At 45.6% G+C, this 575,535-nt stretch overlaps 21 protein-coding genes and 1 long non-coding RNA gene across 65 annotated transcripts; 15 read left to right on the forward strand and 7 right to left on the reverse strand.

Moving 5' to 3' along the window:
* The first annotated feature begins 9,814 nt into the window (after window positions 1–9,814).
* Window positions 9,815–14,539, forward strand: PCDHB6 (protocadherin beta 6). Its single transcript, XM_067732008.1, has 2 exons — window positions 9,815–12,282; window positions 12,358–14,539. Exons 1-2 carry the CDS (start codon window positions 10,024–10,026, stop codon window positions 12,415–12,417), a joined length of 2,319 nt encoding a protein of 772 aa, XP_067588109.1. The 5' UTR covers window positions 9,815–10,023; the 3' UTR covers window positions 12,418–14,539.
* A 144-nt stretch (window positions 14,540–14,683) lies between these two features.
* On the forward strand, window positions 14,684–19,898 carry LOC137221788 (protocadherin beta-17-like). Its single transcript, XM_067732009.1, has one exon. It carries the CDS (start codon window positions 15,015–15,017, stop codon window positions 17,400–17,402), a length of 2,388 nt encoding a protein of 795 aa, XP_067588110.1. The 5' UTR covers window positions 14,684–15,014; the 3' UTR covers window positions 17,403–19,898.
* Window positions 19,899–33,394: 13,496 nt separating this feature from the next.
* Window positions 33,395–38,440, forward strand: LOC137221791 (protocadherin beta-7-like). Its single transcript, XM_067732012.1, is given in 5 exon segments — window positions 33,395–34,415; window positions 34,418–34,477; window positions 34,480–35,850; window positions 35,853–35,914; window positions 35,916–38,440. Coding segments are annotated over 5 exon segments (2,373 nt in total). The 5' UTR covers window positions 33,395–33,580; the 3' UTR covers window positions 35,961–38,440.
* A 180-nt stretch (window positions 38,441–38,620) lies between these two features.
* LOC137221790 (protocadherin beta-8-like) lies at window positions 38,621–43,877 on the forward strand. Its single transcript, XM_067732011.1, has one exon. It carries the CDS (start codon window positions 38,845–38,847, stop codon window positions 41,242–41,244), a length of 2,400 nt encoding a protein of 799 aa, XP_067588112.1. The 5' UTR covers window positions 38,621–38,844; the 3' UTR covers window positions 41,245–43,877.
* Window positions 43,878–44,022: 145 nt separating this feature from the next.
* On the forward strand, window positions 44,023–48,255 carry LOC137221789 (protocadherin beta-16). Its single transcript, XM_067732010.1, has one exon. It carries the CDS (start codon window positions 45,521–45,523, stop codon window positions 47,918–47,920), a length of 2,400 nt encoding a protein of 799 aa, XP_067588111.1. The 5' UTR covers window positions 44,023–45,520; the 3' UTR covers window positions 47,921–48,255.
* Window positions 48,256–55,354: 7,099 nt separating this feature from the next.
* LOC137221792 (protocadherin beta-14) lies at window positions 55,355–60,326 on the forward strand. The gene has a single exon (XM_067732014.1). The coding sequence runs from the start codon at window positions 57,390–57,392 to the stop codon at window positions 59,787–59,789; it is 2,400 nt and encodes a 799-aa protein (XP_067588115.1). The 5' UTR covers window positions 55,355–57,389; the 3' UTR covers window positions 59,790–60,326.
* A 6,198-nt stretch (window positions 60,327–66,524) lies between these two features.
* On the forward strand, window positions 66,525–71,505 carry LOC137221793 (protocadherin beta-18-like). Its single transcript, XM_067732015.1, has one exon. It carries the CDS (start codon window positions 66,741–66,743, stop codon window positions 69,129–69,131), a length of 2,391 nt encoding a protein of 796 aa, XP_067588116.1. The 5' UTR covers window positions 66,525–66,740; the 3' UTR covers window positions 69,132–71,505.
* Window positions 71,506–71,546: 41 nt separating this feature from the next.
* PCDHB15 (protocadherin beta 15) lies at window positions 71,547–100,474 on the forward strand. The gene is made up of 3 exons (XM_067732016.1): window positions 71,547–74,044; window positions 88,350–88,410; window positions 97,981–100,474. The coding sequence occupies exons 1-3, from the start codon at window positions 71,786–71,788 to the stop codon at window positions 98,010–98,012; spliced, it is 2,352 nt and encodes a 783-aa protein (XP_067588117.1). The 5' UTR covers window positions 71,547–71,785; the 3' UTR covers window positions 98,013–100,474.
* Window positions 100,475–110,354: 9,880 nt separating this feature from the next.
* LOC137220820 (mitochondrial ornithine transporter 2-like) lies at window positions 110,355–111,856 on the reverse strand. The gene has a single exon (XM_067730115.1). The coding sequence runs from the start codon at window positions 111,768–111,770 to the stop codon at window positions 110,865–110,867; it is 906 nt and encodes a 301-aa protein (XP_067586216.1). The 5' UTR covers window positions 111,771–111,856; the 3' UTR covers window positions 110,355–110,864.
* Window positions 111,857–116,486: 4,630 nt separating this feature from the next.
* Window positions 116,487–118,803, reverse strand: LOC137221806 (transcription initiation factor TFIID subunit 7). The gene has a single exon (XM_067732069.1). It carries the CDS (start codon window positions 118,073–118,075, stop codon window positions 117,026–117,028), a length of 1,050 nt encoding a protein of 349 aa, XP_067588170.1. The 5' UTR covers window positions 118,076–118,803; the 3' UTR covers window positions 116,487–117,025.
* A 129-nt stretch (window positions 118,804–118,932) lies between these two features.
* LOC137221801 (protocadherin gamma-A1-like) lies at window positions 118,933–135,205 on the forward strand. 3 transcript variants are annotated; one of them, XM_067732056.1, is made up of 4 exons: window positions 118,933–119,541; window positions 125,057–125,145; window positions 127,398–128,721; window positions 129,791–135,205. In XM_067732056.1, exon 4 carries the CDS (start codon window positions 132,770–132,772, stop codon window positions 135,203–135,205), a length of 2,436 nt encoding a protein of 811 aa, XP_067588157.1. In that variant the 5' UTR covers window positions 118,933–119,541; window positions 125,057–125,145; window positions 127,398–128,721; window positions 129,791–132,769. The 3 variants fall into 3 exon arrangements, with proteins under 3 accessions (XP_067588157.1, XP_067588160.1, XP_067588159.1); XM_067732059.1 differs by having other exon boundaries at window positions 128,471–135,205; XM_067732058.1 differs by lacking the exon at window positions 118,933–119,541 and having other exon boundaries at window positions 121,885–125,145; window positions 127,398–135,205.
* Window positions 135,206–140,085: 4,880 nt separating this feature from the next.
* On the forward strand, window positions 140,086–309,387 carry LOC137221796 (protocadherin gamma-C4). Of its 34 annotated transcripts, XM_067732037.1 has the most exons (5): window positions 140,087–140,499; window positions 140,695–142,712; window positions 294,940–294,998; window positions 302,313–302,401; window positions 307,366–309,387. In XM_067732037.1, the coding sequence occupies exons 1-5, from the start codon at window positions 140,292–140,294 to the stop codon at window positions 307,590–307,592; spliced, it is 2,601 nt and encodes an 866-aa protein (XP_067588138.1). In that variant the 5' UTR covers window positions 140,087–140,291; the 3' UTR covers window positions 307,593–309,387. The 34 variants fall into 34 exon arrangements, 33 of the variants coding, with proteins under 33 accessions (XP_067588131.1, XP_067588138.1, XP_067588140.1 ...); XM_067732030.1 differs by having other exon boundaries at window positions 140,086–142,712; XM_067732026.1 differs by lacking the exons at window positions 140,087–140,499; window positions 140,695–142,712 and adding an exon at window positions 154,341–157,017.
* LOC137221799 (protocadherin gamma-A3-like) lies at window positions 145,520–148,025 on the forward strand. The gene is given in 2 exon segments (XM_067732054.1): window positions 145,520–147,958; window positions 147,960–148,025. Coding segments are annotated over 2 exon segments (2,490 nt in total). The 3' UTR covers window positions 148,011–148,025.
* Window positions 149,440–153,292, forward strand: LOC137221804 (protocadherin gamma-B1-like). The gene is given in 2 exon segments (XM_067732065.1): window positions 149,440–152,260; window positions 152,263–153,292. Coding segments are annotated over 2 exon segments (1,494 nt in total). The 5' UTR covers window positions 149,440–150,858; the 3' UTR covers window positions 152,355–153,292.
* LOC137221800 (protocadherin gamma-B3-like) lies at window positions 172,370–176,113 on the forward strand. Its single transcript, XM_067732055.1, is given in 2 exon segments — window positions 172,370–175,907; window positions 175,910–176,113. Coding segments are annotated over 2 exon segments (2,457 nt in total). The 5' UTR covers window positions 172,370–173,648; the 3' UTR covers window positions 176,108–176,113.
* On the forward strand, window positions 223,806–230,086 carry LOC137221802 (protocadherin gamma-B5-like). The gene is given in 5 exon segments (XM_067732060.1): window positions 223,806–227,139; window positions 227,141–227,510; window positions 227,513–227,809; window positions 227,812–228,078; window positions 228,081–230,086. Coding segments are annotated over 5 exon segments (2,343 nt in total). The 5' UTR covers window positions 223,806–226,839; the 3' UTR covers window positions 229,190–230,086.
* A 1,979-nt stretch (window positions 309,388–311,366) lies between the features above and the next one.
* On the reverse strand, window positions 311,367–410,918 carry DIAPH1 (diaphanous related formin 1). The gene is made up of 29 exons (XM_067732072.1): window positions 410,701–410,918; window positions 384,282–384,308; window positions 383,115–383,270; window positions 380,323–380,424; window positions 379,855–379,985; window positions 379,574–379,660; window positions 378,666–378,729; window positions 377,345–377,484; window positions 376,019–376,127; window positions 375,448–375,558; window positions 375,011–375,129; window positions 374,223–374,339; window positions 373,482–373,597; window positions 368,578–368,642; window positions 367,479–367,658; window positions 365,607–366,338; window positions 364,605–364,719; window positions 364,067–364,075; window positions 328,926–329,024; window positions 324,675–324,769; window positions 324,248–324,349; window positions 323,787–324,026; window positions 323,525–323,654; window positions 322,663–322,788; window positions 321,862–322,025; window positions 321,593–321,728; window positions 319,574–319,660; window positions 314,954–315,041; window positions 311,367–313,302 (listed from the first exon to the last, which is right to left on the reverse strand). The coding sequence occupies exons 1-29, from the start codon at window positions 410,815–410,817 to the stop codon at window positions 313,182–313,184; spliced, it is 3,885 nt and encodes a 1,294-aa protein (XP_067588173.1). The 5' UTR covers window positions 410,818–410,918; the 3' UTR covers window positions 311,367–313,181.
* A 1,841-nt stretch (window positions 410,919–412,759) lies between these two features.
* On the reverse strand, window positions 412,760–424,853 carry HDAC3 (histone deacetylase 3). Of its 2 annotated transcripts, none has more exons than XM_067732067.1 (15): window positions 424,695–424,853; window positions 424,505–424,587; window positions 423,035–423,177; window positions 420,779–420,860; window positions 420,591–420,647; window positions 420,416–420,471; window positions 419,893–420,026; window positions 419,304–419,384; window positions 418,804–418,877; window positions 418,584–418,648; window positions 417,277–417,366; window positions 417,093–417,151; window positions 416,755–416,834; window positions 416,286–416,443; window positions 412,760–413,408 (listed from the first exon to the last, which is right to left on the reverse strand). In XM_067732067.1, the coding sequence occupies exons 1-15, from the start codon at window positions 424,747–424,749 to the stop codon at window positions 413,339–413,341; spliced, it is 1,287 nt and encodes a 428-aa protein (XP_067588168.1). In that variant the 5' UTR covers window positions 424,750–424,853; the 3' UTR covers window positions 412,760–413,338. The 2 variants fall into 2 exon arrangements, with proteins under 2 accessions (XP_067588168.1, XP_067588169.1); XM_067732068.1 differs by having other exon boundaries at window positions 424,682–424,805.
* Window positions 424,854–426,228: 1,375 nt separating this feature from the next.
* On the forward strand, window positions 426,229–429,104 carry RELL2 (RELT like 2). 2 transcript variants are annotated; one of them, XM_067732070.1, is made up of 7 exons: window positions 426,229–426,412; window positions 426,806–426,871; window positions 426,967–427,033; window positions 427,476–427,661; window positions 427,929–428,304; window positions 428,421–428,454; window positions 428,900–429,104. In XM_067732070.1, the coding sequence occupies exons 1-6, from the start codon at window positions 426,229–426,231 to the stop codon at window positions 428,451–428,453; spliced, it is 912 nt and encodes a 303-aa protein (XP_067588171.1). In that variant the 3' UTR covers window position 428,454; window positions 428,900–429,104. The 2 variants fall into 2 exon arrangements, with proteins under 2 accessions (XP_067588171.1, XP_067588172.1); XM_067732071.1 differs by lacking the exon at window positions 428,421–428,454.
* FCHSD1 (FCH and double SH3 domains 1) lies at window positions 427,310–439,023 on the reverse strand. Of its 4 annotated transcripts, none has more exons than XM_067732063.1 (20): window positions 438,951–439,023; window positions 438,620–438,717; window positions 437,983–438,028; window positions 437,533–437,600; window positions 437,069–437,204; window positions 436,847–436,983; window positions 436,685–436,748; window positions 435,711–435,839; window positions 435,150–435,272; window positions 434,882–434,977; window positions 434,327–434,452; window positions 433,817–433,921; window positions 433,460–433,621; window positions 432,565–432,693; window positions 432,404–432,487; window positions 432,119–432,236; window positions 431,801–432,021; window positions 430,951–431,038; window positions 429,733–429,788; window positions 427,310–429,594 (listed from the first exon to the last, which is right to left on the reverse strand). In XM_067732063.1, the coding sequence occupies exons 1-20, from the start codon at window positions 438,969–438,971 to the stop codon at window positions 429,529–429,531; spliced, it is 2,073 nt and encodes a 690-aa protein (XP_067588164.1). In that variant the 5' UTR covers window positions 438,972–439,023; the 3' UTR covers window positions 427,310–429,528. The 4 variants fall into 4 exon arrangements, with proteins under 4 accessions (XP_067588164.1, XP_067588163.1, XP_067588162.1 ...); XM_067732062.1 differs by having other exon boundaries at window positions 437,069–437,210; XM_067732061.1 differs by having other exon boundaries at window positions 437,069–437,225.
* A 1,857-nt stretch (window positions 439,024–440,880) lies between these two features.
* On the reverse strand, window positions 440,881–465,003 carry ARAP3 (ArfGAP with RhoGAP domain, ankyrin repeat and PH domain 3). 4 transcript variants are annotated; one of them, XM_067732076.1, is made up of 33 exons: window positions 464,658–465,003; window positions 462,480–462,991; window positions 462,307–462,368; window positions 462,090–462,201; window positions 458,106–458,306; window positions 457,891–457,960; window positions 457,499–457,619; window positions 457,225–457,409; window positions 457,038–457,144; window positions 456,607–456,806; window positions 456,423–456,508; window positions 456,080–456,262; window positions 455,859–455,994; window positions 455,132–455,248; window positions 454,533–454,680; window positions 454,323–454,425; window positions 452,257–452,476; window positions 451,502–451,565; window positions 451,092–451,255; window positions 448,525–448,737; window positions 448,149–448,254; window positions 446,915–447,062; window positions 446,501–446,569; window positions 445,743–445,817; window positions 445,530–445,644; window positions 443,804–443,932; window positions 443,591–443,724; window positions 443,271–443,353; window positions 443,139–443,174; window positions 442,940–443,003; window positions 442,702–442,839; window positions 442,461–442,499; window positions 440,881–441,924 (listed from the first exon to the last, which is right to left on the reverse strand). In XM_067732076.1, exons 2-33 carry the CDS (start codon window positions 462,770–462,772, stop codon window positions 441,439–441,441), a joined length of 4,407 nt encoding a protein of 1,468 aa, XP_067588177.1. In that variant the 5' UTR covers window positions 462,773–462,991; window positions 464,658–465,003; the 3' UTR covers window positions 440,881–441,438. The 4 variants fall into 4 exon arrangements, with proteins under 4 accessions (XP_067588177.1, XP_067588174.1, XP_067588176.1 ...); XM_067732073.1 differs by having other exon boundaries at window positions 462,480–463,023; window positions 464,658–464,777; XM_067732075.1 differs by lacking the exon at window positions 445,743–445,817 and having other exon boundaries at window positions 462,480–463,023; window positions 464,658–464,777.
* Window positions 465,004–548,244: 83,241 nt separating this feature from the next.
* Window positions 548,245–556,042, reverse strand: LOC137220821 (uncharacterized). Its single transcript, XR_010941806.1, has 5 exons — window positions 555,939–556,042; window positions 552,067–552,153; window positions 551,717–551,859; window positions 550,423–550,483; window positions 548,245–548,657 (listed from the first exon to the last, which is right to left on the reverse strand). It is a non-coding gene; the product is annotated as an uncharacterized lncRNA (long non-coding RNA).
* Between the last annotated feature and the right edge of the window lie 19,493 nt (window positions 556,043–575,535).

The following is a 575,535-nucleotide window of genomic DNA, read 5'->3' on the forward strand; positions in this document are numbered from 1 at the left end:
ATGAATGCCCTGCAGGTAAAGATCACCAGGAACACATTATATCAGAACATTATAGTCAGTAAAGGTGGGTTTACTGACTTATAATGAGGGAGACTGCACACCATGGGGAACCATGGGTCAACTAAGTAGCAGTGCCCTACAAAGGAGTTAGAGGATTTGGGCTTATGTTAGGTGATTGTGGTAGGGTTCAAGAAAGTCTCCTTCTTTCCTTCTTCTTCTTTTTTTTTTAATTCCTTCTCTTTGCTACAGTATATCCTCTAGTGGCTTCTTAAGAGAGAGTGCACAAAAATAAACTTTCTCTGTCTCTGCATATCTGAAAATGCATTTAGTTTTCACTTCCACTTCATAAATGTCTTACATGTTACTTATGTCATTCAATGTTTTATACATTCTAACGATTCGTGCCTTTTCATATCTGGGATTTTTTCATCTCTAGTATTATTTCCTTAATAATTGTATTCCTAACTTTAGCTTGTTATGTTTGTCTGAGACTTGTACTTGTTGGATATTAAACATGTTAAATTGTTTCTCTATCTTTCTTATATTTCTCTTTTACATCTTTGGTTTTTCCTCTATATCCTAACTTAGAGTTAGTCCCTCATTTTATTTTGAGTATTTTTATTGATTTTTTTTTTGAATTTTTAATTTTAGTGGCATATTTAAATCCCGAAGAGTTTTCTTATTATCTGATTGTGTCTTTTCCATAGTAGCACTTGGGATTTTCAAAGTTCACTTTATTTCCTGAATGATCTGTTTCCTGGAGGTTGCATTTCTCTTTTTGTGTTTCTGTGTCATTTGTGGTTTTCATATGTCTGGTGATAGATTATCTGTTCATATGTAAGAAAAAGAAACTGAGTAGCTGGTGTGTAGCAATTGCTGTTTTCTCTGCTTTGTTTTTATTCAAGATTTTTTTTGATGTGGACCATTTTTAAGTTCTTTATTGAATTTGTTACAGTATTGCTTCTGTTTTATGTTTTGGTTTCTCGGCTGTGAGGCATGTGGGTTCTTAGCTCCCTGACCAGGGATCAAACCTGCATCCCCTGCATTGGAAGGTGAAGTGTTAACCACTGGACTACCAGGGAAGTCCCAAGTCTTCTCTGCTTTTGTGTGATAAGGTGGTCTGCACCCAAGTTTCTGTCCTGAGTGGAAATTTTGACATGGTGCTCCATGTGAGGTAGTGCAGAGCCAGGTTTATAAAATATCAGACTTTACTTTAAGGGGCATTGTGATGAATGGGCAAAGAACTCTTTTCAGGATGTGGCCCGGCAAGTGTCAGGAATAAATATCCTAGTGTTCTCCAAAAAATTTTCTTTTATTTCTTTAGAAATGAGCCTTAATGTTTTTGAAGGAAGGTTTGGAGGGAAACTAATAATTATTAAAATTATATGTTACATACAATGTATTATTATTATTACTATTATACAATTTCTATGCACCTTACTGTTTTCTAAATTCTTTACACATATCTCATTTAATCCTCAAAATAATGGTACAATTGGTATGCCAATTTTAGAGATGAACAAACTGGACATACAGAATTAAAGTAACTTGCCCAAGGCTACCTAGCTAGTAAGTGGTGGAATCAGGATTTGAGTCCAGGCAGCCTGACCCTAAAGACATTACTTTTTTGTTTTTATTTTTTTCTATTTTGAAATCTATTAAACATTCCAAAAAGTGTATACAATGTATATGTGCAGTTTAAAATAAAAATAATAAAATGTTCATCACCCAGCTTAAGAATTAGAACAATACCAAGACCTTGGAAATCCCTGTGTGCCTCCATGATAACATCTTCCACCCTCATTATAATCAACCACTATCCTGAATTTTTAATTAATTACTTGTTATTCTTTGTAATTATATCAGATATACATATATAGCTAAATAATACATTGTTTGATTTTTGTCTGTCTTTGAAATTTATATAAATGGATTCATGTAGTATGGATCATCTGTGGGCTTGCTTTTTTCAATCATTATGGTATTGAATTCATCCATGTTAATGCAGTTCATTCATTTACATCACTCTACAGTATTCTACTATATAAATACACCTTCACCTTTAAATTCATTTTAATGTTGATTGACTTTTGGGTTGCTCCAAGAGTTTTGTTACCATAATAATACCGCTATAAGCATTCTTGAATACATCTCCTCATGCACTTGAGCAAGAGTTCCTTTTGGGTACAGGCACATCTAGGAAGGTACTACCTGGGTCATAACAACAACTAGAAAGATATCGAAGTGAGTAAAATAGACTATTAAAAGATGCCAACACCAAGATGAAAGAGATGTTGGAAATATCTGAGAATGATTTTTAAGTGGACTGAAAAATGCCTCAATGAGCAATTATAAACATGCTTGAAACAAAAGAAAAAATATTCTCAGAAAAGAAATGTAAAGTGGCAGCAAGGAAATAAAGAAATATAAAGGAATACCAATGGAATTTTTACAAATTAAAAATACAATCATTGAAATGAGAAACAGCGGATGAGCTCAACAACAGGAAGACAAAGAGTCAGGGAACTGGAAGATAGAACAATAGCAATTATGTACCCAATTTGAGCAAAAGAGAGAAAACAGAGTGTAAAAACTAACAGAGCCTCAGGGACCTGTTGGACAATACCAAGAGATCTAATATTTGTGTCACTGGAATTCCAGAAGGAGAGGAGAAGACTTTCCAAATGTGGCAAAAGATAGAGACCCAGAGATTCAAGAAGTCAAACAAATCCAAAGCAAGATAAACAAACAAATAAAAAATTTATACCAAAAGACACAGTCAAATTTCTGAAAACTAAAAAGAAGGAAAAGATCTTAAAAGCAGCAAGAAAGAAATGACACATTACCCATAGGGCAATAACTATCTGAATGAGAGTAGATTTCTCATCAGAAACCATGGATGTCAGAAGAAAATAGTGTATTTTCCAAGTGGTGAAAGAAAAGAAAAATTAACCCAGAATTCTATGTCCAGTGAAAATATCCTCCTGGAAGAAATTGGTTGCCAGTAGGCTTACCCTAAAAAAAAAAAAAAAAAAAAAAAGGCTAAAGGGAGTTCTCCAAACAGAAAGGAATCAATAAAAAAAGGAATCTTGGAACATCAGGACAGAAGGAAGAACACAGTAAACAAAAATATGGGTAAACACAATAGACTTTCCTTCTCCTTTTTAGAATTTAGTTTTCTAAATTATGTTTCACGGTTGAATCCAAAATTATAATACTGTCTGATATAGTTCAAAATGTATGTAGAGGAAATATTTAAGACAATTATAAATGGGGGAGAGTAAAGGGAGGAAGGTTTTCAACCCTTCTCTTGAACTGGTAAAATGACAACCAGTAAACTGTGATAAGTTATGTGTGGGCCAACCACTATAAAAGCTATACAAAGTGATACACTAAAACCCACTATAGAGAAATCAAAGTAGAATTCTAAAAAACATTCTAATAACCCACAAGAAGACAGGAAAAAGAAAATGGAGAAAGAAAAGATAGACAAATAAAAAATAAAATGGCAGACTTAAGCTTTAACGTATCAGTAATTATATTAAATGTAAGTGGTCTGAACACACCAATTAAAACAGAGATGGGCAGAATGGGTTTTTAAAAATGACCAACCATATGCTGTCTATAGGAAACTTCACTTCAAATATAATGATACAGGGGCTTCCCTGGTGGCACAGTGGTTAAGAATCCTCCTGCCAGTGCAGGGGACACAGCGTCGAGCCCTGGTCTGGGAAGATCCCACAGGCTGTGGAGCAACTACGCCCGTGAACCACAACTATTGAACCTGCGCTCTAGAGCCCATGAGCCACAACTACTGAAGCCTGCTCACCTAGAGCCCATGCTCTGCAACAAGAGAAGCCACTGCAGTGAGAAGCCCACACACCACAACAAAGAGTAGCCCCCACTTGCCACAACTAGAGAAAACCCATGCGCAGCAATGAAGACCCAATGCAGCCAAAAATTAATTAATTAATTAATTAGAAAATATATATAATGATACAGGCAAATTGAAAATAAAAAGATAGAAAAATATATTATGCAAAGAAAATGACATTGGAGATATAGTAGGACATTATATAATGATAAAAGAAGACATAGAAAGCCTAAATATGTACACACCAAACAACAGAGTTGAAAAATATGTGAAGCAAAACCTGATAGAACTGAAAGGAGAAATAGATCCACAATTAAAGTTGGAGACTTAAACACCCTCTCTCAACCCTATCTCAACTGACAGAACAACTAGGCAGAAAATCAGCGAGAGTACAGAAAACTCAATACCATCAACCAACATATTTATAGAACACCCACCCAAGAACTCCAGAATACACATCCTTTTCAAATGCTCAGAGAACATATACAAGACAGACCATTTAAACAAGTCCATAATATAAACTTCAACCAATTTTTAAAAATTGAAATCATACAGCATGGGTTCTCCAACCACAATGGAATCAAACTAAAAATCAACAGAAAAATAACAGGAAAATCTTCAAACACTTGGAAACTAAACAACACACTTCTAACTAATCCATGGGTCAAACACAAAGTCTCAAGGGAAAATTTTCAAATATATTGAAGTGAATGATCTTCCCCAACCATTTCAGATTTCAAATGTGTTTAGCATCAAACTGTTTATATTTTAAAACTTTTCTGCTGCATATATCACATCAGTTGAAAGGTTTTCATAAGTTATTGGCTTATATATCATTTCTGTCTTTTCCCTGAATAATTGTGTTTTTCCTTGCACATAACTAAATTTAGAAAGATTTCCAAGAGGTTCAATCCATCCTTGAAGTTTAGTCTTTATCTTTCATTTTTAATAACTTGAAGATTTTTTAAATGTTATAATGGGATGAAAGGAAAACAAACACATGTGGCATATAAATGGAAATCAGCTTGATCAGCTATGCAACAGTTATAAGTTAACTAAATAAAATTAAGTTTAACACACTTTACAATGTTTCATCAGTTAAAGTACTATTTCAACTCACTGGTAATAATACAACTAAATTAATCTTGAAATGGTCACTTCAAATTAGCATACATAAGCAAGAAAGAGCATGGGACACGGTGATTTTTTACATTGTTTACCTTTCTGTGTTGTGTCCAGAGGAGACCAATATTTTGCCACATAATTATTAAAATTAACCTGGAAAATATAATTAAGACAGTTCCCAGTGAATCATGGAAACGTTCATTATCTTTAACACTGATGGATCCATTTGTTAAAAATGATACAGTTAAGATTGGTGCATTTCAATTTGTGTAAACATTATCTTAAGAAAAGAACTATACAGTACTGGCACAAAAACAGAAATATAGATCAATGGAACAGGATAGAAAACCCAGAGATAAACCCATGCACATATGGTCACCTTATCTTTGATAAAGGAGGCAAGAATATACAGTGGAGAAAAGACAGCCTCTTCAATAAGTGGTGCTGGGGAAACTGGACAGCTACATGTAAAAGAATGAAATTAGAACACTCCCTAACACCATACACAAAAATAAACTCAAAATAGACTGAAGACCTAAATGTAAGGCCAGACACTATAAAACTCTTAGAGGGGGCTTCCCTGGTGGCGCAGTGGTTGAGAGTCCGCCTGCCGATGCAGGAGACACGGGTTCGTGCCTCGGTCCGGGAAGATCCCACATGCCGCGGAAAGACTAGGCCCGTGAGCCATGGCCGCTGAGCCTGCGCGTCCGGCAACGGGAGAGGCCACAACAGTGAGAGGCCCGCGTACCACAAAAAAAAAAAACAAACAAAAAAAACTCTTAGAGGAAAACATAGGCAGAACACTCTATAACATACTTTTTGACCCACCTCCTAGAGAAATGGAAATAAAAACAAAAATAAACAAATGGGACCTAATGAAAGTTAAAAGCTTTTGCACAGCAAAGAAAACCATAAACAAGATGAAAAGACAACCCTCAGAATGGGAGAAAATATTTGCAAATGAAGCAACTGACAAAGGATTAATCTCCAAAATTTATAAGCAGCTCATGCAGCTCAATATGAAAAAAACAAAAAGCCTAATCCGAAATTGGGCAGAAGACCTAAACAGACATTTCTCCAAAGAAGATATGCAGATTGCCAACAAACATGAAAGAATGCTCAACATCATTAATCATTAGAGAAATGCAAATCAAAACTACAATGAGATATCATCTCACACCGGTCAGAATGGCCATCATCAAAAAATCTACAAACAATAAATGCTGGAGAGGGGGTGGAGAAAAGGGAACATTCTTGCACTGCTGGTGGGAATGTGAATTGGTACAGCCAGTATGGAGAACAGTATGGAGGTTCCTTAAAAAACTAAAAATATAACTACCCTACGACCCAGCAATCCCACTACTGGGCATAGACCCTGAGAAAACCATAATTCAAAAAGAGTCATGTACCACAATGTTCATTGCAGCTCTATTTACAATAGCCAGGACATGGAAGCAACCTAAGTGTCCATCAACAGATGAATGGATAAAGAAGATATGGCACATATATACAATGGAATATTACTCAGCCATAAAAAGAAACGAAATTGAGATTTGTAGTGAGGTGAATGGACCTAGAGTCTGTCATACAGAGTGAAGTAAGTCAGAAAGAGAAAAACAAATACCGTATGCTAACACATATATATGGAATCTAAAAAACAAAAAAAAATGGTCATGAATAACCTAGAGGCAAGATGGGAATAAAGACACAGACCTACTAGAGAATGGACTTGAGGATACGGGGAGGGGGAAGGGTAAGCTGGGACAAAGTGAGAGAGTGGCATGGACATATATACACTACCAAACGTAAAATAGATAGCTAGTGGGAAGCAGCCGCATAGCACAGGGAGATCAGCTCGGTGCTTTGTGACCACCTAAAGGGGTGGGATAGGGAGGGTGGGAGGGAGGGAGATGCAAGAGGGAAGAGATATGGGGATATATGTATATGTATAGGTGATCCACTTTGTTATAAAGCAGAAACTAACACACCATTGTAAAGCAATTATACTCCAATAAAGATGTTAAAAAAAGAAAAAAAGAAAATATACAAAAAAAAAAACACTGAGTGGGAGGCATAAAGTGGAGGAAAAAGTACAGATGAAACAAGACAGAATGTTGTGAAGCTGGGTGATGTGTACATGCAAGTTTATGCTGTTTACTTTGTATATGTTGAACTTTTTCCATAATAAAGACTTGAAATGAATTATTCCTTGTGAGACGTTTGTAAAAGCAAAGTCAATTCAACTCTAGCCGATCAAATCAAAGCAACTGAGAAGCATTTTCCTGTTGGAATCTAATGTAATCCACTTTCCAAAAAGGCAGTTTCTTCACATACCCAACTGATATCTTTTGGGGTTACATTAAGATACTATCTTCTTGGGGCTTCCCTGGTGGTGCAGTGGTTAAGAATCCGCCTGCCAATGCAGGGGACATGGATTCGAGCCCTGGCCTGGGAAGATCCCACATGCCACAGAGCAACTAAGCCTGTGCGCCACAGATACTGAGCTTTCACTCTAGAGCCCGTGAGCCACAACTACTGAGCCCTCGTGCCACAACTACTGAAGCCCGCAGGCCTGAGAGCCCGTGCTCTGCAACAAGAGAAGCCACTGCAATGAGAAGCTGGTGCACCGCAATGAAGAGTAGCTCCTGCTCGCGACAACTAGAGAAAGCCCGTGCACAGCAACAAAGACCCAATGTAGCCAAAAAAAAAAAAGTTTTTTTTTAAAAAAGAGGGGCTTCCCTGGTGGCGCAGTGGTTAAGAATCCACCTGCCAATGCAGGGCACATGGGTTCGAGCCCTGGTCCAGGAAGATCCCACATGCCTCAGAGCAACTAAGCCTGTGCACCACAATTATTGAACCTGCGCTCTAGAGCCCACGAGCCACAACTACTGAAGCCCCCGCGCCTAGAGCCCGTGCTCTGCAACAAGAGAAGCCACCGCAATGAGAAGCTCACGCACGGCAATGAAGAGTAGCCCCCGCTTGCCACAACTAGAGAAAGCCCGCGTGCAGCAACGAAGATCCAACGCAGCCAAAAATAAATAAATTAAAAAAAAAAGAGGAAACCAAAGAAGATAACAAAAAGATACTATCTTCTTTCTCTCTATCATAACAGGTAATGCTCTCACAGACACTTCAATGATCTAACTTGATTTTTTACACATACTGTACTAATAATTAAGATTTGCTTTAAAATGAAAAAATATTTTAATAAGCTGTATTTGAGGATGCCTGCAGGCAAAGAGAGTGAATAAAGGACACTGTGGATGCCAGCGATGCCATTAAGTTGGAATCAGAACTCAGACTGCCCACTGAAAGGAGGAAGCATTTAGGATTGAGCTAGAAATAATTTTGTTTCAGAGAAGAAACTAAACCCATCTAAGATGTTTATGATTGTTGGTTTTACTTCATCAGTGTATTTTGTTATTCAGATCCTCAAGGAAGTCTGTTCTCAGTAACATTTATCAAGTGAAACAAAATGATCTTAATTTTATCCTTCTGGGTAGATAGAGGTGCTTTTCAACTACAAAATGACTTCATCTGTTCAGAGTTTAGATTTATTTACCTTTATTTATTTTAGCTAGAGTTGAAGTATTTTGAAAAATATCATTTTTAATCCTCCATATTCACTCCTTGCCTGAAGTGAATTTTGCTTGAACTCGATTGATTTCACCTCTCAATAAATATGAAATCATTCTTAAATGAATTATGTTTGGTGTATTTTGTGTACTCAGATATGCACTGACCCATTTAATGTATTCTCAGGAAGTTTAGAGATACATTTTCCAATTTATCTGAGCAGAAATTGGTGAGCTGTGAATGAATATAGCCATGATGAACCATCATTGAATTCCAAGGTATCCACTCAAATATAATTCACCTTTCACACTACCTTATTTGGTCTATATTTATAGGACCTAGTGTCATCCTTGTTGTGAGAGACTGGTAGAGGTGATTCTTGAATGTTTGTTTTCTGCATTGCATATGCTCTTACAACAGGGCAATATATTTGGACCTTGATTAATTACTTAATATAGCAGGGAAATTTAACCCAAAAGTTACAATAAAATGAAGACCACTAATAAAATCATGACCATTTCTACCCATACAAAAATGAAGGGAATCCTAAAATGCTTACTTATGACAGATACCTGATTGCTCCTAGTCCCTCTTTTAAATACTTTAATTTGATTAGATACTTCTATCATAAGTATTTCTTGGCCTCAATTTTCCTAATAGCCTAATTGTTCCCTGTACTGTGCAGGTGTGCCCACAAAACAAAGTAAGTATGTTGTTCATATCATATTATTAGCCATATAATTTAGAGAATGATTGTGTATTTTAAGATTGGTCTTGCTAACCAACTTTTACATTTTGTATAGTTTGTTGATGGGACAATTAAATAGTATACTTGGATTCAGAAATTACACTGCTCCTCAGAGATAAACTGCACTGCCAATGAATAAAAGTTGGTTATAGGAAGTTTACATTACCTGTGGGAATGATTCTTAAATGTGTTAGTTCGCATCAGAATCACTTAAGAAGTAAGACTGAAGTGCAAATTTCTGTTAGTACTGCCAGAGAATTTGATTCAAGTTCTAGAGGGGAGCTCAGGAATTGACTTTGAAAAAACACCCCGAGACTCCCAGGTAAGTCTTTATGCATGTGTTTCACACACTACAGTTTGAGAAACACTGACTTTTAAAAAAACCTTTTAATGCTCAGATTTTGGATGTGGTGTTGACCTGCAGCACCCCACGAAGTTATTAATTTGAACGCATGGTGGCAGTGCAGGCTAAGAGAGTGGATAAAAGCTCTGCATTCAGTGGACTCCATTTCACGGAGAAACCCAAGAAAAAAATACAGAACACACAGCTAAAGCTAAGATAGAAGTGTTCGGGGAGTGGACGCCACCAGAAAATTGTAAGAACGAATTTGAAATTTTATAGCAGACATTTTGGAGGGTCAACGGCGGACGTGGTGATTGGGATTGGAAAAGGATTTTTCCTCTGGAACCAGACATAACAATGGAGATGGTGCAAACAAAAGTACATCATAAGAAAAGGCAAGTGGTGATCTTTATTATATTGATTCTTTTGTGGGAGGCAGGTTCAGAATCGATTCAGTACTCTATACTGGAGGAGACAGAAAGTGGCACATTTGTGGCCAACCTGACAAAGGACCTGGGACTCACAATGGGAGAGCTCGCTACCCGGGCCGCCCGAGTTGTTTTTAAAGGGAATAGGCAGTATTTGCAATTTGATCCAGAGACCTATGATTTGCTGCTAAATGAAAAACTGGACCGGGAGGAGCTTTGCGGCTCTACTGAGCCCTGTGTGCTACCCTTCCAAGTGTTACTGGAAAATCCCTTGCAGTTTTTTCAGGCTGCCTTGCTAATTAGAGATATAAATGACCACGCCCCAGAGTTCCCCGCTAGAGAAATGCTACTAAAAATATCAGAAATTACTATGCCAGGAAAGGTATTTCCTTTGAAAATGGCACAGGATTTAGACGCTGGTAGCAACAGCCTTCAGAGCTACAAAATCAGCTCCAATCCTCACTTCCACGTTCTCACTCGGAACCGCAAGGACGGCAGGAAGTCCCCAGAGCTGGTACTGGACAAGGCGTTGGACCGTGAGGAGCAGCCCGAGCTCAGGCTAATCCTCACAGCGCTGGATGGCGGGTCTCCGCCCCGGTCTGGGACCACAAAAATTCAGATCGTGGTCTTGGACAGCAATGACAACGCCCCCGAGTTTGCTCAGGAATTCTATGAGGTCCAAGTCCCTGAAAATAGCTCCGTGGGCTCTCTGGTTCTCACCGTCTCAGCGAGAGATTTAGACGCAGGATCCTTTGGGCAGGTATCTTATGCCCTATTTCAAGTCGATGATGTTAACCAACCCTTCGAAATAAACGCAAATACGGGAGAAATTCGACTGAGAAAGACATTGGATTTTGAGGAATTTCAATCATATCAGGTGGATGTTGAGGCCACAGATGGTGGGGGACTATCAGGAAAATGCAGTTTAGTCATCAAGGTCCTGGACGTGAATGACAATGCTCCCGAACTGACTATGTCGTCACTTACCAACCCCATCCCTGAAAACCTGCCTGAGATCATAGTGGCAGTTTTCAGCGTATCGGATGCAGATTCTGGACATAACCAACAGGTTACTTGTTCTATAGATGACAATCTCCCCTTTCTTCTAAGAACATCCGTTGAAAATTTCTACACCTTGGTAACAGAAGGAGCGCTGGACAGAGAGAGCAGAGCCGAGTACAACATCACCATCACCGTCACAGATATGGGAACCCCCAGGCTGAAAACCGAGCACAACATAACCGTGCTGGTGTCCGACGTCAACGACAACGCCCCCACCTTCACCCAGACCTCCTACACCCTGTCCGTCCGCGAGAACAACAGCCCCGCCCTGCACATCGGCAGCGTCCGCGCCACAGACAGAGACGCGGGCGCCAACGCCCAGGTTACCTACTCGCTGCTGCCGCCCCTCGACGCGCACGTGCCCCTGGCCTCCCTGGTGTCCATCAACCCGGACAACGGCCACCTGTTCGCCCTGAGGTCCCTGGACTACGAGGCCCTGCGTGCCTTCGAGTTCCGCGTGAGCGCCGCCGACCGCGGTTCGCCCGCGCTCAGCAGCCAGGCGCTGGTGCGCGTGCTCGTGGCGGACGACAACGACAACGCGCCCTTCGTGCTGTACCCGCTGCAGAACGCCTCGGCGCCCTGCACCGAGCTGGTGCCCAGGGCGGCCGAGGCGGGCTACCTGGTGACCAAGGTGGTGGCGGTGGACGGCGACTCGGGCCAGAACGCCTGGCTGTCGTACCAGCTGCTCAAGGCCACGGAGCCCGGGCTGTTCGGCGTGTGGGCGCACAACGGCGAGGTGCGCACGGCCCGGCTGCTGAGCGAGCGCGACGCGGCCAAGCACAGGCTGCTGGTGCTGGTCAAGGACAACGGCGAGCCGCCGCTCTCGGCCAGCGTCACGCTGCACGTGCTGCTGGTGGACGGCTTCTCGCAGCCCTACCTGCCGGCCCCTGAAGCGGAAGCGGCGGACGCGGTCCCGGCCGCCCCGCTCACCGTCTACCTGGTGGTGGCCTTGGCGTCGGTGTCGTCGCTCTTCCTCTTTTCGGTGCTGGTGTTCGTCGCAGTGCGGCTGTGCAGGAGGGGCGGGGCGGCCCCGGTGGGTCGCTGCTCGGTGCCCGAGGGCCACTTTCCGGGCCACCTGGTGGACGTCAGCGGCACGGGGACCCTGTCCCAGAGCTACCAGTACGAGGTGTGTCTGACGGGAGGCCCTGGGACCAGCGAGTTCAAGTTTCTGAAACCTATTCACCCTAACTTCCCTCCCCAGGGCACTAGGAGGGAAATGGAGGAAAACCCCACCGTTCGGAATAGTTTCCTGTTCAGTTAAGTATCGGATTATTCTATTAAACCCTACTTAATAAGTTAGAAATCTCTTTTAAGTTAAACCCACATGTTACTAATGCATAATACTGACGGTCCGTTTTCCTGATTATTTTATTACTGTTCCTTAGGGTGAAATTTTAAAAAATCAGGTACTGGGTATGCACAGTATTTTCCCTATATTATCGTTAGTAGTTTTTAAAAATTACTCTCACTCAAGTATATCTGAAAATTTGAACAAAAGTAAATTTTTATTTGCATTATTTAAACAATTTTTAATTGAATAATCTATCCTTTTTACAAAAATTATATTCCAAAGTCCTTAAGATTGTATTTCTAAGTAGTGGTGACAATTGTCATCACTACTGCTATGTAGGGAAAAAGTTTTAATGTATTTAATATTATTTAATCAAATATTTAAAATTTTAATGTGATATTATTGAATGTATTTGATATTATTTAAAATGGAACTGGGCTTAACTAAATTATATTTAGCTGTGTTCTGTGTCCAAATAAGTGAACTATCATGGCTCTTTTGTCAGGGATGATTACCAATCAATTCAATAAGTGTAGGGAACACTTACTGTTTTGTATTCCCAGTATAAGTTTAGGGTAACTAAAGTGTGGAAAACTAAAGATAAACGCTAAAGATGACTAAATGCTAAAATAGCCATTCATATTTATGTGTATTTCAGTATACCACAATAGCCAATACATATTTTCTATGAATATAGACTTAAAATTATCAACACATTAAATTAGTTTGTGAGCTTCATATAAGAATATGCTGGCCCTTTTAAAACAACACCAAGCCAATTATAAATGCTTAATAAATATTTGCTAAATGTTATTAACATACCAATAGTGAATTTAAAAAAATAACTTTCAAGGAATTAGTAATACTAATATTCTCTTTACAATATAGTATCCTTGCCAATAAGTGAAATTATTAAATATCACTGTTTTAACTTTCCTTCTAAACAGAAAACATCCTTGTTCACCCTAATCTCTATTACAGAATATAAAGTGCTTGAGAGTACATTTTATCTCCTTGTCTTTGTCTAACAGTTTGCAAGTTCAGAGGTATTTTTGGTAAAATCCAAATTATACTTTTCAAACTCCTCCTCCTTCTATATGTGTGATACCTTCCAAGCCCTAAGTAAGTTATGAGCAGCAGGTTACTAGCTTATGTCAGATTTTCCCTTCCAGCCCTGTGTATGCACCATTTATCTTTATTAACCACAAAATCATTTACTTTCACAGTTTAACCCATATTTGATTTTATTTTTGTTGGTTATATTTGTAGTATTTTATGAAATATCCCTCTTTACAAGGTCCCATCAAAGTCTGGCAGTGACAATTGAGTGAATATTTTCTTTTTATCCTTAATTAAAATGGAACTGGGCTTAACTAAATTATATTTAGCTGTGTTCTGTGTCCAAATAAATGAACTATCATGGCTCTTTTGTCAGGGATGATTACTGATCAATTCAGTGAGTGTAGGGAACCCTTACTGTTTTGTATTACCAGATATTTCCCCTCTCCTCCTTCATTCTTCTTTGGGGGAACTGCTTCTTACTCCAACCACATGTCTTTACTTGTTGCAGTGGATTTTTTCAGTAACCCCATCTGCACAGTTCCAGAGGGTGTACACTGGCATGGGCCCTGTCCAATGCTGACAGGTCAAAACCCTTCCCTAGAAAGTATATGTTTGACTTCATTGGCTTTATTGCCTTCTTCATGTTTGCAGAAAGACATTGCCTGAATTCAGAACTTACTGATTTCCAATAAAACAAATGGGCATTTCTTCTCAACTTTAGTGAGCTATGCACACAATGAGTTTATGAAGGAAAAAAAATTCCCCAAGGTTATGTATACAGAGACTGAAAAGAAATCACATTTTTCAGAAGTTACAGGCACACTGCAATTTGACTGGGAGTAGAAACTGGATTTAAAATTTTATAACTTCTTCTAACACGATAGAACAAATTCGTATTTTTGTAATAGAATGTAAGCTCCTGAGAGCAAGAATTTTTGTGTTTAATTTACCGCTTTATCCTGAGAAGCTAGAAAAATTCCTGCACAGAGAAATACTTATTAAATAAATAAATAAAATTATCTTGAGCCCAGTTTTGTCTACTGAACTTGTACCTTTATAGAGAAGATGAATATATAGATAAATAGGTATTACTTTGCTCTCACAACTGTTGTTAGATACTTGAACAAAACTGCATCACAGGTGAGGGGGAAAGGAGTTTATAACACTCTATGACCCAAAAGGTGTTCAATGCAGTTTAGCTATTATTACGTTACTCTTTGAAATAAAGACTACCTGAAGTTGTGAAGCAGAACGCTTGGTGGCGCTGCAGGTTAAGAGAGTGAAAAACTGTCGCTGCATGCTCCCAGACTCCATAAAAACCGATCCGTTTCTGGCAGCTCACAAAGGAAACATTCACACTGATGGGTAAAGAAGATTTCAGAGAGGCAGCTATCCCCCTGTCAACGTTAAGAGCTAACTCAAGATTACTGAACCAAGATAGCAGAGTTGGCTGCAAAACAATTATTTTGTGATTAAATACTGCATCTTTTAGACCCGGAGGAACCATGGAGACGCCGCTACCCAAAGCGACGCAAAAAAGGCAAGTGACTGCCATTATTATTCTATTACTATTGTGGGAGGTGGGTGGTGCGGTCATTAAGTATTCCGTTCTAGAAGAGAGACACAGCGGCTCATTTGTGGCCAACCTAGCAAAAGATCTGGGGTTGGGCTTAGGAGAGCTGGCCTCGCGGGGCGCCCGGATTCTTTCCAAAGGGAATAAACAGCATTTGCAGGTCGAGCACAAGAGTGGGAATTTGCTCCTAAAAGAAAAACTGGACCGGGAAGAGTTGTGCGGTGACATGGATCCATGTATACTGCATTTCCAGGTGTTACTGAAAAACCCGGTGCAGTTTATTCAAGGTGAATTACAGCTCCAAGACGTAAATGACCATGCCCCTGAGTTCCTGGAAAATGAAATCCTACTGAAAATCTCAGAAAGTAGCCATACAGGAACCGCATTTCCTTTGAAAATAGCTCAAGATTTAGATGTGGGCAGTAACACAGTTCAGAACTACACAATTAGCACCAACTTCCATTTCCACCTTTTCACTCGAAATCGCAGCGACGGCAGGAAATACCCGGAGCTGGTGCTGGCCAAAGAGCTGGACCGTGAGGAGCAGCCAGAGCTCAGGTTAACCCTCACGGCGCTGGATGGTGGGTCACCGCCAAAGACTGGGACTTCCCAGGTTCTCATCATGGTCCTGGACATAAATGACAACGCCCCTGAATTTGCTCAGCAGCTCTACGAGGTGCAGGTCCCAGAGAACAGCCCTATAGGCTCCCTTGTCATCACTGTCTCTGCCAGAGATTTGGATGCTGGGACCCACGGAGAGCTCTCCTACTCATTTTTCCAATCATCAAATCAAGTCATTCAGGCCTTTGAAATCAACACAGTAACGGGGGATATTCGATTAAAAAAAATGTTGGATTTTGAGGAAATTCGATCTTACCGTATGGAAATTGAGGCCTCAGACGGTGGGGGTCTTTCAGGAAAATGCACTGTAGCCATAGAAGTGACGGATGTAAACGACAACGCCCCTGAATTGACCATGTCATTACTCATGAATGATATCCCAGAAAACACCCCTGACACTGTGGTCGCTATTTTCGGAATTTCAGATCCAGACGCCGGGGACAATGGCAAAATGATGTGTTACATCCAAGACCATCTCCCATTCCTTCTGAAAATTTCTGTAGAAAATTTCTACACCTTGGTAACAGAAGGAGCGCTGGACAGAGAGAGCAGAGCCGAGTACAACATCACCATCACCGTCACAGATATGGGAACCCCCAGGCTGAAAACCGAGCACAACATAACCGTGCTGGTGTCCGACGTCAACGACAACGCCCCCGCCTTCACCCAGACCTCCTACACCCTGTCCGTCCGCGAGAACAACAGTCCCGCCCTGCACATCGGAAGCGTCCGCGCCACAGACAGAGACGCGGGCGCCAACGCCCAGGTCACTTACTCGCTGCTGCCGCCCCTCGACGCGCACGTGCCCCTGGCCTCCCTGGTGTCCATCAACCCGGACAACGGCCACCTGTTCGCCCTGAGGTCCCTGGACTACGAGGCCCTGCGGGCGTTCGAGTTCCGCGTGGGCGCCGCCGACCGCGGCTCGCCCGCGCTCAGCAGCCAGGCGCTGGTGCGCGTCCTCGTGGCGGACGACAACGACAACGCGCCCTTCGTGCTGTACCCGCTGCAGAACGCCTCGGCGCCCTGCACCGAGCTGGTGCCCAGGGCAGCCGAGGCGGGCTACCTGGTGACCAAGGTGGTGGCGGTGGACAGCGACTCTGGCCAGAACGCCTGGCTGTCGTACCAGCTGCTCAAGGCCACGGAGCCCGGCCTGTTCGGCGTGTGGGCGCACAACGGCGAGGTGCGCACGGCCCGGCTGCTGAGCGAGCGCGACGCGGCCAAGCACAGGCTGGTGGTGCTGGTCAAGGACAACGGCGAGCCGCCGCTCTCGGCCAGCGTCACGCTGCACGTGCTGCTGGTGGACGGCTTCTCGCAGCCCTACCTGCCGGCCCCGGAAGCGGTGGACGCGGCCCCGGCCGCCCCTCTCACCGTCTACCTGGTGGTGGCCTTGGCGTCGGTGTCGTCGCTCTTCCTCTTTTCGGTGCTGGTGTTCGTCGCGGTGTGGCTGTGCAGGAGGGGCGGGGCGGCCTCGGTGAGTCGCTGCTCGGTGCCCGAGGGCCCCTTTCCGGACCACCTACTGGGCGTCAGCGGCACGGGGACCCTGTCCCAGAGCTACCAGTACGAGGTGTGTCTGACGGGAGGCTCCGGGACCAGGGAGTTCAAGTGTCTGAAACCTCTTGTCCCCAACATCATGGGTGAAGGGGTTGGTACGGACACCGAGGAAAACTCGAACTTTAGAAACCATTTGGGGTTCAATTAAGAATCTCACTTGACAAGACGTGATAAATGATCATATTCACTAATGTATTAATTTCCAACCCTTTCATTCACATAGAGCTTACATATTCACTCATTCGTAAGTTTTGTCATATTTATAGTTTGAAGTATTTTACATTCAGAATCTCTAGGTGTTTTTTATTGTTGCTGTCTTTTTTTTTTTTTTAAGCCCTTCACATTTTGCATGTGAGATGAGACATTAAATGGTGAAATGGTCTCAGTTTTTTGGTGGTCAGATTTTCGGAAGTCACAAATGTTTTCAGATTCCTGATATTTGAGCTTGTTCGTTGATATCTCGTTATGACTAAGAGAATTATGTTTTACGATTATCATAGCATGTCAGGCTATTGTAAATGATGGCTTTTAGGTTTAAAAATAATTTTCACCTATGCAAAAAATTTTGTGACCTCGAATATCGCTGGATTTCTGTAGTGTTGTTTTGAAAACACTATTGTCTTTCCTCAAATGAACTAATATTTTATCTGGATGTTTTCTGAGTATTCTCTTTTACAAAATTGATATTATTTAGACCGTCTGCCATAATTTAAAAGGACTTAATCCCAGTTAAATAGAAAAAATGTTGGTAGAGTTATGATTTCTTTTTCATAATAAATGGTTTTTAGTATGCAAATAATGATTTTCATTCTTTTAAAATAATATGTAGTCACATGATTCAAACATATTCAATAAGACCAAAAGAGAAAGTGAATTAACACCATGATTCTCCCACTCATGAATAATTATCAATGTCATCATCATTCTAAAATATTTCTATGATGCTTATAAGTTACTAGCTGGATGGAAATAATTTTATAAAACGAATCTGTAAGAAACTGCTTCTTTATAATTAAAACCATCAGATTTTACTGAAATATAATAAAAATAATATGAAACTACAGAACTTGGTTAAGCTTAAGTAAATATTCCCTATAAGGTTAACAAACAGGAGTATGGTGCATATTAAGATATTAGCAATAATCAACTGCCTGCTGAAAGACGAGCAAATAAACATTCTTACACTTCCTCCTCTCCTCACCTTACTTTATACTTTTGTTATATGTAGTTACCTTAACAATGTTTATAACACTTACAATGTGTTTTAAAAGGATAATCTTCATAATTGTGTAGACATTTTATGTTTCAAATATTTAAGTCATCAAATAACGCTACTTTTTTCAAGCTTATTCAAGTCTGTCCAGAGGTAACAACTTTTGAACCTTTTGTTTTTTTCCCCCATTATACTTGCCTCCATATTTCTAAATAATATGTTTACAAAATGCTTTTTCTCAAATTTAAGTTTTAGATATTATCCATTTACTTCCAAAGGGCACACACACAAACTTGCACATTTCTTCTACCCCATCCTCTCTCATACCTGTATCATTATTTTGTTTAAATAGTGTTTAAATAATTATGACTATGTAAATATCACTTAGACCCAAACCTCATATTGCTCTAAGATTTTGTTTCTATTTCTTTACTCTTAAGTTAATAATTGCCTCATTTTCCACTTTACTTTAAAACCCTTAGAAGAAAACATAGGTGTAAATTTTTCTATGTACATATTTTAAAGTTATCCCCATACTTTTTAAAGTCTAAAGCTCCTCATTGTATTATTAAGCCCATAAAGAAAACCTCTCAGTTCCATTATTTTTTCTTGGAGCTATTGTGGAGCCACCCAGACTCCTGCTCAATTGTACACTATTTTCTCTCTAGACCTACTCCACAGCTGGCAGTTTGGGGTTTGCTATACCCTTCATCCTGGAAATTTCTTTTCTCTCTCTCATGTGTTTGATTTCATTTTCTGCATTTATTATGTCTTCCTCTTTATTGGTTTACCCCCCTAAATTCCTGAAAAATATTTGGTGACAAATTTATTCAGAACTTGAACATCTGAAAATTTTGGATGCTATAAAATCAAATGTTGATTTGTTGATTTTGTTGGATGTGGAATTATAGGTGAGGAATTATTTGCTACTAGTATTTTGAAGGCATTGCTTCATTGTCTTCTAATCTCCAATGTTGAGATATTCAACATTCTGATTACCCATTTTTTCTGAGACCTATTTTTTTCCTAGATCCCTGGTTCTCAACTGGGCGCAAATTTGCCACCCAGCAACATCTGGTAATGTGTGGAAACGTTTTTGATTGTCACAAGTGGAGGAGATGGTGCTAGTGGCATCTGGTGGGTAGAGGCCAGGGATGCTGCTAAACATTCTACAATGCACTGGACAGCCCCCTGCCCACAAAGAAGTATATGGCCCCAAATGCCAATAGTGTTGTAGCTGAGAAACCTCGCTCAAGATGAAATTAGGTCATATATTATCTCCATTGTTGTAGAATTTCTTAATTATGTGTCATAGTGTAAGAATTTTGTCGTTTATTGTGATAAATACCCAATGAGATTTGCCAATCTTGTGTAATGTGTTCTTTAGACTAAGACAGGATTTGGGATTTGTGTGTGTGTGTGTGTGTGTGTGTGTAATTTAAAAAATGATTTCCTCTATTCAGTGTTCTTTGTTTTCTTATTCTGTAACTCTTGTTAGTTGTATAGTGACCTCCTTGGTTGATATTTAATTTTTCTTAACATTTCTCTATTTACTATTTTTGTCTTTATTTCCCTGGATTCTAATAGATTTTCTCAACCTACTTTTTAACACTTCTGATTGAGTTTTAAGCTTTTGCTAGTATAGTTTTCCTCTCAAAAAGCTCTCTTGTTCTCTGAAGGTTCTTTCTATAGCTTTTTAGCTTTTAATTTTTAAATTGAGATGTGATTTACATACCCTAACAGTCACATTTTAAAGCTGTTCAGTGGTTTTTAGCATATTCAAACAGTTGTACAATCATTACTGCTGTCTAATTCCAGAACATTTTCATCACCCTGGAAAGAAACCTGGTTCCCATTAATGGTTACTTTCCCTTCTCTCCTCCCTCTAGCCTTCAGCAACCACTTATCAACTTTATGTCTCTATGGATTTGTCTGTTCTGGACATTTTATATAAATGGAATCATACAACATGTAGCCTTTTGGGTCTGTCTTCATTCACTTAGCATGTTTCCAAGGTTCATCCGTGTCGTGGCACATATCAATACTTCATTCCTTTTTATGGCCAAATAATATTAATGTGGTATTGATGTACCATATTTTATCAGCTGATGGACGTTTGGGTTTGTTTCCACTTTTTCACTATTATGAATAATGCTGCTGTGGACATTCATGTACAAGTTTTTATGTGGATGTATGTTTTTGATCCTCTTGGGCATATACCCAGAATTAGAATTGCTAGGTCATAAATACAGTTACTCTGTTTAACTTCTTAAGAAATGTCAAACTGTTTTCTAAAGTAACTGTACCATTTAACATTCCCATTGACAGTGTAGGAGGGTTCCAGTTTCTCCTCACCAACACTTGTTATTTTCTTTTTGATTATAGCTATCCTAGATGGTGTGAAGTAGTATCTCATTGTGGTTTGGTTTGCATTTCCCAGATGGCAAATGATGTTGAGCATCTTTTCATTTGCTTATTGACCATCTGAATATCTTCTTTGGAGAAATATCCACTCAAATGCTTTGCACATTTAAAAATAGGATTTTGGTCTTTTTATTGTTGAGTTGGAGTAGTTCTTTATTCTGGATACTAGACCCTTATTAGACATATGATTTACAAATATTTTCTCCTATTCTGTGGTTTGTCTTTTAAATTTATTGATAGTATCCTTTGAAGCACAAAAGATTTTTTTATTTTAATGAAACCCAATTTATTTATTTTTTCCTTTGGTTGCTTATTATGCTTTTGGTGTCATATCTAAAACATCATTGCCTAATCCAAAGTCATGAAGATTTACACCTATGTTTTCTTCTAAGGGTTTTATAGTTTTAGCCCTTACACTTAGGTCTTTATCAATCAATGGCAGCCTTTTATTGTATCACAGAGGCTTGGTCTTTTCTTATACTTCTGAAGATATTAATTTTAATTAATTTTAAGGTTTTTAAAATTTTTCTTCTAATCCTAGCATTTCATTTTTCTTTAGTATTACTTTTATCCTCTCTGTCTTTGTTCTCCACTCTCATGTTAGAGACTTTCCTTTTTATGTATTATGCTGCTTGGCTGTCTGTTTTTTGTTTTTGTTCTTTTTCCATGAGACAATAAAAAGCTGATTAGGCACTGCATGTTTGGGTGGGACTAGTTGAGTGGTGGATCTCACCTTAGAATAATTAAATAGGAAAAAACGTTTTGCTTGGGGACCAAAAGTTAATATCTGTAAATCTCTTCTCTTGGGCCTATGTTGTTTTCCAGAGAAGAATTCAGTAAGAATGGGAGTAGTGGTGGAAGGTATTATAAAGAAGGCACTCAGCGCTCTGAGAGCTCATTGGTTGGAAATGGGGTCTTAATCAGTATGTAGAATTTCTTTAATACTCTTCTCAATAAGGTCTCAGCCCTACCCTCAGTTGTGCTAGTGTCCCTCAGTCCAGCCTTGTCTATATAACATCTACAAATAGTGTACCTCCCATTTCCTGCCACTAAGAGAAAAGGGAGGGCACCTTGCTTCAGTGACTGGGGAAGGAATTCTCAGATACATGTAGTCCTTGTACAGATTTTCAGCCACTGTTGTTTTCAGCCTCTCCTTGGACCCTCAATATGAATCATTACTTTGGTTGGATTTGATTTTCTTATTAATCCTACCCACCTGCACCCCTACTTTCTACTCTCATTTGACAACAGAAAAAAGTAAAATCTGTCCATAACCAATTGTCTGTATACTTTGCATCTTCCAAAAATTTTAGTGACTTTTCTCCCCTGCTGTTTACTCTTCTATTTTTTTGTCTTCATAGGTTCATTTATGTTAAACCTTTGCTCTCTATTGTTTAAATGAAGTTTCAGGGGGGAATTGATATAAACTGGTATGCTCAAACTGGAAATGATAATGCCATCCTTACTCTCAGTTATTTTATCCCAGCTTCCCCAAACCTGAATTATTTATAGTGCATCATCTCTTGGTTTACTGGATTTCATCAGGTGTAATCCTTTAGAGAAGAGTTTATAGGTGCTGTATTTCTTGATTATCACATGCTTGAGAAGTGTTATTTAGCTGGGTATAAAATTCTTCAGTCAACTTTCTTCAGAGATTTGTTGATACCAAATATTACATTAACCCTTTCATCAGTTTCTCAGTTCATCTATAAATTGACTGAATTTTATCCTTAAGTAGTTTTTTTCAAAATAAGCACTCATGAATGCTAATGCAATGTTTTATAAATTCTTTCCTGTTTGCTGCATTATTATCTTTGTACTTGAACATCTCGGCTAGGTATAACATTATTGAGCCATAATATCTTTCCCTCAGAACCCTGAAGACATTTCCATTATGTTCTGGTATTAAATGTTGATGAGCAGAAGTCTGAGGCTATTTTCTTCATCTGTAGATGACTTGCTTTCTACCCTTGAAATTCATTATCTTTATCAGGTTATGTCTTAAGTTTGATACTTCTGTATTATCTTCCCTGAAGCTCAGTGTACCCTTTCAATCTGTTCTGTGCAGCTTCAAGTATGTCACTTATTTACTTATATATGGTAAGTATAAATGGTTTTTAACGCTGATAGTTCCCACATCTGAAGTTTGTATGGGTCTATTTCTGCTGTATTGTTTCTTATTCTTCTCATTTATGTTGTCTGTTTGTTCGTGTGAATTATATGGTTGACTGCACCTGAAAATTTATTTGTAGGGTGTCCTCAAAGCCTTGGTTGCATGTTCCATCTTTCAAAAGTGGTTTTCATTTGTTTTAGCCAGAATAGAAACACTATAAATAGGGGACCATCACAAACCAAGTTATAGCTTAAGGTTTCTTGCAAGTCAACCTATGCAGATTCAAAATACAAACACACATGAGGCCCACTCGGTAGCTACAATTTCCCCCGCATGTTTTCTCTTCTCTTTCTTCTGCTCTACTTAACACCAGGGAGCCTTCTATATAATTCCCTGGAGTTGAGGGGAGGGAGCAGGTTTAGATTTTTTTGGTGTTTACACTGTGTTTATATTGTGGATGTAGCCCTGTGGGGTCCCTTAAAATGGGGAGGATCTTCATTATAATATGCTGCACCTCTGGCTGGCCCTGAGACTTGATTTGTATTTCTTTGATCTCACATCACTTCAAATCAAAGCCCAAGGGAAAATGTTTTCACATGCCCTGAAAGAATAATAAGTTTTGTTGTTTTGATATACTGTTTACCCTTCTATTACAGGCTTCCATCAAAAATTAGGCTATTGGGCTTCCCTGATGGTGCAGTAGTTGAGAGTCCGCCTGCCGATGCAGGGGACACGGGTTCGTGCCCCGGTCTGGGAAGATCCCACATGCCGCGGAGCGGCTGGGCCCGTGAGCCATGGCCGCTGAGCCTGTGCATGTGGAGCCTGTGCTCCACAATGGGAGAGGCCACAACAGTGAGAGGCCCGCGTACCGCAAAAAAAAAAAAAAAAAAAAAATTAGGCTATTTTCACCTCTTTAATATTTTAAGGTGATTTATTTTATTTTATTTTATTTCATTTTTTGGCTGGACCATGGGGCTTTCGGGATCTTAGTTCCCCAACCAGGGATCCAACCCAGGCCCCTGGCAGTGGAAGTGCAGCATCCTAACCATTGGACCACCAGGGAATTCCCTAAAGTGATTTTTAAAAAGTCTTGTCCATCACTTTTTATTGTTTTGCACATGAGGTGCATCTGAATTTTCATCAGTTTCAGAAATAAAAAGCTCTGCCTAATGTCTTTTCAATTTGAAGATTCAATTTTGCCATAATTTCAATGACATATTAGGCTATTTTTTCTTTGAATCCATTGAATATAATGTTCCATTCATTGGGTATTCTGCCCAGTCAAATCAATGATCTCCCTTCCCTATTAAATTATAAGCTCCTCATGGAGAGAGCTGTTTTTCTACTGTGTTTAGAAAAATACATACTGAAGTAATTATGGATGAATGAGTATTGAATAAATTAATGAATAAATTTCAATCTGTTATTTTATTGTCTGGCTTTATAAACTTAAAAACTATAACAAGGGCTTCCCTGGTGGCGCAGTGGTTAAGAATCCGCCTGCCAATGCAAGGGACACAGGTTCAAGCCCTGGCCCGGGAAGATCCCACATGCCACGGGGCAACTAAGCCTGTGCGCCACAACTACTGAGCCTGAGCTCTAGAGCCTGCAAGCCACAACTACTGAGCCCACGTGCCACAACTACTGAAGCCTGCACACCTAGAGCCCGTGCTCTGCAACAAGAGAAGCCATGACAATGAGAAGCCCGTGCACCGCAATGAAGAATAGCCCCCGCTCACCGCAAATAGAGAAAGTCCGCACCCAGCAACGAAGACCCAACACAGCCAAAATAAAAAAAATTAATTTATTTTAAAAAAACTAACAAAATATTTTATTTATAAAATGCTTATATACTATTTACACTATTTGATACTTGCTTCATTCACCTAACTATGTATCATTTAGGATATGTGAGCCAAGGACTTCCCTGGTGGTCCAGCGGTTAAGACTCCATCTTTCCACTGGAGGGGGCACGGGTTCCATCCCTGGCCGGGGGAACTGAGATCCCACATGCTGAGTGGTGTGGCCAAAAAGAAAAAAACAATGTGAGCCAGTTATCACCTTTTAAAATGTATGTGATGTTGAGCCCTTTTCTTATTTATCCACAGATAATTAAATTTTAAAAGTAATTTTTATCTACCATGTTGCCTGTGAGGGGCGAAAGAAAGTGTTTATGGCTCACTTTTAGACCATGCTCTGTTTTGTAAAAATATACACATTAAATTTATTAAAATTTTCATCCTTAGTCTCTCAGGAGTGCACCCATAATTTTTCATTCTTCCCTATTCTTAAACCAAGACATGTTAGCTTAAGAGAATAGTGCCTTAACTGCTTAATGAGTTTATATTTTACATCTTTTCCTTTACAAACTCTAATTGAGAAGCTCCTATTCCTTATAATTCAAGTGAAGGTATAAAACTGAATTATTCAGAGTTCAAGACAAAAACAAAAAAAACAGAAACCATTCTACGTACATCTAACTAAAGGAAAAAAAAGAAATTTTATAGAGGGAATTAGTTGCTTACAAAATCAGAAGAACTGGACAAGCAGAAGCGAGAATCAACACTGAACTACTGGTTTTGAAGGCATACTACCATTGTTGCCATAGAGAAATTAGGGAGCTGCTGCTGCTGCTACTACCCAAACTGCTACTCCCACAACGGCCTCTCCTCTCCCACCTCCAAAATTGGTGACTACACAGTGGAACATAGAGTCTGGCTGCCGCAATGGCCTCCAGTTCCCCATGAAACTGATGGCTAGACACAGAAATGCTGACTTGGCTGCAAGCACTCACATCTTTCTGACCTGCTGGTCAGCAGCAATGACAACATGAAGATGACCTTTGCCTGTCTTCAAAGGCTCATGTGAAGGCATCTCACTGGTAAAATCTAATTTACATCCAGAATAATAATTCAAAGGAGTCTGTAAAATGGAGTTTTAAGCTTTGCAGACCCTAAATTTTTTAAAAGTTAATAAAAAGAAGTAGGAATGGATGACAGGTGCCAATAGCACACTAGGGAAGCATCACTGGTTCAAAGGATCTTGTCCCAGAAATTGAATTTAGTACTTAATTGCTTTGAGGGCTAAACTTTCAGTGGAACAAGAATTTTTTGGCTACAAAACACACCACCAGGACTTCCCTGGTAGTGCAGTGCCTGAGAATCCGCCTGCCAATGCAGGGGACACGGGTTTGAGCCCTGGTCCGGGAAGATCCCACATGCCGTGGAGCAACTAAGCCCATAAACCACAACTACTGAGCCTGTGTGCCGCAACTACTGAAGCCTGCACGCCTAGAGCCTGTGCTCTGCAACAAGAGAAGCCACCAGGATGAGAAGCCCACACACCGCAACAAAGAGTAGTCCCCACTCACTGCAACTAGAGAAAGCCCGCGCACAGCAACGAAGACCCAACACAGCCAAAAATAAATAAATAAATAAATTTTTAAAATAAATAAATAAATAAATAAAACACACCACCAATATGGAGAAATACAATCATATGCTCCTCTAAAAACCAATCCAATCAGGCAATTTATTTGATACTATCTCCTCCTAGTGGGTAGTGGGGGCTACAGCTGTGATCTGAGTGGGTATGGCATAGACTACTAATTTCACCCAAATATATGTTCTCTCATTATTTATTATTAACAGACTTCTCATTTTTAGCTGCCCATGTGGATATGTGGGCTATAGATTATACTTTCCAACTTCTGTTGTGGCTGGGTATGGTCTTATAACTAAGTTATGGCCGGTGAGACATGAGCACAAGTGCCATGGAATACTTCTTAGAAGCAGCCTTTTAAAAAGGAAGGCACAGCTTTCCCTTTCTCCTATTTGCTGGTCTGAATGGCAATGTAATAGCTGGATATTAGGCAGCTGTCTTGGACTGTGAGGTAAAGGTCATGTCCTGAAGATGGTAAAGCAACAAAATGGAATGGGACTGGGTCCCAGATATCATGCAGTGCATTTCAGCCACTAGCCTTATTTTATGACAGAAAAATAAAATTCTATTTTGTATAAGCAGTTGTTGTTAGGGTTTTTCTATTATTTCAGGCTAAAATTATATAGAACATAATTCTAGCTGATATAATAAGCTTTTTAAATAAGTGATATTTAAGGTAAGAACCAAAGAATGAATAGAGAAAATTGTGAGACTTACATGCATTTCTTAGAAATCAAGATTTATTGAGAACAAATAGGCTAAGCAAACAACTCAGGATTCAAGAAAAACCATTTTAAAAATAAAGACAATAAAAGAAATGGAATTTTTAAATATAAAAGCATAAATTACTTAAATAGAATAAAAATCACATAGATTTGACCAATTAAACACAAGTCTATTTCTCTGAAAAATTCAAGGGTGTTTTGAGATAAATTGGTGGATTGGACATGCGCCTTTAATTTGGCTCTCTCAAAATGCACTAACACAAAAGTGAAGAGATATTTTCAAAAATATAAATCTATAAGGATGGAGAGAATAAGGTATAAGACAGCAGATAAAAATCTTAGTAGCTGGAAAGCAGATGGATAACTTAGTAGAACTGATAAACCAACTACCCATCCTGAAGTAGGAAAAGCTGAGAACCAATCATGGTTAGACTGCAGGATTTTCAGAAGTATTGGATATCAGAACTATCAGCCCTAGACACTCTGGAAATCATGACAGGGTGCCAAATAAGGAGAATTGTGTTAAAATTGCCTGAGAATCAGTTAAATCTCTAATGGTCAAATCACTTTCCCTGACTCCAGTCATGGAGTAACCTACTTTCCCATCCCTAGCGTAAGTCTGGAGTTTTGTTTTCTGATGACTGAAGCAAAGAGAGTCATCATATTAGAGGGTCCACAGTCAAAACTGAGGGCAAGAGTAATATGCGTAGTGGAAATAGGTGACCATCTAAACAGTGAATGTTCATTGTTAAAATGCTATTTTAGTCACTGGGACCAATTACAAATATTTCAGTTTTCCTCCCCTCAGACACATGGTAGAATTTCAATTCTATTTCCTCTTTAAAATACATGTGGCTCATGCCGCGGAGTGGCTGGGCCCGTGAGCCATGGCCACTGGGCCTGCGCGTGTGGAGCCTGTGCTCCACAAAGGAAGAGGCCACAACAGTGAGAGGCCCGCGTACCGCAAAAAAAAAAAAAAAAAAAATACATGTGGCTATGTAATTTCATTTCACCATTAAAATGGGAGAAGTGAAATACATTATTTCTGGGCTGGAGCTTTTGGAGACAGTGCATGGTTTAACACATTTACTTTGCCCACTATAGTGATCATGAAAGCCTTTGTGGAGATGGGAGTCTCCAGAAGCCTGGATCCCTCACTGACAGCTATGAGGAAGGTCCTATGCTGAACTGTATGGGACATGTAGTGCAAGAAAGAAATCAACCTTCATAGTGTTAAATCACTTAGATTTGGAGTAACTGTTTAGTACTGAAGCATAACCTAACCTATCCTGAATAATGCAGGCCTACACTCCACTTCTGCTATTCAATCCTTTACCTTTTCAATCCATACCTTTTTCTCCTGGGTAGGAGATTTTTAAAGAGTTGGGGAATCTGACCAGTCGAAGTGAAAAGACCTAATCACACTGACACTGAGGTTTCTCCAACAACAAGAGCTCCCAGTTCACCTTAGAGTAATAATCAGAATGGACAAGCCCTGATAACACGCTCAAAACTATTACTGAGCTCTTTAGTCTCCCAAAAAAATCAAGAACAGACACCTGAATGAGACTCCTAAAGAAAGTTTCTAAGAAGAAATATAGAAATAAAAACAAAGCAGTATGGTGTAAGGAATAGATCTTAATTTTATCTTTTTCCAAATAGTTATATAATTGATAAAAAACTTTATTAAAACCCTTTTCTCAATGGAAAAAAATGAAATAAAAACAAAGCAAAGCAAAAAAAATAGGGTAAACTGGAGAAAATAGAAAATTTCTAAGAGCAGGAGGAAATTAGTTTCCTAGATGAAACTGCTTACCAATTGTCCTGTACAATGGATGAAAATAAACTCAAAGACACATCAGTGTTTAATTTTCAAATGTTTGGGACAATGACAATATACTACAAGAAGAACTAAAAATACAGGTCTCAAAAAGAAGATATAAAATAAAATTCACTTTAGACTTCTTAACAAACACGTTGGTTTAGAGCTCATGGACAAAATATTTTAAAATTCTGAAGAAAAATTATTTCCAACCTAAAACTCTATAATCAGTCAAACTTACAATCAAGTTTGAGAGTAAAATAAAGATAATTTAATACACTCAAGGTCACAACAAAATTTACCTCTCATACACTGTTCTCTAGAAACTACTAGAAGATATCTATCAAAATGTGAGCGTAATCTAGGAGAGAGGAAGTAAGAAGAAAGCGAAAAGAGATGATCCAAAGCAGAACAAGTGAGGGACTTCCCTGGTGGTCCAGTGGTTAAGACTCCATGCTCCCAGTGCAGGGAGCCCAGGTTCGATCCCTGGTCAGGGAACTAGATCCCACATGCCACAACTAAGAGCCCGCATGCTGCAACTAAAGATCCCACATGCCGCAATGAAGATCCTACGTGCCACAACTAAGACACGGTGCTGCCAAATAAATAAATATTAAAACAAAACAAAACAAACAAACAAAAACCAAAGCAGAACAAGTAAAATGAATCTCCACATGATGTTGAAGGATGATCCCAGGATGACACTTGTCTCCAGTATAGTGAACAACTAGTCCAGTTTGGAGCTGTATGACTCAAGAGACAGGCATTTCAAAGGATATCATCAGCAAGTCCCCTGACATATCTTCAATCAGATGAAACTCTTGGAGGATGTGATCTCTTAAAGCTATAGAATAAACCGAAAAAGAGGAAGAATAAAATCCTTCAAATAGGAAACCCAATCAGAATAAAAGGCAAAGGGAATTCCAAGAATGACAGCAAAGGAAAGTTCCAGGATGAGACCTATGCAGCAGATGTAGGGAGCAACCACTCAATTTTAAGGAGAATTGATATCTCAGGAGACATGGGAATGACCATGTGGAAAATTGTATTGAGAGGAATTGGAAGTGTGAGAAGAATAGGTGACACATATCTCAAGAAAACCAAGCAAATGAAAAGGCAAGGCAATCATTAACTTCAAGAAAAAAAAAAGTGGGACTTCCCTGTTGATGCAGTAGTTAAGAATCTGCCTGCCAATGCAGGGGACATGGGATAAAACTGGACAGCCAAATGCAAAATAATGAAACTAGACCACTATCTTACACCATACATAAATATCAACTCAAAATGGATTAAAGACTTGAATGTAAGACCCGAAACCATAAAACTCCCAGGAGAAAACATAGGCAGTATGCTCTTTGATATTGGTCTTAATTTCTTCCCGGATATGTCTCTTCAGACAAGGGAAACAAAAATGAAAATAAACAAATGGGACTACATCAAACTAAAAAGCTTCTGCACAGCAAAGGAAACCATCAACAAAACAAAAGGACAACCTAAAGAATGGGAGAAGATATTTGCAAATCATATATCCAATAAGGGGTTAATATCCAAAATATATAAAGACTCATATAACTCAACAAAAACAAAACAACCTGATTTAAAAATGAACAGAGGATCTGAACAGAGATTTTTCCAAAGAAGACAAAGAGATGGCCAACAGCCGCATCAAAAGATATTCAACCATCCCTAATTTTAAGGAAATGCAAATCAAAACCATAGTGAGATATCATCTCACACCCAATAGAATGGCTATTATCAAAAAGGCAAGAAATAACAAATGTTGGAGAGGATATGGAGAAAAGGGAATCCTCATGTACTGTTGGTGGGAATGTAATTTGTGCAGCCACTATGGAAAACAGTATGGAGATTCCTCAAAAAACTAAGAATAGAACTACCATATGATGCAGCTATTCCACTTCTGGATATTTACCTAAAGAAAATGAAAACACTAATTTAAAAAGATATATTCACCCCATGTTCATTGCAGCATTATTCAAAATAGCAAAGATATGGAAACAACCTAAGTGCCTATTGACAGATAAATGGATAAGGAAGATGTGACACACACGCATACAATGGAATACTACTCAGCACAAAAAAGATGAAATCTTGCCATCTGCTACAACATGGATGGACCCTGAAGATATTATCCTAAATGAAATAAGTCAGAAGGAGAAAGACAAATACTGTATGATTTCACCCATATGTGAAATATAAAAAACCAAAAAAACAAAATAAACTAACAAACCAAACCAAACAAAAACAAACATATAGATACAGAGAACAGAGTAGTGGGACTTCCCTGGCAGTCCAATGGTTCAGACTCTGCCCTTCCAATGCAGGGGGTGTGGGTTTGATCCCTGGTCGGGGAACTAAGATCCCACATGCCACGTGGCGTGGCAAAAAAAAATTTTTTTTTAATTACAAAAAAATATAGAGAACAGAGTAGTGGCCACCAGAGAAGAGGTGTAGGGGTAGGATGAAATGTGTAAAGGGGGTCAACTGTGTAGTTGAAAACTAAACTTTTGGTGGTGAACACATCATAGTGTATACAGAAGTCAAAATGTAATGTACACGTGGAACTTAAATAAGGTTATAAACCAATGTTACCTCAAAAAAAAAAAAGTCTCCTTATTGGTAAGGGAACTAGGAAAATGAGGAGGGAAAGTGCAGAAAACTACTGTATTTTCTTATAAACCTTTTAGTACTATTTGATTTTGAATCAAGGTCAAAGATTATTTGAAAAAAGTGTATTTTAAAAGATCAGTATAATAGAGATCTTGCAAGTCTCCTCAAGGATAAAAAGGAGGGGACTTCCCTGGTGGTCCAGCGGTTAAGACTTCACGATCCTGATGCAGGGGGCCCAGGTTCGATCCCTGGTCAGGGAACTAGATCCCGCATGCCACAGCTAAAGATACCGTGTGCCACAACTAAGACCCGGTGCAGCCAAATAATAAAAAAAATTTTTAAATGTCCTATACTGCCAAAAACAAAAAAAAGAATAAAAAGGAGATAAAGTACTAAATATTACTAATAAGAATAGAGTTATAACTAGAGATAAATAATGCAATGAAAACATAATACCAAAATGTTTGTAAATCGAAAACATAATACCAAAATGTTTGCAAATCCAGATAAAATAAATGGTTTTTAAAAATAAACTACAAATTACTTTAAAAAGAAATAAAACCCGAACAGATTAATAACCAAAAGTAAAATGGAAAAGATAATCATAGATTTACCATCCAAACCCAACCCATTTAAAAGGCAAGTTGCAATAAAGCATGTAGAAACAGATGATAATTATAAAAACTATTCTGTTACATAAAAATAGAAAGCTTCCTAATCCATACTACAAGGCCAGGATAGTTTAATACCAAAACCATAGAAGCTAAACACACACATTCATGTATACACACAGAGCAGCAAGGGCCAGAAAAATCCTAAAACTATGCTGGCTCATCAAATCCATCTGTACATTAAAACAATAATATGTAATGGTTAAATGTCATTTATATCAAGAACTCAAGAATTAAAAAGCTAAAGAATAAATTTCAACAGATGTCAAAAATTACTCTAAAATATTAAAGAATAAAGAAAAATAAGAAAACTTTTTTGATACAAAAAATAGAGCATTTACCCCAAACTGAGGTCAGCCATCATAGTTAAAGATGAAATACTAGGAGCGCTTCCACAAAGACAAGAATGACACCTACTTGCTACTATTAATTTTAAGAGTATTCATTGCATACTCTTGGAAATGCCAGTCATGTGAACACTAACATATACATAGTACTTAAATCAGGTGAAGGGTGGAGGATGGGGGGTAGAAAATGTTCCAAAAAATATTGCGGGTGAAGAGTGAAGACCTTGAAACTGGAAGGATTATTTAATTCACAAGAAACTGAAAAAAGGCCAGTTACTCTGAAGGGTGTACAGCATTATTGGTAAGCAGTTTACAAATAAACAAAAGGCTCTCAACCAATATATGTTGACTTTTTGATGGAGACTTCATTTTCTTATATATTCTTTACTATCAATCTTAAAAACAGGAAAAGGTTTTCTTAGGATTAACTGCTGGTGGGAAGCCAGAGTTTAATTTTGTGCACCTAAATTAAGGAAAAAGACTGATTTATTTTTCTGCGAATGTAGACTCACAGAGACGGATACGATGTAAGCATTTACAAACTAGGATTACTGTGGCCAGTTGAGGGAAAATATGAAATGAAATAGCAAAGACACTAAGGGGAAAAAAAAAATCCTACTCCAGCTCTTTTAATCCGCCATCTTTTTGTTCTATTCCTGAAATTGGGAGTAACATCCACAAAACGCAAGGTGGCGCTGCAGGCTAAAAAGAGAACAAAATATTCGCATAAAGAATGTTGCAGATTCCAGTGTTAAGAGGAAAGCTGACCAGACTAGAAAAGTCGAGGAAAGGAAGCCGTGGTAATAGGTGTTGGGAGAAAGTGGGGATCCCTCCCCACAAGCATTGCTATGATCCAGCTCATTTCTAAGGATTCAGCTGATGCCATTTCTGAATTGCTCGAGGCCGAGAAAAAGTGTTTTTTGAAGACTGGTTAAACAAAGAATGGAGGCCAGAGTGGAGCGTGCTGTGCAGCAAAGGCAAGTACTGTTTCTTTGTGTATTTCTGCAAGTGTCTTGGGCTGGTGGGGAACCACTACTGTATTTTGTGGAAGAGGAAGCTGAAAAAGGCACCTTTCTGGCCAACCTAGCAAATGACCCGGGGTTGGGGGAATCCTTAGCCCGGGGACCTAGAATCATTTCAGACCAGAATACAGGATTTTTACTACTCGATCCGTTTACTGGTGATTTATTTCTAAATGAGAAATTAGACTGACAGGACCTGTGTGGCCCCACAGAGCCTTGTGTGCTGCCTTTCCAGTTGTTACTGGAAAAACCTATTCAGATTTTCCGTGCTGAATTATGGGTCAGAGACATCAATGATCATTCTTCAGTATTTCTAGATAGAGAGATTCCCTTGAAAATATTAGAAGTTACCACTCCAGGGGCAGCATTTCTCCTAGAAAGTGCACAGGATTCAAATGTTGGAACAAACAACCTGAGAAACTACACCATCAGCCCCAATGCCTATTTCCACATTAATGTCCATGATAGTGGGGAGGGGATTATCTATCCTGAATTGGTGCTGGATAGACTACTGGATCAAGAAGAGGTGCCTGAGCTCAGTTTACTCCTCACCGCCTAGGATGGTGGCTCTCCACCCAGCTCTGGAACTGCCCTGGTATGCATCCTGGTTTTGGACATCAATGACAACGCCCATGAATTTGTACAGTCTCTCTACAAGGTGCAGGTGCCTGAGGATAGCCTTGTTGTCTCTCTGGTTGTCACCATGTCAGCTAGAGATTTAGATACCGGAAGTAACGGGGAAATAGTTTATGCATTTTTTATGCTACTGAAAGAATTCTCAAAACGTTTCAAATCAATCCAACATCTGGCAATCTTCATTTAAAGCTGAATTGAACTATGAGGCAATGCAAATTTATACATTAACTATTCAGGCCAAAGATGGCAGAGGACTTTCTGGAAAACGTACGATGGTGGTTCAGGTAACAGATATAAATGACAATCCACCAGAACTACTCATGTCATCACTTACTACAGCAATTAAAGAAAATTCACCTGAGACAGTCATAGCTGTTTTTAGGATTCGAGACAGAGATTCAGGAAACAATGCAAAGATGGTGTGCTCCATCCAAGACAATCTCCCCTTCGTCCTGAAGCCACCTGTAGAGAATTACTACACCCTGGTAACCGATAGCTCTCTGGACAGAGAGAAAAGAGCCGAGTACATCACCATCACCGTCACTGACATGGGAACCCCCAGGCTGAAAACCGAGCACAACATAACCATGCTGGTGTCCAACGTCAACGACAACGCCCCCGCCTTCACCCAGACCTCCTACGCCCTGTCCGTCCTCGAAAACAACAGCCCCGCCCTGCACATCGGCAGCGTCCGCGCCACAGACAGAGACGCGGGCGCCAACGCCCAGGTCACCTACTCGCTGCTGCCGCCCCTCGACGCGCACGTGCCCCTGGCCTCCCTGGTGTCCATCAACCCGGACAACGGCCACCTGTTCGCCCTGAGGTCCCGGGACTACGAGGCCCTGCGGGCGTTCGAGTTCCGCGTGGGCGCCGCCGACCACGGCTCGCCAGCGCTCAGCAGCCAGGCGCTGGTGCGCGTGCTCGTGGCGGACGACAACGACAACGCGCCCTTCGTGCTTTACCCGCTGCAGAACGCCTCGGCGCCCTGCACCGAGCTGGTGCCCAGGGCGGCCGAGGCGGGCTACCTGGTGACCAAGGTGGTGGCGGTGGACGGCGACTCGGGCCAGAACGCCTGGCTGTCGTACCAGCTGCTCAAGGCCACGGAGCCCGGGCTGTTCGGCGTGTGGGCGCACAACGGCGAGGTGCGCACGGCCCGGCTGCTGAGCGACCGCGACGCGGCCAAGCACAGGCTGGTGGTGCTGGTCAAGGACAACGGCGAGCCGCCGCTCTCGGCCAGCGTCACGCTGCACGTGCTGCTGGTGGACGGCTTCTCGCAGCCCTACCTGCCGGCCCCGGAAGCGTAAGCGGTGGACGCGGCCCCGGCCGCCCCTCTCACCGTCTACCTGGTGGTCGCCTTGGTGTCGGTGTCGTTGCTCTTCGTCTTCTCGGTGCTGGTGTTCGTCGCGGTGCGGCTGTGCAGGAGGGGCGGGGCGGCCTCGGTGGGTCGCTGCTCGGTGCCCGAGGGCCACTTTCCGGGCCACCTGGTGGACGTCAGCGGCACGGTGACCCTGTCCCAGAGCTACCAGTATAAGGTGTGTCTGCGGGGAGGTACTGGGCCAGCGAGTTCAAGTTCCTGAAGCCGATTATCACCAATCTCACATCCCAGAGCATAGGCAGGAAAAGTGGAAGAATATCCCTCATATCAGAATGATTTCGGTTTCTGATAAAGAATGAAAAATAAATGCCGGTATTATATCTGTAAATATATTCCTATTAAGAAATTTATCTCGATTTACCTGTAGAGGAGTGCTTTCACATTATTGCAAGTATTCTTAGGGTCATAGAATAAATTTCTTGACAGAAAAGGATTCAGCTTCAGCCCTAAGAACACTCCAAAAAGCATGGATTGTTTACTGTCACCTTTTGTCTCAATTATGCTTTGTGTGCAGTCTATTACATGACACATCTTATTTGAGATGTTTTTAAATTGGAATTCACTGTCTTCAAATATTATTGCTAGTTTTATTTTGTAAGTTGATTAGAGTGCTCTACAAGTATACCTACCCTAACTTTTAAAAAAAGCACTTACTATGCATCATACACTATTTTACCACTTTTAATTTTAGAAGTAATTCTATGATGAGAGGTATTTTAGAAATGAGCAAATAGATGTTCATAGACGTTCAGTGAGTTCACTAAGGTCACCAACTAATTAATGGCAGAGCTAAGCATCTCTCCTAAATCTTCTGATTCTGGGGCCTTGCTGTGATGCTATACTGTTTTCTCTTGTTAGATATCACCTGGCAAGTTTCTCCCTAATTAAAGAGAAATCTTTTTTTCATACTCATATTCCTGTTCAGTGTTTCGTGTATTTGCAAAGAATCAGATATGTATTTGTGGTTTTATTTTCTTATAAACTAATAATCCAGTTTTTCTGTATCAATTATTCAACTATTATTTTTAAAGCTCTGATCTATCCACATCTCAAGTACAACAAAATGAAAGATCAATCTGTGCTTTCTCCTTGTTATCTGAATATGCGACCTTCATTTCATAGAAAAGATTAATGACCATGAATAGAAATATTACATAATTTTGATCGCTTCATTTGTTTATTTTCCTCACATTGCAGTAATTTTCCTACAGTAGTCCCTACCTTTTTAACACGTTTTTCTCCTTTAATTTGAAAGTTTATTTTTTAAAGTTTCTATTCAATATACTTCAGTGCTGAATCGGAAAAGTATAAGAAAAAGAATACTTTTAAATATGCAATATTAAAGAGAAACAAATTATCACTGAATTACTTAAAGATTCTGGAGAGTTAAGGAGAAGCTTTGTTTGTTATAATAATCTGTAACTGCTTTTTCTTTAACAGTTATCCAGATCATTTTTGCAGAGCTGTATTCTGAATATATCATAAGCTAGTGCTGATAACTCTTAAAATAGTAATATTACTGTGCATTACTAATGGGATATAGTCTAATGACAAAAAAAAAAAGAACCACACAGCATTAAAATCTTAAGTTGTTTCCATAGCGTTGGGATAAAATTATTTAGTTTTTCAAGCAAATTAATGGCATGGAAAAGGGGAGGAGGGAATCTTGCACAATGAGAGAAATTAAGACATACCAACCAAATGCAATGGATAGTGGATCTTGTTTAATCTTGATTCAAACAATCATAACGACTTTGAAATAATTGGAAAAATCTGAATATAGATGGGATATTAAACAATATTAACTTAATTTCTTAGGTGTGGTAAGGGCATTGTAGTGGGTTTTTTAAGACTTTAAAAGTTAGAGATTTATAATGAAGTTTTATGGGTAAAAATTTAGTTTGGGATGTGACAATGTTGGGGAGACAGGGTAAACAATTGTAGCAAAATATTGATAATTGTTCTAGCTAGTTTTGAGTACCTGGGGGTTCATCGTACTATTCTCCTTCATTATGGGGTTTGAAAATTTTCAAAATAAAAGGTTCTTAAAAATTGACACTGTAAAAAGAGACGAGGACACCCTTCTGAGATACAGAATCATCACTACCATCACAGATTATACATGTATTAGAAAGATTCTCCAGCCTTTCCGGTTTCGTCGTTTGATATGATAACTTCATTCTGAAATAATGCTGCTCATGAATTATTCTACCACGTGAATCTTGGGGGTTTTTTTAGTCATGACAATGGATTAATGCAAACTGAGCTACCTGATGGCATCACATTACATGCCTGGTGTGTGTGTGTGTGTGTGTGTGTGTGTGTGTGGTTAATCTTTCTGCCTCAGTTTCCCCATCTGTAAGGTGAGGAACTCACAGCAGCCCTATGTAGTAAGTACCATTAATATCTCCACCTTAGATGAGAAAACTGAGGCAGAGGTTAAATAACGTGTCCAAGGTTCACAGCTACTAATTATTCCCATAGTTCATGGCAATAAAAGTATATAATTCTGAAAGTTTTCTATGTTATTATATATATATTTAAATTTCTGCATATAGTCTTTCTTCTCAGGCAAACTGTTACATAAATATTTTCTTTTTGCTACAAACGCAATTAGCATTATTGAAAGTAGTCTCTACTAATATCTTTTCTCCTGTATGGCCCTCAGACAATTGCCTCAACCTTAAGGTTCAGAGATAGTAAAAACAGTATTGTAGCCTTACATAGCTCGGTGATACGTACTGGCAAGAGTTGGGAACATTGGGGAGTTCCCTGGTGGTCCCGGCTTCAGTCTCTGGTCGGGGAACTGAGATCCCGCAAGCCACGCGGCTCAGCCAAAATTTAAAAAAGCAAAACAAAAAGAGCTGGGAACATTGCATCCATTTTCAACCCAGAAAATGTAAGATTCTCTGAGGACGCGTGGTGGCGCTGCACGATAAGGTACAAACCGGAACCGCAGCTGCGTCTCCATTAACAGGCAAAACTCAACAGCAGAGCCTGGAAGCCCATGAGAAGCTTGGATGCCACAGAAGGAGGACTGGGTCCTCTGTAAAGGACTACTCACTGGAATATTTCTGAAGTACCTTGTGGAATAACTACAGTCTCAGAAACGTACTGAGGCCTTTACAGCTCAGCGGAACCACCCTCGCCAGAGGCTATACCGAGCAAGAACAATGGAGGTTGTCAGGAAGCTCATTTGCAGACAAAGGCAAGTCTTTTTCTTCTTTTTCTTCTTGGGCTTAGCTCAGGCGGGCTCTGAATTTAGGCGTTATTCTGTGGTGGAGGAAACTGAAGGGAGCTCTTTTGTAACCAATTTAGCAAAAGACCTGGGTCTGGGGCAGGGGGAACTTTCCAGGCGGGGAGCTAGGGTCATTTCCAAAGGAAACAAACTGTATCTGCAGCTCGATCAGGAGACTGGGGATTTACTGCTAAATGAGAAACTGGACCGCGAAGAACTGTGTGGTCAGACAGAGCCCTGTATGCTGCGTTTCCAGGTGTTGCTAGAGAATCCCTTAGAGTTTTTTCAAGCTGAGCTACAGGTAATAGACATAAATGACCATGCTCCGGTGTTCATGGACAGAGATATGTTGCTAAAAATATCAGAGAGCAGTCCTCCTGGGACTAAGTTTCCTCTGAAGAACGCTCAGGACATGGATGTAGGCCGAAACAATATTGAAAACTATACCATCAGTCCCAACTCCTATTTCCGGGTCCTCACCCGCAAACGCAGCGATGGCAGGAAATATCCGGAACTTGTGCTGGACGAAGTGCTGGATCGGGAGGAGGAACCTGAGCTCAGGTTAACCCTCACTGCTCAGGATGGCGGGTCTCCACCCCGGTTTGGCACCGCTCAGGTCTCCATCGAAGTCGTGGACATCAACGATAATGCCCCTGAATTTGAGCCGCCTTTCTATAGGGTACAGATCCCCGAGGACAGTCCCATAGGCTACCTGATTGTCAAAGTCTCTGCTACGGATATAGACATAGGAGTCAATAGAGAGATTTCCTATTCACTTTTCCAGGCTTCAGAAGAGATTAGCAAAACCTTTGAGATCAACGCCATGACAGGAGAAATTCGACTGAAAAAACAACTTGATTTCGAAACAACTCAGTCTTATGAGGTCAATATCGAGGCCAGAGATACTGGAAGTCTTTCTGGGAAATGCACCGTTCTGACTCAAGTCATGGATGTGAACGACAATGCTCCAGAAGTCACCATGTCTGCACTTACTAGGCAGATCCCCGAGAACTCTCCTGAGACTATGGTTGCAGTTTTCAGTGTTTCAGATCTTGATTCTGAAGAGAATGGGAAAATAAGTTGCTACATTCAGGACGATCTACCTTTTTTCCTTAAATCTTCCATGGAAAACTTTTATACCCTAGTAACAGAGAGACCGCTAGACAGAGAGACCAGAGCAGAATACAACGTCACCATCACCGTCACGGACTTGGGGACACCCAGGCTGAAAACCCAGCACAACATAACCGTGCTGGTGTCCGACGTCAACGACAATGCCCCCGCCTTCACCCAGACCTCCTACACCCTGTCCGTCCGCGAGAACAACAGCCCCGCCCTGCACATCGGCAGCGTCCGCGCCACAGACAGAGACGCGGGCGCCAACGCCCAGGTCACCTACTCGCTGCTGCCGCCCCTCGACGCGCACGTGCCCCTGGCCTCCCTGGTGTCCATCAACCCGGACAACGGCCACCTGTTCGCCCTGAGGTCCCTGGACTACGAGGCCCTGCGGGCGTTCGAGTTCCGCGTGGGCGCCGCCGACCGCGGCTCGCCCGCGCTCAGCAGCCAGGCGCTGGTGCGCGTGCTCGTGGTGGACGACAACGACAACGCGCCCTTCGTGCTGTACCCGCTGCAGAACGCCTCGGCGCCCTGCACCGAGCTGGTGCCCAGGGCGGCCGAGGCGGGCTACCTGGTGACTAAGGTGGTGGCGGTGGACGGCGACTCGGGCCAGAACGCCTGGCTGTCGTACCAGTTGCTCAAGGCCACGGAGCCCGGGCTGTTCGGCGTGTGGGCGCACAACGGCGAGGTGCGCACGGCCCGGCTGCTGAGCGAGCGCGACGCGGCCAAGCACAGGCTGGTGGTGCAGGTCAAGGACAACGGCGAGCCGCCGCTCTCGGCCAGCGTCACGCTGCACGTGCTGCTGGTGGACGGCTTCTCGCAGCCCTACCTGCCGGCCCCTGAAGCGGAAGCGGCGGACGCGGCCCCAGCCGCCCCGCTCACCGTCTACCTGGTGGTGGCCTTGGCGTCGGTGTCGTCGCTCTTCGTCTTCTCGGTTCTGGTGTTCGTCGCGGTGCGGCTGTGCAGGAGGGGCGGGGCGGCCTCGGTGGGTCGCTGCTCGGTGCCCGAGGGCCACTTTCCGGGCCACCTGGTGGACGTCAGCGGCACGGGGACCCTGTCCCAGAGCTACCAGTACGAGGTGTGTCTGAAGGGGGGCTCTGGGACCAGCGAGTTCAACTTTCTGAAACCAATTGTGACCAATTTTCAGGGCCATTCCCCTGGCCCAGATATAGAAGAAACCCCCAACTTTAGGAAAGATTTTGGTTTCAGTATTCAGTGACAGCAATTGTGTTTCACGTTCCATATATTTTAAATTGATGATACTTCAAGGTGATGGTTTTTCTGGCAACCTATCATGAACTTTTAAACTACATTAAACTTGCTTGCAAATTTTGTTTTAAAGAAAGCTATCTTTTCTTCATTACTGTAAGAAGATTAATGGTCCTAAATCTTGCCTCTCAAAACACTGTTGAAGTCAGTAAATGTACAGGTTCTTTCTGGCATAGCTTAGAAATGTGTTATGAAAAAAAACAGTGGGAAATTAATTCTATATAATCAGTTATATTTCCTTGAGTTTTTCTTATTAGTTTTTAAACCATTAAGTACATAAGAGCAGTACTGCACTAACACACTGAAGCATGCCCAATCAGGAAGGAGAGAGAACTGGTACAGTGAGAATTTGGCTCTTACTTTATTCTGCTCTCATAGCACTTTATTCTTATTTTCTCCTATTAATTGTATATTCATTAATATACCAGTGTTAGTTTTAATATAGTTATTGTAATTGCTTTCCATTTAGTTTCCCTGGTGTAAAAGGGGAGAAGAAGCTACACTGTGTTTATCCAGTGTGATGAAAGGGCATAGAAGGAAATTGGCTTTTCCCACTTGAGAAACATTGGTCATATTGTGACAGAAAATGCAGTAGCTATCCAATCTCCATTCATGTTTTCTTCTTTGGTAACACACTCCAAATTTCATTTAGAGCATTAGTGTGCTTAGTCAAAAGAATGTTTTCCCAGGCTCCTTGGCAGCTAAAACGGGACATTTGACTACATGTATATGCAAATGTCGTTAGAGACTTCCAAGAAGGCCATTAAAAGGGAGGTGACTCATCTAGGAAGGGGTCCCTTTTTGTCCTTCTCTACCTGCTTCTTGCTGCTTGGAATGTGGGAGTCTTGGTTGGAACACAGTCATATTGAGCCATAAAGCAACACTAAGGATGGAAATAATGGACCAAGACAGTCAGTATAGAATAAACTTTAAAGAGATGAGGACCCCTGATAATCACAGTTACCATGTCATCCCTGGATTGCTCACTTCTGAGCTTTTTCTACATAAGAAATAAAGGAACTTTTATCTCATTTAAGCCACCATCATTTTAGTTTTGTGCTACCTCCAGTGGAATCCAATCCTAATGCTTTCACAGTAAGACTTTTTGTTAAAATGTTATATAATACGGTAAAATGGACAGATCTTAAGTGTGTAGTTTGATCTAATTGATCTTTGTCAAGTTTTCCTTGATTTCTAATTTACTTAAGAGTACAGAGTGCTTTACATTCATTATCTTTTTTTTTAATTAATTAATTTATTTTTGGCAGTGTTGGGTCTTCGTTTCTGTGCAAGGGCTTTCTCCAGTTGCGGCGAGCGGGGGCCGCTCTTCATCACGGTGCGCGGGCCTCTCACTGTCATGGCCTCTCCCGTTGTGGAGCACAGGCTCCAGACGCGCAGGCTCAGTAGTTGTGGCTCATGGGCTTAGTAGCTCCGCGGCATGTGGGATCTTCCCAGACCAGGGCTCGAACCCATGTCCCCTGCATTGGCAGGCAGATTTTTAACCACTGCGCCACCAGGGAAGCCCCATTATCTTTTTAATCCTCTGCCAAACCCTAAGGAAGTTGGCATGTTATTTCCTCTTTTACTTGTTCACAATTCTGAAGTAATAAAAGGAAAAATTTGGAATATATTCTAAGTCTACTTGAATGGAATATTCCAGTTCTTAACCAGTACGCTATCACAGCAGGCATTAACTGGTGGCATTGTCTTCCTAACCAAGGAAGTGAAATCCTTCTATTGCATGAATTGAACTCCTATATAGAAATGTAACTTTTAGTCTGTAGCTTGATTTTGTTTCTATACCAGAGATCACACTGCTCTGGACCAATAAACCCAAAGTTCTTACAGAAGCACTGACCTAAGTAAGCTGGGTCAGGTACCACAATTGACCTTCATCATGATCTTATCAGCCTGATTACCTTCCTGTACCTTCTCAACATATCACATTCATAATTGCAGAAATGAAGGCCCTAAACAGGGAGTAGAATTACCCTATGGTTTTATTTCTTGAGTTTTTTTGTACTATTCCTTCAGTCTTTTTCTGTCAGTCCTAATATATATTTTCTCTTTTTTTTGAAAGTTTATTATATACATTCTGTAAGTCCCTTATTCAAATTAAATATACTGTATTCATTTTAGCGCACTATTTCTTTGAAAGCAGTTGCTATTCTAGTATTAGCTCTAAATGAAATAACTAATTTCAGAAAAGTATAGGCAATGATGTGGAGGAATTTTTATCACTAAATAATTTAGAGATTCTGGAAATTAAATAGAAATAAAGATAGGCTCCAGTTATTTTCTATTAAAACTAACCATATGTCTTTGACAACGCCTCTTAAAAATTATGCCGAAAAAAGATTTAGAGGGTCATAAATGACTTTATTCTGAAAGGATGGTTCACAAGAGCCGAATCAGACATTCTTCAGCATTTGCTGTGATAATCCAATTTTGTAGAGTGATGAATTTTTGTTGACTCAGATGCTGGGTGCATGCAATTTCATGCTTATGTATTCATTTTCTATTTCTACTATTAAAAATTATCACAAACTTGGTTGCTTAAAACAATAAAAATGCACTACTGTATAGTTCTGTAGATGTGATGTCTGATATGGGTATGACTGGGTTACATTCAAGATGTCACCAGGGGTGCATTCTCTTCTGGTGGCTCTAGAGGAGAATCTATTTCTTTCTCTTCTCCAGCTTCTAGATGCTGCCTACAGTACTTGACTCATGGCCCCTTTCATCCATCTTCAAAGGCAGCAACATTGTTTCTCTTAGTCCACTTCTTCTGTAATCACAGAGGGGTGTAATCACCCCTCTGACCATAGCCAGGAAAGGTTCTGTCCCTCCCAGATAATCCAGGATAACCTACCCCCGACAAGGTCCTTAATTTACTTATATCTGTGAATTCTCTTTTGCCATGTAAGATAACATATTTACAGATTTGGGGAATTAGGGCATGAACATCTTTCGGTGGGTGGCCATTATTCTGCCTACCGCAGGTAGCTTGGAAGAAAATTATCTGGTCTAGCAGGACGACCTGTGGCCAAAGGAAGGCATACAAAGACCTTTATAACAGAAGTTTAGACCCCATTGATTGAATGCTTTAACCCCAGACAAGGTATTTATCAAAAATTGTTCTACAGATTGTTAACAAAAACACTGGATTTATAAAAACATTATGACTCTTTACTGGAATTCAATTTAAATTTTAAAAATGGAAAATCTGAACTAAAGAGTATTTTGGGGTTTTTTTAGATGATGAAAATGTTCTAAAATTGCCTGTGGTGATGGATGCACTACTCTGTGAATATACTAAAAGTCACTGAATTGTAGACTTTAAACGAGTGAATTGTATGGTATGTGAATTACATCTCATTAAACCTGTCTTTTAAAAGGAATAAAACAGAAATTATTCTTGTCATGATAAAAAAAATCCCAAAACATGGCAGGCCTAATAACCCTTAGACTGCCTTTTTGGGAAATAACTTTCCAATAATTTGAAAGTTTCAAAAACACATGTCCTCAGGCTTAGGTGTTGGAAAGAAGAGGAAGTAATCTACTCTTTAATAAGGCGTTGATAAAATACTCTCTTTAGAACCATCACTGATTGCAATTTTGCAGTGTCCACTCATCTGTAATTCTATAACATGTACCATGAAAATAATGTACTTGTGAAACTGTTCCCATATTATTTCAGAAATATTTTGCTTCTAAATTTATATTCTTCTCAGCTTAAATGTTAATTAAATTATTTTATTTAATTATTCACCCTGAACAGCTTTAAACAGTCAACATAATGAAAGTTTGCTCTTAGTACTCTTCCTGTGTAACAACACAGCTCTCTCTGAACTCATAAAAACCACAAGAAAATAGAACTAAGTGTTTCATATTACAGAACACGGTTGACACAGCCTATGTGTTACATTTAGGAGAATTTTGCATCCAACGTTAAACCAGAAAAGATAAGACATAGTAAGAACGCATGGTGGCGCTGCAGGTTAAGGTGGTGAGAAACAGAATTGCAGACGTAGCTCCAGGATCCAGCCAGTTTCACACTGCCTGGAAGCTGAAGAACAGCTTTCTCAGTCAGAGCACAATGTGCGTGAAACCTCTTTAAAACTGTATTTAGAGACATAGTTTTGACCTGCTATACTGCAGGACCGGACTACCAGGATCCTGGGCATATATGAAGCTCCTGCGAACTCAGTTTTCAGGAAAGAGCAATGGAGATTGGATGGATGCACAATCCGAGACAAAGGCAAGTCCTAGTTTTCTTTGTTTTGCTGAGCATGTATGGGGCGAGCGCAGAGTTGGGGCCCTATTCAGTAGTGGAAGAAACAGAAAGAGGCTCCGTTGTGGCAAATGTAGGAAAAGACCTGGGGCTGGGGTTGACAGAGATGTCCACCCGCGGTGCCCGGATCATTTCCCAGTGGAACAAAGAGCATTTGCAGCTCAAGGTTCAGACTGGGGATTTGCTCATAAATGACAAACTAGATCGAGAGAAGCTATGCGGTCCGAGTGAGCCTTGCATACTACATTTCCAAGTATTAATGGAAAAACCGTTAGAGATATTTCAGGCAGAACTGAGAGTGAAAGACATAAATGACCATTCCCCCGTGTTCACTGAAAGAGAAATGTTTCTAAAAATACCGGAAAACAGTCCTATAGGAATTTCATTCCCTCTGAGTAATGCTCTGGACTTGGATGTAGGCAGCAACAATGTTCAGAACTATAAAATCAGCCCCAACTCCCATTTCCGGGTTCTAACCCAAAATCGCAGCGATGGCAGAAAATACCCTGAGCTGGTGTTGGACAAAGAGCTGGATCGGGAGGAGGAGCCTGAAATCTCATTAACCCTGACAGCGCTGGATGGCGGCTCTCCGCCTCGGTATGGAACAGCCCAGGTGCGCATTGAAGTGGTGGACACTAACGATAACGCCCCTGAGTTTGAGCAGTCCCTCTACAAGGTGCATATTCCCGAAGACAGCCCCGTAGGCTCCCTGGTTGTCACTGTCTCTGCCAGCGATGTAGACAGTGGAGTCTATGGGAAAATATCATACGCATTCTTTCAGCCTTCAGAAGATATTAGTAAAACTTTGGAGGTAAATCCTATGACAGGTGAAATTCGACTGAGAAAAAAAGTTGATTTTGAAACAGTTCTGTCTTATGAAGTAGACATCAAGGCCACTGATGGGGGAGGTCTTTCAGGAAAATGCACTCTTCTCCTGCAAGTAGTGGATGTGAATGACAATCCTCCAGAAGTGACAGTGTCTGCACTCACCACTCCCATCCCAGAGAACTCCCCTGACATTGTAGTTGCTGTTTTCAGTGTTTCAGATCCTGACTCTGGGGACAATGGGAAAACTATTTCCTCCATCCAGGATGACCTTCCTTTTCTTCTAAAACCGTCAGTCAAGAACTTTTACACCTTAGTAACCCAGAAAACACTAGATAGAGAAGAAAGAGCCGAGTACAATATCACCATCACCGTCACAGATATGGGAACCCCCAGGCTGAAAACCGAGCACAACATAACCGTGCTGGTGTCCGACGTCAACGACAACGCCCCCGCCTTCAACCAGACCTCCTACACCCTGTCCGTCCGCGAGAACAACAGTCCCGCCCTGCACATCGGCAGCGTCCGCGCCACAGACAGAGACGCGGGCGCCAACGCCCAGGTCACCTATTCGCTGCTGCCGCCCCTCGACGCGCACGTGCCCCTGGCCTCCCTGGTGTCCATCAACCCGGACAACGGCCACCTGTTCGCCCTGAGGTCCCTGGACTACGAGGCCCTGCGGGCGTTCGAGTTCCGCGTGGGCGCCGCCGACCGCGGCTCGCCCGCGCTCAGCAGCCAGGCGCTGGTGCGCGTGCTCGTAGTGGACGACAACGACAACGCGCCCTTCGTGCTTTACCCGCTGCAGAACGCCTCGGCGCCCTGCACCGAGCTGGTGCCCAGGGCGGCCGAGGCGGGCTACCTGGTGACCAAGGTGGTGGCGGTGGACGGCGACTCGGGCCAGAACGCCTGGCTGTCGTACCAGCTGCTCAAGGCCACGGAGCCCGGGCTGTTCGGCGTGTGGGCGCACAACGGCGAGGTGCGCACGGCCCGGCTGCTGAGCGAGCGCGACGCGGCCAAGCACAGGCTGCTGGTGCAGGTCAAGGACAACGGCGAGCCGCCGCTCTCGGCCAGCGTCACGCTGCACGTGCTGCTGGTGGACGGCTTCTCGCAGCCCTACCTGCCGGCCCCGGAAGCGGAAGCGGCGAACATGGCCCCAGCCGCCCCGCTCACCGTCTACCTGGTGGTCGCCTTGGCGTCGGTGTCGTCGCTCTTCGTCTTCTCGGTGCTGGTGTTCGTCGCGGTGCGGCTGTGCAGGAGGGGCGGGGCGGCCTCGGTGGGTCGCTGCTCGGTGCCCGAGGGCCCCTTTCCGGGCCACCTGGTGGACGTCAGCGGCACGGGGACCCTGTCCCAGAGCTACCAGTACGAGGTGTGTCTGACGGGAGGCTCTGAGAGTAATGACTTCAAATTCTTGAAGCCGATTCTCCCCAACCTCCCGCCCCAATGCCCTGGGAAGGAAACAGAAGAAAATCGTACCTTCTACAACAGCTTTGGGTTCAATATTCAGTGACCATAATTAACTTTTATATCTCATAGGTATGTTGTTTTGTGGCACTTCCATACCAACATTATTTCCCCCAAAATGTGTGTGTTTGAAGTTTTACTGATGTTAGTTTTATATTTTCGCATGTTCTACCCACCTTTACTTTTAAGTGAATGTTTATCTTTACCTGTGGTTGTAGTTAGATAGCAATTTATTCTCTAACCAAGGAGGTCTTAATTTGTAATTAATTTGCCTCCTTAAATAATAAGACCAAATCAGTTTTTGCTCATGGCCCTCTCTCCAGTTGAACTTTCATTCACAATTATGCTTATGATAAAATAAAGCAGACCACTTTCAAAGTATTTCAAGGGTTCAAGTATTTCTTCATTTTCTTTCTTTCTTGCGGTTTTTCTTGTGGTTGAATAATGGTTGCTATTCAGAAATGTCATTCTTTCTTTAAATTCACCACTCTTTTAGTTAACATTTTAAAATGTTTATTACTGCTGAAAATATACCTGAAAAATCATGTCCTATGATACAATCATAAACACCTTGTTAGAATGGGGCAGAAGGCAATTTTCTTAGTGTCTCTTCTTTACTCATCCTGGAGGGTTATTCTGAAGACACATTAATATTGTGGTCACCCACAGAATACTGGAATATGAAGTTATAATTTTCCAGATGTCTCATTAATGTTACAAAGGTATGATGCAACCTAGTTGAATACAGGCTCCCAAGTAATCATTTGTTTATTGTAGAGTGGACTTGTTTGCTAATGTGTATAATTTTTTGCCTCCTGTGTTATCCCAGAATTTAATATATATACACTGGGCACTAATTTTCAAACTTTAAAAAATCACAGGCAACTGAAAAATTATATTGAATATATTATGTAACATACATGTTTTATATGAAAGAAATGTTTTGTGAACAGTGCTTAGCTTTTTTGTGATACAATCTGAAATTGCCTGTATTATCACATTCTGTTTAATTTTCAAATGTGGTCATGATCCACTAAATTGATTTCATGACCTACTAATGGGTAGCAATCCAAAGTTTCAAAACCACTTTTCTCAGATATTTGTAGAGTGCTGAAAAGTATGAAAAGATAGTCCTTTAACATTCTAATTTTCGAACTTTTTTCAAGTCATTGTAGGAGGAAGTTTTGTTTCATGCTGTACAAGCACCAACCAACCACTCTTGCCTTTAGTAACCTGACTATATTACAGAAGAGAAAGCCTTCATTGTTGGGGGAGGATCTTTCCAATGAATTTCATCAAAAAGTCTAAAGTCTGTGTGTTGTGGAAGGAAAATGTAGATGAGCAAAATGAGTAAGGGTATAGAAGGAAAGGAAGTGTGTGTGAGAGAGAGAGAGTAGGCATGAGAAAGAGGAGGTGCATGAGGGTGAGTAAAATGATTGCTTTTATGCCTGAGGTGGGACCACAGACTGGAGTCAATGCCACGCACTGCCTCTTGAAGATATTCTAATCTTAACATTATAGAGGGGCTGGGTATTAGTTAATGATGCCTGGAAGTCAAACCTCTTGCTCTAACATATCCAAAATAATCTAATGTTTACAGCCCTTGAATGCTAAAATTTCACCACCAGTTCTTTTGAACTGTGTGGACTGATTAATTACTCTTTGAATTCAAGAAAAATGGAGGGAACAAAAGTCCCTCCATGCAGGCTAACTAAATTCTAATTTTCTATTTTCAGAAGTGGAACTTGGAGTAAGTTCTTCTTCCCTAAATGAAAGCTTCCTTACATAGAGAACAAAAACTCATATTAATTAATCAAAATTAAGTATTAAGGTTACCTCCTGTGTTTACTGTTCTTAGTGGGGAAAAGATGGAGGACTACTAGCTTAAAGAGATATACAGTTATAGCTGTCAACAACCAAGGTGGGAGTGTTCTAGCAGCTTGTTTCCCCAGTAAGCTTGGTCTCTCTCATCTATAATGGGGGAAGGGGAAAGAGCAGTTTAAACAGCTCAGGCAGAAAATCTAACAGAGAAAAGGACGAGGTACTTGTCCTCTTGCTTAGAGTTTTTCCAGCTATCTGAACAGGAGGACTTGCCTATTTCTGGAAAGAACTATGTGTTTCCTGACTCTAATGGAGAGAGGCCAGGCCTTCAGGAGCTCAGATGCCCAGATATAAGTAAACCAACCAGTTATCTTACAATGTATTGCTAAAAATAGATTTTGCTCTTATGCTTCAGATACCTTATTTATAGTTAAATATAAACCAGTGCATAGGAATCCAACTGTATCAGCCAATTTTATATTAAAGGACTATAAGTTGTCCAATGGGAAGAGGTCACTTACAAAACGGAGATGCAAGAGACTGCTCAGCCTCCCAGAAATGATTTTCTTGAAAACCCTTACCAATAAGAACAAAATAACACTTTAGGTTGGAATTTGCCAAGAGTATGGGAAAGAAAGGACATAAGGACATTTTCACTTACAAACACATTGTTTTCCTCATTTCCTTTCTACTTCAAGTCCCTATCCTACCACTGCATTCCTGCATCCACTGATTAATCTAACATGGCCTCTCAGTCCTCTCTTCCAGTTGTCATTAGTGCCTTGGCTACATGCTGTACTTTTTCACTACCCAGAACTGTTCTTTCTATGAAATATGGTTTCAGATCTCTCCCTCTGAGAACACAACCTTCTATGCCTTTAGCCCTCTCATCTTGCTACTCCTATCACATCTTGTCTTTGACCTTGTCATGACCTCCATTCCATGATGCTACTACCACCTATCAACCCCCTCCTGTTGTAATTTCCTTCCCATCCAGCTGACTCCCTGTTTAGCACTCCCAATCACTTCATGCTCATATTCTCAATTCTCTTGTTCAACTTGCCTTCACTCTAGGATTTCCTTCACCACCTGATGAAACTCCACGTGAGATGAATATAGTTATCTCTTTTCTCTTACACCCGGGATGCTGCACTCTATAAGACAAACTTAGAAAATTACCAATACTATTGCCACTAAGTTTATCACACCCAAACTTAATTGGGCTTTCAAGATCAAGATATCTTTTTGTATTTTCCTAATCAGCTTTCTCTTTTATTCTCCATAACAACTACTTCAAACCTACTTATCTTACCTTAAACTACTCACCCTACTACTTACACACCCCTTTTAGCAGACGAACTTGCTTAATACCTTAAAGAGAAAACAGAATCCATCAGATGGGAATTATCTCAATTTCCTGTCCCCAAACCTATACTCTTGATAGCATATGTACTTGGAAAATTTCCTCTGCTGAGGTCCCTTCCACCTAAGTCCAATCCCTTCATATATAGGATCCCTGGATCCTATTTTGACCACTTTCTAGGGGCTTCACATTGATTACATCCTTTCTTGTGTATCTTAATTTTCTGCCTCTTTACTCAATACTGCAAATTAGCATTTAAAAACATTTCTCTAGGCTTAAAAAACCCTCCTGAGTCTAAATTCTCCTCCAGATACCAATCTACTTCTTTCTTTTGCAGCTAAATTTCTCAAAAGGATTGACATTTTTATTTCGTTATCCCTCTCACTTTTCATCCCAGTGAAATCTAATTTTTATCACAACCACTCTACTGAAAACTGCTATTGTAAAGCTCATCAAAGATTTGTGTATAAGTTAGGTAAGGTTACACTACTGAAATAGAGCAGCACAACTACACAGTGGCTTGTAAAAGTATGTATCTCTTTCTTGTACCAGCCACAATGTAAATGATTGGGTAGATAGGGCCGCTTTGCTCCTCATGGTCCTTCTGGAACCAAAATTTGTTCCAAGTAATTCCTCTTACATTCCCTGTTTCAGTGTATAATCTATATGACTTGTAGCTGGGTCACTGCCACATCTGGGTTCTAGCTGGCTAGGAGGGAAGAGACACATACAGATGTCTTCCATTCCAGACCCAGAGGTAACAAATAAAAATTCTGTTCACAATCTGTGAGAACTTAATTAGCCACACCTAACTACAAGGAAGGCTGAGTCACCATGTGCCTGGGTACAGTTCTATTACTATATAGAAAAGGAGAACAGATTTTGGCAGACATCTATCAGACTCCTCCACAATGACCATCTTCTTAAATCCAATGGACCATTTTAATACTTATTTTTCTTGAGTTTTCTGAAGGATTTGCTACTGTTGATCTTCCTCATCTCCTTGAAATGCTATTTGCTTTTAGTTTGATGATTCTGAACTCTGCATCTTCCTTGTCTTTTTTTAAAAAATGCTTCCTGGGCTTCCCTGGTGGCGCAGTGGTTGAGAGTCCGCCTGCCGATGCAGGGGACACGGGTTCGTGCCCCGGTCCAGGAAGATCCCACATGCCGCGGAGCGCCTGGGCCCGTGGGCCATGGCCGCTGAGCCTGCGCGTCCGGAGCCTGTGCTCCTCAACGGGAGAGGCCACAACAGTGAGAGGCCCACGTACTGCAAAAAAAAAAAAAAAAAAAAAATGCTTCCTTACCTCTCCTTTAAATGAAGATGTTTCTGAGAGTTCTGTGCTAAGCCTCTTCTATTCTTATTTGACACACTTTTGCTTGGTTCTCGTAGAGATCTCATGGTTTCAAACACCATACACAGGCATACCTCATTTTATTGCACTTTATTGCATTTTGCAGATATTGTGTGTTTTTACAAACTGAAAGTTTTTACAAATTCAAAGCCCTGCAATGAGCATATCTATCGACACCATTTTTCCAAAGCATTTGCTCACTTTACGTCTCTGTGTCACATTTTGGTAATTCTCACAATATTTCAAACTTTTCATTTTATTATATTTGTTATAATAAAACAAATATAATGGTGATCTGTGATCAGTGATCTTTGATGTTACTATTGTAATTGTTTGGGGGGGCACCATGAACTATACCCATATAAGACAGTGAACTTAATAGATAAATGTGTGTTCTGACTGCTCTACCAACTAGATGTTCCCCATCTTTTTCCCTCTCCTTGGGCCTCCCTATTCCCTGAGACACAACAATATTGAAAATAGGCCAGTTAAGGGACTTCCCTGGTGGCGCAGTGGTTAAGAATCCACCTGCCAATGCAGGGGACACGGGTTTGATCCCTGGTCTGGGAGGATCCCACATGCCACGAAGCAACTAAGCCTGTGTGCCACAACTACTAAGCCTGCGCTCTAGAGCCCGCAAGCCACAACTACTGAAACCCACGTGCCTAGAGCCCTGCTCCACAACAAGAGAAGCCACCACACGAGAAGCCTGAGAAGCCCGTGTACCTCAACGAAGAGTAGCCCCGGCTCGCCGCAACTAGAGAAAGCCCTCACGCAGCAATGAAGACCCAACTCAGCCAAAAATAAAATAAATTAATTAAAAAAATTTTTTTAAGAAAATAGGCCAGTTAATAATCCTACAATTTGCCTTAAGTGTTCAAGTGAAAGGAAGAGTCACATGTCTCTCACCTTAAATCAAAAGACAGAAATGATTAAACTTAGTGAAAAAGGCATGCTGAAAGCCAAGACAAGCTGAAAGCTAGGCCTCCGGCACCAAACAGCCAAGTGTGAACGCAAAGGACAAGTTCTTGAAGGAAATTAAGAGTGCTACTCCAGAGAACACATGAATGATAAAGTGAAACAGCCTTATTACTGATATGGAGAAGGTTTTAGTGACCTGGATAGAACATCAAACCAGATACAACATTGCTTTAAGACAAAGCTTAATACAGAACAAGGCCCCAACTCTCTTCAATTCTATGAAGGCTGAGAGAAGTGAGGAAGAAGTAGAAGAAAAATTTGAAGCTAGCAGAGGCTGGTTCATGAGGTTTAAGGAAAGAAGCTGTCTCTAGGATGTGAAAGTGCAAGGTGAAGCAGGTTCTGATGTAGAAGCTGCAGCAAGTTATCAGGAAGATCTAGTTAAGATAATTCATGAAGTTGGCTACACTATATCACAGATTTTCAATGTCAATGAAATAGTCTTAATATGGAAGAAGATGCCATATAGGGCTTTCATAGCTAGAGAGTAGAAGTAGGCGCCTTGCTTCAAAGTTTCAAAGGACAGGCTGACTCTTTTGTTAGGGGCTAATGCCGCTGGTGACTTTAAGTTGAAGCCAATGCTTATTGACCATTACGAAAATCCTAGGGCCCTTAAGAATTATGCTAAAGCTACTCCGCCTGTGCTCTTTAAACTGAACAACAAAGCCTGGGTAACAGCACACTTGTTTACAACATAGTTTACTGAGTATTTTAAGCCCACTGTTGAGATCTAGTGCTCAGAAAAAGATTCCTTTCAAAATATTACTGCTCATCGACAATGCATCTGGTCACCCAAGAGCTCTGATGGAGATGTACAACCAGATTAATGTTGTTTTCATGCCTGCTAACACAACATCCATTCTGCAGCCCATGGATCAAGGAATCATTTTGACTTTCAAGTCTTACTATTTAAGAAATAAATATCATAAGGCTTTGGCTGCCAAAGATAGTGATTTCTCTAATGGATCTGGGCAAAGGAAACTGAAAACCTTTTGGAACAGATTCACCATTCTGGATGCCATTAGAATTTCATGATTCATGGGAAGAGATCAAAATATCAATATTAAAGAGTTTGGAAGAAATTGATTTCAACCCTCATGACTTTGAGGGGTTCAAGACTTCAGTGGAGGAAGTAACTTCAGTTGTGGTGGAAATAGCAAGAGAACTAGAATTAGAAGTGGAGCCTGAAGATGTGATTGAACTGCTGCAATCTCATGGTAAAACTTTCTCATGGATGAGGAGTTGCTTCTTATGGATGAGCAAAGAAAGTGGTTTCTTGAGATGAAATCTACTCCTGGGGAAAATGCTGTGAAGATTACTGAAATGACAACAAAGGATTTAGAATATTACATAAACTTAGTTGATAAAGTAGCAGCAGAGTTTGAGAGGATTGACTCCAATTTTGAAAGAAGTTCTACTGTGGGTAAAATGCTATCAAACAGCATTACGTGCTACAGAGAAACTGTTCATGAAAGGAAGGCTCCATCGATGCAGCAAACTTCATTGTTGCCTTATTTTAAGAAATTGCCACAGCTACTCCAACCTTCAGCAACCATCATCCTGATCAGTCAGCAGCCATCAACATCAAGGCAAGACCTTCCATCAGCAAAACCATTACGACTTGCTGAAGTCTCAGATGATAGTTAACATTTTTTAGCAATAAAGTATTTTTAAGTTAAGGTATGTACATTTTATTTTTACACATAATGCTATTGCACACTTAATAGATTACAGTATAGTGTAAACATAACTTTTATATGCATTGGGAAACAAAAAAATTTGTGATTCACTTTATTGAGATACTCGCTTTATTGCAGTGGTCTGGAATGGAACCCAACATATCTCTGGGGTATGCCTGTACATGCTGATGAATCTCAAAGTCCATATCTCCAGCCCAGATTTGTTTTCTGTGTTTCAGTTATATATGTGTACACACACACACACACACACACACACACACACACACACACACACACACATTCCACAGGCACTTACCTCAATATCAACATGTCCCAAACTAACTTTATCTTTTTCTATTTCAATCTTGGTTGTTGTTTTTTTCTGCCAGCATTCCCTGTCTTAGTGAATGATGCACTAACCATCAGTACCCAACCCAGAGAGGTGTTCATTATCTTTGAGTCTTTCCACTTTTTCTCCCCATGCAAGCCATCAATCACTGGGTCTTAAATATTTGTATCTTCTAAATATCTTTCTAATCACCCCGCTTCTCCTTATCGACACTAGTATTACCTTCATCCAGGCTACCATCACCTCCTAACTGGTCTCTCTGATTCCAGTTATTCCCCCTGAAACTGATTATCATACTTCAGCCAATTTTGATTTTTCAAAACTGCAGGTATAATTATGTTAATCAACTGTTTAAGATCCTACATTGTATTATAAGTGCCTTTAGGATAAATTTTAAAATGCATGCTATAACTCATATAATTGTTTATGTCCTTACTCTGCTTCTTTCCCCCAACCTCATTTTAACATTCTCCCCCTTCCATGGTTTAAAGCTTGAGGCATATTTAACTTCCCAGTTTCCTTAAAATATCCGTTCAAAACACTTCTCCTGGGCTTCCCTGGTGGCGCAGTGGTTGAGAGTCTGCCTGCCGATTCAGGGGACACGGGTTCGTGCCCCGGTCCGGGAGAATCCCACGTGCCGCGGAGCGGCTGGGCCCGTGAGCCATGGCCGCTGAGCCTGCGCGTTCGGAGCCTGTGCTCCACAACGGGTGAGGCCACAACGGTGAGAGGCCCGCGTACCGCAAAAAAAAAAAAAAAAAAAAAAAAAAAAACTTCTCCTGAATGGCTCCTCCAGATCACAACTTGTAGTTCAATACCTTAGGAAAGGTTTCAGTGATGTCCAAAAATATGGATTAGATTTTATTTATTTTAACAGGCACTTAACAAGCACTTACTAGCCACTTTGTAAAAATTAACTCATTAGATTCCTATGATAATAATCCTACGAGGTAAACACTATTATTACCCCTATTTTACAGTTAAGGAAGCAGAGGTACATAACTTGCCCAAGACTTAAGATAGTGAGTAGGAGAACTAGGATTCTAATGTAGACATTTTGGTTCCAGAATCCATGTTCATAACCACTATGCAATGCTGTCTCCTAGGTATAAGATGTCCGTTCTTGGTATTTATATATTACTATTTACCTGTGCATACATTCTGGCATATTTTAATTACTTGCCTGACAAATTTTCTAGACTGTGAGCTCCATAAAGATGCACATATGTATTTTTAAAAATATACAAGTGAAAAAAGCAATGACATTACTAACTATAATCGACTGAAATCTATAAGTGTTTACAAGCGTGTAGGGGAGGATATATTTGCAATTAATAAATGGCCTGAATAAAATATCATTTCTTCAGTTCAGGACATTTTAATGGTTCCTCTTGTTGGGCATTCAAAACAGTGATAATTCAGTGCACTTCATGAACCTTGTTTAAATACTGATTCGAACAAACCAACAGTAAAACATATTTTGGAGGAAAATGTGTAAAAACAAACACAGATTGAATATAAATTATATTAAGCTACCAGCACTAAATTTGTAGATTGTGATAGTGGTATAGTATATATTTTTAAAGTCTTTATCTATTACAGATACTTAGTGAAGTATTTAGAGGTAAAAATACGTGATGTCTGGGATTTGCTTTAAAATACTCCAGATGAATTTATGAATTACTTGTTCAAAGAGAAAAAAAAAAATTCTACTGAAAAAATTCATAGAGACACATGGTGGCGCTGCAGGATAAGATGAAAAGAGTGCTTCTACAACACTGTGGGCTCCATTATTCACGGGAACAGAGAACATCCAACCCACTGAAAAGAGAGATATTAAGGAGCTTCACCTACAGACCTGCTGGAGGTTTATATATTCTCTAGAAGTTTCCAACTAAAAAAAGAATCAGAGCCTCAGCTTGCAATATTAGAGCTGAACTTAAATTTTTCTACAAAAGAGGTTTCTTGAAGAAACCATGGAGATCAAAGGGGCACTTGTTCTGCGGAAAAGGCAAGTTCTGTTTATCTTTGTTTTACTGGGATTGTCTCAGGCAGGTCCTGAGTCTGTGCGCTATTCTGTGGCAGAGGAAACAGAAATTGGCTCTTTTGTGGCCAATCTGGCAAGGGATCTGGGGCTTGGGGTGGAGGAGCTCTCTTCGCGGGAGGCGCGGGTAGTGTGTGATGATAATGAAAAGCATTTGCACCTCGATTTGCCGACCGGGGATTTGCTCGTAAATGAGAAACTGGACCGGGAAGAGCTGTGTGACTCCACGGAGCCCTGTGTTCTGCATTTTCAGATGGTACTGGAAAACCCTTTACAGTTTTTTCGGGCTGAGCTGCATATCAAAGATATAAATGATCACTCCCCTACATTTCTTGACAAGGAAATAGTTATTAAAATATCAGAGAGTACCATTATTGGAACCACATTCCTAATGGAGAGTGCCCAAGATTTGGATGTAGGAAGCAACAGTCTCCAAAACTACACAGTTAGCCCGAATTCTCATTTCCACATTAAAATTCAAGACAGTGGTGATGGAAAGATATACCCTGAACTAGTCCTGCACAGAGCGTTGGACCATGAGGAGGAGCCTGAGCTCAGATTAACACTCATAGCACTGGATGGTGGATCCCCGCCCAGGTCTGGGACAACTTTGGTCCTCGTCAAGGTCTTGGACATCAATGACAATGCCCCAGAGTTTCCTCAGAGGCTCTACGAGGTGCAGGTCCTGGAGGACACACCTGTTGGCTCTTGGATTATCACCATCTCTGCTAAGGATTTGGATGCAGGAAACTATGGGAAAATATCTTACACATTTTTTCACGCATCAGAAGATATTCGTAAAACATTTGAAATCAATCCACTATCTGGGGAAGTTCATTTGCGATCACACTTGGACTTTGAAGCAATACAGTCACACATTATAAATATTCAGGCAACAGATGGTGGGGGTCTTTCGGAAGAATGCACTCTTCTGGTTAAAGTAATAGATATAAATGACAATCCACCAGAAGTGACCATGTCATCAATTACAAAGATAATTCCAGAGAACGCCTCAGAGACCCTTGTGGCTCTTTTTAGTGTCCGAGACCAAGACGCTGGGGAAAATGGGAGGGTCGTTTGCTCTATTCAAGATGACCTCCCATTTTTTCTGAAACAGACCTTCAAGAACTTTTTCACTCTAGTTGCAGAAAAAGCACTGGACAGAGAGGAAAGAGCCGAGTACAACATCACCATCACCGTCACTGACATGGGAACCCCCAGGCTGAAAACCGAGCACAACATAACCGTGCTGGTGTCCGACGTCAACGACAACGCCCCCGCCTTCAACCAGACCTCCTACACCCTGTCCGTCCGCGAGAACAACAGCCCCGCCCTGCACATCGGCAGCGTCCGCGCCACAGACAGAGACGCGGGCGCCAACGCCCAGGTCACCTACTCGCTGCTGCCGCCCCTCGACGCGCACGTGCCCCTGGCCTCCCTGGTGTCCATCAACCCGGACAACGGCCACCTGTTCGCCCTGAGGTCCCTGGACTACGAGGCCCTGCGGGCGTTCGAGTTCCGCGTGGGCGCCGCCGACCGCGGCTCGCCCGCGCTCAGCAGCCAGGCGCTGGTGCGCGTGCTCGTGGCGGACGACAACGACAACGCGCCCTTCGTGCTGTACCCGCTGCAGAACGCCTCGGCGCCCTGCACCGAGCTGGTGCCCAGGGCGGCCGAGGCGGGCTACCTGGTGACCAAGGTGGTGGCGGTGGACGGCGACTCGGGCCAGAACGCCTGGCTGTCGTACCAGTTGCTCAAGGCCACGGAGCCCGGGCTATTCGGCGTGTGGGCGCACAACGGCGAGGTGCGCACGGCCCGGCTGCTGAGCGAGCGCGACGCGGCCAAGCACAGGCTGCTGGTGCTGGTCAAGGACAACGGCGAGCCTCCGCTCTCGGGCAGCGTCACGCTGCATGTGCTGCTGGTGGACGGCTTCTCGCAGCCCTACCTGCCGGCCCCGGAAGCGGAAGCGGCGGACGCGGCCCCGGCCGCCCCGCTCACCGTCTACCTGGTGGTGGCCTTGGCGTCGGTGTCGTCGCTCTTCGTCTTCTCGGTTTTGGTGTTCGTCGCGGTGCGGCTGTGCAGGAGGGGCGGGGCGGCCTCGGTAGGTCGCTGCTCGGTCGCCGAGGGCCCCTTTCCGGGCCACCTGGTGGACGTCAGCGGCACGGGGACCCTGTCCCAGAGCTACCAGTACGAGGTGTGTCTCATGGGAGGTACTGGGACGAATGAGTTTAAATTTCTGAAGCCGATTATCCCTAATCTTCCAGTCCAAGACACCGGTAGGCATATAGGAGAAAATGAGAACTTTAGGAATAGCTTTGGATTCAACATTCAATAAAATAATTTACTTTAAACTTATAATATTTTGTCATTCTTGGCAAACTGTGGATCCATTTTGTCAATCTGTAATAGATTTTACGTTGGACGGTAGTTGCATGCATTATCATTCCTCATGTTCTCCTCAGTTGCTTTAAAAATCTTTATTTGTGGCTATAATGACATGGAAAAATAATCTGTTCTGCTTTTTCATATATTTGGTCAAAATGTCATATTAATGGAGTTATTGCTAATTTTTTGTTCTGATAATGGCATAGTTATGCAAGACGATATTATTATTTGGAGGTGCAAACTCAAGTATTAAGAGCAAATGCCACAATGAATTTACTTCTAGACATTTCATCAAAGCATAGATACAGCAAAAATTAAAAATGCTGTTGTAGAGAACGGACTTGAGGATATGGGGAGGGGAAGGGTGAGCTGTGACAAAGCGAGAGAGAGGCATGGACATATATACACTACCAAACATAAGGTAGATAGCTAGTGAGAAGCAGCCGCATAGCACAGGGGGATCAGCTCGGTGCTTTGTGACTGCCTGGAGGGGTGGGATGGGGAGGGTGGGAGGGAGGGAGACGCAAGAGGGAAGAGATATGGGAACATATGTATATGTATAACTGATTCACTTTGTTATAAAGCAGAAACTAACACACCATTGTAAAGCAATTATACCCCAATAAAGATGTTAAAAAAAAAAGTGCTGTTGAAGCTGGGTGGAAAGTATATTGGATTTTACTGCACTATTCCCTTTGAAAATTTTCATCACAAAGGGTAAAAGTGCCACCTCTCCAGTATTCAGTAGTAGGGTATCTTATTTGTTTGTTTTTTCTTATATAGTGTTTTTCAAGAATTCACATTATGACAAGATAAAAGTGACCACACTGAAAATTATTGATTTCTTAAGTAATTTTCCTTTTTTTTACTGTTGTCATTGATGCTGTTTTGGGAAGAGTCTTATAATGTTCCAGGATTTTATGTTGCTATTTTGTTTTCTTTCAATATACCACATTTGCTGGTTTAAATTTGTATTATTTTATGTTGTTCATTACGTAACTCATACGTTCATGGTATCATCTTGAGTAAATACTCCTCCATCAGAAGAGTACAGATAAAAACTTCTTAAGAAATTAAAATGAAAATTCAAACTGGTAGAGAAATAAATTAGGTTCACTTTTCTATTGATTTTAAAAAGTAAATATAAAAACATCCTTAATACTTTGTGGCCTCTCTCAGATGTTCATAAAGAAGGAATGGGTCTATATTAATGGTTTATAGATGTCTCATGGTGTTCCAAATTATAATGTCTCCAATCTATAAGTGTACAGTTCAGTGGACACTTTGGTAACTAGAATGTAGTGTGGATATAGAGCTACTGTGCATATACATTTCTGTGATTTCTCTCATAAAATTAAATATTATAGACTAGATGATGTAGTAAAATGCACTTTTGCTTGACATTGTGAAATGGGTAAAACAAATTCCAGTTTTTTAGGAATTTTTTTATTTGCTTCATGCAGTTTTTACTGGTCTTATTTTGTGTTGCAACAGATATTTACTAGTTGTGAGAATTTTATTAAATAGACATTTAAGCAGTACAATCCTGAAAAAGAATGTTTGGGCCCTCTTTATCTCTCAGAGTCATTAGAAGCAAAGCTTATGCTTCTTATGCATAAGAGTAAGAGTAGATAACAAAATATCCTATTTGAATGATACAGAAACAAACTTGTACACTACCACATAGAATGGAATTCAAGGTCAGATATTTTATATAAGAAAATTTGGTGATAATTGAAGAGGTGTCAAAATCACTTGGGGTGGGGGGGAAGAGACTGATTACTTAGCAATGTTATTGGGAAAACTGGCTCACTATATAAAGAAACAAAATCCTTATCTCATGTGATATAAAAATAAACTTCATGTGGATCTAAGAGGTGAATTTGAAATATTTAATTGGAAAAAATGTAACAAGTCTAAGTAAAAATGTCTTTATGACCTTATTATTGATTTCGATTTCTTAAACAAGGTTTTAAAAGTGCCAACAATAAGGATAAAAATTGACAAATATTACTACCTCAAAACTAGAGGATAGCCCAGACAAGCTAGCAGATGACAGACAGGGAGAAGCTACTTGCAGCATTTTCACTGAGAAGGATTAATATTTAGATTATTCAGATAAGTCTTACAGATAGCAAAAGTCAGAAAGTCGGGAGAGCCAATAGAATATTTTTAAAAGGACAAAAGGGAAAGGAAATTCAAAAGAGGGGAAAACAGAAAGTCTGAGAAGAACATGAAGTGATACTCAACCTCATTAGTTGCTGATACACATGATAAAACAGCAGTTTATACCCATAGCATTAGTAAAGATGACAAATTTACATCAAGTGGAACCATAGGAAATTGCATATACACCCCATTTTGAAGGAGTTTCAATAGTATTTAATGAAATTTAGTATGTACATACTTTATGATCCAGCAATTCTACTTTGGGGCATATAAGCCAGAAAATTCTTACACAGCTTTACAAAATGAAGTGAATGATAATGTTCATCTTGGGAAAGCAAAGAATAGGAGTCTATCTACATATCCATCAGTAAAGCAATTGATAAATAAAATGTGGAACATGTTTGTGAAGGATTATTATGCAGTGATCAAAAGGAGTGAACTAGGTGTACAGACGACCACATGAATAAATTCCAAATGTTTCAAAAGGAAGAAAGAGCCTGAGATTTATTGTACATACCATATACATCCATATAATACATAATATCTTAAACTTATAGAAATATACAAATATATAAACATTGGAAGAAGAGAAGAAGGAACAAATGTAGGAAAGAAGATGTGTGTTTCTACATAGGAGTGCAGACAGAAGTGTGAGCTATACCAATGTCAATGATAAGACATTGTTTAAATTGATTGCAGCATTATAGAGTTGATTTAGTATTGATCAGATGAAGTTGGTTTAAAAAAAACACACTATTTCTCTATTCTCTCAATAAGATCAATTTCCCATACTCCATGAAAGCTAAAAATTTGCTTGTCATTTTAAGACATAACAATATCCTTGAGAATTTACCTTTTTAATAAGGGTGGTATACATTTTATGTACACCAACACTTCCACTCAAAAAAATAGCTAATAAAACACTAATATATGTCAGGTCACAGTTAATGTTTAAAGGTAACTCAGAGAGAGAAAATCAGCCCCAAATCCACTTTTTTCCTTGGGAACAATTGGAATTCTGGGATATGTGAACCTCTATTTTGATGGTGTATATGGGGGAGGAAATCAAAGCCTGACAAACTGAGAAGCTGATAGAAGACCCTCACTTTAATAAATACGGAATCCTCAGAACGACACCTTTATGGTAGTATTAAACTGGAAATGGATGAGCCCTTGTATGCCATTTCAGCCTTGAACTTGAGTTTTAGCGTTGAACTTGATTTAAGGTGGTCATTGACAAATAGCGCTCCCAGATCCTGATAGAACCAAATGCAGACCTTCTATGAAAGAAGGTTTATTCATCTTAATCCTAGAATTATTCATATAAATAATTTTTATGTTCTTAACTTGAACATAAATATAACTGCACGCACAAGGAAACATGACACCATGAGTGAGAGCCAGCAGAAAACATAAAACACTTGCAAACACACATAAACTTGCAAACACTTCAAATATTTTGATTATCAGAAACAGTCTATAAGAAGCTAACAACTTTAACTGAAATAAAAGTTACACCTGAAAATGTACATGGAACAAGAAACAATAAAATGTGAAAGATTAGGAAAGAACCAAATAGAGCTCCTAGAACTGAAAAATATGATAATCAAAATTTTAAACTGAATAAAAGGTTTAATAGAAAACTAGATGCAGTGAAATAAAGAATTTGTGGAGCGAAAGATAGGTCAGACTATAACTTATCCCACATATAGCTCAGAGGGTTAATAAGGTGGAAAATATGGAGGATGTGGTTAGAAATGCAGAACAGAGTAAAAAAGTTTAACATATATTTAACCAGAATTTCAGGAGAGATGAGAAAGAATAATGGCTGGGAATTGTCCAGAATTGATGAAAACCTTAATGCACAGATTCAATAGACCCAAGTAAACCTAACAGGATAAATGAAAGATAACCATACCTGGAAACATCATTGTGAAATTTCAGAAAGACAAGACAAATTTCAAAAGACTTTTCTTTTTAAAGAAAAGTCATAGGAAAAAGACACTTAATCTTTAAACACATGACAGACTGAAAGCTATGTTCCATGTTGACAATTTCTCAACAGTATTAATGGAAACTAAAAGAAAGATACCTTCCAAGTGCTGAAAGAAATCAGTAAACCTTCCTGCCTAAATAGTCTCTGCATATGAGTCATCAAATGAGAGAATCAAATCAACTGGATGTCAGTTGGTTTTAAATTAATTAAGATCATGGGAAAGAAGTGGTATAAAGCTATTTTTCAAATATAACTTTATAGTTTTACTCTGTCCCTCCCTTGCCACAGTTCTGAGTCCAGGAGTTTGACCTACTCTGTTTCTAGCCTTCTTCATCCCTAGTGACATCTAATTTTACCTTAGTCTAGTAGATCTATATGACCATGGCCAATTTCTGAAGATGGTAGTCTTTTAGAGCTGCACCTCTGAAATCACAAATTCAAACGTACTTCTCTCAATCTACAACTTACATTCTTTCTCAAAGGGCTTCAATCATCACTCATACCAATAAATCCCACATTTGTCTCTGCAGCCCAAACCTCTTTCCTCAACTTAATTTATATAATGTAAGATCATTTATGTTAACAATTTATATGGATACTCTATGGACACCTCAATCTCAACATGTTTTAAATTAAAATTTTCTATTCCTCAAAACTAAACGTCTTCTCCAGCTCTAAACATGTTCCTCTTTTCTCCTCTTCCTGTGTTTACTCTATCAGTTAATAGCGCTAACACTCTCCCAGTTCCCTAAGCCTGAAAAAAAGTACATTGACTTTTACTCCTTCCTATTCTACTCTGTGTCTAATCACCGTATCCTGTATATTTTATCTTTATCATTCTAATACAACTCTATAACTGCATTTCTAGGTGACAGCAATATTATCTCTTACCTGTATTAATGGAACAACTTCTAATCCATCCCTTGCCTCTAGTCTCAACTCCTCTGTGATTTATCTTCAACTCTGAAACAGGATGATCTTCTTGAAAGACAAGAACACGGTCATGTCACTTTTCTATTTAAAACACTTTAATAGGGCTTCCCTGGTGGCGCAGGGGTTGGGGGTCCGCCTGCCAATGCTGAGGACGCGGGTTCGTGCCCCCGTCCGGGAAGATCCCACATGCCGCGGAGCAGCTGGGCCCGTGAGCCATGGCCGCTGAGCCTGCGCGTCCGGAGCCTGTGCTCTGCAGCGGGAGGGGCCACAGCAGTGAGAGGCCCGCGTACCACAAAAAAAAAAAAAAAAAAAAAAAAACAAAACAAAAAAAACACTTTAATAATCTTACATTTCTATTGATGTAGATTCCAAATGACCTGGCATGGCTTACAAAATACTTGTTGATCTTTCCAATCTCAACTCTCACCATTTCTCTCCTCTTACTCTATGGCTCAGCCATACTGATCCTATTTCAGTTCTTCCAAAATACTTCTTTCATTTTTGGATTTGCACAATCATGTTTTTAGTTTGCTGGAAATTTTACCCCACACCCAATTTTTGTTTGGATTACTCAGACTCGTTTTTCATGTATCAAATTAGAATTAACTTTTTCCGGAAAAGTCTTTCCTCTACCTCAAATCCAGGTTAGATGACCCTCGTCTATGCTCTTATATTAGCATGAACTTTTGCTATCATGGCATTCATTATGCTCTATTTTAAATGTGTGACCACTTTTCTGCCTCCATCTTTCAGGACAGAAACTATGTCTGTCTGTTTACCACTCTATCCCTAACACAAAGTGTATGCTCAATAAATATTTGCTGAAAAAATTAATGAATGGATGATAATATACTTAGAATTATGTCTCTGGAAGTCCTGGGTCTACAAAACAGAATTCAGTTCCACAACTAAACTGGGTTCTAGTTTGTTCAACTTTTTAAAAATGTCGACAGAAACTGGACATGTCTTACATTATTCACTACTGTTGAGCACTTACTTTCGACTACACTTATGGAGTATCCCTAAATAAACAGTACCATTTACTCAGCCTGAAATGTCCAGCCTCTCCAAAACAATTATTTGTACATACCAGTTCAGTTTTAAATACATGACATTATCTTTATTGTCTTTTCAAAGCATATTTGCTGATATCTAAAGAAGACTAAGATCTTTGGTTCCCATTTCCAATTTTCCTGGGAACCTCTTGCTCACTAAGTCAATTACATAAAAAGGTCCTCTTAACTATTTTTAGTTGTTTTAGTTGTTTAGTTGTGTTGTCTTCACAGAGATTGCATATCTTATTTGAGGTTGGGACTATATCTTAAATATGCTTTTTATAGCCACCACAGCTCTAGAGATTGTGGTTTATTGTGTTAAAGACTGAATAGTAACAGCATCACAAGAACAAAACTGAGAAAAGAAAATAGGAATATAGGAGAAAGTATAATTCAGAGTCATCAACAAACACGCAAGATAAACTAATATTTTGTCTCAAACTTATTTGGCTTTGTTTAAAACCTGAGACTCCGCAGAGTCGCGTGGTGGCGCTGCAGGATAAGATGGGGAAATTTTTGTACCATCAGATGCTCTGGTTACCGTGAACCACTGGAACTGAGAGCTCCAGAGAAGCAGTGGTGATAAAAAGAGGCTTTCAAGAGAAAGCTAGGGAGCCAACAACGCCCTCGTCACCGAATTGCAAGTCTATAGATTCTCAATGGTCCAGGCTAATAGCTGAGAGGAGCAGTTTGAGACTGAATTGAAATATTTCCGCGGAAAGACGTTCGGCTAGGGAGCCAGGGAGCCATGGAGCCGGGAGAAAGAAGCCCTCAGCAGATAAGGCAAGCGCTGCTTTTCTTTGTTTTCCTGGGAGGGTCTTTGGTGTGTTCAGAGACCTGGCGCTATTCTGTGGCAGAGGAAATGGAGGTCGGCTCTTTTATAGGCAACGTGGTGAAAGACATAGGTTTGGGCGTGGAAGACCTGGCTGCGCGGGGGGCCAGAGTCATCTTTGATGACTATAAACCATACATGCAATTGGATCGGCAGACTGGCAACTTGATCTTAAATGAGAAACTGGACCGGGAGGCGCTTTGCGATCTCACCGAGCCATGCATATTAAATTTCCAGATATTATTAGAAAATCCTTTGCAATTTTTTCGAGCTGAGCTTAGGGTCAAAGACATAAATGATCACACTCCCACGTTTCTAGACAAACATATACTTCTGAAAATCTCAGAAAGTACTACTCCAGGAACCTCATTCCAAATGGATAGCGCTCAGGACTTGGATATAGGAAAGAATGCTGTTCAAAACTACACATTAAGCCCCAATCCTCATTTCCACCTTAAACTGCAAGACAGTGAGGCGGGTAGAAAATACGCAGAGCTGTTGCTGGACCAACCTCTGGATCGAGAAAAGGAGCCTGAACTTAGATTAACACTAACAGCCCTGGATGGTGGGTCTCCGCCCAGGTCTGCAACTGCACTGGTGCGTGTGTTGGTCTCAGATATCAATGACAATGCCCCAGAGTTTGAGAGGTCTGTCTATGAGGTTTTGGTACCAGAAAACAGCCCTCTGGACTCCTTGGTCGTCAAGGTGTCTGCTACAGATTTAGATGCAGGACTAAATGGAGAACTATCTTATTCATTTTCCCACGTCTCCAGAGACATACGGAAAACATTTGAAATCCATCCCATTTCTGGCGAAGTCCGTTTAAAAGCACTTCTGGATTTCGAGTTAATTAAGTCTTATACAATAAATATTCAGGCCATTGACGGTGGGAGCCTTTCAGGAAAATCAACAATTTTAGTTAGTGTTGTAGATGTGAATGACAACCCACCAGAAATAGTCATAACATCTCTTACCAGCCCCATACCGGAAAATTCGTCACCTGACATGGTAGTCGCTGTTTTTAGCCTAAGAGACCGAGACTCTGGGGACAACGGGAGGATGGTTTGCTCAATTCAGGACAATCTCCCCTTTCTCTTGAAGCCTACCTTCAAAAATTTCTACACCCTGGTAACAGAGAGCCCTCTGGACAGAGAGAAAAGAGCCGAGTACAACATCACCATCACCGTCACTGACATGGGAACCCCCAGGCTGAAAACCGAGCACAACATAACCGTGCTGGTGTCCGACGTCAACGACAACGCCCCCGCCTTCAACCAGACCTCCTACACCCTGTCCGTCCGCGAGAACAACAGTCCCGCCCTGCACATCGGCAGCGTCCGCGCCACAGACAGAGACGCGGGCGCCAACGCCCAGGTCACCTACTCGCTGCTGCCGCCCCTCGACGCGCACGTGCCCCTGGCCTCCCTGGTGTCCATCAACCCGGACAACGGCCACCTGTTCGCCCTGAGGTCCCTGGACTACGAGGCCCTGCGGGCGTTCGAGTTCCGCGTGGGCGCCGCCGACCGCGGCTCGCCCGCGCTCAGCAGCCAGGCGCTGGTGCGCGTGCTCGTGGCGGACGACAACGACAACGCGCCCTTCGTGCTGTACCCGCTGCAGAACGCCTCGGCGCCCTGCACCGAGCTGGTGCCCAGGGCGGCCGAGGCGGGCTACCTGGTGACCAAGGTGGTGGCGGTGGACGGCGACTCGGGCCAGAACGCCTGGCTGTCGTACCAGCTGCTCAAGGCCACGGAGCCCGGGCTGTTCGGCGTGTGGGCGCACACCGGCGAGGTGCGCACGGCCCGGCTGCTGAGCGAGCGCGACGCGGCCAAGCACAGGCTGCTGGTGCTGGTCAAGGACAACGGCGAGCCGCCGCTCTCGGCCAGCGTCACGCTGCACGTGCTGCTGGTGGACGGCTTCTCGCAGCCCTACCTGCCGGCCCCGGAAGCGGAAGCGGCGGACGCGGCCCCGGCCGCCCCGCTCACCGTCTACCTGGTGGTGGCCTTGGCGTCGGTGTCGTCGCTCTTCGTCTTCTCGGTGCTGCTGTTCGTCGCGTTGCGGCTGTGCAGGAGGGGCGGGGCGGCCTCGGTGGGTCGCTGCTCGGTGCCCGAGGGCCACTTTCCGGGCCACCTGGTGGACGTCAGCGGCACGGGGACCCTGTCCCAGAGCTACCAGTACGAGGTGTGTCTGAAGGGGGGCTCTGGGACCAGCGAGTTCAACTTTCTGAAGTCTGTTGCCTCCAATCACCAGGAGTCTGTAAATGATGTAGAGGAAAACTCAAACTTTATAAATGGTTTTGGATTCAATTAGGAATTTTTTGGTTTTTCAGAGCATTCGGGATGAAAGTTAGTTTTCTCTAAATATACCGTTTCCATTAGCCTTTTGGGCCATAAAGAATTTCTTGATTTTTTTTTCTGATTTCATTTTGCTAGTTAAGGAGATTAGAAATTTTATTTGAGAATATACTCATACTTACTCTATTATTTCTATTTTGATGGAGACAAAGAACTTTCAATTTTACTTCATTACTGAAAAGTCATGAATATTTGTTAGTTTTTCAACTTTTCATCATCAAGCACTATTGATTTGAAGATGGCCCCAAACCCATTCTCTGATTGTTGTCCAGAAACTTTTTCTAAATTTTTGATGTTGTGGTTACTTAGGACATGAGCATGATACAAATATAATGAATTATTAGTAAATCTGCTGTTTAATCTGATATTATGCCTCCTTGTCTTAAACTTTTAAATGGAGAAATATCTGAAAAAACGGCATGTTTTTGTTTCACAGTAGTATTAAATGGAAAAGACTACAATTTATCCTATACTTAAAGGTGTTTTCTCTTTTTTTATCAACCTGCAGTATATAATATATGAGTAGTATTGAAAGATTATTAGGTTATTTTAGGATATTTAAATAATAGATTCCTTTTGTGGTGTCTGTCTAGCCCACCCCATCTTTTTCTGGAAACTTCTCTCTTCAGTAAAAATGTACTGTTGCAGCCATGTTTATTTTATATGACCCATCTCCCTCTGTGATTTCAAACAACAAGACAAGGTGGTAGACATTACTGATCCAAACTGACCCAATCTCATTATCTATGCTTAAAAAAATGACTTTAGAAACTGGTTATAGTATCTCTGTTAGAAACTTAGCAAGAAAGTGATACCATGTTGGCTAAATACATGAAAGAAGCACAGAAAGCCAATCTACTTAGAGACAAAAAGGAAGGAGATGCCTCATTGTGGATTTTCCAGTCGCTCCCAAATGTACTTTCTCTCTTGAGCTTTTGGAAATAAATACGAAATTTTTAAATAAATTTCCCTCTAAATAAGATAGCTAAGTGGATTTGTTCTCTTATCAAAAGCACTTTTAGATATGCTTGCATGGATTGGACCTTACTATTAATTTGAGATGTTAAAAATTATGGTTTTCATATTAATGTAATATTTAGGATCAAAAGGTTGTGGAATATTAGTAGTCTGTAAGGGACAAGAACAAACGTTTGTTAGAATATACAATTTTGAGAAGAATTGATGGATATATCCAAACTGTACAGTCTTTGGAGTGTTTAATAGAAATTAGAAATTCTTAGCAAATTCTATTATATAAGTTTTTGAATATCATTAGTGTCATAATAGCTTTACTGCAAAATAACACTGATAATGTAAAAATGTGGTCTAAGAGATGTATGCCTTATTTGTAGGCTCATTATAGCCTTGTTATTATGTTCTTTCTTTTTTAAAATATATTCCTTTGCTTAGGGGAACCAGGGTATTTTGTCATTCAGTGAAAAAACATTTTAGATCATTTTGAATTATTTCAAGTTACTATTCAAAGGAGCATAGAAAAAAAGTCACTTGAGAACATGCTGTCTTGTTTATTTAGCTCATACAATGAACTAGGATGTTAGCAAAACAGGGGGCTTCTACATTAGGAGGAGAATCCATCTATCAGAATTGTAAAATTAATTTATTCATTGATCTATTTAACAGATATTTGTTGAGTATCTACTAGGTGCCAGGAACTATTGTAGATGTTGATGGATGTAGAAGTGAACAAAACAAAGTTCTTAAACTCAAGGGTGACACAGAAAAGAAACAATTAAATGTGTACATATATGCTGTATAAGATGGTGACTAATGCTAGGGAGAAAAAGCAGGAGGAGATACGGGAAGTGCCCTCATATGCATTTTTCCACAGTTTGAAAGTTTCATAAAATCATAAAATCTCTGACCTTATATAGAAAGGGTATTATAAATTGGAATGAACTAATAGCTTTTTTCCTTGATGTGATTCAACCAATGGAAACCACAATTCTGGCACATAGGGTGCCTAGAATTTGAAAGGAAATCTAGAGGAATTCAAACTTTTTGCTGAGAGAACTTTAAGAAATCACATAGGTATATATTGTTATTTTTACAAGATGACTGATCACTTTTAAGTCTTCTTTCAGTTCTCCTCAGAATACCCCACCCAGACGACAGGTTCTAGAAGATAGGGACAATGTCTGGATTGCTTACCGATGTATTTCAGAGCCCAGTACATAGATATCAGTCACACTCCTTTGAATGAAGGAATGAATAGTTATAATTGCATGGTTTTCTGATTACATCATCTCCCCCAAACCATTTCCAAACTCCCAATAGCCATCTAGATTATTATATACCAAGAGAATGCAATTGCAGCAATTCTTTTCGAAAATAACGCATGATGGCGCTGCAGGCTAAGACGTCAAAAAAAAAAAAAAAAAAAAGCCCAGGAAATGCTACGAACTCTACCTCAGATCTCCAGCGGAAGAAAAAATCCTGTAAGCAAAGCTCAGCACCAAAAACTCCAGAGAATGCTGCTCGCCGACATTTCTGGACAGGTTACCCACTGGGAGATTCACCACTGTCTCAGTCCCATTGCTACCTAAGATAGAGCTGGCCCCTGTTCCTGGAAAGGCGTTTGTGGGAGTAAAGATGGAGGCCGGAGGGGAGCGCTTTCCTAAACAAAGGCAAGTCCTGATTCTCTTTCTCTTGCTGGGAGTGGCTCTGGCAGGCTGGGAATCCCGTCGCTATTTCGTGATGGAGGAAACTGAGAGCGGCTCCTTTGTGGCCAATCTTGCTAAGGACCTGGGGCTGGGAGTGGAGGAGCTAGCTGCGCGAGAAGCCCGGGTGGTCTCCGAGGACAACGAACCCTGGCTGCAGCTTGATCTACAGACTGGGGAGTTGATATTAAGTGAGAAACTGGACCGGGAAGAGATGTGCGGCCCCACAGATCCATGTGTAATGCATTTCCAAGTGTTACTGAAAAAACCACTGGGAGTATTTCGAGCTGAGCTACTGGTGAGAGACATAAACGATCATTCTCCTGAGTTTCCTGAAAGAGAAATGACGCTGAAAATCCTAGAGACTAGCCCTCCTGGGACCGTGTTTCCTCTGAAAACAGCCCAGGATTTGGACGTGGGCAACAACAACATACAAAACTACAATATCAGTCACAACTCTTACTTCCATGTTTCCACCCGCAACTGGGGGGACGGCAGGAAATACCCAGAGCTGGTGCTGGACAAAGAGCTGGATCGCGAAGAACAGGCCGAGCTCAGATTAACCCTCACAGCGCTGGATGGCGGCTCTCCGCCCAGGTCTGGCACCGCCCAGGTCCGAATCTTGGTCTTGGACGTTAATGACAACGCCCCTGAGTTTGCACAGAAGCACTACCAGGTGCAGGTCCCAGAGAACAGCCCTGTAGGCACCCTAGTTGTCCAGGTCTCAGCTAGGGATTTGGACACCGGAACAAACAGAGAGATATCATATTCCCTTTTTGATAGTTCTCAAGAGATAAGCACAACTTTTGAGCTAAGCAGCATTTCAGGAGAAGTTCGACTAATTAAAAAACTAGATTTTGAGACAATATCCTCATATGAGCTGTATATAGATGCGTCTGATGGTGGGGGACTTTCTGGAAAATGCTCTGTCTCCATTGAGGTGATGGATGTTAATGATAACTCCCCAGAACTAACTATTTCATCACTTACCAACCCCATTCCTGAAAATTCCCCCGAGACAGAAGTGGCCCTGTTTAGGATTCGAGACCGAGACTCAGGGGACAACGGAAGGATGACTTGCTCCATCCAGGATGATCTCCCCTTCCTCCTGAAACCATCTGCAGAGAACTTCTACACCCTAGTAACAAATGGGGCGCTGGACAGAGAGAGTAAAGCCCAATATAATATCACTATCACCGTCACAGATATGGGGACACCGAGACTGAAAACCGAGCACAACATAACCGTGCTGGTGTCCGACGTCAACGACAACGCCCCCGCCTTCAACCAGACCTCCTACACCCTGTCCGTCCGCGAGAACAACAGTCCCGCCCTGCACATCGGCAGCGTCCGCGCCACAGACAGAGACGCGGGCGCCAACGCCCAGGTCACCTACTCGCTGCTGCCGCCCCTCGACGCGCACGTGCCCCTGGCCTCCCTGGTGTCCATCAACCCGGACAACGGCCACCTGTTCGCCCTGAGGTCCCTGGACTACGAGGCCCTGCGGGCGTTCGAGTTCCGCGTGGGCGCCGCCGACCGCGGCTCGCCCGCGCTCAGCAGCCAGGCGCTGGTGCGCGTGCTCGTGGCGGACGACAACGACAACGCGCCCTTCGTGCTGTACCCGCTGCAGAACGCCTCGGCGCCCTGCACCGAGCTGGTGCCCAGGGCGGCCGAGGCGGGCTACCTGGTGACCAAGGTGGTGGCGGTGGACGGCGACTCGGGCCAGAACGCCTGGCTGTCGTACCAGCTGCTCAAGGCCACGGAGCCCGGGCTGTTCGGCGTGTGGGCGCACAACGGCGAGGTGCGCACGGCCCGGCTGCTGAGCGAGCGCGACGCGGCCAAGCACAGGCTGCTGGTGCTGGTCAAGGACAACGGTGAGCCGCCGCTCTCGGCCAGCGTCACGCTGCACGTGCTGCTGGTGGACGGCTTCTCGCAGCCCTACCTGCCGGCCCCGGAAGCGGAAGCGGCGGACGCGGCCCCGGCCGCCCCGCTCACCGTCTACCTGGTGGTGGCCTTGGCGTCGGTGTCGTCGCTCTTCGTCTTCTCGGTGCTGGTGTTCGTCGCGGCGCGGCTGTGCAGGAGGGGCGGGACGGCCTCGGTGGGTCGCTGCTCGGTGCCCGAGGGTCCCTTTCCGGGCCACCTGGTGGACGTCAGCGGCACGGGGACCCTGTCCCAGAGCTACCAGTACGAGGTGTGTCTGACGGGAGGCTCTGGGAGTAATGAGTTCAAATTCTTGAAGCCTGTCTTCCCCAATATTCTGGAATCGGACCTTGGGAGGAAGTCAGAAAGAAGTTCAACCTTCCAGAATAGTTAGGTATCTAAAACTTCCCCAATGCAAACATTAGTTTTGTCTCCTACACCTTTCCCTTTTTTAACCTAGTAGTAATCTTTAATGCTACTTGTCTGTCTTCTTTTCTGTTTTTTCTTAGTAATACTACTCATTGTTTTGTTGGCCTGTTTGTCCTATAATTATTTTTACAATTATTGTTAGTAAAAATTTTATATCAGGAAATTTCATATTTCTGATTAAACTTTTAGTATTTATTTCTAAATGATAATATGAAAGTTAGCCTCTCAGAATAAAAGTAATTCTAAGTTTAAAAGTACATTTCTCACTATATGACACTACATAAAAATGTCTGATCCCTTTTTATCATACTTCATTTTTTAATTACTGGAAGTTTTTTAAGTTTTTATTATTTACACAGTTAGACTTGTCTATAACCCGTCTTCTGTTTGGAGAGGAATCAATTTATATTTACTTATGTCCAATTTCTTCCAAGCTCTGTTTGGATTTTTGTTTTACCAATAGGCAGCAATATGTATAATTTCATGCTATTTATTTCAAAAATCACACTTGTAATCATTGGACTTTTACTCTGAAACATTGCATATGTTATCTCATGCAAGTATATATTTATCATCTATTCTTTCTCATCTAAATTAATGTTGAAAATACTTGTAAATTCTTCCTTATATCTAACTGAAGTTGTGATCCTGTTAAAGAGTTTACTGATACCAGGTTGACTATGTTTAAGGAGTTCTTTAGACGTGACCAAGTAATGCATTGCCTGCAATTGTCCCTTGCTATTGTAGATGAATTCTCAAGTGAGCTCCAAATTCTGGGCCTAGAGGAGCTTTTGATGACACAGTATTCCAATATCTGCTTGCCTTTGGATGATGACATTGTTCTGGTTAATAGGGAATTTGAAAGAAAATGCATTGTAGAATTAATATTACTTAACCAAAGAAAGCTTAGTGAAGGATATGTTGGTGAGGGAGTTGAATGATTTGAAGAAATAATCAGCTCTGTTGTCAGGACTCCTCTATCTCCAGGAGCCTCATAAGTGGATACTATAGAATGGTGTGGTTGGCAGAGTAATGGCCCCTAAAGACATCCACATCCTAATCCCTGGAACCTGTGAATATTCTGTGTTGTATTGCAAAAGGAAATTAAGGTTCAGAGGAATTAAGGTTGCTAATCAGTTAGTCTTAAAATAGGGAGAATATCCTAGATGATCTGGATGGGCCTGATTCAGTCAGTTGAAAGGCCTTAGAGCAGAGCTGAGTCTTCCCTGAGATGAAGAAAGGCTGACTGTGGGCAGCAGCTTCTCATGCCCCAGACTTCCAGCCTGCTCTTTCTAATTGCCTGCTCTACAGATTTTGGACTTGCCTAGCCAGCTCACCCAACCAAGTAAGTCACTTCCTTGCAATAAATCTCTTAATATATATCTCCTGCTGGTTCTGTTTCTCTGGTTGAACCCTGACTGATACAGATGTTGGTACCTGGAAGTGGAGTGCTGCTGTAACAAATAACTAAAAATATGGAAATTGCTTTGGAATTGAGCGGCAGGCATAGGCTGGAAGAATTTTGAAGCACGTGATGGAAAAAGCCTAGATTGCTTTGGACAGACTGTTAGTTGAAATACAGATGTTAATAACTCTGCTAGCGAAGACTCAGAGGGAAGTAAGGAGTATGGTGGAGAAAACATATATTGCCTTATAGATTACCTAAATCAAAACCTTAGGAGACTTGGTAGTAATATGGATGTTCCCTGGTGCACAGTGGTTAAGACTCAGCCTGCCAATGCAGCGGACAGGGGTTCGAGCCCTGGTCCAGAAAGATCCCACATGCTGCGGGGCAACTAAGCCCGTGTGCCACAACTACTGAGCCTGCGCTCTAGAGCCCTCGAGCCACAACTACTGAAGCCTGGGTGCCTAGAGCCCGTGCTCTGCAACAAGAGAAGCCACCGCAGCAAGAAGCCCACACACTCTGTGCACCGCAACGAAGTGTAGTCCCTGCTCGCCGTAACTAGAGAAAGCCCATGCACAGCAACAAAGACCGAACACAGCCAAAAATAAATAAATAAATAATTTTAAAAAAAAAGTTTAAAGTCACTGCTGATGAGGGCTCAGAAAGAAATGAGGAAAATGTTATTGGAAACTGGAGGAAATAGAATCCTTGCTACATAGTGGCTGAAAACTTAGCTGAATTGTGTCCTGCAGTGGAAATGTGGGAGGAAAAGGACTTGTAAGCAGTGAAATTGGATATTTAGCTGAGGAGATTTGGGCTGAGGAGGCATGGGTTGAAAGTACAATGTGGTTTCTTCTTGCTGCTTATAGTAAAATGTGAGAAGAATGAAATAGATTGAGGGAAGGACTGTTAAGCAAAAAGGAACCAGAATATGATGATTTGAGAAATTCTCAGCCTATTCAGATTGTAAAAGATGCTAAAATTAGGAAAGTGTGTTCTGGAGAGAAAGCCAGTGATGTCACAGGTGTACAATATTTGTACTAGGCATACACATTGAGATGATACTATAATGAGATGTGATCTTTGAGGACCTTAAATATATTTTTTATGTGGGATGGATGTGAATCTTTGGGGACAAGAGGGTGGACTGTGGTAGGGAGAATAATGGCCCCACAAAGTATCTATGTCCTAATCTCTGGAACCTGTGAATATCTTATGTTATGTGGCAAAGGGGAATTAAAGTTGCAGATAGAATTAAGGTTGATAATCAGCTAACCTTATAAGGAGATTACCCTAGGTTATCCAAATGGGTCCAGTGTAGTCACAAGAGCCTTTAATAAGAAGTGGAAGTGGGAAACAGAAAAGTCAGTATCAGAGTGATGTTCTGTGAAAAAGACTGAACCAGCCATTACTGAGTTTGAAGATAGAAGGGAGCCAAAAATAAGGGAATGCAGACAGTCTCTAGAAGCTGGAAAAGGCAAGAAAATGTATTCTCCCTTAAAGACTCCAGAAAGGAATATAGTTCTACCTTAACTTTAGCCCAGTTTAACTTCTGACCTCCAGAACGGTAAGATAATTTTGTGTTGTTAAGCCACTAAGTTTATGGTAATTTGTTACAGCAGCTATAAGACATGAATACAAATGGCTACCAACAAAGCCATTTCCAAGCCCATTTTTCTTTTCCTTCCCCTACTCTAGTCCAAAATATTCATATTCCCATAATCTCTTGCAGGTAGGAGTGTCATATAACTTTGTTATTGCTACTGATGTAAAAGTATAATTGGGAATTGGGATTAAGGGAAATATTTTTGAAAGGGGTAATCTGAGGTGGCATGTTCCTTAGGACTTTGCCCATTTTCCTTTTTCTTAACTGGCATGGGTACTGATGAGTAAGCCTTGAGTTGAAGCAGCCAACTTGCAACCATGAGATGAATACCATAGAACAAAGGTTATATACTAAGTATGATAAGGTGGAAAGCCCTTGAATTTCTTACAACATTGTCAAGCTGCTGCAACACCTCTGTGCTACCTTCTCCCAGGCTTTATGTTGCACTTTATAAATAAACCCCTATGTGATTAAACAACTGTAGTCAGGTTTTCTGTTGATTACAGACAAATGCATTCCAAGCTGACACATCTCTCCTCCTCGTGAGTAAGGTTGATTTACACAGTTGTCTGACTAGGTCCTATGTTGTCTGTTTAAGATGTATGAGATGTTTGTCAGAAAAATAGTTTTACCTTCCCTTAGGTGTTATCAAGGGACAGTACTCTGAGTTACTATGGCTGACTTTATATCTTTATTCAGTCATTTCTCAATTTGACTAATATAAACACACACAGATAATTGAACTTTCAAAGGAATCTTCCTAGTTGGTAGCAACCCAAAAAGTTGAGTTTTGGAAAATAGAATGAGAAAGTGACCTGATAAATGCCAGCTATACTATTAACCTGCATCAGTGGTGTCCTTACAAGACGACTGGAAGTTTAGAACACTTGTTTCCCTCTCTGGCAGGGAAGTGGCACAGCCAAAAATTTTACTTAGTAAAATAAATTGACTAAATATGAGTCCTGAAAATCTTCATAAGAAGATCAGCAGTCTACATGTTTTGGTAGAATATGCCTGATGGAAGGATCAGAAATTCCTAACATTTTCAGTACACAGAGATGTGTGTTTTGAGGCCTCAGTGTGTCAGGAGCCATTACTCCTTTCCTGTCTTACTTTACAAATATTGGTAAAGTGTAGAATTTAAAGGCATCTCCAAAGTCTTCCTACTTATGTCTTTCTTGGACTGATCTGGAATACCTTGAAAAGAGCATTCCTTCCAGGTTATCAGCATAATCATGAAAAATCAATAAAAATCTATCATGTTACATGATGGAATTGCCTCAAGAAGTTTTAGAACGCCTTAGCTTCACCCAGAGTGTTTGTGTATTTGTGTATGTTTGTATATGTGTACATTTGAGTGTGTGTGTATGTGTGTGTCTAGGGGAGTAGCTTTAGCAGATGGTAGAGGTGCATCTCTAGTATATATGCAGAGAGATATACCAGATTAACAATGCTTTTCCATAGCTTTTCCACACTGTAAAGATATTTTTCCCTTTAGTGCATAAGTGTATGTCATAAAATTGCCATTACTGGGACTTCCCTGGTGGCGCAGTGGTTAAGAATCCACCTGCCAATGCAGGGGACACTGGTTCGATCCCTCGTCCGGGAAGATCCCACATGCCACAGAGCAACTAAGCCCATGTGCCACAACTACTGAGCCTGCGCTCCAGGGCTCGCGTGCTGCAACTGCTGAGCTTGTGCTCTAGGGCCCGTATGCTGCAACTACTGAAGCCTGCATGCCTGGAGCCCATGCTCCACAACAAGAGAGAAGCCACCGCGATCAGAAGCCCACACACTGCAACGAAGAGTAGCCCCCACTCGCCACAACTATAGAAAGCCCACTCGCAGCAACGAAGACCCAGCGCAGCCAAAAAAAATAATAAAATTTTAAAAAATAAAAATTTGCATGGAAAAAGGAAATGTGATTTAAAAAATTAAAAAATAAAATTGCTGGGCTTCCCTGGTGGTGCAGGGGTTGAGAGTCCGCCTGCCGATGCAGGGGACACGGGTTCGTGCCCCGGTCCGGGAAGATCCCACATGCCGCGGAGCGGCTGGTCCCGTGAGCCATGGCTGCTGAGCCTGCACGTCCAGAGCCTGTGCTCTGCAAAGGGAGAGGCCACAACAGTGAGAGGCCCACGTACCGCAAAAAAAAAAAAAAATAAATAAATGAAAATAAATAAAATTGCCATTACTAACATATCCTAAAATAGATTATATTTGCGAAGTGAAGGATGTTTCTCTTTGTAAATTTAACAATGCCAGAATTATTGGATCTAGAAGCTTAGTAGCCCTCTTGGACTTGAAGGAGCAGCCCAGGGGAGGGAAGTGTAGCCCAGACTTGGTCCTTTTTTCCCCAGTGGGCTCAGGAAACAATAAAGTTGATGTCAGGATGTGTCAGGGCTGGAATTAGGGTGAGGCCAAGTTCTGCAAGTGTAGGGTTGGATCCTGTCTTTATTTAAAATATTAATATTTTGTTCATCATGAATTATTTCATTAAGTTTGACTTTTTAGAATATTGCATTAAGTAGTATCTATCTTTACTACTAAGTTTTTGGGTGACCCATTAATTTTGCTTCTGAGACGCTTGCCTTACCCTAGTCCTGGTCCTTTTGGTAGTTTCCATCTTGCCAGTTCAAATGGCCATCATAGCAGTAGTTTTGGTAGTCACAGCTGAAATCTGAGTGGTGAGATCTGAATCAAGTCCATCTCCATTCTGAATATGAGCTAGCAGCAGCAACAGTAGAAGAATACAAAGATCCAAGGAGATCTGACAAACTGGAGTCCTGCAGACTGGGAACGGAAGAGTACCTGTATGGCTGTGATTCATCAGGCAAACTGTTCATATGTTTTTCTTCCAGGTGGCATGCAGCAGTGTGAAAAATGTTATCTATTGGGGGATAACATTTGCCACTTCATTGTTGAGAGTTTTTGCATCTACGTTCATGAGGGATATTTGTCTCTCTATATTTTTTCATGTTATCCCCTTGTCAGGTTTAGTTTCAGGATTATACTGGTCTCATAAAATGAGTTGACGATTGTTTATTCCACCTCTCTTTTATGAAAGAGGTTGTGTAAGATATTTATTATTTCTTCTTTATGTATTTGATAGAATTTACCAGAAGCCATGTGTGGCTACCGTTCTCTTTGTGGGGAAATTTTGAATTGCAAAGTGAACTTATTAAATAGATATGCTGCAATTCCAGGTTTCTATTTCCTCTTGTGTCAGTTGGTAACTTGTGTTTTTAAAACAATTTGTCCATTTTACCCAAGATGTTAATACACTGGCATGAAGTTATTTATAATATTCCTTTATTATCTTTTCAATATATTTAGGATCTGTAGTGGTACCCCTTTTTCCTTCTAGTTATTGGTAAACATGTTTTCTCTCCTTTTGCCTTTATCAGTATTGCAGTGAGTATATCAATTTTATTAATCTTTCTTTTTTTAAACCAACCTTGTCTTTGTTATTTTCCTATTACTTTCTGTTTTCTGGTTCATTGATTTCCACTCATACGTTTTTATTTCTTTTCTTATACCTACTTCAGATTTAGTTTTCTATTCTTTTTCTAGTTTCTCTGAAAGCTTAGATCGTTGACTCTTTTCTAATACAGTTAAAATATATAAATATATAATTTAAAGTTATAAATTTCTTTCTATGCATTAATTGAGCTGCATTTCATGAATTTTGATACATTGTGATTTTATTACCATTAAGTTTGAATTTATTTACAGTTTCCCTGTTGATTTCTTCTTTGATCTATTGCTTAACTAGAAGTATTGCTTAATTTCCAAATATCCAGGGATATTATTTTTGATATCCAAAATAATTCTGTTTTGGTCTGAGAACTTACTCTGTACAATTTCAATCCTTTGAAATGTATTGAGTTTTGCTGTTTTGTTTTTGTTATCTAACATATGGGTTACCTTGATAAGTTTTGCATGTGTACTTGAAGGAAATGCGTATTCTACAGTTGTGGTGTGTAGTGTTCTGTAAATATCAATTAAGCCAAATTGCTTTGATAATGTTGTTTAAATATTCTTTATCCTTACCACATTTTCCTACATGTTCTATCAATTACTGAGAGAAAAATATTAATTCTTCAACTATAACTGTGTATTTGTCTGTTTCTTCTTTCAGTTCTAGCATTTTTTTAAACCTCATGTATTGTGAAGCTCTGTTGTTAGACGTGTACATCAGTAGGATTATTTTATCTTCTTGTTGAATTGACATTAAGCACTATGAAACATCCCTTTTAGTTTCTAGTGATACTTTAAATCTGATATTAATAGAGTTATCCATATTTCTTATGCTTGGGGTTTGTATAATATATCTGTTTTCATCCTTTTGCTTTCATCCTGTCTTTATATTTTAAGTTCATCTTTGGTAAACTACATAGAGTTGGATCTTTTTTTTTTTCTCCAGTATTATCATTTCTGCCTTGTAATGGGAGAGTGCATTCTATTTATGTTTAATATAATTATTTATATAATTGTGTCTATTGAATTTTTTAATTCACACTCTCTGTTTTCACTCCTTTTTTTTTTTGTTTTCTGTTTTCTTTTGGCTTAATTCTGTATTTTTTGGTATTCCATTTTATGTCCTAAATTGACTTTTTACCTGTAACATTTTGGGAGGTATTTCCCCTACGAATAAGAATATACAGCCTTTACTTATCATGGTCTACCTTAACTTAGTATTATACTACTTCATCTACAATGTGAAAAGCTTCCTATTACATAATTATCATCCTTTTTGCCATGGCACAGATCAGTTTCAGACACAGGAGAGATATTTAAGAATTCTTATGGTGGAGAATCTCTGTGAATAAAATCGAATTGGAAAATATTTCAGAAAGACGTTAAAATCTACTATGTGGAAGGTGTTTCATACTGGAGAGAACTATAATGAGAGTAATCAATATGGAAAAGCCTTCAGCCTGTTTCTTAATTTGCACTTAAATGTGCACAAGAGAACTCATACTGAAGAGAAATCCTGTGAATTCACTAGCTATGTGACAGCCTTCATTAATCATTCACTTGTTAAGACACACTGGACACAATGCTAACAATGTAAGAAATGTAGAGAACTCTTCAGCTATTCTTTGTATCTTAGGACTCATGTGAAAATTCACACTGGAGAAGAATACTGTGAATATATAAAATGTAAGAATGCTTCTGTTCATTCTTCATGCATTGCTATACATGTAAGAATTCACAGTGGAGATAGGCTTCATATTTATATAATGTGAAAAAGCGTTCCATTTCTTTCATCTCTAAGAAAATGTGGAAACTCTCATTGGAGAAAAATTCTATGAAGGTAAAAAATGTGGAAAAATCTTCAATTGTCCCTCATCCTTTAGTTGCAAATGTGAGAACTCATATTGAAAATATACCCAATGAATGTAAAAGAATGTGAGAAAGTTTTTATTTCTTCTACATCCCTTAAAGTACCCATAAGAACTCGAATTGGAGAGAAGCATTATGAATGTAAGGAATGTGGGAAAACCTTCACTTATTCTTCAAAGATTACTCTACAAATGAGAAAACACCAGATATGAGCTCTACACATGTAAGGAATGCACAATTCCCTTCCTCTTTTAGTAACCACATGAGTACAAATATTGGAGAGAGGCCCTATAATTGTAAACAATGTGACAAGTCCTTCTTTTATTCTTCACATTTTACTGTACATGTGATCACACAAATTGGAGAGAAACACTGTGAATATACGAAATGCAGGAATGCCTTTGGCTGTTCCTCATCACTTAGGAAACTTGTAAGAACTCACACTGAAAAGAAATCCTATTAGTATTTGAAGTGTAGGACAATCTTAACTTGTATCTAATTCTTTCAAAGCTGTGTGAAAATTCACATTAGAGAGAAACCATATAAGTGTAATAAGTGTGGGAGAGTATAATTCCTAACACTTTAGGGCATATATGAGAACACACACTGAAGAGAGACCATATAAATGTAAAGAATGTGGGAAAGCCTTCAGGTCTTTCTCATTCTTTGTGAGAACTCATACTGGGAGATAGGAATTTGAAGAATGTGGAAAATCCTTTAGTTTTCCCTAATACTCCAAAAACATATGAAAACTCACATTGGAGAGAAACCCAATGAATGTAATCAATGTGGGAAAACCTTCAGATGCATCTCTTCTTTGTTAGGCATAAGGAAAGCAATAACAGAGGAGAAATGTTTCAAATGTTATAAATACGGAATTGCTTTATCAGTGTGTCTCTCATCTTTGAAGTGATCCCCTAGCTCATATTTTATAGTTTTCATTTTCTAATATAAACCTCTATGGCAATAACTTGCTCCCAGTACTCTTTCAGCTATTTCACACAACTTTCAAAATGTATTATTTTCATTGTGGTTCACCTATGTATATTGTCTCATTTCCATTGTGAAATCTCAGACTGAAGTAAAGTGTATTTTTTAACATGCAAGTAAGTGTATTTGAAATTAGCTTTGTTATTGTTTCTAATTAATTTCCACTATATGCAATGCATGTGGTCCTCGGGATATTGACTTTGGTACTTGTTGGGATTTTCTTTCTGGCCTACTGTGGCAGACACTGGGATTTGCCTACCTGGTAGCTATTCTACCCTTCTTCCTTACCATGAAAACTTAGAAATTTTCAGGTTATTGACCTTAACTGTTGAAAGGTGTATCTTCAGCATTTTTGTGGCTAGTGTAGTATATAACAATTGTTTTGGTTAATAAGTAGTTGATATACATAAAAAATGTTCAAAATTATCAAAAAAAGATGGTTTCATCAGACTCAGTAATTTAACCTTTTGTACTTTGCTCCTCCTTTAAGTTGGACACAACAATTCAAGTTGAAAAGAGAGAACTTGGAACCATGAGGGTGAAAGTTAGGGGTAATGATAGTTGTGCTGGATTATGTTATATGAAGCTTAGAATTACATTGTCTAGAATCCTCTTGCTGTATGGTTAGAATTAGACAAAAGAGGAAGCTACATGAGATTTGAAATGCAAAAATGAAGAAGCCATTAATCTCAAAATGATGTGGAAGTAGCAGATTGACAGACAGATCCAGAACTGTTCAGAAGTTCCAAACTTCAAGCTTATCTTCCTGACTACTGTCTTTGCAGAATAACATCAACCCTGAGCCAATCACAAGCACTTTAGTCACCTTAGAGGTAGCAGTTTCCACAAACATCTCCATGAGCTCACCCTTCATGGTCCTACTTTGGTGGATAGATGTGCACAGCTGTTTGAATTTCCTTGAAAACTCAAAACTGTCCATTCATACCACTGTTTCAGAATATTGTGTTTAGAGACTTTCTCCAATCCTCTGATTACCTCTTCTCCACACTTTTGAAAGGTCTAATTTCTATAGTGAGCACATAGTTCTCCTAATACTTCCAGTGACTCTGTTTTTCCTGAGTCATAACATGTTGCAGCAAAAGAAAACAAACAAATGAGTAAGTTTGCTCCCCTATTGCAATTGTTGAGTGGCCATACTGTCCTTGTGTTGCCTATTTCTAGACTCTCCCAGGAGAGAAATAAGCCCCTTGCTGATTTGTGGGAGTTTTATGTTAGTCAAAACGGAATGAAATTCCTAAATGATAAACATAGTATTGTTAAATTAAAACTATCAGTGTAATTCACCATATTAACAAAATAAAGAACATATATATGATCATCTCAATAAATGCATAGAAAATCTTTGAAAAATTCAAAATGCATTTTGTGAAAACTTTCAACACACTAGAGGATGGGAACATCCTCATTGTGGTTTAAAAAAAAACCTACTAAAATCCTAAATCTAACATCATACTTACTGGTAAAATATTGAATGCTTCCCCATAATATTAGAGACAAAGCCAGAAAGTTCTCACTCCTTCTGTTCAACATTATAATGGAAGATCTAGTCAATGTAAAAAGCCAGGAAAATAAATAAAAGGCACAGATATTTAAAATATTTGTCTTTATTTACAGATGACCTAATTGTATATGTTGAAAATCCTAAAGAACCTACAAGAAAACTACTAGGACTAATGAGCAGATTTAGCAAGGTTGCAGAATATAAGACTAATATATAAAAATAAATTATGTTTATATATAATCGCAAGTAACAAATGGAAAATAAAAGTTTAATGCTACCATTTACAATAGCATCAAAAAGATACATTAGGAATAGATTTAACTAAAGATGTGCAAGACTTTCACACTGAAACTTACAAAACATTGCAAACAGAAATTGAGAAGATTTGAATAAATGGAGAAATATGCCATGTTCATGGATTGAAGACTCAAAACTTTTAAGATGTTCACAATTACCAAAATGATCTCTAGAGAAATGGAACTCCAATCAAAATCCAAGTAGGCTGTTTTGTGGAAATTGGCAAGTGACAAGCAAATATATATATATTTTTTTCAAGACATCTTGTATAGTTGCAATAATCAAGACAGTGAAGTATTGGCAAAAGGATCAATAAATAAACTAAATAAAAGAAATAATCAAGTTTTTTCTTTTTAGTATCATTACATATTCATGGCATCTATGGACTTAACTTGTTTTAATCAAGTATACATTTTTGGTCCATTTTTGCAAGTAACTTATCACAACTTGGCCAGCAGGAGACTCCTCAAACTGGCTGCTGTGGACTTTTGACCCAACCTATGATTTTGAAAGCGTCCTTGCTTTCTGGAAATAACAAGAGGTCACAAAATTATTCTATATTCTGCTGATCCAGACATGTATCCAACTATTCTTACAAAGAGCTTTGCTTTTTTTCCCATTGAATAAAGGTATTAGAGAATAAAATCTTGGGATCCTGGAAAGCTGGAAGATTGGGTACAAGGAGTAATGGATTAGAAGCATGATGAATATATGGGAGTAAACACAAAGTGTGAAGACCTATATGTGATAAGTATATGTTAATAAGTTAATGTGATAAGTATATGTTAATAAGTTAATGGCCACCAGAGGGCATTCCACCAAGAAAGAGTCACTAAACATTGGAATAGACAAAATTATTGATCCTTTTGACATCAGACAGACTCTTTCATCAGCCAGACCACTGCTGGCATGATGAGCAGATGAACAAAGAGGCCACAGTGGCAAAGATAAAAGCTATTCAAGCACCTCACTTACCAAGGTTGATTTAGGTGCTTCCATATCCAAATTTCCAATATGCCAGCAATAGAGACAAACACTAAACCCTTTACTTTATATGGAAGGAGTGGCTTCAGTTAACATTGCTCTCAATGACCTGCTTGGGGAATTTGTGCTTCCCTTTTCTGAAACTCTGGGCTCTGCAGAGTTAGAAGTCCTTGTCCTTAAAGGGAAACATTTCCACCAGGGGATATTGCATGATTCCCGCTATACTATAAGCTAAAGCTATATCCTCAATCCTTTCCGTTCCATATGACCAGTGTCCAGCAGACAAGAGAGGAGCCACCAGCTTGACAGGGGAAACTGACCCTGATCATCAGGAGGAAGTAGGGCTGCTATGACACACAGGGTTCAAGGAAAAATATGTTTGGCACATAGTTGACCCACTTGAGTGCCTCCTGGTACACACTAGCCCAGTTATTTTGGTAATTGGATATATGCAACAATCCCATATTGAAAGGGCTTGATGACAAGGGCTCATATCTATTGGGGATGAACGTCTGTATTATACCACCAGATAAGCCACCAAAACCAGCAGACATGCTAGTGAAGGTGAAAAGAAACCTAGAATAGATAGTAGAGAAGGGAGACAATGATTATCAGTTCTAACCCTGAAACCAGTTTCAGTGGTAGAGACTATAGGTCATCCCATTAAACTTTCTCTTCTAAGTTTCCCCCAGGAAGAGAAGACCAGCAGAACCATGAAGGAGCTGCTCCCTGAATATGTGTGAAGAAAAGGATCTGAGAGGCACAGAAGGTGGACTATAAGGACATGGACATGCACCACTCAAATTCCCTTTCCATGGAAGTCTTGATTCTGGGAATGCCAGGAGTGTTATCAGTAGGCACCCTTCAGCTGTCACACCCTTTTCAGGCAGCCCACATCCAATGACTGATCAATGTGGAAATATAAAGACCTAGCCATTTCAGCTAGTTCAGCATAACTCTGAAGGGACATTTTAGCTTCAGAGTTCCCCACTTCTCTCTTTGCTGAATCCTGCCTCTGTCAGCTCTCCCCATGAATGTTAATCGCAAAGAACTCCCTAGAAAATACCCTACTTTAACTCAATCTCAGAGTCTGCTTCTTAGAGATCCCAACTCAGTAACACAGCTCCTGGCTTGCTATTGGACCACGGTAGAGACTGAACCCCTGACTGTGGGACATAAAGTGAACATGTGATCTGAGGTGTCTATAATTTACCTGATTTATCAAACCATAAAATTGTAGCATGTGTAGCAGCACTCCATCTTCAAGTGGAAGTAGTAATACAAGATCATACGTGAGCAGGTCTGGAGAGCATAAATATGTTTCATAAGTGGACGGTTTATACTGGCAATACACCTACTGCTCCTGCATTACCACCTCTCTTTCAACCTATATCTATGGCCTTATTGGTAATTGGATATATGCAACAATCCCATATTGAAAGGGCTTGATGACAAGGGCTCATATCTATTGGGGATGTATTATCTGTATTATACCACCAGATAAGCCACCAAAACCAGCAGACATGCTAGTGAAGGTGAAAAGAAACCTAGAATGGACAGTAGAGAAGGGAATGATCAGCTCATTCCCTGTGATCAGATCACTAAAGAGGGAAAATTTGAGCCTAATTTTAAAATATTTCCTCACAGAACTCTGACACAAACCATAAGGAGACTAGTAATGTATTACATCCCACGGGACTGGCTCGGAAGGGCAGAAGAGAAAGGAACTCTTCATGCTAGGAAAGACCTTTATGGGTTTGTTTTTTTGCTTTTTGTTTTTTAATTGAAGTATAGTTGACTTACAATATCATTGTACTTTCAGAAGTACAACATAGTGATTCAATATTTTTATAGATTATATTCCATATAAAGTTATTATAAAGTATTGGCTAAATTCCCTCTACTGTACATTATATCTTTGTATCTTATTTATCTTATATTTAGTACTTTGTACTATTTAATCCCCTTCACCTATCTTGCCTCTCTTCCCTTGATAGGAAAGAACCTTGAGTGGTACATCTGACTGTTCACTTTTCTTGGAAAGAAAGATGGCCCGAGGTATGTATTTGCATTTGTATTAGTTTTCTAGGGTTGCCATAACAGAGTACCACAAACTGGGTGGCTTAAATAATAGAAATTCATTGTCTCACAGTTTTTGAGGCTAGAGGTCTTAAATCAAGGTGTTAGTAGGGTGGGTTCTTTGTGAAGGCTGAGAGGGAGAATCTGCTCCATTTCTGTTTCCTTGGATGTGGATGCCATCTTCTCCCTATCTTCTCCTTCTCTTCACATGGTCTTCCCTCTATGCGTGTCTGTCTCTGTGTTTAAATTTCCCCTTTTTATAAGGACATCAACCATCCCGGATTAGGACCCATCCTAATGACCTTGTTTTAACTTGATTACCTCTGTTAAGACCCTATCTCCAAATGAAGTTACATTCTGAGCTACTGGGGTTTAGGATGCCGATATATCTTTTTCAGCAAGGACACAATTCAGTCCATAACAGCACTTATTCATGAGTGGTGGCTAATGGTTTGGCCTATATGCCATGGGGTAAAAGGGAATAAGATTAGAGGGTTGGTAACAAGAAAGTCTGGGTATCATCTCTTGCTCTGAGCCTCTTCCGAGGTGTTAATGTAATATTGAATTTCCCTCATTACATAACCCATTTTTCATTCCTTTACCAATAGCTACTATTTTTTCTTCTTTCCATTTTATCCCAAACTTTTCTACCTTTGGAAGGGACATTAGGTTCAGCCAGTATGCTGGTGTAGATTGCAGACCGCAGTACTACTCTAGCAAGTGCTTCTTCCTCTGTCCACTCTGTTCCCATAGAGTAAGGTACATAGATGCAGAACTAGTGGGCTATCTTTACCACCAGGCAATATAGTGGCATTCACTGTTAATCCCAATTTTGCCAGATGGTGTGAAGGTACATCCTGCCCCATTAGGCCCTTGGGAATTCTGACATAAGGTTAAAAACATAGTTATAGTTCCTTACTTAGGAATCCATTCATGTTTCCTGTCCTTGTAATTGCAGCCCTGTCCTATGACCAATGCAACAAGTAGGAGAAAAAAAAAGATGAGGTTATATGAAGAAGAAAGTATACCAGCACCTTCCCCAACCCTTCTGCCCCAGATCCACCAGGAAAACAAGAGAAATCTATTCAGTGAGGACACTCTTTTAGCCCCCCTCTTGTTGAGTGTGAGCACATTCTCATGAATATGTGTAAACCAGCCCTTCGTGCTTTTATCTCCTCCTGTTTTAGACAATCAATGTTTTAATTGCCTGTTCCAATTCTCTATCAGAATATTACTCTGAGGAGGATATCTCTCTGCCCATTGTTGGACATTATGGGCTGTAAAGTGAGGTCATTGGTCTGAAGAAATGATAGTCAGCTATACAAATTGGTGCAATATCTTCTCTTCCAATTCTCTCACAATATTCTGAGCATTTGCATTTACCACCAGGTAAGCGAAGTCCAGACCAGAATCAGTGTCTATTCCTATCACGACCCATTTGTAGCCCCATAGGGCTACCAGTAACAGCCAGCTGTGCTCAAGGGCTTTCCCGCCAGGAAGTTGGTCACACAGCTATCTGCAGTCTCTGTGTATTTTGTTGGCAGATAAAACATTTTGTGCCTCAGAGGGTACAAGAGGAATATGTTTAGATTCAGCCCATCTCTGCCTTGCTGCAAACCCTCAACCTCATGGACCCAGTTGGCCACCTCAAGCAAACACACAGGTGTATCTTCTTGTCGATTCCAATCATTTTGGCCACTGTGCATGAGTCAGTAAAAAGCCAAACATAGTGGCTTTTTTCCACTGTTCAATCCTTCCATCACTGCTGAGGAAACAGCATGCAATTCAGCCCACCAGTCTGATTTGTTTTTACCTCCTTCCATCAGAGTGATGGCCTTCCAAACAGGATGTTGTCCATTCACCTTGGAATCTACAAACCAAGCAGCTCTGTCAGCCAGGCAAGGGCTCTTTATAGGGCTTTATGGGAAGTGCTTGTGTCTTTTTTTACTCCAAGGGAGTAAACACCCCTCAAGTGGAAATTCTCTTGTCCAAAGTCCCAGTAGTCATCACTGGGAAGCACTCACAGGCTCTAGCCATAAGCCCTAGTATATGCCCCACATAGGGCTATTGCACAGAGAATTTGTCCCCACCAGCACTCCAGCTTCCATTCTACACTGTATGGCTCAGGCAATCTTACTGGTTCCCATTAGCATGTCCAATTAATATTGCTTGAAAGGTGGATTTACATACCTCCTGTTTGACAATACTAGGTAGGGGAAATGTTCCGCAGTCAGATTCAGTGTCCATCTCCCAAATACAATCTGGTAAAAAAGACACAAGCACTTCACATAAAGCCTGTTCTTTTTTTTTTTTTTTTTAACATCTTTATTGGAGTATAATTGCTTTACAATGGTGTGTTAGTTTCTGCTTTATAACAAAGTGAATCAGCTATACATATACATATGTTCTCATATGTCTTCCCTCTTGCGTCTCCCTCCCTCCCACCCTCCCTATCCCACCCCTCCAGGTGGTCACAAACCACCAAGCTGATCTCCCTGTGCTATGCGGCTGCTTCCCACTAGCTATCTATTTTACGTTTGGTAGTGTATATATGTCCATGCCACTCTCTCACTTTGTCACAGCTTCCCCTTCCCCTTCCCCATATCCTCAAGTCCATTCTCTAGTAAGTTCAAACATACCAATTCTCCTACAAACTTTTACTGTAATTCCAACAACTCATATGTTCCTAACTGTAGCCTCTATTAGGACTTCATCCACTGGTTTGTTCTTTTTTTAATAGAACTTTATTGGAGTATAATTGCTTCACAATATCGTGTTAGTTTCTGTTGCACAACAAAGTGAATCAGCCATATGCATACACGTGTCCCCGTATCCCCTCCCTCTTAAGCCTCCCTCCCATCCTCCCTATCCCACCCCTCCTCCCTCCCATCCTCCCTATCCCACCCCTCTAGGTCATCGCAAAGCACCAAGCCGATCTCCCTGTGCTATGCTGCTGCTTCCCACCAGACAACTATTTTACATTCGGTAGTGTATAGCATCCACAGGTTTTGATTTTACAATACTAGGTAGGCGAAGTGTTCCCTTGCCCTTCGTAATATGCATTCCCATAAAACATTCAGGAAAAGTTGACACACTTCTTTTTTTTTTAATTTATTTATTTTTTACTTTATTTTTGGCTGCATTGGGCCTTCATTGCTGCACGCGGGCTTTCTCCAGTTGCGGCGAGCGGGGGCTACTTTTCGTTGCGGTGCGCGGGTTTCTCATTGCGGTGGCTTCTCGTTGAGGAGCACGGGCTCTAGGCATGCGGGCTTCAGTAGTTGTGGATCGCGGGCTCCAGAGCGCAGGCTCAGTAGTTGCGGTGCACGGGCTTAGTTGCTCCGCGGCATGTGGGATCTTCCCTGACCAGGGCTTGAACCCGTGTCCCCTGCATTGGCAGGCGGATTCTTAACCACTGTGCCACCAAGAAAGCCCCACACTTCTTTACATAATTCTAACTTTCATAATCCTATCAACCATTACCTTTTTTAGGTAATCTTAATCTAATCTAAACTTAATCTAATTGGGTTTCACCAATGGGCTTTGGTACCACAGTTGAGTCCTGGAAACTTCTCTTCTCCAGCCCCTGACCATTTTACCCACTCCAGTGCAAAAGTCTTTGGCTACCCAGTGAGGGGTTGAGCCAAGTGACCCTGGCCCTTTTGTCAATCTTTACCTTATAAATCGGCCTGCCCACTCTCCCATGCAATTTCCAGTCAGGTTTCTCATTGTAATGTCTGCCTTCTGACTTTTAAAATTTCTCCAAACAGGGGTAAATAGAGTGGACTCTCTCAACTTTAATGTTGAGAGATCAAAGGGGGGGGGTTCCTTTGGCCCACCCAACCTTAGGTAGTGCTGTATTAAAACTTTGTTTTAACCCAATCAATGTCCATTTTATTCACTCCATTTTTTAAATAACCATCTAAGGATTTCTACTCTTCTGGAATGAGTCCTGTGACTCCCCTTTCTGTTTTCTCTTTCTTTTGCTCCTATCGATATCCACTTCATTCATCTTATTCCTTTTTTAAAAATATTTATTTATTTACCTATTTATTATTTATTTATTTATTTGGCCACACCAGGTCTTAGTTGCAGCAGGTGGGATCTTCGTTGTGGCATACGGAATCTAGTTCCCTGACCAGGGATCGAACCCAGGCACCCTGCATTCGGAGCGCGGGGTCTTAACCAGTGGATCACCAGGGAAGTCCCTCATCTTATTCCTTAATAACTGTTTTAAAATTTCTACCTCCTTGGGAAGAGTCCTGTGACTTCCCCCTTGGCCTCTCCCCATTCTCTAGTTAATTAACTTAATGTTTTTATTAGCATCTATAAGACCCAGTGAGGGGAAGCTAAGATAGCAAATTTGATGTTTCCTGAACATTTTTTTTAAATTTATTTTTGGCTGCGTTGGGTCTTTGTTGCTGCGTATGGACTCTCTAGTTGTGGTGTGTCGGGGCTACTCTTCGTTGGGGTGCACGGGCTTCTCATTGTGGTGGCTTCTTTTGTTGCAGAGCACGGGATCTAGGCGTGTGGGCTTCAGCAGTTGTGGCTCACGGGCTCTAGAGCCCAGGCTCAGTAGTTGTGATGCACAGGCTTAGTTGCTCCGCAGCATGTGGGATCTTCCCGGACCAGGGCTCGAACCCGTGTCCCCTGCATTAGCAGGCAGATTCTTAACCACTGCACCACCAGGGAAGCCCTGAACGCTTTTTTGATTTGGCGACAATAGGATTATATGGGATGCCCATGTGAAGGGGCCCCTTTAACCTCAGAATATATTCAGCGGGTGAATATCCTACTCATCATAAAGCCAGTACCACATGGTTTGCATATGAAGCATATCAGCTATTTCATCTGAAGTTTTCCACTTGGCATTCATAGAGGAAGACAAACACTGCAGGGTAAACAGACCTTGCAGTGGCTTTTATCTGGTCCATCAGGCTGGCTGTTCCCTCAGGAATAACCTCTTGTGTATCTGAATCACATATAGTCATCTGTGATTGTTCCATAGTGAGCTGTGGGCCCTGTATCAACCCAAACATGCTCTTCCACTCTGCAGCACTCAAAACCAAAGACACAGCCCCCGCATTAGTTATGATTCATTTCAGTAAACGTTCTTCAGGAAAATGATGATACTGATCTACAAAATGAAACAATTCCTTCACACCATAACCCTGGCTTCAGGAGTTTCTTGGTTTTGTCCTCTCCCCCTCCCACCCGCCCCATGTTGATTACCTTCTTTGTGACCAGAGATCTTAGAGGCCTTTCTGTTGTCCCTGCACATTTTTTACCTTGGGGGCAGCTTTGAGGCTAGTGGCCCAAGCTCAGACTCACTGAAATCTGAGTTTGGACCAGCATCAAGGTCTAACCCAGCATTCTCTTTTACTTTTAGTTTAGCTATTACAGATAACAATAACCAAGGGATTGTATGTTTAGCATCCTTCTTATTATTTTGCACTTCCTTATACACCCAGTGATTCCATTCCCCAGGATTTGGATTCCACTGGTAACTTTTACCTTTAGTAACTGACTACGGCGAGCTGCTGCTCCATACCATGGGTGACCATGTGGCCCAGGAATCAGAGGTTCTTCATCCCCTGCCCTTTCATCCTTTCTCTTCCCAAACCACGTGTTTCCGTGAGCCAGGGCTAATCTAGCAAATCCCATGTCACTGACGTCAACTCTTTTGTGTTCTGAGCACCCAATTTCAATGTGAGGAGAGGGGGTTTTCTTCCACACCTCCAACAAGCAATGCTCTGACACCAGCTGGGTATCCTACAAGTCAACTCAGTTCTGACACTATCTCCCCTGAGATGGCACCTGATTCCACAAGTTGAGAACTCAGTCCCACAAGACTCCCCCCGCAACCCCAACTGCAGATGCCAATTGCAAGCCCAGGTTGTTACCTGTGCTTCTGACCAACTGGCTACGGATTGGAGGGTCCCAAGATTCCCTTCTCAGACTCCAAACACCAGTGGCAAGCCCAGGTTGCTGTACTGCTGTACCTGTACTTCTGACCGACTGACTGTAAATCAGAGGTTCCCACAAAGCTTGGGTTTGATTAATTTGCTAGAGTGGCGCAGAACTCAGAGAAACATTTTACTTACTAAATTACCAGTTTATTATAAAAGGGTATAACTCAGGAAGAGCCAGATGGAAGAGATGCGTAGTGCAGGGTATGGGGAAAGGGGCACAGAGCTCCCATGCCCTCCTAATGTGCCACTCTCCCCAAATATCCATGTGTTCACCAACTGAGAAGCTCTCTGAACCCTGTCCTTTTGGGTTTTTCTGGAGGCTTCATTACATAGGCATGGTTGATTAAATCATTGGTCATTGGTGATTAAACTTAATCTCCAGTCCCTCTCCCCTCCCCAGATGTCAGGGGAAGGACTGAAAGTTCTAACCCTCTAATAACATGTTTGGTTCTCCTGGCAACCAGCATCCCATCCTTAGGTGCTCTTCCAAAAGTCACCTCATTAACATAACATAACAAGAGACACCTTTATTGCTCTCTTCACTTCACTTAGGAAATTCCAAGGGTTTTAAGAGCCGTATCAGAAACCGAGGACGAAGATCAAATATATATTTCCTATTATAAATCGCAGTATCACACTGGGTGAGAGATATTTTACGGAACTCTCCAGAATGGAGTACAGAGTATGTAGATATATGTGCCTCATATGAATGCTCACTAAATGTTCAACACTGCAGTTGTGAATATTAATACTGAAATTGAAAAGAAGGTCAATTATGTGGCTTTTTACTTTAAAAACATTACATAATGCTTACTATGTGCCAGGCATAGTTCTATCCATAAGATATCAAATAGCCCTTTCCCCAGCTATACCAGTATTTGCTGCTAAATGAACATGAAAATCTTAAAGCCCTTGACTCTCTGACTCCTCCAGGCCAACATAAGCAGACTTTTACTACTTGCCAGAGGAAAGCACTATCCCCTTTCCTGGAAATCATACAACAAACTTAGGAGGCAGGTGCTTTACAAAGTGACACTTGTTCTTCTCCACATCTGTCCCTCTAATCCACATTCCTTTTAGGCTATAACCTATGGAAAAGTATACTCGCCATTCTGGGGGAGATAACTTTCACAGAAAGAATTGCAAGGCCTGACCAATACATACCCGCAGGATACAGGGAAAATGTGAGAGTGGATTTTGAGGGTATTGGACCAGGGTACAGAATATAAGCCTAGATTTGGTAGAATTAAATGGCGTGGAGAACTTGCCCATGACTTGGGATTCTGGCAAGGATACCTGGACCAGATCCTAATACTTTGGCCAGAAAGGTCAAAGGCTTTTTGAAGATTAGACACAATTAATGGCTAATAAATGTAGTAGAGATATGAACTACCCTTGGACATAGTATGGAGGAGAATATCAGAAGGCTCGGAGAGGTGGGAATGTTAGAATGGGTTTACTGTATAAACCCTGAGAACCCGACAATTATGTTCCCTAAGATGGCCCAGAAGTGAGGCTTCTAGTGAGGAAAATACTGGTATTTTTGTAAAGCTCAGTGGGTAACTATCCCCTATAGACAAGGGTTTGTGGTATTGATGCTGGCAAAGAACTGAGCTCTCTGGCATGAATGAGGATAATGAGATTTCAGAATAACAGAGACCAAATGGCTTCACATAATTAGTGGCAAAGTAGATTTAACTACTGCGGCAGCAGCAAGACCATCATGGCAACCAAGGTGTTTTTACACATAGGGATTGTGGCTATGCCCAATAAACCATGGTGTTCCTGGGAGTGAGAAAGATAGACAGCCAAATAAAATGTTGCTTGACTTGTTTAATAAAGATATTTGAGAGCTGGTATACAGCTACTGCAATGGACAATTGCAGTTCCTCACCCTGTTTTTAGGTATGTCAGATCACATACCAGAGCCTGTTAGAAGGGGAAGATGACCCTCTTTAAGGAAGGGCAATGCCACTGCAGCTAAAGACTCTAAGTGTTCCTTCTATCCTTTCCTAAAGAGATCTGCAGCTGTTTGCCTGGGTAACTGCACTTGGGAAAGTGGATTATCCAGACTTCTCAAGGAAGGTGAAATATAGTTCCTGAGCAGACTCTGATAAGAGGTGACCTAAAACACCATAATGGTCCTTCAGTTATAATGCAGGCTTATAGAGATGAAGAGATGAATGGAATTTAGGCCCAAATCCATCTCAGAGTGGGTCCAAAGCATCCAGACCTACCATGTGAGTATTTCCTGGGTCCCTGAGTGTATAATTGGGATAGATATACTCATCAGCTGGAAGAAGCCTGTGCAGAAAAGAATTAATGTAGCAGGCTTAATACTCTATCCTTACAAGGCCCTGCTTGCAAGGTTGGCCCTTGGCTGTTATCTGGGAACTTGGATTTGGGGAGCATTTCCACTGTCCCCTACCACCGGCTTTCTTGGCATTCTGAACTCACAGATCCTAATCGCCTAGATCTGACTCTAAGGGAAAATCTGATACTATCTTCTAAGCACCATTTCAGTTATAGCATGAGCTGTGCTAAACTGAAAGCAGCCACAGGCTCCATAAAGGGAACACAGATGCTGTGCCTGTTACAGATTTAGGAAACCCCTTTGTGGGGCCTTAAACAGAGAAAACATGGATGCTGGCTGGACCATCTGGACCACTTACAGATGCCCACAGGAAAGTCTTATTTACTGATGGGGCCATCTGTAATTGAGGTGCTGACTGGCTCTATATATCTTTTTTTTTTTCTTTTTTTTCCCTTTTTTTTTTTTTTGCGGTATGCGGACCTCTCACTGTTGTGGCCTCTCCCACTGCGGAGCACAGGCTCCGGAGGCGCAGGCTCAGCGGCCATGGCTCACGGGCCCAGCCGTTCTGTGGCATGTGGGATCCTCCCAGACCGGGGCACGAACCCGTGTCCCCTGCATCGGCAGGTGGACTCTCAACCACTGCGCCACCAGGGAAGCCCTGGCTCTATATTTCTGATAGAGATATACAGAGAACGGTTGCATTTCTAATTTGTGAGTACTGTAGAAAGCTGCAAGTTGGGGGAAGGCACATCACAGCAACTATGACCCCCTCCACCCACTCCTGACAGATCAGACTCTGGACCCCCAATGGGGTATGTTCCACTGCTATTGACTTGTGTTCAGATTTCTAGATTGGTTGCAATTTGCATCAATGAACTGATAGTGTGACTCTATTTCCCTCACCTTTTACCTAGTACACACATCTTATTAAGGCAATTTGACTGTTAAATGCAACCATCCCCAGAAAGAGATTGATCCGTGTAAATCCATTTTGAAAACCTTTGAAAATTCAGCATATCATCATGATAAATTCCTTAACATGATATGACTTTATGGTAAAAATTATATTAAAAATTGTTTCTGTGAAAATGCTTTTGTCTTGCATATGACACTTTCAGACAAAAGATCTGGGTAAGAGGAGAGGATGACTAAAAAATATAAAGTCATAATTGCTGAATGGGACACATTGATTTTTTAACAATGAAGAAAACACAGCCCGGGGAGGCACAGAGAGTGGGGAGGACATTAACAATGTTTGTTTTTCAGAACTCTTCCTGGAAGCTTCCCTCTCTTCTTGAAGGAAAACTCCCCATGCTGCTTTTCCAAGCTGCTGTGAGCATTCTGGATTCAAATGGACTGCTGAGCCCACAATCACACCTGACAGTGCTGACTATGAGGCAGCAGAGAATGGCTCCAGCTCCTGCACTTTCCATGCAGAACACTTCCAGATGCTGTCCACGCCTGTGAGGTGGAAAAGGTGATGTCATGCACAAGCAAAACTGTTTGGAACCAACTGCCTCGGGAAGCCCCTTTGAAACCAAAAACTGAACTGAATTATTTGGACTGAACTGAGAATCCTGGAGCAGGAGGCCCCATGGTTAGAGGCCATCTTGAAGTCTCTGTTAACCAGTACTGCCTAACTAATGTATGTCCTGCTTGGGGTGCCCTAACTATGTAAACTCTCTGTTTCCAGAGGTACTACATGTGCCCTCTGGGACTGTATTTCTTCCATGTGTACCCTGCTATCATGACACTGCCTCAGCCCTACAAGGCATTTGTGTCAGCTTCAACTTCCTAGCCAGAGTTGTGCTGTGCCTGACTTGATGCCTTGGGTCAGGTGAAAAGGTTACAACAAAAACTTAAACAGGAAGATACCTGGCTTTCTAAGGTAGGCCTTTACGGTTAGTGGGATTTGTTTAACTGGCCAAATCTAGGACCCATGGAGGGCATAACTGAGGCCAATGTTGTATGTTGGTCTCACCCTGCTACATGGGGTCCTACTGATGATAATCTTGTTGTAAAGACACCTTGGCCAAGGGCCAAGGGGATGGGCTGTGCAGGAAAGAGTTACCATAGCAGGCCTGAGACTCCTATCCTCAGAAAGCCCTGCTTGCAAGGTTGGCCCTTTGTTGGCATCTGGGACTTGGATTTGGAGACTGTCCCCAGCGTTTCATAACTGATAAAGGCCATTTACTGTGCCTAAACTGTATATACAAACAATGTAGTTTATGCTAGGCAGGGGATGCCCATGTGTCCAGCACCCAATAAAACCCCTGGATTTCAGGTAAGCTTCGCTGGTAGACAACACTTCATACATGTTGTTTCAATCTGATGCTAGAAGAATGAAGCACATTCTGTGTGAATCCAAGGAAGAGGATCTTAGAAATTTCTATCTACTTTCCTCCAGATTTTGTCCAAGGCACCTTTTCCCTTTGCTGATTTTTCTTTGTATCCTTTTACTGTATCGTTTTACATTCTCACAGTCACGAGTATGACTATATGCTGAGTCTCATGAGTCTTTCTAGCAAATCACCAAACCTGGGGATGGTCTTAGAAACCTTCAATGTCAAACCCTTTCATTTGTTCCCTGACTGGTAGGGTAAGAAACATTATAGTGGAAAACCTGAAATTTCCCTTTCCCTAGCCAAGATAGTAAATAAGTAACACTGCATCCTAATTTCAGAGATGAGCACTACAGTCTAAAAGTTAAAGTATGCAGAGGTGATAGTCTCCTCATATCCTCATTTAATTCACCTGTTCACCCCCTGCAAAAACTGGATGGATCATAGTGATGACAATGGACTGCAATTTGCTTAATCAACTGGCAGCTCCAATTACAGCTGCCATACCAGTGGTTATCTCTACTGGAGCAGATTAGTATAACCTTTAGCACTTGGTAGGTGGCTATTTTTCTGGTGAATGCATTCATCTTAAACTCCACCAGTGAATAAAATCAAAAGCAGTTCATCTTCTCATAACAGGGCAGCAAAATATATTCACTGTCTTGCCCCAGAGCTATGTTAACTCTTTCCCTTTCTTTTGTAACATACTCCACAAAGACCTCAACATTGAACATTCTGCAGAACATAATGTTAGACTACCATATTGATGACATCATGCTAATTGGGCCTAATGAGCAGTAAATGAAAAGGACCCTAGATGGCCTAGCAGGACACATGCATGTCAAAGAGTAAAAGATTAGCCCCGTGAAGATTCAGGGGCCTGCCCCATCAGTGATGATTCTAGGGGTCTGGGGCATGCCAGGAAATCACACCCCCAAGGTAAAATACAAGTTATCTCTTGCATCTCTTACCACTAAAAGAGAGGCACTGTCTTTGGGGACCTCTCTGGATTTTAGAGGCAGCATATACCATATTTGGAACTCAAAATGCTGCCAGGTTTGAGCAGGGCCCGGAGTAAGGAAAAGATACGTAGCAGGTTGAAACGATAATACTAGCCAATCTGATGTCATCTAGTCAATCTGATGTTGCTAAAAATGCCAGTAGTGGATAAGGATGCTGTGTGGAGTTTCCAGCAAGCCACAGTAGGATGATTATAGTGCAAATCTTATAGTGCAGATCCATGCCTTCTATAGCAGATAACTTCTGTGTCCTTATAAGTAGATGCTGTCATGCTCCTGAGCCCTAGTAGAGAATGAGTGGCTGACTATGGGACATCAAACGATCATAATGTCATAAGAGCTGCTTACCGTGGGCTTGGTATCATCGGAGCCACTAAACCATAAGGTTTTTTTCTTTTTGGTTTTTTTTTTAAGAACTGATTTTATTTGCATAACTGACTAAAGGAGTCTCATTTGTAACCAAGATGGAATTCACAGTATGTTGTTACATTCACGCTTAAAAAAATATATCGCTAGGGCTTCCCTGGTGGCACAGTGGTTGAGAGTCCGCCTGCCAATGCAGGGGACACGGGTTTGTGCCCCGGTCCGGGAGGATCCCACATGCCGTGGAGCGGCTGGGCCCGTAAGCCATGGCTGCTGAACCTGCGTGTCCAGAGCCTGTGCTCCGTGACGGAAGAGGCCACAATGGTGAGAGGCCCGCGTACCGAAAAAATATATATATATACATATATATATACATATATATATATGTGTATGTATATATATATATATATATGTACAGGAATTTGCAAATTGATATAAACATACATTACTTCCAAGTACATTTCTCCCCTTCTTCCTGGAGGAAAAAGAATAGAGCCATCCAGCAAGTCAACCCCTTCAAAATAACTTTAACACAAAGGACGTAAGTATCTCTAAATCAAAAAAGTGGTTCATCTGACCTACAGGTGTCACGGGAGAGAACATCATGGAATGACAGCAATGACAACAGCTTGACTTCAGATGGAACCAGACTATTTAAAATGGAGTTTCCAGGAAAAATAGGCACTGATTTCTAGAAGGAAATTCACTCCTTACTGAAGCTATTTATTGAGCCAATATGGCTGGTTAACATTTCACTAGTGTAAAGTAACCCAGCGCAGGACTCGCGGACGACGCCGGTTGAAACCAAACGCACAGTCGGGTCACAACTGGCGCTGCCTGGGCTCCACTGAGAGCTGCTGTCCCCATTCCCCAGATGTAGAGGACCACCCCAATTTCGTCTCAGGGCCTAAGTCCATTTCTTCCCATACTGCAACTGTCTAGCATTATACAAGGTACCCTTCTGCTTACCCACTTAAACTACTTTTCAAGTTAATTAGAAAAACTTTTCTTTAAAAAACAAAGGAAGAAAGAAAGGCGCTGTGAGTAGTACCAAAAATTCAAGGAAGAAATAATTCCAATCTTATACAAACACTACCATAGAATAGAAAAAAAGGGAGAAGACGCCCTTAAAATGTTTTGCATAACCCTGATATCAAGAAAGGAAAATTAAAAGCCAATATCACTCACTGACATAAAGTAAAAGAGAAAAAAATCATACAATAATTTTTAGAGACACAGAAGAAGGATTGGATAAAATTCTGTTTATAATGGGGGGAAAAACTCCTTAAATTAGAAATAAAACTTCCTTAATCCTTAAATGATATGAAAACATGTACAGCAAAACACATTAATGGTGAAATGTTAAAACCTTTCCTCTGACATCAGAAACAGGACACAAATGCCCACTATTACATTTATTTGATATTGTACTGGAAGTTTTGGCCAGAATAATAAGGCAAAGAAATACAAGTTATGTAGATTGCAGAATAAGAAGCAAAGTTGTTATTATTTGTAGATGATACTAAGGAGTACAAAGAAAATCCAAAAGTACCTACAGATAAAATATTATAATTAAAGAGTTTAGTAAAGTTGCTGAATTTGGAAAATCAATATAAAATCAATTTATTTTATAAAGCAGTAAACAGAAATTGACATTTTAAAGATAGAATTTATAATAATTAAAAAAAATCAAGTAGCTAGGAATAAGTCTAACTAATAAAGTATAAGGCCTCTATGGAGAAACCATATGCCTTTGTGAAGAGACACTAAGATGACTTATATAAATGGAGAAATATATGATGTTCCTGAATTGGAAGATTCAATGTTTTAAAGTTATAAATTCTCTTCTCCCCCAGGACAACATTACTTTAAACATTACATTACTTTAAAATTCATATGAAAGAATAAAATAAGAGCTAGGAAACTTCTTAAGAAAAAAAGTAGGATTAAAAATTTGCCTTACTTATTATTGACTTGTTATAAAGCTATATTAATCAAGATAGTCTGATATTGGTGCACAGGCAGAAAATTTGACAAATGTAATAGATTAGGGAGCTCAAAAATAGACATATATATATGGAATGTTTGAACATTACAGAGATAGCAATTCAGAATGTCTTAGTCTGCTCAGGCTTCTCTAACAAAATACCATAGACTGGTGGCTTAAACAACAGATATTTATTTCGCATAGTTCTGGAGGCTGGGAAGTCAAAGACCAAGGTGCCAGCAGTTGGTTTCTGTTTTTTTTTTTTTAACGTCTTTATTGGAGTATAATTGCTTTACAATGGTGTGTTAGTTTCTGCTTTATAACAAAGTGAATCAGCTATACATATACATATGTTCTCATATCTCTTCCCTCTTGCGTCTCCCTTCCTCCCACCCTCCCTATCCCACCCCTCTTGGTGGTCACAAACCACCAAGCTGATCTCCCTGTGCTATGTGGCTGCTTCCCACTAGCTATCTATTTTACATTTGGTAGTGTATATATGTCCATGCCACTCTCTCACTTCGTCCCAGCTTCCCCTTCCCCGTGTCCTCAAGTCCATTCTCTATGTAGCAGTTGGTTTCTTAATGATGGTCTTCTTCCTGGCTTGCAGGCTGCAGCCTCCTCACCATGTACGTATACATACACCATGTATGTATACATACACCATGTATGTATACATACACCATGTATGTATACATACACCATGTATGTATACGTGGTTTAAGAAGCAGCTCTGATATTTCTTCCTCTTCTTATAAAGACACTAATCCCATCATGGGCTCCACCCTCATGACTTTATCTAAACCTAATTAGTGCCCAAAGGCCCCTCCTCCTAGCACTATCACAGTGGGGGCTAGGGCTTCAATATATGAACTAGGGTAGGGGGTGGGGCACAAACATTCAGTTCATAACACAGATCAATGCGAAAAGATGAAATGTTCAATTAAAAATGGTTATCCATACAGAAAAAGATTAAATTGTTTCTTAATTTAAAAATCAACTTCAAATGGTTCTAAGACTCAAATGTCAAAAACAAAAACAAAACCCAAAACAACGTTCAAGCTCTTAGTGGAAAATACAGGTTAATGGATTTTAGACCTTGGGCTAGAAATAATTTCTTTAAAAAGACACTGACAGGGCTTCCCTGGTGGCGCAGGGGTTGAGAGTCCGCCTGCCGATGCAGGGGACACGGGTTCGTGCCCCAATCCGGGAGGATCCCACATGCCGCGGAGCGGCTGGGCCCGTGGGCCATGGCCGCTGGGCCTGCGCGTCCGGAGCTTGTGCTCCGCAACGGGAGAGACCACAACAGTGAGAGGCCCGCGTACCGCAAAAAAAAAAAAAAAAAAAAAAAGACACTGACAATAGAATAAAAGATTAATACATTTGTAATACAATCAAGAAACTTCATTCATCAATAGACATCTTAAAGATGTGAAAAGGTACAAACCAGGAGAGGATACTCACATATACACACTGACAAAGAATTAATATCAAGGATATATAAAGAACTCCTACAAACCAATATAAATAAAAATAACAATAGAAAAATTGTAAAAGACATGAACAAACATTTCACAGAAGAAACATATAACCAATAGATGCACAAAGAGATGTTCTTTTGCTGTAATTAGAGAAATATAGATCAAAACCAAGATCAGGTAGATTTTTTTGTTTGACAAAAATTTAAAAGCCTGACAATGCCAAGTGTTGGAAAGCCTGTGGATACAAGAGATTCAGGCCTATATATTGCAAGTGCATGTAAAAATCCATACAACTACTTTGCCAAATAGTTGAATATTAGCTATTAAATATAACGATTACTCCTAGATAAATACTTGCGAGTTCCAGAATTTCTATTCCTAGTTATATACCCAAAAGAAATTCTTGCACATTTGCATCAGGAGGTATATATAAGAATGTTTATATTGACAGTGGGCAACAGGAGCAAAAATCAGGAAACAATCCATATGCCTATCAACTGAATGAATAAGCTACGGCATACTCACAAAATGGAATGTTTTACAGTAGTCTAAATAAATGAAATACAGGAACACAAGATGATTGGATTTTAAAAATAAATATTAGAGAAAAAAATGTACCAAAGTATCACATACAGTATTTTACCCTTACTATAAAATTTAAAACAACTAGAAAAATATATATGTGGGAGTAACATATAATACAAAAAAAAAATTCAGAGGAGCAAAGAATGATGCACATAGAATTCAGGATGACAGTTACCTTGATCTGCTGGGTCCAGGGAGTGGTAGGAGGGACCATTTGTACGATCAGATGTATATTACTACCAAGGTCCTGGCATTTGTGGGGAGGTACTGTGTTCACAAATTCTTATTACTATTTCGATAGATAACTGCATATATAGATATACAGCTAAATGATACTGGATAGGTAAGTAAATAAACAATGCAGGTCAGGTATGGACTAATGATGACAGTTTATCATAATCCAATTCTGTGAACTTGAGGTCCAACCGTATAAAAATAAAACAAAACAGCACATGTGAGAGAATATAAAGCACACAGAATCACCAATGAAGTATTCTTGCCAAAAATGTTTAAGTTCAACAAAGCCTTTAGACCTTCTTTCAAGGAGTGAAAGTCCTGAAACCCAGGAGACTTCCTGCCTAGTTCTTCGCACTAACAGACCAGAATCAATCTGGAGGAAAAACTCTTGGATATAGTGCAAGGCTCTTATCGACGTGGTTCAGCTTTGACTCCAGACGGCAAAGAGAAGTGGAGAGGCAAGCATAAAAATAGAAGCAGAGAATTAAAAATAAAAAGCAGTGTGTGCTAAAATCCTTAATGCATTACAAAAGAGAGTAATGGCTCTGCGGCCGGCCTCCGGACTCAGAACCCAAGACTTATCCTGCTGCACGGCCTCTTCATGACCAAGTGGGCACCTGAGTCCAAGTAGATTCCCATGTCTGGTGCTAAGGAGACAGAGAAGGCTTTTTGTGGACAAAACCTCCAAGAACCTAGCTCGGGAACTCAGAGCACGGGTTGACGGGTCTGCCATTCATCGAAAGGCAGAAAGGAGTCTTTGCTCCGAATGGACAAAAGAACCATTTGTAAGTCAATGTGCAAAGAAATTAAGTGGGAGGATGCCCCGATTAAAGTCTGCTGGTTATTGAGGAGGACCCAGTGAAACTACGTTAGGCTGGAGTAGAAATTCTCACTATATAGACAATTATCTGGCTTCCCTGTAACAGAAATAATACTCTTTCTGAGTACAATTTTCCCCCCACAGAATGTGCAGAATTGTTAACAGACATCAATTTTCTACAAAACTACTTACCCAGCTGTGAAATTTTTTGTCTCAAGGTGCAGACTAAAGCCAGTAATACCAAATTTTCTGAAGTGGTTTTGAAAAAGCCATTATATCTGTGGCAATGAACAGAGCATCAGAACAGATGATACTCCACCAACCTTGAAGAGATAGGGACACAGGATGATCCTAGTCCGCCTTTTAAACATCATTTACACCATTCACAAGGAGCCTGTATTTAAAAGTGCTGGCATTTGGAGGGCACTGAAAACACGGTGGACCATGGAGCTCAAAGGGCAGACCACAGACTTAGATGATAGTTCCAACACTGAAATAATTTACTTTCTAAAAAGGCTCTCAGAGAAGATTCCTGGGCCATTCCGCATGAATTTGGAGAGATCAGAGAGACCAGAGAGTCACAGACTTTGAAACAGGAATTTCAAATTTCAAAGGGTGCTTACGTTGGAAACGTAGGCTCCAAACAGAAGGTACTTTCTGGCTTGAGCAAAAAATCTCCTGTGACTGTTTTATGCACACAACAACTTCCTGATAATAATATCACCCCTTCTTAGAGATATGGGCCAGAAGAAGAGAACCTACTTTCCTTCCAAGTTCAACACCTTGGGGACATTCTCTTGTTTAATTCAAGAAAATGATCAAGTTTGATACTCCACTGCCAGATATGGTCCTTCTGAGATATTACATATACTTAACTGCTGTAGCTTGGTATTAGTATCCCATGAAAGCTGGAACAGAGAATGAATTTCTAGCTACAGTATCACTATAGCATTGCAAGATATATACCATCTGGTCCTGACAGTAGACCAAAGGGTATAATAAGATTTTTCAAAGTTGAGGGATACCAGGGAGTTCCCTGGCAGTCCAGTGGTAGGACTCGGTGCTTTCACTGCCATGGCCTGGGTTCAATCCCTGGTCGGGAACTAAGATCCTGCAAGTTTTGCACCATGGCCAAAAAAAAAAAAAAAAAATTGAGGGATAGCAGAGAAAACTCTAATTTTAAAAGATACATGCAAGTTCACAGTAGCACTATTTATGATAGCCAAGACATGGAAGCAACCTAAATGCCCATCAGCAGACGAATGGATAAAGAAGATGTGGTATGTATGTATATATATATATATATATATACACACACACACATACACACACACACACACACACACACACACAATGGAATATTATGCAGCCATAAAAAGAATGAAATAATGCCTTTTGCAGCAACATGGATGGACTGAGTTTACCATATTAAGTGAAGTAAGTCAGACAGAAAAAGACAAATATATGATATCACTTATTTGTGGAATCTAAAAAGATGATACAAATGAACTTATTTACAAAACAGAAATAGAGTCAAAGACTTATGGCTACCAAAGGGGAGTGGGGGAGGGAGGGATAAATTAGGAGTTTGGGATTAACATATACACACTACTATATATAAAATTGGTAAACAACAAGGACCTACTCTTTAGCACAGGGAACTATACTCAATATCTTGTAATAACCTATAATGGAAAAGAACCTGAAAAAGTATATATATATATACACAGACACACACATACACACACACGTATAACTGAATCACTTTGCTGTACACTGGAAACTAACAACATTGTAAATTAACTATACTTCAATAAAAATAATTTTTTAAAAGTTGAGGGATAAATTATACTATGTGGAAATAAAGTTTAAAATAAGGCTAGGCATCAGAAATATGGATTTGACCAACTTAAATCTTAGAAATAAATACCATCTCACCTCAAAATAAATAAATAAATAAATAGTAACCTGTGAGGTGATGGACATTACCTAACCTTATTGTAATAATCATTTCATAATAAACACATATAAAAATCATAACACTGTACACCCTAAACATGCACAATGTTATTTGTCAATTATATCTCAATAAACCTGGGGAAGAAAAAAGAAAGAAATACCATGAAACTAATTTAAAGACTAAAGAAACCACAATATAAAAACAAAAACACAGTTAAGGAAAAGATTTTACACACACACATCATTGATTTTACATACACACACACACACACACACAATTTGGATTGTATTTTTTTGTTCTAAATTATATTCTAGAATATTGCTCTTCTGACTGAAAACAAACATCTAGACCATCAGATCCCTGAGAACAGAAACCAGACCATTAATATCTGAATACCCAGAGCTCAATACAGTATACTGTAAATGGTGTGAATTCAAAAATATTTTTATTTAGGTAAATAATTTAATGATAGAACACTCAAATTTCTTTAAACACAATATTTCAAGTTACTATATTTTTGTCTGAGTACAGATCTGAAGTGGTACACATTGTATCTAAATATTGAACCATGAATTAAGCAAAAAGGGTGGAAAACAATTCTTCTGACTTAGGTTTCAATTCCTTACTCCCACTCTTGCTTGCCTCAAATGATTTCTATTGAAGATATTTAGGTAAACCTTTAATGGACAACATGTGAAAAGGTCCGTTGACTATAGGGCTAATTGAGACAAGCTCATGGGTACTGAGCAGGGGGCCTTCGGACTTTGAAAGGTCCACTTCCTGCAGAAGCCATTCCTGTTCTCTTTTCTGCTTTAATCCAGACCTGCTTGAATGAAGCCCCATTAAGTAGCTACTGACCACTTACGTACGTAATATATAACTTAAATGTATAAATAACTTAGAAGTAAAGTAGAAAAATGGTTTTCTTTTAAAGAAAAAGCAAATGGAAGACCAGCCACCGCTCTGGAGCACACCAGGCATGACACTGAGCATCCCCTCCCCAAATGTCTGCCCCAGCCCCCATTTGTCAACATCCATCACCCTGACCCTCTTGCCTCTGGCAATATGGCTAGACTTACCTCAGAGGTTTCACAGATAGAAGAAAGCTGAAGGAAACTGGGGATTCCATACCAGGTGTACATTCCACCAGCAGTGATTGACACACATGCCACGTGCGATCATTGACACTGGGAGCCTGCCTGTTTTCAGCTTTACAGGCTGCTTAAGAACACTTCTTATTGAGAGAGACTCTGCTGGTCTTGGATCATCATGGAATGATGAGGCTTACTTTAGTAAGAATGACCCTCTTACATTATAGGGCCAAAGAACACATGCACAAGAGTGTGGGGATCAGACGAACTATGTTTTTCTGTTTTTGGTTTTTGTCAGTGCCTATATACATACATATGGTACAGTTTAATAAAGTTGCTTTTCTTATGTTTCATTGCTTTGTAAAATCACATCATATATACAGTCATCAATAAAACTCACAGATGGCCAGTACGAAATTTAGAAGTTTCCAACACTGTAAAAAAATGACAAGGAGTTATCAGCCCTCAGGTAAACTTCAGGATGGGTCAGCCCTAACATTAATCACTGTGGACTGCAAGCACTAAGTTCTGTCTAGTTCTATTTGAGAGGAGAGGACTTCGTCCACTGGTAACGTCACCTGATCACCATCAGGGAACAAAAAGTTCTCATGGCTTTGGCACTCTCTGTTCCCTGGAAGGGTTTCTGACTGGTGGAGGCAGAGAGGACAGTGAACGATCCAAAAGGAATCAACAACCCCTAAATGGGCCAATAGTACATCCTGGAATCCTACCCAGGCCAGGACCCGAGACTGGAAGCCAAGAACTGTTGTCAACTACATGGGTCTTCATCCAAGCACAGAAGCACAGCCCCATCCCTCACCCCTTCCTCAGTCTAAAGTAGAGCAGAGGGGAAGCTCTTTGGGAGAAGAGAGGAAGGAAATTTGGTACAGACAAAGGCCAGGCTACTTCCCAGAGGCCTAATGCTCTAGGCCACACCTAACTAAGAGTGTGGAATATGATCCCACTTTGAAGATGAATAGCACTATTTTAAGCGTAGAACATCTCGGGAAAATCCAGGATGCCTACTCTGAAACTTTAACTCGAGGCTGTGGAAGACACATCACTATGCAGGTATATTCTCCTCTTAAAAATCTAAGATGACAGAGACCACCCCGGTGGTCCAGTGACTAAGGCTCCACGCTCCCAGTGCAGGCAGCCCAGGTTGGATCCCTGGGCAGGGAACTAGATCCCGCATGCCACGACTAAAAAAACATTCTGCATGCTGCAACTAAAGATCCTGCATGCCGCAACTAAGACCCGGTGCAGCCAAATAAATGAATAAATATTAAACAAAAAATCTAGATGAGAAAAAATATGAAATCTTGCCATTTGCGACAACATGGAGGGACCTTGAGGGTATTATGCTAAGTGAAGTAAGTCAGACAGAGAAAGATAAATACTATAGGATTTCACTCATATCTGGAATATGAAAAACTATAATAAACAAACAAAACCCCTAATAAATGAACAAACCAAAACCAAATAAAACAAACATGTCATTACAGACAACAGAGTAGTGGTTATCAGAGTGGGTAGGTAAACGAGGGAGACAAAGTGGATAAAGTGGATCAACTGTATGGTGATAGATGAAAACTAAATTTTTGGTGGTGAGCACATTGTAGGGTATACAGATGTAGAAATATAATGCCATAAATCAAGATTACCTCAATAAAAAATAAAATAAATCATTGTAAATGAAAAAATGTAGATGGATATTTTCGTTTTCAAGCACCAAAAACTTTTTAAAAACTTTAATTGGCTAATATAGTGCACATGTTAAGCAGACTTTTAAAGAGACCCTACATCTTGAGTGGGTTAAGTAATCATTTATAACCATCTTGAAACATGTTTAACTCGGTTTTTCTAGTGACATGAGATTAAACATGGAAACCAAACTGTGTTTCACTCACAACATATAAGCAAACAAACTGCATGTACATGTGTAGATTTATGCAAAAGCCCGGTGATACAACTATGTTTAGCTTTTCAGATTAGGTACATACGGCCACCCACTCGCCCTGTATTACCTCACCAAACACAAGCGCAGCAACTTTTCTATTTCAATACAATTATGGGCAGAAATTATATGATATAAAATAGAGGTTCTTCCATAAAGGTTAAGATTTAGCATATAAGCAGGGAAGACAAAAGCAAAGTTCCCATGAAGTCAAAAATAATACCACACTGGTCCAGTGCTCCATGAAACTCTGAGTTAAATTATAGTCCTCAAAGGCGTGTACTTGGATCCAGATTCACCAAGACACTTCAGTATGCTTCAAACTGGCTCATCATCATCTTCCTGCTGTATTCATAAGCCAAAAATAGTGCCGCATTGGCAGGGAACGCTCGAATCAAAGTAGCTTTCAGACCAGAATATAAAGCTGCTACTCCTTCCTTTTTCACAACACTTAAAAGAGTTCTGATAAGTCCTGCCTGTTTTCCAAGCATGGAAAGAACCTGAATTCTGGATTTGATACAATCCACTGGGTATATGACAAGCCAAAGGCAAATTCCAGCAATTCCACCGCTTAACATCAAGGGGACAGGGCCTAGTTCATCTTTTGATCCATCCGAGGCAAAAAACGATCGGCTCAGTTCATAGCCACCGAAGAAGAAGAAGTAGCCTGGTACTACTTGAAACAGAGTGCTCGTGAGTCCGTGGTAGAAGCCCAAGGGGCCATCCTTTCTAAGGATACTCTTCACGACGGACCAAACTGTATTATGGCTTTTTGCTATCCTCCCTGACATCTCCAGTTCGTGCATGGTCTGCAGCCGGCACTTCACCAGCTCAGTGGGGCACAGGGCCAGCGCGCCAAACGCAGAGGCGATGGAACCAGCGGCCGCAGTCTGCAGATCATTCAGCTTCGTCTGCTTGTCCAATCCAACCACTTTCCTCACGAACTGTTGGCAGAAGCCGTAGCACAAGAAGAGGACTGAGTTCTCGGCGACGTAGGCCATCAGCGCGGGGCCGGTCCCTTTGTAGAAGCCCCGCAAACCCACCTGGGAGTACGTCTTCAGGCCACAGTCGACGAGGCCCTTGTACAGGCCAGGGAACGTCTGCATCTTCACTTTCAGTGTGTCGAAGGGCTGCCCGGTCAGGACGCATGCTGTGCCCCCAAGGGCCCCGGCGGTGAGGTCGATGGCGGCTTGGATGGCAGGACTGGATTTCATGTTCGCCCACTCTTCTGCTGGTCTCCGAGAAAGGGAACTCTCTGGAGCTTAGGAGGCCGTCCCGTGTCCAGCCGCCTGCTCTTGGCTCTCTCTCCGGCGCGGGAGAAGCCGCTTAACCCCAGACTAGGCCGCGGGCCGCTCTCCCCACGCACTGAAATAACCCCCGGCCCGCGGGCCCGCGCGCGCCTCTCCTGACGCCCTGCGGCCGCCGCGTCTGGGCCCTAAACCCGTCAGCCGCCCTCCCGCTCGCTCCGCGCCGCCCGTTAGTCCCAGCGCCCGCGGGCCCCGGGGCAGACTAGAGAAACACTTCTAATGAATCTCAATACAGCAGTAGAAAGCTGTCCGATAAATTCCTGCGATTACGGCCAGAAACTCTAGGCGCTGCTGCGGCGGAGGAAGACTTGCCTTCCTGTTCGGCCAGAGACCCCCACCTCCCGGCAAAACAAAATGGGAGGTGCTTGATCGCGCCTGGGGTCAAAGAGTCAATCTACAGAGACAAAGGTTTAAAATAGGGAAAACGAACAAACACTTTGCGGGGTTTACCTGACAATCGGTGGCTCCTTCGGATCAGAAAACCCTTAATCGTCTCCGGAGAGGAATGGCGGCTCCACAAAGGTGCCGGCCGCCGCGCCTCTCCAGGTGTAGCTCTTTGCCCGCCGGGGGCTACGCCGGGGGAGGCCTGAGGCGGGCAGATCCCCTCTTTCGTGGTAACATCGCCGAGGATCCTGGCCTGAAGCCCTGTGAGCTGGTGGGACGCACACCCTCGTTATTTCTAGAGGTTAAGTCAAGGCCGTGTACAATCGCATTGGAAAACATTTATATACAGCTGAAAAACTTGATATAAAAGACCTGTGTGGCTCCAGCGCTCTGTGCGTGCTAAGTCTCGGGGTTCTTGCTGAGGAGCCATGCAGCTTTATGCAGCAGCAGTTCTGGATATAACTGACTACAGGCCTAGTAGGCAAGATGCAGTTTGGGGCATCAGTGAGGGTACCGCTGTCAGGACACATTTTTCCTCCCATATGCTTATAATCCCAGCGTTGGAACGAATTCTCTTAAAGTTTACATTTTAAGCCCTAGGCGGTATTTTACTTTGGGGATAAAAACAAAATGGTGGAGGGGGCAGAAAGTATGCTAAAAGGATTCTTTCATTTAGAAAGCTTTCCTTGTCTGATTCTTTGGGTATCAGTTAATATTTAAAAGTGAGGCACCTAAAAGCAGATTGTGCGTGGATACTGTTTGTCAACAGGTAGACTTCATTGTAGTAAGTAGTGACTTGGCCTTTTCTTTGGAGAGTGCCCAAATGTATCTGGATTTCTTTTCTCTGGTACCATATGGTTTCTTCAGAGAATAATCTTCCAGTCTTGACTGTGTGTGTGTGTCTGTGTGTGTTTGCGGGGGAGGGGGGGTGCGAGTGGTGTTTACCTTGGGTACTGATTTAATGACACCAAGTGGGAGAAGAGGGTTGACATCCTGCAGTCAGAAAACAGACTTTCACACAATTCCCTTGTTCAATGCTATGGACCCCCAGCCTCCATCTGTGCCTTCTTTGGTTCAATTTACCCAGAAAATAAACTTTCTGTCTGTGGCATGGGGAAGGAAAAGTCATCTGGCTTGAGTGAGATAGGGCTCCTGGACATCCAACAGCTCTGAGCACAGATTTTATCTTATTTTTTTTTGTCTGTGCCACATGGCATGCAGGATCTTAGTTCCCAGACCAGGGATGGAATCTGTGCCCCCTGCGGTGGAAGCCCAGAGTCCTAACCACTGGACTGTCAGGGAAGTCCCTGAACACAGCTATTAATGAATCCTGTTTCTAGCCTCACACCTTCCCTCTTCCTTGGAAACTGCCTGCAAAAACTGAGCCTCAGTGTCTGTATCAAGTGGGTGGGTTTCTTTCTCCTTGGTATACCTCCTTGCAGACATTTAGCATGTAACTTTCTGTGATCTATGAATTTATCGTTTCTTCATCTGCTTTGGCCTTCTGAAAACATTGATATCTCTCATCCACTGTTGTCTCATCTCCTATTTTCCTTGCCCTTGGGGGTGACTGTATTAGCAGGCTGTTTGACAGAGAAAAGAGATTCATGAGAACAATGTGCCATTTTAAACTAGAAAAAAAATTTTTTTAATTTTTAAAATTTCGTATCACATTTGATGGTTTTTTAAAAATTAATTTTATTTATATATTTATTTATTTTGGTTGCATTGGGTCTTTGTTGCTGTGCTCAGGCTTTCTCTAGTTGCCGCGAGCGGGGGCTACTCTTTGTTGCGGTGCACAAGCTTCTCATTGCGCTGGCTTCTGTTGTTGCAGAGCATGGGCTCTAGATGCATGGGCTTCAGTAGTTGTGGCATGCAGGCTCAGTAGTTGTGGCTCACGGGCTCTAGAGAACAGGCTCAGTAGTTGTGGCACATGGGCTTAGTTGCGCCACAACATGTGGTATCTTCCCAGCCCAGGGCTCAAACCTGTGTCCCCTGCATTGGTAGGTGGATTAACCACTGCACCACCAGGGAAGTCCCTCACATTTGAGGGTTTTTAAAAACTGTTTTGGTTTTTTAAAACTGTCCATTAATTACCTATGGTTCATTGTTTATTTTTTAAAAGCACATACTGTTTTTACAAACACAAGAGATGCTGGATACTACAATAAATCATCAACTGCTTTTGCATTAAATTCATATATCTATATGTTTTGGAGAAACCAAGTTAGTAATCAGTGCCAGGGATCATGAAGGCATTAATAGGGAAATCGTCTGTAATTTCATTGAATTATCAGACATAGCTGTGCAATAATACACAGATCTCAAGTTCCATGAAATATATTTAAACAGCTGGACTTGGAGCACATGTACTCCCACGCATACATGGAAAACAATGGCAAAGGAACTTCCAAATTTTCAGTGATGATGCACACCCACATCACATGTACCCTAGCAATCAGATTGAGTAGCCAGATAGGATTACCAGAGAAAGTAAGGTTTGAGCTGAGGGCTGAGTAACAAAAAGCTAGCCATGAGACTATCTGGAGACTGTTCCAGGAAAAGGGAAATATAAGTGTAATATAAGTAGAGCTCTGTAGTGTGAAAGAGCTGGGCGTTTGAAATACAGAAAGAAGGCCAATATATCTGCTGTGTGGTGAGCAGTCTTCCTAGTCTGTGTTTTCACACAATTCTTACCAGGTAATAAAAGTTTAAGCAGAGTTGAAGACAGTCCTTCAGAGGCATGATTGGTCACAATTTGTCCAAATTTTTTGTCTCAAACATTTGATCTATAAATTCAAAACGTCAGGCTTTGACATTTAGATGTGAACATAAAGATCCCATTTACCTAATCTATAGAAATAATGCAAAACAGAGACCACACTGACATGCTTATTGCAGCATTCTGTGTAATAGCAAATTTAAAATGAACAACCTAAGTGATCGGCAATAGGGGAGTGAATAAAATTAAGAATTTGTAAAATTTCTGCATTGCTTAAAATTTTCAGTGAGTTTTTTCTTATATTTTAAAACACTAATTTAAAAAATTCAACTTCCACTCAGGAACTCAGAAATATTGAAAACCGTAGCCCACCTATACATCACACTCATCAGGCAAGGGAGCTGTGAGAAAAGTGAGTCTTTTTTGGTAACTCTGGATTTACATGAAGGGAAATGGATCCCAATCTTCTTCAGTTAAGTTTTTCTCTTTTGAAGTTTACATAACAGGTAATTACTCTTCATTATGGAGGTTTTAGTATTTATGCAAAACCAAGCCATAAATGAATCAAATAAAAACCAAAGCTACAGTAGTAAACTGACTCAGTTTGCTTATGCTGCGGATGTATTTGAAGCAAACTTTGTTTCTGCTGTAATTTATAAACTTTTAGAATGATTCTTTAATTTGAAATCAGTCAACCCCATTTAAAGCAGCTGTTTCTTTATACACTTTTCTACCATTTCAATCAGGCTTTAATTCAAATTTTTAATCCCTGTATGTTCAGACCCTAGTAAATAGGCAATAAATAGTTTGCTTTTATTCTAGGAATTGTTCTAAGTCCTTATATGTATCAACTCAATAGCCAACAACTCAAGGGCCCCCAGGTAGGTAGTATTATCACTTCCGTTTTAGAGATGAGGAAACTGAAACCAACAGATTAATTTACTTGCCCAAGATCAATCTCAACTAGGTCACTGAAATAGGATACAAACACAGGCACCACATCTCCTGAACTTGTGATTTTAATCTCTACTCTTCTTTAGTAAGTTTACAGTGACTAACAAGGCAAAGTACGGAATCTCGGTGCATTTACAGCCTAGTGAGGACATGAGCAACAGGTAACTTAGACTTTGGTATGATAGATGCGTAATAGTATTTATCCCAATAGACTATTAAAGAGAAAGAGTAGTAATTAAACTCCTTGAAAAAAATGTAAATAAGCTCAGGATTGAGAATAGTGAGAGAATGTGGTGAGATCAGGCTGAAAGAAAAGAATTTAGGATAGTTTAGGAATGTTCTTTATCTCCTGACCTCCAAATGGAGCAGGTGGATTGGAAACATAATGCAAAGATGACATTTCCCCATTTCTTTGCCTCTGCTGTTCCTCTTTTTCTTAAATTCTAACGTAACTGCTTCTTTTCCTACAAAACAGAATCCAATTGGTTAGTCCATTAAACCCCATTAAGAAACCACTTCAGAAGAGGATCTGATACCCACTACCCCTAAAAGAGCAAGACACATTATAAGGTGAAAATTACTTGCTTTTATTTATTGTGAAAACAACTTTATGAAATGATTTGCAATGCAAAACGTGGAAAACTGCTTTGAATAACTGGGACAATAGCTACAGCATGGGAAAACATATGTAAACAAACTTCACTGCCACCAAACTAGACTCTACTAATTTATCTCAGATGGCATCACAGAGTAGCAATGGCAGCTTCTGGTAAACGGAGAAACAGCAGCAAAGTCCTGCAGTGAAGCTTGAAGCTGTGATTAATTACTAAACTGAACTGTTCACTAATCCTACAACTTCCCTGCATTTATCTGTCTATACATTCCTACTTACTACAGGACAAACACCCACCAAAGTGGTTCCAAAAGACAAATGAGATAGAAATTCACAGTTATATTTGTCTACAAGACAAATCCAATAGAAGGCAGTGGAGGAAATTGGGAACTACTGCAAAGTTTTACTATCTAGTCCAGGTGATGAAAACAAAGTTTTTCTTTCAAGGCTGACCACTGTCAGGAATGAAATTAAGTATCAAAACTCTGCTCACTTCTCTAGGAGTGATTCTAGCTCTTCTTGCAAAGAGCTGAGCTGCTCCTTTTCTCGGTCTTCCTTTTGTTTCAGTTCATCCAGCACAGCCTGAAATCTGTTCTTGAGAGCCAGGTTTTCCACTTTCAGGATGAGATCCTCCTGTCGCTTTGCCCTGTCCTGGGTCTCTTGGAGCTTGCCTTTCATGTTATCAATCTGTTTCTGAATTCCCATAACCAGCTGATTAGTTCCCTCGTCTTCTTGGTGGTGTTCATCTGACTCATTTAGCTTGTCCTGTAGCTGCCTTTCCAGATCTTCCTCAGTGTCAATGATGTTTATGTCTTCTTCATCTTGATGCTGTGTCTCATCTTCATCTTCACTGCTGCTGCTAAGGTCATTGAATATCTCCCGAAGCTCATCATGTTCTAATGAGTCACGGCCCTGCCTGTGGCCAGACATTCCTGGGGAAGAGATATCAAGGCCTTGGTTTTCTGCTTCTTTTGTTTCATCTTCAGCAATTATTTCCCAACGGGTACTGACAGCTTCAGCATCTGTGCTCAGCAACCGCTTTACTTCTTTTTCCACATCTGGAGACTCAATATACTTCTTCTTTGCTGTCTTACGGAACCTTCTCTTTCTGACATTTTTTAGAGGCAGAGTAATTCCATGGTTCCATACAAACTTTTTCTCTTTGTCCTTATCCTTTTTCTTGCTTGCTTTGGGATCAGCAGTGGCAACTGGTTCCTCAACAGGAGGATAGAGATCACCGTCAACTGTAGCGACAAGCATCTGAGAGACATCAGCTGTCTTGTAAAAGGTTTTTTTATCAATGGTTTTCAAACTTTCCATAACACATGGCAGATCTACCAATTTTGACGCCAATGGGACCCGGTCCACTCTGACAATTCCATGACGCCCATCAGGGTGTAACTCAATTGTCAGTCTGTCCTTCAGGTTGACATGACCAGACTGTACCGCCCGCCTCACGGTAGAGGCATACTCCAGAGGTAGGCGTAAGATAAACTGGCTCTCTAGTTCGTGAGGAGCATCATCTTTGCTCTTACTCATCTTTATTTCTTTGTAACTCACTTTTTCTCTAATAACCACTTGTTGCACTGAAAAATTTCAGCTATTTCAACAGAAAGACCACTTCTTTATAAATTGAAGTCTTTAATTACAAAGAGTTCTAGGTAGAACGGCAACAAAGCGTCTATTCTGAATTAAGCCCCAAATCTTTGTAAATACGCTGTAACAATACCAGTCGTTACTGACGCATTGCCTTACTCAGGTCCATTTAAATCTATGAGCTGCAATGCCACGTTCCAACCTCTAGATGCCGCTGCAGGACAACGCAGGGAAAGCAAATGGCGGCTCCCACGGAATGATTTTCGGCACAGAAAGTAAGGCTCAGCAGATACTCCCAATCCACAAACTCTCCCGGAACAAAGATACGCAAAAAGCGGGGCGTAGTGAGCTGTCTTCGCCTCGGGTACTTACAATCCAGTGACGATTATAAGTCCAGTTTCTCCGGACAGGCGCGAGCGGAAAAGGAAGCCACTCAGAGCAAGGTGGCCGGGAGCCGAGCGTCTCCTTCCGAATTCCTTTGTTCTTCCCGGCACCTGGCAAAGCGATCCGCTGATTATCGGTGAAATGGCGGAGGACGGGCAACGCGAAATCTCGCCAAAAACCGCAGCTCCAAACGCCAGATTCTGCAACTCCGCAGCTCAGCGGGCCTCCGTCCGTTAACGGCCGACCTAGCCGAGAAAAGAGAGCTACGTCACCACACGGGACGGGAAGCTGCTGTGAGTCGCAACACGCCTCGGGCGGAAGTGCGGGCTGCCCCAGCGCGCGCAGGCGCAACGCCCGATTACGCGCTCAGGCGTGTCTTGTCGTCTCGCGAGAACTTGGCCTTAACGGGAGAAAGACTGTTTTAAAGACCTGTTGATTTAGGGTTTCCCTGGTGGCGCAGTGGTTGGGAGTCTGCCTGCCGATGCAGACACGCGGGTTCGTGCCCCAGTCCGGGAGGCTCCTGCGTGCCACGGAGCGGTTGGGCTCCTGAACCGTGGCCGCTGGGCCTGCGCGTCTGGAGCCTGTGCTCCGCAACGGGAGAGGCCACAGCACTGAGAGGCCTGCGTAACGCAAAAAAAAAAAAAGCTGTTGGTTTTTAAAAGTAACGGTTCTAAGAAGGACATAGATTCTCCCGCCCGCCTCCGCTAAGCCAGGGCTTTTACCGGATGTCTGTGGGGCCGGATACCTCCTAGGCTTCCGCGTGATTGCCGGAGATAGGGCGTCCATGCGGAAATGGTGTTTGTTTCTGGAACCATCTCGGCATCTCCACAGGCTATATTCAATCTGGAGCCGATAAAAGAACTCTATAACTAACCATACCGTGGATTTTAAAGTATCCAAGTCAGTGGAGTGAGGACGTGCAGCCTACCATAACTCTAAGTCTGTGTTTGTTGATTATGAAGATGGCCGTAGGGGGCCCGTGACTCGGTCTTTTTCTGTTTTGAAGACCCCCTGAAGGAACAAGGGTGATTCCTCTTTTTTCTTTTTCTTTTCTTTTTTTATACAACAATTTCTTATTAGTCATCCATTTTGTACATATTAGTGTATACATGTCAATCCCAATCTCCCAGTTCATCCCCGCCCTCCCCTCCCCTGCCACTTCCCTCCCTTGGTGTCCATACGTTTGTTGTCTGCATCTGTGTCTCAATTTCTGCCCTGCAAACCGGTTCATCTGTACCATTTTTCTAGGTTCCACATATATGCGTTAATATACGATATTTGTTTTTCTCTTTCTGACTTCACTCTGTGTGAGTCTCTAGATCCATCCACGTCTCTATAGGTGACCCAATTTCGTTCCTTTTTATGGCTGAATAGTGATTCCTCTTTTTAATGTGTTTGACGTAAATATAAATGTAAACAGAGAAGGTAGTGTTCTTCTGGAGGCCCATGTTCATTTAGGACAGTTGGCTGAAAGACGAATAGTCTGATTAAAGTAGAATATAATTGAAGTATTACTTCCTTCTACTCATTTGCCAGTAATTTTTAAATTAGTTTGGAATTTTAAAAAATCCACCTCTACTGTTTGGATAACTTTTCTGCTTGCCTCTTCTTTAGGTGGTCAAGTATTCTTCAACATGTATTTATAGTACTTCAGTTTAACTGTGTTAACAGTTTCCACTTATTCCTATTCATTTCCATTTATTTATTAATAGGATCAATTTGGTAGACTATTGAGGTCACTAAAATTTCAATTTCTATTATCTAATATATCAACACCTGCGTCTAAGTTTTAGAGAATTCACTTAAAATGTGATTAACATTTAGAAAATTCACTTTATTTCTTTATGTACTTATTGTCTCCCTCACCTAAGATTGGAAGCTCCATGATAATCAGGAGTCTAATATCATGTTCATCCGGTCCCAGTGCCTAGTATCAAAACGTGGGAGATAAAAAATATTTGCTAATTGAATGAAACAATTGATCCATCCAGAAAGAATATAAATACAATCTAAATCCTATAGTAATTTGTCAGAAAATACATTCTGTGTCACCTTAAAATGAGATAGAGCCACTTTATATATACATTTCCTCTCCAGTCACGGACGGTGCCAATTGTTATGAGGCCAGAAGTTTGCAAATAGCGTGTGTGAATGTGATCCCTTTTGTTTCGTAGACTGTGCTACTGTGTGTCATGGGGTGGAATTTAAATGGTTTGGTACCAGTCTGGTTTTTTATGTTAAGTTTGAAGGAAAATTATGCTCTTCTACATAACTGTACTTTAGTTCTTTGTTCTGTAATGTGTTGAAGAACGTTAGCTGATGTATATGTAATTTCCAGGATGATCTATTTCCTCTTTTTGAAGAAGTTTTTCCAATGTGCTTGTCCCTTAATTGTACCTGATTTTACTTCATAGATATGAGTTTAGCATGCTAGCCTTTGCATAATGCTTTATTTAACCCTATAAAATGTGAGGCCGTGCTTATACATGAAAATAATCCAAATATTGCTTTGCATTTTAATTGCCTATGAGTTTTATGATGCTCATATATCTTTGTCACAAAAAATAACTTGAGATAAATTCTGGGCAATTCAGATTTGCCAAAATTATCGTGTATTTTAGTTATTAAACCTTGAAATGGAAGGTTGTCAGAGATAATTAAAAGGATCAACTGAAGTTTCCCCTAAAGTATCTACCTCCTTCAATCCTGAAACATATTTTCTGTTTTTGAGTTTAATACATTTTCTGAATGCTGTTTTTTGAGGGGTAGTTACATTGATCTTAAAGGTAAGGGCCCTGCCACATCACCATTACCTTAATGTCTATTGATTAATCCAGTTGTTGTTCTTGTTGTTGTTGTTTTGACTGGGTAACTGAATTTTATTTATTTATTTTATTTTTGGCTGCATTGGGTCTCTGTTGCTGCACGTGGGCTTTCTCTAGTTGGAGCGAGTGGGGGCTACTCTTCGTTGCATTGCGTGAGCTTCTCATTGCGGTGGCTTCTCTTGCTGCAGAGCACGGGCTCTAGGTACGCGGGCTTCAGTAGTTGCAGCACGCAGGCTCAGTAGTTGTGGCTCACGGGCTTAGTTGCTCCGCAGCATGTGGGATCTTCCCGGAGCAGGGCTCGAACCCATTTCTCGTGCATTGGCAGGCAGATTCTTAACCACTACACTGCCAGGCAAGTCCCAAGGAACTGAATTTTTAATTTTGTTTATTTTCTTTAACACCTTTATTGGAGTATAATTGCTTTACAATGGTGTGTTAGTTTCTGCTTTATAACAAAGTTAATCACCTATACATATACATATATCCCCATATCTCCTCCCTCTTGCGTCTCCCTCCCACCCGCCCTACCCCACCCCTCCAGGTGGTCACAAACCAGCAAGCTGATCTCCCTATGCTATGTGGCTGCTTCCTACTATCTATTTTACATTTGGTAGTGTATATATGTCCATGCCACTCTCTCACTTCGTCCCAGGTTACCCTTACCCCTCCCCGTGTCCTCAAGTCCATTCTCTATGTCTGCGTTTTTATTCCTGTCTTACCCCTAGGTTCTTCATGACATTTTTTTCCCTTAAATTCCATATATATGTGTTAGCATACGGTATTTGTCTTTTTCTTTCTGACTTACTTCACTCTGTATGACAGATTCTAGGTCCATCCAACTCAGTACAAATAACTCAATTTCGTTTCCTTTTATGGCTGAGTAATATTCTATTGTATATAGGTGCCACATCTTCTTTATCCATTCATCTGTCGATGGACACTTAGGCTGCTTCCATGTCCTGGCTATTATAAATAGAGCTGCAATGAACATTGTGGTACATGACTCTTTGAATTATGGTTTTCTCAGGCTTATTCCCAGTAGTGGGATTGCTGGGCTCTATGGTATTTCTATTTTTAGCTTTTTAAGGAACCTCCACACTGTTCTCCGTAGTGGCTGTATCAATTTACATTCCCACCAACAGTGCAAGAGGGTTCCCTTTTCTCCACACGCTCTCCAGCATTTATTATTTGTAGATTTTTTGATGGTGGCCATGCTGACTGGTGTGAGGAGATAACCTCATTGTAGTTTTGATTTGCATTTCTCTAATGATGTGTGATGTTGAGCATCCTTTCATGTGGTGGTGGCAATCTGTATATCTTCTTTGGAGAAATGTCTGTTTAGGTCTTCTGCCCATTTTTGGATTGGGTTGTTTGTTTTTTTGATATTGAGCTGCATGAGCTGCTTGTAAATTTTGGAGATTAATCCTTTGTCAGTTGCTTCATTTGCATATATTTTCTCCCATTCTGAGGGTTGTCTTTTCATCTTGTTTATGGTTTCCTTTGTTGTGTAAAAGCTTTTAACTTTCATTAGGTCCCATTTGTTTATTTTTGTTTTTATTTCCATTTCTCTAGGAGGTGTGTCAAAAAGGATCTTGCTGTGATTTATGTCATAGAGAGTTCTGCCTATGTTTTCCTCTAAGAGTTTGATAGTGTCTGGCCTTACATTTAGGTCTTTAATCCATTTTGAGTTTATTTTTCTGTATGGTGTTAGGGAGTGTTCTAATTTCATTCTTTTACATGTGGCTGTCCAGTTTTCCCAGCACCACTTATTGAGGAGGCTGTCTTTTCTCCATTGTATATTCTTGCCTCCTTTATCAAAAATGAGGTGACCGTATGTGCGTGGGTTTATCTCTGGGCTTTCTATCCTGTTCCATTGATCTATATTTCTGTTTTTGTGCCAGTACCATACTGTCTTGATTACTGTAGCTTTGTAGTATAGTCTGGAGTCTGGGAGCCTGATTCCTCCAGCTCCGTTTTTCTTTCTCAAGATTGCTTTGGCTATTCGGGGTCTTTTTTGTTTCCATGCAAATTGTGAAATTTTTTGTTCTACTTCTGTGAAAACTGCCATTGGTAGCTTGATAGGGATTGCACTGAATCTGTAGATTACTTTGGGTAGTATAGTCATTTTCACAATGTTGATTCTTCCTGTCCAAGAACGTGGTATCCCTCTCCATCTGTTTGTATCATCTTTAATTTCTTTCATCAGTGTCTTATAGTTTTCTGCATATAGGTCTCTTGTCTCCTTAGGTAGGTTTATTCCTAGGTATTTTATTATTTTTGTTGCAGTGGTAAATGGGAGTGTTTCCTTAATTTCTCTTTCAGATTTCTCATCATTAGTGTATAGGAATGCAAGAGATTTCTGTGCATTAACTTTGTATCCTGCTACTTTACCAAGTTCATTGATTAGCTCTAGTAGTTTTCTAGAAGCATCTTTAGTATTCTCTATGCATAGTATCATGTCATCTGCAAACAGTGACAGCTTTACTTCTTCTTTTCTTATTTGGATTCCTTTTATTTGTTTTTTTTTCTCTGATTGCTGTGGCTAAAACTTCCAAAACTATGTTGAATAATAGTGGTGAGCGTGGATAACCTTGTCTTGTTCCTGATCTTAGTGGAAATGGTTTCAGTTTTTCACCATTGAGAACGATTTTGGCTGTGGGTTTGTCATATATAGCCTTTATTATGTTGAGGTAAGTTCCCTCTATACCTACTTTCTGGAGGGTTTTTATCATAAATCGGTGTTGAATTTTGTCAAATGTTGTTTTTTTAAATCAAATCCACTTGACATATAGAAACACTCTAAGTTGATAAAAAGAATTACACCCCTGTGGTTGTTCCATAAAATATCTGTGATACTGGTGAACCAAAGATTTGGGGGGGAGCAATAAATTCCCCAGTGTGGTAATAAGCCTCACAGGGCTTCCTACCTATGATAAAGGAGTATCACAATCGGGCTAATGCTGTATGATTGAAAATTCTCTTTAATAAACTTTCAAGTTCCTTATACTGTGGAGGTTAAAAAAAAATGTGAGTGATGGAAGAAGCCTTGTTTATATTTTGGAGATTGAAAATTATAGGAGTGAGGAAATAGCAAATACCCCCCAAAATACACTTATATACTGTTCCAGCAGTATATAATCAGTAAAAAGCAAGTTAACTAAATTGTAGCAGTCTCTTGTATCAAATAGGATGCTTTCGATAGAAAAAAAGACCAGCCTAATTTACACTGGTTTAAACAGTAAGAAAATGTGTTATCTCAAAAACCAGGTAGTCTAGAGCAGCTCTGTCCAATAGAAATATAATGTGAGTCACAGGTGAAAGTCACATATGTATGTTAAATTATCTAGTAGCCACATTAAAATGCCAAAAGGAAACACGTGAAACTACTTTCAATGACATTTTATTTAACCTAATTACCAAAATATTGCTCAACATATAATCAATGTATAAAATATTAACAATATTTTACATTCTTATTTTGTACTGAATCTTCAAAATCAAGTGTTTATTTTACACTTACAGTACATCTCAGTTTGGACTAGCCACACTTCAAGTGCCCAGTGGCCACATGTGGCAGGTGATTACTCTGTCGGACAGCGCAGTTCTAGAAGTATGGCTGCCTCTAGGCAGGATCGAATTATGGTCTGGCACAAATTGTTTAACTCTTGCTAATTTTGGATAATGAACATTTATTTACACTTTATTATTCTTTCAGCTTTACCCTCACCTCCTTGTAAATTTCCAAAGTCTGTGGTCATAAGAAACCTGCCAGCAGTAACTGGGGAACTTCCTTCCTTGTCCATAGTAAGTTCAGAGAGTGGCTCTTCCCAACCACAATCTGTCTTTCAATTTGATTGGACCAACTTAGACTATATACCTATCCCTGGCTCAATAGTAGTCACCAGTGGAATACCCTAAGCCTGTGATTTTCAAAATGGTGGGGAGAAGGAGACATTTGGTGATGTCGAGAGACATTTTGATTGTTGCACCTGTGGGATCTCCTGGCCCCTCATGAGTGCTGCTAAATATCCTATAATGCACAGAACATCTCCCCCCAACAAAGTTATCTGACTCAAAATAGTACCAGGGTTGAGAAACCTTGCCCTAAGCTTATTTTTAAATTATTAATTGTTTTAAGCCACATTTCTAACTAAACATGGGCAAGAGGAATGAGATCACCAATATTGGTTTAGACCTATCAGAACCTACTACAGCTATGAATGGGTTCAGCTGCCCCTTAGGTGCACAGAGGGTGGACCTCTAAACTAAAAATGAAGTGTTAGAAGAGAGGAAAGAGCATGGGCAACTGTCATAATTTATTTGGGCTGCTGTGTCAAAATATCATAAACTGAGTGCCTTATAAGCACCTGAAATTTATTTCTCAGATCTGGAAGCTGAGAAGTCTGAGATAAAAGTACTGGCAGCTTTGGTGTCTGGTGAGGGTAGGCTTCCTGGTTCATAGGTGGCAGTCTTTTTTGCTGTAACCTCACATGGTGGAAGGGTGGAGGAGCTCTCTGCAGCCTATTTTACAGGGGCACTAATGCCATTCATGTGCACTCCAACCTCATGACCTAATCACCTCCCCAAAGCCCTGCCTCTAAATACCATCACATTGATTAGGTTTCAACATGTGAAATTTGGGGTGTTGGGGGGGCACAAATATTCAGTCTATAGAGGTAACCAGTGGTATCCATGAAAGAGCTGATTATTGGGAGGAATATAGTAGTATTTATGTAATTCAAAAAAAGATACAAATGCCCAATAAGCACATGAGAAGATGCTCAACATTACTAATCATTAGGGAAATGCAAATAAAAACAACAGTGAGATACCACCTCACACCCATTAGGATGACTGCTATTAAAAAAACAGGAGGGGCTTCCGTGGTGGGGCAGTGGTTAGGAGTCCACCTGCCGATGCAGGGGACGCAGGTTCGTGCCCCGGTCCGGGAGGATCACACATGCTGCGGAGCGGCTGGGCCCGTGAGGCATGGCCGCTGAGTCTGCGCGTCCAGAGCCTGTGCTCCGCAACAGGAGAGGCCACAACAGTGAGAGGCCCGCGTACCGCAAAAAAAAAAAAAACCAAAAAACAGGAAATAATAAATATTGGCAAAGATGTGGAATAATGAAATCCTTGTGCACTGTTGGTGGGAATATAAAATGGTACAGCCACTGTGGAAAACAGTCAGTGGTTCCTCAAAAAATTAAAAATTGAATTACTATATGATCCATCAGTTCCAATTCTGTGTGTATACCCTAAAGAATTGAAAGCAGGGTCTCTACGAGATGTTTATACACCCTTGTTCATACCAGCATTATTCACAATAGCTAAAAGTTAGATGCACCCCAGGTGTCCATCAACCAATGAATGCATAAGCAAAATATGGTATGTGTACATACAATGGAATATTATTCAGCTTTGAAAAGGAAGGAAATTCTTTTTTAAAATGGAAGTATAATTGACTTACAACACTATGTTAGTTCCAGTTGCACAGCACAGTCATTCGATATTTCTGTACATTACAAAATAATCACCCCCACTGTAAGTGTAGTTGCAATTTGTCACCATACAAAGTTACTACAATTTTATTGACTATATTGTACTCCCCATGCTGTACATTTCATCCCTGTGACTCATTTATTTTGTAAATGGAAGTTTGTACCTCTTAATACTCCTTGCCTGTTTCACTCATCCCCTCACCCCTCTCCCTTCTGACAGCCACCTGTTTGTTCTTTGTATCGTGAATCTGTTTCTGTTTTGTTATGTTTATTTGTTTTGCTTTTTCGGATTCCACATATAAGTGAAATCATATGGTATTTGCCTTTTTCTGTTTGACTTACTTTACTTAACATTATACCCTCTAGGTCCATCCATGTTGTTACAAGTAGCAAGATTTTGTTCTTTTTTATGGCTTTGTATATGTACCACATCTTATTTATCCATTCATTTATTGATGGGCACTTAGGTTGCTTCCATATCTTGGCTATTGTAAATGGTGCTGCAGTGAACATAGGGGTGATTACATCTTTCTGAATTAGTATTTTCGTTTTTTTCAGAAACATACCCGGAAGTGGAATTGCTGGATCATGTGGTAGTTCTATTTTTAATTTTTTGAGGAACTTCCATATTCTTTTAAAAAGGAAGGAAAATCTGATATATGCTGCAACATGGATGAACCTTGAGGATATTATGCTATGTAAAATAAGCCAGTCACACACACACGCAAAAGACAAATACCATATGATTCCACTTATATGAAGTATTTAGAATAGTCAAAATCATAGACAGAGCAAGTAGAATGGTGTTTGCCAGGGGCTGGAGAGGAGGGAGAATGAGGAGTTACCATTTAATGGGTATAGGTTTCAGCTTTATAAGATAAAACGAGTTCTGGAGATGGATGATTGTGATGGTTGCATGACATTATGAATGTATTTAATACTACTGAACTGTACACTTAAAATGGTTAAGTTGGTAAATTTTATGTTATGTGTAAAATTGTAATTAAATAATGCGATTACTGATACTTGAAAATTTTTGTCAGTATTTTCTACCTTTTATTTTGCAAGTTTCTTTTATATTGTAGAATATACAGTGAGAATTTCCTTTTCTCATGTAAAATTCTTTTTACAGTGGGTAATTTCTTGAGTAAAAAATGTTTAATAAAAAGAAGCTTCAAGTGTTCTTCAAAGGGAAATGTCAAGAGGGAAATTGTGTAAGAATTTTTATTTTAAGCTGATGTGAATTTTAATAAATTAAAACGTTTGATTTAAATTTTGTGGAAAGACCACTTTATTAGTATTTTGTCAAAAAGAAATAGTGACTTGTAGCCTTTATACTGAACCAACTGGTATTGTAAAAATAAGTCCCGGAAATAAAGCAAATACAGTCTCCTGTGAGGACTTTCAGAAATAACATGTGGTAGCTATCCTACTGGACCTCTGGGTGCCGCTGTTGGCCAATCCGTGGCTTAGAGTGAAACAAAGGAACCCACTGGCGGTTCTGACGCAGCGATGTATGCACATTTTTGAGAAACACACCAGGAGCGGACTCTGCACGCCATCTCTCTTGCAATCTGCTCCAAATATCTGGGTCAGGAAGGTCTGAGAGAGCTGCTGCCTTTTCTTTCCAGCGCACCTTGGTAATCCGAGGAGCAACTGTAGCGAGGTGCATTCGGTCCTACGAAGCAGCATCGTGAAGAGAGAGAAGTCTCCCCACAGGGAAGACGCGGGAGTGCAGGAAGCGCTGTTTCCTTTTCTGATGTCTTTGTTCAGCCTAGTGAACTGCGCAGCAGTTACGCTGAGAGATTCCGGAAGAGATAGCCGAGGATTTAAAAGTGGGGAATCTCGCCAAAGATCTACATGTTGGTGACAAGAACCATGGGTGAGTGCTGAGAAGCCTCTCTTTACTGCCAGTAAAGAGAGTAGGAAGGAACAAATGACAGGATAGATCTAGCCAATAGGCCAAAGGAAGTCCCTAGGCCCCTTGAATCTGAAACCTTCACTGGAAATCCTATAAATGTTTTTTATATAAATTATTTATCCTGGATATAAATAATATACGGCTTTGAGCACAGCCATTTTGTTTTGAAAATTCTGGAAAACATCTTAATAGGAGCAAAGTTTACTCCTAAACTGCAGTAGATATGGATGCTGCAAGTAATTCTCTACAAGTTTATCAAATTAATTTCAGTTAACCATCTCCCTCACTGCCCAAAGTAAAAGAGAACACTAGGGCAGTAAATATTCTGGTTATTTATTGGAGAAATCTGGACCAGAGTAGCAGAGCTGCCACCACTTAGTGGTGGGGAGGAGTCTCAGGGCAAGATGCAGGTCTTGGATGCCAAAGCCAGTCCTCCCATGCTGAGCTACAAAGTATACAGCAGAGTCTGCCTGCCAGAGAACCTCCTTGTCTGCATTCTTCAGGTGATCCCTGCTGACCTAGATGACACCCTTAAGGTAGAGTTCTACACTTTCCACATGGTCTCACAGAGCATACACAGTATATTCAATAACGACAGCACCATCTTTGATTTTGAAGAATGACTGTTATATCACAGCTTAGAAGAGAAGACTGGAGACAGTTAAAGGCGCTTTTCACAATCCTGGTTGAAACGCAGGTTGAGAACTATGATACAGTGCAGGTGATTTTCAGCTGAGTGTTTAGTCCTATTAGAGATAAGAACTGTGGTTGCTCTAATCAAAACAACAGGACTCAGAGATTTCTTGAAGAGAAAAGTGAAAGATATTGTAGAGAGTAATAAACACATAGCCAAACAATTCACAACAAAGAATTACTATGTAATTCTTTGTAAGCTACTGACAGAAAGGATTCTAAACCAGGAGCAGATTCGGAATCACGAGGTAACGAAGACAAGCTGTCCCTCTCCTCCAGTGTAAGCATTAGCCTGCATATAACCCACATCAACAAAAATGCTCTAATTTTCCAACAGGTCTACTGTATGGTCCAGGAGATTGGGAATGGGAGGCTCACCCAGAGCCTCCATTGCACACTTTAGCACTTCCAACTGAAACTTGGTGCCCTAAGTGCCTCCTATTTTTCCTGACCAGTGACCTGGGTGCTGTTGTCTGACGTGTCAGTGAGTGCAGAGCACAGTGGTGTTCACTGCAGCCTACCTTTGAGCTGACTCTGTGGCCTGGGACCAGTGCTCTGTGTCAGCCTGAGCCTGCCTGTAATGGTGTACTACCACTGCAAAAACTCACAGAAGACGTGCTATGCTGGGAGTTGCACCTGGAAGTCACATGCCTCTTCAATGGGGCATCACACACTGCAGCTCGACTACCTGGTCGCCAAGGTGACTGGGGCGCAACACCTGACTGTCCTATCAGGTGTCCTAATCTGACTCTTCAACCTGAGAATGCACAAGAGCAAGATGCCCACTGGAGCACTGCAGATGACAGAGACAACGTTCTCTGGGGCTTGCTGGTCACCATGCTCAATGACGACATTCGTCATGCTGCAGCTAGTCTTTGCAGGAGTTGTGGACAGACCTCAGCGACCACCCAGCACCTACTGCCAGAGCTACAGCTTTACCTGGTCATGGCCTTTTCGCCTTGATCTTCATGTTCTTCTTCCTAGCAGTGACTCTGGCCATAGCCTGGTGCCTGCAGTGCTCCTCCAGCCCTGCAATTCAGCCTGGTCCAAGACTGGACGTGGAGTTGCTCCCACTTCAGCAAGAGAGATTTGCCCTATTCCTACAGTCAATATGTGACTTCAGATATTGCAAAGTCTTAATTTCTTCAAGTTAACTCAGTAACATCTTCAACTAGATAGTTTCTGTAGTACCAGCAGTGAAGCCTTAACTATTACATTGGATTCAAATGTATTCGTGTGAGTTTTAACACTTTTATTTCATAAATATCACCCTGCTGTAAGCAATCCTGCTTATTTTTTGTTGTCTTTAGGGGTGTGGGAGAGCTCTACAAGTTTGCTTGCTAGTTTCTATGTATATTTTGATTTGTTTCGTTAGCCCAGAAAATTCCTTTGGGCAAAACTTTGTGCCTATTAATGTACGTTCTGAAAAATTATGTTTCTGGCTAAAGAGTTCTTTCCTCGAAATATTGAAGGAGGTTCACTGCATCTTTAAGTTCTGCTCTTGGGCTACATTATATTTGTCTTTGAGAAGCTGGGAAACTGTAGATTTGGTTGTGTAAGAACATAGAGTCTCTCTCCAAGAACTATTCTGGCCTTTGATTGTTTCCCTGCATCATTTTCCAGAGCCTTCTCAGTCATGCTGTCCATGGGTTGGCTGCCAATATCTGGCCCAATTTGTTCCTAAAATTGTCAGCTTCTGGAATGCAGAGATCATTCTTCCCTAACTTCTGTGTAAGGATAAATAAATCACACTAAGCCCAAGACACTTCAGTTAGTAACCTTTTACTAATTTGCAATGAGTAAAAGAAGGAAGGCAATATAGTTTTAAAATCTTGCTGTTTTAGAAAACCAACTTCTTTTGGAGAAAACATTAAGTGTGGATGTAGGAGAATACATATTATCCTAATATAGACTATCTAAAAATAAAGATGTGGCCTTTTTATTTTCAATTTTGAAAAATATCACTACCTCTTGTGTCTCTTAAATTTAGTCTAAATTAGATATTCATGTGACATTTTTCCAATGAAATTCCAAGAGCCCAGTGGTTTTTTGTTGTTTGTTCGTTTTGGCCACGTGGTGTGGCACGCGGGATCTTAGTTCCCCGACCAGGGATCAAACCCCTGCCCCCTGCAGTGGGAGCATGGAGTCTAAACCACTGGACTGACAGGGAAGTCCAAGCCCAGTGTTATTTTAATATATCAAAATATATTACTTTCAGCTGAGTTGAAGGTCTTTTAAAAGCCCATATTAGGGCTTCCCTGGTGGCGGAGTGGTTGAGAGTCCACCTGCCGATACAGGGGACACGGGTTCATGCTCCGGTCCGGGAAGATCCCACATGCCGCGGAGGGCCTGGGCCCATGAGCCGTGGCCGCTGAGCCTGCGCATCCGGAGCCTGTGCTCCACAACGGGAGAGGCCACAACAGCAAGAGGCCCGCGTACTGAAAAAAAAAAAAAAAAAAAAAAAGAAGCCCATATTAAAGGTCTTTTTAAATCCACATAATACATAGATGCTTCAGTAAAAGAGGAAAAATAAGGATGGAGTAAAATATGTCCTTCAAAATTCCAAGGTTTCTGCTAAATATTCAGAGCGCAATGGATAGGAAATGGGATAGTCCAATTTTTTAAAGTCTTGCTTACACTCTAAAAGTTTATTTTTCCTTTTAGTTTTTTTCATCCTCCAGTCAAAGGGCATTTGCTCTTCTATATGGCCTGTGAAATTATCAAGTGATCAAAATGTGCTACAGAAGAAGTGGAGGAATGATTTGTCCCCTTTGTGATACTTCCTGACTAGCAAATGGAAAGCTGATAGCTTGGGAATACTACTGGAATATCCAGGATAGCTTGGATTCTACTGTATGTTACAATTAAGCAATATGTAGATGTAACTAATTAAATGAACACAGCAATTTCTCCTTTTCATAGTTATAATGTATAATGCTTAACTATTTCCTTGACAATAAACTAAGACTTGAGGAAAGGTTGATCAGGTTAGTGAGAAGAGAAAGTCCAAGTATTATCTAGGAGTGCAGTAACTGGTTAGGACTCTGGGTGCCGCTGTTCACCAGTCTGGGAGATAAAGGCAGCGCGCGCGCGCGCACACACACCCACACACAAACACACCGAGGGGAAAAAAAAACTTCTTAGAACCTCCATCACTGCCAGATTGAAAACAGACTCCCTGAGGCTGCCCAGATCCTACTTCAGGACCCCTTTATGCTCTGAATTCTCCTGAAAATTCGGTTAATTTAGACTCAGAAGAGCAGAGAAACAATACTGTTGGTGCCAGACTGGGAGAAAACTACGAAGCAAGAGAGCAATGCCGATTCGAGTGAAGGTGCTCGGCTGCCGCAGGCTGGTCTTGCTGTTCCTTTTTCTGTGGATGTTGTTGGAAGCCCAGGCTGGGAAGATCCGCTACTCAGTGCCAGAAGAGACAGACAAAGGTTTCTTTGTAGGCAACCTTGCCAAAGACCTGGGACTACAACCCCAGGAGGTGGCGGAGCGGGGAGTCCGCATCGTCTCTAGAGGTAGGACTCAGCTTTTTGCTCTGAACCCGCGAAGCGGCAGCTTGGTCACCGCAGGCAGGATAGATCGGGAGGAGCTCTGCGCTCAGAGCCTGCAGTGTCTGGTGAGTTTTAACGTCTTGGTAGAGGACAAAATGAAGCTTTTCCCTGTTGAAGTGGAAATAATTGATATTAATGACAACACTCCCCAATTCCAGTTAGAGGAAGTAGAATTTAAAATGAATGAAATAACCACTCCAGGTACCAGGATCCCTCTACCTTCTGGGCAAGACCTTGATGTGGGTATGAATTCGCTCCAGATGTACCAGCTCAGCTCCAACCCTCATTTCTGCCTGGATGTGCAACAGGGACCTGATGGGTCCCAACAGCCAGAGTTGGTGCTGCAGAGTCCCCTAGATAGGGAAGAAGACGCTGTCCACCGCCTCCTCCTCACCGCTTTTGATGGGGGCAACCCAGTCCGTTCAGGAAGCCTCCGAATTCGAGTTCAGGTGGTGGACGCAAACGACAACCCTCCAGCGTTTACTCAAGCACAGTACCACACGAGTGTTCCTGAGAACGTGCCGCTGGGCACTCGGCTGCTCACAGTAAAAGCCACGGACCCAGATGAGGGAGCCAATGGGGAAGTAACATATTTGTTTCATAATATAGACCACAAAGTGGCACAAGTATTTCACTTGGATTCTTACACAGGAGAAATATCAAATAAAGAACCTCTGGATTTCGAAGAATACACAATTTATCCAATGGAAATTCAAGCTCAGGATGGTTCAAGCCTCATGGCCAGAGCTAAGGTGCTGGTCAAAGTTCTGGACATAAATGATAATGCCCCAGAGGTGACCATCACCTCTGTCACCACTGCAGTCCCAGAAAACTTTCCTCCTGGGGCCATAATTGCTCTTATCAGTGTGCACGACCAGGACTCCGGAGACAATGGTCACACTACGTGTTCCATTTCTGGAAATCTACCCTTTAAATTAGAAAAGTTAGATGATAATTATTACCGTTTAGTGACAGAAAGAACAATGGACAGAGAACTTACCTCCCAGTACAACATCACAGTAACAGCAGCAGATCAGGGAACTCCGACTCTATCTACCGAAACACACATTTCACTGCAAGTGACAGATATCAATGACAACTCCCCTGTCTTCCTCCAGGACTCCTACTCCACCTACATTCCAGAAAACAACCCCAGAGGTGCCTCCATTTTCTCCGTGACTGCCCACGATGCTGACAGCAATGAGAATGCACGAGTCACTTATTCCCTGGTGGAGGACACCATCCAGGGGGTACCTCTATCCTCCTTTGTCTCCATCAACTCAGACACTGGAGTCCTGTATGCGTTGCGATCCTTCGACTATGAGCAGTTCCGTGACCTGCAATTGAGAGTGACTGCAAGTGACAGCGGGGACCCGCCGCTCAGCAGCAACGTGTCACTGGTCATATTCGTGCTGGACCAGAATGACAACACACCTGAGATTCTGTACCCCGCCCTCCCCACTGACGGTTCCACCGGTGTGGAGCTAGCACCCCGCTCCGCAGAGCCTGGCTACCTGGTGACCAAGGTGGTGGCTGTGGACAGAGACTCAGGCCAGAACGCCTGGCTGTCCTACCGCCTGCTCAAGGCCAGCGAGCCGGGACTCTTCGCGGTGGGGCTGCACACGGGCGAGGTGCGCACAGCGCGGGCCCTGCTGGACAGAGACGCGCTCAAGCAGAGCCTGGTGGTGGCGGTCCAGGACCACGGCCAGCCCCCTCTCTCGGCCACTGTCACGTTCACAGTGGCGATGGCTGACAGCATCCCAGATGTGCTGGCCGACTTGGGCAGCATGGAACCCTCCACCAACCTGGACAACTCCAGCCTCACGCTGTACCTGGTGGTGGCGGTGGCCGCGGTGTCCTGCGTCTTCCTCGCCTTTGTCATTTTGCTGCTGGCGCTCAGACTGTGGCGCTGGCATAGGTCGCGTGTGCTCCAGGCTTCAGGAGGAGGATTGACGGGCGTGCCCGTCTCTCACTTTGTGGGCGTAGACGGGGTGCGGGCTTTCCTGCAGACCTATTCCCACGAGGTCTCGCTCACCGCGGATTCGCAGGTGAGTCACGTGACCTTCCCGCAGCCCAACTACGCTGACACGCTCATCAGCCAGGAGAGCTGTGAGAAAAAGGATTTTCTATCAGCACCCCAGTCTTTACTTGAAGACAGAAAGCAAACATTTTCTCAGGTAAACTTTGTGTAGTAAATTTATCTAGATAAAAATAATTCCTGACTTTACTTACTTGCTTCCATTCTTTACTACTAACAGTTCTCTATTTCCCATGTATCATTGTAGCTTTCTATTTACAAATCCTGGGAAATCATTAAATGTTTATATCCGAGTATATTTATCATTGTTCTTTCATTAGAACAAAGAGTTCTAATGAAAAGAGTTGTGGAAAGAGCACTGCATTAGAAACAAGGAGATTTGGCTTCTAAAGTTTTCTTGCTTGCTTCTGGCCAAATAATTTTATTTGTCTGGCTTTACCATTCTCTTATCTAGCAAGGATTGGGTTTTACTAGAAAAGGTCCACCAATATTAATGTGACTAATACTGTTTTCAAATATCCTTAAGTTATAAATATCTCCTAATTTATCCTTAAGTTTAATGTAGATGTCATCTGTCAGGGCGCTGTTTTATTTGGGGACATTTGAAAAGGTAAAGATTGTCTAAAGTAGTATTTTTAAGTTGTGTTAATGTAAAATTATGGAAATCTAGGTAAGCTGCAAATTTAAACTTTCTTAGCCTTTTGTTTAGTCATTTATTTTGACATGTTTTATGCATGCTCAAGAATGCATCAACTGTTTAAGTAACATGAAATTAAGTAATAAGATGAATGACAGAAAATTTTCTGTGCAACTTGAGAAATAGTTTGAAGCCTCGTGATTTGTATATTATGCCTGTAATGTAAACAACTAACAGAAATCAAGTATATATTCCATTTTAATGTGTGTAAGCTCTTCACAAGAAATGCATTGTAGGGGAGTAAATCTATGCTTTGATATACTTACTCTGCTCCAATAAATTAAAGATACATGTATAAAATAAAAAAGAAGAAAGCAGAAGCATAGTCAGGCACAAATAAAAGATAGATAGCTAAATGGACCGAAGATGGGACAGAAAGTGGTGAGCCAGGCTAAAACTAAAGTGGGAATTCTAGTCTTGTACTTAGATGAGATTGTTCAAGCAGTGTAATAGGGACAAAAGGGCTTCGGGCTAAACAAGGGACCTGAGCCAGGCTTACTGCTTGCATCCAAAATAAGCAGTTAGGCCCCTTAGCTAGTTAAAAAGGCGGAAAATCACATAAAAACATTACCTACCAGTTCCCATGGTCGTAACTTGTTGCAAGCTAAAGACCAAGGGAGTAAGGTGGACACAGATGCTGGCTTCAGGAAATGAACACTAAGTCTCTCAGACCTGAGCTGTGATATTCAGAATACCACTGCGGCATACCATTAAAGTGCCATTAAAATACCTAGTTATGGCCTGGGACCTGGAGAATTCTGGAACTTTCTTTTGCTAGTGAGAATTTCCTGCCAACAAATTATTATTTTTTAGGTAATCTTTATTTTCTCTGATGGCTTTAAAAAAAAATTCTCTCATTCTTGCTGTATGTCTAAGTGTGGATTTTTATTTTTATTTTCTGTTTGGTACCAAGAGTATACTCTCAATACCATAAGTTGTTACAATTTAAAATTTTCTCAACTCTTATAATTTAAAACTTTGCTTCTGTGTATATATAAATGACCTTTTAACCTATTGAAACACCAAGATTGCCAAGTTGGTTGATTTTTTTTTTTTTTTTTTTTGCGGTACGCGGCCTCTCACTGTTGTGGCCTCTCCCGTTGCGGAGCACAGGCTCTGGACGCACAGGCTCAGCGGCCATGGCTCACAGGCCTAGCTGCTCTGCGGCATGTGGGATCTTCCCGGACCGGGGCACGAACCTGTGTCCTCTGCATCGGCAGGCGGACTCTCAACCACTGCGCCACCAGGGAAGCCCTTGGTTGATTTTTTAAATCCATCTATTCTGCTGACAAGATACGTGCTTAAAATAAAATTATACTGAAATACTGAAGGTAAAGATGTCGATAGATATGCACACACACCCTACACACAAGAAAGCAGTCATGTCAATTTAATATAACACCAAAGTAGTGTTTAAGGCAACAACATTAGTGGTGATTTTTTTAATGAACTGATCATACTTATAAAAAGAACAGACAACCAAAAGGATATAAAAATCATGAGCTCCTATTACCAAACAATATAGCTTTGAAAATAATACAGATTATTTTCAAATCTGAAATTTAAAAGAGACTTTAACACAGTTCCATAAGAAAGAATACATCACACAGGCAGAAAATTACTAAGCACACAGCGTATTTGAATAACAGAATCTATAAGCTTGATCTGACAGATTTGTTGGGTATTTGTACACACAACAGATATAGAATAGCCAATTTTTACATGAACATATGGAAAATCTACAACAATTTACTACATAGTCATCACAAAAATGGTAGAGCAAATTTCAAAGTACAAATAATATACATCCCTTATGTAGTTAAATCACAAAGTGGCTGCTGAGGAAAATAGGGAGGGATTAGTAAAAGGGTACAAACCTTCAGCTGTAAGAGGAATAAGGCCTTAGGACCTAATGTATAGCGTGAGACTACAGTTGACAACACTGTATTGTATAATAGAAAGTTGCTAAGAGTAGAACCTGATGCTCTCACACACACACAAAAAGGTAAATATGTGAGGCGGTGGATGTGTTAATTAGCTCAGTAGAGGAATCCTTTCACAATGTATACATATATCAAATCATCATGTTGTACACTTTAAATATCTTACAATTTTATTTGTCAATTATACCTCAATAAAGCTGGAAAAATCACACAGCAAACATTTTAAAATAGTAGAAGGAAACAGAAAAGTTTGGACATTTAAATCTACAACCCTGAATTACTCTTGGATTTAAAAAATCACAATGAAATAAAAACTATAAGAATTAAAATATTACTTATTAAAAATTGTGGAATGCAGAGAAAAGAATATTTAGGGGTAAATCTGTAGACAACTATAAGAATTTCAAAAAGCAAATGATTTAAAACAAGTGAGTTTAGCTTGCCACTCAAGAAACAGAGCAAGAAAGATATAATATTAGCATAAATTTAAATAAAATAATAGGAAAAGTAACAAAAAGTATAAATTATTGAAATGCAAACAAAGAAGAATTATGATGATGAAGCAATAGAAGCCGACACCAGTGGGGAGAAAATGAAACTACTGTCAAGTCCAGTGCTGGGACTAATATCGGCTAGTCAGATGGCATGACTAAAATTCGTTTTAGAGATCTTAAAAGAAAACCCCAAATTCTGATTATAGACAAAGACCTGGAAAAGAGAAAGGGAAGGAAAAGCAAGTGAGACTAGGAAAAAATAAAACAGCTTAATACGAAGCAAGAAACATGAGTGGGAAATAATATACAGAGTAAAACCAGATGTTGTCAAAGACAAAGAAACAGAAATCTTTAGAGAACTACAATAAGGGATGTCGAGCAGTTATTTAATGAGACTCAAAAGTATCAAAACAATGTTGAAGAAAAAGTTTTAAAAAACAGACTAGGGGCTCTACTAGAAAACATGGTGAGTTAATATCAATTGTTTCCAATAAATATTTCATCAGGGTTCTCAGAGGAATGGGTTAAAAATGAAAAAAGTTCAATGGGGAAGAAGCCAAAAGGCAAAAAGACTGAAATGAGACCAGAAGTGTGCAATCTCGCTCAAGAATGTTGATTCAAAATCCTATCTACTATATATGTAATATTTATAGCTTACGACTAAATGGGGTTTATTACTTAGGGATGCAAGAATATTTCAATATAAGAAAATCTAATAATATAAAACTTCATATTAGGGGATTGAAGATAAAAAGCCATATGTTCATTTCAATAGAGGCATAATAAAGGTCTTCAGAACATTCAACACAGGATTAAAATCTTTTAGCAAACTGGAAATTGAAGGAAACGTCCTTAACCTGATAAAGAGTATCTATCAAAAACTCATAGAGCTACCCAAAGCAATCTACAGATTCAGTGCAATCCCTATCAAAATCCCAATGCCTTTTTTTGTATAAATAGAAAAAAAATCCATCCTAAAATTCATATGGAGTGTCAGGGGACCTCAAGTAGCCCTAACAATCTTGAAAAGAACAAGGAACAAACCACCTTCAGTTTCCTTAATGTTCGTGCTGCCTCTCACCTCCAAGAATTTGTACTAAGGTTCTAGAACACTACTCCAGCCTCTTTCTTGATCCAGTCATACCCTTTAGGATCCAGCTTCAATCTTGTCCTGGAAAAGTCTTTCCTGACCCCCAAATCTAGGCTGGATACCCTTCCTATGTATTCTCCCATTGCCCAGGGTTTCCAACCATCATAGCAGTTACCATACTCTATTAAAATACTCTGTGTACTTTACTATGTCCTCCCTTATCCTGTAAGCTTCCTGAGAACAGGGACTGTGTTCATCAGGTGCACCATTTCTATCTCCAGCATCAATCAGGCAAAGTGTCAGGCCTTAACTGGGTAGTCACCCAATTAAATGTCCGAAAATTCAATAATTTAAATACAGATTTGGGGGGAAAAATACAGGTTTTGAAGTTCAATACTAAGCCATTAAGCACAGAAATTTAAAATATATAACATTAGAATATAATGTAGCTAATATTTTTAGATTAATCCTATTGTCTCTGAATATAAAATAAGAGGTTGAAGATGTTTGGCATAAGGGCAGAGGCTGCCTTGATTAATGCCTCCAACGTTCAATGATACTCTCCTTGCAACTACTATCAAGGTCACATTCATTCACACCATTCTTATTCATTCTGAAAAAAAGACTCCTGACTTGAAAGAGCTACTTCTAAGGTATCTTAGAACTGTAAGATTCTTCAAAACAACTTGAAAGTCACAGGGGCAACAAATAATAACTTGGGTTTACCAGAAAGAGTGCAGAAATTACTTAGGCCTCTGGGCGTCGCTGTTGACCACCTAAGAAGTAAGCCTGTGAGACATCCACTCCAACATTACGGCTTGCATAACACAAAAGGCTGGGCGTTTGGCCCGCAAGCTTCGGGACGGCAAAAAAAATTAAGTCCAGCAGCCCACTACTTCTCTCCACAGTTACCTGGGTCCCGTGAATGCTGGTCACATCAGACCCTGAGGAATAAAGATTGAAATCCCGGCCTGGATGCTGGAAGTTGCCTGGGAGAAAAGACTGCAGCTCAAGAAATGGCGGCTCTGCTAAAGTTGCCAAACCGCGGAAGGCTTGTCCTGCTGTGCCTTCTTTTGGCGACCCTATGGGAGGCTGGAGCTGGGCAGATGCGCTATTCTGTGCCAGAAGAGATCGAAAAGGGCTCATTCGTGGGCAACATCGCTAAGGACTTGGGACTGGAGCCTCAGGAGTTGGCGGAGCGCGGAGTCCGCATCGTCTCCAGAGGTAGGACGCAGCTCTTTGCTCTGAACCCGCGAAGCGGCAGCTTGGTCACCGCAGGCAGGATAGACCGGGAGGAGCTCTGCGCTCAGAGCGCGCGGTGTCTGCTGAGTTTCAACATATTCCGGGAAGATAAATTGAGTATTTATTCAGTAGAGGTGGAAATAACAGATATTAACGATAATGCCCCTCGCTTTGTAGTAGAGGAACTGGAGCTAAAAATCAGTGAACTGACTATGCCAGGATTCCGGATCCCTCTGAAGAGCTCGCATGATGCAGACGTCGGAGAGAACACCCTCCAAAGGTACGAACTTAATTCAGATGACCACTTCTCCCTGGACGTGCGAAGCGGAAAAGATGGGAATAAGTATCCGGAGCTGGTGCTGGAACGCGCCCTTGACCGTGAGGAAGAGGCCGTTCACCATCTCGTTCTTGTGGCTTTGGACGGGGGCGACCCTATCAGATCTGGCACCTCCCGCATCCGCGTGATGGTCCTGGATGCGAACGACAACGCGCCTGTTTTTACACAGCCCGAGTACCATGTAAATGTTCCAGAGAATACGCCCGTAGGCACCCGGATACTCACAGTGACCGCCACTGATGCAGATGAGGGATACAACGCTCAAGTGACATATTTTCTGGAGAAAATTCCTGAAGAAACCTCAGAGGTATTTGAGCTTAAGTCATCATCTGGAGAAATAACGATCACAAAAAGCCTAGATTATGAGGATGCCAAATTCCATGAAATTGATATTGAAGCTCAGGATGGTCCAGGCCTTCTGACCAGAACGAAGGTCATTGTCACTGTTCTCGACGTAAATGACAATCCCCCAGAATTTTACATGACGTCTGCTACCAGCTCAGTTCCTGAAGACTCTCCTCCAGGAACCATAATTGCACTTTTCAATGTACATGACAGAGACTCTGGGCAGAATGCATTTATCACATGTTCACTCCCAGAGAACCTTCCTTTCAAATTAGAAAGGTCAGTGGACAATTACCACCGACTGGTTACAACCAGAGTCCTTGACAGGGAACAGTTTTCTTTATACAACATCACTGTGATCGCTAAAGATGGAGGGAACCCATCTCTGTCCACAGATGCTCACATTTTGCTGCAGGTGACAGACATCAACGACAACCCTCCCACCTTTCCCCACATCTCCTACTCTGCCTACATTCCAGAAAACAACCCCAGAGGTGCCTCCATCTTTTCCATGATGGCGCATGACCCTGACAGTGATGACAACGCCCATGTAACCTATAAGTTGGCTGAGGACATCATTCAGGGGGCACCTCTGTCCTCCTACATCTCCATCAACTCTGACACTGGCATCCTCTACGCGCTGCGTTCCTTTGACTATGAACAATTCCATGAACTGCAGTTGTGGGTGACAGCACATGACAGTGGGAACCCACCGCTCAGCAGCAACGTGTCACTGAGCATATTCGTGCTGGACCAGAACGACAACGTGCCGGAAATTCTGTACCCCGCCCTCCCCACCGACGGTTCCACGGGTGTAGAGCTGGCACCCCGCTCCGCAGAGCCCGGCTACCTGGTGACCAAGGTGGTGGCTGTGGACAGAGACTCGGGCCAGAACGCCTGGCTGTCCTACCGCCTGCTCAAGGCCAGCGAGCCGGGACTCTTCGCGGTGGGGCTGCACACGGGCGAGGTGCGCACAGCGCGGGCCCTGCTGGACAGAGACGCGCTCAAGCAGAGCCTGGTGGTGGCGGTCCAGGACCACGGCCAGCCCCCTCTTTCGGCCGCCGTCACGCTCACCGTGGCAGTGGCGGACAGCATCCCCGAGGCCCTGGCTGACTTGGGCAGCATCAGGACCTATACCAACTCCGACGACTCAGGTCTCACACTCTACCTGGTGGTGGCGGTGGCTGCGGTCTCCTGTGTCTTCCTCGCCTTTGTCATTGTGCTGCTGGCGCTCAGGCTGAGGCGCTGGCACACGTCGCGCCTGCTCCAGGCTTCAGGAGGCGGGTTAGCGGGTGTGCCCGCCTCTCACTTTGTGGGCGTGGACGGGGTGCGGGCTTTCCTGCAGGCCTATTCCCACGAGGCCTGGCTCACCGCGGACTCGCGGGGGAGTCATGTGATCTTCCCGCAGCCCAGCTACGCGGACACGCTCATCAGCCAGGAGAGCTGTGAGAAAAAGGATTTTCTTTCAGAACCTCAACTTATACCTGAAGACAAAGAAGAAACTTTTTCTCAGGTAAATTCTCTTCGCAATATACCTGTGAGCTACTTTGCTAAAAGAAATAAATTTACCTAATTACTTAGCTGTCTCCACAGTTTACCATACCTTTTCTATTTCCCATATTTCTTTGCGGATATATTCAATTTTTAGGAAATTAGTCCTGGTGAATTATTTCTTTCTAGTTCTAAGTGTTCACACAGTGTAAACAGGAAGAGGAGCTAGAATCATTGCGTCATGATTATAAATCAGGAGTTATTAAGTGAAGGTGATACTTAGGTTATCAAAAGAGCACTGCCTGAGGAACTGGCGTGTCTGGCTTCTCATACTTCTTTCTCATCCCTGAGGAAACCATCTCATGCACCTGGATCAACAATTCTTTCCTTCTTAGAAATATAAATGTTGACTTTTATGTTTCCCGAGATGCCTCCCTCCTTTAAAATTTAAGGCTTTTATGTTTATTTTTATTTGTTTATGAATAATGAAATACTTTAGTTGGTTGTTTTCTTCTCACTCAGTCTTAATATTTTTTCTTCAGTTTGGCAGTGAGATTCTTCATTTTTCTTGATTTGCATGATCTTCCCTATTAAAAGATGCAAATTTAGAAATATATATACTTCACCGTGTTTCAGGAGGGTATGTCATGGAATCTCTGTTTAGTTAAAAATCTCATTAGCCTCTAAAGTAGCTCTGTGTTCCTTTAAGAAGTGACTGAGTTATCATTTGCTCTATAATACATGGTTTGTATAACAGTGAAGATGTTTCTATTCCGTGTTACTTTTTTAAAAAAATAAATTTATTTATTTATTTATTTTTGGCTACGTTGGGTCTTCGTTGCTGCACGTGGGCTTTCTCTAGTTGCAGCAAGCAGGGGCTACTCTTCATTGTGGTGCGTGGGCTTCTCGTTGCGATGGCTTCACCTGTTGCAGAGCATGGGCTCTAGGTGCACGGGCTTCAGTAGTTGTGGCTTGCGGGCTCTAGAGCGCAGGCTCAGTAGTTGTGACATACAGGCTTAGTTGCCCCATGGCATGTGGAATCTTTCCAGACCAGGGTTCAAACCGTGTCCCCTGCATTAGCAGGCGTATTCTTAACCACTGCGCCGGCAGGGATGTTCCCCCCACCCCGCCGTTACTTTTATTTTTTCTCATATGTGCAAACCACATTGCCTTTTTATCTTTAAAAATAATATATATCCTCAAGGGATTCAGAGACCATATCAAATTATTGCCCCTAAAGGTTCTCCTTTTACATTTCTCTTCTCAAAATTTCCTACTCACAGCAGCTGTTAAAAATGTTTCCAATTCCTCAACCAACATAAGTCCCCCTTACAACCAAGTTTACCTTCCCCATTCCTCTTCCCATGTTGGCTTTTAGTATGTTAGTTATATATTTAATAACAGAGAACAAAAATTATACTAATATATAAATGGGATCATCTTTTATTTGGAAATAATCATGTACTAAGTCATGTATATAATGGTATTGTCATTCTTTAAGGTGCTGGGATTCTTTATTGTTTAAGGGCATTGGAGGGAGAATTGATCTGAAACAATGCATTCCATTGTCTTACTACTGTTACATAATATTATTTGAGATAAAGTTGGAACTCACTGTGGAATAATATGTCATAACATTTTGCAGGTAAATAAAAGTATGAACTGAGGAAAATTGAATACAAAGTTCCTTCTAGTGCTTATAGTAACACTTCCTGAAAATAAATGCCTTATACATAGGTATATAATGCATGATGATTGAAGTGACAAATGAATTCCTATTTCTGTGCTTGGAGAGGAAAACAAATACAGGAAAAGGGTTTCTGGCATATAAAACAAAACTTTATCTCTACTAGTTTCAGTTTTTCAGTCCTTAAAAACATCTTCATACTCTAGATTTAGGCAAAGTGGACTACTTTCAGTACCCTGAAGTTCTGTGGTTTCTCTCTCACATCTAGGCATTCCCATGCTCGCCTCTCTCACATCCAGGCCTTATCCCTGATCCACTCCTCTCATGTTTCTTGGGGAAGCCTTTGCTAACCTCCAAGGCCAAGTTGGAGGCCCTCCCATTGCCCTTGGCTTCTCCCATTATGGTAGTTATCTCAATGCACTGTAATTCCTTGTTTGCTTTTATATCCTTGTAACTCTGTGAAAGTGGCTGTGTTCATATTGTTCACCTTAAATCCCCAGGTTTTGTCGTACACTTAATTATATGTGTGTTTAATGGATGCGTTAAATGGAAAATATTGAAACCAAGATGTCAGGCCATCAAGGACAAATTTCAAGAGGCATGCCTATAAATATGGCTGATATTTCTGTGAGGTTCTTAAACTTTGTCTGAACATTTCAAAACAGTAACTTCAGCATGTTTGAAGCAATATTAATGATCTTAAGATTAGCTCATGGCTTCCCAAGGAAGATAACTAACTTGAAGTCACATCCTTTAACATATAGCGATTCAGTTATGTGAAATAAAAACTGATCCCATTACCTCTGATAAAAAGAATTTCAGGTGCTGAGAAACAGAAAGTCTGGCTTGGGTTTGTCTAAGAGGGTGCAGTAAACGGTTATGCCTCTGAGCGTCGCTGTTCACCACTCAAGGAGGAAAACGCCACTGAAGAGCTAATCCATTTCCTTGTTTCCAAAGAGCAAAGAACCAGCAAATCACATTTACAAGATCCGAGGCTGCTCCAAAGCTCACCCTTTCAGTCAGCCAGCTCCGTAACCTATAAATTAGGCCCACGAAAGGGTTAGTTCCTTGAGAAAATAAGACTGAAGTTCGTCGTGAGAAATTGGTACCCAATTCAGAGAAAATAATTCACCAAAAAGGAAATGACCAATTACCTGAGATTCAGAAATGGCGGAGGACTGGCCCTGCTGTACGCGCTTCTGGGGACGCTGTGCAAGACCGGATGCGGGCAGATCCGCTATTCGGTGCCAGAGGAGCTGGAGAAGGGCTCCTTCGTGGGCAACATCGCCAAGGACCTGGAGCTGGAGCCCCAGGAGCTGGCGGAGCGGGGAGTCCGCATCGTCTCCAGAGGTAGGACGCAGCTCTTTGCTCTGAACCCGCGAAGCGGCAGCTTGGTCACTGCGGGCAGGATAGACCGGGAGGAGCTCTGCGCTCAGAGCGCGCGGTGTCTGGTGAGTTTTAACATCCTGGTTGAAGACAAATTGAAAATTTTTGAAGTAGAGATAGAAATTAAAGACCTTAATGACAATGCTCCTGATTTTCTAACAGAGGAATTGGAAATAAAAATTGGTGAACTAACGGTTCCAGGAACTCGATTTCCACTTAAGACTGCATTTGACCCAGATGTGGGCATGAACTCTCTGCTGAACTATCAGCTCAGCCCCAATGACTACTTCTCCTTGGCTGTGAAGAGTGTCTCTGATGGGGCCAAGTACCCAGAGCTGGTGCTGCAGCAGGCTCTTGACCGTGAGGAAAAGAAAGTTCACCAGCTTGTCCTAATTGCTTCTGATGGTGGCGACCCTGTTCATTCTAGCAACTTGCGCATCCAAGTGATAGTGCTGGATGCAAATGACAATCCACCAGTATTTACTCAGCCTGAGTATCGAGTAAGTGTTCAGGAGAACTTGCCGGTAGGCACCTGGCTGCTCACGGTGAATGCCACTGACCCTGACGAGGGATTTAATGCTCAAGTATCCTATGTACTAGATAAAATGCCTGGGAGAATCGCTCAGATTTTTAATCTCAACTCAGTGACTGGGGATTTATTAATATCACAAAGCCTAGATTATGAGGATGCTACTTTCTATGAAATTAAAATTGAAGCACAAGATGGACTAGGTCTCCTTTCAAGAGCTAAGATTCTGGTCACAGTTCTGGATGTGAATGACAATGCCCCGGAAATTACGATTACTTCTCTCACAGGATCAGTCCCAGAAGAGGCTACTGCTGGAAGGGAAATTGCCCTTATCAACGTGCATGATCGGGATTCGGGGCAAAATGGGCAAATTACAGTTTTTGTTCTGGGAAATATGCCATTTAATTTAGAAAAATCGATAAACCGATATTACCGCTTAGTGACAGCCAGATGCCTGGACCGTGAACAGGTGTCCGAATATAACATCACTCTGAGAGCTACAGATTGGGGAAGTCCGCCGCTGTCCACAGACGCACACATCACCCTGCATGTGGCGGATATCAATGACAACCCACCTGCTTTCACTCATGCCTCCTATTCTGCCTACATTCCTGAAAACAACCCCAGGGGAGCCTCCATCTTCTCTGTGACCGCCCAGGACCCTGACAGCATCGAGAACGCCCACATCACCTATGCACTGACTGAGGATGCCTTCCAGGGGGCACCTCTCTCCACCTACATCTCCATAAACTCGGATACCGGAGTCCTGTATGCCTTGTGCTCCTTCGACTATGAGCAGGTTAGAGACCTGAAACTATTGGTGACAGCCAGTGACAGCGGGGACCCTCCACTCAGCAGCAACGTGTCTCTAAGCATACTCGTGCTGGACCAGAATGACAATACACCTGAAATCCTATACCCCACCCTCCCCACCGATGGTTCCACTGGCGTGGAGCTGGCACCCCGCTCTGCAGAGCCCGGCTACCTGGTGACCAAGGTGGTGGCTGTGGACAGAGACTCAGGCCAGAACGCCTGGCTGTCCTACCGCCTGCTCAAGGCCAGCGAGCCGGGACTCTTCGCGGTGGGGCTGCACACGGGCGAGGTGCGCACAGCGCGGGCCCTACTGGACAGAGACGCGCTCAAGCAGAGCCTGGTGGTGGCGGTCCAGGACCACGGACAGCCCCCTCTCTCCGCCACAGTCACTCTCACAGTGGCAGTAGCTGACAGCATCCCAGACGTCCTGGCCGAATTGGGAAGCCTCAAGCCCTCAGCAGACCCTGACGACTCAGGCCTCACACTGTACCTGGTGGTGGCAGTGGCCGTAGTGTCCTGCGTCTTCCTGGCCTTTGTCGTCGTGCTGCTGGCGCTCAGACTGCAGTGCTGGCACAGACCGCATGTGCTGCAAGCTTCGGGAGGTGTACCAGCGGGCGTACCCGCCTCTCATTTTGTGGGCGTGGACGGGGTGCGAGCTTTCCTGCAGACCTATTCCCAGGAGGTCTCGCTCACCAGGGACTCGCGGAAGAGTCACTTGATCTTCCCGCAGCCCAACTACGCGGACACGCTGATCAGCCAGGAGAGCTGTGAGAAAAGCGAGCCTCTCCTGATATCTCAAGATTTACTTGGAATGAAAGGAGATCCCAAGCAAATTCAGGTGAGCTTATTTCTTTTTGAACATTATAAAGAACAGTTATGCCAGTGTGGTTATTATAAAGCTTTAACACACATTTATTTGAAAATAAAGCAATGTGGTCGTCATTGATTCTTTTGTTTAAATATATGTTCCTCTCTTCTTCTGGGATTGTGGTGGGGCTGCACTTGCTGATCTGGTATGGCTGAGTGGGCCTAGTAAATAGTTCTGACCAATACATTGTAAATGGAAGTATGTGAATTTCTTCCCAAACGAAGTTCTAGTTGCCATTGTAAAAATTACCAGATTTCTAACTTACTCTTTGAACTTGTGACTGTGCCATCTATCTGGGTCCTTGAATAACTACAGTGACAGAAGAGCCCTGTGGTTGACTCAACATTGATCTGTATGCCTGCGATAAGTAGACTTTTTTCATTTTAAATCACTGTGATGAAGTTTGTCACTCCAACCTACCTAGTCTATCCTGGTAAACAGGCATATATATATATATATATATATATATATATATATATATATAAAGCATATATATATAATATATATTATATATATATAAATACATATATATATGGTATTTTAGGCTATAATAATATGATGCTTAACTCCTTCCAAGACAGACCAAACTCATTTCATCCTGATGACATAAAAATGATAGGGTAAAAAACATAGATGTTGGTCAAATTCTTTTACCTGGCATGTAGTCCCTACTTTGTATACTTAAAGTGTGTGTGTGTGTGTGTGTGTGTGTGTGTGTGTGTGTATCCATGTGGATTTCAGCCTTTTCTCTGAAGGTGGGAAGCTCAATGGCCTAAACTGTTATGAGCCTTGGAGTGGCAGGTCTTGTCCTTTGGGAAGGGTTTTAAAATGTTAGGAGATATGTCTTAACCTCTATGAGAGGTTTCCAGACCATCCACTTCAACAATGGAATAGGAGTCCTACAACTTTCTTGGGCTAGAAATTGTTGGCCCATTTTGAAATTTATGAAATTAATTTCACCCATAAAATCGCACCAGAGAGTCATCCAAAATTAGGCCAAAATAGATTTCATTAGGTCTCAAACAAAGGAATACAGCTCTCCTTCAGTGTGTTAGGAAAAGGTACAGTCAAAAGTGTGAGACAAAAGGACCTGAACGAAATAACTGAAAGCAGAGAAGTGTATATTCTCACCCAAGCCTACAAATGCATCACAGAAAAAAGGCACATTACCTTTGGAATATTTTTTAGGAAAAATCTTTACAATATTAATATACCTTTCCTTGTAATGAGAAAAAAAATTAAATGGCTAGGGTCAGGGGCACTTTATATGTTCAAAGAGAATTTTCTAAGAATTTCATATAAAACATAACCTAGGTGGCTCAGTCGTTAAGAATCTGCCTGCCAATGGAGGGGACACGGGTTCGAGCCCTGGTCCGGGAAGATCCCACATGCCGCGGAGCAACTAAGCCTGGCGCCACTACTGAGCCTGCACTCTAGAGCCCATGCTCCTCAATGAGAAGCCCACGCACCGCGGCGTAGAGTAGCCCACACTCTCCACAACTAGAGAAAGCCCGCACACAGCAACGAAGACCCAATGCATCCAAAAATAAATAAATTAATTTTTAAAAAATAGCATAGCCTACATATACCCTGGGAAAATGCACAGAGTACAAAGGCATCTACTTGTATGGATTATAAGAAGTCTCAGACATCCCATTTTAACTAAAAAGGATTTTTGAAGGATAGGCAAGACTTCATTACAATAAAAAGGGAGGAGGGTTTATAATAAAAGGAACAGAAAGTATAAAGGCATGAAGTAGGGAAAACAAGGGAAACGATGTCTTCAGAAAACAGATAATAATCTGTCTTGACTGGAATGTAAGAGGGGTATTGATTAGCACTGCAAAATAACAGAATAAATTGTTGAGTTTGTATTTAATTCGGTAGTGCATTTGAAATAAAGGTGTTTGTTTTAGTTACCCAAGACTGGTTCAAGGATTACAGGTAAGTTTCAAAATGGAGTGTCTAAGAACTCTCACTTCCTCTCCAAGATTTACCAGTGGTCAAATCAAACTCATTACACTTATTAATGGTATAAATTTACTGGAGCTGAGAATTGGCATTAAGGAGTATTTGTGTATACAGTCATATAGTAAAGAAGCACTGATTTCAAAGAAATAAATAAGTTTACACAGGATTTAGTTTTATAAAAACATGTGTGTGCTCAAATTGGTCCCTTGTGCTTAGATTGGTCTTTTTAACAAAATATCAGGCTCCTCTGTACGTAATGGGAAGATTATCTATGTTTTAAAATGATGAGCAATATATTAAAATAAGTCTAGGGCTTTGACTCACTCCTTTTTTTGCAAAGATTAGACCTTTTTATCCACTACCAGTAACCTAATTGGTTACATCCATACTAGCCATGCCAGTGTTTATAAATACAGTGGAATCACTAAAGATATTTCTGCCCCCAAAACTGAAAAAAAAAAAGCTGTATGCCTTATGGAAAATATTTAATGAAGAAAGAAGAATAAAATGATGGCAACACTTCAAAGATTATGAAAAGCTAGAAAATATCAGATTTAAAGGGAAAATTTGAATAGTTTGTTCTTTCCAACAAATAAAAAGGCAAGATATATAGGTTCAAGAGCTTACCGTTTGAGGAATAAATAGTTGGGCAATATGCAGTTTTCTCAGACAACCTCTGGGTGCTACTGTTGACCAAAGGGAACATAAGGGTTCTCATTTCTGCAGGAGTGATGGGCAGAGTGTTTTTCTGCTTTGTCCTATGCACATCAGAACGCAAACGCACCTCCTGTGCAACCTCAAGCGCCTAACAAATAAGTCCTACCCTCAAATCTCAAAAGTCCAGGGAGCTGTCATTGATTTTTTAAAACATCCCAGAGACATCTTGAAGAGCAGCTTCCCAGAGAGTTCAAGAAATGCTTAGGAGCTCCGGAAAAGCTGAAACAATGAGAAGTCAGGTACTGCTTCTCTTCCTGCTGTCTTTGTTGTGGAGGGCAATCTCCCAGGAGATCCAGTACTTGATTTCAGAGGAGCTGGCCAAGGGCTCAAGGGTGGGGAACCTGGCCAAGAATCTGAGGCTCAGTGTCCAGGAGTTGCCAGCTCGAAAACTGCGGATTAGTGCAGAGGAGTTTTTCAGTGTGAGTGCAGAGGTGACATTAATGCCCTTCTCTAGCCAGATTCCCGAGGGCTCAGACCTTGGAACCATAATAGCCCTCATTGAAGTCCGAGACCAGGATTCTGGGCAAAATGATATGGTGACATGCTATATTCAGGAAGGAGTTCCCTTCAAATTAGAATTCACCTCCAAGAATTTTTACAAGCTAGTGATTGACGGTGCCCTAGACCGAGAGCAGAGGGCAGAGTACAATGTTACCATCACAGCCACCGACAAGGGCAAGCCGCCCCTCTCCTACAGTACAAGCATCACCCTACACATCCGCGATGTCAACGACAACGCTCCAGTTTTCCACCAGGCCTCCTACGTGGTCCACGTGGCAGAAAACAACCCGCCTGGAGCCTCCATCGCCCAAGTTAGCGCTTCAGATCCAGACTTGGGGCCCAACGGCCACGTCTCCTACTCCATCGTGGCCAGCGACCTGGAGCCGCGCGCGCTGTCGTCCTACGTGTCCGTGAGCGCACAGAGCGACGTGGTGTTCGCGCAGCGCGCCTTCGACCACGAGCAGCTGCGCGCCTTCGAGCTGACGCTGCAGGCCCGCGACCACGGCTCGCCCGCACTCAGCGCCAACGTGAGCCTGCGCGTGCTGCTGGGCGACCGCAACGACAACGCGCCCAGGGTGCTGTACCCGGCGCTGGGGCCCGACGGTTCGGCGCTCTTCGACACGGTGCCGCGCGCCGCGCAGCCCGGCTACCTGGTCACCAAGGTGGTGGCGGTGGACGCCGACTCTGGACACAACGCCTGGCTGTCCTACCACGTGCTGCAGGCCAGCGAGCCCGGACTCTTCAGCGTGGGGCTGCGCACGGGCGAGGTGCGCACGGCGCGGGCCCTGGGCGACAGGGACGCGGCCCGCCAGCGCCTGCTGGTTGCTGTGCGCGACGGGGGACAGCCACCCCTCTCGGCCACCGCCACGCTGCTCCTGGTTTTCGCGGACAGCCTGCAGGAGGCGCTGCCGGACCTCAGTGACCACTCTGAGCCCACTGACCCCCAAGCTGAGCTGCAGTTTTACTTGGTGGTGGCCTTGGCCTTGATCTCAGTGCTCTTCCTCCTGGCAGTGATTCTGGCGGTCGCCCTACACCTTCGACGCTCCTCCAGCCCCGCTGCCTGGAGCTGCTTTAAGCCTGGTCTGAGTTCCAAGTCTGGATGGAGGGTTCCCCCAACTACAGTGAGGGAACATTGCTCTATTCCTACAATCTGTGTGTTGCCTCGCATTCAATTGTGCGATTTAAACTGTGAAATTTAATTTTCACAACGTGACCCAAGAAACAGCTACCCCTCCGGATGTCCTAGGTGAAGATCCTTCTATGGGTATATGTGCCAGTAATGAAGACTCCCAAATCTCTCATGATTCCTCTTTTTCCCATCACGTGAGTTTTTCAGACTGACTTAAATTTTATTATTGTATTTTATTCTCGACAGTGCATCATTATTTTCGGCCCTTGTTCATTGTTCTAGTGGTGGTAGTGGGAGAGGAGGTATATAGGATGGGTGGAGATTGGTCCCTTGATTGCTCAGTAGTCTTGGCAGTTACCTAATTACTACTCAATTTGCACTCTTGGCATTTCTATATGGTCAACAAATCCTGCTAAAGATAGCGTTTTCTTGGATGTCACCACCCTTAGTAATAGAACTGTCCTTAATTAGTTGATGTGTAATACTCCTTTTTTTCAAGATTGTAAATGTATTGACAGTTCTTTCTGCCTAAGTTAATGTTCATCTTCATGAAATACATTCTAGTTGTTTATCTTTTTTTCCGCGATGTGTATTTTAATATAGCCTTCCAATAATTCTCTTAGCACTTTTTTGCCTTGTCACGTGCAGCAAAGACTGCCAGGTTTTACATTTGAATCACTAACTTTGGGTCTTTTTTCCCACTTCAAAATCTGTCAAGAATAATTTTCTTGACCATTCTTAAATAATTTATTTTTATACCCTTTCTACTTTGTCACTAGTATAGTAAGGAATGTAACAAACATTTTTTGTATGCAGAGCCTTTTCTATGTTACTTTTTTTAGTATAGGTTTCTGAGAAGTGAGTCAAATTTTTTCAAAATATTTTATTTTACCTCCCAATCCCCAGCAATTTGTGAGTCTTTTGAGGATTGTGGAAAATACTTTTAATCTATTCTCCAAAGTCTGAGAATTTTAAAACTCTGAATAGTTAATGGACTTTTGTGTCTGGTCAAAATTTATGAGTAATTTCTAGAAACTAATTATTATGTGGGTAATAATCTAAAGAACTGAGACCTTGCTGCTTTATTTCAAGTTTTCTCACATTAGTAAATTAAGTATTCATGAATAAGAAAACTATGAAACATGCAATGATTATATACAATTACTAAAATATTTCCTTTTACTGGTTATTTCTAAAATCAAAACTAAAGTAAACTTATAAATAAAAGTAAGATAATACCTTCTGGATGTGTCCTAATGTGGAAATGATCACTGAAACACCATTTCCTCTTCACAGTGCTTCAGTTTAACTTTTCTGTCTTCTTACCTTTATTATTTCCTTTTAAGGTCAGTTATTTACCCATTGTTTTAGGTTTTGCAGCTGCATTAATGACTCATTCGTTAAGCATTGAAAAACTATTTCAGTGTATACTCTAGCAAAGGTGCTGTTCTAGAGTGAGAACTCACTGTGAACATGATCATCACAGATATAACCTGTGGCCTAGAATCTTCTTATACAAAATTAATGAGCAAATGTCCTTCCCAAACCTATTATCGTATTTGCCAAGCCCATTTGCACAGGGGTAAGGCTAACTCTTTGAACAGTAGATATTTTCTTACAAGGGAATTGAAAATTTGCCCCAGATTCTAAAGGGTCAACCCATGTGAGAATACTTGTTTCTGCATATGTTGGGACTGGAGCCCAGACCTGTCTTTTCATCCATTTATTCTTTCAGTCTTCAAGTATAACCTTGTTCCTGGGAGGGATAAATATGTCCCTTATGCAATACACAGTAGTGAAATTGGGCTATGAGAATAAATAATGCAAAAACTTAAAAAGAGGTAGAAAAATTCTTACCCCAAAAAAATTGTCTCTGAAAAAATAAATTATTTTATAAGTCTTATTGTACAGGAATCTTTGGATCACTTCTGGATTTTCATTGCAAATTGAACAGCAGGCGTTTGACTTTTATCATTTTGGGGAAAAATAGAATAGGGCAAAGAAATGGTGTACACAAGTGATACTTTATTTACCAAGAATAGACTGCAGTAACAGGTTAGGACTCTGAGTGTCGCTGTTCACCAATCGGGGGAAGAAAAGAACCAGGAAATTAATACGAACCACAAGATTTCTGCATTACAAAGCACTAGCTCTGGGGCTTTAGAAAGCTTCGAACTGGACCCCCGAGAGCGCCAGCATCCAACGGTGAAAGCACATTATCTTGGACCCTGAAGATCCTTGGGATCCTCAGGCCTCCACCAAGGGAACACCCACGAGCAAGCTATTCCGCCGCGGGGCTGTAATGGCGGCTTCTCCTTATTGCCCAGACTGCAGCCGGCTGATCGGGATCTGCGTTCTCTTGGGGGCCCTGTGGGAAATCCGGGCCGAACATATCCTCTACTCGGTGCCTGAGGAGCTGGAGAACGGCTCCTTCGTGGGCAACATCGCCAAGGACCTGGGGCTGGAGACCCGGGAGCTGGCGGAGCGCGGAGTCCGCATCGTCTCCAGAGGTAGGACGCAGCTTTTTGCTCTGAACCTGCGAAGCGGCAGCTTGGTCACTGCGGGCAGGATAGACCGGGAGGAGCTCTGTGACAGATCTCCAAAGTGTGTAGTAAACCTGGAGATTCTCCTAGAGGACAACGTGAAGATTTTTGGAGTAGAAGTGGAAATAATCGATGTTAATGATAACGCGCCCAACTTTGGGGCAGAGCAAAGGGAAATAAAAGTAGCTGAAAATGAAAATCCTGGGACAAGATTTCCTCTTCCTGAAGCTTTTGATCCGGATATAGGGATAAACTCTCTGCAGGGTTACCAGCTCAGCTCGAATGGTCACTTCTCCCTGGATGTGCAAAGAGGAGCTGATGGGATTAAGTACCCTGAGCTCGTGCTGGAGCGCGCCCTGGACCGCGAGGAAGAGGCGGTTCACCATCTCGTTCTCACCGCCTTCGACGGAGGCGACCGGGTTCACTCTGGCACTGCCAGGATTCATGTAACACTTGTGGATACCAACGACAATGCCCCAGTATTCACTCAGCCCGAGTACCATGTGAGTGTGCAGGAGAACGTGCCGGTGGGCTCCAGGCTACTCACAGTAAAAGCCACTGATACAGATGAAGGAGCCAATGGAGAAGTCACATATTCTTTCCGGAAAGTAAGAGATAAAATATCCCAGCTATTCCACTTGAATTCTCTGACTGGGGACATAACAATATTGGGGGATCTGGATTATGAGGACTCTGGGTTCTATGATATAGATGTAGAAGCCCATGATGGGCCTGGTCTCCGAGCCAGAAGTAAGGTACTGGTGACAATTCTGGATGTAAATGACAATGCCCCAGAAGTCACAGTTACATCTCTCACCAGCTCTATTCAAGAAACTTCTTCCCCAGGCACAGTAATTGCACTTTTCAATGTGCATGACAGTGATTCAGGAGAGAATGGCCTTGTCACATGTTCTATTCCAGATAATCTGCCATTCACACTTGAAAAGACCTTTGGAAATTATCATCGGTTGTTGACACACAGGACTCTGGATAGGGAAGAAGTCTCAGAATATAACATCACTGTAACTGCCACTGACCACGGAACTCCACCATTGTCTACAGAAACACACATCTCACTGAATGTGGCAGACGTCAATGACAACCCACCTGCCTTCCCTCAAGCTTCCTACTTGGCCTACATTCCAGAAAACAATCCTAGGGGAGCTTCTATCTTCTCTGTGACCGCCCACGACCCTGACAGTAACGAGAACTCAATGGTCACTTACTCTCTGGCTGAGGACAAGCTGCAGGGGGCGCCTCTCTCCTCCTATGTCTCTATCAACTCTGACACAGGTGTATTGTATGCTCTGCGCTCCTTTGACTATGAACAGGTTAGAGACCTGCAGCTACTTGTGACAGCCAGCGACAGCGGGGACCCTCCACTCAGCAGCAACGTGTCTCTGAGCATATTCGTGCTGGACCAGAACGACAACACACCTGAGATTCTGTACCCCGCCCTCCCCACCGACGGTTCCACGGGTGTGGAGCTGGCACCCCGCTCCGCAGAGCCTGGCTACCTGGTGACCAAGGTGGTGGCTGTGGACAGAGACTCGGGCCAGAACGCCTGGCTGTCCTACCGCCTGCTCAAGGCCAGCGAGCCGGGGCTCTTCGCGGTGGGGCTGCACACGGGCGAGGTGCGCACAGCGCGGGCCCTGCTGGACAGAGACGCGCTCAAGCAGAGCCTGGTGGTGGCGGTCCAGGACCACGGCCAGCCCCCTCTCTCCGCCACAGTCACACTCACGGTGGTCGTGGCTGACAGCATCCCAGACGTCCTGACTGACTTAGGCAGCCTGAAGCCCTCAGCGGACCCTAATGACTCGGGCCTCACGCTGTACCTAGTGGTGGCGGTGGCCGCCGTCTCCTGCGTCTTCCTCGCATTTATCATCGTGCTGCTGGCGCTCAGACTGCGGCGCTGGCACATGTCGCATCTGCTCCAGGCTTCAGGCAGCAGGTTGGCCAGCGTGCCCGACTCTCACTTTGTGGGTGTGGACGGGGTGCGGGCTTTCCTGCAGACCTATTCCCACGAGGTCTCGCTCACCGCGGACTCGCGGGGGAGTCACGTGATCTTCCCGCAGCCCAACTACGCGGACACGCTCATCAGCCAGGAGAGCTGTGAGAAAAGTGGGCCTCTCCTGATATCTCAAGATTTACCTGAAAGAAAAGGAGAACCCAGTCTTCAACAGGTGAGTCAGATCTTGCCACACTGAAACGTAGGCAGAGAGCTGCATAAATGTCTCCAATTACATATAAAAGACACTTCTTTTTTAGTATTCTTTAAAGTGCTTTAAAGTGGAACGGCAAATGATCCTTCAATAATGATAAATAACAGTTACTACGCCTAATAGTTATTGATTACTTATCCTTTGTAATCTTCTTTCAGTTATAGTTTCAGCAGCAATTTCTTAAGTTTATACTTCTAACCCTGTCACGTCTTTATTTTTTAACATCTTTATTGGAGTATAATTGCTTTACAATGGTGTGTTAGTTTCTGCTTTATAACAAAGTGAATCAGTTATACATATACATATGTTCCCATATCTGTTCCCTCTTGTGTCTCCCTCCCTCCCACTCTCCCTATCCAACCCCTGTAGGTGGTCACAAAGCACCGAGCTGATCTCCCTGTGCTATGCGGCTGCTTCTCACTAGCTATCTACCTTACGTTTGGTAGTGTATATATGTCCATGCCACTCTCTCACTTTGTCACAGCTTACCCTTCCCCCTCCCCATATCCTCAAGTCCATTCTCTATGTCTGCGTCCTTATTCCTGTCCTGCCCCTAGGTTCTTCATAACCTTTTTTTATTTTTTGAGTCCATATATATGTGTTAGCATATGGTATTTTTCTCTTTCTGACTTAACTTCACTCTGTATGACAGACTCTAGGTCCATCCACCTCACTACAAATAACTCAATTTCGTTTCTTTTTATGGTTGAGTAATATTCTGTTGTATATATGTGCCACATCTTCTTTATCCATTCATCTGTCGATGGACACTTAGGTTGTTTCCATGTCCTGGCTATTGTAAATAGTGCTGCAATGAACATTGTCATACATGACTTTTTTGAATTATGGTTTTCTCAGGGTATATGCCCAGTAGTGGGATTGCTGGGTCATATGGTAGTTCTATTTGTAGTTTTTTAAGGAACCTCCATACTGTTCTCCACAGTGGCTGTATGAATTTACATTCCCACCAACAGTGCAAGAGGGTTCCCTTTTCTCCACACCCTCTCCAGCATTTATTGTTTGTAGATTTTTTGATGATGGCCATTCTGACTGGTGTGAGGTGATAACCTCATTGTAGTTTTCATTTGCATTTCTCTAATGGTGTGTGATGTTGAGCATCCTTTCATGTGTTTGTTGGAAATCTGTATATCTTCTTTGGAGAAATGTCTATTTAGGTTTTCTGCCCATTTTTGGATTGGGTTGTTTGATTTTTTGAGACTGAGGTGCATGAGCTGCTTGTATATTTTGGAGATTAACCCTTTGTCAGTTGCTTTGTTTGCAAATATTTTCTCCCATTCTGAGCGTTGTCTTTTCATCTTGTTTATGGTTTCCTTTGCTGTGCAAAAGCTTTTAAGATTCATTAGGTCCCATTTGTTTATTTTTGTTTTTATTTCCATTTCTCTAGGAGGTGGGTCAAAAAGAATCTTGTTGTGGTTTATGTCATAGAGTTTTCTGCCTATGTTTTCCTCTAGAGTTTTATAGTGTCTGGCCTTACATTTAGGTCTTTAATCCATTTTGAGCTTATTTTTGTGTATGGTGTTAGGGAGTGTTCTAATTTCATTCTTTTACATGTGGCTGTCCAGTTTTCCCAGCACCATTTATTGAAGAGGCTGTCTTCTCTCCATTGTATATTCTTGCCTCCTTTATCAAAAATAAGGTGACCAGGGCTTCCCTGGTGGTGCAATGGTTAAGAATCCGCCTGCCAATGCAGGAGACACGGGTTTGAGCCCTGGTCCAGGAAGATCCCACATGCCGCGGAGCAGCTAAGCCTGTGTGCCACAACTACTGAGCCTGCGCTCTAGATCTCGCGAGCCACAATTACTGAGCCTGTGTGCCACAACTACTGAAGTCCGCGCGCCTAGAGCCTGTGCTCTGCAACAAGAGAAGCCACTGCAGTGAGAAGCCCATGCACCACAACGAAGAGTAGCCCCCGCTCACCACAACTAGAGGAAGCCCGTGTGCAGCAGCGAAGACCCAACGCAGCCAAAAATAAAAAATAAAATAAATTAAAAAAAAATAAGTTGACCATATGTTCGTGGGTTTATCTCTGGGCTTTCTGTCCTGTTCTGTTGATCTATATTTCTGTTTTTGTGCCAGTGCTGTACTGTCTTGAATCTGTAGATTGCTTTGGGTAGTATAGTCATTTTCACAATGTTGATTCTTCCAATCCTAAAACGTGGTATATCTCTCCATCTATTTGTATGATCTTTAATTTCTTTCATCAGTGTCTTATAGTTTTCTGCATACAGTCTTTGGCCTCCTTAGGTAGGTTTACTCCTAGGTATTTTATTATTTTTGTTGCAGTGGTAAATGGGAGTGTTTCCTTAATTTCTCTTTCAGATTTTTCATCATTGGTATATAGGAATGTGAGAGATTTCTGTGCATTAATTTTGTATCCTGCTACTTTACCAAATTCATTGCTTAGCTCTTGTAGTTTTCTGGTAGCATCTTTTAGTATTCTCTATGTATAGTATCATGTCATCTGCAAACAGTGACAGCTTTACTTCTTCTTTTACGATTTGAATTCCGTCTATTTCTTTTTCTTCTCTGCTGCCTCTCACGTCTTTAAAGCCATTTTCCTTTAGGCATTACTGAAAGGATAGATTAGAATTGTGAAATAATTCACAATTATTAAGGAGGCAATTGTGTATATTTATATTAAAGCATTCTCCCTTATGAAGCTGTTGTTGTGTCTGGACTGAGTATTTTAAAATTTCCTCTTTTTACACCCTAATGTACTTTGCTTGAAATTTACTTTTCTTTCCTTTGGGATAGGTATTTTCCATTATTATTAAACAATGGCAATTTATAAATATTGGGGAATATACTTAACATTTAGATATAACTTTAACAGGGATAGTTTCTCAACTGGATTGGTACATTTCATATATTGTGTTGTTGCAGTTTGTGAGATGCACCAACTGACTATGTGTGATTCCTCTGGTGCACTTCTGTGATTACCAAAAATATTGCCCATTTAATTTCACTCATATTTAATAGCTTGCAGGAGTGATTTTAATAATTTCTGAATTACCTATTATGGTATCACTATGAGACCCTTTTTGATTTCTGAGGAAAACATAACTTTAAAAAATCTTTCCTTTTTCATCTTGGGAGCCTCTTATACAGGTTGGGTGACTTAGATTCTAAACTGAAATGATTTATGCTATTTAGTAAGAAGGTCTCAGCCCTGGTCCCAAAAATTGCTCATAGGTATCTCTGTCACCATTGGGCTCTGGGATGATATGACTTGGGGAAAATATTCATGAATGTCTAGGACTGCAAAAATTAGTGAACTTTGGATACCTGGAAATTGTAGCAATAGTTTGTGGACTATGCCTCAATTCAGCTTAAGAAGGAGAGTTTGAGTTTCTAAATGCCTTTGTCTTCATGGGAAATTGTGGTGCAATACATAGAGTAAAACAGGAATGTGGTATGATACAACTAGCTGGCATGAGGAGAGGAAAGAGAAAATAATTAATGAATATTGAGAAACAAATCGTATCTGAGGATAGATCGTTTAAAATGCTGAAGCTTTAAAATATAATTTGGAAATATCAATTGTCTTGAAACTGTGACAGACATATTTGCATGCTGGCATTAAGAATACATTCCAGAATCAGAGTGATATATATTTTTTAAATGCCTAGGAGGGCAGTAGATAATTTATAACTAATATCACATGGAAATACATTTTTGTTTGAGTGGACACTGGGTTTCTTTTAGAAAGTAATATTTCTGGTTAAATAAATTGCACAATTATATGATGGGCTACTACATAGCCATAAGAAATTAAAAATGGGAACCCTTTTTATGTACTGTTAGAATATGTTATCTTCAAGATATAATGAGTTATATATACACTACTATGTATAAAATAGGTAACTAATGAGAACCTACTGTACAGCACAGGGAACTCTACTCAATGCTTGGTGGTGACCTAAATGAGAAGAAAATCCAAAAAAGAGAGGGTATATGTATACGTATAGCTGATTCACTTTGCTGTACAGCAGAAACTAACACAACATTGTAAAGCAACTATACTCCAATAAAAATTAATTTAATAAAATAAAATGCACCAAAGTCTTATAGCTCAGATTTCAAGGAAACTCAATAGAAGTTTCCTCAAATTGGATAACAATCAAAAAAATTACATTTTATTACTAACAAATGGTTGAGAATTTGAAAGAAACATCTGCCAGCTGTCAAAAAATAAAAAGCAAATTTCCATCAATTAAAAAAAAGATATAATGAGTGAAAAAAGCAAGATGCAAAACATTGTGTATTGTATACTTTTGTGTCTAAAACCGGGGGAGAATATTTTTAGAAATCTGCTGAACTCTACAAAACATACTAATGGAATGATACACAAAAAACATAGCACTCATTTCTCCTGGGAGAAATATGTTGTTGAAAGCAGAGAGGAAGAGCCTATAAAATATGCCATATGTGCCTTTGAATTTCGAACTGTATGAATGTATACCTATTTAAAAACAAATAAATACTCCTTGTAAATCCCCCCCCAAAAAAAGAGAAAACAAAAATAGTTCCTTGCAAAACATTTACAAGTCATTAGTGCAGTTTCTGGGGAAAACCTCTGGGCGTCGCTGTAGGTCAAAAGAAGGAAGAGATGATAATCAGAGACGCATTTGGGAACCTCTGAAAGGGTAACTTCCTGCTCAAACAAACCACACAAGGGAGGCCAGTACAGGTTTGGATAGTGGAAACGAAAGCAGGAAAAGTGACCCTATCCCGGATTTTGCTTATTCCTCCTCCCGACCAAGGAGCGGAGCAGCAGTGGAGGGAGACAGGATGAGGCCGAGCGCAGAGAGGAGCGGCCGAGCGCGGTGGCGGCAGGTACTGTTGCCCTTCCTGCTGTCTTTGTTCCGCGGGGCTCTCCCAGACCAAATTCGCTACTCAATTCCCGAGGAGCTGGCCAAGAACTCGGTGGTAGGAAACCTCGCCAAGGATCTGGGGCTCAGTGTCCGGGACTTGCCGGCCCGGAAGTTGCGGGTTACCGCGGAGAAGGAATATTTTATTGTAAACCCTGAGAGCGGGGACTTACTTGTGAGTGATAGAATAGACCGAGAGCAGATTTGTGGGAAGAAGCCTCTGTGCATTCTGGATTTCGATACTGTCGCTGAAAACCCACTAAATATTTTCCATGTATCAGTAATAGTACAGGATATAAATGACAACACTCCGCTATTCAAACAGAGTAAGATTGACTTAAAAATTGTAGAATCCACTAAGCCAGGTAAAACATTTCCACTAGACCCGGCGCTGGATTTGGATGCTGGTCCTAATTCACTGCAAAGATACAACCTTAATGAAAATGAGCACTTTGATCTCACAGAGAAACAGACTCCAGATGGACGTAAATATCCTGAGTTGATTCTGAAACATTCTCTGGACAGAGAAGAGCAGAATTTTCATCATCTGGTCCTGACAGCTGTAGACGGTGGGGACCCACCCCAAAGTGGCACCACCCAGATCCAAATCCAAGTCACAGATGCCAACGATAATCCCCCAGTGTTCAGCCAGGACGTGTACAGGGTCAGCCTGCAAGAGGGTGTGCCCCCTGGCTTCTTAGTGCTTCAACTGACAGCCACCGACCAGGACGAGGGCGTCAACGCAGAGATCATCTACTCCTTTCATAATGTGGATGAACAAGTGGAACGATTTTTTAACTTAGACAGAAGAACAGGAGAAATCACGACAAAGGATGATTTTGATTTTGAAATCGCTAGTAGTTACACTCTCACTATAGAAGCGAAAGATCCTGGAGATCTAGCAGCCCATTGCAGTGTCCAAGTCGAAATTCTCGATGAGAATGATTGTGCACCAGAAGTGATTGTGACTTCAATATTTACTCCCCTACCAGAGGATTCACCACCAGGAACAGTGATCGCCTTGATAAAAACAAGAGATAGAGACTCTGGAGAAAATGGAGAAGTTTACTGCCAAATCTTGGGAAAGACCGAGTTTATATTGAAATCTTACTCGAAGAACTATTACAAGCTAGTGACAGACAGGACCCTGGACCGGGAGGAGATCCCAGAATACAACGTCACTATAATGGCCACCGACAGAGGCAAGCAGCCCCTCTCCTCTAGTATAAGCATCACTCTGCGCCTCGCAGATGTCAACGACAACGCTCCAGTTTTCCACCAGGCCTCCTACGTGGTCCACGTGGCAGAAAACAACCCGCCTGGAGCCTCCATCGCCCAAGTTAGCGCTTCAGATCCAGACTTGGGGCCCAACGGCCACGTCTCCTACTCCATCGTGGCCAGCGACCTGGAGCCGCGCGCGCTGTCGTCCTACGTGTCCGTGAGCGCACAGAGCGGCGTGGTGTTCGCGCAGCGCGCCTTCGACCACGAGCAGCTGCGCGCCTTCGAGCTGACGCTGCAGGCCCGCGACCACGGCTCGCCCGCGCTCAGCACCAACGTGAGCCTGCGCGTGCTGGTGGGCGACCGCAACGACAACGCGCCCAGGGTGCTGTACCCGGCGCTGGGGCCCGACGGTTCGGCGCTCTTCGACACGGTGCCGCGCGCCGCGCAGCCCGGCTACCTGGTCACCAAGGTGGTGGCGGTGGACGCCGACTCTGGACACAACGCCTGGCTGTCCTACCACGTGCTGCAGGCCAGCGAGCCCGGACTCTTCAGCGTGGGGCTGCGCACGGGCGAGGTGCGCACGGCGCGGGCCCTGGGCGACAGGGACGCGGCCCGCCAGCGCCTGCTGGTTGCTGTGCGCGATGGGGGACAGCCGCCCCTCTCGGCCACCGCCACGCTGCTCCTGGTTTTCGCGGACAGCCTGCAAGAGGCGCTGCCGGACCTCAGTGACCACTCTGAGCCCACTGACCCCCAAGCTGAGCTGCAGTTTTACTTGGTGGTGGCCTTGGCCTTGATCTCAGTGCTCTTCCTCCTGGCAGTGATTCTGGCGGTCGCCCTACACCTTCGACACTCCTCCAGCCCCGCTGCCTGGGGCTGCTTTCAGCCTGGTGTCTGTGTCAAGTCTGGACCCATGGTTCCCCCCAACTACAGTGAGGGAACATTGCCCTATTCCTACAATCTGTGTGTTGCCTCACAATCAGCTAAGGCAGAATTTAATTTTCTCAGCGTCACCCCAGAAATGGCTCCCCCTCAGGATCTCCTCTGCGAAGATGCCTCTTGGGTGCCAAGTAGTAATCACGGAGATCCTGGGGTCCCATTTGCCTCAGGTACTATTTTAAAGGTGAGCTCTAATTTAATTCACTTTTTTACCTTGCGGTTTCAATGTTTATTAACAAATCACCTAACCGGAGTAGAAGTCTTCAATTCATATTTTATTGTTTTGTGGCTAGAATTTGGGTGGTTTTCTGCCTTACATATCATAATCATATTTAAACAAATCTTTGACATAGGTTTTCTATCTGACAGGTATGATTTATTTAACATAGTTACAAGCTTTTACTTCATAAAATACTTCTTTTTCTTCCTCATCTTTACATTCCTTCCCTCTGAAAGTTTATTACTGTTGAGACCTTAAGCTATTCCTTTTTCCTTCAGGGTCTTTATATTAGTTTTATTAATTTTAGTTGCACTTCCTCTTAGAATTATAGTACTTAAGAGTAGAGAGAGGGCTTCCCTGGTGGCGCAGTGCTTGAGAGTCCGCCTGCCAATGCAGGGGACGCGGGTTCGTGCCCCTGGTCCGGGAGGATCCCACATGCGGCGGAGCGGCTGGGCCCGTGAGCCATGGCCGCTGAGCCTGCACGTCCGGAGCCTGTGCTCCACAATGGGAGAGGCTGCAGCAGTGAGAGGCCCGCGTACCGCCAAAAAAAAAAAGAGTAAAGAGAGCTCCCCATCTCACTAGTTTGGGAAACTGGGAACCAAAGAAAGGAAGAATTTTACTCAATGTCATGGCCTGTCAACAGCAGAGCATGGGTAGGACTGACATGAACACCAGCACTCTTCGTATCTTTACAAGCTAAGTGTCTTGGGATCCCAGATCTATTTTAAAAGGTTGTGAAGTTTGAGGTATGCAGTGTCTGCTATTAAGAGTGTGTTTAATAAATGGGAGAAATCTTTCTCTCTCAGGCACAATAACAAATTGCTCTTGTGAAAAATTGTACATTGAGAAAAATTTTGCAACCTATTCTCACATTGCTTCCTTAAAACTTTATTTTTTGAATTTTCTAGGTATCGATGTAAAACATCTTTATTTTTTTTATTTTCCTATAAAGGTGTCATTAAGTAAAAATTGCTTCTCTCAATGGACTCTCTGAAATGTCCACTTTTTTTTTTTTAGTCATGAGGCATTTCTTTTTCTGCTACCATATAAAGGTGATAACATTAAATATCTGTCTTAACATAGAGAGGCCACTCACTGCCTGCTCAATGATAAGTATCTGGACTTGTTTTTCTGTAAGGGTGATGAACTAAAGCCCTTTCTGCCATAGTCACTCTACTGATTTTCCCCAGGTGTCTGTAACTGTAAAACATCTAACTCCAATTTAGACATGGTAATAGGAAAATATAAATAATGCATAGTTAATCCGACTCAAACTCTCCGTCTGATATAGTGTAGTTGCCATGTTCTTAGTGTGAAAATCTTGAAACTTTCTTGAAGACCTCACAAGTAACAAAAAGCAAAAAAAAAAAAAAAAAAAAGTCCCTCTATTTCTTCTGCATATGACAGCTAATGCAATTTGCATAATTCAGTAGGCCTTTTTTCAAGGTCTACTGAGAGCTAGAATTGTTTTCTTGGCATTCTTATATACAAACGGGCATGTTTTCATAAATATATCCTAATTAGAAAGTGAAATCTTTAAACCGCAAAAGAATACTGATGTCCTAATTAAATGGACTCAATATAGGTAAGAGGTAATTAAAGGGCATAGGCTCAATGGCACAGTAAATAAAACTTTTCTAAAGAAGTAAAAAATAATCTAATAATTACATTAGTCTCAGAATTAAGCTTGTGGAAGTCTTTTGCTATTTTAGAATTAAATTTTATTTAAATATAAGGAATGTCACGTGGTAATATATTAAGGAAACAGAAAATTATTAGGAATAAAATAGAATTAAACATATTTGAAATCAAAACAGAATTGGTGTAGTAACTGGTTAGGACTCTGAGCGTCGCTGTTCACCAAAGTGGGAAAGAAGCTGCCGCTGATGCGATCAGACTCTGTTCCTTCCGCACTAAGCACGCGCAGACCAGACAAGCTACTGGGAAAAGCCGCCCACCCGCGCCCCTCTCCCATTTCCGCAAGGGAATGTGTTCCCCTTGGCTTTAGAGAAGTAAGGAAACAGCAGATTGGAACCAGGACTAAGAGAAAACTGGTCAGAGAGAGGCAATGGCGGATCCACTGAGGGGTTGGGGCTGCAGAGAGCTGTTCCTGCTCTCCATGCTGCTGGGGACGCTGTGGGGAGCCGGGGCCGGGCAGATCCACTACTCGGTGCCAGAGGAACTGGATAAAGGCTCCTTCGTGGGCAACATCGCCAAGGACCTGGGGCTGGAGCCCCGGGAGCTGGCGGAGCGGGGCGTCCGCATCATCTCCAGAGGTAGGACGCAGCTCTTTGCTCTGAACCCGCGAAGCGGCAGCTTGGTCACCGCGGGCAGGATAGACCGGGAGGAGCTCTGCGCTCAGAGCGCGCTGTGTCTGCTGAGTTTTAACATCTTGGTTGAGAGTAAAATGAAAATGTATGGGGTAGAAGTAGAAATAATCGATATTAATGACAACTTCCCGCGTTTCCGGGATGAGGAAGTAAAAGTAAAAGTTAATGAAAATGCGGCTGTGGGAACGCGGTTAGTACTTCCCTTTGCTCGAGATGCCGATGTGGGTGTGAACTCCCTCCAGAGTTACCAGCTCAGCTCCAATATGCACTTCTCTTTGGCCGCGAAAAGCGACACAGATGGACAGAAATATCCAGAGCTGGTACTGGAACAGCCGTTGGACCGCGAGAAAGTAGCTGTTCACGACCTCCTACTCACAGCTTTAGATGGTGGAGACCCCGTACACTCTGGTACCACGCACATCCGCGTGATGGTCCTCGATGCAAACGATAACGCGCCCCTGTTCACTCAATCCGAGTATAGAGTGAGTGTTCCAGAGAACATAGCTCTCGGCACTCGGCTGCTCACACTAACCGCCACGGATCCAGATGAGGGAATAAATGGGAAATTGACCTACTCTTTTCGCAATGAAGAAGACAAAATTTCAGAGACTTTCCAACTTGATTCCAACTTGGGTGAAATCTCAACTCTGCAATCACTGGATTACGAAGAATCCAGATTCTATCACATGGAAGTGGTAGCTCAGGATGGAGGTGCTCTTCTTGCCAGCGCTAAGGTACTAATCACAGTTCAGGACGTGAATGACAATGTGCCTGAAGTGATCCTCACCTCTCTCGCCAGTTCCATCTCTGAAGACTGTCTTCCCGGAACGATAATTGCTCTGTTTAGCGTACATGACGGTGATTCTGGAGAGAATGGTGAGATTTCATGTTCTATTCCCAGGAACTTGCCTTTTAAATTGGAAAAGTCAGTTGATAATTACTATCACTTACTGACAACAGGAGCCCTGGACAGAGAAGAGATCTCAGATTACAACATCACAGTAACTGTCACTGACTGTGGAAATCCACCACTGTCTACAGAAAACCACATCTCCCTGAAAGTGACAGACATCAATGACAACCCTCCCGTTTTCCCTCACACCTTATACTACACCTACATCCCAGAAAACAACCCCAGAGGCATCTCGATCTTCTCTGTGAACGCCCATGACCCCGACAGCGGCAACAACGCCCAGGTCACTTACTCTCTGGCTGAGAACAAATTTCAGGGAACGCCTCTATCATCCTGCGTCTCCATTAACTCTGACACTGGAATCCTGTATGCACTGTGCTCTTTCGACTATGAGCAGGTTAGAGAACTGCAGCTGTGGGTGACAGCCAGTGACAGTGGGGACCCTCCACTCAGCAGCAACGTGTCTCTGAGCCTGTTCATCCTGGACCAGAACGACAACACACCTGAGATTCTGTACCCCGCCCTCCCCACCGACGGTTCCACCGGTGTGGAGCTGGCACCCCGCTCTGCAGAGCCCGGCTACCTGGTGACCAAGGTGGTGGCTGTGGACAGAGACTCAGGCCAGAACGCCTGGCTGTCCTACCGCCTGCTCAAGGCCAGCGATCCAGGACTCTTCGCGTTGGGGCTGCACACGGGCGAGGTGCGCACAGCGCGGGCCCTGCTGGACAGAGACGCGCTCAAGCAGAGCCTGGTGGTGGCGGTCCAGGACCACGGCCAGCCCCCTCTCTCGGCCACCGTCACGCTCACGGTGGCTGTGGCTGATAGCATCCCAGATGTGCTGGCGGACTTGGGCAACCTCAAACCCTCCGCCGACCCTGAGGACTCGAGCCTCACGCTGTACCTAGTGGTGGCGGTGGCCGCGGTCTCCTGCGTCTTCCTCGCATTTGTCATCGCGCTGCTGGCGCTCAGACTGCGGCGCTGGCACAGGTCGCGCGTGCTGCAGGCTTCCGTCAGTGGGTTGGCCGGCGCGCCCGCCTCTCACTTTGTGGGCGTGGACGGGGTGCGGGCTTTCCTGCAGACCTATTCCCACGAGGCCTGGCTCACCGCGGACTCGCGGGGGAGTCACGTGATCTTCCCGCAGCCCAACTACGCGGACACACTCATCAGCCAGGAGAGCTGTGAGAAAAGCGAGCCTCTCCTGATATCTGAGAAGATAAACGCAAAGGAAACAGAGCTAGGAGTTGTTCAGGTGAGTTTTCTTTTTTCTGTAACTATGTTTGGAGCATTTTCTTCATTTGTTTCCATCATTTTTCTGCCCCATTCAAAATCGGTTAAGTACGTAAATAGTGAATCATTCTTTGCTCTATTTACAGATTAACTTGATTTGATAATTGATGCTTTCTCCGTTTGTTTTCAAATTATATTTTGTTTTTAATGTCTTTTTTCTATAATATGTGGATATTTTAGAAACTATAGCTGATATCCATAGGCTTAAGTGAAACAAGTATTTTTTTTACATCTTTATTGGAGTATAATTGCTTTACAATGGTGTGTTAGTTTATGCTTTATAACAAAGTGAATCAGTTATACATATACATATGTTCCCATATCTCTTCCCTCTTGCGTCTCCCTCCCTCCCACCCTCCCTATCCCACCCCTCAGGCGGTCACAAAGCACTGAGCTGATCTCCCTGTGCTATGCGGCTGCTTCCCACTAGCTATCTATTTTACATTTGGTAGTGTATATATGTCCATGCCTCTCTCTCGCTTTGTCACAGCTTACCCTTCCCCCTCCCCATATCCTCAAGCCCATTCTCTAGTAGGTCTGTGTCTTTATTCCTGTCTTACCTCTAGGTTCTTCGTGACATTTTTTTTTCTTAGATTCCATATACATGTGTTAGCATACGGTATTTGTCTTTCTCTTTCTCACTTACTTCACTCTGTATGACAGACTCTAGGTCCATCCACCTCATTACAAATAGGTCAATTTCGTTTCTTTTTATGGCTGAGTAATATTCTATTGTATATATGTGCCACGTCTTCTTTATCCATTCATCCGATGATGGACACTTAGGTTGTTTCCATCTCCGGGCTATTGTAAATAGAGCTGCAATGAACATTTTGGTACATAACTCTTTTTGAATTACGGTTTTCTCAGGGTATATGCCCAGTAGTGGGATTGCTGGGTCATATGGTAGTTCTATTTGTAGTTTTTTAAGGAAGCTCCAAGTATTTTAAAAGAAAGTGGTTATACATAATCACTTTATCCAAAGGCTTTCTTATACCAGAACTGTTTGTTAATAGAAGAGTTGTTTGATTAGAACATCCAAATTGTTAGATGTAATGTTCTCTTTTGAATATTTGCCTAAACACCAATAGCACATATGTTTTGGAGAAAGTATTGTGCAGTATTGGTATTTTAGTACCTGCTGTTTTTGTAAGGGTACTATTAATTTGCATAAATCAGTGGAAGAATATAGAAAACTTCTGCGTGATCAGTATCAGAAAGACAGATTAAATTTATAGTGATGATAATGTCTGTGGCATTCTGAAATCTGGAAAGTTTGGGTTAACCCATGTAATAATTGGACATGTGTAATTGTTTAGAGAAGAAATCAAAGGATCCTTTGAATTATGCTTTAGAATAAATTCTGTGATGCAGTTTAAAATCGCCAAATAATTAGATACCAGTTCATTAAATACATATATACCATACACCTGGCATCTTCTGGTTACACATAACCCCTCCACTTTTCAGAATCAATATTGACCTGAATGTTTGCATTTCTGCAAGTGCAGCTACAATTCTGCTTTATTAGAAGAGTTTAAGATTTGTATTTGGAAAATCAATTCAACTGATGAAATAAAGTAAGGCAGGACAAGAAAAATTAAGGATAAAATTCTCTGTGTTTGTTTGGGCCTCCTCCCTCCCTAATGTGCAGTGTACATCTATATTACACATTAACCAGAGCTCCTCAGAAATGAGAATGCCTGCTTGACTGTATTTTTTCTTTCAATATTTTTTCTTTCTCCTGATGCTAGCGCTGTAACTTCTTAAAAGAATAGTGTTCTTTCCCAGCTCTGTAGAGGGTCACGGTGACTTTCTGCTCACTTTGTACGTAATTACCTGGACTATGTATCCTTGGTGAACTTTACACAGAATATCAGTATATCATTTTGATAAACGATGCTTTGTCTCAAAAATGTATTTGACTGTGCCTTCAATGTCTAACAGGCAGAGCAGTTCTCAGAGCTTTCTGAGAAGCTGCTTCCTGGGTTATCATCCTCAGTTCAGCTCGAATAAAATTCCCTTTTTTTCCTCTTAACTTGATAGTTAATTAAATTTTCACTGACACGACTTTAAAATGGTTTGGAAATTTAAAAAACTATTTCTCAGGGATGTGCTCATCTTAAACTATGAGATTTTTCTTATGAAATGCTGGTCTGTGTGTCTCAAATTTCACGAATATGTCTTGTGTAATAGAAGAACTATGTACGCTATTCATTTTTGCATATGATTTGCTGAAGATGATTTTCAGATCCTTATTTTTAAAAGATTTTTCAATCTTTAAAATTTTGTACTTTCAACAACTTGAACATCAGCTGCAAAGTATGAATAAATGGGGAAAATGGCAATAAAATATTATTAATGGAATAGTAGGTTACATTACTCAACCACATGAAAGGGTTACCATACATTTGGGAACCTAGGACCACTTGATTTTTATTTTTTCAACAATTATTTGAAGGGGATCTAATTATATTTATATATGGGCAATTCTGATCTCAGGGTACAATGTACAGACTCACTGAATAGTGAAGTCATCCAAAGAGTAACAAGAGAATCTGTATGATCAATACTGAATACTGATATCATTCACTCCTACATGAAAACTCACTTTTCCATTATTTTTTAAAGAAAAGATTACTGTATAGATTTGGGTATGTGTCCTGGGTTAACTTTTTCATGCAATGGGAGAAAATACCTTTTATATCTCTATAAACTTCAATAGACTTTACATAATAAAATGCGTGATCTACACACCGTGAGTGTATATACTATACATAGTATACTCTGAAATACTTGAATCTTTAGCTTCATGTGTGTTCTGAAAAGATAACTTTCCTGCACTAATTGAAGTGCTCACACAGTGTTTAAAAAAAAAAAAGCACTTACTCAGTCATATTTTGGAGCAGTCTTGAGTCAGTAGTGGGTTTTTTTTGTTGGTTTTTTTTTTTTTGCTTTTTTTTTTGCGGTACGCGGGCCTCTCACCGTTGTGGCCCCTCCCGTTGCAGAGCACAGGCTCCGGACGCGCAGGCCCAGCGGCCGTGGCTCACGGGCCCAGCCGCTCCGCGGCACGTGGGATCCTCCCGAACCGGGGCACGAACCCGTGTCCCCTGCATCAGCAGGCGGACTCTCAACCACTGCGCCACCAGGGAAGCCCAGTAGTGTTTTTTATGTTTGTATAGAGATGCCAATGAGTTTCTGTCTGGAATCCTGGATAAATGTGCTTTTCCACTATAAAATGAGTTCTACATTGTTATACATCTTCCAAGTTTTAGACTGACCATATATTATGTAGTTAAAAAAAAAAATTCTGGGCTTCCCTGTGGCGCAGTGGTTGAGAGTCCGCCTGCCGATGCAGGGGACACGGGTTCGTGCCCCGGTTCGGGAGGATCCCACGTGCCGCGGAGCGGCTGGGCCCGTGAGCCACGGCCGCTGAGCCTGCGCGTCCGAGCCTGTGCTCCGCTACGGGAGGGGCCACAACGGTGAGAGGCCCGCGTACCGCAAAAACAAACAAAAAAAAAAAACCAAAAAAACAACAACAAAAAAAAAAACCAATTTCTGAATGAAGATTTCTAGTTTGGAAATGGAATAAATACTCTAAGAAACCTATCAGAAACATGGAAACTGAAGTGCTTATTGCTAAGGGAAGAGTGTCAATACAAAGAGTTGAGATGATCAGATAGTAACCCAGAGACCAAGGAAAAGTGGACAACATAGATTACTTTCTTTGGAATATATCATTATAAGGACTCATGCTTCACCCCCAAAATCCAAGTAACTCACCATTGCTAAGCTACTTGAGAAGAAACAGTACAATTAAAGACAATGGTAATGTAGTGTGGACAAATAAAATTAGTGGAATAGTTTTAAATCATAGTCATTTAATTAAAAAGACACGGAAAAGTGTCTATTTTTAATTAAATGACTACGATTTTAGGAAAAGAGAGTTTCTTGCTTCTTTACCATACTTCTATTTCATAAGGACAACCAATCTCCTTGCTATCTATCAGTTATTTTGGGAAGAAGATTATAAAGACAGAAGAAAGCAATGCATAGGATAAAACTAAAAGCTGTGAGATTTATAACTTTTATAAGTTGGAAGAAAAGGAAATAGAGTGAAATAACAATACATATCAAGCTGATATTTCAAGAATTTTCATATTACACTTTCTGTCACAACCAACACTTTCATTTGTATCACTTTCTACATATTACTTTATTTGGTCTTCAATTTTACTGAGGTACGCAGGGAAGATGTTATTATGGCCACTGTATGAAAATGGAAACTAAAAGCATGACGACGCCAATAAACATCTTCAGCAAGATACCTCTGGCTTTGAGGAATAAAAATCACCTGATTTGGATGGATAAAGTTCAAGTTCAAAGAAATGACAGCGAGAACGAAGATACAGTACATTTTAAAAATGTTAAAATCCTTATAACATGGGACGAATGAGTATCTGTATGAGGACACAGTAGACTTGTCTTCTAGCTGGCTCTATATTTGGAACTGATTTAGTAATCACTAGTGCAGTTCTGCAGCCGAGGCGCGGGGTGCAGCTGTTGGCTAGTACTGAACAAAGTATCCAGCTCCTCCTGAAGCAAAGGAATCGCCTGCGGACCGCGGAATCCCGCGAACTGTGCAGTCTCTGAGGTTTTCTGCGGCAGAAATATCTATCTGAGAATCTGCTTGCCAAGACGTGTCCAAGGAGTAGCTCCTGCTCAAAAATTCTTGGGATCATTTAGCGATCGCAACTCTTTGGGATCAGAAAGGCAAAGGCGCAGCGAGTGGGATGGGAAACCGCTTGGGGTCGAAGCGCCAGGCTGGGCGGAGGCGAATTTTGTTTCTCTTCCTGCTGTCTTTGTTCCGCCTGGCGCTTTCGGAGCAAGTCCGCTACGCTATTCCAGAGGAGCTGGCCAGGGGCTCGCTGGTGGGGACCCTCACCAAGGATCTGGGGCTTGGCGTGCGAGATTTGTGTACACGGAACCTGCGGATTAGTGCAGAGAAGAAATTCTTCACAGTGAGCACCGAGAACGTAGACTTACTTGTGAGCGATCGTATAGACCGAGAGCAGATTTGTGGCAGGAAGTCGATGTGTGTTCTGGAATTCGAAATGGTCGCTGAAAAGCCTTTGAACTTTTTTCATATAACCGTGGAGATTCAAGTCAACGACAACCCACCGACCTTTAGCCGAAATGTCACTGAGCTGGAAATCAGTGAACTGGCCCTAACTGGAGCCACCTTTGCCCTGGAATCTGCACAAAATTCAGATGTAGGTGTCAATTCCCTGCAGCTATACTACCTCAACCCTGACCCTCATTTCTCTTTGATCCGGAAGGAGAACCCAGACGGCAGTAGGTACCCAGAACTGGTAGTGCAGGCTCCCCTGGACAGAGAAGAGCAGTCCTGCCACCACCTGGTCCTCACGGCTGTGGATGGGGGTGAGCCAGCCAGAAGCTGCACTACGCAGATCAGGGTAGTTGTGGCAGATGCAAATGATAACCCCCCAGTGTTCACCCAGGACATGTACAGGGTCAGTGTTCAAGAGAACCTACCCCTGGGTTCCTCTGTGCTAAGAGTGATGGCCACTGACTTGCATGAGGGCATCAATGCTGAGATCACCTACGCTTTTATCAATATTGGTAAGGCAGTGAGACAACTGTTCAAGCTGGACAGTGAAACAGTGGAACTCACCACTGGTGGAGGACTGGACTTTGAAGAGAGAGGGAGCTACACAACTGGGGTGGAAGCAAAGGATGGTGGACGTCAAACTGCGCATTGCAAACTACAAATAGGTATTTTGGATGAAAATGACAATGCTCCCGAGATAACCCTGGATTCTGAATCTAAATATATACAAGAAGATGCTGAGCTGGGGGCTGTGGTTGCCTTGATCAAAACACATGATCTAGGTTCTGGATTTAATGGGGAAAACTTATGCCAACTAAAAGGAAATTTCCCATTTAAAATGGTTCAAGATACAAAAAACACATACAAGCTGGTGACAGATAGAGCCTTAGATCGAGAGAAGACTCCAGAATACAATGTCACTATCACAGCTACTGACAAGGGCAAGCCGCCCCTCTCCTCTAAAAGAAGTGTCACGTTGAAAGTCGCTGATGTCAACGACAACGCTCCGGTTTTCCACCAGGCCTGCTACGTGGTCCACGTGGCCGAAAACAACCCGCCCGGCGCCTCCAACGCCCAAGTTAGCGCTTCAGATCCAGACTTGGGGCCCAACAGCCACATCTCCTACTCCATCGTTGCCAGCGACCTGGAGCCGCGCGCGCTGTCGTCCTACATGTCCGTGAGCGCGCAGAGCGACGTGGTGTTCGCGCAGCGCCCCTTCGACCACGAGCAGCTGCGCGCCTTCGAGCTGACGCTGCAGGCCCGCGACCACGGCTCGCCCACGCTCAGCACCAACGTGAGCCTGCGCGTGCTGGTGGGCGACCGCAACGACAACGCGCCCAGGGTGCTGTACCCGGCGCTGGGGCCCGACGGTTCGGCGCTCTTCGACACGGTGCCGCGCGCCGCGCAGCCCGGCTACCTGGTCACCAAGGTGGTGGCGGTGGACGCCGACTCTGGACACAACGCCTGGCTGTCCTACCACGTGCTGCAGGCCAGCGAGCCCGGACTCTTCAGCGTGGGGCTGCGCACGGGCGAGGTGCGCACTGCGCGGGCCCTGGGCCACAGGGACGCGGCCCGCCAGCGCCTGCTGGTTGCTGTGCGTGATGGGGGACAGCCGCCCCTCTCGGCCACCGCCACGCTGCTCCCGGTTTTCGCGGACAGCCTGCAGGAAGCGCTGCCGGACCTCAGTGACCACTCTGAGCCCACTGACCCCCAAGCTGAGCTGCAGTTTTACCTGGTGGTAGCCTTGGCCTTGATCTCAGTGCTCTTCCTCCTGGCAGTGATTCTGGCGGTTGCCCTGAGTTTGCGACGCTCCTCCAGCCCTGCCACCTGGAGTTGCTTTCAGACTAATTTTTGCTCCAAAACTGGACCCGGAGTTCTCCCCAACTATGGGGAAGGGGCTTTACCATATTCCTACAATCTGTGTGCGCCACACATTCCTCAAAGACCGAGTTTAAATTTCTCAATATAAAGCCTGAAAATGCTCTACCACGAGATCTTCTGTATAATGAAGCCTCTTGGCTTGAAAGTACCAGTAACGACAATCCCCAAATTGCTTGTAATTCAGTCAATTTGCAACAGGTGAGTTACTTCAAAACCTTTTTCTCCCATAAGTATAATTAGGTTTCGATTCACTATTTTAGAGGTCAAAAATATACAGGCTAAGTATGCCCTGTTTTTTGTGGGGCTTTTCTTTTTGGTGTTTTATTGATTTTTCTGGACATAGAATGGGTATGGGGAGGCTGTTAGAAATTCTTTGTTCACTAATCTGTGTTGCAGTTGTTCTTTCATGGAATGTCGCTTAGTGATGATCTTGAAATTTCTGTTAATTCTAAAACAATATGTCCTGAAACATTTTTAATATGCTAGTATCTATTCTCGTTGTAGGACATATTATTTATATATAATCTAGACAATTAAGTGGTTTATATGGTTTCAGTGTAGTCAGTCCTAAACTATGTTTTATATATAATATAAATATAAGAATACTTTTTCACTGTAGCCTATATATTTTCACTTCCTTTGCATGTTCTTGAGGGTATAAACAAATATTGGCTAAATTAGGGCAGTTCTTAATCTATATGTTGATAAAAGTAGGTAATGACGTCTAAAAATGGCAACTCTTGTGACCTAGTGGTGGATTGGTCCCAAACATGTTTGTGGTTGTTGGTACCCTTATTGAAAATGAGACAAATATAAATGATGGTGGAGTGTGGGTTTCAAGATTTATAGAAAAGTGTAAACGTATCTGTGTTCTCCAGTGCCATAAGAAATGTCACAGAAATAAATGTCACTCCAGGGAACATATAAAAAATTTCAAAATACGCTATTTTATTCTTCCAAGTGCTTTTCATTCTTGGGGAGAGAAATATTGAGTGTCATCTATGCAGATTTAGCAGAAATAAGATCCTGTGTATAATGGTTTCCACGGAACCGTGCAGTATTAAGTTAGGACTCTAAGCGTCGCTGTTCACCAACCGGGCAAGGAAAGCAGTGAGAACTCGAGTTATATCCTCAAAGCACAAAGCACAACTTACACCAAAGCTTTGCAGCTGCGCAGACATTCTGTCCTAAAACGCTTCGCATCTGATCGCGGCTTGTTTATGGACCTTGACCTCCAATTCTGAGAAGCCCCAAAATTGATGCGAACCTGTTCACCCTACTCGTAATCCCAGGGAAGTCCAGAACGAGCCAGTAATGGCGGCTCTGCAAAGGCGGCGGCACTACAGCGTGTTGCTCCTGCTCTTCATGCTCCTGGGGACGCTGTGGGAGGCCGGGGCCGGGCAGATCCATTACTCCATTCCTGAGGAGCTGGACAAAGCCTCTTTCGTGGGCAACATTGCCAAGGATCTCGGGCTGGAGCCCCGGGAGCTGGCGGAGCGCGGAGTCCGCATCGTCCACAGAGGTAGGACGCAGCTTTTCGCTCTGAACCCGCAAAGCGGCAGTTTGGTCACCGCGGGCAGGATAGACCGGGAGGAGCTCTGCGCTCAGAGCGAACCGTGTCTGGTGAGTTTTAACATCCTTGTTGAGGATAAATTGAATCTTTATCCCGTGGAAGTGGAAATAGTGGACATTAACGACAATGCACCCCGATTCTTAAGGGAAGAATTGGAAGTGAAAATTATCGAAAACGCAGCCTTATCCTCTCGGTTTCCGCTAATGGAGGTCTATGACCCGGATGTGGGAGTGAACTCTCTCCAGGGCTTCAAGCTCAGCGGGAATAGTCACTTCTCAGTGGACGTGCCAAGCGAAGCCAATGGGCCCAAATACCCGGAGCTTGTGCTGGAGCGCGCCCTGGACCGGGAGAGAGAGGCCATTCACCGCCTGGTCCTTACTGCCGTGGATGGCGGTGACCCTGTCCGCTCAGGTGTGGCTCGAATTCTGGTTACTGTCCTAGATGCAAATGACAACGCTCCAGTGTTTACTCAGTCTGTGTACCGTGTGAGTGTTCCTGAAAATCTTCCAGTAGGTACGCCAGTGTTGTCGGTAAATGCCAGGGACCAGGATGAAGGAGCCCACGCGGAAGTAACGTATTCTTTTGTGAGGATAACAGAAAAGATCTCAAAGACTTTCTGCTTGAATGTTTTGACTGGAGAAATATCAACTTCTGCAAATCTAGACTATGAAGACTCCAGCTTTTATGAGCTGGATGTTGAAGCCCGGGATCGGCCAGGTCTACAAGACAGAGCCAAAGTCTTAATATCTATCTTGGATGTGAATGACAATGTACCAGAAGTGGTAGTTACCTCTGGAAGCAGGTCAGTTGCTGAAAGTACACTGCCAGGCACAGTGATTGTTCTTTTTCAAGTATATGATCGAGACTCTGGACTGAATGGCCTGGTAACATGTTCTATCTCAAGAAGTCTGCCGTTTGAACTGGAAAAATCAGTAGACAATTATTATCGATTAGTGACGAATACAGTTCTAGATCGAGAGCAGGTGTCTTCGTACAACATCACTGTGACAGCCACAGACCAAGGAATTCCATCTCTGTCTACAGAAATGCTCATCTCCCTAAATGTGGCAGACATCAACGACAACCCGCCTGTTTTTCCCCACACCTCCTACTCTGTCTACATTCCTGAGAACAACCCCAGAGGTGCCTCCATCTTCTCCGTGACTGCACACGACCCTGACAGCCATGAGAATGCCCAGGTCACCTACTCCCTAGCTGAAGACACCGTCCAGGGGGGACCTCTATCCTCCTATATCTCCATCAACTCCGACACTGGCGTACTATATGCATTGCACTCTTTCGACTGTGAACAGTTCCGTGACCTGCAACTGAGAGTGATTGCAAGTGACAGCGGGGACCCACCGCTCAGCAGCAACGTGTCTCTGAGCATATTCGTGCTGGACCAGAACGACAACACACCTGAGATTCTGTACCCTGCCCTCCCCACCGACGGTTCCACCGGTGTGGAGCTGGCACCCCGCTCTGCAGAGCCCGGCTACCTGGTGACCAAGGTGGTGGCTGTGGACAGAGACTCAGGCCAGAACGCCTGGCTGTCCTACCGCCTCCTCAAGGCCAGCGAGCCGGGACTCTTCGCGGTGGGGCTGCACACGGGCGAGGTGCGCACAGCGCGGGCCCTGCTGGACAGAGACGCGCTCAAGCAGACCCTGGTTGTGGCCGTCCAGGACCACGGCCAGCCCCCTCTCTCCGCCACAGTCACTCTCACAGTGGCTGTGGGTGACAGCCTCCCAGATATCCTGGCCGACTTGGGCAGCCTGGAGGTCCCGCACGACTCTGACCCTTCAGGTCTGACATTGTACCTAGTGGTGGCGGTGGCCGCGGTCTCCTGCGTCTTTCTTGCCTTTGTCATTGTGCTGCTGGCGCTCAGACTGCGGCGCTGGCAGAGATCGCACGTGCTGCAAGCTTCGGGAGGTGTACCAGCGGGCTTACCCGCCTCTCACTTTGTGGGTGTGGACGGAGTGCGGGCTTTCCTGCAGACCTATTCCCACGAGGTCTCGCTCACCGCGGACTCGCGGAGTCACGTGATCTTTCCGCAACCCAACTACGCGGACACGCTCATCAGCCAGGAGAGCTGTGAGAAAAGCGAGCCTCTTTTGATTCAGGAAGATTTTTGTAAAGAGCAAGACTCCCTTGTTCAGGTGAGGTTATTGCTTTTATTGTTCTTATTCGAACAGGAAAAATTAAAATTCTCTTTGATCAGTGCTTAGTTTTCTTAGTCTTTTGCAGTGAATCATAGTTTTGAGAAGGTTTTTCTTTTATATCAGTAGAGGTCTATTAAATCTTAGTTTTCTCGAATTTCACCAAAATAAATCGTAATAATGTATGCCCTGAATTTCCTTTACTCCTCTCCTCTTGGCAAGCTCTTTGTGCCTTGGGTTGCTTACATCTCACTTCTTAGTTGTTTTCTTTTCTTTTTTTTCTATCATGTGGCATATCTGAGATTTTTTTTTTTTTTGCGGTACGCGGGCTTCTCACTGTTGTGGCCTCTCCCACTGCGGAGCCCAGGCTCCGGACGCGCAGGCTCAGCGGCCATGGCTCACGGGCCCAGCCGCTCCGCAGCATGTGGGATCCTCCTGGACCGGGGCACCAACCCGCGTCCCCTGCATCGGCAGGCGGACTCTCAACCACTGCGCCACCAGGGAAGCCCCTGAGATTATTTTTATACTGTGGAAAAAACTGAATCACAGCCTCTATTTAAAAAGATTAAGATCTGGGCTTCCCTGGTGGCGCAGTGGTTGGGAGTCCGCCTGCCGATGCAGGGGACGCGGGTTCGTGCCCCGGTCCGGGAAGATCCCACATGCCGCGGAGCGGCTGGGCCCGTGAGCCATGGCCGCTGAGCCTGCGCGTCCGGAGCCTGTGCTCCGCAACGGGAGAGGCGACAACAGTGAGAGGCCCGCGTGCCGCAAAAAAAAAAGAAAGAAAGAAAAAGAAAGTGAGTTTTTAAATGTGGTAATTAGTGTCCACTTACAAGATACAGCTCTAAAATTAGAGGACTAGTGAATGGGAGAATGAAGGATTAATAGTATTCAAATAAGAATTTAAATGATTTAGCATATTAAACCCAGATAAAATAAAGCTTTTGTTATGTAGGAACCCTATTCAAATATTTAAGGAAAGAAGGGTTGTCTTTTTTTTTTTTTTGCGGTACGCGGACCTCTCACTGTTGTGGCCTCTCCCGTTGCGGAGCACAGGCTCCGGACGCGCAGACTCAGCGGCCATGGCTCAGGGGCCCAGCTGCTCCGCGGCATGTGGGATCTTCCCGGACCGGGGCACGAACCCGTGTCCCCTGCATCGGCAGGCAGGCGGACTCCCAACCACTGCGCCACCAGGGAAGCCCAAGGGTTGTCATTTAAAAGAATGATTAATCTAAATCATCATGGCCCAAAGGTGTGAATGAAACTATGGCTTGGTGAGTAGAAAACAACAAAGTTTCCAGTTAAGTTGTTCTAACAAAATGGACTTCCTAGAAGGTAGGAGATTCTATTATTGGTGCTTTTCCAAAGGACGTTGATTGTCCTGGGATTAATGGCATACAGGAGGTAATATTGATATAATTTGGTGAGTTGTTGAACTTCATGATAGCCAAGGTATTTTCCAATCCTGAGCTTAGGATTCTAATATTTGATAACACAATGGATTTGCCATTTGTGCATCTAAATTTGGTATGCACGTGTAAAGTAGACAATTCAGAATATATCTTGAAAATGAGTGAGAACTTCCTTTGTAATCTGAAATTGTCAGTGTTTGTAAAGAAAGATAATACTGAGTTGATATCTTTAAGTTAGCTGCTAAAGGATAATTAATGCATGTTTTTCTAAATCGATATTTACTTTCAGCGATTATTGTAGAATTATTTATTTCAAGATTCCAGGTGTATATGACTAACCAAGAGATTCCAGTCATACACATTTCAAATATAATTTGTTTGGACATTTGTGATATAATTCTTTAATGGTTTAATCAGAATTTAATAGAATTCAGGTTTTAAAGAACTTGAATCTTGGATATTGGTCGTGGGAGTCAGATGGCCTTTAATATTAAGATTTGTTTCACACACTGTGAGAGTGTAAATGTTATTTAGTATACTACGAATTTTGGATGATTTAAACTAATCTTGTACCTCCATTGTTAAAAACAAAACTCACTAACCGTTTCATGGTTGGTAGACTGGTTTATTTTATTTCCTTATCTGCTGAGTAACTGGGATACTAGGTAGTTTACTTTATTCTCTTATCTGAATTACCCGTGAACATTTCATTTAAACAAATAAAATATTTCACTGACAGAAAAACTGTTAGATTCTACTCTCACAATAGTCATTCATTCACGTGGACTGAACAAGTGTTAAATCCTGGCAATCATGGACTTGGCTAAGTTGTGGCTGAGGCTCTTTGACTTACATACTATAGATCATTATTAAAAAGATAGGCAATCTGAGATTTTGAGCATATAATGATTTGGAAGCACCAGGAAAAAAATCTACCAAATTATTGGGCTATTTTATCACTTGTGAAAACCACCCATTCTGATCAAGTGATGTCAAAGGGGAAGAAGTAAAATCTCAGAGAGAATCATTGGAAGAATCCTACATCTTTGCCTGGGAATGAAAACCTAAACAGAACTCCAAACAAATGGATCTTCAGGAAAAAAAATGTCCCATAAAGAAAGGAGAGGAGGTGAATAACTCACTGTCTGGGAAGATGAATAGACTTTTCATAGAATTTTTTTATGTAAGTAAACAAATGAAGGTCAAGATTCTTCCCAATAACTCAATCAATAATAACATACTCCCTTTGAAAATACATTATTTCAATTTTATACAGTAGTTTTATGTTATATTTAAACACCTCTTGGTGGTTGAGTAGAAATTTTTAATATTTAATTTTATGTTGTAAAGTAACTTTAAAAACTTGATTGTGTCCTTTATCTAGATCTTATTTATTTAGCTCCAAAGAAGGTACCCAGAAGTATTGTTAATCGAGACTTTTTAAAAACAGAATAAGAGACAAGTGTGAGATTACGCTATGAATTTTGAAGTATCAAGAAGAAAAAAAATTATGACATTGGGAGCCATAATATATGGACATGAAAGTTTTGTTTGAAAATATCTGCAAGTACTTATGATCTTTAATGACCATATACTTTGCTTACATCAACAAGAAATTCAAGATTGCTACTAAACTAATAGTTTTAAACTCCTGGTTATGTAATTAATCTACAATACTCATATTGGTTCCTTTGAACAACAAAAAAGTTCTTTTATCTACTAGGTGAAAGCAAATATGATGTGAATTATTTTGATAGATTGAAACGGCATTTCATTCAAAGTATTTCCTGTATTTTCACGTAAGGCCATCAGAGAGCAGAAATAGATTACTTAGTTAGGAACTTCTCACCAACTGAGCTAAGCTTTTACAGTGTCACTTCTAGTTCTCCCTTCTGGTGCTACTAGCTACTCCCCAGGCCTGAAAATAATTTACAAAGCAAGGTGATTTCTTGCCAGGTCTTCATTTCAGAACAGGTCTCTCTCTTCTGCAACTATGTGGAAGGAATTTGTTTTATTTCTGCCAGCTGAGAGTAACCTCAGATCCATCAACAATTGAGTTTTACTTCGTTAACATCAGTGGAGCAGTGAGTACCTCTAAGGATCCTCTCAGGACAGTCCTGCATCTATCCTCAAAGGCTGTTTAGAGACCCATCTTTTCTCAATTATAGGGTAGGGTGATTATTTAAATTGCATAATGAAAAGAAACAGTGAAGCCAACACTCATTTCCTTATGAATCCACAGCCAGCAGAATCTGCAAATTTATGCCTTCTGTATAAAATGAGTTGCTTCTGTAGCTGATTGGAGCTGCTTGGCTTCTCACCTCATCTCTAATGGCACTTTTTGAGCATAAAGCATCAGCCAAGGCCAACAATGATTCCCTTTTTTCTTCTTAGGAGACTGGGAATGAGGATATTTGTATTCCTACATTGGTTCTACCATTATATAGTCAAGGATAAAGCAATTCCCTCTCATTTTTAAAATTATTAAAATGAAGGTATTGGACTAAACAATCTCTAAGATTCCATTCAATGAAAAATGTTATTAAATTATCTCTCTATATGTTAAAGAAAAAATGGACTCTCTGCCTTCCATGGTGGTGTCTAGAACATAGTATATGTTCAATATTATTGAATTAACTTAAATGTATATGCTGATATAAAAATTTTCTACATAACATCTTTCTTATGTGTACACACCTTTTAAAAATAAATCATACTTTTTTTATCTGCAATGACTGATTTTTATCTATGTGCAATAAGGTGTGAGGCAATGTCTAAGAATCATTTCAAAATTGCAATGCAGAGCAGAGAGTTAAAAATCTGGGATTAATAAACATCCATCCATGAACATTGTTGCATTAATGCACAGTTGCTTAAAATTTAATTTTAAATGATATCAGAGTTGTATGAATTGAAGAAATATAAATGGGAGAATTTTGAAGGATAAAACAACTTTCTGAAAAATCAATTATTTTGCTTCAATATGGTGCAGTAACTTAGTAAGGACTCTGAGCGCCGCTGTTCACCAGCCAGGGGAAAAATGGTTCAAAAGATCCGCCAGAACCACTGAGCTTTTACAGCACAAAGAAACGCCAGACTGAGACAAATTCTCTTCCAAGCTGCACTAAACTCAGGCCTCTGTACCACTGGATTCTGGGCTCCTTTTCCGAATACAGAGGGCTCCACGCAGACATACTGGCATCCAGAAACACAACAGGAGATAGGCCAGTGTCTAAAGATGAGCAGAACAAGAATGGCGGCTCGGGAGAGGGGCGGGGACTACAGAGGATTCATCCTGCTCTCCATCCTCCTGGGGACCCAGAGGGAAGTTTCGGCAGGACGTATTCTCTACTCCATTCCGGAGGAGACAGACACAGGGTCTTTTGTGGGTAATATCGCCAAGGACCTGGGGTTGGAGCCCTGGGAGCTGGCGGAGCGGGGCGTCCGCATCGTCTCCAGAGGTAGGACGCAGCTCTTTGCTCTGAATCCGCGAAGCGGCAGCTTGGTCACCGCGGGCAGGATAGACCGGGAGGAGCTCTGCGCGCAGAGCGTGCGGTGTCTGGTGAACTTTAACATCCTGATGGAAGATAAAATGAATCTTTACCCTATAGAAGTGGAAATAATTGATGTTAATGACAACACTCCTAAATTCCTGACGGAAGAAATGAATGTGAAAATAATGGAGAATACAGCTCCTGGGGTGCGATTTCCGTTAAATGAGGCTAGGGATCCGGATGTGGGCACGAACTCTCTCCAGAGCTACCATCTCAACCCCAATCGCCACTTCTCCCTGGTTGTGCAAACTGGAGAGGATGGAACTAAATATCCGGAATTAGTGCTGGAGCGCGTGCTGGACCGGGAGGAAGTGACAGCTCACCACCTCCTCCTCACAGCCTCTGACGGCGGTGATCCACCCAGATCCGGAACCGCCCATGTCCAAGTAACAGTGGTGGACGTGAATGATCATGCGCCTGTCTTCTCTTTGCCCCAGTACCAAGTAGCTGTCCCTGAGAATGTGCCAGTGGGCACAAGACTACTCACGGTAAATGCTATCGACCTGGATGAGGGAGTCAATGGGGAAGTGACATACTCTTTTAGGAAAATAACTCCAAAAATTCTACAGATATTCCAACTGAACTCCCACACAGGAGAATTATCAACTTTAGATGGCCTAGATTATGAAGAATCTGGCTACTATGAAATGGAAGTTCAAGCTCAGGATGGTGCTGGTAGCATGACAAGGGCTAAAGTACTGATCACAATTTTAGATGTGAATGACAATGCCCCGGAAATGACTGTAACATCTGTAAGCAGCTCAGTCCCTGAAAACACTCCTCCTGGAAGAGTAATTGCTCTTTTCTACCTTCAAGACCGAGATTCTGGGAAAAATGGTCAGGTGACCTGCACTGTTTCAGAAAATCTGCCTTTTAAATTAGAAAGATCAATAGACAATTATTATAGATTGGTGACAGCAGAAAACCTAGACCGGGAAAAATTTTCTGTATATAACATCACACTGAAAGCCACAGATGGTGGAAGCCCGCCCTTGTCAACGGAAACTCACATATCCATGAATGTGGCAGACACCAACGACAACCCACCTGCCTTCCCCCACTCCTCCTACTCCGTCTTTGTGCCTGAGAACAACCCCAGAGGCACCTCCATCTTCTCTGTGACTGCATGTGACCCTGACAGCCACGAGAACGCCCGTGTCACATACTCCGTATCTGAAGATACTCTCCAGGGGCCATCTGTATCCTCCTATGTTTCCATCAACTCCAATACTGGAGTCCTGTATGCATTGCGCTCCTTCGACTATGAGCAGTTTCATGACCTGCAATTGAGAGTGACTGCAAGTGACAGCGGGGACCCACCGCTCAGCAGCAACGTGTCACTGGACATATTCGTGCTGGACCAGAACGACAACACACCTGAGATTCTGTACCCCGCCCTCCCCACCGACGGTTCCACGGGTGTAGAGCTGGCACCCCGCTCTGCAGAGCCTGGCTACCTGGTGACCAAGGTGGTGGCTGTGGACAGAGACTCGGGCCAAAACGCCTGGCTGTCCTACCGCCTGCTCAAGGCCAGCGATCCAGGACTCTTCGCAGTGGGGCTGCACACTGGCGAGGTGCGCACAGCGCGGGCCCTGCTGGACAGAGACGCGCTCAAGCAGAGCCTGGTGGTGGCGGTCCAGGACCACGGCCAGCCCCCTCTCTCCGCCACAGTCACACTCACGGTGGCTGTGGCTGACAGCATCCCAGATGTGCTGGCAGACCTGGGGAGTCTCGAGCGCTCCGACGACTCTGGCGACTCCGTCCTCACGCTGTACCTGGTGATGGCCGTGGCCGCGGTGTCCTGCGTCTTTCTTGCCTTTGTCGTCGTTCTACTGGCGCTCAGGCTGAGGCGCTGGCACACGTCGCGCCTGCTCCAGGCTTCAGGAGGCGGGTTGCCGGGCGTGCCCGTCTCTCACTTTGTGGGTGTGGACGGGGTGCGGGCTTTCCTGCAGACCTATTCCCACGAGGTCTCGCTCACCGCGGACTCGCGGGGGAGTCAAGTGATCTTCCCGCAGCCCAACTACGCGGACACGCTCATCAGCCAGGAGAGCTGTGAGAATAAGGATCCCTTGTTAACATCCATAGATTTTCATGAATGTAAGGATAAAGCCCAAATTATTCAGGTGAGTTCAGTCATTCACTTATCTTTATATTCTTTGAAGAAGTATATTTTGTGTAAATTTCTTTATTGTTTTGCGAAATAAGTGATTTGAAGATGGGTAAAAAAACCCTTTTAAGTGGTAAAGCAAGATTAATCGTTTATTTCGGAGGTGATTCTTTAACATGGAACGCTTATTGACATAGGTTTTGGCATCATATTTATAGTGAAAGCATATGGACAAGATTGTGAATAAGTGGATAATCGCATTTTTATACCTTCTACTTATGTTCCACATGGTGTTCTTAATTCATGTATTTTATAAATGAGAATGAATTGTTAAGTCTTTCTCATTGCATGAGGTTCTTAAGAAAGTACACTTCTGTTTTCTCAGGACTCTCTTTAGATCAGATCTATAAAAGGCTCTTGAAAAATTTTTCTGTGCCTTGCTTCTGCTTCCATGTAACTCCCCCTGGTGACCTTGAAAACCTCCATGGCTTTTGACCTATTTAAACCACAATTGTCTGTTAAAGTCAGGTCCTGGTAGAAGGTTAGATGGATGCCTAAAGAATGAAATGTGTGTGTGTCAGGCTTCACTGAGATCTTTATCAATGACAGGCATGGAGTCTAATACTACACTAAAGGTCATTGTCCAAAACCAATAAAATGTGACATCAAATAAAATGCCATTCAAGTGTCATAAGTAACATTTGTGAAATAGGCCATTGCATGTTTTTACCCCAAATTCTAATGTGCTGTGTTAGTGATGCAGTCATTCAAAGTGTGTATGTGGGCTCTATAAGTGGGAGATTTGGGATGCTGGCTTTATGAAACAACCATCTCATACACTCAAGTCCTAGACCAGTAGTGAATTTTACTTATTGGGTCTGCTGAAAAATTCAGTTAGAAGTAATCTAGTCTGCAATTAACTACTTCTATACTTGTTATACAACATTTTAGTATAACTCAGTACATCAGTTGATTAGTATCAGGAAGTAGTTGATGACAAGGTAATCTTGTTTACTGGGACCTTTTGAGTATTAGGTAAGAGCACATTTTTTCTAGCATAATGTTGTGTTATGTGGTGTTTTGCATATAAAGGTCTGTGCAGTCCTGTGGGAGTATATTTCATACATTCTGAAGTGTTCAGATGTACAATCACTTGGGGGAGAGGATAATGTTACTGACACTCTATGAGGCAGAAATGTGGCTATCAGGTATTTTGAAAAAGAACCCCCCCAACCAAATTTATTAGATGATTAAAAATATTTTTAAACAAAGGGGAGAAATCGTCACTAAATTCAGTGAGCTATTGCAAATAAACTTTCTAGGGACTATTTCCTTCAACCGTCATTACGGGATGTGATAAGTACAGAAGTGGGAACAAGTGCCTCAGTACATAGACCATGCTTAGTGAGTTTGTGTTGCAAAGCAAAATATATTATTCCCCTGTAGTTTTGGAGATTTATGTTGCATTTTGTACCCAGGAAAATAATCGTGCAATGGGAAGGAGAGGGATAGGCTCTTTTCTAAAAGGCTGCATCATTTCTTTAAGTGAGATATTGGAAGTTAAAATCAAGAAATGTTACTATAAAGAAATCACTGAAACTATTTTGGAAGAAGAGAGGTAAGTATAAATTGTGCACTTTTAGGGCTTGCTTGGTGGCACAGTGGTTGAGAGTCCGCCTGCCGATGCAGGGGACACGGGTTCGTGCCGCCGAGCGGCTGGGCCCGTGAGACATGGCCGCTGAGCCTGCGCGTCCGGAGCCTGTGCTCAAAAAAAAATTGTGCCCTTTTAAAAGACAATTTCAGCATTACTGTTGCTCTCTGGAAAAATTGAATTAGGTACCACAACAGTAAGGGAAAAGGCTACGAGGAAAAAAAAGATAAAACCTTATCCAGTATATTGCTAATTAATAAGTATTCACAATTACTATGCTCTGAGATCGTTTAGGCCAAGTCTGTGTTATAGTTATCCTTCTATTACTAGTGCGGATTTGAAAGTCGGGGAATAATTATGTCAGTATATAGATGTTTATATATCAAACCTACCTGATTTACCTAAAAACCTGGAAAGTTGGGATAATGACGTTTCTAATAGTACAAATTAAACGTTATTAAATATACGGACATCTAAAAAAGGTTTTTCAGCTGGGCAGAACGGTTATAATTACTTTAGCTGTTTAAACTTAAGCAGCGGGGGCTGCAGTTTCCTAGTGCGGACTCTGGGCGCCGCTGTTGGCCAAAGTGGAGAGCTTGGTGCTGGCGACCTCCTCGCGCAGACGCAGCGCACTTTCCTAGCTCAGACTCGCTAGCCTTTCCACCGCTTCCTCCTCTGGAGAAGAAGAAACCCTGCCTGACCCCCCACGCCGGAATAAAGCTGTTCGGAGCTCCGGACTACTGCGGCACAGAGATTGTTTGTAATCCGGCGTCTCCAAGCCGGTGAGCAAGCTGAGGGGAGCAAGAGGGATGGGGAGCGGAGCTGGGGAGAGGGGCTGGGCTGAGAGGCGGCCAGTGCTCTTTCCGTTCCTGCTGTCTTTGTTCTGCCTGGCGCTCTCTGAGCAGATCCGCTACAGGATTCCCGAGGAGATGCCAGAGGGCTCGGTGGTGGGGAACCTCGCCAAGGACCTGAGACTCAGTGTCCACGAGTTACCGACTCGAAAACTGCGGGTCAGTTCGGAGAAGCCTTACTTCACTGTGAGCTCGGAGAGCGGGGAGTTACTTGTTAGCAGCAGGCTAGACCGGGAGCAGATATGCGGGAAGAAGCCGGCTTGTGCTCTAGAATTTGAGGCTGTTGCTGAAAATCCATTGAACTTTTATCACGTGAGTGTGGAGATCGAGGATGTTAATGACCACACACCAAAATTCATGCAAAATTCCTTTGAGCTACAAATAAGTGAGTCCACAAAGCCTGGGGCACGATTTATTTTAGGATCTGCCCATGATGCAGATATTGGTACCAACTCACTACAGAATTACCAGCTCAGTCCTGATGATCATTTCTCACTTGTGATTAAAGAGAAATTAGATGGCAGTAAATACCCTGAGCTGGTACTGAAGACACCTTTAGACAGGGAAGAGCAGACGTCCTACCACTTGACATTGATGGCCTTGGATTTCGGGGATCCACCCCTAAGCAGTACCGCACAGATACAAGTCCTAGTGACTGACGCCAACGATAACCCTCCAGTATTCAGCCAAGAACTATACAGGGTGGAGCTTCCAGAAAACGTGCTCCCAGGCACCACTGTGCTTCGAGTTATGGCCACCGACCAAGATGAGGGTGTCAATGCCGAGATCACCTTCTCTTTCACTGAAGCAGGCCAGATTACCCAGTTTGACCTGAATTCTAATACTGGGGAAATTACTCTTCTAAATGCATTAGATTTTGAGGAAGTCAAAGAATATTCCATAGTTTTGGAAGCAAAGGATGGTGGAGGAATGATTGCCCAGTGTACCGTGGAGATAGAAGTCCTAGACATAAATGACAATGTCCCAGAAGTGATATTCCAGTCTCTACCAGATCTTATTATGGAGGACACCAAGCTGGGAACACACATTGCTTTGCTCAAAATCCGTGACAAGGATTCCGGACACAATGGAGAAGTTATTTGTAAATTAGAAGGTGATGTTCCATTTAAAATACTCAATACTTCAAGAAACACGTATAAATTAGTGACAGATGGAGTTCTAGACCGCGAGCAGACCCCTGAGTATAACATCACCATCACAGCCACTGACAGAGGCAAGCCACCCCTCTCCTCCAGCTCAAGCATCACCCTGCACATCGGTGATGTAAACGACAACATGCCAGTTTTCGAACGGGCTTCCTACGTGGTCCACGTAGCAGAGAACAGCCCTCCTGGCACCTCCATCACTCAAGTCCGCGCGCTGGATCCTGACCTGGGGCTCAATGGCCACGTCTCCTATTCCATCGTGGCCAGCGACCTGGAGCCGCGCGCGCTGTCGTCCTACGTGTCCGTGAGCGCACAGAGCGGCGTGGTGTTCGCGCAGCGCGTCTTCGACCACGAGCAGCTGCGCGCCTTCGAGCTGACGCTGCAGGCCCGCGACCACGGCTCGCCCGCACTCAGCGCCAACGTGAGCCTGCGCGTGCTGGTGGGCGACCGCAACGACAACGCGCCCAGGGTGCTGTACCCGGCGCTGGGGCCCGACGGTTCGGCGCTCTTCGACACGGTGCCGCGCGCCGCGCAGCCCGGCTACCTGGTCACCAAGGTGGTGGCGGTGGACGCCGACTCTGGACACAACGCCTGGCTGTCCTACCACGTGCTGCAGGCCAGCGAGCCCGGACTCTTCAGCGTGGGGCTGCGCACGGGCGAGGTGCGCACGGCGCGGGCCCTGGGCGACAGGGACGCGGCCCGCCAGCGCCTGCTGGTTGCTGTGCGTGATGGGGGACAGCCGCCCCTCTCGGCCACCGCCACGCTGCTCCTGGTTTTCGCGGACAGCCTGCAGGAGGCGCTGCCGGACCTCAGTGACCACTCTGAGCCCACTGACCCCCAAGCTGAGCTGCAGTTTTACTTGGTGGTGGCCTTGGCCTTGATCTCGGTGCTCTTCCTCCTGGCAGTGATTCTGGCGGTCGCCCTACACCTTCGACGCTCCTCCAGCCCCGCTGCCTGGGGCTGCTTTCAGCCTGGTGTCTGTGTCAAGTCTGGCCCCGTGGTTCCCCCCAACTACAGTGAAGGAACTTTACCTTATTCCTACAATCTGTGCGTTGCCCATACTGGAAAGACAGAGTTTAATTTTCTAAAATGTAATGAGCAGTTGAGTTCAGGACAAGACATACTTTGCGGTGATTCATCTGGGGCCTTATTTCCACTTTGTAATTCCAGTGAGTCAACCTCCCATCAGGTGAGTTTCCTGTAAGTATAACCTGCTTCTTATGGTCTAGACAGTTCTCCATATTCACAAGCAAATACAGGCGTATCTCTGTTTTATTTCGTTTTGCTTTATTGCGCTTCGCAGATACTGAGTCTTTGTTTTTTCATTGTTGTTGTTGTTGTTTTGCACGTTGAAGGTTTGTGGCAAGCCTGGGTCAAGCAACTCTATTGACACCATTTGTCCAACAGCATTTGCTTACTTCATGTCTTTGTGTCACAGTTTGTGTCACAGTATTTTAAATCTTAAAATATTTCAAACTTTATCATTATAGTTGTCATGGCGATCTATAATCAGTGATCTTTGATATTACTATTGCAAAAAGATTATGTTTGGCTCATTGAAGGCTCCAATGATGGTTAGCATTTTTAAGCAATAAAGTATTTTAAATTAAGGCATGTACATTTTTTTAGATATAATGCTATTGCACACTTAAAACATAACTTTTATATGCACTGGGAAACCAAAAAATTTCTGTGACCTGCTTTATTGTGCTATTCCCTTTATTGTAGTGGTCTGGAACCAAACTCAAGATATTACCAATGTGTGCCTATATACAATTTTTCGATCCAAACATTGTCTTAAGAGTGTAGTAGCCAGTCTAAAAGCTGTCATACCATTCTTCAAGGGAGGTTGAATTCGGAGCAATTATGTGTCTTTCAGTGGTGTCTTACCAGGCTCAGATTTACAAAGCAGTCAAGTTGTGGTTTTATCTACAAGGGAAACATTAGGCAATGTTATAGGGTCTCCCATAAAACTACTGAGATTTTTCCCTAAATTTTTCTTCCACAGCTTAATATATTGTGATTTTTTTTCAGCTTGGATATACTGTAAATGTAAATGTAGGCAGTCATATAAATAAACCTTTAAAGAAAAAATATAAGCTAAAATTAGGTAGTTTTCTTAATTGATTTAACTATAATGGTTTCCATATTAATCTAATATTGTTTCCTATATTTACTTCTCTTTTGTTTCAAAAACTCCTAGAATAACGTCTCTTAACCTGTATTTTTATGTAGATGGGCCTACTGTAATTGTATTCATTGTGCTCTGTGTGTGTGTGTGTGTGTAAAATCATTTTATTTATCAGTAGATTCATTATGTTCACCAGAAGATAAAAGCATGTTCTCCTTACTTGCAGCATAGGTTTTTCAGGATTAATCTGTATTGATGCTCATTCTATAGGCTTCCTCTATCAAAGAAAACACAATGTTTTGGCCTCTGTTATTCCTGTCACACACACTTCTCCTATGTAATTTTTGAAATATCTTTTTTTTTGTAGCCCTAAACTAATATAGCTAGAGGTCTTCTAGTCATTCTACTATCTCTAGGAGAAAAATAGCATGTTGAATTCTTCAAATTTTAGACAAGACTGACAGTCTTATGTGCATACAAGTACATACACAAGATGATAATACATTGTATCGGGCCTTTGCTAGATTTCCCTTAGCAACTGCTTCAGTTAATGGCCACTGTACAAACTGCTGAAGAAAAGAGACATTTATTCTTGCACTGGCACTTTTTGACTCGTTAGTGATAATTTTGTGGTTCTTTTGATCAAAGTGCTAGTTAAGGTAAAATTACCTTTAGATTATATGTATACCTTTAAAAGTTAACTAAGTCGGCTTTAAAATGTAATCATCTCTCACTGGCAGAAGAATAGGACGGAAACTTGCTTTTCATTGTATATTCATTTGTATCTTTCAAGTATTTTCTATTCAAATAGAAAATATATAAAATTTAAATAATCTCTGATAAAACTTCAAAGTAAAAGTACATATCCTAGTAAAACATCACAAAATTAATTTGAAAACATTATTATTAATGTGTAATTAAAATGCCATTTTAAAAAGAATATTAAAAGGCAACAACTCTACAGGAAGCTTACTATAAATATTAATTGTTTTAAACCAAATAAAACAACTTCTGGGTCAGTCATCTCCAATAGGTGTATTTTAGTCTAAAAATGAATTAATTTCCAGTGATAACTATAGTTCTTATTTGATAATAGATGTTGAAGATATTAACAATAAAGCTTAGAGCATAATAAGAAATAAAATTTTATTTTTAACAGAGTAAATATATTCCAGAAATTTGAGTAATTTAATATGACACTAACCCCAAAATCTGATCATTTAATAATACTTTGTAAGACTTTAACCATACTTCATCCCACACTTCTTGGCAATTACTTTTAAAATATGAATTCAGAGATAAATTATTCCAAACTATAAAAAGCAAGTAGTAACTTTTTCCTAAGTAATCTAGCATGCAATATTACAAATCTGAGTGCAGTAACTGCCTAGGACTCTAAGCGCCGCTGTTCACCTACTTGGAGATAAATGCAACCAAAAACCGTCCGGATACTCTGGGCTCCCACCTCACAAAGACCCGCAGATCTCACAAACCAACTGCAGGACTGCAGCAAAATTCCGCCCCTAAATTTGGGAAACTCCAGCTTTCCATAAGATGATCTGCAAAGCAGCAACAAGGTAAAGAAGACATATATGCCCAGTGAAGATTCTGAGTGGATTCCTTAGTGAAAGAACAATGGCCACTCCAAAGAATTACCGAGGACGCGGCGATCTGGTACTGCTGTGCGCGCTCCTGGGCACGCTAGGGGAGATCGGGAGAGGACAGATCCACTACTCCGTGCCTGAAGAGAGCGACAAAGGATACTTCGTGGGGAACATCTCCAAGGACCTGGGGCTGGAGTCACAAGAGCTGGCGCAGCACGGAGTCCACATCGTCTCCAGAGGTAGGAGGCAGCTCTTTGCTTTGAACCCGCGAAGCGGCAGCTTAGTCACCGCGGGCAGGATAGACCGGGAGGAGCTCTGCGCTCAGAGCGCGCGGTGTCTTGTAAATATTAACATCCTGGTTGAGGATAAAGGGAAACTTTGGGGAATAGAAATAGAAATCACTGATATCAACGATAATAATCCGAAGTTCCAGGTCGACAATGTGGAAGTAAAAATTAACGAAATTGCTTTGCCCGGAACACGTTATCCACTCCCAGGGGCTGTTGACCCCGATGTGGGCTTGAATTCCCTGCAGAGCTATCAGCTCAGCCCCAATCACCACTTCTCCCTGGACGTGCAAACTGGAGACGACGGAACTATAAGCCCAGAGCTGGTGCTGGAGAGCGCCCTGGACCGCGAGGAGGAGGCTGCTCACCGTCTGGTCCTCGTCGCCTCCGATGGAGGCGAACCGCGTCGCTCCAGCACAGTGCACATCCGAGTGACAGTGTTGGATACAAACGACAATGCCCCGGTTTTTGCTCAACCGATTTACCGAGTGAAAGTCCCAGAGAACGTGCCCCCGGGCACCCGGCTGCTTACTGTAAGCGCTAGCGACCCGGATGAGGGAACCAACGGAGAAGTGGCTTATAAATTCTGGAAAATTAGTGAAAAACAATCTCCGTTATTCCAGCTTAATGAAAATACTGGCGAAATATCAACAGCAAAGAGTTTAGATTATGAAGAATGTGCATTTTATGACATGGAAATACAGGCTGAAGATGTGGGGGCACTTCTGGGACGGACCAAAGTGCTCATTTCAGTGGAAGATGTCAACGATAACAGACCCGAAGTGACCATTACATCTTTGTTTAGCCCAGTCTTGGAAAATACTCTTCCTGGGACAGTAATTGCCTTCTTGAATGTGCATGACCGAGACTCTGGGAAGAATGGTCAAGTTGTCTGTTACACACGTGATAACTTACCTTTTCAATTAGAAAAATCAATAGATAATTATTATAAATTGGTGATATGGGAATATTTGGACCGAGAAAAGATCTCTATGTATAATATAACAGTGATGGCCTCAGATCTAGGAACCCCACCTCTATCTACTGAAATTCATATTGCCGTGCACGTGGCAGACACCAACGACAATCCACCCATTTTCCCTCATGCCTCCTACTCAGCCGATATCCCGGAGAACAACCCCAGAGGCGCCTCCATCTTCTCTGTGACGGCCCATGACCCTGACAGTGGCAACAATGCCCAGGTCACTTACTCTCTGACCAAAGACACCATCATGGCGACGCCTCTCTCGTCTTATGTCTCCATCAACTCTGACACTGGCGTCCTATATGCGCTGCGCTCCTTTGACTATGAGCAGATCCAAGACTTGCAGCTACTGGTGACAGCCAGTGACAGTGGGGACCCTCCACTCAGCAGCAACGTATCACTGAGCCTGTTCATCCTGGACCAGAACGACAATGTGCCAGAGATCCTGTACCCCATGCTTCCCACCGACGGTTCCACGGGTGTAGAGCTGGCACCCCGCTCTGCAGAGCCCGGCTACCTGGTGACCAAGGTGGTGGCTGTGGACAGAGACTCAGGTCAGAATGCCTGGCTGTCCTACCGCCTGCTCAAGGCCAGCGATCCAGGTCTCTTCACGGTGGGGCTGCACACGGGTGAGGTGCGCACAGCGAGGGCCCTGCTGGACAGAGACGCACTCAAGCAGAGCCTGGTGGTGGCAGTCCAGGACCATGGCCAGCCCCCTCTCTCCGCCACCGTCACACTCACCGTGGCTGTGGCCAGCAGCATCCCAGAAGTCCTTGCCGACCTGGGTAGTATCAGGACCCCCACCAGCTCTGATGATTCAGACCTCACACTGTACTTGGTGGTGGCAGTGGCCGTTGTTTCCTGCATCTTCCTCGCCTTTGTCATTGTGCTGCTGGCTCTCAGACTGTGGCGGTGGCACAAGTCGAGTCTTCTCCAGGCTTCGGGCGTCGGGTTGGCAGGCCTGCCAGCCTCAGGCTTTGTGGGCATGGAGGGAGTACAGGCTTTCCTGAAGACCTATTCCCATGAGGTCTCCCTTACCTCTGATTCGCGGGGGAGTCACGTGATCTTCCCTCATCCCAACTATGCGGACACGCTCATCAGCCAGGAGAGCTGTGAGAAAAAGGATTCCTTGTTAACATCCAGAGATTTTCGTGAATGTAGGGATGAAGCTGCTTCTGTTCAGGTGAGTTCAGTTCTTTGTTTACGTTTATTTCTTAGAGGAATTATATTTTTTATACATTTAAGTTGTGTTTTGAAACATGCATTGTGAAGAAAGTTTAAAAATAATTTTTGAGGTGTACCACAAAGTTCTGGGTTTGTGTTAGTGATACCATAAAATTGAGTTCTAATCAACATAATTGTTTTATCTGCTTTCCAAAGGCTTAGACAAGATTGTTTAAATATGAACTCTTGACCTCTTAAAGCTTTCGGTATTTTACCACAATTATTACTTATTCACTTAAGAAATAGTTACCCAATCACATATGGTCAGTTCGTTTTATATATAGGAATATATGGGTGTGTGTGTATATACACACACATATATGTATACATATAAATTAAAACTTACAAAACATTATTGAGGGGCTTCCCTGGTGGCGCAGTGGTTGAGAGTCCGCCTGCCAATGCAGGGGACACGGGTTCGTGCCCTGGTCCAGGAAGATCCCACATGCCGCGGAGCAGATGGGCCTGTGAGCCATGGCCGCTGAGCCTGCGCGTCTGGAGCCTGTGCTCCGCAACGGGAGAGGCCACAGCAGTGAGATGCCCACATACCGCAAAAAAAAACAACAAAAAAAACCCATTATTGAGGCTTCTAAACCCTTGTATTAGCTTAATAAAAGTAAAATGCATCTCAGAATTTTTAGGATTCTTAGGATTGCAAAGAATCCTAAGAATTCTTTGCTAAAACTAAAACTAGGCTCTTGAAATTTTCTTCACTTTAAACCTCTTTTCTGAGCCCTGCATCTGGATCACTACCGTTCAAACCTTTAATACTTCTTATATTTCAAAACAAACATATTTTAAAGGGTGGTGGTAGATGAGACTGGTCCCTAACACACACACCACTGTTTTTGTGTGTCAGTGGTCACCCAGGACTCATACCAATAGAGACATAGAATCTGAAGCCTAAAATGGTCATTGCCCCCTGCCCCCATCAAATTTGCAATAACATGTCATTTTAAATTGTTGAAAATGACTTTTGTAAAATACAGAAGAACGCGTTTCATTAGAATTCCAATGAGCTGTTTTGATTGTACAGCCATGTGAAATGTGCTGTGTTCTCATGGTTAGAGTTCGAGAGTGTTGGTTTTAAGAACAGAAGTTACATGTACACAAATTCTAAACAAACCAATCAAAAATGATTCAATTAAAAATGATTAAAATTCAATTAAAAATGATTCTGTCTGGACTATATGACTTCCATATCCCTTGTTATAGCATTTAAATAAAACTAACCTCTGATTTGTCATCAGATGAGAGTGGAAATCACAATGAATTATTCATTAGTAATTAAAAGGACATTTCCCAGGGATTGTGCTGTGTTCCTTCCAATTTTGCGTATACAATGGGTAGGAGTTAACTTCATATTTTCTGTAGTGTTTGGGTGTACAGTCACTTGAGGAGACAACTATTTTGTTGACACTTTGCAAATTTAAAAAGTGTGTGGAAAGTTGCCCCAATACTCTTGCTCAAAGCATTCACTAATTGCAAAATTTTTTAAACAAATGGAGTAAAATAATTAGAACAGGTGTCACTACATTCAGTGAATTTATGTAAATACATTTACCATGAGCTCAATTCCTCCAATTCTGAAGCCATTACTTTAGCATAACAGAAGTACATAGATAAGGAGCTAATGCATTCTATTAGAGTATCCCTTTGTGACTTTGTATTGAAGGATAGACTAACATTTCAATACATTTTAAGGATGAATTTATATGTGATATTGGGTATGACATAAGCCAGTTAATTTTGAGATATGAGGTAGGAGGTACAGTTAATAATATCCTGGCTACATCATAGGGACAGTTTTTTTTAATGAATACTTCTTGAGATAGAAGAGTAAAAAGAAATTATTTTGTAAAGAGAGTGTTGAGATGATCAGAAGGAGATGTTTGAGGATTGGTACAAAATTACACAATTTTACAAAATAGTTTTCAACAGTATTGATTTCTCTAATATATGTGATATGAAATAGCATTGAGTATGTAGAAATGTTGGGGATAAACATAGGAATCAGTGAAAGAAGCTTAAAATTTTTTTATATATCATAGCTAATAAACAGAAACGATTCGTGAAATTAGCAGACAATAAACTTTCTGAGGGCAAGACCTGTGTCTTATTCTTTGTTATATGGCCACTGACAAGGACAGTACTTAGCACAAAGCAAAAGTTCAATGTATGTTTGTAGAATGGTGAAATAAATGGACCAATATATGTAAGTTTGTATACAGGCCCAACATGATATTTCTAATAATTTGGAAACAAGAGAAAAGATACCTTAAGGAAGTCTTGATAATTTAAGGTATTAAATATATTAACATAAAAATATGGCATATTAAATTAGGCACACGGTTATAATTATTTTAGCTGTTTAAACTTAAGCAGCGGGGGCTGCAGTTTCCTAGTGCGGACTCTGGGCGCCGCTGTTGGCCAAAGTGGAGAGCTTGGTGCTGGCGACCTCCTCGCGCAGACGCAGCGCACTTTCCCATCTCAGACTCGCTAGCCTTTCCACCGCTTCCTCCTCTGGAGAAGAAGAAACCCTGCCTGACCCCCCACGCCGGAATAAAGCTGTTCGGAGCTCCGGACTACTGCGGCACAGAGATTGTTTGTAATCCGGTGTCTCCAAGCCGGTGAGCAAGCTGAGGGGAGCAAGAGGGATGGGGAGCGGAGCTGGGGAGAGGGGCTGGGCTGAGAGGCGGCCAGTGCTCTTTCCGTTCCTGCTGTCTTTGTTCTGCCTGGCGCTCTCTGAGCAGATCCGCTACAGGATTCCCGAGGAGATGCCAGAGGGCTCGGTGGTGGGGAACCTCGCCAAGGACCTGAGACTCAGTGTCCACGAGTTACCGACTCGAAAACTGCGGGTCAGTTCGGAGAAGCCTTACTTCACTGTGAGCTCGGAGAGCGGGGAGTTACTTGTTAGCAGCAGGCTAGACCGGGAGCAGATATGCGGGAAGAAGCCGGCTTGTGCTCTAGAATTTGAGGCTGTTGCTGAAAATCCATTGAACTTTTATCACGTGAGTGTGGAGATCGAGGATGTTAATGACCACACACCAAAATTCATGCAAAATTCCTCTGAGCTACAAATAAGTGAGTCTACGCTGCCAGGCACGCGATTTATATTAGAAGTCGCGGAAGATGCAGATATTGGCTTGAACTCTCTGCAGACTTATGAACTCTCTCTTAGCCCTAGTTTCTCGTTGATAAATAAGGAGAAACAAGATGGTAGTAAATACCCGGAACTGGTATTGGAGAAACCCTTAGATCGGGAACAACAGGGTTATCATCGTTTAGTCTTGACGGCCTCAGACCGTGGAGATCCACCCCTAAATGGCACTACTGAGCTCCGGATCCAGGTCACTGATGCCAATGATAACCCCCCGGTATTTAGCCAGGACGTATATCGAGTCAGCCTTGGAGAAAACGTGCCCCCAGGCACTACTGTGTTGCAGGTGTCAGCCACCGACCAGGACGAGGGCGTCAACTCAGAAATCACTTATTCCTTCTACAGGACCGGGCAAGTCTTCGGTCTGAATTCAAAGAATGGGGAAATTACAACTCTAAACACACTGGATTTTGAAGAAATCAAGGAATATTCTATCGTGGTGGAAGGGAGGGATGGCGGAGGACTGGTTGCACAATGTACAGTTGAAATTAACATTCAAGATGAAAATGACAATAGGCCAGATGTTACGTTTCATTCCCTAGTCGAAATGATTCTGGAAAACGCAGTGCCGGGAACGCTAATTGCTTTGATCAAAATACATGACAGAGATTCCGGGGAGAATGGGGAGGTTAATTGCCGATTAGAGGGTGAAGTACCTTTTCAGATAATCTCTTCGTCCAAAAATTCATACAAGTTGGTAACAGACGGGACCTTGGACCGAGAACAGACACCGGAGTACAATGTCACCATCACAGCCACCGACAAGGGCAAGCCGCCCCTGTCCACCAGCACAACTGTCACCTTGCATATTACTGACGTCAACGACAACGCTCCTGTTTTCCACCAGACCTCCTACGTGGTCCACGTGGCCGAGAACAACCCGCCTGGAGCCTCCATCGCCCAAGTTAGCGCTTCAGATCCAGACTTGGGGCCCAACGGCCACATCTCCTACTCCATCGTGGCCAGCGACTTGGAGCCGCGCGCGCTGTCGTCCTACGTGTCCGTGAGCGCACAGAGCGGCGTGGTGTTCGCGCAGCGCGCCTTCGACCACGAGCAGCTGCGCGCCTTCGAGCTGACGCTGCAGGCCCGCGACCACGGCTCGCCCGCGCTCAGCGCCAACGTGAGCCTGCGCGTGCTGGTGGGCGACCGCAACGACAACGCGCCCAGGGTGCTGTACCCGGCGCTGGGGTCCGACGGCTCGGCGCTCTTCGACACGGTGCCGCGCACCGCGCAGCCCGGCTACCTGGTCACCAAGGTGGTGGCGGTGGACGCCGACTCTGGACACAACGCCTGGCTGTCCTACCACGTGCTGCAGGCCAGCGAGCCCGGACTTTTCAGCGTGGGGCTGCGCACGGGCGAGGTGCGCACTGCGCGGGCCCTGGGCGACAGGGACGCGGCCCGCCAGCGCCTGCTGGTTGCTGTGCGCGATGGGGGACAGCCGCCCCTCTCGGCCACCGCCACGCTGCTCCTGGTTTTCGCGGACAGCCTGCAGGAGGCGCTGCCGGACCTCAGTGACCACTCTGAGCCCACTGACCCCCAAGCTGAGCTGCAGTTTTACTTGGTGGTGGCCTTGGCCTTGATCTCGGTGCTCTTCCTCCTCGCGGTGATTCTGGCGGTCGCCCTACACCTTCGACACTCCTTCAGCCCCGCTGCGTGGGGCTGCTTTCAGCCTGGTGTCTGTGTCAAGTCTGGCCCCGTGGTTCCCCCCAACTACAGTGAAGGAACTTTACCTTATTCCTACAATCTGTGTGTTGCCCATACTGGAAAGACAGAGTTTAATTTTCTAAAATGTAATGAGCAGTTGGGTTCAGGACAAGACATACTTTGTGGTGATTCATCTGGGGCCTTATTTCCACTTTGTAATTCCAGTGAGTCAACTTCCCATCCTGAAACTCTAACAGCGGTGAGTTCCATTTAAGTGTCTACTCCTTTTCATCATCTTCACCATTTTGTTTATTCATATGAAAATATATTTTTAATCTTGTAGTTGTGTTAGGAGTATTATAGCTCATCAGAAAGCTGTATATCCAATCATCATGGGGAACGGTGATTTGGGTAAGCATGTGACATAAAATAGAGTTATGTTACTCAGTTCGGAGTTACAAAGAAGAGAGAGTATGCTCTTTGCTTTGCCGCAAAATTCTTTTGCCGATTTCTTATCTTTTTTCTAAGCTAATGAAATTTACCCATTGATTTTTCTCATTCTTTAACATATTTTAATGTTTATTATATATAAGTAAACATCAGATTTAAAGTAGGCAATCAATTCATTCTTTAAAGCAAAAAGAGTACTACTAGGTATCTTCTTTCACTGATTTCATTGGTACAGTTTCCATCCCTTTCTTATATTTATTCCTCATGTCTAGTTCCTTAAGTCTACCTATTTATGAGTCTTTGAAGTCCTTAAAATTTTAAGAAAAATTACTGTGTGTTGTGTGTGTGTGGAGAGAACGACTCAGTGAATTCATCAGAAAGTCGAAGTCATTATCTAAGTTCCTTCAAGTTTTCTTGAATACGAAATTCTCTTCTTCTTTATAGTTAACAGAAGGAGATACTCGGTAAAAGAAAAGGAAATGTTGTTGCCTCCATAATGTGCTGTCATTCCCAACCTATATTTTTTGAAGAAGAAAGGGGGGAAGGTCACTGGATTTGTTTTATTACTTGGAGCCCTAAACATTAGTGACTGGAGGTTTTCTCATCCTTCTTCTAACTGTAGGAGGGAAGGAGAATTCTGAATTTTCCATTTTAAAGGCAAAACCTACTAATTTCAAGCACATACAAAGATGCCGTTACATAAGTATCAGTCTTTTTGCTAGGAACTGCTTCAGTAAATAGTTTCTCTACAAATTGCTGAAAGAAATTTCTTATTGTGGTACTTACTTTTTGTGGTAATAATTCATTCTACATCTTGTGTTCTTTTCCCCACATTATTACATAAGTTTAGATGACCCTTATAATATGAGGCTTATAATTAAATTAAAATTGCATAATTTCTTGATGGAAGAATTGAAATGGAAACTTACTTTTCAATGTATGTTCATCTGAATCTTCCAGATGCCATAGGCTGTGCATGCACTATGAATTCACACAGAAAACTAAATATTAAAAAAATTGTGATAGCATAAAAGTTTAACAATCATAACTATGTAAAATTTAAAAACCCAATCCATTTAAAGTTTAGCAATATTAGGTGATAAAATCTAGTACCATTGCCTAATTAAATTTTTGTGAAGAAAATCTTAAGGAGACCTTACTCCAGGAATTTCACTATGAAAATGAATTAGGCTTATAAAATAGCTTCAAGATGAATAATCCTTATATTCATTCAATATTATTATGTACTATACATATATAAGCATACATATAAAATTAAGAAAAATATGGATGTATTTCCAAAGAGGATTGCACATTCTAATTACTTCAGAAAATAATGACCTATAGAAAGTATTTGAAACATTATAAAAAAGGAAATTTGAATAATTTACATATCTAGAGAGAGAGAACAGAATTCTAGCAAAAATAAGAGTTAAGTTTGTTTGATACCAAAGTGACATTTAATAGAATTTCACTCCACTTCATTTCCAACTAAAATATCCACAAATGGTAACTGAATTTGAAATATGAACGCACTACACAATTAGAGAAATCTAAAATCATTATCGTTAGAGAGTAGTGTTTTCTTTTTCAGTCATCTATAACAGAAGTACTGCATATCTCAGTACTTGAGTGGGTGGGTGTAGTAACGGCTTAGGACTCTGAGCGCCGCTGTTCACCAACTCTAAGAAAAGCTCAGTCAGCGCTCCGTCTGGATATTAGGATCTGCAACTACACAAAGCCGCTCGGATCCCACAAACCGACTCCGGGGCTGCAACATAACTCAGCCTCTTAGCCTGAGGCACTACGGGTTTCTCCTGAGGGAAAAGATCACCATAATCTGCAGGAGGAAAACAGAACCTAAGGAATCAGCGTTCACAGAAATTATTCTGAAAAAAATCTTTAGTGAAGCAACAATGGCCGCTCCAACGAATCGCCTGCACCACAGAAGACTGGCCCTGTTGTGCCTTTTCCTGGGGAGGCTGTGGGAGACCGGGGCTAGCCAGATCCGCTATTCGGTACCTGAAGAGACAGAAGAAGGCTATATCGTGGGGAATATCTCCAAGGACCTGGGGCTGGAGCTCCGCGAGCTGGCGGAGCGGGGAGTCCGCATCGTCTCCAGAGGTAGGACGCAGCTCTTTGCTCTGAACCCGCGAAGCGGCAGCTTGGTCACCGCGGGCAGGATAGACCGGGAGGAGCTCTGCGCTCAGAGCGCGCGGTGTCTGGTGAACTTTAAAGTCCTGGTTGAAGACAGGGTGCAGCTTCACGGAATAGAAATAGAAGTAACTGATATCAACGATAATAATCCGAAATTCCAGGTCGAAAATCTGGAAGTAAAAATTAACGAAATTGCTTTGCCCGGAACACGTTATCCACTCCCAGGGGCTGTTGACCCCGATGTGGGCTTGAATTCCCTGCAGAGCTATCAGCTCAGCCCCAATCACCACTTCTCCCTGGACGTGCAAACTGGAGACGACGGAACTATAAGCCCAGAGCTGGTGCTGGAGAGCGCCCTGGACCGCGAGGAGGAGGCTGCTCACCGTCTGGTCCTCGTCGCCTCCGATGGAGGCGAACCGCGTCGCTCCAGCACAGTGCACATCCGAGTGACAGTGTTGGATACAAACGACAATGCCCCGGTTTTTGCTCAACAGATTTACCGAGTGAAAGTCCCAGAGAACGTGCCCCCGGGCACCCGGCTGCTTACTGTAAGCGCTAGCGACCCGGATGAGGGGACCAACGGAGAAGTGGCTTATAAATTCTGGAAAATTAGTGAAAAACAATCTCCGTTATTCCAGCTTAATGAAAATACTGGCGAAATATCAACAGCAAAGAGTTTAGATTATGAAGAATGTGCATTTTATGACATGGAAATACAGGCTGAAGATGGTGGGGCATTGAAGGATCGGACCAAAGTGCTCATTTCAGTGGAAGATGTCAATGACAATAGACCCGAAGTGACCATTACATCTTTATTTAGTCCAGTGAGGGAAGATGCTCCCCAAGGAACAGTAATCGTTCTTTTCAATGCACATGACCGAGACTCTGGGAAGAATGGCCAAGTTGTTTGTTCCATCAAGGAGATTCTACCTTTTCAATTAGAAAAGTCAGTAGAAGATTATTATAGGTTGTTGACAGTCCGAAATCTTGACCGAGAAAAAACCTCTGAATATAACATCACAGTGACCGCAACAGACAGAGGAACACCATCCCTGTCCACGGAAATTCACATCACCCTACACGTGGTCGACGTCAACGACAATCCACCCTCCTTCTCTCAAACCTCCTATTCAGTCTATCTCCCTGAGAACAACCTTAGAGGCACCTCCATCTTCTCGGTGACAGCCCACGACCCCGACAGCAATGAGAACGCTCGGGTTGTTTACTCCTTAGCCGAAGACACCATCCAAGGGACACCTCTCTCCTCCTATGTCTCCATCAACTCCAACACTGGTGTGCTATACGCACTGCGCTCCTTCGACTACGAGCAATTTCGCGATCTTCAAATGCAGGTGAGGGCAAGCGACAGCGGGGACCCACCTCTCAGCAGCAACGTGTCACTGAGCTTGTTTGTGCTGGACCAGAACGACAATGTGCCAGAAATCCTGTACCCCATGCTTCCCACCGACGGTTCCACGGGTGTAGAGCTGGCACCCCGCTCCGCAGAGCCCGGCTACCTGGTGACCAAGGTGGTGGCTGTGGACAGAGACTCAGGCCAGAACGCCTGGCTGTCCTACCGCCTCCTCAAGGCCAGCGAGCCGGGGCTCTTCACGGTGGGGCTGCACACGGGCGAGGTGCGCACAGCGAGGGCCCTGCTGGACAGAGACGCGCTCAAGCAGAGCCTGGTGGTGGCGGTCCAGGACCATGGCCAGCCCCCTCTCTCTGCCACCGTTTCCCTCACCGTGGCCGTGGCTGACAGCATCCCCGACGTCCTCGCTGAACTAGGCAGCCTTGAGTCTCCCGCCAGCCCTGACGACTCAGGCCTCACTCTCTACCTGGTGGTGGCGGTGGCCACGGTCTCCTGTGTCTTCCTCGCCTTTGTCATTGTGCTGCTGGCGCTCAGGCTGAGGCGCTGGCACACGTCGCATCTGCTCCGGGCTTCAGGAGGCGGGTTAGCGGGTGTGCCTACGTCTCACTTTGTGGGCATAGACGGGGTGCGAGCTTTCCTGCAGACCTATTCCCACGAGGTCTCGCTCACAGCGGACTCGAGGAGGAGTCACGTGATCTTCCCGCAGCCCAACTACGCGGACACGCTCATCAGCCAGGAGAGCTGTGAGAAAAGCGAGCCTTTGTGCGCTTCAGATGATGCCAGGTTTCCTATAGAAGACACCCCTTTGGTTCCAGTGAGTTCAATTTTTCCTTTACTTTTAAAAAAATTTGGTTTTCTATTTAAGTGTTTGCACTTTAGAATAAGTTGATATTAACATATTTCACCATACGTTTAAATTTTCACTGGGCCTAATTTTTGCTCTAACATATATAGGAGGCATTTATTGGTTACATCGTTGTTATAATTTTTGCTTTCTCATAATGATTAACCTAAGGTCAGTGGAAACCTTCCTCTTGGGACTGCTCTCATTATCAGGCATTGGGCGTGGCTCTTTGGGTGAGGTTGCTTCAGTGGTTACCACGGTTCACTACTAATTCTTAGGACTGGTTTCCATTCCTGAAATTTGTTACTATTGTTATCTCCAATGGCCCCATTGTGAAATTCTTACTCTAAAAACATTTCTGCAGCCGATGCTATTTTTGTAAGGGTAAATTAATAAGAAATGCATTCTTCTTGTAAAAACAACTGAAAGCCCAGACTCAGTACTTCTTTACTGTTTCTGTGACAGGACAACACCCCTTAGAGGCGACGTGTTTCCGTTCACATGTTTGTAGAGGTTGTTTGCATTTAAAGATCATTTCGGAGGATAATTCAAACTTCAAATATCATCCATTTCCAAATCCTAGAAAAGGATGCTTTATTCTTTTAATAGTGAAAAACTTTAACATCATTTATTCTCATCCTCAGAGCTGTTGATTTCCTAACACTATAATATCAGATTATTAATAATTTGAAACCTCCTATAGTTTATGCTTGCTGAAGAGGGGTTTCTTAGACTGGACCCTGTGAGAAGACAAAACATAGGAAATAAAAGTTATTCTTCAACTGTTTTTTATGGCTCAATCCTCCAACTTTTGAGGCTAGAAATAAATCTGGTTATGGGAGATGGTTTAGGAAAATATTCTCAGGAACTGCTATGGAGATTCTAAGAATATTTTACTGGCTTTTAGACATAAGGAAAAGAATAATGTATTATGTAATGTGATTTATTTTATTTTATTTTATTTTATTTTTGCGGTACGCGGGCCTCTCACTGCTGTGGCCTCTCCCGTTGCGGAGCACAGGCTCTGGACGCGCAGGCTCAGCGGCCATGGCTCACAGGCCTAGCCGCTCCGCGGCATGTGGGATCTTCCCGGACCAGGGCACGAACCCGTGTCCCCTGCATCGGCAGGCGGACTCTCAACCTCTGCGCCACCAGGGAAGCCCTGTAATGTGATTTTAACACAATGTTATTTCAAGTAATAAATGGCATTGTAGGAGACTTTGAAAATAAGCTTTGAAATTGACTCAAAGTTCTATTCTGAACATGCTGAATATGAGGGCTAACATGTCTGGAAATCCATTATGACATACAGACATTATAATTATTTCAAATACTCTTTATTCCTAAGCTAGTAGGAAAAAAGTAAAGCATCCTTCAGGGTCATAATTTTAACCATGCAGTAGGGAAACTGTCACTTAAAGTTTCTGTCTTGGGGAGTAACCTTTAGTACTTAGTATACATAAATATTAAAATATGGTTAATTTGGAAAAATGTAATAACAGATATTGACGAAGGCTTGTATGTCATGGTAGGTAACTACTAGTCTCTTCCATAAAAATGTCACTTGCCTTTAAAAACAGAACACAAGGCTCTTTGGATCAATGACTGGGCAGACTGGAAAATGCTGTTCCAGTTTTCTTAAATGAGGCAGGACTTTTGCATCGGTAACAGATTATATAATATAATAGGCTTAAGGATAAAATTCTTCCTCATCTTCGTGTCTTGTCTTTAAAGAAGAGTTATTAAAATACCTTGGATTTGCTTCAATATAATAAGGGAATGAAATAAAGAGTAAACAAAGATGACCTTGTGTTGATCATAGTTGTAGTTGGGTGATGGGTATATGAAGGTTCAATAATAATGCTCCCTACTTTTGTATAAGTTTGAAATTTTACACAATAAATTTCTTGAAAAACTAAGTATGCAGACATCTGCCGTATACGCTGTTAAAACTGGAATTTGGGGCAATTACATAACTATACATATATATAATTACATAACTATATATATATGTATATGTGTGTGTATATACATACACATTCTGGAGAGAAATTGTATTCAAGACGGAAATGTCAGACTGCGGTTTCACATGAGGCCTCAGGGCGCCGCTGTCGGCCAGTGCAGGGCAAGCGCGGACGCTCGGGATTCCTCAGCCTCCAGTCTGGGATTTCCTGCGCAGCCACCAACACAGAGAGAGGGAAACCTGCTCACGCACTCAGGCTCCTGGCCGGGCAGGCTCTGCCCAGCACAAACGGATTCCCGGCTCCGCCTGTCCTGGGCCGAAAGCTCTTCCAGTGACGCCGTGGATTGCATTTTCTTTGGCTTTCCGGAAAGACTGGGACCCAGCGAGAACTAGAGCGCGCAATGGGAGGGAGCTGCACGCAGAGACGGCCGGCCGGCCGGCGGCAGGTACTGTTTCCCTTCCTGCTGGCTTTGTTCTACCCCGCGCTCTGCGAGCAGATCCGCTACTCCATTCCCGAGGAGCTGGCCAAGGGCTCTGTGGTAGGGCATCTCGCCAAGGATCTAGGGCTCAGTGTCCTGGATGTGTCGGCTCGAAAGCTGCGAGTTAGCGCGGAGAAGCTGCTTTTCAACGTAGACGAGGAGAGTGGGGACTTACTTGTGAAGGACCGAATAGACCGTGAGCAGATATGTAAAGAGAGAAGAAGATGTGAATTGGAGTTGGAGGCCGTGGTGGAAAATCCTTTAAATATTTTTCATGTCATTGTGGTTGTTGAGGATATTAATGACCATGCTCCTCAATTCGATAAAAAGGAAATACATTTAGAAATTTTTGAATCTGTATCTTCAGGTACACGAATATCCCTTGACCCTGCCACTGACCCTGATATAAACACGAACTCAGTTAAAGATTATCAGCTAAGTCCTAACCCTTATTTCTCATTAATGGTTCGAGTTAATTCCGATGGTAGCAAGTACCCAGAGTTATCTTTGGAGAAACCCCTAGACCGGGAAAAGCAGCGGTCCCATAGCTTGATATTGACTGCCTTGGATGGAGGGGGCCCGCCACGAAGTGCCACCGCTCAGATAGAAATCTCTGTCAAGGACACCAATGATAACCCCCCGGTGTTCAGCAAAGACGAATATAGAATCAGCATTAGTGAAAATCTACCCCCTGGGTCCTCCGTGTTGCTGTTGACAGCCACTGACCAGGATGAGGGGGCCAATGCTGAAATACACTACTACTTCAGGAGCACTGCTCAGAGTACAAGGCACATGTTCTCACTGGATGAGAAAACAGGCATGATTAAGAATAACCAGTCACTGGATTTTGAGGATATAGAAAGATACACCATGGAAGTGGAAGCAAAGGACGGAGGTGGTCTCTCTACCCAATGTAAAGTAATCATAGATATCCTAGATGAAAACGACAACAGTCCAGAAATAATCATCACTTCTCTCTCTGATGAGATTTTGGAGGGTTCTCTTCCAGGAATGGTTGTTGCGCTCTTCAAAACACGGGACCGGGATTCCGGAGGAAATGGAGAAGTCACCTGTCATATAGGAAGAGATGTTCCTTTCAAGATTTATTCTTCTTCTAATAATTACTACAAGCTGGTGACAGATGGAGCCCTAGACCGAGAGCAGACTCTGGAATACAGCGTCACCATCACAGCCACTGACAGGGGAAAGCCCCCCCTCTCCAGCAGCACTACCATCACTCTGCACATCACGGACATCAACGACAACGCTCCGGTTTTCCACCAAGCCTTCTACGTGGTCCACGTGGCAGAAAACAACCCGCCCGGCACCTCCATCGCCCAAGTCAGCGCCTCCGACCCCGACCTGGGGCCCAACGGCCACGTCTCCTATTCCATCCTGGCCAGCGACCTGGAGCCGCGCGCGCTGTCGTCCTACGTGTCCGTGAGCGCACAGAGCGGCGTGGTGTTCGCGCAGCGCGCCTTCGACCACGAGCAGCTGCGCGCCTTCGAGCTGACGCTGCAGGCCCGCGACCACGGCTCGCCCGCGCTCAGCGCCAACGTGAGCCTGCGCGTGCTGGTGGGCGACCGCAACGACAACGCGCCCAGGGTGCTGTACCCGGCGCTGGGGCCCGACGGCTCGGCGCTCTTCGACATGGTGCCGCGCGCCGCGCAGCCCGGCTACCTGGTCACCAAGGTGGTGGCGGTGGACGCCGACTCTGGACACAACGCCTGGCTGTCCTACCACGTGCTGCAGGCCAGCGAGCCCGGACTCTTCAGCGTGGGGCTGCGCACGGGCGAGGTGCGCACGGCGCGGGCTCTGGGCGACAGGGACGCGGCCCGCCAGCGCCTGCTGGTTGCTGTGCGCGACGGGGGACAGCCGCCCCTCTCGGCCACCGCCACGCTGCTCCTGGTTTTCGCGGACAGCCTGCAGGAGGCGCTGCCGGACCTCAGTGACCACTCTGAGCCCACTGACCCCCAAGCTGAGCTGCAGTTTTACTTGGTGGTGGCCTTGGCCTTGATCTCGGTGCTCTTCCTCCTCGCGGTGATTCTGGCGGTCGCCCTACACCTTCGACACTCCTCCAGCCCCGCTGCCTGGGGCTGCTTTCAGCCTGGTGTCTGTGTCAAGTCTGGCCCCGTGGTTCCCCCCAACTACAGTGAAGGAACTTTACCTTATTCCTACAATCTGTGCGTTGCCCATACTGGAAAGACAGAGTTTAATTTCCTAAGATGTAGTGATCCTTTGCATTCCACTCAAGACATAGTTTGTGGTGATTCTCCTGGGGCCTTAATTCCACTTCAGAGTGGGAATGATTTGACTTCACATCCTGAGACCCAAACACGGGTGAGTTTCATTTTTTTTGTCTTCTGTAACATTCTACTAGTTTTTTCATATTTGGGGCGTACTCTTTCACTCTTACATCTAGAATCATATTTAGAAAATACATAGCTAATCACTGTCTTGTCTTCTCAATGTTCAGTTTTTGCTGAGTACATTTTCAAGACTTTTGTGGTTCATAAATTGCTCTATAATTCAGAAAGAATGTCACTAAATTGGAGATATCTTGTCAAGCTTAGATTAGCAAAACAGAGGCTGTGGTCTTGGCTTCTTACCAAATAAATAAATAAATAAATTTAAATGAATAAATAATAACCTATTCAAATCTGCTGGGATTTAAGTTGAAATTTCCATACCCTATTTATGTCTGTTTTAAAGTTTAATAATATTAGCTACTCATTAAATATCCCAGCAGGTGCTCATTTCAAAGAAACATGTAGTGCAAATGATCTTGTATGTGCATTTGGGTATATTCATTTATTTTAACAATTTTTAAAACTGTAAGCACTTGAGGGGGCATGGTGAGCGGATCCATGAATTCCTGAAATTGCATGTAAAGTTACAGATGTATGCATTTTTCTTGGTAGAGGAGTCAACACTTTGATTCCATTGCCAGGTTTCCTATGGGCCCAAAATCTTAATACTAACTGCCCTAGAGGAATTTTTCTCTTCAAGTTTTGGTCCTTCTGGCTTTCCTTTTACTTTTCTTGGTGCTCAAATTGTACTCTTTCCCAACCCTTTTTTCTCTACATTGCAAGATAAGGAATTTTCAAGAAAGCCAATGAAATGCTATTGTGTTCTGTGCTCAATCTCTGTCTCTGATTGTCTGATATACAATCTTTGAAGACAAAAGGTAAAATCTTTGAAGAGTTCTATACTTGGGGGCATAGGGACATAAACGTTTCTGAACAACCTGTTCTCTCTGCATGAAAGAAGTCAACCTCCAAACTCCTCATCTTTGAGGAAAGAACTACTACTGGGTTGGTGGGGATGTACAACCGAAGATGTGTACGCCACTTTACTTTGGGCTTCCATACAACATGCAAAGAAGAGATTATTTATATAGGCATCAACGCCCTGGTGAAAACAGGTCATTTGACATAAATACGTATTTTTCAAAAACCTACATCACTATTTCTAACTCCGGTTTTTAAAATTGTAGCACTTGTATTTCTCTTCCCAGTGCAATACAGACATGTTCCTTTTAGTTTGTGATTACCAGCTCAACTCATTTAAATAGGTCAAGTTAACTTCTAATAATATATGCCTGTAATAAAAATATATATTTTCAAAAAATTCATTGAGGCTCAGTAAAACTATTTTAGAAAAACTTGAAAACATTTTACACAATCTTAATGCTAAACAAATATAATTAATTCGTTGATTGATCAATCTAAAATTTTAAAATTCTAAGTGGAATTTTAAGGGGTATATCTCATAGTCTCTGTATAAGTGTCTACTAAACACAGTTGGACCATTTAAATCAGAATTTCAAATAAAATTGTAAGAATTTTCTGAATATAGCTAGAAGCTCATAGAAAAGAAAGTAAGCATTACTTACCTTTTAAAGTGGATATATTTCTATTGGAAAAATTAGTGTTGCAAATATATATTAAATCAACTATTATCATTTAATACTTTGAGGTACTTTTATTCCACCGAGTAAGAAAACTACAAATAGTAGTTGATTTAAGGATGTCAGTTGAGGAACCAAAGAAGTAATGTAAAATAAAATAAAATATACAACAAAAAATAGAGTAGCGTTTGTTTTCTATTGCATACACAGTGGGTGCAGTAACTTCTGAGGACTCTGAGCGCCGCTGTTCACCCATTAGGAGAGAACCGCAGCCAGCGCTCAATCCGGATTCTCAGGACTCCCAACTACACAAAGCTCCAGAGTCCCTGCAAACAGGCTCCAGGGATGCAGCGAAACTCACTCCAGAATTTAAGGTGCGCAGGCTGCAGAGACTCCCTGCTGCCAGAGAAAGAAAAAGGACCCAGCCAAAACACACAGCGTGCCCAGTGAGGACTTAGCGAGAATTCCGTCACCAGACAACAATGGCCGCTCAAAGGAATAGCTCCGACCGCAGCGCGCTGGTCCAGCTCTGTCTTTTCCTCTGTATGCCGTGGCAGGCCGAAGCTCGGCAGATCCGCTACTCCGTTCCCGAGGAGTTAGAGAAAGGCTCCTTTGTGGGCAGCATCTCCAAAGACCTGGAGCTGGAGCCCCGGGAGCTGGCGGAGCGCGGAGTCCGCATCGTCTCCAGAGGTAGGACGCAGCTCTTTGCTCTGAATCCGCGAAGCGGCAGCTTGGTCACCGCGGGCAGGATAGACCGGGAGGAGCTCTGCGCTCAGAGCGCGCGGTGTTTGGTGAGTTTTAATATTCTTGTGGAAGATAGGGTGAAACTTTTCGGAGTAGAAATAGAAGTAACTGATATCAACGATAATGCACCAAAATTCCAAGCAGAAAATTTAGATGTAAAAATTAATGAAAACGTAGCTCCAGGAACGCGTTTTCCTCTCCCGGAAGCTGTTGATCCGGATGTGGGCGTGAACTCCCTACAGAGCTACCAGCTCAGCTCCAATAAGCACTTCTCCCTAGCAGTTCAAAGCCGTGTCAATGGCGTTAAGTACCCAGAGCTGGTGCTAGAGCACGCCCTGGATCGCGAGGAAGAGGCAATGCACCATCTGGTCCTAACTGCCGTCGACGGGGGTGACCCTCTCCAATCTGGCACTGTCCTCATCAGTGTGACTGTTTTCGATACAAATGACAATGCTCCGGTCTTCAGTTTGTCCGAATACCGAGTGAGTGTTCCCGAGAACTTGCCTGTGGGCGCACAGCTGTTGACAGTCACCGCCACTGACAGGGATGAAGGTGCCAATGGAGAAGTGACATATTCATTCCGAAAATTACCTGATACACAACTGTTGAAATTCCAACTAAACAAAAATACGGGAGAAATAAAACTATCAGAAAATCTAGATTATGAAGAAACAGGTTTCTATGAAATAGAAATACAAGCTGAAGATGGAGGGGCATATCTTGCAACTTCTAAAGTGTTGATTACAGTAGAAGATGTAAATGACAACAGCCCAGAGGTGACGATCACATCTCTGTTTAGTCCCCTGATGGAAGATTCACCTCTGGGGACTGTTATAGCTCTTTTAAACGTGCATGATCTGGACTCCGGGCAGAATGGGCAGGTCACCTGTTCTATATTGGGGAATCTACCATTTAAGTTAGAAAAATCCATTGACAGTTATTATAGATTGGTGACACACAAAGTCCTTGACAGGGAACAGGTATCTTCTTACAATATCACAGTAAGAGCCACAGATGGAGGAAGTCCACCCCTATCCACAGAAATTCACTTCACCCTGCAAGTGGCAGATATCAATGACAACCCACCCACCTTCTCTCACATCTCCTACTTTACCTATATCCCAGAGAACAACCCCAGAGGTGCCTCTATCTTCTCAATGACTGCACTGGACCCAGACAGTGAAGAAAATGCTCGGGTTATTTACTCCCTGGCTGAAGACACTATCCAAGGGGCACCTCTATCCTCCTACGTCTCCATCAATTCTGACACAGGAGTACTGTATGCACTGCGATCCTTCGACTTTGAGCAGTTTCATGACCTGCAGATGCAGGTGACAGCCACTGACAGTGGGGACCCACCGCTCAGCAGCAACGTGTTACTGAACATATTCGTGCTGGACCAGAATGACAATGCGCCTGAAATCCTGTACCCCGCCCTCCCCACCGATGGTTCCACTGGCGTGGAGCTGGCACCCCGCTCTGCAGAGCCCGGCTACCTGGTGACCAAGGTGGTGGCTGTGGACAGAGACTCGGGCCAGAACGCCTGGCTGTCCTACCGCCTGCTCAAGGCCAGCGAGCCGGGACTCTTCGCGGTGGGGCTGCACACGGGCGAGGTGCGCACAGCGCGGGCCCTGCTGGACAGAGACGCGCTCAAGCAGAGCCTGGTGGTGGCGGTCCAGGACCACGGCCAGCCCCCTCTCTCTGCCACCGTCACGCTCACCGTAGCTGTGGCTGATAGCATCCCGGATGTCCTGGCTGATCTGGGCAGCTTGGAGGTCCCGCACGCCTCTGATGCTTCAGGCCTCACGTTGTATCTGGTGGTGGCGGTGGCCGCGGTTTCCTGTGTCTTCCTCGCCTTTGTCATTGTGCTGCTGGCGCTCAAGCTGAGGCGCTGGCACACGTCGCGTGTGCTCCGGGCTTCTGGAGGCGGATTGGCAGGCTTACCAGCCTCTCACTTTGTGGGCGTGGACGGGGTGCGGACTTTCCTGCAGACTTATTCCCACGAGGTCTCGCTCACCTCGGACTCGCGGAAGAGTCACGTGATCTTCCCGCAGCCCAGTTATGCAGACGTGCTCATCAGCCAGGAGAGCTGTGAGAAAAAGGATCCTCAGTCTTTGTTAGATGATTCGAAGTTTCCAATAGAAGATACCCCTTTGGTGCCAGTGAGTTCTATTTTTGTTCCTTTTCTATCCTTTAAAAATGATGGTTGGTTTTACTTTTAGGTTTGCAGCATGTTGGTGGAAACTTAATTTTTTCACTTTTCCCTCCATTTCAATGACATTTGCTTCTTGCTGAAACATTGAAGAGTAGAACTTGATGGTTATTAAGGCTGATTTGTTTTTACTTTCTGGTAACTATTCACCTAATCCCATGAAGGTTTATTGTAATAGGCTGTTATGAGTAGCTTCACGGAGTCTTGTATTTTATAGTTTTGTTACTGACAGTTCCTAAGAGAGGACTTTCATACAGAAGTGTCTTGTCAATTTGTGTGCTCTCCCGGTGGCTACATGTTGAAATCCTAGCCCCTTAGACAACCCTACCTCTTGCTTTGAAGGCAGGTCTGGTAAGAATAGGTAAATGTCAGAAACAAGTGTCAGAAACAAATGTCAGAAACAAGTGCATTAGCCTCACTGGAAATCCGACCCATTTTCAATAATATTCTGTTAACAATTCATAACAATACAATGTGTGCTTAAATTTTTTCAAGTGTAATCATACCTGGTAACACTGCAGCGTCCATTTTGCCTGTGATTCCAATTTCATACTGTCATGTGGGAGACATACCATTTATTTATTTATTTTGGCTAAGTTGGGTCTTCGTTGCTTTGCGCAGGCTTTTCTCTAGTTGTGGCGAGTGGGGGCTACTCTTCGTTGTGGTGCGCGGGCTTCTCATTGCGGTGGCTTCTCTTGTTGCAGAGCACAGGCTCTAGGCGCCCAGGCTTCAGTAGTTGTGGCGCTTGGGCTCAGTAGTGTGGCTCACTGGCTCTAGAGCGCAGGCTCAGTAGTTGTGGTGCACTGGGCTTAGTTGCTCCGTGGCATGTGGGATCTTCCCGGACCAGGGATCGAACTGTGTTCTCTGCATTGGCAGGCAGATTCTTAACCACTGCACCACCAGGGAACTCCCAGAAGACATACCATTTGAATTTTACTTTCCTTGCTCAATAGGGATTCCAGAGAGCCTGTAGAAACAAATTTGGGGTTCTGTTCTCTCTGTACTTTTTGTTAAATTTTCCAGTTTCTAAGGATGAAAAAAAATATATATATATATAATTTGGGGAGATAGAGTGGTACATGTTCCCAGGTACAGGGGCAAACGTGTGTGCCAAAAGCATTTCAGTGACTCTTTATATAGAGAAAGAAATGTCCACCTGAAACTCTGCAAACTCTGAAATTTAAAGTCAAAATAAACTTAAAGTCAAGAAAGAGATGTCATTTCTGTATGAGATCGGAATACAAGCAGAGAAGTACATAGATTTATAAACAGATGGTCAGTGGAGTTACTGATGAGCCCATTTAGTTAAGTGAAGTTAGTGATGTGTTTGGTTTGATCGCTTATAATTTATTACTAATATTCTTCTAAACTAATATGGTAGCATAAAGTCAAATCATGTCCTAATGTGTTTCAAAATATTTATGAGACCATGACTTTTTTCATGTCATTCAACTTTTGTTCAAGGATATGTCTGTGGAAGGACAGCATAGTTATTATCTTTAGAGTCATAGTTATTAACTTTTATTTTTTAACTTTTAAATCATTGAAACTGTCATTTAAAATTTCTGACCATGAGAGTCAAAATTAGTATGCATCTATTTCAAATAATTCTATTATTTTGAAAAACATAGGTTAAAAAAACCTGCTCTTTTGGCATGGTAACTATTGTAAGCAAATATGTTAAAATATAATTATTTAAAAGCAATATAGGACACCTTAGATGATTGTAATGAATATGACAGTGTTTGTATTCTGTTTCCTAAATATGGGGGGATGGATTAATACTTTTCTAGCCAAATATAAGCCTGGATTGAAGACCAAAAAAAAAAGTTTTTTGCTTATCTTTAGTACTTTCTTTTGTGGATGATTAGTCTTAAAAGCAGCAACAGTGATTGCCTCTGGATGGAAGAACTGGATAGCAGTAGGCAATGGAATAGGAGACCTACTTTTCACTCTACATTCCTTTGTGCCTTTTAGATTTTGAAAGAAATATTTCTACCTATTCAAAATATATGTAAAATTTTAACATATAAAATATATAATAGTTTTGACCATGTGAAAAAAATGTTTCATGATGAAAACGGAGTCACCGAGGAATAAGATTCAACTATTTTAGCGGCGGTCATCCTGCGTTTAAAGAAAAAGACTTCCTTAAATAGAGCAGAGAAAAACTAAGCTGCCGTTCCACACGGAGCCTCTGGGCGCCGCTGTCGGCCAGTGCAGGGCAAGCCTAGTAGACGCCCGGGATTCCTCAGCCTGTAGCCAGGGATTTCCAGAGCAGCCACCAACACAGAGAGAAGGAAACCCGCTTACACGCTGGGGCTCCTGGCCGCGCAGACTCTCCCCAGCACAAACGGATTTCCAGCCCCAAGCCTGGGGGCTCCGCCTGTCCTGGGCCAAATGCGTTACCAGTGCGCCAGTGTACACTTTCTCCAACTATAAATCCTGGGACCCAGCGAGAACTAGAGCGCGCAATGGGAGGGAGCTGCACGCAGAGACGTCCGGCCGGCCTGCGGCAGGTACTGTTTCCCTTCCTGCTGCCTTTGTTCTACCCCGCGCTCTGCGAGCAGATCCGCTACTCCATTCCCGAGGAGCTGGCCAAGGGCTCTGTGGTAGGGAATCTCGCTAAGGATCTAGGGCTCAGTGTCCTGGATGTGTCGGCTCGAAAGCTGCGAGTTAGCGCGGAGAAGCTGCTTTTCAACGTAGACGCGGAGAGTGGGGACTTACTTGTGAAGGACCGAATAGACCGTGAGCAGATATGTAAAGAGAGAAGAAGATGTGAATTGGAGTTGGAGGCCGTGGTGGAAAATCCTTTAAATATTTTTCATATCATTGTGGTTGTTGAGGATATTAATGACCATGCTCCTCAATTCCATAAGGATGAAATAAACTTAGAAATCAGTGAATCTGTCAGTCTAGGGACGGGAACAATTCTTGAGTCTGCAAAAGATCCTGATATTAATATGAATTCACTGAGCAAATACCAACTAAGTCCTAATGAGTATTTCTCATTAGTGGTGAAAGACAATCCTGAGGGTGGCAAATATCCAGAACTGGTATTGAAGAAGACCCTGGACCGAGAAACGCAGAGCGCTCACCACTTGGTGCTGACAGCCTTAGACAGCGGGGATCCGCCGCGAAGCGGCACCGTTCAGATCCGAATCCTGGTGGTGGATGCCAACGATAATCCCCCTGTGTTCAGCCAAGATGTGTACAAGGTCAGCCTTCGGGAAGATGTGCCCCCAGGTACCTTCGTGCTGAGGGTGAGTGCTACTGATCAAGATGAAGGCGTCAATGCAGAGATCACCTACTCATTCCTTGGTGTGGCTGATACAGCCCGGCACGTGTTCTCTCTGGATTCAGCTACAGGAAACATTATAACTCATCAACCCCTGGATTATGAAGATGTGAAAAGATATGCCATGGATGTAGAAGCAAAGGACCGAGGATCCCTCTCTACACAGTGTAAAGTAATTATAGAAGTTTTAGATGAAAATGACAACAGCCCAGAAATAATTATCACTTCTCTCTCTGATCAGATTTTGGAGGATTCCCGGCCAGGAATGGTTGTAGGTCTCTTCAAAACACGGGACCAGGATTCCAAGGAAAATGGAGAAGTCACATGTATTTTAAGTAGAGACATTCCATTTAAAATTCATTCTTCTTCTAATAATTACTACAAGTTAGTAACAGATGGGGCCCTGGACAGGGAACAGACTCCGGAATACAACGTCACTATCACAGCCACTGACAGGGGCAAGCCCCCGCTCTCCTCCAGCGCTACCATTACCCTACGCATCACCGACGTCAACGACAACGCTCCTGTTTTCCACCAGGCCTCCTACGTAGTGCATTTGGCCGAGAACAACCTGCCTGGAACCTCCATAGCGCAAGTCAGCGCCTCGGACCCCGACCTGGGGCCCAACGGCCACGTCTCCTATTCCATCCTGGCCAGCGACCTGGAGCCGCGCGCGCTGTCGTCCTACGTGTCCGTGAACGCACAGAGCGGCGTGGTGTTCGCGCAGCGCGCCTTTGACCACGAGCAGCTGCGCGCCTTCGAGCTGACGCTGCAGGCCCGCGACCACGGCTCGCCCGCGCTCAGCGCCAACGTGAGCCTGCGCGTGCTGGTGGGCGACCGCAACGACAACGCGCCCAGGGTGCTGTACCCGGCGCTGGGGCCCGACGGCTCGGCGCTCTTCGACACGGTGCCGCGCGCCGCGCAGCCCGGCTACCTGGTCACCAAGGTGGTGGCGGTGGACGCCGACTCTGGACACAACGCCTGGCTGTCCTACCACGTGCTGCAGGCCAGCGAGCCCGGACTCTTCAGCGTGGGGCTGCGCACGGGCGAGGTGCGCACGGCGCGGGCCCTGGGCGACAGGGACGCGGCCCGCCAGCGCCTGCTGGTTGCTGTGCGCGATGGGGGACAGCCGCCCCTCTCGGCCACCGCCACGCTGCACCTGGTTTTCGCGGACAGCCTGCAAGAGGCGCTGCCGGACCTCAGTGACCACTCTGAGCCCACTGACCCCCAAGCTGAGCTGCAGTTTTACCTGGTGGTGGCCTTGGCCTTGATCTCGGTGCTCTTCCTCCTCGTGGTGATTCTAGCCATTGCCCTGCGCCTTCGATGCTCTTCCAGCCCCAGCGCTGGTGGGGGCTGTTTTGGGTCTGTTCTCTGCTCCAAGTCTGGTCCTGAGATTCCTCCCAACTACAGTGATGGAACATTGCCCTATGCCGATAATTTATGTGTGCCTAGGAATCAAACTAATCCGGAATTTAATTTTCTCACATCTGTTGAACATTGTCCTGCCACACAAGATATTCTCAACAAAGACAGCTCTTCAGTGCTATTGGCTAGTGTTTTAACTCTTAGTGTTGAAGCAGATAAGAACACTTTTAAACAGGTAAGTATTTAAAATAATGCTTTTTATATTCCAATATGCCAATATATTCTAATATAGCACTGTTATTTCGAGTTTCTAGATTCCCTCTCTTGATGAAGTTCCTAAAATCTAATTCAAACCTATGGGTATTACTATTATGACTAAAGTTTACAATGCTGCATTCCCTCTACCACTCAAGTGCATTTTAAGGTAAAATATATAGAGCACTCTCAGGTCAGTTTTTCATGAAATAGAACACCTTTTAATTAAGGATATGGAATACAGTTATATATTTATATTATGATATTTTAAATGACAACCCTAATGCCATCCAAATTTTCTCAAACATTTTATCTTTATTTTACTCAATAAACATTGGTAAGAATTATAGTCATAATCCTAACTGTTGATTTTTTTGGAACTGTGCTAGTTACACAACCACAAATGCTGTTCCCTTCAGTCAGTAAAAATCAGGAGGAACCAAATCTAACCTGCAAGTTTTCAGTTCCAGTAGTATTTGAATTTTTTTTAATTAGCAAGCCTTTTAAATAATCACTCTTTTCATAAGTGCTCTTGGTAAACCTTTAACATCCCATTACATAATACTTTATTGTCTGCAATTTTAAGCTTTACAAATACTTGTGATTCTCAAAGAGGTAAGTGTGATAACTTCAGGAACAGCAACATTAGTTGTTTTTTTTCTCGTTGCAATAATAAGATTGGGCTCTAGGCGCCGCTGTTCACCAATTAGGGAAATGGGAAGCTGCGAGCTAGAGTCCCTCCCTCCCCTACCTCTACAACACAAAGCAGAGTGAAGTGGATACTCACAGATCGTGATGCTGGAAACTTAAAAGTACTTCTCTTCGCTCTCTAATATATTTTGGATGTACTTGGCGAGTGACTGTGTAGATGCATAAGCTGATTCAGAACCAAACAGCTCAAGAAACCGCGGAATATAGGCTCAGCCACTGCCATGGCGAATCGGCAACTGCTCCTGGACCGCAGCGGGCTGGTCCTACTGTATATTTTCCTGGGGACGCTGCGGGAGTCTGGGGCTGGGCAGATCCGATACTCGGTGCTGGAAGAGACAGACAAAGGCTTCTTCGTGGGCAATATTTCCAAGGACCTGGGGCTGGAGCCCAGGGAGCTGGCGGAGCGCGGAGTCCGCATCGTCTCCAGAGGAAAGACTCAGCTTTTCGCTCTGAATCCGCGAAGTGGCAGCTTGATCACTGCTGATAGGATAGACCGGGAGGAGCTCTGTGAGGCGGTTTCCTCCTGTTTTTTAAACCTGGAGATACTTGTGGAAGATACCCTTAAGATTTACGGAGTGGAGGTGGAAATAATGGATATTAATGATAACGCCCCCAGCTTCCGGGAGGAGGAAGTAGAGATAAAAGTCAGTGAGCATGCAACTCCAGGATCGCGATTTCCTCTTCCTAATGCTAGGGATCCAGATGTGGGAATGAACTCCCTCCAGCGCTACCAGCTCAACCCTAATAATTACTTTTCTTTGCAAGTGCGAGGCACAACGGATGGGGCCAAGAATCCTGAGCTAGTGCTGGAGGGGAGCCTGGACCGGGAAAAAGAGGCTGCTCACCACCTCCTCCTCACAGCCTTAGATGGAGGAGATCCCATCCGCCAGGGCACTGTTTCCATCCGCGTGGTGGTTCTCGATGTAAATGACCATATCCCAAAGTTTACACAGTCTGTATATAGAGTGAGTGTTCCTGAGAACCTCAGCTCCGGAACTCGGGTGCTTATGGTAAACGCAACTGATCCAGATGAGGGAATCAATGGGGAAGTGGTATATTCATTCCTGAATATGGAAAGCAAAGCTTCTGAGATATTCCAGTTGGATTCTCAATCTGGAGAAGTCTTAATACAAGGTTCTCTGGATTTTGAGAAACACAGATTCTATGAGATGGAAATTCAAGGCCAAGATGGTGGAGGTCTCTCCACCACTGCTAAGATGTTGGTCACAGTTGTGGATGTGAATGATAATGCTCCAGAAATAACTATCACATCTTCTACGAATTCAGTGCTGGAAAACTCTCCTCCAGGTACTGTGATTGCTCTTCTAAATGTGCAAGATCAAGACTCCGGAGAAAATGGTCAAGTCTCCTGTTTCATTCCTAACAATATGCCTTTTAAATTAGAAAAGACTTATGGAAATTATTACAAGTTGATAACCAACAGAGCACTGGACAGGGAGCAGGTACAGAGCTATAATATAACGTTGACAGCCACAGATCGGGGAAGTCCACCCTTGTCTACAGAAACTCATATTTCACTGAATGTAGCAGATGACAACGATAACCCGCCCACTTTTGCTCACTCCTCTTACTCTGCCTACATTCCTGAAAACAATCCTAGAGGGGCCTCCTTCTTCTCGGTGACTGCACTCGACAGGGACAGCAAAGAGAATGCCCGGGTCACTTATTCTCTGGCAGAGGATACCCTCCAGGGAGCACCTCTATCCTCCTACATCTCCATAAACTCAGACACCGGCATTCTGTATGCGCTGCGTTCTTTCGACTATGAGCAAGTCCATGAACTGCAGTTGTGGGTGACAGCACATGACAGTGGGAACCCACCGCTCAGCAGCAACGTGTCACTGAGCATATTCGTGCTGGACCAGAACGACAACGTGCCGGAAATTCTGTACCCCGCCCTCCCCACCGACGGTTCCACGGGTGTAGAGCTGGCACCCCGCTCTGCAGAGCCCGGCTACCTGGTGACCAAGGTGGTGGCTGTGGACAGAGACTCGGGCCAGAACGCCTGGCTGTCCTACCGCCTGCTCAAGGCCAGCGAGCCGGGACTCTTCGCGGTGGGGCTGCACACGGGCGAGGTGCGCACAGCGAGGGCCCTGCTGGACAGAGATGCGCTCAAGCAGAGCTTGGTGGTGGCCGTCCAGGACCACGGCCAGCCCCCTCTCTCTGCCACCGTCACACTCACTGTGGCCGTGGCCGAGAGCATCCCTGACGTCCTGGCTGATCTAGGCAGCCCTGAATCTTCCGCCAGCCCCGACGACTCAGGCCTCACACTCTACCTGGTGGTGGCGGTGGCTGCGGTCTCCTGTGTCTTCCTCGCCTTTGTCATTGTGCTGCTGGCGCTCAGGCTGAGGCGCTGGCACACGTCGCGCCTGCTCCAGGCTTCAGGAGGCGGGTTAGCGGGTGTGCCCGCCTCTCAGTTTGTGGGCGTGGACGGGGTGCGGGCTTTCCTGCAGGCCTATTCCCACGAGGCCTGGCTCACCGCTGACTCGAGGGGGAGTCACGTGATCTTCCCGCAGCCCAACTACGCGGACACGCTCCTCAGCCAGGAGAGCTGTGAGAAAAGCGAGCCTCTTTTGATAGCTGAAGATTCAGCTACCGGTTTAGGCAAATGTGATCCTACCAGTAATCAGGTGAGATTTATTTCCTGCCTCCCAATTGTTGATATCTCTGCACAGGTCTTTTAAGTTACTTTTTTCCGAGCCTGTTATAAAATCTGTTTGGGGTGGGGCATATGTTCTTACATATTTAAAGCAAAACGTGAGTTTCTGTAATTTACCTTTCATCAATTTTCAGAAAGGTTTTGTGAAAGGCTTTTTTTTTGGTCCTGTCAGCTTCTTTTGTTTGTTTCTTTGTTTTAATTCAAAGGTCCAGTTCAGTTATCATGGCTTGCTTTGTTGTAAGTTGAATTTTAGTAATATTTTTCTATCACCAGTATCTGACTATCAATGTAAACTGGTTATTATTCAAATTAATGATTCGTAAACATCAATTCGACTTCATATTGTCTCCATTGATCTATAATTATATTCTACCATTATTTGTTTTATGTCTAATGTTCATATTTGAGCCTGTTGATTCAATAGCATACTTACTCTAGCTCTTATCTATAATACATATACACACACATTCACACATATACACTTTTACACACGTATGCTTCTCTCTGAGCACAAAACAATTCTGTTTTGATTTTTGGTGGCTGGTAATACATTTAGATCCTGTTGATTATTTCAATTTTGTCTCATTTATTTACCCCACCAAAACAAGACCTACTGACTGCCTTTTAGATATGAGGGTCTCTTGGGAGAGGAAATATAGAGCATACTTTTTCGTCTTAAGTTCTAGACATCTTTTCTACTTCTACAGTGAAGTCATTAGATTGTTCTGAAGAAATAGTTGAATTGTAGAACTGGTGTTCTTTCCTTTTATTCTTTTACTTGTACTTTAGTGTCTGTGTATTGTTGAAGGTTTTTTTTTTTTGTTTTTTTTTTTAGGAACATGGGCCTCTCACTGCTGTAGCCTCTCCCGTTGCGGGGTGTTTTTTTTTTTAAATGTAGTAAATTCTCCTACAGAAATAGCTTTTAATTTTGATCCAGTCCTTCTCAAAAAGTTATTTTCAAATCTGCTAGACATGCTTCCATTTTTCAGATTTGTTTGTATGGGAACAGTCTGTGAATATAAGAGGTGGAGCGGATACTTAGAACCCGTGAGGCTGACTTAGCTGGTATTCCTCTGGAAACTTTTGTTTGTTTTCACTATGCTTAGGAGTCTTGGATTCCTTTTGTCATTTCCTTTGTAAACTCATTTTTTTAAATTTTATTGTAGTTGACTTACCATGTTGTATTAATTTCTGCTGCACAGAAAAGTGATTCTGTTATACATATATATATTCTTTTTCATATTTTTCCCTGTTATGGTTTATCACAGGATGTTGAATATAGTTCCCTGTGCTATACGGCAGGGCCTTGTTGTCTATCTATCCATCCATATAATAGTTTGCATCTGCTAATCCCAAAATACCAATCCTTTCCTCCTCCACCCCTTCTTCACCTTTGCAACCACAAGTCTATTCTCTAAATCTGTGTGTAAACTCATTTAAAAAATTGAAGTATAGTTGATTTACAATGTTGTGTTAGTTTCATGTAAACTCATTTTTTAAATATAAGTATACTCGATTCTTATATTCAGAACCAACTTGTTATTGAAGCCCTGATAGTTACCTAATAATGTGTTATCTGCAGCAATGTTTAGGAAAGTCAAGGGGGGAAGGAAACTTATCTGGGGTATTGATCTCAGGAATCATCTCCACAGTCAATTCAGCTCAGCACTCTCACACCACTTCTAGATATTTGGTGCAAATTACTTGCATGTTCATGTTCCCTTTCAAGATATCCCTTCTCATTTCAGAATTGACCTTACTATAGTTAACTAAAAATTGAGTATCTAATGTTTGGACAAAAAGAATTTCAACTGTAGGAAAGGGAAGTCCTGCAACAGATGCCAAAATTTGTCTTGAAATCAAGAAAAATGTTAGTGTTTTGAGCATCTAGGGATAGAATTTATGCTTATGGGATTCCAAACTGAGAAAAAAGATTTAAGGCCTTTTACTTGAACTGAAATTAGATGAATAAAAAGAATATGAGGTGTTTGCTGGAAGAGGGAGGTTGTTTCATATTTTTTTTTAACATAGTCTGAACTTGTTAGGAGTTGGCAACCAAGATCTTAGAGAATAAAAAGGAAATGTTGGTTTTGACACTTGAGATTAAGAAGGTTGTTTTGATTAGCGGTAGTGATAAAGTTCTGTTGAGAGGCAACGTATGGTACAGTTAAATAAAAGGATAAAAATAAAACCCTCCCATTTCATGTCATTAAATTCCTATAGTAACCTACTAGGGTATGCTTTTATATTCTCTTTATGATGAAAGTGTAAAACACTTCATAATCCTTTTCATAAATCTCTTTTATAAGTAACAAGAAGACTTTATGGTATTGGCTATCCTTATCCTGAGTAAAACCTATACAGCTTTGATCTCTCCTCCAGTTTCCTCTGATGAAAGGAGGAGGAAAATCATACACATATCAGATTGAAGATAATACTGGGTGTCATTTCATGGCTGTCAAAATTTCCTCATACCACATGGTGGGGCTCTTTTTCCACGTGGTCTTTGTTCTAAATCTGGAGAGGAGACTTTGCCTTGTTCTTCCAATATGTGCCTTGCCTCTAATGAGAAAATGACAGATTTTTCTCATTACTAGTTTAACGGCTCTTCTATAGGATCCCGTCTCTAAGGAACCCTCTTTGGTAGTAAACACTGGAAAACAGACCTATCCAAGACTCCTAAACTGCCTCATTCCCTATATACATCAGTTCAACATATCTGTTGGAATACCAAATCCCATTATTTACAAGGCTTCTGACTGCAGTTTTCTAAATAGAGTCCAAGGGCCGCTGTTGGCCAATGCGCTGCAAGAGCTAGCGTCCAGTATCTACCCCAGTGATTTCTTGTGTAGTCACAGAAGCAAGTCGGAAAGGAGAGTAGCCTGGACTCAGGCTCTCTACTTGGCAAATCTGATTCCAGAATACAGATTGGGATGTGTTCAAACTGGGAGCATTGAGTTTTCTATGTAGTCGATGTGGGTATTTTAAACGAAATTTATAAATCATCTTTTCTTAACGTTGGAGCCTGCAGCAATGCACAGAAGGATGGGAAATAAGGGGAAGCAGAGGAGCGGTACCCAGCGGTGGCAAGTAATCTTCCCTTTCTTGATGCCTTTGTTATGCGGGGCGCTCTGCGAACAGATCCGCTATTCTATTCCAGAAGAAATGGACAGAGGCTTTGTGGTGTGGAATCTCGCTGAGGACCTGGGGCTGCATGTACGGGATTTATTGACTCGCAACCTCAGAGTTAGTGCAGAGAAACAATACTTTACTGTAAACATGGAGAATGGGAAAGTACTTGTGAGTGACAGAATAGATTGGGAGTCACCCTGCCCCCCAAAACCCTCTGTGTGTCGTGCCTTTAGAAATTGTAGCAGAGAATCCTCTAAATGTTTCTCACGTAAACGTGATGATAGAAGATATAAATGACAATCCACCTCATTTTCCCCAAAATAGCATTGTTTTACAAATCAATGAACTTGCAATTCCAGGAACTCGGTTTGGCCTGGAATCAACTATAGATGCAGATATAGGGCTTAACTCTCTGCAGAGTTACCAACTCAGCTATAGTGAGCATTTCTCTCTGATGGTTGAGGGTAAGACTGAAGGCAAGAATTCCCCAGAATTAGTGTTGGAGAAGCCTTTGAACCAGGGACAACAGAGCTCTCACCTCCTGGTCCTGACAGCAGCGGACGGGGGTGATCCGGTTTGAACTGGCAAACTCAAATCAGGATCAAGGTCACTGATGACAACGATAACCCCCCAGTGTTCAGTCAGGATGTGTACAAAGTTAGCCTGCGTGAGAACTCGCCCCCAGGCACCTTTGTGCTAAAGGTGAAGGCCACTGACCAGGATGAAGGCATCAGTGCAGAGATCACCTACTCCTTCAAAACACTATGAGATATTGCAAATATGTCTGTGCTAGATCATCAAAGAGGAGAAATTAAATCCAAAGACCCTATAGACTTTGAAAGCAGTAGCAGTTATACTATAAGCATAGAGGCCAGGACAGTGGAAGCATAGCCACCAAGTGTAAAATTATACTGAACATTTTAGATGAGAACGACAGTGGCCCAGAGGTGGTTTTCACTTCGGTGTCTAGTTCCATAACCAAGGTTGCAGAACCGGGAACAGTGATTGCTTTGTCCGAAACACATGATAAAGATTCGGGAGAAAACGGGGAGGTCACATGTCTCATAAAAGAGAGAGCTCCTTTTAGAATTGAATCTTCCACCAATAATTACTACAAGCTTGTGGCAGATGGGGTCCTGGACGGGAGCAGACCCCAGAGTACACAGTCACCATCGCAGACACCGACAGGGGCAAGCAGCTACTCTCCTCCAGCGCAAGTGTCACTCTACACATCAGCGACGTTAATGACAGCACTCCGGTTTTCCACCAGGCCTCCTACGTGATCCACGTGGCCGAGAACAACCCGCCTGGAGCCTCCATCGCGCAAGTCAGCGCCTCCGACCCCGACCTGGGGCCCAACGGCCACGTCTCCTATTCCATCCTGGCCAGCGACCTGGAGCCGCGCGCGCTGTCGTCCTACGTGTCCGTGAGCGCACAGATTGGTGTGGTGTTCGCGCAGCGCGCCTTCGACCACGAGCAGCTGCGCGCCTTCGAGCTGACGCTGCAGGCCCGCGACCACGGCTCGCCCGCGCTCAGCGCCAACGTGAGCCTGCGCGTGCTGGTGGGCGACCGCAACGACAACGCGCCCAGGGTGCTGTACCCGGCGCTGGGGCCCGATGGCTCGGCGCTCTTCGACACGGCGCCGCGCGCCGCGCAGCCCGGCCACCTGGTCACCAAGGTGGTGGCGGTGGACGCCGACTCTGGACACAACGCCTGGCTGTCCTACCACGTGCTGCTGGCCAGCGAGCCCGGACTCTTCAGCGTGGGGCTGCACACGGGCGAGGTGCGCACGGCGCGGGCCCTGGGCGACAGGGACGCGGCCCGCCAGCGCCTGCTGGTTGCTGTGCGCGATGGGGGACAGCCGCCCCTCTCGGCCACCGCCACGCTGCTCCTGGTTTTCGCGGACAGTCTGCAAGAGGCGCTGCCGGACCTCAGTGACCACTCTGAGCCCACTGACCCCCAGGCTGAGCTGCAGTTTTACCTGGTGGTGACCTTGGCCTTGATCTTGGTGCTCTTCCTCCTCGTGGTGATTCTGGCCATTGCTCTGCGCCTGCGACGCTCCTCTAGCCTGGCCACCTGGTGCTGCTTTCAGCCTGATCTCTGTTCTAAGACTGGTCCAGGGGTTTCTCCGAACTACAACAAGGGAACCTTGCCTTATTCCTACAATCTGTTACGTTGTCGATTCTCAGAAAACAAGGTTCAGTTTTCTCACCATGACCCCAGAAATGGTGCCCCCGCAAGATCTTTCTAATGAAGCTCTTTTAGTAGTAAGTGTCACTGAGGAGAATAACAAGTTAAACTCTAGCTCTGTTGCTTCCATTTACGTGTCAATGAATGCCTGTCATCTGCATATGGGTTTGGTTTATTTTTTAAACCAATATTTAGGAAAGAAAATCTTAAACAGATTATATCTACTATCACTTCAGTTTTGTTTGCCCTCTCTCAGTCTTTTCTGTCCCTTTCTCAGTGGGTCAGTTACTCCATTATTAACCCTCAAGTATTTTAAATATTTTGACAATTTCATGAGTTATTCTTTATCCACAAACAAAATCTCTTACTGTGAGAAGTGGGTATTATGATGCCGCTGCCATTCAAATATTTTAATGGAAGCATAATATTTTTTTCCTGTGGGCGTTTCTCTTATTCAGAACATCAATATCTTGGCATATAAGGCTTTTCTTAAGGCTTTGCTTTACTCTAGGTACAATTTGCTAGGGATTCTCTGAGTGCCATTGAATAGATCAGTTTTGTGCCCTACCTTTTCTCAGAGCTACCTGTAGATTTCATCCCAGTGTTAAAGATATTATTTTATGGTATACCTGCCAAACATGTTTATCCTCAGAATCTAAATATTTACACACATGAAAGCACAATAGTGAGGATTTTTTCCTGTATTCTGATGGGCTTCCAGTGTATTACCAGTGATCTCAGTAACTGGAATTAGGTTTGTTTCCCAGAAAAAGGTAAGCTTATAATATTCTTTGGGTTCTATTTTTCCTAAACAATCTCTCTCTCTCTTTTTTTTTTAAATTGAAGTATAGCTGAGTTACAATGTTGTGTTAGTTTCTGGTGTATAGCAAAGTCATTCATATACCATATATATATATATATGTATATTCTTTTTCATATTCTTTTCCATCATGGTTTATTACAGGGTATTGATCCTAAATATTCTTTTTAAATTATTTATTTATTTATTTATTTATTTACATCTTTATTGGAGTATAATTGCTTTACAATGGTGTGTTAGTTTATGCTTTATAACAAAGCAAATCAGTTATACATATACATATGTTCCCATATCTCTTCCCTCTTGTGTCTCCCTCCCTCCCACCCTTCCTATCCCACCCCTCTAGGTGGTCACAAAGCACTGAGCTGATCTCCCTGTGCTGTGCGGCTGCTTCCCACTAGCTATCTACCTTATGTTTGGTAGTGTATATATGTCCATGCCTCTCTCTTGCTTTGTCACAGCTTACCCTTCCCCCTCCCCATATCCTCAAGTCCATTCTCTAGTAGGTCTGTGTCTTTATTCCTGTCTTACCCCTAGGTTCTTCATGACATTTTTTTTCTTAAATTCCATATATATGTGTTAGCATACGGTATTTGTCTTTCTCTTTCTGACTTACTTCACTCTGTATGACAGACTCTAGGTCTATCCACCTCATTACAAATAGCTCAATTTCGTTTCTTTTTATGGCTGGTAATATTCCATTGTATATATGTGCCACATCTTCTTTATCCATTCATCCGATGATGGACACTTAGGTTGTTTCCATCTCTGGGCTATTGTAAATAGAGCTGCAATGAACATTTTGGTACATGACTCTTTTTGAATTACGGTTTTCTCAGGGTATATGCCCAGTAGTGGGATTGCTGAGTCATACGGTAGTTCTATTTGTAGTTTTTTAAGGAACCTCCATACTGTTCTCCACAGTGGCTGTATAAATTTACATTCCCACCAACAGTGCAAGAGTGTTCCCTTTTCTCCACACCCTGTCCAGCATTTATTGTTTCTAGATTTTTTGATGATGGCCATTCTGACTGGTGTGAGATGATATCTCATTGTAGTTTTGATTTGCATTTCTCTAATGATTAATGATGTTGAGCATTCTTTCATGTGTTTGTTGGCAGTCTGTATATCTTCTTTGGAGAAATGTCTATTTAGGTCTTCTGCCCATTTTTGGATTGGGTTGTTTGTTTTTTTTGTTGTTGAGCTGCATGAGCTGCTTATAAATTTTGGAGATTAATCCTTTGTCAGTTGCTTCATTTGCAAATATTTTCTCCCATTCTGAGGGTCGTCTTTTGGTCTTGTTTATGGTTTCCTTTGCTGTGTAAAAGCTTTGAAATTTCATTAGGTCCCATTTGTTTATTTTTGTTTTTATTTCCATTTCTCTAGGAGGTGGGTCAAAAAGGATCTTGCTGTGATTTATGTCATAGAGTGTTCTGCCTATGTTTTCCTCTAAGAGTTTGATAGTGTCTGGTCTTACATTTAGGTCTTTAATCCATTTTGAGCTTATTTTTGTGTATGGTGTTAGGGAGTGATCTAATCTCATACTTTTACATGTACCTATCCATTTTTCCCAGCACCATTTATTGAAGAGGCTGTCCTTTCTCCACTGTATATTCCTACCTCCTTTATCAAAGATAACTAAATATTCTTTTGAAATATATTAGTAGAGTACTACCCTTATTTCAAGCAAATGCTAGTTGGAATGCTTCCATTTTGTTCTAAAAATGTTACTGTGTCTTCTTCACTTGATTTCCTGCGAGGTGTGATTCTGGTAATGTGTACAATCAAGTTTCTTATTTTTAGGTTTCCATATTATTGTGAAAATTTGATTTTAACATGTTAAATGTCAACCACATGTTAAAGTAGTTCTTCCATTTAGGCAAATTTAAGAATCTACCAAAAAATTTTGCCACAGATTTTAGCTGGGTGAGAATTTTTAACTTATTCTATTATATAATTTCTCAAAACATGAAACTCCTAAGGAGATTCCCATAATAGGTGTGTATGTGTGGTGGGGGTGATATCAAAGCAGGTGCACTAAAATATACAGTTAAATTTACTGTGTATAGAAACTTCAAATTCATGTAAAGCCTCATTGGAAAAATCAGAATACGCCTACAGGTACAGAAAATAATCTCAAGAAAGTGACTCTGTATGAAAACTCTAGGGCAATAAAAAGAAGCTCACTGAAATTCCAAGTAAAATGGATACTGTAGTTTTGGTTGACTCCACTTCCATCCCTATTTGGAGAACAGTAGGTGGAGCTATTTAAGGTCTGAAAACCAAAATCCTTTCCTGGAGTGCAAGATTGTGCAGTAATTGGTTAGGACTCTGAGCGCCGCTGTTCACCAATCAGGGAGAGAAAAGCAGAGAGAGATCCTGCTAGCCGGGCACTCGCGTTGAAGCACAAAGCACGGATAGAAACTAACCATCTCCGGGACTGTGAGGAAACTGATTGGAAGAGCTCGGGTCCCCCAGCTGTCGGATTTTAAGGACGGATGCGCTGATCCGGACTTCGGTGATCAAGGGAAGAATTGGAAATAATCCTCAAGGAAAGTGACAATGATTCCTGCGCGACTGCACCAGGACTGCAAAAAGCTGGTCCTGCTGGGAGTTCTCCTGGGGGTTCAGTGGGAAACTGGATGCACCCAAATCCACTATTCGGTTCCTGAGGAGCTGGAGAAAGGCTCTAGGGTGGGGAACATCGCCAAGGATCTGGGGTTGGAGCCCTGGGAACTGGAGGAGCGCGGAGTCCGCATCGTCTCCAGAGGTAGGACACAACTTTTTGCTCTGAATCCGCGAAGCGGCAGCTTGGTCACTGCTGGCAGGATAGACCGGGAGGAGCTCTGTATGGGGGCCATCAAGTGTCAACTAAATCTGGAGATTCTGATGGAGGATAAAGTGAAAATATACGGGGTAGTGGTAGAAGTGAGGGACATTAATGATAATGCCCCGTATTTCCAGGAAGGTGAATTAGAAATAAAAATGAGTGAAAATGCAGCCACTGGGATGCGGTTCCCCCTTCCCCACGCTTGGGATCCGGATATAGGGAAGAATTCACTCCAGAGCTATGAGCTCAGTAGTAATACTCACTTCTCCCTGGACGTGCAAAGCGGAGCGGATGGTAATAAATATCCGGAATTGGTGCTGGAGCGCGCCCTGGACCGCGAGGAAAAGGCCGTTCACCACCTGGTTCTCACGGCTTCCGACGCGGGCTATCCAGTCCGCACTGGCACCGCGCGCATCCGTGTGATGGTCGTTGATGTGAACGACAACGCACCAGCGTTTGCTCAGTCCGAGTACCGTGTGAGCGTTCCGGAGAATGTGGCCGTGGGCACTGAGCTGCTTCTGGTAAACGCCACCGACCCTGACGAAGGAGCCAACGCGGAAGTGATGTATTCCTTCCGGTATGTGGACAACAAAGCGGCCCAACTTTTCAAGCTAGATTGTAATTTAGGAACAATTTCAACAATAGGGGAGTTGAACCACGAGGAATCAGGATTCTACGAGATGGAAGTGCAAGCAATGGATAACGCAGGATATTCTGCACGAGCCAAAGTCCTCATCACAGTTTTGGACGTGAATGATAACGCCCCTGAAGTAGTAGTCACCTCTCTCTCCAGCTCCATTCTGGAAAACTCTCCCAGAGGGACGTTAATTGCCCTTCTAAATGTAAACGATCAAGACTCTGGGGAAAATGGACAAGTGATTTGTTTCATCCAAGGGAATCTGCCCTTTAAATTAGAAAAGGCTTATGGAAATTATTATAGTTTAGTAACAGACACACTCCTAGACCGAGAACTGGTTCCTAGCTACAACATCACGGTGACTGCCACTGACCGAGGAAGTCCGCCCCTGTCCACGGAAACTCACATCACCCTGAACGTGGCAGACACCAACGACAATCCGCCCGCCTTCTCTCATGCCTCCTACTCCGCATATATCCTAGAAAACAACCCCAGAGGAGCGTCCATCATCTCTGTGACTGCCCATGACCCCGACTATGGAGAGAATGCCCAGGTCACTTACTCCCTGGCGGAGGACAGCCTCCAGGGAGCTCCCCTGTCCTCCTACGTCTCCATAAACTCAGACACTGGCGTCCTGTATGCGTTGCGTTCCTTCGACTATGAGCAGTTCCGAGACTTGCAGCTACAAGTGATGGCACATGACAGCGGGGACCCTCCACTCAGCAGCAACGTGTCGCTGAGCCTGTTTGTGATGGACCAGAACGACAACTCGCCAGAGATCCTCTTCCCCGCCGTACCCACCGATGGCTCCATGGGCGTGGAGCTGGCACCCCGCTCCGCAGAGCCCGGCTACCTGGTGACCAAGGTGGTGGCTGTGGACAGAGACTCGGGCCAGAACGCCTGGCTGTCCTACCGCCTCCTCAAGGCCAGCGAGCCGGGGCTCTTCGCGGTGGGGCTGCACACGGGCGAGGTGCGCACAGCGAGGGCCCTGCTGTACAGTGACACACTCAAGCAGACCCTGGTGGTGGCGGTCCAGGACCACGGGCAGCCCCCTCTCTCTGCCACCCTCACGCTCACAGTGGCAGTAGCGGACAGCATCCCCGACGTCCTGGCTGATCTAGGCAGCCTTGAGTCTCCCGTCAGCCCCGACAATTCGGACCTCACGCTGTACCTGGTGGTGGCGGTGGCTGCCGTCTCCTGCGTCTTCCTCGCCTTTGTCATTGTGCTGCTGGCGCTCAGGCTGAGGCGCTGGCACACGTCGCGCCTGCTCAAGGCTTCAGGAGGCGGGTTAGCGGGTGTGCCCGCCTCTCAGTTTGTGGGCGTGGACGGGGTGCGGACTTTCCTGCAGACCTATTCCCACGAGGTCTCGCTTACAGCGGACTCGCGGGGGAGTCACGTGATCTTCCCGCAGCCCAACTACGTGGACACACTCATCAGCCAGGAGAGCTGTGAGAAAAGCGAGCCTGTCTTGCTCTCGGGCGATTCCGTGTTTTCTAAAGATAATCATGCATTAATTCAGGTGAGTGCATATCAAACATTCTCCTCTGAGCTTTGAGCAAGATATCTCTTATTACAGGTAATTAGTATATATTAGGAATTTATAAAACAGACAGCAAGAAATTTTTATAAACATTGCAGGCACCATTGACAACCGGGCCGACTTCCTTCAGGCTTTTCCTCACGTCTATTTGTAATAATTTTAAAAATATTTGTGTATGTTATATATAAAATTTTATATCCATTTTATACAGTACTTTTAATACTCTATATAATTTTTCTAATTTAATTTACCAACCGTACAGCTCTTCTTGCTTTTGATTGCTGTTTTTATTTCCCATCGGCCGTCCAGCAGGTTTATGTTGAACGTCTGATGCCAATTTATCTCTTAAGAACACAGATTCTTCTAGAGGGGATAAATCTAATTCAATCAAAAGTATATAAATGATATTTTAAATAAACTATTATAAATAGAGCGGCTTCTGACTACACATGAAATTGCCTAACAAATTCATAAATTGCATTTAGTTTCTTTTCAAGTGCAATAATTCTGGTTATTAGGGATGCATACATTATACTTTCTCAGTGTCCTAAGTTATTTCATGGTTTCACATCATTCATGAAATTCCAAATATCGTGAGTTTACTTCTTATGCATTTAAAAACGTTCTCACTGAAATATGCACGGTGTAAGTGTTGTCATGAGGAAAAACTGAAGAGATTGTTCATTTTTCATCCCCATTACAGAGTTCAGGAATACAAGTCTATATGTGTTTCCAGTTTAGATATTTCTTTTGCCCATTATCCACACTGACGATATTATGGTGACTCTGTGGAATATTCAGAGTTAACAGATTGTGTTTTGAGCACATTTTTGATATAGTGGTAAATTTGTAGTAATTCTCTCTTCTTATTTAAAATTTCCCATAATTCTCACACACGGACAATTTTCTCGAAAATGCACCGATTCTGTTTCCTGAGAACCTTACGCTTATTGTAGAATGTTGAACAGAAATCAAATGCTAAAATATATTATTCTTGGGAAAGCGTTGCTGTAACCTGTGAGAAGCCTGGTTTCTTTTGGTGAATTCTTTTTTTTTTTTTTAAGGATTTTTAAAAAATTAATTAATTTATTTATTATTATGGTTTTGGCTGTGTTGGGTCTTCGTTTCTGTGCGAGGGCTTTCTCTAGTTGCAGCAAGCTGGGGCCACTCTTCATCACGGTGCGTGGGCCTTTCACTGTCACGGCCTCTCTTGTTGCGGGGCACAGGCTCCAGACGTGCAGGCTCAGTAGTTGTGGCTCATGGGCTCTAGAGCGCAGGCTCAGTAGTTGTGGCGCACGGGCCTAGTTGCTCCGCGGCATGTGGAATCTTCCCAGACCCGTGTCCCCTGCATTGGCAGGCAGATTCTCAACCACTGCGCCATCAGGGAAGCCCTCTTTTGGTGAATTCTATAAAGGGGAAGGAAATCATAACATCCTAATTATTTTCTCCTGACTTGTTGCCTATCTGTTTTCAAAAATACAATAGGTAATTAAAACCAAGACTTATAAAAGAGATTGAAAACGATTTGGAGAATGAAAGATAATCAAGTTGCCCTAAAATGAGGCAGTTACTGCTACTGAAATTCACATGTCACTTTATGCTTCTTGACAGCCAAGACAAAAAAAGGAAATTAAAAAAAAAAAGGAGATATAAAGTGGATCTATTTACCTTATTTTTTTTTAAGGAAGTTCTTTTTTTTACACATCTTTATTGGAGTATAATCACTTTACAATGGTCTGTTAGTTTCTGCTTTATAATAAAGTGAATCAGCTATACATATACATATATCCCCATATCTCCTCCCTCTTGCGTCTCCCTCCCACCCTCCCTATCCCACCCCTCTAGGTTGCCACAAAGCACCGAGCTGATCTCCCTGTGCTATGTGGCTGCTTCCCACTAGCTATCTATTTTACTTTTGGTAGTATATATACGTCCATGCCACTCTCTCACTTCATTCCAGCTTACCTTTCCCCCTTGAAGGAAGTTTTTGAGCATATCTAAAATGGCAAACTTCATATTGACATTAAGTTCCAAATGGAATTTAATAAGTAGAGCTTTCTAAATAATACCAAGGAAAACAGAAATGTAACTTCTGTTGTTTTGTAAAAGCTATCAAAATGTTTATCACGTGGCCAGTTTTCTTGTGGTGGTTGATTCAAAATGAAAGACGTAACACACAATAGAAATTATTTGGGAAGCTAAACTAGCATAGTCCAATTACGCTGACTTTGTTCATGTAACTTGATTTAGGGACAAATCATTAAGAGCTAGGGCAATAAATAGTGATGACCCTTAGGCTGTATCTCAGGTATCAGTGATCTCAATTATGTTTCCAGTATGAGCTAAATTGGCTTCATTAAATAGTTGCTGAGTGAATGAATGAACAAATGTATGTGCTCTGGGGATTACCTAATATCAGTATTACCTAGTAATACTAGGATTACCTAGTATCAGTAATACAGATTACCTAGTATCAGTATATCAGATGTAGTGTGACAGAGAAACAGCAGCTATGTAACGAGGTAACTCCTAACTGTGTGACCTTTGACGTTATTCAATTGCTTTCAGCTTCAGCAAAATAGGGATTGTAATATGTAATTTGAAAGATTGTGGTGAAGCCTATTGATAACATATAAACCGTCTGGTTCATAATATGTACTTAATTAACAGTAGTCCTTTTTTTTTTTTTTTTTAACATTGTTGATAGAAAAAAGAGTCCTGCTTTCAATATCAGTACACTTGACATTCTGTTGGGAAAAGTAATAATGATTTGTGTACTCCTCCAGACAATACAATGGGATGACCTGTGAGTGGAAGTAAAACTGTTCTAACAATTTTATGAAAGCTACTGTAAAAATCTTAAGTGCTTAGGCACGTTCTTGATTGAGAAGGCCCTGTTTGGGGTCATGAAAGATAGGGGGAAGATTGTTTTTGATGAGACAATTTTATGAATGTTAATTTTTCTCTCTCTGAATGATAGTTTAACTTAAACAAGGGTCCTGTGTAACTTATTATTTAAGGACCAGTTTACTCCAATAGAATTGCTAGGATGATTTAAATGGAAAATGGATCACCAAAATCTGAAAGCTGGAGTTATTTGGTTTTGGCCACATGAGAATTTAAGTTACTGGCTGCACAAAATATCAATCGTAGCTTTAGGATATTTGTTGATAATTAGGTTATTTGTTGATTGGTTTTTTTAGAGTAATTGGACAATGGGCTTGGATTTTATTTCCTCTGGTTTCAGTAATGAAATTATGTCAAGGACTTTTCTTATCTTCCTTTGTGTTATATGGAAGGTGGGTATGCATTCACTTAATCTAGTTAAAGTATTCAGCTATAACTTAAAAATTGTAGTTCCTCTATTTTATAGCACCTAAAATTGGATTGTAATCTATCATCATTCTTCCCCCACTTCCATTCTATAAGAGATACCCTCCTTGAAGCAGTAATGGCCTAGGATCCTTGCTGAGTCTGTACAACTTGTTGAGACTACTCAACCCATAGATTATTTTAAGCTGCATTAGAAGACTAATGATAAACGAGTGGATTGTATTACAGTTTTCTCAGTTATATGTAACAGAGTATAGCTGTGATCATGAATTGGTTAGTTCTGGTGAAAAATCTGCTTTTTCCTTATGCAAGGTATCAAGTTCAAGAAAGTAAACGCCTTCACATTAAATATGTGCCACGCTTTGTATATCTATTATACCTCAATAAAGCTATTTTTAAAAATTTTAAACAAACACATAGTTGTGACGGGATGTTGATCAAACTAATGACTGTATATATTAGGAAAGAGACAGATTTATTCTCTAATGTTACACTTGGAGTTCATTTTTAGGAAACCATACCTAATGAAAAGTTATCAATAACAGAGCACACTCTTTAGGACACATTTTTAAAACACTGATAGGAAAAGATAGCCAATGGCAAAGATAATTGAAAAAACTCTTTGATAGAGGATACGTTTTCTGGATACCAAATTGGAAGAGCTCTAGTTCAGGAAAATGTGATGAAATTGCCATCAGATGGACCATAGAGGAGATAAAATAATTTATCTATATGTAGAAAGAAATCAGTACCTCCACAATTTCTCTGAGAGAAGCCATAAAAAGATCTACTATGTTTAATAATCATTGAGGACAAGCGTAATTTCTTAGTTCATCTTTAAGTCTCTGAAGAATTGCACACAGTTGTTTGTATACCTTCTAAATACTCAAAAAAAGGCTTGAATTCAATGATTAGAAAGTAATCTCTTGGGGAAAAATCATAGTGCAAATCCATTTTACATGTGCTTTCCCTCTACATCAAACTCCTAATAAGAGCCAACTCTCTGATCTATCTATATGAAGATAAGGAACTGAAGATTTATCAAATTTTTAAAATAGGTGCCACAATCCATAAGATTTCTATGTTGTGAAACCTGCTAGAAGCTTTCTATATATTTATAGCTGAAGATCCAACCAATAGTTCATCCTGAGACTGTGTATATGAAAAAAGTAAAGCCTTTTCCCCCACCAAAAAATAAAAATAAAAAGAGAGACTCAATCTAAAAATACTCTTAAATGTCTAGAAGAAATAAAAAGAAGTCATTGCTTTGATTTCATATGCTGGAGTCATTGAGAATATAAACTTCGAAGAATATTTAATTGCCTGAATAAAACTGTACTACTGCTTCTCAACTTGCAAATTCCAGTGAGAAACATCTTTCTCTTTGCTCTCAATTCTTCAGAACCTTGACCTCTAATTTCTTCAGGTTGCAGTTCTAGAGTAGGGATGCAGAGCAGTGCTATCAGCCCATGTAGAAACAGAGGTAAACAAGGAGATCCCATAATATTTCCACGGGGTGACTTTCCTAATCGCACCTTGCCAGAGATCTGGGGCTAGGTGTCCAGGACTTAATGGGCTCAGAAGCTGCAAGTTAATGTGGAAAAAGAATACCTCACTCCAAGTGAAGAAAGTGGGGATTTATTTGTGAGTAACAGGATGGACCTGGAGCAGATATGCCGACATACTATACTTCGTATCATACGTTTATAAGTGGTAGTTGAGAATCCTTTAAATGTTTTTCACGTTAATATAGATAGTCAAGATGTAAACGATAATACTCCCCAGTTCAGCAGGAGTGCTATTGAGTTAAATATGTGAGTTGATCCAGCCTGGAGCAAGGTTTGCAATAGTACCTGCAAAAGATCCTGATGATGGAAGCAATTCCTTTACAAAGTTATCACCCTAACAGCAACTGTATATTTGTCTTCCAAGTAAAATAGACCAACAGTGGAAACAAATAGATTGAACTTGTGTTAGAGAAGCCACTAGACTGGGAAAAGCAGAGGTCGCATCACTTAGTCCTGACAGCATTAGATGGAGAGGAGCACCAGAAACAGAGCCACTCGGATCCCGACCCTGGTGGTCGACGCCAACTACAACCCCTCAACCTCCGATTTCAGCCAGAATGTATACAGGGTCAGCCTTCAAGAAGACATGCCCCTAGGCACCTCCATGATGAGGCTGAGGGCCACTGACCTGGACAAGGGCATCAAAGTGGAGATCAAGAATGTCTTCGCAGCCCAGAGTACCCATATCCAGTTTGGCCTTGATCATGGTAGAGGAGAAATGAAAACCTTAAGTACATCGGAATATGAAGAGATTAAAAAGTATTCCATAGTTTTGGAAGGAAGGAATGGGGGTGTGTGTGGGGGATTGGTTTCCCAGTGTAGTTGAGATCAAAATTCTAGATGATGATGACAAAGTACTGAAGGTTTTTTTTTTTTGGCCGCGACTGGCGGCTTGCAGGATCTTAGTTCCCTGACCAGGGATTGAACCCTCGACCTTAGCAGTAAAAGCGCGGGGTCCTAACCACTAGACTGCCAGGGAATTCCCCCCAGAGATTATTTTTACTTCTATTTTCATAATAATTCCTGCAGATTCTGCACCTCAGATAGTAACTGCTCTGTTTAAAACACAGGATCCAGATTCAGGAGAAAACAGGGAGGTCAAATGTCTGGTACAAGAAAATACACTTTTTAGAATTGAATCTTTCACCAAGAATTACTACAAGCTTGTAACAGATGGGGCCCTAGAGTGGGAGCAAACCCTGGAGTGCAATGTTACCATCACAGCTGCTGACAGAAGTAAGGCACCACTCTCCTGCAGCAGAAGCATCACACAGCACAGTGGCGATGTCAACAACAACGCTCCAGTTTTCCATCAGTCCTCCTAAGTGGTCCACGTGGATGAGAACAACCTTCCTGGCACCTCCATTGCCCAAGTCTGCACCTCAGATCCCAATCTGGGACCCAATGCCTGCATCTCCTACTCCACTATGCTATTGAGTGAAATACTCAATTCAAATACTTTGAGTGAATTTGAGCTAGCACAGAATGCCAAATCGAGACATTCCTTGTAATCAGGTAATTGTACAGATGGATCCCAATAATGGTAGTGTGGCATTTCACCAAACTTGCAGTTTATAAACACTTCAAAAATTAGGTACTAACATTTGCATATAAAATTCCCCATTATATATTTTACTGTCAGTCTTTTTGGAAGCTTGCCGTATAGCAACAACGACCACACACAAAAAAGGAAAAACAATTACCTTTGGAAAGTGAAAATACGTAAAATGGATAATATGGAAACACTGAAAAGAGTGAAAGGATTACTGGTAAGTCAAAAGAAAGAGAATATTAGGAGAAAGATGCATTAGAATGCGTCTAATTGGTTAGTCACGGTAGGGTTCCTTGTTGGTGTGGGTTTTGTTGTGCAAGATATGTTAATTTTATTATAAATTCCACCTGGCTGTTGGTCTCCAAAAGGAATTCAACAAATCAGATAATTTGGCATCTTCAACCTGGATTCTGATGCTCACCTGAAAAATTTGCTAAAACTTGGAAACCAAGAAAAGGCAAGCATCTCAACAAATACGTGTCACTTTCATTTAGTGGCTTTATCTTATTTAACATTGTTCTAGCAGTACGTTAGAGGAGGCAGTGAATATTCCTGGTGGACAAGGGGCACTTGTTTTATACCTACTGACTCTTCTATTTACATTTTTTAAAGTAGTTTTTGCATATGTGGTATGAGGCAGTGATTCAGTGAGGTAGGGGTTAAGGTTCTTTTTTCCTATATGGATGCCCAGTTTTTCCAGCATCACTTGTCAAAAAACTTTTCCTTTTCCTATTGAATTGCTTTGGTACCCCTGTTGAAAATCATTTGATCTATATATATGGGTCTATTTCTAGACTCTACATCATGTGCCATTGATCTATCCATCCCTTTGCCAATACCACTCTGTCTTGATTATTGTAGCTTTATAAGTCTTGAGGTCAGGTAGTAAGTCCCCCAAGTTTTTTCTTCTTTTTCAACGCTGTTTTGACTATTCTTAGTTCTTTGCCTGTCCAAATAAATTAAAATTGTCTTGTCACTTTCTAGAGGGGAAAAGCCTGAAGGGATTTTGAATGGGATTTATTGCCTTGAAACTATAAATCTACTGGTGGAGGGGTCATCTTAACAATATTGAGACTTCCAATCCAGGAGAATAGTATATATTTCATATTTCCATTTATTTAGGTCTTCTTTAACTTCTCTCCGCAATGTTTTAGGTCTTGTATATCTTTAATTAAATTATTCCTACACATTTGATGCTTTTGGATGTTATTGTAAAATGTATTTCTTATTTCATTTTCTGATTGCTAGTTTACAGAAAAACGATTGATTTTTGTATATTACATATGCTTTTGAAAAACAGGAGGTGTAGGGTGCTCTATTCTCATACTGTATGAGAATATAATGTAAGAGAATATAGTATAAGCTTAAATCACCTCTACGTAAGTTCAGGCTTACATTCTGTGCAGGAGGAGGTTGGAAGAGTCTACCCCCAAACAGAGCAAACACTAGTGTCTGCCCCAAGTCTAGTAGAGTGGATCATTCATTCATTTCTGTAACAAATATTTATTAACTGCCTATTATATGCAAGGCATTGTCCTAGGTGCCAAGGGTGCATCAATGAACAGGCAGATATGATTTCTGCAATTAATGGGTCCCCATTCTATGATATGATCTTTTACAAGCCTGATAAATGCCACCAAGGAGAAAAACCGGGTGCTAAGAGAGCTTGTAATAGAGAGGCCTACTCTGGTCTGAAGGGTCAGGTAAGTCTTCTTTCAGGAAGTGATTCTTCCTGTGCTATCTGAAGGATGAATATAAGTTAGCTAGGTAACAAGGAGATTAAAGAAGAAATTGTCAGGCAGAGGGAATAGCATGTATAAAGGACCTTTAAAAAAGAAAAGAAAAGGTGAGCAAATTAAAAAGGGTTAGGGAGGTTAGAAATGGAAAATAAGTAAGTGAGGTACATTTTAAGTAACCTTGTACTTAGGAGCTATTGAAAGGTTTGAAACAAGGCAGAGACAAGATATGGTTTAAATTTTTTTTTTTTTTTTTGCGGTACGCGAGCCTCTCACTGCTGTGGCCTCTCCCGCTGCAGAACACAGCCTCCGGACGCGCAGGCTCAGCGGCCATGGCTCACGGGCCCAGCCGCTCCGCGGCATGTGGGATCCTCCCAGACCGGGGCACGAACCTGTGTCCCCTGCATCGGCAGGCGGACTCCCAACCACTGTGCCACCAGGGAAGCCCTGGTTTAAATTTTTAAAAGATTACTCTGGCTGCTGTGTGGTGAATAGATATATGAGGGTTATAAATGGAAGTAGGGAGAACAGAGGGGAGACTGCGTTCCTGGTAAGAAATGGTGCTGCACTGGATTCAAGGGAAGGCGGTGGATATAGAAATAAATGGATAGGGACTTCTCTGGTGACACAGTGGTTAATAATCTGCCTGCCAATGCAGGGGACACGGGTTTGAGCCCTGGTCGGGGAAGATCTCGCATGCCGCAGAGCAACTAAGCCCACAACTACTGAGCCTTCGCTCTAGAGCCCGTGAGCCACAACTACTGAGCCCACAGGCCACAACTACTGAAGCCCTTGTGCCTAGAACCTATGCTGCACAACAAGAGAAGCCACCACAATGAGAAGCCAGCGCACCGCAACAAAGAGTAGCTCCGGCTCGCCAAAACTAGAGAAAGCCTGTGCGCAGCAATGAAAACCCAATGCAGCCAAAAATAAATAAAAGAAAATAATTTATACAAAAAAAGAAATAAATGGGTAGATTGGAGATGTATTTAGGAAATATATCCAACAAGACAATAATGGAGTGGGTGGAATGTAAATTCCGTAAGGGCAGGGACTGTTTTCTTTATTATTATATTCTTCATATCATTGCCTGGCACATGATAGATTCTTTTTTTTTTGTCATAGTTTGTCTTTTCTTTTCTTTTTTTTTTTTTTTACGTGATAGATTCTTAATAAAAAATTGTTCACTGAATAAAGGATGAAAAGGGGGGCATAAGAATTATTTCCAGGTTTCTGAATTAAGGAATTGGATGGACAAAGGTCCTATTTAGTGAGATGTGGAAGAGTAGAGAAGGGTAGATTTCAAAGAAATCAAGAGTTGAGTTGTAAGCATGTTAAGTTTAAGAGTCTGAGAAACATCCAAGTGCAGATATTAAGAGTGTGGTTGGGCATATGGTCACCATTCTTTTACTCTGATTTCTTCCATTGTGATAATCTCTTCAGATGGGTAGAACTTTACCAGGTTGAGCATGATAAACTTCCTGATAGCTCTACACAGGTATGTTTTTGGGCTCATGGCAGAGCTACTCCTGTGTTTTATTTTTCTTATTGATCTTTTTTTCACTATTAGAAACAACCAGCACCCAGAGAACCTCACTGTCTCTAATTCATACTCACCCCACTCTTGAGACTAGTCCTGGTACCCAGTTCTTTTCTGCCTCTGGAATTCTGTTTGGATCATAACTTATCAGGCTTTTAAAATTTGTTGTTGTTTAATTTTCTCCCACTTGATTGTATGTTTTCCATGGACATTTTTAAGCTCAGTTTTTCTTCACCATCAGTTTTTGGCTTATAAACAGTAAAATTTCAGATAAGGAATGTTTAGGATAAAAAGTGCATAGCAATAATAATAAAATTTTTGGATTTTAATATTGTGAATATGCTTGGAAGATTGTATACCCACACCTACCTTAAACATCCTGTAGAGTCCCCAGTAACGTTGTAAAAAAGATACTGCTTCTTATTCTATGACTTTCATCTGGTACATACTTTCCTCCTTATCAACGTGTTAGCTCTCTCTCACCAGCAAGTATATAGCTCCTAGATGACAAGGATTTATTTATTTTTTCATGCTATGTTTTTAAGGCATGTAACAGTGCTTGACACTATTAAGCTCTAAATAAATATTCCTTAAGTGAATTAACAGTGACTAAGCATTTGAAGCTGAAAGCAACAGTATTAATGATCATAGAACTTCTTTTGCCCTTGAGGGTATAGAAATTTTCCATATTTTGATGGGGGTAGATTATATGGGTGTATACATTTGCCAAAACTCATTGAACTTAAGATCCTTTCATTTCACTGTATGTAAACAGTATTTCAATTTAAAAGGAGATTTAAGAAAATAAAACATCAGATTCTCCTCACCACCCTCACCTTGCCTCCAGACTTACCCCTAAGAGGTCACTACTGTTAATACCTGATTATGTGTACTTCCAAGCATTTTTCTGTATATGTAAATGTGTGTGCTGTTTGCACAACAGGGATCGTCTTACAGTACATATACTGTTCTGCAACCTGCTTTTCCCAGTTAATAATATCTCAGGGACACCTTTTTTGAATCCTTATAGGTCTGCTATCTACCTCAATCTTACTAATTTTCTTTTATTTATTTTACTTTGGGGTAGGAAGCACATTTACATGGTTCAAAAATCAAAACAATATAATAGGCATGTATTTTCTCTTTCCCATTCCTGTCCTTTTTCTATTCCACTTGTTTCCTCCTACCCCCTTGTATGGTCAGGCCACTCAAGATGGCTGCTCTCTTGCCCTCTGAACATCCCCCTGCTCGACCAGTCCCTGTTTCACCTACAACCTACTCACATGACTATCCAATCCTGTTAATCATAGGGCTTAATCACCTATGTGTTTGCCCCCTGCCCCAGCCGCTGGTTTCCCTGGTTAACTGATGAACCAACCTGACATCAACTGCACTAAAAATGGTAGCCTCCTTCTCCCCCTTCTCCTATAACTGAACATCCCAGGAGCAATTGTCTCAGTGTCGATGGCTTGTCAACCCAGAGGCAACTAGTCAAACCGTCTTAGTTCAACTGTCGATCACTGAAAGGTCATTGCCAACTATCGGTCAGGACAATAACTCACTTTTGCACTTGCCACCAGATCTCCCCACCAGAGGAAAACATTACAAAATGGCCGTGCGACTGGCAGTTAAGTCCCCAGTGGTTTGGGTTTGCATACTCCACAGTGTATGTGGGGAATAGGATTAGAAAGGGACTTATAGATTTCACCTGTCCTCTACCCAGCCCCACTTAAACTACTAAGGTAATTAATCAGAGACCCTTACTAGAGAAAATCAGCATCATTTTAACCTGGTGGTCTTATTATACTGCCTCGTCAGTATTCGGCACCAGCTGAGGGTACTGAGGGTGGATAGGCAGTATGGTACTGCAGGCCAAGACAAAAAACCACAGGCAGGGGTGATACTATCTCAGAGTGCTGTTGCTGCTTGTATTTTGCTCAAAGGTCATGATATCTTCTGTATTGTACCTGTTAAAAATCTTACATTTCATCCCTAGCCTGTGCAGAGGGAGTCTGTTCACGGACTGGGCATCGGCGGCGGCCTCACTGTGAAATGTGTCTGATTGCTGGGTCTGCAGCAAGATGCCTCTATTGCTGTAGAATGGCAAGTAGAAGCCCTGGCTAAACATCCAGCAGCTGCCTTAAATAATACTAGACATGCAATTACCCTCCTGTCTGAGGAGACCACCCAAATGAGACAAGTGGTCCTTCAAAACAGGATGGCTCTGGACATGCTAATGGCAGCACAAGGCGGGACCTGTGCTCTCATTCAAACTCAATGTTGTGTATATATACCCAATAACTCCCACAGTATTTCCTCTGCTACGAAAGCTTTAGGCCAGGACAACCCTGCCATAGATTCCCTCTCCATCACCTCGGTAAGCGCTTGGCTCCACAATTTGCCCACATGGCGAATGAGTATTTTTCACATACCAGCTGTCTTACTCTTGATACTCTTTAGCTGCTGGTGTCTGTGTGGCATTTGTGGTGTGTGGTTGCGGTGCACCTCTACATACCTGACATCAGGGATATCGTGGAAGAGGGGGTGAACCAAGATTGTAAGGGTCATGCAGAGTACGTAGGGGTGGAGCGTATGGTCAGGCCACTCAAGGTGGCTGTTCTCTCACTGTCTGTACATCCCCTGCTTGACCAGTCCCTGCATCACTTACACCCTACTCACATGATTATCCAATCCTCTTAATCATAGGGTTTAATCAGTAACTACGTGCTTGCCCCCTGCCCCAGCCGCTGGTTTCCCTGGTAACTGATGAGCCAACCTGACGTCATTTCCCCCTATAAATGGTAACCTCCATTTCCCGTGAGTAGCGAAGGTTGTTGCCACGTCCTGCTTGCTGTCTGCTGTTCATGGTGGAGTGTTGCTCCACGACCTTTTGCTTCTGACTTGTAGGATTCCCTATCCAACAAATCATTGATGTCTCTGTCACGGTCTCCGGGCTTTTTCTTCAGTCTTGGAGTTGGGCAAGTACAGAGCTTGTAGGCCCGCGGGCTGCAGCCTAACACCCGTAGAGGTAAACTTAATTAGTTTCTTAAGTATCCTTTCAGCATTTCTTTATGCAAATGTGGGTGAATTATGGATATGTTTTTATATCCCCACTTTTCTTACAAAAGAGATAACATGCTATACATTGTTCTGTATCTTGCTTTCTTCACTCCTCAATGTATCCTTTAAAACTAGTCTCATATTAATACATAAGAAAGCTGTTTTTTTAAACAGCTGCTTAGTATTCTATTGTGCTATTAATCAGTCTCCTGGTTAGTAAATTGATACTTGGGTTGTTCCAATCTTTGAGTATTACAAACAACTGCACTGAATAGCCTTGTACCTGCATTATTTTGTACATATGCAATATATTTGTGGGATAAATTTTCAGAAGTGGAATTGCTGAGTCAAAGAAAAAAATGGGCTTGTAATTTTGATAGATACCTTCACAGCAAGTTTTTTTTTTAACCTTTTATTTTGAAATAATTTCAAATTTACAGAAGGGTTGCAAGAATTGTACAAAGAACTGTATACACTTTATCCACTTGTTAATATTTTGTCTTTTGCTACATTTCCTTTATCATTTCTCTCTTTCATTCTCTATCATTCCTATGTATGTGTACACATGTGTGTATGTATTTATGAGTGTACACAGGTTACTGTTTTTATGAACTATTTGAGAGTAAGTTGTAGATATCATGTCTCTTTATTCCTGAGCACTTCATTGTGTATTTTCTTTTTTTTTTTTTTTTTTTTTTTTTTGCGGTACGCGGGCCTCCCACTGCAGTGGCCTCACCCGTTGCGGAGCACAGGCACCGGACACGCAGGCGCAGCGGCCATGGCTCACGGGCCCAGCCGCTCCGCCGCATGTGGGATCTTCCCGGACCAGGGCACGAACCCGTGTCCCCTGCATCGGCAGGCGGACTCTCAACCACTGCGCCACCAGGGAAGCCCCATTGTGTATTTTCTAAGAACAAGGACATTCTTTATATAACTGAATTTCAATAATGAAAATAAGAAAGTTTAACATTGATACAATATGATTATTTATAGTCTGTACTCAAACTTTACCCATACTTTACAGTAATTTTTTCAAGTCCAGGCTCACACAGTGCATTTGGTTGTCATGTCTCTTTAGTTTACTTTAATCTGAAACAGTTCCTCAGCCTTGTTTTGCCTTACACTGTCTTTTTTTTAAGATGTTGGGGGTAGGAGTTTATTAATTAGTTAATTTATTTTTGCTGTGTTGGGTCTTCGTTTCTGTGTGAGGGCTTTCTCTAGTTGTGGCAAGCGGGAGCCACTCTTCATCGCGGTGTGCGGGCCTCTCACTGTCGTGGCCTCTCTTGTTGCGGAGCACAGGCTCCAGACGCGCAGGCTCGGTAGTTGTGGCTCACGGGCCTAGTTGCTCCGTGGCATGTGGGATCCTTCCAGACCAGGGCTTGAACCCATGTCCCCTGCATTAGCAGGCAGATTCTCAACCACTGCGCCGCCAGGGAAGCCCTACACTAACATTTTAAAAAGACTATAAGCCATTTATATCATAGAATGCCCTTAATTTTGGTTTGTTTTATGCTTCCTCGTGATTATATCTAAACTAGGCATCTTTTGTTAGTATATTAGTTATCCATTCCTGTGTAACAAATTAGCCCAAAACTTAATCGTTTAAAATAACAAATATTTGTTATCTTAAACGTTTTGTGGATCAGGAATCTGGCTATGGTTCAGTTCCTCATGGGTTGTTGGAATAAGGACCTCATTTTCTTGCTGGCTGTTAGCTAGAGTCCTACCTCAGTTTCTTGCCATGTGGACCTCTCCCACAGGGCAACTCAAAATATAGTACCTGGCTTTCTATCAGTCAAAGTACAGTGTTCAAAGTTACTTGCAGTATGGTTATGTTATTCATTTGAAATGAAGTTTATTCATTTCTGTTATATGCAATTTTAGAGTTTTTCCACACTCTAAAATTGCTGAGTGTTGATTAGTATCTTTTTGAATATGTAAAACATTTACATAATTAAAGTCAAAAGTGTTTGTTTTAAGGTGTACTCAGGAAATTGTTGCTCCTCCCCTCTCTCTTCTGCCTTGTTCATATCCACTCACTGTGTGTCTTTTTGCAAAAAATAATCACATATATTTATATTGTCTTCTTTCTTACACAAAAAGTAACATGCTATGCAGTCTTTCCTGGCTTTGACAGTTACGGTATACATACATTTCACTTACCACAGTTGAAATAATACCAGTCTCCTAAAAACAATTCAAACTTTGGTTACCATGGTATATTAACTGAGTAATTGCATAAAGTACAAATTTTGCTGTTGGCCCTTCAGTCCACAAATTACTTTGCAAATAAAAGATTGGTCACTGATCGTGGTGCATATCACATGGCTTCTTCCAGTCTGTTAGTGATTCGTTACTGTGCATCTGTTATTTAGTTCATGCACAAACTGCAGAGCGTGTACTTGTTCTGGCTTCTTCAAGTGGTAAACCCACATGACATTGTACAAAAATGTATGGAGGGAATTGACCAACAAACATGAAAGTGCAGCCAAGAAATAAAAGTGATAAGGCTCTAAGTGAAATTTGAACTGAACGTAAATGGAGTTACAGAATAAATAGCTGACCATGGGAATGTTGACACTGCTGCCTTCAAGAGTCTCTAGACATGCAGCCAAAGGAACTTAGTGAAGGTGAACTTAATGACATGAGTGAGGTAAGTGGTTTTGATGAGAAAAATGAAGATGTCCCAGAAAAAAAATGACACCAGCAAAACGTTCGCATTACAGGAACTCTCAGAGATACTTCATGACATCGAAAGCTCAAAGGATACATAAAATGTTGGATATTGATCCAGACATAAAAAGGTGTATGACAATTCGCCAAGGCATAGAAAAGATGCTTGCTCTGTTTTGTAAGTTATAGGACTAGAAGAAGCCAAACCCTTTTCAAGCTCTTCTTGTTAAGTTTTTTATTAAGAAATAAAACCCTTTAATTCTCAGTGGTTCTAATGTTTTATTTTTTTATTTTATTCTATTTTTTGGCTGCGTTGGGTCTTTGCTGCACGCGAGTTTTCTCTAGTTGCAGCGAGGGGGGCTACTGTTCGTTGCGGAGCACGGGCTCTAGGCGCATGGGCTTCAGTAGTTGTGGCTCGTGGGCTCAGTAGTTGTGGCTCACGGGCTCTAGAGCACAGGCTCAGTAGTTGTGGTGCATGGGCTTAGTTGCTCCGTGGCATGTGGGATCTTCCTGGACCAGGGCTTGAAGCTGTGACCCCTGCACCGGCAGGCAGATTCTTAACCACTGCGCCACCAGGGAAGCCCTGGTTCTACTGTTTTAGATTACAATCTACTAAATAAATATTAGTTTTACTATTTTACTTCCCTACAAGAGATTCTTTAATGTTTTCATTAAAACATTTTTAAAGATCATGGAAGAGTCTTAATTTCCTCCATTGTTTATTAAGATCACTTTACACAGTTTCAGTTTGCATGGTCATTTTTACATCCTGCACTACCATGCAAAGTGAGAACTGACTGTATATACTCTTTTGCACTTTGCTTTAAATTTTTTTAAAATCAATTTCATTGCAGTATAATTTATATATAATAAAATGTAACTTAAAATTATACATCTAAATGAATTTTGGCAAGTATTCACACCTGTATAACCACCACTCTAATCAAAATACAGAACACTTCTATAACCTTCAAAAGTTCCTTCATGCCCCTTCAAGATCAATTCCTCACATGCCCAGCTCCAGGCAATCACTGATCTGCTTCCTGTCACTGTAAATTAGTTGTGCTTGTTCCAGAATTTCATCTAAATGGAATCCTGCAACATATACTCTTTTGTGTCTGCCTTATTTTGCTCAGCTTTTTTTTGGAATTCATTCACATTTTTGCACGTACCAGTAGCTTGTTCCTTTTTATTGCTGAGCAGTATTGTATTATATAGATAGCACAATTTGTGTATTCACCCACTTGCTGATGGACATTTGGGTTCTTCCCAGTTTGGTTTTACTCTGGATTAAGGTGATATGAACATTCATGTACAAGTCTTTTTGTAGGCATATGTTTTTCATTTCTTGGATAAATACCTAAAAGCACAATTGCTGGGTCATATAATATGGAAGGTCTGTATTTAGCTTTATAAGAAGCTGAAAAACTATTTTTCAAAGTTTTGATATCACTTTATATTCACATCAGCAGTGTATGAGACTTCCACATGCTCTGCATCCTCATCGATGCTTCCTATTGCCAAACTTTTAAATTTTAGCCATTCTACTGTGTGTGTAGTACTGTATCATTGACTTTAGTTTTCCTGTTGACTGAAGATATTGAACATCTTTTCATATGCTTATTGGCTATTTGTATATTTTCTTCTTGAAGTCTGTTCAAGTCTTTTGTTCATCTTTGAATTAGTTTTCTTAAAATTGAGTTATGAGAGTTTTCAAAAATAAATTCTAGATATGAGTTCTTTGTCACATACATGTTTTGTGGATGTTGTGACTTGTCTTAAAGACTGACTTAATTTTTCATTTTCTTAGTGTCTTTTGAAGAGCTGAAGTTGTAATTTTGATAAAGCTCAGTTTATCAGTTTCTTCCTTTTACTTTTTTTTTTTTTTTTTTTCTTTCTTTGCGGTACGCGGGCCTCTCACTGCTGTGGCCTCTCCCGCCACGGAGCACAGGCTCCGGATGCGCAGGCCCAGCGGCCACGGCCCACGGGCGCAGCCGCTCCGCGACACGTGGGATCCTCCCGGACCGGGGCATGAACCCGCGTCCCCCGCATCGGCAGGCGGACCCCCAACCACTGCGCCACCAGGGAAACCCCCAGTTTCTTCCTTTTATAATTTGTATTTCTTATGTTCTGTTTGTTTCTTTGTTTATTTATTTATTGTTTGCATTGGGTTTTCATTGCTGTGTGTGGGCTTTCTTTTAGCTGTGGCGAGCAGGGACTACTCTTCGTGTGGTGCGCAGGCTTCTCATTGTGGTGGCTTCTCTTTTTGCGAGCACTGGCTCTAGGCACGCGGGCTTCAGTAGCTGTGGCTTGTGGGCTCTAGAGCGCAGGCTCAGTAGTTGTGGCGCACGGGCTTAGTTGCTCCATGGCATGTGGGATCTTCCCGGACCAGGGCTTGAACCCGTGTCCCCTACATTGGCAGGCGGATTCTTAACGACTGCGCCACCAGGGAAGTCCCTATGTTCTGTTTAAGAAGTCTTTGCCTGTTGAAAGTTCTGATGATTTTCTCCTACGTTTTCCTCCAGAATTTTTATAGTTTTATTATTTACAGTTTGGTGCATGATTCATTTTGAGTTTTTGCTTGTTTTATTTTGCTGAGAACACTAATCCTTTCCCCACTAGATAATCTTGGCACCTCCTTAAAAATCATTTGACCATATATATGTGAGTCTTCTTCTGGAATCTCTGTTCTAATACATATATATTTGTAGCATTGTAATAAAGTCTTGAAACCCGGTAGTGTTAGTTCTCCAATTTTGTTTTCCTTTCCAAATTGTTTTTTGCTATTCTAGATCTTTTAATTTTTATACAAATTTTCATATCATTCTGTCACTGTGTTTAAAAAAAAAAGTTTCTGGATTTTGATCAGACTCCATTGCTTCAATTTGGGAAAAAGTAACTTGAATTTTTCAATCCATGAGCATGGTATGTCTCTTAAGAATTCTTTAATTACTTTAAGCACTGTTTTGTGTTTTTCATTGTGAAGATCATCTTACTTTGTTTTAAATTGAAGTATAGTTGATTTACAGTGTTCTAATTTCTGCTGTACAACAAAGTGACTCAGTTACACACATATATACATTTATTTTTTTAATATTCTTTTCCACATGGTTTATCACAAGAGATTGGATATAGTTCCCTGAGCTATACAGTAGACCTTGTTGTTTATCCATTCTAAATATAATAGTTTGTATCTACCAACCCCAAAGTCCCAGTCCATCCCTCTCCCTCCCCCCTCCCCCTTGGCAACCACAAGTCTGATCTCTATGTCTGTGAGTCTGTTTCTGTTTTGTAGATAGGTTCATTTGTGCCATATTTTAGATTCCACATATAAGTGATATCACATGGTTTCTTTCTTTCTGATTTACTTCACTTAGTGTGCTAAACTCTAGTTGCATCCATGTTGCTGCAAATGGCATTATTTTGTTCTTTTTATGACTGAGTAGTATTCTATTGTATATATTTACCACGTATTCTTTATCCATTCATCTCTCAATGGATACTTAGGTTGCTTCCATGTTTTGGCTGTTGTGAATGGTGCTGTTATGAATATAGGGGTGCATGTACCTTTTTGAATTATAGTTTTGTCCTGATATATGCCCAGGAGTGGGACTGCTGGATCATATGGTAAGTCTATTTTTAGTTTTCTGAGGAACCTCCATACTGTTTTCATAGTGGCTGCACCAACTTACCTTCCCACCAACAGTGTAGGAGGGTTCCCTTTTCTCCACACCCTCTCCAGCATTTGTTGTTTGTAGATTTTCTGATGATGCCCATTCTAACAGGTGTGAGGTGATACCTCATTGTAGTTTTGATTTGCATTTCTGTAATAATGAGAGATGTTGAGCAGCTTTTCATATGCCTCTTAGTTATCTGTCCGTCTTCTTTGGAGAAATGTCTATTTAGGTCTTCTCCCCTTTTTTTTTTTTTTTTGCGGTACGTGGGCCTCTCACTGTTGTGGCCTCTCCCGTTGCGGAGCACAGGCTCTGGACGCGCAGGCTCAGCGGCCATGGCTCACAGGCCCAGCCGCTCCATGTGGGATCCTCCCGGACTGGGGCACGAACCCATGTCCCCTGCATCGGCAGGCAGACTCTCAACGACTGCGCCACCAGGGAAGCCCTTCTGCCCATTTTTTAATTGGGTTGATTGTTTTTTTAATATTGAGCGGTATGAGCTGTTTATATATTTTGGAGATTAATCCTTTGTCCATTTATTTGTTTGCAAATATTTTCTGCCATTCTGAGGGTTGTCTTTTCGTCTTGTTTATGGTTTCCTTTGCTGTGCAAAAGCTTTTATGTTTCATTAGGTCCCATTTGTTTATTTTTATTTCCATTACTCTAGGAGGTGGGTCAAAAAAGATCTTGCTGTGATTTATGTCAAAGAGTGTGCTTCCTATGTTTTCCTTTAAGAGTTTTATAGTGTCTGGTCTTACATTTAGGTCCTTAATCCATTTTGAATTTATTTTTGTGTATGGTGTTAGGGAGTGTTCTAATTTCATTCTTTTACATGAAGCTGCCCAGTTTTCCCAGCATCACTTATTGAAGAGACTGTTTTTTCTCCATTGTATATCCTTGCCTCCTTTGTCATAGATTAGTTGACCATAGTTGCGTGGGTTTATCTCTGGGCTTTCTATCCTGTTCCATTGATCTATATTTCTGTTTTTGGGCCAGTACCATATTGTCTTGATTACTGTACCTTTGTAGTATAGTCTGAAGTCAGGGAGTCTGATTCCTCCAGCTCTGTTTTTTTCCCTCAAGACTGCTTTGGCTATTCAGGGTCTATTATGTCTCCATACAAGTTTTAAGATTTTTTGTTCTAGTTCTGTAAAAAAATGTCATTGGTAATTTGATAGGGATTGCATTGAATCTGTAGATTGCTTTGAGTAGTAAAATCATTTTCACAATATTGATTCTTCCACTCCCAAAACATGGTATATCTCTCCATCTGTGTCATCTTTGATTTCTTTCATCAGTGTCTTATAGTTTTCTGAGCACAGGTTTTTCACCTCCTTAGGTAGGTTTATTCCTGGGTATTTTATTCTTTTTGTTGCAGTGGTGAATGGGATTGTTTCCTTAATTTCTCTTTCAGATCTTTCGTTGTTAGTGTACAGGAATGCAAGAGATTTCTGTGCATTAATTTTGTATCCTGCAGTTCTACCAAAATCATTGATTAGCTCTAGTAGTTTTCTGGTGGCATCTTTAGGATTCTCTATGTATAGTATCACGTCATCTGCAAACAGTGACAGTTTTACTTCTTCTTTTCCAATTTGGATTCCTTTTATTTCTTTTTCTTCTGATTGCCATGGCTAGTGCTTCCAAAACTATGTTGAATAATGGTGGTGAAGAGTGGACGTCCTTGTCTTCTTCCTGATCTTAGAGGAAATTCTTTCAGTTTTTCATGATTTTGAGAACGATGTTTGCTGTGGGTTTGTCGTATATGGCCTTTATTATGTGGAGGTAGGTTCCTTCTCTGCTCACTTTCTGGAGAGTTTTTATCATAAATGGGTGTTGAATTTTGTCAGAAGATTTTTCTGCATCTATTGAGGTGATCATATGGTTATTATTCTTCAGTTTGTTAATATGGTGTATCACGTTGATTGATTTGTATATATTGAAGAATCCTTCATCCCTGAGGTAAATCCCACTTAATTATGGTGTTTGATCCTTTTAATTATTGATGGATTCTGTTTTCTAGTATTCTGTTGAGGATTTTTGCATCTATGTTCATCAGTGATATTGGCCTGTAATTTTCTTTTTTTGTAGTATCTTTCTCTGGTTTTGGTATCAGGGTGATGGTGGACTCATAGAATGAGTATGGGAGTGTTCCTTCCTCTGCAGTTTTTTGAAGGAGTTTGAGAAGGATGGGTGTTAGCTCTTCTCTAAATGTTTGACAGAATTCGCCTGTGAAGCCATCTGGTCCTGGACTTTTGTCTGTTGGAAGATTTTTTTTTTTTTTTTTTTGTGATACGAGGGCCTCTCACTGCTGTGGCCTCTCCCGTTGTGGAGCACAGACTCCGGACACGCAGGCTCAGCAGCCATGGCTCACGGACCCAGCCGCTCCGCGGCATGTGGGATCTTCCCGGACCGGGGCACGAACCCGTGTCCCCTGCATCGGCAGGCAGACTCTCAACCACTGTGCCACCAGGGAAGCCCTGTTAGAAGATTTTTAATCACAGCTTCAATTTCATTACTTGTGATTGGTCTGTTCGTATTTTCTGTTTCTTCCTGGTTCAGTTTTGGCAGGTTGTGCATTTCTAAGAATTTGTCCATTTCTTCCAGCTTGTCCATTTTATTGGCATAGAGTTGCTTGTAGTAGTCTCTTATGATGCTTTGTACTTCTGTGGTATCTGTTATAACCTCTCCTTTTTCATTTCTAGTTTTGTTGATTTAAGTTCTCTCCCTCTTTTTCTTGATGAGTCTGGCTAAAGGTTTATCAATTTTGTTTATTGATCTTTGCTATTGTTTTCTTTGTTTCTATTTCATTTATTTTTGCTCTGATCTTTATTATTTCTTTCCTTCTACTAACTTTGGGTTTTCTTTGTTCTTCTTTCTCTGGTTCCTTTAGGTGTAAGGTTAGATTGTTTTGAGATTTCTTGTTTCTTGAGGTAGGATTGTATTGCTGTAAACTTCCCTCTTAGAACTGCTTTTGCTGCATCCCATAGATTTTGGATCATCGTGTTTTCGTTGGCATCTGTCTCTAGGAATTTTTTTATTTCCTCTTTGATTTCTTCAGTGATCCCTTGGTTATTTAGTAACGTATTGTTTAGACTCCATGTGTTTGTGTCTTTTACGTTTTTTTTCTCTGTAATTTATTTCTAATCTCATAGCTTTGTGGTCAGAAAAGATGCTTGATATAATTTCAGTTTTCTTAAATTTACCAAGACGTGATTTGTGACCCAAGATGTGATCTATCCTGGAGAATGTTCCGTGTGCACTTGAGAAGAAAGTGTAATCTGTTGTTTTTGGATGGAATGTCCTATAAATATCGATTAAATTAATCTGGTCTATTGTGTCATTGAAAGCTTGTGTTTCCTTATTAATTTTCTGTCTGGATGATCTGTCCATTGGTGTAAGTGAGGTGTTAAAGTCCCCCACTATTATTGTGTTACTGTCGATTTCCTCTTTTATAGCTGTTAGCATTTGCCTTATGTATTGAGGTGCTCCCATGTTGGGTGCATATATATTTATAATTGTTATATCTTCTTCTTGGATTGATCCCTTGATCATAATGTAGTGTCCTTCCTTGACTCTTGTAACATTCTTTTTTTTAAAGTGTATTTTATCTGATATGAGTATTGCTACGCCAGCTTTCTTTTGATTTCTATTTGCATGGAATATCCTTTTCCATCCCCTCACTTTCAGTATGTATGTGTACCTAGGTCTGAAGTGGGTCTCTTGTAGACAGCATATATATGGGTCTTGTTTTTGTATCCATTCAGCAAGCCTGTGTCTTTTGGTTGGAGCATTTAATCCATTCACATTTAAGGTAATTATCGATATGTATGCTCCTATTACCATTTTCTTAATTGTTTTGGGTTTGGTTTTGTAGATCGTTTTTTTTCTCTTGTGTTTCCCACTTAGAGCAGTTCCTTTAGCATTTGTTGCAGAGCTGTTTCTTTGTTTTTGTTTTTAATTTATTTTTGGCTGCATTGCATCTTCATTGCTGTGCAGGACTTTCTCTAGTTGCAGCGAGCAGGGGCTACTCTTCGTTGCAGTGCTTGGGCTTCTCATTGCGGTGGCTTCTCTTTTTGTGGAGTGTGGGCTCTAGGCCCAAGGGCTTCAGTAGTTGTGGCACGCGGGCTCAGTAGTTGTGGTGCATGGGCTCTAGAGTGCAGGCTCAGTAGTTGTGGCACATGGGCTTAGTTGCTCAGTGGCATGTGGGATCTTCCTGGACCAGGGCTTGAACCCATATCCCCTGCATTGGCTGGCCGATTCTTAACCACTGTACCACCAGGGAAGTCCCTAGAGCAGGTTTGGTGGTGCTGAATTCTCTTAGCTTTTGCTTGTCTGTAAAGCTTTTGATTTCTCGTTGAATCTGAATGAGATCGTTGCCGGGTAGAGTAATCTTGGTTGTAGGTTCTTCCCTGTCATCACTTTAAGTATATCATGCCACTCCCTTCTGGCTTGTAGAGTTTCTGCTGAGAAGTCAGCTGTTAACCTTATGGGAGTTCCCTTGTATGTTATTTGTCATTTTCCCCTTTTTCTTTAATTTTTGTCGATTTGATTACTATGGCATGTTTCTCCTTGGGTTTATCCTGCCTGGGACTCTCTGCACTTCCTGGACTTGGACGGCTATTTCCTTTCCCATGTTAGGGAAGTTTTCGACTATAATCTCTTCAGATATTTTCTCAGGTCCTTTCTGTCTCTCTTCTCCTTCTAGGACCCCTATAATGCGAATGTTGGTGCATTTAATGTTGTCCCAGAGGTCTCTTAGGCTGTCTTAATTTCTTTTCATTCTTTTTTCTTTATTCTGTTCCACAGCAGTGAATTCCATTTTTTTCTTTTTTTATTTTTTGTGGTACGCGGGCCTCTCCCGGCTGTGGCCTCTCTGGACACGCAGGCTCAGCGGCCATGGCTCACGGGCCCAGCTGCTCCACGGCATGTGGGATCCTCCCGGAACGGGGCACGAACCCATGTCCCCTGCATCAGCAGGCGGACTCTCAACCACTGCGCCACCAGGGAAGCCCAGTGAATTCCATTTTGTCTTCCAGGTCACTTATCTGTTCTTCTGCCTCAGTTATTCTGCTGTTGATTCCTTCTAGTGTATTTTTCATTTCAGTTATTGTATTGTTCATCTCTCGTTGTTTGTTCTTTAATTCTTCTAGGTCTTTGTTAAACATTTCTTGCATCTTCTCGATCTTTGCCTCCATTCTTTTTCTGAGGTCCTGGATCATCTTCACTATCATTATTCTGAATTCTTTTTCTGTAAGGTTGCCTATCTCCACTTCATTTAGCTGTTTTTCTGGGGTTTTATCTTGTTACTTCCTCTGGTACATAGTCCTCTGCCTTTTCATTTTGTTTATCTTTCTGTGCCTGTGGTTTTCGTTCCACAGGCTGCAGGATTGTAGTTCTTGCTTCTGCTCTCTGCCCTCTGGTGGATGAGGCTATCTAAGAGGCTTGTGCAAGCTTCCTGATGGGAGGGACTGGTGGTGGTAGAGCTGGGTGTTGCTCTGGTGGGCAGAGCTCAGTAAAACTTTAATCCACTTGTCTGCTGATGGGTGGGGCTCAGTTGCCTCCCTGTTGGTTGTTTGGCCTGAGGTGACCCAGCACTGGAGCCTACAGGCTCTTTGGTGGGGCTAATGGTGGACTCCCGAAGGGCTCACACTAAGGAGTACTTCCCAGAACTTCTGCTGCCAGTGTCCTTGTCCCTGTGGTGAGCCACAGCTGTCCTCTGCCTCTGCAGGAGACCCTCCAGCACTAGCAGGTAGGTCTGGTTCAGTCTCCTATGGGGTCACTGCTCCTTCCCCCTGGGTCCTGATATGCACACTATTTTGTGTGTGCCCTCCAAGAGTGGAGCCTTTGTTTCCCCCAGTCCTGTCAAACTCCTGCAGTCAAATCCCACTAGCCTTCAAAGTCTGATTCTCTGGGAATTCCTCCTCCCGTTGCCAGACCCCCAGGTTGGGAAGCCTGATGTGGGGCTCAGAACCTTCACTCCAGTGGGTGGACTTCTCTGGTATAACTCTTCTCCAGTTTGTGAGTCACCCACTCAGCGGTTGTGAGATTTGATGTTATTGTGATTGCTCCCCTCCTACCATCTCATTGCGGCTTCTCCTTTGTCTTTGGATGTGGGGTATCTTTTTTGGTGAGTTCCAGTGTCTTCCTGCCGATGATTGTTCAGCAGTTAGTTGAGATTCCAGTGCTCTCGCAAGAGGGAGTGAGTGCACGTCCTTCTACTTTGCTATCTTGAACCAATGTCCTGTCACTGTTTTCTACTTTAGCAGTTCTAATAAGTGTATGATATCTCTTGGTGGTTTTAATTTACATTTCTATAATGGCTAATGATATTGAATCTTTTCATATTCTTATTTGTCACCACTTCAGTGAGACATCTGTTTTTGTGTTTTGCCCATTTTCTATTTGGATTTTTTATTACTGTTGAATTTTGAGAGTTATTTATATATTCTACATATGAGTCTTTTGTCAGATACGTGGTTTGGAGATATTGTCTTCCAGTCTATAGCTTGTCTTTTCATCCCCTAACAGGATCTTCCTAAAGCAAAAGTTTTAAGTTTCAGTGAAGTGCAGTTTATTTTTTGGATCATGCTTTTGGTGTCAGGTCTAAAAACTGTTCACATACCCTAATCCCTGAAGATTTTTCTCCTATGTTATCTTCTAAAATAGGGGTATTTAGGTATTTATCCAAGAAATAAAAAACATATTCTGCCTTTAGGTTGAGAGTCAATTTTTTATCTATGGATGACCAATTGTTTCAGTACCATTTGTTGAAAAGACTACACTTCCTACATTGAATGACTTTTGCAATTTTGTCAAAAGTCACTTGGCCATGGGAGTTCCTGGTGGTCCAGTGGTTAAGACTCAGTGCTTTCCTCTTCCAAAATATAGCAGAGGGAGGAGCACTCCCAAAGTCATTCTATGAGGCCACCATCACCCTGATACCAAAACCAAAGATGTCACAAAGAAAGAAAACTACAGGCCAATATCACTGATGAACATAGATGCAAAAATCCTCAACAAAATACTAGCAAACAGAATCCAACAGCACATTAAAAGGATCATACACCATGATCAAGTGGGGTTTATTCCAGGAATGCAAGGATTCTTCAATATACATGAATCAATCAATGTGATACACCATATTAACACATTGAAGGAAAAAAAAAACATGATCATCTCAATAGATGCAGAGAAAGCTTTCGACAAAATTCAACACCCATTTATGATAAAAACCCTGCAGAAAGTAGGCAGAGGGAACTTTCCTCAACATAACAAAGGCCATATATGACAAACCCACAGCCAACATTGTCCTCAATGGTGAAAAACTGAAACCATTCCCACTAAGATCAGGAACAAGACAAGGTTGCCCACTCTCACCACTCTTATTCAACATAGTTTTGGAAGTTTTAGCCACAGCAATCAGAGAAGACTCAGTGCTTTCACTGCCATGGCCTTGGTTCCATCCCTGTTCGGGGAACTAAGATCCAGCAAGCCACGTGGCCAAAAAATAAACCCAAAACAAACAGAAGAAAACCACTTGGCCAAACTAAGTTGAAGGGAGGGGTATGCTGGGATTTAAAGAAGATGTTTTTTATTCCTCAGGAAATGGAAGCATGCAGGAGTTAGTAACAACCATGTTAAGACCACAGAGGAGGCAGGCAGCCTTAGTGTGGAGCTATACCAGGAAGAATACCATTGTATGTTAAATAGAGGAAGGAAAGAAATCAGGTCCTTTGTGACATATTTATGCTACTGGAGCAAACTAATCATGACACCTGCTTGCTTCTGGACTTGAGTTGTGTGAACCAGTAAATTTTTATGGCTTAAAAAAAAAAAACTAGTTGGCCTTACTTGTGTAGGTCTATTTCCCTGTTCTCTGTTTTGTTTCATTGCACTATGTGTGTGTGTCTCTTCCAATTATGGCTTAAAAAAAAAAAAACTAGTTGGCCTTACTTGTGTAGGTCTATTTCCCTGTTCTCTGTTTTGTTTCGTTGCACTATGTGTGTGTGTCTCTTCCAACACCACACTGTCTTGATTACTATAATATTTTGTAAGTCTTAAAATTGGTTAGAGTAATACCTCCCACTTTTTCTTCTTTTTGAAGATTGTTTTAGCTATTCTATAGGGCCTGTGCCTTTACATATAAATTTTGGAATAAGCTTGTCTATATTACAAAACATTTGCTCGTATTTTGATAGGAGTCACAACCTAGAGATCGAAGTGGGGGGAACTGACATCTTTACTGTATTGAGTCTTTCAATCCATGAACATTGTATGTCACTCTCTCCATTTATTTACTCTTTAATTTCTTTCATCAGCATTTTTTAAGTTTCAGCCTACAAGTTCTGTGCATATTTTGTTAGAGTTATATCTAAGAATTTCACTTTTTGAACAATTGTAAATGGTGCTGGGTTTTTCATTTCAATTCCATGTGTTCATTGACAGTATATAGAAATAGAATAGATTTCAATATGTTGATCTTGTATCCTATGACCTTGCTGAAGTCACTTTCTGGTTCTAGGAGTTTTCTTGTAGATTCCTTGGGATTTTGTATGTAGACAATCATGTCATCTGCAGATAGCACAGTACTACTTCTTTGTTTCAATCTGTATATCCTTTCTTTTCCTAGCCTACTGCACTGTCTAGAACTTCTAGTATTATGCTGAAAAAGGATAGTGACAGTGGACATCTTTGGCTTGTTCCTAACCTTAGGTGGGGGGAATTTAGTCTTCTACTGTTAAGTATAATGTTTGCTTTAGGTTTGTGTGGACGCTCTTTATTAAGTTGAGGAAGATCTCCCCTATTCTTTGTTTTCTGAGAGTCTTTTTCTTTTTCATAAATGGGTGTTAAATTTTGTCACATGTTTTTTCTGCATCCATGTATATGATCATGTGGTTTTTTCTTATTTAGCCTGTTGATACAGTGAATTACATTAACTAATTTTCAAATATTGAACCAGGCTCTTGCATCCCTGGAATAAACTCCGCTTGGTCATGAAGTGTAGTTCTTTTTGCATATTGCCGAATTCTAATTGCTAATGATTTATAAAGGGTTTTTGTACCTCCATTCATGAGGAATATTTGTTTGTAGTTTTCTCTTTTTTGTGTGCTTTCTTTGTTTGCCTTCTGATATCAGAGTAATAGTTGCTTCATAAAATGAAATGGAAAGTGTTTTCTGCTCTTCTGTTTTCTCAGAGATTGTAGAATTGGTGTTAATTCTTCTTTAAAAATTTGGTAGAATTCTCCAGTACAACCATCTGGGCTTAGAGATTTCTTTTGGGGAATTTTTAAACTATGAATTCAATTTCTTTACTAGCTATAGGACTATTTAGATTATCCATTTTATATTGGGTTAGTTGTGGCAGCTTTATTTTTGAGCAAGTGGTCCATTTCATCTAAACTGTCAAGTTGCATCAAGTTTAGATGCAAACAGTTGTTCATAATATTCCCTTATAGTCCTTTTAATGTTTGTTGGGTCTGTAGTGATATCCTGTTTCATTGTGGATATTGGTTTGTAAGTCTTGCTAGAGTTTGTCAATTTATTTACCAGTTTTACTGCTTTTCAGAGAACCAGCTTTTTGTGCCATTGATGTTCTCTATTGTTTTTCTGTTTTCAGTTTTATTGATTTCTATTTTTATTTTAAAAAAGTCTTATTGAGATATAATTCACATATCATAAACTTCACCCATTTTAAGGGTGACAAGTTAGACCAGTTTTGGTACTTTGTACTGTTATGCAACCATCCTCACTATCCAGTTTTAGAACATTTCCTTTACCCCAGAGATTTCCTTTGTGTCTGTTTGCAGTTAATTCCCACTCCACGCTGAGCCCCAGGCAACCACTGACTTGATTTCAGTCTCCATAGTTTTTCCTTTTGTAGAAATTTCATATAAAATATGTAGTTTTTTGTGTTAGCTTTTTTCACTTAGCATAATGTTTTTGAGGTTCTTGCATATTGTAGTATGTATCAGCACTTCATTCCTTTTATTGTTGAATAGTATTTCATTGTAAGGTTATATACCACATTCTGTTTATCCATTTAACCATTGATGGACATTTGGGTTGATTCCAGTTTGGGGCTATTGTGAAAAATGTTGCTATGAACATTTGCTACAAGTCTTTTTATGAACATATGCTTTAACTTATCTTGGATATATACCTAGGAGCTCAATTTGATTGATTTCTTTTTTAAAATAAATTTATTTATTTATTTATGGCTGCGTTGGGCCTTCGTTGCTGCATGCGGACTTTCTCTAGTTGCGGCGAGCATGAGCTATTCTTTGGTCCAGTGCACAGGCTTCTCATTGTGGTGGCTTCTCTTGTTGTGGAGCGTGGGCTCTAGGCACGTGGGTTCTAGAGTGCAGGCTCAGTAGTTGTGGCGCATGGGCTTCGTTGCTCCATGGCATATGGGATCTTCCCGGACCAGGGCTCGAACCAATGTCCCCTGCATTGGCAGGTGGATTCTTAACCACTGCGCCACCAGGGAAGTCCCAATTTGATTGATTTCTGCTATTGAATTTATTATTTTTTGCTTCTGCTCGCTTTGTGTTTATTTAGCTCTTTTTCTAGTTTCTTGAGGTGAGATCACAGTTTATTGATTTGAGAATTTTTATCTTTATTTAGTGCTATATATTTCCCTCTAGGAATACTTTAGTTGCATCCCATAAATTTTGATACATTGTATCTTCATTTTCATTCGGTAAGTGTATTTTTAAATTTTCTTTAAGACTTACTTTTTAGCCCATGGATTATTTATAATTGTGTTTATTTCCAAATGTTTGGCGATTTTCCTGTTGACTTTCTGTTACTGAATTTTAGTTTAATTTCAGGATGTTCAGAGCATATATTTTGTGTGATTTCCATTCTTTTAAAATTGTTGAGCTTTGTTTCCTGACCCTGGATACAATCAGAATGTTCCATGGGTACTTGAATAGAATATGTATTCTGTTTTGGGCGGGATGTTCTGTAAGTGTCAATTAGGCCCTATAAGTTAATGGTGTTCCTTACTTTTTTGATATTCTAGTTAGTAATTCTATCAATTATTGAAAAAGTTTTATCAAATGTTCACTTCTTATACATTTTTTTAGTAGTTCTGTCAGTTATTGTCAAATTGAAGTCTCCACCTATATTTTGGTGGATTTGTCTTTTTTACCTTTCAGTTGTATGTTTTTGCTTAAATGTATTTTGAAGTTCTGTTGTTAAGTACATACACATTTAAGATGGCTATATCTTCCTGGTGGACTGACGCTCTTACCATTATATAATGTCCCTCTTTGTCCCTTTTAATTTTCTTTGGGTAAATAGACATATGAGATTGTTAAATATTCTTGATACTTGATACATTGACCTTTTCGTCATTTTGTAATATCTCTCTTTATCTCTGCTAATATATCTCGTCTTAAGGCCTAATTTTTTCTGATATTAATGTGGTCACTCCAGCTTTCTTATAATTAGTGCTGCATAGTATATCTTTTTCAATTCTTTATATATAAAGTATTTTTTCTGAAGGACATAGTTGAGGCTTTTTTATCTACCACTGATCTTTAATTGGCATGTTCAGATCACTTACATTTAATGTAATATTGATATGATTATGTCCACCATTGTGCTCTTTGTTTTCTCCTTGTCTGTGCATTGTTTTTTTTCCTTATGGAACTTTTTATTAATAATTTTTATTTTATATTGCAGTATAGTTGATTGTGGTGTTGTGTTAGTTTCAGGTGTACAGCTAAGTGATTCAGTTATACATATACATATATCCATTCTTTTTCAGATTCTTTTCCCATATAGGTTATTACAGAATATTGAGTACATTTCCCTGTGCTATACAGTAGGACCGTGTTGATTACCTATTTTAGATATAGTAGTATGTGTATGTTAATCCTAAACTCCTAATTTATCCCTCCCTGCCATGTTTCCACTTTAGTAACCATAAGTTTGTTTTCGAAGTCTCTGAGTCTGTTTCTGTTTTGTATATAAGTTCTTTGTATCACTTTTTAAAAAATTCCACAGATAAGTGATATCATATTATGTTTATCTTTCTCTGTCTGACGTACTTCACCTAGTATAATATTCTCTAGGTGCATCTATGTTGCTGCAAATGGCATTATTTCATTCTTTTTTATGGCTGAGTAATATTCCGTTGTGTGTGTGGGGTGTGTGTGTGTGTGTGGTGTGTGTGTGTAAGTGTAATTGCACATCTTCCTTATCCATTCCTCCATCAGTGGACATTTAGGTTGGTTCCATGTCCTGACTATTGTAAATAGTGCTGCAATGAACTTTGGGGTACATGTATCCATGAGGTTGATATATATATATATAGTGTGTGTATATATATATATATATATATATATATAGTATATATACAGGATTGTTTTAAGTTGCTTGTCTTTTAATTTCAAATGCACTTTCAATATCCTGCATTTGTACTCTGCTTTTCTCACAATTGCTGGTTTTGATAGCATATTTGTGTGTGGATGATTTCCTTCATTTACTGTATGTTTGCATTTACCAGTGAGCTTTCCCATTTGTAATTTTCTTGTTTCTATTTGTGGCCTTTTCTTTTCCACCTAGAGAAGTTCCTTTAGCATTTGTTCTAAAGCTGGTTTGTTGGTGCTGAATTCTCTTAGCTTTTGCTTGTCTGTAAAGATTTTGATTTTTCTGTGAAATCTGAATAAGAGCCTTGCTGGGTAGAGTAACCTTGGTTGTAGGTTTTCCCCTTTCCTCACTTTAAATGTATCATGCCACTCCCTTCTGGCCTGCAGAGTTTCTGCTGAAAAATCAGCTGATAAAGTTATGGGGGTTCCCTTGTATGTTATTTGTTGCTTTACGCTATTGCTTTTTTTTTTTTTTTTTTTTTTTTTGCGGTACGCGGGCCTCTCACTGTTGTGGCCTCTCCCGTTACGGAGCACAGGCTCCAGACGCGCAGGCTCAGCGGCCATGGCTCACGGGCCCAGCCACTCCGCGGCATGTGGGATCTTCCCGGACCGGGGCACAAACCCGTGTCCCCTGCATCGGTAGGCGGCCTCTCAACCACTGTGCCACCAGGGAAGCCCCCGCTATTGCTTTTATTATTTTCTCTTTGTCTTTAATTTTTGTGAGTTTGATTAATATGTGTCTCTGCATGTTCCTCCTTGGGTTTATGCTGTATAGGACTGTCTGCACTTCCTGGACTTGAGTGAATGTTTCCTTTCCCATGTTAGGGAAGTTTTCAGCTATAATCTTTTCAAATATTTTCTCGGGCCCTTTCTCTCTCTCTCTTCTGCTTCTGGGACCGCTATAATGCGAATGTTTGTGCATTTAACACTATCCCAGAGGTCTCTGAGACTGTTCTCATTTCTTTTCATTGTTTTTTCTTTACTCTGTTCCACAGCAGTGATTTCCACCCATCTGTCTTGCAGGTCACTTGTTTGTTCTTCTGCCTCATTTATTCTGCTATTGATTCCTTCTAGTGTATTTTTCATTTCAGTTGTTGTATTGTTCATCTCTGCTTGTTCTTTAGATCTTCTAGCTCTCTGTTAAACATTTCTTGTATCTTCTTGGTCTGTGCCTCCATTCTTTTTCTGAGATCTTGGATCATCTTTACTATCATCTCTGAATTCTTTTTCAGGTAGGTTACCTATCTCCACTTCACTTAGTTGTTCTTCTGGGTTTTTATCTTGTTCCTTCATCTGGAATGTATTTCCCTGCTGTCTCATTTTGTCTAACTTTCTGTGGTTGTGGTCTCCTTTCCACAGGCTGCAGGATCATAGTTCTTCTTGCTTCTGGTGTCTGCCTCCTGGTGGGTGAGGTTGGTCCAGGTGCTTGTGCAGGCTTCCTTGTGGGAGGGACTGGTGCCTGCCCGCTGGTGGGTGGAGTTGGGTCTTGTCCCTCTGATGGGGAGGGCCATGTCAAGGGGTGTGTTTAGCGGTGACTGTGAGCTCAGTACAACTTTAGGCAGCCTGACTGCTAATGGATGGGGCTGTGTTCCCCATCACTGTTTTTTTGGCCTGAGGGGTCCCAGCACTGGAGCCTGCAGGCTGTTGGCAAGGTCTCAGTGCCAAAATGACGACCTCCAGGAGAGCTCATGACAATCAGTATTCCCTGGGGCCTCCACCACCAGTGTCCTTACCCCCACAGTGAGCCACAGCCAACCCCACCTCCCCAGGAGACCTTCCAAGACCTGCAGGTAGGTCTAGCTCAGGCTTGTATGGAGTCATTGCTTTGTGCTGTGTCCCAGTGCATGTGAAATCTGTGTGCATCTTCCAAGAGTGGAGTCTTCATTTCCCCTAGTCTTGTGGAGCTCCTGCACTCAAGCCCCACTGTCCTTAAAAGCCAAATGCTCTGGGGGCTCCTCCTCCCAATGCAAGGCCCTCAGACTGGGGAGCCTGATGTAGGGCTCAGAACTCTCACTCCTCTGGGTGATCCTCTGCGATATAATTTTTTTTCCAGTTTGTGAGTTGCCTACCCAGTGGGCATGGGATTTCTTCCTCCTTTTTTTTTTTTTTTTTTTTTTTTTGCCATGCCATGAAGCTTGCAGGATATCAATTCCCTGACCAGGGATTGAACCCAGGCCATTGCAGTGAAAGCACCAAATCCTAACCACTAGACCACCAAGGAACTCCCTATGGGATTTCTTTATATCATGAAAGTGCTACTCCTAACATCTTGTTGTGGCTTCTTCTTTGTCTTTGGATGTAAAATACCTTTTTTGGTTGGTTCCAGTCTTTTTTGTTGATGGTTGTTCAGCAGTTGGGATTTTGGTGTTTTCGTGAGAGGAAGTGGGCTCAAGTTTTTCTACTCCACCAATTTGTCCGGAATCAAGGGGCTGCTTTTAGTTTGGGTGCTTGCTGCCTCTTTCCTCAGTGTGTGCTGTCTGTTATCCCCTTGATATGGTGTGTGTAGGTGCAGTAGACTTCTGGTTTGGTGGGGGCAGCAATTGGTGTCTGTTCACTGCCCATGTGTGCCCTCCATCCATTGTTAATTTCTTCTTTGATCATTTCCTGCCTTCTTGGTTATCGTTTAGTATTCTGTTTTGTCTCTGATATTAGTTTATTAAGTATCCTCTTTGATTTTTAAGTGTTTGTTCTGGGGTTTACACTATGCATCTTTAACTTATGATCATAAATGTAACAGAATTTGAGTAATATTACACCACTTTAACAGTATACTTCCATTTCCCCTACTTTGTTTTTTAGTGCCATTGTTGCCACACATTTTACTACTGTAGTATTTTAAGCCCCACAGTATGTTGTTATTATTTTTGCTTTAGGTAATCATTTATCTTTTAAAGAAATTTAAACATGAAAAGTCTTTAATATGCAACCTACATTTTTATCATTTCTGTCACTGATTCCTTACACAGACCCAAGTTTCCATCGGTGTCACTTTTCCTTTCGACTAAAGAGCTTTCTTTAATGTTTCTTGTAGTATAGATTTTCTGGTTATATATTTTCTAGGTTTTTGTTTGTCTGAACAAAAAATCTTTATTTTACTTTCATTTTTGAAAGGTACTTTTGCTAAATATAGAATTCTAGGTTGCCAATTTTTTTCTTTCAGCACTTTAAAGATATTCTTCCTCTTTCTTCTGCCTTGCATTATTTTTGATGCAAAGTCTGCAATCTTTCTTACGTTTGTTCTTCTGTATTTCCTCTGACTGCTTCTAAATTTTTCTCTTTATCAATGGTTTTTAGAAATTTGATTATGATGGACCTTGGTGTATTTTTCTTTATTGTGTGTTTTCTTTATGGTGCATTTTCTTTGTGGTGTGTTTAATCCTACTTGGGGTAGCATACTTGAACTTCTTGATTCTGTGGGTCTATAATTTTCTTTAGATTTAGGAAGTTTGAGGCTATATTTATTCAAATACTATTTATCACATGCACACACACACACACATACAAAATTAGAGAACTCCAATTTCACTTATGTTAGACCACTTGATATTTTCCCACAGGTTGCTGAAACACTGTTCATTTTTTTAAAATCTTTTTTTCTCTGAAAATTGCCTCCAGGTAAAATAACAGAGATCCTGGGGCTCGTCTCATTGCTTCCCTTCTCTCAGTCTTGCACTCCTTTTGAGCCAATGGCTAAAAGCATTTTTCTAAATATTTTAATCAATTTTCTATTTGTTTATAGTGGTATGGCTAGTTCCACATCGTCAGAAGAAAAGGTTTTCACTTTGCTTTTTTTTTTTTTTTTGCGGTACACGGGCCTCTCACTGCTGTGGCCTCTCCCACTGCGGAGCACAGGCTCCAGACACGCAGGCTCAATGGCCATGGCTCACGGGCCCAGATGCTCTGCGGCACGTGGGATCCTCCCGGACCGGGGCACAAACCTGTGTCCCCTGCACTGGCAGGCAGACTCTCAACCACTGCGCCACCAGGGAAGCCCTTCACTTTGCTTTTTGCACTAACAATATATTCTGGAAATCATTCTATATCATTTTACAAAGATCTTTCTTTGTAGCTTCATAAAACTCCATTGTATGTGTACGTATCATAGTATATTCAACTAACTATAGTTTTCCATTTAGGTAGCTTTCAGTCTTTTTGCAGTTACAAATAATGCTGTAATGAATGACCTGGTTCATATATGTATTTTCATAATTTTTGAGGTGTATATTTAGGGTAAATTTCTAAAAGTGTGATTGCTAAGTCATAGGGCAAGTGCATATGTAGTTCTGTTAGATATAACTATTTCCCTATATACAGATTGTACCATTTTGCATTCCAATAGAGGAGAATGTTTATTTTCCCATAGCCTCATCTATAGAATATGTTGTCAAGCTTTTTAATTTTTGCCAATCTGATCAGTTTTTAAAATCTCAAAATCATTTTAATTAGAATTTTTCTCATTACTGTTGAAGTTAAATACCTTTTCATATGTTTAAGAGCCAGTTTATCTTTCTAAAAGTTGTTCATGTTTTATATTCATTATTCTATTTTCTATCTTCTAGATTTTTTTTAGTATTTTGTCTTTTAGAAAGTTATTTATATGTTTAGAGATATTAGCCCTTTGTCCAAGATATAAGTTGCAAATATTTTCTCCTAGCTTGTCATTTGCCTTCAACTTTGTTTATGGTATTTTTGCACTGCAATGTTTTTCCCCCTTTATTTTTATGTAACCAAATGAATCTGTCCTTTTCTATATTGCACTTAGGTTTTGAGTCATAGTTAGAAAGCCTTGTCCCACACTCAGATTGTAGAAAAATCCATCAGTTTTCTTCTAGTATTTGTATGGTATTTTGGTTTGTACATTTAGATCCCTGATCTATATGGACTTTATTCTTGTGTGTGCTGAGGTATGGAACTAATTTTATCTTTTTTTCTTTTTTTTCTAAGTGGCTATCCAGTTGTCCCAGTACATAAAAAGTACATAAAAACTTCATCCTTGTCTCGGTGATTTGAGATTGCATCTATATCATGTACTAAACTTCTATCTTGCCAGAAGGTTTTAAAGATCAGAAAGTCACACTTCTTTCTCAAAGTTATCATTATATATTGATGTCAATTACTTCGTTTAGAAATATAACTCAGCCGTACAAGGCTACCTGTTTCAAAAAATTGATAATAATTTAGGTAACAATATAATAGCATGCTGGGGAAAAATTAAACAAATTTCATCTGTCTAAGGAGACTTAAGGTCTCTTGGGATATTTTCATATGGACAAATTTAGCAATTTTTTGCAGGTAGTTTCCTGACATATTTAAGCTTTGTGGTATAATGAACAGTAATAGTACTGATGTGATCAAGACTAAAAGAGATTATCACTCAAATGGAAGGGAGAAGTAAACCTCTTTTTTTTTTTGCTTAAACTTTGACCTCTAAATCACTGATTGTAGTTCCAAAATATTTTAATGAAATAATTTCTTATTCTTAAGGTTCATAGATCATCTTTTCAAATCAAAGTATGCAAAATATTTTCTCACATAAATAAACTTCAGATAAGCTTCATGGAAATATTAAGGCTAAACCATTCAGCTTCCATCAAATCCTTGAATATCCTACCTGTCTGCATCGTGGTACATGTTGATCTATTGATTATCTGTTTTTATATAATTTCTACTTAAATTATCCCTTAATTTGACCTTAGGATGTTCCTCAAATCAGCAAATTAGATTGAATTCAAAGATTACTAGATGATATTTAGGCTTTTAGGGGATAATACATATGTTTTTCCTTGAATTCATTAATTTAATAGTATCATGAATAAGATTTTTTGATATTATTAATCCTCTTGGAATAAATAATATTAGGTAATTACCTAATATTTTAAAAATAATATTAGGCAATACTTATGGAGAGCTTCTCTGGGCCAGGCAAGGCCATTTTCATGGGCATGTGAACTGTGCAGTCATACTGGTTCCCAACCTTAGAAGGGCCCTGCATTTGGTTTAATGCTCTTCTGTCATCATCTTGAAATTGTACTAATTTTTTAACAGGGAGCCCCCTGTTTTCATTTTGTGCTTGTCCCGCAAATTATGTAGCCAGTCCTGGTACCAAGCACTGTGTTTAGCAAGGAGAGTATATAATTTAATATATATTTTTGAAAGATTCTTCAGGTTTCCACATGTGGAATGGAGTTTAGGGAAAGCAAAAGAGGAAGTAAGAAGACCAGAGAGGAAGCTGACAGTATTTAAGGTGACTTTGTCTCAGGTGGTAGCGGTAGAGGGGAAAGTAATTGATAGATTCAAAGTATATTTTGGAGGTAGTAAGCATTGACATGAACTGGTAATGAATTAAATGTTGGAATGTAGAAAGAGATGTTAAGGATGACCTGAGAATTTTTTTTTGTAAATTTATTTATTTTGGGCTGTGTTGGGTCTTCGTTTCTGTGTGAGGGCTTTCTCTAGTTGTGGCGAGTGGGGGCCACTCTTCATCGCGGTGCACAGGCCTCTCACTATCGCGGCCTCTCTTGTTGCGGAGCACAGGCTCCAGACGCGCAGGCTTAGTAGTTGTGGCTCATGGGCCCAGTTAGCTCCGTGGCATGTGGGATCTTCCCAGACCAGGGCTCGAACCTGTGTCCCCTGCATTGGCAGGCAGATTCTAAACCACTGCGCCACCAGGGAAGCCCTGACCTGAGAGTTTTTGACTAGACTAGAAGTGCCCATTATTAGATGAGGAACTTTGGAGACAGAACATTTTTGAGGGTGTGGTTAAGAGTTGGATGTGACGTTATGCTAAGTGAAAGAAGCCAGATACAAAAGGCTTTGCATTTTTAAAAAATTTTTAAATTGAAGTATAGTTGATTTACAGTGTGGCAGCAGAGTGACTCAGTTACACACATATACATTCTTTTTTATATTCTTTTCCACTATGGTTTATCCCAGGAGATTGGGTATAGTTCCCTGTGCTATACGGTAGGACCTTGTTGTTTATCCATTCTATATGTAGTAGTTTGCATCAATCAACCCCAAACTCGCAGTCCATCCCTCTCTCTCTCCCTACCCCTTGGCAACCACAAGTCTGTTCTCTATGTCTATGAGTCTGCTTCTGTTTTGTAGATAACTTCATTTGTGCCATTTTTTAGATTCCACATATAAGGGATATCATATGGTATTTGTCTTTCTCTTTCTAACTTAGTTTGATAATCTCTAGTTGCATCCATGTTGCTGTAAGTGGCATTATTTTGTTCTTTTTTTATACTGTGTAATATTCCATTGTATATATGTACCACATCTTCTTTATCCATTCATCCGCCAATGGACATTTAGGTTGTTTCCATGTCTTGGCTATTGTGAATAGTGCTGCTATGAATATAGGGAGGCATGTATCTTTTTTGAATTATAGTTTTGTCCAGATATACGCCCAGGATTGGGATTGCTGGATCATAGGGTAATTCTATTTTTAGTTTTCTGAGGAACCTCCAAACTGTTTTCCATAGTGGCTGCACTAACTTACCTTCCCACCGACAGTCTAGGAGGGTTCCCTTTTCTCCACACCCTCTCCAGCATGCGTTATTTGTAGACTTTTAAATGATGGCCGTTCTGACCGGTGTGAGGTGGTACCTCATTTGCAGCTTTGATTTGCATTTCTCTAATGATTAGTGATGTTGAGCATCCAAAAGGCTATGCATTTTATAATTCCCTTTTTTGTGAAATTTCTAGAAAAAGGAAAACTATATAGAAAATCGATCAGTGGCTGCCTGAAGCTGGGGGTGAGAGCAAGGATTGACTGCAGACAGGCATGAAGGATTTTGGGGGTTGATGGGAGTATTCTAAAATTGGATTGTAGTATTGGTTGTGTAAATGTATAAAATGGCTAAAAATCATTGATTGTCCAAGTGAGCTGGATGGTAAGTACAAAGCTGTTCAAAGACTAATATAAAAGATTGAGATACCGGTGATTATGTCAAGGAGTACTATTATTATTCCCATTTTATAGATAAAGAAAATAAAAGTTAAAAATAAAAGCTTCATGGTTACCTAGCTACTAAGTATAATGTCCAGTGTTGGAACTCAAGTCTTTTTGACACTAAGGCCTCACTGTTGAACACTATAATAGATTCACTTTCTATTTTAAAATTGTTTGCTGCATCTTGTTGATCTAAGGCTCTCTTGGAATTATAAAACAGAGAGGAAAGAAGATAGAGACTGGAAAATTCCGTTGATCCTGTACACTGGTACTTCCATTTCCCCTGGATATAGGTGACAGCAAGTTTTATGTCCAGTGTGAGTTATATTACCACACCTTGCTTGACTCTTTGGCAAACTATGTTTTCTCTTTCAAATCATTAGGTTAAGAAATAGTTTCGCTAGCGCCACTTGTAGCTTAAAAGACTGACTGTATCTTCCAAAAATGCTTTCTCCTAGGGAAAATGGATACGCACGAATATATATAGTCCTTACTGCATGTAATGATTACTATGCCATTAGCATAAATATTGCTATATTAATAAGCCTTAAGTATGGGGAGATGTTGGTCAAAGGGTACACATTTTCAGTTATAAAATGAATGAGTTCTGGAATCCGATGTACAGCATGGTGACTATAGTTAACAATATTGTAGTGTAACTTGAAATTTGTTAAGAGAGTAGGTCTTAAATGTTCTTACCACACACCTTAAAAAATGGTAACTAGGTGAGGTGATGGATGTGTTAACTATATTGTGTTGATCATCTCACAATATATACATATATTAAATCATCGTGTTGTACACCTTAATTTATATAATTTTGTTTGTCAATCATGCTTCCATAAAGCTGGGAAAAATTAAGCATCAGGTGCCTACGGTGCTAGTCACTGGGGAGGCAAGTGATAATCAGAACAGGCATGGTCTCTGCCTTCTTGCAGCTTTATTGTTTTAGTGGGAGAGGCAGGCACTATGCTTAAACAAAATATAATTATAAAATTTTAAATTGTGCTAGGTTCAATAAAGGAGAATATAAGGTTCTCTGTGGGAGCATAACAAAGGATCCTGGTTTTAAGTGGGGCCTAAGGAAGACCTCTATTAGAAAACAACATTTAAACTGAGACCTGAAAGATTTGTAGAAATAAGCAAAGGAAAGGAAGGGAAAGAAGCTTTCCTAGGAGAAAAAAGCATGAAGAGCTTGGTTGACGGACCACACTGGAAGCAGTGTAATAACATATTGAGAGAAGGGGAATGCTTGAGAACTTGGATACTATGCAAAGGATTTGGTATTTTATTTCAAGAGTAGTGAGTGAGATGCTGCTGAGAAGTTTTGAGCTGGAGAATCTTCTGATTCAATTAAAATTTTAAGATCACTCTTGCTACTGTAAACAATGGATCCAAGGAGGGTTCTGCTGGCTTATGAAGAGGTCTTAGGAAAACTATGGGCTTTATTGTTAAAGGGAAAACTACTGCAGCTTTTAAAAGCTAGTTTTTGAAACCAGAATGTCAATTAAGTGATGGTGAATAGGGAAAAAAATGATTGATAAATTGGTATGTCTGAAAAACCTACTAGATCAGTGCTTCTCAAACTTTACATTCAAATCACCCTGGCTTTTTGTTAAAATGCAAATTCTGATTCAGTAGGTCTGGAGTGGGGCATTTCTGCATTTCTAACAGCTCCCAGGTGATACCCATGCCATTGGTCCTTGGCTCACACTGAGTAGCAAGTGGCTGGGCTACTATATATGTTCTAAATTCTATATTCTAATCTTCTAATACCTATCAGCCTTCTTGGTGGTATGGACAATTGTCAAATTTGAGTATTTAAAACTGGAGGTTTTAAGAGAGAAAGTATTGAGGACATAGAGAGACAGGTCAAATATGGCTTTTCATCTCTTCAATAAATATCCTATATATACTTCCTATATACCTATCTAACCTCTCTGCCTACCACCCTTCCTCAGGGTTCAGTTAAAATTCAGAAAGGACTATACGCAACCAAAGTGGTGTCCAAGATAAGCGTACAGAAATAGTATGAGGTTCTTTACATCTAGTATCTAATGGGGTGATGTGCATCATTAATTAAGACTTACTATGTGCCAGGATTTTAGCTGCCTTATTCATTTAATAAGATAGGAACTCACGAACCCTTTAAGGATGTACAACTCAGTTCTAACTTATATCATAGCTGACTCTCTTATTCATTATCCTAATCATTACTATTTTGTTTGACTACAATCCTAAATGCAGAAAACTTCAGGCTCTTTATTCTGTGGCTAAAGGCTTTGTATTTCTGATATCCCAATCATTTTATAAAGGCCCCAGGTGGTAAATATAACCTGGTCTTTTTTCTTTTTCTTTTACGTTTTTTTTTGGGGGGGAAGGGGAGTGAAGAGGGGGTATTATCCTTTATTAGCAATGCAACTTCTCTTTGTGGAATGCCATATGATCTTGAGAAACAAATTGATCAAGTAAAGGGAAACTTTAGAGATGCTCTCTGATTGAGGTTATGCTTGTTGGGACAAACAGCATAGAAATTTCACATTGCTCCCTGGTTGTTAAGAAATAAGAGCTAAGCAACAACATCCAATTTAAAAAGAAATCTGAATTGTACTTTTAAATTTCATAAAACAAAGTTAAACCAAACAGCTGGTAGCTCCTGTAGATTTTCTCTACTGAGGAAGTGACCCGTAGTTGTACAGTCTCAGTTGGTAAAGATACAACTGAAATTATCAACACCTCCACAGAAATGCTAAATGCCTCGCCACAATATGGTCCAGCTAGGTAAGTTGTACCTAGTCCTCCAACAAACCAGATAACGTTGTGTCGTTTTCGGTTTGGTTTGAACCCCCTTTTTGGGGGTTGAAGTGTTAAAGTCAGCGGTTGAGGTGTTTAATAGGCCCTAGTTCGGCTTGAAGACTCGCAGAAAGGCCATCTCCATCACCCTGCAGTTAGCTTTACAGCTAAGGTGTGTTTCCGATGCGCGGATACTGCCAAGGAGCTCTGGCTGTAAACTCTGGAAGGAAGCCAAAGGAAAGAAGCTCCTGGCGCTAGCGCTGGTCCCGCTCAGTGAGCCGGGCGCTGGCGCATTTTTCGTGCAGTTATTGGCTGGGACTCTGCGTGCCGCTGTCGGCCAATGAAGAAGCTGGAGATCTGGCCCCGGCCCGTCCCCTCTTGGCGCCGCGGGATGAGGCAGAGACTGAATAGCCGGCGAGCAAATCAACGGCATCCAGAAAGCCATGTCCGACTCGGAGCCCAGCGCCCGAGCGTTAACCCGCTGAAAGTTTCTCAGGAAAGAAGCCGGGCCAATCTGGACCCCGCTAAGAGGAACTGTCTTTGAGTGAGATGGTCCCAGAGGCCTGGAGAAGTGGACTGGTAAGCACTGGGAGTGTGGTGGGAGTTTTGCTTCTTCTTGGTGCCTTGCATAAGGCTTCCGCCGCCGTCATTCGCTATGAGATCCTGGAGGAAAGAGAGAAGGGTTTCGCGGTGGGAAACGTGGTTAGGGACCTTGGCTTGGATCTCGGCAGCCTGTCAGCCCGCAGGCTCCGGGTGGTGTCCGGAGCTAGCCGAAGATTCTTTGAGGTGAACTGGGAGACGGGAGAGATGTTCGTGAACGACCGCCTGGATCGAGAGGAGCTATGTGGGACGCTGCCCTCCTGCACCATAACTCTGGAGTTGGTAGTGGAGAGGCCGCTAGAGCTGTTCAGCGCGGAAGTGGTGATCCAGGATATCAACGACAACAATCCCTCTTTTCCTACCCGGGAAATGAAATTGGAGATTAGCGAGGCTGTGGCGCCGGGGACGCGCTTTCCGCTCGAGAGCGCGCACGATCCAGATGTGGGAAGCAACTCTTTACAAACCTATGAGCTGAGCCGAAATGAGTACTTTGCGCTTCGCGTGCAGACGCGGGAAGATAGCACCAAGTACGCGGAGCTGGTGCTGGAGCGCGCCCTGGACCGGGAGCGAGAACCAAATCTCCAGCTGGTGCTGACAGCGTTGGACGGAGGAACTCCGGCTCGCTCGGCCAGCCTTCCTATTCGAATCGTCGTGCTGGACGCGAATGACAATGCGCCCACCTTCAACCAGTCCTTGTACCGGGCGCGCGTCCTGGAGGATGCACCCCCCGGCACTCGCGTCGTGCAAGTCCATGCAACGGATCTGGATGAAGGCCCCAACGGCGAAATCATTTACTCCTTCGGCAGCCACAACCGCGCTGGCGTGCGGGAACTATTCTCCTTAGACCTTGTAACTGGGGTGCTGACCGTCAAGGGTCGACTGGACTTCGAAGACGCCAAACTCCATGAGATTTACATACAGGCCAAAGACAAGGGCGCCAGTCCTGAGGGAGCACATTGTAAAGTTTTGGTAGAGGTTGTGGATGTAAATGACAATGCCCCGGAGATCACAGTCACCTCCGTGTACAGCCCAGTCCCTGAGGATGCACCCCTAGGAACTGTCATTGCTTTGCTCAGTGTTACCGATCTGGATGCTGGGGAGAACGGGCTGGTGACTTGCGAGGTTCCACCAGGTCTCCCTTTTAGCCTTACATCTTCCCTCAAGAATTACTTTACTTTGAAAACCAGCGCAGCCCTGGATCGGGAGACTGTGCCAGAATACAACCTCAGCATCACGGCTCGAGACGCGGGAACCCCTCCCCTCTCAGCCCTCACGACAGTGCAGGTGCAAGTGTCCGACATCAACGACAACCCTCCACAATCTTCCCAGTCTTCCTACGATGTTTACGTTGAGGAAAATAACCTCCCCGGTGTTCCAATACTAAACCTAAGTGTCTGGGACCCTGACGCCCCGCAGAATGCTCGCCTTTCCTTCTTTCTCCTGGAGCAAGGAGCTGAAATAGGGCTAGTGGGTCGCTATTTCACGATAAATCGTGACAGTGGCGTCGTGTCATCCTTAGTGCCCCTGGACCATGAGGATCGGCGGGCGTTCGAATTAACAGCTCATATCAGCGATGGGGGCACTCCTGTCCTGGCCACCAATATCAGCGTGAACATATTTGTCACTGATCGCAATGACAATGCCCCCCAGGTCCTATACCCCCGGCCTGGCCAGAGCTCGGTGGAGATGCTGCCTCGAGGTACGTCTGCAGGCCACGTGGTCACGCGTGTGGTAGGCTGGGACCCGGATTCAGGGCACAACGCCTGGCTCTCCTACAGCCTCTTGGGAGCCCCCAACCAGAGCCTTTTTGCTGTGGGACTTCACACGGGTCAAGTCAGCACTGCCCGCCCAGTTCAGGATACAGATTCGCCCAGGCAGACTCTCACGGTCTTGATCAAAGACAATGGGGAGCCGTCGCTGTCCACCACCGCGACCCTGACTGTGTCAGTAATCGAGGAATCTCCTGAAGCCCGAGCTGAGTTCCCCTCCGGCTCTGCCCCCAGGGAGCAGAATAAAAATCTCACCTTTTATCTACTTCTCTCTTTAATCCTGGTCTCCGTGGGGTTCGCAGTCACAGTATTGGGAGTGATCGTATTCAAAGTTTACAAATGGAAGCAGTCCAGGGACCTATACCGAGCTCCCGTGAGCTCCCTGTACCGAACACCAGGGCCTTCTCTGCACGCGGACGCCGTGCGGGGAGGCCTGTTGCCTCCACACCTTTACCATCAGGTGTACCTCACCACTGACTCGAGACGCAGCGACCCGCTGCTGAAGAAACCAGGTGCCGCCAGCCCACTGGCCAGCCGCCAGAACACTCTGCGGAGCCTTGATCCAGTGTTCTATAGGCAAGTGTTGGGTGCAGAGAGCTCCCCTCCCGGACAGGTAAGGGTTAGCAAGTCATCCTGGAATGATATTAATGCTTTTCAATTCCTGCATCAGTTTCAGGAAAGTATGTAGCCACCTTTATTTTCTGTGATCAAGATGTTTTCCTAATGATGCGTCCGCATTTTCACTTGGCCTTTCCCAAATCAAACGTCGTGCCTTTGGGGGAGGGGGATGGCCCAGCTAGAGTGTGGTTTGTGGTCCCACACAGTGTGGAGTTAATTGACTTATCTGTGGACACAATTCACACCCTCAGTACTCACTTGCCATAGCAACTAACCAATCCTGCTAAAGGGCTATTAAGCTATAACTCACCGTCTCAGCACTCAAGAGCTTAGCTTGGTGTCATTTGCATTGAGTACAAGCTGGTGAATACCTCTAACCAGTGGCAGCTGCTAGGAATATAAAAACTACCTCATCTGTCCAGCTTTCAAATGATTGCCACATCTGCATTAAAGCTAATGGTTTGCTGATAATTTTCCTTTGACTACACAGATCCTGTACCTCATTCTCAGATGACTTTCTATGAAAGAAATAAAATTCTAGGGTCCTTTTAATTTTATTTCAAGCACAGTGCTGAAATTATGTGGACATTACTCACAAAAAATTTTTTGTTATGGTAATACATGTGCGTTATAGAAAATTTGGCAAATATGTAAAAGTATAAGAAAAAATTAAAACTAATTATATTCTCCAAATCCAAAGGTAACCACCATTCATTATAAAAGTAAAAGTAATCATTTATTTCGAAGATAAATCCAGACAATCTGGAAGAACGTAAAGTACAAAATGAAAGTTCTTCTTGCCCAAAGTGTCATTTCCTATCCTTTCATCATTTTTCTTGGGTATACACATAGTGTGAAAGGTAGGTAAATTCATATCCTGAGAAAAAGATAAAGCTTTCATTTATTCAGGATGGTGTGCAGGTCTTTGTTTTGGAGTGAAATTAAACACACTTCCATTTGTGGGAGAACAACTGTTACTTTGTTACTAATAAGTGTATTATTGCTATCAAGCCTTGGGTTTGGCAGTTAGACACTTACCATCTATGAGTCCGTGGCCAAGTTAATCTCTTTTCTAGACCCTTTTTCATATGCAAAAAGGGAGTAACAAGGGTTTTATAACATTAGTTCATGATATAATATATGCACAGTGCCTAGAATATCAAAGGTGTTAAAAAAAATTCTTAGCTGTGACTAATATTTTTTTATTAGTTCTTAACCCACTCCAAATCTTAATTAAACACACTTTAGAAATTGAACAAACCTGGAGACAGTCAAAGATGACAAAGTAGAGGCATAGATGGAAAGGCTAAGGAAGGATGAAAGCCAGAGAGAAGCAGCTGCTGCTTTTCTGGTCAGACCGGAAAACAACTGGCATTTTCCCGTGGACAATGTTCTCAAACTTGGTTGCACACCAGAATTACCTAGGGACCTTTTAAAAATTCTGAAGCCCAGGCCACATCCCAGATGGACTAAAGCATAATCTCTTGAGATGGGACACAGGCATCAGTAGTTTTTGAAGGTCCCCAAGTGATCTCAATGTGAAGACGATTTTGCAAAGCATTGCCCTAGGACCTGCCAGTCTATCAATTAGCATGTTTTTGAAGCAAAGTGTTATTCTGGTGTTCACAGAACCAGCAGCCAGCCTTATTGGGCCAAACTGAACTTTAAAGAATTCTGTGATGTTATTTCCCAACCTTAAAATATTATATAGAATAGCTCTAGGAGAGCACTGTAAGGAAGACATAAGATATTTCAGTCATCTGAAGAAAAAATCTTCCTCAGCGACTGGCACCTGGGCAACTATTTCTTTAAAAATCTAGAGCTAGGCAATGGATTTCTAGCCTAGAAATCCATTCTTTTGGGAATGGATTTCTTTTGGGAATGAAAATTTTTTTCTATAACTATACTATGGTGATGGTTGCATCATTTTAGTATATGTGAATATACTAAAAACCATTCAATTGTACATTTTAAAGGGATGAATCATATGGTGTAATGGATGAATTATATATAATAATATATACTTATATATATATATATATATATAAGTATATATTATTTATATAGCTCAATAAAGGTGTTTTAAAAATCTAGAGAGGGGAGAATCACATACCTGGCATAAAAAGGTCAAGTCTAGGATGTGTAGGATTTAGGCTTTATGATCTTCCAGTTCTAGTAATATAGATTGTATGCCTGTTTGTTTTGCTGTGAACTTGCAAATAAAAGGGATTGAGACCTATAAGAGGTCTAGTTCTTTGATATTAAAGGCATCAGTAAAGGACGAGTTTATGGTTACAGGGATGACAAACTGGTAGAAAAATGATTTAAGATGTTATAGAAAGAGGGGCTTCCCTGGTGGCACAGTGGTTAAGAATCCGCCTGCCAATGCAGGGGACATGAGTTCAAGCACTGGTCCAGGAAGATCCCACATGCCGTGGAGCAGCTAAGCCCGTGCGCCACAACTACTGAGCCTGCGCTCTAGAGCCCATGTGCCACAACTGCCGAAGCCGGTGTGCCTAGAGCCTGTGCTCTGCAACAAGAGAAGCCACTGCAATGAGAAGCACGCACACCGCAATGAAGAGTAGCCCCCGCTCGCCGCAACTAGAGAAAGCCCATGCGCAGCAACAAAGACCCAGTGCAGCCAAAAATAAAATAAATACATTAAAAAAAAGAAAGATGTTAAAAAAAAAAAAGAAAGATGTTATAGAAAGGCTTTATTTCTTTCTAGAGAGACCAGAGGTGGCAGTGGGGAGATCCTAGTACTGCAGTTACTAGTTGAGCTTTACACAAGTCTCCTAACCTTTCTGATCTTCAGTGTTTTCATCTATAAAATCTTCCAAAATTGTGTAAGAGTGAAAAGTAATGCATATAAAATGTATACTTAATATAAAGTACTCATATAAAGTACAAATATTCAGTAGATATTTGTTGAACTAATAATTAGTGATATTATCATTTCACCATTTATTGAACATCCCTATGTACCAGACACTTTAAAAGATAAAAAGACACAGTCCCTGCCGCTATGGTACGCAGGGTACTGTAGGAGACAGACACGCACACATACCCACAAAAACGATAATGGAGATCTGTATAATACAAGAAGCAATGGGAGCAAAGGAAAAGAAACACCTAAGCCTGGGGAAATCAGGGAGACTTCATAGAGGTGATGATGCTTGATCTGAGAACAAAAGGTTGAGTAGTAGTTTGTCAGATAATAAAGGGGAAAAGGGGGTAGAGAGGGACCCTTGCAGGAGATTCCATGCAGAAGGATTATGATTTTTCATTATTGCTGAAGCTTAAAGTGTGTTTGTAAAACAATCTTTGCAGGAGATAAAGTGAAGCAATTAGGCAGGAGTTAAATCTTGAGTTACCTTTGTGCCATGCCAAGGAGTTTTTATTTTATTCTATATCCATGATAGTCATTGCAGAATTTTGAAGAGACATAAATGTGATGTCATCAGGGTTTTTTGTTTGTTTTGGAGAGATTATTCTGGCAGCCACAAATGAAATGGATTGGGGATATTGGGACTGTAGACAAAAAAAAAAATTAGAAGGCTATTATAGGATTTGAGAAGATTGATAAATGCTTGAACCAGCACAGTGACAGTATAGATGGAGGTAACTGTAGTGAAATTATCAGCACTCATTCATTGTCATGATAAAGGGAATGAGGGAGAGGAATGAGTCAAGGATGACCCTCCTTACTCCTCTCCATTGTGACTGACCCAGCGTGGGTGGCTAATGGTGTCATTCCACTGAGATAGTGAATCCTGGCATAACCACCTGATGGATCAGATTGATTGACATCTCCGTCATTCCCATGGGAGGAGGTTTAGGTGTTTGGGAGTAAAAGAACACAGAAAGCAGATACCTCCCTTTGAGAGCAGAGTGTTGGTTGCTGGCCTCACCATCAAAAGGATATTCTTGAGGATCAGGGGCTTGAGAAAACACCTGGGGAGGATAACCTCAGGTTTTGCCACTGGTTTTGGTAGCCTAGGTGAGGATTCAGATGAATTTAAAAAATCTCATGTCCAAATCAGGCTGGATTTTTCTCTTTGTGCTCTGGTGTGTTTGCGACTTGAACTACAGTTTGCAGGTAACTACAGTGTGAATTGAATGATGTTTCTGCATTTGTGCAAGGTGGTAGCCAGGCTCCAGGGAGGGTCTGGATCAGGGTAGGGGTGGGGTGAGATCAAGTCTCCCTTGCCAAAAGGCCCCCTAGGGCTAAGTGAAAAACTTGCTCTTTTGAAACAGTCACTGTTGGTAATTAACAACATATCAAGCATACAGTGGTGTCAAATAAAGGAGATTTGTAGGCACTGTGCTTTTGGTAGCAGATCTTAATCATTCACGGAAGCTATTAAATCTGTGAACATTAGCATTCTGCCAGGAAGTGAGATGTAGTCCTTAGCGTCTCCCAGACAAACTGATTCTTTACTGATTTGGAACATCTCTCTCTCCCGGTTTCCTCCCCCCCGCCTTCACCTCCTTCCATACTGTCCTTGAAATCGATGAATGGCAATTTAGTGTACCACCAGTGGGTATCTGAATAAGAGAGGTTTAGTTTCTGCTGCGCCTTCTGTTACAACAAAAATGTGTACTGCATAAATTTAATAGGCTACCTTAATGTGTAAGCCTCTTCTGCAAAGAGATGGATATATTTCTGAATAATCTGCAGAGGGGCAGAGTTTTTAGTATAAGGCAGTGCTTCTAAGTAGCTGTTGCTCTAATACAATCAGACCGAGGCAGAAGCTACTCATTTAGAATATTGGTGGATGACAACATTGGCTTGAACAAAGTGACCAGTCTCAAATGGCTACTCACTCTCTGGGCTGCAGGTTGCTAGGGCTCAGGCTGTCGCTGTTTTCCCCCACCGAAAAGGGGCGGGGTGGTGTGGGCTGGGAATTGGTGTGTTAGAAAAAAAAAAACCGTGTATGTTGTCTGCCTCTCCATAGAGGTAATAACCCGTGAGGGGAGGAGGAAATGCTGTTGAACAGGAGGAAGGCAAAAAGATAGGTGGGTTGTTTTTTGTTTTTTCTTTCTTTTTTCCAATGCTGCGACGCATTTACCCTGCTGCTGTTGGGACGTTCTCTGCTTAGCCTATTGGCTGAGCCCAGGAGCCTCTGTCTGCCAATCGGGTGGAGGAAGGCAGACAAATCTACCCCGCCACCAGCAAAAAAAAACGGCGCGTAACCCTTGCGGCGCCGGCCCAGCCGCGCCAGAGCTGGCGCGGGGAAAGGGAGATAGGTGTCTCCAGCTGCTGTGGCCGTTCGGGGCGGGTCGGCTTCTTCGGCTTCTCAGGACCAGATAGAGAACTAGTGGGCGGCAGCAATGCTCCGCAAGGTGAGAAGCTGGGTAGAAATCTGCCGGGGGACTACCCTTTTGTTCCTTTTTTGCCACCTGGGTTACGTTTGTGGGCAGATCCGATACCCGGTCCCAGAGGAGTCACAGGAAGGGACTTTTGTAGGGAATGTCGCCCAAGATTTCCTGCTGGATACAGAGAGCTTAGCAGCTCGCAGGCTGCAGGTCGCTGGAGAGGTGAACCAAAGACACTTCCGTGTGGATTTGGACAGCGGTGCCCTGCTCATCAAGAATCCAATCGATCGAGAGGCACTGTGTGGGCTCAGTGCCAGCTGCATCGTGCCCCTGGAGTTTGTAACAGAAGGGCCTTTGGAAATGTACCGAGCAGAGGTAGAAATCGTGGATGTGAATGATCACGCCCCCCGATTTCCTCGGCAGCAGCTGGACTTGGAAATTGGGGAGGCAGCTCCTCCAGGACAGCGTTTCCCCTTGGAAAAGGCTCAGGATGCAGATGTGGGGAGCAACTCCATCAGCAGCTACAGACTAAGCTCCAATGAACACTTTGCACTGGATGTCAAGAAGCGCAGCGACGGCAGCCTGGTCCCAGAGCTGCTCCTGGAGAAGCCTTTGGATCGGGAAAAGCAATCAGACTACCGCCTAGTGCTGACTGCTGTGGATGGAGGGAACCCCCCGAGATCTGGCACAGCGGAGCTCCGGGTGTCAGTGCTGGACGTGAATGACAACGCCCCAGCCTTCCAGCAATCCAGCTACAGGATTAGCGTTTTGGAGAGCGCGCCAGCCGGCATGCTACTCATCCAGCTCAATGCCTCTGACCCAGACCTGGGTCCCAGTGGTAACGTCACCTTTTCTTTCAGTGGTCACACCCCTGATCGTGTGAGAAATCTCTTTAGCCTGCACCCTACTAATGGAAAGCTTACTCTTCAGGGGCCCCTAGACTTTGAGAGCGAGAATTACTATGAATTTGATGTTCGGGCTCGAGATGGGGGTTCTCCAGCCATGGAGCAACATTGCAGCCTTCGGGTGGATCTCCTGGATGTAAATGACAACGCCCCCCACATCACAGTGACCTCAGAGCTTGGGACTCTCCCTGAGAGCGCAGAACCTGGCACCGTGGTGGCGCTCATCAGTGTGCAGGACCCCGACTCAGGTTCAAATGGAGATGTGAGCCTCCGTATTCCTGACCATTTGCCCTTTGCCCTCAAGTCCGCCTTCAAGAACCAGTTCTCCCTGGTGACTGCTGGACCCTTGGACCGAGAGGCCAAATCCAGCTATGATATCATGGTCACTGCTTCTGATGCTGGGAGCCCTCCTCTGAGTACCCACAGGACCATTTTCCTCAATATTTCAGATGTGAATGATAACCCACCCTCTTTCTTTCAGAGGTCACACGAAGTATTTGTTCCAGAGAACAATCGCCCAGGGGACCTGCTTTGCTCCCTTGCAGCCTCTGATCCAGACTCTGGCTTGAATGCCCTTATCTCCTACTCTCTCCTAGAGCCCAGAAATCGAGATGTGTCAGCTTCCTCCTTCATCTCTCTGAACCCCCAGACGGGAGCTGTTCATGCTACTCGATCCTTTGACTATGAGCAAACACAGACACTGCAGTTTGAGGTGCAGGCCCGGGATCGGGGCAACCCACCCCTTAGTAGCACCGTGACAGTTCGTCTATTTGTACTGGACCTCAATGACAATGCGCCAGCTGTGCTCCGCCCTAGAGCCCGACCTGGTTCCTTATGTCCACAAGCACTGCCTCCATCAGTTGGTGCTGGACACCTAGTTACAAAGGTGACCGCTGTGGACTTGGATTCGGGTTACAATGCTTGGGTTTCGTATCAGCTCCTGGAGGCCCCAGATCCCAGCCTGTTTGCAGTCTCCCGCTATGCTGGGGAGGTGCGGACGGCTGTTCCCATCCCAGCTGATCTCCCGCCGCAGAAGCTGGTCATTGTGGTAAAGGATAGTGGTAGCCCACCACTCTCTACCTCCGTTACTCTCCTGGTGTCCTTGGAAGAAGACACTCATCCAGTTGTCCCTGATCTTCGAGAATCTTCAGCTCCAAGGGAAGGAGAATCCCACTTGACCCTGTACTTGGCTGTATCTCTAGTGGCGATTTGCTTTGTCTCCTTTGGCTCATTCGTGGCACTAATCTCGAAGTGCCTGCGTGGGGCTGCCTGTGGAGTGACCTGCTTTCCTGCCGGCACCTGTGCGTGTCTCACCCGATCTCGAAGGAGAGAGGGGCTTCCTCCTTCCAATGGGATCCTCCGAATCCAGCTAGGGTCAGATGATCCTATCAAGTTTGTTGATGTGGGCGGCCACTCTCATGGCTGTACACCCTTGGCTTCTGCACCCACTCGGAGCGATAGCTTCATGATGGTGAAGTCACCCAGTGCACCTATGGCAGGGGAACCTGTTCGCCCAAGTTGCCCACCCTCTGATCTTCTCTATGGGCTAGAGGTGAGACCTTTGCAGGCTCAGCCAATGCTTGAGGGTTGTTCTGAGGCAGGCGTGTGGCTGGGCCATGTCCCAGAGAGTACTGGTCTCTCTGTAAGAGCCTGTAGTGATGTCACCACTGCTGTGAGTGGTAACTATGTGGTGGATGCTATGCTGTAGAAGTGTTTTGTGAATTAACCAGGGAGTTTTCACGGATTAGTACTTGAGGTGGGTTATGCCCTTATCTGAGAGTAAGAATTGAAAGTAAGTGATCAAGAGGCAGGGTATTGTGGAAACACACGACTGGAATGTGGATCATATGGAAGGCTCTTGTGCACAAGGTGCACCTAAACCCCGGTGGCTGCTTTCTCTACTCTTCCTGAATGTGAGGGGCCGGGGTCTGGAACACTTTAACTCTAGGTTAAGGGGAGCTAATATCTTTGCCCCACAGCATCATCTACTCCCTAATCCACGGTGAAAGGGACTCTCTGCTTGAAACATAGCAGAGAGCAAAAAGAAGAAAGAACCCAGGGAGTAGAGAGGCATTGAGGTGGAAGCAGGGATCTTTTCGTCCAGGTCTTCAGGACTCCCAATCAAGTCCCCACTGGGATTTGAGCTAGATTCAGTAGATTGGGGCAGGGGAACATTACCTCTTTGGGAGGAAAAGGCAATAAGTGAAATCACTAAATATCTAAACCTGTTTTACTGCTGAGGAATTCATAGAGACAGCCACTATGGGAGTCTTTAAGTAGTTTCTTCTGATTTGATGAAACCATAAAGCCTAGAGGCCATGCCTAGACTCTAGTCACCTTCCTTGGGTGACCTGGATCAGTCCTAGAAATGTTCCTCCTATCACAAGCTGTGATGCCCATTCCATAGCTAAAGTCTGGGATCTCAGAAAAATTGAATCCTTATAGCCATCAGCTGACACTGAGATTCCTCGAAGTACTGCTGGAGAGTCCGAGCAAGACTCTAAAGGGTCCTGACAAATCTTTTCTCTCACCTTGGCAGTGTTTGGTAGGATGGGGTAGGGAGGGGCTAACACATGGGCTTTGCCTCCCTGAGAAGGACAAAATTTTGTTGGTTCAAGCAAAGTAGTGGGAGCTTCTGAAGTCATGCAGGAAGTTGCTGGGACAGAACACTGAGAAGTTCTGTACCACTTTGTCTTCCCTGTTGAGCACCATCTGAGCTGCCAAGGGGGCTGAATCAACCTGCAGCATGAAATGAGTGGGGAGGTAGGAGGCTTCTGTGACACAGATTTGCAGCGCCTGTTCCTAAGGTTTCCAGGACTGAGGAGACTTGATAATTGGTTGGGAGCACAGACTTTTGGGCCAATCAGACTCAGAGCCAAGGTGGGGGATCTGCTCTTCCTGCCCGCCTCTCCTCCCCCAGCTCCCCAGCTCCACTCAGATTCGATTCCCCTCCCCCCCCAACCCACCCCCGCCATTTGGTGACTAAGAAGAACTGCTGCAGGCAGACAAACCTCGGAGCAGTTTTTTAAGAGGCTGGAAGGAGACATAAGAGATTTCAGCTGCAACATCCCAAGCCCTGGGTCTGCCTTCGAGACAGGACAGCACAGAGTCAGTGTCCAGGAAGGGACTTCTGGGTCATGGGGCCCAAGACACCCCCGCAGCTCGCTGGGAAATGGCAAGTGCTGTGCATGTTGTCCTTGTGCTCCTGGGGCTGGGTGTCTGGGCAGCTTCGTTACTCAGTGGTGGAGGAGTCTGAGCCGGGGACGCTGGTGGGGAACGTTGCTCAGGATCTAGGCTTAAAGCTGACAGATCTGTTGAGCCGCCGGCTGCGGTTGGGCTCTGAGGAGAGTGGGCATTATTTTTCCCTGAGCTTGGTGAGTGGTGCTCTGGCAGTGAATCAGAAAATTGACCGAGAGAGCCTGTGTGGAGCCAGCACCAGCTGCCTGCTGCCACTACAGGTGGTGACCGAACACCCGCTGGAACTAATCCGTGTAGAGGTAGAAATCCTGGATCTCAATGACAACTCTCCTAGCTTTGCCACCCCTGAGCGAGAGATACGCATCTCAGAATCAGCTGCACTTGGGGCACTGTTCCCACTGGATAGTGCCCAGGATCCAGACGTGGGTACCAATACCGTGAGCTTCTATACTCTGAGCCCCAGTAGCCACTTCTCTCTGAATGTGAAGACCCTAAAAGATGGGAAGCTGTTCCCAGAGCTGGTGCTAGAGCAGCAGCTGGACCGTGAAGCCCAGGCAAGCCATCAGCTGGTGCTCACTGCTGTGGATGGGGGTATCCCACCCCGCTCGGGGACCACCCTTATCTCCATCACTGTGCTGGACGTCAATGATAATGCTCCAACCTTCCAGTCCTCAGTTCTACGTGTGGGACTCCCAGAGAATGCGCCCGTGGGTACACTGCTGCTCCGCCTCAATGCCACTGATCCAGATGAAGGCACCAATGGCCAACTAGACTATTCTTTCGGAGACCATACATCTGAGGCAGTGCGGAATCTCTTTGGCCTAGACCCTAGCAGTGGAGCAATCCGTGTGTTGGGTCCCATAGACTTTGAGGAATCAAGTTTCTATGAAATTCATGCAAGAGCCCGTGACCAAGGACAGCCAGCCATGGAAGGCCACTGTGTGATTCAAGTGGATGTGGCGGATGCGAATGACAACGCCCCAGAGGTACTGTTGGCCTCTTTGGTCAACCCTGTCCTGGAGAGCACACCAGTGGGCATAGTAGTGGGATTATTTAATGTGCGGGACCGAGACTCAGGGAGAAATGGTGAAGTGAGCCTTGATATCTCTTCGGGCCTGCCATTTCAGATTAAGCCTTCTGAGAACCACTACTCACTGCTAACCAGCCAGCCTTTGGACCGTGAGGCCACATCCCACTATATCATTGAGCTGCTGGCCCGCGATGGGGGCTCACCTCCCTTGCACGCCCATCTCACCGTCAGGCTCAACATTTCAGATGTGAACGACAATGCACCCTGCTTCACCCAGCAGCTCTACACTGCTTACATCCCAGAAAACCGGCCTCCAGGCTCCCTTCTCTGCACCGTGGCTGCCTCTGATCCAGACGCTGGGGAAAATGCTCGCCTCACCTACTTCATTGTAGGGAATCAGATTCAGGGAGCCCCAGCCTCCTCCTTTGTGTATGTCAACCCTGAGGATGGGCGGGTGTTTGCCCAGCGTACTTTCGACTACGAATTGCTGCAGATGCTGCAGATCGTGGTGGGCGTTCGAGACGCTGGCTCTCCCCCGTTGCATGCCAACACATCTCTCCATGTGTTTGTCCTGGACCAGAATGATAATGCCCCAGCCGTGCTGCACCCCAGACCAGGCCGGGATCTCTCAGTCCCCCAGCGTCTCCCTCGCTCTGCCCCTCCTGGCTCCTTCGTCACCAAGGTGACAGCCGTAGATGCTGATGCAGGCCACAACGCCTGGCTCTCCTATTCACTGTTGCCACAGTCCACAGCCCCAGGACTGTTCCTGGTGTCTGCACACACTGGTGAGGTGCGAACAGCCCGGGCCTTACTGGAGGATGACCCTGACACCCAGCAGGTGGTGGTCCTGGTGAGGGACAATGGTGACCCTTCACTCTCCTCTACAGCCACAGTGCTTCTGATTCTGGAGGATAAGGACCCTGAGGAAATGCCCAAATCCAGCGACTTCCTCACACACCCTCCTGAGCATTCAGACCTTACCCTTTATCTCATTGTGGCTCTTGTGGCCGTCAGTCTCTTATCCTTAGTCACCTTCACCTTTCTGTCAGCTAAGTGCCTTCGGGGGCACGCAGACGGGGATGGGGGTGGGGGTGAGTGCTGTGGGCGCCAGGACTCGCCCTCCCGGGAGTTCTATAAGCAGTCCGGCCCCAACCTACAGGTGAGCTCAGACGGCACACTCAAGTACATGGAGGTGACGCTGCGGCCCACAGACTCGCACAGTCATTGCTACAGGACGTGCTTTTCACCAGCCTCGGACGGCAGTGACTTCACTTTTCTAAGGCCCCTCAGCGTCCAGCAGCCCTCAGCGCTGGCACAGGAGCCTGACACCTTCCGGTCCCGCTCTAACACGCTGCGGGAGCGGAGCCAGGTGAGGGGCTCAGCGCGATCCCTGGGGGCGGCAATGGAGAAGCCGCCCAGCCGCATCAGGGACTTTGAACTTGGCATCCGCTCCTCTGGTGCGGGCTCGGCCCGAATGTCGGGACTGTTTGGACGGATTGTGTGGAACCAGAGGTGTGGCCGAGGCAGGGATGGGGTTCTGAGCCCGGGGAGGTGATGGTGATTGTGGTTGAGGGGGAGACAGGAAAGGACCGACCCCACATTCAGAAAAGCCTGCGGTCTGGCGATTTCCTGACGATCATTCTGGCGATTTCCGCCAGGTCCGGGGTCCGGGTGGAGGCGGTCACAGATCCACGCCTGCAGCCAGCCTCCGAGGCTCTGGTGCGGGCACGCTCCACTGGTCCTGAGGTTTCTTCTTAGGTTTCTCCCCACTCCCTTGACCTGTGACCTCGCTGTTATTCCCAACCCTCTTTATTCCCACATCAAACCAACGCGTCTGTGGACAGAGCAGAAGCGCGCCCTCAGAGCAGGCGCAGCGCCCTCGCTGCGCCTCACCCGCGCACGCACACGCCCCCTCGCACTTGGCCTTCCGCGTACACCGCCTTCTACTGCCAGCCGCTCGCTGCCAGGTACACTGGCTGTTCCAGCCCGCTCACAGCTTCCCTCCCACCCTGCTGCTCGCCTCAGAGGTACTGACTGAGCGCGCCCAAGTTGTGACCGTCCTGCCCCTGACGACTCTGGAGCCGCCTCCCGCCCCCGCCCGGACCTGGACCAGTCGCCTCCTGACGAGCCAGAGTCGCCCGCAGTGTAGCCACTCTGGGCGCTCTAGGCGCGGGGCGGTCAGCACTCTATGACCCGCGGGCTGGCGGATCCCGCCGGGCCCAGGGCTCAGAGCGGAGGCCGGCGGTGCCTCCAGCCCAGAAGCCTAGCTCGGGTCGGCCAGGCTGCCCTGTGGCCCAAGGCACGGCGGGGTCCGGCCTGGGACGAGCGAACAGGCCTCTATAGGACAGGCCGCCTGGGCCCTCTGTGGCACCACCGACCTGTCTTCTGGTGGGAAGTGGGACCCTGGAACACCTGGGCTCTGGACGCTAAGACATAGGCTTTTGGCTCCGTCGTCACCACATGTGCCCAGCGATCTAGGATCAGGGCTTTGGGAGTGACACTCTGGCAAGTCTTTCTTTCCCTGGTTGTTGGAAAGCCATGGCCTCTCTCTGCCAGAAGCCAGCAGGGTGCTTGCATACATGGGGAAACTATAATGGTAAAAAGCACACATTTCTGTAACTCCAGGAGTTTTTATTCAAAATATGTCCGTACCCCATCCTGCCCCTCGAATCAGAGTTATAGTTTGGAACAACACCCCCATGTGATTCTGATAGCTAATTGAGAGAGCCTTACTACAACTTCCTCTTAGAGAACCACAACGTCTCCTTTGCTCTTCCCCACACTTGTTGGGTGGGTACTAGAATCCTCCCTCTTATAACTGAGTTTCACAGAGCTCAAGTGACTTGCTCAAGTTCACAGGGTAAGTGGTCGAAAAAGATCTAATCTAGGTCTGTCTTAACTCCAGAATTTGTGCTTTCAATCACTTGGTACTTGTAAAACTGGAGAACAGGAGAGACGGTTTGTGTCTGCTGGGATGAGGCAAAGGGGGGCATTCTTTCCCATTTAGAGCCTAACACGTGAAGGAAAGCCTACTGGGGCTCCTTATTCCTGAGCATCCCTAATCGAACAAACTTGGACCCGCTGTCCTTATGTAGGTTGTGAGTTGGCCTAGTTCCTGTCCTCCAGTCTGTCATGGTTCCTGCATCTCCATGTAGATTCTGCTGTGTCTAAGAATATAGTAACTGAGAGCTGGACATCCCTGTGCCCTTCCCCATGGCAGCTCCAGAATGGTGCTTGTAACTCCTCTTGTACCTGGGATGCTAAGTTTCTGGGTTCTGCTTACATCACTGCCACCTGTGAGACTTAGAGTGAGTCATTTGGCAGCCCTGGGTCTTCCTTCTCCCCAGTGTAATCGGAGGTGCTCACACCTCCCTCTCTGCTCCTGGGAGTGAGTGTGACAATTACCAGAGCACCCCAGAATGGAGAGGAAATGGCTCTACAAGTGCTCCATGAGAGTGTGTGATGGGATAATACACCCTCTGCAAAGGCTGGGAGGGTCTTGGAAGTGAAGTGGCTGGCTAGAGTCCCACCCCTTCATCCAGGTGGGAGAGGGCTACAGATCTGCCCCTTGGGAGCCCTGGAGATTGCGTTGGCTCTCCTTGGAGCCTGTGGGAGCTTGATCTCTGCCAGGCTCCATCCCAGCAGTTCTCTCTGTTCCAGACAGAGCTGCCTTGTTCTCTCCTCCTTAGTCAAAGCCATTGTCTGGCACAGAGTTCTGGGGGTGGGAGGTGTCCTGGGGCTTGGATGCCCTGCCATCCAAAGGCCCAGTCTGGCATAACTCCTAAATTAATAATGTATTTAGCTGTGGGAAGGGATCCTTGAGAGCCAGGGGTCTGAAGGGGGTGTCCTTCTGAATGTGTAAAGGCACAACCTGGCATGAAAAGGGTTACCCAGAGCAGCAGCCATCTTGCCGCAGAGGATGCTTTGTTCCCAGCTGAGGAGCTGAATGAAATTCTTTCTAGGGCCGGTGGAATTCTCATGTAAAAACCTCTGTGACTTTTGGGGGCCTTCTCTGCACCCCTCCCCCCGGTTTCACAGAAGATGCTTTCAGCCCTTGAATCTCTGCTCAGAAGTTCTGAGTCTGGGGGCAGGGAGGAAGGGGCCGGTTCCTTAGGAAAGGAATCTGGGTTTGCTCACTGTGGTCAGATAACTGTGATTTTATCTCTTTGTTACCTCAGACCTCTGAGACCTGAGGTGTATTTTGTCTTTGAAAATGAGCCTACCTCGCCCTCATCTTACCCCATTTGGGTACTCAGCCCCTTTCCCTCTGTTTTCTCCACAGCAAGCCCCGCCCAACACGGACTGGCGTTTCTCCCAGGCCCAGAGACCCGGCACCAGCGGGTAGGTGACTGCCTCTCCAGCCCACCCTCTCCTCTGCGACATTTTTCTCAGTGATGACGTGGGAGGAGATGGGGGGAGGGCTCAGCATTCGCTACAAATGGCTTCCTCCCTCAGTTCCAGATTTCAGGGAGGTTTGGGTACGTTGGCGGCTGGTACACAAACCCCAGAAGGAAGACGCTCCTACTCTGGCTATTTTGGAAACGCAATTCACACACTCATCCCTTCCCTGCGCCCCACCACACAAACCTTCTCCTGTATCTTGGGGGCTCCGTGGGAGCAAAGGATGGTCTCAAGGAGGTCTCTGGGCGGAGAGGAAGGTTTTTATACCTATCCACCGGCTCCATCCTCCTGCTCCAGATTTGGCTGGCCTCCGTCCTGACTGGGGTTCAGGCAGAGGAATCTGGGACAGGAGGAGGAGGGGAGGAGCTGTCAGCAGCCAGAGCCTCCTCCTGAGCCGGCAGGAAAGAGCCGAGGCTGAGGGGAGGGAGGTCAGGCAGCTGGCGGTGGGGCTGGGGACGGAGAGCCTGCAGCCTTCTCTGCCTGCAGGCCCTTTGTCTCGGACACTCTCTCACCGTCCTTGGCTCAGTCTCCATGTTAGTTTGCAATCTCTGCCTCTCCCTCTCTTTCTCGTCTCGATCTCAGTTTCTTTCTTTATTGCTGTATCTCGGTCCCTACCATTTGTGTCTACTTGCACTGATCTGTGCCTCTTGCTGCGCCTGCTATGGCTAGGTGCTCAATAAATGTGGAATCGATGAATAAACGTGACTCCGCCTTAGTCTCAGTCTCTGTTTCTCCTTTTCCCTCTGTCTCTGCTTCCCTGTCTCTGTCCTTGACCTCTCTTCTGTCTCTCCTTCTTTCATCATTTCCTAGTGTCCTGGTGTTCTTCTGTCTCCAGTCTCTTTCTCTCCCTCTCACTGTTTCTCCTTTCTTCTCTGTTCTCAGCCTCTCTGTGTCTCCTTTGTCTTTGTCTCTGTCTCTCTCTGTATATCTAAGTCTCTTGTCTGTCTCTTTTTGCCTTAATGGGTCTCTTTCTCTGTTGCTCTTTCTTTATCTCTCTCTCTTTCTCTTTTATCCTGTCTTTTACTCTGTGTCCCTCTCTCTGTCTCTCATTTCCTAAATCTTGTGGGCAAGCCAGCACACACATGCCCGCCCCCCAGGCTCTCTCCCTCCCCAGCCCCTCACAGACAGAGCGTTTGATCTCTGCTCTCCACCATACACCCTCCCATCCACGCTGCCCCAGCTGCTCAGATCAATCTGGTATGAATTCCTGCTACGACAGGAACTCCCTGGGGCGAGCGGGCGGGGGTGGGGTGGAGGGGAGGAAGACTTCAGCAAAAGACCTGCAGTTGGTCTGAGGGGAGTGGGGTCAGCTCTGGGCCAGGCCTCCCTGTTAGAAGTCTGGTGACCCTGGGAGCCTGGTGGAGTCCAAGAAGCCCAGGAGACGGAGGGCAGAGCTTGGGCTGCCTTCCCCACCTCCTCGCTGGTTGGACACTTGCTGCCCACATTCCCCAGATGCTGAGCCCTCACTGCCACAAGAACCCGGGACACCCTGGTGTACGGTGGAGACTCCAGCTCCTGGGCATGTGAGTCCTGCCGAGGTCTCAAGGCAGTTAGATCCTAGCAGGCCCCTAGAAGGCAGCAAACCAGATGGCTTGGACTGCCCTTGCCCCTCCCTTGACCCCAGCTTTCTCCTTTCTCCCTGCTGGTCTTGCCAGCCTTCCCACAGGTTTATCCGTTAGGTCGTTCATGTATTCGTTCATGTATTTATTCATTCAACAAATATTTATTGAGCATATACTATGAGCCAGGCCCTGTGCTAAACATTGGCCTGTAAGAGTGAACAAGCAGACACGATCCTTGCACTTACAGGTTGCCATGCCAGCAGGGAACACAGAAAATTGACAACAAATCACACTAAAAAAATTTCTAGTTACAAATCATAGCAAGTTCTGGGAGGAGGGTCATGTGAGTGTAATGGGGGAGGGGGATAGAGGAGACCTCCAGGAGGAAGTGCCGTTTGAGCTGAGGTGATGAGAAGTACAGGGCAATTCATGTTCCCGTTACCCACTGCTACCCCAGGCCGTATACTGGCCCTGAAGCGGAATTCACTGCTGAACTTGAGAGCCCCACCAGTTGACTCCTTTTTTTAAAATAATTTTTATTGGAGTATAGTTGATTTACAATATTGTGTTAGTTTCAGGTGCACAGCAAAGTGAATCAGTTACACATATTCACATATCCATTCTTTTTTAGATTCTTTTCCCATATGGGTCATTACACAGTATTGAGTAGAGTTCCCTGTGCTCTACAGCAGGTCCTTATTAGCCGTTTGACTCTTACGTGCCTTCTAGACTGGCTGCCTCAAGTCCCTTTTCATCAAATGAGAGACTTGGTGGCCTAAGGTACATGAGGGAGCTCTTGGGGAGATGGAGGAGAAGGTGCAGGGCTCTCCCTTCCTTAGTTAACTTGAGGGGGATGGAACAAACATTTATGATTCAGCTGCACAGGGGCCCAGATGAAGTCAAATGTTAGGGGCCCAGTCCAGCAACTATAACTTCCCCCTTTTGTTCATTCAATAAATAGTTAATAAGCACCTACCGTAGGACAGGTAGTATTCTAGGTGTAGGAGATATAAGATAGACATAACCTCTGCCTTAGGGAGTTTACAGTGTGTTGAGGGAGACAGATATGAACCAAATAATTACTCAAAAAAAATAGTAAGATTACAGCTACCGTAAGTGCTGTGAAGAGCAGTTCCTGGTGGTGAGAGTATAAAATAGGGATTTGACCTGGTCAGGGAGCAGGAGGACATCCAGGAGGAAATGAGACTGTGGATTAACCAGCTGAAGGAAACAGGGAAGAGCATTCCAGGTGGAGGGAAGAGCATGTGCAAAGGTCCTGTGGTGAGGCCTCTCAGGCTCAGCAGAATGATGCAGGTTTTCTTTGCTGCCATTCTGAGGAGTCAATGAGGGTGAGAAGATGAAGAGGGGAGATTTCTCTTATTCAGTCTAAGCCTGGTTCTGGCTCCCCACTGCTTCTCTGGCCTACCTTGGCTACTGGGACACCAGGTTCAGAGCAGGGCTAGCGTCGAGTTCTTCAGTAAACCTGGTTCAAGTTCAAGCCAGCGCCCTGTCCCATTGCCTAGACAAAAGGAAGTCCCTGCCTGCCAGGTGTTGCTCCTCTCCACCACTACCCCCTGCTCAGGTCCTCCTTTTGGCTGCTGATCCCAACAGCTGTTGTCTCAAGCCCTGAGCCCAGCAAGCCAGTTCTCCTTTCTCAGGCTGTACCCCAGGCCCCGCCCTGCAGCTGTTCCCAGCCTCTGCCCAGAGGAGGGTCTCCATTTGGCTTTCCCTGGTCCCCACACTGTTCTCCTTGGATGGCTCCACACTGCCGTTTCCCCTTCTGTTCCACCTCCGCTGAGAGACACTATCCCTGCTCTCCCTCAGTTTGGGCAGTCATTCAACAAACAAATAGCATCTTATTTTTTTTCTGCTTATAAAATAACCCACGCTCATTATAGAAACATGAGAAATAGAGAAAACAGTTTAAAAGAAAAAGCACTCATAATTTTATAACCCAGCCTCTGGGACTGCCCCTCACACACACACGCACACAGCACACTAGAATACAAACTTCTTAGGGCAAGAATCATATCACCTCTTAAATCCTAGGGCCTGTCACAGGCACTGGCACATAGTGGGTACAGGTTGTAGTTCTGCCTGTTGCCAGCTGTGTGATTTTGGGAAAGTCTCTCAACCTCTCTGAGCCCAGTTTCATCTGCTGGGAAATAGGGATAATAACACTAATCTGTAGGTGGTTCTGAGGCTGAAATAGACAATATGTATGTAATTTAGTCAGCCCACTACCCAGAAATAAGAAGTTCTGAGTAAATGGTTCAAAAAGAAGTCTGTCTCTCTACTCATCTCCTGCCCACGTGCTTGGCCTCTAGCCTTCAATCATTTCCCAAGAATCCTTTCCGCCCAGGCCATCATGGTTCCAGGCCCACCCTTCCACTCACCTTTATTCCCTCAACACCATCACCCACCACCACAGGGTATCCTAACCTGGTGTCCGACCCTGTTGTCTACCCCACAGCCCCAAAGCTCTTCTCCCTGCTGCTCACCCCCCTACCTGATCTCCCCACTCTTTCCCCATTAGGCCCTTCACCTCGGCCTGAGGCCACCTGCCTCAGCCCTGCGCCCCCAGGCAGGCCCAGAGAGAGCTCAGTCTGCCTGCAAGTAAGGACTCCTGGATTTTCATGGAGACAGAGGTGGCTGAGGCTCCATCACTGGGCTCCCGTCCTCCCAGAGGTACCCCCAACGCTCAGTCTTCTCATAGGAGCAACCATGACCTTTAAATACTTAAATCCGATCATGACAACCCCCCTTTTATATACTTCAGTGGCTTCCCAGAGCTCTTAGGATGAGACCAAAACCTTTAGTGTACACTCTGCAGCCCCAGGCCCTGACACCACTGCGCCTTATGGCAGCCACACTGGTTTTCTCTTAGTGGTGTGAACTCACCAAGGTCCTCCCAGCCTCAGAGGCTGGGGCGTATTGCTCCCTCTGCTTGGAAAGCTTTCACAACACTACGCTTCTCCTAGTTAGCTTAATTTTACCCCTCAGTTTTTTACTCTGAAATGCTTCAAACTTCTCAAAGTTGAAAGAATCATATGATGAACATCCAAATACTCTTTTAAACCTAGATTCATCAATTGTTAATATTTTGCACATTTACTTTCTCCTCTCTCTCTGTCTCTCAACATGCGCACACACACACACACACACACACACACACACACCTCACACACTTTTTTTTCTGAACCATTTGAGAGTTGCAGACATCATAACATTTGAAACACTTCAGTATCTCTCTCCTGATAACAATAACATTCTCGTACATAAACACAAAAGAATGATCACATTTGAAGAATTTAACATTAATGCAATAATATACAGTCTACTAGCAGATTTTCATAAATGTTCCCCAAATGTCCTTTCAACCTGTATTTTTTTTCTTTTAACTCCAGAATTCAATCAAGGAACACGAATTGCATTTGCTTGCTACCTCTCTTTCATCTCCTTTAATCTAAAACAGCCTCCTTACCTTTTGGAGGGTTGTTTTTTTTTAAGACATAGACATGTTTTAAAGAGTCCAGGCCAGTTGTCTTTCAAAATGTCTCACAGTCTGGATTTGCTGATCATTTTCTCATGGTGAGATCAGCTTACAGAGTCTGATAAGAATACTGCGTGGGGGTCATTGTACACTTTCTGCTGGGAATCATTTCCTGTCAGTTTGTTCCCTGGGTTAAAGTGGTATTCCCAGATCTCTCTGTTACAAAGATATTTTTAAATATTGGTGATTAATAAGTAATCTGTGGGTGATATATGAGACTGTGCAGCAACCTTTCGCTGCTTTTATATTCACTGATGAGCCTTGCCTGAATCGGTTTTTACATCAGCAGTTATACAGTGTTGATTTTCTATCACTCCTCCTGCGTTTGTTTGGCTGGCATTCTCCTGCAGATCCCCTGGATAGCCTCTTCAGATTTAAATACCCTGCCCTTTCCTTGAGGAAGCCTGGACTGACTGGCTCCCTAACCCCAACTAGGCAGAACTCTCCTGTACCCCTGCTCTTTGCCTCCATAGCACTTGCTTGTCACAATTACAATTCAATTATTGTGTAATTATTTAATATCAGCCTCTCCATGGAGATCGAGCATGGTGAAGTCAGACTAGTTCAGTCATGTTCACAGCTACAAACCCAGCACCTAGTCCTGTGTCTGGCACACAGTACTTGCTCAATGAATATTGATTGAATAAATGAACCCAGAATCCCAGCTCTTCCCATTCTGTGGAGGGAGAAATGACATTCCTGCTTTCTCCTCCAACCCTAACTCTACATTTGCTGTGACCCCGTAGAGGGGACCACACAGCAGCTGGTCTGAGCCGTAGACTGAGTCCACCTGCCTGGGGATGGGAATTCCAGATCAGGGGAAACCATAAGCAGGGACAGACCTTGGAAAAATTGTAAAACAGCTCTTGACTGTGCTCAGCCACTGTGACAAAATACACACACAGACACACACACACACACACACTCTTTCTTGCCTTCAAGGCATTCCCTGCAGCCCCTCCCCTGGTGCCAAACCCTTCTTACCTCATAGTGAGCCTAACTTTCTGGGCAGGGCTTTCCCCATTCATTCAGGCAACAAACATTTATTGAGGAACTTTAGTGTTCCAGATGGTGCAAAGGTCGACTAATAGACGTGTGTGTCAGGCTGCTTCCCCTTCCCCTCAAAAATGGAAATCATTTGATCCCTGAAAATTCCCCCCCAAAGCATGGAAATAGTTACTATGGGAAAAATCCAAGTTGGGCTAGCATCCCTTAGAGTTCTTTTACAGATTAACATTTTTAACAATTAGGAATCACCTCGTGTTTTTCTCAATGTTTAGAGCATCTAAAGCTCTTAACTAGGTGCTTCAGTAGAAAACGGGCACAGTCCTGGTCCCAGAGCTCAAGGAGCTGGGTCTGGGGGTGGAGCGGACAGGTGGGGACAGTGGCAGTCACAGTGGGACTAGAGCCACCGCAGGGCAGACAGTGGGGGTGGGAGCACAGCGGAGGCACCTAACCCAGGCTGGGTGGGCTTAGGGGTCCCCTCTGGCAACCTATTCATGTTACCAAGGCAGAGGTAGGGAACTTGCATTCTAGGGAATGGTGTGCCGCAAGAGAGAGTTTGAAGAATTAGGGAAAGCGCCTCAGAAAAGGTTTCTGATAGAATGTTTGAGAGCGAGGTTGGGGGTGTTCTTGTGAAATAGGAGGGGCTGGTCCTTGTGTGCCTGTGGATTTTATCCTGAGGGCTCAGCGAGCCACTGAAGTGATCAGACTTGAGTTTTAGAAACCTCTCTCCCTGTCTCGTGGGGCCCCCAGCCTCTCCCCCGAGGTCCTCTCACCTTTGTCAAATTCTGGTACATTCTCTCCCGTTTCCCACCCTCACTGTCCTCAGGAGAGGGTCTGCTCCCCTCACTGTGAGCCACTGCTCCCTCAAGGCGGGGCAAGCTTCAGTGCATCCTGCCCTCTCCCTCGAAGGGCCATGGTGTCTGAAACAGTAGAAAGCTGGTTTGGGGGACTGGCAAATGGGGCGGGGTCTGGCTTCTGAAGGATTGTATAATCTGCCTCCTACCTTGCTGGAAGGGAGCAGGTCTTGGGCATGGGCTGGGGATAGGCACTGGATGTGGGAGCCCTGGGAGAGGACAGGAGGGGCATGAGCTGGTGGCTTGGGAGACCGTGATCACCATCCCATTCTCTCCGCAGATCCCAAAATGGCGATGAAACCGGCACCTGGCCCAACAACCAGTTTGACACAGAGATGCTGCAAGCCATGATCTTGGCCTCCGCCAGTGGTAAGTTGTGCCAGCATGTGTGGGGTGGGAGACCTGGGGTTCTGGGGTGCATCCCACAGCACCGTGCCCTGAGACTGGCTTTCCACCTATGTGGTTCCTCTGGACCTTTCAGCCGATCTGAGGCAGCCCATAATTCCAGGATATAAAGCCGGGTTAGGGAATAGCTGAGGGATGGGGGTGGTCCTGGGATGCCCAGAGGGGAATGAACAGGGAAAGATCCTTGCAGGAGAAGTAGGGAGTAGTGGTTAAAATTCTAGCCTTGGAAGGGACTATAGGTCAGGTCCTAGCTCTGCCGCTAACTACCTTTGTGACTTTGATCAGTTTGCTTAATCTCTCTAAACCTCAGTTTCCTCAGACGAGAAAATGGGGACAGCGACCTCAAAGGATTGTTGTAAGGATTCAGTGAGATGATACCGTAAAGCACATAGAACTGGGCCTGGCACATACATGCCCTCAATCCATGGAAGTGGGTGTGGATACTCCCAGCAGGGAGCACACACTCTGGACATGAGTGTCCAGAGCACACACTGTCTTTTTTGGTTGCCCCCACTTGCAGAGCAGGATTTTGCTTTTCCCACAAGGCTAACAAAGAACTTCAACAATAGAGATTCAGGTGATGGTTTTCATCCCTGAAAAGTAAGAAGAGTCCTGAGCCAGTGGGGACGGAGGGGGGCGGAATAATATCATTAGTACTTAAGAGCACAGGCTTTGGAGGCAGGCCAGCCTGGATTCAAATCCTCGTGCCACCACTAAGCTGTGAGTCATCAGGCAAGTGACTAAGCCCCCTGGACCGCAGTTTCACTGACTACAAAATCCGAACGATAATAACAGATCTCACTGTGGTGTCGTGAGGGCAGAATGTAAGGCCTCAGCATAGGATTGGCAGAGAGGAAGGGCATGATATGCAATGGTGAAAATTGATTAACGATTATCTTTTTTGACCCATGGTGGGATAGAAGGTAGAGTTAGAATAACGCCTGCTAATAAGGACTAGCTTCTGGAGAAGCCAGTCCTGGGCTTATATGGAAGCCGGCAGTGGCCTTACATAGTGAACCGAGAGCCCGGCTGTCCAGCATGTCTGGAGGCCTGGTGGGTAGAGAACCAAGTAAAGTCAGAACTGTAATCACTACAGTTGTGCCTGTGTGCTGCCCCAAACTTGATGCTAGGCAAACCTGATGGGCCACATGTCAGTGGATCCTCTCACCAGCTCTGCAAGGCAGGTCTAATTCCTTCCATTTGACAGATGAGGGAACCAAGAAGTCGCTTGCTCCAGGGCCCCCATTTTGAGCTGCAAACTGGAAATTCTAAGCCAGCCCAACTCCTAAGTTCATGCCCTTTGTATACCAGCGACTGTGTCTGCCTTTCCATTCAGCCTCAGTTTCCCTTTTAGCTGAATAAGTTTAGAAGCCGAACTTCTCTTAATGCTGCGTTATTCTCCCAGATGAGGGTTCTAGATAAAATACAGGATGACCCGTTAATTGTAACTTCAGATAAACAACAAGTCATATTTTAGCATGAGTAGGTTCCAAACGTTAGGACTGGGACATACTGTACTAAAAAAAAATTATATGAAATTCAGATTTAACTGGGCACCCTTTATTTTTATTTGTTAAATCTGGCAAGCCTTCCCCGGATGTCTGTGAGGACCAGTGGGGCGAGGCCGTGGGTGGTGAAGTGGAAGGGAGAAGGGGCGGGGGGCCAGCCTTCTGGGACAGAGCTGACCCCGGTTTGGCATGGGAGTGGGAGTGGGAGAGCTGCTGTAGCTCTAGAGAGGCCAGATACTGAGTAGGAAAGAGGGAGTTAGCTGGGTCTGAGGAGATGCCAAGTTGGGTTCTTGAGGGAAGTAAACAGACAGTAAGGTATATTTTAGCTGTTGTGGCTTTGAGCCCTAAGGCCAGGAAGCAGACTTTTTAGCCTAAATCCAGATTTTAAAAACAGAAATGGAATCAGTATTTATAGCCCCAGACCCTTCCAGAAGGCCCCCGGGTCACCGCAGTCTGGCTCCCCTGTCAGGGCTCCACCCCTCTGGCCCACACAGGGCCCGAGCCGGGTGTCAGCTGGGGGGATGGACCTTGGGGGTGGAGGTGGCAGGGTCAGCCCCTACTCTCACTTTCACACCCCCTTCCTGGCCCTGGAGCCAGAGAGGTTCCTGGAGTCCAGCCCAGCCAGGCCTGTGGGGCTGCTGAGGAGGAGTAAGCAGGCGGGAGAGCAAGTATACTTGGGAGGCTTTTTAAATAAACCTTTGAGGGGGAGGTGTGCTCTCAAGGAGGCTGCAGCCTGTGGCTCAGCTGGCCCTGGCTGAGTCTCACCGGGCCTCCTGGACTGCTTGGAGTTGCGCCCTCAGCCCCGGGGTGGGGAGGGCAGGGCGGGAGGAGCGGGGAGGATGGGGCTGGGAGGTGCTTCCCTGAGGAGAGAGGCTGGCAGCGCTCTCACCTCCTCCAGGCCAGAGGATGCCCAGGTTCTTTCTTGCTGCTCTTCAAAATCTGTTTCTCCTTGGACTCAGGGAAGATCCTGGTTCCTGCCCAGTGTAGGTCTTGCAGGGTTAGAAGGTAGGGGGGGCCATTGGAGACTTGATTCCACAGAAGGTCAGAGCCTTCAATCCAACTGAGGTCGGGGTCAGGCAGGGCCTCGGTCAGGGTCACACGGCTGGCTCCTTCGCGGCAGAGCTGACCGGACGGAACTCAAGGGCAGCCCGTTTCTCTTACACTCTGGGTTTCCCCATCTTCCTCCCTCCCGGTCCAGCCCAGCTTCACTGCATCCTGTAGGGCCCAGGCTAACATCAGGTCTGGGCTTCTGGGGAGGAGGTGGCGGGGCTCGCTTTGTCATTTCATCTGCTCGGGTGCCCCTTAGGGTGCTCCTTAGAGATCGTGGGTGCATGTAGGATGTGGGTGGGCCTGGCTTGCAGTTACCCAGTCAAGCCTATTTCCTAGCTTTCTCTTTCTGCCTCCCTTCTCCCTGTTTCTCCCCATTTCTTCCCCTTTCTCTCTCCCTCTCTCTGTCTCTCTCTGGCGCCTCTGACAGTCTCCCCTCTTGACCCCTAAATCACTCTGGAACCCTGGCTCTTGAAGCCGGATCTGGGCCCCCTCCCCCATTGCTTCCATTCCGGGGGGACGGGGAGGGGAGGGAGCAGCGCGGTCGAGGACCCGCTCCCTCCTGGAATTAATTAGGGAAAACGGAGGAAACGTCCGTGCAATGAAAGGGCTGGGGGAGGGGCGCAGCCGGAGGAAGGAGAGGAGGAAGTGGGCGCTGCTCCCTCCCACCCAACCTACTTCCCCGCCCCCTGAAGGCCCTCGGACGGCGGAGTTTTGGGGTTTGAAATGGAGGCTGTGGAAACCTGAGCGCTGGAGTGAGGAGGGGGAAAGGCCGGGGCTCATCTCTCCTCGGCTTCCTCTTTTGCCCCTCCCCCTTTGGTGCTGTTCTTTGAAAATATTTCCTGTCTGTTTCTCTATCCCTGGTTGGTGTCCCAGGATTACTCAGCCTCTCCGGCTTGAGTCGCCCTCTCTACCCACTCCCAGGGTCTGGGGTGAGGGTGGAGGGAGGCAGGGTGGGGGGAACCTCTTCTGCTATATGGGGGCTGGGCTGGGCACTCCTGGGGCTTTAACTCTCCAACTGCGGGAGGACTCCAGCAAGAGGCTTCATGAGCTCTGCCAGAGTCATCAAAACTCCTGGTTTGTCGCCCCCTGGGGAGGCGGTACGGGAGCATGTAGGATGGAAGCAGTGACGCGCAGTATGGTGATGGTGGTGGTGCTGGCGGCAGCAGCTGACGTTTAGTGAGCTCTTACCAAGTGCTTCACTGGATGAAGCGCTGTCTCCTTGAATCCTCACAGAAACCCAGGGAGGTAGGTACTTCTGTGCTTCTCTCCCTTTAACGTGCATACACATCACCAGGAGATCTTGTTAAAATGCAGATTCTGAGTCTGTGATTCTCACAAGCTCCCAGGTGACACTGAGCCAGAGTCAGAATTTGCACTTCTCTGGACCCCAGTTTCTTCTTGTGCAGGATGGGAAGTTGGGCTACAGGCTCTCTCTGATGTCACCTACTCTGACACTGTGAGCCTGTGCCTACATTGTACCTAAGACATCTGGTCCTGGGATCATCATCTTCTCAGCCTCTCTCCCCCTCCTGTATCCTCAGAGCAGCGATGAGGTGCAGGCCTCTGGTGGTGGTGGTGGTGGTGACCATACCCTACAGCATACACTTAAGATACACTTAGGCCTCACCCCTGCTCTCACCTGTCCTGGCTCGTAGGCCTTGGGCTAGTCTTTTACCTTCTCTGACCCTTGCTTCTCTCATCTGTAAAGCGGGGATAAGAGCACACACGTCCCTGGAGTGTTGAGTTGAGGTAAAAAGCCGTCATGCATGTGCAACATCTAGCAAGGTGCTTGGCACACAGTAGGCACTGGTTGCTGTTACGAAATGAATCCCTGGAAAAGCACCTACTCCTAACTCATAAGAGAACAACTCAATGCCCGGTCTGTGCTTGGCACTGGGTGGAACAGGATGGGAACCTGCACGAACCATGGTCTTGGTCGCCCAGGAGTCTGTGGTCTAGTGTGGAGACCAGAGAGGCTGCCTGGAGAAGGGCTAGGGCAAGGTCTTGAGAGCAGTGTCTCAGCCCTGAGAGAAATGACAGCTAGCATGTTTGAAGTCACTAGTCTACATGCTTTACATATGTAATCTTGGTTAGCCTTCGCGAAAACCAGAAGAGATAGGTACTATTATTATCCCCATTTTGCAGTTCAGGAAACTGAGGAGACATAGGGAGGTTAGGTACACTTGACTAGGATCACAGTTGACTAGGTAAAAGAACTAGGAATGAAACCTAGGTGGTCACGCTAGAGCCTCTTAGCCCTACCCCTTTGTGGGTGGGATGGTGTGTCCAGTGCTATAACTGCTTGTGCTATAAGAGAGTAACTGTTGGGGACCCTGAAGTTTAGCCCCTGACCTTCCCTTGTCTCTGCAGAAGCCGCTGATGGGAGCTCCACCCTGGGAGGGAGTGCCGGCACCATGGGCTTGAGTGCCCGCTACGGACCCCAGTTCACCCTGCAGCACGTGCCCGACTACCGCCAGAACGTCTACATCCCCGGCAGCAATGCCACTCTGACCAACGCAGCTGGCAAGCGAGATGGCAAGGCCCCGGCAGGTGGCAACGGCAACAAGAAGAAGTCGGGCAAGAAGGAGAAGAAGTAATGCGGAGGCCAGGCCTTGGAGCCACAGGGCAGCCTCCCTCCCCAACCAGCCCAGCCTCTCCCTACCTGTGCCCAGGCCTCGGATTTTCAGGGCTCACCCCCAGGATACTGGTAGGGGCCCAGGCCATGCTCCCCTTGGGAAACAGAAACAAGTGCCCAGTCAACACCCCCCCTCTGCCCCCAGGGGATTGAATATGCAAAGGGAGTTCTGCTGGGAACCCCCATCCAATCAATTGCTGTGCCCATGGGGGTAGTGGGTTAGTGTAGACACCATTTATCACACCCCTTTCAGTTACAGCTGAACTCCTCCATCTTCCAAATTCAATCGGGCCCATCCATCCCCTGCCTCCCTCCTACCCGACCCACCCCACCCTCCTCCTCAACAGCTCCTCTTTCTTAAGTTGTTTGGGGGTGTTGAGGTACCTGGTGACCTAAAAAGGCTCGTAGTTCTGAAGAGTTGGAAGGGCATCATGACCTCTTGGCCTCTCCTTCAATTCTCAGACTTCCCCCAAAGCATGGTTTGGTGCCAGTCCCTTCACCTCCTTCCAGGACCTGAGGCCAAGCTCAGGTTTTGGGAGATGTGGTCACCATTCCCATGGTACTGATGCCGGATTTAGGGAGGGCATTTTGCTACCATGCCTCTTCCCAACACCCTGGGGACCAGTCTTTTGGTTTTCATTGTTTGATGTTCCCACTGCATGCTGTGACTTCCCCCTCCCCAAACAAGAGACTTCACTGCATGTTCTAAGACAGTATGGGGTGGTAAGATAAAGAAGGGAAGGGTGTGTGTGTGTGTCTGTGTGTGTGTGTATGGGGGGACGGACAAAGCTTGATCCATCAGTTAACAGGGTCTTGCTGGAGGCTCTGTATGCCCCCAGGGTACTGACCAGATCCCCAAATCCCAGCCATAAGCCAAGCACCAGGCTGGACCCTCATCTATCATATACAGGGCAGCCCAGGCAGCCAGCGGTGGGCTGAGCTACGGGCACCAGTGGATTTAAACTGGCATTATGGTCCAAGGAAGCTCTGAGCAGGTTTGGGACCAGGTCCCCTGGAGAGGTCAGAGGGGCCTCTGTGGGTGCTGGGTACTCCAGAGGTGCTGCTGGTGGAAGGATCAGTGTGGCCCCAGCAGGAAGGGAGGGCCAGCTAGACCATTTTTGGTCCCTGGGTTGGGAAGGAAAGGAGCTAGAGCAGGGACCAAGTGGAAAGTGTCAGCCCAGGATCAGGGCTTGCTTCTCCACAGGGCCCCTGCATCCAGCAACCCCAGTCCTTCACCTCGACAGGTGCCATTTCATCTCTGTGAAGGCCACTGCCCAGGCCCCCAGTCCGATCCCTCGTGGCCAGAGCCTGGTTAAAGTTCCCCAGTGCCTCCTTGTGCATAGATCTTCCTCTGTCCACCCCTTCTGCCCCCGGCGTCCCGTTCACGCAGCGGGGCTTCGCGAGAACCCCACCCGGCCCTTGCAGTGGTGTAGAGCCCCCCCCCCCTTTCGGCTGGTGTAGAATAGCCAATAGTGTATAGTGCGGCGTGCTTTTCCGTAATGGCGAGTGGGCCGCGGGCGGCGGGCTCCACGCAGCCGTCTGTCCCCGAATCTGCCTGCGGCGGCCCGTGCTGTGTTTTGTGCTGTGTCCACGCGCTCCGGCGACCCCCTCCCGCGTCCTGACTCCTCTAAGCGCTTCTCTTTGCATAGTCACGTAGCTCCCCACCCCACCCCCTTCCTGTGTCTCACGCAAGTTTTATACTCTAATATTTATATGGCTTTTTTTCTTTGAAAAAAATTAAAAGATTTCTTCTGAAAGGTTCACCGTTTCTATGTAAGAGATGGGGGCTCCTGGCGTGTGTGGATGAAGTGATGAGCTCACAGTTGTATGCTGGAAGACGAGCGGGATCGGAGGCGATTATTGTGTTGCGTGTTGGTTTTGGGTCAGTGCCCGAGAGTCTGTGTATAATTGTTAAATGCGGCAACACCGTCGTGCATATATAATGGTGTGCGTTGACCGTAATGGTGCTTGTGGATCTGTACCCCGTGTGTGTAATCGGCTTGTGGGTCCGCTGTGGGGGAGGGGATTTCTGAGCGCGACGTGGCAGCGTGCGGCGGCGGGTTCCGTTGTCTGTTCGCTGCCGTCTCCAGGCAGAAGAGGAGACCCAGGCGAGGGGGCGGCGCGGGCTGGCAAATAGAGCTGGAGAGGGGCTGTGGACGTTTCCTGAGTTCCGCCCCTTCCCTGCTAAAATGACCACCCCGAGCGCCCTGCCAGGGGAGGAGGGTGGACTCTCCTCTGCCAGTCCTCCTCCACACCCCTCACCTCCCCCACCCTCCCTCCCAGGGGGCTTGGAATGCATGTGTACGGGGGTGGGGGGGGGAGGCGGGCGGTGTCAAGGGGACAGAAAGGGCAAGACAGATATAAGATTGCCCGCAGGCGCAGATGCCCTCCCTTCCTCTCTCCCTCTCTCTGTGCTTTCCATTCACTTCTCGCCTAGCCCGTCTCCCGCCTCCTCCAGCCTCCTGGAAGCAAGGAGGGATTCGAGGTTGCTGCCGCCAAAGAAGCTGCAGGCAACAGAGTGGGAGGAAGGGGCGGAAGGACATAAAGACAGACCCATTGGGGTTTTCAGGGGGGTCGATGAGGGCAAGGGCATGCCCAACCGCAGGGTTGGGGGTGGCTGTCTCTGGGCGTCCTCTGTACTCTCCCAGAGCCGGTCAAGCGGTCTCCCAGCTTCTGAAGTCTGTTGTCATGGAAACCAAGCCTTCCAACTAGGTAGGCGTCTGGGGGCGGCTTTCTTGCGTGGGAGGAAGGGTGGTGTGCGTGGTTGCTGAGATGGAAGCGGGGTTTTGTTTCTGAGAGCCAGGCTGCAGAGGGTGGGGTGCCGGTCGCCTGGGTTCTATTCCAGGCACGGCAGGAGACTGGCAGAGCGCGTGAGCAGCTGTGGTTGGTCGGTCCCCTAATTGGTATGTGTGCCTATACAGCTCTAAGCCAGAAACGCGTGGCCTCTGGGGGTGGGGAAGAAGGAGGCAGAGAACCCACCTCCGCATCCCCAGCCATACGATGGAGACAGCTGCACAGGCTCCAGGGTTACTTAAGAGGCTTTTATTTCCAGTTGCGGAGCCTGCCCAAATGGGTTTGTGGTTCCTCTCCAAGCCTTTCCCTGTCTGTTCTGGACCTGGTTTGTAAGATTTCTTTGTGCAGGTCACAATGTGCTCAAACAAGTCTGGGCTCTGAGCATCAAGTCACCTGGAGCATGACCTCTGTCTTTTGACCTCTGTCTTTTGACCTCTGCTGGGCAGGCTCAGGTTTCCACCCCAGGGTAAGCCCTAGCCTGGAATGTGGTCTGTGGACACCAAAAGTGAGTGTGGGAGGGGAATACGAGAGAATGGCAGAATGGCAGTCATAGGTTTCCCTTAGCAAAAGAGGCACAGGTACTGCCAGGAAACTGCATGTGAAGTCTGGGGTCATGGGGAGGTGGGGGTCCCAGAACTGAATCCAAGAAAAGGGTTCCAAGGCAAGAGGCAGCAATGTGGAAGGGTAGGGGGCTGAACTGGGGCCCTACTCCTTTACAGAGGGCAAATGGCGGGACAGAAGCCACTATGTATGAATCAGTTCTAGCCCTGCGCCCAATCGTAGCGTCTGGCACCTTGAAGGTGCCGGCACCCTTTTGATGATTTTGTCAGGTCAGTCGGGCTTGAGGCAGGACAAGAGTGGAGAAGCCTGGATGAGAGTGGAGAAGCCTGGATGAGAGTGGAGACAAACAGTTGAGAAATTCACAAATGAAGCTGTAAGGCAGTACTGTTTCAATGCTTTATTAACAGTTGGAAACAAACCCAACAAACTGGAGGTGATGACATCCCAGAAGCCCAAGAGGTGAGGGGAACAGGTTTGCATTTTGTCCCTTTTTTATTATTATTAAATGCATCTTAGCAAAAGTAGATTAAAAAAGAAAGGGTCAAAGCCCCAGATGTCAGCAGGGAGGAGGGACCTAGGGGAGCAGCAGGCCCCTGCACCGCGGTCCTCCCAGAAATAGTGCAAAGGAGCTGCTGCTGCCCCTCCACACACAGGCTCCAACAACCAGAACCCTCCTTCCGGGCCTCAAGGCCTCCCTGCAGGCGCCCTTAGGTCTCCTAAGCTCCCCCTTGCTCTAATAACTATACTTTTGCGCCAGGTCCTACCAGTGCCATTCTCTCTCCCAGGGGTGGGAAGCTGAAGGGAGCACAGGAGGGCAAAGCGTCACCTTGACCGGAGAATCTGAGCTTCCTGTGGCTGGGACCGCCAAAGAGTCTGGCCTGCCCACTGCAGAGAAGAGAGCAGGGTGGGGCACAGCCTGTGCGCACTGCTCCAGAGTGGCCAGTTAGCATTTGCACATTTGGCTTGATAAATATATTAAATTTATAAAAACTCTGTCGTTTCAGAGCTCCCACTACTCTTAGGCCTGGTCCAGCTCAACAAGAGAAGAGCTTCCCCTTGCCCCAGAGTCAGATGCTGGGAGAGAGAGTCTGCACTGGCCTCAAGGGCCCAGAGGCTTGAGGGCTGAGGTGGAGGTCCAGGGGCTTGTTCAGAATTGAGGCTTGTGGGGAGAAATCCCAGGGACTCTGGAACCTGCCATCAAAGCCTCTTATATTATGGAGGGGAAAGGAGGAAGGAAGAGTTATTTTTCTTAAAAAAAAAAAAAAATTCATATAAAAATAGATCCTTTAGCAAAACAATTTCTCAGCCAGGAGGCTCCACCTCCCATTTCCCTGGAGACAGAGGATAAGGTGTTGGGATGAGATGCACCAAAGCTCTAGGGAGGGCGTGAGAAGGGCCTGTGGCTCAGTAGCCTAGGGCTGGCGCAGAGGGTCCAGAGAGGCAAGGGCACAGAGCATGGCAGCAGGCTGGGGGCAGGTCCCACCTGTGCCATGCCTGCCCGCCCTAGGCTCTGGCCTAGGCCACAGGAGAACAGATAAAAGTGGTCCAGGTTCTTTTTGTTTTGGGAGGCCTTTCCCAAAAAGTGGGATAAGGGGGATTTGCTCCCCACTTCCTTGGAAGCAGCTCCCAATGCCACACCCCTAGTAATAACAAGAGCCAGGGGCGGGAGGAGCAGGGAGGCGGGGTGGTGGTGACAGCAATGAAAGGAGGGACAGAGCCCAAAGGTTCATCAGCCCATGCTGTTCTCAGGGCCAGAGAAAACACAAAAGAAAAGCATAAACCCAGCAAGACTGACCTAGGCAAAAGCCCACGGGAAAGGTAGAGGCTGAGAAAGCAGGTGGGGCCTTGTCTGAGATGAGGCCACGGAGAACGGAGGAGACACTTGGGGTTAAGGCAGCAAACACAGAGCCTGCTTTGGTAATACGAGAGCCAGGGCTGGCCGGGTTGGCCTCAGGCCTCCCCACCCTGCCCTTTCCTTCTGGCCTCCAGGCAGCTGAAGCTGTGTGTGATGTACAGAGAGCAGCAGGCTGGAGACAAAGATGGGGTCAAGGTGATGGGAGTGGCCACCGCAGAGGAATATCTCTGTGACCCTTCACCCACACGCTGCAGGGCAGGGACAGTCTGGAGCTGCACTGAGGAGCTGCCATGGCCCCAGGACCTGGCTTAGCTTGCCCGGCCGAGCAACTCCTTGGCCTCCTCAAGGATGGTGGGGACTTCCTCGCTCTTGGCCATCTTGGCAGGAACACAGGTCATGGCATCGTCCCTGGTCAGCACTGATTCTAGCTGAGATATGGCCGCACACCCGACCTTCCTGTTGCCTGCAAGAGAAGACATGAGAGATCTCATCCATGGAAGGCCAGTTTCGAATCCCTATCGATCTCTACGGCAGATACTCGGCCAGAAGCCATGCACACATGGCGGCCCTGTCCAGTTCAGAGGCCCTTCTTTTGAAGAAGGAGGGGAAGAAAGCCAGGAACACATGGGAGATACCTTTGCGGCGGGGACAGGGGCAAGCAGGGAATATGAGAGTACGGTACAGGTAGGAGAGCAAGCTCTTGAGTTCCTGTGTGAAAAGCAGTATAAGAAGTTTGACTACAGCTAGACAGACACAACGGAGTTCAAGTATCAGCAGTGTAATGTAAAGAGGGAAGTACTCAAAATCTGTTTTCTCATCAGAGGGTTGTTGGAAGTAAACAGACTCAAGCTTAGTCAACAGTATTGTTTTTGTTTTCTTGGCAGTTCTCAGAAAGCTCCTAGGCCAAAATCACTTTCAGTCAGCCCTGGGCAGGGTTGTCCCAAGCAGAGGAAGGCCTTTAGCAGGCGGCCAGAGGGACTCCCGCAAAGAGGAGCTGCAGCCATGCACTGACGTCACGTGATGCCACACTCGCCTGGGTTCCACCAACCCTCCCTCTCTCTCGCCGTGCCCACACGCTGAGCTCTTTTCCACCTCTTCAAGGGCAGCAGCGATGATCCAAATGCCAAGGGCTCTACAAGGTGTGCAATATGTGTGTGTGGGTGTGTGTAGGGGGAGGGGTAGTGAAAGGTATGTCAGGGAAAGCAGAGCTGGGGTCAAGGATGGCCAGGACGAACCCTACAAAGAAATCTTAGCCCAATGGGCTAAGGGGTAGTGAAGCTTCTGTTGCCACCCTAAATAGGAAGAGAAGAACCAATCAGTCCATGAGTTTCTGTCCTAACTGTCCTAACTCCTGGGCGTCATCCCCAAGACTCATATTCATTCATGGAATCCACATTTATGGTCCCAGTATCCTCAACAAGAAAGCCGTTCCTTGGGACCATGCCCATCTCATGCTCTCTGCCTCTTCCCATGCCCTACAAGCAGTGCAGAGAGACTGCAGGTCCCAAAGAGCTGCCTGCCAGGGGTGAAAGAAGCCGGACACAAAGGCCACAGATGCTATAATTCCATTTCTGTAAAATCTCTAGGATGGACAAATCCAGAGACAAAAGTAGGTTTGTGGTTGCCAGGCCTAGGCGTGGGGAGAATGGGCGTGGGGTTTCTTTTTAGGGTCATGAAATGTTCTGGAATTAGTGGTGCTGGTTGTACAACCTTGTGAATATGCTAAAAAAACCAGTAAATTGTATACTTTAGAAGGGTGAATTTTAGGTATGTGATTTATATCCAATTAAAAAACAAACAAAAAACAAAACAGCTTGCTGGGTCATGGGAAAGCTGGGTGGAGAAAGCAGTGCCTAAACCTTAAAGAAGCAGAGACAGAGGAGAGAAGGCCAGCACCCCTAAATGCAGGCCAGGGCAGCGGCAGGGCACGAGCAGGAAGGAAGAGGTCCAGAAGGGTCAGTGAACAAAGTGTCCACTTTGCCTTCTTGAGACCAGCAAAAAGCTTTGGCTGGGACGGAAGCCAGACAGGGTCAGAGGGCCCAGGTCTTCACCAGGGCTGTCAGCCTCTGCAGAAACATGACCCAGAGCCACTGTGTTCACACGGCAGAGGCTACCCGCGGGTCAGCTGGAAGCACACAGCACGTCCACAGGTTACCAATTTACAGGTCTCCTCCTCCTCCTCCCAGGGACACGCAGGATTGTCTACCAAGAGGAGAAAGAATAGTGAAGACCCTGGCTGGCAGGCACAGGGCTCATCTGGTTACGGGGGAAGGTGTGTGACCAAGACTATAGGGTTTCACACAAACTACTCCTCGGATTATGAACGTGTAATGATGCCTCAGCGACGGACGGGGGAGGAAAGGGTGCGTAGGAGTGCGACTAAGATGGTCTCCTATCTCCAGCAAAATCTTCCTCAGACCTGCTGAGTTTCTGCTCTTTTTCTGGAATACTCCCTTCTCTAGGACCCTACTTGTCATGTCCAGAAGAGGCAGTGGCTTGATTATCACTTTGCTGCTCCTTTGAATTCAGTCAGGAGCAGGTGAGAAAATATTCCAACTATATTTGTGTGTGTGTGACTCAAGGGGTAAGTATATATTAAAATAATTTGACTCTGGACCCAGGGAAAAGGAACACTGGGTCTTCAGGAACACCTGTCTTGGACAACATGGGAAAAGTCAAAGTACAAGTGTGAAGTATCTTCAGCTGTTTCTCTCTTTGGTTTCTTCCTCTAAAACTAAGAAGATACCAGTTGTACCTAATCAAGCACGTCTCTGTATATTCCTAGATTCAAAAAGCTTCTGATGCATTGCAGATTGCATAAAACCTGAGTGGATGGTAAGTCAGGAAAGACCAAGAAGCCTAGAAGGTAGGGATACTAGGCATGGACCTGATGTGGCCTAAGGTCAGAATCAGAAAAGAGAAAACTCTTGTTGGAACTGGGAACAGAATCGAGGGATCCTGGCTGCCACTCTGGCGTCAGGGCCACAGTTATGCTGAACAGCTTGACTATCCAGAAGACAACCTCTCCCAGCCTTTCCCTAACTTGGGTACTTGTTAAGACGATGAAAAGTAGCCACAGAAGCAGATACATATTTTGATTCTACGGGACCAGGGAGGATTATTAGCTCCTAGTAGTCCCACAGACTGTGGGGAAAAGGGAACAATCTTGAGACATTGGCCAAAGCTCTCTGAGGCCAGATTTCTATAAGTTAGGGGTGAGCTAGATAAAAACACCAGCGAAATCAGACATATAACACTAGTATGGATGAATTAGAAAAAGGTTAATGATTTGGAAAAAAGATATTTATAACACACAGGCTAGGAACTACTACTAAGGAGGAAGTACTCTTGTTAATAAGCTTCCTTAGGGAAGAGGAAACTAGGACAGATGGGGCAATCATTACCATCCTAAAGAACTCATTATTGTCTACAACACTTCTAATTATAATTCCTGTCCTATTTTTACAAAAGTGGAGGGAGAAATAGTGGTGGTAGAGGATATACTCTTAACCTCTCTAGACAGGTGGTCGCTGGAAAACTCCCTGAAGCAATTTCACCATGTCCAGGGCTCTCCTTGCTGGAAGGTATGAAAGAGCATTTCTGGCCTACACAGAGGGCTCGCTGTCATCTCCTGCTCCTCACATAGGCTTAGTGGAAATATTCCTGGACTTGGAGTCACAACAGTGGGTTACAGTTCTGGCTCTATCATTAGCCAGTTCTGTAGATCCTGGCAAGACCTTATCTGGGTCTCAAGTCCTGTTACCTACGAGAAGGTGAGATGCTAATCACTGGAGGGCTTCAGCGCTGGTCCCAACTCTAAGGTTCTATCAGTGTAGGGAGAGCTTAGCTGGAAGCTGGGAAGTGGCAGAGGGAAGGAAAGGGAGAGGGAGATGAATTTCTTTCTTTCCTTGACTTTTATCCCAGTGAGCAGATGGCCTGTATATAAGGAGCCACAATTCAGACATGGAGATAAAGTTGAGTCATTAAAACCACAAGCTGACTCAATCGTCAGCCTGAAATAGCAGCTCTAATACAATCACATGGATTCTTCCCCTTGACACTCCAAGCATTGTTCTCCCACACCCTGCAGATCACAGCAGTTTACATGTCACTTTTAATGAACCAGCCCTGATAGTAACGCTCCTCTTCCAACCCCTCAATGGGTCTTTGTATACTGGTCACTCCCTCAGGTCTCCAGAGACCAGAAGATGTTTTTTAGACATTCCTTTAAATCCCAGGGCAAAGGCTGTGTCTTTCAATATGGACAGCTGCCTTTCTGGGACGGAGGAGGGCTGTGAGGCAGACCTGCATGATAGTGCTTCGGTTTTTTAGCTCAAAATCAGTCAGCAGGAACAGTCAGAGACGGCCAGGCACTGGGTGGACCAGCTAAGTCCGGCAGCCAGTGAGGGAAACCTTTATAGTTTTACAATGTGGCCTTCTGGGTCCAGCCTCTTTCTTTTCTTCTCCTCTTAATCCTACTGTCACGGTAGAAAAAAAAAAATACTAAAGCTGTAAAGGGCCCTGGAGACCACTCTAGCCCAACTCTCATTTTAGACGTGAAGAAATTGAGTCCCAGAAACTTGTCTCAGGTAATCTAGGCAGCATCAGTTGGATGTGACATTGGGTCTTCTGATGCCTACCTAGTCCTATGCTCTTTGCACTCTACTGTGATGCCTGGCCTTCTGTTTATGTTTAATGGAAGGCCATGTCACTTTCTCGGAAATGAATGTACCAATGTCTACAGGGGTTACCAGGGTAACTAGAAATGTCTCCCCTGATTCTCCCAGATATGTTCGGTGTGTTTAGTGACCCCAGAAAGATAAGGATACAAGATGGAGCCAATTTTAAAAGTACGTAGTTCTCATTTTCACCTTCTTTTTGCTTCAGAACCTCCTAGTCCTTCTTGCACTGGGAAACAGCACTTTGACTGACCCAGGTCCTCTGCTGAAAGGTTAGGTTCGAACAAAATCCCTGCTTCCTCGGCCTGTAAGTCCTGGTTTCTCACTTGGGAAGAAGTGGAGAATGGGGCCTCTCCAGTAGAGGGAAGCCACTGATGTCTGGCTGCCTGTGTCCAGGAAGCATCTGGGATTCTGGTTTAGTTCTACAGGAAGAAGCTTAAAAGGGAATTCCCCACCAAAAGTCCAGTGAAGGTTGGCACTTAGCTGAGAGGACAGAGGAAAATAGGGAGAGGCAATGTATTTTTGTTTATCTAGAAACGCTTAACGTCAGGCCACATCACCTTATATGGTGGGGAGGAAACAATGTTGCAACAATCTCTAAAGACTAAACACACCAAAAATACCACTAGCTTCATACTCTGCCCAAACCTAGATCTACACGACTGAACACGCTATCCCAGAAAGACCTAAGTCGATCACACTCACCTCTCCTCCCCTCCAGAAAGCCTGTACTCAGAGGATGCCAGGAAATAGGTCAGAGTTGTAATGAGGGATTCTTCTGTTTGGGGCAGGTTCTGATGTCCTACAGAAGAGCCCTCAGAGGGAACTTCCCTCTGGGTATTCAGAGTATTGGCAGAAGCAGGCAGTCAGCCATTCACGAAGAAACTCAGTGATCTACAACGTCTGGGCCAGGACACTGACTCTGTGTGGGCTAACATGCTCCATACCCTTGATCATAAGGTCACCTTTACAGGCTGTGACGGGTACTACAGGTCCTACAGATACGACTGTTAATAGCTAAGCAGTGTCCAAAGCAAACCACACAACTCATCTGTACAATAGCGTTGAAGTGAAGCTCCTGTCACACAGGCCGACAGAACGCACCAGCCAGGGAAGGGGGAACGTAGCTTAAACCACCTCAGAAGCACAAACTCTTAATGCTGCCTTTTCTGTAATGCCCACCCTTCAACCTAGGAAAGAAGCCACCATGCCTAGCCCCAAAGGGCCTTCACCAGACTCGGTGGCGCAGGTCATGAGGAGCAGCTTTGGCCATACCTTCTTCTGGACCAGTCTCTTGGCCACTATATACTTCCCTCAAAGGCAGTTTAACCGTTGATCCTTCCCCATACTAACGCCTGGATCATTTGTCCTCCTATCCCCATAATTCTTCTTAGAGGCTCTGGCTCAACAAAATCCACTTAAATCTTCTGAAGGTCGGGAGAGGAGGCTGCGGGGGAGTAAACGGGGAAGGCAAGTGCAGTGGAGGCCAATTACACCCAAGAAAAAGGCAGGTTTCAGACACAGCACAATCCTTCGGTTGAGATGCTCCTCTACATTCTTACATCTGGGGAGAATGATGCCTCGCCTTCTCTCTATAGGATTCTATACTTTCTATTCTCTCTCTCTCTTCTGCTTGTGAAGCTGAGAGTAAGGACTCTTGACTTATTTTCTTTGTATTCCTACATCTAATGTACAGTTTTGAATTTACATCAAATTTTTTGTTCATATACACAAACGCCTACTCAAATCTCTGTGTCCTGCACAGTGGTTTGCTTATTCTACGTTTCTGCTTCAAGAATGAGGAGAGATACAAGAATAATCAAATGTAATATCTGTTGTCAGTCCCTCAAGTCCTAGTTCTCCAAGTCAGCACTTTCTAACATGGTTGGAAGAGGACCAGGTAATCCACTCTAGATGCAGGGACTATTGTGGGGAAGTTTCTAAACCCTCAGAACATCATTACCTGCTCATTAGCCCAAGACAAGCAGGACCAGGAGCAGAGAGGCCTCACTGCCTTCCTTCAACACACAGGCTGGGCTCCACTTGCTGACTTACCCTGACGGGGTCCTCTCTTCCGCCGGAATGCTGCGCCTGACTGCAGGGCTTCCAGAAGACTGTCCATCACACCTGTCTCATCGCCCTCTGTCATGAACAAAAACAGAGATGTAAGCGCTTCAGCCCGAGTAGCACTCATGTGTTGAGCCCCACAAAAAAAACGCACTGCCACTGAACTGCTTGCCCGCGCCCACAGTTTCTCGGGGCTTGGAGCACACGGAGGGCTCAACCTCAAGTCTCACAGCCCATGTTTACTCGTGTCTGTTTGAAAATGGTTAAAACAAAAGGTTTCACTGGTTACCAACCACTGCAAACCTTGCATAATTTTCCTGCAGTGCCCTCCTCCCTTCCCACCCCCATCAGAACTAGCACAGAAAAGTGTAGACCTGCTTGACTGCAAGACTGGGATACGTACAGAGACCGGGATTATGACATTAATAAAGAATTATATCACTCTCTCTTTATCCTGAAGTGTTTCACTCCAATTTACATAAACCTCTCACGGAAAGCCTGGTTTCAGTTTCAGAGCAGGGCTGAGGAAAGATGAGAGACCACTGATCAAGAGTGTATTTCACTTAAGTACTGCCCCCAGTGGCTGCATCTTCCGGAAGTCAGCTCTGCATCTAAGAGGAGCTTCTGGTTGGAATACAAAGAGTTAATGTAGGATCCTTATTCCAGCCCACTCCGTTTCCATGGCAACAGCTAAGGGTGGTGAAATCTGAAACTGTGAAATCCCTAGGAGCCGGTAGGCTGCCAGCCACAAGGCTGGGCTCACTGCTCCCAGTGCCGCCTGCTGGCCAAACACCACCAGTGCAGCTGCCCTACATTCCAACCTCATCTGCTTGCCCTTGGGGACATGGACCAGGGCAGGGTCCCCTGCGCTGCCTGACGACTGTGTGCAGCCTTCGAATCAGCTGGACTCCCACAAATCAGCTGGACTCCACCTTTCCCTATTACGTCCTACACAATAACTGGGGACAAAGCCTAGAGGCCTGGGGAGAATGGGGGAAGGTGAAGGATACTTGGTGTGGGCTTTTTTAATGGCATTACTAGAGCAAAGTTTGTGGCTTATATACAACTGGAGTAAGGGCAGGGGAACTGCTTCCCCCAAAAATATAAAGAAAAGACAGAAATGCAGGCAGTTCTGCTGCTTCAGGTCCCTGATCGTGCCACAAAGAGAAGTCCCCGGGAGCTGGAGTGTCAGAGCAGCCCTCACCACTCGTGCTCAGCAAAGCATGGATTCTTGCCAGACCCAGCAGCCCAGAGAACCTCTTTACTTAGATGGCTCGTAGCCCCTCAGGTTCAAGAAGGGTGGCACCAGCTCAGGGCTGTGTGCAATGGATGCTGGATTTCCGCTGCCCGCAGAGAGAGCAGCCAGAGAGGGGCAGGGAGTCGGCAGCAGGAAAGAAGCAGAAACAGGAAACAGAGGGCCAGTAATTGAGGCCATATGTTTCAACAAAGACATGCTTCTGAGAGTGAAATAGAGATTCTGCTGAAGAAAGAAGAGGGTGGCCAGCTCCCCTGCCCCCTTTCCAGAAGTTCAATCCATTTACAATCTGATAGGTGTGTACAACTGTGCTGAGGTACTGGGGACACAATACTTAGTGAAATAAGCAGAAAGCGAAGGCAAGCCATTAAAAGACAGGAGCAGGGCCAGGAAAACAGTTTGGGAAAAAGAACAAAAGATGTACTAGAGGGTATGAAAACCGGACGGGGTAATTTTTGGACAGGCAGAAGGCAAGAGTACATGTTACAACAATACTAAATCACTGGGGAGATGAGACATAATGCAGAACCAGCAAAGGAGGGAAAAAACTGAGAGTCGAGCACTGGAACGTGCATGTAACGGAGTCGGGGTTAAAGTCCAGCATCAGGATCGTGGAGGAAGAAGGCTGCCAAAAATCGTTTGCCAGCAGTTGAGCTCAGACATGAGCTGTTCTCTGGCCTCTAGACTCTAGACAGAGAAGCCTTCCAAATGTTCCTGTCTCAACCCATCGGCCCTTCGCCTTCGCTTCTTACCAGCATTCATGTCTATGAGCTGCTCTCTCTTCTGCTGCTTCTCCAGCCGCTCCTTCTCTGCCTTCTCCTTGGCCAGTTTTGCTCGCCGCATCTTCTCCTCTGTCTCCCGCCGCTTCTGGTTCTCCTTGACTGCTTGCTGTGGGGGAGAAAATGAACACGTGGGCACGTATGCACTCACACATGTACACACCCACCACCAACCAACATGAACCCAGTGGAAAGTGAGAAAGGTCCACGAAAGCTTCAGTTGGCAGGTATACCCTGCTTACCACAAACATATTCTTAAAGTTGTGCAGATCCATGAAGAATTCTTCCACAGACACCTTCTTGGGGTCAAAGAGGAAGTACTCGCCCAGCTCCTTATAGAGCGTCTCCATGTTAGAGTGCATCATCCGCAGTTTGTTATACTGTTCCTGTGCATCCTTCACAAAGCTGTGCAGCCAAAGAGTAAAGGACCAACACCAGGACGCAGACCCACTTCTCTGGCCCTGAGGACGACTCACAGATGTGTACTGGCAGGCACAAGGATGCGCAACACGGCGCATTAGCAAAACCCAGAAGCAATCTAAACATCCAAACGGGAATGGTAAACCATAAACTATGGTATTCCTAAAGAATAGGAAGTGGCAGTTTAAAAAGAGACTGTTCTGCATATACTGCTATGGAAACAGGGCCAAACATATTAAATGCTAAAGCAGTACAGTGCAATTTTTACTAAAATACATTCATTAGGGTGCAAATCAGAGAGAAGTCCAGTGGCAGTGGTTATCTTTGGGAAGGGGAGGGAGAAGGGAATATGTATGTGTGTGTAGTATGGGGTGTGTGTGTCTGGCAGGTGGGGAGATGGGGCAGAGGGCAAGGTCTCAAGGGAGACTTTTACTTTATCTGCATGGTTTGATGCAAACCACAACAATGAGAATGCTTTCAAGAACTATGCATTTAATGAAAAAACATTTTTTAATGAAAAACCATTTTTTAAGGAAAAATTGTGTATCGTATCTATCCTGTTGTCCCCCCACGGGAAGTTCTTTTTTTTCCTGGGGGCAACTCCCTCCTTTCAAGAAAGGATATGGTCATTTTTTCAACGAACTTGTCTTTCTCATCTGTGGCAGCGGGAAAATTCTGAATATCACGTTCCACATCAGAAATCTGTTTCTTCATCTGATCTAGGTTCTTTTGCAAGTTTTCAGCAGAAACTAAAGTAGACACAAAAACAGACAGCAAGAGCTTTTACTACCTCCAGTCTCAAAACCCTATTCTGTTCTTCAGGGCACTGCTCCAGTCTGTACATCCAGCTGGTACTTAATTATTTTAGTCCTCTCACGTGCTCTCTAATTGTTTCACACAGCTTTTCAGTGAAACTATAAATTACTTGATGATTAAACCTCCAGCCTCCATAAGCTGTACGATACTAAGGAGAAGAGAGGCTTCATTTAATTTAACAAGAAGCTATGAAATCCCCCGGGATCTTGGTCTCATTTATTTTAGAGAACAGGGTTTGGGAGGAAGGAGACCTTACACAGAAATATAGAGGGTGGGCAGAAATCTGTTCCCATTTCTACTGAATGCTGCTTTTTCTTTGCCTAGTCCCAGGACGGTGAGGCCTGGTTTTTGCTAATCCAGTCTACGCTTTCTGAATGAGAAAAACTGTTGACTTAAACTAAAAATACCTGCCTTTCTTCTAGTTGTTTTTTGGTGTCTGGTGTTTCCCTAAGAAGGGAAAGAGTGCTTCCCACTTCTGTACATGGAGACCTCTCTTCTGCCCGATACTCCTCCCTGTGGCTTAGACATCATGCCTGTGCTCTCTCCCGTTCCTTAAAATTGTCTGAACTGAAAAGGATCTAAAATCTAGACTGAGTCTTCTTTCCCTACCCCGTGCAGAGATTTCTGGGGCTTGGAACCACCTTCTAGCTTCACCCCAATCTGCCTCACCTCGGCTGGCTTTCTCCACGTGGGCAAGCTCATCTGGAAACTTGAGGACCTCGGGATAGTTATTCTCACACAACTCAGCCAAGAAGTGCAACAACGTCATCTTCTGATCTGTGGACTTGGTGTCTCGAAGCTTGGGGGAAGAGGAGAAATGGTGAGTCCTGACACGCCCACGATCACCTCAGGCCGACAGCAGTCTGCCACACTGGGCTCCTAGAGGCCACAGCCCTCCCTTCCATCGTCCTGCTCTAACCCCCTGGCTCACCTTACAGAGGAAGCTGATATTGAAGCCGAAAGCACCAGCATTCCTGGAACCAGCATTCATATAGTTTCCAACAAGCAAGGTAATCTCCAGGAGGCTAGAGAAGTTCTCGCTCTTTCGCAACTCCTCACATGCGGCAGTGACAGAAACAATCTCTGGCTTGATATTCTCCACTTGCTCACTGAACTGCAGCTTGAAGAGGATGGCATTGAGGCGAGGCCGCAGGCGGGGCACAGCGCCCATCTGGGGAGAGACAAGCAGTTCCGTTATAGCCAACAGAGAAGAGAGGAAAGGAAGAAGAAGATACAGGCTTAAGCCTCCTATGGCAGAATCTGAGTTCCAGGGTAGGGAGGAGAAAGAGAGAAAGATGGGTTCAGAATAGACAAGAGGCCAGGAGCAAGTGCCCCGGATGCTCTCGGGGAAGAGGGGGTCAGAGAAGAGTCTGTGCCACAGGCCTCACTCACCACCACGCCGAACTGCTCTGACTCAGCCAGATCATCATATTCGTCCTTCAGTTCGGAAAGCATTTTTAACTGCTCTGGCTCTGGCATCTGCTTAATGAGATTCTGCAAGACAGAAGGGACTGTCTAAGTTTGAGGGGGATGAGCTGACAACTTGAGCCTCCTGTCAGTCCCTCGCTCTGCCCAAGGACCACTAAGAAGGAGACACGGGCTGGGGCAGGGGGTGGTGGGGGAGGCAGCTAGTGAGATGGCAGGACTTTTGAAAAATATACCAGAAATAACCTGATCACCAGAGAGACGGAAGCTTATATAAAGCCAGCATTCTTTAAGTCAACGATGCTTACAGAGTCCTCGTCGTCTAGGCAGAGAGGAGACAGAGCTAGTGTATAGCAATGCAAAGAGCCAGCTCCAGAACGACCTTGCTCCTTACCTGGATCATAGACTCAGTCAGAACAGCCTCATTCACCTCCAGGATGACATTCTTAATCTCTTGATAGGGCATGCGGAAGGAACCCAAAAAGATTGCTGCCAGGAAATGAGATATAAAGACATTTTCTTCTCAGTCTCTTCCCGCTTCCAGCCCACCCTACAAACCTATGCTGGACAACCTTCCTGGGAGTGCTCTCTTAAAGTCATGATCTGAAACCTCCACCAGCTCCCCACTGCCCGTATAGTTAAGCTCCAAGTTCCTGAGCTCAGTGTTTAAGGTTCCCACCTCCCCGCTTTCCCTCCCACGAATCCCCACATTTATGTCACACGCCAGCCACACTGTTCCAAGCACGACATTCTACAAACACCTTGTCTTTGCTCACACAGGAAGTCTTTGATCTCTCTCTATATATACATCAAAAATGTTCACCCTGTTCTATTTTAGTTCCTCACTCCCTTGACTCCATCCTCAAAGCTGCCACTGCCTTGAAATGCTCTGATTCTTAAATTGCCACATCCCATTCCCCAACAAACACTTCCCGTCCTTTCAGCTCTCTCACTTATCCCTAAATTGACTCTTCAGTCTCATCAGAGTGCTCTCTTGCTGCGCGCTCTCTCTCTCCCACGAGAGAGATGACCGTTCCATTTTCTCTGAATGTCTCAGTTCTACTTTGCTTTCTCTGTTTAACCTAGACCCTGTAGTCTACCCTTTCACTTCCATTCTATTATTACTACTATTCTTATTCTCTTGTTTCCTTCTCCTTCCAGTCCTTAGTTAACCCAGCCATCTCATATCTCTCCTCTTACACCTGGGCTGATGAACACTGCAGATCAGATTCTACGAATCTGAAGTGGCACCGGTGATGGTGGGGAATCCTTCTGTGTGTCCCTACTCCACGCTACCCTGGCTCTCTTGGCAGCTCCTCCACATAAAATATCCCCATTCTCCCAAATGTCCTGCCACTTCCCCATTTGTTCTAAAAAGGCCTTGCTGCTTTTTACTGAGAAAAATTGAAGCCATCGGTCAAATTACTTGCTAAGCTTTCTCTCATGCCACTTATAAACTGAGCACTGGGGGCCCTCAGTTGGAACCAGACTAGAAAAGGCTCGAGTAAGGGCTATTTTGGAATCATCTAGAAGAAAACTTGTGCCGACACTTCTTTACGTAAGCTTAGCAGAACTACATCCATATACTCATCCTTTTCTCGTGTTTCAATAGAACAGGTAGCCCTAAGGACCTTTTCCTTCAGCATATACAGTGGGCCTTCCGCATCTGTGGATACAGAGGGCCAACTATACTACACCATTTTATATAAAGGACTTGAGCACCCATGGATTTCGGTATATGAGGGGGGTTCTGGAACCTATCCCCCACAGATACTGAGGGACAACGATATACACGTTCAAGTTTTTCCTATCTTAAAAAAAAAATCCTCCCTGATGCAACATTCTTAATTACCAACTTCCTTCTTTCCTTCACTTTATAACATTCTAAAAATATAACAGTCTATTCTTGCTTCCACATTCTCCTTAATTCTTCTGTCCCCACAAAGTCAGTGAAAAGATGACAATCATTTGTTGAGTGTATACTCCATGTAAGACCTAGTATCTTAAACACAATCTACATATATATCTCATTTAACCCTATTTATAATAATGTATAAGTTTGTATTATTAACCACATTTGACAGAAAAGGAAACATACTTAAAGAAGTTAAGCTACCCGTCCAAGGTCACACTGCTAGTAAGGGTTGGAGCCAGGATTTAAATACAAACGGATTCCAGAGCTTCTGTTCTTAACACTTAGGCTATACTAAAATTATTCCTGCCTAGGTCACTGGCTTTCCTAATGCCAGATCCAAAAGACACTTGTCCTATCCTGATTTTACTTGACTACGACTCCCACTTCTTAGACTATGTCAGACTATTTTTCTTGCTGTTCCTTTCCAGTCTCCTTTGAGGTCTCCCCTTTTTGTTACTTGCCCCCCCCAAATATTAATGACCTTCAAAGCAAATTATTGGCTTCAACTATGACTCATATACTATCTCTTAAATTCTTATCTCCAGCCAGACATTCCTCCTGATTTCTATACCCAAATGCCTAATACACCCATCCTGTTGGAGGATTCCCACAGGAACCTTAAATTCTATCCTAAAATTAAATCAATCATTCCTACCTACCACTCTGCCATCTCTCACTCATGTCCACCATTTCTCCCACAAAAGACAGAATCTGCTCCTGCTGGATTTTCCTATTTCAATAAGTGGTACCACTCTCTATAGAGTGATCTTAACCCAAGAAAACATCTCCTTTATCCCCTCTATCAATCACTAAGTTCCATTAATTCTGTCTTCTTAATATCTTCTGCCTTCCTATTCATTCTTACAACTTAGTTTCAGGCCTTGATCACCTCTCGCCTAGTTTAAAGCCATAACATAACACATCTCTCTGCCTAGAGTCTTCCCCTACCCTAGCAATCTGGCCTCATAATCACTGCTGAAGTAGCCCTCCCCCAAATTACATAGGGTTGTATCACTCACTTTCCTGATTAAAATCCCTCCAATAACTTTCACAGTTTTTAGGATAAAATACATACTTCTTAGCCTAAGCCTATCAGACTTCTTTATGATCTAGCCTCTATGTCTATTTCTTGAAAGCTTCTTCAACCACCACTCCCCCACATATGGCCTTTACTCAGCTGTACTCAACTACTTGCAGTTCTTGAACTGCACACATGCCTCTGTGCCTTCATACATGCTGATCCCTCTGCCTGAAACAAGCCAGCCCTCACCCTTCATTTAGTTTGTTGTAAATAGTTTTAAGCAGTACTTCATTTAGAATGACTGAGCTCTCTCCAATACTCCTCCCACTTGATTTAGATGCCCCCTTGCCCAGTGCTCTCATAAGCTTCCTAGCACACCTCCATCATAACACTTACCAACTTGTGCTATAACCATTATTTACTTTTCTGTCTCTACCAGACATATGGCTCATGAGGATAGGGACTACCTTACTTAGTTTTGCATCCTCACCATATAAGAGGCACTTAATAATCACTGAATCACTAAATAACACCTAGACCCTCCTAATCTCAATTCTCTTCCTAAATTCTGTTTCCCATATTGATATCATTCAACTGGAAATAACAATGTACTACCCCACAGTCTTTTATCATTTTCTAAAATAACAATTGCTCATTTTAATGTTGCTAGAGATAATCTTGAGAAGAGGAACTATCTCACATCACTTTAATTTCCATAAAAGGACTTACCGACAGACACTATTTAGTAATATCTGTTGCCAATGATCTAAGATTATATAGTCAAGAATTGTAAAGGCTTACTGTTCTCATTATATCACTGACTATACTTGTGGGTATGTGTCCTCATTACCTGTGTGATCTTGGCCAAGTCGTAACATCTGAACTTTAGTTTTCTCACTTGGTAAAATGGGGACAACAGCCATGTCACTGGATCATGAATGGGCTTTATGGAATACATACCCTTTCATCTCTGAAACACACACCTAGTATGTGCCTAATAGAGCCTGAAACCTGGCAGACCGTCAAATATTTGTTGAACAAATATTTAAATCTTCATTATGCAACATAAAGTAGGGATACCAACAGTTGAAATGAACAAAAAAATGAACATTCATTCTGATCATTAAATACTACCTATATCAACTCTGCAGAGGAGTTTCTGATCTGAAATTTGCCACCAATCAAAGTTATGAGTATAGGTAGCAAGTTCAGAACAGAACTCTTTGAAGTTATTGATCCTACTCTGAGAAGTACAGGATTTACATTATTTATTCTAAACCACAAAGTTACTTTAGATTTAATGGAAGTCAAGCCAGTGCCCACCTTTAAAGGAAATACTTAAAAGAAAATGAGAAAGAAGGAAATGTGCAGTGCCTAGAACATTTGTGTTAGATTTTCTGTGGATGCAATGGAAATGGTAATGGCTTTGAAATAAGAAAATATGAGGTTCAACTCCCAGACCTGCCTCTTACCTGCTATGTGACTAGGCAAATTCCTAAAAGTCCTATTAGCCTTTATTTTCTTGCTGTGAAACTAGATGCTAACAATCTTGCAGTGCTATTGAAGGGATGAGATATCAGGTATTTACTATGCAATGCCTGGAACTAACAAATGGAAGTTTCATATCAAGGGACCCTGGATCCACGAGAATTAAGCTCTTAGAAAAACTTCTTCATATTTCAAATTGCTGAGATCACAGAGTTACTCACAGAGATTCTGGGCTGTCTTTGAATCCAACACCTTTAACTCTTTTACTTTTTTCTTTTGCACAGATTTCTTTTCTTCTCCACCTTCCTGATCCTTCTTGGCTAGCGAGGGAAAGATTAGAGAAGTATGATTAAGGACAAACCACATCTATGTCTAAACGAACTACTGTTCCAGCCTAGAGATACTCTTCACTTCCTCTCTATTAGTAATGGTCTTCCTATTAAATTCCTTCAAGGATAACCTCCTCTTTAGCCACCCACCCTTCTATTAGTGACTTCCCCCTCCAGCTATAATAAATATATCATTTTCATTTCTTTAATAGTTAGCAATAATACTTTCCCACCCATAGCCTATCTACTTGTAGGGAACAGCAAATTTTCTTTCTGTAAAGGACCAAATAGTAAATATTTTAGGCTTTGCAGACTATGTGGTCTGTCTCAACTGCTCAACTCTGCCACTACAGAGTGAAAGCTGTCACAGACAATACATAAACCAATGAGCATGACTATGTTCCAATGAAACTTTACTTACAAAAACAGGTGGTCAGCCTAAGGGCTATAGTTTGCCAACCCCTGTACTAGAGTCTTCCACTGTGTTATCCTTTTGTGCTTATTATTACTTATCTTTCAAGCTCTGTCTTGATTATGAACTCCCTATAAACATTCTCTTGATCCCCAAATGGTTATGATCTCTCTCTGAATCCCCACTGAATGTGATACTTTTTTACAGCAAGTCCTCTCACTGACTTTGTCACAATCACATATAATCTCTCCCTTACAAGATGAGGACTTTGTTATTCCTCTTCGAAAAATCTCATGGCATAAAAATATATTCCTAGTATATAAATATCATGTTGGTACACACACAGAAGGTATAATATACTCCTTTCCTTCTACACTCTTCTCAGATTATCCAAAACCAATGTATTCTTCTCTGATAAATGTAGTCACTCTCTGCTTTGATGAACTAATTTTCGTGGTATCTGTCACTTAGATTTCATTCAACAATTAATAATTCAATGTTCATGACATTTCATATATATCATCTTGATCTTTCTAAATCCTGTGTTACTTTGTAAGTGTGGATACCTTCCCACCCCATTTGGATTTTGAACTTCAAGAGCATGGGCAAAATAATTCTTCACTATATCACTCCCTCAGCACCTAGCATGACAGTAACATCCTCTAAAAAATGATTTACACTGCCTATTGAGAAGGATTCAGCAGCAGATAGAAAGAGAAACAGGAACTGTTCTGGACAGACAATTGTAAAATATTTTGTCAACTTTTCAGAAAGCCTTATGGGACTATCTCTTTAAGAAGTATCAAGAAAGTGAACAAGCTAGTTGCTTTTGAGGAGAGGAATGGGGTGCTTGACTATGGAAGAGGGAGGAATACTCTTCAACACAAACCCTGTTATACTGGTTGAATTTTAAACCATATGAAAAGTATTACCTGGTATAAATAAATAAGAAAGCGAACAAAAAAGAAAGTTATATGGCAAAAGGTACAAAGAACTATTAATAAAAAAACACATCCTTTGGCCTAAGAGTTCTAACTTGAAGAAGGAAAATGCTAAATAGATGAAGATTAGTTATTTAAATAAAGACTTATTGAGTACCTGCGTGTGCCAGGCTCTGTTCTGGGTACCAGGAATAAAACAAAATAGAAAAATAGAGAAAAACTCCTGCCTTCATGGAACTTATATTCTAATGAAGAGAAGTAGACAATAAACCAGCTAATAGATAAAATAGTATATTAGATGGTCATAAGTGCTATGAAAAGAAAACCAAGTAAGGAAGAGAACTGGGGGATTTGATGAGGGGACGGATTATAACTTTAGCGGGATTACCAGGGAAGGTCTTAGTGAGAATGTGACATGACAGTAAAGACCTTTTAGAAGGTGAGAAAGCTAAGCAATTCAGGCAGAGAGAACAACAAATGCAAAGGCCTGAGACAGAAGCAGGCCCTGATGTGCTAAAGGAAAAGCAAAAAGGTCATTATTGGTGGAGTAGATGGAATGAGGGGGTGAGCTGGAGCTGAAGTCAGAGAGGCCCTAAAGACAAATCATGTAAAAAAATGAAGGGCTTCCCTGGTGGCGCAGTGGTTGAGAGTCCGCCTGCCGATGCAGGGGACACAGGTTCGTGCCCCGGTCCGGGAAGATCCCACATGCTGCGGAGTGGCTGGGCCCGTGACCCATGGCCGCTGAGCCTCCGCGTCCGGAGCCTGTGCTCCACAACGGGAGAGGCCACAACAGTGAGAGGCCCGTGTACCGAAAAAAAAAAAAAAAAAAACCATGGGTAGTCAGATAAAAATTTAGACTTAAAACATCCAGACTGTATCACAAAACCTTAGAAGCAGAAGTGAAAAGCTACAGAGTCACTGCTGATGTTGAAAAATAGAAAAAACAGATTCAACTTTTTGCCTGGCAATAAAATAAAAATAAATGAAAAGTATAAATACAAGAAAGAATGGGATGAAAATGTCATTTCTGTGGAAGATATAACTATATGTAGAATTCAAGACAACTACTAGAAGTAATGAAGAACTACTAATGAATAATTCAGTAAAGGTGACAGATAAAAGACAAGCATATGGGCTTCCAGTTTCACCAAAATGTAGTAGCCCCATGTGGAGGAAATACTATTATATTTAAAAATTGGGGAAGGTAAAGGGACCTAAATGGAAATACAGTTTCTACACTTCACGTGGACTGGTAAAACACTGATATCATTAGACTGGGAAAAGTTATGTGTGTATAATGTAATAGCTAGAGCAACACCTAAGCAAACTGTATAAAGTAATATACTCAGGCATTATAAATAAATTAAAATGGAATAAAAAATATTCAAAAAAACACACAGAAAAGTAAGAAAAGAGAAAAGGAGGAAGCATACAGAAAACAACACAGTGGCAGACTTAAGCCCTAAAATATCAGTAGTTACCTTTAATATAAACGGTCTAAATATACCAACTAACTGAGATTGGTTGTAGTGTAAGTACCTGACAGTTTGTTTTTTTTTTAAATTGTAATATAAGTACCTGATAATAAGCTTTTGATTGCTGAGGCATCCACTCCAAAGACATCCATCTTGAATAAACATATTGCCAGCTACACAACTAGATAAAGAACCAGGCCACCATCCATGAAGTTCCCCTTTTAGAAAGCCGTGGGTGACCTACATAACTGATCATTAGAGTGACCCTGCTTTTCCTTTTGTGCACTTTAATTCCCGCTCTCATGTTTTAAATTCACCAATAAAGAGTGAACCCATGAAACCCTAGGCACCTCACCCTCAACCCCAATAAAGGAAGAAGCCCAGGGATGACCTAGAGCCCCCTACCCATCTCTCTTCCTGTGACCTCAATGTGTGGCCTGAGACATGTCATGTCAGGACCTGTGAGCAATAAAACCTTGCTTGTTCTCTGATGCTTGTTGCTGAGGTGCATCTTGCAATCCTAATAAGAACCACAAGGGCTGGTCCAGCCACAACACTGGCCCAGGTAAGTGCCCCCAGGCATTCCCAGGCAACAGCATTGGTAGGCTGAGACCTACACAAAATATGGCAGAATGGATTAACAAAAGACCCAACAATATGCCGTCTGTAAGAAACTTTCTTCAAACACAAAGGCTGAATGTAAAAGGCTGAAAACAGATATACCATGCAAACATTAAGAGTGGCTATATTCTATCCAGTGAGTAGAATTCAGAGCAAAGAAAATAGCTGGAAACAAAGAGGGACATTACATGATGATTAAAGGATCAATCCACCAGGAAGACATAACAATTCTAAATGTGTATGCACCAAACAACAGAGCCTTAAATATAAGAAACAAAAACTGATAGAGATGAAATGAGGAAACCAGCATAGCCAAGCCACAATAATACTTCAAGGCATTGATACCCTATCTCAGTAATGGGTGGAACTCTACACAAAAAATCAACAAGGATATAGAAGTGAACAGTAAAATCAATCAACAGGGTCTAATTGATATATACATATATAGAACACTTCATCCAACAAGAGCAGAATAAATTTTTTTAAAGTGCTCACTGAATATCCACCAAGAAAAATATCCACCTGGGCCATAAAATAAACCTCAACAAATTTAAAGGATTAAAATCATAGAGCATGTTCTCTGACCATAATGGAATCAAACTGTAAATCAATAACAGAAAGATAACAGGAAAACATCCAAACACTTGGAAACTAAAGAACCACTTCTAAATAATTTGTGGGTCAAAGAGGAAATCTCACAATAAATTTTAAAAATACATTAGAAATGAATGAAAATGAAAGTACAACATATCAAAATATATGGGGCATAGCTGAAGCAATGCTGAGAGGGAAACTGACAGTGCTAAGTTTATATTAGAAAAGAAGAAAGAGCTCAAATCAGTAATCTAATTTCCTACTTCAACAAAGTAGAAAAAGAAGAAAAAAAAGAAACCCAAAGCAAGCAGAAGGAAGGAAATATAAAAGAACAGAAATCAGTAACAATGAAAACAACAGGAAAAAAAAAAATCAACAACGCAAAAAGCTGGTTTAAAAAATAAATTAATAAAATAGATACACCTCTAGAAATACTGACAAAGATAAAAAGAGAGAAGACCTATCTCTCCAACATCAGGAATGAAACAATATCACTTTAGGTCCTGCAGCCATCAAAAGGATAACAAGGGAATAATACAAACAACTTAGTACTCATAAACTGAACAATTTACCAAAAAATGGACCAATTCCTCAAAACCCACAAACTACTGAAACTCAACCAAGATGAAACAGATAACTTGAGTATTACTGAAATCATTTAAAAAACTGAATTTATAACTAAAAGTCTCCTGAACAGAAAATCTCCTGGCCAAAAGGTTTCACTAGAGAATTCTACCAAACATTTCAAGAAAAATTAATGCCAATCTCCTCCAAAAAATAAAAAAGGAAAAAAAATACTTTCTACTTCATTTTATGAATGCCACCAAATTATCCACTTTAAATGGTTAATTTTATGATAGGTGAATTTCACCTTAATAAAAAAATCCGTAATTTTTAAACATCTGTTTAAGATATTTAAAATCACTAATTAAATCAGTGAAATTTGAATATGGATTGTATATTAAATAACAGTATTATATCAATGATAAATTTCCTAAATGTGATAATTACACTGTAGTTACGAAAAAGAAAGTCCTTATACTTGGGAAAGGCATGCAGAAGAACTTAGGGGTAAAGGGCCATGAACTTGGTACTTTATCTCAAACAGTTCAGTTAAAAAAGAAAAAGAGAGAATATTCACAGCAGCATTATTCATAATAGCCAAAACATAGAAACAACCCAATGTCCACCAACTGACAAATGGAAAGACAAAATGTGGTATATCTATACAGTAGAGTAGTATTCGGCCATAAAAAGGAATGAAGTGCTAATACATGCTAAAACATGGGTGAACCTTGCAAACATCAGGATTAGTGAAAAAGTCAGACACAAAAGTGTACATATTGTATGAGTACACTGATACAAGACATCTAGGATAGGCAAATTCAGAGACAGAAAGTAGATCAGTGGTTGCCAAGTTGTGGGAAAAAGAAGTGGAGAGTGCCTGCTAATGAACTGAGGGTTTCTTTTGTGTGTAATGAGAATGTTCTAGAATTAATTCAGTGGCTGCACCACTTTGTGATATACAAAAGACCATGGAATTGTACACATTAAGGGTGAATTTATCTTAATACATAAATAAACACATACATGCATACAATGAACCACAGGTCTAGACAGAAACCCTAAAACTATTAACCTTCTAAAAGAAATCATATGGAATTCCCTGGTGGTCCAGTGGTTAGGACTTGGTGCTTTCACTGCCATGGCCCAGGTTCAATCCCTAGTCGGGGAACTAAGCTCTTACAAGCTATGCAGCACAGCCAAAAAGAAAAAAAAAGACATCAGAAAAATTTTCACCACTTTGGAGTAGGCAAAGATCTCTCAGAAATAAAAAAGTACAAACCATGTGGTAGGAAGAATCCTAAGTTGGCATCCTGGGATTTTCTTGGAGTTCTAGGAAACTAGGAGTTTCCCTCCTAGTGCACATACCCTGTATAATCCTCTCCCTTGAATGTGAGTGGGCTTGACTTATTTTGGTGAGCCCTTTTTTTTGTTTTGTTTTGTTTGTTTGTTTTTGGTTTTGTTTTTTTGCGGTACGTGGGCCTCTCACTGTTGTGGCCTCTCCCGTTGCGGAGCAACAGGCTCTGGACGCGCAGGCTCAGCGGCCATGGCTCACGGGCACAGCCGCTCCGCGGCATGTGGGATCTTCCCGGACCGGGGCACGAACCCGTGTCCCCTGCATCGGCAGGCGGACTCCCAACCACTGCACCACCAGGGAAGCCCTGGTGAGCCCTTTTAAACAAGGGTTTAGAGCTCAGAGACAAGAGAAGTCAGAGAGATTTGAAACTGAAGCAGATGCTCTCTTGTTTTTCTTGAAGAAGCAACCGCCATGTTGTGGAGAAGGCCATGTGGCAGGAAACGGTGGGCAGCCTCCAGGAGCTGAGAACAGCCACTGGCTGATGACCAGCCAGAAAAGAGGAACCTGTGTCCTACAATTATAAGGAACTGGATTCAGCCAAATACCACATGAGCGTGGCAAAGGACACTGAGCTCCAGAAGGCAATGCGGCCCAGCCAGAACCTTGACTTCAGTTTGGTGTGACCATGAGCAGAGGATCTAGCTAACTTGGATTCCAGACCCATGCAAACTGTGAGATAATAAATCTATGTTGTTTTAAACTGCTAAGTTTGTGGTAATTTGTTCACGGCAATAGAAGATAACACAAAACATAAAAGAAAAAATTGATAAAGTGGACTCTATAAAAATTTAAAAGTTTTATTCTTCAGAGACACTGCTAAGAAATAAAAAGACAAGCCACACACTGGGAGAAAAATGCCTGCAAAACACATTTTTGATAAAGGACTAGTGTTCAGAACATATAAAAAAAGTCTCATGAGTCAACCATAAGAAAACAAACAACCCAATTTTTTAAAACAGGCAAAAGACATTTGGACACTTCACCGAGAAGATACACAGATGGTACATAAGCACAGAGAAGGATGCTCAACATCATTAAGTCATTAGGAATACGAACTAAGAATTAAATTAATTAGGAATTAAAACTATAATGCCCAACCCACTAGAATCACTAAAATGGAAAAACAAAACTGATGATACTAAGTGCCGGTGAGGATGCAAAGCACCTGCAACTCTCATACATTGATGGTGGAAATGAAAAAAATGGTACAGCTACTTTCGAAAGTAAAGTGAAAACAGTTTGGCAGTTCCTTATACAGTTAAACATACATTTATTGTAACATATGACCCAACAATCCCATTCCTAGGTATCTGTCCAAGAAAAAGAAAAACATGTATGTCCAGACAATATCTTGTATGCAAATGTTTCTATTGGCTTTATTCATAAATGCCCAAAACTGGATTCAACCCAAATGTCCATCAACCAGTGAATGGACACAAGGAAATACTACTCAGCAATAAAAAGGAATGACCACGCATGCAAACAACATGGACAGATCTCAAACACATGATGCTTGGTGAAAGAATCCAGACTTCAAAGACTCCTCAGTGTATGATTCCATTTATATGACATTCTGAAAAAGAAACTGTAGGGACAAGAAAACATATCAGCCCCTGCCAGGGCCTAGTGGTGAGGAGAGGCGATGGACAAATGGGGAGGAGGAAACTTTAAGAGTGATGAAAATGTTCTCTATCTTTACATGGCTGTATACATTTGTCAAAATTCACAGAAACGTACACATAAAAAGGGTAAATCTTACTGTATGCAAATTATGCCTCAATAAACCTGCCTAAACACACTGTATCTTCAAGGCCAATAAAATGTATTAGTATAAAGCTATAGTAACTCTAAGAGTGATAATGAAAGAAGAACAAATGAAGTTCTTAATAATAAATAATAATAAATAGAAGAGATTCTAGAAATAGATACGAAACACATTTATATGCTAAAGTAAAAACTCAGATTAATTTAAAAAAGTATAGTCTAACACAGGAGTTGGTAAACTTTCTTAAATGACCCGAAAGTAAATACACGATTCTGTGGGCCATACAGTTTCTGTTGGAACTACTCAACTCTGCTGGTATAATATTAAAGAAGTCAGAGCCAATATGTAATCAAATGGGCACGGCCACGTTCCAATAAAACTTTATTAACAAAAATGGGTTGGTCATAGTTTTCTGACTCCTGATCTAATCAATTGTGTTGGAACAACTGGCTCTCCATGTTAAAGGAAAATAGTTAGATCCTAACTTTACACTATTCACAAAAATAAACTCCAGATACATTAAACAGCTAAATGTTAAAAACCAAAATACAGTATTATTTTGAATAAATGAAAACTTTCCTAAGAATAACACAAAATAAAGATGGTATAAAGGAAAAGACAGATTGATTTGAGTACATAAAATTTTTGTTTTTCAGTGTGAAAATCATCATAAAATATATGAAAAGAAATGAAAATTTCCATTTCCAGTATTGGGGGTCAAGTCTCCCATGGAAAAACATCTAAAAATGCTGGTATGGTATTTTAAAAAATCACCTTGAAGCACAGAAGAGCTGAGAAGATGATGAATTGCTCCAGAGAAACAGTGAGCAAAACACTGGAGCATTGTTCCAATATCAGTTTGAGGGCTTTGTGCAGCAAGGGGGTACACAGGAATCAAGATCCAGTTTCTGCCTAATGTGGGGAATCTCATATGAGACTCTCTCCTGTTTAGCTGGGAACCCAAAAGGCTACATCCTCAGAGATAAAAGTGATCACAACAGGCTTGCACTTGGGAGCCCTAGAAAGCCTACACTCTAGGAAGAGGGTGAACCAGAGGTAGATCAAGCCTTTCCAAAACCACAACCAAACCTTGGCATAGCTCACTCCCTGACTGCATGAAGGTGATCAGCCCACACACTTATCTGCCTAGAGAGGAAAACACAATAGGAACAGACTTATGCATGATCCAGACATTGGAGCTTTAAAGTAATGATAGCTAACATGTTCAAGAATATTGAGGGAAAAATAAAAATAGATGAAGATGAAGAACTAGAATTTATTTAAAAAAATAAATAAATGGACGTTCTAGAACTAAATGAAATTAAGAGCTCTATAGATGGGTTTAACTAGAGACAAAATAGAAGTTACTGAATTGCAAGACAGATCAATAAAAAAGATACAAACTACAGGGCTGCCCTGGTGGCGCAGTGATTGAGAGTCCGCCTGCCGATGCAGGGGACACGGGTTCGTGCCCCGGTCCGGGAGGATCCCACATGCTGCGGAGCGGCTAGGCCCGTAAGCCATGGCCGCTGAGCCTGCGCGTCTGGAGCCTGTGCTCCGCAACGGGAGAGGCCACAACAGTGAGAGGCCTGTGTACCGCAAAAAAAAAAAAAAGATACAAACTACAGCAGAGGGATAAAAGACGGAAAGTAACAAAAAGAGTGCAAGGGACGTGTGTAATTGGAGGCCCAGAAAGAGAAGAAAAAATTGGACAGAGCAATTAACAATATGGTGCTGTACATGTAAAAACTCATTAAGACGACAGATCTCATGTTAAGTGTTCTTCCAACAAAAATGAAAATGAAAACAAGGGGACTTCAGAAATCTTTTGGAGGTGATGGATATGTTTACTACCTTGATTGCAGTGATGGTATCACAGGTATATGCATATGTCCAAACTCATCAAAATGTATACATTAAGTATGTGCAATTTTTTGTATATTAAATATACCAGAATAAAGCTGAAGGCTGGAGAAGGGGGAGAAATGTGACTTGGAGCATGGGAAAAGTCCCAGGATTTCAGTCTCAAACAGAAGCCTTAGACAGGTACTCAGGGAAAGTAAAATATTAAAAATAACAAAGCAAAAACAAAAAAGCCCCATGACACACACACGTAAAATGGAATGCTAAATGTGATATTCACTGGCACTGGATTTGAAAGCAAAATAAAATGCCAATAATTAAAACAAAAAACAAGAAAAACTAGACAGGAGCAGTATTTGAAGAGAAAATATTTGTTCTAAAAGTGATGAAGACTTCAACACACAGAATCAAAAGCTCAGAGAACCCCAAGTATGAATACAAAGAAAACCACACCATAGCACATTATCACAGTAAAACTGCTAAAAGTCAGAGTAAAAAATAAATTCTCAAAGTAGCAGGAGGTGGAACGTGTCTTCAAATGAATAACAGTAACACTGACAGTGGAGGGTTTGGTTTGTTTGTTTGTTTCTTAAGGGAAAACAAAAAATATCCTTCAAAAATGTAAGTGATGGGGCTTCCCTGGTGGCGCAGTGGTTGAGAGTCTGCTTTCCGATGCAAGGGACACGGGTTCGTGCCCCGGTCCAGGAGGATCCCACATGCCGCGGAGCGACTGGGCCCGTGAGCCATGGCTGCTGAGCCTGCGCGTCCGGAGCCTGTGCTCCGCAACAGGAGAGGCCACAACAGTGAGAGAGAGAAAGGCCCGCGTATCACAAAAAAAAAAAAAGTAAGTGAAATAAAGATATATCCAGACAAAAACAGAGAATTCATTACAAGTTGACCTGAACTAAAATAAATAGTAAAGGGGGTATTTATTTATTCAAGCAGAAAATAAAGTATCCCAAAAGGAAATACAGAAATGCAGGTAGGAAGGAAAAACACTAGAAAGGAGTTTTTAAGTGAATACTGATATTATAAGAGTAAAAATGTTTATAGGGTTTAAAAAATATGTAGAATTAAAATGCATGAAATCCATGACTCAAAAGATGTGTAGTGCATAGAGTTAAAATATTGTAAAGTTCTAACATTACCTGGAAGGTGGTAAAAGTTCTAATATTTATTAGGTTGTAATAAGTCAAGCATGCATGTTGTAATTTTTAAGGTATACACTAAAAGGATAGTAAAAAAAAAAACGTGTAACTAAGAATAGGGGAAATGTGAAATAATAAAGTTTTAAATGAATCAGTAAGAAGAACAGAAAAAGGATGTAAATTGGAAAAATCAAACAGAAAACAAAGAGCAATTTGGTATATATCAATTCAGGTGGATTAAATACTTTGCAATGAAAAGACTAAGATCATCAGACTGGATTTACAAAACACACACACTAAATATGTACTGCTTACAAGGGACACACCTTAAATAAAGACACAGAAGTCTTAGGACAAAATAGTGGAAGAAAATATACTAACCAAAAGAAAGCTGATGTAGCTGTACTAATATCAGATAAAGATTTTATCTGTAATAATGCTACTGCCTTGAATAGACACATTTCATAGTGATAAAGGGTCAATCCACAAGGAAAATATGATCATTCTAAATCTAAATACATCCAATAATTTAGTTTCAAAATATATAAAGTAAAAATTGAACTAAAAGAAAAGGGTAAATCCATAACTACAGAGGAAGAATTAACACCCTTTGTACAGTAACTAATAAAACAAGCAGACCAAAACTTGGAAGGGATATAGAAAATATGAACACATCTAACAAACTTGACCTAATTGACACATTAGAACAATGCATCCAACAGTGACAAATTACACCTTTTTTTCCACACACACACAGCACATTTACCAAAATTTACCATATGCTGGGCAAACCAACAAATTTCAAAGGATAGAAATCATTCAAAGTATTTTCTCTGATCACACTAGCATTGGAAATCAGTAAAAGGATAACTACAAAGTTCCCAATTATTTGGATACTGAATAAATATCCAAATAACTCTGGAGTCAGTGAAGAAATCACAAAAGAAATTAGAAAATATTTTTAACAGAATGAAATCAACATATTACATAGAACAGATAGAACTAGTAGAAAATACAAAATAAGATGGTAGATTTAAATCCAAATATTTCAGTAATTATGTTAAGTACAGACAGACTATATGCTCCACTTAAGACCAACAATGTAGATGATGAAGGTACATTAATATTAGTCAGTTTTCCAGGCAACAGAAAGCATTACAAAGATAAATAGGGACACACTATAACAATAAAAGTTTTAGTTTGTCAGGAAAATATAAGAATTTTGAGTTTGTATGCACCTGATAACAACACATATTTATGTATTAAGATATATAAAGCACCAAAAAAGGATAAGCTTAATCTAATCATGAGGATACATTAGGCAAATACATACTGAGGGACATTCTACAAACTAACTGGTCTATCCTCTTTAAAAAAATGCCAAGGTATTAAAAGATAAAGACCAAGGAACTACAATGAGAAGTCTGACTCCATTTTTGGTTTGACGGTTGACAGCTGTTAAGCCTCACCTCTCCCACTTCACCTTGTGCCTCACATCTGGGCCAAGGAACACAGAGGCCTCAGTGCTCCCTCCTTGGTGCCAGTGGAGATTCAGACTATGCAAGGTCCTTGTGCAGGAACTCTAAGCCTGACCCTACCCTAAACACAATAAAAACTTAGGCCAGTCTCCTTTCCTTGCCCTTTCAAGCCATTTCAAACCTGCTTGAGAGGACTATTCTCCTCTTCCCAGAGACCTCAATCATTTAAGTTAATAAACCTTTTCATACCCTCTTGGTGTGTGTGGGGCATCATCATTCTTGACATCCAAACCAAATTTTGAGTAGGGGTCCATATGCCTTTGCAGGTGACCATAACAGAAATTATTCCCAATTAAAGAATACTAAGGGACAACTGAATGCAATGCATGATCCAGTATTTTTTCTGCAAAGGATGTCACTGTGACAACTGGCAAAATCTAAAGGTCAGGTTAAATAATATTATTACATTAATGTTAATTTCCTAATTTTGATATGTGGCTATGGATCTACTATTAGCACATGCACACCAAAGGATAAAGAGGCAACTGATCTGTATGCTTCAGAAAAATATAATAACACACACACAGAAGGGTAAGGCTAATGTGGTAAAATGTGAACATCTCAGGAATGTGGTAAAGTATGTGCAGGAAATTTTTTGCTTTATTCTAGCAACTTTTCTGTAAGTCTGAAATTGATATAAAAAGTTGATATAAAAAATTAAAAGAAGAAATATAAAGCAAAAACTGACAGAATTACAATGCTAAATCCACAAAGTGGGATGTTTCAACCATTTCTCTAAGTAACTGATAAAACAAGCAAACAAAAAGTAAAGATACAGAAAATTTAAGCCACACAATTAACCAACAGGACCTAATGGAGATATATACAACACTTCATGCAACTGAAGAACAAATACATGAATTTCAAGTGCACATAGAACATTTATAATATTTAACAATATTCAGAGTCATAAAGGAAAACTCCACAAATTTCTTAAGACTGAAATCACAAGAGCAGTGACCAGTTAGGCCTCCCCTCCTAAAGTATTGATTGTCAGTGCATATTAGCCAGGTGGTGCACTTTAGCTACCTTAGACAATGCTATCAAGTATGCTGGGAAGGGAGGAAGCCCTCTCTGCATGTGGAAGAGCCCATGTTTGGACTAACCTTCTTCTGACATTGCAACAATAACAACCAGACAACCATGACATGTGGGTGGAGTCCATCAGGTAAAGTGCGCAAAGTAAACTACCTCAAGGTATGAAATCACCTCAGCAATTACTTTCCTTTTTGTCCCCCCCACCTCTTCTCTTTTTTTAAAATCTTTTTTTCTTTGTGGCTTGCTGATTTCATACATAAAAGAAAAGGAAAGCAAAAACCCCAAAAAAACAAAAAACAAGAGCACTGACCAAAACACAACTAGCTAGAAATTAATAAGACATTTATAAAAATCCTGAGAACTCACACTGGTAGACAGAATAATGTTTCCCCAAAGATATCCACATCCTAATTCAACTTTACATACAAAAAGTACATTGCAGGTGTGGTAAAGTTGATCTTGAGATGGGAGGATTATTCTGGATTACCTGGTTGATCCCATGTAATTACAAGGATCCTTATAAGAAGGAGGTAGGAGGGTCACAGCAAGACAAGAGACATGATGACAGAAGCAGAGGAGAGAAAGAGAGACAGAGATAGAGATATGAAGATGCTATGATGCTAACTTTGAAGATGGAGAAGGGGCCCTAAGCCAAGGAATGCAGGCAGCCTCTAGAAGCTGGAAAAGGCAAGGAAACGGATTCTCCCCTAAAGCCTCCAAAGGAAACACAGCTCTGTCAAAACCTTGATATTAGGACTGTGGACTCCAAATAAATTTATATTCCTGTTAAAGTCACTAAATTTGTGGTAATTTGTTATAGCAGCAATAGGAAATTAATACATTCCATATATCTAGAAATAAAGCACTTCTAAATAACCCATGAAAAGAAATCATAATGAAAATCAAAATTTATTGGACTGAATAATAAAAATGCTTCCTGTTATGGACCGAGTTGTGTTCCTCCCAAATTCATATGTTGAAGCCCTAACACGCCCCACGGCCCCCTGCCTGCACCCCCCACCACCTGGTGCTTCAGAATATGGCTGTATTTGGAGACAGGGTCTTTGAAGAGGTGATTAAGTTAAAAGGAGGCTCTTAGGGTGGACCCTGCTCAATCTGACTGGCGTCCCTGTAAGAAGAAGAATCTGGACAGACAAGGAGACACCAGGAATGCAGGCACGTAGGAAAAGACCATGTGAAGACATGGCAAGAAGGCAGCATATGCAACCCAAGGGAAGAAACCAGACCTGCTGACACCTAAATCTATGACTTCTACCCTCCAGACCTGTGAGAAATAAATACGTTTTTTAAGCCACCATGTCCATGGAACACTATGGCAGCCTTAATAAGCTAATACACTGCCTATTAAAACTTAGGGGCTACACCTAAAACAGAAACTTAATGTCAAACACATATATGGGAAAAAAAAAACAACCAAAAACTAATGAGTTAACTACTCATTTCAAGAAATTAGGAAAAAAAAAAAAGAGGAAAAAAAATTAGAATTAGAACAGTAAAATAAACTCTAAAGAAAAATTTTAAAAGAAAATACAGGTAAAAGCAGAAATTAATGATCTATAACAGAGATTAACAAAGCCAACAGTTCTTCTTCTTTTTTTTTTAAGACTCGTAAATTCAGAAAACCTCTGGTGAGACTGATCAGTATTTAAAAATGAGAGAGAGCAATTAGGCATCCAACGTCGGGAACAAGCACCACAAAAAAACAAAAGCAAAAACAAAAACAGAAATGAATAAATATGCTTCAGGCATTAAAGTAAATAATTTCATACAAAATATATGTGAGAATCTAGATGAAATGGACAAATTTCTAGAAAAATGTAACTTACCAAAACTGACTCAATAAGAGAAAACCTGATCAGTCCCTATAACTATGAAAGCTATTAAATTGGTAGTCAGTATTTCCTAGGAGACCCAGATGACTTCACCAGCCAATTATTTCAAACAGTCAAGGAGTAAATAATTCCCCTAATCGTATGTAAAAATTCTTCCACAGTATAGAAAATGGAAATATTCCTCAAGTCACACTATGAGGCTAGTATAATCTTAATAGCAAAATGTAAAAGAACAAAAAATCATAGGTTACTTTTACTCATAAGCATAAAATTCTTGAAATACCAACAAACTGAATTAAACGATATAAAATAAAAAGGATAATATATAATGCCCAAATTGGATTTATTTTAGGAATGCAAGATTAGTGTAAGAGAAGCCAATTATTATGCTTCACCACAATTACAGATTGAAGGAGAAAAATTATGTGATAATCCTAACAGTACAAAAAAGCATTTGATCAAATTCAGTACCCATTCATGAAAAATACTCTCAGCAAAGTAGGAATACAAGAGAATTTCCTTAATTCGACAGAGTAGTTACCAAAAGTTGAAGGCAAAAACCATGCTTAAAGGTAAAATGTTGAAAACTTTGTCTTTGAGATTAGGAGCAAGAGAAGAATATTCATCATTACCACTTCATTCAACAACACTGGCTGGAGGTCTGAGCCAGTGCAGTAAGGCAAGAAAAAAATCTTAAGCATTAGAAAAGAAGAAATAACACTCTCATCTGAAGATACTGATTATCAGTATAAAAAAATCCAAAAGAATCTATAAATAAATTTTAAATATCATATAAAAATATGAAGTACCTAGGAATAAATTTCATAAAAGTTGTATAAGACCTCTAGGAGAAACAATATAGCTTTTCTGAAAAACATTAAAAATGATAAATAAGTGAATGTAGATTTTAAGATCCATAGATTAAAAGACTTGATAACAAGATACCAATTCTTCCCAGATTGATTTATAGAGTCAGTAGAATAAAAATTCCAACAGGGTTCTTTTTTTAAGTTGACAAGCTGATTCTAAAATTTATATGGAAATACAAAGAAGAACAGCTAAGACATTCTTGGAAAAGCAGCAAAAGATAGGAGATTAATACACTTTATAACAGTAATAAATCAAGATCGTATGGTACTGGCATTGGGATAGACAAAATGATCAACAAGGAGAGCACAGTCCAGAAAACAGACCCAGGTGTAAAAGAGCACTTGATATAACAGACTGAGCATGTCAGACTTCCCAATAAATGGGACTGGAACTAAGTGTCCGTATGAAAAAAAGCAATTGTACCCATATGCAAATAAATCAACTACAGGTTAATTAAAAACCTTAATGTGAATGGAAAAGCTATAGGATTAATTATCTTGATGACTAAAGGATTTCTTAAATAAGCCACAGACGCATTACTCATAAAGGAAAACACTAGTAAATCTAAGCACTTTATATAAAGACACTGTTTATATTGAGACACTGTTAAAAAAAAAAAAAAGTAGGTTTCCCTTGTGGCTCAGTGGTTAAGAATCCGCCTGCCAATGTAGGGGACACAGGTTCAAGCCCTGGTCCAGGAAGATCCCATATGCCGTGGAGCAGCTAAGCCCGTGAGCCACAACTACTGAGCCCACGTGCCACAACTACTGAGCCCACGTGCCACAACTACTTAAGCCCACGCGCCTAGAGCCCATGCTCTGCAACGAGAAGCCATCGCCATGAGAAGCCTGCACACCACAATGAAGAGTAGCCCCTGCTTGCCACAACTAGAGAAAGCCTGCGCGCAGCAATGAAGACCAAATACAGCCAAAAATAAATAAATGAATTTATTAAAAAAAGCGAAAAGCCACAAAGTCAGAGAAGGACAAAGGACTTATATCTAGGATATATAAGGAATTCCTTTTGTTTGGCATAGCACCATTTTGCAATCGTAATGAATGAACAGATCTATGTACTGAGAATCAACAGCTGCTAACATCACAGAGGGGACAGCCACGTATTATGTGCCTTCTGAAGAGGAACCTAACACCTATTATGAAGAAGTCTTGGTGAAAGACAAACAAATGGAGCCTAGTTCTGATTAAGCCTCTAGATCCAATTACCAATTTACACCAAATACACAGGATAGAAATTATACACTACACTGTGCAAATACAATCGCAAAGTTGATATTATGGGAAACTCCACAGACTAATGATACAGTTTTTTACAACAAATTAACTGCAAGGGGGAAAAAAAAGAGAAAGAGGAAAAAGCCAATAGATTTAAGACATAAAGAAGACATTAAGGGGCTTCCCTGGTGGCGCAGTGGTTAAGAATCCGCCTGCCAATGCAGGGGACATGGGTTCGAGCCCTAGTCCAGGAAGATCCCACATGCCGCGGAGCAACTAAGCCCACGTGCCACAACCACTGAGCCTGTGCTCTAGAGCCTGTGAGCCACAACTACTGAGCCCGCATGCCGCAACTAATGAAGCCCATGCACCCAGAGCCCATGCTCCACAACAAGAGAAGCCACCACAATGAGAAGCCTGTGCACCGCAACGAACAGTAGCCCCCACTCGCCGCAACTAGAGAAACCCCATGCGCAGCAACAAAGACCCAACACAGTCGAAGATAATAAATAAATAAATAAAATTTAAAGAAAAAAAAGAAGACATTAAAAAACATGGGTAGAACTAAACTATAGTGTTCAGGAATATAAACTTGGGTGATAAAGCTTTTTCAAAAAATGGAGACCATACCTTAAGTCGGGATTTTGGTTTCTTTTAGAGGAGAAGAGGCACATGGATGTTCCTAGGAGTCTCCTGGAAAGTTTCTATCTCCTGACATGTGACATTTCAAGGGTATTCACCTTATAATAATTCACTAAGTTGCACATCTGTTTTATGTACTTTCTATATTTTTATTATATTTAACCATAAAAGTTTAAACATGAAGAGACAACCTAAAAATTAGCACTTTGGTTAATGGGAACTACAGCTTCCAAACTAGGCAGTTGGCCAACCTAGTCTCCAAGGACCAGACTTTACCACTGCCCTGCCAGCCTTGCCAAGAAGTCAACTACTGCAACTTCCCTTCTGTAACCTGTGCTCTCCCACAAAGCAAGGGAATAGACTGCCTGCTGTGTCTGCTGAAAGTCAGAGTCACTGACCCATTTCCAAAAGGGGAAAAAGAACACCAAGAGCTTTCATCTCATCATCTGCATCCAGGTCCGTCCCTGGGGTTATCTCCAACAAGGTCATGCGGATGTTATAATCCTGAAGCCATGAAAGAATTTTCCCATGTGCCCGTTCCCCACACAACATGATATTTTTTCTTCCTGCAGAACAGTCTATGAAGTATTACTAACTAATTAAGTCTGATCAGGGAGAAAGGCTGCCAATTAAGTAAAAAGAAAGGTTTGGGAGATAAAGCTGAGGACCTGGAATCACTCTAGAGATGCAGCTATTAAAGAACAGGTAAATTTGGTGTCCCAAAGCTTAAAACCTCTCCTTTAATTCCCAGGAAACAGCATGGTCCACTTTGACCATGTTCTCTGTTGAGAGCAGTCTGCAAACTTTTCTAAAGACTTTGGGTAGGTAACAGGCTATCATGTCAGGAGAAACAAGCCACTCTCCTAGTAAAAGACTCCAGTCCCTTCTCCCTCTGAAGGCTGCAGAGCACTGTGCCTTCACCTCCTCTCCCATCACCTCTGGGGAAATCCTGAAGATGGGAGGCTCCGCTGTGTGAAGAAGAGAAGTTTGGCTCTGAATCTTCTCAATCCCAACCTGAGAGATCCACCCTCTCTCCTTAAGAAATTAAGTCTATACACAAACTGCAAGATAAAAAAAATAAGAGACAAAGGCAAGCTAGAGAGGGAACCTATAGAGACATCAACCAACTGTAATGTATAGACTGTGTGTGGCTCTGATTCAGATGAACAAACTTAAAAAAATACTACTTTAAGAATACTGAGTGGATATGCGATATTAAAGAATTTTTCAGATGTGATAATACAATTCTCTCTTTTTTTCAAAAGTCCTTATTTTTTCATACACATTCTCAACTACTTAAGGATATTAAATGATATATGCTTTACAATAACTGGGGTGGTGAAGAGGAGGCTGATGCAGGTACATGAAACAAGACTGGCCATGAGTTAAGTTTTGAAACTGGGTGATGGAGACAGGTATTCATACTATTTTCTTCGCATATATGTGTGTGTGTGCGTGTGTGTGTATGTATGTACGTATTATATATGTGTGTGGGGAGAGGTTACATTTTCAAAAATAAAAGTTTGTTTTTTAACTCGTATTGTTTCCCTGAAGTCATTAGGGCATCTGATTCTTCTCAGACAACTCAGAGAAAAGGGTATCTTTTCTTCTTAGCCGATTCTTTAATTGAGGATATCAGCCTAAATATCTCTGTGGTAAAAACCACCGAAGCCAGGCTTAGATTCTTCATAAGGCAAAGGGGATGTCCTGCATGCTGTCTCAAAACCAGCACCCAGCCACGGTTAGTAGGCGTCCAGTAGCCAGGCATCACTCTGTTCTTCGCTCAGCTGGCAGGGACTTGCTGCATCTATTGCTCAGGATGCAGGCAGCCTGCAGCAAGGTAAGTCCCTGATGAACAAGTGCTGAGTAAAGATCTGAAGCCCTGCCTCAGCCTGTCTCACTCCCTCCCCCAGCCAGGCTCCTCCCTTGCAGAATTTTTTTTTCCTGCGTCACAAACACAAAATGGAGTTAGCTGGAAGCAAAAACAATCTATCTAAAATGGCTGAATGCAGCAGGGAGTGCCAGGCAATAAAGCGAAGGGAAAGGGCACCCCCTGCTGTCCAACACACGGACCCTATTTTTCTTTTTTTGCTATTTTTGCATAAGTCAAAAGAATCAATCCTACAGAGTCCAAGCAATTTTGTCATGAATCTTGAAAATTATGTTTTAACTCTAAATTTCAGAGGGTAGAAATTGAGGCTAAGAAAAGAAAATAATTCTCCGTTTCTAAAGAGAGCAGAGTCAAGGCACAACAGCAGCCAGAGTCCCAGTTATACTTTGGTTATGATTATTAACAGTTTCTAAGAGCCTGCAGAACAGAAGGGAGGTCCATCTCAGCACAGTATTCCCCAACTTAAGAAAGAGCTAATGGCCTCCGGAGTCCCACAGCTATAGCCATCACTTCCCCAGGAATTCCTGCTGCAGGCTTCTCTCAATGAAGACCACAAACAGGAAATGGAGGAGTGGGGAGTTGCCTGACATCCTGGCAACTAAGTTCCTAAGAATCACAGGTGGGAGTGACTAAGTGGGATAGGAAAAAGGACTTTGGTGAAATACTGCTGAGAACACAGACTGGCTCTAAAGCCAGTTACACCTGAAGGGATGAAAGATTCAGGCTGATCTATAAAACAACTCCACCTATCCTTAATTCTCACTTATTGTCTCAGGACCACACACTACTTGCTCTGCCCAGGATGAAGCCTGCGACATTTGTCCCTATTCTACAGGGAACACCTCCATAGTCTTATGCTACAGCTCCCTTGAGTAAACCAAATACTTTATGACTAAAAGAGAACACACGAGAAAGATGGAAAAAGCAGAAATATGTTGAAAAATCTGTGGATCTAAGGCACCAACGGTTTCCACTACTTACATGAGGCAGCACAAACATGTGAGTTTATCCAATGTCCATAAAGTGAGATAATGGCAATACATACAACACACATGAGCACAGAATCATAATAGGAAGTTAAAAAAAGTGGACTCTGGTACCACTACAGTTCTCTCTAAAAAAACAGGGTCTTTGTGGAAGAGGCCTAGGTCTCCCTAGCATATCTGAAAGATGAGAATACTTAGTTAGATGTGTAGGAAATGACAACAAACTTTCTGTGAGGATAACATAGCTATAGAATCACCAAGTCCACCCAGCATACAATAAACCATGTCTGTTAAGCTCTACACTAACTCTTTGATTCTGGGAAGGGGACAGAGCAAGAGAGCCCTATCATGTGCTAATGTAAGAAGCAGCCCATGTGGGGGATTTCTACCTTATACTCCCCATAGCTGTAATATGCACGGGGGGAAAAATTCAGTACCTCAAAGCCACTTGTAGGTATACACCTCGGTGGGAACTGTGGGGGAACAGATAAACCGCATGCCAGTTGAACAGCTGTTATTCCTGCCCAAAGGTAACCAGATTTCTATCACTGACCTCTTGGCCAAAATAAATACCTATCTGCTAAATCCAACAGAACTGGGCCATCATGGATGTGCAAGCTGTAAGGAAGGATGGAGCAAAGTGGCAGAGATGGATAAATCCGAAGGTCAAGAACAAAGCCAGACAGAATTCCAAATCTGCAAGAACCAAATGCTGAGTTAGCAAGAAGGGGGCAAACAGAAGTATGAAAGGGTGGCAGAAACGCAGCGTTCAGAATCTGGGCACTTCACAAGCATTTGCTCATTCAGACAATACAGTCATTGAGCTTCTCACAGATACTTTCCCAGCACACCCAGGATGGTGACTCAATAAGGGAGTGCTAACAACGAGCTTCCGAGATGTGGGTGGGTAGGGGCTAGAAGGACAGGCACTGCCCCAAGCAAGTCAGCAAAAGGGTAGGACGGGTTTATGTAAGGGAACAGGTGCATGAGAGGGCAGGAGAAAAGGCATCAAAATAAGGCGCTGGGAATCAAGACTTTTCCTTCCTTTAAAAAATGAATCAGGATCTGAATAAGGGGTTGACGTATTTTTAGACTCTCTTTTAACGTATATGTTCCCTTCCATCTCCTTTTATCCCTTGAGATTTACTTGTTGAAGAAATCAGGACACTCGTCACTTGTGAAAAGCAAAGAACACTGCCACAGTGCCAGGACAGTCCCCAGCAGCTAGCATCTCAGGTTTTTCTGACATTCCTGCCTTCTTGCCACTCCCTTCAATAATGCTGGATTCTGAGCCCAAGAGACCTGGGGTCAAATCCTGGCTTGGTATTTACTTGCTATAAGCTCTCAGTAAGCAAAGGACATGTTAACTATTCTATACTTCATAACTGTCGGTTATAAAATGAAGATAATACCTATTAGGGAGCATTGTTTTAATAATTAGAAAGAATGGGTGATAAGCCTCTGTCACTGTATCTGACATTAAATAGGAATTCTGGGACAAAATGGAATGAGAAGACAAAATACGTTCATCTTTTCCTAGGTGCTGGGAACAGTTTTAATCTCTGCTCAGCCTACCTCCCTCAGCCCCCAACATAAACACAGAGTAAACTGCAGAATTCTAACCCATTCTCTGTAACAAAGAATCCTAGAAATACCCTCCATTTTATTCTGGGTTTTGGGAGGGGAAGTAACAGGGTAAAAGAATAACAAAGAGAACAGATGGAATAAACACCCAGCCCCCAGCCTGAGTCTGCAGACGCAGCTGCTGGTTTTCGTCACACTGCTGTTTTTTCCCTTTCTTTGTTCCTAAGGTGGAAGCCAGGAAAGGGTGGGCGGAGGGGGGAGGGAAGGGGTGGGGATGAGGGCTGGACCATCATCACTGTTACAGAAAGTCACCTGATAGTCTCCTCCAATCCCTGGTCTCTGACCTCACAATCTGGAATCTGAGCCAAAATGGCTCAACTGCGCACGCCCCGTGGCTGAAAAGAAAAATGCAAGCAGAACAGGAATGCAAGGAGAACAGGAAAAGGGGGACATTCTTCTTGGAAGGATTTTAGCAGTTTTTCTTGCAAAGAGGAAATTTAAACACACACAGACAGACAGGAGAGTGCCTTATCTTTTCATCTAATAGATCCAAGAGAAAATATCACTGACTTTAAGAACAGAGTTGGGATTGCTGAAGGATCAGGAGGGATGAATGATTCCATCCCATCTTGCAGACATGGGGCTACCAATGCCCTTTTGTTGTATAACTGGGGCTCCCTTGCCCAGGGTAGCGGAAAAGAGAACAAATAGCTTTTTAAGTTGTAATCTGACTTTTCAAAGAGAAGCAGGCTAGGATCATTAGGGAGAATGAAGTAAAAGATGCTGTTACCTGCTCTACAGAACTGGGCATTAGCACTCTGCCTTGCAGAAATTAATCTATTAGGTCCAAATACTCTAGAAACCCCCTTTTCAAGCATTCTGGACACTAGCAAATTTCCTTCTTAACCCTTTTGTCTTTCCCATTATAAAACTAAGAGACCACAGTATAGAAAAGTTGAAGGAAAAAAAAGTCTAGCACCCGAACAAAATCTGTTATAATATTCTGGTATATTCCCTTTCAGACTTTTACTTCTGCATTTTTTTCTGTAAAACACAATTGCAATAAGGGTTGAATATAATTGTTTCCTGCATTTTCCCACCTAACACTGTATCATGAGCATTCTTCCATGTTGCTCCAAAGGTGATGGACCAGAGTCATAAAATGGGATAGTTACAGGGTATTAAGTTCTACAGCAATTATCTCCAGAACAAAAACTAAGTAGGAAGGCCATACCCTTTTACGGGTAGTGTCCCTGTGCTAGTGACACAAAGCTCGGCTCCTACTCCAGGGAAGTAGCTGGAGGTCTGGAAGGCCCCTTAGCAGAAATTCTCAAGTCTCTCTTCCCCATACCACAGTGGCTGTAAGGCTCTAGTATGAATTGCTGTACATTTAGGGTTGGTGTTGGTAACTAACTGTTTAGTCGTTACATGAAAGAGTTTGCAAGGAAAGCAGGGAGGACACAAGGACACGTTCACACTAAGATGCAATCAGATCAAATGGGTTACTGCAGGGACTGTTTCCAAAAAAAGGACAGATTACTTCATTACTATATGTATTTCTGTTTTTTCGTACTGTTCATTATAAAAGTGGTAACTAAAAAAAATTTTTAATTTAGAATTTTTTTTTAATGAGAAAGATCTCTATGTACTAATAAGAAAAATCTCCAGGATATAGAAGCAAGGTATAGAACAGTATAGACAGTACTTTTGGTAAGGGGAGGGAGGATAAGAATCTATATTAGTATTTGCTACAATTGCATTTTTCAAAAATTCTAAAAGAAATTAATAAAAATGGTTACTTCTAGGGAGTTCCCTGGCAGTCCAGTGGTTAGGACTCAGTGCTTTCACTGCTGTGGCCCGGGTTCAATCCCTGGTTGGGGAACTAAGACCCCGCAAGCTGCATGGCACAGACAGAGAGGGAGAAGGTTGGGATGCATGAATACTAGGAAGGGAATTAAGACTTTTTAAAAATATCATCTTTACTTCTGAACTACCTATATCACCTACATAAAAAATAGATAATAGAGATGCAGAAAGAAAAGTCCCAGAGGAAATATTCTATAGTGGAGACACCCTCTGTACTCCCTGAAAACTAGTCTTCCCAACCTCATGTTAGGAGGCAGATTTGTCCCATACCAACAGGAAAGCAAGTTCAGACCGAATGATTCCCAAAACTAGAAGGGATCCTCAGAACAGTGCTTTTTCTTTGAGGCAGCACTGTTGGGCTCCAGTAGGAGCCCATAGAGCACTGGATCACTCTTCTGCAAAACCCATCCGAAGCCCAGCTCTGCTCTCACATCTCCCTGAGATCCCATTCCTCTTCCTACACACGTCTCTAATCCCTACCAACTCCAGGTCTCCATGGTGAGAGAACAACCAAACTTGAATAAGAGTTATAGCTGCACAGCTGTAACATCTTTCATCATGATCTGGACTTCCTCTAGTTCCTCACAGCTCCATCTTTGCTGTGTGGGCCTGAGAGACCTCTCATCATCTGCCCTCCATCCACCCTCTCCCAGGCTAGTAAGTCTCGAAGTGCTTCCCAGCTACTTCACTGACTCCAGAGAACTTCTTTAGAACCATCCTTCTAAGTTGCCTGTCGAGACCTGGCTGGGAGGATGGCAAGAAAAGAATTTTGTAAAAGCAAGTGTGGTACCAGTTAACAGAAAATGTCAGATTGTTTCCTAATTGATCATGCATGACCTCCATAAAAACAAGAATAATTGTACAACACTCACTCTGATAGACACATCAAAATGTTATTACAAGAAAAAGTAGAAATCAGCTTCTAGACTACGGCAGAGAGTGGGAAGACAGCGAGCAGAAAATCAAAAAGAAATAAATACTGAAGCAATGGATCAAGCCATATTAGTGTATTACATGAGGAGCTTGTTAAAAACATACCCTTCTACAGTCCTTGGAATCTCTGGAGGTGGAGCCCAGGAATTTATACCTTTAACAAACTCCTCATGTAATCCTTATGCACACTGAAGTCTGGAAATTACTGGTAGAAATAGATATTTAAGGATAAGGACTAACTGCACTAAGTTGACAGAAATTTAGGCAATACTCATCCCATGGCAGATGGCCTGAGTCTCAGCCAATGCCATATAAAAGAACATTTTGTCAGAAATAAAATCTGGAATCTGTAGGTAATGGGAGATAGGACCTTGGGTTTAAAAGATACAGTTTCAGTCTGTTTATGTCTAGAATAGTAACAGAGGCACAAACTAAAGTCTGAATAGCTAGAAAGAGGCTCTAAAACTGGGATTATTTTAAGATAATCAGGAGTTAACAAATGACAGAAGGGTTGACTGTAAAAGCCTTTCTGCAGCAGCAAATTCTACCCAAGATAGGCTAGGGGAATTCCCTGAAGGCAATTCAGTATAGTATCCCTGGGAAATTATCAGTATATAATCAGTGGGTAGTTCTATTGTGTGCCTAAAGTAGCTATTCAGCAGAAATTGAGACAAAGATGGTGTTAGGAATGTGTATATAATGGGATTACAAAATGAACTACCAAGCTGGTAAAATTTAAGCCCCTCTTTAAGCCCTCTGAAATGAAGGCTATGCTTTCATGAAAATATCAGACTAAAACAAAAACAAACTCAAAAGCATTCTCCAGCCTCTGGGCCCCCAAAAGAGCACTAATATTGCTCCTATAAAAATACAAGCTGCAACAGGACAAGATGCTTTCGTTAAAGGGCAAGTTATAGCTTCCTGTCTTCGTTTTACTATCAGTCCTCCAAGTGAATTTCCTGACAGGTAGAGGGCAGCATACCAGGCAGTGTGTATTTGAAAACAACAGAGGTTGCCTCTCTCTAACGTGACTGCGTCACTACCAGACGTAACAATGACACATCGAAAATAGAAGAGCTCCATGTGCCATCTGGTGGTGAAAAAGGAGAAGAGCACACTGCAGATAAAATATATCAAATTCCTCTAGTTTAGAAGGAATTAAAGTTTAATTATCTTTATCTGATTACACCCTCCCTTAAATCTCCACCAGTAAGTCTTCCGTGGAATCTATACCAGCAGGCTTCATGCAAAAGTTTTAAAGTTTTACACCAGTTTAGCTCTCTATCCCCAAATACTGGTTGTAAGCAAGGAGGAAGTCCTAATGCCTGGCCCCAGTGCATGGGATAAGATGCATGAAACTCAGACCAAAACAAGTAAACCAACACAAGAACTTAGAAAGCTGTCAAAACAAGAGTGAGATGTAGACAGATAACACCGAAGACAGCTTATTCAAGGAAAAAAGGAAAATACAGTAAGAGAACCATAAGTTTAGAACTGAAAGGTATCTTTAGGTTTATCTATCTCATTTTACAGATGAGGAGAGAGTCAAGGTATGATGGATAACCTTTGGTTCAGTCTCATTAGTGGTCAGATTAAAACAAGGTAACACTTTTGCCCTATCAGAAATTATAATAGTTTCTTATTCCTGGTGGAAGTGTAAAGTGGTACAATCCTACACCTAGTAATTTGGGCCCAGAAATTTTACTTTAAGAATTTACCGTGCAGAAATGCAAGTATGCAGGGATAAATATAAAATATTTCTGGCAGCATTGTTTGTTGTTATATAAAAAATCAGTAATTTAAATTCTCAATAAGGGATCGTCTTGTACTATTTATCTGACAGAATTCAACTATCCATTAAAAATAATGAGGCAGAATATGAAAAAGAATATATATACGTATAATTGAATCACTGTGCTGTACACCAGAAACTAACACAGCATTGTAAATCAACTATACTTCAATTTAAAAAAAAGAAAAAAAAAGAAATGAGGTAGATCTAATGATATCAAGAGATGCTAAAACATGTCAAGCAAAAGGCAGAGCAGTGGATACCAAATGGGATCACACACATTACATTAAAAATATGTATATACCTTCACATTTCTATAATTTTATCTTTTAATTCCCCTGCCCCTTAATTTTCCAGTACGGTTCTATTTGAAAATTTCCTACATTTTCTTTCCTGAACTAAAGGAGAAAAGGATTTTACCTATTCCTTTATTAGAATAACATATGCATATGAAAGGTATGGTTAGCCATGGTCGAGAGGGGAGAAGGAGATTTTATACTTTCAGTGTATTCTATACATTTGTTGAAATGAGGATATCACGTTGGCCCAGAAACTGGCTTTAGACAGGAACATGGTCACAGAGGAAGACACAGAAAGTAGGTAAAAGTAATGGTGGGAGTCTGTGGAAGCTCCTCTTCTAATTCAATTTTCTCAGTGAAGTAGAAAGAAAACATCCTCAACTAAGAATGAGGATGAGGGAGGTGTTGGGCCTTTGAGGAGAGAAAAGGTGCGAAATAATCATTCAGGAGAGTAGGAAACTGAATGGACTAGAAATGTTTAATATCTGTTGCCTGGCAAGGCCAAGCAATATTGCCAACTGAGCAGAGGAGAGACAGGAGAAAAAACAGCCAGTGAGGCAGGAGAAAGAGACCCTGCTGTCCTGAAAGCCAAGAGAAGAAAGTGTATCAAGGAGAGCAAGTTGTATCCTTTTCTCCAGTGTGTCCACTTGCACCGCTACAGGTGCAGGGTGGATAGAGATGGAATTAATAACCAGGACTGTGATCTTGCAAACCAAGTAAGATGAAATGAGAGAGAAATGGGGAAAGAAAAAAAAAAAAACCTAGGGAAGGGTTATTATAATTATTAATGATAATTTTACCTGAAGAAAGTAAAGTCTTCAAGTGAAGGACAGTGAAAACTGAAGGATAAATGGAGTGGCGTCTCAGTAGGGCTGTAGGATTGTTGGGGTCAGGGTACCAAAGACAGCAAGGTAAAAAGATAGAAGGTGGTACTATTAAGAAATACCCCCTCATCTTTTTTCTGTTTCTAAACTCACATCCACAGCACCCTGTTTTGAATTCTGTGACCATGTCTTGTGTTCTCTAGAATGAAACTATTTCAGCATTTTATTTTGTGCTGCTACTATGGTTCAATTTCTCTTCACTTAGCATTACATCTAGTTTTTACAGCAACAATAGATACATATTTTTTGGACATAAACTATATCTTTCACAAGAAAAAAAATGGAAGGTGGGTGGTATGAAATTGAGATCGTGGAGGGGCTGCAGTTCTGGTGATGACCGTAAGACAGATGGGTGAGATGGGGTGAAGGACAGATCATCACTAGAAAAGAAGAGTGCCAGGAAATGTGAGGCCAGAATATTGGGAGGATCATGACCCTTTTATACAGAAATTGCTAAGATTTAAGAAACAGCACTGGAGTACTACAGAGGAATAAATTGGGGTGTTAGTAGACAACAGCACAAAGAGAGAAATTAGGTGATTATGACTTGATGTCATGAGATTCAAAATTATGGGTTTTTAGGAAAGAAAAAGGTGGACTGATCTGAAAGTGGCAATGAAGAACAAAGAGGACATCTACCCCATCTTCAGGTCCACTGGGGTGAGGTTTATGAGAGGAAAAAAAAAACACACGAGAGGGCAAAAGGGAAAGCCTGGTTTCTGTTAGAGCAACAAAGTGAAGTCGATGATATAGGAGATTTTGTTAGTAATGGACCATGAATTCCTGAGGGCACAGTGGACAGGTTTCAAGAGCTCAGGTGGGATGGCAGGAGGAGGCAGAATAGGAGACACACAGAACCTATGGGGATTCGAGTATGGGAGATGAGGGGAACCTGGGAGTCTGCGCCTTCCTGTGGTGAGTGGCATAAACCTAGATAAATGACACAATATTAGATCCAGTGGGTTCAAGGCAAATAGTGATGGCAAGGTTTGGAGTTTTGAGGGATATGTGAGGGGGTAGTTGCGGTTCTTCTTTTATACCACTGATGATGGGAGATCACAACCCAGAGGAAGTGTGGTACTTATTCCACATGCAGGAGTCCTCATAACCCCAGGTGATACAGGTAGATTGATGTTTTTAAATCACAAGGGAGTACTATCTGATATTACAGAACTTCCCAACTGCTTTGAGCTAATGGCCTGACCCTGCTCAAAATCCAAGAGTAGCAAGTAATTAAAAGACAAATGTTCACTTGAGCAGCACTTCTGGTCCTAATCCTATACACTTGAAAGGGTAGGGAACTGATGAAACAGACACCCTTCTGCCAAAAGAATCACTGACTAAGGTGGAGCATGAGGAGCTCTTAGAAAATCTTATTTCTAGAGGATAAAGTTGCAGAGGCTGTAAAGATTCACTAAGGTGTTTCCTGATAAAGATCCAACTGGGTGGGTGCTACCTAGTGGACAGAAAAGGATCACAGGGAAAAGGAAAAAGACCCTTAGATCCCTTTTGGGAAAGATGGGATTGCTTCCCCAACACAGGCTCCTGTTGTAGACTGAAGCCTTAAGCAAGAAGGTTCTGGGACAGCAGTAGACAGGTAAACCTACCGCTTGTCACCAATAGTTCAGACTTGCGCGACTACAGCACAAACCTTGGAATCTGGGCCGACAGTCAAATCCTAATTAGAATATTGTTACTGTTTATGAAATTCTCAGCTTTTTGCCAGGATCTTACTTTTTAGCCAGAGTTCTTTCAACATTACTGCTATTAACCACTTGTAGAACTGCTCTGATGCTCGTAATTCCTGAAATGCACCTCATACTTTAACAGGGAGAGGGTCTAATGCTACATATTGTCCACCGCCGCACACCTACTAAGGACGATTAGCTTGTGGATCTTACAAGAGCAGAATTTTTTTTGGAAGGAAGGAATAAACCAAAAAAGAAAAACATCACTGTACTTCGGACATCAGTTATCACTTACCACCCTACGTTTTAAGAGGTGATACTTTTAATGGGATCATGATATCAACAAAAGAGAGTAAGAGAAGGAAAGCAGAATGAAAAACTAGTTATCTTGTACATACAAATAATGACCTGAGGCCACCACCACAGTGATGAAAATGCTCCCTAGGAGAAGATGAAAAAGAATAAAATTTAACTACTGAACATGTTCCCAAGGAATTCAAGAAGCAGATTCAACAAAGAAACCATGATAAAAGACTCCTGAGGGCTTCCCTGGTGGCACAGGGGTTGAGAGTCCGCCTGCTAATGCAGGGGGCACAGGTTCGTGCCCCGGTCCGGGAAGATCCCACGTGCCGCGGAGCAGCTAGGCCCGTGAGCCATGGCCGCTGAGCCTATGCGTCCGGAGCCTGTGCTCCGCAACGGGAGAGGCCACAACAGTGACAGGCCCGCGTACCACAAAAAAAAAAAAAAAAAAAAAAAGACTCCTGGCTGATAACCATAAGCATGAGAGTGAAAAAGGACTAAAAGTTTTACAGCACTGCCTATCAAATCAAAATTCAAAGTATTCTCTGTCAAGGAATAAATCAACTAAGTAAATTCCTGATTTACAGAAAGTCAAGAGATCAGAAACAAGACAATAATCCTTAAGAGAGAAAAATGCGTAAAAGAATCTGTAGTATAAACTTGAGAACCACTTCCTCTCTCTTAGCTCTTCTTAGTAAAAGGCACACATCTTCCTGAACCTTAATGAAGCAGTGGCTCGAGACCTTTGACCTACAGGAGGCAGATGTCAAGAGTGAGGCGGATGTTTTCTTTGATGTTCATTCCTGGAGGAGCCATCAGTATATGGGAGGTTTCAGGTACCACTAAAATATAAGGGGGATACAGCTATGCTTAACAAACAGCAGAGAGTTGTGTTTAGCAAGTGAGAGATGAAACAATGCAATATTATGCAAACCTTGTGTCCAGATAACTTCTTCATCAAGACTGGCAACTACTGGGCTGAAATCATTTAAGCAAGATGTCTATGTACTAGATATGCATGTCGTGCTTCTCCAGCTGGATTAGTTTTGCTAGAGTTGAATATACTGTAATCAGAACATGGCTTCTCTTCTTCAACCCTAAATATCTGGTATCTTACTTTCCCTAATCTAATGTTGTTCCTTTTTTGTACTCATAAGAGTCACTTCCAATTTAAGAATATTTGTGACAGAATGAATGAGGTGGTAGCAGAAGCCAGCATATCTCCTTCTTCAAGCTTCTGTCTGGATCTAAGCTTTCAGAAGCTCTTAGGGCAGGGACATACACATCTGGGAAGCAGGGGGTTAGAGCAGGACTTTGGAGTCACACTCTGGAGTCTGAATCCTGCCTCTGGCACTTACTATAAGGCCTTGAAAAAATTATTTAACCCATATCTCTACTTCATCTGGAAGATGAAATAGTTATAGAGTGGCAATGAGTATTTATCTATCATTTAATTATACCATCAATATTAAGGCTATGAATGAGAGACTTGGTAACTGAAACTGGTTACCTACTCGAAAAAAGGATTAAGAATGAAGGTATTCTGAAATGTTATACTAGAGATGTTCAAAGCACCAAAAGCAAAGTAAACCTTGCCTTCATACTGAGGAGCTCTAGATCCTCTGAGTCCTCACCTCTGAAGTTTTCTTAGCTTGAAATTCCTTACCTGATAAAAACCTAAACTCTAGAAGCCTAAAGTCTTTTTTACTAAAGTGTTTTTGGGGGGCCATGTTGAAAGAAAGGGGCTACTTGGGAGGAGTCTGTATTAAGTCTGTCAACCAGAGCACCAAGAGAGAGAGGCTCAAAACTGCATCAGAAAAGGCAGAGCAGATGAGTTACCCTGATCACGGTGGGTACTGTGGCACTGGGTCCACATGCAGCACCTCCATCTGCTACTTGATGCCCATGTACACGATGTCAAAGCAACTGTTCTGTCACCAAGAAATACACACTAGAACAAGCCCTGACATTCAAATACTGCTTGCATCACTATAGACTTGCAGAGTAACTCAAAGGAAAAGAAAGCAAGAAAATGTAGAAGAAAAAAATAAACCAAACATTAAAGTCAGTAAAACACTGAAAATGCAAGGAAGAAATAATTTTTAAAGGGAGCAGCATTTGTTTCTTGGGAGAAGATGACTGGAAACATACAGATGTAGTGTGGTTGATGACAAGCAGGAAGGTTTCGTTGCATGTGATAACTGTTAGAGTTGGGTAAACCATAAGTACTTGTTTGATAGGAAAAAAAAAATCTATCCCAGGAATTGTTTTAAATGAGTAAGATTTAGGATGTTTGGAAAATTGTTCATGATTTAATAATTTTCAAGAACACCTTCTCTAGTGCTTCCTAATAAAAAGACTGGGAAATTAAGGCAGGGTGCCAATTTAACACCTGAAAGTGCTAACTAAAGTAAAGATATTTAAAGACTAGCTAGAAATGTCCTTCGTCAAAGTAGCAGCAAACTACTAATGATGATTATTATTACATGAAAATCAATACTGACACTAAACTAAATTGACTAATTCATACTTATGCCTTTCAGATTAAGATACAGAGATTTCTAAGAATAATTTAAGGGGCGGGGGCGGGAGCCAAAGCTGTCAGGAAGTTAGAATCATCAATGAACAGAAAATAGTTTCCAGGGCAGAAGTTGAAGGCTAAAAGAACATTAAAAAGTTTGGTTACACTGTTGAAAATAACAAACGATGAGATAAGGTCTTGCTTAGGTATTTAAAAAATACTACAGGGCTTCTCTGGTGGCGCAGTGGTTGAGAATCTGCCTGCCAATGCAGGGGACACGGGTTTGAGCCCTGGTCTGGGAAGATCCCACATGCCGCGGAGCAACTGGGCCTGTGAGCCACAACTACTGAGCCTGCGCGTCTGGAGCCTGTGCTCCGCAACAAGAGAGGCCGCGACAGTGAGAGGCCCGCGCACCGCGATGAAGAGTGGCCCCCGCTCGCCACAGCTAGTGAAAGCCCTCGCACAGAAACGAAGACCCAACACAGCCAAAAATAAATTAATTAATTAAAAAAAAAACACTACATACCAGGACTTCCCTGGTGGTGCATTGGTTAAGAATCTGCCTGCCAATGCAGGGGACATGGGTTCAAGCCCTGGTCTGGGAAGATCTCACATGCCACGGAGCAACTAAGCCCGTGTGCCACAACTACTGAGCCTGTGCTCTAGAGCCCGCAAATCACAACTACTGAAGCCCGCACGCCTAAAGCCCGTGCTCCGCAATGAGAAGCCACCGCAATGAGAAGCCCGAACACCGCAATGAAGAGTGGATGCTGCTCGCCACAACTAGAGAGAAAAGCCCTTGCACAGCAATGAAGACCCAACGCAGCCAAAAAAAAAAAAAAAAATATATATATATATATATATACATACACACACACTACATACCAATTCACAGTGGGAATAAAATGCCGAGGCAAACCACTAAACTGCAGAAAACTCCACTGCAATCAACAGCAATACAAATGTACAGGATAAAAGAAGGATGGTGACAGAGCAGGCAGGAAAAGGGACCGAGTCAGTGTACGTTTGCAGTGGCACTCAGAATGCAGCCACCAGAAAGAAAATGACACCAGAGGCCAACACAGGGATGTATTCTGTGAACTTACAAATTTGATTTTGATTGTCAACTAGTCTTTGCTGATATTCTAGAGTAGTATAAGTGGTCATTATCACAGCATTTTTAATAGCAGGTAGAAGTAATTCTCCGAGCTGAACTTTAGTTCAGAAGGTGATATATCTCTTAGAGGAAAAGGCAACTTTGCCCAGAATGCTAGGGCAACAGGGCAGGCCTGAGCACTGTGATCTTTGACTCCTAGATACATATGTGTAACTAGGGGCTGCCAGAGGCACAGGTTTCTTTTCTTTCTTTCTTTCTTTCTTTTTTTTTTTTTTGTATTTTGGCTGTGTCATGCCACGCAGCATGCGGGATGATTCCCTGACTAGGGATGAAACCCGGGCCTCTGCAGTGAAAACACCGAATCCTAACCACTAGGCCACCAGAAAACTCCCTCTGTTAGGTATCTTATTAGAATGAAGTGCAGCCTAGTCCCATCAGATCACTTAAGGAAAAAAGTAGTAACTGTCTTTAAAAATGCTTATTTACTGGCAGGGGGAGGGAGGAGTGCTCTGAAGTTGCACTTAATTGTCATCACTAGGGTCATAATAAACCTCTAAATAAACAAAAAAGCTGGAAGAAGATGGAAATACAAAATTATTAGGTTATAACTGTCATTAGGTACATGACAATATCTTGCAAATACTGCATCCCTCTGGGGAAATAACTGTAAGTGTCCCATCACAAGACAGCACGAAACCACAAGAATTAGGAAGTGAAGAAAGAAAAGGGCAAAATAGATCAGCTCTTCTAAAATAAAGGGGAAGATATGAAGGTGAAAAAGAAAAGCAAGAATTTATATGAAAAGACAGACCAGAAGTCAAGACCCCTGGATCTGGCCATATAAAACCTCGGGCAAGCTACCTAACTAATAAGGCTATGTAAGCTATGGAACGGAGATAATATACACCCAACCTACCTCATAAGGTTTCTTTGCAGTCCTAATAGGGTAGAATATGTTAAAGCACTTTGAAATTTGTAAAATACAACACAAATGTAAAGTAACAGTATTATTTAAGTTGTCCCTCACCTTCCAAAGAAAGAGCAAGTATATTGTAGCTTCAACTTAAAATAATTTTCTTCCCTGTCAGCTAACATCAGAGCTACTGGTCCTTCTGGACTCTCAAGAAAAACCTAGCAAAAGAGAAATCAATCCCCAATTTCTAGTCTTAGTTTTCTAAAGAGAAATCCCTTTACATCTGTTTCATTTTTTTTCTCTAATATTCAAGAGACCCAACTACAAGGCTCTTCTGTATTCTTACCTTTTGAAGCTGCAGGAGCAAAGTGCCAGGAAGGAGAAAGCATCAGATATTGGAAAGAAATGGAAAAAAGAAAAGGGATCACATATGGTTCTTTGTTATTTTACAAACACAGTTGTTCAGCCACCTCACCTACTAAAGACTCTGCTCAGCTCTTATCAATTACATATGTAGGTCTAAAGAAGGCGCCTTAAAGGCAGTGCCAGAATCCATTCAAGAGTATCATCAAAATGATACTCTCAGACCAGCCTGAGCTCTGTCACATTAACCTCATATCCCCACAAGTTACACTTGTGTAAAATACCTACATGCATGTAAAATACCTACATGCAAAAAAACTGGGGGGAAAAATACGTACATGCAACAGTTCTCTTTGCCAACTCCAGCATCCCCAGAATACAAAACCAGCTTATTTTCTTCTGAATAGGAACTCCCAGCTCTCTTCAACCCTCACCCAGGGAAGGGAAAGAAATGGGAGACCCCCTTAACAAATGTTCTAAGTCCTACACTGGCCCTTTGCATGAAAGAGGAAAGGACTCACTCTTGGTCTGGGCAGAAAAGGTAAGGGTAAGTTTGGCGAAAAGTTCATTGTTCTCAAATCGGTCCTCCTTCACCTTTGTCCAGAAGCAGTCTTGGGAAAGGTCCTCAGCGACAAACTGTGGATACAGGCAGGTGTTAAGAGTTACTAAACTGAGCTCTGTACTTTCCATCCTAGAAAACTGATTAAGATGCAAAAGAAGCAGCTGGCTGGTTATTGTCAACATCATACTAAAATAAGACTAACCTGAGACACAGAGAACAGCTATGCTCTTTGTGGTGGGACCAGGAGACGATGATTCCAGGTTATGTGTTTATTGGTGATTATTCAACAACTAGAATCAGTTATGCTGCTTATCCTCCTTCTAACCCCAAATCCTCTACTTTTAGAAGCATTAAGGCTTTATTTCACATCTTCCCTTGCTCTACATTACACTTTTCCCATCAGGGTGGTGAACTGTACCAAATTTGTTCACTTTATATGAACAAATCCCTAAGCTCCTTTATTTTACCTTGGTTTCCAGAAGCAAAAGGCTGATGCAGAATCACAGCGCTCTCAAACACACACTGTGCCATGCAAACATATCCTGTGTAACTTATTTACCGGGGTGGGGGTGGGTGGGAGTGGTAGGGAGTTGTATCCATAAATCCATGACTTTTGGATCAGCAAAATTTATCAGTACCTTGCAGATTGGTGAAATGACTATTATCAAACTGTGTGGTATCCCATGGCACTCATATCCTCAGAGAAAAGGGCAAAAATATTAACTTAAGGATAAGTTTAGGTTTTGTAGCAGAGTATAGGGCTCGAAGAACTCTCCCGAGTGATATCCAGCATATAGGATTTGCCTATTATCTGCTGAATAAACATACACATGAGTGAAACTTGAAGACAGACAGATGTGAGCCATAAGAAAGGGAAACCCAACCATGCACAAAACACAAAGTAGGAAACTGAAGTGGTCTCTTAAAATCTACTGATGAAGAGATGGACAGAAATTCTCACCTTGGACCAGTTTGGCCTCCGGAGCTGTACCTCTGGCTTGTAAAGTTTCTTTGGGGTTAATCCAAATGGCAGAACTGGGGCTGCAGGAACTCCAAAAGGGAGAGGTGGAGGAATACCAGGGCCTCCAGGAAATGGAGGGGGTGGAGGGATTCCACCAGGAAGAGGGGGAGGGGGAGGTAGCATTCCTGGTCCTCCAGGCAAGGGAGGAGGAGGTGGGGGGATGCCAACACCCCCAGGCAAAGGCGGAGGTGGGGGGATGCCAACACCCCCAGGCAAAGGGGGAGGTGGGGGGATGCCAACACCCCCAGGCAAAGGGGGAGGTGGGGGGATGCCAACACCCCCAGGCAGAGGAGGGGGTGGGGGGATGCCAACACCCCCAGGCAGAGGAGGGGGTGGGGGGACGTAGGCACCCCCAGGCAAAGGGGGAGGTGGGGGGATGCAGGTATCCCCAGGCAGAGGAGGGGGTGGGGGGATGTAGGCACCCCCAGGCAGAGGAGGAGGAGGAGGTGGTGGGGGAGGAATGGCCCCACCCCCAGGAAGAGGGGGTGCAGAGGCTGTGCTAACCTCTCCTGGTAAAGAGGGTGAGGGGGGACTGACAGGCCCAGAGTCACCAGGTAAAGGAGGGGCAGGGGGAAAAGTAGCACTGCTAGGAGGGGCTGCAGCAGTAACTGCAGTGGAGAGTGAAGCCACTTCTTTCTTGGCATCTTCCAGTTCCTTGGACAGCTTGGCAACCTAAAGAAATAACACCTAATGGGAGTACTTCTCACTCCACTTCAGGGACCACTGGGGCTGGAAAGGACCCAAGAAGTTACTTAATCCAAACTTCTCACTTTACACATGAAGGGAGTGAAAGGAGTCAGACAGTTGAAAGGCTCCACCTAAAGTCACATAGCTATTTAGTGACAGAGACAAAACTAGAATTCAGGTCTTCATGTTCCTAGTTCAGTATGCTTTGCATTAAAACGGCAACTTCAAAGTTTATGTTAAACTCTCCCTTTGATTAGAAAATGCAAAGATCGGGACTTCCCTGGTGGCGCAGTGGTTAAGAATCCGCCTGCCAACGCAGGGGACACAGGTTCAATCCCTGGTCCGGGAAGATCCCACATGCCGCGGAGCAACTAAGCCTGTGCACCACAACTACTGAGCCTGAGCTCTAGAGCCTGCGAGCCACAATTACTGAGCCTGCGTGCTGCAACTACTGAAGCCCACATGCCTAGAGCCCGTGCTCCACAACAAGAGAAGCTACCGCAACGAGAAGCCTGCACACAGCAACGAAGAGTAGCCCCTGCTCACCGCAACTAGAGAAAGCCCGCGCGCAGCAACGAAGACCCAATGCAGCCAAAAATAAAATAAATTAATTTTTTAAAAAAGAAAGAAAATGCAAAGATCAAGTAAATCAAATATTCTAGGTATGTAATTAACATATGTGCTATACAGGTAATTATATAACCACCTAGGTGATCAAGTTATCAAGTATCACAGATCATATAAATATCTATAACTGCAGAGAGTGTGTGGGCATAAATCTGTCCAGAGATGACTAAAATAAGAGAAAAATAGCAAATATGAGAACAGTTTATTTAGTATTTACTCCTAAATTTATTAGAAGGCTATTATCTTTACTTCTGGGTAGTACTGTGACTCATCTATTCTTTGTGTTGTTCTGTATTTTCCAAATTTTCCATCTATGTATTACTTACTTCCAAAACAAAACAGCTTATGATTTTAAAAATATGTGCCATCTAACTAGATTACCTATTAGTATCTGAACCCTCCCTGGGAGTAAGGTGACAGTCCTGCTCCAACACAAGCTCACTCTGAGGCTGCTGATGGCAGTTACAGGTCACTCTGCCTTCTCTGTTCAGATATTACCTCTCCTGTGAGCTGAGACACTTCTGCTTCCAGGTTCTGTTTCTCTGTGGCAATTTTTTCCTTTTCAGAACCCAATGCATCCTTTTCTCCCTGAAGATCCTGGAGCTTCTGCTCAAAGTCACTTTCCATCTTTTTCATTTCCACCTGTAGCTCATGTCGAGCTGTTAACTCTGAGTCCAGCTAGAGGAGAAAGAAATCAGGCTCCCAGTAAGCTCTCCAACTCAGCAAAGGCCAGGTGTTAGTCCCCATAATTTACTGTTTTGTGCTAATCCTTGATCCATTGAGCTCACTGACCCAAGGGATGCCTGGAAAAAAGGCCACCATGATTTCAACCTTAAAATCAAGGTTAAAGGAGGGGGAAGCCAGGGATTATTTCCATAGTCTATCTATACTTGGAGTTATTTTTAAAAACAGCAACAACTAAGATTTTAAAGACATTTAACCAGGACAGCTAAGGTGCACAATCCCAGTATTCTCAAGGATCAAAAACCTATCAACAATAGGAGTCCTTGGGCTTCCCTGGTGGCGCAGTGGTTCAGAGTCCGCCTGCCAGTGCCGGGGACATGGGTTCGTGCCCCGGTCTGGGAAGATCCCACGTGCCGCGAAGCGGCTGGGCCCGTGAGCCATGGCCGCTGAGCCTGCGCATCTGGAGCCTGTGCTCTGCAATGGGAGAGGCCACAACAGTGAGAGGCCCATGTACCGCAAAAAAAAAAAAAAAAAAAATTAAAAAAACAAAAACAATAGGAGTCCTTAATCAAAGAGAATTCAGACATATTCCAGTTCCTGTTGTTCTATGGATAAAAGGCCTGAGTCGCCAAGCAAACCCAAGTGCTGTCAATGTTATATGAGAGTGTCACCTGTCTTTCCTCCTGCTCAGGGGCCCAAGAACTGTGCAAACTCACGACTGACTAGCTCCTCATGATCACATCCACACCACTTTCTCCACTGAGTAACCTACAGCAGAAAGGGTTCCCCTAGGAACTGCTACTGTGTGCTAAACACTGAATATATCACAGGTAACTGTTTCACATGTCAGAAAAATCAAAATCCTTAGATAAAGAAAGATATATTCCAATTATTTTTGATCTCTCATACATACCTTTTTTTCCAGCTCTGTAGCTTTGGCTTCAGATTTCTCCACCTTTGTTTTATCAATCATTTGATCTAAAAAGAAGGCAAACAGTCAGGAAGTCAAGTTCCCAATTCTCGTATTCCCCTCTCTCTGCCTAAGCCCTTCTACATAACCAAAGGGCAGTCTTTGTTCTTTTTATTTTTCTTAATAATGTTCTGTACTAGACAAAGAAATGGAACTTAATGTTCTGTACTAGACAAAGAAATGTTCTTAATGTTCTGTACTAGACAAAGAATGTTCTGTACTAGACAAAGAAATGTTCTTAATGTTCTGTACTAGACAAAGAATGTTCTGTACTAGACAAAGAATGTCTGTACTAGACAAAGAAATGTTCTTAACGTTCTGTACTAGACAAAGAAGGTTCTGTACTAGACAAAGAATGTCTGTACTAGACAAAGAAATGTTCTTAACGTTCTGTACTAGACAAAGAATGTTCTGTACTAGACAAAGAATGTCTGTACTAGACAAAGAAATGTTCTTAACGTTCTGTACTAGACAAAGAATGTTCTGTGCTAGACAAAGAATGTCTGTACTAGGCAAAGAAATGTTCTTAACGTTCTGTACTAGACAAAGAATGTTCTGTGCTAGACAAAGAATGTCTGTACTAGACAAAGAAATGTTCTTAATGTTCTGTACTAGACAAAGAATGTTCTGTGCTAGACAAAGAATGTTCTGTACTAGACCAAGAAATGTTCTTAATGTTCTGTACTAGACAAAGAAGGTTCTGTACTAGACAAAGAATGTCTGTACTAGACAAAGAAATGTTCTTAATGTTCTGTACTAGACAAAGAATGTTCTGTACTAGACAAAGAATGTCTGTACTAGACAAAGAAATGTTCTTAATGTTCTGTACTAGACAAAGAATGTTCTGTACTAGACAAAGAATGTCTGTACTAGACAAAGAAATGTTCTTAATGTTCTGTACTAGACAAAGAATGTTCTGTACTAGACAAAGAATGTCTGTACTAGACAAAGAAATGTTCTTAATGTTCTGTACTAGACAAAGAATGTTCTGTACTAGACAAAGAATGTCTGTACTAGACAAAGAAATGTTCTTAATGTTCTGTACTAGACAAAGAATGTTCTGTACTAGACAAAGAATGTTCTGTACTAGACAAAGAAATGTTCTTAATGTTCTGTACTAGACAAAGAAATGTTCTTAATGTTCTGTACCAGACAAAGAAATGTTCTTAACGTTCTGTACTAGACAAAGAATGTTCTGTACTAGACAAAGAAATGTTCTTAATGTTCTGTACTAGACAAAGAAATGTTCTTAATGTTCTGTACTAACAAAGAAATGTTCTTAATGTTCTGTACTAGACAAAGAATGTTCTGTACTAGACAAAGAATGTCTGTACTAGACAAAGAAATGTTCTTAATGTTCTGTACTAGACAAAGAATGTTCTGTACTAGACAAAGAATGTCTGTACTAGACAAAGAATGTTCTTAATGTTCTGTACTAGACAAAGAATGTTCTGTACTAGACAAAGAAATGTTCTTAATGTTCTGTACTAGACAAAGAATGTTCTGTACTAGACAAAGAAATGTTCTTAACGTTCTGTACTAGACAAAGAATGTTCTGTACTAGACAAAGAATGTCTGTACTAGACAAAGAAATGTTCTTAACGTTCTGTACTAGACAAAGAATGTTCTGTACTAGACAAAGAATGTCTGTACTAGACAAAGAAATGTTCTTAACGTTCTGTACTAGACAAAGAATGTTCTGTACTAGACAAAGAATGTCTGTACTAGACAAAGAAATGTTCTTAACGTTCTGTACTAGACAAAGAATGTTCTGTGCTAGACAAAGAATGTCTGTACTAGACAAAGAAATGTTCTTAACGTTCTGTACTAGACAAAGAATGTTCTGTGCTAGACAAAGAATGTCTGTACTAGACAAAGAAATGTTCTTAACGTTCTGTACTAGACAAAGAATGTTCTGTGCTAGACAAAGAATGTCTGTACTAGACAAAGAAATGTTCTTAAAGTTCTGTACTAGACAAAGAAGGTTCTGTGCTAGACAAAGAATGTTCTGTACTAGACAAAGAAATGTTCTTAATGTTCTGTACTAGACAAAGAAGGTTCTGTGCTAGACAAAGAATGTCTGTACTAGACAAAGAAATGTTCTTAATGTTCTGTACTAGACAAAGAATGTTCTGTACTAGACAAAGAAATGTTCTTAATGTTCTGTACTAGACAAAGAATGTTCTGTAGTAGACAAAGAATGTCTGTACTAGACAAAGAAATGTTCTTAATGTTCTGTACTAGACAAAGAATGTTCTGTGCTAGACAAAGAATGTTCTGTACTAGACAAAGAAATGTTCTTAATGTTCTGTACTAGACAAAGAATGTTCTGTACTAGACAAAGAATGTCTGTACTAGACAAAGAAATGTTCTTAATGTTTTGTACTAGACAAAGAATGTTCTGTACTAGACAAAGAATGTCTGTACTAGACAAAGAAATGTTCTTAATGTTCTGTACTAAACAAAGAATGTTCTGTACTAGACAAAGAAATGTTCTTAACGTTCTGTACTAGACAAAGAAGGTTCTGTACTAGACAAAGAATGTCTGGACTAGACAAAGAAATGTTCTTAACGTTCTGTACTAGACAAAGAAGGTTCTGTACTAGACAAAGAATGTCTGTACTAGACAAAGAAATGTTCTTAACGTTCTGTACTAGACAAAGAATGTTCTGTACTAGACAAAGAATGTCTGTACTAGACAAAGAAATGTTCTTAACGTTCTGTACTAGACAAAGAATGTTCTGTGCTAGACAATGAATGTCTGTACTAGACAAAGAAATGTTCTTAACGTTCTGTACTAGACAAAGAATGTTCTGTGCTAGACAAAGAATGTCTGTACTAGACAAAGAAATGTTCTTAACGTTCTGTACTAGACAAAGAATGTTCTGTGCTAGACAAAGAATGTCTGTACTAGACAAAGAAATGTTCTTAACGTTCTGTACTAGACAAAGAATGTTCTGTGCTAGACAAAGAATGTTCTGTACTAGACAAAGAAATGTTCTTAATGTTCTGTACTAGACAAAGAAGGTTCTGTGCTAGACAAAGAATGTCTGTACTAGACAAAGAAATGTTCTTAATGTTCTGTACTAGACAAAGAATGTTCTGTGCTAGACAAAGAATGTCTGTACTAGACAAAGAAATGTTCTTAACGTTCTGTACTAGACAAAGAATGTTCTGTGCTAGACAAAGAATGTCTGTACTAGACAAGGAAATGTTCTTAATGTTCTGTACTAGACAAAGAATGTTCTGTACTAGACAAAGAATGTCTGTACTAGACAAAGAAATGTTCTTAATGTTCTGTACTAGACAAAGAAATGTTCTTAATGTTCTGTACTAGACAAAGAAATGTTCTTAACGTTCTGTACTAGACAAAGAATGTTCTGTACTAGACAAAGAATGTTCTGTACTAGACAAAGAATGTCTGTACTAGACAAAGAAATGTTCTTAATGTTCTGTACTAGACAAAGAATGTTCTGTACTAGACAAAGAATGTTCTGTACTAGACAAAGAAATGTTCTTAATGTTCTGTACTAGACAAAGAAATGTTCTTAATGTTCTGTACTAGACAAAGAAATGTTCTTAACGTTCTGTACTAGACGAAGAATGTTCTGTACTAGACAAAGAAATGTTCTTAATGTTCTGTACTAGACAAAGAAATGTTCTTAATGTTCTGTACTAACAAAGAAATGTTCTTAATGTTCTGTACTAGACAAAGAATGTTCTGTACTAGACAAAGAATGTCTGTACTAGACAAAGAAATGTTCTTAATGTTCTGTACTAGACAAAGAATGTTCTGTACTAGACAAAGAATGTCTGTACTAGACAAAGAAATGTTCTTAATGTTCTGTACTAGACAAAGAATGTTCTGTACTAGACAAAGAAATGTTCTTAATGTTCTGTACTAGACAAAGAATGTCTGTACTAGACAAAGAAATGTTCTTAACGTTCTGTACTAGACAAAGAATGTTCTGTGCTAGACAAAGAATGTACTAGACAAAGAAATGTTCTTAACGTTCTGTACTAGACAAAGAATGTTCTGTGCTAGACAAAGAATGTCTGTACTAGACAAAGAAATGTTCTTAATGTTCTGTACTAGACAAAGAAGGTTCTGTGCTAGACAAAGAATGTTCTGTACTAGACCAAGAAATGTTCTTAATGTTCTGTACTAGACAAAGAAGGTTCTGTACTAGACAAAGAATGTCTGTACTAGACAAAGAAATGTTCTTAATGTTCTGTACTAGACAAAGAATGTTCTGTACTAGACAAAGAAATGTTCTTAATGTTCTGTACTAGACAAAGAATGTTCTGTACTAGACAAAGAATGTCTGTACTAGACAAAGAAATGTTCTTAATGTTTTGTACTAGACAAAGAATGTTCTGTACTAGACAAAGAATGTCTGTACTAGACAAAGAAATGTTCTTAATGTTCTGTACTAGACAAGAATGTTCTGTACTAGACAAAGAAATGGAACTTTCAGTTAAGTTCAACATATAATTTCTGAGTGCCTGTTATGCAGTAAGGCCACCATGTCAGGTGGCACAGAGAACACCTACAAGTAATACTCATGAATCTCTGGGACCAGCAGGAGTAGCAGACAATAGCTGAAGACCCTTCAAAACGTGGGGTGGTGTATGAGACAGGATAAATTTTTAGAATTATGTAGAAATAAACTAAAGGCCTATATATTCCTAGCACAGGTATTGGTTATATCACCTAAGAAAGGGTGAAAATGGAAATACCAGGGGCTAGAAAAGTATCTTCTCTGAAATTTTCACTGAAAGAAAGATGCAAAATGAAAGACAGAAGAAGCAATGTTTTATGGAACCAGACAGACAAATATGCTTACCAATCAATCCCTCAATATCAACCTGGAGGTGCCGGCACTTGAAGTCAGGATCAGCCCCATTCTTGTGCAGAACTATCTGAGAAATACATTCTTCAATCAACTTATAGTACTGCCGTCTACAGAAGAAACAAAATAAGGTTATTAAAGGAAAACCAAAATAAAATTTTGGTATTCAGGATCAAGAAAGGTAACTGTTTTGACAGCAGAAGGACCTGAGGATAAATGTTCTGGAAAAGACCTTTTCATGAAATTAACAAGTATTGCTGCCATGCTAAGAAATCCCCCTCTTCCACATCAGCTACCCCATCTACTTCAGATAGTCAAAACTTCTTGCCATCTGCCTCCGAGTGCAAATCCTTTTCCATCTAAAATTCGAGCTTGATCCTGCCTGTGATGGATACTACTATTGCTGAATCTCTACTCTACTGCTTGAATCTCATGTTCCAACATGAATCAACTTTAAATGGCTGCCTTCCTTTGCTATCATCTTCACTCCACCCCACCACCCCATTCCAAAAGAGGGAGGCAGTTCACCTTATACACTCTCATCTCTTCCACAGAGATGCCTTTCAGTTGGATTAAAGGGACAACTGGCAACTCCCTTAATCTGAAACTAAAAATGAACTCTAATCCATGTCTTTGTCTTTTCCTTTTCTCTCTACAGACAATCTTTGAATTTAAGAAGTTTGCACTCTCCACTTAGGCTCAAATTCAAAACTTCCCACAGGTATACCACCTTACCTGGCCTCGTAGTCATTTCGGACTAAGAGTAGGTGCTGCAGGATGGACAGGAAGTGTTGCTCTGCCTTTGAATCCTTCACTGTGTTTAAGAGAATCTGGAAGACTTCACTGAAGTCAGTGGAAAAGGAGAAGAGGCTAAGGAAAGCATATATTTAGAAACTAAGTTTGACAGGTAGCTTGCCCAACTCTCGGGAGAAGTAGCAAGATGCCACTTCTATTCTAACAGCTGTTCCTCCTGTAAACCCTGCCCTAAACTTTAAGCTCTATAAACTTTCTTTGGCCAGGGGACCAGTGGGTCAGGGGGTACTATACACAGAGATAGAAAACTCCTAGTACTTGGCTTGAAAATCGAGCAGTAGACAAGACACAAAAAGGTAACTGCCTCAAAGTCACTTGTGGCAAGTATCAATAGGTAACCAAATTATTCCCCGTCAGTCTCATGGACACATACAAGAGAGCAAATTACAACCTCACTCCCTGACTTGTCTATGTTCTCCCAAAACCAGCTCTACATTTTAATAAGCTAAGCTATCATGTTCTAGGAGGTCTATACTAATTTTGATGGCTGCTTCCATGTTGAGCAACCCTCAGATCGCCTTTCCCAACTTCTCTGGTCCACAATGACGTAAATATATCCAATGGCAATCAAAAGGCACCTGCCTAATCTACAAAGAAGACAGGGCTAATGCCCTCGTGTAAGTCATCAACTCCACACCATTCCTTACAGGGATCTACAACTGAATGCAACTGAATGTCTGGTGTCTTCAACCCAGTCAGTAAAAGGATATTCCATCTCCATTCGAATGTCATCCAGACGTCCCTTCAGGTCATAGGAATCCTCTTCTCCTTGTTCATCAAACACAGTTAGTTGCACTTTCATATCATCATTTTCAATCTCTCGAAGGTCCTGTCAACAGCAAAAGTATAGGCCAGGGAACCCAAAAGTGTCCTATGCTGGTTAAAAGCCCAAACATTTCAACCTTTTTTTTTTCTTTTTTAATTTTTTAAATTTTGGCGTGCCGCATGGCTTGCGGGATCTCAGTTCCCCAACCAGGGATTGAACCTGGCCCATGGCAGTGGAAGTGCTGAATCCTAACCACTAGACCACCAGGGCACTCCCTCAACCTGGTTTTTAAACTGAAAACCGAAGTCTTCCCAGGGATGATGGGGTTATAAGAGCGGGAAGGAACCAGCCCAGCCTTTCTAATGAAGTGTTACATCTCACCTGCAACACTTGATGCAGCCCCAAGCGCATCAGTTCGCTTCGGATGTGAACTCGGAAGTCAAGTTCTTCAGCTGGTGTGATGAGAGCATTGATCAGCTGTAGGCATCCCACCTAAAATAAGAAAATTCAGCAGCTGTGTCAATGTTAACTCCTAGAGATCAAGATTCCATTCTCTTTACATGCATTCTGAGGCCCCCAAATATAACCTAGAAGATTCAGTACAAAAACTACAAGAATGACTTCCTTATATATAGCAATACAACTTGGTTTAAACACAGGTCTGGAGAGTTCAGAGGTCTAAAGGATTCCAGAGATTCTATGGTATAATTTGTTCTAGGCCTTGATTTTTCTAGCCTGTAAATAAATACCATGACTTTTTTCCATCTCATAATGAGGAAGACAGTTCTTTCTCTGCCTTCTTGGAGAGAAGGGTAATCATTTTCCCTTCAGAAAGAACTTTGAAATATATATCATTGGTAACCACTCCATGTGTTCTCTTAAAAGGTCAAATGAACTTAAGTCTTTCTATCTTGAATTCTACTTTTGGGCCAAGTTTCATAGGTATACATGCCTTGAGAGCAATGGAGGTCCCACTTTTTAATCCATCCAGCAGTGGCTGAAAACGTTCCACCTCATCCATTTCAGCTCTTTCTGTCATCGCCTCCAAAACTCTTTCATTCCTGCCAGACAGTAAGGAAAGGGAGAGAACTGGTTGGGTGCTCTGACACAGACAGGTACACAACAGGTATATTATACAGAGGCATAGATCAGTTAGGAAACAGACATTAGCAATGTTCTGGATTTCTCACATTCTTCTTCTCATCACCTGGAGCAGAGGCCAGATCAACAGGAAACTAAGGACCATCTCTTCAGAAAAATGCACTCCCTAAAATCCGCCCCAGACTCCTACCTATATTTACCAAATTAAGACCCCTGTTCTATGGCATATAAATTGGTACAACTTTTGGAGGGGCATTTAACAGTACCAATTTTTTAATGCACATAACATTGGCTTACTTCTAGAAAATCTATCTAACATAAACACATAAATATGAAATAATATATGTACAAAGAATATATGCACAAGAATTGATAATAAAATTTTTTATCATCTGGAGCAGGGGTCAGAATGTGCTAAAAAAAATTCTACCTAAAAGTCTAGCAATGAAGGAATCATTAAATTATGGGACGTACAGAGTATGAAATGCTAAACAGCCACTAAAGATAATAAGATAGATCTAGAAGTACTGCCAGAGAAGAATGTCCAAGAGCTACTGTTAAATAAAAAGAAACAAGTTGAAAAGAATGGTGGTATGATTTAGCTTTTGTTAAACCAAACCCCTCCACAAAAATAAAAATCTATCCTATACATGAGATTGGTTTTATAGGCATAAGCCATCTTTCCTTAATTCTAAGAAACCATCTTTTGGAGTGGCAGGTGTGTTAGAATTTAGTAAATATTTGTCTGTGCTAGAAAATGATCTATGAGACTGTACCACACCATTAACAGTGGTTACCTCTGCTGAATAGGGTTTGCCAAAGGGATGATGTTGTTAAATTGTACTTCATATACTTCTATGTTGTTTGAATTTTAAAAATAATGGTGTGTTACTTCTGAATTTTAAAAAAATGTAAAAAGAAACCCTTGTCCTAGACAATACAGACATTAATGGAGATCTAGGAGATCCTGCTGTACCTTTGATAACCAGTGGTACATGCAGAACAGCTTCCATCTCTTAACAATCTTTCTTAAATATTAAGATACACAGTGTTCATGTAAGAAATATAGTCTTACCTAGTATTTAAGACTAAGTGGACACCCAAGCAACTTAATATTCCTCTAGACTAAAGAAGATGATAAAAAAAATAGAGAAGAAAAATAATTCCAGTCACATACATGTCTTCCGGCTGTGCTAGGATACAAAGAGCAGAAAGCAGCTTAGCTGCGTCAATCATCATGTTGGGAACAGCAGGATCCATGGCTCTGACCAGCAGCAGAATTCCTTCTTCTGTCTCCAACATGGTCTTGATTCCAAACTGGTAGGACAAAAAGAGAAAAGGGAGGCTTAAAGGTGAGAGCATCTAACCAAGGACAAGTTTACGGGTTCTTATGGATTGAATGGTGCTCCTCCCAAAATTCGTATGTTTAAGTCCTAACCCCCATTACCTCAGAATGTAACCTTATTTGGAAATAGTGTCATTGGCAGGTGTAATTAGATTACCATGAGGTCAGACTAGAGTAGGGTGGGCCCTTAATCCCATATAATGGTTATCTTTATAAAAAGGGGAAATTTGGACACAGATGTGCACACAGGGAGAACGCCATGTGGACACAAAAGCTGAGATTGGGGTGATGCATCTACAGGCCAAGGAATGTCAAGGATTGCCAGCGAGACACCAGAAGCTAGGAAACAGGCATGGGACATACCCTCTCTCACAGCCTTCAGAAGGAACCTACCCTATCAACACCTTATCTTGGACGTATCGCCTCTAGAACTGTGAGATAAATGAACTTCTGTTGTTTAAGACACCCAGTTTGTAGTACTTTGTTATAGCAACCCTAGCAAACTAATATAGGGTAGAACACTTTTTCCAATATAGCTAAACAGAAATGAGCAGAGCAAAATAATTTTCTAGAAGACACAACAGAATTCTATGTCTTCCAAGAATAAAAACTTTGATTCTTATGTTTCTTTTCAATGCTCCCCCTAAGCCAGTGGAATAATGATAACAAAATTAAATAGTGAGGAAGACAGATTTGCACTGAGGAACAAATAACTGTAGGATCCCTAAGTTTAAATACTAAACAGACAAAAAAAGAAAAAGAAAGAGGAAGAGAGAGAGAAAGAGAGAAAGAAAAAGAAAGGAAGGAAGAAAAGATTGTAAAGTAGGAATAGACTGGGGAAAAAACAACAACAAATAAGCAGAAAATAAAGTAAACCTTCCAAAAATAATAACTACAGGTCAGGAAATTTAAGAATTAGCAAAAAAAGTATAAACAGAAGAAGAAAATTAAGCCTATCCTCTGAAACAGACATTACAACTGAGGGAAAAGATCCATAAAAGTATGTGTATGTGGTGATCAAAAAGTTACGGTACTAAAAGGGAAAGCTAGAAGCCTTGAACCTCATATTCCTAGGTCCCTTTTTGAGTCTGCCAACAGAAGAGAAAAAACAGCGGTCACGATGGGGGTTGAATGAGAATGGGAAATATCTTACCTTGTTGTTCATAAAAGCTTTCAAGCAGCGGATGATCTCATGCTTGTTACGGCTATCGTAGCTTCTGCATGTAGAAGACATAATCAGTGAAGTCCCTTCATTCTATACCCCTCCCCATTTGACTTTTCAATCTTGTAAACAAGGGTCTTAGGAACACTCCCAACTAGTAGCTGAGTAAATTCTAGCACATAGCACTCTACCCTAAAACACTGGCGAAAAGAGGTAGCTGAAGAAAGAACCATTGGTTAATCCTCTCATAAACCAAGAATTCAGTATTATATTAAAATCTTCTCTTTAACTCCCTGTAGGCTCCTAAGGGCTAAATTCTATCAGGATAACATCCCACCTATTACTGCTTGCCTCACTGCATCAGAGGTTTCAAGTCTGTACGTTCAGGAGGTAGAGGTCCTGTGTTTTGTTTTGGAAAGATCCCAGGAAGTAGAGAAATCATTTTGGGTCAGGCTGGCTTCAAGGTAGCCTAACCTAAGACAGTGCAAGGTATCTCCAGAATTATTCCAATCCTGAAGACTATCATAAAGCTAGTCCCAAACTGATCAAGTGTATTATAAGACTTCCAAATGAGATATGACCCAGACCAGATCACAGGAGAGCTTTAGACTAAATCAGACCCTGTTTCCAGACTGGATAAGAACCTGTGCTGGGAGACTCACAATCTTATGTGGTATATATCTTGTGTTATTCACCATGAAATTTAAGTTCCTCCTTTCCCTGTACCTATAATCATCCTTCATTCTCCGGTCACCCCTACGATAAACCCCATTCTCAGCTAACAACATAATATCCTAGTCCATAACTTTCCATTTAACTGCCATTTTCTCCTTTAGAGCAAACAGCCAAGTCCTCTACTACCCTCCACCTAGAAGATGCCAAGACTCGGAAGTCCTCACCCAGCAGTCTCCTCTTTCTCATCATGAAGTCGTTTAAGGATGTCCAATAAGGAAGCCAGGCCCTCAGCACCAAATGTTTGCACCCAACTGTAAGGAAGAGACAAAGACGATGCAATATCAAATCAAATCAATAAGTATCCACCAAAATAAAGTATATCCTGGCAACTCTTTACTTCCAATCCAAAACAGTCTCATAATTCCCTGACTCCTTTGATCTTTAATCCCCACCAGTGAGCTCCAACACTGGGCTCTCACTCCTGTTACTACCTCAGAATCCTCACCTGACAGGGTTGTTGTTGAGGGAGACACGAAGGGACTCCAGGCAGCTGAGCAGAGGCATATCCCGCAAGCCCGACCTCAGCTCCTGAATGTACATCATAGCTGACCTAGAGCTCTCCTTTTGACTCATGCCCTGGAAAGGAGCATACAGAGATTAGTAAACACTGGACTCAGTCATAAATTGGACCAGAATTAGTTAATACAGTTTAAACAATATGAGGGCAAACACCCATTATATATACCACCAAACTATGTGAGACTCAGAATTTCCTTCCCATTACCCATACATACTTCATGAAGATCGAATCAGGCAAAAGTATGTAAGAAAAGTAACTCAAATGAGTAGGTTTATATAAAAGAATGAAATAAAACTGATGTGGACATGAAAAGTTCTATAAAAGTAGCAAAACAAACAGGTCCAAGATAAGGGCACAGCCTCCCACGTCGTGGGTACCTGCCCCAGGACTCACAGCCTTGGAGGTGTGCAAGTACTGGGACACCATCTCTCTCTTGATGATAATGTCCTTCTCCCTCAAAGGTTGCTGTTTTTCCTCATTCAGGTTCATATCCAACTAGAAACGGGAGGAAAAAAGGGGGAAAAATTGCCTTGAATTCCTTACAAGTTTTCAGTGTTTAATGTTTAGTATACTTAGTAAAGAGATGAACACACTAAGTGCTTATTGAATAAATAAATTTTCCTGATCCTTAGAGACTTAAGCTATTATAGATGATGGGAATTCCTTAGGGATAAATATGGTTAACATTTTATTATAAATCCCAACAGACATTTTTATACACATACACTAAATTTTTCCCTAACAAAATGGACTCTCAATATAGAGGGAAAACTTATTTTGCATTATTGAAAGAAAAGCAAACATAGTATTTTCTGCACTTAGAATGGACCTTAATCATCTCTTCAGACTGAAGCACTGGATGACTGGCATCATGCAAACACCAGCAAAATCTGCAGCACTCTAGGGCCTAAACACCCATTACCCCTGGTTAACTAAGTCCCTGTACAAACTCCTTTCCCATGAAGAAAGAACTGGAAACTGTGACAAATTCCCTCAACAGACATAACCTGGAGTGTGTCATTGGGGGAAAGGCTCTGCTTGACCCTGTTACACATATAACCATGTGTCTGAGCCTCCTATTTTTGTGAGCACAAGTTTAACCCTAACAAGTCCAGAATATTATTTGAAACGGGGAAAGTATAGGAGAAAAAAAAAGGGTATATTCAATTTCTCCCCCATGTGTGTGTTTGTGTATGTGTGTGATGTGTGAAGGAATCACCACCACCAAATTGTCACAGTAATAATTTGACTTCTTTCTGACTCAATTCCTGGTGCTTTCTTCCTCCTTTTACAGATAAATTGAACAAAGAAGTTGCAAAATACTGGCCCTCAGGTTGAATCAGACCCAAAGATAAAGTATGTTTTGTCTGGCTAGCTCAACATTTTAAATTTGAGAGACTTCATATAAAAATATGAATTTATAGCGCCAAGGGATGCGATCATCAAATTTAAGATTATGGAAAACTCTACAGGTCAAACAGTTTCTTCAACAAATTTTTTATAACAAGAGCAAGGATTAAAGAGAGGGAGGAAAACCTACAGTTCAAATGAAACTTAGTAGAATATCACAACGGACCTTACCTGGAATTATGATTTGAACAAACAAATTGTTTTTCTAAAAATGACCTAATTCAGGAAATCTGAATGCTGGCTATGATATTTGTTTTTTAAAAAACAATTTTTGTTTTTTTAAAAAAATAGAGATGTCTAGCTTCTTTTGAAAAACAAAAATATCTGGCACTACTGGGCTAGCATTCCCAACTGGAATGCTACAAAACCTACTGGAACTGAATTGTGGTTGGAGTTTATCAAAAATGTCAAAAGTCCTTCATTTTACTGCAGTCCTTTCTCCTTTTTATCATCTTCTATGTAGCCTGCTTAACTTATTTATGCTTCCTCCCTTGGCCCTAAAGACATTTAAATTTGCAATCCAAGGCCAAGAGACTGTCTTGATAGATCATACTCTTGGACTCTTAACACACTTGGATTATTATGAGACAAACTGAAAGCTTCAAGGAAAAGTAATAATAGTAGTACTGGTTGAGTGGTGACTACCACAGGTACCAGGCCTCAGTTTTAAGGGTTTTAAGTGCATGCTTTTAATTAAGTTAGGCCTGCCACTAATCTCTAATTGAATCTGAGATCATAAATCCAAGTTAATATATAGGTCTTATGAAACTTATAAGCATGTACTCAAAACTTTCCAAGACTTAGCACTAGCGGACATTCACTCAGTGTCCTCCCCACGCAATGGTCCTCACTGAAGACAGCAAAGTCAGTCACATCCATGCACAGCTCATTATTGAACTGACCTCAGCCCCAACCTTTAAAGGTCTTCTAGTGATTGTAACATCAGAATTCTCTTTCCAGATTCACCACTAAGTAGAAGATCTCGGGCAAACGATGCCTTTCTATTCCTCAGCTTCTTCTTTCCCTCCCTCCCTCCCTCCCTCCCTCCCTTCCTTTTATTTATTTATTTTCGGCCGCGTTGGGTCTTCAATGCTGCGCGTGAGCTTTCTCTAGTTGTGGCGAGCGGCAGCTACTCTTCGTTGCGGTGCACAGGCTTTTCATTGCGGTGGCTTCTCTTGTTGTGGAGCATGGGCTCTAGGCTCACGGGCTTCAGTAGTTGTGGCACGCAGGCTCAGTAGTTGTGGCTCACGGGCTCTAGAGTGCAGGCTCAGTAGTTATGGCGCACAGGCTTAGTTGCTTGGCAGCATGTGGGATCTTCCCAGACCAGGGATCGAACCCGTGTCCCCTGCATTGGCAGGCGGATTCCCTGCGCCACCAGGGAAGTCACTCAGCTTCTTCTTCACATAGATTTTGTTGTGAATGTTTTAAAACTTTATCTACTCTGGCTAACCCAAAGGTGGTCATCACACTACCACAAGAGCTGGCCCACTCATTTAAAATATCTTTGTGGCTAAAGTGCTGCTGGGCTGAAGGACATTAACAAGGTGGTCAGTGATCAGATATTTCCAAGCCTAATTCATAGATTCCAATCTTACGGACTGGCGCTTGTATATGTAGTCCCTTCATTAATGGGACTGCTATTAAGAAGTTTTCTGTTAAGCCTGGAATTTTTTGTAATTAAAGGATAGTTAAGGGGGACTGTACACAAAAAAGGGCCCATCATGCTCGTAAAAGCATTTTCAAGAAGAAGCAATGCTTTGGGGTGGGAAACTTACCAGCATCTGTTCAAAGAGTACTAGAACTTGCTCATCTGAAACATCCTGCAATGACTGTGCAGTGGGATCATCCCCATATGATGCAGAAGAATTTCTATGAGCAGAATTAGGCTTCTCTTTCTCCTTCTTAATTCTCATGCTGGTAAATCTCTCCAGCTGAGAAAGAATAAAAAAGTATTAGCAGTGATCCATTTTCGTTTACACAACAAAGCACACATCAAATAGCCTCTAACTTCTTATACGTGCATGGCTCCTCTGGTTTGTGGCCAATTCAAGGCTCTTCTGACATGAAAAAGAGAAACCAATCTTCCTTGTACCTAATTTACTACACGGACTCTGTACTCTCACCTTCATCCAAAGATAAGAGGAATGAAGTATTAAGAACTGGAAACCCTCTAAAAAGAGAAAACTTTGTTCTTTAGCTCCCCTGTCATTTCTAAGCCCTCTAGCAGCACAGAACTGACAGCACCTCATGTGCAGAGTGCTCAGTAAAATGCCTTTTGTTTCCCTCTAGCTATCCAATAATAAATATGGCCAGGTCCTCAGAGGATCTCTCCCTTCAAGAGGTAAGTGTGACCATAGATTTTAATAGATATAAGTCATATACAAGAAACAAGGAAATGCCTTAAAACCAGGAACCATTCCTTTTTCTTTCTTCTGTACGCTCCATAGCACTTGTGTTATGTAAGCAGCAAAAGTTCAGTACATATTCTCCAAAATCCCCTTTGCAAAGAATATAATCTACTTCAGGGGTATATATGTCATCTCTCTGTCAACCAAATGCTTATGAACCGCTCCTCAAACCGCAAGGACAAGTGTTCGATTCAAAAAGAGCTACCGATAAGCTGCAGCTTATCGGCATTACCTGATTGAAAATAACAGTAAATATCTGCAAGCATTCTGGGGCTTCAAATGATAAGAGTGACATCCAGACAGCAAGTCAGCTTGGAGTTTAAAGAACATGCCTAACCTTGGAAGCCAATGAATGTGCCAGGAAAATGCATGCAATGGGTCAAACAGAGCAAAGAGTTAGGAAAAAGCTTTGGGATGATCTGAGAATAGAACCCATATCACATTTATAAGTTACAGAAAGTCAAAGTTATTGCAACTGGTAAATATCATAGTGTAGGAAATGAGCCATGCACATGCTGAACAAAATTTCCTTACCTCATCTGCCATGAGCCGCTTCAGAGTCTAGGAACAGGAAAAACGAGGGAGAAGAAAGGGAAGAGAGATCAGTGAAATGCCAGGAAAGCTCCCAAATACCAGATGGGTTGGGGAAAAAAAGAGGAGAAAATAAGTTGAAAGGATCTAGGCTCCTTCCCACATGCTAGATTTCTGCCAGACTATTCCTTGGCACATTCCCTTAGGTAAGGGGTAGGAGTTTTAAGGTCACTAAAATATAATAACCCTTTGGGGAAAAAAAGGTGGAGAACTGAAAAAACTCTAAATGGGATGACTGATAAACCTATGAAATATGTTCAACTGCATGAGTAAACAAGGAAATGCAAACTAAAACCACAACGAGATATCATTTCACACTCAAGACTGGCAAAAATTTTCATGTGTGTCTGTCTAGTCACAGAGCAGCGGGAGCTCTCACACACTGTGGGTGTGAATGTAAATTGCTATGGCCACTTTGGAAAACAGTATGGCATGATCTAGTAAAGTTAAAATATGCAGATATATTACAACTCAACATATCAGTTCCTATAAATCTACCCTTCAGAAACTTGCACATATATAGCAGGTTGTGTATAACAAGAATGTTCACAGCAACACTGTAATATCTATCAATAAAACAGAGAACAATCCAAATAGCTATCAAGAATAGAATGGATAAACTCGTATAATGGTAGAGTGGAAAACAATTACACAAAGAAAGTGAATGAACTTACAGCTACTCACAAACATAAAAGTGAATGTATTATTTCTTTTACACTGAGATTAAAAACATGCAAGACTAAATTATATTATTTAGGATGTACGATTATAAAGGGAATGATTACCACAAATGGCAAAAGAGTGGTTACCTGAAGTGGGTGGAAGAGTAATGACTGCAGAAGGGGACAGGGGGCTTCAGGGGTGCTTACAATAATATTCTATTTCTTGATATGGATGATGGTTACATGGATGTTCTGTTTATAATTATTCTGTATGTTTTATATTCTCTTCTGTATATGTGCTACACTTTACCCCAAAAAATCTGAACAAGCAGGTATTCCAGGAAAGCAGGAATTCTTCATTCTAATACTTAGTTTTAAACCATATCTATTTTTGCTAATGTCCTTAGAAGAGTATAGTAAATGCCTCTTGATGAACTTTTCTCAACTAATGAAAAACTATTTCTGACACTGCCACAAAGCTACTTTACCAACCTTTTTACAGACGAGAAAAATCTATGTCCTTATGTTCATGTGCCCCATGTCAGAGTTCGGTTAAATCCAGTGTGAACTGTGAATCTTAACTTTGCCCTCCACGGTCCAGAGGAGGTCAACCTTCTACTGATGGAATGCTAATCACTCACCCGAAACCACAGGATCCTTGCTCAGTGTCAATGGAATCTAAAGTTACTTTGTGTGTGCTGTTTACACAAAGTAAAGGCAGAAGGGCAGCAAAGGCAGAAGGATGATGAAGCAGAGACCGCAACACCCAAGGAGACTCACAGTTCCTTTTGTCACCACCCTGTCACCTGACACACAGAGGTGAAACAAGCCACAAAAAGGATAAATGTTTATAGTTAGGTTGCCATTGCGAAGGTTAAACTTATTTGCTCCTAGAGCAAGTGCTTCCAGAACCTTGTCCTCCAAACTCAAAATGTTCCCTCAGAACCAAGCAACAACCCAAACAATTCTGGGATGGATATAATGTAGGTAACAGAACCTGGGTCTAATGAATCAATCTCAGCTGCAGGTTAAGTTAAAGAACAACAAACCAGCAGCTTGTTGTGTCTGCAGACTCTTATTTCTTTTCCCTCCATTCCCACTATTGAACTTCACGCCACTATGATCTCCTGTTTGATTTACTGTAATAGCCTCCTAACTGATCTCCTTGCCTTCAATCCCATCTGCCCAACACAAAATCCATTCTATATACTATACCCAAGAGTAATCGTTCTAAAATGCCAAGCTGTCCATGTTATTTCCCATTTAAAACCCTGCAATAGTTCCCTACTGCCCTCAGGTTAAGATCCAAATTGCTTAGCATGGCATATGACACTTCTGGCTTCTCTCCCTTGACTCATCTCTCAACAAACCCTCCATTTCAAACTCTATGTTCTGGGCATCCTAACTAGTGTGCAGGTCCACAAACAGATCTTGCTGTCTCACAACCCAAGACTTTCTCTAGGCTGCTGCTTCCCTCAGACTAGACTGTGCTTTCAAGGCTAGCTCCAACAGGCCCTACAGGATGATACCTCCTCTAATTGGATGGGTACCTCTCCTTGTGTGTATATAGAAATAGATACTTTCCTGTCTCACAGCACTAGAAGTGGATTACAACTCTCTTTTGATTGCCTCCTCTAGCCATTTCCAGACTAAGTTCCTTCATGGTAGAGCCTAAGACTTAATCATTATATCTCCTATGAACAGATACCATAATCTGGGGCTGCTCTCCTAAAATACCAATCCCTGCAAAAGCCCTCAAATCTATTCCACTTCTTCACTGCATTAGTGAAGAAACTGAAGCCCAGATAGGTGGAGTAAATCACTGAGGTCACATGAATAAGGGCAAGCTGGGTATGGAACTCTGGTCTCCAGATTCCAAAGCCCTAAATATTTGCATTCTCCAGATTCTTGTCTTGTTCCCATTTAATGCCCACTAACTGTTGCCTTTACATACAAAAGTAAACATCTCTTTTCTTAAGAAGGAAGAAACCAGTCTCCCTTGCTTTCCTTGGTGCATCATTAGAAACAGATTTATTCCTTAAAAAAATTATCCATGCTTTAGTGCTCAATTTGAGTAAGGACAGTAAAAATGATCCATGCATTTCCTCAACTACTCCAACAGAGGGCAGCATCTACCAGCAAAGTGAATCACAGTACTACCGGCAAAATTCTGTTTCAGAACCCAACAGAACACCCAAACAGCAAGCTCAATTCCATTACTGAAATGGAATCTGCTGCTACAGTATACTGAGGGTGTATTAATTTACTTATTTAATACTATGTGTGCTTTCCTTACAGATCTTGAACATACAGTTTACAAACAGCTTTTTTTTTTTTTTAACTGTACCATTAACTGTTTTGTGGATTCTCTGAGATATGCAACAAGAGGTTCCTAGCTCATGAAAAGTAAGAAGGACTAAAAATAGTGGAGACCTTGAGGATAAATGCTACTGGAGCTATATTTATGCCTTATGCCCCAGAGGTTCAAGCTTTTTAACATAGTCTCTAATGATCCCACCTACTTCTTTCTAAATGCTTCTACACTCACCTTTCTCCTTGTTTGCTGTCAATTATTTTCTGCCCCCAAACTATAAACCCTTACTTATCTTCACTAAATACTTCATCGTCCTGTCCCTCCTACTGAGTCTTCCACTAAAACTATACTAAAACCTTTAACTACAAATATAGATACTGAAGGAAGCATAAATACGGAATGAAATTTTTTAGCATATCAAAATCTGCTCATGAATACAGATTAATAGGAACTTCCAGATAAAAGACGGTAGACTGAATCAAATTTCCCCGCTTTTTGAAACCCTTCTAAATCTACAGAAAAGGAATTTTTAGAAAGAAAAAATGATAGAGGGAAGGAGCCTACAAGGTTGGGAAGAACAAGAAAAGCGTAATTGCAATCAACTTTTGAAGCTAGGACTAAGACCCAACAGACCTAAGAAAACTGAGTCCTAAACCTGCCATAGGAAAAGCTAATGACCAATCCAAATTGTACTTCAGGATCCTCAACAGGCTGAGGAATTAGCAGCACCAGGTACCTATAGAAATGGGCAGTTGGAGGGAGGGGGAGACCCAAAAATAAGATTGGTTTGAAAGCTGTTTAAGAAGCAGTTGGACAGGTAGATCCTCCGTTACCCCCCAACACCTCTCCCCCCATGCCATTGGGAGACTACCCTCCCTTACTCCAGCAGAAGTCTGGAAATTTATTCTTAGAAGAGGGTAAAACACAGATCTCTGGATCAGGGGATGCCAGGCACAGTTGTGGGCAGAGATCCTATACCAAAAAGAAGAGTAATAATCTATGCATACTATAAGCTGAGACACCCAGCACCTTCCCCCTTCTAGTTTCTCAGGACCCCAGCATCCCAAAACCCTTACCCTTGAGGCAGAAGGTTGGAAGAGCCTTCTCTGGGGAACTGAAAAACAACATTAAGCTACTGACATAGTCCAAGCAGATGAACCATGCCATCCAATATGGTAGCTACCAGACACAGGTAACTATTAAGCACTTCTAATATGCCTAGTGCAACTGAAAAAGGAATTTTTCATTTTATTTAATTTTATCGAAATTTAAAATTAAAAGCTAATATTTTATTGTTATTGTTAAACTTAAGTATCAATGTGTTTGGAACATGCTAGGTATGTGAATCTACCTTTCACCTGTAAATTTTTTCAAATCTAAATACACATCAAGTATCTTCATGAAAATTTAGCATCCAAATTGAGATGTGCTATAAATGTAAAATAAAAACTGGAGTTCAATAACTTCATATAAAAAACAGAAGGTAATAATTGTTATATCTATTACATGTTAAAATTGTTATATCTATTGTTATAGATATATAATTGTTATATATAATTATATATAATTGTTATATCTATTACATGTTAAAATAATGTTTTAGATATACTGGATTAAAAATTTTATTACTAAAGTTAATTTCACATGTTTCTTTTCACTTTTTTCTTTCTATCTTTTTCTGTGGCTACTAGAAAATCTAAAATTACATATGTGATTCACATTATATTTCTATTGGACAGGGCTAGCCTACAATAAACTGCACAGCTAATAAACCCTACCCATGCATCCAGAGTTACCAATGAGTTTTTTAGCCCCTCATTTTTAAACATTAACAGACAACCAAGGATTATCAAACACATGAGGAAAAATCCTAATAAGAGAGGGGGGAAAAGCAACTCATTATACAGAGACTATGCAAGAAAAAGAAAGATTAGGAAAAAAAATTAATATCCACAAGGGAGAACATAATGCCATTTTTTTAAATTGTTTTTTTAAAGTTTTGGCCATGCTGTGCGGCATCCATTATCTTAGTCCTCCGACCAGGGATCAAACCCACGCCCCCTGCAGTGGAAGTGCAGAGTCTTAACCACTGGACCGCCAGGGAAGTCCCTATAATGCCATTTTAAAAAGAAACATTCAGAGGAAAAAGAACCCTGAGAAATTGAACACATGAGAACAGAAACTCAAGAGAAAACTCAATAGAAGGGCTGGAAGATAAGAATTTGAGGATATCTCCCAAAATTAGAGCAAAAAGACAGAGATGGAAAAATAAGAGAGTAAAGATAAGAAAATTAGATCAGTTTGGGAGGTCCAATATCCAAATAACAGGAGAACAGAGGAGGAAGCTATCAAAGAAATAATTCAAGAATACTTCCCAGTACTGAATGTAAGTTCGTGCAGCCACTCTGGAAAACAGTATGGAGGTTCCTCAAAAGACTGAAAATAGAGTTGCCATATGATCCAGCAATCTCACTCCTGGGCATATATCCAGAAAAAAACTATAATTTTAAAGGATACATGCAACCCTATGTTCACAGCAGCACTATTCACAATAGCCAAGACATGGAAACAACCTAAATGTCCATCAACAGATGAGTGGATAAAGAAGACGTGGTTTATATATACAATGGAATACTACACAGCCATAAGAATGAAAGAAATAATGCCATTTGCAGCAACGTGGATGTACTGAGAGATTATCATACTAAGTGAAGTAAGTCAGAAAGAGAAAGACAAATACCATATGATATCACTTATATGTGGCATCTAAAATATGGCACAGGGCTTCCCTGGTGGTGCAGTGGTTAGGAATCCTCCTGCCAATGCAGGGGACACAGGTTCGATCCCTGGTCCGGGAAGATCCCACATGCCGCGGAGCAACTAAGCCTGTGCACCACAACTGAGTCTGCACTCTAGAGCCCACGAGCCACAACTACTGAGCCCAAGCGCCTAGAGACCATGCTCCGCAACAAGAAAAGCCACCGCAATGAGAAGCCCGTGCACCGCAACGAAGACTAGCTCCCATTCGCCGCAACTAGAGAAAGCCCGCACACAGCAACGAAGACACGACGCAGCCAAAAATAAATAAATAAAATAATAATTTTTTAAATTAAGAAAATAAAAATAAATAAAATATGGCACAAATGAACCTATCTATGAAATAGAAACAAACTCATAGACATAGGGAACAGACTTGTGGTTGCCAAGGAGGGGGGTGGGGGAGTGATGGATTGGGAGGCTGGGGTTAGCAGATGCAAACTATTATATCTAAAACGGATAAACAACAAGGTCTTACCACATAGCACAGGGAACTATATTCAATATCCTGTGATAGGGACTTCCCTGGTGGCGCAGTGGTTAAGAATCCGCCTGCCAATTCAAGGGACACGGGTTCGAGCCCTGGTCCGGGAAGACCCCACTTGCCGTGGAGCAACTAAGCCTATGCACCACAACTACTGAGCCTGCACTCCAGACCCCGCAAGCCACAACTGCTGAAGCCCATGCACCTAGAGCCCATGCTCTGCAACAAGAGAAGCCACCGCCATGAGAAGCCTGTGCACTGCAAGTAAGAGTAGCCCCCGCTCACCACAACTAGAGAAAGCCTGCGTGCAGCAACGAAGACCCGACACAGCCAAAAAAAAAAAAAAAAAAAAAAAAAAATCCTGTGATAAACCATAAAGGAAAAGAATATTAAAAAGATGTATACATATGTATATCTGAATCACTTTGGGGCATAGCAGAAACTAACAACATTGTAAATCAACTATAGGTCAATTTTTAAAAAAATTTTCCAGTACTGAAGGATAAGTTCCCATCACAAAAGACAAAAACAGATCACCACACAAAGGTATATCATGGTGAAATTCCAAAACACTGGGAAAACAAAGAAAATCCTACAGTTTGAAAGAAGGGGGACTTCCCTGGCGGTCCAGTGGTTAAGACTCCGAAATTTCACTGCTGGGGGAGCAGGTTCAATCCCTGATCAGGGAACTAAGATCCCGCATGCCATGCAGTGCGGCTGGGGCAAGCGGGGCGGGGAAGAAGGGAGGAAAACTGGTCATATACAAAGAAATCAGAGAAGCTTTGAATTTTTTAAACTACATACAAAAAGCTAAACAATGAAAAAAGGCCTTTTTAAAATCTGAAAAAAAAAGAAAAAAACGTCTAACTTAGAATTCTATACCCAACCAAATTACTCATCAAATGTGAGTTCAAAATAGATATTTTCAGACATTGAAGCTTTCAAAAAATTTATCCCCATGCACTTTAGGAAGCAATTGTAGGATACGCTCCACCAAAATGAGGGAGCAAACCAAGAAAGTTAAAGACCTGAAATACAGGAAACAGGAGATCTAACACATGAAAGAGGTAAAAGAAATCCCTAGGACAAAGATTCCAGGATCTTTGTGGTGATCCCCTACATTCCTCATGGCTTAACCCACGGATACCCTCAGAAGGAGCCCTTGTAAACACACAGAGAATCTAAAGTCAGACTATGACTCCAACACTTGGGAGCCTCCTCCTCAGGGTGGCAATATTGTCATTTAAATATAGTCTAGATTTTTGCTTCTTACTCAATTTTTATAATAATCTTTCAGTTATATGCAAACAATGATAGAAGCACAAAATATTTTTTAAAGGGGCAGAAAAACATTTATTCTATAGGAATTTTTTATTCAATAGAATGGGATGGGTAAATAAATTTCTGAAGGTCATTAGCTGGTACAGGAAAAGACCTTAACAAAACTGCATTTATTAAAATAAGATTCATTTCCTCTAAAAGATTCTCAATATTATCAAATCTTACTTAAATTAACACAAATTGCTCAAAGGTACACTGCATCAAAAGTAATAGCATCAGAATAAATATACTTGGCTGGGCACTGCTCTGCATTAAGACCATCAATCAACATAAAAATGAAAAGCTGTCCCTTCGCTCTCCTTCCAGAGTGTAATTCAAAGCGCTGATTCAGTCACCACATCCTAATGTAATATGTGGTAAGATAAATCTTTTGGTTACCATCTGCAGGAAATAAGAAACTTCCTAGAGACTTTACAGTTTGGTTTCTCTAAGAAACCAAAAATTAAAGTCAATCTCCCAAGGTATGCCCTATGAGGCCAAGCTAATTAAAATAAATTCATGACCGAATGAGTCTGAAACATACTCTGATCAATTATTATCATAATAAATGCAAATGAAATCTAAAACTCCTTTTCCACAGCTGGATTTGTTGTGGTGGTGGTGGCTGCATCTATCAGCACTTCAGCTTTTTAAAAGTGGGCCGATCGGACTAAACTTGGCAGTCTTTTTGGACAGAGGTTCCCTCTGTTTGCCTAGTAACAGAACTGGTCTTATTATAAATTCAAGGATATAAGAAAATTCATCCAAGGCACTGATTCACTTCTACCCAGTTCCCTGAATCTTTAACTTTTCCATCTGGTCACAAAAAGGGCATAGGATTCTCAGACAATTAAGGACAGTCTCTTGGAACAGGATACTCATGTAGCCTAACAAAAAGTAATTAGGTAGTGTCCTTAGCAGAAGAGAGGTTAGGAGAGATCTAATAAGAGGATATGATTAACCATTACTCTGATCACAGAGTACTTTACATAGCAAAAAGTGTTTCTAATTCCTACCAATGTGCTTCACAGGAACAGTTAATCATGGACTTTTACCTCATGAACCATGTGGCTAGCATACGGGTAATATAAACCTATTAGAGCAAGCCCATATTTCGGTACTTTCTAAAGATTTTGTTCAGGCTAACTTATAGGGGACAACTATATCTGAACTCTCGGCTAAGGGAGAACACCACAGGTGAATGCCACTTGGCCCCTGCTCTGTGATGATTCTAGGAGGCCCAGGTTTTTCTCATAACACCTATAATCACAATGCAATTCACTGCCTCAATATACTCAATTCCCACCTCTCCCTCTTCTGACATCCACACTTGCTCATGGGCTAATTCAGCGTGAGGGAAATATTTAGTGTGGTAGGTAGAACTCTAGGACGTCCCCCAAGATTCCCAGCCTGACGTACATTCGCTGTATAATCACCAGGACTGTAAATATTATAGGATATCACTCTTGTGATTAGGTTATATTATTTAGCACAACTGACTTTTAAGAAGGGGAAATTATCCATGTGGGTCTGACCCAATCACACAAGCCCTTTAAACCTAGGGTAAGAGGTCAGAAACACAAGGATCCAACATGCCATTTCTGGCTTCAGCATAAAAGAAGCCAAATGGCAGGGATTACAGGCAGCATCTAGGAGCTGAGAGCCAGCAAAGAAACAGGGACCTCAGTGCTACAACTGCAAGAGGCTGAATTCTTCCAACCTGAATGCGCTTGGAAGGTTTTCCTCCAGCACCTACAGATGAGAAAAGGCCCAGCTGACACCTTGATTTCAGCCCTGTGATACTCTGAGAATCCAGCCAAACTATCCTTGCTGGACTTCTGACCAATGGAACTGCGAGCTAATAAGTGGGTTTTATTTTAAGCTATTGAGTTTGTCATGTAAAAGTAGGCAACTAATACAGTAAGCAAACTGACAAAATTTATCTAGAACTTTAGCTAAAGGAAAAAGATCATGAGTCCTAATTTTTATTTATGGCATGCTAAACAACTGCAAGTATGATTCTGAGCAAATCACGTTAATTCTTCATGCTTCAGTTCCCCTATTTATTAAAAAACAAAACAAAACCAGACACACACTTCTTGGGACCACTAAGATCATAAAATGGAGTGAGAGAGCATTCTATAAAAGCAATTGTACTCTTATTACTACAGAAATATATTCTCGTAAAATATACACATGTACTAGTTGACACGGTACTCCTACAACATGGCATAAGGAAAAAGTTATTCCTCATCTGTAAATTGTATACTTAGCCATAGCCAATCATTTCACAAAAAGATCTAAAGGACTCAGCCAAGCCAGGCTCTAAATATTTTGTATCAGATCCTTCTTCAGACCGTTATTGTAGCTGTTTCTGTGGACCAGACTGTAAGTTGCTTGGGGGCAAGAACCCATGCTTTGTTCATTTGACATGTCCAATATTTAATAAATATTTTAAAAATTATCATCACTCTAGGTTTAAGAACATCATCCTAAGCACAGTATATTCATTTATTCATTACTTTATGCAAATTGAACAAGCTAAAGAAAAGTTTCAAGTTAAGGTTTATGACAGTACAGTATGATTGTTATAGACAGCTCAGACCAAACCTTCAAGAATAATGTCTTTCCCTATGAATAAGGCCAGGAGACCCTGAGTGATGCTTCAGCCCACATGACATATTTGTTAGTTGTCCTTGGGGAAAATATCCAATTATGGCACACACGTCACCTAGGGAGTCTTCCACCACCTGTGAAAAGCAATAAGCCTTCAGTAAAGACATAGGCTACCTATGGGTAAAATGGGAAATAAGTCTCACTGCAGCCAACAACAGTTTCCCTTCAAGTCCCAATATACCTACCCAGGAAGGAACAGGTCAGGTATCTGTCATTCAGAATCAGAAAGAACAAAGAGCAGGGTCTGGCTCTGATTCATTTTTTTATTCTAGCACAGGACTGACATTCAGTTTCTTAGGATAGTGAGGCAACAGAGGGTCATAACATGGATGTGAATTCAGTTACCAACAAGCCCTATTCCAGCTTTGCCACAAGATTTGCTACAGTTCCACTAAAGGACAGTAAAGGCAGGGTAAGCTTTTTTTTGGGGGGGGGTTGTGCTGGGTCTTCGTTGCTGAGCGTGGGGGCTACCCTTTGTTGCGGTGCACAGGCTTCTCACTGCGGTGGTTTCTCTTGTTGCGGAGCACGGGCTCTAGGCGTGTGGGCTCAGTAGTTGCAGCTCGTAGGCTCTAGAGCACGGGCTCAGTAGTTGTGGTGCACAGGCTAAGTTGCCCTGCGGCATGTGGGATCTTCTCGGACCAGGGATCGAACCTGTGTCCCCTGCATTGGCAGGAGGATTCTTAACCACTGCACCACCAGGGAAGTCCCAAGCTCTTCTTTTTATCCACCACAGTTTCAGCCTTCCTATCTTTAGGACTATGTTGTCTCATAGGGCTTGTGTGAAGAATAAATAATAAAATAGACGTAAAGCACTTTGTTTTGCAAAGTGTTTTGTAAAAGGTAAATAATATATGATGATGGAACCAATGAAACTCCCTTCAATTCCCACTCCTTATAGAGAAGTCAATTAGAACTAGAGAGAAGGAAATAATGGATACCTTCAAATGTAGGAAATTTTCCCTTCCATTTTAAAATAACGGCCCATGGATGGCATGGAATGAGTCAATATCTCATATTCCATTTACAGAGAAACAAACTAGATCCTGACATCACTACTTATTAGTGCCAACAGCCTCAACAGGAGTTGTGTAGAACTGGAGTACCCACTTCAAAAAAGAAAATCAAAGAAAAAAGGTATATCAGAGGAAAGGAAGTCTAAAACAAGAGCACCAAATGACTAGAAATTGAAAAATATGAACTCTAAAGCTAATTTACCATTATAAAGTTAAATGCGCTTAAGGGAAAGAAAACTGAAGATTATCTAGCAACCCCCAGAAATGAGATGGCACACTCATGTTCTCCATGACTGCTAAGGAAAAAGTGCTAAAGGAACAAGTAAGACTCTAGCAGCTCATCCACTTAGTTCCACACTGCCTCAGCAGCCCCACAGCTAAACTCAGTATTGGAGAGTTAAATTTGTGACAACTCATACAAGAGACAACACAGGAAACACAGTAGAGGAGAGCCCAAGATCTTTTTTTTTTTTTTTTTTTTTTTGTGGTACGTGGGCCTCTCACTGTTGTGGCCTCTCCCGCTGCGGAGCACAGGCTCTGGACACGCAGGCTCAGCGGCCATGGCTCACGGGCCCAGCCGCTCTGCGGCATGTGGGATCCTCCCGGACCAGGGCACGAACCCGTGTCCCCTGCATCAGCAGGCAGACTCTCAACCACTGCGCCACCAGGGAAGCCCCCAAGATCTTTTACTCCTAATTAAAAGACGTCTTTCAATCTACCCCTGCCTTCTAGAATCAGTATCTTTATCCTGATACAACCCAGGGAGTCCAGAAAGATTCCAGGCAGTGGCCCATGTGAAGCACAAGTTAGAAATGCCATATAGGGGACTTCCCTGGTGGTCCAGTGGTTAAGAATCTGCCTTCCAAAGCAGGGGACGTGGGTTCGATCCCTGGTTGGGGAACTAAGATCCCACATGCCGTGGGGGAACTAAGATCCCACATGCCGTGGGGCAACTAAGCCCATACGCCACAACTACAGAGCCCCTGTGCTGCAACTACAGAGCCCACATGCTCTGGAGCCCATGCGCCACAACTAGAGAGAAGCCCGCCTGCCGCAACGAAAGATCTGCGTGCTGCAACTAAGACCCAACGCAGCCAAAAAAAAAAAAAAAAATACATTTTTTAAAGGCCATGTAAAGAATATTATTAGGTAACTGTACTCCATCCCGTTTCAATAATTATAAACTTGAAGCAATTTGCTTATAAATTCAAAGCAACAAACTCAATTTCCCTCACGACTGTCTAAAACTGTTTAGAGTCTGCTTTCCAATAAACCACATTTCCCGACTATAATTAAAATGAGGGGAAAAAACTATCTTAATATTAGAATTCAATCCTCTGAGAGACAGGTCCAGTACGTTCGAACAGTTCTCTAATAGTCCAAGAAGGCAAGTCTCTTGGGGAAAAGGAGAGGGCAACTTTTTGCCTCCAGCTTAGCTCATCCTGAAGCCTGGGACTGGCAGAGACTGCATCCTAGATAGCTGATAGCCTCGAGGAAGAAGGACAGTCCACTCAGGTTTCACTATTCCAGCTCAGCAGAACAGGTGGAAACCAGGCTGGGAACATTGCATTCTTCCTCTATGTCCATGCACACAAACTGCCAGCCCCCTGCACTACAAAGCACTCAAGGGCCGGGAAAACAAGTTGCCACTAGAGAAGGTGCTCAGATTCTAGAAGTCCTAGTTTCCTATCAAGTACCACATGACGTGGCAGACACGCTCCTCTCCTTTGCTGTCAGGAAGGAGGCGCACACACATTCTGTCATCTGGTGAGAGGGCAGAGTAAGCAAAGCTTCCTCCCTTTCAAACATCCAAAGGTTCTAATAAAACTTTCAAATACATATATAGAAAACAATAAATAACGTTAACCTACTTTTCCAAAGTTTTGACATACTTCTCAAGCTCCAAATACTGATACTTGTTCTTTACTTTCTTATTAGGCCTCTCTCTTCACTGCCTTAGCTTAGAGAAGCTAAGAAAAAAGGGGTGTTGTTCATTCATTTGGAAACAGTCAATGACTCAGGAATGCTGTTTCCCAATCTCCGTAGCAACTGTCTTCTCCTCCCATGTTGTGATGTGAGTAGCAGGACATCTACTCTTTCTCAAGGGTGAGCACATGAATGACACACCCAACGGCCTGACAGACAGGAAGTTCCTGCAGCTGATATTGCTTCTACATACAGGCACCAAGCATGAGGCCACCTTGTTTTAAATCCCATTCTCAAACCCTTCATTTCTAAATGATGGTTACACTTCTTCTACCCTCACATCATTCCTGAATACAAGAAGTAATCACGACCTACTGATAATAGCTTAACTGATCCAAAAATTATACTACTACTCAAAAAGCCAGACTCGATCTTATGAAACCACAGTAAACATTTACTGGCCCTTTACAAATCTAGAATTAAGATTTTATTTTGAGAAAATTTGGAGAAGGGAGGAGGGAGACAGCATGAGGTGAAATCTCATTACTCCTCTATAACCAGAAATATAAGCAAGAGTTAAAACAAGAAACTTCCGATACTTCTAGCAACGATACTTGTGTGGAACTATGTTCTAATGCAAACACATTACAGAATTTCATGCCAAAGTACTTAGGCTCCAAAGAGACTTCCATGTACCATGTATTTTTCTCTTTGGTTCTAACTACTGAAAAATAACTAAAATTTCTGGAAAACAAGTTAGGATATTGTTTTACTCTATTTTTATACACATCTACATTTTCTTAGAAAAACGTGTATCATTTTTATGATACAAATACATTTCCAGGGAATTACCTGGTGGTCCAGTGGTTAGGATTCCATGCTTTCACTGAGGGCTGGGGTTCGATCCCTGGTCGGGGAACTAAGATCCCACAAGCCGTGCGGTGCGGCCAAAGCAAAATAAAACAAAATTTCCATTTCAAACAAAAGTACCAATTTTCAAAGATTAGAGAGCTGAAAAATGTTTATGACACATTGTTTTAAAAGCAGAAAATGTGTAGCAACTGTAATTGCAATGTTGTAAAAATATCTGTGCATAGAGATGACTAGAATATTCAAATACTAAGTGAAATAAAAAATAAAAATTGGGGGTTCTTAGATTTTGCTATTTTGAAAATGTATGTATATGTCTTTTCAAAAAGAGTATAAAAAATTATTTTAAAAGAGTATAAAAATTAGCACAGCATCGAAAAGCAAAATATCCAATATTCATATTCAAAATGCCCACCGGCATTTACTCTTTTCCAGTAGTACTTTGCTTAAGGCAACACTCTGGCAGGGCACAGTCACAAAATTTAGGGATGACAATGCCATGTGAGAAAGAATAATGAACAGTTAGTGGAGTCTAAAAGCTAGCTTACCTAATTACATGACCTTGAGCAACTTAATACCTCTAGGCCTCAGTGGCATTCTCATGTTAAGATGAGGAGGCTGAGTCAGATCATTTCTAGGGTCTCTTCAGGGACCCTTAAAGACAGTGCTTAGTTACTACTGTTCTTTTTGAGGGCAGCCCAATGCCTGCTGCTTGCTTGATAGGACATATCCTACAGAGACTTCTCACCACTTCTTCTTGTGGTTTCAATCACAGGAAACAGACGTCACCCATGGGCCTAGAAGTAAAGTAACGAACAAGCCCTGGCGGATGCAAAGAGCTGCCAACTAAGGCCAACTCCCATCTTTTTAAAATACCAGAATCAAGAAATCACTAGAAACCTCTATGTCTGGGGAGCCTGACACACATCTTTCACAAAAACTAACAAAACTAAAAATATCTCTTTAGGCCCCGTGAAAGCATGATGAAATAATTTTAGAAGAGTCCTTAAAACTACTTTGCTTCTACGGCCAAATGAAGGAATCAAAGGAACTCCATAGCTATGGACAGAAATATGTGACTTTGAGAAAAAACTAAGGCAATCCTACTGCCAGCAGCATTTTCTGTGGAGATCCAGACATATCCTGAGGACCTGAAGACTCATCTTGGTCTCCTTTATTTAATATTCTGTGTAAACCTTTCTGTAGCCATGAAAGACTGTGGTACTGATTCAAATAATATAGGAACTTAGCAATTATTCACTTTAAATGTATGTTATCAATCCCTAGAGCAGTGGGTCAAATACTGCTCTCATTTATAACGATAAAAGCTGGCAGCCCTGTGCTATGTAAAATAATGCAGATTTTAAATCCGATAGACATGATCCTTCATTAAATATTGATACAAGACAAAACCTAAGACACTATCTCTAGAGAAAAATAAAAATCTTTTCTCAACAGAGTTCTTCTGGTCTGGTATAGTCATATCAGTGGTTCTCTCTGCCTCACAGTTACCTTGGTGAGAGGACTAATGTTTTCAAAACCGTCAATCTCCTACATTAGACCACAGAAATGGAGAGACTTGAAAGTAATCCCAAGAGTCACAAGACTCACAGTAAAACTAAAATACATAACAGGTTATTGCTAATATGAGCTAAACACCACCACTCTTAGATACCTTACAAGCTAGATGGGAGATAAGACCCACCCTCCTCAAGAGATTTCGATATCATTCTGTCTTTCTCTCTCTGTCTCTTTATACATACATATATATATATAATATACACACACACACACACAATATATACATAATATATATATAGTGCATTCATGAAAGACTAAAGAACACTTCAAATAAGCATGCAATCAAAACCAATATAACTGCACTGTGCTAAAGTATGTTTAGAAGAAAATAACAGGTCCCAGAGATAGGCTCAGATTATTCCCACAATTTCCCACCTGAGCCCACAACTTTTTTTTTCTTTGGCCGCACCGCATGGCATGTGGGATCCTAGTTCCCCAACCAGGGATTGAACCTGCGCCCCTTGCATTGGAAGTGTGAAGTCTTAACCACTGGACCGCCAGGGAAGTCTCTGAGCCCACAATTTGACTATACAGTGCTGAGATCCAGATGAAGACAGTCACATCTTTTAAAATCTAGAATGATCACTGAAAGTCTGAGAAGATGGATTATTACAATGGATAAGGAATGGAAATCAAACAAACTTAACTACCTAAACTCCCATCTAGATAGCAGAGGTGATTTGCTGGAACCTTAACACTAATCTGTTCATGTTCTTCACCACCACATATTCACAAGGCCAAAAACTGCATCAACATGCATCATGACTTGTTACAAAATGCAAATTTTTCCATTCTGCTTTCCGTGGGTTTCTACAGAAAGAGAACCTAAAAGCCCTTCCCAGGGATAAAATAATCTCTATGAAGTGGCTTTCTTAAATGATTCATCTCCCACTGATCCTCTTGACTGCTATAACCGGGCCATTTCTTTTTACTACAGCCATACATTCAAACCTCTGAGCCTCTGTTCACATTGTTCCCCACCCCACGAAACCCCTTACCCCTCTCCTCTACCAATCCCTGGATTTACTTCCAGGGCCTATCATGTTCCTTCATGTTCCAGGGCCTTCATCTTCCATGAGGCTAACTAGCATTGCCCACAATTGTATTCTAGATCATTTATGTAGAATTTGGGACATTAGTATAGCCCTTTGAAATCATTCATGCTAACTCTCTCATTTTACGAGGAAAGACCAAGAAAGAAGAGTGACTTGCCCAGAGTTCACACAGTTAATTAGTAGCAAAGTCAAACTAAGTAGCAATATATGGGAAGAATATTTCAGTAAGAGTGAGAGATGGGGGTTCTAGTCCTAGGTCTAGTTGTAAACTTGGACAGATCACTTCTCTAGGCCCACATTCCTTCATCTATAAAATAAAGGATTTGAATTAAATAACTTTCAGCATCCTTTTCACCTTCAGCATTCTATGATTCTGAAACAGGTCTTCTGACTCTCAGCTCAGTAATCTTTCCACATAATTCCTTAAATTCTCTGAATTTCTACAGCTTTTGAAGTCTATGCTCATGGCTTTTAAGCTTTTCCTACCTATTCTTCTACAGACACGGCTGAGATTACAATCTCTTAAAAAGCATGGACTGAACCTGATAGGTCAAAAACATGGCTCTTGATCTTCAGCCTTTTGGATCTAGGGTAGATTCACACAAACAAGAGAAACTCTATTCTCTACTCTTTGCCACCAATCATACAGAAAATCCTAGTTCCAGGTACCTGGACCTCTGTGGCAAAGTCTTAATTATTAACCACAGGCAAATAACTGCCAGGTCTAAAGAATAAACTTCAGCAGTCCCCAGACTCAGGAGAGACCCTAGAGTTAGTAACCATTTGCAATCCTTATTTGTTTCAGGGCCAATTCTAAAATATAGAAATGATAACTATGGAGCTGGTCTAGCAACAGCTTCCTCCTTCCTATACGTCACCACTACTTGCTGCTCGCAGCAATTTAAACAACTAAAATTCCTGCCAGGTGATGCTGTTAGAGCTGTTCTATTTACAAAGGAGATAAGGTTACATTAAAAAATAATAATAATTTAGACAACTTCTTAATAACGTATGAGCCAGGGGAAAGGTAGATTTTGCATGCACTATAACAGCTACTTTTACATGCCTAAGAAAGGTTTAATTAAGATTCCTGCAACGGTCTCGAAGTCTAAATTATTAAATGCAAAACGCAGTCAGGCATTTAGCCACTGCACTTTGTTCATCTAGACCCAACACTTCTTTTCCCACTAACTGAACTGAAAAAGAGTCCAGTTTTAATAGACTGCAGTAGTCAAAGGGCTCTAAAGATATACCATCAAAATTTTCTATGAAATTCCTAACAGTGAATACCCTTTGATACAACAAGTGCAAAAACTGGACATTTGTAAACTGTCAATACAATGCAGTGAACAAGAAGATGGCTGTGTGTGTGTGTGTGTTTAAATCAGCCAGACCTAGGTTTGAATTCCAGTTCTATGACCTAAAGCATGTTGCTGATCTCACTGAGTTTCAGTTTAATTACCTAGAAAGCAGGAATAACAATAGTATCTATTTTATATCTAGAGCTGTTCAGTGCAGCTCTAGGGCTATAGCAAGTATGCAACAAACAAGTGCTATTATTACTGTTACAGTTATTATTACTCCCTGTCCTTCCAGTCTGCAATGAAGTAATCTTCCTATCTATAAAGATGATGAGCACTCGTTAATATCTATAGATAGGAAGATTGGCATTATACAACCTGTAACACACTGAGCACAGGAAAACAAAAGGTTTCTAACATCACATAAGAGATGAAAATGCTTTCACTATAAATAGAATCTCAAAGGTCCCCAATTCCAAGAGTATCAGAAATGGTCTGTCTTGTCTACAGGTGAAAATTAATACCCCAAAGAGAACATGTGGAATATAACTGATATTTCCACAGTGATAGGAGAATTTAAGAGCTAAATCTATAAAACTTTTAGGAGAAAAATCTTAGTGACTATGATTTTAGCAAAGATTTTTGAAATATGATACAAAAAGCAAAAACAATTAATTGGATGGACTTCATCAAAATTAAACATTTTTGTTCTTCAAAATATACTGTTAAGAAAATGAAAAGGCAAGTCACAGGAGGAAGAAAACATCTGTAAAACATATCCAACAAAGGATTTGTATTTAGACAGTAATAAAAAAATTTTAAGTGGGCAAAATTTTTGAACAGATACTTCAAGGAAGATATACAGCAAATAAACACATGAAAAAATGCTCAACATCATTAAGGAAATGCAAATTAAAGCCACACTGAGATACTGTTTGTAGACTGGAAAAAAATGCACAACCTAAAAGTTGAAAATTATGTTTTATTCAGAGGCCTTACTGAGGACTAAAGCACCGGATGGCAGCCTCTCAGATAGTTCTGAGGGACTACTCCAAAGATTTAAGAGAGGAGCCGGGATATACGGGAATTCTTGCTGGAAAAAAAAAAAAACATGAAGTTGAACATCAAAAGATTACTGCTAATCACAAAAAAACAGACATCTCAAGTTAATGATTTTTAGTGCTTTTCTGTATATGGGAAGATGTAAGAGTCTGGGCTTACTGAAATCATTCCTCTGATATGCACCTTAACTACCTAAGGCCAGTGTCCTGTTTTTCTCCATCCTGAATTCCCCTCAGGGTGCATAGTCTGGACAGCTACAGTGACTGATGGCTTGGTGGCTGGCAACCTGTTTTTCTCCTTCCTGCATTCCCCTCAGGGTGCACCAACAGGGACTCCTACAGTGGCTGACGACTTTATGGCCACAACATCCTTTGTTTACTGAAATGGCAAGCGACATTCTTTGTCCACTCACTACATACCCACTAGAATGGCTAAAATTTAAGACTGATCATACCAAGAGCTGACAAGGAACCAGAACCCATGTATTGCTTGTGAGAATGTAAAATGGTATAACCACTTTGGAAGCAGTTTGGCAACTTCTTTAAAAGTTAAACATAGCCCCACCATATAGCCTAGTCATTCCACTCCTAGGTATTTACAAAACAGAGATGAAGGCATATGTCCAGACAAAAACTTGTACATGACTGTTCACAGCAAAACAAAAAAGAACCAAAACTGGAAACAATCCAAATGCCCATCAACAAATTACAGTACAGTAAGCCCATACAATGTAATATTACTCAGCAATAAAAAAGAATGATCTATTAATATAGCTAACATACATTATGCTGAAAGAAGCCAAAAGAAAGGGTTCATATTGTGTATAAGTCTATTTATATAAACTTCTAGAAAATACAAACTAATCTATAGTTATAGAAAGCAAATCAGTCGTTAGTTACCTGGGGATTGGGGCACAAGGAGGAATGAGAAGGAGAGAATACAATGGGGCAGGAAAAAACTGTTGAGGGTGATGGATATATTCGTTATCTTGCCTGTGGCAGTGGGTTCACCAATTGTGCACTAAATATATGCAGTTTATTGTATGTTAATTATACACCAATAAAGATGTTTAAAGAAAAAAGATGTCCAAAGGATCTGTGGCAAAACAAACAGGTGAAGACCCCTGAATAAAGTATCAGCTACTCTAGGTGAAAAAAAAAAAAAAGCAAGTGTGGGTTATCTTTTTACTTGATTTACTTTAATGTTAATTACTTAACATTAAAAAAAAAAAGGCAGCTATATCTGAGATATAAGCCCACTACCTTGGTTTTCTGTGACCTTTAGGATCAAAGATGGTTTATAAAGCAACCTCTGTTGGATCCTTGAAGTATGCTAAGTCTTCAAAGAAAATGCAAATCCTATTGCTTTCAAACAGTACTATTCCTAAAACAGGGAATAAGTCACAGAATCAGAAATCCAGAAAAATAATCTAGGACACCATAAACGCTACCTGTATCTGCTACCTAACAAAATGACAAAGTAGCTACTGCCTAAAGACCACTTATAACCACAATCAAGGATGGAATTTCCCATCTTCCATACAACAATGCTTCCATATAGGAATGCTGTGTTTCTCTTAATTAAGTTCTTTATGATTTTTCTCTTTTTTGTCCCCTTATCTGTTTCATCCCCCTTCTTGGAGGGAAGAAATTTAAGCAAATATTTAAAGGACCAATTGACACTCCCTAATTGTCACAGAGCCAAGCAACAGAGTCAATTTCTTCAATCTTTTCCCTTTCAGTCTCATAGCTTCTAGCGTATCTCTTCCTTTTATATAATCCCTTTCCTCCAAGATCCTGAAATTTACTAAAGGAAATGTAGAATCCAAAATTTTATGCTTTTGCCTCGTCCATTTATTTATCCAATTTCCAACCTACAACTGTAAGAAGGGATGCTACACTGAGCAGGTGTTTGGGCTTGATGACATTTAAAGTCCCTTCCAACTCTAAAATTTTAAGACTACCATTCACAGCAAGCTTTACTAATGAATGGAAGTAAGAATCTCAAAGTTGAAAGAACAATGATTCACCCAGAGTTATCCTGTAATCAGTGGTAAAATTCCTTAAAATACTGGTCTCAATTTCCCTTTTCCTACAGTAATTCTCTTACTTTCTTAAAAAAGGTTCTTTGATTAGAAAAACTGTGTTTGTTAAAAAAAGATAGGTAGAAAATAAGGTAAGATATGTTCATAGTGATTAAAATATTCTTTATTTTTCTATTTCAGCTTCAAGGTTTTAAGAAATTTTAGTATAAGCATCTTTTACTGCTCCTGATTCCCCAAAGGTCTGGCTATCCAAGGAACTAGAACGAGTCCTTATAGCAGCAGGGCAGTAGTAAAAACAAAGAGGGAGGGAATGATAAGACAGCTAGGCACAGGGAGAGGGTTGGCATTGTCTCATCTAACCCAAACAAGGGGCAAACACCCAATGCTGCTTTGCTGGTTAGCAAGAGATGAATTTTTTCCTACTGCTTTCAGACAAAAGTGATTGAGAATAGAAGGCTCAACATAATAAAGAAAAACACTTAAGATTTCTTTCAATATGGGGATGCTTTTTGTAGTCATGATTTCAGCTGAGACATAAAATGAGAGAAAACACCACCTGCATATACAAACTCTGTTTCTCTATAATACCTAATATTTCTTGTTAATAAACATGATTTTAAGCTGTTTTTCTAAATCATACGTGGTATAACCTTATCTTTTAAGCCTCTGTTACATTTCACTGAAAATATAACACTCTCCAAGAATAACGTGGCAATCCATTTATAAAATACGCTGAACACCCCAGGGGATAATAAAAGGTGATTTTATCACACAGGAAATAAAATTAGTCTATTCTGACCCATACGCCCATCAACAAAGTTAAATCATTTCTCACTTATTACTATATTCTTAGCTTTTTAAATAAACAATTTACAGGTCATAAAAATTTCAACTCTTTTTATAAAAATATCCGAACATTTAACAACTCTCTCAAGGCAGAGATTTTAATTGAGGCATTCCCTCAGTTTCACCTTCTGTGAGGGAGGATTTCCTTTGAGACAAGTAAATGTAACATTATCCAGTGGATCCTTGTGCTGTCTCTTTAAAGACCAGGCAGGCAGAGGGCAAATTTTTAAGGTATCATTCTGTCATCTCAAACTCTCAATAACATTCCTGTAGGCTCCCCTCCCTCTTTCCAAACTAAGTAATCCCTGTGTTTATCAACTTCAAAAAACACAAATGACTTGTATAAAGTTCTATGCATACTCCTTGGTTTTCAGCGACCTTCTGGATCAAAATTAAAGCAGGTATCTGCATGAACAACTCCACTTCTTTCATAATCTCTACCTTTCTTAATATTTGTTTAAAATTCTGCCTGGCGGGGCTTCCCTGGTGGCGCAGTGGTTGAGAGTCTGCCTGCTAATGCAGGGGACACAGGTTCGAGCTCTGGTCTGGGAGGATCCCACATGCCGCGGAGCAACTGGGCCCATGAGCCACAACTACTGAGCCTGCGCGTCTGGAGCCTGTGCTCCGCAACAAGAGAGGCCGCGATAGGCCGCGATAGTGAGAGGCCCGCGCACCGTGATTAAGAGTGGCCTCCGCTTGCCACAACTAGAGAAAGCCCTCGCACAGAAACGAAGACCCAACACAGCAAAAATAAATAAACTAATAAACTCCTACCCCCAATATCTTAAAAAAAAAAAAAAAAAAATTCTGCCTGGCATCCTTCATTTTGGATGAACAGGGGTCTACAACTAAATATACTTTCACTCTCACTTTGCTTTTATTTATTTATTTTAAAAATAAATGTATTTATTTTTTATTTTTGGCTATGTTGGGTGTTCGTTGCTGCGCATGGGCTTTCTCTACTTGCAGCAAGTGGGGGCTACTCTTCATCGTGGTGCGAGGGCTTCTCATTGCGGTGGCTTCACAGGCTCTAGGCACACGGGCTCACTAGTTGTGGCTCACAGGCTCTAGAGTGCAGGCTCAGTAGCTGTGGCACACAGGCTTAGTTGCTCCATGGCATGTGGGATCTTACCGGACCAGGGCTCAAACCCGTGTCCCCTGAATTGGGAGGCGGATTCTTAACCACTGCGCCACCAGGGAAGTCCCTCACTTTGCTTTTAGAAGGGCATGAAACTGCAACACAGCAATAATTTTACATAGGTATCCAAAACTAAACAAGATTTAAAAAATTACATATCTTCTATTATTTCTAATCCCACACTAAAATTCATGTTTTACGAAGTTAGGCTCCTAGTTGAATCAAGATGCGATAGTCTTTCTTAAAATGGATCAGTTCTCGATTGTATGAGAAGACATGGAGTCTGTAAAATGCAGGAATACTCTGCAGCTTCCTAACATCCTGGTTATACTTACTCCCCTTACACATATTTCAGAAATCAGTCTCTCTGACACCCACATTCATTACTGCTGAAAAGGCAGAAAACACTCCGTTCATTTAGCATTTTTATTTCCCTTCATCTTAAGGGCTTCCAAAAGGAACTGGTATAATGCTGGACAAGGGGATAAGCTCATGGTCCAGGAGACGACAGACTCAAGAAGAACCAAGGGGAATGGAACACCAGACAGCCTGGCTTCACCACACACATTAGCATCTCGAACAACCACATGTTTTAAAAAGATGAGCCCTACCACTGTTTAAACTTAGACTCCTTGTGTCCTTTCCACACTAGATGCCTTTAAGGGTAAAGAGCAGATCTTAGGCAATTTGTGAGCTCTGTGTTCTCATCAGTCGATCTGTAATTAGAACCTGCATCAGCTTGGAAAGGTATGTAGCAGCTAAAGGGATTAGTAACCCCTCAGGTGCAAACAAATACCTTCAGGCACACTAGGTCCAAACCAGTGCAGTTTTATAAAATGCATTCTTAATGTAGCTCCCGAGGACACACACTGTAAAAAAGGTGGAGCAGGCGAAACGGCTTTGAGTTCACTTTTAGCCTGTAGTTCAAGAAAACTACACCATGGGTAACAAAAGCAAACCGGCAATCTCGCCCACTCTACCCACCGCCATATACATACACAGACACAAAGAGAAGTGGATTGCAATGCTCCTCCTAGGCTCTCATTTCCACAGAGTTCTTATATAAAGAGCAATGAGAAAGACAGAATATCCTGAAGCCTTGAGGTATGGTATAGTTGGCAATAAAGGGGTTAAGCAGCTCTACTTTCCTGGAAACTTTCCAATTCCTAGCCAGGAATGCAATTCTCCTCACTACCTGTGTGTGCTACATATTTTTTTTAAATTCAGCAGATTAAGAGTTAAGACCAACACCTCAGAAAGAAAAAGAAACTTGGTTCAGCTGTACCCTCTCTAAAGCAAATACCAACGACTCTGAGCCAAATCCACTCAGCATACACAAGACTCCACGGACATGCCAAAAAACAGGTGAAAAGAAGCTGAATTTCCTCAGGTATCTCACCTTTCAGCCCCACACACTTAAGTAGAATTTACAAATCTGTGAAACACGTAAGTGTTAGATAAAACAAAAGCACATGTAAAATTCCATTTAGAACCTGAAAAACATTTACAAGTCACAGAGGTCACTATAAATCAGCAAAAACAGCTGGAATTTGGGTGAGGAAGGTCAAAGGGTAACCATGGAAACAAAAGCAAAACAAAATGATACATAAATAGAAGAAATATGGGCCTTAAAACTTAGAAGGAAAGCTCCCTAACTAGAAGTTCATGCTTATCCTAAAGAAACACAGGGAAATATTGCTTTGGTCACCATAGGGGGAAAACTGTCACTACTATTAAACCTACATTTCTGGGGGAAAAAAGATGTTCACCAGATAAAAACACAGGCAGTGACTGCCAGCCTACAGTCACAGGAAAGGACATCCAGAAGCACCTGTCTTGCTAGAAATAGGTAGGAAGAGATGAGTCACTATTTTAATTCTGTTTAGTGCTCTCCACATTCCAACCCTCTAGGTCCCAAAGCAACATTATCCTTTTTCATCACTTTCTCAGTTTTCTTCCCACACTTGTGGAGTTGGGTCCGAACGCTAAGGGGTGGGGATAAGAGAAAAGAGAAAGAAAGAGGAAAAAGTTAGAAACCTTTTGGTTAGTAGAAAAAGATACTGGGGTGGCAGAGTAATTACGTGGGAGAGAAGACTACATTACAGTTACAACTAGCAAACGGTTATTAAGATCCAAAACTCCCTCTCTTGGACAGCGCCCCCTATCTTTCAAAGCTTCTACAGTAAAAAGCAAACAACTCCCTGGAGAGAGGAGTAAAAAAGAAGATGCAGTGTGTGCAAAGGTAATGAGATACCACAGTGTTACACGAATATCAATATTCTTTCAGATTGGAATTGGCACCTGATGAAAGTCAGACTCTTCTACAGGTTGGAAAAGGGTTGTCAGTAGCCTTGGGGCACAGGATGTGGCAGAAGAGCTGAAGAGATAGTTATCATGGGAAACGTACAAAAGGCAATTCCCTTAGGTACTCACAAACTTCTTGGCCTTTTAGTCTAACTTCCTCCCCATGGGGGAGGGTGATCACCGTCCTAAGAAGGGCATATTCATGAGAGAAGTTCGAACCCCTTGCTAAGTGATAAGCAACAGGGCAAAGGGACAGGTTCTCTGGATAAAGAAATACTGGGAAGCCAACTACCGTCATGCCCAATGACCAGAGTAACTGGGCAGGTACCCATTCCTGCAGCCGCAAGGACAAACGTCCAAGGGAGGAGGGAAGGCAGGGCCAAAGTCAGGTAACATTCCTGGGGGGAAGGATTATCAGGTGACACTGGGCTGAGGGCCCAGAGAGGAGACTGGGCGGGAGGAAAGTTAGCAGGTGAAAGAGATCAATCTTGGGCAAGGAAGTGACCTTTGGAGAAGCAAACAGGAGGATACCAAAAACAGGGGGAAGGGTAATAAGAGAAAATGGACCCCGAAAAGCACACAGGATCGAGATAAAGAAGGCGTGTTCGGGTAACGGAGAAAGAAGAAAGGAAGTGGGGCTGAGAGGGAAGAGATGGGGCCGAGACCGGCCAGGGCTACGGGGGCTAAGAGCAGAACGTGCGGGCTGGGGGATGAGGAAGCCCCGAGGTTGCCGGGGCAAGAGCCAGTTGGGACTCCGGGGCTCCGGGAGGTCCCGGAGCAGTCGGAGGTTGGGCTTTGGAGCCCAGGACCGAGCAAAATGAGGAAGGGAGGCGCGGGGTCGGCTCCCCAGAGACTGGCGTGCACCCCTGGGGCCGGCTGCGGAGGTCTCCGGGGTCCGGAGGGCGGTTACGGGGCCAGGCTGAGGGAACCGGGTGGGAGGGACACTCACAAATTTCTTGGATTTGCCGCCGTCGCCGCCCGCCGAAGGCAGCTCGTCCGGGCTCCGGCCCTTCTTCTTGTCCCGGGTCCCGCGACCGGGCCCCGGGCCCCCGCCGGGCGGCTCCATGTCCAGGTTCGCGCTGCTAGTGACCCCGCGCCTACGCCGCTCCCGCCCGGCAGCTCCAAGCCCGCCGCCGCCGCCGCCGCCGCCCAGCAGCTCTTCAGCCAGCCGCCGCGCCCCGCCTCATTAGCATGCCGGGCTGCGCGCGCCTCATGAATATACAACCGCGACGCCTCGCTCCCGCCCGCCTGCCCCACTTCCGCCCGGACACGCAGCCCCTACCAACGGGGTAAGGGAGGGGGGGTGGAGGAAAGCCGCGGAAGCGCACTACCTGCCTGGCGGGCCTAACCATTCGGACCCACGTTGGGGGGGTGATGGTGAGTGGGCGGTGCAACTCTCCCAGGCAGCGCCACCTGGCGGCTGGAGCGGCGCAGGCCTCCCTGCTCCCACGCAGTGCCCACGTGGCTGTAAAGCCTGGACCCTCTCACACTCCAGACCAGGATATTATTATCTGAACCAAAAATCGCATAAGAGAGACTGTTATCTTTGCAGAAAATTTAGTGCCGGGCTTTCCAGGATAATATAGTTTTTATGTGTTCAATACCCATGGAGCACATGAAAAAATAAAGTGATAGCTACCATTTATTGAAAGCTATGTACCAAGAACAGAGCTTGGTCCAGGGCCAGTGCTAGACTGAAGTCGACTAGCTCTGGAGTTAGATTACCTAGTTCTAAATCCAAGGTCTACTACTTTCCATGTTTCTAATCTGGAAAAACTAGTTATTGCTACAGTGTGCCTGAAGCTTAATAATAGCTAACCATTTACCATACACTTGTTCTATGCCAGACTCTATGCAAAAACACTCTACACCTATTTTCTCACTGAATCCTCACAATGCCATGTGATAGATTCCACTAGTCTCACCATTTTAAAGATAGGAAATTTGGACATCGACAATTGAAGTGACTTGCCCAGGGACACATAATGAAGTGACAAAAAACTTAAAACCAGGTTGGTCTGACGGCCAAGCCCTATATTTAACCAGGATTCCCTACTGACATAAACCAAACCTGAGTGAAAAAAACAGGCATTCTCCAAAAGTATGTTCTTTGCTCTACTAGCTTGATTTCCTCCCTCAGTGATTTCATCTATTCTCAAGAATAGCTACATCTGTCCCTTGTGTGAAAAGCCTGTGGTACCCAGTAAGTCCTCAAAGTCTGGACTTATCTTTCCCACGACTGGCAAAAGATTTCAACTGCATGTTCCTGGAGGGCAGTCAGTGACTCATTCATTAGGGAGCCCAGTGCTCAGTCTAGGGTCTGTTATTTTACAAAGACTCTGCCAAGCTGGCTGGCTCCTAAATCTGACCTTCATCTCTTACCTTCCACTTTCTAATTGCCTGATGGACAGTTGCACAGAGTTGTCCAGCCCACACTTCGAAATCAATTTGTCCCAAACAGTTCAAAAGCTACTTACTTTCTATGCTAGTGTTGAGAAACGACAGGATCAGAGCATGGAAGGAGTGATCCAGGTATTACTCTTCTTTCTTGTACCACTGTCTACATCTACTATAGCATTTATCTTACTCCCTACTGGGGAAGAGTCCATGTTTGTGGCTACTACAATATCTAGCATCATTCTTCACATAGACAATGAAGATAAGGAGCAACTGCTTATGTCAGTCACCATTTTATCTCAGTGTATCCTCACCAACTAGCATCACCAATCCCAACACCCAGGTTCAAAAACCTGAAGTCATCTTCTACTCCCTCTCTTAAGCTAGTAATCTGCTCAGGTTTGTCTAACTCTTAACTAATATGCTCTCTTAACTCCCTATATATGAGTAAGACAATCCATGTAGAATACATATATACAGGTCCTAATGTAAGGTGAGTGCTGAATGAATGTTAACTATGATTTTTATTATATACATCATCACCCCATTTCCTCTCTCTTCATACACAGGCAGCTAGCAAGAATTAAGAATATTCCCAGAAAGGCAAAAGGTACAAAAAATACCAACTTGGTTTATTGAATAAAAAGGGTGGTAAAATGGACATAAAGCCAGAAGTTAGAACAGGACATTTTCACACCCTCCCCGATCTCAAAACTGCACTTCCCATCATCTGGGTTAAGGTGTTAGGGAGCCAGAGCCCCCTAAAATCCCTTACTCTTCACCTGCACTGGAAACAAGGCCTGCATTAGGAGAACCCAGGAGGAAGTCAAAGGCAACCTTACTCCTGTCTACCCCCTCACCCCTAAAGCCTCTGGGTTACAGGGAAGTAGGGAAGGAATAAGTGAGCCAGAAGGGCTGGGACTGGCCTCTAGGGCTCACCGCCCAAGATGTCCTAGAGATGGCTATCCTTTTCCCCATCCAATCCCTAATAGGTACCATTCTCAGACCTTGGGAGGGAGAAGAGAGGGGATAGTTGGTTCCAGAACAAGATGTGGTCTCCAAACCCTCCCCCAGCGTTGGTAAAAGCCCTGAGAGTAACCTGACCAGGGGTGGAAGAGCCACACCTTTTCCCTCCCACCCAACCAAGAGGTAAAAAGGAATATCTGGGGACACAGCAAGCCCAGCCACTCTTAAATCTCCACGTCGCTTTCCTTGTCATTGTCATGGTCTCCATCATAGAATTCATTGGGTGCCTCTGGCCTACAAAGTAAGGAAAGAGAGAAAGAGAGGTCAGGTTCCCACTCTCCAAGTTCCAATCTTCTCCCACATAGGTACCCTCTCTGGAGCCATTTCTCAGGCCCCCATTGTCAGGGAACCACTCCTCTCCTTCTGCTGGTAGAGACTGACTGCTATGCATTCATGCATTCATATAGTCAATAAACATTTACTGACAGACTGCTCTGTGCCAGACACTGTCATAAGCCTTAGCAGTAGAGAATCAATCAGACAAAATTTCTGCCTATCCTCAAAAAACTCACCGAATAAATGAGACTGACAATAACTAACAAAGTAAAAACATAAATATCGTAATTTCAGATGGTGGAAAGCACTATGAATAAAATGAAATAAAGGGATGTGACTGAGCGTGATGGGAGGAAACAGGTAAAATTTCAGATAGGATTATCAGGAGAGGCTGTTCTAACAAGGTAAGACCTGAAGTCTGAGAAGAAGCTGAACAGGCAAAGACATCAGGAAGACCATTCCAAGCTGCAAGAAAACCAAGTACAGAAGTTATAAGGTGGACGGAGACTGATGTATTCCAGTGAGAAAAGGAGGTCAAGATGGCTAGGGGAAGTGTGCACAGACGATGGTCATTAGAGATGAGACCAGGGACATAGGTAAGGGCCTTTAAAGCATGCAGGGCCTCTTAAAGCCACCGTCAGAAATTTGGATTTTCTTCTAAGTGCAATGGAAAGGAGCATTTTTAGCAGAGGAGTGATATACTATAAACCTGTAGTGAGCAAAGGGATGTGAAAGCAACACAAGATCCCATAAGTACTCAATACTGCTCTCTTTCTTTTTGGAAAACTGTTCTCTGGGAGAATATGTATAACTGAATTATCCTGCCCACGGCTGATAACTGAGAAAGAAGGAAGAAAGTCATCAAAGAGAAGCTGGGGAACAAAGTCAGGAAAGGCCCCTCTGCCTGAAAGCAATGTCTCAGTTACCTCTAAGTGCACAAGGGTTAAAGGTGAGGAGTCAGAGACTCGAGTTTGAATCTCAGCCCTGATATTTAGCTAGCTGTGGGACTTTCAGAAAGTTATTTAGCCTCTCTGAGCCTTAGATTCCTCTTCTGGTAATTTAAGAATAGCCCCTCTTAGGGTTGTCTGATGGCAAGAGACTGATGACAGGATGACATTGTATCATGTATGTTTTAATATAAAGCACTCAGTAACAGTCTGCTGCTTAGCAAACCCACAAAAAGTGGTAAAACTTATTACTACTCTGCAAATGATATGCAAGCTGGAGCTATAGGCATCAAAGAAAAGGAGTTCAGTGGGTGGTCTGATGGTAGGGCTTAGGACAGGAAGAGGCCTGAGGCTTCTGCTGGCTCTTGAGAGCAGGCTGTATAATGCAGAAACTAGGCCCAGATACCAGCCTGGAACTACAGATAAAAATAAAACAAACTTTGCCAAAAGGAAGAACTTAAAAACAGATTTTTAAGAAAATCAATTTCCAAAAGTCAAGCCCCAGAGACCTGGAGAAGTTAAGAAGGAGATGAGGGGTCAAGAAGGATCCCGGAGGCCAGATGTTCAGATACTTCCTCAACCAAGAGAGAAAATAAGGGGTTACTCATGGAGGAGAAGGGTTGGAGTGGTCCCAAGGGTCTAAGCAGTAGAGCCCAGGTCCAGAGGAGAGATCTGAAAGCCTGAACTCTAAGAAAGAGAGAAGATTCTGGAAGGGACTGAGAAGCCCATCAGACTCTGCAGCAGAGCCAGATCAAACATCTAACAGTGCATGGGAGCAGGACCAGGTGTCCTACAAGCGTCCAGCTGTGGTTATCCCCCAGTCACGTAAGGAAATCTGTTCTCTATTAAGTGCATCTGTTTCTGCACTTCTGGGTTCTGCTGTTTTTTCCCTTCATTTTTTAGAAAAGCCTGGTTTGAGGTGTTTTAAAAAGTCTATTCTAGTCTTTTTTTTCCCCTATTCAGTGCATCTGTAAATATTTTAATATGTATCTCAGAAAGGTGAAGACATAAAAACACACACACACACATAATACAACTGAGAAAATTAACAGAGGAAAGAAATCTAAGGGCCTTTCAAGAGCAGTACATGGGCAGTGACCTGTCCAGCTTAGAATCTGGAAGGAGTGAGTAAAATGCTGCCAAGAATATAAACTGTTACAGACTTTATGGAAGGCAATTTGGCAACAAATAAAAAAATTTTAGTGCACACAGCCTTTGACCTAGCAACAACAATTCCAGGAATCTCACCCACTCAAACAAGCATGCAAAGATGTATATGGACAGGGATTCACTTCCATACTCTTTGTAATATGGATAAAATGGAAAATAATGTAAATGCCTGTCAATGGCACTTGGTTAAATTATGCTACATCCACACAATGGAATATTATACAGCTAATAAAATAATGAAGCAGATTTTTATATATATTGGCATGAAAAGATACACTGTTATGTTAAAAAAAAAAGTTGGAAATTGTAGAACATGTATAGAGTAATCCAATTTGTATTAAAAAAAAAAAGACTGCACAACTCTGAAAATGAGTGTATGTGTGCCCTTGTGTTTATATGTGAATGTTAAATAGTACAGTTGTAATCTACAGAAAAAATCTGAAAAGATAGAAGTCAAACTATTAACATTGGATACTTTGTGAAACGGGTCTGGGATCGTGTAAAAGCAAACTGAACATATTTTGGTGCCGTTTAAAATTTTTACAACAAACATATGTTACTTACGTCATTTGAAGCAGGGCAGAAAAGTGTGGGATTGCCACATACCAAAGAGGTAAGCCAAGGACAATTAGGCTAATGCCCTCTAATGTACTTTTTCCCTCTTAACCTCCCCAAAAAGCTTGTGGGAATCCCTTGCTCTCAAGTCCCTGCCCCAGACCTGCTGTAGTTCTCCTCGGGACCCCTCTCCTCTGCGTCAGCCTCATCAGTCCTGTCATAGGTTAGGAGGTCTGCCGGCACATCGTGAATCTGGACACTAGGTGCATGGTTCAGCATCTTTAGGTTTTCAAAGATTGTCTGGCGGATCTGGTCCAGATACTGGTTGGGGATGAGGAATAGACAGTGAGCAGCTCCCAGTGATTCCCAGGGCATCTATGCTTCTAACTGCCTTTTGCCCCGACTGTCCTAGTTTCAATCCCACCTCGCATCTTAGTTTGAGTCTCCCAGCTGTTAACTGTCCCTCCTCCCAACCCTGACTGCTTCTGCCTTAACCTGGGCTGCCTCCTAGCTGAGAACAGTGACAGTGATGGCTGAGAACTTCTTTTCTTCCCTGGTTTCTCTGACTTCCCACATCCTGGACCTCTCCTGGGCTCCCCCGCCCTGGTGCTCAGCTTCTCCGAGCTGCTGACCTGGCGTGAGTTCTGATTCTCGATGCGGGTGCTGACGTCTGGATGGAGCGTGAAGTCCGGGGCAAAGTACTCAAAGTATTCTTGGGGGAAAAGGAGATTAGGAGGAGACGTTATGGCTCAGATAGAGGCAGGCAGGTCCCAAGACTTGCCACTCCCTTTCCTTTCCATCCGAAACCCCTACGTAATAGCTGCCCAACCTTTTCCCTGACCTGGGTCCAGGGGTTTAGTCTGCAGAGCTCTGAGAAAGTCAAACTTTCCACCTGCTTTCAAACCAGGCCATTTTGGGGTCTTCTGAAAATGGCCTTCCTGTTCTGGGGGCATCATGGGGTGGTCCTTACCACTGTAGGGAAGCTCCTCACTAATGGCCTCTTCTACTAGCAGCGATGTCTCATACGTCCTGAAACAAACCAGCAGAGGGGGGCGGGCTGAACAAGTGGGCTGAAGGGCCCACCTGGCCATCTCTCAGGGAGCCCCTAGCTCGCACTGGACAAGGGGGAGGAGGAAAAATGGGGGCGTGCTCACCAACAGCGGGCAACATTCCGGACAGTATAGCCACCACCACCTAGCACCAGCAGAGGGATATTGAAGCTCTTGACATATTCAACGCACTCCCTGTTAAAAGGAACCAGAGGAACAGGTGGCAGAAGTTACCAAAAGCCAAAGTATACGCTTCTAGATATTGCCTGGAAAGGTGCACAAGGAAACTAGAAATGTTCTCTATCTTGATCTAGGCAGTGAAAATCACTAAGTTATATCCCTGAGATTTGCGCACTTTTTTATCCACATGTTGCGTCTCAATAAAAACTTTAAAATAGGGTGCACTCCTACCTCTGTCCTGCTCAGCACCCACCCTGGCACCCGACCTGTTAGTCAACTCTTCTCACCAAGGCACCAGCAAGTGCTGTCAGTTTAGCCACCAAAATATAACTCAAATCATCTGCTTCTCTCCATCAACCACCTCCTCCAACTTGGCATCCTGCCTACACAATACCAATAGCTTCCTAACTGGTCTTCCCACTTCCACTCCTGTGTACCGCCCCCCCGCCACCCCAAACCTTTCTCCATTCAGCACTCAGAGCAGTCACTTTAAAATATAAGCCGGATCATATCACTTCACTGTTTAAAACCTGTCTAAAGTTTCCCATCACATCTGAAATATAATCCAGACTCCTTACCAGGGTCTAAAGGCTCTGCACAACCCCACCACTGCCGACTTCTCAGACCTCACCTCAAACCACCTGCAGCCTGCTCTCCCTGTCCCTACCTTGTTGGTTTTACTTCATCTCCTCCACTATACCAGCTCTGCCCTGTCTCAGAGCCTCTGCATGGGTCCTTCTCACTGCTTGGGATAGACCTCCCTCTGCTCCTTTTATGGTTCGCTCCTTTTAGCCTCCAGGTCTCAGCTCAGAATTTTGGGAAATTCTTTCCAAATCGTGCTATCTAAAGTAGGTTCTCCATTGTTATCCTGTGTCTTAGCTTTCTATGTTTTTACTTCACAGAATTTATAACTATCTACCTGTCTTGTTTGCTTACTTATTTTTTGTCTGTTTCCTAGGCTAAACTGTAAACTCCATGGGAGTTTCCCCACTGCATCCCCATCTCCTAGTACAATGCCTGGAACATAATAGGTGCTTAACAAAAACCTACTGTGAATGAATGACCAACTGGGGAACACTGTTTAAGGTGACATTTCTGGATCAAAGTACAACATATAGCTACTTTTGAGTCCCAAAAGGAGGTGAGGTCCATTCCCCAACTACTCCCATTCCATGTATTGAGGCCCAAGGCCACGTGAAAACCTGGGGGAGTGGAAGGAGGGCAGGTCTCACCCATGTCCTCGAATGCTGAGGTTGAAGCAGCCCAATCGATCACAGCCCAGAGAGTCAGCTCCACACTGCAAAAATCAAAACCCAAGGTGGCTACAGTGAGATAACTACTCAGAATGTCACAGATGTCCTTCACTTCCCTTCCCCCACCAGCCTAGGGACTCTCCTCTTTCCTGCTCTCTTCCCTCAAGCCCAGTGCCTGAGGAGGCACTGACAGTATTACCTGGAGCACAATGCACGTGGGTTGGTAGAAGTCCACCACCTGGTTGATAACTGGCTGGAAAAGGTGCTTGTAACCTGGGAGAGGGCCAAAGATGGGCACCTGGCACCCCAAGGGGATGGGGAGACAGGGAACAAAAGGAAAAAGGGGGTTCAGAGAGCGTGGAGCCCAGGAACGCGTGGCAGAAGTTACCAAAAGCCAAAGTATACGCTTCTAGATGTTGCCCCAGGAATGGGGCAACCCAAAGGGGCAACCATTGGTTCTGAACTTCTAGGTGGGGTCTGATGAACTTCTGGAGTGACTGATGGAAGCTAATGACCCTTTTCCCAGAAAAATGCACATACAATATGTTGCATACAATTTCCGGGGAATTCACGGTCCCTCTGAAGGCCATTCATCCTTAAGGACACCTGGCCCAACAGTAGACAACATCAGGCAGAAGAGGTTAACTCAAGGAGAGAGAGAAGGAGCCTAGTGAGCGGGGAGAAGACTTCAGTACATACTCTGGTCATCAATGCCATCCCGCAGGGGCACATTGAGGCAGTAGTAGCGGCCACTCTCTGCTCCAACTTCATACATGTCACCTGTAGGGAAGTGGGGGGTGGGAGTGGCAGCGGTACCTGGGAGGTATCTACAACCCAGCCACTTCAACCCCAACTGTACTCCGAGGGCCTCTCACTCCATCTATGTGCACCCACCACTCACTCCCTCGAACCACTAAGTCCCCTGCAGCTTGCATTCATTCAACAGATACTTTTGGAGGGCCTACCATGAGCCAAGCTGGGAGCGAGGCACTGGGGATACAGCAGTAAAGAGAACTAACGAAATGATTGAAATCCCACCAAGCTTATGTTCTTGGGAGGTAGGCATGATAAGGTGGGAGGCAGTAAACAAAACAAAACACCACAATAAATTCAAACAGCAGTGAGTGCTCTGAAAAAACTAAGCAGAGTGATGTGACAGAGTAACGGGGTGATCAGGAAAGCCTTCTCCAAGGAGGGGGCCATCTGAGCTGAGACCTGAGGCTGAGGAGGAGAAAGTCATGGTAAGAGCTGAAGAGTATGAAGGGGACAGACGTTCCTATTCCCATACCTGTGCCAGGGAAGAAGTAGTTTCCATATTTGTGGAAGGACACTGTCATGACCCGGTCCGTGAGGTAGAAGGCCTCCTGAACCCCGTCACCGTGGTGGATGTCAATATCAATGTAGAGCACCCGAGGGTGGTACCTGGGGTGAGGGCAAAGCCAGGGTCTGAGGCAGAGGTGAACCCCAGGAGGAAAACCCCCCAACCCGCTCCTCCCAAACACAAGGTCTGGAATTATGAAGAGTCTACATTGGCCCAAGTCACCTGAAACCTAATACCACCAGTTCCCTAAGGGCAACCCTGGGGCTCCAGCCTGGAGGCAGGGACAGGAGAGGGATGTGCAGAGAAGGCTGAAATGTGAGCAGGCAGCGGGGAATCTGCAGCAGAGCACAGGAAGAGGCAGCCTGAGAAAAGCATCAAGAACTTGGGAAAAGCTAGTGTGGGGTGGAGGTCAGGGTCAGGGCCAGGGCAGTCTCAGACCTCCTCAGCCAAGAGCCTCTTAAGTCCCCCCATCTCCTCCCAGGCTACTTACTTGAGCAGCTCCAGGATGCCAATCACAATGTCATTGACATAGCAGAAGCCAGAAGCCTATGGTAAGAGAGTGGTCTTACAGAGAGGAACGACTCCTCCACCCAGCTGCCCACTAGTGTCATCCTGACCTCCTACCCTACAGTAGCTGTTGTCTCCCCCATCTCCTCCTCACTCACCTCAAACTTCTTGGCATGGTGCAGACCACCAGCCCAGTTAATGGCAATATCACAGATCTGAAAGACAAACACCCAACTCACAGTCCTTCTCCTGCCCACCGCCAAAGCTGGGAGCTCAGGATCAGGGTTAAGCCCTTGGATTCAGGGACCCACAGGAAGGGGGAAATAGGACTCGGGGCTATGGTCACCTTGTTGTTCAGCTGGGTTGCTCCTTGCAGAGATGCACCTGTGTAACGGGAGCAGAACTCAAAGAGCCCGGGAAACACTGGGCTGCAGGAAGAAGAGCAAGTTGGAGCCCTTTTACCTTTGTCCACTCCCTTCCTACACCTCTCTCCCTACCCCAAAGCCCTCTGATCTCCATGCTTCAATAACCCCCCTGCCCCTCCTACATACCTGGGTTATCTGCAAATTTATTTGACAAATATTTTAGACCAAACCATGTACCGAGCCTTGTGCGAGGCACTGGATGGGAAGTAGGGAAGCCCAGTGGTAGTATTCCCTAGCTGCACAAAGAGCATTTACGGCCCCAGCTGTGGCCTGAGGGCTGACTCTGCATTCCCAGATCTATAAAGTGAACTCAGAAATAGCAGCAGCAATAACACAAAAAACAAGAAACCTCCCAAGACAGCATGTAACTGAAAAACCCAATGGGCAGGGCAGCGTGTGCAGGACAGACCACTGCGACTGGTGTGCTCAAGAAAGGCTCCATGGCGTGAAGCTTCATGGTGGTGTGAAGGCTGAGAAGGCCTTGGTGAGGCTGAATGGGGAACAAAGGGTATTCCAGGAAGACACCCTGTGCAGCAGGGGTGTGGGGATAAGGTTGGGAAGGTGCTCAGGGCCAGCCTGAGGAGTTGGCCTCTATCCTCCAGCCCAGGCTGCTTCTATTGGTAGGATCTTTCAGGGAAACGGATTAATGTAGTGTTTAAAAACCTAGGCTCTGGATCTGAATCCTGCCACCTCCACTGACCAGTTATGTGACTCAGGTTAAGTTACCAAAATCTCCTCAAATTTCAGTTTATGTACTTATGCCTACCATCAGGAAAAGGACTAGTACATCTCACGGGTGGTGTGAGAATTAGGTGGATATACCAGTAATCCTTGGCACAGCAGAATAAGTACTCAATAAACTGTAGCTGTTGTAGGAAACTATAGGATCAACAACCACGTTTCTTCAAAAAATAAATTCAAAGGAGAGAAGGAAACATTATAGGTTAAAAGTCTTAAGAGACGTAGCAACCAAATATAATATGTGGACCTTGTTTAAATCTTAATTAAAGTAATTTAACTGCAAAAAGGAAAAAATTTGAGACGACTGGAGAAATTTAAGTACTGATTGCATATTTGATGATATGAAGGAATTACTGTTAATTTTTCAGGTGTGATGATATTGTTCACTTTTTTTTAAAGAGTATCATTTGGAGATATATAGTAAAGTATTTATGGATAAAAGGGTGTGACATCTGGAATTTGCTTTAGAATAATCTAACATGGGAGGATATAGACGAAGTAAGATTAGCCATTTGCTCTAAGTGTTGTAGCTCAGTGATAGATACGTGCGGGTTCACCGTACTTTCAGAAATGTTTGAAATTTTCCCTAACAAAAAGTTTAGAAATGAATTGTGTAGATGGCAGCTGTTGTGGTCACTATATTTTTGTGGATGTAGACTAGAATGGAAGCAAGGATCATGGCTTATCTTTGTTGTCCACCTTCTTCTCACAGGGCCTAACTCTGAGTCTACTTCTTATGATATGAGTTCAACGTAAATGTGGTAGTGTCTAATCACTCTCTTGCTTTTTAAAACCCTTTGATGACTTCCCCCTACTCAAGAGGTTAAAAACCCCAATTCATAATAGGGCTGTTTACTTTTCAAAGGCCCTACCTATCTCTTTAGCCTCGATTCAGATCACTCTCAGATTCTGTGGGTGGCCTTTTTTCTGTTCCTCAAATAAGTCTCACTCTGTCCTACCACAGACCCTTAGCACATGTTGTCCCTACTGCCCAAGACATTCTTCCCCTCACCCTCCATCCTCCCAACTACCTTTCCTCTAACTACCTCCTACTTTCTTTAGATCTCAGCTCAATCTTTATTATTTCCTCTAGGAAGCCTCTACTGACCAGCCCCTGCCCAGGCTACAGAATTCTCCCATGTATACACTCTCATAGTCTGTCATATACGTCTCCTTCACAGGCCTTAGCACAAGTGCAATATTAAAATTGTTTTGTTGTTGTTGATCATTGCGTCCCTAGCATTTAGCGCAGGGCCTGGCCTAGAGCCAATGACCAATAAATATTTGTTGAATAAACGAGTAAATGATGATTCATTGACAAGTATCTCCCCTCCATCATATCTTCCCACTGCTGCCACAAGACCTCACTCAAGTGCTCTCATTGAAATGCCTGGCAACAAGGTGTCTGGCATCAAAGGTCCCAGTCCTCCCCTCACCAGTCATCGCCCACGTTGAAGGCATTAAGGCTCTTGGTGAAGCCTTGCATATTGGTGGGGCTGACTCTCTGCAGGAAGTCGATGTAGTCCTCAGAGTGGAAGCGGCACATGTCATGCTGGGAGGCCTGGTATGGCTTGAAGACCTCGGATGGAAACACAAGGTGAACCCAGGCAGGGTCAGTCCCACTCACTGGGCTGAGACTGCCCACACTGAGCCCAGACTTGGGGACTGTCCAAAACTACACACAGCAGTCCCCTCGCCCCCCAATCCTTGTTATTCTATGAGACAAATGTCAGTGAAGAGAGACTCTGATTAGCTTGGTGGTTTATTATGATCAAGCCCCCTAAAGACCACTGGGCTTGCCTTTTCCATCCCACCTTTCCTACCTTCTCAAACCTTAACCCCCTTCCACCTGCCCTGTTCCTTGGATCTCCTATTCCTGATTCTCTTCATACTCATCTCCCCTGGGCTCTGATTCTGTCCACTCTCTCCTCTGAGTTCTTCTTAATTTTGGAATCAAATAATATGGGACACACGACAACCTTCTAATTAAAACCCAAGATGCCCAGGTGCTAATAAGCCAGAGATTTATTATCTTTTGAGTGGTTCACACATTTCTTTAGAAATTGGACAAGAGCAAAAAGTTTTTCTCTCCCCAGAAAATGCTCAAAGGCACATACTGGCAAACAATTTCAAGAGAGTCAGGGATTCATGCACTAACATCACCTCAGTCTTTTCTACGACCAATTAACTTGTCTGTGCCTCAGCACAAGCAGTGGACACTCATTCATACTGTTGACTAATTCCCCTTGCAATGCATCAGGGCCGAGCAATATGTTATAATCACATATCACTGCTATAAATTCCAGGCCAGGAACAGACAGCATGTGTATATCCAGGAGATGGAGGGATAGGTAGTAATTAAGTATAACTATGTGTGTGTGTGAGGGGGCGGGTGGTATTCTAGGTTGAAAAGGGAATACCCAGGACATCTCCTTCTGTCCTACACACACATACACATTTACACAGAGGGCTGCAAAGTCCTCCCTGGAGCTCTAGCTTGGAGGTGGAGAGAGGTGGCAGAGAAGGTATGGGAATGAGGGTAAACCTCACATCCAGATACAGTGATCCAGCCACCTTCTCTTCTTTGAGGCCACAGAACTGCCCTAAGATGCTGAGGAGGGAAAAATTTTGTGTCTTCAGACCAGCCCCACTCCACCCTAACCCTAGGCCAAGAGTTGGTCCACTTGAGGTCAAAAGGTGGCCGACCTAAGGTGAAAAAGTATCTCTCATTAAGTCAGTGGATGCACCCACCAACACTCTGCATATGGGGGTGCTCCTGGTTCCTTCTACCCCCACACACACACTCTAGGGGTGGGTCGCTCTTGGTGCATTCAGTGCAGCCTACCCATCCCTAGGGCCGCAGCTCCTCCCCAACCTCAATCCCCAGCAGAAGCCGCGAGACTCACGATCATCTTCTTATAGAGACCGTAGTGCAGGACCAGACTATGGGTCAATGCCAAGCGATGGGGCTTCATAGGGTGACCAGCCCCTGGGGGTGAGAGAAGAGAGTTCATCAGTACGCATTCCTGGAGTTGTAGCCCCGACCTCGAAACCTCCGCGTCCCGAAATCCCTCGCCTACAACCTTGTTCCCTCACCGTAGTGGAAGTTGCCCACGTCGGGGTCGTAGAAATAGGCCACAGTCTTGGCCATGGTGCCGGCGGGACCAGGCCCAGCGCCTCCGCCGCCAGCCTGGCCGCCTGCCCCACCCCCGGTCCTGCGTGCTGCGTAAGCACGCAGCCTGCCTCTGCGGAACTGGGAGACCCAAGCCGGCCTCCCTTAGACCACGCCCAGGCCACGCCCCCTGCGGAGTTCCGCCCTCGCCTTGCTACGCCCTTCTAGGTTCTGGGGCGTGAGCGTCTGGCGTTGGCCGGAGGACTGTAGCGTCGGTAATAGTATGATAGGGCCATTTCCTTCCGGGCGGGGGTCAAATCCTCGGGAAGCCGAGCCATCCCGTCCAGCTACCTCTCCAAAACGGGGCGTAGGCCATGTCACCTCTCTAGGAGGCTCCGGAGAACCGGCCACGCTGTTCCTTTCGGGTGCAGAAAGCCGGCTCCCTCCGGCCCGCTGGGAAGATTCCCTGCTACACATCCGGCCGGGGCATCTGAGGGCAGAAGCCAAGCCAGCCGTGCCCGATAGACCAGTAGAGAGCACTCTCGCCTGACTGCCTGTCCTCCTCACCGGACCCAGACTCGGCACCGCACACTCCCCCGACGCGGGGTCGGGGAAGCGGGGGAGCGGCGCAGTCACGCGCGCATCACACTTGCGCTCACAAGCGCGCAAGGCTCTCGCTCTCCGCCCGGCACACCTGCGCTCCGCCCCCTGGTCCCGGGCCGGCGACGGTCGAAGGCTTTTGGGAACCCAGGGCGGCGGCGGCGGCGTCCCCCTTCTCCTTCCCTTCCCAGGGCTGGAGTTGTCCGGAGCCTCTCCCCGGTCCCAACCAGCCCGCATCCCTCTCCATCCTTCCCTCCCCCCGCCTGCCGCGGCAAGGGTATCTGCGGCCGCAGCCCGGAGCCCTTGAGGCGGCGAAGGGGGGAGGGGAAGAAAGCAAGGGATGAGCGCCGGGAGGGCGTCGGGGGCCCTGAGCCGGACTAGGACGCCCCTGGAACCGGAACCCGAGCCGGAGCCGGAGCCAGAGCTAAACCACCGGTACCGGTGGGCCAGGTGGTCAGGATGGGAGGAACAGAAAGGCGGGAGGGGGTGTGTACGCGAGAGTACAGGAAGGGGAGGGGGCTGTGGAGGCCTGGCTCAGGCCAACGCAGAGGAGGTGTGGACGCTGACTCAGGCACGATCCTTGTGCAGGCCGCCTGAGAATTCCGTCCCATCTCGCTCTGCAGTGTCCTTGGGAGGGACGGAAGCTCAGGACAAGCTGGAAAGGGGAACGTTCTGGGCGTCGGGGAAGCGGACCAGGGTCGTGGAAGACAGCTTGCGCAGCTGCCGTCTGGCACCCCTGGCCCGGACCAGCACCCCTGGCACGGACAGCTCCCTGGTTGGGTAGGGGGGTGGGGCCAGACCTTAGAGGCTTGCCTGTCTCGGATCCTGAAGAAGGCATTCCTATCCCTCCCCCCATCTCTAGCTGCAGCCCCCTAACCCCAGGAGGCGCCCTGGCCCGCGCTCGCCCCCCAGGGCCTCATGTCGGAACCACAGCCTGACCTGGAGCCGCCCCAACATGGGCTGTACATGCTCTTCCTGCTTGTGCTGGTCTTCTTCCTCATGGGCCTGGTAGGCTTCATGATCTGCCACGTGCTCAAGAAGAAAGGCTACCGCTGCCGCACCTCGAGGGGCTCGGAGCCTGACGACACCCAGCTCCAGCCCCGTGAGTGAACAGCCTAGAACCTGGCTCAGTCACCTTTCTCCCTGACCCTTCTCCCCACACCTCTTCCTGGTCAACAGACCCAGGCCAAATCCCGACCAAGTTTTCAGGAGGTCTAGTAATGCTTTCTTGACTCTGCAAAAGCAATTGGGTTGCCACCACCCCGAAAGCAGGGCTAGAGTAGGCAGCATGGGTGGGAAGGGCCCACTGATGAGTCTTGGACTCCCATTGATTTCCCCATCTTTTCTGCCCTGGCCCTTGGAATGCTAATGTACAGCACCATGGCAATTTGCTAAAGGGGTAGGTCTTGAGCAAGAAGCCACAGAAGCCACCAGGTAATGTACCCCCAAAGCTGACTCATTTGCTGCTTCCTTACCGACCTCTTTCATCCTTCAGCTGAGGACGATGACATGAATGAGGACACAGTAGAGAGGATTGTTCGATGCATCATCCAAAATGAAGGTGGGTGCATGCTGGCCCCTTGTTCCCCACCTCCTCAGCTTTCCCTTGCCCCGGCCTTTGCCTCCGCTGACCCCCTCTTTTCCTTCTGCCCTCAGCCAATGCTGAGGCCTTGAAGGAGATGCTGGGGGACAGTGAAGGAGAAGGGACAATGCAGCTGTCCAGGTGAGCTGAGAACAAGGGCCAGCACGATTGAGCTTGCCTTGGAGAGTACCCTCTCCTCCTGCACATTCCTCTCCTAGTCTCCTTGCATGTTTGGGTTGACAAGGGAGAGTAAGGCTGGTTAACATACAGGAAGAAGGACGTTTTGTAGAAATCCTGAGTCCTTCAAACCACATCTCTCCTCTGGATATCATCAAGCCTAACCTTCACCCCTTATGCCACTCCTCTGCATTAAGCATTGCCCGCTTTTTAGCCCCGGGAGGGAGAACACATGGTCACTACTATCTTCATATTGAGTTTATTAGATAAAGACAAGAAACGAATGGTGGGGCCTGGGGCAAGTGGGGCATCTGGGGTTTAAGGAGCACGCTGAAAGAACAGGAGCAAGTCGAACAGGAAGAAAACTGGGAATGTCACCCCTGGTCCTTTCCTCCCTACCGTCCAGTGTGGATGCCACCTCCAGCTTGCAGGACGGAGCCCCCTCCCATCATCACACAGTGCACCTGGGCTCCGCAGCCCCCTGCATCCACTGCAGCCGCAACAAGAGACCCCCACTTGTCCGTCAGGGACGCTCCAAGGAAGGAAAGAGTCGCCCCCGGCCTGGGGAGACCACTGTGTTCTCTGTGGGCAGGTGGGTATAGAGTGCCCCAGGGAAAGGGAGGTTGAGGTGGGGACCCCAACGGTCAGGCACCTGCCTCCAAAGGTAGGCCCTGGCTCTTTCTTTGTGGCCTGTGAGCCACAGCAGAAGCCAGGCTGCACAATGTGCCCCACAATCTGGTCTCCCCTGCCCTAGGCCAGAGGGAAGTGCCTATCAAACCCAGGATGTCCCTGACCGGAGGGAAGGGCCAAGCAGCCTCTGGGTGGTGGTCCTAAGCCCCAGTGTTCCCTCCCCTCCCAGGTTCCGGGTGACACACATTGAGAAGCGCTATGGGCTGCATGAGCATCGTGATGGCTCCCCCACGGACAGGAGCTGGGGATCTGGTGGGGGGCTGGACCCAGGGGGTGGCCAGGGGTCTGGGGGAGGGCAGCCCAGGACAGGGATGCCTGCCACTGAGAGCCTTCCCCCTGAGAGGCCGCAGCCCCTGGCCCTTGCCAGCCCCCCAGTGCGGAATGGAGGACTCAGGGACAGCAGCCTAGTCCCTCGTGCACTTGAGAGGAGCCCTGGAGCCTCTGCAGAGTCGATGCTGGGGGCTGGAGGAAGGGGCCCAAGCCCAGGGCTGGCCAGTCAAGAGGCAAATGGACAGCCAAGCAAACCGGACACCTCAGATCACCAGGTATGAAGACATGTGGTGGGCTGCGGTGGGCTCAGCTCTTACTGCCCCTACTCTAGGGGGCACTGATATGACCTACCTCCTGTTCTCCCACTGGTGACCCCTCCTCTCTCTCTCAGGTGTCCCCACCACAGGGGGCAGGGGGTGTGTGAGGTGAGTCTGCCTGGGCCCCAAGTCAGATAATCTCATCCTCCCACCCCCTACTTTAAACTACCTAAGCCCATTGGTTCCCTGAACCCCCAAGCTAAACTGCAGGCTTAGCCTTTGGTACATATTCCTTGGTTTGGTGGTGGGGAGTGGGCTTGTGCTCCAGGGGACAGGGAAGGTCCTGCAGCCCCTGGGGAAAAGCGGGGACACAGCTTGAAGAGGAGGCAACACTGTTACCCTTCCTCTCCTTCATTGCGCTGATGGACTACCAGCTGGCAGGGCCAGGGGTTGGGTGGGCATGAAGCCCCTCCTCTCAACTGGACAGCACTGCCCCCCAGCTGAGGGACCAGCCCTACTTCCACCTGGAACTGCACGGTCTCAGGCTGGGGGACCTTGGGAGAAGTCCCACCTCTGGTCCTCAGTCTCTTCCCCTTCCCCTGTCTGCCAACAGGCCGCCTGACCTGCTTTCCCCATCACCTCACTCCATATGCTAGAGCGTGCGGCTGGGAGCAGGCCCCTGCCCTTGGTGGGCCCTTAAAGCAATAGCACCTTAGACCCCCTGCCCTCTTGGCACAAGAGGCCCAGGCCCTGGCTTGGGCTTTGTGCCCTTTATTCACTGTCAATAAATCCGCTCAGACGATTACAGCTGCTTCGCATACTGGCTCCAGCTCCTTCTGACAGGCCTGCCCCCATCCCCAGTGGCTCTGGCATCTGGAGTGGGGTGATTCACAGAACCAGGGTGGAGACACAAATAAGCCAGAGCCACTCGAGACTTTGGGGGATGAATTCCAGTCCCAGAGATTTCAGGGTACTTCACCACCCTAGAGATGGGGTGGTAGCAGAAGACAAAGGAGTAGTTTCAGCCCTTAGAGATGGCTGGAGGATGATGGCAAAAAAGGAGTGGGTTCCAGCCCCAGAAATGGGGAGAGAAGAAATTTCTACCCGTGAAGGTGAGAACGGAAATCAGGGAGATTCCAGCTTTTGGCTGTGTCGCTCTGGATCACCGTGGGGAGGGGTGGTCTCTGATAGCACGGAGATAGGGGCAGCAGCATCACTGGGGGAAAGTGATTCCCCCGGGCTTCAGGTGAGAGGATCTGGGTGGCCAGGATCCGGGGCTTTAGCTGGCGGGGGAGGCGGTGGACGCATCTGTAGGGAACACACAGTCAGTGCACCAGATGCCTCCCTTGGGGATATCCCTGTCCATTCCCTCTGTCCTGCAGATAAAACAGGACAAGTTGGAGTGACCCCTCTCCAAACACTCTCCTCCAAGGGCGGGGCCCTTACCGGCCTGAGTCGAGGCACCATCACATCCAGGGGTCCAGGGCAGTCCAGGTCTTGGTCTGGAAGTAAGAACCACAAGTCAGTCTTACGACTTTGTTTTGTTCGCTTCTGTATCTCCAGCACTTAGGACAGTGGCACTCTGTAAATATTTGTTGAATTAACAAATAGTCACTAACCTGGGTCATAATATCCATCAATCCATCCAACCTCAACGCTTATTGAGCACCTGCTGTATAATCGGGCCTGCTAAAGGTACCCGGGGGCAGGAGGGATCCACACCGCCCCCACCCCTAATGGCTGCCAGGAACCACATAATGAAACACTAACAGACACAATGAATGACTGAGTACTAAATCATTCAAAGTGAACGACGGGTGCTGGAGAAGCGGGGTGCAGAAAACGCTCACGGGGTTCCAGGGTCACGGTGGGTGGGGGGTGCAGTGAAGAAAGTGAAAGAACCTTTTAGAAAAGATGGTTTTAGGAAAGATGAATGAGGTAACAACAAAAACAAGGAAAAAAAAAGAAAAGATGGATGAGGAAAATGATGATGCAAACCAGGTGTTTGCAGGATTCAAGAACACTAAGGGCAGAGGACGTGTATTGGGAAAACACTGTGGGAGAAACTGGCTAATTTTTTTTTTTTTTTTTTTTTTTTTTTTTGCGGTAACTGGGCCTCTCACTGTTGTGGCCTCTCGCGTTGCGGAGCACAGGCTCCGGGCGCACAGGCTCAGTGGCCATGGCTCACGGGCCTAGCCGCTCCGCGGCATGTGGGATCTTCCCGGACCGGGGCACGAACCCGTGTCCCCTGCATCAGCAGGCAGACTCTTAACCACTGCGCCACCAGGGAAGCCCCCTGGCTAATTTTTAAAATAATAATAATGAGAAAACAGCTACTAATTGCATGCTTGCTATGTGCCCAGCACAACGCTGGGCACTCTATAGACACATCCCTTTAACTCTCACAACTCAGTGAGGGAGGGACCTTCCTTCTCACTCTGTAAAGGCCCAGGCATGTTAAATCACACACTAGGACGTCATAGAGCAGAGTTTGAACAGTGGGCCCAGCTCCAAAGCCCAAGCTCTTCTACCATCATGCATCAGAGAGCCTGATGGAGGAGGTTCCTGAGGGCAGGCAGAGGGGCTGAGTGTAACCCAGGAGCTCCAGACTTCCTCCTTCTTCCTGTCTCTTACCCTCCCAGGGCCCCAGCTCCTTCTACTCACCACCGGGCAGGACAGGTGCAGGCGAGCCATCCAAGGCAGAGGTGGGTGCAGGAGGGGAGAAGCTGGGAGGGGAAGGGGATGGCAGGATCTGGGGATGAGGGGGCAAAAAGTTATTCCCGGCATGTGGGAAGGTTTCACCAGCTCTTCCTCCCATCCCAGCTTCAGTTCCTGTCCCGTCACACCCCAGTTCAGAGAGTGACCAAATGCTTGTATCTGGGTGAGGCCTGTAGGTGATACACATTTCAACAGCCAATATATATTGACACTTAATATGTCCCAGGCATTTTGCCAGCACTTCGCATGCACTAATTCATTCAGTCCTCACCTCCACCCCATGAGGTAAGGATTTGATGATTCCTATGTCAGAGGTGAGACTCAGGTTAATCCATCTATCCAAAATCACAGAGCTAGTTAGTGACAAAGTCCTGGCTAGAACTCCTGACTCCTACTCCTATGCTCTTCTTGCTAGAACAACAGGTACCATATATCAAAGCACCTATGGGCCACTGTGCTAAGCACTTCACTTCCACTATCTCTAATCAGGGTAGTTAGCCTCCTGAAAGAGGCATTATTGTCCCCCTTCTACATGCATGTGAAGAAACAAGCTCAGAGAGGTCTAATCACTGCCTAAAGTAACAGAACAGGAATCTGAACTAAGAGCCAGCTCTAAAGCAGGACGACCAAACTCTAATGAAGACTGCCTTGGTGTCCCTTTTCTCTGCGCCAAAGGAGATGGGGAGTCCCAAGCCACTATAGGGGGGGAGGGGGCATTAAGACGGATATGGGACCTCCCTGGCATGGGAGGGTCAACCCATTGGTGCCTGGGGACCCAGGGAAAAGGAAGCCTCACCTGTTCAGGGTCTGAGAGTTCAGATGGCCCTGGGGGGCCAAGTAGCTCCTCCACCAGCAGGGAGGGGAAGACCCCAACATGGCCCCCAAATTCTCCCCTCCAGAAGCCATCATCCACTCCATCCTGGGTCCGGGGTAGCAGGCGGATAAGCGCCCCCTCGGGGAAGCTCAGTTCCTCTGCGCTCTGTCCCGTGTAGCTGTACAGGGCGCAGGCCAGGAACGCTGCGGAAGCCCGGGAGAGATGGTGAGGGGAAGAGGCGGGCAGCAGTGCCCCCAGACCAGGGCTACAACCACTGAGTAACTCTTCTCCCTTTCTTACCTGTGGGCTCTGCCCCTGAAGGATTGTCGCTGTCATGGCTGCTCTCAGGGAAGGAGAGGTCCGGGAAGTTGAGATACCGCTCAGGGACAAAGCCTACCTCACCGTGCTGGTTCCGAGCCTGCTCACCCAGCAACGTGAACAGAAAGCAGGCTTGCCTCAGCAGTCCACGGCCCTGGCCCTCCTCCACTCAGGCTTCCAGCTTTGCCTGGCTGGGTCTTTACGGACCACAGAGAAGTCCCTCCCACTGCCCCCTTGCCAAGGGCAGAGCCCCGGGTCCATACCCACCTTGACCCATTCGTCGGCATCTCCCTCCTCTATGACCTCCAGCCACTCGCCCTCTGTGATGGTCAGCTCGTCCTCATGTCCTGCCTGGGACCCACAAAGAAGGATTCAGGACTGGCTGTTCCCCATCCCTGCCTGTCTGCGGTCCCCACCTCCATTCATACCTGATAGCCAAACACCACATGGACAGGGCAGGGGAGGGGCCTGGTGGCCAGGGCTGGGGGGGCGGGCTCCTCAAAGAGCTCCCCCGTCTCCTCACATTCCTCAAAGTCAGACAGTTCAGCATCCTCAGCCTGGGGGACAGAGAACAGGCATCGTTGTGAGGCCCCGTCTCAAGTACCACCCACTATATCTCTCACTCCTCCATTCTACCTTTTTTTTTTTTTAAACATCTTTATTGGAGTATAATTGCTTTACAATGTTGTGTTAGTTTCTGCCGTATGACAAAGTGAATCAGCTACATGTATACATATATCCCCATATCCCCTCGCTCTTGCGCCTCCCTCCCACCCCATCCTACCCTTAACGTTGTGGATCCTCCTCCAAGGTAGTACCACCCATCCGTTCACCCTGGGTCACAGGCAGAACCACCACAGAGCAAGATAACACTAATCACAGAGTTACAGTATTGAGCGCTTATATGTGCCAAGCACAATGCTTAGTATCTTATGTACATTGTCTTGTTTAAACTTCTTAATAACCCAGTGTTATTTTGCGAAACTATCAACCTCAGTTTACTTAATGGGAAACTGAGGCTCAGAAAGGCTAAGTCACTTTCCAAGATCACACAGCTAGTAAGTGGAGTGGCTGGTACTCAAACTGCTTATAGTCTGCTCTCGGGACCTTTCATAACCACCATCCTATACTCCATAATAAAAGTTCATTGACAGCTCTCTATGTTACAAACTGTGCCAAGAGTCATACTTAAGTGATTTCATTTCAGCCTCACAACAACCCTTTGAGTTAGCTACTAGTGTGATTCCCACTTTATAAGCTCTGCTTTCCACTGGGGCTCTTTACCCTCCTGGTGTGTACGGGGAGGGAGTGGAGGGAGCTCACCGTGGGAGAGAGGTCCCTCTGGGACAGCCGGGCCTCGCTGAGCCGTCGCTCCTGCTCTACCTCATCCTGGGCCTGGGTCATGGCTGGCTTCAGCCAGTGCTGCACATCCAGGCCAGCCCCCTGCAGCAGGGCCAGCCGGGCAGCCCCCTTCACCTGGCTCACCTGACACAGGGAAGAGGGGGTCAGTCAAGGCTGTGGCTGGGCCTGCCCTTGGGAGGTGAGTGGAGCCTCCTCCCCAGATGTGTCCACCCTCTACCTCCTGCCTCCAGTCTCCCCACCATCAGATAAAGGAGTGGAGGAGGGTGTTGCCGGAGGAGGTGCAGTCTCAGTGGCTCTAACCCCAGGGCTGTGGCTCACCTGTGCCCGCCGGATGCTCTCCCTCACTTCCTGCAGCCGCTGTTCTATGCCTGGAGCCTCCCGCTCTGAAGCCTGCTGCCGCCTCTGCTCCAGCCGCTGCAGCACCTGGTTGGGGACGCAGAGGACAGGAGTGGGTGGAGATACTATGGGGCACAACTTACTAATAACCCGGGAGTTTCCTAGTTGTTTCACATGCATTATGTCATCTCATCTTCCCTGTGATGTGGGTGCTATCATTAGCCCCACTTTAATGATGAGGAAACTGCAGTCCAGAGAGCTTAAGTCACTCCCTTACTCAGGGTTACATAACTAGGAAGCAACAGAGCAAGATTTGAGCCCAGGTGAGTCTAGTCCCAAAGGTTACGCTCTTAAATTACTGTGCCACACTGTCGGCTTAAATTACCCTTCCCTCCCCTCCTGCCTGCAGCCCCATGACATCCCCAGTGACGCCGGGATCCCCATCTCTCAGCTCTTCTTGCCCACCCCCGACACCTGCACTCCCCACCTCACCCGCTGCCCATGGTTCTGGATCTTGTAGTCTCGGGCAGCTCGGCTCGTCCAGCGTTGAACTTCTTTCTCCAGGCCACTCTCCCCGGCCACACCTCCTGCGCCCCGCTCCAGCTCCAGGACACACACCTGAATGAATGAGGAGCTGTGAGGATGCCCTGATGCTGCTCCTTCTCCGTTCCCCCTCCCTCCAGTTCCCTCCTTTTTTTCTTCCCTGTCTCCTGACCTCCAGGGTCAGGGACAAATAGGTGGGAGCACACACCTATGACTGTGGACACAGGAGTGCATTCACGTGGACACACAGAGAGTCCCAGAAGTGGGATCCAGGTTGAGGGACAGAGGTAGAATGAAGAAGATAGTGCAGTGAAGGGACAGAAGGGTGGGAGGAAGTGCGTTAATTTGTGTCCTGGTGGGAGGGAGGTGAACTGGGGTTCTGAAACCCTCTCTCCATGGTTTAATAGTCCCTAAGTTAAAACCAGGACAAGGATAATGGGGAAGAGGCCTACACCACAGTCCCCTTTCCAAGTGGCCTGACTGCACCTAGCAGAGAGGTCTTACCTGATCATTCCCTGCTGGCTGAAACTGCTGAGCTGGGGTGGGGGAGAATACTCCGGGCTCCTGAAGAAAAAGCTCCAGATCCTGCTCCCAGCTTACCTGGGAGTTGGAAAAAATCAAAGTCGGCCACTCACTGGCTCCCTCTCCAAGCCTGTCCCCAGCCCTTCTTGGTAGAGAGAGGACAAGGTGAGAAGGAAAGGGGCAGACATGCAGTGGAGGAGGGGGCGCTGTACTGGGAGAGAAGGGTGAAGAGGATCTCTGGGGAGCTTACCTGGGAGGTCGCTTGCCCCCCACGATGGGCATGCTCCAGAGCCATCTGTGCAGCTTCCAGCTCCGTGCGGCTCAGTGAAGTCAGCGGGTCCCTCAGGTGTTCCAACAGCTCGCTGACCAGGGCCTGGAGAGAACCCCAAGATGCTGACACCACCCTTCCCCCAAGCAGGCTCTCTGTCCAGGTTTGAATGGGTGATGGGTATGAGGTATGGGAAACTGAGAAGGAATAAGACATTATTATGCTTCTAATAATAGGCCCTCATGTGTGCACAGCACTTAACAGTTTAAAAAGCATTTTCACATTCATTCTCTCCCTTGAGCCCCATTAGTCTTATAAAGTAGGCAGAGCAGGGGTTAGTCCTGAGGAAGAAACTGGGGTTCAGAGGGGCAAGTGTTCTGCACAATGTCATGCAGCCAGCTAGAAGCAGAAGCAGAACCTAGGTATGTATCTTCTGCCCACTCTGAGCAGACTAGGTCCCCAGCCCCACCCAGCCTGATCGTGGTGGGAAGCAGGGAGATGCCCTCCCTGCTGAGAGGCATGGGTATCTAGGCTGAGACTGGCCTTGAGCACGGCCGGCAGTTCTTCCTGGTAGTAGTGGTCAAGGTGGGCATTGGTGGCCACCAAGTTGAGCAGGTACTCATTGCGGGCCGCTCTCAGCTGCTGGGAGTACTGGGCCGACTGGACAGACAGCTAGGAGAGGAACATAGGTGTCAACTGGGAGCCCTGGACCCTTGGGGTCCTTCCACGGCCAACCCAGATCCAGAATGGATTCTCACATGACTGAGATAACTGGCAAACCATACTAAAAATTTTACATACTCACAATTCCTGCTCAAAATCCTCTAGTGGCAACTGCATACATTTAGGATAAAATCCCAACTGCTCCTTACCGTGGTCTACCAGGTCCAACATGAGCTGGCCCCTGCACCCTCTCTGAGTCTTTCCACAGTGCTCGTCCCCTTGCTCACAGTGCTCCAGCCACACTGGCCTTCCCTCAGTTCCTCGAGCCTACAAAGTTATTCCCACCTCAGAGCCTTTGCACTCACCGCTGCCTCTCCCTGGAATGTTCTTCCCCTACATCTCTGCATGGTTGGCTCCTCCTTGACACTCAGGCCACCTGTTCAGAGAGGCTTTCCCTCTAAATTACACTCCCCTGTTATGCTTTATCATATCACCTTCTTTTCATTTATTCTGAGTCTTTGTTTATTTACTATCTGTCTCCCCTAACCAGGCTGTGGAGGCAGGAGCTCTGCTGGTAGTGTTCCCCATCATATCCCCAGTGTTTCAAACAATGCCAAGTACATAGAAGTCCTCAATCACTGCATATTAAAGGAATGAAAAACAAAGGTACTATTTCCATTTTATAGATGAAGAAAATGAGGCTCAGAGAGATCAAGTTTACCAAGGTCAGGCACCAAGGAAGTAGGGTAGCCTGGATTCATCCCAGTCTCTCTGACTTATGCCCCCGGGTTCCAAACCACTAGACTAATCTGCCCACCTCTCCCTGCCCCGACTCATGCCCACATCCTCTGAACCTTGGTGCTGAGTTTCTGGAGACTGGTCCGAGTGTGGAAGAGGCCATGGTCACTTCGGTTAAGCCTGTGCAGGCAAGGGAGAGGAGCGGAGGTCAGGCCCAGCCATGGCACCTTGGCTCCATCCCCCGACGCCACAGGCTTCCTAACTCCCCATGACCCCACCTGGCCTGGACATCAGCCGCCTTCTCCTGTGCCAAGGCCCACACCCGTTCACGCTGCCCATACAGCTTTCGACTTCGGCTCAGCTCCCGGACAGACTGCAGCACCTCTGCCTGCGCCCTCTGGAGGTTCTCTGCTCCCTAGGGGCATGGACACACAAGTCCTGATCCAGATCACCTCCATCCCTGAGTCAGCCCTTCCTTCACCCCATCCACTGAGCCGTACCTTCCTAAGCACCTGCTCCTTAGCGCTCCGCCCTGTGCCTCCTGCCAGGTCACGGTATCGGTCAGATGCCTGGAGCCGGGCTTGGCCCCCAGCCATGGTGGCATCCAGCAGGCAGCGCCAGGCACCAAACACCATCCTGCCTCTCCCCAGAGAAAGTCTGCATTGACGAGGGGAGCACTCCAAAGCTTCACGAGATGCGCCCCCCACCCCCAACACCATGGGAGACAGACTGCTTTCCCATCCCCCTCGTCTGGGAGCCCATCAATCGATCAGCCCATTAGCTCGGCCACAAGGATCACTTATGCCCTCCGCCCCCATCCAGTGTCCTTGCTGGGTCAGCTGCTATCCCGCTGCCGTGTCAGCTCTACCTGCCGCTCACGTGCCCTCCTCATAGGTTCCTGGGGTTGAGCTCCTCATCCCTTCTTGGCTCCCTGGCCTCCCTGCCACCCCACCATGGGACCCACCTGCTGTCCATCTCCCCACTCCGGTGTCCTTCCCTCTTCAGAAATGGCCCAGCCAGTTTCTGGAGTGCCTGGTGGGAAAGTCATCACAGACCCAGTTCCCTTTCAAAGACTCTCCCCACTTGGGAGAACATACGATCAGAGTATAATAATGCCACCCACTTTGCTAAGTGCTTTACATGCATTAACTTATTCTGTCCTTACAACAACCTTGCGTGAAGGTACAGTTATTATTATTCCCATTTTACAGAGAAAGAAATTGAGGCCAAGAAACGTTAAGTAACTTGTCCAAGGTCAAACAGCTAAAAAGTACCACAGCAGGGATTTGACACAAATTTGCCTGGTGCTAGGCATTTGCTCTTGACCAGAACAGGAGTATGCGTGGAGGCACATTGCTGGTAGTGTAAAGGAGGCTAGAACAAAAGGGAAGGTCCAGAGAAAGGAGTCCCATACCTGCCCATACTCCCGTTCAATGGCTGCCCTCTGCTTGCTGTAGGATCTGTGGAGATTAGGGGGATGGGGTGGTCTTACTGTTTGGTCCTTTTCTCCCACCCTCGACCCTCTCCTTAGCCTGGGCAGGAGGGAGAGGGGAGCCAGGCCTGGAGTGTGACTATACCAGGAGGGCCTGAGACTGAAGACAGAGTCCTTGAGATCACCTCGGGCAGCCGCAGCAAAGGACAACCTCATCTCAGTGCTCAGAGCCTCAGCAGGATCCTCCCCACCCCTGGAGAACCATCTGTGTGCTTGGAGGTGAGGACTGATGGGGGTCAGCTGAGTACAGTGTGTGCCAGCCTTCCAACAGGTCTGGAAGAGGGAGGGGGGATTCTGTCCTGAGTTTGATTGTGGGTGTGGAGGGGGCGGTGTGGAGTGAAGGGGTTTGAGAGAGGGTCCCTGTGTGTTTATGTGTGTTGGGGTGCGTGGAAGGATAATTCGTATCCGGCATCTGGAGAGGGAGGCCTAGGATGACGGCCTTGAATGGGCAGGTTGGAGAGCTCTTCACCCCCGCCCACCCCGACAGCTGTAGTATGTTGGAGAAAAGGCGGAGCGTGTGACAGAGAAAGTCGGCGTACGTGGAGGGGGTCAGGGCTACCTGATATCCTCCAGTAGGTCCGCCTCTCTCTGCTGCCGGGTCTGAAGGATGTTCAGCTGCTCCAGGAAGCGAAGCTTCACCTCCTGGGATGGCTTCACCTGTGTGGGTAAGAAGAAGATGAAGACCCCTGGCGCAGGGACCTGAAAAACACTCCGCGCAGGGAGCGGTGAGGGGGCGGGGCCAGGGAGGAGCTGGGCTGTTTCCTCGGTTACTTCTGGGTTGGCCCTTGAACCCCTTCCTACTCTTCGTCCCCCACCGCAGGTCTGGTGCCCCTTTGGGCCGCATCACTCCCCCAGCCCGCCAGGAATCCCCGTCCCCAGGCCAAGCTCACTTTTCGGGGCGGCGGCTGCATCTCCGCTCCGGCCCAGGCAGCAACTCGACTCCGGAACTCGAGGAAACCCCGCCCACAGCTAAGCCCCGCCCAGGATCTGGCCCAGCTCCGCCCTCGCCCCGCCCACGCCTGATCAGTCCCTTCGCTGGGCCGCGAAGCGCCAAGAGTGGCAGGAACTAAACCTCTGTTACTGCTGAGAATACCCCGGAAAGGGTCCGCGCCGCCCTGTGGACGCCGCGTCCGCTGGGCGGTAGGGGGAACCCCAGGTTTCTGTGTCAAGACGCCTGGGTTCTATTTCTGGTGGAGAGCTATTGACTTAGCTCGTAATTTTTTCTAATCATTCATTTACATATGCAGACCTCCAATCCCGACGCGATGGGTGAAGGATGGTGAGGAACTCAAATCTGTAACCAAGGAAACTGAATCACTGAATGCCTGAGCGCAGATGCGTGTGATGAGAGAAACAGGGCTGATCCCAGACCTTTTCCTAATTCCCACTGAACTGGAAAAGCCTGCGTGAGTGAGGGTGAGAAAGACGCCTGGAGCCAGGAAGGAACCAGTACCAGAGGAAAAGACAGGGCCAATGGAGTGGGCGTGAGCTGGGAGATGAGAGCTGGGAGATGAGAGTGGGGACTTGCAACCCAGAAAGCCCCTATCGGCTTTAGGGCCTGCCCTTAAGGTTCTACACCCCAGGACATACCCCCTATCCCCGCCCTGGCACTGCTTTCTGAGGATCTGCACACACACTTTCCTCATCCTCCTCACCTATCCATGGCCCACACCTCCTCACTACACCCCCGACTTGGAAAAGGCAGATATCTGTGGCCCAAACTCCAGATTCACATTTCCAACAGCTCACCTGACACCACCACTTCATCTAAATAGGTACCTCAAACTTTCAAACGGCTCCTTCTACCTGATCCTTCCCCAGTCACCTCCCCCAGGTAACATACTAGATGGAACCATTCTCCATCCACTTAGGAGAGTCAGAAAGCCAGAGTCTATGTACCCTTCCTCCTACCCCCACCTTCCATCCATCAGCAAGGCCTATAGGTTCTATCTCCCATTGATCAACTTCCCTCAATTTCCAGAACCACCAACCTGGTCCAAGTCCCCATTATCAGTCTCCTGGTCTGATATCTGGCCTCCTTGCTTCCAGTCTTCCCCCTACAACCCATTGTTCAGAAAACAGCCAGAGTGATTGATCTTTTTGTTCAAAGGAAGCAAAATCTCATCCCTCTCTTCCCTAAGACTCCTCAATTGCTTCAGAATAAAATCATGGCCCACAAGGCTGTTCATCACTGGGTCCCTGCCAGTCTTTCCCCCTCTTGTCCAGCTCCCCACTCACTGTGCTCCAGCCACTCCAGCCTCCTTGCTCTTCCCCCAACATGACAACTCCCTTCCTGTTGCAGAGCCTTCATGCCTACTGCCTTCCCTTTCCTTCTGGAGTGCTCCTCCTCTCAGCACTCCACATGCCTGGCTTCTTACCTTTACCCTCCACCCAGCCCAAATGTCACCTCCACAAGCACATCACTTTGGTTTAGTTTCTTCACAGCCCTTTGTTTGTGTGTGCATATTCTGTTCCCCTTAAAGCAAGGACCCCCATCTCTTTTGTTCACACTATATCCTCAATAGCTGGCACCAATTAGGTGTTCAATATATATCTGTTGGGGCTTCCCTGGTGGCGCAGTGGTTGAGCGTCCACCTGCCGATGCAGGGGACACGGGTTCGTGCCCCGGTCCAGGAGGATCCCACATGCCGCAGAGCTGCTGGGCCCATGAGCCATGGCCGCTGAGCCTGCGCGTCCGGAACCTGTGCTCCGCAACGGGAGAGGCCACAACAGTGAGAGGCCCGTGTACCGCAAAAAAAAAAAAAAATATATATATATATATCTGTTGAATAATTGAATGAATGAAGTAAAAAATGGCAGTCTTTTTGTTCCAAGGTTTATTAACAGTGACGCATCCTTTCTGGCTCCTCTTTGCCCCAGTTCCCAGCCCTAATCAACCTCCCCACTCTGGGGCTTCACTGTAGTCTCTGAATGTTGAAGGTGGGGTAGGATAAACTTGGAGATCATTCAAATCTGTGCCTTCCAAATCTTTTTTTTGTTAATGCATAAAACCATTCTTTTCAAACCCAAGATCTCTCATAGAACCCCTACATATCAAATACATAGAGCGGAAGCTGCCCTTCTCGAGGGAAACTATGTGGGGCTTACAGCTCTGAGAAACAGTTTGAGATTCACCATTCTCCTTATTTCAGTTACTTCATGGTACAGGTAAGTCAGCGGAGGCCCAGAGAGGCACCACGACCTGCCTTTCTCTGAGCAGGACGCAGCCTCGGGAGCTCTCGGCCCCGTTCTCCTTCCACAGCACTATACTGGCTTCTAGAGTCTTATCAACCAGGGCAAAGGATGCTCCCAGCAGGGTCTGCCATGGGGAGAGCTTGGGCCTTTGGTTACCTACTCCTCAGACTGCTGGTCCCAGGGTCATGTGAGGGGCTGGCTGGGGGATGGACTGGAAGTGCAGGGAGCTTGGGTGGGGAAGCCAGGTGTCTGTGTTGGAAGGCCATTGGGGCTCGGGGGCTGGGGGCTGGAGGGCTGAGAGGGGCTGCCCAGGCCTATGGTGGTCTCTCCCTTCCTCAGGATGAGGCTGCTGAGCTCCTGGAGCAGCTGCTCCTCCAGGGACCCACGTGACTGGGGGCTGCTCTTTGAAGGGGGCCCCGGAGGGGGCTCAGGTGGTCTCTCCTCCCAGCCCAGGGGGCCTGCTTTGGGCAGAGGAGACTGATCAAAGGACCGCTGGCTGGCCAGTGGGGTCTCTGGCTTGGCTGTCCGCTCCGGTGTGATGGAGAAGGAGGTGGAGGTGTCTTCGGTCAGCTCGGGGAAGGCCCCCACTTCCTCATATACCGGCTCCTCGTACACAGGCTCCTCCAGTTCCTCTTGCTCCTCCACAGACCCCTGGGATGACTTCATCGGCTGGATGGAAATGGGGGTAACCAGAGGCAGGCACAGAGTTAGAGTTACCAGATTATTAATTGCTAACATTTATTGAGCTCTTCCTCTTTACCAGATGCTGCAAAATACTTTGCATGTATGATGTCAAAAACAACCCTGTATGATGGTTACACTGCAGGTGAGTGAGCTGAGGTACAGAGGGGTTAAGTAAGTTGCCCAAGATCACACAGTTAAGTAAAAGGTGGTGCTGGGGCTTGAACCCAGGTCTGTCTGACTCCAAAATGCATTCACGTAACCACTTCCCTTCTATTTCTCAGATCCTGTGACCACTTTCCCCTTTCCTCACCGCATCCTACCATCCCTTGTTTTCCTCATTCCTTTTGGTCCCAATACACACTCTCTCTCTCTCTCTCTCTCTCACACACACACACACACACACACACTCAATGATGGTCTGCATCAGGACAAATACAGAGAGCACACCGGCTCAGGCAGCACAGAGGAACACAGGGACACAGGGTTGACAGGCACACAACTGGAGCAGGCACAGTACTCACAAAGAACATGGACAGGGTCCTCCGGTTGTGAAGTCGCCGCTGGGCACAGGTGGGGTGGGGAGGCAGGGAGGGAGAGACACAGAGACACAGTGAGGCCTGGCAACAGGAGGCAGGTGTAGAGATTGGGGCATAGAGAAGGCAGAGGGGGCACCAGGCTGGCAGGCACGCCACTCCTTTCTGCAGTGTGGCAAGGGCGTGAGCAGGGACCCAGAGGGGTTGGGGCAGGCTAGGGGGACCTCACCAGGGTCTGATTGGCAGAGAGGAGGGTGGCCCCACTGTCATCCCCACGGATGGGCAGCAAAGGCATGGTGCCAAACTTCTGACGGGCGAGGTCAGAGGAGGAACGGCGTCGTAAGACCACTGGCTGCTGGTCATCATGCTGGAGAGAGGGTGAGGGGATGGCACTGGTGGGCATGGGAGGTGCTGAGGGTTAGTGCTGAGTCCACAGACCTACCCCTCAGCTCTCTCTTTCCCCTCACCTGGGCTTTGAGGATGCTGGTGGCCCAGTCCCACATCTCATCCTCGTCTGTGCAGGACAGGTAGCTGGGGGTGATCAGAGGGGAATCAGCAGGAGGGGAAGGGGTCACAGCTAGAGGGATGGAAGATAGAAAAAGCAAGAAGGTAGAGGACAGGGAGCCTGACTGGGCCACAGGAGAAGCCAGGCTGGGAGGTACTCACAGGTGCATCTTCTCCAGGATCAACGTGAAGCCCCACCTGAGAGGCAAAGGAGAACAGTGATGGGTGATCGGAAAGGCCAGCAGGGTGGCAGCAGGAAGGCTCTAGAAGTGTGGACTGGGGAAAAAAACTCACGGGGTGGGAGGCTTGAACTTCCTGCGGATTCCCAGGTAGACCTTGGCACCTTCCAAAGGCCACTCCCGTTCTGGTTTAGAGCTCTGACAACGCGAAGGCAGTCAGTGAGGTTGAGAGGTGAGAGAGAAGGATCGTGGTTAAGGAGGTCAAGAAGTCATGGAAGCACTGGGGTCGTGTGAGGTCAAAGGGTCACAGAAGTCAAAGGGCCAGGAAAGCAATGAGATTGATGAGAACATGGGCTGTGGAGTGACAGGGTCAGTGCCGTCAGGGCTCCTCCCACACGGCCACCCAGCATCCCTCCCTGCTTGCCTAGGGCCCACCTTCTTCTCCTTGAGCAGCAGCAGGCAGCGGCCACGCAGCAGAAAGAATCTCTCCTGGAAGCGGTTTCCCAGCAAGCGGGGCGGTTCTTCCCGACACCGCAACAGGCCCACCCGTGGGCTCTCACGGCGGATACCTGGGCACAGATGGGCAGGGCTAGGTGGAGGGTCCCTGAAAGAGGCCTGGGAGGTGCTGGGCTGAAGCAGGAGGCTCACCTGTGAAGAGGCAGCCGGCATGGGCCAGGGAGACTTTTCTCAAGAGCAGGGAGGCCGAGCAGGGCTCTGGGAGCTGGCACCATTGTAGGGCCTGCTCTAGGACCCTTTCCTTGGGGTGCAGTGGCCGCTCTAAGGGGCAAGATGAGGGTAGGTATCAACCAGATATCGATCCACAGCCTGGAGCGCCCCCCTCCTCGCCCACCAGTCGCTCATTCATTCATTCGTCCATTCCACCATCCAGCCACAGACATTATTTAGCACTGACTGTGCCAGGTGCTGGGCTGTCCTGGGGATACAGTGGGGAGCATGAAACACACGGCCTGCCTTCACGAAGCCCACAGCCTGGCGAGGGAGCAGAGAATAACAGATAAGTAAATGAGGTAACTAAAGACAAACCATTATTCTGAAAGAAGCAATAAGAAGCTGAGAGACAGTAACAGGGCAGCTACTGAGACAGGGTGACCAGGCAAAGCCTTTCAGAGGAGGCATTTGAAGATGAGACTCAGAGGACCTAAGGATTGGGAAGAACAAGCCACGCTGAGATCGGGGGAAGAAGACTTCAGGTGTGACAAAATGCAACCCCAAAGGGCCTGAGTTAGAAAGATGTGCTTGAGGAACTGAACAGTCAGTGTGGCTCAATCAAAGAGAATACGTTATGTGAGACGAGGTCTGAGAAATAAGCGAGGGCCAGACATTCAGGGTCTTGTGGGCTATAATAAGGGGTTTGAATTTTATTTTAAGTTCAATGGGAAACCATTGGAAGGGTTTAACCATGCGAATAGCATGATGATTTATGCTTGAAATGCTCATTGACTGCTGCGCGGAAAACGGATCCTTGGGGGGCGAGAAGGGAACATTGGCCAGCTATGCCCTTTCCCGGGCTATACATTTTAGTGGTTAATGCTGGGAAGCACAAAGATCATGGTGATTTCAACTAGGTTGGTGGTAACGATGGAGATGGAGAGGTGATAGATTCGAAATGACTCAAGAGGACTAGTTGCCCATTGTGTATGAAGATGAAGGAAAGGAAGGAGTCCCAGAAGACTCCCAAGTGTCTGTCCTTGATAACTGGGTGAATGCTGGTGCACTGACCGAGTTAGGGAAACTAGGAAATGGCTTGGGCATTTTGTTAGGCGAGGGGACTGGGAACTGAGTTTGGTCTTAGACTTTTTTTCTTTTTTTCGGCTGTGCCACGCGGCTTGTGGGATCTCAGTTCCCCAACCAGGGATCAAACCCGCAGCCCCTCCAGTGGAGGTATGGAGTCTTAACCACTGGACTGCCAGGGAAGTCCTGGTCTTAGACGTTTTAAATGTGAGATGCTATAAGATGTACAAGTGGATGTGTCAAGTAGCCAGCTGGATATGTGAGTCCGGAGCTCAGAGGAGAGGTCTGGGTCACACATAAACATTTGGGGGCCAGCTTATTAATGGCATTTAGAGCCACGGGAATGGATGAGCTCATCCAAGGAAAAAATGTAGACAGAGAAAGGAAGAGGGTTGAGGACTGAGCCCTGGGTCCCTCCAGCATTTGGAGTCTGGGCAAAGGAGAAAGAGAAGCCTCCTTTGAGGTGGAAGGGAAACCAAGGTTCTGTGGGGTCCACGAAAGCCAAGAGGGCAGACAGTACTGAGAAAGAGCAAGTGGACAACTGCATATCTGGTAACACATAAGTCTTGGTGACTTTCACCCCGCACCACACGTGCATGCGCACATGCACGGTCATACTCACCAAGCTCCCCACGCTCTCGAATCTCAAACGTCACCCACAAGTCCATCCCGGCTGCCGTCCCCCGAATCTCCAGTACCTGGTTAGTCAGCTCCTCGGCAGTCAGTGTTGGGGACACCTGGGGTCAGGGCAAGAGCAAAGGACCCGTGCCGGTCAGGCCATTGCCCCTGCCCCCCACTATCCTCTCATCTCCCCTCCTGTCCCCTCAGGACTGACCTTCAGGGTGACACAGTTGTCTGGGAGCTGCTGCTCTATAAAAACCTCCATGATGAGGTCTCCAGCCTGGGACAGCTGAGGGGAGGGGTAAAGAAATCAGGAGGACCCAGACGGTGCAAAGAATCAAGGTCAGAGGACTCCTCGGGTTGCCTCACGAGTGCTTCTCCCCACCACAGAAGCCTCCTCCCAACCCTCATTCCAAACATCGCTCAGGTCCTTCAAAGAGAAAAATCTCCAGGCATGGCGGAACTGTGTACAGAGCTTCCCAAGGCAGTGCAGCTGTGCTTGGGAAGACAGGTTTGGAGTCAGACTGTCTGGGTTCCAACTCTGCCACTTGCTACAGTACAACCTTGAGTAAGTGACCCTCCAAACCTCAGTTTCTTTGAAAAAATGGGACTACCTACCTCCTGGAGTTGGGTGATGCTAAAGTGAGAGTACAGGTGCTTGGAATATAATTAGTCCTCAGCTGTTTGCTACTGTATTTGTTATTCTTCTCACCTATTTGTCTAACTTAGCTAACCCTTCCTTGGATCTCTTACACATGAAACTGAAGTGCTCCTGCCACCCTTTTGTAAAGAATCCTCATGGTGGAATAAATGGAGCAAATCCTAAACCAAACCCCCTCCCCAAAGCACTCCTCTCCTTGGGTTTCCTGTGTCCCAAAGAACTGAGGGCCAGTGTCCAGAAGCAGAAGGTCACCTTCCTGTCCTGATGTCCCCTCCTGGCCCACTCGGGAGTCTAGGGTCAGGACAAGTTACCTGCACATCCTTCCAAGTGGTGATAAGACTGACCTCCAAGTCAATCTGAGCTACCTGGTCAGGGTCGATCTGTGGAAGAGCCAAAAGGGTGAAGGTGTGTGTGTGTGTGTGTGTGTGTGTGTGTGTGTGTGTGTGTGCGCATTGGAGGGGGGGGCGGGCTGCCGGGAAAGGAGGGAAGCAGGGAGAGATGTGCAAGACCGGAGCACCTGTAGGAGAGGGTTAGAGGCCAGAAGAGCTAAGAACCAGTGGGGCAAGCGTGTTAGGAGCATAGTTACAGGAGATTGGGGCCCAGGGCTCTGGGAGGTGGTCCCTGATGCGGAAGGCCTTCAGAGGGCTAGGCTGGGCCTTTGCTAGGGTGAGCAGGATCCAGAGTCCAGGAAGAGGGACTGTAGGTCAGGGGTTGGGAAAGCTTACATCAAACACAGAGATGTAGCCGTCAATGAGTTCCTGCAGCACCCGCACCTCGTGCTCCCCCCGCCCATCCGTCTGGAACACGCTGGGTGCAAATAGCAGGGCCAGGTTCCGCGTGCACATCTGGTTTAGAGCCGCACACTTTTGCACCCTGCAGAGGGGTGTGAGGGTCATGAGGAATGCAGTGAGCTTCCACTCACTTGTTCATCGACCCCTCCCTTCATTCAGCAAAAGGTTATTGAGTCTCTACTGTATGCCAGGCCCTGAGCTAAGCGCTTGGGATACGGCAGTGAGTTAGACAAAACCCTGGCTCTAAGAGCTCCCAGTCTAGGGGAGAGACAGACTTATAAATAGGGGTCAGCAAACTTTTTATGTAAGGGGACAGAGAGTAAATATTTTAGGCTTTCAGGCTATACAGTCTGCTGTGTAGGGTGAAAGGAACCATTGAAAATATATAAATGAATGGGCATGACTTTATATTTTATGTACAAAACTTTATTTACAAAAGCAAGTAATGGGCTGGATCTGGCCCATAGGCCATAGTTGTCCAGTCCCTGTGATATAGTGTAATCAGTACAACAGAGCTGAGGCTCACCCTGGAATCATTTAAAATTCTGTCTCCCCAATAGACTGGTAAAGGTAGGTGTGCATCTTATTCTTCTTTGTGTCTTCAACATCTAATCTTTGCCTGGCATAGAATAATAAATAAAACAAAATAATACTGATTGCTCACCATTTCTGAATGCTTACTACATACATGCCAGGTGCTGTAGTAAGAAGCTTACAAGGATCATCTCATTTAAATCTCGTATAACCTATGAGGTGGATACTATTCCTTATACCATCTTCCTGTTACAAATGAGGAAACCGAGGCTCAGAGACAGCAAATAACTTCTCTAAAGCCACACGCTAGGGAATTTCCTGGCGGTCTAGTGGTTAGGACTCTGAGCTTTCACCGCCAAGGGCCTGGGTTCAGTCCCTGGTTGGGGAACTAAAATCCCGCAGGCCGCGCGGTGTGGCCAAAATAAATAAAAAAATAAAGTCATGCGCTAGAATAGTGGAGCTGGATTAAGGCCTAGGTCTGTCTGACTCCAAAGTCCACGCTGTGAGCCTTTATGTTGTGATACCTTCACTTAACAATTATCTGTGGGATGAATATGTGAAGGTAAGCCAGGGGGTTGGACAGAGGTGATGAAGGGTCAGGGAGGAAGCCTGCAGGGGGTCTGGCTGTACTGACCGATAGAGATGCCCAATGAGGGTGGCCAGCGTGCGGCGGTTGACCCGTGGCAGGCAGCCAATCACTTCTTTGTATTTCTCCAGGCGCTGGTTCTTCTGGGGCAGCTCTGGGGATGGGATGGGGAAGGGTTGGAGAGGGTCAGGGAAGGAAGAGTAGAGGGATTTTTAGAGAAACAAACCCAGGATGGATGTGTTTCTGCCCCCTTCCCACCTTGCCTTGAGCTGAGTCCCTGGGTGATCTTCCAGTGGAGGAGTATTGGGGAGGGCGGCCGCCCAATCCCACAGGGGAGGCTCAGGGATTCTGGTGGGGTGGGTGGAGTTCCTGGTTGGGTCTTGGTTGTCGGTGAGGAGTTCTTAGGGATCTTGGGAGCACCTACCGGCAGCCTCCCTCCAGCGAGGCAGCAACCGAGCAGAGGTCACAGGGTCATCAAGCTCTCGAAAGAAGCGTTTGAGCGTGTCAGTGACATCCTCCACAAAGTGCTCCCCTGGTCGGAGCTTCACTGACCGGGCATCCCGCCGAAACTCAGCCAGGAGCCGCAGGCTGCGGGCGCGGGCACCCCCTTTCCGGTATACGCCCTCCAGCCGGAGCCCTGAGAACGGCCATCATCTCAGCTCACCGCTGCCCAAAGACCTGCCACAACCCACCCACCATCCTGTCTGTCACCCCTCATGGTATGTGGCTATTGGAGGCAGGAGGGTCAGAGAGGAAGAAATCGGCCTCTGTGGTCTTGCTTCTCAGGTCCCTGCTCCAGCCCTCATCATCAGAAGGTCCTTGCCTAATCACACAGCAGCACCCTTCACTCTCTCTTTCTCCCCTCCCCCACTTTGATCTTTAAATAGCACTCTGAAATCACATTACACTCAGGCCTCGTTATTCACAGGTTCTATACTTATGAATTCATCTACTTGCTAAAGTATATTTGGAGCCCCCGAATCAATACTTGTGGCACTTTGCAGTCACTTGTGAACATGCCCAAGTGGAGAAAATTTTGAGTTGCCTGATGGACATGTTTCTAGCTAAGGCCTCATATGGTAAACAAGTATCATTTCGTGGTATAGTTAAAGTCACATTTTTTGCATCTTGTGCTTCTTTTTTGGGGGGGATTTCACGGTTTAAACTAGCCCCCAAGTGTAGTGCTGAAGTGCTGTCTAGTGTTCCTAAGCACAAGAAGGCTCTGATGTGCCTTGTTGAGAAAATACATGTGTCAGATAAATTTTGTTCAGGCATGAGTTGCTGAGTATTGCTGGCTGTGCGGTCAAAATTAACGAATCAACAATTTATATTAAATAAAGTATCTTTAAAGCAGACTCACAGATACAGAGAACAAACTAGTGGTTACCAGTGACGAGAAGGAATGGGGGAGGGGCAGTATAGGGGTAGGGGAGTAAGAGGTACAAACTATTTGGTATAAAATAAGCTATAAGAATATATTGTACAACACAGGGAAGACAGCAAATATTTTAGAATAACTATAAATGGACTATAAACTTCAAAAATTGTGAATCACTATATTGTACCCTTGTAATTTATCTAATATACTTCAAAAAAAATTTTTTTTAAAGATGAAAGCTTGGAACTATACTCAATATCTTATAATAACTATAATGGAAAAGAATATATATATATATAAAACTGAATCACTTTGCCATGTATTTGAAACTAACACATTCAACATTATGAATTAACCATACTTCACTTTAAAAAAAAAAGAGGAAAAAAAAGATGGAAGCTTAAAAATAAAGTGTCTTTAAACAGAAAGACACATAAAACAAAGTTACATATTGATCAATTAATGAAAATATGACCAGAGTTTCCCAGGAACCTAACCCTGTATTTCCACTGGGGCAACGGTTCAGCATTCATTGATCCAGTCCTTTCAGTGACTTTATAGAATATAAGTACTGTGAATCACGAGAACTGACTGTATTTGTTTTCTTAATTATTACCCATCTCTCCCACCAGTCTCTGAGCTTCATATAACCTTCCTCGTTCACTGCCATATCCCCCGTGTCTGGCACAGGGGAGCAGCTCAATAAACATTTGTTGAACGAAGAGTGGCAGTGCAGGAACTGTGGAGGAGCAGGGAAGAACACCCACACTTTCCCCAGGGCTTTTTCACTGGGCCTCCTACTTCAATCCTCTTATGAACACGAGGGAGGCTGGGAAGGGGATAGCGGTCTAGTGAGTGGGGGAACTCAGTGCACGAGGCTACTGCCAAGGCGTGGAGAATGTCTTTAGCCACTGACTATCCCTTGTCCGTGTAGTAAGCACAACTCCTTGTCGGTGCATGGATGTGCCTTTTACCCCTTGACTGTCCTCCTTAGTTTTCTGTGAATTTTCCTTCTCAAGAGCCCAGCCTTCTAAAGAGAGTTTGCGGGGAAAAGAGATTCAACTTAGTCCTTACTTGGGAAAGAAAATAAAACGGAGGTCAAAAACTCACAAAGAATTCTGGGAACCCCTTGCATAGCTGATCCTTTATGGCTGGAAAACCTCCCACACAGAATAATTCTGCTCAGAGCCCCAAGGATTTTGCTGCACAGCATGGCTCTTGCCTTGTAGCTGCCCCCTCTTTGCTCTCCATGGCTCTGCATCTCCAGTCACAACTCAGTGCCACCCTCATTCCATGCCCACGCCCCAGTAACAGCTGCCTTGGAACACTTCACTACCTGCCAGGTCCTGCACTAAATGCTTTACATGTGTTATCTCACTATCACAGCTATCTTGGAAGATGACACTGTTAGTAGCCCCACTTTAAAGATGAGAGAACTGACGCTCACAAAAGCAAAGCAGCTTGCCAAGGGTCATACACTGGTTGCTGTCAGGCTGCAGTTTCTGGAGGCAAAGCTTTTGAAGGTAAATCACACACACACAGGGCAAATACCTGCCCCCCTGCTGCGCCCACGTTCCCCATCCCCCACTCGGTGTCAGCCAGTACCCACTCACCATGCTGAGTGACAAAACTGATGCAGGCATCCACAATGATGGGGATGTCACCCCGGCTCATCTGCTGCTCCTGCAGCCCTGTGCCTCCCCCGCCGGCTGCCCCGGCAATGGCCGCGTTCCATGCTGAGAAGTCTAGCCGGCCCTCTGCCTGCAGATACAGTGTCCTGAGACCCAAGAGACCTGAGTCAGAGCCAGCTCCAGAGGAGTCCTCTGACTAAGAGGCCCAGGAGCACAAGGACCAGACCTCCCAGAGACACCAGCAGGGGGCAACAACACCCAACCCAGACAGGGCCCCTGAACTAGGGAAGTGACTTTGAGGAAGTGGGCAGTGGTCCAGCAGGCCAGGGTGGAGGGTGTGAGCTGTGCTCTAGAAAGGGGGGCCCAGAGTCAAGGGTAGTGGCAAGACTTACCTTCCTGTCTCCACCAGAACCAAATGCTCTTTCTTGTCTGGGGTGTCAGTGGCTGAGACCACACCTGGGAGGAGAATCATTGGACATTATCATCATTGTCGTCTTCATCATAGTGACTAATATTTATTAAGTATTTAAGGTATGTAGGTTTCATGCTAGGAGCCTTACAAACAATACTGCAATAAATCCTGTGAGTTACATATTGTTATCCCCATTGTACACATAAGCTCAGAGAGGTTAAGTAACTTGCCTCAGATTACCTGCTATAAAATAGAACTCAAGTTTGTCTCCAAAACCTCAAAACACTATCCTACACTGTTCCTCTTTTAAGAGGAAATGAGAATTCCCAGTCCCTTCTCCCAGTTCCCAATAAGCAAGCAACTCCAAATAATGATAATAACAATAATATTTATAACAAATAACATTTATTGAATACCTACAAGATGCCTCCTGACAGGCTCTGTGATAAGTGTTTTACATGCATTGCCTTATTTGAAACTCATTACAACCCTAATATTGTGCCTGTTGTGAAGATGAGGCAACTAAAGCACAGAGAGGTTAAGTAACTTGTCCAAGGTCACACAGCCAGGAAGTGATGGAGGTGGGGGTCTAAATCTGGGCAATTTGACTCCAGAACTTGCGCCTGAATCCACTATTCCTGCTGTCTCCCATAGGGACCCCCAAATAGATGAAGGTCCACTACCCACCCTAACTCCCCATAGCCACCCTTCATCCCTGCCCCCAGCCCTGCTCACTGATCTCCTGTAGCCGGCGCAGATGAACCATGTCCTCGGGGGCTGGGGGGCCCGGGCCCGATGCTGGGCACAGGAAGAGGTGATCTCCACGAAGAAGTCCGAACCCAGACAGCCAGAGGCCAGGGGCCAGGGCAGTATGGGAAGGGGACCGCAGCCACAGGCGGCCCAGCCGCAGCAGCCCAGGGCCCAGCAGCTGGTGACAGCTCAGTGGGGAGAACCACTGTGAGGCAGGAGGACAAGGGGAGAGAGGAAAATAGGGAAAGAGACAAGGAGTGGGGGAGAGAAGTAAGAGTGAGAGGGATAGGGAAAGGCAGAGAAAAACATGGAGAGAAAGCCAAGGAAACAGAGGAATGAAAGGGATGGGGAGAGAATGAAGGAAAGACCGGTGAAGGAGACAGGAGATGGATGGAGAAAAACAAGAAAGAAATGCAATTCAATTTGATTTGCTTCAGCCAACCCAGAGAAGATCCCTGTGTGGCAGGCAGCCTCATGCCCTTAATTGGGATGTAGGGGAAGACAGAATGGGTAGCTACATGCTGTAACCGAAGAGTCACGAGGCCCCGGGAAGTCCCACCCTCTTGGGGCCGGGCAGAGGCTTCATGGAGAAAGGACTATTCGAGGTGAACCTCAAAGCAGTGCTTCTCAAGCTACTTGCGGTGAAGGAACAGGGAGTTTTAAAAAAATTTTCCAATCTGTCACTAACCAACACTTTCATTAAAAAGCAACAAAATGAATTACTAGAAAAATGAAATGAGAAGAATTACAAAATAAGCCCCCAAGTTTTAAAATTAGATTGCACACATAAAATCTCTCTGTCAAATTGCTATGAAAGACTCTAAATGCTGACTCAAGCCCTGTACTTAAGCTGTCATGGGCCATAACAGAGTCCCTGGGCCAGGATGGGTTAACAGACCACACTTGGGGTAGCACTGCCTTAAAGGATGGGCTAGATTTTTGGAGAGTAGATAATACGAAGAGACTTGGACCTGGCTGGGAGGGCCATGACAAAGCCCTTAGAGGATATGGAGATAACTTCTTGGTGTGAGGAGTTACAGGCAAACCAGGAGAGTGGGGTCAGAAGCCAAAGCAGGGGAGCATTTCCCACAGAGGAGTGTGAGATGCAGAGACTACCTGGTGAGGCCAGAAGGAGGCCCTTGGACTTTACCATGGACAGGTCACCAGCCACCTGCAGGGTAGCAGCTCAGAAGAGTATGGCAGAGGGGGGCAGCCACAAGGGGTTAAGGAGGAACTGCAGGCTGCCAGAGCACACAACTTTCTAAGGAGTTGTCAGGAGGGCGCCAGGATGGTGAGTTGAAGGTGGAGCAGAGCTGGGTGAAAAGCTGTTTAAGGATGGGAGCGATTGTCATCATCATTGCCATTACTACCTCAACACCCACAGGTGGAGGGCTTGCTGCGTGCCGGGCAGTGTAGGCCTCGCGCGTCACTTAATCCTCAACACTAGCGGGTGGGGTCTTTTACACCACTCTACTCACATGGAAGAGCTCACATGTGAGAGTTGGAGGACTCAAGTCCCAGGATATCTGACTCTCGCGCCTGAACTTTTAATGCCACAGAGGGGATGCAGGGTGGAGAGACAGTGGCTTCCCTGGGAATGGAGAAGGTGGAACAGATGAAGGCAGCTTTGCCTGTGGACTTGGAGATCTGAGGGTTGGGGGAAGGGAGTGGGAGTCAGAGGCAGCCTCTCTGTGGGAAGAGGCCCAGCACAGTGAGGTTTGGCCCATGAGCTTTGGAGACAGAGGCCTGATTTTCGTCCTGTGCTCTGCTGCCTCCTAGCTCTGTGACCTTGACCACATGACTTCATAACCTCTGAGTTCTTTAGGTGTGAAGTATTAATAATCCTTACCTCTGAGGGTTGTTGTGAAATTTAACTGAGACATTGAGTGGGCAGTGTTTAACACAGGGCCTGGTACAGAATAAGTGCTCGGTCAACCTTAGCTGTTAGTGGAAGGGGTAGGAGTGGCTGTAGGAATAAGAGAGGACAGGATGGGGGCAGGTGGGGACAGGGAAACCATGAGCTGTCAGGGAGGGGGTCTCGGCTATCTCACCTTGCCCACGGCGCTGGTCCAGGCCTCCAGACTCTCGGCTCCATCTGTGCCAAAATGCTGGATCCTCCCCCCAGTGAGGACGAGCTCAAAGGAAAACGGGAACCTGGAGAGAAGATGAGGTCCGGGCGGAGAATGGGGGTGAGTGAGGGGGTTGGCAGGCTCAGGCTCAGGAAGGGAAAAGGGGAGTTCAGGGAACATGGTGGGTGTTACCTGTCGAGGTCACCTGGGTCAGTGGGTGGGGGGTTCACACCCAGACATACGACATCCTGGGGCTGGATGAGGTTGAGGGGTTCAGGGCTGCTTTCTGACACAAACATTTCCAGAGCCGCACCCAGCACGCACCACAGTCGGGGGGGAGCTAAGAAGGAAACTGATGGTCAGCAGGCGGCTGACCTCTGTCCCCACTGTCAGAATTCCCATTTACCAGATATTTATTCTATGCCAAGCCCTCTGCCTGTGTATGATCTCACGTAATCTTCACGGCTCTATGAGGTGGGTTTTACATTCACTCCTGTTTTGCAGAAGGAGAAACTGGGGCTCAGAATTTGAGTAGCTTGCCCAAGTCACATGGGTAGAAAGTAGCAGAGTTGGAATTTGACCTCCACAGTCTGACTTCAAAGCACAGCCTCTCAACCATCACCCAATGCTGCCACCTGCCATGGTCCCTCTCTGACTCCCGGCACCCAGCCCACTCCAAGGCATGTCCCATCCCCGTCCTCTCCTCCCTGTCCCTCTATGGAACACCCATTCCCATCCTGGTTTCTGCCCACCTCCTCGCATCCCAGAGGGTTTCTGCCCTCCCTTCTCACCATCTCGGCCCCTGCGAGGGGGTGGCGGTCCAGCTTTGTTGCTAACGGGACCACAGTACAGGAAGCTGCTGTAAGTGGCAGGCACCACCACCTCATTGTACACGCCAGGGGAGGGGTCTGCAAGGGGAAGAAGAAGTGGTCAGGTCAAGCCAGTGTAATGGGACGGCCTGACCTCCTTGGGAAGGGATTGAATCAAGCAAGACAGTGGGACCCAACTCCATTGGCCAAGTAGAGCCCAGTGGGGACATCTCACCACCTAGATTAGAAAAGAGGGTGGCAGGGAGTGACGAGGCTTCCAAGCCAGGCCTTGCCCACTGTCTGTCCCCACCACAAGTCAGCTCTGGGTGGAGGCCTCAGAGCATGGGCCATCCTGCAAGTGTCTTGGCCCCTTTGGCACGACTCCTGGAGACCAGCCTCTATAACATGACCATTTCTATGATCAGACTACCCCTGGGGAGGTGGGACCCGGCCTACTGGTTGATCCCATCAGGGGTAGGCCAGCAGTAACACCTCAAACCTCCAGATCCATTCCAGACAGTGGTCATTTCATAACATCAAGAAATAGGACCTGGAGGACCTGGAGGGTTGGGAAACTGCCCAGCCTGGACCATTGTGATGGGCTGGGTGAGAGGTAATTGCCCCTCCCCCCGCCCCCCGGAAGAACCAAGGCTCAGGTCGGGGCTGGGAGTTCTTGCAGGGAGAGAGAGGAGGCATTGGTGGGGATTACCTGCGGGCAGGAGACCAGGGAAGCTGCCATCGAGGGCTGGAGGGGACCAGGGCTCCTCTCCCTCAAAAGCCTCGACGCAGAGGAGCTGGGTCATGTTCTTTAGCAGGTTGGGTCCTGCCACAGCTGCACATAGTGCCTACAAGGAGAACACTGCAAGTTTAGGCATTTCAACTCAGAGACTGCTTTCCCCCCTCCCCGTCAGCCCCGGCCCTCCCTCCTACCTGGAGAAGCTGGCTATGATCTGGATACTGAGGGTGGGGTTTCCGGAAGAGACCTAGCCGGTACTTCCGGGAGATGAACTCTCCCCGAGGGCCAGGGGTGCTATCTGGATGCAGCCCTTCACCTGGGGGTAGCGCTCCAGCCCAGAAGCGGTTGGCACGATCATTTCCCAGGACAATGAACAACTGTAGGATGACAAGGGGCAGAGGCAAGTGACAGGAACTCAAGAGTCCCCAGACATTCCAATCCTGCCCCAAGCAGGACCCAAGGCCTTTTCTGCATGCTCTCCTTCCATCCGCAACCCCGGCCCCCCACATACACTTTCTTCCTCTTCAGACTCCTCACCTGCACTATCTCATTACTCCAGACACTTGTGTCCAGCTTCAGGCTCTGCACCTTGGAGATCCCAGAACCCAGGGCCCGGTGCTGACCTGTTAGGGTGTGAAGGGCATGTGGCAGGGGCACCCTGAGCCCTCCTGCCCCCAACTCCCTCCTTCTCCCCATTTCAGCTACAGGCTCCAGCCCTCACCTGCGCACTGCTTGCAGATGACCACCCCCAGGTTGACAGCGGCCCAGTCCGGGCGGGAGGCCTCACAGTCCGCACAGTGCCGGTTTGCCCGATTGGACCAGATCTTCTCAGCCACCTCGTAGTCAGACAGGGTCTCGGTTACTGCTTCCTGCAGAGCGGCCGCCCAGCTCTGCCGAGCCCCCCCAGACTCGGCTGTGAAGCTGAGGGGTGGACAGCCAGTCCGTGGGCATGGACATACCCCCCGACCTGTTCCATCCCCCTGGCCACATGTGGGCCAGCCCAGACCTTCCTGACATCCTTGACCCTGTTCACTGGCCTCCTGTCAGTGCACACCCACTGAATCCTACTGAGGAGGTCCCGGGTCCTCTGCACCCCTGTGCCCCCACCAATGTCTCTCCCCGAGCCTTGCCTCCTGCCAGTCTGGGCCCCACCTGAAGCAGCGATGTGGTGTGAGCAGGTCGAAGCTGCGACTCTTGGTCTCCCGGACGCTGCAGCCTTGCAGTTCAATGAAGCAGATCCCAATGCCCAGAGAGAAGGCCTGGCAGGGTCGGGGCAGGCACAGTGAGGCCAGAATGGGCTATAGGTCAGGCCCCTCGGCCCCAGCCCGGCCCTCCTCACCTGCTCACTCTTGTACAGGGCCAGCTCTCCGGGGCTCAACGCAGCAAACACCTTGGCCTTGTGCCCACGCAGCTCCAGCATGCCCGTGCGAAGGGGTCGGGGTGGCTGTGGGGGCCGGGGGTGGCCCAGGAGGCGCTGCTCCTTCAAGCAGGATTGCATCGTGGAGCACCACGTGTCCCGCTGAGCTGGCGGGGGACAGGGAAGAGGGTCAGCCGGCTGTGTGCTTACCTGGCCTCCCCAGCCCTGCCCTGGCCCGGGAGGCCCTGGCCCTCACCCTCGCTCTCTGTGCGGAACACGAACACCCTCTGGCCAGTGACGACCTGGAACTTGTTGTCCTTGCTGCTGCGGGTCATCTCGATGGCTGTCAGAGGGATCACACCCTTGGGGAAGGGGTCCTGGAGGGACAGACCATTGGCCCATGGGGACAGGAACTCAGCCACGTGCGCTGACCCCGGGGGGGCCAGTGCCAACTTTTAATGAGATCAGCACTCATTCCGCAAGCAGTGGGGTACAGCTGCTAACCGAGCTCCTTTAGATGCTGACACCAGTCATGCGGTACCTGCCTCCCCCACCAGGGGGGGACTGGCCTTCCAGTCCTGAGCCTCCCTCAGCCCTCCCTCTCCCTCTCCCTTTCCCCAGGCCCCATGTAGCATCTCCTGGACCCACCTTATCGCTGCCAAAGTACATCAGACTCCTCCCATTGAACTGCACAAAGCGCCTCTGGAAGACGTAGTTTCTGGGGAAGGCAAGGGCCGAGACCAGTAAGTGGTGGAAGCTGCATCCCGGGGCGTCCTAGGAGCTGGGAGCACTTGGGGCCTGACCTCCACCACCACCACGCAGCCTCCCGCGCCCCCCTCCCCTGCCCTTCCCAGCAGCCCCACCCCTGAGGGGAGAGCTTGTCTAGCCAGCCACTGAGCAGGGGCGTGGGGCGGTCTGCCGTGGAGGAGAAGCTGGCATAGGGTGAAATGAGGTCATCGTTGGTCTCCGCGTCCAGGGCGGGCAGTGAGAGGGTGGAATCCCCCGGCAGCTCAAGGCTGGCATAGCCAGCGTCCTCTCGTGCCTCCAGATCCTGCCTGCTGAGCCTGTGGGGGCCAAGACAGAGAGGGACACACATTAGACCCAGTTCCCTGGACAGCCCCACCCTCAGCGCCTAGTGGAATGCCTGGCAGGTACTGGATCTGCTTTTCAAACAGGGGAACAGGGAGGTTGAGAACCCAAAACACTAGCATGGAGCTTCTTCCCCGAGCACACTTGGACTTTGCATTTGAAAACTTTCAGTCTGGGCTTCCCTGGTGGCGCAGCGGTTGAGAGTCCGCCTGCCAATGCAGGGGACACGGGTTCGTGCGCCGGTCCGGGAAGATCTCACATGTCGTGGAGCGGCTGGGCCCGTGGGCCATGGCCGCTGAGCCTGCGCATCCGGAGCCTGTGCTCCGCAACGGGAGAGGCCACAGCAGTGAGAGGCCCACGTACCACAAAAAAAAAAAAAAAAAAAAAAAACCCAAAAAAACAAACAAACAAAAAATTTCAGTCCTTCGCCTCTGCCATTAGGATTACTTGGCAGAAAATTTGGGGAAGGGCTGAGTAGATGGCTTTCTGCCACAGTTGCCCATATCTCATCAATAAGCCTGACTGGTTCTTGCTCCAGAAAGTTCTTGCCTTTCTCTCCGGGGACCAAGCTTCCATCAGTTCTCACCGAGGTGAAGGGAATCGCCTAACTGGTCACCTGCTTCCACTCGCACCCTCCCACCAAACATCCGTTCTCCCACTGACACCAGAGTGCTCTTTTAACAATGCAAATGAGAGCATTTCACTCACCAGCATGAACCTCTACAATGACTTCCCATCTGCACTTAGGATAAATTGAAATTCCTTACCAGGGGCTGCAAGACTTTGTACAGTGAGACCCGTGGCGACTCCCCTGACCTCACCCTGTATCGCCCTCACCTTGGCTTACTACAGTCCAGCCACATTCTCTTCCCCAGTTCAGAGCCTTTGCACACGGTGTTCCCTCTGCCTAGAGCACGCTCCCCTGGGCTGCTTCTTCTCATCCTTCGAGTGTTCCTTCTCAGAAAGTCTTCTATTATTCTCTATCACTTTCCAGTGGTTCCTTACCTCAGCTGCACAGAATCACCCAGGAAACTTAAAAATACCTGTATATGAGCCCCACACCAGACACTTAAATTTGGGTCTCTGGGAATGAGGCCCAGGCATCTGTTGTTTTAAAAGTTCCCCAGGGGGCTTCCCTGGTGGCGCAGTGGTTGAGAGTCCGCCTGCCGATGCAGGGCACACAGGTTCGTGCCCAGGTCCGGGAAGATCCCACATGCCGCGGAGCGGCTGGGCCCGTGAGCCATGGCTGCTGAGCCTGCGCGTCCGGAGCCTGTGCTCCGCAATGGGAGAGGCCACAACAGTGAGAGGCCCGTATACCGGTAAAAAAAAAAAAAAAAGTTCCCCAGGAGGTAGTGCCGCTGAGGTTGAGAACCTCTACCCCGTTTGTTTCCTACTTCACTGAGAAACTGAAGCCATCAGACGAGAATCCCCGCAGACTCCCAGTGCCTCATCTGCCCCATTTCACACACACACTGCCTTCCTCCTGGTACTGGAATAAATAGCCCTGTCTAAAGCCGGTCCGTCCTCTGAGCACTTGATCCTAGTCCCCTCACCTACACAATGACATCGCTCCAGACTTTCTCTCTTTTCTCTCCCCTACATCAGCTAGTTCTCCCTCTCTACCAGGTCATCCCTATTCACCTATGAACATACGTAGCATTCTATGCTATAAAAACCCCCTTCTTGACTCCACTTCTACTCTCAGTAACCACTCCAACTCTCTGCTCTTCTTTGCAGAAAAACTCCTCAAAAAATGTTGTCTTCACATTTGCAGCTCCTCTCCTTCCGTTCTCTCTTGAGCCCACTCTGATCCAGCTTTCATCCTCAGCACTTGTCAAGGTCCCGAGTGACCTCCATGTTACCAGTTCCAGCGGTCAATTCTCAGCCCTCAACTTACCCAACCTCTCAGCAGCACCTGACATAGCTGACCTCTCCCTCCTCCTTGTACATTTTCTTCACTTAGCTCCTGTGGCATCAACTTCTCCTGCTTTTCCCTCTGCTTCACTAACCATTTCTTTTCAGCCTGTTTTGCTGATTGTCCTTCTTCTCCCAAACCTCTTGATGCTGGAGTGTGCTTGGTTCTCTGCTCTATCAACACTCACTCACAGCTACATATACCCATCCAAACGCTGACAACTCACAAATCTGGATCTGCAGCTCGGACCTCTTCCCCACACTCCAGACTTGTATATCCAGTGGCCTATTTGCCACCTCTTCTTGGGTGTATAGTACACACCTCAAATTCAACACATCTAAAACTGAACGCCTCATCTGCCCCCCACCTACCTCTGCTTTATGCCCAGTCCTCCCCATCTCCGACCATGGCAACTTGAGGGACTTCCAGTTGCTCAGAACAGTGCTGTGGAACTAAATCTTTGAAATGTGGTTGTTTCATAGTTACAGCACAGCTCACACCAGACTAGCCACGTTTCATGCGTTCAGCAACCACACTTGTTTACTGGCCACCACAACGGACAGTACAGGCTCAGACCAGAACCCCTGAAGTCATTCTTGACTGCTCTTTTCTCTCACACCTCAATTTACCAGGACGGTTCGCCTTCAAAATACAACACAAACCAACCACTTCTCACCATCTCCACTCCCATCACACTAGCCTGAGATGTCTCACCTAGATCACTGCAAGAACCTCCTAACTAGTCTCTCTGCTTCTGCTTTTGCCCCCTACAGACCATGCCTAACACAGCAACCAGAGGGATTCTTAAAATGTAAGTCAAAACCTTTCCGGGGCTTCCCTGGTGGCACAGTGGTTGAGAGTCCACCTGCCGATGCAGGGGACACGGGTTCGTGCCCAGGTCCGGGAAGATCCCACATGCCGCGGAGCGGCTGGGCCCGTGAGCCGTGGCCGCTGAGCCTGCGCGTCCGGAGCCTGTGCTCCACAACAGGAGAGGCCACAACAGTGAGAGGCCCGTGTATCGCAAAAAAAAAAAACAAAAAACTGAAAAACCTTCCAGTGGCTGCCTTCCCATTTCACTTAGAGTAAAAGCAAGTCCCTACAAGGTCCTACCCATCTGGCTCCGTTTACAGCTCTGATGGCAGCATCTCCCCCAACTCTTCCCACCCTGCCCCACTCTGCCCCAGCCCGGTCGACCCTGTCATCACTCCTGGATCCCTGTGGGCAACTGGCCTCTTTAAAGCCTCTATTCTGGCCACTCTTCCCGCCTGCAACACTCTTCTCCTAGAAGAGGGCTAACTCCGTCCCCTCCTTCAAGTTTTGGCTTGAATGTCATCCTCTTAATAATGGCAACTCTTCATGAAAAACTGCAGTCCACTCCCCCCTCACTCCATCCCAGCCCTCTAACCCGGTTCGATTTTTTCCATGGCACTTATCACCTTTTAACGTATGGTGTAGCTCATTTATTATATCTGTTGTTAATTAACATCTCCCCACAAGGGCAGGGATTTCTGATCTATCCCAAGTATCTACAACGATATCCGGCATTCAGTAGGTGCTCAATAAAGATAGTTAAATGAAGGAATGAAAGGCACTGCTCCCTATTTTAAATCATACATCCATTTCTTTGTCTACCTGTTTTATTTCCTGTCTGTCCCCACTGAGTCACAAGCTCCCTCATGGGGGACTGGGTCTGTCATATTCATCCTGTACCTCAAGAACCCAGCTGGCACACAGTGGACACTTAATGCACATTTGACAGATAACGGGAAACACGGCCACCACCAGCTCAACCGCTCCTCAAGCTGCCCCTCTTCCTGCCATCATCATGCTATGGACCACTCACCTGTGTTCAGCCCTTTCCTGACAGATAACTCTGCCTTCTCTTCTGTCGGGGACCCCTGGGACCCCCACAGGCTGGACACCATAGTACAGGCAACCAGGGTCCATGATGTGCACTGGCAGGAGGAAAAAAAGGGGAGACAGGGAAGAGGTCAGGTGAGAGTGTCTGACGTCCTGAAGGGCACTGCCCCTCTTCCCCCAACCCATGATAACCCACCTACCTGTGCCCGTTGTGGGCCTGAGGGCAGGAGTGGGGGCAGTTGTCTGGGAGCTGTCTGGGGCCCTTAGGGGAAAGGTCTAGTGTCATTAAAGGAAAGAGAAGGAAGGACAAGCCCTCGTGCCCTGTTCCTCCCTGCCCCCAGCATGGGATCCCCAGGGAGCCAACTCCACTCACGTGTCCTGAGCCGTCTGTGCCCCGCCTCTTAAGTCCAAGCCGAAGTAGATGGCATTGGGCATCATCTCCACAGTATTCAAGGCTGAAGGCTGCTCAGAGGAGGACCTCTGAGGGACAGGAGGGGAACTCGGGCTGGGCTCTGGGCTCTTGGATGCTTCTGGTCTCCAGAGAGCTGGACTCAACCCAGGCCTCTGGGTGGTGGTGGAGCCACTGAGCCCACCAAATACCGTCCTGGGCTTAGGCACAGGCTTGGGGGGCTGCGCCTGGGGGGCCGGGCTGGGCGGTGGCTCCATGGCACTTCCCAGCTGGGGATCCGGGGAGCCCTCTGCCGTGCCCGCCTGCAGCAGGCGCAGAATGCGTTTCCGATGCCCTGTGGCGTTGATGCCCAATTGCCTCAGCTCCTCATGGCCCAGGCCCCGGGCTGCACCCGCTGTAGCCAGGCCATGCCGCCGGAACACGTCTGCATACTGCTCCAGGTGCACCGTGGCCAGCCACACAGCGATGTCCAGGTCCTGAGGGGCAGCCATGGGGGCTCAGGCCATTGCTGGGGGGAGGGGCAGGTGAAGGGAGGGCTCAGGCTGAGATTCCCCCTCCCTGTGCCAAAGTCTGAGGCCTGGACAGGGGTACCAGACTCCAGTCTTCCTCCAAAGAAGAATGACCAGAGGCCTGTAATCCGGGGGCAGAGCCATCCCAGAACATGCTTTCTCATTGCAGGTGAACCCCTTCATTTGCAGATGAGGAAACTGAGGCCCAGGGAGGGGAAGAGGCTTTCCCAGGGCTCACAGCAAGTTGGCTTATCGATGGCAGTGTTGGTCCCTTAGCTCCTGCCCACCCTGTGTCTGGGTCAAAGCTCTGCCTCTGCATTGCTGCACGTTCAACTAAGGAAGTCTGGGACAAGAGGCCGGAACCCTGCCCCTGCAGGGTGAAGGGGGGATGGTGGGGAGGAAGGGCCCACGATGTGCCCTAATCCTGCTGTGGCACAGCGTGGGGATAGGGCAGCTGTGGCACAAGAGGAGAGGGGAGATGCAGATCCCACTCCCGCTGGTTTCCAGAGCTGAGGTACAGGCTCGGGCCATCCTAATCCTGGACCTTCCCAGTTCCCCCTCCCCTTCCACCTATTGTCTCTGCTCAGACTTCCTTCCTTTCCCTCCAGCTCTGGCTGCCCCCACATCCTGCCTCCCTTGGTCAGGCTGCCCAGAGAGCTCTAAGCAGTACCGACATCTGAGCAGAGGCCACTTGGGGAGTGAGGATGGGGCAGAGAACTGAGTCAGAGATGAGGGACCAGGGGTACACCAGGGTCTTCACTCTGCAGCATCTTCTCACACACGTGTGTGCAAACAGGAGCACCCACCCTGCAGGAACTCACAGTGTGAAATGACATCCCCCTACCTCTGCTTTCTCCAAGTCCTCCTTCGCCCTGCTCATGCCTTTGGACCCAGGTCTCTGAGGCTCTGTCCCATTCCACCAGCCTGACCCTGACCCTGCTCTACTGCCTAGACCTACCTTGGATTCTGTCTCCCTGAGTTTTATCTCTACCCTGTCCCTGTCCCTACCCCACTCCATCTCCATCTCCATCTCTACCTCTAAATCCATCTTGGTCCCTCTCCTTGTTTTGCTCTCTGTCATTAAGCCTCTCCCTGCCTCCGTCTCCAATTTTAACTAGATGTTCGGTTTCATCTGTGTCTCTGGCCACATGAAACTGGCTCTAGGTTTCTGTCTCTGCCTCTGCCCTGACGGCTCTCTCCCAGTTTCTCTCCTGCGGGGTCCCGGCCAGGACTCCCTCTCGCCCCAGCATCAGCTCTGGCCTCTCTGCCTCTCTGTGGCCGAGCCCCTCCCCAAGCTAGGGCCGGGGTGCTGCGCCTCCCGCCCTGACTCAGAGTCCAGTTTCCCGGTGACTCAGGCCCGACTCGAGGGCATGGGACTGGGAACTAGGAGATGCGCGGGGCAGGAGTGCGGGGGGGCGGGCCAGGCCGCGCGGAGCAGCTCCGGCTACGACGAGGGAGGGGGCAAGGAGGGAGGGGGCAGAGACCGGCAACCCGAGGGAGGGGCGGTCGCGGCGGGGAGGGGGAGAGGGGAGGGCCCCCGGCGCGGAGCGGGCCGGGGATCCCACGAACGCTCTCGAGGAGGTGATGGGGAGGAGTCTGGGAGGCAGGGGCCCGGGGGCGCGGGGGTCCTCACCTCACTAAGCGGCTGCAGTCGGCTCCCAGGTGCCCGACGCGCTGCCGTAGGCTCCGGGTCCTGCCGCGCCGGCCCCGCCTCCCCTCAGCCCTCCCCCGACGGGGCCCAGCCCCGCCCCGCTCGTCGGTTCCCTCGGCGGGGCCCCGGCCACTCCTTGTGCAAGCGGCGGCCTCCAAAAGGTTTGGGCTCCTTACCCAACCACTGCGCTTATCTCGCAGCCTGGCAAGCTCAGCCCCTTGAGGGGCCAAGAAAGGGGGGGGACCGGAACAGGGTTGGAGGCCGAGACAGCCTTAGAGAGCAGGACAAAAAGGCAGAGACCAGACGGAGATGGGGACAGGGGTAGAACCAGAGAGAGAAGGAGAGTGCTGCGGGGGACAGCTTTGCATGCCCTCCGCTGTTCCCTCCCCGTCCGGCCGAAAGGGGAGGATAAAGAATAGGGCCTTAAGTCCCCAGGGCATCTCTCCCACGCCCCGCAGGGTGGCTGGACTCTGGTACCCAGTTAATGAGGGAACAGAAGCTGATATCCACAAGTCACGGATATCCACAGCCTTCCAAGCTGGCGAACCTTCAGGAGCCCAGCCGTATGACCTGGGGGAAAGAGGCAGAGGCCCAGAGGAGGAGTCCGCGACTGCTTCTCCCTCTCCAAGGGCCTAGTCTAGGTTTCTTCCCAGAGATGAAGGTCAGGTCTCGGGGCTGCCTTTTTGAAGATAAGGCTGGTGCCCTGTAAGCACGGTGACCCGGCGAGCAGCCTTTGCATCCTGGGGCGAAGCCCCTTCTCCCCACCCTCCCACTGCAGTTTGTGTGTGTGTGTGTGTGTGGGTGGGTGTGTGGGTGGGTGGTGAGGGGGGGCGGGAGAGGGGTCCCTGAGGAGAAACGGCTCCTCTCCCCTCTCGGGATCTTGCCTGGAGCCCTAACCTTAGAGCCTGCCCCCCAGAGCCTGAGGCCCCTCCCCCTCCGAGTGGGGCTGGCCTTTAGCTGTGTGTGGGTTGGGGGGCGGGGTAGGGGCGCCCGCTGGCCGGGCTGTGCTTTCCGGTTTGTATGAGAGGAAGTTGGCTGTGAGTCAGCAGACACAGGAACTATCAGTAGCTAGGGGAAGACCCCTGCCTGAGGGGAAGGTGAAGGGAATGTGGGGAAGTGGTCCCCGCCTCTCCCATCTGCCCCAGCTTGTAAGGGGACTGCCATTTTCAGCCTCCTGGAGCCCTTCTAGCTGAGAAAGAGAATGATAATAATTAATACTTCAAATGGCCATAATAATGGCCACCAGTTATTGAAAGCTGACTATGTCACAGGCCCTGTGCAAACACTGCTTTGCAGTTTGATTCATTCTCACGGCAACCCTTAAGATAGGGAATTTACCACCTCCATTTTACAGATAAGGAGACAGTCTCCTGGATGTCTTTGTTCTGGATGGTTAACTGGGGGGTGCGGGGCAGGAGAATGCTCCTCATAGACCTGCAGCTATAAGGAGTGAAAATTGACCAAGGGCCTCAGCTGCTTCTCTCTGAAATCCATCAGCTCCTACTCTAAGGCCAGCTTCCCCCGGGGCCGCTCCCAGCCAATGACCAAGCTCAGCAGAGATCCTAAGGCAGGCCTAGCCCTGGGAGACAGGGGGCTCCTCTCACAGCTGACATTGGCTCGAGAATTCCCCCATGGGCTTGCTGAACTTTCCTTCTTCTGCATAAGTGGTCTAGGATATTTCCTCTCACCCTTCCTTCCTTCCCTCTCTCTTTCATAGCTCTCCCAGCTCCTGGCTCCCTTGCTTTGCTTTAATCAGATCCTTGCACGTTTCATCCTGCCGTGGCGGCTTCTTCTTGGAGGACTCGGAGTAACCCAGCAAGAGAGGAGAGTTGGGTAAATTAGTAGAGGGCACGGGGAGCTTGCAGGGATGGGCGCCGGGGGCGGGGTGGGGGGGTCCTGGTCAGGGCCCAGATGCAGGAGTTCTGAATCCTTTTTTGTGTCAGGTTCCTCTTTGGCAATCAGGTAAAGGATATGGTCCCAATCTCAGAATAATGTTTTAAAAATGCATAAAATGAAATATGTAGGATTACAAAGGAAACCAATTATATTGCAATACTGTTATAAAACTTTTAAGTGATATAGTAATATATGTACTTCTTTATTAATGCTTTAAATAAGATCTAGCAGTAGGTTGACGCCTCACATAATTTTGAAGCAGTGGTGAGCGTGCATGATATTTCAAACTATCTGCAATACTGTAATGATATGATACAAATATATATATGATTTCTATTGGTGACAAAGCCATAGTTGTGGCTAATATGACTGGTTTGTTGCTGCTGTCATAATTGAAGGACATGCTACATTTCAGCTAGAGATTAGTGAAAATAATATAATTTTTTTTCCCATCCAAGTTCAGTGACTCCAAGATAAGGACACCTGAGTCAGAGGGTCAGGGCAGAGCCACAGAGAAGGAGGCCCAGCTCCTTCCCTCCGACCCTACTTCCCCTCTCTGACTCAACCCTTTGGGGCTGGTGGAGCGTCTGGTCCTTGGCTGGTATCTTCCTTCCCTCTTTCTCCCTGGCTCTTTTTCCCAGTTTCTCTAATCTCTGTCTCTGTCTCTATGTGCCTCTGTGTCTCTCTCTGTGTCCCCATAATCTGTCACTGAGGGAACAGGGCAGACTCAGGGGATTCCTGTAGCCTGGGCACAGTGGGGCAAGGAGAACTCTGTAATTCTAGGGTCACTGGGACCTGGAAGAGGGAATGTCCCTGAGCCTCGGGCTCTGGGGGGAGATGCAGGTCTTTCCTTCCCCACCCCCTCTTCCATTCTCAGCCTTCTTAGGGGCAGAAACAGGCCAAGACAGAGATGAGTGAAAACGAAGGCAGGTAATGGAGGCATCCCAGACTCCAGAAGACAAGGGCTGAAGCTCCTGTGATCCTGGACTTGGGTCCAAGGAATCTTTCCCTGAATTCCACTCCGTGGAGCTGCAGTCCAGGAATCCAGAGGTCGAGGCTGTCCTCTGCCCTCCTCCAGGCCCCCAAAAGAGCACTGAGCAACTGACCAGGTCTGGGTCGAGGGCACAGAGGCTCTGGAGTAAGTCTACAGCAGATGTCAGCCCTGGCCCCTAATGGATGGGCTGAAGGGAGGTCAGTGGCCTCAAGGAAGGGGAGCATGGAGTTCTGGGGTTGATCTTTTCTCTGAATACTTGAGAATGGGGTGGAGTACCAAATCAGCTCTTCCCTTGTTGGGGTGTATGCCTCCCAAGATGATTTAGACCAGGGGAGGGCTGTTGGTCTCAGAAACTGGGGGTAGAGAGCGGTCACAGCATGTCCTGAAAGAGCTGAAGGCATCCTAGGAGAAGAGAGCAGGGGGAGTGGTATTGTGCAGGGTAAACCAGCTCAAAGGAATGAGAGGGAGACTGGGTCGGTGGCTCATGTCCCTTGAAGGGGCTCTTTCCCTGGGGGGCTGTCTTGGATCCCTGTTCCTTAACCAGACCTCCTTCATTCTCACTGCCCAAGGGGTCCACCTACAGCAAGATCAGCAATGCCAGGCTGAGCCAGGGAACTCACTTTACTCCATGGACAGCCACGGCTGGTAATCTGAGCTGAGCTGCCTTTTCCTTTTGGGGTTATCATCTGTGGCTCCTTCAGTGGTACCACGTGTGCAAAAGGTACCCCTTAGAAGGGTCCCTCTTCAAACCTTAACCCTGGACCCCTACCAGTTCACCCCGGCAAGAGAGACTGCATTACTGACAATCATCGTCTGATCTGCCCGCTCTGGTCTACCAAACATAAGCTGCAGGGCTCACGTGACCCAGAGTACGCATGGAGCCATGGTTTAACAATAAGGTCCAGTCCAGAGACCAAAACCAATGGCCAGGTTCTCCAATGTTTCATCTCTCAGAAGACCTTGTAACCTACAGCAACACTTCTGTGAGCTTCACAAACCTCAGTTGTCTGGGTCGTCTCACTCCTTGATACTCCATCTCCCCAGAGACCTTCCCATAGCCAGCCCTGCCTTTCTGTCTCCCATGGTCTTCGTTGTGTGGTTTGATTCAGCCTCTCTGGCATTTTGCAGGGAGAGAGGAGTAAGAATGAAATGTGACATGAGTACATCTTAACCCTAACACATGGGACAAAGGGGCACTAGTGAGCAGAGGGAGGGACAGAAACAAGGGGTGGGTGTGGAAGGGAATTTTCCAGTACCCCTTTGCGTGGCTCTGTCCTCCCCTTCCCCACCCACACCATAGACTGACTGCTACAGCCCCTGTCACTTAGAATACCATTTTGCTCCCTGGAAGGGGATGGTATGATGTAGTAATTAAGAGCAAATCTCTAAAGTCAAACCCTGACCCCCACCTCTACCAGTGCTGGGACCTGAGCAAGTTACTTAAATCTTGGTGCCTCAGTTTCCTTTTCTGCAAAGTGGAGATAATAATAGTGCCTACCTCACAGGGTTGCTGTAAAGATTAATCCATGGAGATATATGGATAATATGGGCAAAGGGCTTGAAACACAGCAAGTGCTCATAAACATTTCCCGTTCTTTGTTACTATTTTCACCAGTCACTTCCACAGTGACTTTAGACTACAACCAGCTTGCCTGTTACCCCATCGCCCTGGTACATCCCCTGATCTTGTTTTAATCAATCATCCCATGGCATCCTATTGTTAAATTAGACCACGTTGCACTTGTCCTATTTCTACCATCCCCCAAGGTCCCTGGTTGTCATCTCCATTCCACCAATTTTGTTATTCCTCATCTAATTTCCTGTCACCCCTGTGACTCCTGATCACCTCCATTGTCTCCAGTGGCCTCCAGGTCTCACTCCCCTTCTGTGTGGTAGAGGGCACAACCGTCACCCATATTTGGGCCAGCTGGGGTGGGGGTGGCCTCTGAGGGGCACGTTTCTTGCAGGAAGGAATACTCCCATTCGATCACTTCATTTATTTCTCATATTTCTCCCCATGTTTAGACATCTCTCATATTTTTACTGAGTGTCTGTTATGGACCAACCGCTGCTCAAGGGTTTAGAGAGTGTTGGGGTCCGTGGTTGGCCACCCCAAAATGTGCCTCAATGACATATTGATTGTTTTGAATTAAAGTGACTTAAGAAACAGCCAAAGCAAGAGGGACACCCTGACTCTGTCTCCCTGAAAGCAGGAAATCAATCTCTCACGTGACAGATGCACTCCCTGCATCTGGAGGTAGAAGGATGCCCTTATCACCAAAGATAGGAAGTCAGGCCAAGGAGCCTATATAAACAAGCCTTGTTCCTTCTTTAATGTACTGCCCCAAGCCCAAACTCTGTTTAAATTTTTCACTAATTGGGCACCCAAAACCCATGTTTCTGTGTCCTGTCAATTTCTCACACATTTATTGTTTCTTTGTCTAAAAACTCTAAAAGCTGCCTGCTTTGGCCACTTCTTAGGTCCCACTTCTATGACACCTCCATGCACATGAATTAAAATTTGTTTCTTTTTCTCTGTTAATCTCTCTGTGTCAGTTTTATTATTAGTCTAGCCACAAGAGCTTAAGAGGGGTAGAGGGGGAAATTCCCCCCTTCCCAACAAGGTACAACAATGAGCAGAAACAGACTGTGGAGAGTTTGGTCTACTAGAGGAGTGCCCCAAATAAATGTATAATTACACCCCAAAATGAGTGTTCTGAAGGGAAGCAGTACAAGAACATGAAACAGAGGAAGCCAACCTGGCCTGGGGGTCTGGGAAAGCGTTTCCTGGAAGCCGTGCTTAAGCTGAGATCAGAAAGATGGTTAGGAGTTAATTGGGGGTGGGAAGGAGGGTTTTCCAGGCAAAGATCCCGAGGGGGACGCAAGCCTGGTGAGGAATAGAGACAGATCAAAGAGGCTGGGAGTTTGAGGCCACCCAAGATTAAGGGACCTCAGGGACCAGGCCGTGAAGACCCTTGTTGTTCTTGGTTGGGATTTGGTCTCCATTCCAAGAAGAGTTCAAACAGGTGATAGGTTCATCCTTGCATTTTTTTTTTTTTAATTTTATTTATTTATTTATTTATTTTTGGCTGTGTTGGGTCTTCGTTTCTGTGCGTGGGCTTTCTCTAGTTGCGGCGAGCGGGGGCCACTCTTCATCGCGGTGCGCGGGCCTCTCACTGTCGCGGCCTCTCTTGTTGCGGAGCACAGGCTCCAGACGTGCAGGCTCAGTAGTTGTGGCTCACGGGCCTAGTTGCTCCGCGGTATGTGGGATCTTCCCAGACCAGGGCTCGAACCCGTGTCCCCTGCATTGGCAGGCGGACTCTCAACCACTGCGCCACCAGGGAAGCCCCCATCCTTGCATTTTTAAGATGCCCACACAGAAGACCGGTTAGGGTCCTCACAGCTCTCCCCACCCCCAGTTTCTCTGGCCTGAAGACTGTGCCATCTCCCCCACCCATACAGTCCCCTCCACGCAGCCCCTCCCCAGTGCCCTTTGCACATTTTTGTGAGGATGAGGTCATCGTGGGGGAGGGAAGGGAGTGCCAGGCCTCTAAGCCTCCTTTATCTTGGAGGACTGGGGCAGCCCTGGGAGCTGGGAGGGGAGGAACAAACACAGAACACCTCCCTTCCCTCCATCCCCACCCCTGAAACTAGAGCCTTGTCCCTTCCACCCCAGGCTGTTGATGTGAGCTGTATATAAGGAGATATTTTAATGCAATTTCACTGCAAGACATTTTATGAAGAGCATCTAGTCCTGCAGCTACCACTAGACTCCCTTTGGGACCTTGGGCAGGTCACCCCCTCCACAGGTCTCAGTTTCTCGGTGTGTAAAGTTAGTGGGCAGGGATCTAATGTTCAGCACGGTGACTACAGTTAACCATACTGTACTGCATACTTGAAATTTGCTAAGGGAGGGACTTCCCTGGTGGCCCAGTGGGTAAGACTCTGCGCTCCCAATGCAGGGGGCCCAGGTTCGATCCCTGGTCAGGGAACTAGACCCTGTATGCATGCATGCTGCAACTAAAAGCCTGCATGCCCCCACTAAGAGTCTGCGTGCTGCAGTGAAGATCCTGTGTGCTGCAACTAAGACCTGGCGCAACCTAAATAAATTTTTAAAAATATATATGAAAATTGCTAAGGGAGTAGACCTTGAATGCTCTCACCACACAAAAAAATGGTAACTATGTGAGGTGGTGAATGTGTTAACTAACTTCATTGTGATAATCATTTCACAATATATATATGTACGTTGCATTGCACATATGCTTGAAATTCATACAGTTTTATTTGTCAATTGTACCTCAATAAAGGTGGGAAAAATTTTTTTAAAGTTAGTGGGCAGTGCTGTCCAGTAGAATTTTCTGCAATGATGGACATGTTCTATCTGTGCTTTCCAGCATGGTGGCCACTAGCCACGTGTGGCCGTTGAGACACTGTGTGGTTGGTGAGCTGGAGGAGCTGAATGAGTTTATTTTGTTTTATTTTATTGTAATTAATTTAAACTTAAATAGCCACATGTAGCTAGTGGCCACCACACTGGACAGCACATGCAGATCTTAAACTTTTAGGGAGTTCCCTGGTGGCCCAGTGATTAGGAAAGCCACTAACCACTGGCTTTCCTAACCAGGAAAGCATATTCACTGTCGTGGCCCGGGTTCAATTCCTGGTTGGGGAACTAAGATCCTGCAAGCTGCATGGCGGGGCAAAACTTTTATGAGAATTCCAATGACAGTTATGGACCCCTTCTCATGCACTCTACCATAGATGGCCCCCTCCAGTCCCACTTATGTGGCCCAAGCAGGCAGGGTCCCCTGCCTGGGGCTCAGGTCCCTGGTCTACCTGCCCCTCTTTCTGCCTTAAAAATGCAGAAAAGTGGGGTCTGCCCTGGAGGTAGAAGAATGACTGGGAAGAACCTAGGAACTAGCAGAACACAGTCCTTTTTTTTTTTTTTTTAAAATAGAAGCATAGTTGATGAAGAATATTATATAAGTTACAGGTGTACCACGTAGTGATTCGTAGTTTGTTTTTTTTTCTTTTTTTCGGTACGCGGGCCTCTCACTGTTGTGACCTCTCCCGTTGCGGAGCACAGGCTCCGGACGCGCAGGCTCAGTGGCCATGGCTCACGGGCCCAGCCGCTCCTCAGCATGTGGGATCCTCCCGGACCGGGGCACGAACCCGTGTCCCCTGCATCGGCAGGCGGACTCCCAACCACTGCGCCACCAGGGAAGCCCGATTCGTAGTTTTTAAAGGTTATACTCTATTTATAGTTATTATAAAACATTGGCTATATTCCAAGCAGAACAGTTTTAAGCCAGGACTTCTGCCCCCAGCCTGGAGTACTTCCCATACATCTAAAGAAAGGCAGGATGGGGGCAGCGGTGACATTAGGGACATTTGGTCTCAGTGTCTGCTTGAACTTCCTCCTGCCCAGCCTCCCTGAAAACCACCAGACTGCCACTGGGATGGTCCCTCCTGGGGCACACAACTGCACTGTAGTGTGAAGCTGTGCTCTAGAGATGGGGTCGTGCCGGAAGCCTGCAGTGTTTATGAACTGGGGGATTTGGAGTAGCCAGAGGAGGTGGGGAGACCTCGGCCAGGAGGGGGGTTACTCTGCCCCTGTCCAGCCCCTCTTGGCCTCCTTGCACTAGAAAAGGGAGCTGTTTGCTGCTCCAGGCCTTCTGCCTGATGCCGCCTCCTCCTGCCCCCAGCACCACTCACTCACGCCTGCCGTTTTCACCGTCCACATCATCTGCGAATCAGACACTCCCCAACCCAGGAATATGGAGGTCTGAGGGGGCTCAGAGGAACTTGCCTTTGGCCCTGCGAGGCCACCCGATGTGGGGAGGAAATACTGTCCTCCCTTCTCACCTCCAGGCTCCAGCCACTTCCTCCCCAAAGCTCCCTGCATAGACCCATTTACAGAAGACAACTTTCACTGGGACTTAACTTTCTACCCTCTTGCTCTGGGCTTCCTCCTTCATCTCTCAGATGCCCACCCTCTCTGTCCCCCATCTGGAGAGTCCTCAGCTGGTTCCTGCACCCCCCACCCCGCCCACTGAGGTCTTCATTTCTTTGGCTTCGGCAGCAGTGCTGGGTTGGTCAGACGGGCTCCGGCAGTGGCCACGAAGTGGGACACACGGGGGAGACGGCTCTTAGACACCCCTTGTCTTAGGCCCCCTAGAAGCAGAGCTTGTGGCTAGGATTCAGGTGGAAACCAGGGGGCCGAGGGTGAGGCAAAGGGAAACGAGGGTGGGGAAGCTGCAAGGCCAGTTGGGGCAATGATGCCCTGCTGTCCTGGCTGTGCTTCAAACTGGCCACAGAGAGGCGCTGCAGGGCTCAGCCGGTGTGCTCGCAGGGTGTGGTAGGGGGCTTCTGCTGAAGGCTGTGAGGAGGGTCACACCTTGGAGGGGCCCACAGCTCCCACCCACAACCTAGCCCGGGGCGTCACGTGCACCCCAAACTTCTGGGTTCTGTCATCCAGCCCCTGGTGGCACTCGGAAACCAGATCCCACACTGCACAGGGCGGTCTTGCGTCTAGGCCTGAAAGCGGAGGGGCAGCGTCAGAAGGAGAGGAGGTAGCTAAGGCCTTTGAGAAGGAAGCTTTGTGTCTCCCTACGCCTACCGCTCGAGCCACTGAGATCCCCTAGAGCCCTCCCGTTATACCTGACTTCCATACCACACCATGGGGCCTCCGTTTTCTTCCGTGAGAACAAAGTTATCACTTTATCCTCAAAGGGAGGCACAGTCCACTGTCAACAAATCCCCTCTAAGATAGTGCCTGATGGGATCTCAAGGAAGATACGGGCAAGAGGGTTAATGAAGCGAGCCCAGGACCCACCGCTGTAGCTGGTCCTGAGTCCATAACTGATGATGTTATCTCCTTCCCCGCCTCCCCTCAAGTAGCCCTTTGCAGATCTGGGCTACTAACCTGATGAGACCATACAGACTTTCATCCTGGAAAGGTCTGACTCTTTGATTGCCTGCCCTTTTGGGATTGGCATTGTTGAGGCTGTCCATTGTCAATTAGCACTGGGTAGGAGGTTCTAGGAGATGCCCCATGAATCTCCGGACTGGGTCCAGATCTACCCTGCCCTGCCTTCATTGCATCTACATGCTACAGCCCTGGTTCCTCCTGGCAACCAGGATCAATGACCTTGTTGTTGTTGTTTAATATTTTTTAATTTTTTGGCCACGCCACACAGCATGTGGGATCTTAGTTCCCCGACCAGGGGTCGAACCCGCGCCCCCTGCGTTGGAAGAGTGGAGTCTTAACCACTGGACCGCCAGGGAAGTCCCAATGACCTTGAACAGTACAGTGATGCCCTTTTTGGCTATTGGTTCCCTGGTATGAGGAGCTTAAGGTGGCCAGGTGGCAGGCACAGTTTTCAGTTTAGTGGAAACACTACTGAGTTCCCTGGTATAAGTTCTCCCTCCCTGGGAGCTAGGGCCTCTAACTGGCACAGCCTAAAGTTTGGGGGACAGGAAGCAAAAGTTGTGCAAATCTGAGGGTGAGATGGGCCACTTCCACTGCCACATTGACTCTGGGACCTGTAATTTCTAGGTATAGGGAACACACTGCTGTTGAAAACAAATACCCTGTCAAAGAGGTCAGGGCCCAAACCCACAGGTGTACCCCGCCGGCATCTTCTGAGCATTCAGCAGGCCGCTCCACTGTTCTGCCAGGCTGACCGCTTGTGGGTGATGAGGTACAAGGGAGTGAGAGAGATGAATCTGCTGATCACTGTCGCACGAGTACCTCATACCATAGATAAAAATTAACCCAAAACAATCAAAGGCCTAGATGTAAGAGCTGCAAGTGTAAAAGTCTTAGATGACCCCTTTTTTGTACCTTCTTTGCAGAGGCTCTGTGGACAGGGAAGACAAGCCCGAATCCTGAGCCTTCACTGGTTCCAGGAAGGATGAGTCACTGTTCCCTCCAGGGTGAAAGGAAGGGGCTCAGTGCAATCCACCTGCCACCAGGGGCTTGGCTGGTCTTCTGAGGAAGAGTCATCACGCACTCAGGGTAGGTCTCGCAGTAGGTGGGTTGAGCCCGCAGAGTGGTAGACCAGCTCAGCCTTGGTGAGGGGAGCCCAGGCTGTCGGGCCCACGCTTCATCCCCATCCCTGGCACCATGACCGCTCTGTTCAAGGGCTATGGTGCAGGCATTTGGGGTGGACAGGAAGAGATTCACCCAACTGATGAATCACTCTATTTGCCTGGTTCAGAGCCTCCTGGCAGTGGACACCCTGCGGGTGTCCTGAGACTGGAAGTTTGCACACTTGGTGACCACTCCCAGAAGTCTGTCCATCTACCTTTCCCTAGTCCTCTTTGCCACTGACACTGGTCTTGTTCATTCCAGGCTCCTGACCAACCAGCCAAGACACGCACAGCTTCCCAGGAGTCAGGGAATATCCACACCTCAGTCCATCTCTTCTTTTGGACCAAGAGTACCGCTTAAAGCTTTGCGCACTGGGTGGGACTTCCCCTCACTGATGCCCTTTAGGGTCACCCTGAGAGGGCCATAATGTGGCCACAGTCCACTTCCAACTCTCACCAACATATCACACTGACCCTCTGTGAAACAGGCCCGAGCCCCATCCTCGTCTATCAGTTGGGCACAGGGAACCTAAGAGGCCACACAAAGTTTGTGACCCAATATCCGCATAGATCCTATCTGCCTGTGACTTCCTGACTCACTGGGAAGTGACCCTTCACCTCTCTGGGTTCCAGTTGCGCTTCACACCCTTGCCAGACCAGGCCAGACGGGACCTGGGGTGCTACTGCCTGCTGGGCCTTGGGGGTAGGGCTGCCTTCCAAGGCTTAGCATCCTCGCAGCAGTAACGCTGTGATAATAACACCAACAGTAGCTCCTTTGGTGCCAAGGCAATGTGCTAATAAGCAAGGCCAGGACTAGAGGGAAAAGAATGTGGGGCCTAGGACACAAATTTTAAAGAGGTCTCTGTGTCCTGCAAGTCCCAAGTCCTTAAATTTTGCATCCCAGTCACCTCACTTGCCTTTTCCTAATCCTGATCTACTAATAAGCTCCTAACATATATTCGCTCCTTTCAGTCCCACAAATAACTATTATCACCCCCCTTTGACGGATGAGGAAACTGATGCAGAGGTTAATTTGCCAAAGTCACAATGCTAGTAACTGGTACAGCCATGTTTTTCTGACCTTAAGGCCTAAGCTCTTCATCACTTAGCTATACTAGCCTATCTTAGCCTGGCCTGAGCCCCATAGGAAGGTCCCTGCTGGTGATCCTCCGGAAAGTCGCAACTCCCAGGCCCATTCAGACAGCGGGCTGCGGGACCGTGGTCCACGATGTGCTTCCTCCGCAGGGGCAAAGCAGATACCCATTTTCTTCAGGCAGGCAGAGGAAGGTGCTGCGCCAGAGTAGGCAGGAAGAAGGAGCGTTCCCGCATATGTCCACTAGATGGCGCCCAACACCGAGCCACTGAGCTCCAGCGGCTGAGTGGGCGGCCGCCCAGCGGGGACACGCCGGGCAAGGCCCTCCCCTGTCCTCCTGCCAGTCTTCCCAGGACCTGGGGCTGGGGGCTCTGGACTCAGCCTCGGCCTTCCTGTCGAGTCCTACCCCCTGACTCAGGTCCCACACCCCACTCCGCTCTCCCCGACTTCTGAATCCACCCCCCTCCCTTCCCCTCACCTCCACCCCGCTCTTCCCCGCTGCCCTCAGGAGATGGACTCAGGACACAGGGGGAAGAATCTTCCTGCTTTCCCCTAGAAACTGTCTCTTAGCAGTGCCCAGCACCTCCCAGTGCCTCCACAGTACTGCCTCTTCCCTCCTTCCCTTCCCGAATTCCCCAGGCCCACCCTGTCACTCCTACCCTCTTAGCTTCTGCCAGTCTTCCGAGGCAGGGACCATTAAGGCCGATTCCACGGATTTCGTGATGCAAATACATGCAAATATATGCAAATCGGCATGTAAAGGAGGCTTGCCACTATGGTTCTAAGTGGCTGTCACAGCTTCTCTAACACCTGTTCTGAGAGACAGCTGCCCTGCCCCCTCCTGCTCAGGCATCTATGTGCTCTTTGCCCCCTTCTCCTCCAAGACTCTGGCTTCTGGCCCCCTTTCCTTCAGGGACCCTGGCTGCTTTCTGCATACAAAGGACCCTTGGGGTCTTCTCTCCAAACCCCCTAGAGGGCAAGGAGGAAAGCACATCTTATTGGGCACAGGCTTTGGCATCTGAAGATTACACCATTTCCTGGCTGTGTGGCCTTGGAAAAGTAGTGTAACTTCTCTGAGCCTTGGTCGCATCATAAGTAGAATGGGAATAGTGATAGTACCTATCTCATAAGGCTGTTGTAAGGATTCCACATGATGCTACATGTAAAGTGCTTAGCACAGTGCCTTTGAACAGAGGAAGTGCGTCTGCTACTAACGTTATGATTATCACCGACCCTGCTGGTTGTCATATCCTGCAGGCTCGGGCTTGGAAATAGGTCTGCAGATGGACACAGGTAAACATGTGGACTCGTCCCTGTGTGTGCATGTGCACACACGTGCACACACAGCTGACAGCCTCATGCACTGGCGGGGTGCACGCTCGGGTACGCACACATTCAGAAACACACACAGGAAGAGGCTGTGGGAGGTGGAATCTGAGTCATCGAGACCAGAGCTGTGGGTGGTGCTTTGTCCTGATTTCCGGGGCTCCAGGCTCCATTTCGAACAAGGAAATGTATGGGGGATGGCACAGCCAAGCCTGCAACTGAAGGGCCAGTTGTGTGGGCCCCTCTCTTGCATCAGCCCCCTCCCCGGACCTGCTGTCATCCTGGTTCTGACCCAGTACTGCATCATCTGGGCTTTTCCTTCCCCTGACCTTGCCCTCAGCACCACTAAGTCCCCACAGGTGGGGCAAGGCAAGCCCACTGGGGCTGTGACGTCACAGCACAGGCCCTGGATGACATCATCGAGCAGGTGGTACCTGCCCCCTGGAGCACACTTGGTAGGCTTAGTGGGGAAGGAGATCGGAAGGAGGTGACATATGGTGGTAGTTAAGAGCATTTGATTGGGAAGGAGGTAGACCCAAGTTCAAGTGAGTCCTGGCTCTGTGTGACGTTTTATAGTTTCCCTAATCTCTTTGGGTCTCAATTTCTTTACCAGTAGAAGGAGGTCGGTCATACCTAACTCAGAGGGTTTGGGGGACTTTTCGGGGGGATAATGCACATAAACATGTCCTTCATTCAGTGCTGCCTGGACTGAATGTTCATATGTGGCCATCATTTTGAATGATGCTTATTGAAAGTGAGAGCAGATCCTCTGGGAAGCTCCACCCCCAGCAGTTTCATCTCATTCCCTAGAACTGCCCCTCTTCCCACACCACTCAGGCCAGGAGGGGAGAAGGCGGGCAGTGCCACCTGATACGTGGGGTCTCAGAGGGCTACCTCCTAGGTCTGTGTGGGCTGGGTATCGACAGGCACCTGCGTGTGTCTCAGGAGATGGGTTCGATCAGCTTTTCTTCTCTGACTGGGAGATGATTGGTCAAGATGGGAAGGAGTCTTGAAAGTCCTTTCCTTGAAATGTCTGCCATTTACTGCGTACCTACTGTGTGCTAGGCACCATGCCTGGTGCTGTTTCACGTGAGCTCTTTTCACCCTTATAACAGCCCTGTGAAAGGGGTATCGGCAGCCCCAGCGTCAAAGACAAGAAGAAAATGGGTGACTTGCCCAAGGATACACAGTGGGTAAATAGAGAAACTGGGATCCAGACTGTCTCCCATTCCAGGCTCTCTACCTTACTACATACATCAGTGGTTTTGACTGATTTGTGTGGACTCCAGGGACACGACATTAGGCAGGGGAAGGATCCCTATATCTCAGGTCAATCTCCCTTTTTAATTTTTTTTTTGACCACGTTGCAAGGCTTGTGGGATCTTAGTTCCCCAACCAGGATCGAACCCGGGCCCCTGGCAGTGAAAAATGTTGAGTCTTAACCACTGGACCGCCCGGGAATTCCCTCAGGTCAGTCTCTTGAGAGCCTTGCGGGCGACAGTGGAGCTGGTGTGAGTTAGTTAATCTATCGGAAGTGCCCCCAGGTGTCGTGGACTTGGCTCCCAGCCAGTGGTTACATGACATGAGAGAAGGCACACAGGTGCATGGGACACAGGTGCATGGAGGTAGGGGGTGGGGTGGGAGCAGCCTAGACACCTGCTGCAGGCTCAGTCCCGTGCCAGTGGGTGGGTGGGTAGGGAGGGGGAAGCAGCAGATGGACAGGGTCGGGGTTGGGACAGGGATGCTGAGTCGGCTCTGAAGCCCAAGGTGAGTCTGGAATCTGCCAGGAAGAGGAAAATGTGAAGGAGAGGAAAGGACAGGCGGGGAGGTGAGCTGCAGTGGGGGGACACTAAGGCAGCCCCAGGAAAGGATTGTGGGTGTGGGGAGATTGACAGAGGATGGTTAGGTGTGCAGGCTCTGGTATCGATGACACAGGCTCTTAGCCAGACTCCAGTGGCAAGAACTGCCCTTTAGTTTTCTCAGCTGCAAACCAGGGTACAAATAGTGCCTACTCCGAGAACCTCTAGTCCTGCACCACTAGAACCTGAACTTCATTTTGGCCCAGCGGCCAAGTAACCATCACAGGGACCCTAATCACTGTTGGGCCCAGGAATGGCAGCTTCTGAAGACTCCCGGGAGTGGCTTCCCACCACAGTCTAACCACGCACTCCATTTTTTTCTCCAAGCAATGGTCACCTTTTCCTCTGGCCCCAGGTCTTTGGGTCTGCATAGTAGGGGTTCCAAGAATATTCACTGAAAAGGTGAAATGAACGATACATGTCAAGTGTCCGGTACGTTGTTCAATAATTACACCATGGCTCATTTGACGTCTGCAGATGTTTGGGGAGCATCCACCCTGTGCTTAGCAAATAAGACCCAGTCCCTAACCTCATGATCTCACAGATCAGTGGGTGAAGAGTTCAAGGTGGCAATGAGTGTTACCAGGGTGACTTCAGGGGCATTCCCAAACCAAGGCCCGGAGGCAAATGTGGCCAATGCTTGGAGGAAAAAAATGTGTGTGGTTAGGCTGGGCTGGGGAGCCAGCCCCCGGAGCCTTCTGAAGCAGGCCCTTCCCGGCCCCGACAGTGATTAAGGTCCTTGTGGCTGGTTACTCCGCAGCCAGGCCGGAAGAGAAAGCCCGTAATTAACAAGCTGGCACTCACACAACCACATGTCAGCACGCCCAAGCGCTAGGATAGCTGTCTGTCAGTCGTATCTGCTGGTGGAATTTTTTAGACAGCTAGGCTCAAGCCGGGAAATGAATATAAGTTACATTTCTATGCATCGTTGTTCGTGGTGGTAAAAAAATTAATCAGTGACATAGCTGTGACACATACTCATTTAAGAGTCTACAGAGAAATGTTCATTTGTCAGAGGCAGCAAAGAAGAGATTATGTGTCAGCCGGGGAGGGGTGAAATATTTGTACAATGGCTAGTAAACACCGGTGTGGAAGGGGGTCAATTGATTGTGTCAGTGGCCACATGACAAATGCATCATTGGGCAGCCATGGGCACTACCCCAGTGCCTGGGGGCTCCATTCTGATGACAAATACACAACATGTTACTGTTAATGCTCCCCACCGACCACCCGCTCGGCCCTCTTTGCCGGCCGGGCGAACACAGATTGCTAGGAAGCAGAACTCCCATGGAAGTTGCCTACCCCCGACTTCATTAAGTTGAACCCCAAATTGGTAAATTACTCCCCAAATGCCAAAACAGCTGCAAGAAACCATTTCTTTGTGTGTGTGCTGTTTTTTAAAACTTCATGTTCCTGAATTTCAGAAGGCCTGGAAAATGATGGGCCTTGCTCCCTACCTCCACCAAGACGTAGACCAGCGCTCCCGATGCAGACCTCGCCCTGCCCCAGGCTCTGCACCCCGTGTGCTGGTTAGAGGTCCTTGTCCAGCCAGCCCCGTGGCTGATTTGACCTCCTTCCCTGTTCTCACTGCTGAGGCCAAGGCCCAGTTTGTTCCCCAGTTGCTGTTAGAGGTTCCTGTTGCCCCTCTCCATGGGCAGTCTACCTGGAGCTCCAAGATTGGTCATCAAGCTTCCCAGAAGGAGAAGCACATCATATTGGCAATGACCACATCACATCAGCAATTACCACTGCTAGTTTTTGAGCCCTGATCACGTGGGAGGCCCCATGTCAAGCACTGTACAGGCGTTATTTCTTTGAATCTTAACACAAACCTTGAGGTAGGTCTAATTATTGGTTCAGTTGTATAGGGAAGGAAACCAAAACCTAGACAAGTAGCTTGTCTAAGGCTCATGGGTGCACAGATGGAGGCAGGATTCCAACCAGGCAGGACTCTGGAGCACAGGCTTCCTGGTCCTCGTTGGCCTGTCTGACCATATTGGAGCTATGGGGTCTCGTGGTTAACACCTGAAAATCTCAATCCCCGTGCTTAAACAATGCAGATTCTATGAGATTAATTCATAACTCTACAAAATGATAAACTTCTGGAGGCAGGGGCCGTGTCCCAGACTCCTCTCGCAGCCTTCACTCCAGAAAAGTGTGGCTGATTCTCTCATCCTAACTGGGGCAGGTAGATTCATTCCCAGTCCTCAAAGTGTCCCCCACCATCCCAGCTCAGAAACATGCGCTTGTCACCCCTCCGGGGACTGAGAGAGGCCCCCTCCCCTCCCCTGCACCCGCTCCCAGCCTCAAGCCTGTTACCATTTGCTGTGATGCCCCTACTATTCCTGTGACAACATCCAACATCCAACATCATCATTTGATTTGGGATGAGATGACATGGTGAGAAAACAGTTGCAGATGAAATTTCACACATATCTGTGAATGTGGAGATTACAGATAAGCACACGTTGCAACTTGTTTTTACTTTTTAAAATGAGATTCCTCCCCTACAACATGGTACTCCACTTTGGATTTCTCACTGCAAAACTGCTAATACTAATGAGAGCGATAATAACATAGGTTGCCCTTAGTAAGTGTTTATTATATGCTGTGTTTCGTGTATTGTTTTGTATAATCCTCACAACAATCCCATTTTATAGAGGAGAAAACTGAGAACCAGAGAAATGACATAATTTGCCCCAGGACACCTGGGTAGTAGGAGCTGGGGCTGGAACCTGCAGTGTTCCATCTGCAGAACCCCTGGACTCTCACCCATTAAAGTCGGAGTTCACTCCTACTGCACAGTAGGGGCCCCACCCAGCTCAGACCCCCTCTTCAGCCATATTGAACGGCTCTAGCTCCACAGCTGGCTTTGCTCTCTTTTGCCTCTGGGCCTCTGCACATGGTGTTCCCATTGTCTAGAATGCCCTTCCTTCTGCTTGCTCGCAAACGGGTACCTCACTGGGGACGACTGGTGGGAAGATTCGGCTCTCACATCTTACCCCATCCACAAACCACCCCCCCCCCCCGCCCTCCAAAGTCTCCCGCAAGCTCAGCCAAGAGTGCCCTGGAAGGCCCCTCCCACATCCCCACAGCCTGCAAGGCTGGCTGCAAGGGTCCTGGACAAGAAAGGACTGGGAACACGGTGTCCCCAGTGCCAGCCCCACCCTCTACACAGCCTCCACAGCATCCTTAACACAGGCCTGGCAGGATGACGACCCTGCCACATGCCCCTCTTCAGCACTGTATGAGCTTTACTTCTCTTCTCTCCTCCAGCCAAACTGCCTCACTTATGGCATCTCTGAACAGGTGCTGCTCTCTCTTAACCTCTGGCTCTTTATGCTTGGCACATTCTTCCTTCTCTCTCCGCTGCCTGCCCCCTAGTCATATTTCAAGATTCATCTTGGGTGCCCCTTCCTCCAGGAAGCCTTCCCGGGTTTCCCTGGCCTGGGCTAGCTCCTCCAGAGCAGGAGATTGGCCCACTGTCCACTGTGGTATTCATAATGCCAGGCACAGAGAAGGGCCTCGGTGAATGTTTGTCAAATGAACGTGTGAGTGAATGAGGACGTGGGAGTGCAGAGAGCCGTGGAAGAGAGAGTTCTCTAATAGTCCCAGACTTCAAGGAAGAGGTTCTGAAGGTTTGGGGTCTGAGAAGGAGCCTCAGTTAAGCCAGAAAGAGCCTAAGGATAGGGATTAAAGTCAGATTGGTCAAACTGACGAGCATTATGTCCTGGATCTGAAGAGCCTGTGTGACTTTAGGCTATGACTTAACTTCTCTAAGTTTGGGCCACCTCATCTCTAACGTGGGCAGGAGAGCTGAGAGGGTTTGTGCTGTAGAGGCTACTCCAGGATCCCGGGCAAGGGGATAATTATGAGCCACGGACTCTTAGGAACCTGTGTCCTGGGCCCGACCCTGGCCCCCCACAAGCTGTGTGACCTCGGACAAGACTCTTCCCTCTCTGAGTCTTGGTTTCCTCCTCTACAAAATAAGGACATTAATTTTCTTCCCAGTAACTACCCAATAGGATGATTGTGGGAGAGCATATGAGATGATATATGTGAAAAGGCTTTGAAATTTGTGCAGGGCTGTACAAATGCAGGGACTGTTCATCTACAGGCAGTTTGTAGGGGCTTAATTATTAGTCTGCATTCACAGGCACCAAAGCTTTGGCGCAGTTCCCTTGGTAGCTCCTTCATGGAAAGGGCCCCGTGGAGAAACTGAGGCCGGTGGTCAGCGTGTGTCCAGAGGCCCTTGGCAGTGGAGGTTGGGGTGGGGAGGCGGCACTGAGATGGGTCAGTGGTCCCACCCAGCTTTGGGCCTCCACCTACCTTGCAGAAGTGGGAGTCTGCACAAAGGGAGCAGAGGTTCCTTGGCTCCAGGTGTGAAGTGCTTCAGATGCTGCCAGGGGCGGCTCTTCTGGGTTTGCTCCTGGCAGCTCCTCAGGCTGGAGGAGCTGGAGACGAGCGGCAGCCGATGACTCGGCATTTGCTAGGCGGGGCTGGCTGGTGAGGGGAGAGAGGCGCCCAGCCTCACTGTGTCTGCAGGCTCACAGCCGTGATCTCTGGAGCGGGGAAGGGAGGTGGGCTCAGAGCGCCCAGGGACAGGCCTGCCCCAGGAGCTCAGAGCAGACCTTACTCTTCATCAGGGAGGGGCCCCCAAAGCTGAGAGGGCCCAGCCAGAGGGGTGTGCCCAGGAGCCAGGGCGTGGCCTAGAAGTGAATGGGTATGGAAGAAGGAGACAGAAGGAAAAGGGGCTGGAGAATAAAGACCTGGTCCTGAGATACCGAAGTCCTTCCTCTGAAGATGGGGAAGGAGGGTGAGTGGGAGGGACTAAAACAGGAAGCAGGGTGTCCTGGTACCATCCATCCATTTATTTGCTCATTCAAAATATCTCCTGAGCACCTGCTACATGCTGGGTAACTGAAGACAGAAAAGTAAACGAGAAAGAGCTGTCCCTGCCCTTGTGGAGTTTAGTCCACTTCCCAGGGGAGGTACAGGTGGTTTTCTGAGGCTTTATCCAGCCTCCGCAGCAGCAAGGCTCTTCCTGAGAATTGAGGTTTGAGCTGAGGCCGGAAGGAGTCAGCTGGGATGAGGGTGGATTCAATTCAATTCAACCAGTAGTTACTGATCATCCACTTTGGATAAACCCATAGACCAAGTCTCTGTTATCGGGGGTTAGAGTTTGAAGGGAAAAGTGTCCCAGGAGGAAGGAACTGCATGTGTGGGGGAAGAGATAAGAGAGGCCAAGTATACAATAGGAGCCCTAAGGAGCTCAGTGTGTTAGGGGCGGGAGAGGTGAGCGGCAAGGCGGGAACAGAAGACATACCCAGACCACGGAGGGCATCGGGGGCTTATCCCAGGGCAATGATTGAGACGCTCAGATTTGCGTACTTGGAAGTCCACTCTCAAGTACCTACTGGCACCAGGGCAGACACAAAGTCGCGTGTGGGAGCTTCCGTTCCACAGTGCCTGCTATTAGGCCTGGTGCGAAGGCGGGGTGCGGCGTGGGGATGGGGTTATCTAGGCTGCATGTCTAATAAAGAGCTGTCAGCGTGTGTCTGTCACTGACCCAACGCGGAAGCGACTGACTGCGTGTGTCTGCCTCACACCTCCTCACACCTTTACTAGCCTCGGTGAACTGGCCGCAGATCAACAATAGTCTTCATGTGTGCCTGGTGCCTCTGTCCGCTTGAGTTTCACAAGAGATCTGTCCAGGAAGCAGAGCCAGCACTCCTACTCCCATTTTACAGATAATGATATTAATAACCACAGCTGACACGACCGTGTGTTTACTGTGGGAATACCGTGTGCGTACACCACCTCATTAAATGTTATCAGAATATTTTCCTCACCTCCATTTTACAGAAAAAATAATTGCCCAAGGGCATATGGCTTGTAAATGGCAGAGGTGGGACCGGAATCCTGTTCTCCTGATCTCCTCTCCCTTCCTAGGCCGTCCCAGCCTCTCCTGCCTCCTTTCATCTCTCCCCTTGGAGCTGCCAAGTCACCTCGTACTACAGGAACAGCCCCGTCTCCTGAGCTCCAATGGTGAACTTTGCCCCTTCCTCCCCACACCTCTACACCCTGGCTGCACCCCATCTTGCGTGACAGTGCCCCTGAACTCCTGAGCATCTGCTTCCTGAATGCTTCAGGGCCCTGCCCACAGCAAGCACTGGTGCTCCCCTAGATCTTTCTGGAGCAGAGACTCCTCCAGCCTCCATCTCAGAGCCTCACTTGGTCAGAACAGCCAGGGGAGGCAGGAGCGTTGTGCAGAGAACTCAGTAATAATCCTGGCGCAGGCAGCCAGGCTCCTGTGTAAGAAAAGATTAAAAACTCTTCGGGTTGAGATGAGAAGATAATTCAGCCTGCTGGCCACAGTGGGAGAGCCTGGGCTGCAGGTGCTGGTGGTGGCACGTGGGAGGGGGTGCCAGGGAGGGGAGCAGCTCCTGGCCTTGGGAATCTGCACACCCCTGCACCTTAGTTTCACCCCCAGAGCCACCTTCCTTTGCTGCTGCCTAGAAGCCATGGCTGACAAATCCCTGTCCCCCATGGAGCAGTGAGGAGGAGGCCAGCTGGGGGAAGCCGAGAACAGTTGCTGCCTAGCTCCACACCCTGGTTTATTTCCTCTGCACACTGAAATTATCTTGCTCCTTTATTTGTTCACTTGTGTACTCTCTGTCTCCTCTCCTAGACCATAAGCCCCACGAGGCCAGGGACCCGTTGGTCTTGTGTACTGCAGTATCGCTAGCCCCCAGCACACAGGAGGAACTTCTTAATGACTGTGAAATGAATGAGTGCACGGGTTGGAATCCTGCCTCCTGCCACCCAGGTCTAGCGGTATAACCTCGCTGGGTCTCCATTCTCCTAGTTGAAAAATGTACATGGTAGGATCCTCCAAAGATCTCAGCCCAGCGCCTGGCTCCGAAGGAGCTCTCCATGAAGGATTTTGTTAAACTGATAAGAGAAGAAAATGGAAACCGTGTCTGACGTGAGAAGCGCCATCAGGGGGAGCTCTTGTGCAAGGCGCTCGGCGTGCTGCGCACTCCGAAGGCTCTGGGATGAGCGCATCCAAGGCCTCCCCCACTCCCCCGCCCCCACCTTTAAGGAGTTACCTCCTCCCCTCTCCGTCCAGTTCACACGCCCACCCCCACTCCAGTGCGGGTCCCGACTCCGGGGACCGTCTCCGCAGCCCTGTGCCCCTCCCCCATGCCCGGCCCAGACTCCTTACGCCCACGCAGCCCCATATGCTGGGAAGAGCCTCCCACTCCCCATCTGTCGAGCCACTTCCTTGCCCCGTTCCGGGCTCCGCCGCCGTCTCCTGCGGGAAGCCGGTCGTGATTGAGGGGAGGAGAGCCGAGGCCTCCGGACAACTGCCTTTCATCCCCCACTCCCCCAACCACCGGGCTTTGGGGAAATGCCACTGCTCTGTGAAGACGACCCCCGGGGCCAAGGTCTGAGCCTCGGGTCAGGATGTGCGAACAGATGCAAGTGAGAACTCTGTGCGTCTAAGGCCGGTGGGCAAACCTGTCGAGGTGGGAGCATCAGGAAGGACCCCCTTGTGTCAGACCCGCTGGTGGGGGTACGGACTGCTCCGCACGTGCAGTATCCCACAGGTGACATATCCCAGGGTCGTAGCTTAGGGGCAGACAGCTAAGGGACCGCGACGGGCACGCAGCCAGGGAGGGAGCCACGGTCACCAGGGGTAGACCCAGGGCCCCGGGAGCATCGTGCGGAGGCTCACAGCCTGCTTTTCTCGCCTGAAGGACTGGTTTCATTGCGCAGATGATTGCTCTGTGCGCGTGCGCGTTTGGGCGTTGTTAGTTTTCTTTTTAAATGTACCTTGCTTGTCTAATGAATGTTTGATTGCACCCCCATCCGGAGGCTGTTTTAATGAAAGGTGAAGGCTCTGAGAGGGAAATAAAGGATCGTTCCCCATCCCTCGGGTACCCCCCTCCTCCGCAACAACAACTGTCCATCCACAGCTGTCTTCTGAAGCCCATGCCCTCGCGGAAGAATTCTGTTCCTGTTTGAATGTTCCCACGTAAATGGTGCTGCTCTCCGGAGGAAATCACAGCCTTCGGTCGGTCACTCTCAGGGCTTTTATTAAGGGTGTGAAGGGAGAGATGAATGAGGAGAGGGAAGCTCTGGAAGAGAGGAGGGAGGTCTTCCTCTGTGGCCTGAAAGCTGGGCTGCGGATCTGTTCACTGGTTGAGCCGATTGTCCACTCTGTGCCAGGTCTTGGGCTGAGAGCCGTGGACCCACAGAAAGCAGGCACAGGTTACTGCCAATGTCATCAGTTCAGTTCATCAGCTATTAGTTTAGCATCCAAGTACTTTTGACCCTGGGGGAGTTTACTTAAGCTCCGAGAGCCACAGTTACCTCACTTGTAAAATGGAGATAATAAGCATGTTTATCTCATAGATGTGTTGGGAGGATTAAGAGAGATAGTGCATGTAACTGCTTAGGACTGTGCCTGGTCCAAAGTACGCACTCAGTAAATGTCAGCTATTATTATTATCTACTACGTAGGTAGCAGTGGAGGGGCTGTGAGAAGGCAAAGTGGAGGGGCACAGACCTAGAGTTTATTAGAGGGGGGATACAAAGTGCATCCTTCTTAGAGGTAGAATGTCTGAGTCTGAGCTCTGTCTCCTTTATCCGTCACAGATAATTACAGATGCCAGGCCCTCGTTCCTGCTCTGTGGATACTGGCCTGTGTGCGCACAGAGATCATCTAGTAGGTAGATAAACAGGCTCTTAGGTAGGCAGCGTGGCAGACTGTCACACAGCAAGCACAGGCAGCCGTGGTTGCTCGGAGCAGGGGTGCCTAACCCTAACTGGCTTCCCAGAGGAAGGCAATTTAGCCAGACAAAAGTGTGTGTGTGTGGCGGTGGGCGGGGGGGCGGTTAGGGGTATGTGAGTGGTGGGAGGGAGAATGTTCTCGACACGTGGAGCCGCCTGTTGGGAGTCACAGAGTTTAGAGGAATGAGCTCATGGCTGGTTGTGGAACTGAAATTTCAGTCTCTCGTTAAAGAAGGAGCATTGGAATCGGATGCCTGGATTCAAATCCTGAGTCTGCTGTTTACTAGCTGTGTGACCTTGGTCATGCTATTTAACCTTTCTGGGCCTCAGTTTCCTCTTCTGTAAAGGGGGGCTTCAGATCATGAGGACCTTATAATCCCTGTTAAGGGGTTTGGACAAACCAAAGAGCAATGGGGAAGTAGTGGAGTGACAAGATCAGATCTGCAGTCGTCCTTGGTGTCATTCCTGCGTCCTCTCTTTCACACTCCATATCCAATTCATTAGAGAATATTGTCAGCTCTACCTTTGTAAGTCGTATGACTCCTGACCACTTCTCACCACTTCCACAGACACCTCCCTGGTCCAGGCCATCATTATCTCTCCCCTCGTTGCCGCAGTGGCCTCCTAACTGGTCTCCCTGCTTCTACTCTTGTCCCCCTGTCGTCTGTTCTCTATGGAGCAGCTAGCGGGATCCTGTTAAAATGTCCAACGAATCATGTCGATCCTCTGCTCAAACCCTCCAATGGCTCCACATCTCCCTCAGAGTCAAAGCCAGAATCTTGAAGATGGCCTACAAACCCTGCAAGGTGTGGCCTCCTGCCAAACCCGTCCCTCTTCTCTTACTCCCCTAGCCTTGCTGGTCGCTGTGCACTTCCTCAAACGTGAATTTGCCGAGCGCAATCCCACCCGAGGATTTTGCACTTGCTGTTCCATCTGCTTGGAACAGCCCCAGGTGTCAAGGAGGCTCACTCCCTCACTTCTTCTAGAAGTCTGCTTCCCTCCCTACCTTGTATAATCCCAAGCCTCTCTCCTGCCCAAGCACTTCCTTGTTTCCCTCTGCTTCTTTTCTTTCCATGAAGGTTAACACTCTCTAGCTGCTATATATTTACTCGATTATTTCTTATTGGTCCCCCACCTCTCCATTGGAATATAAGCTCCGTGAGAACAAGGGCTTTATTTAGTTCATCGCTGAACCTCCAGCATCTAGAACAGTGGCATGGCCCAGGGTAAGCTCTCAAAACTATTGAATGAGTGAATGAATGAATACATAAATGAGTATGCAGCAGAGAAAGACCACTCTGATGCAGTGTACAGAAGGATGGGGTGGGGTGGGACGATGATGGAGGTGAGGAGGGAGACCTTTGCAATCCTCTAGGGAAGGGGATGGCCAGCTCACATGGCCAAGACGGCAGAGCTGGAGAGTGGTCGGGGGAGAGACTTAGGTGACCTGGGCAGGGCTTGGGGACTGTCTGGCTGTGAGAGAAGGGATGAGGTGAAGCATGGTGATGTCACCCCCATTCTGGCTTGGGCATCTTGGTGGACAGTGGTGCCAGTGACTGAGCTGGTGAAAGGGGAATGGGTCGGGGTGAGGAGTTTTTGATGTGAGCCTATCTGAGCCTTGGTTGCCTTACTTGCAGAGTGGGGAAGATTCTACATCCCCACTTTCTCCTTTCTGGGGTGGTTGTGGAGACAGAGATAAAAGCAATTGAAGCCTTTTGTATGAGTGCGCAGTGGGTTCCCAGATGTGTGGGAGCATTACGGTTATTATTATTAAAGTCGATTTGGAGAGATCTAACAGGCAAGTGAGATGGGAACCTGCGGCAGAACCTAATCAAATGCAGACCTAGGTGGAAGCAAATACCAGCAAGCACGATTCAGTCGATAGATGCAGTGGGTGGTCAGGACGGGGAGAGAATATTGTGGCCTGAGCTATCGGAGGCTGTTTGGAGGAGGACTCGGCTGGATCCTGGAGTAAGGAGAGGGGGTGCCAGAGAAGAGATTGGTGTTCGGTCAGAGGCCCACGAGCAGAGAAGCTGCAGGGTAGCGTGGTCATCTGGGGGTACGCAGGGACCCCTGGGCATAGGATGACCACCACTGGACTTCCTCCTCCCCACCAAATAAGAGAATAGAGGCAGTCCTCAGGCGAAGGAAGGAGAAAGCAAACCCTGGGTGATCGGGCAGAGACCCCTGAGTGCAGCCATTAGGGATCTGCCTCTGCCGTGCCGTCCCACCGGTTTTGCTCACTCATGCACATCTGGGGAGCCATGGACAGTGGGAAACACGGAATTTCCTTCTCCCATTTATCGTGTACCTATTAAGTGCTGAGGGGTCAGCTGTGACCTTGTATATTTGGTCCTGCCCTCTGAGCATTCAGGATGTCGTAGGGGACGAGCGTTCAGTAGGCACATGCCAGAACCCCATGAGGTGGGCACAGTCATCCTCCTTACTTTGCAGATGAAAGGCTCACAGATATTAAGGCCACCCAATTGATAAGCGGTTGGACCAGAACTTGAATCCGGGCAGTTTGGTTCCAGAGCCCTGGTTTGTTAGCACTGACCACACAGCCTATGGTCAGAGAGTCTATGATCAGAGGCTTATAGGTGGTGGGGGACAGGCATACAACTCTGTCACCGATATCTGTGACCTTGGGCTCCTGGAGGGGTTACCAGAGAGAACTTAAGGAACTGGAGGGGCAGGAGCCCTTGAGAACAAATGGAGGATTTTGGAGAGAGGCCCACTTGGTGGACACAGCTTCATTCTTTCTTTCATTCATTTGGTCTACAAATATTTCATGCCTACTATGTTCCAGGTGCTGTGTGAGATAGCAGTAGGTAGGAGATTCATTGATTATTTCACTGAACAACCTACTACGTGCCAGACACTGTGCTAAGCTGTGGAGGCACAATAGGAAAAGACCAAAACTCTTGCCCCCCTAGAGCTTATATTTTAGTAGGGAGACAGAAAATAAACTAGATAAATAAGTTTAAAAAATATGTATAGTATGATAGATAGTGATAAATGATAAAGAGAAAAAAATTAATGGCTATGTGAGGTTGACATTTTAGACAAGGTGGCCAGGGAGGACCTCAGTGACACGAGCTGAGAAAGGCGGGCTGGGGTCAGGGCATGCATGCAAGGTCTATTGGCTCTCGTAAAAAAATTGATTTTTTTATTGAAAATACTGTGGGAGGTCAGTGGAATTTTTCTATTTCTGGTTTTGATTTTGCTTTAGTGCGCAAGATTTTATTAAGGTGTTCGTTTGGGAGCAGCACCTGTGGAAGGAGGCTGGCCAGGGCAGAGGGAGAGGTGGAGCTGGGATATAGGTCAAGGACAGCCTTGGCCAACCTGATCGGGAGCTCTATAGCTGGCACGGCCCTTCGGAGCTGAGCTGATGGCTTGTCCTTTGTGTCCTACATCAGTCAGTTCTAGGATTCGGAGACCCCAGGAAGCGGCGTGGCCTTGAACCGTGTTCTCTGCAGCTGAGGCAGTCCCTGGAGGGGCTGAGGGCTGGCAGCTGTCTGCCCACGGCACTCCAGCACCTGGGGCACCCGGCCCTTCCCTGAAGAGAGGTGGGAGGTCTGGCTGGCAGTTCATGTTGTTCATCCCATGTATCCAGGCCTTTCTCTCTTGCCCATCCTAGTGTTTATTCAGTAGAGGGTTTTAATCCATCAACGACGTCACCTGATTCATATATACTGTTTTTAAAAAGAATCACTGGTTTTCATGTATGGAGAATAGATGGGGGGAGGGCACAGGGTGAGGTGGGGAGACAGGTTTGGAGGCTGAGGCGGCTGGGAGCGCCAACAGGTCCCCTGTGACGCAGGGGAAGGAGAGGCTCCACGTGGCCCAGTTGGGCTCTGGGCCTGTGCTCCTCACCCCCCAACAGAATGACTGACAAGTCACCTGGCAACCTGAGCGCTGTCCCAAGGCCCTCCTGCATACTGAGCCACAGGATGGTGGTGGGGTGAAGTCCGCAGGAGGCCAAGTGAGCTGTGGCTAGGTTTGAATTTCTTGAGTCCAGAACCCCAGCTCTGTGGATACCTGTTTCCAGCTTCTGCATCCCCCGCCACCACCCCCCACCCCGCCGCTGACTTCTTTCTCTTTTATTTTTTCCTCTTTTTGCTAGATGAGTTTCCTTTAAAGAAAATTCTTACTTTCTCTTAGCTGGCTGACAAGAGTAGTGTCTGTGCTGATGCAGGCAGCTGGCAGGCTCTCATTCCCCAGCCCCCAGCCCCTGGGCCCAGTGTGAGGGTGTCAGGAGCCTGTCCCATCCAAAAGGTGGAGCCAGTGGGCAAACAGGTGAGGGGAAGGTAGGGGCAGCTGAGCCTCCTGCCTGGAGTGGAAGAGGGTTGAGGCAGGGGGGCTACTAGATTTCTTTGGGCAGCCTTTGGGAGGATGATAGAGTTGATCTGCTTTCGGTTTCTGCTCAGGTGTGGGGTGCCTGGTTCCCAGCCTTGCGGATGGCCTGGGTGACTGGTAGACCCAGGTAGCTATTTCTCACCATCTCCCAACGGAGGAGCAAGCTGCTCGCCCAACCCTGCCCCACCCTCTGCGGTCCCAGGGAAAGTCAGACTGCGTCAGGGTGGGACAGACCCCTCCAAAGTGACGGTCCCAGCTGCAGGATGACGCATTCTCAGACCGGTTTGTGAGTGGTGAGTATTTGTTCCCACTTCCAGGAAGGTTTCCCCCGAGCTCATACACAGCTGGCTTGTTCACCTTCATCATTTGTCAGTTCACATCTCAGGCCCTCTCTGGCCATCCTGTCTCAAGAGAGTCCTCCCACGCCCTCCCTATGCCCTCACTTGTTTTGTTTTGTTTCCCTAAACAGCATATATCACCATCTGAAATTATACCTTTTACTGGTTTATTAATAATTCCTTGTGTGCTTCCTTGGACTGAATTATAAACTCCATGAGGCGGGGGCTCTAACCTGTCTTGTTCATCCCTGTCTGCCTGGCACATAGTAAACACTTAATAAACAGTTAATAAATTATTTATTTCATTTAGTAAACTGAATGAAGTGAATTCATTCTCCTATCCCTCACCCCCAAAAAAAGACAAGGAGAAAATCATATACATGTAAACATACATATGACCATGGAGGAACAGTCCCTCTAAAGAGGCTGGGCACCACCCCAAGATGCCAGGCCCGTGAGCCCAGAGAGTGAGTGTGTGTGTGTGTGTGTGTGTGTGTGTGTGTGTGTATGTATGTTGTGTGTGTTTGTCGGTGAGGAGAAAGAAAGACCACCAGTTGCAAGCTGAAACTCCTGCTGCATCATCAAATGCAGGGATTCCAGAGCCCTGGTCAAAGGCCAGCTTCTTTGGGGAGCAGGAAAGAGGAAGAGGGGAAGGATTCTGAAAGTGCCCCTGGAGGCCCTTGGAAGAGGCCTCAGGCTGCCAGCTGGGGGTGCCCAACCAAGTGTGATGGCATCATCCCTACAATTTCCAGACCATCTGAACCCTGGCTGCCCCTCCTACTAGAGAGGTGTCAGTGTGAAGAGGGAGAATTTGCTCTATCAAGCGTGACCTGGGGTTGGTGATGATTACCGGAGATGGTAGGATCAGCTAGAATAACATATCACACAGTGGGCTGCGTTCAGGAATGCTGGATGGGGTAACTGGCAAACTGAAAGGCTGCTTCATACTATAATGGTTAAAGAAAAAGGGAATTATCTCATGCCTTTCTTTTCATCTATCAGGGTGTCAGCGTATGCTAATTACCTGGCAGAGACTTCAACGGGAAGAGGAAGAACAACTATTATATTTCTGAGGAAAGATTTATCTTGTGTTATTGGCGCCAGGTGGAGGAGGAGGTAGGGGTAGAAGGGGGTCAGAGAGGCCAAGTGTTCCATGTCTCCAATGGAATTGAAATGCCTTTGAACTGAGGCTTCTCTCCTAAGATTAGAAATAATAAGCCTTGTTGGAAGAGGCTTTGCTCTGAGCCCATGGCCAGGGGAGGGGCAGGATGGGCAGGGGACTCCAGTGTCCTAGGAGATGGTGGGAGGGCTCAGGCCAGGTGCAGCTAACTGCAGAGGGCACGTGAGACTCCTCCATTCACTCACTGACTGACTATTCATTGACTGATTACATTAACAGAGAGTAGAGGATGGAGGGTAGGAAAGGTGGGCTTGGGGCCTGGCAGCCCTGAGCTTTGAATCCTGGCTCCACCACCTCCTAACGGTGGTTGGTGACGCATCGCTCCATCTTTCAGAGCCTCCATTTCCTCATCCGAGGGGAAGATAATACCCACTTTATATGGTTCCTATCACAACTAAACGGGGTCATGTAAGTGAAATGCTCAGGGCAGCTCAATTATAGCAGCTGTGGAGATGACTATTCAACAAATACTTTCTGAGTACCTACTGTGGTTCAAGGCACTGCGAAAATGAAGGTGAATGAGACAGGGCTCTGCCCTCAAGGAGCTTATCACAAAATGGAGCACCTGTACCTCCTTTGGTCCCGGAAAGGGGGAAAGTAGGGAAAAAGGCAGGGCTCTCAAGCCTTACATAAGGCTATGATTGCACCCATTATAATACTAACAACAGTTAGCTTGAATTGAATGCTTGACATGTATGAACTCAAAGGGAGATTTGGTGGGTAGATGGTGGAGGCCAAAGGATGGGTCCAGGAGCCGAAAGAGACAGGGGAGGGGCTGCCTGCAGGAAGAGCTGGTCGGGGCCTGAGCTCTGGAGACAAGCACTGGGGGCCTGCTACCTGCGAGGGGGCCTGTCCTCAGGGGCTGAGGGGCCCTGGGGCCAGAGGAGCTGACTTCTCATCTGTTGATCTCCTGCCTATGTTGAATCCAGCCATCCTCAAGACCCTCCTTTCAGAAGCAGCTGGCTGTGGAGGAAGTGATCTGGAGAGAGGCAGCCTGGTGTCACGGCAGGTGTGCAGGCTGTGGCGGCCAAGAGATCTGGGTTCAAATGCTGCCTTGGACTCTTATCAACTGGGTGGACTTGGGCCAGTTTCTTAGCTTTACTGTGCCTCAGTTAAATAAAGATAATAAACCTGAACTGTGGAGTTGTTGGGCAGAGTAATAAGGCATTTAAGGCACCCGGCACACAGTAGGTATTCCCCAATAGCAGAGGTGATTACTAAAATTGGCCATTCTTTTTTTTTTTTTTTGGCTTTGTTGGGTCTTCGTTGTTGCATATGGGCTTTCTATAGTTGCAGCAAGTGGGAGCTACTCTTCGTTGTGGTGCGTGGGCTTCTCACTGTGGTGGCTCCTCTTATTGTGGAGCAGGGGCTCTAGGCACACGGGCTTCAGTAGTTGTGGCTGCGGGCTCAGTAGTTGTGGCGTGCGGGCTCAGTAGTTGTGGCTCGTGGGCTCTAGAGCGCAGGCTCAGTGGTTGTGGTGCACGGGCTTAGTTGCTCTGCGGCATGTAGGATCTTCCCGGACCAGGGCTCAAACCCATGTCCCCTGCGTTGGCAGGTGGATTCTTAACCACTGAGCCACCAGGGAAGCCCTAAAATTGGCCATTCTTGCCAGCTATGTCTGATTCCGTGCAAGCCTCAACCCCTGCGGCCTGGAGAGGCATTTAGTGCTCTGGGGATGGCAGAGAAAGGAATGGTGGTGCCACCAGGCGGGGTGTGTGGCAGGCAGAGACTATGAGCAGGTAATGGCTGTCAGGGACCAGCAAATCACAGGTGTCTCAGGAAGAACAGGAGTTACACTCAGACACCAAAGAACAAACACGCAGCACAAGACGTTTTGCCAAAGCAAAGCAAAGCTGTTTTGATCGTTCCCGGATGTGACATGTATTGCATGAGGAAAGAGAGCCTCTTGCACTGAGGCTGCCTAATTGACAGCCGGCAGCTCCACGCAGAGTGGCACTGGGCAGGTGGGGGATGGAGCCGAGCAGCCCCCCATCCCAGGCAAGCCTTTAACGCCTAGGCACTCTCAGCTGGGCTGTCAGTAAGGGGCGGGAGGCTCAGTATTCCCAACACCTCCCCATCCAGCCCCTACCTCTACCTCTCCAGCCCGGTCCTGCCTCACTCCTGGAAGCTAGCTATGTGCCAGTCTAATTGAATGTCTAAACTTTGCCAAATGCACCGGGCTTTCTGTGGCCTCCAGGCCTCTCTTTGCATATGCTGTTGTGTCCGCCTTGGATTCCTCTTCTCCTTGGCCCTCTTTCCACCTGGCCAGCATTGGCAAGTGCCTACTTAATAACAAAAATAATAGCAGCTGACACTTACTCTCTGCTGAGTGCTTCAGTGTTATCTTATTTCATCCTCACAACAACCTGAGAGGTAAAAATAATCATACTTGACATGTGGGAGATGCTAACCATTTGCTGGGCACTATTCTAAGTGCTTTATATGTGTGAACTCACTTGATCCTCACAACCGCATGGGGTAAATGTTACCGTTATTATCCCTATTTTATACATGAGGAAACCAAGGCACAGAGTGTTCAAGTGACTTGCCCAAGGTCACCCCCTAGAAGTAGCAGAGCCCAGGTTCCAGGTCAGGCGTTCATTATCACGACATATCCTTTAGGACTCAGCCCAGGTTCAACCCCTTCCCAGAGGTCTTCTCTTTCCTTAATTATGTCAGGAGCTTTCTGTGGGCTTTCATGCTCTCGGTACACGAAACACCCTCCCCCTCCCCACCCCTAGGAGCACCTACTGCCCTGTGAAGTTTGCTTGCCCGTCCCCCGCTGGACTGGAAACTCCTGACAACAGGGAGTGTCTACCTGGTTCACCACTGTGTCCTCCAAGCCTAGCACAGTGCAGAGCACGCAGCAGGGGCTCCATATATGTTTGTGGACCGTCTGCCTGCCTCCTGCTCAGGCACGTTCCTGCTCTGGCTCCCCCTTTCAATCACAAGGACTGTAAAACTCCACCATATGCATTAACCGGGGTCCAAGAAATTCAATCGCATAAAACCTCGGTTCTCATTTATTTTTTAAAATTTTATTTATTTATTTTTGGCTGTGTTGGGTCTTTGTTGCTGTGCGTGGGCTTTCTCTAGTTGCGGCGAGCGGGGGCCACTCTTGGTTGTGGTGTACGGCCTTCTCGTTGCAGTGGCTTCTCTTGTTGCAGAGCGTGGGCTCTAGGCAGGCAGGCTTCAGTAGTTGTGGCTCCCGGGCTCAGTAGTTGTGGCACACGGGCTTAGTTGCTCCGTGGCATGTGGGATCTTCCCAGACCAGGACTTGAACCCGTGTTCCCTGCATTGGCAGGTGGATTCTTAACCACTGTGCCACCAGGGAAGCCCCTGGGTTCTCATTTTTGTAGGGTTGGTGAGAAACAATTTTTTTTTTCCATCCATCTGAACTGGCACAAAAAGTAATGATGATGACTTATGCTGAACGCAACTGACCCTATACTGAGCTGAGGGAGTTCCAACTAATCACAGGGCAGTCACTGCCTGACACCCTCATTCACTTTGGAGCACAGTGACTGGGCGTAGGACAGGAACCCTACACCAGCCCTCCATCATGTTATATCTGAATTTCATTTCTCATGCGGAGCCTCAGAAAAGGTGTCACCACACCCATTTTGTGCCCAGCCTCGGCCACAAGCTCTGATGGTTGAGAAGCTGACAGAGGAGCTGGGGAGCCAGAGGGGCAAAGAGAGGGTGAGGGCCTCTGGCTTCATTCCACACATACTTTCAGCCCTGAAACCATCACATACCAGTGCACCAGCAAACTTGCACAGGTGTTTACTTTCCCACCGCCTGAGAGTAACTATTTGTTGGCTAATACCTATTGTGATGACGCAGAAATAGCAAGCTCGGCCCTACTTTGGGAGGGGCTGCCAAAGAAATGGAGGAGATGAACAGCTCAGAGAAGAGTGAGATTCCCGGAGGCCTGCAGGCCTGGGCAGGTCCAGGCAGGCTCCTTGGCGGAGGTGGCATTTGGTCCGCCCTCTGCCCTCTTCTGGCCTTTCTCCTGTGGTGATAGGGAGCTCAGAAATGTCATGGGCCTCAGCCTGGATTTAGCCTTTGAGCCAGTGACAGTTTGGGAAGGGTTTATGACAACGTCCAGGAGATGGGAAGCAAGTCCCCATCACCACATCACCGTCTCCCCAGACCCCCAAAGGTATGCAGCCTGCCCAGCCTGAGCAGGGATGCGTGGGAGCCTTCCTTTCCTCCCCAGTAAAATGTAGATAATGATAATACCTTCCTCCCAGGCCTGTGGTGAAGATCACATGAGAGAATGCAGGGGAAGGCGTATTATATGCTATAAAAGACTCTGACAAATGCTCATTATTTCTTCCTATTCTTCTCCTGGAATTTATCAAACACTTTATGAGCCCTGGAGGTATTTTTTTGCCTCCACGCTGCTGGCTCTCTCTGGCCCGCAATTCTCCTCTCCTCTCCTGCTGTACTTTAGGGGAGGCAGGGTAGCACAGTGGTTCAGGAGGGAGGGGGGCAGGCTGGTCCGGTTTGAATCCTGGCCCCAGTTATTCCTCGAGGCGTGACCCAGGGCAAGTCACACAACCCCTCTGAGCCCTTCAGCTTCCTCCTGTGCAAAATGCGTGTAAACATGGCGTTTAACTCATAAGGTTGACATGAAGACTAAGTGAGATAATCTGTGCCACGTTCTTAGGAGGGTGTTTAAGAGACGTCTGCTGTGTCGTGGTGGTTTTTCTCTCTGGTAGGTGGGACTACACCTTGGCTTTTTGAGCGGCAGGACCCATGGAAAGAGACCCCAGGAACAGTTTGCACAGGCTTCCTTCTCTCTGCACTCAGGAAGAGGGTAGATGAAGAAGCAGATCACGTGTTCATTCAGCCAGCAAGCAGTGTCTGAGTGCCTACTCTGTGCCAGGCGCTCCTAGAGGGACAGGGGACTAAGTTACAGTCCCCGTCATTGGGGAGCTCACATTGCAGTGAGGAAGATATTTATTCATTCACTCATTCAATTGTTTACTCAGTTGGTCAGTCGTCACCCATTTGTCCCGGTGCAGGTTGTGTGCTGAGCTCTGGGGTGTGTGGCTGGGGGCCCTGGATGTCTTCCTACCTCTTGTCACTTGGCCTCAGTCTCCCCATCTGATCGTCCAGGGGTCACTCAAGCTGGTCCCCAAGTCCCTGGCACACACCAGCGTTCCAGGTGTCTGAGCCAGGATGGACAAATGCTGAGTGACACCCCCATCCCTGCTCCCAGCCCACGCGCTCACTCCCGGCCCAGGCATCGACCGGCTCAGAGCTCATTAGCGACCGCGCAGCCATTGCCGCATGTCACAGGCTCTTAAAGTCTCCATTACCAAGGGCCCTTGCTCCTCTGTATTTTTAGTCCGCATCTGGAGGAGACGGCTGGCATCTCCTATGATTATACATGTCAGGTTCAGTGGTTTCGACAACTCCTCAGGCCTCTGGGCGCCTGGAGGTGGGGGCCCTGCAGATCTGCTCCCAGAAAAGAAGCTGGTGGGAGATGCGAGGAAAGGATGGGGCCAGGGGTTCTCCCCTCCCCAGAATCCCACAGCTCCCGGGTACAACAGAGTAGAGGGGCCCCCAGACATCTAGGTTGCTCTGGGACATAGGGGGACAAATAGCTCTTTGGATGACACTGGAGTGAGGGCAGTGATGCCAGCTTAGGAACAAACCCCAGGTCAGTTGCCCGTCCTCAAGAACCAGCCAGCGGCTCCGGCTGCAGACAGGTAGAGCAGAGCACACAGAAGGAAGCCAGCAGCCGGCTCCCCTGTGGTTAGTAGAGGTTTCTGTCTGCCTTACGAGACAGAGCCATCCCAGCAGCCAGCCCAGCCTGGGGGAGCCTGGGTCCCTCTGTCATCAGACATGGATTGCATTTCGCAGAAAGAAGCATCTGAGATTAGTGTCCCCTGGTGAGGTCACCAGGAAAGTAGAAGCAGGCCACAGCTTGCCTGGGTGGAGTGCGAGGTGCGGTATGGAAGGGAGTGGGGAGGAATCGCACAATGGGGCATGGGGGGTGGCCCCCAGGCCTGAGATGGGAATGGTGTGCCCAGGTCAGGAGCACCGTAGCCTGGACTTCCAGGGAGAATAAAAACCTCCTTCAAGGACACAGTTTAAATGCTCCCTCCCCCAACAGCCATCTACCCTAAGACTTACTAATAAAATAATAATAATAATGAACAGTTATTACTCTGTGCCAGACAGTGTACTGAGTGCTCTCCTTGAACTTCCTGATTAACTTCTGATAATCTACTGATGCTTCGCACTAAGGCAGGAATTATTATGATTATTCCCATCTTATAGATGAGGAAACCGAAGGTCAGAGAGGGTAACTCACCCAAGTTCACATGGCTGCTAGGTGCTAAACACAGAATTTCAATCCAGTGTCCCGTCTCACCCTCCACTCTATATGTAGCCTCCAGACGCTGAGGAAAGGAATGAAGTAAGTGACATTTCACTGACAACGTGGTGGGGAGAACACTGATGGGAAGGTTCTGGTTCTGCTGCCAGATTGTGATTCTGACAAACCGTCATTTGCCTCCAGGACTCAATGAGGGACTGCATTGAGGTGGGGATAGATCAACACCACATTACGCATCTGTTCTGAACTCCCATCTGATTCTGACAAGATGATTAATAACAACAACAATAATAATCTTAGCAAACACTCGTGGAATATTTACTCTGGGCTGGGCATATTACATGTGCCATTTCATTTAATTCTCACATTTTTCCTGTGAGGTATGATCCTTAAACAGGTGAGAGAATGAAGCTCAGAAAGGCTGAGCAACCTGCCAAAAGCCACACAGCCGGTAGGAAGTGGGCTGGAATTTGCAATGTGGTCTGCTCTTAACCACTCCCCTGTCCTGCCCTCTGTGGGGAGAGTCCTGCAGTGCCTAAATGTTTTGAGAAGGAGGGGCTCCAGGCACCCTTTGTCAGAGCTGGAGGGAGGTGTTCGGGCAGGGCCTACGTTATCCCCAGAAAACGCTCAGTATTTACTGTTATCAAGGTGAGAGCCACAGCCTCCTTTCTTTCAGGCTCAGGGAACCCGCTTCTATCCATCCCATTCCATTCCACCATCCACTTCTCTCCAGGTGCACTGAGAGGTTCACAAACACAGAAAACCTCCTGACAGAGGAGAAGGAGAGAAGCCGCAACACCTCTGCGGCACCCAGAAGGGGCCTGGAGCAGCAGGGGAGAAACACCAGGCACAGGGACCCGGAGTGCTAGGCTTTGCCACCATCTATTTACCGTTAATAGCATTTGCCGTTCCAGGGCAGGGCTGCCATCCACAGTTGTGCAGTGCCCAACCCTTTGCATTGCTGTCCATTCTGTGGACATGTGTACCTGACGCCTTACTGGGTGCTGGGAATGCCTGACCTGGCCCCTAACCTCACAGAAGATGCTGTCCCATAGGGGTGACAGTCAGATGAACTAGGAATTATCTCACAGTGTGGCCAGTGAGGTGATGGGGAGGAGCAGGGGCTGCAAGAGTTTACAGGAGACGCTCCAAGACTCCATCTGGTAAATCAAAGAAGGCTTCCTGGAGGAAGTGACTTCCAAACCAAGACCTGAGTGACAAATAGGAATGGCCTACTAGAAGGGGAAAGAGTGTTCCAGGCACAAGGGAGAGTACTAATGACTAATTGTAACACAAGGTGATACTGGCTATAATACTAATATGAACAAAGCATTGGGAGCCTTTATTCATTCGGTCACTCATTCACTCATTAAAATAAGCATTCATTGAGGAGATGGAGAATAGTTATGCCTGGGAGTTAGAAAAGATGCCCTTTGAACTGAGCCTTGAAGGATGAGTAAGAATTTTCTGAGGGGAGAAGAGGGAGGGAGGCAGGTATCCAAAGAGAGACAACCACATGAGCGAAGGCATCCAGCTGTTGATTGTGTGGAACGTTGCCTCAGGAATTGGGGATTTAGGATACCTTCCCCAGCTACCCAGGGCAGCTCTTTGTCTCTCAGACCAAACCTTGTTATTTATTCATTTTTAACATGACCTCATCCGAGGTTCAGATAGGCAGGTTGGATACATGAATGCACGCGTGCAGGAATAAATGGATGGGTGGAAGAATTAAAGCAGGCATGAAGGAAGGGATTGAAGAAAGAATGAATAATAATAGCAGACGTGTATACAGTGCTTTCCATGCACCAGGCATTGCTCTAAGTGCTTTATAGTTATTAAATCATTAAATCCTCACACAACCCTAGGAGGTGGATGTTGTTATTATCTGCACTTTACAAATGAGAAAAGTAAGGCGCACGAGGTTAAGTAATGTACCCGAGGCTACACACCTAGGAAGCGGAGCGGGGGAGCCAGGGTTTGAACTGAAGCAGTCTGGCTCCACAGGATGCGGCAAACAGGGTCCCAGGAGCAAACGCTGGGAATTAGGCAGCTCCTCCTTTATCCAGATATCTCCTTTCTCGCTCCATGGGGGTTTCCTGGCTAAGCCTCCTCCAGAATGAGCTGTTTCCCTGGGGCGGACCCAGGTCCGTGCGGCCAGAGTCGGTGAGGGCGCTGCCCGGCTGTCTGTGGCAGGATGTGCCTGCTGACCTTGCACGAGGCAGCTGCAAACCTCGTTGACGGGCTGCTCCTCCCCGGGAAGGCTGGGAGGGAAGCAGGGCCTCTGGCCTCCTCAGCGGACAGCGCCCCAGCTCCGGGAGCGCCTCTGTGATCACTGAGCAGGACGCTTAGTTTGCCTTTCAGGTTGATTGTATTAGCATTTGGGAAGAGTCCCCTTCCTGTGAAGTACATTAACGATTCACTCCGGCTGGGCTCTCACCCAGGCAGGCTCGTCGTGAAGGGCCTCAGATTTCCTAGGAATCCTCTGAGACATTTTGACATTCTGACTGTCACTGCCAACGTGGGCTGTGAAGGAATTAATTGACACGGATGAAACCCTCAATTTCCAAGGGCTGTGTAATAAAATAAAGGTTATTGTATTATTACAGATTCCACCACTAATGAAAAAGGGCTAAAGATGGTAATCACAATTGGGTATGCTTAGCGGGAACTTAACTTGATTTCCACAGGCAACCATCCTGAACTTTAGGACATAATAATTTTAATAGTTATTATTTATGGAGAACTTATGATACATTGAGCACTTTACTAAGTGATCTATATATATTATGTATTCCCACAACAACCCTAAGAGGGAGGTGCTATTTCCACTTCACAAATGAAGAAACTGAGGCATGGAGAGATGTAGTGAACATGGCTTATAAGTTGTAGAGTAACAGTAGGCAACCTTTTGGGTGAAACACATTCTATTTTCTTGGGGGTGAGGGGGAATTAGAATACTTAGGCAGGTAGGGTTAAGATAGTGGCCAAGTATAGGGCATTCTGGGTGGCAGAGTATTAGAGGTATTGTGCACACTTTCCAGACTCTGAGAGAACACCACTGCCTTTTCTCTCCGACCACAGCAGCCACCCCAATCCACCTACCGATTACCCACCCATACAAAAGGGATCCATCCAGCAAGGCACCCAACCATTCATCTGTCCATCAATCCACTCGTCCAGTTATCCATCATCCACCTATCTACCTAGCCATCCGTTTAGTCCTACATTCATGCATTCACTTATTTATTTAAATCAGGGTGTCTCTGATTGTCCTTCCCAAGCTCCTGTCATGGAGGAGGTGTTCTCTTCCTGCTGTGATTCAGGTAGAAGAAAGGGAGAAGAAGCAGGACAAAGAGCCAGAGCTCCAAAGTTTGTAAGGTCTCTTCAACTTTCTCTCCCCCGGTCTCCCTGTATGTAAAATGGGGATAATATTTGCAGGCTATTGTGAATTTAAAGCAAGCAAGTGCGTGACATGCTTTGAAAATAGAAGGCACTGCGTGAATTTGTCCACCATCATTATCGTTGCTAGTGCGGCACATACGCTAACGTGAAACATCCTCAAGTTCGATAAGTCAGCATCGGTAATATGATCCATTTCTGATTTTGTCTTACAGAAATTCTGTAAGATTTGCAGATATGAAACTACTTAATCATGCAGTTACTCAGTTTTATAATAATCAGATCTGATCCATGTCCTCTTGGGGCTACAGGTGGAACTGGGGAGAAGGAATTGGAAAAGGACTTGGTAATAAGGGGTACTTGCTCATGAAGCATAGGCCTGTCATTCCTGACTTAATGGATAGAACTCTCCAAATTTCCTAGACATCAGGATGATTCTCCAAGGCATACTCCCTGTCGGTTACAAGTAGAGGAGAGGTAATACTGTAAGGAAATATGTGCTTGGGAACCCATGGAAAGATGAACAATCAAGCTTCAAGATCAGCAGGAACTGCAGGAAATATAGGCCTTAAAGACATGTGCATCAGTCAGCTTATATTAGGTTATGCTGCAGTGACAAACAATCCCCAAATCTCAGAGGCTTATGACAAATTTTTTTTCTCCTTTATATTACATGTCTGCTGTGGGTCAGCTGCAGCTCTGCTACATGTTTTCTTCACTCTGGAGCCCAGGCGGACAGAGGAGCACACTGGGGCTTAAAGCTTCCCTTCACATTTTATTGGCCAAAGTAAATAACATGGCCAAGGCTGACATCAATGGGAAGTCTATTCCTCCTTCAGAAAGGGCACCCAAGGGAAGGGCAGCAAATATTTTGAAAAATAAAACAACTTTCCCTGCATTGTAACTGAACTAGAAGATAATTTGAACCTCAGAGTGGCTTGGCAGGAGGGACATTTACAGAAGGAGATGAAAGTTTATCTTCCCTCTGTGTGTCCACCTCTTCCCCTCTCACCATCCTTGACTCTCTGCCCCTTTTTTTTGTCTTGTGAGGGTCCTGTTTCCTCATGCCTTTGGCTTTCTCGTCATGGTCTCTTTGACCTCTCTCTTCCTTACGACCATTTATCTTCTAATGTTGCCATGGATTAGCTGGAGCTCTTTGGGTTCTGGTGCCAGAAACCCAAATCAAACTAGTTTAATCAAAAACAAAAACAAGAGGAAAGAAAACAGAAAAAAAGGAAGGGAGTTTATTGGGTCACATCACTGAAAAATCAGAGGGAGAGCTGGCTTTCAGCATGGCTGGATCTGTGGGCCTCAGTGACGTTCTCGCCATCAGTCATCTCTTCTTTCCTCTGTGTTAACTCCATCTGTGGACAGACTCTCCCATCATGGTGACAGGATGGCTGCTACGGCAGGGCCTCTGGTTGTCTCACCGTTGTCATTCTCTTCTTCTTCCAACTTGGTAGAAGTTTGTAGCTGGCCGTAAGTCTTCCTTTGCAACTAGGTGTGGTCTGGGGCTAAATTCTGGCTAATGGGTTGTAAGCAACAGGGACATGGGCAACTTTCGGGCTCTTCCCTTCAAAGGAAAGGTCACGCTTCCCCTTCCTTTTTTCCTGCCTCTGGCTGCCATGTGGTCGTGGAGGTGATGAGAGTAAACCCCAGAGGGGCAGAGCAGAAGACAGAAGAGGTCCAGCGGAAGTCCTGGGTTCCTGAGGACTTCCATGGAGCAGAGCTACTGCATTCATTTGGGCTTTTACATGAAAAAGAAACAAACTTTTGTCTTGTTCAAGCGATGGCTGTATGGGTCTCTTTGTTACAGTAGCCAGACCAATACCTTAATGTATTCATTTTCCCCTCTTGAACCCACCATTGTGGTCGGGGTGGGTTCTGCTGACTGGTCGGACTTGGGATTGGGGCTGTATCCCTGAATCTAGGGGTGGGACCAGCTTACCTAAACTCTAGGGACTGAAAGCGGTAGAGCAGTTGCTCCCCCAAAGAATATGGAGGTGTTATTAGAGAAATGTGAAATGAGTGCTGGGCAGACAAAAACAGTACCTGTCCATCATGGGCCTTATGCTTGCCTGTTTAGACTCCTTGAAGAGAAACTCTGAGTAACGCATCTCACTTTTTTCCGCCCACCAGACCCCAGAGGGGGTTTCTCGCCTGTGGATCATCTGCCAAATTCCTGATAATGATAAATCAGCTGTGGCAAAAGAGATAGGTCTTGGGCTTCCCTGGTGGCGCAGTGGTTGAGAGTCCGCCTGCCGACGCAGGGGACGCGGGTTTGTGCCCCGGTCCGGGAAGAGCCCACATGCCGCGGAGCGGCTGGGCCCGTGAGCCATGGCCGCTGAGCCTGCGCGTCCGGAGCCTGTGCTCCGCAGCGGGAGAGGCCACAACAGTGAGAGGCCCGCGTACCGCAAAAAAAAAAAAAAAAAAAGAGATCGGTCTTTTATGGCTGCCCCTTTGGTAGTCTTGGTGGGCAGAACGACAGCATGATTCATGTGTCCTCAGAACCCTCTGTCCACCTGCTGTAGTGGGTGGGGTTTATGAGAAAGCCTGGGGGAAACTCACAAAGCAGACTGAGTTCTCCAGGCCTGGGAAATGGACCAGGGAAAAGGTAGGAACTGGCTATGGTCTCTGTATCTATCCTCTCTGGCCCAGCATCCGAAAGTCTGTCTCTGCAAAATGTCACAAGGACCCTACTTGGGTCATCTTCACTGCGTCAAAGGCAAGGCAAGTTCTTTAAATTTACTCAGATGCTCAATGGGGATGGACCAGAGTGTTTGTTAAGTCCAAACGCCAATAAATGTTGATAAATAATGCTATTAAAAATGTACTGTTGTTGGGCTTCCCTGGTGGCGCAGTAGTTGAGAATCTGCCTGCCAATGCAGGGGACACGGGTTCGTGCCCCGGTCCGGGAAGATCCCACGTGCCGCGGAGCAGCTGTGCCCGTGAGCCATGGCCGCTGAGCCGGCGCGTCCGGCGCCTGTGCTCCGCAACGGGAGAGGCCGCGATAGTGAGAGGCCCGCGCACCACGATGAAGAGTGGCCCCCGCTTGCCACAACTAGAGAAAGCCCTCGCACAGAAACGAAGACCCAGCACAGCCAACAATAAATATAAATAAATGAATTAATTTTTAAAAAATGTATTGTTGCTCTGATATTTTGTTATACCATCTTTCCTCTTAATTTTTCCCCATGGAACACTTACTTTAAAAGGCCCCAAAAAGCCAAACACCAAGAAAACTGCATCTAGTCTCCTGGAGCATCTTCATTTGTGAAACACTCAAAGACTCAGCACTCGGGGAAAAGCCATGGAGCTATTTCACTGCTTTGTAAACTTTGCAAAATCTGTAGCTCCTGTGGTGGGGGCCTAGCTGTATGGTGAATTTGAAATTTTGAAGCTTCAGTTGTTTAAAAATATTGTAATTGCTTCTCAAACAGGAAAATTGCTTTAGATTTCCCTCTGTGTTTAACCTCAGACTGGCGAAAGATAGTCTTCAAATTTCCCCAGCAAATGAAAGTCACTTTAGGATTGAGGTTGCATATGGACAGTTCCTACCACGAGAAAAAGAAAATCTTCAGGAACAAATGCAGTCATACATTCTGTGCTGGGCCCATATTGTGGAGAAATAGATGACCGTTTTGTTCTATAATCCATAGCATGAAGGATCTGGGACAAAGAAAAGGAAGACATTCTTGAATATAAGGTTCAGTCACATCTGAACTGTTACTAAGGCAAATTGCAGTGTCCTGCACTCAATTTTCTTACAGACAGCCTCCTGCACAACTGTATGATCCCTTCACTTCTTTTTTTTTTTTTTTGCAGTACGCGGGCCTCTCACTGTTGTGGCCTCTCCCGTTGTGGAGTACAGGCTCCTGACGCGCAGGCTCAGCGGCCATGGCTCACGGGCCCAGCCGCTCCGCGGCATGTGGGATCTTCCCGGACCGGGGCACGAACCCGCGTCCCCTGCATCGGCAGGCGGACTCTCAACAACTGCGCCACCAGGGAAGCCCTGATCCCTTCACTTTTCACGTCAAAATTCCCTTTCTCCCCACTGAGGCTCTAGTGCTCTCCAACCACCTCGTCTCATCAGTCAGTCTTATAACTCATTCAAACTAAAGTGTGACTGTCTGCATCTTAAAGGGGACCGATGAGAAGAGGGCGGTGCTTCACTCAAAGGAATGAATCAACATTGGTGAAATTTTAGGGAGTGACTGTCTATCAGGTGGATTATTAAATAGGGGTCTTTCTTGTCTACCCACAAAACTGATTTGACCTGTGATAAATACATCCGATTTCCTTCCTCCTTCCCTCTCTCCTTGCCTTCCTTCCATCTATTCAACAAACGTCTCTGGGATGCCCCTCTATTCCACTCTCTATGCTCAGTGCTGAAGTCCTGAAATGGGAACTTCTTATAATAAAGGGAACTGAATCCAGGAAATCATAATCATAATCCTATAACTGCAATTACCATTTATTGAGGAAGTGCATACTACATGCTGGGGACAATGCTAGGAGCTTTTGATGAATAGCATTTAATGTGCACGACAACCCAGTGAGGTAGGTAGTGTTATTCCCTTTCACAGACGACAAACCAGAGGCACCGTGTTTTGGTCCAAGGTCACACACGTTAGTGTGGTCTGGAATATTAGCGCAGGCATTCTGAACTCAGAGCTTTTTGTTCCAGGTGAGGTTAGATTTAAATGAGCCTACAGGGTGGGCTTTGAGGGGACAAGGTCCCTGGTATGCTCTGTGCTACCCAAGGACTTGTGTTGCGGGTCAGTGAGAAGGGCCAGCCCCTTGCTGAGTGTATATGAGCACCAGGAGGAGGGTCCCAGCGGGCACCCCGCCCCCGCCCCCGCCTTTGTTCCCCTCCCCCCCAAAGGGGCCCCCTCCTCCCCGGAGCAGACACCAGAAGCAGGCTGTGCCCCAGGCGTGGCTCTGGTCAGGAAGAGAGAGTCTTTTGTGATCTGGTGGCCTGGTCTCTGTTAATACCAATCAGCGCTCCTGCCTGCTGGCTGCTGCAGGCCGGCAGGCTTCTGTGATCCTGCCGGCTAGGGGTTCTGGCCTAGAAATGCTCAGGATGTGGGACGGAAGTCAGAGTCTGTGGGAGAGACTGTGTCATTGAATGGAGAGGAAATGGGGTTTCACAGAGGCGTGTAGGGCCCCGCGGCCATGGCAGGGCGGGGGCCAGACAGAGAGCAAAGAGGAGAGAAGGCGGCATCTGGGTCAGCCTCTGCCCGACCCCCACCGATCTCGGCTGTTACTTGGGAGACGGATCTTGGCGTGGGGGCGAAGGCAGAACGTGGGCGCTGACAAGTCTGGGCTTGTGGGTGACTCTGAGAAGAGTTCTTCTAGGAGCTCGGCTATCCAGGGGTCTGAGTACCCTGTTCCACCTTAAGGCAAGCCCAGAAAACTGGCCTCAGATTCCCCAGTTGGCCATGATCTGTGGCTGGCGGTGGGGTAAACTTGAGCGAATGGTGTCAAGTTAGCAAACCAAGTCCTCGTGAAGAGCTGGACGGGGGGCTGCCGAGAAAGACCTGGGTGCCCTATTAGGAGGCTGTCATTGGGCTCCCGGATGGGCATGACTGGGGGACCCCTGAGACCTTGTGGCAGGGAGATGGCCCCATGACAGCTTGCCAGAGCTTTCTCCTGACTGCCTGGCCCCTCAAACTCCCCTCCCTCGCCCTCTCGCCCCCTTCGTGCTGCCACCTACTTCTGTCCTTTTTGTCCAGTTGTGGGCTTCCTCCGGCCCATCTCTCTCCGTGGAGCCTGCTTGGCCGGCCAGCCCTCCATCAGGGGTGCTCATCCTGTCTCACACTGTAGCCCTCGCTTGGGCTGGACGATCCACGGCACACTCCTGCTTCCTGCAGGAGAGCTGTAGCCAGGGTTACTGCAGAGCAAGCAGCTGCAGATGGTACCCGGGAGGCCGTGAGTGTTCATCCCTCCTTGGCTCCCGGCTCCAGCTCCACCTGCTTGCCCAGCTGCTTGCCAATGACCCACCCAGGTGCCCCAGGGGAACGGTTTTCCAGAACCCTATCTTGCAGATTCAAGAAAATCACTTCACCTTCCAAACACAGAGCTTGTCCTACTCTTTCCTCCTTCCCTCTGGGGGCCTTTCCAAGCAGGACCTGTAGGGACAGGGACAGGGTGTCTACTGTTGGAAGGTGCTCAGGCCAAATTTCCCATCCTGGAACCCCCAGCCCCCCTCCTCTTCCTGGCGGTCTCCACTTTCTTCTTAATTCTCCGAACTCCCGTGATAGCAGCTACTTCCGAGCCCCACATCCCTGGGAGATGGCAAGTGACGGAGGAGGCCAGTAGGGTGACAGAGGTCTTATAGTTGCTTCTCTAGCCCCAGACTCAGTCCTTCCTTGTCTCTGCAGGATGAGAGAACAAATGATCATTTCTCTCAGTACCCAGAAAAGAGCTCCCCATCTCTTCACCCTCCCTGGTGAGGGCAGGCACTGCTCCCCCCTCTTCCTGGCTGAGCCTCCCCTCACCACTGCTTGGCCATTTCCTCAGGGGCCCTTGGGTGCCAGGGCTTGGGAGATGGGAAGGAGCTTTGAGAGCCAGAGGCACCATTTCATTTTACCCATTGGCCATGGCCCCCACCCTGTCATCGGTGGCCGACAGGGGCTGCTTTGCCAACAAAGGTGTCAGCGAAGCTTTCTGCCAGCTTGTCACTTACCTCTGCCAAGGAAGGAGTGGGTGGAGGGACCAGTGGTTGAGCTTGACCCTGCCCTTCCAGCAGGTACTGCTACTACCCACAGCTTCCGAGGAAGGAGAAGAGCCCTACCAGGGGCTGCCCCCGTGTTCCCACAGCTTGGGGTACAGAATCAGCACACCCCTGCCTATCCCCAGAGAGGATCAGGAGAGAGGCATGAACAGATGCTCACTCTGAGCTCCCAAGAAGGAATCAACCCTGCCGACACCTTGATTTCAGACCTCTGGCCTCCAGAACTGTGAGAGAATAAATTTCTGTTGTTATGAGCCATCCATCATGTGGTACTTTGCTATGGCATCCCTAGGAAAACCCTAATACGAAGGTTACTAGGCTAACTAGGAAACTACCATGTGAGGAAAAGGAGGGAAGAGTGATTCCATCCCAAGGAACAGACTACACAAAAGTATGGCAGAGAGAAATAGAAAGTTTAGTGGGGCTGGAGTGTTCCCCAGGAGGTGGGAATGGGAAGTTACACATTAGAGCATGTATGGGCACACATATGGTTTACGTGACTGTGATTATGTGTATATGAGTAGTGTGTTCATGTATGTGCCTTTTGGAGTTTTACATGCTTCCTCCTGCTTTTGTGGTTTGTGTGTTTTTCTATGCCCTTGCACAATTTGTGTGTGCGTGCTTTGTGTGTCAGTGCCTGTGTGTCTACAGGTGTGCACCGACCCCAAGGCAGTGGGTTCGTGCCTGGTCGGAGGGAGCTTTGAAGCCACACAGAGCTCAGGTTTCTTGTCTACATGGTTGATGCTCACTGTGGATGGCAAAAACCTGGTCAGACAGTGCAATGACTCAAGGAGACACCAGGAGCTCAGAGCTTACTTGTCCTGGTTCAAAAAGAACCTCCACAGGCAGGGAGGATAATGCCTGGACTTCACTGGCTAGCAAAAGGCATGCGTGGGACAGAACTACTGAGTCCTTGAGTCTGAGAAATGGAGGTGGCATTGGAGATTGTTCAGACCCCTCTTGCCCCCCTTAGCCCAGCCCCACTGGCACTATTTCTGGCGATTCCTGAAGACTCAACCCATGAAAGGGCGCCCTGTGATTTGGCCAAATCCCCATCTGCCTGGAAAACGTCTTCTTAGGGGAACCCCAACCCCGGGATAAGGATTGCTGCTGAGAGCAGGAATCAGGGGAAGGGCTACCCCTCTTCCAGACCCTCCTGATAGGACACACAAAAGGTTGTGTATGTGTGCATTTTTCCAGAGAGAGGGTGCCTGGCTTTCATCACAGCCAAAGGGTCTCTGACCCAGGAAATCTAAGAACCACTTCTCTAGTCCAGGCTGACATTGAGGGTGTGAGCATGGTACGTGCAGGTGTGTGCAAGCATGCGGAACTCCCAACCTGCTTCCTCTCCAAGAATATGGTTAGATCAGGATGTCAAGTGCAGCCTGAGGCCCTGCCAGCTGCTACCATGGTCAGAACACAGGGGGCTGTCCTTGAAGGAGCTGATAGAACAGACGGAGCCAGTGTTAGGGAGAGGAAGGGAGGGGGGCAGGCGGCTGCTTTCGGGAGGAGGTTTGAAACCTAGAGGAGCTTCTTGAGTTCAGCTCCCTGACTAACCAGCCCTTCGAGGGTTCACGTTCAGGATGAAGGCTTGGAGGTACAGCAGGGTAGATGTGTGGGTGGGGATGGGAGGAGAGGGTGAATAGGAAGAACTGTGAAGGTTCTGTAGAAGGAATTGGGCTGTTCAGGACCTTGGTCAGTACCCTCGGGGTTCCGGCAGCACCCGCTGTCTCTGCCTGTTTCCAGCCTGCTTCATGTTAATACCTCTGGGTTTGGTGGAGATGCTAAGTACAGTGGCCCTACGTGTAAAGTTCAAGAGAGAGTTGGGGGCCTCACTGCGGCTACAGGGGTTTCTAAGAAGTTGGATGGGGAGAAGGAGGGCCCCTCATGGGTACCTAGATTTGGGGGGAGGAGGGAGAGGAAGTGCCTGTGGCTTGCGTTGCGTTCCTCGTCCTCCTTGTCTGAGGAACTGGGCTGAGCCAATCTGGGCTTTGCCATCCCTGCCCAACCAAACTTTCTTCCTCCTGTGGGCTTCCCAAACATGCCAGGGTTGGGGGCTCCTGTGAGGCTGCTATCTGAGGCCTCTCTCACACCCCTTTCCTCTGCTGCCCCTCTCCTTTCCTGTGCCTGCCTGCAGCCGTCACAACCCCCTTACCCCCCACCTTACTCCCTGTTGTGTCTGGCAGGACTTCGCTGCTAGCCCTGTGTTGAGGACCCTCTGGCTTCCAGACGTGACGGCTCTTTTGCCTCTTCTCTTCTTTCCAAAGAACTTGCTATGAGCAATTAATTAACCTCATCATATCCTTTCTGTGGAGCCCAGTACAGGGAGGGAGGGAGGAGAACTACCTTATTCTTGAGGACAGTCAGGTGGACCTGTGGACCCAGGCAGCTGCTGGGAGGATCCTCTCTCAGAGCTGCCACCCTCTCCCCACTTGGGAGCTGGCTGCAGAGTGAGGCCAGCTCCAGGGAGAAGTGGGGTCACCCATCTGCTCCCAGCCCTGGTTCAGTTTCCACACAGCCTGACAAAAACCGTTATAATCTGCTCCCTCCAGTTGCTTCCACCCTTTCCCCCAATCTTCTCCAGGCAACTTCTGGCGCAAAGGACTTGGGGAGGAATGCAGATGAGTCTAGAGGAGCACAACCTTTGATAGCAGCAATAACCTTTCCCCTGGATGCTGTGTCTGCCCTACTGGTGCAGCAGGTGACATGGAAATGCAGAGTGTCTGCACGCAAACGTGCCCAGCATCTTGGACACCACTCCACTGATGGCCCCTGGGGAGTCCCATGAAGTCTGATCTCTTGTGGCCCAAGGGGTGGGGACCACAAATGCTGGGACGCTGGGTGAAGGGAACACTGGCTCCACCTCAACTGGTCTTGATGCCAGTGGACAAGGCCCCTCCCCCTGCTCTGTGACCCCAGCTAGGCCCTGGGTGCACTTAGTGTGTGACACCTGGGGAGAGATGGGGCCTAGGCTGTGACTCAGAGGACGCACAGAGTGGGAGAGACAATGTGGGGCATTAACTGTGCACCTACTGACACCAGGCCCTGAACTAGACACGCTACGCATGTTAACTCATGTCACCTTTCTGACTCCCCAAGGAGTTCTTAAGAAAACTGAGGTTTACTAATGCAGGCACTTGGCCCAAGATCACACAGTGAGTAAGCTGGGAAGCCGGAACTAGACTGAGACTTTTATAATCTGAGCAAAACTTAAAAATGTACATCGGGGGGCTTCCCTGGTGGCGCAGTGGTTGAGAGCCCGCCTGCCGATGCAGGGGACACGGGTTCATGCCCCGGTCCCGGAGGATCCCACATGCCGTGGAGCGGCTGGGCCCGTGAGCCATGGCCACTGAGCCTGCGCGTCCGGAGCCTGTGCTCCGCAACGGGAGAGGCCACGACAGTGAGAGGCCCGCATACCGCAAAAAAAAAAAAAAAAAATGTACATCAGATAGTGTCATTCCCTGCTTAAGTCACTCCCACGACTTCCCAGCATCTCCAGTATGAAATCCGTTTCCAAAAAAAAAAAACATATCCATTTCCGTTCTGTGGTTGGTAAGACCCTGCACATCTAACCTCACCTCCCACTCATCACTCACTCTGCCCCAGCTGCCCGCTTGCTCTCTGTTCCTCTTGCACATGCGCTCATTCTCTTCTCAAGGCTCCTGCACTTGCTGTGCCTCCCTGTTTGGAACGCTTTTCCACCTAATCTTCACGAAGCGGCTCCTTCTCATTCTTCAGGTCAAGTGCCACCTCTCTGGAGAGGCCTTCCATGACTACCCAGGCAACAGTGGGCTCCATCCTTCCCTCTATCCCTTCATCCCAATTTCTTTCCTTCACAGCACTGAATACCATCTGAAGTTATTTGTTGAGCGATCTTGACTGATTAATAAAACACAAGGGCATTGTGTTTTGCCCTTGAGAACATAAGCTGTGCAGGGTGTTCACCATTGTATTCCCAGGACCTGGTGCTAAGTAAGTGCTCAATAAATGTTCGATGACAAACAACCTCAGAAAAGTTTCCCCAAGGGTGGAGCTAGAAAAGGGAGGGGCACACTGGGCTGAGAACTGGATTGCTGACCATACTGAGGCCTGATCACGGAGGCTCTGGGGTTCGTAGAAGAGAGTTCGCCTGTCTTTCTGTCCATGAGGTGTCCTTTCTTCACAGGGAGGAAATGTGGACACATTTCCTCAGACTTTGTGTAAAGCCTGGAGGAAGGGACAAGACCTCCTGGCATGCCAGGACCAGAGAAGAGTGCCCTTCTGGGAGCTTGAGCTGCCTGCAAGTTCCCAGCCATTCCAGATCTTGGGTGAGGTTCAGGGCTGTTCAGGGGCCCACCCACCTCCCCCGGGGGGATTGTGGCATGCATCACCGGGTAGGGAGGGAGAGACTGCTGCTTAAAGAACTTGATCTTCTGGGCTTCCCTGGTGGCGCAGTGGTTGGGAGTCCGCCTGCCGATGCAGGGGACATGGGTTCGTGCCCTGGTCTGGGAGGATCCCACATGCCGCAGAGCGGCTGGGCCCGTGAGCCATGGCCGCTGAGCCTGTGCGTCCGGAGCCTGTGCTCCGCAACGGGAGAGGCCACGACAGTGAGAGGCCCGCCTACCGCAAAAAAGGGGAAAAAAAAAAAGAACTTGATCTTTTGCCTTTGCTGACATTCTTGGATTTGGCATCTACAACCTCAGGGTTCTATTCCAAGGAGGCCTTTTGCATTTGATGTAAATATTATGGTGATGAGAGGCGACATCGAGAACACCCTGTAGGAAATGTAATTCCACCCCCACCAGGCTAGGAGCCTCTCCCTGCTGCTGCTTCAGGTTGTTATTCAGGGGATTGATTCCTCCCACTTCTTGGGTTAAGCCAGAAAAGCCCCCTCCACTCACAGGCAGCAGGGGCTGGGAGTAGCACATTAGTTATTTTTCTAATTTGCAGAGGCGCTTTCATCCATCAATGTGGGAAGCAATTGGGGTGAGGAGCTGGTTGGTACTGCAGCCATTCTTTGTGGGGGACGTCCCCTCCTGGGGGAGGCTTGGGCAGTCCTCAGGTCTGTGGGGGGGGGGCGCGGGGTTGGGAGATCCAACACAGTAATGGGCACCGTAGTTCCCAGAAGTCATCTGCTTTCCCGGTCACCTCCTCAATGGTTCTCTGCTTCCACCTGTCTCCCGGAAGGGTTCAGCCCTGGATCTGTATGCCTCTCCTCTCTGCTTAGCACTGGGGACCACCTCCAGCTAGCGTGGCTCGTGGTGCCGTACTCCTACTGTTTTCTCAAATTCCTGGGGGAATGACGTTCATAATTCCCACAAGCAGTCCTGGTGGGGGGCTGGACTGGAGTGGCTGCCCTCAGATGGTCTACAGGATCAAGGAGAAACATGGCCCCTTTACACTGATATCTCTTTGATATGCTGCGTGGCCATGAAAATTTTGTGTGGTGCAATGGGAAGGACTCCAGATTTGAGGTCAGAAGACCTGGGTTTAATCTACTTCCATCTCATACTTACACTGTGCTACCTGGGCAAATCACTTCACCGTGGAGTTTCTATTTCCCAGTCTATAGAAAGGGGATAATGTCACCTAACTTTAGACTTCCATGAAAAAAGCTTTCGACATAAGAAGGAGGCTCAATATTTATATGATAAAAGAAGGAGTGAACGATGTAGAAAGATTTTAGGATTTGGATTCAGAGAACTTGGATTGGCAAGCCAGGTTTAGCACTTTCCGCGTGATTTGGGACACATGACTTCACCTCTCTAAACCTTGGTTTCTCTCAGTAAAAACTAGGATAATACCTACGCCCCAGCATTATTGCAGAATAGATAGTTAATATTAAAATACCTAATAAACTGTAGGGCACAGTGCTCACTCTAGTTTAATATTACTTTGTGCAGAAGCCTCAGGGAAAAACTATGAGGGCTCCCAAGATATGCAAAATCCTTAGACCTAGCCCTAGAGGAGCTGTGATGGATTTGGGGGGAGAATGCACAAAGCAGGGGGCAGAGCTACACAGAGAGTTCCACACATTCATTGACTGCACACATATTTACAGAGGACTAGGCATGCTTTCATAGGTCTATTGGAGGTTTTAGGTTAGGCCTCATGGCAGGGCCTTGGAGGTCAAGGTAAGACCGTTGGATTGACTGTTCTGTGGGTGGAGGTCTCAGAAAGCTCCTATGCCATCTGTGCTCCCGAGTTCCCTTGTGGGGTGGCCTCTGGCTTGCTGAGTCACTTTCCTCAGTCACTCTCTGACGGAGGAATGTGCAGAGTCCACTGCGGGGAGAGCATTTGAATCAGCCACTCAGGGGGTGGCCCCTACCCACAGGTCAGTGGCCTATCTGGCCACCACAGCTTGTGGCCACAAAAGGCTTGCCGAGAATCCAATCTAATGGCATGGCAAAGGCTCCAGCTACCCTTCCTGGGAGCGGGCAGGTGAGTTGCAAGGTGATTTCGCTGCTGTCGCAGTCTCCCTTTAGACACAGGCTGTCCTCGAGGGCAAAAATAGCAGCTTCAGAGGCAGGAGAGTACTGTGACATCATCCCCAGGTTCAGCCAGCAAACCCCCCTCCAACCAGCTGATCCTGCTTGCCCCGTGGAGACTAAGGCCAAGGTCCTAGGGGATGATTTTGGTGGCTCTGAGCCCCTTCCAGCCCCTTGGCTCCAGTTCTGGGCTCTATGAACAGGAATTGTCCCCACTTGGCTGTTTCACTGGGTGGAGAGGAGTGCACTCAGCAGTGCACTGTGGCTGGGCCCATGCCCACCTCCACTTCCCCAGGGCTGAGCGCCACAGACCTGCAGGGGCCCCACAGCCTCTCTGGGCCAGAAGCACATAGGCTGGGCTGGGGACGTTGAGGATGGCGCCCAGCCTGGAGGCTGAGCTGAGGGAAAGACATTCTGCAGTCCTTGGGAGGTAGGGGGGGGAGAGGGAGGAGTTTGTGCACAGCTGTGTGTGTGTGTGTGTGTGTGTCCTGCCACAGAAGAGGGCAGGAATGGGGACTCCATAGCCTCTACTGATTAGAAGGGTTTTGAAATTGATAAATTACTTTGTATTGGGGCAAAACGATTTGACCAGATTTCAAATGTCTCAGAGAAGGGAAGCTTCTCTTGGGCCAAGTATTGATTGCATTTAATAGAGCTCGGACTTTCTCACTTAAAAACAACAAAATAAACATTTAACAAAGGCACTAATTCACACCTCTCTCTCTCTCTCTGTCCTCCTTCACTCACTCCCCTCTCTCTAAGAACAGGAAGGGATCCAGAGACACCCCGCCCCCCCGCCCCCCCCCGCCCCCCGCCAAGGCTGGGGTGAGGCTGAGGTCAGGGAGGCAGTACTGAGGTTGGAGCTGCTGAGTTCCTTTGGGGCAGATTGATGGTGGGGGCTCGGGAGAACAGGGGGCCCTGGGTTGGTCCCATTCTTCACAGATTGATTTTTGCCAAGCGGCAACTGTCGGAGACTTTGATAAATCACTAACCCAAGTGATGAATGCCCTGTGGCTGGGTGGGGTGGGAGAAAGGATGCTAGTTTGGGGGGCAGCCCAGGGAAGGAGAGTGGTGAGGCTGGAGGGCTGGTGGGCAGAGGGAGCCAGCAGAGTTAAAGCTGAGTTCTAGAAATTCTGTGAGACAGTCTCAGATAGCTAATCCTGGCCTTGTCTCTCAACAGGATTTGACCACAATCATTAACTCAACAGTGCTTCACAATTCATTTTCAGTCTGTCTGTTGTCTGTCTCTTGCTGTCTGTCTCATTGTCTGCCTCTTTATCTGGCTTCCAAATGAACTCTGATGGTTTCCTCCCAGGAGAGGATTCCCGTGGACCTGCTGGAAAATGGAAAGGAGTGTGGGGAAAGCTAGTAGCAAGTAGGGGGTTTGGCACTGGGAAGTAGGAGAAGAGGGGTGTGGTGGCCTCTTGGAATGGGTGGAGGAGAGGTACCTAGGGCCAGCAGAGAGAGGGAGGGGATAGGGAATGAAGATACATTAATAGAGCAGCCCTGGCTAGAGAGACGCCAGTTTCCAGGGTGTCTTATTTCTCATGGAGGAAAAGGTCATGTCATGTTGTTCTCCCATCCTTCTCCCCAAAGCTGTGAGAGCAGAGACCTGCCTTGATTGGGCTCCCTGAGGAATAGGAAGAAGTGCAGAGAGGGAGAGAGACCAAACCAGAGCTGCAAAACTCATTTCCCATCATGGCCAGAGGCTGCCTGGGAGGCAGCCCAGCTCACAGACCGCAAGTCTAAATCAGCTCTGGGAGACTTTGGACGTGTAACTTAACCTCACCCATGTTTTCATCTATAAAATTGGATCCTATAATGGATTTGCATAAGGTTTATATTGATTAAGATTATATCCTTAAAGAGCTTAGAACAGCCTGGCCCATAGCAAGCATTCAGTAAATGTTAGCTTTTACTAACCAGCATGATTACTCACCCAGGTAGCAGCATGGCAGATTCTGAAGCCATGGAAACCCAAATTGTGTCAGCCATCCTGAGGTCAACAGAAGGGACTCCTGGCTCTGCCTGAGGGTGGACAATTCTACCCAAACTGCTGATCTACAGGTCAAGCTGTGCTCTATACTGTCCCTACTGCCAGTGCTGACGCCCCACGGGCTGAAGCTCCACTGCATTCTCTATACAGGCAGCTGGAACCTAGCCCTTGAGATGCCTGCCAGGCCCCTTGCGGGCCCTCGCTCTGCCCGCACGAGTTGGGCCTGGCTCCTCCCCCCACCGTGCAGGCCACCACTCCCAGGCGCCCGGCCCTGTCTCTGTCCGTGGTGCTGACCCACATACCCGCCCACGGTGCAAACTTCTCACCTCAACCATTCCCTCTTGTCCCCAACTTTAACATCTCCGATGATCTCCCCAGTCACCGGGAATGAATTCTGAGCTCACGTTCTGGAACTCTGCCAGGAAGAAGGAAGCGGCGTGAGTATAAAGAATCGCACAATAGGCCGCAGGTAATTATGTCTCTTTTAGGCTGTTAACAGGATTGGCCGTTTGATAAATGGGCGGATTTGAGGCTGTTTTGTCACTGACAAGCTGTTGTAAGATCATATTGGAAGCCGAAGACAGTTTATCTTCATGTGTGTGGTGAAGAGGGGAATTCTCGGTAGACTTTACACCCGCTTGAAATGAATGTGATCTCCTGGGCCAGTCCGGTGCACAGGAGTGAGTGATCTTTATGACTCACCCTCATTAGATTACCTGGCACAGCAGCCACCTCCAGTTCCTCTGAGAGTCCTGACCCTCCCGAGACCCCTCCCTGCTCCCGTCCCTCCAGCTCTCCTCCACCTCCAGCTCCCCTCTGACCTCCTTGCTCTCCTCCCCTAGCCCTGCTCTCAGGTCCAGCTGCTGAGCAAGCCCACAGCTCAATTATTGCTGGCTAACCTGAGAGGCAGAGGGATCTGTTTCTCCGGAGGGAGCAGAAGAGAGGGAGGCGGGTGGGAAGAAGAGGGAGGCAAAGGGAGCGGGAGGGAGGGAAGCAGAGGAGGAGAGAAGAAACGAGACAAAGAGGGAATTTAACCAGAAAAACAGAGAGCCAAGCCAAGGTAAAGAAAAGAAAGAAAGAAGAGAGACAAAGACAGGAGCAAAGGGAGAGGAAGGGTTCTTTCTTTCATTTCCAGAACATTACTCTTCATAAGCACCAAGGTAGCCCCCTTCCCTGAACCTGGAATTAAGCGGGTCCTCTGGGAAATTTTTTCAGATAACTGTATTTTATTTTCTTCATAGCACTTGCCACTATTATCTTGCTTATTTATTTATTTGCTTCTATAATAATTGTCCTCACTCCTAACTTAGAAGAGCCATGAGGGCAGGGATCGTGGGCACCGTGTTGTTGTCAGGACTCTAGCACCTACCACCTAGTACGTCCTTGGTGCATGTCTATTGACTGCATGAGGTGGCAGGTCTGAAGGGGCAGGATGGCTTGCCCTTCTGGCAGAGGTCTGGCTGTGAAGGGATGGGTCCAGGGTCCAGGGTTGAATCGCCAAGTATACCATCACTGGATGGATTTGAGGAGACATTTCTGGGGAAAGGGATGCCTTGGCAGTTCTGTGGACAGAATTAGGTATCCTCCAGATGAAGCTTTTTAAAATGTGGTCCATGAACCTCTGCATCAGAGTTCCCCGGAAACCTGCATTTTCACGGGCATTCCGCATGATTCTGATGCAGTGGGTCTGAAGTTCACATTGTGAGAAACACTGTTCCGGGGAATGGGTGAGCTGGGGGCTTCTGCTCCAGGGAGATCGCAACAGAACCGGAGATCTTGGCTGCTCAGTGCATGTCTCTGTGTGTGTTGGAAGGGTAGTGGTTGGAATACCTACAGTGGAATGAAGAAGCTAACACCCATGATTTCCAGCCATGTGCCACTGGGAGCTACTTGGGAGGGAGCCCCCAAATTCAAAGGAAGGAATGGAAGGGCTCAGTCAGCTAGGGATAGTTCCCCCGCCTGACCCAGGACCCTAAAGGAAGAGGAGGACAGCACCAGATGCGGGGAGGAGAAAAGCCCTCCCTGCTCTGTGCCCAGGGACCTCTGCTCCCTACCCATGGAAGTCTGCAGCTGGTAAGTCATGCCTCATTTCCCAGGCAAGCTGTGTGCCCACCCCCAAGCCCCAGGCCAGCCTCTCTGCCTCTTCAGGCACCCCACCCCACCCCCAACTTGTCAACAGTATATGCTCCACAATTGATTGACTGCTCCCCCAGCACATGCCCCCCTCCACACACACACACACACACACACACACTCACACCAGATGTCACAGCCCCATCATACAAGACACAGACAGGGCCCGCACAGGACACCTGAAGTACAGCAGTGGGTGCTCAGAGGTGAAGGACAGTGTGCCTGAGCCGTGGGACAGCCTGGGTGTGTTCATGCTGGATCTCCATCTGGGCCTGGAACAGGGGGGAGGAGGATGGAAACAAGGGCCAGCTGGTTTAAAAAGATAGCTCATGTAATGCCACTTTCTGCCCAGTAAAACCAAAGCACATAGATGAAGCTAACACCACCTCCCATTCCCTCTACGCTCCAGCAACTCTGGCCTTCCTTCATGCCTCAAACACCGCATGCTCTCTTCTGCCTCAGTAGCACCCTCGCTCAGGCTGCCCCTTCTGCCTGCAATGTTCTTTCACCCTGTTTATCTCGTAACTCCGACTTTTCTTCCTTGGTGGGTCTTTCCAGATCCTCTGTCTCTGGGCTACCAGGGCCCTACATTCTTCACTGTTTGCAACACTCAGCCCTCTGGTCATTATATATTCAGTGTCTATCTTCCTCATTAGACTGTGAGCTCCACAGCAGGAGGGCCCACACCTGTGTGTCTTGTCCACTGCTGTATCTCTGGCACCACGTCCACAGTGCATGGCACGTGGTGGGCACTCAGCCAGGAAGACTCTGGCTTAGACAGAGTCATTTACTTCAGTGAATGGTTCTTGAGCATCAGGCATGGCGCTGGACCCTGAGGACGCAGAGGCAGGCGAAAAGGCACTCCCCCTCTTCACAGAGGCTGCATTCTGGTGGTGAGACAGATAGTTGTCAACTAATCATACAAATTACTATAAAATTGCAACCATGACAGGTACTTTAGAGGCTTGTAGTGCTAATGAGAGTACATAAAGGGGGGATTTGGTCAAGTTCAGTAGGTCAGGAAAGTTTCCTGAGTAGAAAATATTTCTCTGAGATAGAGAGGGTTGTGTAGAGCAACAGTGGAGGAAAGAGTGTCCTGAAGAGATAGAACAGCATGTGCAAAGACCTGTGGCAGGAAGGAGCATGGCTTCTACATGGTACTAAAAGTCCAGAAGGTCTGAAGTGTGTGGGGTGAATGGGGAGGCTGGAAAGCAGGCAGAAGCCAGACCATGCAGGGCCTTGTCAGGCGAGGTAAGGAATTTATTTCTTCATCTAAGAGCAAAAGGTTTAAACACTGAAGAGTTGAAAGAGCAGGGGGGCGGGCTTAGGCAGCAGTGACATAATCAGAATTACATTTTGAAAAGGTCATTCAATAGGCTTCAGTCGAAGAAGAAAGGGAGGGGCTTGAGCAGAGGCAGAGACCAGTAAGTGTTGCAGCCACCTGGGCTCAGACCAGGAACGTGCTGGTGGAGATTGAGAGTAGTGGACAGTTCTTGAGAGAAAGTTTTCAAGCCGTACCACAGGCTTGTGGCAAAACCAGGACTAGCACCCATCCTGATCCTTTGCACCTTCTTGTAACCATTGTCCTCCTTCTGGGATGTCCGCTGGGCCACCATCAGAAGGGGTTCCCAGGCCTCCCCCAGAAGTATCCCTTGCCTTGTCCCCCCGCTCCAGGTTCCCACATTCTGTACCGTGTTCCCCTGGGGGTGTCCATTTGTGTCCTCTTCCAAGCTGGAGGGCTCTGGCTATCTACCCATTTGGAGTTGGGTTTCTCTCAGAGACCCCAGATGCTTTGCATTCCGGGAATTGTAGTTCTAGAGCAGGAAAGCTGGGTCTGCTCCTAGACTGTGGGTCTGGCAGGCAGCCTGGTTGCCATGGTAGCAGCTGGGCTGGAGCCACCGAACCATTTCATCCACAGCTCTGCTGGCTCTGAGAGGATCCCAGCAAGGAAGCTTGGGCTCTGGTGAGGAGAAGGAGGGAGGAGAAGGAAAAAAGGAAGGAGGGAGGAGAGGGCCAAGTGAGCCTTCCCCACAGGCCTGGGCTAAGCTTTGCCCTGCTCTGGGGTTTATGGACTGAATTGGAAAGAAGTCACCAGCTCCTCCTCAGAGCAGGACTCCCTGACCACTAGGAGCCAGTTCTGCTACATCAGTCAATCAGACCTTGTAATTCAGCTCTGTGAATGCAGAAGCCTGCATCAGACAGAGAAAGGAGGGAGCAGCTCCCTCCCCAGCGGAACTCGGCGCCTGGGTAGAAAGGCAAGAAGGTCCAAAATAATTACTTAGGAAGGAAAAGGTCCTGTCCATTTTCCTTGCAAAACGTCCCCAGAATCCACTTTTTTTCTCTGCCCTTTGGCCACAGTCCTGGTTCATTCTCTCTCCCCCCACCAGAAGGCTTTCTAAAACACAAATCTGGTCCTGTCACAGCCCTGCTTGAAATCCTTCAATGGCTCCCCTTTGCCCACGACTGGATCAAGTCCAAACTCTCTAGTAGGACCATTCATGGCCTTGCAAATTCTGGCCCGAGGCTCCCTGTCCAGTTTCTTCTCCTGCCTCCCCTCTGCTCCAGCCATACAGAAGTTTTCTCACTCTTCTTTCCCACCCCCGCCTTTGCACATGTTCACCTCTGCCTGAAGGGCCCTTCCCTCCCTCTCCCAGCCTCTGAACCGAACTAACTCAGCTGAACCGCCTCCTCCTCGATGAAGTCTTCTAAATCCTTCTCCACGCGGGAAGAGTTAATGGCCTGGTGCTCTGAGCTCCCAGAGCACTTTGTACACCCCTCTCAAGCACTTATCACCCGTGCTGTGATTATCGTCTCTGTAGCTGTCTCTCCCTCTCTCTCTCCTGCGTCTGAGCTATGTCAGGGGCCCCGGCGCCCAGCACAGCATCTGGCACAAGGTAGGTGCTCGATAAATAGTGAGTGGGATTGAACTCACCAAAGGAAGGCTATTTGGGCTGTCGCCACTCTCCTGCCCTCCCGCTCTGGGCTCACTGCCTTTCTGGGGTCCCCTCCCCCGCTTGCACCTCCCCTGGGCCCCCATACGCCTCACACACCGCAGAGGACTGGCAGACCCTATTGTGTGGCGCCTTCTATTCTGGGCGAGGGTGGCACAGGCACCTGCATGTGGAGGCTGCAAGCCTTCCCATGTCACTAGGAATGTGTATCCAGTCATACCCGGTTATTGGAGAGAAGGCACCCATGTCTTGAATGGAGCCATGATTTATGGACCCAGCTCCAGGATCTGAAAAACCACTTAGGCTTCCCTGCTTCTCCACCTGGAGGCAGGATAATTCCAAGAAAGTCCTTCCTCCCAGGCAGAGTCTCCACTGCCTGGGCCGCAGCCCTAAGGCTTCCCCATTCAACTCCTCACCCTACCCCGCTCCCTTCACCTACACCCAGCCAGTAGCTCCAAGCCTCCTGGGCCAGTTTTTCCTGCATTAAAATCCTGACTCTACCACTTAACATCTGGGAAGACTTTTCTTGGTGTCCATCCTCTCTGAGTCTCAGTTCCCCATTAATAAGAGAATAAAAATCTCCTGCCTAGGTTATTCACCCATTTATGTATCTATCCATCCACCCACTCAAACATTCCCTTCCATGAAGAGTTACTGGGTGCCTGCTACGGGCCAGGTACTGTGTTAATCACTAAGGATGCAGAAATGAATCAGAAACACATGGTCCCTGGCTTCAGGGAGCTAACAGTCTGTGGGGAAGACCAACCTCAAAGTGTTTCGAGGCAGAAGTGCAGACTATTAGGTACAGTCTGGGCCTGATCTGGGATATCAGTGTTTATTTCCTCAATGATAATTTGCTGTGTACTTGTGACATGGCAGGCCTGGAGGGTAAGCACGAACACAGACGTGCCCTCCCCGCATTGGATCCTGTTCTCATTACAGATACACAGACGCAGCCCAGAGAGGACACAGCATTCGCTATACACTACAATTGTGAGAGGGCTGGGAGAGAAAAGGACGTGGACTCTGCCGCTGAAAGCAGAGGGTTCAGACTCCCCAGGGCCCCGGGGATGATTCCTTGAGATGGTGATGCAGGATCCTTTGCATCCAGCAGATGTGAAAACAAATGGATGGAGCCTCAGTAGGACTGCCTGGGTTGGGGCAAGAGGCAGCCTTCCTTGGTTAGGTGGGGTGGGTGATGGAAAAAGAGGCTCCAACAGAGAGAAGGTGAGAGACGTCAGGAGCACCAGGCACGTAGGGACTGGAGAGGGTGGTGGCTTCCCAGGGTACATGGAGGCTACTGTGTCGCCGCCGCAGCCCACGTGCTGCCATTCAGTAGAACATTTATTTTCTCTATTCTGGAGGTGGCAGGAAGAACCTGGTCCGGGTGTCAGTCCAGTGAGGGGGTGGGGAAGGCAGAGGCTGGTGTGGCGGCTAGCTCAAGCTGTTCTCCTTAGCACAGCCCCTGATGCCAGGCCCAGAGCCACTCCTCAGGCCCTCCCTCTGCTCCCTTAGCTGCCGGAATTGGTGTCTTGACTCGGGGGTGACGGGGATAGGGAGTGGGCGGGGAGAGGAGGTGGGGGTGTGTGTGTGGGTGAGTTTCCAGGGCTCAGAGGAAGATAGGAAATAAGAGGGAGTGGGGAGGTGGGTGGGGATTCGTCACTAATCCTTGATGTTTTCAAAGAAGAAATCACCAGCTTGCTCTGTGAGCCTGGGTCTCAGTTCCCCCATCTATAAAATCAGGTTGGACCAGCCCTAAGAGTTCCCTGGCATCTGTTCCTTTGGCTGTTGGGAACAGGGAGCTGGTGGAGGGAGGCTCTGCAGAGAAAGGCTGGCTCCACCCTCTGCCAAGGGACCCGAATCAGCATGTGTTGACATTTCCCAGGACGCCCTCAGCGCTGTGACATTTCAGAGATTTGCTCCCTGACAGGGATGGAAGACGGGAGGCTGACCACTTAGCCCCTGCTCTAGGCTCAGACGGGCTCACAGGCCTCTCCCAGGGACGAACGAGCCTCACCTTCCAAAAGACGGCCAAGTTCCATCATCTGGGCTGGTCCTGAACTGGCACACGGGCCTAGGTCCCACCTTGAAAATACTGTACTGAACTGGGGAAGAGTGAGGCAGCTCTGAGCTCAGAACTTTCCTCAGCAAACCTCAATGTCTGCATTTGTGAAATGGAACACATGATCCCTGCCTCCCTCAAAAGATGATTGTGGGGTCCAACTACATACATGTGAGAAAAAGGAAGCGTTTCATAAACCGTAGGTTGTCGTGCAAGTGTGAAGGGCTCTGATGGGGGCATTAAGGCCTAGAGTGGGCTTGGGGGAGGGCAGGGTGAATGGAGTTTAGGAGGGATTAACTGGGTGCAGAGGCTGGAGGAACCAGGTCAGATTCTAGCAATTTCACAGACGGAGAGAGCTACTTGGTGAGGAGAGGCCAGCAAAGGAGACACAGGGAACCCTCTTTGCTCCCGTTGATGCTGACTCATGGCCATAAGGGGCTGGAGGCAGGGTCAGAACCAGCCCATGCAAGGAGGAGGCCCAAAGCCCCTCTCGTTAGTTTTACTCTTCAGTCTCAGGCCTGGGAGGGAGACCAGCTTGAGAAGGCAGGTCAGGGTGGTGGTAAAGTGCCTGGATTTTGGAGTCAGAAGAACTAACAATGGCTCTGTTGATCACTAGCTGAGTGGCCTTGGGCAAGTACTTTACCTCTCTGAGCCTCATATTCCTCATCTGTAAAATGGGGCTTGGGGTTTTAATAGTGCATAGCTGGCAGGTTGTTGACTGGATCAAAGAAGCTCGCATTTGTAAAGCACTTAGCACAGGCCCCCTCATAACAGGTGCAGTCTCTTTGCCAGCGCCATCATTAGTAGCAACAGCTCTCAGACCCAGGTTGGGCCTCACCAAGAACCTTTTCCACCTCTGGTCAGCCTAGTCTAGGAAGAGGGGAAACCCCTTCCCCGCATATTTTTATGCATTTATATATTTTTTTAATTTTTAAAAAATATTTATTTGGTTGTGCCGGGTACTAGTTGTGGCAGGCGGGCTCCTTAGTTGTGGCTCGTGGGCTCCTTAGCTGTTGTATGCAAACCCTTAGTTGCAGCAGGCATGTGGGATCTAGTTCCCTGACCAGAGATCGAACCCACGCCCCCCGCATTGGGAGTTTGGAGTCTTAACCACTGCGCCATCAGGGAAGTCCCAGATTTTCATTCATTTAAATGTGTACCAGATACCTACTGTGCACCCAGCTCAGTATGGTGGGAAAGAGGACGAAAACCTGACGAAAATTTGCTGGCTGTGTGAGCTTGACTGGTTTTCTTCCCCGACCTGAGTCTCAGTTTTCTCATCTTTAAAACTGGAAGTAATCAGACAAGGGTTGTGGATTGGTATTAAAAACTATTAGGGGAATGGTTGATGGGGACATTGGCATTTGTTTGGTGCCAGAGTAACGCACACACACTATTTTCTAGGAGCAAGGTGAAGAGAGAGCCGTAACTATCATTAGCTGGTGTTCATCTGAGCATTTCTATCAGTGGATGAATGAGATATGTTGTGTCTTCCGATGTGGTAGGAAGTGAAGGGTGTGACAGAGCCTCGCATGTGTTCTAGCCCAAAACATTTAACTTGAATCATTCTAGCCTTTAGATCTAACTTCTGGTTTACAGAAAACACTGGAAGTATCCAGCACAAGAAAGTAACCAGACATCTAGAAGGAGGGATACTCTGTAGGAAAACTGACTTGGCTGTCTCGTGGTGCGGTGGCCAAAAAATAAAATGGGGCAATGCACCGTCTTAAACAATTTAATACACAAAATGATCAGACGCCATGTGTGGCCTGGTGTTGGATTCTGACAAACCAGCCATAAAGGACTTCGGGGGGCAGCAAATGGGGAGGTTTGTATAGGGTCTGGATATTAAAAGGGATGAAAACGTACTAAAATGGAAAGCTGGAGATTGTTGACTGAAAAAAAAGGTGATCATGAAACAGTATGTATGTAAAATGTGTCTTATTTTGGTTAAAAGATACTTGTAAGTAAGAAAAAGGTCTGGAGGGATGCACATTAAGGTGTGAATCGTGGTAGGAATGTGATGTTTTTATTTTTATGTTTTTGCTTTTTGTGTTTTTAAATTTTCCACAGCGCACATGTATTGCCTCTGTAATAATAAAATGTTATTTAATAAATAAAAGGGGAACAATAACAGCGTGTACCTTGTAGGGCTGTAATGATGCAGTGAGTTAATGCTGTGAGGCACAGGGCTTGGCATAAGTACATGCTCAGTAGTTCGGTGCTGCTAAGACCTTTATGCTGGTCCCCCACCCACCGTTAGAGAGACCTGGCTTATTGGGGATGTTCTTCTTGTCCCCAGATCCTGGCACACAGCAGGGCACTGCTCATGTTTGCTGTACGCATCACTTCCCTTGGTCCAGCTTCCGTTGGACGTTGAGGGGAGCCTGATGGAAATTGTGGCGTTGTGCTCACATAGGTAGAGGTCTCTCAGGGCCCACACCCCCACCTCCTCTCCATAAATTCCCAGGGTGTGCCCTCCGCTAGGTCCTTACGACAAGTAGGAGGCGACCCTTTGCCAGTGGAGTAAGCCTGCAGTGGTCTGGTGCAAAAGGAACAACCAGTCGCCCCTGCTCATCCCCGCAGCCATATTCCCCAAACCAGCCAAGCTATTACTGGCATCACCTCCAAAAGCATTCACCTTCTTCACTGCCCTAAACCCTGGGGTTGGGCTTGGGGCTGGAGGTTTGGTCTGAGGCTCTTCTACAGTACAGACAGGGATTGAGGCTATACCTACCATAGGTGCTGGTTCTTGAGCTGGGTCTAAGCCTAGTTTCCCAGAGAGAGCCTCAGAGCTGGGACTAGGCTGCCGCTGTCGCCACGTGCAGGGAGTGAGGATCCAGTCCAGGTCTGAGGCTAGCTGCCTGTTAGGAGCTGGGTTTAAGACTTGAAGTGTACCTAGGTCTGAAGCTTGCTGTTGACTGAAAGCTAGAGCTGAAGCTAAATCTTGTCCTTGATGAAGGCTGGCATGACCTTTGACTAGGGGGTGAGAGCCGGGCTGTTCCCCTACCTGGCGAGGGCTGGGAGCCGGCTCTGTAGTTAGAGAAGGAGCCTGGGAGGGGGATGGTCTCACCAGGTGGGGTGTGGGAAGGGGGCTGTCGGAGAAGGAAGAGGGACATCCTCTGAGGCTCCAGCCCTGGCTCTTGTGTCCACAGAACCTGGGAGGGATGGGGAAGAGAGAAACGCCTGCCCAGGTGAGGGTTGGGCCCCTGTGGCACAGGCAGAGGCGCAGTGTGGAGGGGGAGGGAGGAGCATGGAGGAGATTCTACTGAGGACTTCTGGCGGCTGGGGAGGGAGCCCTGCATGAGTGGCTAGCGCCCCATTACCCCCAGCTCCGCCCCTGAGAGCCGGCAGGGCTTCCCGCTCGTTAGGCCATCTCCTCTTTAATAAAAAAAATACATGAATAAATAAATAATAACAACCATAACAGAACGGGAAACCGCTTTGCACTCTTTTCTGTTTCCCCAGCTCCTTCCTTCCAGGCTCAGTCCCGAGGACTCCCCCAGGCTGGGTCTGTCCCTCCCTCTGGCTACAGGCATCCCTCTGCTCAGGAGGGCACTGGGGGATGGGGGCGCCACTCTTAGGGAGACTGAACAGGACTTCTGCATCCCTAAACTGCTCTTGGAGGGGTGGTGGGTGGGAGAAGTCTGGCGAGTGGTCGCCTCTCTCAGCTCTCAGGGAGAAGGCAGCAGCAGCTGAGCCTTTAGGGCCAGGGCTGGGGATGGCACTCAACACACAGGGATCCCAAGTCAGCGAGGGGCAGGAAACAGTGGGTAAGAGAAGGAACTGGAAGGTGGGACAGCTGAAAGGTTGCAGGGGCAAACAGGAGCTGGCATCTGCATAGGATAAGGGAGGAGGTCTTAACCCACATCCAAGTACCCAGAGGGAAGGTTGCCTTTCTTAGAAGGAACAACAAAAATCACTTTTTCTTCCTTCTGGCAGTCTCATGTTGATCCCTTTCTCTCTGTCCCTGTGTCCCCATTCTCTGCCTCTGTTGTCTCTCCACTGCCCTCTCTTTCACTATCATCTCCTTCCTTACCTCGGTCAATGTGCCTTGGAGATGTGTGGGTCAGTGTGACCCACTCCTCAAGGTTAAGGGGAAGTCATACGGCCCTGACCTGGTGATTCAGGACCATGGAGAGCATCACGCCGGGGAGAGGCCCTCTCCTGAACCAAACCAAAAAAAGAACTAGGATAGCCTGTAAGAGAGCTGGTGAGGTGGAGGTAAGGGAGAGGCGGTGGGGAAAGGTTTGGACATAGGGGAGGGTCATTCCCAGCCTGGCTTTCCTAGGCTGGGTGACTCCTAACTGGAACCTAGACTGGTTGCTGCCCTGGACAAAGTCCCCCACAACCCAACCAAGAAGAGGGGGAGGGGGAGGGGCAGCCTGTGATCTGGGCTGTACAGTTCTGGATGGAGCACAGCCCTTGCTAGGAAGCTCTGGGAGCCTTTGTGTGTCGAGTGCAAAACTAAACACATGAGCAGATTATGGTTTGGGGTTTGGGGTCTGTTTGTTTTTTTTATTTTTCTTGATAAAGTACACATAACATAAAAACCATTCTTAAGTGTACAGTTCAGTGAAATTAAATATGTTCAGATTATGTATTTTCTTCAAGAGAATTGAGTGTCGCTTGGGCAGATGCTGGGGAGGCTGTGTAGGGTGCGTAACATGTGCACGGAGACAAGAGGATAGTTACAACCCTACAGGCGAGGGGGTACCCAAGGGTAGGGGAAGTAGGAGCTAGGAACCAGGGTCCCGTCAAGCCTGTTCATTCTGGTAGCTGCAGGCTGTGAGTAGCGGGTCAGGCAGAGACTTCCCTGGCTCCAGCTCAGGACAAATGGGACCTGGGAGTCTCCTCTTCCCTCCAGCAACTCCCTGAAGTCAGATTTCGGGAGCAGTCCAGATGTTCAGGGGGGATTCAGGAAAGTGGAGCAGATGGGCCCTGGGATTCCTGTGGAGGCTGGGGGAGGGGGGCAGCAGCTGGAGGATGTGCTGGGGCACGTGCTAGAGCTGAGCTTGGCTCCAGTGTGTGCTGGGGCATGTGCCACAGGGTGCACCTAGGATGTGGGTCTTGGGCAGATCGCAGGCTAGGTCAAGTGGCCCTTGGTGCTTGCCATGTACTGGCTACTAAGATCTGTCCTAAGCTCTCTCTAGCTGTGGCAGTGCCTGAGGGGTGTACCCTGTCTGCCGCGTGCTGTGCCAGGATACAGAAGTGAGGAAGAGAGACCCTGCCCCTGCTCCTGAGGAGCTCCGTCTTTCCCCCAATGCAGGGCTGTGGCTCGAACCCAGGAGATCCATCCCTCCTCCCTGAGTCCAGAGTGGCCACTCCTTACGGGCTGGAAGAGGAAAGCCTTGCTCAGAGGCTTGAGTGAGATGGCCCAAGGTGTCCCCTCACTTTCTACCCCAGGAGCCCACAGCTCATCTTTCCATCCAGAGCCCCAGTCCCTGGCCATGTCATCCCTGATGGTCCCTGCAGTTTCTGTGGCCCTTGGCAAGGTGTGGAGCAAGGCAAAAGGCCAGAATCTAGAACTGGTGTCTGTGCCTGCCTGCCCCATGGACTCAAGGGCCCAGCAGCTTTTATTACCTACGCCCACTTCACTGCATCTAGCTATGGTCGACTCACCACCCTGACACCAGCCTGGGAGAATGGTCACAAGTCCCACTTGGTAGGTGAGCACACTGAGGTGCAGAGAAGTAAAACCACTTGTTGAAGGCATCCCACTCCAACAGAACCAGGATTTGAACCTAAGTTTGCAACCTAAGTTCTACAATTTGAACCTAAGTTCTACAATTCCTCCTCTAAGTAAGGGGGTCGTGCAGGCCCTGCACACCAGCCAGTTGTGTAGCTCTGGACAAATAAGTGCCTTTTCCTGGTTGGACCTCTATTTCTTCATTTATAAAGTGAAGAGCTCTAAATAGGATTATCTTGAAGAGCCTATCCCGGGCTTCCCTGGTGGCGCAGTGGTTAAGAATCTGCCTGCCAATGCAGGGGACACAGGTTCGAGCCCTGGTCCGGGAAGATCCCACATGCCGCCGAGCAAGTAAGCCCGTGCGCCACAACTACTGAGCCTGCGCACCTAGAGCCCGTGCTCCGCAACGAGAGAAGCCACAGCAATGAGAAGCCCGTGGGCACTGCAACGAAGAGTAGCCCCTGCTTGCCCAGAGACCCAATGCAGCCAAAAATAAATAAATTAAAATAAATAAATTAAAAAGAGAAAAAAGAAGAGCCTGTCCCATTCTGCTATCCTGTGATGTCACACCCACCCACAGCACTGGGAAAGGGGGCAGTGGGGACAGACGGTGTACTGATGGTACTCTAGCTGAGCACAAGGCGGTGACCAGGCCCTCACACCCGCCAGCCCCTTGGGGCATCCAGGATATCGAGATGCTCTGCAGTGCGGGCTCCTCTGCAGGCTATACTGGCGGAGTTGGAGTGGAGTCTGGCGGGGCTGGGGGTGGCAAGTCCCTGAGTCCACCCCTGCCTGAAGGGGAGGGAGAGCAGAGGGAGGTCTGGGCTAGAGAGTAGGGCTGGCTGGGCAGGCCAGAGCCAGGTGGGCAGAGCAGAACAAGGCTCACAGCTCCAGGGCTTCACAAATGGATTTTGCTGAAATGGAAATTTCCACCCATCCCTGAAATGAGCCTGGCAGTGAGGCCAGCTCTGGCAGGGCTGCGGCAGCTGGGGATGAAAACAGGGACAAAAGCCAAACTGTGGAAGCCCCTCAGATCCATGCACCCCTCCCCACACCACCCATGCCCGCCCCTCCTCCGCTCCTCTCCCCTGCTCATGTCCTCCAGATACTCAGGGACCTTCGCAATCCCCACACACCTTTCTCACTTTCTCCCTCAAACGCTTCGTGCCTCTCACACCTCCACGCCTGACACTCCCCCCACCTCCCACTCATCCTTGCCCTACCTTTTCACCCCTCGTGCCCCTCATGCCTCCCGCCCTCCGCCTCACACCCCCCCCACACCGACACTCTCTCCACCTCCTGCTTTGTCCTCACGTTGCCCTCTCACCCCAAACCTCATCTCTCTTCAACCTCAGCCCTGTACCACTCCCTGCGTACACGTCTCTCACATGCTGGACACCCCCTCCCCTCCTTTTTCCCTCCTCACACCTCACCCCTCCCTGGCTCACCCCTGCACCCCTCACACTCTTTCCCCACCACTTCTCACCCTCTATCCACCCTGCACATCCCCGCCTCACATCACTTTCTGGAACCCTCTGCTGCTCCGGACACTCCCTCACCTCCCACTTCGCTCCTCATGTCCCTATGCTGGCCACACCCCCTGCCTGTCCCTAACCCCCTTCTCACCTACATACAGCCCTCCATCAATGGCCATTTCGGCCAAATATCTCCTGGCCAAGAGCTGGGCTCTCGAGTCAGACCCCTAAGTCAGCCCCTCCCGGCTGGGTGAGCCAGGATATTACCTCATTTCCCTGAGATTCTGTTTCCTCATCTGTAACGTGGGGTTGACAATTTCCCTCACCTCTTGGGGCTGCCGTGTGGACTGAGCGGCCAGCGTTTGCAAAGCCCTTCCCTAGCGCAGAGGAAGCAGGGAGTGCTCCATAGGAGTGTTGATCTTGCTTGTCATTTTTGTAATTAATTGATACCTTGTGCCAGGCCTGTTGCTGGACGGTGCTGGGTGGGAGGGTGTGGGTAGAGTATGTGCTAGAATAGATCTCAAGAGCTGGTGAAAGTATCAGAAAATATTCCGGTGGGGGGAGGGGTCAGGGATGAACCTGATCAAGCAGGCCCACGGGGCCAGAGTGAGGGGATCAGCGCTAACTAGGCTACTAGGCAGCACCCAGCTCTAAAGGTGCCTGGCAGGACCCCCCCCTCCCCAGCTCCGCCCCTAGACAGATGGGGGCCTGAGACGGTCCAAGGAGCCTGGACATCCTTCCCTCCCTGGGCTACTGCTAGCCACAGCCACTGGAGGGCAACATCCTCCTCCTGTCCCTGGACAAAGGGGTGTGGGGGTGGGAAGGGGGTGGGGTGCTGCCTTCCCACCACCCAAGAAGCTCTCATAGGAGTCAGAGGGGAAGAGGACAGGGGACTGGCTGGGATGGGGAAGGTTGCTGGAGGGGTTATCACTGGCCCCCTGCTGGGTGGGTGGGGAGAATAGGGCAGATGCCAATGGAGGGGGACAGAAAGTAGAAGCCAAATGGGGGGAGCAGGAGAGGCGTGGGGCTTGACTCGTGGATTCCTTTGCGGGGGCTTCTTATTCCAAGTACTCAAGGCCTGGCTGGGGATGGGGGTCTGGCCTGGCCCCTGAGGGAGTTGTGATGCCACGAGAGTTGGGGATTTCTGTGACTGCAGGGAATGGGCACCTTCTGCTCAGTGGAGAAGGCTGGGACAAGAAGCCGGGGCAGGATTGAGTGGGAAAGGTCCTGCGGGCTGAATGAATGGGGATCACGGTCAGAGAGCTGGCCACGGACCCAGTATGAAGTGGGAGGGTGAGTGAGAGAGGAATCTGGCCAGAGATGGGGTGCCGGAGGCATGTGAGGACGTGTGCAGGGGCTCCAGCCCCCTCCCCCAGCGCAGGGTCCACGGAGCACAGCCACATGCCCTCATCCCCTAATTACAGATTGCTTCATTCTCATTAGTAGTTAAACAGAGCGCTGAGCTGCTCCAGGCTTCCTCCTGCCCCAGTCCCAAGCGCTGGGCACCAGGCTCAGGGCCTGGGCTGAGTTGGGCCACTGGGTGGAGAGAAACAGGTAGAGGGTGGTGATGGAGGTGGTAGGTGAAGGGGGATGCACAGGGGCAGTCGTGGAGTGTCCACTGTGATGAGAAGTGACCCTGGGTCGGGGGCCTGGGGGGCAGGGGAGAGGATGGGCAGGGAGATGGAGCTTCCCCAGGCTGGGGCGAGGGAGAGAGACGAGGAGCCTGGACACGGCAGGCTGAGGAAAGGGTGGAGAGTTGTCAAGTCCAGAGGAGGTGTGAGAGGCCAGGGGTGGCTATGTCTCCAGCTAGTTGCAGAGCTGCTGCTTCCACCAGGGAGGCTGCCTGAGAGCAAGGCGGGCACACATCGGGCTCTGCACTTGAGGGCTTGTTCCTCTGAAACTGGGTCTGTGTTGCGGTCATGGACACCCAGCGCTGCGGGGGAGGGTAGGAAGCACAGGGGATGGAATTACCTTTCAAGTCTAAAGCCTGGATTCCTCCAGGCCTGGCAGGTGGGCGTGTGCACACATTCCGGAGAACACTGTGGGATGCTGGCTGTCGCCAGAGATCCACAGGCTCACTCCAGCTCGTTCAGTTCCAGTTTCCTTCCCACAGGAGAAAGAGGGGCCGTGACCCTGGGGGCCGGCAGAGTCAAGGGATGGGGGAGATGTCTGACCTGGCCCCAAGCTGAGCCCCTCAGACAGGATGGGGAGGCCTTGGTTAGAGCCCGGACCCTGCCATGTTCTAGTCACTCATAACCTTGGCACCTGACTTAGCCTCCCTGGTTTCCTCAACTGAAAAGAAGATAATAATGATTATGGCGCCGCGAGTCAGCCTGCCTATGTGCCAGGCACTGTGCCGAGCACTTTAGTTCTTCATATCCTCTCACAGCCCTAGAAGGTAGGTACTGTGAATCTCCCTAGTTTACAGTTGAGAAAACAGGGGCTCAGAGAGACTAAGTGATTTTCCTGTAGTCACCCAGCTGGTGAGCGAGAAAGCTGGGACTCTGTCTGACCCTAGAGCCTTATCCTAAATGATGTATGGTATCCATATCTCAGGGTCGCTGTGAGGAGTAAATGAGATAATGCACATAAAGAAGTATTGTAGCCCAGGGACTTCCCTGGTGGCGCAGTGGTTAAGAGTCCGCCTGCCAGTGCAAGGGACACGGGTTCGATCCCTGGTCCGGGAAGATCTCATTGTCGTGGAGCAACTAAGCCCGTGCGCCACAACTACTGAGCCTGCATGCTGCAACTACGGAAGCCCGCGCACCTAGAGCCCGTGCTCCACAGCAAGAGAAGCCACCGCAATGAGAAGCCCACGCGCTGCAATGAAGAGTAGCCCCCGCTCGGGCGCAGCCAAAAAAATAAATAAATAAAAGAAGTATTGTAGCCCGGCGTCTGGCACAGGGTGAGTGCTCGAGAAATAGTGTTAATGTTGTTACCGTTCCTTCACCTGCACAGGTGCTCAGAGGTTTCATTTTATGCTGCTCAGGTGGCAGGGGGCTTGGGAGAGGATGGAGAAGCCCTCCGCGGGCGGGGGTGGGGGCCGGGAAAGCAGCTGCAGGGAGAGGATGGGGGCAGGGGGCAGGCAGGCTGAGGTGGGAAGTTGGGGCTGGAATCAGAAAGCAGGGGAGGGCGGGTCAGGCAGAGCAGAGGAAACGGAAGTGAGTGACTACGAGTGACTACGTATTTACTTAAAGATTTTGCTCCGGTGATGGTCTCATTGGCCAGACATCTGGTTTTCACAGTCACCCCTGCGGAATGGAAGTCAGGTGGCGTTAGTTCAGCAGCTCTAACGTCGTTTATCCTGGGCTCACTTGCACTTGCTGGATCTCGGGGCTCAGGTCATTACCCTGCAGAATGGGGGCCAGAGAGCAGCGGGTCTGCCCCTGGAGCTCCCTGGGAAGGGAGTAGGAGTCCATTCTGGTTGCTGGTCACTCGCCTCTCACCTGCTCAGAGCTGGAAGCAAGGGGGTTTACCTCCTCCGGACACTCCACCTCCCCATCCTGACCTTCCCTCCTAGGTACGGGGGAAGGAGATTGTCGGAGCTGAAGAGGGCACTGTGTAGACACCCCCATGCCTCTCCCCTCCATAGTCACCCGGAGGAGAGATCCAGCGGAGGGCGGCCCACCAGGCAGCTGCCCAGGGCACCCATCTCTAAGGTGCGCTAAAGCTTCACTGGTCACTTAACGAATTGGAGAAAAGAGTAGTTACCAGGCACAAGCCTGGGGTGGGAGTGAGCAGTGGCAGGAATGCTTCCATAAACCGCTGGGCACAGAGGTGAGATTCCCACAGGGCGCTCAAGCTACAACAATTATTCATTAAACTCCTTTCGGAGGAGGGGGTCCTGCGGAACCAAAGGGTTTCTGTGTAGCTTGGCGGGACTGGTGAGGTTAGGGCCAAAGCTGAATCATTGGGGCTGGTGGAGGAGAGGCTGAGGGCTGCAGCGGGGGCGGGGGCGGGGGCGGGGCTTCCTGCCCAGTCCCTGCACAGCTTCTCTTCCAAACAAATACTGAACAAATATTGAGAGAGTGTTGGTTTGAAGAGGCACTGAATTTATTAGCCTACCCTTGGCTCTCTCGTTTTCCAATCCAGCCCTGGTGCAAACGTGCCATGATGATGATTCCCTTCCTGTCTTGGGTCTTGACTGCATCCTGTTTGTTCGTTTATTCTTTCATTCGCTTATTCAACAGATATTTCTAAGCACCTACTCCATGCCAGGCACTGTTTCAGGCACTGGGGATACAGCAGCAAACTGTCTCCTCTTGCCCACTGCTCTCCACCCCGTGTGCCATTGAACCAGCAGAGATCTAGAACCTTTCGGGTGCCTGGATCGGATTGGGGTTGGGGATCAGAAGAGGTCTCAGCTTTGGTCTCTGTCCCCAAGAGAAAAGCATCTCTTTGGGTGACAAGGAACTGTGGTAGAGGTATCTTTTTTGTGCCTGTTCCCAGCCCAGCACTAGCTTTTCATGCCCTCAGGACCTGGTGTGAGCTTATAAATTCATGCTGTGTCCAGGATAGAGAGAGAGAGAGAGAGAGAGAGAGAGAGAGAGAGAGTGTGTGTGTGTGTGTGTGTGTGTGTGTGTGTGTGTGTTTCTCCCCAAGCAGAGCTCCAGACTGGGCAGCCAGGGTGGGGTGGGGATGGCAGAGAGGAGCAGCAAAGGATGCCAGGCTCCTCCCTTACCCCTTCCTGTAGACCCCTCCAAGTCTCTCTGCTGGGTGGGGCTGCCTACAGGAACCGAGCAGCTAAAAAGGAGACTAAGTTGGCCCTGGTTTCTCTCAGTCACCTGAAGCAGGGGAACCTGCAGGAAGGCCAAGAGGCAGGAGGGACCCTGAGGCTTGAGGCTTGAAAGTCATCCTCCCTGAAAAATGCAAGACATTCTTAGAGCACATGCTCCCCTCCCCTGCCTCTACCACCAAGACTATTCCACTTAGCTGACTGGGCTTCTGGGCCTTATTCCAATATTGAAAGATATGAAGGGGCCCCAGTCCTGACAGCCCTGTCGCCCCACCTTATGTGGCTTGAGGGAAGAGGGGAAGGAAACCCCTGAAGTCAGGTCTTCTGCTCCTCTAGACTACAGCCCCGACCTGGACCCCTCCCTAGAGTCAGAGACCAATGAGGACGTTTGCTGAGATTTGGGGGAAAGCAGCAGATCTCCCCCAAGAAACGCTGGATCCTCGGCCGTCGCTGCCACAGCAGAGGGAGACTGTGAGAAGCAGGGGGTGTACGTGGGGAAAATTGGGGGCTGGGTGTCACGTGCCAAGAAGCGGGGAGCTGTGTCTGCACAGGCATCCCCCCAACACTGTCTGACAGGACGAGCTTCGTCCCTGCCGTCTCTATCTTTAGTCAGAACTGGAAGGAAAGGAAGTTCGGGGGCCACGCCACCAGCCCCAGCTCCCGCTGCCAGCACCCACGGCACGTGGTGCGGGGGCGCGTGGGAGCCCCGAGTCCCAGCTCCTCAGGAGGCTCCCTCCTACCTGCCAGCACAGGCGCAGGACTGATGGATGAGATGAGGGGACATGCTCCCTCCGCAGTGGGGCTGGGGAGGGAGCGCAGCTTCCTCTCCCTGCCTGAACACGCGGCTCTGCACTAGGGCTGTGGCACAGAGGGAGAGGGTGGAGAAGAAGAAAGACCCAGTTTGGTCTCCTGAAATAGGACTAGGTCACTCTGAGGTGCTTCCTTTTGTGGGCTCTTTGACCAGGGCCCTCACTTCCTCCTTCAAGGTTTAAACATCTTGACTCTGTTAGAAGCTGTTTGAGGCTGGCTCTTCCTCAGTAGGGGAACTTGTGTGAGGCATGAGCCCATAGACTCTCCTCCACCGGCCCCAAGAGCAGAGCTGGGGGCAGAGACGGAGGAGTTTTTCAGTGTCCCCACCTCCCCGGCAGAAAGGCTGCCTGGCTGAAACCCCGTAGCTGCTAACTTGCGGGTCAGGGAAAGGCAGTTCAAATGCCCGTGGAGTGTAGTGGTTAGAGTTTGGATTCTGCAGTCAGACAGACGTGGGTGCAAATTCTGACGACTCCACCTACTAGCTGTGTGATTTTGACGATGTGGCTAAATCTCTCTGAATCTGTTTTCTCCTCTGTAAAGTAGGGATAATCATAGTACCGGCTCTGTAGAATTGCTGAGGATTAAATGAGATAATATGAGAAAATGCACACCGTAAGTGCTCAGCTATTAGTTATGAAAATTTAAAAGCAAAGTCCAGTTCTGGGCCTGAACCCCACGATGTGGCTGATCTCAGGCCCACATTGCAGAGACTTCCCCTCAGATCTGACTGACTCTGCTCACCCCATCACTGCCCCCACAGCCCCAAGCCTCCCGTTCCCAGGCAAAAACCAAACTTGTAGGTCACCCTCCAGCTGCAGAGCAGGAAAAGCTGTTCGCTGAAGCCATGCTGCAGTCCCAAGGGCTCCCCACCCCTATCGTCCTACCCTTGCCCCCTGCCCACTCCGGCTACACACATAGAATCCTGGTGGAGGAATGGCTTAGGCACCTTGCCAAGGGTGCCTAATGGGGTGAGGAAGAGAAGATTGCGGGGTGTCTCAGACAAAACTATCAAGTGGGGGAAAGCAGACATGAAAGAGTGAAGACTTACCACACAAATGCATTTTTTTAGGAGTTTCTGCAGGTGGTAAAAGCTTTGGAGAAACAGCTGGGTACAGTACACAGACACGCTTCGGGCGTCTGAACCTCCTGAAAGTGTATCCAGATAGACAATGCATAGGCTTCAGCAGATCCTCCAAAGGATCTAGGATCCCAGGTTGGTGAGGAATGACTATGGACTCTGGTCCCAAAGTCAGTAGGTCTTGTCTGCCTTTCATTCCTGGAGCAGAGACTTTCCTCCTCAGTTTCCCCACCTGCTCCATGAGGGGCTTAGACCAGCTGAGGTCTATGGTCCAGGTGGGGCATTCCAGGGCTCTGTGAAGTCTGGTGAACAGTGACAGAATAACCAGAACTGGGCCTGGGGGACAGGTTCCCAGGGAAGTGGAAGGGGGCCCCATCCTACTCCTTCCCAGGAGCCGACTTGGTCCATCAGCCAACATGTCAGCCAGCCAGCCGACAGAAACTGAGCTGCATCCCTCCACCAACCTGGGAGGGTGTTGCCATGGCAACTTCATATTTATCCACTTTAACTCCTAATTAAGGGGAAAAGCATATAACATATTGGATGTCAAGGAGGCTTTGTGAGCCTCAATTTAGCGGCCATGCCTGGATGTCAAACTCAAGCATGATTGCTGTTAATCACCTTCCAAATTACCTAGACATGTCGCCAAGGGAAAGGTCCCCAGCAGTGGGGGGGCAGATGGGCCCAGGGGAGATGAGGTGGCGGTGGGTCAGGATGGGAGATCTGTTTGGCATCATGACCTAGGCGGCTGCTGGGTGAATGCTGGCTCTGTGGATGTCCGATGATAAGGTCTCCAGGGACAGTTGCTAGGTCTGTTCCCACTGACCCTGAGTCAGGGATCTCCACCCTGGAGACTCACACATCAAGGTCTGAGGAGAGGGACTGACTGACTGATGAACCAAGAAGCATGTAAGGACCATCTGGTGGCCTCTGATGTCAGAAGGAAGATTGACAGATGCCCAGGGCTGGTAAGTGCAGGCTGACCTGATGTCCGGATGGATGGATGACTGTCACATGGCAGACAGAAGGGCTGATGGGAGTCTGCTTGGGAGGAACTGGCTGGGTGACTGGATTCACCAGGGCATCTGTGATCTCCCAAGGGAGTGTCTGGCCTCTCTACCCCAAGGTTAGGCACGCTCTCAGGCGCCAGTTAGAGCAAGCTCTGCTGTGGTGCTTCTTGCCTGCCATTGGAGCTGTGGCCAGAGCCACGTTCTTGGGAGAAGCTTCAGCAGGCCCCTGGGGATGTAGAGGCAGGGAGTGGGGATTCATGGAGAAGGGTTAGGAGTGGGGGCACTGAGGGGAGGACGTCAGCAAAGCGGTTAAGAGCATGAGTTACAGCGTTGGGCAGACCTAGGGTAGAGTTTCAGCTGGGCTACTTATAGCTGTGTGACTAGAATCAAGTCACTTAACCTCTCTATGCTTTTGTTTTCTCATCTGTCGCTGGGGATGGTAATTCATACATCATAGGGCTTTGCAAGGATTTAACGAGATGATATCTATAAGGAGCTTAGCACAGCGCCCGGCACATGGTAAGCCCTCACAGGCTTTTTAAACATTATTAGCAAAAGAGACAGGCCTGGAAAGGAGGGGCAGGAACATGGTGCCTGAGGGCTGGGCCTGGAGGTGGGTGAAGGAGCCCTTCACCTCTGTCCCCTCTCAGTCAAGGATTTGCAGAAGGGATTCTGATGAAGGTAGGGGACAGACTGGGAGCTGGGCAAGGGTGTGGGGACCACTGGAACCCTCTGGGCCTGTGTGGGGTAGTTTTCAGCCTCAGAGGGGGCGACGGGGAAGGAGGCCCTTGTCCTTAAAGTCTTGATGTCACCTAAGGGCCAGAAAGGACCTTAGTGCAGCCTGAACCTGGGAGATCATTAGAACTACCTGGGGTGATTCTACAAGATCTGTCTTCTGGGCTCCCCCGAGATTACTTGGATGAGAATCTCAGAGGTGGAGCCTGGGAAGCTGACTTTAAAACCCTCCCAGGAGGAGTTGAGAATCAGCCAGGTCTGAGACTTACTGGTCACAACCAGAGGCCACTGTGGGTGAGAGCTGGGAAGAGCTGGAAGAAAGGGTGGACAGGCCCTGCCCGCCATGCCCCACTATCAGAGTTTTGATTATAAATTGTGTTCGAAAAGAAAAAAATTCTACAGCTGTTTTGAAAAACATCTATTACGGTAATAGTAATAATCACAGCAAACACTTATTGATTGTTTACTGTGGGCCAGGCCTATGCTAAGTGCTTCACACGGATTACCTCTTCGAATCTTCTCAACGGCCGTTGAGGTAGGTCATCCCATTCACACAGATGAGGAAACTGAGGTTCAGAGAGGTATGTCAAAGGTCACACAATTTGCTAGTGGTGGGTCCAGGATTCAGTCCTGGGTGGTCTGAATCCATGCCTGGGCTACCTTCTCATTCTACAGTTGAAAAAACAGGAAGCCCAGAGAGGTGAAGTAACTTTCCCAAGGTCACCCAGCAAATTGGAGGCAGAGGAGGGATTAGAACCCAGAGATCTTCTCTTCCTCCTGCTCTCCATCCCCACCCTTCAGACACATTTTGCAGAGAAAAGTTAAGGACTGGCCTGAAGGACAGGGTCTCAGCTCTCTCCCCCTCTACAGGCAGAGTCCCAGAAATAGCAGGTGGAGTGGAAGGGGGTTGGAAGGTTCCTGACTTGGAGGAAAAGGAGACACTTGGGACATGGTGACCATGGCGTGGCAGCCTTGCTGGCCTGGTAGGAGGAGTTGCTGTGCCCTGGTTTCCACAGATGTGGGCTGCAGGCGTCCTGCTGAATGGGAGGCTATTAAGGGAAAATGCTTTGCAAGGAGCTGAGCAGCTGGGAGGGGAGACGGTCAGAGCCCTGAATGGGGGCTTTGTCCCCTCAAGGAACTGGCAGGCTCTGGCTCCCGGGGTCTGTGTCTGGGGAAGAGGCCAGTGGGGAGGCCAAGGAGAGTCACCCCCCGGAAAGCTCCATTCCCTCTCCTGTCCCCTCCTGTGCCTGGTCCTCTCCCCCAGCGCTATCCCACCTCCAGGGTGGCCTGGTGGTTCGGAACACCGGCTTTGGGGACTGATACCAGGGCCACATTTGTGTTATTGAAAATCTCAGTGCCTCAGTTTCCTCATTTGTGAAATGGAACTACCAAGGGTATCTTCTTGCAATGTTGGGAATATTGAGCGAGAAAATAGAGTGAATGCTTTGGTCACACTGGCAGTGGCAGACCTTCTCTCCAGCTGACAAGTTCCTCCTCCTGGTTTCCGTCCATCCCAGGCCCTCCCAGGTGTGAACGCCTCTCCTGGGTCCCACCCTACCTCCTCCCACTGCGCACCAACTAGGCAGGGGCTCAGGAAGGGCTCCTTGTGGAGACAAGAGGCCACGTGCAGAGAGAGGGGAAAGCATTAGGCCTTGTCAGTCTCCAAAGGAAGAGCTCTGAAGACAGAGGCAAACGCCAGCCTGTGTGATGATGCCACATCACCTATGGCTTTGCTTCTACCCTGGACACTCTCGAAGCCCTAAATCTGCCTTTTCTCTCCTACCCAGGCCTTTGCTGGGGCTGTTTCCTCTGCTTTCCTCTCTTTCTCCCCTTTCCTCAGTTACCTCCTATCTGGTCCTCCAGATGGTAGCTCAGACCATCCCACCTCCCTTCCCTTAGTCCGGGGGTCCTCCTGTGCGCCCCCCATGCTTATGCTGACAAGCCCCTGTCCCCACCCCTCTAGACCACGAGCTCTGTGAGGTTAACGACCTCGACCTGTTTGCTTCTCTCCCAGCCCATAGCACAGGACCTGCCCAGAACAGTCAATCTATAAATATTTGTTAGAGGAAGGTGTGAATGAGCAAATGAATGAACATAACTAGATTCCCTGGCCCAGGCTTGGGGACGGGCAAAGGAGAATGTCGGGTGGGATGAAGAGAAAGGGGAGTGGGTGCTTCAGACAGGACTGTAAACAGTATCGAATATTCTCTCCCCAGGAGAAGGACCCAAGCTGTCCTGCTCTCTCGGGACCTTGTCTTGAAGTTAGGCACCAGCGTCTGTAGCCGTATCATCAGCAGATCTAGTGTTTACTGAGGACCTAAAGCTACTATGCTTGACACTTCACACACACACACACACACACACACACTGATTGTGCACCACCTCATTGAATTTTTAAAGCAGCTCTGTGAGACAGATCCCGTAAGTACCTGCATTTTACAAAACAGAAAACCAAGGCCCAGAGAAGTGAAGACACCCTGCCCAAGGTCACACAGCTAGCAAATGGTGGCGCTGGAAGTGTGGGTGGCGTCCAGGTACATCTGTTTCATCCTAGAACTGGAACTCTCAATCACTGGACCATCTTGCCTCCCTGCAGGATGGAGCAAAAGTCACCATCTCACCTCCCAGGAAGTGGAAGTTGCCGGGAAATGAAACTGGAGAAAGTTCGGACCAGACATTTAGTTTGTGTTTGGTGAGCGACCATGGTGCACTGGGCCCGGCAGGAAGTGCAGAGTTGGCAGCTAGCCCGGCCACCAGCTCCCCATCTGAGCAGGCAGACAGACCCCAGGAAGAGGGGTGGGTGATGACAGCGGGCTGGGGGGGTGCCAGCCCATGCGGTGGTGAGGGCCGGTGTTCGTCACCGGGTGGCTCGAGGGTGGACAGCGGTGGGCCTCGGGAACAGGGCACGGGTACACCAAGTTGTTCTTGGAAGGGGCTGTTTGGAAGGCTTTGCACATTGGAGGCTTAATCACTCGGCATTCGCTGAGCTCAGACGGTGGCTCCTTGGCACTCAAGCCACTGAGAGGGATGCCTTCTCTGCCCATCCCCAGAGAGGAAGTTTTCCTGCTTCTTAGGGCTCAGCGGAGCATTCTAACTTGCTCATTCTCTCCCAGTGGCTGCAGGATTCCAAGCTTTCAGAGTGCCCTTCTCTTGTGACGGATGTAGGATGGAAATGGCATCCTTTCAACAGAACGCAGAGCCCCTCGGTCTGTGGGAGTGCCTGGGGGCTGCCCTCCCTGATTGTGCAGCTGGATGGAAGGAGGCGGCCCATTAGCCTCAGTCCTTGGCCGTGTAGAAATTACCCAGTGAGGTGTGAGGAGTGGCAGTGGTGGGCTGCTCTGCAGAGTACTAACCTCGCCATTCCTCCAGAGAAGCACGGCTCCTCAGCTGGGGGGGGTCTGTCACATCCCTGCCTATGTCCTGGTGTCATTGGTCGGTTGCTGAGAACTGAAAAGGGCAGGAGTGGCCCAGATTCCTGCACTCAGAGCTGGGACCTCGAGCATTCTGAGCGGGGAGGCACCGCCCCAAAGCTCCCCGTAGCCTGGTGGCTCGGCTCAAGATGGCAGCCCTCATTCAGCCTCACCAGGCACCATGGGACCAGGCCAGGGGCAGGGGGTGGTGCCAGGGAGAGGGACTGGCATCAGTGGCAGTTAGGAGGTCATCTTGGGCTGGAGAAAAGGTCAGATCAGGTGAGAAATAAGGACTGGAAAGGAAGTTGGGGGTGGACTCCCATCTGAAATGGGTATTAGAGGATGGATGGGGCTGGAGGCAGGGATGGAGTTAAGGCGGGTTGATATGAGAGACAGGGTGGGGGTTGGAGCTGGAAATGGGATGGGGATTATTATTGCTGTTAGGGTAAGAATTGGGGGTGGGCTTTGGCTTGATTTTGGTATCAGAGGAGGGATTGGGGGTGAAGTTGGAGTTGGGATGAGGGTTGGAGTTGAGGTTGGAGATAAGGTGAGGGTTGTCACTGAAGTATAGGTCTGACATTGGTGTGAGTCAGAGCTGGGGTCAGAGTGACACGATATTTGGCTCCAAACTAGACCTGGAAGTGACTGGGAAATGGTGGGAAACAAGTTTCCTCTTCACCTACCTGGGTGAACAGGTGGAAAACCCAAAGTGGGCTACTGGGGCTGTCTCCAAAGGTACCTGCCGCCAACCACCTGTCTCACCCACTTACCTCCACCTTCCCACCCTTGCCCTCATCTCCTTTGACTTCACCTCTTGTTCTTGCACAGGCAAGGCTCACGTGTCATCTCCTTCCTGAGTGCAGCAGATGTGACTGAGGCCTGTGCCAGGTTCTCTTCCAGGCAGCTGCTTGTCGCAGAGGTCTCCAAGCATTCTGGGTAGGGCTCCATCAGCGGGGCCCTCATCCTGGGGGTGAGTGGGGACATAGAGCGCCCCCTCCCACTCCTTCCTGGCCCTTGGCAGAGCCCTGACCTCTCTCCCCCTTTCTGCAGAGGCCCCAGCCCTGCCCGCCCCCGTCGTGCTTCTCAGGGTGATGACCTGACATCCTCTGGCACTCAGCGCTGGGGTCAGGCTTTTAAAGCCGTCACTGGGGAGCCCGTGGCCCCTCGCTCACTGGTTCCCCTGCCCCCGTGTCCCTTCGTGCAGAAACACGCATCAGGGCATAAAACAGAGGACGACTGTGGCACCGTGATGCCTTTTAAATGCAGGCAATTAGTGGCTAAATAAAACATAGAACAAGCATCTCCGCCTGCTTCTGGCAGGGACTCACTGAACGCTGCCTGGGCCAGGGACCCTGGGAACAGATTGGGGGAACAGAAGCTGGTGTTCACCGGGTATGGAGCCTCTCGCCAGGACATAGTTGAAGAGAATGGGGGCCCGTGGACTCCTAATAGCTCCTCAGCCTTGGCAGAGGGCTGGGGAGCGCAGGGAAGCTGCGGGGGTCTCTCGGGAGCTGAGGGAGAGTCCTGCAGAATAGGGAGAAGCAGAGGACAGTGGCTTCAGAACGCGACAAACCTGGATTCGCACGCTGGCTCTGCCACTGACCAGCTGTGTGACCTGGGCAGGCTGCTCCTCCTTTCCCAGCCTCAGTTGCCTTGGCTGTAAAATGAGGAAGGCAGTCGTCATACCAACCTCTTAGCGATGTTGCTAGATTTACATGAGGTCATAAATTCTCCATGCCCCTCCAAAAAGAGGCTTCCCAGAAGGGAGTGAGGCTGAGGCTGGAACGGGGTAGAGATACAGCTAGGAGGTCTTGCGTGGATGGGAGGACAGGCCCTGGAAGGGAACTGGGAACCTAGGGCAAGCCAAGCAGGTCCCGCTCCTGGAACAGGGGCTCTTCCTCACTGATGCCCACTCTTGGGTGATCCAGAGAGAAACAGGTGACTAGACTCTGACCATGAAAGGAGGAAGGAGGAAGAACTCAGACTTAGTGACTCAGGGAGTAAGTTCCCCTTTCAGTCCTCCTCCCAGGTACCCTCTAACCGGGATGCTGTACATAGATAACCACCTTGAGTGATTTACTCTGTCCTGGAGCCTCAGTTTCCCCTGCATCACGGCTTTAACAGCACCACATTCCTTGAGCCCAGGGAGCCCTTAACAAGCATGCTATCCTTGCAGACCTCTGGCATCCACTTTCCTTCTCCCATTGGTCTCACCCATACTGCTCCCGTGCTGAGCAGGGCCTCCTAAGGGGCTTCTCAGGGCAAGGGGCAGGGTCATGAAGCAGCCCAGCAGATGGCAGCTGGGGGGACAGAAGAGGTTGCGCCAGGAGCCGGCGTGGCCCGTCACTTGCCTCCTGCTCCCACGTGGACTGCCATCCTGAAGCTCCAGCTCAGCCCTTTTCTTTAAATAAAAAGAATGACATCATCCTCGTGCTTAGCTGCTGAGCTAGAGGGAGGCGATCTGAGATACTGTGGAGGGAAAGCATGAGATGCTGGGGGTGGGGGTGGGGAAGCCAAGGGGCAGATGAAGGACAGATGCCAAGTCCCCTCTGGGGACACGTGTGTGTGTGTGTGTGTGTGTGTGTGTGTGTGTGTCCTGGAGTCCACCCACGTGTATGTGTTGGAAAACTGCAGAATCACAAAATGTTAGAGCAGAGATGGAACTTCATGGTACTGCTAGAAAAGCAGAGGCTCACAGACAATGTGGGGAGTTAGATCTAAACAAAGCTCTTCATCTTTTTTTTTTTTTTTTTGCGGTATGCGGGCCTCCCACTGTTGTGGCCTCTCCCATTGCGGAGCACAGGCTCCGGACGCGCAGGCTCAGCGGCCACGGCTCACGGCTCACGGCTCACGGCTCACGGGCCCAGCCGCTCCGCGGCATGTGGGATCTTCCTGGACCGGGGCACGAACCCATGTCCCCTGCATCGGCAGGCGGACTCTCAACCACTGCGCCACCAGGGAAGCCCCTCTCTTCATGTTTCTGAGTCTCAGTTTTCTCATCTGTAAAACGGGGGTAACAATGGTGTTGGCCTTGCAGCATTTTATGTGAAAGGATTGGAAGAGATAACGGATGTAAGTGGCACCTAGTAGGGGTGCAAATAAATGGTGGCTATTGTGAATATGATTGGGCAGAAGCAATGCTGGCAGCAAGAGAGCACTGGGCTGGCATCAGGGGCCTCCCCTGGGCTCAGCCCAACCCTTCCTAGCAGGGTCTGGGCCTGGGCTCTGCCAGGTCGGGGGTGCGTGGTCCTCACCATCTCTTCAGGCTCGCCTGCCAGCAGCTCCCCTCTGGTCCCAGGGCAGGGTGGGTGGGTGGGGGGTGCCTGGGAACTGCCTCTGCTCTCCCCCCTCAGGGTAAAGCTCTGGATCCTTCTGTGGAGGCTCTGGGTTCTGTTTTCCCTGAGTGTCTGTGAGGGCTCCCCTCAGTGTTAGCTCCCGCTCCCGCAGCTCCTCCCCCCCTTGGCTGACAGCTCCTGTCCGCTCTCAGGGTCCCTTTCCTCTCCCTCCCCCACTCTCACAATTACCTTCCTTTTGCTCATCTTGCTTCCGTCTCCCCTCCTCAGTCCCTCTCCCTCTCCCTCTCCGTCTCCCTATTTCTGTCTCTCCTTGTCCTTGTCTCTGATGTCTGGGTCTAACCAGTCTCTCGCCCTGCCTCTCCTGCCCTGTTTTCCTGTCCCATCCCCATCTCTGATAGGAACTTTCCCCCAGTCTCTGTCTACAGCCTCTATGTCTTTCTCCATCTTACAGTGTATTTTTTCTGCTCCGTAAAAGGTAAGTCCCAGCCTTGAGCAAAATCTCGAGAGGACGGGTCCAGGCCAGTTATCCAGAAGGAAAGGGCCCCCCAGCCCTCCTCCCCCACCCGGTGTGGGGTGCAGCCCTGGCTTTCTGTACTTCCTGAGCACCGGTGCGTGTGGGCCGAGGGCAGAAGGCCCATCTTGCCTGTCATCTGGAGAGACGTGTGTGCAAAATGTTAGCTCTATGGCTCTGATTCAGCTCCCGGGTGGCTGGCTGTGGAACACGATGATGGAAGCGGGCGATGGGGACCCAGAAAAGGGAGCTGGGCTGGAGCTGGATCTCTGGAACTTTGGCAGAGGACCTGGGGCTTTCTAGAGGAGACTCTGGGCGGGACAATGGAGGGCTTGGGTGGGGGTCGTGGCCCCATTGGATGCAACGACGTGGCCTAGATGTGAAGAGGGTTCAGTGAAGGGCTGGGGTGGGAGGACGGGACATTGGTTGGCTGTGAAGAAGGAGCCCCTGGGGGGGGAGGAGCCTGGGGTGGGGGGAGTGATGGGACACAGGAGAGGATTCAAGGGACAATGAATGTGAGTGGAGCGGTTATAGGAGGGGTCAGAAGTAGGCATTAAATGAAACAAGAGGCATGGATGTGGTGAAAGGCCATGGGATGAGCCTCCTAGGGCCCTCCATCTGCTTGCCCCTCTCCTTTCTCCCCACTTGCACCTCATGCAGCCCTCTCTCTCCCCTCACTCACTTTGCTGCTTCCAGCCCTCACCTCTCAGTTCCTAGGCTTCCCCATCTCCACTCTCCCTCTGCAGCTGTGAGTTGCTAACAGCCTTTCCTACTTAGGACATCACCCCTGTAGATCCCCACATCTGTAAGGGGTGGGCTGGTCCTGCAGGTGGCAGACTGTATTTCAGGGCTGACCCTGCAGAGAGCTGTCTGTCTGCCTGTCTACCTGTCTGCCTGGTCCAGAAAGAAGAGCCCCAGTTCCCACTTGCCCCAGTCTGGAGGAATCAGCGGTTCTCACCTGAGAAGGCGCCGGTGGCGTAGCTCCTAGGCCTGGGCTCTGTGAGCCAGATGTGCTTCTGCTGAGGATCACAGCAGAGACGGAGTTTCCAGCACATTCTCGTCAGCACTGCTAGAATCCTGATGTGTGCTCAGGGCCCGTGTGTGTCCAGGACACAACCAGCACATACAGTCAAGGCCAAAGTCACCTACTGTGTCCCCCACCCCCACCCCTGCCCCCAGGACTTTCAGCCCAGGTCTGTATCTACAGGGGCCTGGAGGGGGCCACCCTACCCGGTGTGGGGGAGAAGGGGCCAATTTCAAAATATAGCATGATAACCATAGGAATGTTGGCAGAGGCCATCACTTATTCAGAGCTTGCTCAGTGCTAGTCTGTGGCGAGGCTCTGTGCATTTATATTAAAATCCTCATAGCTACGAGGTGGACATTATTTTTACCCCCAGTTCCCAGAGAAAGAAACAGGCTCACGTTAAGCTACCTGCTTGGTTCATACCAGGGCCTGCTTGCCTCCACGGATTATGCTCTGAACCCCTGCGGACCCGGGGCAGCCCTCACAGGCGATTCCCTGCTGTGGGACCCTGGGAGGTGTGAGTGGCAGATGGGAGGACCGCTAACTACCGTTCCAGGGGGACCCACTCATTTGGGGTTGCAGCTGTGGGAGGAGCCGGGGGCTCATGGTTCCTCCCTCAAGGTCGGGGACAGCCTTCCGGAACCAAAGAAGCCCCTCCAGTCCCTCGTGGGCCTGAAGATTCCCCCACCCCCACGCCCCGCCTGCGCCCCCCACCAACACCCTCGGAAAGCCGTTAATTGGTTACACTTGTAGCCAGTGTGGGTGGGAGTGACCTAAATTTAGGCGACGCGCCTGGGCTGTGGATGGGAACATGCGCTGGGAGTGAGGGGCTCTCCAGGATCCACACCTGCCTTATTGGCCCTGCCTTATGAGCAGCAGGACCCCTGGCCAGAATGTGGAGGTACAGAAAGACCCTCCCCCACGTCTCTGTGTGGGTGCACTGGGCTGCTGTGTGCGCCGGTGGGCGCGTGACGATGGCAGCTCCCACCCGGCAGAGCCCAGAGCCCAGAGCCGTGAACAGAAGGGGCGAGCTGCCGGCAGCTTTAAATAGCTCCTCGCTGTATCGCGCTTGCCGAAGCCCCACCCCCCAAGTCTGGCTGCCCCAGGGAGGGGCTGCTCGAGCCCCAGAAATGAGGCCAAGACAGAGGGACTCAACACCCCCCAACTCAGAAACACCCGCCAGTCGTGGAAACACCTGCCAAAGAACACCTGTTCATCACTGTACCTGAGAGGCACATCCCAGTTTTTTCTTGAGTAGGGGATCCGGGAAATCTCGCGAGGGACTGTGAGTGGTCAGGAGACGGGCTCTGCCTGGGCCTGCATCTTGGCTGCAAGGATGCCGCAGACAGGTCTTCATTAAGGTCCTGCCTGGAGGGGGATGCTCTGGTTCAGGTATGGGCCCAGCCTCTCTGACTCTGAGAAGAAGCCCACCTCCCCCTGTTCCTAAGAGCAGTCAGCGGCAATCTGCTTGGTCATCAGCTCGCCTCCTCACCTTGGCCTTCATCTGTCTATGCACAGACACTGATGACCTGACCCTGCGACTTTATCCCTCATCACTCTCCTCAATCCACTCACCTCACTAAAGGCATCAGACCTTCTTTCTGCTCCAGCTCATTCCCACCTCAGGGCCTTTGCGTTTGCTCTTCCCTCTGCCCAAATGATCTGAGAAATAAGTTTGGAGTTTATTAGTCAGGGAGCTTGACTGGTGGTAGGAGCATTCTAGACAGCGGGAACAGCATGTGCAAATGTCCTGTGCCCAAAGAGATGCTAGCAAATGGGAGGGACTGAAGGGAGACACAGGGGGCCATGTGGTGTGAAATGAGGCTGCAGAAGTGGGCAGTGGCCACACGGTGCAGGACCCTGTAGACCACATTATGGCCTTTTCTCTTTATCTGGTGTCCTCAAAGGGTTTTAAATCACATGATCATATTTGCATCTTGAAAAGATTACTCTGGCTGTCTGTGAAATAAAGATTTGCAAGTTATGACAAAAAGATTCAGAAATCATATTAGAAGAGGGATGGCAAATTTATGCCATACTTGTCAGAATTGCCCATTCTCATACCCAAAGCAGACAGCGCTAGTCAATTACAGCAGTGGTTCTCAAAGTGGTTCTCAGACCAGCAGCTGTTAGCGTCACCTGGGAATTGGTTAGAAATGCAAATTATCAGACCTCACACCAGACCCGTTGTATGGGAAACTCTGGGGGTGGAAGCGAGCAATCTGTGTTTTAATAAGCCCTCCAGGTGATTCTGATGCAGGCTGAAATTTGAGAACCACTGAACTATAATGCTCTTTCCTCTAAGCCCCATGCAGCATCAAAAACCTCAACACGCACCCTAAGCAGTCACTAGCCATCAGTCCCAGAGCCACAGTGAGGCTAGTTACACAGAGCGCTGGACTGTGGACTACTCAGAGGAGGCTGCACAGACCCGGCTCTGGAACTCAAGAAGCTGAGATCCTGGCAAAGCCCTAAATGCAGGCAAGCAGTCAAGTGTGCCAGGAAAAGAGCACTGGACACAGAGTCTGGAGATCTGGCCTCAAGCCCCTGCTCAGCCTCTGCCGGGTGGCGGCACAGGCAAGCCTCCCTGTCTCAGTTTCCTGGTGTGCATTAAAGACAGTAGCTCTGAGCAGCGGCCCCTTCTCCTGCAGCCTGAAGCCAGAGTGAAGCAGAATTTATGTGTGTCCCCGGGGAAAGGCCCTATAAAGGTGCCTCCCCACTGCGGCCGGCAGGGAGTGGGGAGGTGGCAGAGACATCGCCCATGGCTTCCAAGAGGCAGCGCATGACTCAGCCCTGGGAAGGAGGCATCCATCACCCTGGGCAGTGGCAAGGGGAGAGAACCAGGGAGGGACGGCGTGGGAGTGAGGGAGCGAAGGAAGGAGGAGGCCGAGCTCTTAGCCCCTTGGCAGCTCCACTGCTTTCTCGGGCCTTGGAACCGTGAACAGACGGGGACTCAGCCCAGAGCGGGGAACCTGAGTAGGAAGGAGAGTGGGATGAGGGTTGAGGGGGTCAAATTCTCTGAAATCACACAGGATACAGAAAGTGTGGTCCTGAACTGCTTACGAACCTTGAGATTAATTTCAAAAATTCCTCCCCCAGACGACTTCTCGGGCTTCTTCTCAGCTCAAGTGCCACTTTAGCAGAGAGGTCTTCCCAGATCAGCCATCTGTCCCGCACCTTCCCATCACCTTTTCATTGTCCTCAGAGCTCCACCACTCTTTGGGATCACTGTATTCTTTTGTGTCCTGGCTAACGGTCACCTCCCCACCTCCTCCTGGGATGGAAGCTGCCCGAGGGCAGGGGTCTCCCCGTCTTGCTCGCGGCTCTCCCACTGGGGCTAGAACAGCGCAGAACCACAACTTACTGTGTGCTAGGAACTGTTTTAGATGATTTACATACATTATTTCATCATGTGCCAATTTTTGAAATAGGCAATATAATTACTTCTCATTTTTCAGATGGAAACACTACAGACAGAAAGATAAGTGAGTTGCTCAAAGATCACACAGCTAGGAAGTGGTAGAGCCCCTGTTTGGACCCAAGTCTGACTTCAGAGCTCAGAATATTTGTAATGTTGGAGCAAGGGGGCTGTTGGAAACATTGCGGGCTGGGAGGAGGGATGGACCAAACCTCCCAAGTTACTGATAAGGAAACGTTAGTGCAGAACAGGGAGGTTCCTTCTGAAGCTGGAGTTACTTAATTTAGGATTTCTAAAGGGAAGTCCTGCTTTACACAGCTGCTGTCCAACTTCTGGAATTTGTTACCCCCAAGGGGTCTGCACAAGCTGAAAATAGAAAGGAGTTCAGAAAGGGTTGCATGAAATTAATGGATGATGGGTCCCCAGTGGTAATTAAAGGAAGTGAGAGCTGCTGGGGGTTTGGGCTTAGACATTTGAGGTCAGCATCCCTGCTGGGGACTGCTATGGTCTCCCCCAAATGGGTCCCAGGTGCTCCAGCAGAGAGCGGCAGGCTGGGAAGCGAGGGGGAGGTACATGATCTCAACTTCCCAGCCCACTCTGGCAGGATTTGGCTGCCTGGTCAACTGCCCCCCTCCCCCCCCTCCCCAGGCCCAGCTGAGCTGTTCCCGCCGGTGTCCTGGCTTGCTGACTCACTCACCAGCCCAGGTTGGGTAATTTGCATATGTTCTGGCTTTCTGAGTACCTATTTTCTTTTCTACCTTTTTTTTTTTTAAGAAAAAGCTATTTTTGCAAGGTCTTCGTTACTTCCTAATTATTCATACTCCTTCCATTTATTTGTCTTGTTAAATACAAAACCCAACAAGCAGCTCACTTTATTTGTTTCAGATTCCTAGTGAATTTCATGCCCACACCCCTTCCTTCAGGTAAGCCTAGGGTGGGAGGGGGCCCCATGCCCCCTCCTCCCTGAGCCTCAGGCATCCCCACTCCCTAGAGACCTCCCTCCATCCAGCCCCCTAAAGACCGTTTTGGTAACACCACCCTCACTGTTCTGCTGTCTTGACCACTCGTCTCTCTTTCTCTTCCCTCCTCCACCCACAGTATCTCCCTTCTCTGCTCTTCTCCCTCCTCTTCCCTCCCTCACTTCCTTCAGTCTGCCCAGCCTCCCTCGGCTTCCCCCTCCTTCCCCACGCACACCCCCCATCATAACCCTCCTCTCCCCCTCCCCTCCCCTCCCCTCCCCCTGCAATACCCTCACATCCCAGAGCCACCCTCAGAGAACCCAGGGTCGCTCTCACCCCACCCTGCCTCCCACTCCCCCTTCCTGAAATATCACCCACAAGCCAAAACTGTGCTGAGTTGCCGGCTGCTCCGGCAGGTGGGTGCTGTGGCTCTCGGCTGAGAGCCAATCATTCGCTCCCCCAGCCTTGCATAGTACTCCTTAAATTGCTTAATCCCTGAAAAGTCACTTCCTCAAAGCCCAACAGCAGTGGCTCACGGAGGGGTGGGGTGGAGACAGGTCCCTGGGATTCCCAGTCCCCGGTCTAGCGGGGCCAGGACATGGTTCCCTTTGAGCCACGTTGCAGGGGGTCAGAGCTGAGGCCAGCAACCTGTACACATGTGTGTACACGTGGCCACGTGCCCACACAGCAGCACGTGTATCCACCTGACACACCTCTACACACTCTGTACATTAGAGCAGGCCATCTCACCCTTAGGTACACCAGGATCACCTAGAAAGCTTATCAGAGTGCTACGGTCCACCTCCAGGTTTGAGATCCAGAAGGTCTGGGGTGGGGCCTGAGAATGTGCATTTCAAGCAAACGCCAGGTACTGCTAATGCTGCTGGTACGGGTACCGCTCTTTGAGAACCACTGCCCTAGAAATGTCCACACGTGCACACAGGAGTGTTCACATTCATGCACAGAAGCTTTTGTAAAACAGCACGAGTGAGGCGGCTGGGGAGAACTGGAGCTGAGCGTGGGGATTACTCAGCCCAAGAACACAGATTCCCAGTATCATTCTCTCTCACCGTCTCTGCCTCTTGCTGTTTCTCCATCGCTCTCTGCGTTTCTGTGCATCTCTTTCTCAGTCCCTCTGGCCTCCCTGCAGCCTCCTAGCCCTGGCGAGGTCGTGCAGCTCCAGGTGGCTTCCCAGCAGCCCTGCACGCAGGAGCTCATCCATCCCCATCAACCTGGCGGGTGAGTGACAGGCAGGTGAGAGGAGAAGATTACAGAAGAGCAGGCTCAGCTCCCGCTAACAGGGAGCTCGCTCACCATGAGAACACAGACAATTATTCCCTCTGTTCTGGGGGATAATCATTAATGCCACAGGAAATTCTAAACAAGCGATTAAATCATTACTGGGGAAGGTGCAGCGAGCCTGTGCCACCTTTAAGCCTCCTTTGTGCTGTTGGTCTAGGGAAGGCTTACCTAGGAGGTAAGAAGCAGGGAGACAGGCATTGCCCCCACCCCTGAAGCGTCACCAGCAGCCAGTGTGGCAGGGGCCAGCCCCAGAGCCACCTTCCCCCTCTGAGCTGCACACCCAGCTCCTGTCGCCAGAACCCCTCCCGACCCACCCACAGTGGAGGCTCCGTTCCGGCAGCTCTTCATGATCTCGTGCCTTCTAAAACCTTGCCCAGCTGAGGCGTCTATTCATTCAATGGACAAATATTTACTGAGCACCTACTATGTGCCAGGCAGTATTCTAGGGCCTGCGGAGATACTGGTCAACAAGACAGATGAGGGCCCTGTCCTCATGGAGCTCACAGTCGACTGGGGAAGGCACGTAATCAGAATGCGATAAATAGCCAAGAAAATAACCACAAATCGTGGCAAGTGCTCAGCAGGATCCCGGGTGTTTCGAGTGGAGGACCTCCTTGGAGGCAGGATCTTGGAGGCCACACACACTTTCACAGGCAGGCCTCCCTTGGGTCGCCTGGCAGTCTATGCCCATCTCCTGGGCCTGCAGATCATGTCTTATGTGAACATCTGCAATGTCTGAGCAGCCCTCTTCCTGCCCCGAGTCCCCAGCATGCTATCTTGGGAAAGGTAATGAGTCTCTATCACAGCTACTGTTTTTTAGCACTTACTACGTGCCAGGCATTGCGCTAAGCAATTTGTGGTCATTACATCACTTCGTCCGCAGAACAGTAATAACGTTATGAAGCAGGTGTTTTTAATCCCCATTTTACAGACCAGGAAGTGGAGACCCGGAACATTTGTGCCATTTGGTCAAGTCGCATAGTCAGTGAGCGGGTGGTTGAATTGAACTCTGCCTGAGCCCTGAGCGGAGGCATTTAATCCCCACCTCATCCTACCTCCCAGGAGAAACATGAGAGGTCTGTGTGGGCTTTGCAGGAGGATTGATTTCAGGGCTGAGAGACCTCCCAGCCTGGGGTCCCTGTGGAGATGGGGCTACAGCGGGCTAGTCACTAGTTATGAAAATGTACCAAGAAGGGCTGTCCTCCCTCTAAGTCTCCAAAAGGCAGCCCAGAGGGGAAGCAGCGATGGCCAGCTGCAGGATCCCCTTTGCTCAGGGACCCTCGGACAGTCCCCTTTGGCTGCCCCAGCACAGAGGTCTCTGTAGAACCCAGAGAGACCATGGACCCTACCTCCCCAGCTGTGCCCCCAGGCCCCTACAGCCTTGGGAGTCCTCCCTACGCCCCCGGCTCCCCGCCCCACAAGTGGTCCTGCATGTGCTCCACCTCCCGCCCCTGGGGCCAGGCCACATTCCCCAGGACAGCCAGAGGCAGAGAGGACCACTAATCGGCTGGTGCTTGGGAGGCCATGGTGAATTATTCACGCGGATTCTGTGAATTATTCAAGTTGTTATTATTTATTTTTCAGATGTGCCTGCGGCAGAGCCTCCAGGCCCATGTTCAAAGGATGACATAAGTCCTGACTCTTGATCACCTGCGTCTGTGGAGAAGAGTCAGGCCGCTCTCCAGACCCACCCAGGCGTCCCAAAGAGCAGGCTGAGGGCAGGGAGCTGCTGCCTTCAAGGCAGACTCCTGCAGAGCACCAACCCTAATGCCCATTAGAGAACTAATGGTTACCACTCACCGAGTCTCCCCGGCCCAGCACTGTGCTTTCCGAGCGCAGGCTCGAGAGAGCGGCAGGACAACCCCGGGAAGACTCTTATCGACCCCGTTTTACAGATGGTGGAACTGAGGCTCAGAGGTGTGATGTCCCTTGTCCAAGGCCACCAGTTAATAAATGGGATTCTGGCCCAGGTCTGTGGACTCTAAAGCCGGTGGCTGCCACGTCGCCTATGTCTTTGGTGTTGTGCCCGACAAGGTCCTACCAAAGCTCTTTGCTGCCCCAACTGCAGCCACACCCCTGCCGCAGGCTTTAAACCATGCTGAGGGCAGGACGTGCCCAGTACCTCTAATGCTCTCAGAGGAGCCTTGGTGTCTCCATGGCAACAGGATCCCGGGCAGCCAGAGGGAGCCGAGTGTGGTCTGCCTCCGAGGAGCAGAGGTGGCCCTTGCCCGCACAGACCGCCCTCCCCCCCCAGAGGTCCCAGGCTCTGAACAAGAGCGACTCAGAGTTCCCCCAGCCACTGCCCCCCGCCCCAGCCCTCACAAAGCCCTCCTGTCCGCCCGCCTCAGACACAGAGCATTCCCCCCTCTCAGAGCTCTGAAAGAAACCACCCAGCCGCCCTGCCTCCTTCAAGTAACTCTCTTGCTGTCTAACCTCCATCCCTCTGGCTGCAGCTCTGGTCCCAGTCGCTGAGGAGTCCCCCTCCCCCTTCCCCTAGCTGCCATCTGGAGCGGGCAAAGTGGCCATGTGGACTCAGCCCTGGGGAGGCCCTGAGGGCCCCGTGTCAAGGTGACCATAGTCTCCCAGAGATACCCTCCTGTCCTGGGAGGGCAGCATTGTCTTCCTGCTCCCTCATTCGTTCATTCACTCACTCATTTATTTGAGAAATCCTTATGGAATCTCCACTATGTGCCAGGGACTGCTCCGGGTGCCAGGGAAGTGGCCAAGAGCAGCAGGGCCTCCTGGTCAGCGCCCCAGCCCCCAACCTGTCTCTCCTGACACGAAGGAAGCAGAATCTCAGCTGAAGTGGACCCAAGCCTGCCTCTACCAGCCCCTGACTTTCTGGGTGACCTTGGGCCAGCAGCTCCCCCTCTCAGCCTTTCTCCTTTTTTCAAATAAGGGAGTGGGGCCAGAATCTTCTATTGAAGGCCTTGCCAGACCTGCTTTTCCCAGGTGTCAGTAACTCAGTAACAGGGACATCATCATTTCCACCCTACAGCTGTGAAAGTCAGCGCTCTGCACGCGCTTCATCTCAGGTGGCCTGAATGACCCTCCCTCTCTTCCCGCTTCTGCGCATTTTAAAGAGGAGTCTGGGGACGGCTCTGCTGCTGGTGGTGAATGTCAGTTGCCAGAGAGGCTTGGGGGCTGGAGAGGAAAGGAAACAAACACTTGCAGAATGCCTGTGCTTTCCTCGCAAATGTTCCGTATTAATCTTTGCAGAGGTGGATACGCTTATCCCCATTTTACAGACGAGGAAACTGGGACTCGGGCCACACAGCCGGTAAGTAGCAGGGCTGGGATTTGAATTCAGGCCCACCCTGGCCCACGCTCTTGCTGCGACACCAGGCTGTCTCCCTGGCCTCAGGTGGGCCCTGGGAACAGAGTGTGGCTTCCCCTTCCAAAGCCTGTGCTGGAGCTGGGGGAGGAGATCTCTTCACGGAAATGACTTCCAGGGAGTTGGGTGCCACTGATTTCTACCTTCTCCACCAACAGAGGAGAGGAAAACCTTGGGCCCAGTTGTGCTGAGTCATTCAGGGCCCAGGAAATCCAGGTTTATATTTACCCCAAAGCAGCCACCTCAGCAGGTTCAGGACTGGACTTCCTCTTTATCTCAAAGCACCTGGACTGATTCCCTGGCCAGGCAGGCAGGTAAGGAGGGACCACGGGGCTGGAACGCAGCGGCTGGAGCACCCCGACCTCCAGCCCAGTCAATGGTCTCTACCTCAGCCCAGCCTGATATCAGCCTGGGCCTTCCCCGAGTGGTCCCTGGACCACCAGCCTCTGAATCCGGGGCCTTGTTAACACTGCGAGCCTGCATATTCCTCCAGACCTCCAGAACGGGGATCCTGCAGGAGTATGTGTGACACAGGTTGTTAATCAAGCTTCGTGCTCCTGAAGCTCACAACTGCCGGGCTGAAAAGCCTGGGCTCTGGGGCAGTCCCGAGTGAGTTACAATCCTGCGGCTGACGCCTCCTAGTTAGGCAGGCTTGGGCAAGGCGTTCCATCTCTCTGGGCTCAGTTTCCCTACTTGTAAAATAGGAAGGATACCTATGCCTCCTCATGGGGTTGTTATGAGGATTACACTAGGTGATGTAGATAAGGTGCTCAGTAAAGGCCGTTAGGGTGAGCATGGCAACCCCCCGTGCCCTCTCCCCTTCCCACCCCAGCTGAGGCTGGGCCTGGGGCTGCAGTTGTGACTAAACTTATCCAGCCGGTTCTCAGCTCCTCACAGCTGCAGTGTATCTGGTGGCAGTTTCAAAACAGAACTCACCCTCCAAACCACAGTCACATCTCCCTGTTGGCTCCTTGTAAGGCTCCGGCAGGAAGCCAGCTCTGCAGACCTTTGTCTTAGACAGGCTGGAGTGGTAGGATCCCTGGGGTCAGAGAGAGCTGCCTTGTGGTCTCAGCGGCAGAAGATTTGGAGCTGTGATCCGGGGCGCACGGGTGATTCCCAGCTCCATCCTGGGAGCTACCATTTAGGGAGAACCTGTTTCCAGGGCAGTTGACATTCCCTATTGACCTTCCTCTCACCCCTGGCTGAAGTTAAGTACTGCTATTACATCTGTTTACAGATAGCAGGCCAGGGGCTCAGGCTTTGCCTAAAGTCATTGAGCTTCTAAGTGGAGGAACTGGGGTTCGAACCCAGGTCTATATGATTCCAAATTTTGTGTGTATGCCTGGTATGTGACACCACCACCCTAAATCTTTCCTGTCATTGTGATGGTTTACTAAACACTTAATAAGGGCCATGTTCTGAGCTAAGCACTCCACATGCTTTTTCACATTTAACTTTCACAATAGGCCTCAGAGATAGATTCTGTTATTATTATTCCTATCTTATAGGGAAGGAAACCGCCACTCAGAAAGGCTGAGGATCTAAGTTAGTTAACTTGGCTCTTTCACTGTTACACTGGGGTCCTGGGAAAACACCCCACCCCATAAATCTTCCATGATTGTACTTCACCTCCAAGGCCCGCCTCTGGCTCACTTGCACCCATGTCCCTACTCTTCCTTCTATTTGGAGATCTCCTTACCCACCTGTGCCCTCATCCTGGCCCCTCTGACCCTGATCCAGGACTGGCAGAGGTGGGCCCCCATCCTCAACTCCAAACAACTTACTGCCCATCCCTGCTGCCTACCAGCCCGCAGGGAATTCCCCCCTAATTGCATCTCAGGCTGGGAGGCTGTTAGCCTATGATTGCCTCCCCAGCGCCTGCTTTGGCCCCTGGGTATCTGCTCTCAGCTTCCATAGGCTTTTGAGATGACAAATCCCAAGTCCAATCTGACCGCCTGGCCTCCGCGACACCCCAGCACCAAGTCCTGGGTGGGCTCCTCCCCAGGGAGCTGGGTCCCCTCACTGTGGGGTGGCAGGAGGGGGTTCCTAGCCAGTCAAGTGCAGCACACACACACACACACACATCTGTGCAAACACCATGGGCACTGCTGTTGAGGGATCCTCAGACCAAGCCCCGCCCCCTGTGTCCACTTCCTGCCGGCTGCCTCCACTTCTTCTCTGGATCCCCCTGTGGGAGGGCAAGGGCCCAGGGGTTAGGACTGCTGAATTCTATTCCTGGCTCAACCACTCCCTCTCTGTGACCTTGGGCAAGTTTATTCCAAAAATAGGAGGTTGTTTTGGTGATCGCCAACCAGCTTCTAGCCTGAAAGATAACACCGTTTTGATAATTCCTGGGGTTTTCCTTCCACTAATATTTAATGAATACTAGGCATGGTGCTGGGCACTGAGGATTCTAGAAAGGCAAGCTCCTGCCCTCACAGAGCTCACAGCCTCGAGCGGGAAAGGGCCAGGCAGGTACGACACAGAGCGATCAGAGCGAGGATGGGAGAAGCACAGGCTTCCCTGGGGGTGGGGGAGGCCAGTGGTGTCCTGGGGTGCCCAAAGGAGGAGACTTTCCTAGCTTGGAGGAGGAATCTGAGAAACTTTGCTTCAAGGTTTCTGATATCTAAAGAATGAGCAAGAAGCGTAGGGTGGGGGGCTGGACCAGCAGAGGGAAGAGCAGTGGGAAGAGGCCTGGAGGCTCTGGGGGAGGGGTGTTAACGCAAGGCTGGAGGATGGATGGCGGCCCTGTCAGCCTTGTTGGAGAATTTGGACTTGAGTCTGAGGGCACTGAGGAGCTACAGAAAGATGTGGGGCAGGAGAGTAATGTGGCTGCCATATGGAGGAAGGATTGGGGGCCGGAGGGGTGAGGGCGGGAAATCTTCCAGGAGGTTTGTAACCATCTGTCTAACCTCTTCCTCCTGTGCCTGCTGGAAATGGAGGCAAGACTTTCCTTCTTCCTCTCCTCTTTCCCCAGACACACCCCACCTCCCCTCTCCCTGAGACAGATAGACAGACAGAAAGACACACACACACACACACACACACACACGCACGCGCACGCACAGCCAGACCTGCCGCAGATCCCCTTAGGGAGTAGGGCAGAGGTTGGGGAGGTGACCCAGAGCTGTGTGCCCTAGGGAAGAGCTGGAAGGGAAGGAGTCTTTAGGTTTGACGCCCAGCTGAAGCTCCAGTAGGGAGAGCACCCTGTCACTTGGAGCACAGTAAAGTCCCTACCCTGTCCCCTAAGGGGTTAATCTCTGCCTGAGCCATGGAGAATGGAACTGGGGATATCTTTTCTTCTCCCTCTTCCTTCTCCTTGGAAGGTTCATCGTGTGTGTGCGCGCGTGTGTGTGTGTGTGTGCGCGCGTGTGTGTGTGTGTGTGCGCGCGTGTGTGTGGTGTAGCGTGAGTGCGTGAAGCACAGGGAAGGTGCCGTGAGCCCTGCCATGGAGCCACCGTAGGGAAGTGCGCCCCTGGGCCGCTCAAGGCTCCAAAGGGATCTCAGGAAGCTTCAGAGATTAGAGAATTCAACGTACTGCCACAGCCCCTGTTGAGCCTGGGATCTGGGGGCCTCAGCTGCACAGAGCACGGGGCTGGGCCAGGCCAGGATGACAGTGGACTCTGGGCTCCGCTCCAGCAGCCCAGGGCTTCCTCAGGCATCTTCTCAGACAGGCCTGGACCATGTGAAGCCCCCCACCCCACCGGGGCCCAGACATGCAGGGGGCCCCCGTGCCTCTTCCAGGCGCCCGCAGTGGGTGTGGGTGCTGAAGCCAGACTCCAGGGGGCCGTTGTCAGCTCCACCTTGTCAGTCAGCGCCAGCCCTGGCCAGGATGCCTCTGGAAGGCACATTGCTCCGCAGCCCTCAGCAGCCCAGGCCCCAGCCCCCTCCTCACTCATCTCCCCAGGTCCACCCTTGCCCCTCTCCTGTCTCCCTCCCACACTGCAGCCAGACAGAAGTTTCGAGAACAGTCAGGCCAGTACTCTCCTCGGTGTCCTTGCACAGCGGCTCCACACACCCTGAGGATAAAAGCCAAACTGCCCTTGGTGGCTTCCAAGGCCTGGTTGACCACTCTGGCCACACACACCCCATAAGGAACTCTCCTCTCTAGCCCCCGGGAGTTCTCACCTCCAGGTCTTCGCACTGACCGTTTCCATGCTCAGAGCCCCTTCTCACTCATCCTCTCCAGGCAAATCCCTCCTCATTCCTCCAGTCTCAGCTCCCACCAGAGCCTCTGACCACCACATAACACCCCCTTTGGGTTCCAAAAGCCCCCAGAACTTCACCTGTCACCATTCTTACCACACTGGATTGTAAATGTCTGTTTAACACACTCGTGTCCCATGCTTCACTGTATCGATAAGAACGCAGTGTACTCCAAGGGGATGTGAAGGCAGGAGTGAGGTGAGAGAGAGGATGGTGAGTACCACGGCTCAGGATTCAAGTGCCAAAGATGCTGTGACAGACTACGACTACTCAGTATGTGCCCATTCCATACCAGGCACTGTGCTGAGCAGTATCTCATTTCATTCCCCAGTGACCTTGAGAGAAGGGCATTATTGCTACCATCCCCCTTTTACAGATAAGGAAACTGAGGCCCAGAAAGATTGACTTACCCACGATCAAACAGCCAGAAGGTGGTACAGGCTAGATCTCCCCAAGTGCTGGGGTGGAGGGGGTTTAAGGTAGGGCCCTTGTACTGTGTAAAATGCCAGTGAACTTGAAAAGGGCATTGACCAGCTCTCAATCCCTCTACAGTCCTGGAGAAGAGATGACCTGAGCACCCCACACACACCAGAAGTTCTGCTTCTCTGGCAACGGTGCAGGGAGGACCTGAGTCCTTAGGGGGAAAATGTGTCACCCCACCCTGGAACCTTCCGGGAGGTGTAAGAGAAGCAAGTCCATCATGACCCCATCCTTCACATTCATGTCTCCTTCAGGAGCAGGAGAAGTGCAGGAAGTCTGGAGTACATCCCCTCATTGTCAGGACCGAAGGTAAGGTGCTGAATTTAAGAGCAAAGCAAATTCGGTTGGAGAGGAAATGAGATTTCTTTGTCAAGGTGAGTGTATCTGGGAGAGCTGGGAATGGGGTGGAGTGGGGGGGATGGGGCACTTTGGGGGGGCTGCAAAAGGGGGAGTACAGATCTGGAATTATTAGAATGTTGATTATGTCCTCTTGATTGTTAATGAAATTCTTCACCTTGGATTTCTGGACCAGGGGAAAGCTCCCGGAGCTCATTTTCCCCGCTGATGAGAGCAAGGGAGAGGGCAGGACGGGGGCAGTGGACTCTCAGCTTAGGGAGAAATTAAATTCTGCCTAAACAAATGGGAGTGGACAAGCCTGGCCACTGCCGTTCGGAGGCAGAGCCCTGGGCTGACCTGAGGTCCCTTGTGGAGACTCTGTGGAGACCCCTGGGTGGGGAGGGGCGCAGAGACCTGACTCAGGCAGCAGAGCTCCAAGAATAACAACAGCTAGCATCACCGAGTGCCTTCCAAGCGTCCCACACTAAGGGACGTGCGTGTACCGTTACCCTGAGTCATCCCAACAGCCCTGGGAGGTAGGTACTGTGACTGTTCCCATTGTGTAGATGAGGACACTGAGGCACAGAGAGGACAGAAGCTTGTCCAAGGTCTTGTAGATGGTGCATGGAGGCACCTGGCCCCAGCCCGGGCCATCTGGCGCCAATGCCTGTCCTTTGAGATCTGAAGGATGCCCAGCTCTACCGCTCCTTCACCACCACTCTGAGCTTCAGCTTTCCCATCTGTGACATGAGGCCAATCAGTTGGCACCACAAAGGGCTGTTGTTAGGAGTCAATGAAATAAAAAAAGAAATTAAAAACACCTCAGCACGGAAATAGTATTCTCTTTGGACCTCTGCTCTCTGCCTCCCAAAGTGGGGAGGTGCCTCTTCTAATGTGGCTGGCTGAGCACCTGTGACGAGGAGGCCCTGTTCTAGGCACAGGGGATGTAGCAGTGAACAAAAGGGACAAAAATCCCTGCCCTTGTTGGGGGCAGGCAGACCACAGACAAGATAAGTAAGTAAATTATAACACCTGTTAGAAGCAAGAAATGTGATAGAAAAAAAACAAGCAGTAAGAGGAAGGGAGGGCGTGCTGATGGGGGGACTGCAGTCAAAATAGGGGGTCAGAGGATGTCTCCCTACCGCCACCATGCCAGCCTCCGCAGCCAAAGTGACCTGGAGCAAAGACTCAAAGGAAGTGCAGGAGTGAGCAGTCACCCAGGGGGAAGAACGTTCCAGGGAGAGGGAAGAGCAACTGCAAACTACAAAGGCTCTGAGGTGGGACCATACCTGGCATATTCTAGGAATAGCAAGAGGGCCAGAGGAGCTACCTTAGCAAAGGCAGTTATGGGGGAAGTGCAGATTGTGTGGGCCTTGTTCACCTCGGTAAGTACTGGCTTTTATCTGAATGAGACGACACGAATGAGACGAGAATCCACCAGAGGGTTTTAGGCATGATCTGATTTCTGTTTTAAAGGCATCACTCTGACTGTGGTGCTGAGAACAGACTGTTGGGGTCAAGAGCAGGATTAGAGAGAAGAGTTAGGAGGCTACTGCAATAATCCGGGTGAGAGGAGATGGTGGCCGAGTTCAGCGAGGGAGCAGCGGAGGTGGTGATAAGAGGTCGGGTTCTGGGTCTATTGCGCAGGTAAAGCCAACAGGATGAGCTCAAGGATAAAATGTGGCGAGTGTGAGAGGAAGAGGATCACGGATGATTCCAAGGCTTTGCCTTCTTCATCTGTCAGTTCCCTGAACAGGGATCCCCTGCTTTTAAGGTCCAGCTCCACCCTCCTTGTCCTCCCTCACGTCCCCGAGACACCTCAGCTCACAGGCTTTTATTCAAGATCCACTGCTCCCTACCCGGCTCCTTCCGCCGCTGCCCAGCTTTGCCTTACAGAGCTCAGAGGACCCCAGTGCACACAGTCTGACCCAGAGTGTACATCCGCCTCACGGCCTTCTGGGCTCCTTCAGTCCTTACCTGGCTCAGGAGTTCCCATCACGCCTGCGGTCCCGCCAGGTCCCTGGCTCCTCCCAGCTTGGATGCCCCCTTCTTTTTCTCCCTGGAACTGGGCCTGCTCCCTGCCACACCGCTCTGTTCTTCCCTGTCACCCTGCTGCCTCCCTTGCTTCCCTCAGATCTCAGCTGGAGCATCACCACCCCCAGGAAGCCTTCTCTGACCTGCCAGTCTAGCTGAAGCCCCCATTCCAGCCCCAAGCCTTTACCATAGGGGCAAGTTCATCTTGACTTGTGTGATTGTTTTATGAATAACTGTCTTCCCACCTAACCATAACCTCCGCAAAGGCAGGGGTCCACCTCTTTCCTCGGAAGCAGGCAATTCGCCAATAGACACATTCCGTGGACTCGACACGGAGCCTTAGACTTCTGATAAATTAACTTTCATTGACCTAAAGCCTCCAGCTGCCAGGTAAATGTCTGGCACATAGCAGGTGCATGACACGTATTTTTTGAAAGAATGAATCAGTCTATGAATCAGAGTTCTCCTGTAAGACCTTGGACATGTAACAATCTTCTGAGCCTCAGTTTCCCCATATGTGAGGAATGGGAATGAGTACCTACTTCCTGAGTTGTTGTGAGGATTGAAAAACATAAGGTGTACACAGTGCCTTACACTAGGAGCTGCTCAGTCATTGTTCCTCCTCTGCGGGTTCAGACAATCACCACCTGACAACTCCCCTCCCCCACCCCTCCCATCCCTCCCTCCCTTCCCCAGCCTCCTCCGCCTCCTAAGGACTCCCGGTTGTGGAATCACCATAGCCTCCAAACTCCCCTTCTCCCCCAAGATCCCTAAATTTGCCACTGGTTCCATATTGATCCTGTTTAACGTTCCCAATGGATGATAAACATGAAATTAAAATGACTTCCTGGAATATTAATGTAGTAAATGGCCATATTAAAACAAAGAAAATACAGCTGAGAAAATTCGCTTTGATGTAGCGTTTCTGTAGGAGGCTCATTTATCTGCAGCTCAGACTCTCGAAATGAGATTCTGAAGGTTTCTCTGATGTCTCTTATTTTTCCCTCACCCAGAATTTAAACAGAAAATAGAATCACAAGCTGGTGTCATAAAAATGTGGGCCTTTTCCCTTCTCAACCAAAAAGCAAATGAAAACAAGGCCAGGTAGATGTCAGTCTCTGCAAACACCGGCCTGTGGACTACAGCTGCCCTTCCCAATTTCTCCTGCATCTTGCCCACGTGGGCCTGGTCCATGCTGCCAGGCTAACCTCTGAGGGTCAGAGGGGGTGTTCAGAGGCCCACGGGGCTACTGCTGAAATTAGGAAAGGTGACTTAGGGCCACAGGAGGCTCTGTCTCACTGGGGTAAATGTGCAGATTTTGCTGGACTTGAAATCTTGGCTCCGTCACTTATTAGCTATTCTGTTCTTGGACAAAGTACTTCACCTTTCTGAGCCTCAACTTCCTCATCTGTAAAATGGGGATTCTAGTATCTAGTTCACAGGGCAGTTATAAAGCTTAAACTAGATAAAATATCTAGCATGCAGTAGGTTGCTCAGTATTACTATTGTTTGTCACTATTATTACAGATGATAATCTGTGTTGTTATTATATTCAGGCCCTGGGCTGAGATGTCACCTCCTCCAAAAATGTTCCCTAATCCCTAGGCTGGGTCATGTGCCTCGTCTGGGCCGCCACAGCCCTGAGCTTCCCCCATCCCCTCGCTGGTTCCTCCCCTGCCTCTCCCAGTAGCCTGCAGCTCCATGAGGGCTGGCCGGGGTCTCCCTTACGACTGCATCCCAGGGGCACATGGTAGAACTTGAACGTCTTAAAGTCAGAGCCAAGGCGCTAGAGGCTGATGTCCCTGTACCCACCTCACATGGTCTACAGATCTGTGCCATGGCATTGGGTCCTTCTACACAGTCACAGGAGCTCAGAGTGCCCATAGCGGAGACATCTGTCCATCCATCTCCCCCAGGCCTGGGTTCCCTTGTCTGCACCTTCCCTGGGTCTCAGGTGGACTCTCTGGAGCCCACTCCTTCCTCCCTGGCCTCAGGGAGGTGCTCAGACCAAGGTCCTCTGGGATTGACTCTCTCTCCCCACTTCTCTCTTCTTTCATCTGTCTTCCTGCTTCCCCCTCTTTTCAGCAACTTCTGCTGAGATCACGGGTCTCCCTTGTCTGGATCTGGCCCTGCGGGCAGGTGGAGGAGGCTGGCCACCCTCTGCCTAAGCTGAGCCTCCCTGGTGTCCCTTCATAAGCCTAGATTGGACCCTCAACATCCCCAGCTGGGCAAAGCCATGTCCCTGCCACCTGAAATCCAGGTTCTTCTGGCCTTTCCCCAATGCCAGAGGGGCTCAGGACCCCTATGCTGGGACCAAGAGACAGCCCCACCCCTCCCAGGCAGCCAGGGGGCACTGTCTGCTCTTTTTTTTTTTTAATTAAAAAAATTTTTTTTTATTGGAGTATAGTTGATTTACAATGTTGTGTTAGTTTCAGGTGTACAGCAAAGTGATTCAGTTATACATACACATATGTTCATTCTTTTTCAGATTCCTTCCCCATATAGATTATTACAGAATATTGAGTAGAGTTCCCTGTGCTATACAGTAGGTCCTTGTTGGTTATCTATTTTATATATAGTAGTGTGTGTATGTTAATCCCAAGCTCCTAATTTATCCCTCCCCACCACGTTTCCCCTTTGGTAACCATACATTTGTTTTTGAAATCTGTGAGTCTGTTTCTGTTTTGAAAATAAGTTCATTTATATCACTTTTTAAAAATTAGATTCCACATATGAGTGATATCATATGATGTTTGTCTTTCTCTGACTTACTTCACTTAGTATGATAATCTCTAGGTCCTTCCATGTTGCTGCAAATGGCATTATTTTGTTCTTTTTTATGGCTGAGTAATATTCCATTGTATATATGTACCACTGTATATACGTACCACATCTTCTTTATCCATTCCTCTGTCAATGGACGTTTAAGTTGCTTGCATGTCTTGGCTATTGTAAATAGTGCTGCAATGAACACTGGGGTGCATGTATCAAATTATGGTTTTCTCCAGATATATGCCCAGGAGTGGGATTGCTAGATCATATAGTAGTTCTCGGGTTTCCTTTTCAGCATTTATTATTTGTAGACTTTTTGATGATGGCCATTCTGACTGGTGTGAGGTGATACCTCACTGTAGTTTTTTTTTTAAATAAATTTATTTATTTATTTTTGGCTGTGTTGGGTCTTCGTTGCTGCCCGCGGGCTTCCTCTAGTTGTGGAGAGCGGAGGCTACTCTTCGTTACGGTGTGCGGGCTTCTCATCGCATTGACTTCTCTTATTGTGGAGCACGGGCTCTAGGCACATGGGCTCAGTAGTTGTGACACGTGGGCTCAGTAGTTGTGGCTCGCGGGCTCTAGAGCGCAGGCTCAGTAGTTGTGGCACACGGGCTTAGTTGCTCTGCAGCATGTGGGATCTTCCCGGACCGGGGCTTGAACCCGTGTCCCCCGCATTGGCAGGCGGATTCTTAACCACTGCGTCACCAGGGAAGCCCCTCATTGTAGTTTTGATTTGCGTTTTTCTGATAATTAATGATGCTGAGCATCTTTTCATGTGCTTTTTGGCCATCTGTATGTCTTCTTTGGAAAAATGTCTGTTTCAATCTTCTGCCCACTTTTTGGTTGGGTTGTTTGGTTTTTTCAACATAGAGCTGCGTGAGCTTTTTCCAGCTTCCTGTCTGCTCTTGAACCATTCCCATTCTAGACCCAGCTCCAGTCCCTCTCTCTCTCTCTGACACATACACACACACAGATACACACACAAACGGGCACATGTGGAGTCACACAACCAACATTCTGATACCCAGTCGCGGAATCACTGCTGTCACAGGCACAGGACAAGGGGTGGACGGGGGTGGTCTGTGGAAGATCAGCTTGCCTGCTGGGGGCACTGTCCTCCGGAGACCCCTCCCCAGCCAGCCCGTGGCCCCCTAGCACGAAAATGAGAAGCTGGAGCAGAGGGGTTAATTTGGGGAAAGCAGCAGCTGCTTGAAACAGTGAGGGCGGGCCCCAGGGCAAGAGCTGCTCCTGCTGAGATAATGACTGTGAGGGATGCTGGGGTGGGGGCCACCCACACACACACACCCCAAGCCAGCACTCCCTCAGCTGCCCTCGCGCTCAGACAAGTTCTCTGCTTGGGCATGCACGTGTGCGCGTGCGCACACACACAGAAAGAAGCCTCCTAACCATCTGGGCATCAGACACAGTACCTTACGCATAACACTAGCACTGCCCTTATTCTCTGTGTTTGAGTACAAACCCATTCAGAGACACAAGCTGCAGGCAGCCCTGGCACTCAGAGGCATGTGACACACACAGACACACACACACACACACACACACACACACACACACACGGCCATGCCTTCCCAGTCTCTGTGTGTCAGGGTCTGACAGTGTGCCAAGGTGACCCCATCACTGTTCAAGGTCAGAGGTTGGCTCCTTGTGAGAGTGAGTAGAGTTGGGGACCAGGGTGGGGAGGGCTCGCTGCCGGAGCTCGAGGAGCTGGCCAGGACCGTCTCTACACCTTCTTGGGTCTTCTTACCCCTGGAGGCTGTACCTCCCATAGTATCACACAGAGTGAAATGCAGCCAGACCCCACATACATATGATTTGTGTGTAACCATATGAGTTGAGCAGCTTTGCGTTTGCATAATGCTCCGTTTTGGAGACCTCTGTTAAGCGTTCATTACTTGTGATTTCTTCATGTGAGTTCTGTTCATATATGAGGCCACTGACATTTTTCAGCAGAACCCCCAAAAGCCTTTAGGCCCTGGGTCTTCGACCTTTGGTGCATGATGGGAAAGAGGGCCCCAGTGAAAGGGGTAGTGGGCATGGTGTGGGCTAAGTGAGTGCTGTGGGCTCAGCCCCTCCACACTGAGACCCAGACCATGCCTGGACAGCTACATGTGTGCAGGCACCAACACAAATGAACACTTAGATACAGGTCTCAACACATACTCGGACAGACGTCACAACAGATATGCATCACCCCAGCACCTAGGCACACACCTGAAAAGACACACTCCCCAACAAACTGGCCCATAGACTCTGACTCAGGCAGACCCATCCCCCTAAAACACAAAGACCCGCCTGGAGTGGCACAGAGGTTCTCCTGGGCAAAGTCATCTGTGGACACCCCAATCTGGTACTCAAGTCCACACAGCGAGACATACCCGGGCACATCATTACAGATACCCACATTTGACCATCCTCCCTCCCCCTTCCTCTCACGCCCACCCTTCCTCTCACTCCCTGTCCTGTCATGGGGAGACAGAGCATCCCAGCCCTACAGAGCCCAAGGGGCCTGATTAACAGGAAATTCTACGAATGCCAATTAGAGCAAAGTTTACTGAACAAATTGTTTGCAGTTGTGCCCCGGAACCATCATGAATTTTAATCTTGCATTGATTTGCACTGATGGAAGTTTTGCTGATGCCGGGGCCCTTTGTGCCTCCTCTGCACGTGGGAGGAGTCATCACCCAGCCTCAGCCTCAGGAGCCCTGGGGGCAGTCCTCAGCCTCTGCTGGTTCAGAGACATCAGCCTAGGACCAGCAACCACAGCCCAGACTGGAGAGACCAAAGATACCTAGAAGATGGGCAAGAGTTTTAGAGATGCACAGGGCATACCCACGTGGTGTGGATAAAGAGGACCGTAAAGTTTAAGGACCCCAGTAATCTGGGAAGGAACTGGGGGCCCTGGAGCTTCTGAGGCCAGATACAAAAGCAAGGACACAGCTAGGGATGTAGACACAAATGTGGCTGAGATACAGAGATGGGCGCAGATGTTGTAATAGTTCCAATACCACCTCACCTAACATGACTCCAGTGTGTATATAACCTCAGTTCAAATGACCCCTTCCAAAATAAATTTGATCCTGTCCTCCTCTCCCTTCCACCAAACCCTCTTCCCAAACCATTTCATAGTTTCCCGTCGCTTTAAAAAAAATCCTTGCCTGATGTGCGCCACCCACCTCCCCATCTCACGCTTCTCTCTCTGTTCTCCAGCCACTGTCAGTCCCCTCGGAGGAGCCGTGTTTCCTTCCAGCTTCAGGGCCTTTGCACATTCTGTTCCTTTATCTGAAGGAGTTCGCCTAGTTAACTGCTTTTCATGCTTCAGGTCTCAGTTCACGTCACTTCCTCAAGGAACCTTCTTTGACCCTCTGCCTAGATCAAGCCTCTCTGCCATTAAATGCTCTCATAGCCCTTTTGTCATTAGAGTATAAGCTTCATGAGGGCAGGGATGGTGTCTGTATTTACTCACTCCTGTATCCCCTATACTTAGCACAGGGCCTGCCATATAGTCAGCTTTTGCCATAATAATGCTGTATAACAAACCACTCCAAAAGTTTAGGGTCCTACAACAGTAAGTATTTCCTGCAGGCTGGCTGGGTTTTGGTGGATCTCGACTGGGCTCAGCTGAGCTTGATTCTAACCTGTGGACTGAGTGCGGGTCTGCTCCATGCATCTTTCATCCTTTTTGGACCAACTGCTACCTGAGGCATGGTCTTCTGCAAAAGGCAGGAATGCAAGAGAGCATGCCTAACCACGCCCCCTTGGCCAGAGCAGGTCCTGAGGCCGTGGGGCGGGGTGTGTGTGTGTGCATACACAGCAGAGGGCGTGAAGCATTGGGACCGATGGAAGTTACCACCTGTTCCACAAATACTGTGGTATGAAGTTGAGTACTTGCTCTGTGCTAGGTGTTGTGTTAAGCACTTTATATGCATTAATTTATTTAATTCTTGAATCAACCCTGTATTGTTAACCCCATTAAAAAAAAGAAAAACTTTAATTGAAAAAAATAAAAACCTGCACGAGGTAAACAATTCAAACAGCACCAGTTATAACCAATTATATTCAAAGAAAAGTAACTCTTCTTCCTACTCCCACCCCAGCCCCACTCCCCAGAGGGGGTTGTTCTGTGGGCTTTCTGATATAGTATCTGTATATCCAAGCGCACACATGCACGCGTGAGAGATCCCTTTTTAAGAATTCAGCTTGGTGCGTACTATATTAAAACGGCTCTGCATCTTGGTTTTCTTCTGTTCTGCATTTTTGTTTTCAACCAATAGTATGTCTTGGAGCTCCTTCCTTATCAAGATCCTTGATTTGATCTACATTATTTTTTACTTATGTCCATTTTGCAGATGAGGAAACTGAGGCTTAGTTTAAGTTAAACTTGTCCAAGTTATTACAGCTCAAGAGAGCAGGGCCGGGGTTGAAATTTAGGTCTGCCTGACTTCAGAGCCTGTGTTCATAGCTGCTCTGTTCTACTATGTCAGTAGTAGACCCCATGGCATCCTCAGCATGGCCAGGGTAGATCCAGAAAGACCTCTGGGCTCCAACTGGAGGCACTCTCAGAGAAGGATGGTACCAGGGCCCTCACGGTGCTGGGCCCACCAGTCAGCCAGGGGACCCACCAGCACTGGATCCGAGGAGTTGGGCCCTTGGCCCCAGGCCTCACCCTCAGACTACCCACCCTTCTTGGCATCCCAACACTAGCTCTAGGCACTGAGTCAAGCCTCATCTGCCCCTCCATTGCCCCAGCAAGAGGAAAATAGCTGCAGCAGGGAAACAGGGGACCTGGGGCCATTCTTAGCTCTGTCTCTAACTTTACGCCTTTGGGCAAGCCACTTCCCCATCTCTGAAAGGGGAGAATCATTCCCACCCCCTCCTTTCAGAGGGAAGCAGGGAGACCCTGCTGAAAGCCTGGTGTGAGTGCAGCTCTGACTGGAGGAGTGTGGGGTGTGGGTGCTGCCTCCCAGGCTTGGGTGCAGGCTCTGATCCCTGTGCCTGGGTGGGGTTCACTCACAATCCAGCCTTTCCGCAGAGGCGGCCCCTGTGCTATAGCAGAGGGGCCTAGAGGAGACAGAACACATCAGAGGCTCAAATCCTGCCTCTGCCACTTACTGACTCTGGGACCTTGGGTTCCACTAATAACAGTTATAATGTATTGAAGTGTTATTATGTTCCAAATGTGGGCAAACCTGCCTCATTTAACTCTCCTGACAGTCCTATGAAGTAGATACCATCCTGATTTACACACACTATACATGAGACTCAAAGAGGTTTAAAGGACTTCCTCAAGGCCAGAAAGTAGAAAAGACCCTTCTGAGTCTCGGTTTCCTCTTCTGCAAAGTGGGTGCAGTAATATCCATCTCTCACAGTTGTGGATTAAGGAAATGGATGTGAGCCAACTAAATGGGCTTAGCAGCAGACACACAGTAGGTGCTCAGTAAACGTAAATTCCCTTCCCCATCCTCTTGGACTGGAGACTGTACTGGAGGAGTACACTAGGATTCCCTGGGAAGCTCTAAAAAGGACTGTAGGTCCCGGGTCCTACCCTGAGAAATGCTGATGTAAGTGGCCTGGGCCTGGGTGACAGCTTGGGATTCTTAAAGTTCCCCAGGTGGTTCTAATGTTCAACCAAAGTCGAGAAGGGCTGTGTTCTAGACCCTAAGTGGGTAGAGAGGGACGTCATGGGAGGCCTCCCTACCTTGCTAGCTCCTGAAAGAGTGGCTCACTGGTCTTGCTACTTCAGCTCTCATCTCCCTTCCTAATCCATTTGTCATTCAACCGCCAGAGAGAGCATTAAAAACTTAAATTAGATCACTCTCCTTCAGTAGCTTCCCATTGCACTTAAATATGAAAAAAAAAAAAATCCCACCTCCTTCCAAGACCCCGCATGGCCCAGGCCCTGCTTAACCCATCCGTCAGTCTTCTTGTAGCCCTGGCTCCTATTGTCCCTTCTGCACTCACTCCCCAGTCTGCTCCTGGCCAATTCCCACTCGCCTTTAGGTCTTATCTTACCCAGCAGTTCCACAAAGAGGTCTTCCCTGGCCATCCTTCTAGAGTTGGCCCCTAGTTTTGCTCTCCCGGATATTGTTAAACGTGTGATGGAAGGCACAGGTTGCTTTTAAAATCATTCCTTTATTTGTGTGTTTGCCTATTTAAAGCCTATGTCCCTCACTAGACTCTAAGCT

The sequence above is a fragment of the Pseudorca crassidens genome, chromosome 3 (genome assembly GCF_039906515.1).
Source record: "Pseudorca crassidens isolate mPseCra1 chromosome 3, mPseCra1.hap1, whole genome shotgun sequence".
NCBI classification, from domain to species: Eukaryota; Metazoa; Chordata; class Mammalia; order Artiodactyla; family Delphinidae; genus Pseudorca; species Pseudorca crassidens.

Coding starts and splice junctions, on each gene's coding strand:
- PCDHB6 (XM_067732008.1), top strand. CDS start 10,024: ATGGAGATGGTGCAAACAAAAGTACATCATAAGAAAAGGCAAGTGGTG. Junction 12,283..12,357: donor CCCAGAGCTACCAGTACGAG/GTGTGTCTGACG, acceptor TTCCCTCCCCAG/GGCACTAGGAGGGAAATGGA.
- LOC137221796 (XM_067732018.1), top strand. CDS start 289,567: ATGGGGCCCAAGACACCCCCGCAGCTCGCTGGGAAATGGCAAGTGCTG. Junction 292,027..294,939: donor CGCTGCGGGAGCGGAGCCAG/GTGAGGGGCTCA, acceptor TTTTCTCCACAG/CAAGCCCCGCCCAACACGGA. Junction 294,999..302,312: donor CAGAGACCCGGCACCAGCGG/GTAGGTGACTGC, acceptor TTCTCTCCGCAG/ATCCCAAAATGGCGATGAAA.
- LOC137221789 (XM_067732010.1), top strand. CDS start 45,521: ATGGAGATTGGATGGATGCACAATCCGAGACAAAGGCAAGTCCTAGTT.
- LOC137221788 (XM_067732009.1), top strand. CDS start 15,015: ATGGAGACGCCGCTACCCAAAGCGACGCAAAAAAGGCAAGTGACTGCC.
- LOC137221801 (XM_067732056.1), top strand. CDS start 132,770: ATGCCGATTCGAGTGAAGGTGCTCGGCTGCCGCAGGCTGGTCTTGCTG.
- LOC137221792 (XM_067732014.1), top strand. CDS start 57,390: ATGGAGATCAAAGGGGCACTTGTTCTGCGGAAAAGGCAAGTTCTGTTT.
- PCDHB15 (XM_067732016.1), top strand. CDS start 71,786: ATGGAGGCCGGAGGGGAGCGCTTTCCTAAACAAAGGCAAGTCCTGATT. Junction 74,045..88,349: donor CCCAGAGCTACCAGTACGAG/GTGTGTCTGACG, acceptor TTCCCTTGATAG/GAAAGAACCTTGAGTGGTAC. Junction 88,411..97,980: donor GGAAAGAAAGATGGCCCGAG/GTATGTATTTGC, acceptor TTTGTTTTTCAG/AACTCTTCCTGGAAGCTTCC.
- LOC137221790 (XM_067732011.1), top strand. CDS start 38,845: ATGGAGGTTGTCAGGAAGCTCATTTGCAGACAAAGGCAAGTCTTTTTC.
- RELL2 (XM_067732070.1), top strand. CDS start 426,229: ATGTCGGAACCACAGCCTGACCTGGAGCCGCCCCAACATGGGCTGTAC. Junction 427,034..427,475: donor GGGACAATGCAGCTGTCCAG/GTGAGCTGAGAA, acceptor CCTACCGTCCAG/TGTGGATGCCACCTCCAGCT. Junction 428,305..428,420: donor CGGACACCTCAGATCACCAG/GTATGAAGACAT, acceptor TCTCTCTCTCAG/GTGTCCCCACCACAGGGGGC.
- FCHSD1 (XM_067732061.1), bottom strand. CDS start 438,971: ATGCAGCCGCCGCCCCGAAAA. Junction 432,694..433,459: donor AGAGGGACCTCTCTCCCACG/GTGAGCTCCCTC, acceptor TCTGTCCCCCAG/GCTGAGGATGCTGAACTGTC. Junction 432,488..432,564: donor ATGTGGTGTTTGGCTATCAG/GTATGAATGGAG, acceptor TGTGGGTCCCAG/GCAGGACATGAGGACGAGCT.
- LOC137221806 (XM_067732069.1), bottom strand. CDS start 118,075: ATGAGTAAGAGCAAAGATGATGCTCCTCACGAACTAGAGAGCCAGTTT.
- LOC137220820 (XM_067730115.1), bottom strand. CDS start 111,770: ATGAAATCCAGTCCTGCCATCCAAGCCGCCATCGACCTCACCGCCGGG.
- LOC137221793 (XM_067732015.1), top strand. CDS start 66,741: ATGGAGCCGGGAGAAAGAAGCCCTCAGCAGATAAGGCAAGCGCTGCTT.
- HDAC3 (XM_067732067.1), bottom strand. CDS start 424,749: ATGGCCAAGACTGTGGCCTATTTCTACGACCCCGACGTGGGCAACTTC. Junction 420,861..423,034: donor TTCAACGTGGGCGATGACTG/GTGAGGGGAGGA, acceptor TTCTTCCTGCAG/CCCAGTGTTTCCCGGGCTCT. Junction 416,835..417,092: donor TGAGGAGCTTCCCTACAGTG/GTAAGGACCACC, acceptor TTTTCCCCCAAG/AATACTTTGAGTACTTTGCC.
- DIAPH1 (XM_067732072.1), bottom strand. CDS start 410,817: ATGGAGCCGCCCGGCGGGGGCCCGGGGCCCGGTCGCGGGACCCGGGAC. Junction 384,309..410,700: donor GCGGCAAATCCAAGAAATTT/GTGAGTGTCCCT, acceptor TCCTGTTCCTAG/ACTCTGAAGCGGCTCATGGC. Junction 378,730..379,573: donor GAGAAAGAGGAGACTGCTGG/GTGAGGACTTCC, acceptor TTCTACATGCAG/AAGCTACGATAGCCGTAACA.
- ARAP3 (XM_067732073.1), bottom strand. CDS start 463,006: ATGGCTGCCCCTCAGGACCTGGACATCGCTGTGTGGCTGGCCACGGTG. Junction 445,818..446,500: donor CCACTTGGAAGGATGTGCAG/GTAACTTGTCCT, acceptor CCCTCCCCTCAG/CTGTCCCAGGCTGGAGACCT. Junction 442,500..442,701: donor TCTCTGCCAATCAGACCCTG/GTGAGGTCCCCC, acceptor ACCTGTGCCCAG/CGGCGACTTCACAACCGGAG.